Source organism: Hemicordylus capensis, chromosome 4 (genome assembly GCF_027244095.1).
Source record: "Hemicordylus capensis ecotype Gifberg chromosome 4, rHemCap1.1.pri, whole genome shotgun sequence".
Taxonomy (NCBI): Eukaryota; Metazoa; Chordata; class Lepidosauria; order Squamata; family Cordylidae; genus Hemicordylus; species Hemicordylus capensis.
In genome coordinates this window covers 259,288,406-259,830,038 of record NC_069660.1, presented here as the reverse complement: position 1 = coordinate 259,830,038, position 541,633 = coordinate 259,288,406, and the positions used below count along the sequence as shown (strand labels likewise).

At 43.0% G+C, this 541,633-nt stretch overlaps 6 protein-coding genes and 1 long non-coding RNA gene across 27 annotated transcripts; 3 read left to right on the top strand and 4 right to left on the bottom strand.

Annotated features, from left to right (window-relative positions):
* Positions 1-21,392: 21,392 nt before the first annotated feature.
* LOC128323992 (transmembrane protein 68-like) lies at positions 21,393-43,811 on the bottom strand. Its single transcript, XM_053248034.1, has 6 exons — positions 43,740-43,811; positions 35,713-35,877; positions 27,522-27,718; positions 26,886-26,946; positions 24,513-24,655; positions 21,393-22,832 (listed from the first exon to the last, which is right to left on the bottom strand). The coding sequence occupies exons 2-6, from the start codon at positions 35,858-35,860 to the stop codon at positions 22,728-22,730; spliced, it is 654 nt and encodes a 217-aa protein (XP_053104009.1). The 5' UTR covers positions 35,861-35,877; positions 43,740-43,811; the 3' UTR covers positions 21,393-22,727.
* A 330-nt stretch (positions 43,812-44,141) lies between these two features.
* On the bottom strand, positions 44,142-69,815 carry LOC128323994 (uncharacterized). The gene is made up of 4 exons (XR_008306561.1): positions 69,639-69,815; positions 68,508-68,585; positions 62,710-62,814; positions 44,142-44,306 (listed from the first exon to the last, which is right to left on the bottom strand). It is a non-coding gene; the product is annotated as an uncharacterized LOC128323994 (long non-coding RNA).
* A 27,472-nt stretch (positions 69,816-97,287) lies between these two features.
* On the bottom strand, positions 97,288-146,232 carry LOC128324682 (transmembrane protein 68-like). Of its 15 annotated transcripts, none has more exons than XM_053249501.1 (11): positions 146,146-146,216; positions 124,943-125,613; positions 116,666-116,781; positions 114,600-114,750; positions 113,233-113,634; positions 108,229-108,621; positions 105,973-106,137; positions 103,398-103,594; positions 101,872-101,932; positions 99,118-99,260; positions 97,288-97,555 (listed from the first exon to the last, which is right to left on the bottom strand). In XM_053249501.1, exons 6-11 carry the CDS (start codon positions 108,545-108,547, stop codon positions 97,451-97,453), a joined length of 990 nt encoding a protein of 329 aa, XP_053105476.1. In that variant the 5' UTR covers positions 108,548-108,621; positions 113,233-113,634; positions 114,600-114,750; positions 116,666-116,781; positions 124,943-125,613; positions 146,146-146,216; the 3' UTR covers positions 97,288-97,450. The 15 variants fall into 15 exon arrangements, with proteins under 15 accessions (XP_053105476.1, XP_053105478.1, XP_053105484.1 ...); XM_053249503.1 differs by lacking the exon at positions 146,146-146,216 and adding an exon at positions 128,236-128,437; XM_053249509.1 differs by lacking the exon at positions 146,146-146,216 and adding an exon at positions 128,236-128,437 and having other exon boundaries at positions 114,686-114,750.
* Positions 129,325-144,314, top strand: LOC128323223 (transmembrane protein 68-like). Its single transcript, XM_053245952.1, has 6 exons — positions 129,325-129,499; positions 134,357-134,521; positions 136,776-136,969; positions 139,983-140,043; positions 142,580-142,719; positions 144,210-144,314. The coding sequence occupies exons 1-6, from the start codon at positions 129,325-129,327 to the stop codon at positions 144,312-144,314; spliced, it is 840 nt and encodes a 279-aa protein (XP_053101927.1).
* Positions 146,233-171,879: 25,647 nt separating the features above from the next.
* On the top strand, positions 171,880-205,083 carry LOC128322067 (transmembrane protein 68-like). Its single transcript, XM_053242781.1, has 7 exons — positions 171,880-172,104; positions 184,270-184,591; positions 190,480-190,644; positions 194,366-194,559; positions 197,727-197,787; positions 198,609-198,748; positions 204,419-205,083. Exons 2-7 carry the CDS (start codon positions 184,273-184,275, stop codon positions 204,521-204,523), a joined length of 984 nt encoding a protein of 327 aa, XP_053098756.1. The 5' UTR covers positions 171,880-172,104; positions 184,270-184,272; the 3' UTR covers positions 204,524-205,083.
* A 13,945-nt stretch (positions 205,084-219,028) lies between these two features.
* Positions 219,029-251,207, top strand: LOC128322066 (transmembrane protein 68-like). Of its 7 annotated transcripts, XM_053242777.1 has the most exons (9): positions 219,033-219,274; positions 221,218-221,317; positions 222,004-222,113; positions 226,906-227,000; positions 229,662-229,826; positions 234,992-235,185; positions 243,250-243,310; positions 245,119-245,258; positions 248,471-251,207. In XM_053242777.1, the coding sequence occupies exons 5-9, from the start codon at positions 229,679-229,681 to the stop codon at positions 248,573-248,575; spliced, it is 648 nt and encodes a 215-aa protein (XP_053098752.1). In that variant the 5' UTR covers positions 219,033-219,274; positions 221,218-221,317; positions 222,004-222,113; positions 226,906-227,000; positions 229,662-229,678; the 3' UTR covers positions 248,576-251,207. The 7 variants fall into 7 exon arrangements, with proteins under 7 accessions (XP_053098748.1, XP_053098752.1, XP_053098754.1 ...); XM_053242779.1 differs by lacking the exon at positions 226,906-227,000; XM_053242778.1 differs by lacking the exon at positions 219,033-219,274 and having other exon boundaries at positions 221,181-221,317.
* Positions 251,208-267,697: 16,490 nt separating this feature from the next.
* Positions 267,698-540,663, bottom strand: XKR4 (XK related 4). Its single transcript, XM_053242772.1, has 3 exons — positions 539,468-540,663; positions 362,887-363,086; positions 267,698-270,063 (listed from the first exon to the last, which is right to left on the bottom strand). Exons 1-3 carry the CDS (start codon positions 540,340-540,342, stop codon positions 269,117-269,119), a joined length of 2,022 nt encoding a protein of 673 aa, XP_053098747.1. The 5' UTR covers positions 540,343-540,663; the 3' UTR covers positions 267,698-269,116.
* Positions 540,664-541,633: the final 970 nt, after the last annotated feature.

The following is a 541,633-nucleotide window of genomic DNA, read 5'->3' as shown; positions in this document are numbered from 1 at the left end:
CCCTTCCCCCCTCCCCCTAAGTAATAAGAACATATCAGTGATAGCAGAGCCAGCTTGGAAGAGCGGTATAAAAATCGAATAAATAAATAAATAATAAATAATAAAGCAATTGGCCCAGACACCTTTTGTGTCTGCATAACACGGAAATCCCCTCCTTACCATCATTGTCAACCCTCTTACTTTGTACTTAATAAAATATACTTTTGTCTGGACTTTTAAGCCTGTGGTTGTCATTTTCTTGGGGAACTGCCTGTTTTATAACTGTGCTTTACAAGATCCTACAAGGATAAAATTTTCCGCTCGTTGCACTGCCACCAATTATCTGTGACACAAATAACAGCTCTCTGAAACACTATTTTGGTCAAATAATATGTGGTTTTAGGTGAAAGAGTTTACAGCTAATATACATAGTTGTACATTATAAATAATATTATATATACTTAATATACTAATATAATTATATGATACTAGCTGACCCAGCACAGAGCATCTACACCCCTAGTTCTCCCTCTCCCAACCACCCGCAGCAAACGATCCGGCTCCCTGCCCCACCCTTATTTCATCTCCATCCATTTAGCCACTTCATTCTCCCACCATCCCTTCAGCCAGTTTGTTCTCCCTGCTCTACATCCCTTCAACAAGCTCTGCTGCTGCCGCTTTCTTTCAAGCAGTCAGCCGCCACTTTCCTGCATTCTTCTTCCTCTCCTAGCAGCTGCTCATGAACTCTCACGAGAGCTGCCATGCATGGGATTAGCCACGGGCACACCTTAGAGAAGTATATATGTAGAGTTATTATATACAAACAATACATATCAGGAGAAGTTGTTGTAGGAATTATTTAAAGATAAGTAGTGTTGTTCCCCCACCCCTCAAATTAAAGTCCCTAAGTAATGTTGGCTCTTCCCTGAGCTAAGGTCATGCTCCCAGGGGCATAGCTATAATTGAAGGGGGGCAATAAAGGTATAATTGAATAAGGGAGGCAGAAGTGTTTGTGGGCCCCTGAGGGAGAGGGTCCCTCTCCACATTCTCTTCACATTCTACAAGTATGCGAGGTGATTGTAGTAAATATATATGTCAAACAATGTTTAACCCAAGGGAATGCATGAGAACAAGTTATGTGTGACAGTGTCTGTGTGCATCTGGAGTGTGCAATATTATGTCCACAGGAGTGAGAGAAAGGGCATGACAAGAATGCTTTGAGTTTCATCATGTCCGTACAATTTTCTGTAGAACAGACAAGGGGGTGAGGAGGAGAAAAAGGCCCAGTGGTAGGGGTGTGCATTTCGGGTTTTCGGTGATTCGGCTCGGGACCCGAGCCGAATCACCCTTGTTCTGTTCTGTGCCTGAATTTTGCTGACCCGAATCACCCCCGATTCATTTCGGATTCGGATTTAATCCGAATCCAAATCCGAATCGATTCGGATCAGCAAAAAGGACCCTGGAGCCAAAAGAGTGGGGTGGGGTGGTAGTGCCTAATGGGTGTAGGCTACCACCCCAATTTCAGGGGGATGGGACAAAGGGCAGATTTTTTGTGATTTTTTGAAGTTTTTTGGTCTTTGGGGCAGATTGGGGGCAGAAAGTGGATCTGCCCCAAAAGAGTGGGGTGGGGTGGTAGTGCCTAATGGGTGTAGGCTGCCACCCCAATTTCAGGGGGGTGGGACAAAGGGCTGATTTTTTGTGAATTTCTGAGGGTTTTCTTGGGTGCAGAGTGCTAGATTCATTCATTCATTCATCAAGCAGCATAGTACTCTCAACTCTAAATGACCCTACACTCTCACTTTCTCTCACTCTCTCCTTTATTACTATGACGAGTATGGGAATGAATCAATCTAGCACTCTGCTGCACCCAAGAAAACCCTCAGAAATTCACAAAAAATCAGCCCTTTGTCCGATCCCCCTGAAATTGGGGTGGCAGCCTACACCCATTAGGCACTACCACCCCACCCCACTCTTTTGGGGCAGATCCACTTTCTGCCCCCCCATCTGCCCCAAAGACACAAAAACTTCAGAAATTCACAAAAAAATCAGCCCTCTGTCCCACCCCTCTGAAATTGGGGTGGCAGCCTACACCCATTAGGCACTACCACCCCACCCCACCCCACTCTGCTGCCCCATATCCCACTCCAAGTCCAGCAACAGTGCCCTGCCCTGAACCTCACCTCATCCAAACTTTTTTGGCCCACTACAGTAAACAGACAGGCACAGCCAGGAGGGAACACGCATAGCATGTGGAGGACGCACGCAAGACAACAACACTCCGCAAGTGGAGCAGCAAGGCTTGGCATGTTGTTGTTGCCCCCTCCTAGCCCACACAGCTTTGAAGAGTAATGGATGATGATGGCAGATAAGAAGAGAATGGCAGCACGCACGTGTCTCTGGACATTTCTTTTCCGCAACCTGTCTGACTCTGTGGCATGAGATCGCCGCATCTATGTATGGGCAAACATTGCAATCTTCAAATAAAATGCTGTCAATGAACTCTCAAACATGACCCGATCTTCATTTGGAAACATAATACATCTCCCCACACACATGCACATGCACAGTGAATTGCACCTGTCCTGTCCATTACCGGGCCCCACGCGGCCACACCACACCACATCACAGAACAACACCACACACCACAAAGAGGTCTCTGCAACAAAGCAAGCTAGAATTTGCAGGCTTTTTCGGATTGCATCCCAATGCATACCGCAGATACTGGGCAGAAAGACTGTGTGCAATCACATGATACAACATTACCACTAGTTTGGAGTCTAGATGCCTTTATTCCCCTGTGTGTGTGCACTGTGTGGGTGTGCTGCTCACTCACTCTGCAAGAGGGTTAGGGCTGAAAGGGCTGTGTCGCCTCAGGTTGCAATGTGTGCTCTCTCTGTCTGCGTGAGACAGACATTTGTGTGATGGCTGCACCAGCATCAAGCTCATCATTGGCGACACAGCTTTTTGGGGGGAGGGGAGGGGAGGGTGGGTGCATGTGTGTGTGTGTGTGTGTGTGCCGCTTCAGGCACAGCAGTAGTACTACTCCCATTGTGGCCAGAAAAAGCAGGCAGCAGCAGAGCAGACCATCTCACTCAGCGGCGGCGGCGACAACCTATAGCTCAGTAGACCAAGGCAAACCACATATTTGGATTTGAACAGAGGAGAGCATGAAGATTAAGAAAGAACATCACCTGACCAGCAAGCCAAATTCAGAAATAAGCACATCACATTGAGAAACGCAGCAGACAGACGTTTTTTAGATTTCAGCTTCAATGCTATTGTTCATGGGAGGAAGCAATGATGACAGTTTTAGCAGGCAAGCAGGCTAGCAATTAGCAGCAAGCCTTCTCAGTGACAGTGTGTGTGCCCCCCTCGCCAGGAGGCACAGGCCCATTGCACAGAGGCACTACTCTCCCCCAGGGATGTCCCTTCCAATCCTGACTGTGCCCCCCACACACGCACACGCAGCAGCCTGTCTCTGAGGTTGTGGATGGATGGTGTGCTGCCCTACGGTCCAGCCTTCAGCACTGGGCAAGTGGGTGCTCCCAGCATCGGGGGGAGGGGGCACCACAGATTTCTTCTGCAGAAACAGCGACTACAGCTCCCATTGTCCCTAGTCTTGATGGTGGCCAGCCATTGAGACAGTGGGAAATGGGAGTTGTAGTCTCTCTCTTCCACATCTGTGGTAACCCCTCCCTCATGCTGGGAGCACTCACCTGGCAGTCCACCATCCCAGGCTGACAGTGCAGCGGTGCCTGTGTATGCATGCGTGTCTGGATGTGCCAGCAGCACTAAGGGGCATGTTTTAGTGGCAGGGTGGTCTTAGAGGGATGGACTGTGACACATCTTCTGGCCGGGATGAACTGCCGTAGCGTGGGAGGCGCTGCATGGGGGGGTGACGCGAGTCACTCGCCCTCCACGGCCAGTTCGGGGTAGCCCAGCAGGGGGAGGTTGGCCTTCAAGAAGACGAGCTGCTCGACCAACTCAGCATCCAGGCGTGAGCGCAGAGGAGTCACCACGTCCCCGGCCATGGAGAACAACCTCTCGCTCGAGACGCTGGTTGGCGGGCAAGAGAGAAACCGGACAGCAACGGACACCAAGTCCGGCCAGACTTTGCGACACGTTGCCCAAAAGGGGAACGGCTCACTCTCCTCGTCTTCCGTCGCCTCCTCCAGGTACTGCAGAACAGTCTGCTCAGCACGGCTGGGGCGAGGGACAGGCTCCTCCCGTCTCCCCGGCATGAGACTAGCATAGCCCCTGAGCCACCGGGTGGTGGTTCGAGGTCGCACTGGCTGCTCTGCTGGTCCCACTGCCGGAGAAACCACGCTGCTGGACTGGGAAGAAGTGGGGGTGGTGGCAGTGCTGCTGCTGCTGCTCTGGGTGGGATGCGCAGTGCCAGCCTGCGACCAAGACCCCTCCTCCTGGTCGTCTGCTGCATCACCTATCCCTAGCCTCCTGTCCTCTTCATGCTTCATGTGTTCGACCAGGAGGTCCCTCCACCTGGGCAGCTCGCCAGGAGGCACAGTGCTGCCCTTCATCCTTGGGTCACAAATGCATGCCAGGACATGCCATGCAGATGCGGCCCATGGTGTCTTGAGCCGCTCAACTACCCCAGTCCTCAACCGACCTGCCAGGGCAATCACAACCCCAGTGGTCAGAGTGGCCTGGAGATTGCTCATTGCCTTCTCCAGGAGAATAGCAGTGGGCAAAGCCAGGCTCAGCGTGGCGGTCTGAGTACACAAGTCGTTCGTAGCAGAATAGAACGGCTCTAGTACTAAGACCAGCTCGCGGATCACCGGCCAGTCATCATAGAGAGACTTGCACAGATCCGAGCAACCACGCGTCCCCAGGCTGTTGAGTGCTCCCTCTTGCTCATGCATGCGCCGGAGCAAGAGAAAAGTGGAGTTCCACCGGGTAGGAACATCCTGGGGGATTTGGTGTTCAGGCAGGCCCAGCTTGATCTGTCTGGCCTTGAGCTGGCGCCTTGCCTTTTCACTCCGGTGGAAGTGGCCTGCTACCTGGCGGCAACGCTCCACCAGGGCGGCCACGGGAGCAGCAGGATCCTGACCTAAACTACTAGAAGAGCCCTGAACACGCTGGTGCTCCTTGGCCTTCTTCGGCGCCTCCTTGAGGCCAAGCGCACCCTTCACTACGAGGTTCAAGGTGTGTGCAGCGCAAGCGATGTTCACACCATAAACCCGCCTAGCACCCTTGGTGATGTTGGCTGCATTGTCCGTCACCATGAAGCCTCGGCGGAGGGTTGGCTCCCCGGCCAGCCACGCCCCCACCTGCCGCTCCATGACGGCAGCCAACTCATCTGAAGTGCGGTCTGTGTCTATCGCCTCCACATGCAACACTGCCCAAGAAGGCATGCATGCATGGGAGGAGCTGGATACAGCACCAGCAGCGCCAGATGTCCCCTCACCCCCATGCCCCCACCAATGGGCTGTCAGGGACATGAAGGCAGTGTGCAGCCCACTGCGACTAGTCCAGATATCCGCAGTGAAATGCACACTGGTGTTTGGCCCAGCTGCACGCAGCTTGGCCAACACGGCCCCCCTGCACGCACGGTACAGGGAGGGGACCACCCTCCTGCTGAAAGTGGTCCTTGAGGGGATCTTGTACTCCGGAAAAAGCAGCTGGAGCAGACGCCGGAAGCCGACATTGTCGACAATGGAGAACGGCTGGTCATCAAGAGCGATCATCTCACCAATGGCCCGAGTCATGAGATGAGGCTTTGGACAATCAGACCTCTTCCCAAGAGATTGTACCCACTGATGATCGGTCAGCTTTTCCTGCCTGTGGGCAGGAGCCGCTGGCCACTTGCTGCTGCTGTCACTACTACTGCTTCTGCTACCAGGTGAGGCACCGGGCCTACTGCCAGTGCCAGCAGAGGTCTCCACACCTGGGTGCTGCCGACACATGTGCGACCACAGCCCCGAGGTTGTAAAGTGCATAGGGTCCCTGCCTCTGCTGACCAGTGCCTTGCAGTGGGTGCACACAGCATGGGTGGGATCACCAGGGCTAAGCTCAAAGTGATCCCAGACCACACTGCCAGACTCCCCAGCGACACGAGGTCGCTTTGTTGGTGGAACTTTTGCTGGTTCCTTCTTGGGCATACCACCACCGATGCCCTCAGCGCTGGCATGGGAAGGCCCAGGGGCAGGAGAAGATCTTCCCTCCTCCTGAGCCCCCTCAGATGCCAGACTGAGCCCCCCCAACCCCCATAGTGACCATTTGGGGGGTCCGCAAGGTGGATCTGGCTGGACTGCCAACCTCCTCCACCAGCACCACCTCCTCAGCTGCCACAGGAAGATCTTCTTCCCTGGCAATCTGGGAGGCCCCCCCCCTAAATCCTGCCTGGCCGCAGGCCCTGGCATAGGGCCAGGCTAACCCAAGAAGAAGTCAAGCCTGCGCGCCGAAGCAGGGCCGGGGGTGACTCGGGGAGTAGGCCCCTCTTGCCGCCCCCTGCCACGACCAGCTGGAGGGAAGACAAGCCTCCCACTCACTTGCACCCTCCCTTTTCCTGCTGTCCTCCCAACCATTGCTTTTTAAAGTTAAAAGTTAGAGTTACTTGATGCGCGATACAACAGAAGCAGGCTATACAACAAAAAAATTATAAAAATTAAAAATTAAAATATTAGCTCAGCTGCTGTGCAGTGCACAGGTGCAGGAGGAGTTATTTAAGGCTGGAGCCTTGCGCACACAGTGTGCAGTGCACTTAGTCAGTAGAAGTGAAAGTAAGTTTAGTTATATTATCTTTCTCTGACTTTGGTCACTTTGAATGGAATGGACTGGAGAATTTGTTGCAAGTAACTTGTGTTGTTGTTACTAATGTATCGAACGCACTCCACCACAGGGGAAAGTTACTCTCTCTGTGGTCTGAAAGTAACACACAGTTACAAAAATGTTTCAAAAAATTATCTCTGTGTCAATTTCACAGGCAAACAAGATGGAAAAGTAACTGTGGGCAGACTAGGCCCTTAAAAAATATTTCTGCAAAATACACGAAAGCAGCAACAGAAATATAAAGTTGCAGCACTACTAGGCCAGGCCACTCTTACAGTCTACTGCTACTCTACAGTTGAACCTCCTCCTAATAGCTAGCTACCAGGGAAGGCTACACACAAACCCTAGTTATTTAAAACCCTATTTATTTAAAACACTATTTATTTAAAACCCAATCTTACAACTATCACAACACTTTAAAACCCTATTTATCCAAAACACTATTTATTTAAAACCCAATCTTACAACTATCACAACACTTATAGAGAAAAGTGAAAACCCCAAAAACCTAAAAACAGGGGGAAAATAATAAACCCCAAACGCACAGTTAAAGGAACGGAACACTACAGATTAGAACGCCGTGTGTGACGTGAGTGTGTCTGTGTGTTGTGTGCGTGTGTAAAATATAAATGGCTGGGCCAATCTCACTCAGGTGTAGGCTTCTCCAACGCCGGGTCTCTGGCGTCCACCTCTGAGGGTCTGGTCTGGTGGTCACACAGGCGGGCCTGGAGTGCAGGCAGGCAGGCAGGCAGGCAGGGACAGGCAGCAGTGACTCTCCGCAGAAAAAAATTGCCAAAAAAGTGGTTTGGCAAAAAATAGGGTGGGGGGATTCAAAAGGAGGAAAAAAAAAAAACCCTCCTTTCCCACCAAGGGCTGCAGGCTGGCGATGCTTGCAGCCAGGCAGATGTTTTTAAAAAAAAAAAATCTAAAATCTATTCCTCTTCTCTTCCCAAAAAAGGATTTTTTAAAAAAATGAGAAGAGGTTTGCTCTGCAAGGAAGAGGTTTCCTTTCCTTAAAAAAAATCTCCCCCTCTTCTAGCCCCAACAAGGATTAAAAAATGAGCAGAGGGTTTGCCTCTGCAAGGGAGAGGTTTCTTTAAAAAAAAAACAACTCACCCTCTTTTAATCCAAAAATGGATTAAAAATTGAGAAGCGGTTTGCCCCTGAAAGGAAGAGGTTTCCTTTAAAAAAAAATTCTCCCCCTCTTCTAGCCCCAACAAGGATTTAAAAATGAGCAGTGGGAAACCTCTGCAAGGCAGAGGTTTCTTTTAAAAAAAAAAATTCCCCCCTCTTCTCTCTTTATTTAAAAAATTGCTTAAATAAATCAGAAAACCAACCAACAAGGCAGAGCACTGGCGTAAATGCAGAAAAACAGCACCCACAAAAATCCAAAATCAAAATGGAGGCAAGGCTTACTAAGCAAGGCAGCAAAGCTCTCTCTTGTGTCTCTTCTCCCACGCAAGGCAGCAGAAAGGAAGAAAATGGCTACTGGTGGCCCCTTAAATACCCTCCTGCAAAGCCCTCCAAAAATCACCCCCACCCTTGACCCTACCTCCACCTGTACCTGGCCAATGGGAGGGTGTGATTTACTATCCAAACCTTATTTGGTCATTTTCCTCTGCAGGTAGGAACTTTTATTTTCAATGGAGGTGAATGGGAAATTTTTTTTGCATTGAAGTCAATGGAGAAAAAAAGGCGGGAAATTCAAAGAGCTGTCAGAATGAAAATGGAGGGGGAAGAAGAAGGCAATTCTGCAGGCACAAAATGGAGGCTGCAGACATGCCCATGGAGGTCCGAATCACCTGAATTTTTTTTCACAAAATCGGGGTGATTCAGAACGGGCACAGAAAATTTCGGGGGTCCTCAGGGGTGATTCGGCTTGGCGCCGAATCACCCAAAATTCGTTGTTTCAGGCACAGAACGATCTGTGCCCGAAACGAAATGCACATCCCTACCCAGTGGCCCATATTGCTTCTTGTCCCAGGGACCCATCCAACCGTGTTAAAGCCCTGACACCTTGCTCAAATGTAATTGCCAATTGAAAGCCAGCATGGTGTAGTGGTTAGAGTGCTGGACTAGGACCGGGGAGACCTGAGTTCAAAACCCCATTCAGCCATGAAACTAGCTTGGTGACTCTGGGCCAGTCACTTCTCTCTCAGCCTAACCTACTTCACAGGGTTGTTGTGAAAGAGAAACTCAAGTATGTAGTACACCGTTCTGGGCTCCTTGGAGGAAGAGCGGGATATAATTGTAAAATAAAATAAAATAAAATAATAATAATAATTGTCAAGGTCTGGCCAGCTGCTAGGGAAGTTCACGAAGCAAGCGGAGCCGCTGAAATCAGATATGGCTTGGCTGAATGCTGTCGACAAGGAATGTTTGACGAACGTTGATTCTCAGCAATGAGTAGGAGGCTGGAGATGTGATTTATAGAGCAAGCTGAGAGCTCCCAGCTGGTAGGAATTCAAGGCTTGTCAGCCCTCAGCAACAGGCGCCTGCTCCTCCTAACAGCCTCCAATTGCGTTCTACGTCTCGTGATCCTGCACTGCTGTGGAGTCAGTGGTGTTCCACTGCATAGCTCTTCTTCGGCTGACTCAGGCTGCTGTGCCTGCTCCAAATCATTAGTTGGATCCACCACAGCCGTTTCCTGAACGCTGACAGCCGGGCTCTGCCCCCAGACACTCCTGAATCAGCAGAAAAGTTGAAAGCTTCCCCTTCCTCCTCGCTGTCGGAAATCGAGGGTGTGATAATAAATAAATAATTAATAATAATAATAATAATAATAATAATAATAATAATAATAAGAAGAAGAAGAAGAAGAAGAAGCAACACAGGCTCAGTTACCACCAACTGAAGAAGTTGCTCAGGCGCAGGTGGAGGAGGTGTTGGAAATCGAGGATGCCACTGTTACTGAACTGTTTCAAAATCAAAACCAGGCAACCACCCCTTTGCCTTCACCTCAAAAACCTGAATGCCGTTTAACAAAAAAGCAACAAGAACTAAAGCAAAAAATAACTGAGCACATGAACCAAACAACCACCAGGGTTCGACTACCAGCTCCAAAAAGAGGTGCCAAAAAACAACTCGCTCAGGCATTAAAAGATGTCAATGCTGCACTTGCAGAGATAACAAACAAGAATATGCAAGAAACAAACCAACTAATGTACAGTGCAGCAACAATAACAACACAAGAGCTCAGATATAAGATCAGTGGACCTGTAAAAAAAGAAAGCAGTACATCACCTAAATGGAAGAATAGATTAGAAAATAAAATCTCCAGGCTTAGATCAGATGCTAGTAAATTGAAAGATATGAAAGACAAGAAGCTGAAGAATGAAAACACCAAACAGTATCTGATCCAAAAATACCACCTAGATTCAAGGAAAATTAGAGAAGTCCTGGAAATAATAAAGCAGCAAATAACAGCAGTGTCAAAGAAGATTAGCAGGTATGAAGCCAGAATTACACAATACAGGCAGAATCTCCAATTCCAGTAGAATCAGAGACGTTTCTACCAAAGCACAGAAGGAGAAACTGCAAGAAACCTAGAAACACCAAATAAAGAAGAAACAGTGCAATTCTGGGGGAAATTATGGGACAATCCAATAGATTATAATAAAAAAGCAGGCTGGATGAAAGAGATCAAAAAATGTAACCAACAAATGCAAGATCTAATAATAACACCAGAATTAATAAGTGAAAGAGCAAAGAAAATTAAAAATTGGACTGCGCCAGGCGACGATGAACTGCCTGGCTTTTGGCTTAAACACCTAACAAGCCTTCATAAACAACTATTAAAACAGTTCAATCACATTTTGCAAGGAGGTGATATTGAACAATGGCTAACAACTGGGATAACTCATCTCATCATGAAAGACCCAGCAAAAGGTGCAGTTCCAAGTAATTCTAGACCGATAACCTGCCTGCCAACCACGTTCAAATTATTAACTGGAATAATAGCAGATGAATTCATGCAACACTTATTAACTAACAAACAGCTTCCAGTTGAACAGAAAGGAAATTGCCCGAACACCAGAGGCACAAAAGACCAGCTGCTGATTGACAAAATGATTTTAGAAAATTGCAAGAGAAAAAACACACCAATCTAAGTGTTGCATGGATTGACTACAAGAAAGCCTTTGATTCATTGCCTCACACATGGATACTAAAATGTTTAGAAACAACTGGTGTCAGCAAAAACATTCAGATATTTATTTAAAAAGCAATGAGCATGTGGAGTACACAGTTAACAATCAATGGCGAGACACCTGGACAGGTTAGCATTAGAAGAGGCATTTTCCAAGGGGACTCACTATCCCCTCTGTTGCTTGTAATCGCCATGACCCCACTTTCACAAATACTAAATAAAACAGGCCTTGGATACCAAACATCTAAAACATCAAGTAAAATCAACCATCTGCTGTACATGGACGATCTGAAGTTGTATGGAAAGTCCCAGTCAGATATCGAATCACTGCTAAGCACTGTCCGTATATTCAGTAGTGATATAGCAATGGAGTTTGGACTAGACAAGTGTGCTGTATTAATAATGACCAGAGGGAAAATAACAAAAACAGAAGGAATAGAACTGCCCAATGGAAGCAAGATCAAGAACCTGGAAGAGAAAGAACCTTACAAATACTTGGGCATTCTCCAGGCTGATAACATCGCACACACTGAAGTTAAAAGAAAAATTGGAAGTGAATACATCAGGAGAGTTAGAAAAATTCTCAAGTCCAAACTCAATGGCGGGAACACCATACAAGCCATAAACACCTGGGCTATACCTGTTATCAGATACACTGCAGGGATAATAGACTGGACCCAGGCAGAGCTAGAGATGCTAGATCGTAAGACCAGGAAAATCATGACCATCAATCATGCTCTGCACCCCCACAGTGATGTAGATAGGCTATACTTCTCTTGCAGCTCTGGTGGAAGAGGAATGCTGCAAGTCGATCAAACAGTAGAGGAGGAGAAAAGAGGCCTTGAAGAATATATCAAGGACAGTGAAGAAGATGCACTTCAAATGGTCAATAACGTGAAACTATTCAACACCAATGAAATAAAGCAGGCTTACAAGAAAGAACAAGTCAAGAACCATGCAGACAAATGGAGAAATAAGCCCCTGCATGGTCAATATTTGCACAATATAAGTGGAAAATCAGACATCAGCAAGACCTGGCAATGGCTTAAGAATGGCAACTTGAAGAAAGAAACAGAGGGTTTAATACTGGCTGCGCAAGAACAGGCACTAAGAACAAATGCAATAAGAGCAAAAGTCGAAAAGTCAACAACAAACAGCAAGTGCCGCCTTTGTAAAGAAGCAGATGAAACTGTGGACCACCTGATCAGCTGTTGTAAAAAGATCGCACAGACTGCCTACAAACAAAGGCATGACAAGGTAGCAGGGATGATACACTGGAACATCTGCCAAAAATACAAGCTGCCTGTAGCCAAACATTGGTGGGACCATAAAATTGAAAAAGTTGAAGAAAATGAAGATGTAAAAATATTATGGGACTTCCGACTACAAACAGACAAACATCTGCCACACAATACACCAGATATAACTGTAGTCGAGAAGAAAGAAAAACAAGTGAAAATAATCGACATAGCAATACCAGGGGATAGCAGAATAGAAGAAAAAGAAATAGAAAAAATCACCAAATACAAAGATCTACAAATTGAAATTGAAAGGCTGTGGCAGAAAAAGACCAAAATAATCCCAGTGGTAATTGGCGCCCTGGGTGCAGTTCCAAAAGACCTTGAAGAGCACCTCAACACCATAGGGGCCACAGAAATCACCACCAGCCAATTACAAAAAGCAGTTTTACTGGGAACAGCCTATATTCTGCGACGATATCTTTAACAACTGACAATAAAAGAGGACTCGATGTCTGGATAAAACAAACCAGCCAATAACACCTGTCTGACTGTGTAAACAAGAAATAATAATAATAATTACCCTAGCAGTCTCCACAAGTGGGCATTCACACTGAAGCTGGCTTAGAGTAATTTTTTGCTGTAGGCATCACAATGCAAACTCAATTGATGTTCTGGCCTCTGACTTCTTGCTTGGCCAATCAGGACTTCCTTGGCTTGTCAGGACATTTCTTCCTTGGTCTAAACCCTCTTCAAACCTGATCAGAAACAGCACAGTACATGTGCTGAGTCAACAGCTGACTCAACAGTTACTGGTAAGACTCATTGCTCTTCTTACTAGTAGCTGTTGAGTCATATTCCCTTTCCCCACTCTTATGATGCTCCTCTTCTCCACTGTGGTGGCACAGTGATATAGCAGTGATATAGGAAGGTGCTGGAGGCGGATGCTCACTTCAGTGACAACAACAAAGACATAATTTCATACTGCATGGGAGAAAGGCAATGTAAATCACTCCTGTGTTCTACCAAGAAAACATGGCTCTGACTCAAAGGCACACTCTTTTCTTTCAATCTTTACTCTTATGATTAAACCTGAGCTCCCTCTTGTGGCAACTGAAAAGCACCACACACAGCCACCTCTAAGAAGGGAATGGCCTCTGAATGTCTAGCAGCAGGTGCTATAAGAGGTCCACTGTGGTCCGTATCCCTGAAGAAGAATGAAGAAAAATAACAGGACCCATCTCAACCAAGAGCTAGCAGAGCAAAGTGACTGGATTGAAAAGGAGCTCAGGTTGAAATGCAACATTAGTGAAAGGGAACCTTATAATAATGGGCCAGTTCAGACCAATACGCAATACGCAATCACAATGGAATCACGCAGAGAGGACGCCCATCCTGATGCTTGCTGTAGGACATCTCAATATGCTGTCAGGATGTTCTTTCATAACATGAGGAAGCTGTTCATATGAATTACACCTCTACATGCACTCCCAAATCCTGTTTAGTTTAGGGGCAATTCAGATGAAAGCCTCTCCTACAGTGTGCTGAGACATCCTCTGGTGGCATCACTGGTGTGTGCTCTCTGCTGCATTGGTTACCAGTATATTTCTGGGATGCAGTTAAAGGGGCTTGTGATTATCTTTAATGTCCCAAATAGTTTGTGACTAAGCTACCTGAAGTTTCACCCAATAGAGTAGCGACATTAGCAGCAACACATATCTGGGTTTTTGGGTGGGCTGTTGTACCAATCCCACGCTCAGATTAATCAAAAATAAAATTGATTAATTGAAAAAAAAATCTTACTTCTATACCTTAAAACAAACTATGTTTTCAGAGAAGGCATGACTCTAGGGCTGTTCTTGTGGCAGAAAACATGAACTGTCCCCTTTGCTAAGCAGGGTCTGTCCTAGTTGCATTTGAATGGGAGACTATGTGAGCACTGTAAGATATTCCCCTTAGGGGATGGGGCCGCTCTGGGAAGAGCACCTGCATGCTTACCTGTAGAAGGTTCCAAGTTCCTTCCCTGGCATCTCCAAGACTAGTGGTGTGCACGGAACCATGTAGGTGCGGTCTGGCACTGGGGGGGGGGGTCTAGCTTTAAGGGCGGGGGGGTTAGTACTTACCCCTCCCGCCACTCTTCCCCCTCTGGCACTGCAGTTAAAGGTGAAGTTTTGGGGGCGGCAGCGTTCCTCCCTGCCGCCCCTGCCCCCGTCATTGCCTGGAAGTTGTTTAAAATACCAGGATGTATGCGCCTATTGCGGCACGCGTGCGCCCATTGCTGTCGTGCGCGTGCGCGTGGGTGCCGCACAAGTCACAAGACTCCAGCCTGCAACCTTGGAGAGCCTCTGCCAGTCAGTGTAGACAATACTGAGCTAGATGGACCTATGGTCTGACTCTGTATATGGCAGCTTCCTATGTTCCTATGTCAGCTGCCTGAGTTCCTACCTCCCCTGCTGAGACACACTTATTCCTTCTGCTAATCTGGTACTTATCTGGTAATTTTTGCAAAAAGGTGCAGATAAACTTTTCATTTGCAAATGAAGCCATTTGAGAATTATTCGGAGGACCTTCTGCAGGATATTCTTGGATTTCCCCACTTCATATATTCGCCATGAGAATCTTTTGAGAATATTTTGTGGCATATCTGTCCCAAGTCTATTCAAGATGTCACAAATATTCTCAATCCAAAATCTTAAGTGCAATTATGCACAATTAAAATCAGTGGCTGACATCTTGACTAATGAAGCCTGTACACGAACAGCTTTGTGCACTCAGTAGGACTGTCCCCACAGCTCCGTTTGTTCGCTTGCATGCATGTTTTTACGCAATCGAGTGAGAGAGCATGTCTCCTGAAGCACATGTACTTCCAAAGCCCTCTGTCACAGTAGATGCACATCACTGCCCTCACTGCCAGCTCACTCTGTTGTAGGGATGTGCATGCCCTGCTCAGCAGCCGCAGGCAAGGTGGTTCCTTTAAAAAGGAGGAATGCAGGTCCTTACCTGCTGCTGCTGCTCCACCACCCCACCACAGCGGCTTGCGCACAGTCTTGGCATGCACATTAGGGATGTGTGAAATGTTTCTAGTACGAAACATTATGTACTCGAAATAGGCCATTTCAGGTATTTTGTAGACAAAAACACCCATTTTCCAAAACCAAAAGTTTTGTACACAAAACAGTATGTCCCTGTTTCGGCTACAAAATTGTTTTGTTGTTTCAGACCTCTATTTTGTGGCAATCTCTGAGTCAGTCTCCATTTTGTGTTTGACATCTCTTTGAATTTCCCACCCTTCCAGCCTTCTGATTGGTGACCTAAAGCATGGGCTAACCTGCTGACGACTCCCTCCTTGTTCCCCATTGGCTCTTTTGCCTCTTGCCACTCTTTACTGACCCCACATTGGCCAGGGGAAGGGTCGAAGAAGGGGCAAGGGTGGGGGGAGTTCAGGAGGGGTTTTCAATTCATTTAACAAGTTAGTTACTCATTCTCCATTCTGCCTCATTGAAGAGAGAGAGAAAGAACTAGTTTGCATTGCATAGCATGCCTCAAGTTGCCATGATGATGCCATGCCATTGCTTATGCCTGCCTGCCTTGTTGCCAGCCTGAGCCTAGCCTGCTATGGCTACTGCATGCCAGCCTGGGAATGGATTTATCTGCTGTATTGCTTTTTTGTTCCAGAAGAATTTTTTTCACCTCCTTGAGAGATGCCATGCCAATGCCTATGCCTGCCTTGTTGCCAGCCTGAGCCCAGCCTGTAGATTCTCTGGTAGCATATGAGATTTTCAACAACAAACCATGAATTCACTCTCATATGCTGCCAAAGAATACACACTCAATACATCTCAGAAACAACAGAACCCAGTACCCCATGGGTTAGCAATCCATGTGGGTGGTTGGCACCCTATGTACTCTATACCACCACTCGCTCTGGGCCACCCTAGTGCCCCCCAAGTGCAATGACTGGGCTGCTAAAACCTCCATCCTTCCATATGGGGAAGAACCTTAAAGATGCGTAAACTCCATTAAATCTTTAAAAATCAGCCCTCTGCCCAATTTTGAAATAATTCTGGCAGCTTCCTTGTGCCCACTGGGGACTACCACCTACCCTACTCTGCTCTGGGCCACCCCACTTCCCCCCGATGTGAAGCTATACTTTTGCTGAAACCTCCATTATTCCCAATGGGAAAAATCTCAAACTTCAAAAAGTCACCAAATATTAGCCCTTTGCCCAATTCCTATGAAATTTGGGTGGTAGCTTCCACCCATTGGGCACCCCCCCCCCCAATATGCAAAACATTTCAAATTCAGATTTTGCAATTTCAAACAAAGAATAAAATTGGGGTGTTTTGGATTGGCTGGTTTTGAACAAAGAACAAAATGGGAGTGTTTTGGATTTGGGCCAAAAACAAAACAGAAAACAAAACAAAACACACAACCCTAATGCACATGGCCACTGCGCATAATAAAGGGTATTTAAGCAGGGAGGCTGAGATTTTATTTTAATCATGGTTACACCCTATTATCCCTATATATACAAAAATAAACTGTGCGTTGCAGTGCCACGCACAGGCTGCTGGGAACAGGGAAGCAGCTGTGTGCAGCCTTTTGCACACCAGCACCGGTCCCGGATGAGCGGTGGGGCAGTGCAGCAGCAGGTATTCCTCCTTCTTAAAGGAACCGGTCCCTGCCCCACCAGACTGGCTTGGCTGTGCCTGCTGAAACCTGTTTGGCACTTCCATCCTGAGGTGCCAAACTGATTTGGGCACATCTCTACTCTGTTGCATAGGAATATCCAAACGGTTCTTTTAGGGATGTGCAAAACGTTTTGGGCACAGAACGATCTGTGTCCGAAACAACCAATTTTGGGTGATTTGGACCCGAACTGAATCACCCATGATGAGACCCGATAATTTTCGGGCCCAAAACAAATCACCCCTGTTTCGGGTCCAAATTTTTCAGGTGTTTCGGGTCTCCTTTTTGTGCCCTAGAAAAGTGCCAGCTTTGTCTTCTTCTTCCCCCTCCGTTTTCAGTTTGACGTCTCTTTGAATTTCCCGCCTTTTTGCCTCCATTGATTTCAATGCAGAAATTGCTTTCCTTTTACTTTAATTTAAAAGGTCCTGGGGCCAAAAGAGTGGGGTGGGGTGGTAGTGACTAATGGGTGGAGGTTACCACCCCAATTGCAGAGGGATTGGACAAAGGGCTGATTTTTGGTGAATTTCTGATGTTTTAGTGTCTTTGGGGCAGATAGGGGGCATGACATGGGATCTGGGGTGGTAGTGCCTAATGGGTGGAGGTTACCACCCCAATTGCAGAGGGATTGGACAAAGGGCTGATTTTTGGTGAATTTCTGATGTTTTAGTGTCTTTGGGGCAGATAGGGGGCATGACATGGGATCTGGGACAAAAGAGTGGGGTGGTAGTGCCTAATGGGTGGAGGCTACCACCCCAATTGCAGAGTGATTGGGCAGAGGGCTGATTTTTGGTGAATTGTTGAAGTTTACGTGTCTTTAAGGTTTTTCCTCATAAGTTATAATAGAATGGAGCTTTCAGCAGCCCCATAAGTGCACTTGGGGGGTGCTGGGATGGCCCAAAGCGAGTGGTGGTGTAGTGCACATAGGGTGCCAACCACCCCCATGGGTTTCTAACCCATGGCATACAGGGTTCTGTTATTTCTGAGCTATTCTGAGTGTGGAGTCTATGATAGCAAATGAGATTTTCAATGACACACCATGAATCCGCTCTAATTTGCTATCATAGAACCTAAACCTTAAAGACATGAACTTCAACAATTAACCAAAAATCAGCCCTCTGCCCAAATCCTTTGAAAAAATTCAGGCAGCTTCCTTGCCCCTACCCGGCACTACCACCAACCCCACACTGCTCTAGGCCACCCCTTTCCCCCCGACATGAAGCGATACACCCCCCATTCTACCTAATGGGGAAAAACCTTAAAAACACGTAAACTTCAGAAATTCACCAAAAATCAGCCCTCTGTCCAATCACTCTGCAATTGGGGTGGTAGCCTCCACCCATTAGGCACTACCACCCCACCCCACTCTTCTGGCCCAGATCCCACTTTCTGCCCCCGATCTGCCCCAAAGACACTAAAACATCAAAATATCACCAAAAATCAGCCCTTTGCCCAATCCCCCTGAAATTTGGGTGGTAGCCTCCACCCATTGGGAAATACCACCCCACCCCACTCTTTTGGCCCCAGGACCCGTTTTTCCTACCCAAATCGATTCGGATAAATCCGAATCCAAACCGAATCGGGGGTGATTCGGGTGAGCAAAATTCGGGCACAGAACAGAACAGGGGTGTTTCGGTTCGGGTCTGAACTGAAACACCGAAAATACCGAATTGCACACCCCTAGTTTCTTTAGGCATACCCTTCATAAGTCACAATGTCAACCAGTAGGATTTCTACATAGATTATTTCTATGTTTTTCATTCTGAGATCTATTTATACAGGACACTGCATGCAGAATCATTCTTATTGATTTTACAAGCATCCTTTATCCTTATTGTTTTGTAAATATATTATAGTATTATTAGTAGTAGTAGTGGTAGTAGTAATAAACCTATTTTATACCACCCAAAACTCATGTCTCTGGGCAGTTCACAACAAAGCAAACAAAACAGAAAATGATTAAAACACTGTTAAAATAAACAGCAGCAAAAATTAAAACAAATATATGGATAATAGGGTGAGAAAGGTGGGATTAAAGCAGAATTTCAGCCTCCCTGCTTAAATAACTATTGTTATTGTTTGGTTGCTGCCATACTTAAAAAAACCCCATTTCCAATAAAACATATGATTCCATGTACATTTTTCCTAATCATCATCATTACAGTTTCATTAACACAGTGAAGCTGAGATATTATCAAGTTTAAGAAATCAAAGGGGCCAAATTGCTGCCATGGAAAATAACAGCAGCAGTTGCGTAATCATGTGTGGTAACCTTTTCATGCAAGCATCATATGTGGTAACCATGAAACACTATGTGTTGACATGCCCAGGAAATGCATAGATGGGTTGTCTGTACTTCTGGGGAAAGATGTGGAAGGAATTCCCTTTGGCTATTGTTCAAAACAGTCTCCCAGGACAGGAGAGGTTTAAGGGAGGTTCATTCCCTCTTGGAAAGGAAAAGGCCAGCATTACTTCAGAGCCACATTCTAATCACCCTCTTCAGTTCTTGCTTCTGATATATTTTTAAAATAAAAATGGCTGTAAATTGCTCTGAAAGCCACTGATCTCCTCTCATTAGCCAATGTTGTTGCTGCTTGAACAAACAACTTTAAAAAGACAGCCATAAAAGCAACTTTAAAAAGACAGCCATACTTCTGAGGAGGACAGTTTATATGCAGCAGTGGTATCATTGGCAGATCCTTCTGCTTATTTTCCCTCTCTGGAAAATGGGGCAAGGCAATGCTAAATATACTCCAAAGGCTGTTCTGCCCCACCCTACTACTGAACACTAGTGGAAATGGGTCCCCTCCTTTTCTCAGAATCCCAAACACTCAGAACTCCAAGCCCACGTGAATTAAGCTTCAGGGAGCAAAATCACTTTTTAAGAAATTGAAAGTAAGTTACAGAGTCTATTTATTTTTAAAATGCTGCTTATCAATCACATTCAAAGTTATAAAGTTTGGCAAGTTATGTAGATACTGTCATGTAGCAAAGTCTCAAGGAAATTTAGATTTTGTGCAACTGAAGGAACAATTTAAAGCTTTTCTCAGATGCTGAAGGAAGTACCCACAAAGCTAAAAGTAGTTACCAAAAATTAGCGCCTTTTAAAATTAGGGATGTGCACTAGCCTTGTCTGAACACATATCGGTCAGAGAGACTGGGAATTTTAAGAAAAAGGAGAGCATGTCCTTACCTGTTCTCCACCTTCCTCCTGGGGCGGTGCGCATCCCTAGAAGCCCCATGGTCCAGAAGCCCCATGTGGTATCAACACACACATGGCATCTGTGCATGCCTCCCCCCCAGCTGCAAGTTCTCTGTGACTCCCGATTGCAGCCGTGCATGCCCAATGGGCCTCTATGTGGCTGGGTCCAGGCCACTCAGAGCCCCATTGGGCATGTGCGGTGGCCTACCAAATGGCCACTGCCATCGAGGGCAGGCCCGAAATAGGCCGAAGACCTTCTGAAGTGAGTGATTTGGACATTAACGGAGGCAAGAAGGGGGAAGGGAACCTCTGAAGACTCCCCATGGCCTTGGAAAAGTCCCCACTGTCAAGCCAAACCAAACAGGGGGTTTCAGAGTGCACAAAAACTGAACATGCCCGGTCCAGTTAGAATCCAGTCCGGACTTGAACCGAACTGGGCAACCTGGTTCCCTGCACACCCCTAGTCTGCAGTGGCAAGCCCTGAAACCAGGCAGCGTTTCTGCCTGGAATCCTGGCTGCTCATCATGTTCCACAACATGAAATGAGACTCTCCCCAGGTTCAACATTTGCCTTTGTGGCAAGTATCGAGTCATCTAGTTCCCCATCTGCACAGATATACTTTTGGATAAAGTGTAACACCTCAATAGGGCTCAAGGCTCTGGATCATGCTTACTGCATGACACAGGTATGGTCCTGCTGCATAAGAACATAGGACAGGTTCAGATCAAGGATCCATCTAATCTACTGGGAAAAGTGTCCATCAAATACAGCACATTAACTCCTTTGTGGTATGACATACATGGCAAAGACAGACCTGGTCACAAATATAAAAGTAGTATAGATCAATCTACAAAATAGTATAATCACCTGGATGGTATAGAATTCATATTTTATTTTTAAAAAAATTTAAAAAGGAAAGTATATATTTTTTAAAGAAAATCTTTTTATTGTTTTTCAACAAGATAACAGAAATGAACAACAAAAAAACCCCAGTAAATAATAGAGAAGGAAGAGAAAGTAATTTTACAATTAGCAGTTCCTAGACATCTCATAATTACATACATCAATCGGGAGATTCAGCAGCCCTCTGTTCTCCGCCTTCCAAAAAAAAGACCCACCCTCACTAATCCAACCTTGCCAGGAATTATTAGGGGGGAAATTGGAGAGATGGGGGCGGGGGCACACACCAAAATAGCTATATAATCTAGAAAGAAAAACCAAATCTTGGCTGCTGACCCTGTGCTAAATTGTAAATTAGGAAAGGCTCCCAAATAGAAATAAATGTTTCATCTGAAGTATTCCATAAGTAAGCAGTAACCTTAGCCATAGAGGCATATTCCCATAATTTTAATAACCACTCATATACCATCAGAATTATTTTGTCTCCATTTAGCCGCATATAAAATCCTAGCTGCAGTGATCATATACAAAGACAGCTCTGAATATTTAGTAGGAATATAGAATTTAGTCATGTTCAACAAAAAAGCCTCTGGAGAGTGAGGAAAATTTATTTTTAAAATTTCTTGCATCTTACAGTGAATTTCCCCCCAAAATTGTTGCGCTTTGCTATATGTCCACCACATATGATAAAATGTCCCTGCATGGCTCTTACACTTCCAACAATCTTCAGAGAATTTACTATCCATCTTTGGAATCATCATAGAAGTAATATACCATCTAAAGTACATTTTGTACCAATTTCCCCTTAAAATGCTGTTTGCTGTAAATTTAATGTTCACCTTCCATTGGTATTCCCATTGTTGCATGTCAATTGTTTTATTTAAAATTTGCATCTACTTGATCATACAGTCTTTAATCTGTTCTGTTTCTGAATCGTATTTCAATAGCAACTTATATATCAGTTCCAGTAAATGACTGGTATTTTCAGTAATTCTGTAAAGTCCTAAGTTTGCCACCTTGTCTCTGTATTTCTTTCTTCACTATGGTGCTAATCTGTAGGCATTGAAACCATGAGGGCTCATTGGACTCTGAATCAAGAGTCTGGAAGGATTTCATTTTTGTTTTTCCTGTAGCTAAATTTTGCAGATTATATGCTTTCTCTCTCCAGTAGGCAAAATGTCTAGTATTTTCCTCTCCATGGGGGAAAAAAAATGTTTATGATAGATGCCAAGGCGATAATTCTGGACTTATCCTGTTCTTATATTTGTGCCAAACATGTAATAAACTACTTCTAATTGTATGAAGTTTTATGTCATGATCTTTCCTTTTTATGTTAGCCCATAAATACTTATGTAACCCTTCTGGAAGGTCAGACCCTTCCATAGCCATCGTTGAACCATATGATTCTTTGATCCAGTCCGAAATCCATGTCAAGCAACTGGCGTGATGATATAATTTCAGATTAGGTACAGCCACTCCTCCCTGATTTTTTGAATCTTGCATGGCCCTGAACTTAATTCTTCATTTTTTTATTGGCCCAGATAAAAGAGTTTATGTTCCTCTGCCACATGTTAAATGTTTTATTATCAATTTTAATAGGGATCATTTGAAATAAAAAGTTCATCTTTTGTAAAATATTCATTTTAACTGATGCTATCCTTTCCAGCCAAGTATACATTTTTAATGGTTGTTCATATAAGTTACAGATAGACAAAAACTTCTGACTATAAATATATTCTGTATACTAAATATGACATGAAAGATTGGTTCATAAGATAAATAAAGGCTAGTTGTCCTTGTGATGTTTATCAAATCGTTCTGATAGAGCTCTTAATATATTTCCTGGCTTCTTTTGGTATCTGTCTCGAAGATTTTCAATTGCAATCTTTGTCTGTTATAACAAAACAACAACATAAAGTTATAAACATTTCCTAAAGTTCTAAACAGCATACAGTTCTAAACATACTAACTTATGTACACTGCCTAGGGATGCACATGTCAGGTAGTATAGTCGTGAGTGTGTGTGTGTGTGTGTGTGTGTGTGTGTGTGTGTGTGTGTGTGTGTGAGAGAGAGAGAGGATATTAACAGTTATTAATATCAGATGGATAGATAGATAGATAGATAAAGGCACAATGACAAGCAGAATCCAATTATTCACTCACAGAAATGCTAAATGTAATTGCTTTATCTGAAAAACAAGCATATTCCTTCAGTGCACACAATGCTGGCAAACATAAATGTACTTTATTTATTGCATTTAAATCCCATCCTTCCTTCAAGAATCTCAGGCATAGATCCCACCCCCTTTGATCTTCACAACTCTGTGAAGAAGGATAGATCATGAGGTAATGTCTGGGTCAAGGTGAGCTTCATGGCTTATGGAATATTTGAAACCCCATCTCACCTGTCCTACCCTGGCATTCTAACCACTACATGTATCCCCCTCTCTCTTTTTTTTTAAAATAGAGCAGCCTATAAGAACTTGCCTATGAGAGCAGTCAAACCCTAAAATGTATGACTTGAGCTTCTTCAAACAAGCATTTTTTTAAAAATGGTTTTCACATCTACCATATAGGCAAAGCTTAAGTATATGTAAGGGTGGGGGGGAACATAGATCTGTTTCCCCATATCCATATGCCAAACAGATGTGTGCATTTGTCACATGCAGGGCCAGTCCTAGGCTAAATAGCACCCTGGGCGAGGAGTGCCTTTGGTCCCCCACCCCCAGTTAGTGCATCAGTATTGTCAAGCTTGTAGCTTGTGGGAGCTCAAATGGGCATGCCCTTCAGGTAGGTGCCCTGAGTGACTGCCCACCCCAAGGCCAGCCACAGTCACATGTCCTTACACTGCAATGTAAAAAAATAGTTCTCCTACATAGAACTGGCACCTGGGCTAGTTGGTATATGGAATGGTCTTCTGGGAAAGAGCCCTTAATAGTGTGCCTGTATGTGAGCAATAACTGTATCTAAGCATGCAGTAGGTATGTGGAATAGATGGCTTGTTTAGGAACAGTCATGGAACTCTTTGGTTAAAATAGTTGGACTCATATAATTAATCTCAGAAAAGTTAAACAGAAAGCAGGATGAGTAGTGAACATTATGAACAAAGTCCATGAAATGAACTCATATCATACAAGGAGGACCTTATTATTAGGGCTGTGCAGAATGTTCCACCTCTTAATGGGCCATTTCAAGGGTTCAGAGTCCAGAGCAGAACTTGCCTACCGGGGGGCGTGGCTGTTCCAAGCTTGGAATGGAAAGGCACATTCCAAGATGGAACATTCCAACCCAGTTCCAAGAATCCAAAATGGCACTCGGAATGGGGTCATTCTGCTCCAATGGAATTTTTCGTGCATTTTGCAATCTGTTCCAAGCTCGGAATGCAAAATGTGTTTTGTGCACACCCCTACTTCATATGCAGCATATGGTTATAAAACTAAATATGTTCTTCACAAGAAAGCAAATACTACTGCTGCTGCTGCTGCTGCTACTACTACTACTACTACTACTACTACTACTAAATATGTGATTTGATTCTGCTTTGGTATTTCCCAGTGCAGAGTAAACTTACTTTTTCAGCCAGCTCCGTAGCAGTTATGTTTGGATCATACGGGATGGGCTCTCCAAGATATGTGCGTAATTTAACAGGAAACCCTCCATAAATGGGAAGGGCTAGGAGTCTTATATAGTGGTCATAGAGCCATCTCAACCACCCTGTGCATGGAACAGAATAACATTCAAGTGACAGCAGCCTGATTTAAAATTAGCATCAAATCTTGGATATGTCCAGTTCAAACAATCCCACCCAGGAAATAAGACTCGAATGATCCCCATGTGTGTTTGAATAGAGAGAAGCCATGTGCTCCATAATTTCCCATAGCACAGGCTGGCTGTCTCTCAGCTCAGTACATATCAATCTTCTATAGAATGATTTGCAGCAACTGCATTGCCTTCCAATGAGACTTTTCTTTCCTCACCACTGTCAAATTAGATGCAAAACTTATTTAATAGTTTGTAGAATGTGATCTGCATCTCTACTTGACTTGGGGTACCTATGCCCTATCCATCGATAATAACTTTATTTTAAATCTAATGGAAAATATGCAATTACACATTCACACATACACAGTCCTGAAGAAAGCAGCATGACTGCATAAACAAATATTTCAGATATGCATAACTGTATATGGCAGCTGTTATGGGTCCTCAGAGGTTGCTGGACTGCAACTCCCATCATTCTGAGCCCCAGTGGCCAATGGCCATTGGGGCTGGGGATGTTGGAAGTTGTAGCCCAGCAGCAAGCTTTGGGGATTCATGTTTGAGAGCCCCTGGTGTATGAAATAAGTCATACCAGTATACCGAGCTGTGAATGTGATCACACTGTAACAGGATGGGTTGCAAAAGGATTTCGAATACTTTAATGTACAGAGGAAGCTGCCATATACTGAGTCAGACCATAGGTCCATCTAGCTCAGTATTGTCTACACAGACTGGCAGCGGCTTCTTCAAGGTTGCAGGCAGGAATCTCTCTCCCAGCCCTGTCTTAGAGATGCCCAGGAGGGAACTTGGAACCTTCTGCTCTTCCAATAGGCTTCATCCCCTAAGGGGAATATCTTACAGTGCTCACACATCAAGTCTCCCATTCATATGCAACCAGGGTAGACTATGCTTAGCTGAGGGGACAAGTCATACTTGCTACCACAAGACCAGCTTCCCTCTCTATGTAGCTCAGTTATAGTGGAACTGTGAAAACTGTTTCATAAAAATAACTACAACAGCAGAACTCAAGAACATGAAGCATAAGCACTTTTGAAAGGAACACTGTTTCTTTTGTGTTGAAGGAAAGGCAGCTTATTAGCAGACAGTAAAGAGCACACCGTCTTTCTTTTCGCTTCTCCTACAACAGAGGCTGGAAAACAGCAGGGGGTAGGGAGAATTCATGGCAGCTTACAGCAAAACAAAACACACACACAATAATATATACACAGGAACTACACTAAGTATGACGTATGAATAGCAGCAATAGCAACAACAGTGAGCTCTTCAATTAAGGTTGCAACCGCTATACACACTTACCTGGGAGAAAGTCTCATTAAAACTAATAGAGCTTACTCCTGAGAAGGCATGCATAGGATTGCAGGAAAAAGGAGGAAATTAGGCACTGGGGGGAAAGTCTTCCAAATTACAATGCAGGCACTTAGCACTTAATTTACATCAAAAGGAGGATAAAACAGGAGCAACCTGCCCTCCAGGCATCTCCTGGTGAAAAACCAACCAGCCAAAAGAGAATGTTCCTCATGGGACTTGCAATGCTTACACTTTTCTCAGCCAGCCTCATCAAGAAAATGGTGCCTACACATTTTGCTGCCTGTCTCAGCTTCTGGAAGGCCAAGAGTTTAGCTTTCTTTTAAAAATGAAAGTTGGGGATCCTTGCGAGCTAATGGGCTAAACAGCTGCTGAGTGACACACCTAGAATCCATGAAATACCCGACTATCTGGGGAATTTGGCAACTAGGGATGTGCACCAAGTGGTTCATGAACTCCCGGGAGGTGGGGAGGAGCCTTGAAGGGGCAGGGAGGGTGCCCTAACCTGCCCCGCCGCTTTCCGCCTGCCGGCGCTGTCCCCAAAATTGCTGGTGTGGGTCTGCAGCTTACCTCCTTGCAGCCCTGGTCAGTGTCATACTGGAAGTGGTTGGCACATGTGTGTGTGCATGCTGTACGCACACCAAACCAAGGTGAAGTTTAAGCAACCCCTAGGAAATCTTCTGAGCCAAATACCTTAATGAATTTTCTTGATAAACCTCAGATACCACATGCAACCAATATGCACAGCTTCAAAGAAAGAGATGTGCTGCAAATTCATGAGGACTATAATAGAGGGTTGTGAAAATAACAAATGAAATCTTAATGAAATAGAGAAAGGAATATTTAAAATGTAACTCACATGTCTTTCCAACTATTCTGTATGCTTCGCGAATATTTTGTGTAAACATAGGGATGATGGGCTAAAAAAGGTGAAAGGAAGAATGAAAACAGGACAGAATCAGAGAAGTATTTCAGCCCCACTTCGATCTGATTTGCACCTATTTGCACCCGAGGCAAGGCAGGATGCTCTATAGAGCATCTAGAGCACTCAAATGTGCCTTCAGTTCCCTCCCCTTCTCATTATCAACCCAGAGGTGAATAAGAGAGGAGGCAGAGGAAGGTGTTTGTGTTGCATGTTGGTGGCACTGGCTACCACTGCTAGAAATGAAGGTGGTGGCAGAGGTGAGTGTACATGAACATGCACAATATTCAAGCAGTCGCAGTGGCTATGGTCACTGCTTGCAAAAAGAAAGCATTTGGTGCCATGCTTCAGGTGCAAAGTCATCTTGGGCTGAAACTGTACCCCATTCTGACTTTTCAAATATCCCGCTTGGATTGTTTTCACTGTTTTGACAATGGATGGGTAAGTGAATGTGTTTCTGTTCCCCTGGTCTCATTATTTATCAGTCAACAAAGTGCATTTGTACATAAAAACATTACACACTGTCTTGTATAATCACACAGGCAAAGAAAATATCCCAGGGAGATCACTTACCACTTTGGCCTCTAAGGCCACTTGAGCAAAACCAGTACGGTTACCCCATATCAGGTTGTAGTTCTGGTGGTCACTAAAGTTTCCTTCTCTAAGTCCACCAGGGGAAATTCCCAATAAATTGCCTTTCTTCAGAATTTCCACACATTTAGATTTATTGCCATTTGTGCAACCAGTCAAATCAAGAGCAAGTTTTGTTCCTGTAAAAATATGCCAAGTAGAAAATAACAATTTCATGTAAGTATTGTTTCTGGTATAGTGTAGATATTAGAAGTGTGCATGGAACTGGATTCAGCTCGAATCTGGACCAGACCTAAGCCACCATGGGTGGTTTGGGCTCAGGCTCGATCGAGCTGGGCCCTGGTCCAGTCCAGCTGTCAAGCCAGGGTGCTTTCCAGAATAGCTGCTCAACAGCAGCAAAATGTCTCCTTTCAGGCAAGTCGCATTCAAAACGTAAACAGCAGGGGGAGCAGTCTCGTGGAAACTAACCACCCGAAAAAACAGCAACTTTCATACACCGGATATACGATGTCCTAACTCTATCTCGCTGCAATTGATATCGAAACAAGGCATTGGAAATGTGAATGGCACCCTGCTGTGTCTGCATAGGGACTGCAGTGTCACAACACTGGAAGTGTGGAAGCACACTTCCAAGATACGATGTGACCCCACTGCAGGGTCTAGTCTGGAAAGCGCCCAGGCGATTGAGGGATATGCTTGTAAAGGGGAATTGGGCAAGGATTCTCCTTTACAACTAAAGGGCTCTCTAGAAACTATATCCGGGGGGGGGGGGGCAGTAATCTTTACCTTTAAAAGGTGGCAGCGGGGATTGCAGAGGTGGGGGCAGTGGCAGCAGGGGCTCCTCCAACCCCCCACCAGCTTCCCAAATGATAGGCTGGGCCAGCTACCTCCTGGTTTGGGCCTCTGCACATGTGCAGAGGCCATGCTAATGGCAGCTGTGTATGCTCAGAGGCCTGAAACAGGCTGCAGCCAGCCCACCCTATCATTTGGGAAGCTGGCGGGTGCGGGTTGGAGGAGGTAAATACTATCTCCTCCAAACCCCACATTTAGTTTCTGGAAAGCCCATTTCTTGTGAAGGGGGATCCTTTGCCAGATTCCCCTTTACAAGTATATCCCTCAAACTCCTTGACCCAGCTCACAAGTGGGTTCTTTGAGCCGGACTTAGCTCAACTCAGACTAGCTCTAATCTTTATGGGGCTGGGCTGTTTCAAACTCAAACCTTTGAGTTGAGATGACTTGAATTCAAGCCGGGCTCAATTTGAGTCGGGTTGCACTGTTGGGGATATCTACTTGTATAGCAGAGTATTTCAGGAGCTAGCTCACTCCCATTACAGCAGAAGTTAACAGAAGTCTCAGGGGCAACGGCTTGTAACTGATCAGCATGGAGATTCATGAAAGGTTAAACTAATCTACTTTATTCAGAAGTGCATGTGATAGGAAAATATCTATATCTAACTTCTTGCTACATGTTGATCAGAGATATATCTATAGAAGCATGGTGCTCAGAGAGAGAGCTAGAAGCATTCTGGGAAGGAAGAGGAGGAAGTTACTCCCAGGAAGTTCCTGAGTACATTCTATCAATAGAGCGGTCATAGAGGCAGAGACAAACAGGAAAGAGAAGGAGAACCTAGCTATCTACCTCTACTCCCAATGCCCCTAGTGGTCTCTAGGATTACTGGTACACAAGTTGATGCCATCTGGAGCTGGATCTCCAACAACCGTTATCATTGCCTTTCACACCGGTTCACAACTCCCATCTTCTCACAAAGCATCTGGAACTAATCTCTAGGTAGTGGCTTGTTCAGTCCATCTGCCACCATCACTTCAGTTAGGTAGTAGGGATGTGCGGACCGGTCTGGCGGTCCGGTCCGGGAGCTCGGGGGTTCGAGGTTGAACCGAACCACCCCCTGGTTCCATCGGACCGGAACCGGACTGCCAGGTCCGGTCCGGCCAGTCCGCGAATTTCCTTATTTTTTTAAAAAAATAAGGTTTATTTTAAATACCTTTCCCCCCTTTGGGGGGCTTGCTGAGGCCACGGGTGTGTGTGTCCGCGCGGGTTCCCTCTCCCCCCAGTGGCCATCCTTATCACCGCCACAGCCACTGCAGACGGGTAAATCACCATTTTCGGCCCTTTCGGGCCGCTGTATGAGCGTGCGGCCACCTCGCAGAGGGCATTGGCACATGTGCAGCAGCTGCCAAAATAGAGGCTGTGTGCTCATACGGAGGCCCAAAAGGGCTGAAAATTGTGATTTACCCGGTTGCGGCAGTGATAAGGATGGCCAGCGAGGGGAGAGGGAACCCACGCGGACAACCCCCCCCACGATCTCAGCAAGCCCCCTGAAGGGGCTAAAGGTATTTAAAATAAACTTTTTTAAAAAATTAAGGAAATTCGCGGACCGGTCCGGAACTGGACTGGACTGGGGGGGGGCGTTCGATTGGGGGCCGGACTGAACTGGCCCAGTTAGGTTTGAGGCTGGTGCGGCCTCGCACTGAACTGGGCCAGCCGGTTCCATGCACACCCCTATTGGGTAGTCCTTCAACTTGACTAGCCCCTTCTCTTATGCATTTCAAACATAGTGGTGCTTTGTGTCAGTGTGCTTTGTTCAAGACTTGACTTTCTCCATAAGTGAGAGCTGAATCCAACTTTGGTTGTCTTCAAACATCTCAGTAGGCCTTGGTTCTTCAATCTCAAAGTCTAGCATTAGCTTGTGTATCCACACAGCTTCCTTGCACACTTCAGTGGCTGATATGTACTCTGCTTCTGTGGTTGAGAGAGCACAAGTGACTGCTTCTGGCTAGTTCAGCTTATTGCTCTGTCTTCATAGAAAAACAGGTGCCCACTGGTGGGTTTGCGATCAGCTCTGTCTTCAGCCCAATCTACTTCTATATATCCCACCAGTCTGGGGTTGCTGTTTGCTGGAACATCTCATGTATAGTGAGATACCTTCAGGTATCTCACCAGCCTTTTGACTGCAGTCATTCTCGGTTGGTGCAATTACATTTCTGCTTAGGATTCCCACTGGTGCAGCAATATCTGACCTTGTCACCGTGGCCATATAAAGAAGCTTGCCAATTGTGTTTCTGTATTGGTTGCTGGTTGGTAAAGGTTCACCATCTCCATCTTGCTTCAGGAAATATGTATCCATTGGTGTACTGACTACATTGGCATCTGTCAGTCCCAGGCATTCCAGAAGATACTTTATTATTTTTATTCTGGTTGAGATGGAATGCTCCATCTCCTTCTCTTTCTATTTGAATGCCAAGATGGTAGGAGATGCTTCCAAGTTCCTTCACCTCTAGTTTCCCCTGCTAACTGGGCAAAGAGGCACCTTTTACCGTGGTAATTCTCTTTATTTAGCAGGGGGAGGGTAACTGGCCCTATCCACCCCGAGCACAGTACCTCCAGTAACAGTTGCTGATGTCTATCTTGTGTTTCTTTTTAGAATGTGAGCCCTTTGGGGACAGGGAGCCATCTTATTTATTTATTATTTCTCTTTGTAAACCGACCTGAGCCATTTTTGGAAGGGCAGTATAGAAATTGAATTAATAATAACAACAACAACAGTTTGTTTTGTTCTGTTCAGTGACTGTACAATCCATTTTTGCTTTTCTTCATATTCAATAATCAGGTTATCAACAAAAGTCCATTTATGCTCTCTGAATCTTGAGTACAGGCAGGGGTCAGTTTGTCCTTGTGTGAACCCCTCCTTGAGCAGCAGTTGGTTTCGCTTTTTATTCCATCCTCTAGCAGCTTGCTTTAAGCCATAGATGCTCTTTTGAAGTTTGCACATAAGCCTCTCTTCCAGGTTCTTCAAAGCCTGGTGGTTGCTGCATATAGACGTCTTCCTCATTTTCTCCATGTAGGAAGGCAGTCTTTACATCCAAGTGGTCAGCATGCATCTTTCTGGCTGCTGCTATGCTGAGTAGTGTCCTGGCTGAAGTGTGTTTCACAACTGGTGCAAATGTCTCATCATAGTCTTCACCATATATTTGGGAGTATCCTTTGGCTACTAGCCTTGCCTTGGAGCACTGTACATCCCCTTCTGCATCTTGTTCGATTTTAAAGACCCATTTGAATCCTACAGACTTTATTTCAGCAGGTAGGTAATCTCTGCACAAGAACAAGACATGGACACTTGTGGAAACAAGTGTCCATGTCTTGTTCTTGTGCAGAGATTTAATTTCTTTTTCTGTAGCTTTCCTCCATTTCTCAGCTTTGTAGGTTTCATCTTTTCAACGTCTTGCTATGTGCAGGGTTCCTATAACTCTTCACTTCTGCTGATGAGTTAGAGTCTTTTAGGTGGAATGCCTTTCTTGGGTCTCTGTGAGCACTTCAGCTCTAGCTCAGGCTGTGCAATCCCTACTGAATCTGGTTCAGGTTCAGGTTCACTGTCTGGCATGAGGTGCATGAAAGTCTGCTCACCTGGTTCCTCATTCATCTGGATCCTTGGCCCAACTTCTGGTACTTCACCTTTGGTTGGCCTTTGCCTCTCATCAAAGTACACATTTCAAATTTCAATATCACAAGTTTCAATATTAAGGATTTTGTATCCTTTTCCTCCTAGTATATATTGACAGAGTACTCCTTTCTTATTTCTGCATTAAGCTTGTTTATCTTTGCTTTTGCTATCTATGCACATACTTCACATCCAAATACTCTGATATGCTTTAGGCTAGGCTTATATCCAAACCACAGTTCTTTTCTACTGCTTTGGTTGGCAATCTGTTCTGTAAATAACTGGCAGTCATCACTGCTTCTTCCCAAAACGTATTTGCCAAACCTGCATCTTGCAGCATGCAACTGGCCATTTCTAGTAAAGAGCGGTTCTTCCTCGCTGCCATGCCATTCAATTCTGGTGTATATGAGGACATAGTCTTATGTTTAGTCCCCTGTTCCTTCAGGAATGTTTTCACTTGACATGTACTCGTCTCCATTGTCTGACCTTAGTCTATGAGGATTTCTTTCAAATTTGTTACTGACCAGTGCAACATACTCTTTAAACTTCTAAAACAATAGAATCTTCTCTCTTAGAGTATAAACATAAACAAATCTTGAAAAATCATCGATAAATATGAGTATGTAGCAATTGTCAACCATGCTGTATTCTAACGGACCACAAAGATCACTGTGAATCAACTATAGGGGGACCTGTGACACTTTCTCCTCTCTCTTATTAAAGGAAGGCTTCACAGATTTGCACAGAGGCAACAGTCATATCTGGATGCTGCCTCTCTGCATGGCTGTACTCTAAAGTCTTTAATTATTTCCCCCTTCTCAAGCTCATGAATCACTTTGATGAGCAAGGCAATGGTGCCAAAGTAGGTCACATGACTTGTGATTGCACACTGTTACTAGACTTACTCTTTCATTTATAGAGTCCAATTCAAACAATCCACTTTCAGAGTTGCGGCCATAATCAAGTCATCTCCATTTGTAATATAACAATGCTTGACTTTGTACTCAACTCTGCATCCTTTTTCGACTCCATATTGCACAGAAATTAAATTATTCTCCAGTGATGGCACAAATACTGCATCCTTAAGGGTAACAGCCACACACTGTCCTTCTGGTAGATAACAATGCACTTTTGCAACACCTCTCCCCTCAACAGAAAGAGATCAACCATCTGTGAGATAAATTGGAACTCTGTAATCCTTATCCATTTCTGTAAACAGTTTGATATCTTTCAAAAGGTTTTCTAGTGCTCCAGAATCTATGCAGAATACATTACTGGTTTCAATCATGGTATTATAACATTTAAGCTTGGATCCCTTCATGTTCTTCTGTTTATGAGAATCTCCTTCCGGTATGGAATTCTGATGGCTTGTAGCATCAGGAATCTTAACCCTCTTTGTCTCTCCTTTTGTCCTATCTCTGCCAGCAGCTGCTTTTCTAGACTTAGCAGAGCAATTATAGCATACAAATGGTCTTCACTTCCACACTGAAAACACCTTTTGTTTGTGTTGCCTGAGTGGAATGCTGTAACATGATCTGCAGGAGCAGAGCGCATTTCTTGCCTTTTTATGAGAATGTTCAGCTAAGCACCAAGAGCTATATTTTAAATTTAAAGATGCATCTAAAACTTCAATTTCCATTTTAAGGGCTTGATAACCTTCAGGCAATGAGTTCAGAATGAATCCCACAATTGCTGCCTCACTGAGGTCTGTCCCCATGTCTTTAAGCTGTTTTCCCAGAGACTTAAGCATTAAGTTGCAGAACTTTTGAATGAGAAAAACTGTATGACTGAGGCTCTTGTGATTGTAAAGCTAATCCAGCCTTTTCCAAACACCACTGGCCAATTCCACACCCATAAAATTAGTATATAATTTTGGACTTACATGCACTCCCAAAGATTCCAAGAGTTTTCTTGTTTTGAGAAGCCCAAAGCTTTCTTGCATCTGCTTGTTGCTCAAAAGGTCTCTGTGTGCCCTTCAGAACATTGTTGAGTCCTTGGCTCATCAGGATTTTATCTGAAATGACCAGCTGCTGTAGTTTGAGCCATTAGCTTGGGAATGCTGAGGCTAATCTGGCTGGAATCCATGCTGTCTCTTTGTTACTGTATCTGTGCCTTTATCAATCCTGAGATCAGATCTGAGTCCCAAAAACCCTGCTAGGGGCTGGGCTCATAATCCTGTTGGGAGTAACTACTTGTATAGCAGAGTATTTCAGGAGCTAACTCACTCCCATTACAGCAGAAGTTAACAGGGTCTCAGAGGCAACAACTTGTAAATGATAAGCATGGAAATGCATGCAAGGTTAAGCTAATCTACTTTATTCAGAAGTGCAAGTGATAGGAAAATATCTATATCTAACTTCTTGCTACATGTTGATCAGAGATATATCTATAGAAGCATGGTGCTCAGACAGAGAGAGCTAGAAGCACCCTGGGAAGAAGGTGGAGGAAGTCACTCCCAGGAAGTTCCTGAGTACATTCTATCAATAGAGCGGTCATAGAGGCAGAGATAAACAGGAAAGAGAAGGAGACCCTAACTATCTACCTCTACTCCCAATGCCCCTAGTGGTCATTGGGATTACTGGTGCAAAGGTAAACATTACATACTGTACTAGTAGTATTGCACTGTTCAGGCACTCATGTACCACTGCTTGCTCATCCTTCTGAGTAAGTCAGAACACCTTTTGTATCACTTCCTCCCCCAAAGAAGGCGGCAGGCCACCAGGGCAAAATAGATCTCCTGTTTTTGCTGATTTAGTGGAATTTGCTGCCATTTTCTTCTCAAATCAAAGTGGTGAGGGCCTGCATTTGGTTTCATTGCTCACAGGTTGTTCAGTCTTGATGTCATGAGGATTGCAAAACAACTGCCCACTGCTTGCTCTAAGAAAATGCTTTGTATTCTGTTCAGTAGGTGTTCATACTTGCAATTTGACAGTCTGCTAGAAACAAGTAGATCTAAGTAGAATGAATGGAGTCTACTTTCCACATATTTCAACATTAAGCATTTAGACTTAAATCCAAGTCACATTAAGCATTTAGAATTAAATCTATTCATACTTAGAGCATAGCATTTGATTACAATTCTTGGAAATTGGACTAGTTTGCCCACTATTTCCCGCCACTACAATGTTAAAGGGGATACAGTTCTAATGTAGATGACAGCCATCTGTTTTCCAGATGGCAGATGGCGGTGGGGGGGGGGATAGTCTAGCCCCCTTTCCCATGTACAGTGAATTTGGTTTGTATAATAATGTAAACAAATGAGTTCTAAAGGGGCTGTACTTGACATCTGAGTGGCTACCATCTTGTTTCAAGGTAGAGAATTGGGGAAAATGCCCTCCAGGTAACTCTAGGTCCCTTTCCCATGTGCTGTGAATCTGGTTTGTACTGGATTGTCAAGACATGCATTCTAAAGGGGTGGTGTTTATATTTTGCTTGTCTGCCATTTTGAAACTAGATGGCTGAGTGAAATAAAGATACCTCTGTCTAGGGTCCCCTAGGGCTTTCTCCTAGTGCTATAAATTTGTTTTGTATCAGACTGTAAACACAAAATGTATTAGTAAGGGAAACACATGGTGATCTCATAAGCCTTTCCCCCCTTCATAAAGTAGACTAAAAATGTCGTTAAAGACTTCTGGGCAGATGCCCTTTATGACCATTCAAAACATTATGATAATTTGCAATATTCTAATCTTAAATTTATCACAATCATGCTTTACCTGGTAGTATATATAAGCCATCGTCAACTAAAGTTTGAATGAGTATCCCTGTCTGAGTATAGAGTCTAGCCAGAAAGAAGGCATAGTCGAAAACAACAGCTCCATGGTAAAAAACAATAAGTCCTGGTCCTTTTGGTAGATGTTCCATCCCAATAACCTCATAGCCTGAGAAGAAAACAAAGTGCAACAGATTAACACTGTTTCCATGCAAGTTATATAAAGATAACTTGTTCATTTAGTGGAGGAAAACACTAAAGTGCAGAACTGAATATGATAATGATATGGCTCTTCTACAGATACCATTCGTTTTACTTGCTAGGCTGTCATCTGCTAGAAGCAGGACTTTCTCTGTAGTAGTCCTGGAATTAAGGATATTGGATAATGTGGCTGTCCTCACAAGTTAGGGAGAGTTAGGGCTAGGCTGCTTGTAAGGAGTGCTGGGATCCACGCAGATCCAGGCGCTCCTGCCGCGCCTAACCCCACTTCCAAGCCCGGCTCTTAGCCAAGCCTCACTCTTTGTGCTCCCTTAACCCGGCTGCCAGGATTGTGTGTTTTCTCAGGATTCACACAACCTGAGGAGACCCAGAGATTGGAACCTAGATTGCCCATCTGACAGGGGACCCCATCAATGCACCACACTTCTGGCACAGTGCATTGTGAGATATCCAGAGGCTGGGGTGTGTCATCCCGGCCTCCAGAGCTCCGCACTACATGGCACAGCATGGATCATCTGGGAGCGCAGCCTGTGCAAGCTGCTAGGGGTATGTGCAACCTGCTAGGGAACCGGTCCAGGGATGTAGCTAGGGAACTGGTCCAGGGATGTCCCGTGTTCACCCCCTCTCATGTGGCCCATTGGAGTAAGGGAGATAATGAAGAAGATAGGGAAGAGTGAAGCTAGGGGCCCTTCAAGAGCTCGGGGGCCCAGGTTCTTTGAATCCATCCACTCAATTATAGCTACATCCCTGAACTGGTCCAACATGAACCAAATCAGTTTGAGCATTCTGACTGTGAACTGGACTGGCCTTCAAGAAGGCCGGCTGGTCCATGATTGGATTGGTCTGAGCCCTGTTCCTGGCGGACTGGTTCGGTGGTTCAAGAAGCAATGCTTGTAAAGGGGAATCCGGTGAAGATTCCCCTTTACAAGCAAAGGGGAAGCCTTCACACACACCAAAGGTGGTGGCAGTGGGAGGCAACTAACCTTCTCTGTTGCTGCCCCGAGGCTTTGCAATGCGCTCCAGAGCCTCCCCATCTCTGACAATTTTTAAAAAGTCTTTAAAGAAGCATCTGTTTACCCAGGCTTTTAACTGATACTGTTTTGATTGTTTTTAGTGTTGTTTTAGAATATTGTTTTAAAATGTTTAAATTGTTGTCTTTTAAGTTTGCCAGACCGGTTCAGCCTGGTTCAGTCGAACAGACTGGACCACCTGGCCAGTTCAAACAAACTGGTTCGTGTACTGCAGTCCGGTCCAAATGCAGACCAAACCTTGGAAATTGGTTCTGTGCACACCCTTACTCCCAGCAACATTTATTTGATCATCTGGCGTGAAGGTGAGTTGGAGCAGTCTCCCCCGCCCCTCCGCCTGCCTGCCCCTCGTAATGTGAATGGCCCCAATATCTAATTAGATATTACATCAATAGTGAAAAGCAGCACAGATCTTCTCCTTATTTTTGTGCCACTCTGTGTACTTTGTTTAAATAGTGGCAGGGTTCTCTTCTTCTGTGGAATTATCCCCACCCCAAAGTTTTAAAATGCTACCTCTCTATAGTATACTTCCTGCCATTTCTATTGCATATGCTGGTGAAGATGGTGCAGGAGTTGTTATCCAGACTTATCTATCCTGTTTGACACTTAAGCCTCCAAAGCCTAGCATGGGAGTTGAATTAGTGCCTCTCCATCCCACAACATTGCATTATGGTACCATTGTGTACCAACATCCTTGTCATCTCTCATCTTAACTACCATAATGCACTTTATGTGGAGCTGCTCCTGAAGACTATTTGGAAACTGTAACTATGAAAGAATGAGGATGTCTGACGGGAGGCATGAGGATGTGATCACAACAATCTGTGTTGTGGCAGCTGCACTGGTTGCCAGTTTGTTTCTGGTGCTGGTGATTATAATGAAAGCCCTAAAGACTCTGGGTTCCACATTTCTGAAGGACTGCCTTTTGCCACATATGACTGCCTGCCCAATAAGATCATCTAAGGAAGCCCTTTGTGTGTCCCACTATCAATGGAAGTTCTTAATAAGTGGGGACTGTGAAGAAAATTCTAGGATAAGAGAATGCTATGCAGGTGGAGGAGTGAGAGATGAGTGTTTGGGATGCCATTCAAGAATGAGGGTAATTAAAGGAATTGGAAGAAAGCCAGCAAGCTGAAAACAAAGCATTTGAGAGAACAACAGAAGTTTGAAACAAGCAGAAGGAAAAAACAGGAGGGAGGGAGAAAGTAAACAAGTTGTTCTAGTAAGAACTAATCTTCCTACTTTCCTTTCACTATAATCTTAATTAATAATTACCATCCTCACAAATTAGCCAACTTCAGCCTTAAACATTCAAACGTCTGCCATACTGAATTTGGGTGGATGACATAAACGCATACTATGGCATTCAGCCATCCTTATGTGTCCCTACACCTGTAGCAATTTTGTTTCAAATCAGTTAAGAGGGTCACAAGTTAGGCTACTTGAGCCTCAAATGTTCACACGTCTATCATCTTGAATTGGGGTGGATGTCATCAACACAAACTACACCATTGTGGTGTCCCTATGTTTCATTCACTACAACTGTTTCAAATCTGGTTCAAATCAGTTAGGCAGTCCAAAAGTTAGCCCACTTGTGCCTCAAATGTTTACACATCCACCATCTTGAATCAGAATGGATGACATCATTACAAAGTACACTCTTGAGCAGTGGCGTATCTAGGGAAACTAGTGCCTAGGGCAAGCACTGAAATTGCGCCCCCTGTCCAAACATCTGACACCCATCTTTCAGATAATTTTACCATAATATCAGCTGAAATCTTCCTACAGCCTTCCTATTTGGAAGATTTGCAGGCACATCGTGTATCTAGAGTGTGTCCATATGGATCTGGCCATATTGAAACAACCGCTCATGTCCTGTTGTATTGCGATTATTATAGAGAAGTAAGATGTAAATTAATAGCCCCGCTTTTGAATAATTTCCCTGGTCATCAAGATGAATTTTATTTAAATTACTTGCTTACCAATCCAAATTCTGATGTTGTATATACAGTGAATAAATTTTGCTATATAATATGTCAATTGCGGACTCACATGGTGTAATGAACTTTTATTGCTGTTTTTGTCTTTTTTAAAATCTGTTTTTATCTTATTGAACTGGTCTATGACTGAAATAAATAAATTGATTGATTGATATCAGCTGAAAAATACAAGTCAAGCTTGTTTATCTTTTAATCTTTCAAAAACTATTTAGCAGTGGACGTAGCCAGACCAAAAAATGCTGGAAAACTACAAATTTCAGTATGCTGGGGCTCATGAAATACCCAAATACTATGTGGAGGTGTACTTGGAAAACTAGAAGTGCCTGTCTAATTCTCTACTATGCATTGTAGCATCACTATTACATAAGTTTTAAAAATAAATGGAGAATTTGACTTTTCCCAGATACTCTGAAAATAATTAAAGGATATGCAGAGTAAACTGTGTCACTGCTTGGAATATATTCTAGTATTTCAGAAAGACAGTTAAAATGAGAGAAAGAGAGCAAGAAACTCCCAGTGGGCCTTAATACTAAGGATTTCACACTGAGTCAAAGACAAACTCACCATTAGTAGCCATATTATTAAGACATCACATTTAACTCACTCATCACAAAAAACAAAGTAAGAGCAAATGAATACAATCCTAGCTCATAAGCTTCAGCTCGTTATTCACAAGCCCTGATTCTCTGTACATAGTGCCAAACTGAATAGGTGTACAGTGATTTATATTATATTGAATTAAAAATAATACCTGTAGTCCCTTTGGGGGGCTTCCTAAAGGCTGTGGGGGGTCTGTAAAGGTTTCCCCTCCCCCTGCTGGCTTCTAGGGCCTCGCAGGGACCATTTTAGCATGTGTCGTGGCCATTTTTTAATTTTTTTTTAAAATGACAGCTAAAAACAAAATGGCCACCATGCATGCTCAAATGGCCTCTGCGAGGCCTGGCCTGGCCTAGGGCCTCACAGAGGTCATTTGAGCATGTGCAGTGGCCATTGTGTTTTCAGTAGCCATTCTTAATTTTTTTTAAAAAATTATGAAACAGCGCACCCCCCCTTCAAGTGGCGCCTGGGGCATGTGCCCTGCCTGCCCCACCCTAGATACGCCCCTGCTCTTGCGCTGTCCCTAGAGTTTTAGCAAATTTGTTTCAAATTGGTAAGGCAGTTCACAAGTTAGCCGACTTGTGTCTCAAATGTTCACACATCCATCATCTTGTATTGGGGTGGATGACGTCATCACAAACTATGTCATTGAGGTGTCCCTATGTGTACCTACAGCTGTAGCAAGTTTGGTTCAAATAGTTTAGGCAGTTCAAAAGTTAGCCCTCTTAAGCCCCAAAAGTTCACACATCCCTGTGATCTTGAATCAGGGTGGGCACATCTTGAACTGGGGTGGATGACATCATTACAAAGTACACCACTGAAGTGTCCCTATGTATCACTCACTACAACAGTACCAAATTTGATTCAAATCAGCTAGAGGGTCCACAAATTAGCTCACTTGCACCTCAAATGTTTGCACATCTGCCATATTGAATTGGGGTGGATTATATTATCACAAACTATGCCATTGAGGCATCCCTATGTGTCCTCACAGTTGTAGCAAATTTGGTTCAAATTGGTTAGGTGGTTCACAAGTTAGCACACTTGCACCTCAAACATTTACGGGTCTGCCATCTTGAATCAGGGTGGATGACATCATCACAAACTGCACCATTGAGGTGTTCCCATGTGTCCCTACAACTGTACCCAATTTGGTTCATATTGGTCCAGGAATTGTGAAGTGGATAGGAAGGGACACATGGACACACACACACGCACACACAGTGCCAGGTGATCTCATAAGCTTACTTTCCTTAAGGGAAATAGGCTAAAAAGAGGCAGGCTGATGCAGAGGCCTTTTCAAAGGAGGCCATAATGAGTACAACTGGGAAGAAAGAATTGGGCATGCAAGGGAAGTTGGGAGAGCTGAGTGGGACCACAGGCCAAGGAGTCAAGTGGCCATAAGATTGCTAAACCAAAAGGCTGTTCTCTCAAGCAGCCTAACCTGGGCTAGGGCAGGCCAGCTTGAGTTAGGCTTCTCGTGTGGAGGACTAGAAAAACAAATAATGAAAAATGAGTTCTGACCCCCAACAATCCGCATTACAAAGAGCAGCGTGGATTGTCTGGGTGTGTGCCGGCACGCCAAAGACTGCACAAACGATAGTCTGGAGGGAAGTAGGTGAAACCCTGTCTTCCCCCTGACCCACCCTGATGGTTGTGTGAATACCGTTCTAAGTAGCATAAGTACCTACCTGCTGTCAAACTCCATGTGCTTTTGTTTAAAAACAGAAGCACATGGCAGGGGAATGATGTCATGGCGCCCAGGTGAGGTGTTGACATCATGGTAGCTGTCAAAATGTGCTTATGTCACCGGAAATGGTCAAAGGTGGGGCTTACATCACAGGAAATGGGCAGAGGAGACCCGTACGTGACCGGAAAGGGTAAGAACTGGGGTACGCCTCACCCCCTGTAGTTTGGCCCCCCCATCCTCCTCTCCTACCCCAGAATATGCCAGGGCATGCCCAGAAGGTGGGCATGTGACCCCTCTATGAACACGCCACTCCACCTTGGACCAATAGGAATAGGTTTCAGACTCCAGGAAGGCTGATCGCATGGATATGATAATGGATCAGTGGTCATTTTGTGTAAGTTTATTGGCCGAAATGGGGTCAAGGGTCCCCTCTGCGAACAAAACCGACCATCCAGGGCCCATGAACAAGGCCCCACCACTTTGCCAGCATGGCTAACAAATAAAGTCAAGGAAGCTTTAGAGGGCAAAAAGACTTCCTTCAGAAATTGGAAGGCCTGCCCAAATGAAGAGAACAGAAAGCTACACAAACTCTGGCAAAATAAATGCAAGGTGCAGGTGAATAGCCCATGTCTCTCTGAGCCATCTTGTTTTTGCAGACTCACTGTTTGTGTGGCCATGGGGTCCCCCAAAAGATTATTGGTGCCAGCTGTACTACTGACAGTTGTAAAACTTAGCCCCCAAAAGCATTCTATTAGCACAAGTTATTTATTTATTTATTTTTACATTTCTATACCGCCTTTCATTAAAAGAAAACCCCAAGGCAGTTTACAAAACTTAAAACATACAATAAAAAGCAGTAAAAACATCAAGCTAAAAACAAGCATAAAAACAAGACAACAGATAAAAACACACAAAAGCAGCAGTAAAAAACGATTATGTAAAAGCCTGGGTAAAAAGCCAAGTCTTTAAAAGCTTTCTTTTTTTATGATGATGAGGTTTCCACCAAAGCCCACTAATTTCCTTTCTTCTCACAAATACGCACATGCACACTTTTTTTAAAGAAAGACTTTTTTCTCTCTGTCTCACAATATAAACATTTCTGGGATATATCCTTAGGTTGCAAGCCTATGCACATAGCAGTTACCTGGGAGTAAGCTCCCCACGAGTTCATTAAGGCTTTGACGTGAAAACTGTATAGAATGGTTGCATTCAGGGATGCTATGATTTAAATCACTTCACAGAACTCAGTTTTAATGATTTTAATCACAGTTTAAATCACTAGTCAAGAAGATTCTTTTTAATCACCATTTTCTAGTAAAAGTAAATCCTTGTTATATTATATTATATTATATTATATTATATTATATTATATTATATTATATTATATTACATTATTTATTTATTTATTTATTTATTTATTTATACATAGGTTATTTATACATAATAGATAAAATGCAGCCCTGAGGTACTCCATACAGTGGCTTCAATTTTTAGGTGCAATAGTCATCAAGCCACATCATAAGAAGTCTGTGTGAGAGACAGGAGCAGATTCATCGCAAAGTATTCCCCCAACACACACTCCCAGCCCCTCCTGGTGAGCCAGTACAATACCATCATTGATAGTATCAAAAGCCACTAAAAGACCAAGAGCTACATTCAGTCTTTTCCCTGGTGATGATCATCCATCAGGCTGACCAAGGCACTCCCAACCCCATCAGCTGCCCAAAAGCCAGATTAAAATGGGCCCAGACAATCTATTTAGTCCAAAACTGTCTGGAGCTGAGAAGCCACCACCCTCTCAATCACCTTGCTCAACCATGGGAGATTAGAGACTGGCCAATAATTGTTCATCTCTGAAGGATCCAGTGCAGCCTTCTTCTAATAATTTCCTCCTTAAGATAAGGAGGCATCCTGCCCTCTCTCAGTGAGGCATTTATTATGTCAGCAAGGCCATCTCTAATAATTTCCTTGCTAGGAGTTATAAGCCATATTGGGCAAGGGTCGAGAGAACAGGTGGTGGACCATACAGCTCCAAGCAGTTTGTCCACATACTTGGGAGCCACAGATGGAAACTGATCCAATCTCACTATATAAGAGGAGTTACTGGATGTCTCTTACATTGACTTCGCACCTATAGCAGTATCCAGATCAGCTTGAATGTGAGATATGTTATTTGTGAAAGAGTCATTAAAAGTGTCACAATGGGCTACTGAGGGTTCTAAATTAAGCCTGAGGCAAGGAGGAATCTGAGTTAGTTCCCCACATATTTGCATTGCTTTTCCGTTAGGACCACCTAGTAAATTATGTTTCTTTCAATAATCTCCCTTTTGTTAATTGAAACCTCTCTCTCAAGCTGATTTTCTTGAGTTCATACGCTTGCACAAATTGAGGCTGATTGGAAGGGTCTCCCCCTTTGAGCTAAATATCCCACATTCGCCCGAACTAGAGGGTGCAGGCCAATCACTCTCGAGGCAGTTTCATCAACAATTGCTCTTACTTGTAACTGATACTTCAGTAAATCAATTGCCTCTTGTCATTTCTTTGCTTTTAATTATTGTTGTTCCAAAGCTATAAGTTTTAAAGAAGTGGAATAAAATATTTTAATGAACACATTGATATAAATAAATGAACAGGATTTGGACTGTTGGTCATAAAGAAACCATATGCTCACCATGCCATATCTTGCCAACTGTGTCCAAAGTGTATGTGATCCTTTGCTTTGCATTGTCCCATAATTTGCTAGTGGTGTCTTCTTGTATGTTGTTCTTTTTCTTGTAAATATAGAGAAGAAGTGAGCAAATATATAAAATGCAAACTATACATGAATATACTGCATTACACAGTATGAAAGGCACTAATAACCACAAAGGATAAGCCATGTAGCTCACATAGTCTTCCAGAAAACCAAAACCAATATAGTTTTTCAGCATGTGAGTGAACCAGGTCACACTTTCTTGCCCTGAAGCTTCCAATGTGGTTGTAGCTATCATTTTGTGAATGCTAATGAAGTAAATAAATCATGTGAAATTTTCCTGACAATTGATGGTACTTCTTCACCTTTTTCCTGGAAAAACAAAAGACACAAATGATTGTCCCACCGGCTGCATTCATGTTTCCATGACATTTCATATAAAGCCCTAAACAGATTAGGCCCTGGATATTTAAAAGAACGTCTTCTTCACCATGAGCCCCACTACCTGTTGAGATCATCTAGAGAGGTTCACCAGCAGTTGCCTCCAACTCGTTTGGTGACTACTCAGGAGCGGGCCTTCTCCATTGCTACCCCTGGACTTTGGAATGTGCTCCCTGTTGAAATAAGAGCCTCCCCATCTCTGGCAACTTTTAAAAAGGTGCTGAAAACACATTTCTTCACCCAGGCATTTAATTAGATTCATGGTTTAAATTTTTAATACTGGTTTCAAATGATTTTTATGTTAATGTTTTTAATGTTTAAATGATTTTAATTACTTAATTGATTTAGTACTTATTTGAATTATTTTTATTTGTTGTAAACTGCTCTGAGCCATTTGTTGGAGGGGTGGTATATAAATCAAATAAATAAAATAAAATAAAATAAAATATAAAATATAAACTATCTAATAGGATTCTGTTTTTCTTTGTAAAGATATAGGGCTCCAAGTGAATACATGGTTGTTCTAATATTCATAATAATGAGGGATGTGTGAATTGATTCGAGGCAGGAGTGTAGCTAAGCGAGAGGGGTCCCATGCTCGCCCCTCTCCCCAGCAGCCCATCAGAATGACAATGAAGAAAATAGGGAGGGAGTGAAGCTGGGGGGCCCTCAGGAGCTGGGGAGCCTGGGTTCTTTGAACCCATCAAATCAAATCTGGCTGATTTTATTTGACCTCAGATTGAATGACAATACATTGAATGCATGCACACCGACTCACACCTAATCATCATCATCATCATCATCATCATCATCATCACCATCCAGAGTTAATTTTGAGGGTAGAGTCCAAAGTAGAGATGTGCGAAACGTTTTGGGTACAGAACAATCTGTACCCAGAACTGCCCGTTTCGGGTGCCAAAACGATCACCTTCTTGCTCTCCTGAAATATTTTGGAGCTGAAATGAATCACCCCCGTTTCGGCTTCAAATAGTTTGTAGTTTTGGCCCTCCATTTTGTGGCCGATAAAGTGCTTCTTCTTCCTCTTCCATTTTGAGTTCTGACATATACTTGAATTTCTCACCTTTTTGCCTCCAAGTCAATGGCTTCAATGCAAAAAGGTCTGATCTGATGTCTACTTGAATTTTGGGTGCCAGGGCCAAAAGGGTGGGGTGGGGTGGTAGTGCCTCATGGGTGGATGCTACCACCCAAATTGCAGAGTAATTGGGCAAAGGGCTGATTTTTGGTGAATTGTTGATGTTTTAGTGTCTTTGGGGCAGATTTGGGGCATAAAGTTGGATTTGGGGTGGAAGAGTGGGGTGGGGTGGTAGTGCCTAATGGGTAGAGGCTACCACCCAAATTGCTGAGGGATTGGGCAAAGGGCTGATTTTTAAGTGATTTTAGAATTTTTCGCATCTTTAAGGTTTTTCTCCTTAAGGAACAATGGAGCCTCCACCCATTAGGCACTACCACACCACACCACTCTTTTGGCCATGGGACTCTTTTTTTGATCTGAATTGATTTGGATTTGGATTAATTTGGATCCGAATCGAATCTGGGGTGATTCGGATGGGTCAGATTCAGACCCAAAAATGAAATGGGGGTGTTTCGATTAGGATCTGAATTGAAACACCAAATATCCGAATTGCACACCCCCACTCCAAAGTACCTTTATCAGTGGTGGCTGGTGTGGCTGTTACCAGGGAGGGGTGGGTGGGAAGCACCTTTAACTATTATTATTTGTTATTTCTCTGTGTAAACCACCCTGAGCCATATTTGGAAGGGCGGTATGGAAATCGAATAAATAATAATAATAATAACTGTAAATGTGTAGGTGCTTATCTCTCAGAGCATGCCACTGCTCCGAACAGCTTTCAGATGTGGTGTGAGGAGAGGTAAACACCTCCTAATTTACTGTTAAAGGTGCATCCTACTGCGCCCTCAGTGGTACCCACACCAGCCACCACTCACCTTTATTATTCAAAATTGATTATAAACACATATTTTGGGACAAATTCAGAACATGCTTTAAATGTTTCACTGCTGCAGAACATGCTCAAACTATAGCAAATTTCTATATTCTTAGTTGCAATGAGTACATGACATAACTGTATCATTTTGATGAGAAAAACAACCATTTTAGTAGGAGAGGTAAGCACCTACTGATTTACAGTTAGATGCCTCCTGCCGCTGTTTAAACCATTTAAAAGTGCAGTCAACAATCAAAACTAAGATGAGACTTTTTGGGGCCTGGGTATCTGAGGCAAAGTGTCAAATGAAAAGTGATTTTCTGGCCCAGAAGAATGCCTCTATGTACAGATATTGCGCATGAATGGGATATTCAAGAACATACAGTTCATTTTAGGGGCATCACAAGACATTACCAAAAAGGACATTTCTTACATATGCCTTGAGAAGAAGGACATTTCTTAAATATGCAGAGTCAGTTTAGAGTACAAGTAAGTCTATTAAATTGTATGGAAGGTTTTGGAAGCTAGTTCTGATGTTCTGACTCCATTTATGTGTGTGTATTACAAACATAATTTTTCAAAAAAAAATCCAAAGGTATACTCCCATATCCTGGATGAGCCACCACAAATGTAGCCCTCCTTGACAATAGGAACCAAATGCATTGAGTCAAATTAAGGGACTATTGAGCTCCCAGTCTAAAGTGGTGGGAGATTTATTTCCCCTTTATACTAGCACTTCAGGAAAACATGTGAATTCAACATATATACTTTGTACCAATCAACAAAAGAACAAAATTTTCTATACTCAAATTAATAACTATAAATTATAATTCACTAATAATAATATCTAATAAACACAATGCTTCAAAAGTAAAACAACCAATTAGGAATATAACTAAAGTAGGAATTCCTACTTTAGAAGTTAGATAAAGCTGCTGTCTACTTCTTCATAGTACAAATGCCACTGGGGTGAAAGTGGGGGTGGTCAAACCCAAGTGTTTGTAGTCGAGAGAGAAACAGATCCCTGCAGACACCAAGATCCAGTTGCTCAGTGCAATGGAATCAAAAGGCAAAGCCCTTCTGAATCACCATGAAGCTGACAGTCACTGACTACTATGCTTTCCTCTTACTTATAGTTTCTAGAAAATCCAGAACTCCCTTTGCCTCCAGTTACCTTGCTCTGGTAGGATCAGCATAAGTTGTTTCTTCTCATCTCTCTTAAGCTCTCTTTTCCTCACTTCCTTATAACATCCATAGAACATTTCCCCCAGGCAAGGGTGGAGGGTAGCTTAGGTAGTTGTGTCGCCCCATGACAATATCATGTAGGTGTAATCAAGATGGATTTCATCACTGATACTATGTTGCAAAGAAAAGATGCTTAACCGATGACACAAACAATCGCACGATATCCTTAATATCACATGCTAGCAAAATAATGCTCAGGATCATCCAACGCAGATTAGAGCCCTACGTGGAACGGGAAATGTCAGATGTTCAAGCTGGTTTCAGAAAAGGCCCAGGAACAAGAGACATCATTGCTGATGCATGCTGGATAATTGAGGAAGCCATAGAATACCAAGTCAATATGTGCTTTATTGACTACAGAAAAGCCTTTAATTGCATCAACCATGTCAAGTTGTGGAATATCCTTAGGAAAATGGGTGTCCCAGAACATCTCATTGTTCTCATGAGAAACATATACACAGGACAGGAAGCCACTGTCTAGACAGAACATGCTGAAAGAGACTAGTTCTAGATTGGCAAAGGCAAGGCTGTATACTTTCTCCTTCTTTATTCAACTTATACGCTGAACATATACTGAGAGAAGCTGGATTGGAAGAAGATGAGCGTGGTTTTAAAGCTGGAGGAAGAAACATTAATAACTTGCACTACGTTGATAACATCACTGATAGCTGAGAATGCGGATGATCTACAAGCTCTAGTAATGAAAGTCAAGGAGCACAGTGAAAAAATGGAATTATGACTAAATGTAAAGAAGACTAAAACTAATGACAACGGGTACAGCAACCAGCCTCTGAATTGATAATGAAGACATTGAAGTGGTGGATAGCTTCTGCCTTTTAGGATCAACCATCAACAATAAAGGATCCAGCAGTCAATAGATATGCCACAGATTAGCACTTGGTAGGGTTGCAATGAAGGCCTTGGAAAGGATATTTAGATGCCATGACGTGTCTATACATACAAAGATTTGGACAATAGTTTTCCCTGTGACGCTCTATGGATGTGAAAGCTGGACTTTGAAGAAGCAAGCTAGAAAAAGTATTGATGCTTTTGAACTTTGGTGCTGCCGAAGACTTTTGAGGATACCATGGACAGCCAGGAAATGGATCATAGAACAGATCAATCCAGAATTTTCACTTGAGGCACAAATGACCAGGCTCAAACTATCATACTTCGGACACATTATGTGAAAACCCAGCTCCTTTGAGAAGTCCATAATGCTGACTTCCGGTTGGAGTGCTGACGAAGCTGCATGCTTCCCGACAAGGGAGACCAAGGATGAGTTATTTGCGGGGGGTGGGGGTGGAATTCAGTCTTCGTAACCCCACCACCACCCTGGATTAAAAGGTAGGGATGGAGATTGCCCACCTGTATACCCCTGAGCCTGCTCCTTATCTCAATCACTGTGTTGGAAGGTGCAGGTTTGATTTAAGTTGAACTGTGGGGGTTTGGTAACAGCTGGCTGAACCCTCCTTTGGAAATCTACAGACAGAAGTCTGCCTGGCACCTGATTTCTTTCGGTTTGGATTATAATTAATGGTTAAAGATCAAGAACCTCACCCTGAAGTGTGGTCAGTGATAAATTTCTGAAATTCTATCTGTTGTATTGAGTGGACAGAAATCAAGCCGCTGCTGTGAAGTTCTTGCAAAAGTCTGCCAGCCGTAAAGTAAGGTTGGGAATTCAGTTTGAGCATCAAATGCTGGAGCTTAAGAACTGAACTGATGGTTAAAAGCCTAAAAACCTAAAAAGCACAATTGTTGGGGTAATTTTGTTAGTTATCCCGAGAGAGTTAAGCTAAAGAAGGAACTGAACTGTTGATTGGTGGTCAATAATGTCTATTAGAAAGTGCACCAATTAGATGAAGAAGGCGGACCATTGAACCATGGGAGAATTAAACTATCGGTGATAAGATAGAAGTGTTGTGGTCTGGAGCTGAGCTTATTTGAAAATAACTGGAGGCCTGTACATTTTTGGATAACAAGGAGACTGGAACTTGCTGTAAGAGCTGTGCTGTTGGGTTTGAACATTTATATATTTCTACATGAGAAGAAGAGTTGAAAATAATGCAAAAAGCTAAAGACAAGCAGCAGAACTAAACACAAATGGCCAGAAGGCTTTCTGTTCCAAACCCAGGCCCGGGTGAAGGAAAAATGTCTTCAGATTTGAATGAGACACTAGTTGCTATGAAACAGTTATTAGAAGCAAATTCTGGTACCTTGCAACAAGTCAGCCAAGGTATACAAATATTGAATAAAAGAACATCTAACATTGAGGAGACAGTGAAAAAAATTAGCTGATGACAATAAAGAATTTAAAAGAAGGATGGACAATTTGGAGCAAGAGCTGGGATCATTAAGAGATGATAGGGAGAAATTACTAGATCAGATGGCTTTGCTGGAACTGAGACAAAAAGAGCATTTTTTGAGGTTTAGAGGGATCCCAGAAAACACTGGTCAAGATATAAGGAAAGTTTTTATGGAGAAACTAGCACTACTTTTGGGAATTCAAAGTGAAGAGATGGAGAAGCAGATAGATTCAGTTTTTCAAGTAAACTCTGCATATGCCACAGCAAATAAAGTAGTGACAGACTGTATGGTTCAGTATAACTCCAAATCGAATACAGAGCAGATATTGCAAGCACATTTTGCTAAAGCCCATCAAAGGCCAATGGATAAAAGTTTTGAAAGAAATACTATCCAGGAACTTAAGGAAATGTAAGGATTACAAATTTTTAACAGACGCCTTAAACACCAGTGGAATACACTTTTGATGGGAAGTGCCTGAATGGGTCTCCATTTTTTACAAAGGGAAGAGAAATAGAATTACAGAGCTCCTCAAAGCGCAAGAATTTTGACGTAAATACAAAAAAAGCTTAACCCTGGAACATCCAGTGCCTTCAACACACAACTCTAATTAGTCAAGATGGATTACAAAATAGTGTCATGGAATGTCAATGGATTGAACAATAGAACAAAAAGGACTTTTTTTTTCATTTTCTCAAAAAACAAAGATTGGACATTATATGTTTACAGGAGACACATAATAGAAAACAAGACAGAAAATATTTGGTTAATAAGGCCTTGGGGCAAGAATTTGTTTCTTCTGACAAGGAAAAAAAAAGAGGGGTGGTATTTTATGTAAAGCAGCAATTTGAACCCAAGTTGATTTTTTAAAGATGAAGAAGGTAGGGTGCTAGCTCTGGAAATTATATTTTCTGGAGTTAAAATTGTGATAATTGGAATTTATGCACCCAATGAAAAAAAAGTAGAATTCTATAAATATTTAGAACAGAAAATGGCTGAATTATCGGAATGCTAATTTAGTTTTACTGAGAGATTTTAATGGGGTTGTCTCTACAACTTTAGATAGAAAATCTGATATGTCCGAAAGGAATTTAGAAGGCAGGTTACCAAAAGCCTTTTTTGACTCAGTAGAACATATGGATTTGCATGATTTGTGGAGAGTTAAAAACTCTAATGCAAAGGAGTATACCTATTTTTCTAAAAGATATAAATCCTACTCAAGGATAGACATGGTCTGGACATCTAAATCTACCACATTGTGTATGAAAAGAATGGACATTTTGCCCAGAACTTTTTCAGATCATAATGCAGTTTCCTTTGCCTGGAAGAAGATTGGAACAGTATCCTTTCATTGGAGATTGAATGAATACTTGTTGAAAAAAGCTGAAATTGTGGAGAAAGCTAAACGGAAGTTAACGGATTATTTTGAATTGAATTTAAATCAAGGAATGGATAACAAGATAGTTTGGGATGCAGGGAAAGCAGTTATGAGAGGGTTTTTTAAATACAACAGAATGCATACCTTAGAAAACAAAGGGGACTGAAAAAAGAGGGATAATTTTTGAGATCTCAAAAAAAGAAAGAGAGCTCTTACTTCTTAAGGACAAGCAAGAGACTATCTGAGTTATCAAAATGCTTCAACAACAGCTCTCTATGTTGGTATTAAATGAAGTTGAATGGAATTTAAAGTATTTGAAGTAGAAGTCATTTGATTTTGCAAACAAACCAGGCAAGTTATTGGCTTGGAAAATTAGAAGTGAAAGAAAGAATAAGTACATATCCAAGATATCTACAAAAAAATGGACTTTCCTATGATGAAAGGGAAATAAAAAGGGAAATTTTCAGATATTACTCTGAATTATATAAAGAAAATAAAGTAGAGGATATAAAAATTGATAAATTCTTGAAGACACAAAATATTCCACAACTTACTAAGGATCATATAGAAATTATGAATGCACCGATATCAATTTTATTTATTTATTTATTTATTTATTTATTTATTTATTTGAAACATTTAATATATCACCCACTCCGAAGACTCTGGGCGGTGTACAAAAACATGCAAAGCAAGACAGCATTAAAATTACATTCTAAATTAAAAACTAAAGTAACTAACAAAAAAGAAAAAACCAAATAGATAAACTACAGGGCAAAAGCCTGGCGAGAAATAAAAGTCTTCAATAGAGATTTAAAAATCAATAAGGAAGGAGCTAAATGAATCTGAAGGGGAAGGGAGTTCCAAAGAAGTGGGGCAGGAACCGAAAAGGCCCTTTCACAGGTCCTAGCACCCCGAACCTCTCTGAAATCAGGGACCGACAGAAGGGCCATCTGAGAAGATCTGACCAGATGGGCTGTAACTGGATGAGAGAGGCAGGTCTGTAGGCAGACAGGCTCCAAACCCCGCAAGGCTTTGAAGGTCAAAACCAGGACCTTAAATTGAACTTGGAATCAAATGGGCAACCAGTGCAATGACTGTAGGAGAGGTGTTACCCTCTCATATTTTCTGGCACCCATGAGTAGGCAAGCCACTGCATTCTGGATCCATTGTAGCTTTCCGATCATCCTCAAAGGTAGCCCTAGATAGAGAGCATTACAATAATCTAAGTGGGAGACAACGAGGACATGGGTCACTGTCATTAATGCCTGCCGTTCAAGGTAAGGGCATAATTGGCAAATCAGATGAAGCTGGGCAAAAGCACTTCTGGCCGCAGCCTCCACCTGCTGTTCAAGCAGGAGGCATGAGTCCAAAAGGACCCACAAATCATGAACAAGCTCCTTTGGGGGAGGTGCCACCCCATCTAGAACAAGGTTCACATCCAGCTGTTGGCCGGTATGAGGGCTGAGTAAAAGTAGTTCAGTCTTAGTGGGATTCAGTCTGAGCTTATTTTGATTCATCCAGACCTTAACAGCTTCCTGACATCAGGTAAGCACAGAAACAGCATCCCCAGAATGGTCTGGGATGGCAATATACAGCTGAGTATCATCAGCGTATTGATGAAATCTCACCCCAAACTGGGAAATGACCTGACCCAGCGGCTCCATATAGATGTTAAAGAGGACAGGGGCAAGAACTGAACCCTGGGGAACTCCATAAAGGAGTGGCCATGGGTCAGAGCATCTGTCCTCAATGCATACCGACTGGACACGCCCGCTAAGGTGAGAATGGAACCACCGTAAGACATTGCCCCCGATACCCAATCCACGCAGGCAGTCAAGAAGGATAGCATGATCGATAGTGTCAAAAGCTGCTGAGAGATCTAAAAGGACCAAGAGAGGGACACAACCCTTATCAAGGTCCTGAAGAGGGTCATCTACCAGAGCAACCAGCGCTGTCTTTGTGCTATGCCAAGGCCTGAAACCCGACTGATAAGAACTTCTTCCAAGACCCTCTCAAGCTGGGCACATACAACCCTCTCTAACACCTTTGCTACAAAAGGGAGGCTGGAGATCAGCCTATAGTTGTCAAGGACCTCAGCATCCAGGGTGGGTTTCTTTAAGTGAGGAAGAACTATTACCTCTTTAAGGGCTGCTGGCATGAAACCCTCATGTAGCGAGGAGTTAACCAACTCCTGTAGCCAAGAAATAACATCCCCACCAGCTGTTCTAACCAGCCAGGAGGGACAATGGTCCAAGCAACAAGTTGCCACACCCATACCCGAGAGAATCATGTCCATATCCTTGACCAGCTCAAATTTGTCCCATATAACGTCACAAGGGAGAATCTCCTCTATCTGATCAGATTCTATAGAAGTAGAGTCCAGCTCTAGCCGAAGGTGGGTGACTTTATCAGCAAAGAATCGAGCAAATTGATCACAGCGGCCAGATTAAGCAACTACTGGGTCCGTTCTCCTAAGAAGGGAGCGGGTAATCCGAAATAAGGCCTCTGGACGAGAGTCAGCTGATGTGATAAGAGCGGAGAAATAGTGTGATTTTGCCGCTCTTATCGTCCTTGAATATTCCCAAATATGAGCAAGTAATCGCATTCGGTCATCTTCAGCACCAGTTTTCCTCCAATGATGTTCCAAGCGTCTTTTGGTCTGCTTCATCTCCCTAAGCTCTGCAGAGAACCAAGGGAACCGGGATCTATGAGCCTTAAGAGGACGCTTGGGAGCGATTTCATCTAACACCCTCGCGGCCTCGATGTTCCAAGATTCCACGAGCTGCGTCGAAGAAACACCTACCAGATTGCAAGGAATGTCCCCAAGCATCGCAATCCGATGGGATCCATAAGGTGCCTGGGGCGGACCATCCATGTTGTAATGCTGTCCTGGTAAAGCCTCCAGTCAACAGATGAAGAAAATATTAATGAAGAATAGGAGGAGATAACCCACGAGGCAAGAAGAAAGAGGGAAAAATAATAGCAGAAATGGTGGGGAAAGGGTGTAATCCAGTCCAGGAAATCACTCCTGGAGGAACTGAATAACAAGTTAGCTCAATAGCAGGAGAAGTAGGAAAGGAAAGGGTGTCAATGTAGAGTCAGTTGGCTGCTCGCCCAGAGGTAGCATCAGAGGATGTGGCAATCAGCCCAAGGTTGTTTACAGAGGGGGAAACAGGTGGTAGGTTGGCTGTTGGCCTAGAAATGTTATCAGAAGGTTTGGCAGCCAGCCCTGGGGAAATATTATAAACACACTCAGAGGTATGAGTAGGCACCTTAATATAATAGATGCCCCATAGCTTAAGAAAACAACGAAGTTTAAAGCAATAAAGCGGAATAGAGGGGGAGTGAAAAGTCAATAACAACTTTTTAAAACCAGAAGCACTTGTAAGAGATTCAAACTCCAAAAGATCAATATCTGCAATTGTCCAGCGTAGTAATTGGCTAAGGGAAATAGTAATCCTAGTTTTATCAGAACAACAGCCCCTATACACCCCCGATCGTTCAATGATTTGTCATTTGGAGGGACTGTGGAGCTGAATTGATGGGAGCCTGAAAAGAAGACGACATCTCTGGCAGAGAAGGCTCAGACACAGGCTGAGAAGATGAAGACATTTCAGAAGGATGAGACTCACATGCAGGCAAAGTTATAGGAGGTTGCATCGGGGATTGAATAAGAGGTGGATCCAAACACAAGTTCTCATCCTGGAAGAGTGGAGACGATAACAGTCTTAAATTGGTATCCAATTTCGCATCCTGTTTATTATCCACACCAGATAATGGAATTAACGGAAGCAATAAATCAAAGTAAGGTTAATAAAGCACTAGGGCCTGATCATTTGTCAGCTTTGTATTACAAATCTTTTAAAGATCAACTATTACAGCCTTTGCAATGGATGATGAATGATATTCTGCAAAAAGGGAATATGCCGAAGTCTTGGAAATATGCCAATATTGCAGTAATTCCAAAACCGGATCAAGATTTAACGCAAGTTAAGAATTACAGGCCAATATCACTATTAAATAATGATTATAAACTTTTTGCTGCCATTTTGACAAGAAGAATGAAGGTTGTACTAAGAGCTTTTATTCATGAAGCTCAAGCAGGGTTTTTTGTTTTTGTTTTTGCCAAAAAGGCAACTAAGAGACAATGTGAGAACAGTCCTGAATGTATTGGAGTATTATGAAAAACATAGCGACAAACAGATAGCTATGGTCTTTTTGGATGCAGAGAAGGCATTTGACAATGTCTCATGGTAGTTTATGTGGAAGTTATTGGGTGCGATGGGAGTTGGTAATAATTTTATTAGGGCCATTAAGACAATATATTCAGAGCAATATGCCAAAATTATTATAAATGGGGAAGTATCAGATAATTGTAAAATACAAAAAGGAACTAGACAAGGTTGTCCGCTTTCCCCATTACTTTTTATATTAGTTCTGGAAGCGCTTTGTAGAAACATCAGAGAAGATGACCAAATACAAGGCCCGAAAGTAGGGAAACAGGAGTATAAACTCATACTTTGAGGATGATGTGGTGTTTTTTCTAGAAAATCCATTAGGAAAGGTTGGAAGGCTCTTGGAAAAAAATAGAGCAATTTGGCCAATTGGCCAGGTTTTATATTAATAAGAGTAAAATGAAGGTATTGACAAAAAATATGGACCAGAAATCAAATGACAGACTTTACGAGACAATTGAATTGAAAGTGGAGAAGAAAATCAAATATTTGGGCGTCTGGTTGACAAATAAAAACTCTTTGTTGTTTTCAAATGATTATATTAAAATATGGAATAGAGTAAGAATTGATTTGCAAAGATGGACTAGAATGAACTTATCTTTAATGGGAAGAATTTCAGTTGTGAAGATGAATGTCTTACCTAAAACGTTATTTCTTTTTCAGATTATTCCTATAATTAATATGCTAACCTGTTTCAAGTAATGGCAAAAGGATATAACTAAATTTGTTTGGCAAGGGAAAAGACCACAAATGAAATTTAAAAATTTAACAGATGCTAAAGAAGGAGGTGGTCTCACCCTGCCTGATTTAAGGTTGTATTTTGATGCTGTCTGTTTAACGTGGTTAAAGGAATGGATAACATTAAGAAATCTCAGAATACTTGATTTGGAAGGATTCGATAGAAAGTTTGGCTGGCACTCATATTTGTGGTATGATAAATGCAAAGTTCATAAAGTCTTTCTTAATCACTATGTAAGGAGGAGTCTGATGGGAGTATGGGCAAAATATAAAAAATGGTTGGAGTGTAGAACTCCACTATGGGTATCCCCGATTGAGGCTTTGGCATGTAAAGAGACAAATATGCAATCTGAATAGGGTACTTATAGGGATTTGTTATGTTTTCAAGAGAAGGCCTGTAAATTAAAAAATTTAAATGAGGTACAAAATTTGGTTAGTAATTGGTTTCAGTATCTTCAGCTAAATGAAATTTATAAAAAGGATTGGGTTTGTGGATCAAATGTCGAGATTTGAGAAGGAGCTGTGTGAAAATGATGAAAGATTAGTCAGTGTATAAGTTGTTGCTTTTGGAGGAGACGAGATGAAGTGGTTAAAATGACTATGATAGAAAGGGCTCAAGATGTGGGTCATAATATAGATATGGCTGTTTGGAAACAATTATGGAAAACTGATTTATAGTTTACTGCATGCTATACTTTAAAAGAAAATTATTATAAGATGATATATAGGTGGTATCTGACACCGAAGAAATTAGCTTTAATGTATAAAAATGTTTCAAACAAATGTTGGAAATGTGGACAATGTGAAGGAACTTTTTTCCATATGTGGTGGTCATGCGGGAAGGCAAAGGCTTTTTGGGATATGATATACAATGAGTTGAAGAAGTTTTTTAAAATGACGTTTTTTACGAGGCCAGAATCCTTCCTGCTGGGAATAACTGAAAGAGAGTTCTCCAGAAGAAATTTAACATTTTTTTATGTATGCAACCACGGTCGCTAGGATAGTATATGCACAGAAATGGAAAGACACTAAAATGCCCTCAAAAGTAGACTGCTTGATAAAAATTTTGGAATATGCTGAGATGGCAAAGCTTACAGATGAAAAGAGATGAAAACTTGGAATGTTTTAAAGAAGATTGGGAACCATTTTTGTTTTACTTAAAGAACTATTTTTCTAATATGGACTTTTCAGTAGGGTTTGAAATATAGTAATAACAGCAGGTTGGGTAGGGTAAAATTGAGTAGTAGCGTGGAGTATGTATGTTTTGAATTATTATAGCAATGGTTTATATGTATAGTTATCGTAAACTGTGCAGATAGGTAAGCGGGAAGTCAATGTTTACTTATGTGTAAAAATGAATGTAATTTGAATGTAAAGCTATTGTAAAAGCCAATAAAAATTTAAAATGCAAAAAAGAGAGGGGGGGGGGGAGGGAGAGAGAGAGGTCTATAATGCTGGGAAAAGTTGAAGAAAAAAGAAGAAGAGAACGACCAGCAGCAAGGTGGATAGATTCGATTATGACTGCAATTAATGCACTGAGAGAGCTTAAAGGCCAAGTTGAAGACAGATCATCTTGGAGAGAATCTATCTATGTGGTCGCTAAGAGTCGACACCGACTTGAGGGAACTAAATCAAATCAATTAATCAATCAATTTATCAATCACTATGTTGCAATGGTCCCATCTGCAGCACCGTGCTTTTTGTTTGTTTCTCACATACAGTTGTAGGTTGCTATAATGCGTCAGAGAAACTCAGCACTTTTGGGAAGATTATGTGGTCAGAACTGTGACTCTAGGTCAGATCCAGCTTTCTTAATAACTGCTACATTCCTTTGATGTCTGTAGCCTTCTGTCTTGCACTAAATGAACAAGTTAAGCAGTTAAGCTATTTTCAACAAGCACTGTTTACACATTTTACAATGTTTACCCTCTCTGGCTCATTAGGATGAGCCCATTGTAAACATTGTAAAATGTGTGAATGACTGAGTGAATGACTGATTAAATTATACTGTTAAATTGCAGTTACCTAATCCAATATCAGGAAGGATTTATTTCAAACTAAGATTTGAAAACATAAACCCCATTAATGTTGAATCTTAAAGATGTCATTAAAGCCTCCTCCAGATAGAACTACTACAGTCCTTTGGAGAGTCTCTTCCTTGAATTTCTCCATCAAAGCATCTGCTCTTCCCGCCCCACCAGCTGCATAACTGGAACCAATTATACAGTCAAATTGCAGCTACCTCATCCAGGAAGGATTTATTTCAAACGTAAGCCTTGAAAAAGGTGACTTTCTGCCCTCTCCAGCTTTCTTTTGCTAGCATCTCACCTTCATTTTCAGGAAATATTTCTGTTGTTATCTCTGTTGTTTAAAGCGGGGGAGGCAGAGGGAGGCTAGACCAGAGACAACACAGAGTCAGAATTGTGCACAATGCCCTCATGCTTCAGGAGCTCATACTACTCCACCCTCCACTTGGCATGAGAGGCAGGTGCTTAGCTGGAAGATTCCTGGACAACACTAGGCACAGGAAGCACCAGCAGCCACACACAGTACTGAGTTCTAGGTAACTTTGGCTAGTTACTGGATCTTTGGAATCATGGCGGGGGGTGGGGAGATAACAAAAGGACACAGGATCACCTGAATGAGGAACTTACATGGGTTCACAAGGCATAAGGCATGCATGCAAGTAACATGTTGTTGAGAATCAAGGGGCTGTGTGAATGAGTCAGCACAATCTGGCAGGCACCATAAGGCAGCAGGGCTCTAGCACAGGGCTACTCGACTTTGGCCCTCCTGCAGTTGTTGGCCTGCAACTCATATCATATCTGATTACTGACCACTGTGGCTAGGGATGCTGGGAGCTCTAGTCCAAAAACAGCTGGAGGACTGAAATTGGGTAGCCCTGCTCTAGTAGACCCAGAAGCTATTCCCACGACCAGGAGAGATCGGGCTAAGGGAGCGTGGCATGAGGAGACCCCCACCAGGAGGCTAAAAGAAGCCTCCCGGCCCCAGGGTCTCTCATTCTCCAGAATGCCCCACATAATCGCATGGGGCATCCTGGAATGTCTGGTGGCCAGCTGGCACCCAGTCCCCGCCGCCCCTCCCAGCTCTCTGATGGAACCGGCAGTCATGTGGGCGGCTGATTCGGCCACACAAGGATGGTTCCCTACCCATGTGTGGGGAGAACGAGCTAAGCCCACTGTCCCTGCACGAACCGTAACCGTGCTTCACACCAATGTGAAGTGCCTCCCAGTGGCAGATTACCAGAGAGGCAGAGGAGGCATCTGCCTACAGCAGCAAAATGTAATTGCCATTCCTTAAATTTTCCCGCCCTTCTCTGGGGACAGCGGCAATGGCTGCGGTGGGCGTGAAGAGAAAGTCATCCCCCCATGTGTGTTTTTTAAAGTCGCTGCTGTGCGGTGGCGGCAGTAGCTGCAAGGAAGGGAGAGGAGAGTTCCCCTTTGTTGGAAGTTAAGGACTTTGCGCTGTCTCTTGTCTCATAGACAGTGGAGGACAGACTAGTGAGTCAGAGGACTAGAGGGTCAAGACATTGGTCATCCCTTCTCTACTGCTCTGACACTATCCCTTTGGATGTAGATTGCTACTCTTAGGGACTAACTTCCTTCCTCTCTTCTCTTCCTGTCCCTTCTACCTTGCAAGAAAGCATGCATGTCCCTTCTACCTTGCAAGCAAGCAAGCAAGCATGCAAGCAAGCTCCTCTCTCTGCACCATGAGTGCAGAGAAGATGCAGAATCAATCTGCATCCAGCTAGCTAGCTAGATTAGAGATCCTAACTCCTCACTTTCCTATCTAGAATGGAGTTCTCTAATAAATGCCTTATATATTGATTTGAAACTATGAACTGGCTCCAAGTTACTTTACTCTCAGCATACACACATGCCTAACTAAATCCGCTGTGTTGTGCACTCTGTCTGTGCACTCTGCTATAATTGTCTGTAATTAATTATTAATTATTATTAATTATTATTTATTTTTATTATTATTAGCTATAATTATTAATTATAGCAGAGTGTCTGTGCACTCTGCTATAATTGAAAAAGAGTTTCTTTACCAGAGAGAATTCCCAACACCCTTAACAAATCCTTTACCAGTTTTACCCAGGGAGGGAGGATGGGATGGGGCACAGACCGGCACTGGGAGGATGGGGGTCCCTGAGGGCAATAGAAATATTAGTGCTGTGGAATGTGTTCCATGATTGGGGCTGCCAGGGCTCAATGTGTTTGTGCACAAATAGGGTTGTGCATTTTGTTTTGTTTTTCTGTTTTGTTTTTGGCCCAAATCTGAAACGCCCCCATTTTGTTCTTTGTTCAAAATCAGCCAGTCTGAAACACCCCAATTTTGTTCTTTGTTCGAAATTGCAAAATCCGAATCTGAAATGTTTTGGATTTTAAAAAATGGCCCCAGGTTAAAACTAGTGGGTGGGGGTGGTAGTGCCCAATTGGTGGAAACTACCACCCAAATTTCAGAGGAATTGGGCAAAGGGCTGGTTTTTGGTGAATTTTTGAAGTTTAAGGTTTTTCCCATAGGGAAGAATGGAGGTTTCAACAAAAGTATAACTTAATGTTTGGGGGAAAGGGGTGGCCCAAAGCAGAGTAGGGTGCGTGGTAGTGCCCAGTGGGGGCAAGGAAGCTGCCAGAATTATTTCAAAGGAATTGGGCAGATTTTTAAAGATTTAATGGAGTTTATGGGTCTTTAAAGTTCTTCCACATAGGGAATGATGGAGATTTCAGCAGCCCCATAACTGCACCTGGGGGGCACCAGGGTGGCCCAGAGCGAGTGGTGGTATAGACCACATAGGGTGCCAACCACCCTCATGGGTTGCTAACCCATGGAGTACTGGTTTCTGAGATGTTTTGAGTGTAGATTCTCTGATAGCATATGAGAGTGGATCCATTGTTTGTTGTAGAAAATCTCATGTGCTACACTCTACACTCCGAACACCTCAGAAACAACAGAACCCAGCAACCCATGGGTTAGCAACCCATGGGGGGTGGTTGGCACCCTATGTACACTACACCACCACTTGCTCCTGGCCACCCCAGTGGCCCCCAGGTGGAGTTATGGGTCTGCAGAAACCTCCATTATTCCCTATGGGGAAAAATCTTAAAGAAGCGTAAACTTCAACAATTCCTAAGAAATCAGCCCTTTGCCCTATTCTTTTGGAATTTGGGTTGTGGCAGGCACCCTTTGGGGCACTGCCACCCAAGCCACTGTTTTGCCCCTCAGACCCCCTTTCTGTCCTGAATCTGCCCCAAAGACATGTCAACTTCAGAAATTCTTTAAAAATCAGCCCTTTTCCCAATTCCTTTGGAATCTGGGTGGCAGCAGGCACCCATTGGGGTACCACCACCTGACCCACTCTTCTGCCCACAAAGCCCCTTTTCTGCCCTGAATACACCCCAAATAACATCAACATCACACATCAACAGCAGAGCTTTGCAAAGAACCAGGCAGATTTCCAAAGGTCATGCACATCCACTCCCCCCCTCCCCAGAAATGCAATTGATCTACACACAACCGTGTGAAACAACAACAATGAAATGCACACTGCCCCACTGGCCAATGAGGGTAAATGCACACTGCCCCACTGGCCAATGAGGGTAAATTTTACCCTCAAATTTCCTTAGAAGGAATAAGGAGGCAATTGCCAGCAGATCAGCCCATGCTTTCGTTGGCCAATCTGCAGGCTGGAAGGGTTGGAAATTCAAACAGATGTCAAAACTCAAAATGGAGACTGAAGGAGAAAGACTTTTTGCAATTGTAAAATGGAGTTCCATAACAGCCGAAACAACAAAACGTTTTGTAACCGAAACAAGGACATTTTGTTTCAGCTACAAAATTTTCTGTTTTGTGTATTGAGTGTTTTGTTTTGGCTACAAAACAGTCAAAATGGCCTGTTTTGTGCACAGAACAAAACACACATCCCTAAAAATCACCACAGTCCTGAATTGCTGGAGATCTCTCTTGCTTTCCCTATATTTTCTTCCTATCCTTTTATTGGAGATAGACAAGGGTGGCCCATAAGATGCAGCAGAAAATGGGCATTCATCAATGTGTTTCTTTCCCTTTCAATGCAGGAGCTGCAGGGACGCGGCATCTTTGTTGCCGAGAAGTGGAGAAAGGAGACAGCAGGCTTCTGAGAGGTGGCCAGCAATAAACGTGACTGCCCTAGAACTGACACATTTCTGGGCTGTTCTGAGCCACCCTCTCTATGGCTTTGAGGAGCTAGAGCACAAAGCTTAAGTTATGGTGATGGCAACATTCAGGTGAAACAATTGCCCTTTGGAATCTGAGATTTCCTTAGTGAAACTCACTAGAAACCCAAGGTTCAAATTCAGGTTTGGGGTTGAAAACAGAGCCATGGTTGTTCTGTTTTTGTTTTTGTTTTAAAGCATGGTTTAACACATTGGGATGACCACAGCGCGAACCTTTGGCACATTTACATTATGTCTGAAGGTGGCCACAGCCTTTTTGCATGCAGACGATACAGCTGTCATGTCCACTACACTTGTCGGAATGAGGAGGGTCCTGAAAACGTTGACAGAAATCTACAGGAAGAGACATGATGAGAAACTATAAATTATCAGAAAAGGAATGTAATATTTTTGGCAAAAAAACTAACAATACAAGTATGGAGATTAGAAGAAGTTAAGAATTTCAAATTTGGGGGCATCTCGTTTCATGAAAAATCTGCCTGGAAACCTCATATTTAGGCAGGAAAACTAAATGCTATTATATTAAATCTATTTTATAATTTCAGTGGACAGAAGGAGGACATTTGGTCCCCACAGTTTTTAAAGCAAAGACAGTAAGGTCGTTCACATGACCATTAGGGTGGGGGAGGGCTGGGGAGAAGGCAAGAGCCTACCTGCCTTCCCCAACATGAGCCAGGACTTGAACAGGGCTCTTCCACCCACACACCCACATGTGTGGCAGGGCTTTTATGATCATGCTCTGGATTGAGTGTGTGTTCCAGAACTGGGGGGGAAGGAACTCCAGCCACCAGGAATCTCACAATTGAATGCACCACATAAGCAGCACAATGCATTGGGGAAATTTCTGCTGCTGGGTTGCTCCTTCCCTCTAGCCCCTGTAGTGCTGGTTGTGTGAATGACTCCAATAACTGGGATAACTTACATGAGGGAGAAATCTGGGAAATATGCAATTCATTTTATATTTATATTTTTATAGCACGCTTCGACTTAAGGATCTCGGTGCAGTTAACAACAAGATAAAAACAAAACTAACATGTCAGTAAAAGCTGGCTAAAAATGAAGCAAACACAGCTACAACTTAAAAAGAGAGCAGGAGAAACTCATTGGCCAAAAGCCTGAATAAAAGGAGTGGTCTTCAATGTACTCTTAAAGGTTGGGAGAGAGGGAGTCCTGTGGATCTCAGGGCAAGTGAGTCCCACAGCCTGGGGGCAATCACCAAGAAGGCAAATGGGCCTCAGCAGAGCAGAACCCTCCCAGCTAATCTAGTCAGGTGGGCATATTCAGCTGGGAGCAGGTAGTCCCTAAAATACCCAGGTTCCCAAACATTTAGAGATTTAAAGGTAATAACCAACACCTTGAATTATATCCAGAAACAGACTGGCAGTCAGTATAGTGCTTTCAATATTTGCATAATATGTAAACTGCGAGATGACCCAGAAATCAATCTGGCAGATGCAGATTGATTTCTGGGAGTTGCAGATTGATTCTGATGGACACACTGGAACGAGTCCAAAATAAATTTATATCAGAGCCTTACCAAAAATTCCTCCAGGAGCTCCTTCTTTCATGCTGAGAGCAGAGGGGGCTTGCATTTCCATCACAACAAAAATATATAAAGCTTTATTAAACCTTTGGTTGACTTGTGTCTACAGAAAATAACCAACTCACAAAAAATGTTTTCTAGAACAAAGATATACTTGGTTTCAGTTTGGTCTCAATATAGTTAAATATTATTTTCCTAGTTATGAGCTGCCTCGTGTGCCTTATAGAAAGAACCACATCAAAGCTAGGATAGTTGAAGTTGATTTTGCACTAAAGGTAAAGTGTGCCGTCAAGTCGGTATCGACTCCTGGTGACCATAGAGCCCCGTGGTTGTTGCTGGTAGAATACAGGAAGGGTTTACCATTGCCTCCTCCTGCGCAGTATGAGATGATGCCTTTCAGCATCTTCCTATATCACGACTGCCCGATATAGGTGTTACCCACAGTCTGAGACTCATACCAGTGGGGATTCGAACCAGCAACCTCTGGCTTGCTAGTCAAGTCATTTCCCCGCTGAGCCATTAGGTGCAAAAGCAGGCAAACAAAAAGCTAATTCCATTTTAATTTATTTAAGGGTGTGCCCAGTCAGACTGTGTACCTCCAGAATTTAACTAGGCTCCTCTTCAACAAGCATTCACAGAATTAAGATGTCAGTCTATGCTTTCTGTATGGTTGGAGGGTAAGTATTGCCAAATCCCATTTTTTGTGATGCAAGAGAAACAGAAGATATTCTCCATCACATTTTCTATGGCTACTAGTCGGAGGGCTATAGGCCACCTCCAGCCTCAAAGGAAGGATGCCTCTGAGTACCAGTTGCAGAGGAGTAACAGCAGGAGAGAGGGTATACCCTCAACTCCTGCTGTAGGCTTCCAGTGGCATCTGTGTGAAACAGGATGCCGGACTAGATGGGCCTTGGGCTTGATCCAGCAGGACTGTTCTTATGTTCTTATGTACTGTCATGCTTATGAAGATCTCACAGAAAGATTTCTGAGATATTTGTCATATCTATGGGATCACCCTTCTGATATTTTTAATTTCTGATATTGTCACTTCAGATAAGTGACAATGTCCGTTATATTAAAATGTGTGTGTCTTTGCTGCTTGGAAAATCAGGATGAAATTACAGGAGGAATTATAGACTAACTCATTGTCTGATGTGATTAACTATATTTTTTGAGATGACAAATTCCATTGCCCTGTTATTTGTAAACCACCCAGAGACTCACGTTTTGGGCAGTATAGAAATATGTTGAATGAATGAATGAATGAATGAATGAATGATTAAATAGAGCAAGCAAGCAAGCACTAATTCCCATGTTTGAAAAGATGCATGCTGCTTTGGGTGTGACTTCTTGGCACTCAATAAACCTACTTAAACATTGCTGAACCTGCAGTTAATCTGTCACAGTATATTATTTCTCAATAAGGTTTGCACACTCTGCACTCCCTCTGTAAAATACAAAGGGAGCAGTGTCTCTATGGATTAGCGGAGAAATACCGCCCTCAGGTGAAGGTATAACTTAACCTGCTGCTTTCACAGCAAGGTGACTGGAGAAAAGGAGAGAGCAAGACTTCCAGGATCAGTAAGTAACAGGGTGTTTGATTGTGTAGGGGTCAGGGGATATCTCCTTGTAGATAAAAACAACAGAGTGTCTTGTGGCCCCTTAAACCCTAACAGATTTAGGGTAGCATAAACTTTTGTGGGCCAGAACACACTTTGTAAATTGGCAGATTCGGTGTCTGTCTTTTCAATTAAAGCAGACAAAACAAACAGACAAAACAAAACACCCTCCACAATTGATTTACAGAGATAGTTAACGGTTGTGACAGCACCAACTGAACTGCAAAAAGCAAGGAAATTAGATGGTCCATAATGTTCACACCATGGAGGTATGAGACCTGAGTACAGTTTAAGATATTAAATATATTATTCAATATAGATAGAAATTGTGACTTCCTGAATGTTTTTTTAAAATTTTTTAAATTTTAAAGTTTTAAATTTTAAAGTTTTAAATTTTAAAGTTTTTTAAAAAAAATTTAAATACTCCTTATTTTCAATTTCATTGAATTTTTCTAGAAACAACAGAAATATCATTAATAAAATGATACCAGGTATTCCTTAGAGTAATAAATACAACTAGCTGGGCCAGGCACAGTGCACCTGCACCTTTAGTTTGCCGACCCGCCACCCAGCCCGCAGCTGCCTTCTTCCTCTTCCCTCCCGCCCCCATCTTCTTCTTTTCTGGTGCCTACCCACCCTCGCTGCCATTTTCCGGTTGCTCGCCTGCTGGCCAACCATCCAACTCACCGGTCACAGCCGCCCACCTACCAGTCACGGTCCCCTCCTGCCTGCATTTTTCTTTGGTGGGGCAGTGGGCCAGCCACCACCGAAAACACCATATTCTTCCTCTTGCCCATCCCCACCGCTATCGGCAGCTGCTTGCAAACTCTCACGAGAGCTGCCACACATGGAGTATATCTAAGAGAAATATAAAGAGGATAGTGATCGGCATATATCTGGCCACGGTTACCCACACCTTAGTCACGTCGTGGCTGGATTACTGTAACGCGCTCTACGTGGGGCTGCCCTTGAAGAATATCCGGAAACTGTAGCTAGTGCAAAATGCGGAAGCGAGGGTTTTATCCGGAGCTGCCTGTTGGGAACATATCACCCCCATTTTGAAAGAACTGCACTGGCTGCCGGTTCGTTTCCTGGTCCAATTCAAGGTGCTGGTTTTGACCTTTAAAGCCCTAAATGGTTTGGGCCCGGGGTATTTGAGGGACTGCCTGCTCCCAAGGGTTGCTGCCCGCTTGACGAGGACATCTGAGGGGTCCCTGCTCCGGGTGCCGACAATGAGGGAGGCCTGGCTGTCGTGCACTCGGGACAGGGCCTTCTCTGTTGCTGCCCCTAGACTCTGGAATGCTCTCCCGGTGGCCATTCGTTCCTCGGACTCCATCACGGCTTTTAGAAAGCTTGTAAAGACTTGGCTTTTTACCCAGGCTTTTACATAATCGTTTTGACTGCTGCTTCAGTGTGTTTTTATCTGTTGTATTGTTTTTATGGCTGTTTTTATATGTTTTTAGCTTGATGTTTTTTATTGCTTTTTTATTGTATGTTTTAATTTTTGTGAACCGCCTTGGGGTTGTTTTTAACGAAAGGTGGTATAGAAATGTAAAAATAAATAAAATAAATAAATATACTACAGTTAATATTATAGATACATTTGCTTTGCTATTAATGATGCTCCTAGCTGTATAGTTTAACTAATCTTCTTTTGTTCTTTCAGGCAGATGCCAAGTACAAAAAACCAGTGGTGTATCTAGGGTGGGGCAGGCAGGGCACATGCCCCGGGCGCCACTTGAAGGGGGCACCATTTCTTAAAATAAATTTTTAAAAACAAAATGGCTGCAAAAAACAAAATGGCCACTACGCCATGCCAGGCCTCGCAGAGGCCATTTGAGCATGCGTGGTGGCCATTTTGTTTTCAGCAGCCACTATATATATATATATATATATATATATATATATATATATATATATATATATTTATTTATTTTAAAGCCACCACACATGCTCGAATGGTCCCTGCAAGGCCCAAGGCCTTGCCAGGCCTCACAGAGGCCATTTGAGCATGCGTTGCAGCCTCCAAAATGGCCACCACTCTGATCTTTGCAGTCCCAAATAGGCCCAAAAATCAGCCCGGGATAGGCTGTGGCAGTGAATTAAGAGGCCAGCAGGGGGAGGGGGAATGGTGAGTTTGTCTTTGAATCAGTGTGAAATCCTTAGTAGAGCAAGAAATACTGGGATATATTCCAAGCAGTGACACAGTTTAGTCTGCATATCCTCTAATTATTTTCAGACTATCTGGGAAAAGTCAAATTCTCCATTTATTTTTAAAACTTATGTAATATTGATGCTACAATGCATAGTAGAGAATTAGACAGGCACTTTTGTTTAGTTTTCCAAGTACACCTCCACATTTGGGTATTTGGGTATTTCATGTCAGTAGGCTCCAGCATTTGTCCAACATTTGTCGTTTCCCAGCATTTTTTAGTCTGGCTACATCCACTGCTAAATAGTTTTTGAAATATTAAAAGATTAATGAGCTTGACTTGTATTTTTTTAGCTGATATTATGGTAAAGTTATATGAAAGATGGGTGTCAGATGTTTGGACAGAGGGCGCAATTTCAGTGCTTGCCCTAGGTGCTATTTTCCCTAGATATGCCTCTGCAAAAAACATCTTGTAGTTCAGCACAGATATCTACGAGCTAATCAACAAACCTAAAAGATACATCTGGAGATGGATGTGCTTTTGTACAAATCCTTTCTTTCAGGAGTCATGTGGTTGCTGCTGGTTTTCTTTGCACTTCCTCTATGGAATGTCTTCTATATCTAAATATGTGTCTTTATCATTCTGATCTATGACAAGACTGTTAACTTAAAGGGAGATTACACCAATCATTGCAGAACAGTTTTGGCTTACCTCTGGAACATCTATGGAAGAATATTGCATGTTTCATTTTGTTGTTGTGCCTTTTTTGTTACCAGGCTTAGTGGTTTTCTGAAACCAGATGAAATGGCAAAAACACACCATTAGATTACAGAAACCTAGATCTGAATCCACAGATGGGACATAAATGTTGTTGTAACACTTTCTGCTTGCTGACAGGTAGTGTTTACATGATCTGCACGAAATTCTGGGACATACTACTGATTAGGGGGTCCATTTTTTTGCACTTTGCCTCCCAAAGGAGCAAAGTACACATTATTTAAAATGACTGAGTATGGTATGTGTGAGCCATTTTTTGCAAATAATATAAGAGGGCAGTTTAGGCGGGGACTTCAGCATGGGAGAAGGGGAGCTGTGCTCCTGCCATGATTCCAATCCAGATTGGGGACTACTGTGACTACTGTTTCCACTGGGAGAGAAATGGGAGGGCCTAAGTTCTGTGGTAGAGCACATGCTTTACCTAGGGAAGGTCTTATGTTCAATTTGCTATTTCAGTGTAGACTGGGGAGAACAGCTGTCAGAAACCCAGTCAACAACTACAACAAATATTTATATACCGCTTTTCAACAAACTTTTCCAAAGTGGTTTACATAGAGAAATAACAAACAAACCAACAAAGATGGATCCCTGTCCCCAAAGGGCTCATAACCTAAAATGAAACACAAGATAGACACTAGCAACAGTCACTGGAGCTACTGTGCTTGCGATGGATAGGGCCATTCCAGAAACTGAGCACTAGGCTTGTGCCTGAAATGTTTCTGAGGCCATTATGAAGGCCTCCGAAACGTTTTAGCGCTGGGGTTTCGGCGCTGAAACGGTTTCAGCGCTGAAACACCGAGGGGGGTAGCACTTTAAGTATGGGGGAGGGTGTACTTCCCGCTGCATTTCCCCCGCCGGTACGCTGTTGTTTTTAAGCACCTCAGGGCGGCAGCGTTCCTCCCTGCCACCCCGTTTCCCCCGTCGGCTGGAAGTGGCCGGAAGTGGTGAGCGCGCGTGCGCCCGCCATGCGTGCGTGCGGCCTTCTGCCACAGCTTGGTAGCTGGGTAGCAATTGTTATTGTACTAATGCATTGGCCCTAGAAATAAACCATTGTGCAATACTCACTCAACTTCCTTGTGTGTGCTAGGGAAGGGGTGGCAAGTAGACTGTTCCTAAACCCTCAGTAATTCATCCTCAGACCTGTAGAATAGGTGCCTCTTCAAATATGCTAGTGAATGTTTGCTCCAGAAAATCAGTGCAGTAATGTTTGTGTGTGTGTGCGCATGTCCATGTGCAGCAGCATTAGCATGTAAAAAGCAAGAGATATATATGATCAGAGACTCTACTTTAATGGTTTCTGCACAAGCCTCAGCTTATACCATAGCAATGTGAGCTAAAGAAAACGAACAGAACAAAAATATCTACAAATATTTGAATCTGATGGTCTGCCATGGGACTGGTAGAACTATTTGAATAAAGTGTGAGATGAGCTCTCAAAGATAACAGACATCATACTGAGAAAAAGGAAATAGAACTGGAAATTTATTATAAATTGATGTGCTGTTTGAAAGTTTTCAGACAAAACGGATGTACTGAACAAAAAAGAGATGCCCAAACCAGGAAACATTCACCCAAGAATTCTAAAGAATCACATTGTTAAGCTGTTGGCTATGATGTGTAACATGACTATCAACACTAACCTTCCAGAATATAATTTTAGTCACAGATCCCCAGCATACATTTCTTCTTGTAAAAGGAGTCATGACAGTGATTTAGATCAGACCTGAAGAAAAGGTCAGTAGAGTATTGAAGAGCGCTCATCATCATATCCCATGGCAGTCCATGGGAGAAGGTTTTCCCTTTATCCAGTCTCACATCTATGTGCCTTCTAGGGATGTGCAAACATGTTTGACATTGAAACACTTTGGTTCAACCATTCGGGATCGAACCAAACCATCCCGTTTGGTCCAACCTCCGGACCAAACACCCCCTGACTGTTCAGGGGGTTCAGGACATTTTTAAAATTTTTTTTTTTTAAAAATAAGATTTTTTTTTTTACTTACCCCCTTCGGGGGAGTTGTTGGAGGCAGCGGTGGGGGGTGGGGTCCCGGCCATGCAGATGCCAATTGCGCAGGTGCAGCGGCCTCCGAAATGGCCACCGCATTGGAAGGGGAAGGCCTGAATGGGTTGAACAGCAGTTATGGGCATGAAGGGAGGCTAGTGGGGGAAGAGGGAAGCGCCACGGGACACACACACCCGCCTCCTCCTCCAACAACTCCCCCAAAGGGGGTAAGTTAAGAAAAACTCTTTAATTTTTTTAAAAAATAAAAAATGTTTCTGAACCCTGCTGGACTGAACCGGGTGGGGGGTGTTTGAGGACTGGACTGAGCTGGACTGAACTGGCTTGGTCCGGTTCAGGTCCAGACTCAAACTGAACCAGTTCAGCCGGTTCCATGCACACCCCTAGTGCCTTCCTGCTGTTTGTAGGGGGAGGGGCTGGAGGAAAAACGCAAAGAGGCTGGCAAATTAATTGTTGATGTCTGGGCCTTCCTTCTATTTCTTACCATACAGCATTACAGAGATAGCTAAAATGAGCAAGCTAAGGCAAAATATACAATCAAAACTACTACATAGTATACCTATTACATTGTATACAGTATATACAGCATGGTATATCTGTGGCAGTACATTCCCTTAATGCTTTTAATGTGATCTCACCCACCCAGCAGATTCTGTCTCCAATGTTAACCCAATTGTTTTTTCTAAGTGCATGTTTACAAGCTTAATGTGGGTGGATCTCATGGTCAGTTGCCACAGATTCTCAATGGCTAACCAAGCTCCTTTTTGCTTTTCCTCCTCTTGTCCGATTATGAAATCATAAAAACTTGCACCTGAGTGCAAGCTTCATTCCAAGCCAGGATTCCAAAAGCTGTCACAGATTCCCTTAGTAACTGGCTAAGAAGACCTTAAGCAATCCTGTCATGGAATGTGTAATCCCAGTGCTGCCAGTAGATGTCGCTGCATCTGCATATACCAAGGTTGGGTATCCATTGTTTGTTGATGGTACCAAAAGTGACAAGGTCCACCTGCACAGAAAAAGTCTGTTATTTCTACCTGTAGTTCATTGTTCTCTAGAAATTCTAAATATTGGTACATTTATTTTAAGGTTATGTCACATGTCCTGTAATGTAATGTAATGTAATTTTATTTACAGTCATTGACCAAACAGAGAGTAAAAACCAGTAAACATTAAAATATGTATATACATATATACAGTTTAAGATTGGGGTGATATCCCATTATACCTTTTAAAAGCAATATAACTAAACTTAGCTACAGGAATAGAAATTAAAGCATCTTTGTCTGAAAGCAGATGTTTTACAAGGTTAGCATCGGATTGATCTGCCAGTTTACATATTAGAGGAGCAATAAGGCGTTCCCTGGGATACAAATGGAGATTACAGTGGAGAATTTCTTTTAACAAATATAACATGAGAGATAGATGGGGAAAAGGTTGGCAGAACCAAGACACCCCCTGTAAAGTCCATAGGTCGACCTCCTTTGTTCTAACAGAATTTCATCTTCACCTTATCTCCATGCATTCACTTGAAAACTGTCTCTCAGTACGTGAATATGTGAACATTACTATTTCACACAGAGGTAATGCAAAGGCTGTATGAATCCATTCGATGGCCACTGCTTCCTGTGTATGGTGGGTTTCCAGTCAAATGGCACACATATCTAGGAAAGCCTATTGCATATGATCCAAATATAACTCCTGAAGAGCTGGCTGAAAAGGTAAGCTATATATGGATATGATCCAGTTAAATCTGGTGTTCCTTGACAAGTCATTATTTCTCAGATTTGGATCTTACCCATATAACAATTGTCAAAAGTGTTTTTCTTTGGATGAAAGAAACTGATATTTTAAAATATTGGGCTCACCAAAGCACTGTGTGAGCATTATGATGATCAGCAAGAGGAAAAAAGGCATCTGCCCCGTCTTATCTGGGACACAATAGCATATCAGACAGAATCATGCTCAAAAGTCATTCTCTGCCAATAGAATATATAGCATCAACTAATCAAGTACAGAGCACACTCCAGTCAAAGTAAACTACTTTAACGTCTTCTAGTACTCACACAAATACACCTTCTGCTCATATGAGGGGAGGAGTGATTTTTGTTGCTCCTGCCTTCCTTCTTCCACTCTCCTGTGCCCGTCCAAAATGTGTCCCTGAACATCCCACAATGCTCAGGGGCATATCTTCAGGGTCTGCTGGGGGCTGCAGGGAAGAGAAGAGGATAGGTGAGAATAACTCTCCCCCCATCATTTGAGTGAATAGTTCCATTCGTGCGAGTGCTAGTTTGGATGCTACTCAGTGATATCAATGAGAAATATTTCAGCGTGTCTTAACTTTCCCACTGAAATCAGCAAAATTAAAAGTGCTTCAGTTTGGCTGAATAGTACCCAGAGTTCTGATCAACTTTTAGGTAACAGTTAGCTAGTGGGGCTATTCTGACGATCAGCAATAATCGGGCTAGCCTCCGCTAGCCCAATTTTTGCCGATCGTCAGAACCACCGGGCTTGGCTGCGAGCCCGGTGGTTCTGAAGCGGGTAACCCGCTCAGGAACCCCTGGTCAAAAACCAGGTTTGTGGAGCAAGCACTGTGCCTACTCACGGTTAGACTTCCGGAGGGGAGGCAAAAATCCACCTCCCAGCTCCAGGGGTCTCCCCAGTATGTCCTGTGCACTCATGCAGGGCATACTGGGGCTTCTGGGCAGCCCCCGACCTCCTCAGCGCCCACCGGCTCCATCTCGGTGCCGGCCATCGTGTGGGTGGCCGATCCAGCCGCCCAGGGCTCCCTCCCCTCCCTTGTGAGCGGGGAGAGCAGGCTTAGCTCGCTCTTCCCACTCACAGCCCCAAACCAGGTCTCACAGATCGTGAGACCCGGTCCACTGTATTCATATTGGGTTGACCTATAACCAGCTAAAAAAAAAAAAAAAAAGTTGAACTTGTTCTTGTTATTTATACTGCAGTATCTCAAGACTCGCACACGAGGTGGGGGGATCCTGAGTATAAGGCAGGGGAACCACCTTGCCAGGAAATGCCAGATAATCAAATTCCACTCTCCAATATCAGTGATAACATTTATTCTGAACAGAATAGAACTGTTGCTTCTGCTTCTTTAAAATTAGGACTGGAATTCTTATATAGTGCAGTGTCCTATTCTTTAACATGAGGAGAACCTGAAGTGTGCTTTTTGTTTTCTTAACAGGCAAAGATTTCTCTTCAAACTTTAATAGAGAGACATCAAAAACTACCAGGGAGTATAGGAACAGCTCTTTTGGAACGATTTTATACAAACTCAAAGAAAGATTAGTAGCATTAAAAGAACCATGAATGGTTCTTTGCTGAAAATGTAATCACCAATTTGGTTATTACTGCCATTGTCAGACTTTTGTCTCCTAAAATTGTTATAAAGTGTGCTTGTCAAGTTCCAAGATTTTTCAGATGATTTATTATTTCACCATATAGCTGCACATGGATGGAACTCTAAAATGTATTTTTGTAATGTTGGGATATTATTTGCAAATAGCTCTCAAACAACCAAAAAGCACCGTTTGTTTGCACAGACGCCTTATCAATGGCGCTTGTGGTGGCTGGTAGATCCCTCCATTCCACACCTTGAGGATATTTTATGACAACATCGCTTGAAAGTATGTATCAACGGGGTCAGGAACCAGGCCAAGGCCACAAGCCAGATGTCTTGAGAAGTGGAACGTGGGGAATATAGCACTTGGAAGCAAACCGGAACCTTTGGGGTTAAAAGTAACGTTTTAACTTGTATACAACGCGCAGGTGCAAAAGTTGTTGATTGCACAGTATAAAAAGATGGATGGCCCTCCAGAGGGGAGTGGCCCCACCCAGGAGCTTTTGCTAGCAATGAAATAAAGATTTGTTTGAAATTTTGATACGGGTGTCCGGCGGAAAATAGCTAACCAAGAGACAAACGAAAACGGACAGAGAGAAAAATCTCACTTCTAACAGTAGCATATGAGAATATTTATAAACACAATTCAGAAATACAACTACCCCCCCAACCCTCTGGGGGGGGCGGATTTGGTGTTTTGGATGTAACAGCAAACTGTGGCTTGGCACTACATTCCCAAGCTTGGAACTCATATGGTCCCTCTTTCTCCTTCACATGCAGAGACTGCTATCTTATTTTCTGATTTGAGGCAAGCCATAGTTTTTCTTAGGATGAAAGAAACAGTTATATTAAAATATTTTGCTCATCAAAACTCTGTGTAAGCATTATGATGATCAGCAGGAGGAAAAAAGACATTTGCCCCATCTTATCTGGGACAGAATAGCATGTCAGACAAAATCACGATCAAAAGTCATTCTTCACCAATAGAATATATGGCATCAACTGATCAGGTACAGAGCACACTCCAGTCAAAGTAAACTACTTTAACGTCTTCTTGCACAGTATACAGTCTAGTACCCACACAAATACACCTTCTGCTCATATGAGGGGAGGAGTGATTTTTGTTGATCTTGCCTTCCTTCATCCACTCTCCTGCGCCACTCCAAAATGTGTCCCTGAACGTCCCACAATGCTCAGGGGCATATCTTCAGGGTCTTCTGGAGGCTGCAGGGAAGAGAAGAGGATTCGTGGGAATAACTCTCCCCCCATCATTTGAGTGAATAGTTCCATTCGTGCAAGTGCTAGTTTGGATGCTACTCAGTGATATCAATGAGAAATATTTCAGCGTGTCTTAACTTTCCCACTGAAATCAACAAAATTAAAAGTGCTTCAGTTTGGTTGAATTGTACCCAGAGTTCTGATCCATTTTAGAGAATAGTTAGTTAGTGTGTTTATACTGGGCTGACTTATTACCATCAAAAATAAAAAATGTCGAACTTGTTCTTGTTACTTATACTGCAGTATTCGCACATGAGGGTGGGGGGGAGCCTGAGTGTAAGACAGGGGAACCACCTTGCCAGGAAATGCCAGATAATTAAATTCCACTCTCCAAAATCAGCAATAACATTTCTTCTGAAAAGTATAGAATTGCTGCTTCTGCTTCTTTAAAATTAGGCCTGAAATTCTTATATAGTGCAGTGGCCTATTCTTTAACATGAGGAACCTGAAGTGTGCTTTTTGTTCTCTTAACAGGCAAAGATTTCTCTTCAAACTTTAATAGACATCAAAAACTACCAGGGAGTATAGGAACAGCTCTTTTGGAACGATTTTATACAAACTCAAAGAAAGATTAGTAGCATTAAATGAACCATGAACGGTTCTTTGCTGAAAATGTAATCACCAATTTGGTTATTACTGCCATTGTCAGACTTTTGTCTCCTAAAATTGTTATAAAGTGTGCTTGTCAAGTTCCCAGATTTTTCAGATGATTTATTATTTCACCATATACCTTCACATGGATGGAACTCTAAAATGGCTATTTGTAGCATATGAGAATATTTATAAACACAATTCAGAAATACAGCTCTTTCCCCCACACACACTCTCGGGGGGGGGGGGGCGAATTTGGTGTTGCGGATGTAACAGCAAACTGTGGCTTGGCACTACATTCCCAAGCTTGGAACTCATATGGTCCCTCTTTCTCCTCCACATGCAGAGACTGCTATCTTATTTTCTGATTTGAGGCAAGCCATAGTTTGCTATTTCATTTAAACTAATTCAGATGAAATAGCAAACCAGTCCTAGCTGGCCTCCAGTCCAATCCCAGCCTAATTCTTCCTAGGCCCTGCCCGTGCAGAGTATAGTAGCTTATGCCACCCCAAAATATATGTCCTGCCACATAAGGCTGTGCAGTCATATTGGTCTGACTGGCATGTCAGACCTAATATGCCCAATGCTGGGCAATTACAGAACGGACTCCACCATTCTGTAGGGATTCTGATTGTAGGGATGCCTGACAGTCAGAAATCCGACTAAAATCCCTCTTGTTGTCATGGAATTTGTCAGAACTCCCCCCCCCCCCACAACACACACACACACACACACACACACAATGTGAGACACTCACTGGCTGCACCAGAATCAAAATGAACAAATAAAAGAAAACTAATATCTGCAAGGACATAAATTTTGGGTTTGTGCAGGCTATTATACTCTCTCGTCTCCTAGGATAGATTAGGTAGGGATTGGTCTTTAGGCTGCTTTCTAGGGCTGTTCGCGATAGCAAATTTTATATACGAACTGGATTTCTGATCCAATCTGGAACCACAGATATCAATTTCAGGCCCTTTGGACCCTTCTGAATTCCAGTCTCAGATCGGTTTGTTTTTATTTTTTGGGAAAAGAAGAAAAACCAAAATGGTCTATGGGGAAAGTAATGCTATAAATGGGGAAAGCAATGCCAGGAAGAAATGGTTAAACAAGGAGCTCTTAAAGCTGACACACAAGTAGTTAAGGATTGCAGGACTCTGAGTATTTAATTACAAGTGAATCCAACCATCCATTTTTTAAAGTAAGTAAGTAACCCACAAATTGTACTCACATCTGAGAATTGTGGAAGAAAAGTGATGTAACATCTGAGAATCACAGGGAATGAAATATAATATCCGAGAATTTATGGCTTTATTTTTCAATTTGTAACTAAAATAATCAGTGAAATAAAGAATAATGCATGAGCAGGCAAACTGGCAGGCGGGGAGACGTGGCAGAAGAGGCTTCTCCTCATCTGTAATGGAGGGGGCAAAAGGGGGGATTCAGTTTTGTATTTCTGCTGCCATTTAGTGCTCTAGAATGCCAATAATTGATCCGGGATGCTCCAGAAATTAATAAGAACGTAAGAACAGCCCTGCTGGATTAGGCCCAAGGCCCATCTAGTCCAGCATCCTGTTTCGCACAGTGGCCCACCAGATGCCACTGGAAGCCACAGGCAGGAGTTGAGGGCATGCCCGCTCTCCTGCTGTTACTCCCCTGCTACTGGTACTCAGAGGCATCCTGCCTTTGAGGGTAGAGCTGGCCTATAGCCCTCCGACTAGTAGCCGTTGATAGACCTTTCCTCCACGAAGTTATCCAAACCCTTCTTAAAGCCATCCAGGTTGTTGGCTGTCACCACATCTCGTGGCAGAGAATTCCACAAGTGGATTATGTGTTGTGTGAAAAAGTACTTCCGTTTTCTGGTCCTAGATTTCCTGTCAATCAATTTCATGGGATGACCCCTGGTTCTAGTGTTATGTGAGGGGGAAAAGAATTTCTCTCTATCCATGTTCTCCACACAATGCCTAATTTTATAGACCTCTATCATGTCTCCACGTAGTCGTCTTTTTTCTAAACTTAAAAGTCCCAGTTGTTGTAGCCTTGCCTCATAAGAAAGGTGCTCTAGGCCCCGATCATCTTGGTTGCCCTCTTCTGCACCTTTTCCAGTTCTACAATGTCCTTTTTCAGATGTGGTGACCAGAATTGTATGCAGACCAATTCCTGAGACCATATTGTATAATTCCAGGCTGGATCAGAATTACCAATTATTTTCTCCAGAACAGCCCACATTGGGCCGTTTCCAGAATTTCAGGTCCAATATTTCACAGCCCTACTGCTTGCTTCATTTTTCACAGGGGCTTGCTCTACATACAGTTAAAACATGGAAGATGAACCTCAGCTCACTGCTTCATGTGCAATGAGACTGAAAACTTGTCATGAACACACTCATTCCTGCATTGCTCAAGGACACCTACACCTTCATCAATCAATGGCCCCTTTACATGTGCTACAAAACCCTGTCTAAACAGGGTTTTGCAGTGCATGTAGAGGGGTGATTTGGATGATCACCCATTATACATGAGTAAAGGACAGGCTGAGAATGCATCAACACATCATTGAGTGACATAGGGGCAGGCCTGTTCATGATGAAGCTCCAGTCTCATCTTGTGTAAAAGGGGAAGCAGGCTGAGGTTCATCTGAACTGGCCCACAGTAAATATTAGGGTGTGCACGAATCATTTTTTTCATTTTGATTTGTACTTGAATCAAAACACCACCGATTTGTTTAGGGTCTGAATCTGACCCCGCAATCACCCCAGATTTGATTTGTACTCAAATTTTCCGAATCCAAATCCAAATAGATTTGGATCAAAAAAGGGTCCCGGGGCAAAAGAGTTGGGGTTTTTTTAGTTCCCAATGGGTGGAAGCTACCACCCAAATTTCAAAGAAATTGGGCAAAAGGCTGATTTTTAAAGAATTTTGAAGTTTACGCATCTTTAAGATTTTTCCCATAGGGAATAATGAGGATTCCAGTGACCTTATAGCTCCACGTGGGGGGCACTGGGGTGGCCCAGAGTGGGGTGTGGTGGGTGGTAGTGCCCAATGTGTGCAAGGAAGCTACCAATTTCAAAGGAATTGGGCAAAGTGCTGATTTTAAAAGAATCTATGAAGTTTGCGTGCCTTTAAGCTTCCCCCCCATAGGGAATAATGGGGATTTCAGCAGCCCCATAACTCCACTTGGGGGGCACCCACGTTTTCAATGACAAACAATGATTCATTGTTTTCAGTGACAAACAATGGACCCACTCCCATTTGCTACCAGAGAATCTACACTCTGAAAATCTCAGGAACATCAAAACCCAGTACCCCATGGGCTTGTGGGTATGGGGGTGGCTGTCAGTCTATGTGCACTACACCACCACTCACTCTGTGCCACCCCTGTGCCCCCCAAGTGGAGCTATTGGGCTGCTGAAGTCCCCATTATTCCCTATGGGGGGAAAGCTTAAAGATGCGCAAACTTCAGAAATCCATTAAAAATCACCTCTTTGCCTGATTCCTTTGAAATCTGGATGGTAGCAGGCACCCATTGGGGCACTACCACTCAACCCTCTCTACTGCCCCCGAAGCCCCTTTTCTGCCCCAAATCTGGCCCAAAAGAGACCAAAAAAAGGAAGGAAGGATGCAAAAAACAACATTCTGCCAGTGGAACAGTGCCCCCCCTCCCACCTACACAAGTAAAGAGTGATGATGACAACAATGGCACACAATTTTGGGGCATTTTTGACATTTCTGCAACAGATCGGAACCTGTGGCACCAGCACAACCTATTGTAGATGCAAGCAGTATACCTGTTTGTGTGTGCTCTGTGAAAGGGTTAGTGGGTTTAGGGTTAATTTTTGCCATGGCCGCAGAATGCTGCAGTTTGGGTTTGGGGTGGGGGTGGGGGTAAATGGGTGCAGGGAGGAGGCTAGAGTCTGTGCCTTCCTGCCCACTCAGAGCCTATAGGCTGCTGAGCAGATAATATTGATACTGATATATAATGGGCACAGGCAGGCTTCTGTTTTTTAAAAAAATGCAAAAAAAACCCCAAAACCTTTGGAATGGGGAAAAAGATAGAATTGGTTTTTTTAAAACCACAAGGCTACGCTACCCTTCTAACCACCTACTAGTACTTGCTAATGTGGATCCCACACAGAACCCCTGTTTAAACTTCTTCTAAACTAAACAACACACAATGTTTTAAATTCAATTGTAACCCCAAACCACCCTCCAAACAGGAAAAAACCCCAAGAACACACAATTCCAGAGGCGTGTGTGTGTATAAATGGGGTACACTCACTCAGTCTAGGGTTTCACAATGGCCCAAGTTATGTGTACAGTTGTCCACTTCGGTTATCTGATCTCTTCATCTACTCATTCTTCTTCAGTCTTCCTCTCCTTCAGTCTTCGGATCTGGGGGAGGGCTGGGGCAAAAGCCTGGAAAATCTGGGGGCCAGGTGGCCAGTGGCCACAGGGGCTGGGGCTGGTGGCCGGTACAGACACAGCAGGCAATGATTGTCTCAGCAGTAGGAAGGGGGTGAAAAAAGAACTCTCTTCTTCTCAGGAACAAAAAAACAAGCAATACAGCAGATATAATCCATTCCCAGGCTGGCATGCAGCAGCAGGGGCAGGCAGGCTGGGCTCAGGCTGGCAAGGCAGAAGGCAATAGGCATGGCATGGCAAGGCAAAGCATAGCAAAGCTCTCTCTCTCTCTCTCTCTCTCTCTCTCTCTTCTCGCATGAAGCAGAAAGGTGGCTGCTGCCTCTCGCCCCTTCCCCTGGCTAATGTGGGGTCAGTCAGGAGTGGCAAGAGCCAAAAGAGCCAATCTGGAACAAGGAGGGAATTGCCAGCCGATCAGCCCATGCTTTCATTCACTGATCTGAAGCTTGGAAGGGTGGAAAATTCAAATAGACGTCAAACACAAAATAGAGACTACATGGAGACTGCCACAAAATGGAGGTCCAAAACAACAAAACCATCGACTCCAAAATTTGGGTGATTTGTTTTGGAGCTGACTCTTTCAGGACTTGCAGATGGGCAATTTGTTTTGTGCACAAATCGCCCGAAACAGGCAGATTTGGGTACAGATCGTTCTGTACCCAAAATGTTTTGCACATCCCTAGTAAATATATAAGCTCATACAACATTGCAAGATATAGACATGCTGTCTCTGGTAGTCTTCCAGAGACTACAAAAGGAGGGAGTGGGAGTGGAGGTTTGCATAGCTTAATGACTGGCAGGTGCTGGAATGTGGGGAACAGACCATATACATCGAATAGTATATATACCGTGTATAAAGATCTATTCACACACACAACATACATAAAACGTACATAAATTTGACATACATAGATGAAACACACAATTACTGAAGAAGGAAAGGTTTCTATTTCATAATCCCAAATGGTGTTGCTTGAAGGTCAGTTATGTCCACAAGTCCTTATTACATGTAGATTCACAAAGTCCTTCCAGATCTTTACTCTTGCAAGTTCTTATTCAAGTTGTTGCTCCTTGTCCAAATGTTACTCAACAGGTTTCCTAGGTAATTTTTTACCTATTTCTTCCTGCTTGAGCAAGACTTCATCAGGAGAAGTGAACTAAATCACAATAACACATGTATCATTTTAACCTAAAAGTACCTTCAAGTCCTGCTCAAGCAGGAAGAAACAGGTAAAAAATTAAAATTTATGTCAAATTTATGTACATTGTGTGTGTGAATAGATCTTTATACACAGTATATATACTATTCTATGTATATGGTCTATTCCCTTGGTCCGTGTATCCTCTACTCTTTCATCTTGTATCAGGTGCTGGAATGTGGACAGAAAGGGAAAGAGGTGGAGAAAGTGATGCCAAAAAGGATGATGTTCCACTCTGGAGAAGATCTGGGATCCCTTTTAAAGGTTTTGCCAAAGAAAGCTGAGAGTGTCTGTGTGACTATGCATGCCCACAGCTACTAAGGGGAGCACTGGTAGTCAGGCACAGGGGTTGCCCACAAAGGGGGCACAAACCCAGCCTCAGAAGTTGCTCTCTGGGGTTTAGAGGCTGGGATTCTGTAGCCAAAATCTAATTGGGGCATGGGAAAAACATTGGCAGGGAGCTACTCGCCCATTCCCCATGCAGTAGAATTTTAGACAGAGCTTGCGACATCCAACTATCTCCACAGAGCTTGTATTGTTACTTTTAATAGAGTATTCTGTGCCACTTTTGCATAAATACCCGTGTCAATGTCTTTTATTGATTCTCAGTGCAAATAAGAACATAAGAACAGCTCTGCTGGATCAGGCCCAAGGCCCATCTAGTCCAGCATCCTGTTTCACACAGTGGCCCACCAGATGCCACTGGAAGCCTACAGGCAGGAGTTGAGGGCATGCCCCCTCTCCTGCTGTTACTCCTCTGCAACTGGTACTCAGAGGCATCCTGCCTTTGAGGCTGAAGGTGGCTGTAGCCCTCCGACTAGTAGCCGATGATAGACCTCTCCTCCATGAAGTTATCCAAACTCCTCTTAAAGCCATCCAGGTTGTTAGCTGTCAACACATATCACAGCAGAGAATTCCACAAGTTGATGATGTGTTGTGTGAAAAAAACTTCCGCTCGTTGGTCCTAGTTTTCCCTGCAATCAATTTCATTGGATGACCCCTGGTTCTAGTGTTATGTGAGAGGGAGAAAAAATTCTCTCTTTCCAGTTTCTCCACACCATGCATGATTTTATAGACCTTTATCATGTCTCCCCGCAATAATGGTAATCCAGTATTGCATCTATCTTCAGTGACAAAGAACCAGAACCATTGCAAAACATTGCCCTGAACCCTGAACTACCAGAATTTGATAGTCTAGCATCAAGAGGTTTTTATTATTATTATTATTTATTTAATTCGTATACCACCCTTCCAAAATGGCTCATGGCAGTTTACAATTAAAACAAACCACTAAAACAGTAAAGAGCGAAAACAAATTAAAAAACAATAAAACAATTAACAATTTAAAAACATTTAAAAACAATTAAACAATTACAGTGATTAAAAAACCCCAAACCGGGTTTTGAATTTTAAAATAGACCAGATATTAAAAAAACCCCAAATTTAGGAAGCTGAGAAAGCTTGGATGAAAAGATGGGTTTTCAGGTGTTTTTTGAAAATTGCCAGAGATGGGGAGGATCGTATCTCAGCAGGGGGCGCATTCTACAATCTTGGGGCAGCGACCGAGAAGGCCCGTCTCTGTGTAGCCACCAAACAGGTCGGCGGCAACTGGAGACAGACATCTCCAGATGACCTCAATGGGCAGTGGGGCTCATAATGAAGAAGACGCTCTCTTAGATACCCAAGGCCTAAGCCGTTTAGGGCTTTATAAGTTCTAACTAGCACTTTGTATTTTGTCTGGAAACCTATTGACAGCCAATGTAACTCCATCAGTAAAGGAGTAACATGGTCTCTCCGAGATGACCCAGAGACCAACCTGGCTGCCGCATTCTGAACTAACTGACTACATACAAAGGCAGCCCCATGTAGAGCGCATTACAAAAGTCAAGTCTGGAGGTTACCAACAGATGTACCACAGTTTTGAGGTCATTGATCTTGAGAAACGGGCACAGCTGGCGTATCAGCCGGAGCTGATAGAAAGCACCCCTGGCCACCACCTCAACATGAGATACCAGGGAGAGGTGTGAATCCAGAAGTACTCCCAGGCTGCAAACCTGTTCCTTTTGGGGGAAGTGTGACCCCATCTAGAACAGGCAGATCAAAATCGTCTCTAGAGTTCTGACCCCGCACAATAAGTACCTCTGTCTTATCTGGATTCAGCTTCAATTTATTCTCCCTCATCCAGCCCATTACTGCTTCCAGGCAAGCATTTAGGGAGGATAATATGCCAGCTCCTGAAGAGGCTGACATGGAGAAGTAGATCTATGTGTCATCAACGTACTGGTAACACCCAGTTCCAAATCCCCGGATAATCTCTCCCAGAGGTTTCATGTAGATGTTAAAAAGCATTGGAGAAAGTACGGAGCCTTGAGGATCACCATACTTAAGCTCAGATTTTGAAGAGCAATAGTCTCCAATTGACACCATCTGGAATCTATCTGAGAATTAGGAGCAGAACCACTGTAGAGAAGTCCCTCCCACCCCCCAACATTCTCAGACATTCCAGAAGGATACTACGGTCGATAGTATTGAAAACCGCCGAGAGATCCAAAAGAACCAACAGTCACTCTTCCTCTGTCAATTCCCAATTGGAGATCATCCTTCAGGCTGACCAAAGTAGTCTCCACCCCATAGCCCACCTGACAACGAGTTTGAAATGGGTCTAGATAATCGGTTTCCTCCAAGACCGACTAGAGCTGAGAGGCCACCACCCTCTCAATTACTTTGCCCAGCCATGGGAGGTTGGAAACAGGCCTATAATTGCTCAACTCTGAGGGATCTAATGCAGGCTTCTTTAGAAGAGGTCTAATGATTGCCTCCTTAAGACAAGGAGGCATCCTGCACTCCCTCAGGGTTTCCACCAGGCTGTTTACAAAAACCTCCCTGCTAGATTGGACAAGCCATTTTGCACAAGGGTCAGGAGAACAAGTGGTAGGCCTCACTGCTCCAAGCAGCTTGTCCACATCCTCAGGAGTCACAAACGGAAACCAATCCAGTCGAATCACATAAGAGGAGTCGTTGGGCACCTCCAGCTCAGACATCAAATTAATTGTGGAGTCTCCATCTAAGTTGGCCCGATTCCGAGAGATTTTATCTGCAAAAAACTCTTTAAACACATCACAGTGGATAACTGATGACTCCAAATTCTGGTTCAAGGGAGCGGGGGCAGATACTAATCCCCTCACAACCCTGAACAACTCCGCTGGACATGAACTCGCAGAGGCAATACGGGCAGAAAATAACCACCTCTTTGCCGCACGTATTGCCTGAACATAGATCTTTAGATGTGCTCTATGTCGCAATCTGTCAGATTTGAGTAGAGTCTTCCTCCACTTGTGCTCCAGTCGCCTACCTTGCCATTTCAGCCCCTGTAGATCTTCTGTATACCAAGGGGCCAAATTTGAAGCGGGTCGGAGGGGACGCTTGGGAGCAATCGTGTCTACTGCCCTGGTGAGCAAGTTGTTCCAATTCTCATCCAGAGTATCAACAGGGTCACCAGCAAAGCCAACGTTAAATCCTTCCAAGGCTTCTTGGAATCTTAGTGGATCCAATAACCTCTTCGGGCAGACCATTCTAATGGGCCCCTTGCCCCTGTGGAGGTGGGAAGTGGTTGTAAGTCCAAGAGCTGGCAAGACAGCCGGAAGGAGAGACAGCTATTAAATTTCTGACTACCCTTCCCTGGAACGTCCCGCTGACCTGTCAATGTTACTTCTTCTATTCCCCACCACCACCGGGATAGCTGCTCCATAGTCAAGCAAGGTGCCCCCTGTCCCCCCATCTTTAGACGAACCCAAACACATTACAGCAATTTCAACCCAAGTCTAAAACAGCTTAAAACTAATTAAACAGAAGCCCTCTAGCCCTCGCCCTTGTTCTCCCCCAAAGTGGCTCCCCCAAAGGGGCAACCCCCTTTGGTGTTGCTCCTTCGGTGGCGACCCCATTGATGGCAGGCCCGCTGCCACAAGGAGCCTTCCTATAAAGCCCAAAACTGAGCAGGTGACCCGAGGAATTGCTGAGTCACTCAGGGGCTGGTCCCAGTCCTGCCCACACTTCCCACAGATGTTGACCTGAGGCTGCAGCCCCACAGGGGAAGCAAAAGCAGGCAGGCAACAGCAGAAGGAACCCCAGCACCCACCTGGTCCCTCACTCCAGGCAGCACTGGGTGGGAAATAGATGGACTCTCCCTTTCCCCCTCTGCTGGGCTACTAACACCCTGAGTCTAACACAGTTAATGCTTATAAAGAAGCATTAACTGTGGGTGAATATTGGGGTAACACTCTCACAGTCCACCCTTGATACAGAATCCACTATTGATATAGATTGTCCACCCAGACAACTAAAGCAGAATCTGAAACCAATATAGAAAATTTTATCATGAAATTGATATAGAAAACTTTGACCTGACACTGTAGAACCAATGCACACTATCTTGGTGCAAGTATGGCTTCTTTAACAAAAAGATGATAAAGTGTTAACTTATAAGGAGTTTGCATCACCTTATCTTGCATGAAGATATTATCCACTTTTCAGACAAATATCCTCTGTGGTAGATAGAATTAACCATTATGGGCTAGAATTAAACTCCTATATAGTGAGACAAATCTTTAGTGGTGCCAAACAGATTCAATGTAACGCCCCAGAGTTGGCAGCACCCAAATACTGGTAAAATAGTGTGTAAAATAGTGGGGGGTGGGGTCTTAAAAGTCAACAAATGAGGTTCCAAAGCAAAAATAAATAAAAAATGAATGAACCATATAATGAAAGTAAATTAATTCCTTGGAAGAAGGGCAGGATACAAATGTCATAAAGAAATAATAAAACATCATGACAAATCATAAAAATGAATGTCTGACATTCAGATTAATGAAGCACTGGCACAGCAACATTGCTCTGGCACTACAGGGAGGGATGATTTTCACCAATCTCCCCTTCCCGCAGAAGTGCACTGTGGTTCCTGAAAATACGTCCCTGAGGGCCATGCCGCCCTCAGGGACATATTTTGGGAGTCACAGTTGGCTTCAGAGCGAAGGGGAAATAAATGAAAATTGCCACTTCAGCACATTGTTAGCACCAGCATCAGTTGCACATGTCAGCCATTGGATTACCAAATGAATTTCTTTTGCCTTGCACATCCCTAGAGAGATAGAGGTTTATCTGATTTGACCTGCAGTTTGCAGAAGGTAAGATACAGCACACATCTCTTGCCCCATTTCATACATACTTCAAACATCAGTGAAATGAGAAAAGAGCAACTCTCTCCAACCCCTCTATGCTTGCCAGAGGATTTGAGAGAGAAATAGAGTTTGCTATCATAGTTGGATAAGATAAAACAGAAAGCTTTCACAGCACAAATGAGATTTTAAAAACCCTGTCTTTTCCTTATGCCTTCTGAGAGACACTGCCAACTTGATAGAAGGGTGGTAACTAGGTCTGTGCAATGTTGGATTTTTGATATCAACAGTGGTCCAATATTGGCAATGTTGAAGCTATCAGAAATAATTATGTTCTGATACAGAGAAGCCTATATCAGATCAGAATTATCCAATACAGTATCAACAATATCAGTTCAAATATCAGAAATAATAATGGAATACTGGACCAAAAAATGGTGGGAGAAATACAAAATGGAGTCCTCACCTCCTACCTCCCCTTTGCAGCTCAGAACAAAAAGGCTATCTTTAGCCATCTATCTGCCTGCACATGCATTTTATTTATTTATTTAGGTGATTAAAAATGTAATTTTTAATTACCACTTTAAAAAGCAAGTGGTAGATTCTCAGATGTTACATCTCTTCCCCTGCGATTCTCAGATGTGAAATCACTTCATTCTGCAAGTCTTGGATGTGACCACAATTTCCAGGGTTCTTTCCAAATTAAAAATCAATGTAAAGACAGATTTAATTGAAATTAAATACACAGAGTCCTGCCATCCTGGACTTCATTTGTGCCTAATTTCAGAGCTCTCTGCACAGCTATTTCCTCCTCTCTATTAGAAAATTAAATTTCTTCATCGACATCTGGGGATTTTTTCCAATAGTTATTGGATTTCTGATTGGAAATCTGATGATGATATTTTTTAAGGGCCAAAAGACCCAGTAATATCTACCATATTAGATATAGTAAGAACCAGCGTGGTGTAGTGGTTAGAGTGCTGGACTAGGACCGGGGAGACCCGAGTTCAAATCCCCATTCAGCCATAAAAAAACTAGCTGGGTGACTCTGGGCTGGTCACTTCTCTCTCAGCCTAACCTACTTCACAGGGTTGTTGTGAAAGAGAAACTCAAGTATGTAGTACACCGCTCTGGGCTCCTTGGAGGAAGAGCAGGATATAAATGTAATAGTAATGATGATGATGATGATGATGATGATGATAATAATAATAATAATAATAATAATAATAATAAAGTTAAAAGAAAAATTGGAAGTGAATACATCAGGAGAGTTAGAAAAATCCTCAAGTCCAAACTCAATGGCGGGAACACCATACAAGCCACAAAGGAGCCCCTGGTGGCGCAGTGGTAAAACTGCCGCCCTGTAACCAGAAGGTTACAAGTTCGAAACTGACCAGGGGCTCAAGGTTGACTCAGCCTTCCATCCTTCCGAGGTCGGTAAAATGAGTACCCAGAATGTTGGGGGCAATATGCTAAATCATTGTAAACCGCTTAGAGAGCTCCGGCTATAGAGCGGTATATAAATGTAAGTGCTATTGCTATTGCTAAACACCTGGCTATACCTGTTATCAGATACAGTGCAGGAATAATAGACTGGACCCAGGCAGAGCTAGAGACGCTAGATCATAAGACCAGGAAAATCATGACCATCAATCATGCTCTGCACCCCCACAGTGATGTAGATAGGCTATACCTCCCTTGCAGCTCAGGTGGAAGAGGAATGCTGCAAGTCCATCAAACAGTAGAGGAGGAGAAAAGAGGCCTTGAAGAATATATCAACGACAGTGAAGAAGATGCACTTCAAATGGTCAAGAACGAGAAACTATTCAACACCAATGAAACAAAGCAAGCCTACAAGAAAGAACAAGTCAAGAACCAAGCAGAAAAATGGAAAAATAAACCCCTGCATATTCAATATTTGCACAATATAAGTGGGATATCAGACATCACCAAGACCTGGCAATGGCTTAAGAATGGCAACTTGAAGAAAGAAACAGAGGGTTTCTAATACTGGCTGCACATGAACAGGCACTAAGAACAAATGCAATAAGAGCAAAAGTCGAAAAATTCACAACAAACAGCAAGTGCCACCTTTGTAAAGAAGCAGATGAAACCGTGGACCACCTAATCAGCTGATGTAAAAAGATCGCACAGACTGACTACAGACAAAGGCATGACAAGGTAGCAGGGATGATACACTGGAACATCTGCAAAAAATACAAGCTACCTGTAGCCAAAAATTGGTGGGACCATCAAATTGAAAATGTGGTAGAAAATGAAGATGTAAAAATATTATGGGACTTCCGACTACAGACAGACAAACATCTGCCACACAATACACTAGATATAACTGTAGTCGAAGTGAAAGAAAAGCAGTTAAAATAATCGACATAGCAATACCAGGGGATAGCAGAATAGAAGAAAAAGAAATAGAAAAAATCACCAAATACAAAGATCTACCAATTGAAACTGCAAGGCTGTGGCAGAAAAAGACCAAAATAATCCCAGTGGTAATTGGCGCCCTGGGTGCAGTTCCAAAAGACCTTGAAGAGCACCTCAACACCATAGGGGCCACAGAAATCACCATCAGCCAATTACAAAAAGCAACTTTACTGGGAACAGCCTATATTCTGCGACGATATCTATAATAACAGCAACAACATTGATAATAAAATTCAGCCATCCCAGGTCCTTGGGAAGGACTCGATGTCTGGATAAAACAAACCAGTCCATAACACCTTTCTGACTTGTAAATAAATAATAATATCTACCATATTATATCATATCCAAGCTGATATTTCCAATCATGCACAGGCCTCGTTTAATGATATTTGCATTAAAATTTGGATAATTTTAAATTAAAATTTGGATAAGTTTAGTGGCCTCTCATTGTTTCTGACCTTCTCATGGCACAAGTAGGAGAAGTACAATCCAAATAAGGATATGCGTGCCTCTCTGTCAAGCCCTTGGCAACTGCAGATTCTAACAGATTCCGTTAGAAGTGAGAATTATAGCATTGCTCTTAGCACCGCAGTAACTTCTTCTGGCCACTAGAGGCATACAGAGTTAAGTTAATGGGTCTCTCTTGGTCAGGTAAGAGTTAGAATCATTCAGTTGTAGTTGAAGGCTAGTGCCTGTTTGGGTATGTTGTTCTATGTCTCTCTCAGTATGTGATGTTTTTGTTTCTTAATATGTTGCTGCTGATGTTGGTGTTTGCGGTCTTGGTCTTGGTGGTGAACTCAACACAATGTCTCCAGGTAATCTCTTGGGCTGAACTTCTTACCATCAGAACATACTCTACTGGGTGAGAATTTTAATGTTTCTCCTCACATGCCTCAACAGATTCTTACTTGTGCTGAAACAGAGAATTCTGAGATTTCTAATCTTCTTCAAACTGCAGCTCAACCTCTGGGGATGGGAACTGTGTTGATGGGCATCTTCCTCAACATAGAATCAAGCACTCTTCCACAGTTAGCTGGCACATGGATTAACAGTTGCCTTTCTTCAAGTCAGCTCCACCTCTCCTGCATGAGGCTGGTGCAACACTGAGTATCTTCCTGGAAGCATCTGACTCCTTTGCCTTGTCTAGACAGGTCCTAGCACCATAGGTGACTTCTGTTTTTATTAATTATTAAACACCAATATTAGTTCAAGAGTTGACTCCTAAGCAACACAGAAGTAGAATCCACAATGCCACAACTTTGTTGTAAGTACTGTTATCAAGATAAATTTGAACTTAGTTAGGAGGTATATTCGTCTATGCCAAAAATATATACATACATTAGGCCTCAAATGACTGCAAGATTCCATATGTTACTCTGTTGTTGCTGTGTGTATCATAAGACATATGGTACATACTTACATACACCAAGTACCATAAGAAACACTCAGAAGGGAGGGGGGATGTTTTGTCAGTCAGACATTTGTTACATTACATTCATTGCACCATAGTTACTAAATAATACAATTCTGATAGAACATTCAGGTGTTCATAACATTATCTACACCATTCAGTAATTCTTCACCAATACCTCTAAAATAATCTTTGATTCAAGATGAAGCAATGTTGTCCTCCTTAGCTCTTCATAGTTGCTACATATAATGGAATATTTGCATACTTCCTCATTCTTGAGACATAAGTGCATAAGCTAATCACAAAAGTACATTAATAAAGTAGAAATTAATAGACCTCGTTCCCAGCTTACACCATCCACCTGACTCTAAAAACAAATAAAGCCCTGACTGTGAAAGGAATCAGACACAATAACCAGCTATTAACTGGGTCAATAGGCACCTTCTGAAGAGGTGGTACTGTACACTTGTATTTAGCAGAGAGGGCAGCAATTTTCCTGTTCATCTTAGCATAGTATCTCTCCAATGGTTGTTGCATTTCTTTTTAGAATGGGATCCCATTTGGAACATGGAATCATTTTCTCTCAGTCCTTTTGCTATGCAAACCATGTTTACATAGTTTTATTGAAAACTAGTATATTTAACACCTGAAAGGAAACCACACCTAGAGGGAAGTGACCCAAACTGCTCCAAAAACAGTCATTGCTTCTCAGATCTAAAGAGATATTTGCCTCATTTGATCTCACTAATTCCTATTAAAATAGTAATGACAACAGTAAAAGTAATATCCCTCACTGTGTTATCTCTCATTTCCTGTGGTACTGAACTGTAATGTAACTTTTAAAGATAGCCAACTGAATATACAGTTTCAATTAAATATAATTCAGACAAAGCAGCAAAACATGAATACAAAAAGCTGTATCCTACGAGTAGTAGGCACAGGACTGCACAATCAGACTAACATAAAAATCCTTCACAGGAATATATTTGAGAAAAATCCTTAAATACTTCCCACTAGATCAAATATTCTTCTAAGTTCTTGAAAAATATTCTTAACTTCTTCCTACAGACTATGAATCAAAAGGGAAATATAAATAAACTAGTGGACCCAGGTGCAGAACATCTGTGCCTCTAGTTGGGCCGGCCCAGCCATCCCCCACCATGCCGGCATGCCTGGCTTTCTGGCTTGCTGACTGGCCACTCCCCCCCCCCGCCGTCCCCCCAGGCCAGGCCATCTCACCAGCCAGGCTACTCTGGCCCACCGCCACTTCCTCCATGCGGCCAGACCAGGGCCCACTGCTGCCGCCGCCTCACCCCAGTGCGTGGGCCAGGGCCAGGAAATCCCACCGCCACCTCCCACCTCCTCCTCCCAGCTGATGGGGCTTTGCCCACCATCCACTTGCCCACCTCCTTGCCACTACCATTATTTCTCCCCACCACCACCTCCTCTTCCTGGCCGGTGGAGCTTCACCTGCTGTCCCCCCACCTCCTCTGGCCGGCGGGGCTTTGCCTGCTGGCCCTCCACCTCTGCATCCTGGCTGCCGCCGCCATTATTTCTCTCCACTTCAATGATGGAACTCTCGCATGCTTTAGAGCATCTGCATGTTAGTACTTGATTGCTCCCCTCACCTCAGAGATCTCCCCACACTCACCTGAGCTGCACTCCTGCTCCTCCTCCATCCCAGTGCTTGCATCCCCCTGACCCTTCTTGGTCGTGGCTGCAGCATTGCTGCCGCCTATTGGCCAAGCAGCAGCCCCCTATCCCCAGAGAACTCCCCACCCTCACCCGAGCCCCGCTCCTGCTCCTCCTCCCAGGAGCAGCAGTGGTTGACTGGGCCCTTCCTCGCTGCTGCCATTACCATGGTCGCTCATTCCCCTCAGGCCGCTGACAGGCCTAGGCCCGTCCCTTGCCTGCCTCCCTCCCTCTGACAATGACCTTGGTAGCCCCAAAAAGCAGCAGTGGTTGACTGGGCCCTTCCTTGCTGCTAGTGCTGCCATGGCTGCTCATTCCCCTCAGGCTGCTGACAGGCTCGGACCCGTCCCTTGCCCTTCCTTCTGTCTCTTATCCCCCTCCTTTCCGTTACTCTTTCTGTCTCCTCCACTTGCTCTTCCCCACTCTTTCTTCCCCCTCTCTTCATGTTTTTTCTCTCCCTCCCTCCCTCCCTCCCTCCCTGAGTTAACAGATTTTGTTCATCTTGTTTCCTCACCGAATTCACACAATGGCAGCCTCCTTCTTCTGGAGCGGCTCTTTCCTCCCTCATGATTCCTCTCCTCTACAATCAAGAACATCTTCTGACCAATAACAGTTGCATTCCAACTGACCTTAACCATCACAGGCTCCTCCTCCTTATCTGCATATGGAATCCCCACTGCCCAATTACCATGGTGCTTCTGATCTCACAGGATCTTTCTCCCTATCTGCATATGGAATCCCCACTGCCCAGCCAGGTGCTTCTGCTTGCAAACTCTGTAAGCCAATCGCCTCCTTTCTACCACGTCCCCACATATGGCCCGTCTTTGAGAATTAATAATATAGATAGGCTTACTATTGTTTTGGGTTTTTTAAAAAAATGTGCTTCTTCTAATTTTTAAAGAGAGATAAATAAAGAGCCATATATGGACAATTTTTAGGAGATACACTGCTACACTATGTCCCTGCACTCTCTCTCTGCAATGGAGCTGGGCAACCAGGGACCTCCCCTCCTGCCCAGCCAGCATTCAACTGAGCATCCTAGAGATGTTAGAGCTGCTTCCTGCTTGCAATGCCACTTTGGTCCTGGTGTGCTCTGTTGAATGAAAAAGTGCATGCTCAGGATTGGGAAAGGCAGCCTGCTTGAGGTGGGCTGTGCTCCCCCCGCCCCCGATTCTCTTCACAGAAATTGAGCCAAAATGGCCACCTTTTCGACAGACTTGATTTCTTGTGATGCCTCTCTTTAGGACTTGTTCGGACTACAATAAACCATTATTTCACCCTTCAGAGCACTTCCTAAGGGTAAGACTAGAGATGGTATTGGGGGAGCTATAACATGGTCCAGATGTGCTGTCCAGGACCCAGTGAACACTATTCCCAAATATTTATAGATCCAAACTTGCTCAATAGCCTCCTCGTTGATCCTCCATATGTGCCGCTTAGGGTTTTTCCCCCTGCAAACACCATGACCTTAGATTTATGAACATTAATAGTTAACTGCTCCTCCTCACAATATTGAGCCAGCCTGCACAAAGCTCTTCTCATGCCGACCAATGTTCTGACCATGTCATCCGCATAGTGCAACATGCAAATAGGAAGGAGCAGCCTACGGTCAACAGAGGTTTTAGCAAGTTTATTCCATAATCTCTCTCTAGATATTGAATAGAATGCTGCCTTAAAATCAATAAAGGGAGCATACAATAGAGAATATTTTTCAGCCAAATGCAGCACCAGGTCCTGGTCAAGGGTCAACCTACCAGCCCTGAACCCCGCCTGTTCTTCTCTAAGTATGGACTCCTGGTCCATCCAACCTTAATATACACATGTCTAGTGTATAACTTGCTGATAACACTTAACAGGCTAATTGGTCCGAACGAGAACCCTTCTTATATATACGTACAACTACAACAGTTCTCCACTCCTCTGGGATACAAGCAGTCAGATCAATATAGGTAAACAGCCTAGCAAGTACAGGGGCCCAGCATTTGATATTTGATTTCAACAGTTCAGAGGGGATCTGATCCAACCCTGAGGTCTTGCCTACTTTAAGTTGGGATATTAAACTGCTAGTGTCCTTAATGGAGACTGCCGGTCAGAATTTTAGAGTCATTAGGTACCAATGTCTTTCTAAAAATCTGAGCATGGCCACACCACGGTCTTCAGAGCATTGGAAAAAGAACCCATATCCTATTCTGCTTCTCAACCACTAAGCTAACCAGGCAACCTTGTACCAATCCCATGCTCAGATTAATAAAAAATTAAATTGATTAATTGAAAACAAATTCTTACTTCCATACCTTAAAACAAACTACATTTTCAGAGAAGGCATGACTCTAGGGCTGTTCTTGTGGCAGAAAACATGAATTGTCCCCTTTGCTAAGCAGGGTCTGTCCTGGTTGCATTTTAATGGGAGACTACATGTGAGCACTGTAAGATATTCCCCAAAGGGGATGGGGCCGCTCTGGGAAGAACACCTGCATGCTTGCCTGCAGAAGGTTCCAAGTTCCTTCCCTGGCATCTCCAGGATAGAGCTGAGAGAGACTCTAGCCTGCAGTCTTGGAGAGCCGCTGCCAGTCAGTGTAGACATTACTGAGCTAGATGGACCTGTGGTCTGATTCTGTATATGGCAGCTTCCTATGTTCCTATGGCAGCTGCCTGTGTTCCTACCTCCCTTGCTGAGACACACTTATTCCTTCTGCTAATCTGGTACTTATCTGGTAATTTTTGCAAAAAGGTACTGATTAACTTTTCATTTGCAAATGAAGCCATTTGAGAATAATTTGGAGGACCTTCTGAGAATAATTGGAAGTCCAGCAGGATATTCTTGGATTTCCCAGGTTCATATATTCGTCATGAGAATACTTTGTGGCAGATTTGTCCCAAGTCTATTCAAGATGTCACAAATATTCCCAATCCAAAATCTTAAATGCAGTTATGCACAATTAAAATCAGTGGCTGTCATCTTGACTAATGAAGTCTTCTGATATATTTTTAAAAATAAAAATGGCTGTAAATTGTTTGCTCTGAAAGCCACTGATCTCCTCTCATTAGCCAATGTGGTTGCTGCTTGAACAAAGGAACTGCAACTTTAAAAAGACAGCCATACTTCTGAGGAGGACAGTTTATGTGCAGCAGTGGTATCATTGGCAGATCCTTCTGCTTATTTTCCCTCTCTGGAAAATGGGGCAATGCGATAGGGATGTGCACAAACCTGTTCTGAAGCCCTTGTATGGGGCTGATTCAAAGTTCAATGCCGTGGCGTCCGCTTAAAGGGCGCATGTCTGATGTGCACTTGCGTACACGTGACATGAACACACGTGCACACGCAATGTGCACAAACGCACTTGGGAATTCTGGCCACTTCCAGCCGAGGAGGGGGAAGGGTCAGCAAGGAGGTACGCTGCCACCCCGAAAGTTTTTACTGGTAACAAGTACCAGCAGGGGGAAAGCGGCGGGAGGGGTAAGTGCACCCTCCCCACCCTTAGAATGGCACCCCCGCTGCCTTCAAACCACCCGTGTTCCGTGCACATCCCTACAAAGTGATGCTAAATATACTCCAAAGGCTGTTCTGCCCCACCCTACTACTGAACACTGGTGGAAATGGGTCCCCTTCTTTTCTCAGAATCCCAAACAGTCAGAACTCCAAGCCCACGTGAATTAAGCTTCAGGGAGCAAAATCACTTTTTAAGAAATTGAAAGTAAGTTACAGAGTCTATTTATTTTTAAAATGCTTCTTATCAATCACATTCAAAGTTATAAAGTTTGGCAAGTTATGTAGATACTGTCATGTAGCAAAGTCTCAAGGAAATTTAGATTTTGTGCAGCTGAAGGAACAATTTAAAGCTTTTCTCAGTTACTCAAGGAAGTACCCACAAAGCTAAAAGTAGTTACCAAAAATTAGCACCTTTTAAAATTAGGGATGTGCACTAGCCTTGTCCGAACACATATCGGTTAGAGAGACCAGTAATTTTAAGAAAAAGGAGAGCATGTCCTTACCTGTTCTCCACCTTCCTGCTGGGGTGGCACACATCCCTAGAAGCCCCATTGTCCAGAAGCCCCATGTGGTATCAACACACGCATGGCACCCGCCCATGCCTCCCCCCCAGCTGCAGGTTCTCTGAGACTCCTGATTGCAGCCATGCATGCCCAATGGGCCTCTGTGTGGCTGGGTCCAGGCCACTCAGAGCCCCACTGGGCATGTGCGGTGGCCTCCAAAATGGCCACTGCAATGGAGGGAAAGCCCCAAACAGGCTGAAGACCACCTGAACTGGGTGATTTGGACATGAACAGAGGCCAGAAGGGGGAGGGGGAACCTCTGGAGACCCCTCATGGCCTCAGAAAAGCCCCCACTGTTAATCCAAACCAAATGGGGGGAAGGGTTCAGGATGTACAAAAACCAAAAATGCCTGGTCCAGTTAGAGTCCGGTCTGGACTCAAACTGGACTGGGCAACCCGGTTCCATACACACTCCTAGTCTGCAGGGGCAAGTCCTGAAACCAGGCAGCATTTCTGCCTGGAATCCCGGCTGCTCATGTTCCCCAGCTTCAGCATTTGCCTTTGTGGCAAATATCCACAGAGTGTATTTGTATGCCTCCATGGCATGGCTGCCTAGGGCCTTCTAGTTCCCCATCTGCACAGATACACTTTATCCAAAAGTATAACACCTCAGTAGGGCTCAATCCTCTGGATCATGCTTACTGCATGACGCAGGTATGGTCTTGCTGCATAAGAGCATAGGATATGATCAGATCAAGGGTCCACCTAATCTACTGGGGAAAGTGTCCATCAAATACAGCACATTAACTCCTTTGTGATATGACATACATTTTATTTTTTTAAATTGTTATTATTTCCTGTTTACACAGTCAGACAGGTGTTACTGACTGGTTTGTTTTATCCAGACATCGAGTCCTTCCCAAGGACCTGGGATGGCTGAATTTTATTATCAGTATTGTTGTTATTATAATAGATATTGTTGCAAAATATAGGCTGTTCACAGTAAAGTTGCTTTATTTAATTGGCTGATGATGATTTATGTATTAATAATAATAATAATTTGATTTCTATATATGGCAAAGATAGACTTGGTCACAAATATAGAAGCAGTATAGATCAATCTACAAAATAGTACAATCACCTGTATGGTATAGAATTTCATATTTTATTTTAAAAAATTTAAAAAGGAAAGTATACATCTTTAATGGTTGTTCATGTAAATTACAGAGAGACAAAAACTTCTGACTGCAAATATATTCTATCTACAAAATATGACATGAAATATTGGTTCATAAGATAAATAAAGGCTAGTTGTCCTTGTGATGTTTATCAAATCGTTCTGATAGAGCTCTTAATATATTTCCTGGCTTCTTTTGGTATCTGTCTCGAAGATTTTCAATTGCAATCTTTGTCTGTTATAACAAAACAACAACATAAAGTTATAAACATTTCCTAAAGTTCTAAACATTCTAACTTATGTACACTGCCTAGGGATGCACATGTCAGGTGGTATAGAAATATGAGATAGAGCGAGAGAGAGAGAGAGAGAGAGGGTGGGGGGCACAATGTCAAGCAGAATCCAATTATTCACTCACAGAAATACTAAATGTAATTGCTTTATCTGATAAACAAGCATATTCCTTCAGTGCACACTGTGCTGGCAAACATAAATGCACTTTATTTATTGCATTTAAATCCCATCCTTCCTTCAAGAATACCAGGCATAGTTTCCCCCTTTTATCCTCACAACTCTGTGAAGTAGGTTAGGTCAAGAGGTTATGTCTGGGTCAAGGTGAGTTTCATGGCTTAGTGAATATTTGAAACCCCATCTCACCTGTCCTACCCTGGCATTCTAACCACTACATTTATCCCCCTCTTTTATTTTATTTTTTAAAGAGCAGCCTATGAGAACTTGCCTATGAGAGCAGTCAAACCCTAAAATGTATGACTTGAGCTTCTTCAAACAAGCATTTTTTAAAAAAATGGTTTTCTTCACATCTACCATATAGGCAAAAGTAAGGAGGGGGGGGAAACCCATAGATCTGTTTCCCCATATCCATATGTCAAACAGATGTGTGCATTTGTCACATGCAGGGCCAGTCCTAGGCTAAATAGCACCCTGGGCGAGGAGTGCCTTTGGTCCCCCACCCCCAGTTAGTGTATCAGTATTGTCAAGCTTGTAGCTTGTGGGAGCTCAAATGGGCATGCCCTTCAGGTAGGTGCCCTGAGTGACTGCCCGCCCCGCCCACCCCAAGGCCAGCCACAGTCACATGTCCTTACACTGCAATGTAAAAAATAGTTCTCCTACATAGAACTGGCACCTGGGCTGGTTGGTATATGGAATGGTCTTCTGGGAAAGAGCCCTTAATAGTGTGCCTGTATGTGAGCAATAACTGTATCTAAGCATGCAGTAGGTATGTGGAATAGATGGCTTGTTTAGGAACAGTCATGGAACTCTTTGGTTAAAATAGTTGGACTCATATAATTAATCTCAGAAAAGTTAAACAGAAAGCAGGATGAGTAGTAAACATTATGAACAAAGTCCATGAAATGAACTCATATCATACAAGGAGGACCTTATTATTAGGGCTGTGCAGAATGTTCCACCTCTTAATGGGCCATTTCAAGGGTTCAGAGTCCAGAGCAGAACTTGCCTACCGGGGGGCGTGGCTGTTCCAAGCTTGGAATGGAAAGGCACATTCCAAGATGGAACATTCCAACCCAGTTCCAAGAATCCAAAATGGCACTCGGAATGGGGTCATTCTGCTCCAATGGAATTTTTCGTGCATTTTGGATTCTGTTCCAAGCTCGGAATGCAAAATGTGTTTTGTGCACACTTCTACTTAGTATGTAGTATATGGTTATAAAACTAAATATGTTCTTCACAAGAAAGCTTCTGCTACTACTACTACTACTACTACTAGATATGGGATTTGATTCTGCTTTGGTATTTCCCAGTGCAGAATAAACTTACTTTTCCAGCCAGCTCCGTAGCAGTTATGTTTGGATCATACGGGATGGGCTCTCCAAGATATGTGCGTAATTTAACAGGAAACCCTCCATAAATGGGAAGGACTAGGATTCGCATATAGTTGTCATAGAGCCATCTCAACCACCCTGTGCAAGAAATAGAATGACATTCAAGTGACAGCAGCCTGATTTGAAATTATTATTATTATTATTATTATTATTACATTTATATCCTGCTCTTCCTTCAAGAAGCCCAGAGCGGTGTACTACATACTTAAGTTTCTCTTTCACAACAACCCTGTGAAGTAAGCTAGGATGAGAGAGAAGTGACTGGCCCAGAGTCACCCAGCTAGTATCATGGCTGAATGGGGATTTGAACTCGGGTCTCCCCAGTCCTAGTCCAGCACTCTAACCACGACACCACGCTGGCTCTTGAATTTGTCCAGTTCAAACAATCCCACCCAGGAAATGAGGCTCGAATGATCCCCATGTGTGTTTGAATAGAGAGAAGCCATGTGCTCCACAATTTCCATAGCACAGGCTGGCTGTCTCTCAGCTCAGTACATATCAGTCTTCTATAGAATGATTTGCAGCAAGCGCATTGCCTTCCAATGAGACTTTTCTTTCCTCACCACTGTCAAATTAGATGCAAAACTTATTTAATAGTTTGTAGAATGTGATCTGCATCTCTACTTGACTTGGGGTACCTATGCCCTATTCATTGATAATAACTTTATTTTAAATCTAATGGAAAATATGCAATTACACATTCACACATACACAATCCTGAAGAAAGCAGCATGACTGCATAAACAATATTTCAGATATGCATAACTGTGTATGGCAGCTGTTCTCACACTTGCGTCTTCAGAGGTTGCTGGACTGCAACTCCCATCATTCTGAGCCCCAGTGGCCAATGGCCATTGGGGCTGGGGCTGTTGGAAGTTGTAGCCCAGCAGCAAGCTTTGGGGATTCATGTTTGAGAGCCCCTGGTGTATGAAATAAGTCATACCAGTATACCGAGCTGTGAATGTGATCACACTGTAACAGGATGGGTTGCAAAAGGATTTCGAATACTTTAATGTACATAGGAAGCTGCCATATACTGAGTCAGACCATAGGTCCATCTAGCTCAGTATTGTCTACACAGACTGGCAGCGGCTTCTCCAAGGTTGCAGGCAGGAATCTCTCTCCCAGCCCTGTCTTAGAGATGCCCAGGAGGGAACTTGGAACCTTCTGCTCTTCCCATAGGCTTCATCCCCTAAGGGGAATATCTTACAGTGATCACACATCAAGTCTCCCATTCCTATGCTCGGCAGGGCGGTATAAAAATCAAATCAAATCAAATCAATCAATCAATCAATAAGCAGGCAAGCAAGCAACCAGGGTTGACCATGCTTAGCTGAGGGGACTAGTCATACTTGCTACCACAAGACCAGCTTCCCTCTCTATGTAGCCCAGTTATAGTGGAACTGTGAAAACTGTTTCATAAAAATAACTACAACAGCAGAACTCAAGAACATGAATTATAAGCACTTTTGAAAATAACACTGTCTCTTTTATGCTGAAGGAAATGCAGCTTATTAGCAGACAGTAAAGAGCACACCGTCTTTCCTTTCCCTTCTCCTACAACAGAGGCTGGAAAACAGCAGCGGGCAGGGAGAATTCGTGGCAGCTTACAGCAAAACAAAACACACACACAATAATATATAGACAGGAACTACACTGACGTATGAATAGCAGCACCTGCCGACACTGTCCCCAAAACTGCTGGTGTGGGTCTGCAGCTTACTTCCTTGCAGCCCTGGTCAGCGTCATACCAGAAGTGGTGGGCACACGTGCGTGTGCATGCTGTGCGCACACAGAACCAAGGTGAAGTTTAAGCAACCTCTAGGAAATCTTCCAAGCCAAATATTTATTTATTTATTTATTTATTTATTTTTAAAACTTTTATACCGCCCTTCCAAAAGAATCAGAGAGGTTTACATTAAAACTCCATTAAAATCAGTTAATAATTAAAACAAAAGTTATAAAAGCATGAAACAATGATTAACAATTAAAAACATCATAAAAAAGCAATTAAATAATCAGAAAAATTTAAAAACAAGTTTAAAAAAGCTGAGAAAGCCTGGTTGAAGAGATGTGTTTTCAGAAGTTTTTAAAAAACTGCCAGAGATGGGGAGGATCGTCTCCCAGCAGGGAGCGCATTCCACAATTTCGGGGCAGCAGCCGAGAATGCCCGTCTCTGTGTAGCCACCAAACAAGTTGGCAGCAACTGGAGACAGACCTCTTCAAGTGACCTCAATGGGCGGTGGGGCTCATAGCAAAGAAGACGCTCTCTTAAATACCCAGGGCCCAAGCTATTTAGGGCTTTATAAGTTATAACTAGCACTTTGAATTTTGCCTGGAAACCTATTGGCAGCCAGCGTATTTCCATCAACAGATGAGTAACGTGGTCTCTCCGAGATGACCCAGAGACCAACCTGGCTGCTGCATTCTGAACCAACTGAAGTTTCCAAACTACGTACAAAGGCAGCCCCACGTAGAGCGCATTACAGAAGTCAAGTCTGGAGGTTACCAACAAATGTACCACTGAATCAATTTTCTTGATAAACCTCAGATACCACATGCAACCAATATGCACAGCTTCAAAGAAAGAGATGTGCTGCAAATTCATGAGGACTATAAAAGTAGGTTGTGAAAATAACAAATGAAATCTTAATGAAATAGAGAAAGGAATATTTAAAATGTAACTCACAAGTCTTTCCAACTGTTCTCAATGCTTCGCGAATATTTTGTGAAAACATAGGGATGATGGGCTAAAAAAGGTGAAAGGAAGAATGACAACAGGACAGAATCGAAGAAGTATTTCAGCTCCGCTTCGATCTATCTTTAGAACCCAAGCAGTGGAAGGAGAGGGGCCGAGGCATGGGCACTGGGCAAGGTCCCTCACCTCTGCCTCCCTCATCCGCTGCTCGGGCTCTTGTGAAGGAGGGATTCGTCTCCCTCCAAGCCCTGTGCTGCCCCCATGTGGGATAGAGCTGCGGGCAGGGAGAGGGGAAGGGGGTGAGTGGGAAGAGGCGTGACGGGGAGCAGCAGCTGTGGAGGAAGTGAGTGGCAGTTAGGGATCACTGCACCAGAGGCTTTTGGTATGTGTGTGCGCGCTCATGCAGCCATGCACCTTAGGGGGAACAGTGGTGGGGCGCATCACCAGTACAGCGATGGTGGCAGGCAGAGGAACAGGGATGGACCTGCTCTCCTCTGCATTTAAGGGGCTGGGAAAGCCCTCAGATTTAAAGGGATTGTGCCACCATATGGCTGCTGAGTCATTTTTTTGGCATATCCCTAGCCGTAACTACCCCTATTAATCTCAGCACAGCATTCTTCCAATGACTATTGCTGGTGTCGTGCTTTTTAAAAAGATTACGGGCCATTTTGAAACAGTGAACCATTTCCTTCTTCTTTTTACTATAGAAGCTGTGTTGAAAAGGTATATAAATACGTTCACTTTCTATGTCTCCTGTTAATTAATCACAGTGACTTTGGGCACATGCTGAGTGCCCATTAAATACAGCTCTGGAGTAAGACCCCAGTCCACTTTGTTTGAATAGATGCATGTGCAGAGTTCCTGAGCATGTGCACACTTGTCACATGAACAGAATGCAAGTCATACTTGTATCTATGAGCAGGAGCCAGAAGAGTGGTATAGTGGTTAGATATATACATCTTGCCAAGCAAGATATTGAAAAGTCAGAATCAGCTATAATAGCAGCCCAAGACGTATATGCACCCGAGGCAAGGCATGATGCTCTATAGAGCATCTAGAGCACTCAAATGTCCCTTCAGTTTCCTCCCCTTCTCATTATCAACCCAGAGGTGAATAAGAGAGGAGGCAGAGGAAGGTGTTTGTGTTGCATGTTGGTGGCACTGGCTACCACTGCTAGAAATGAAGGTGGTGGCAGAGGTGAGTGTACATGAACATGCACAATATTCAAGCAGTCGCAGTGGCTATTGTCAATGCTTGCAAAAAGGAAGGAGACAGCATTTGGTGCCATGCTTCAGGTGCAAAGTCATCTAGGGCTGAAACTGTACCCCATTCTGACTTTTCAAATATCCCGCTTGGATTGTTTTCACTGTTTTGACACTGGATGGATAGGTGAATGTGTTTCTGTTCCCCTGGTCTCATTATTTATCAGTCAACAAAGTGCATTTGTACATAAAAACATTACACACTGTCTTGTATAATCACAAGGGCAAAGAAAATATCCCAGGGAGATCACTCACCACTTTGGCCTCTAAGGCCACTTGAGCAAAACCAGTACGGTTACCCCATATCAGGTTGTAGTTCTGGTGGTCACTAAAGTTTCCTTCTCTAAGTCCACCAGGGGAAATTCCCAATAAATTGCCTTTCTTCAGAATTTCCACACATTTAGATTTGTTGCCATTTGTGCAACCAGTCAAATCAAGAGCAAGTTTTGTTCCTGTAAAAATATGCCAAGTAGAAAATAACAATTTCATGTAAGTATTGTTTCTGGTATAGTGTAGATATTAGAAGTGTGCATGGAACTGGATTTAACTCGAATCTGGACCACTATGCCACTATGGGTGGTTTGGGCTCAGGCTCGATCGAGCTGGGCCCTGGTCCAGTCTGGCTGTCAAGCCAGGGTGCTTTCCAGAATAGCTGCTCAACAGCAGCAAAATGTCTCCTTTCAGGCAAGTTGCATTCAAAATGTAAACAGCAGGGGGAGCATTCTTGCGGAAACTAACCACCCGAAAAAACAGCAACTCTCATACACCGGATATACGATGTCCTAACTCTATCTCGCTGCAATTGATATCGAAACAAGGCATTGGGAATGTGAATGGCACCCTGCTGTGTCTGCATAGGCACTGCAGTGTCACAACACCGGAAGTGTGGAAGCACACTTCCAAGATACGATGTGACCCCACTGCAGGGTCTAGTCTGGAAAGTGCCCAGGCGATTGAGGGATATGCTTGTAAAGGGGAATTGGGCAAGGATTCTCCTTTACAACTAAAGGGCTCTCTAGAAACTATATCCGGGGGGGGGGGGCAGTAATCTTTACCTTTAAACGGTGGCAGCGGGGATTGCAGAGGTGGGGGCAGTGGCAGCAGGGGCTCCTTCAACCCCCCACCAGCTTCCCAAATGACAGGCTGGGCCAGCTACCTCCTGGTTTGGTCCTCTGCACATGTGCAGAGGCCATGCTAATGGCAGCTGCACATGCTCTGAGGCCTGAAACAGTTCATAGCCAGCCCGTCCTATCATTTGTGAGGCTGGCAGGTGCAGGTTGGAGGAGGTAAATACAACCTATCTCCGATCAGCATGGAGATTCATGTAAGGTCAAACTAATCTACTTTATTCAGAAGTGCATATGATAGGAAAATATATATATCTAACTTCTGGCTATATGTTGATCAGAGAGATATCTATAGAAGCATGGTGCTCAGAGACAGAGCAGGAAGCATTCTGGGAAGGAGGAGGTTACTCCCAGGAAGTTCCTGAGTACATTCGGTCATAGAGGCAGAGACATACAGGAAAGAGTAGGAGACCCTAACTATCTACCTCTACTCTCAATGCCCCTAGTGGTCTCTAGGGTTACTGGTACACAGGTTGATGCCATCTGGAGCTGGATCTCCAACAACCCTTATCACTGCTTGTCACAGCAGTTCACAACTCCCATCTTCTCACAAAGCATCTGGAACTGATCTCTAGGTAGTGGCTTGGTCAGTCCATCTTCCACCATCAATTCAGTTGGGTAGTCCTTCAACTTGACTAGCCCCTTCTCTTGTGCATCTCAAACATAGTGGTGCTTTTTGTCAGTGTGCTTTGTTCAAGACTTGACTTTCTCCATACGTGAGAGCTGAATACAAGTTTGGTTTTCTTCCAACATCTCGGTAGACTTTGGTTCTTCAATCTCAAAGTCTAGCATTAGCTTGTGTATCCACACAGCTTCCTTGCACACTTCAGTGGCTGATATGTACTCTGCTTCTGTGGTTGAGAGAGCACAAGTGACTGCTTCTGGCTAGTTCAGCTTATTGCTCCGTCTCCATAGAAAAACAGGTGCCCACTGATGGGTTTGCGATCAGCTTTGTCTTCAGCCCAATCTGCATCCATATATCCCAATAGTTTGGGGTTGCTGCTTGCTGGAATATCTCATGTATAGTGAGATACCTTCAGGTATCTCCCCAGCCTTTTGACTGCAGTCCAGTCATTCTTGGTTGGTGCACTTACATTTCTGCTTAGGATTCCCACTGGTGCAGCAATATCTGGTCTTGTCACTGTGGCTATATAAAGAAGCTTGCCAATTGCTTTTCTGTATTGGTTGTTGGTTGGTAAAGGTTCACCATCTCCGTCTTGCTTCAGGAAATATGTATCCATTGGTGTACTGACTACATTGGCATCTGTCAGTCCCAGGCCTTCTAGAAGATCCTTTATTTTTTTTATTCTAGTTGAGATGGAACGTCCCATCTCCTTCTCTTTCTATTTGAATGCCAAGATAGTAGGAGATGCTCCCGAACTCCTTCACCTCTCTTTTGTTTTGTTTTGTTTAGGTGCTGTATGATCTCATGGCTGTCTTGCTTTTCTTCATATGCAATAATCAGGTTATCAACAAAAGTCCATTTATGGTCTCTGAATCTTGAGTACAGGCAGGGGTCAGTTTGTCCCACTAGTGGCATTGGGAGTAGAGATAGATAGTTAGGATCTCCTTCTCTTTCCTGTTTATCTCTGCCTCTGTGACTGCTCATTACAGACTTCTGGGCAGATGCCCTTTATGACCATTCAAAACATTAGGATAATTTGCAATATTCTCATCTTAAATGTATCATAATCATGCTTTACCTGGAAATATATACAAGCCATTGTCAACTAAAGATTGAATGTGTCTCCCTTTCTGCATATAGACTCTAGCCACCAACAAGCTGTAGTCTAAAACCAAAGCTCCATGGTAATAAACAATAAGTCCTGGTCCTTCTGGTAGATGTTCCATCCCAATAACCTCATAACCTGAGAAGAAAACAAAGTGCAACAGATTAACAAGAGGCAGGTTGATGCATAGGCCTTTTCACAAGAGGCCATAATGAGTACAACTTGGAAGAAAGAAGTGGGCAGGCAAGGGAAGTTTGTAGAGCTGAGTGGGACCATAGGCCAAAGAGTCAAGCAGCCATAAGATTGCTAAACCAAAAAGCTGTTCAATCTAGCAGCCTAACCTAGGCTAGGGCAGGCCAGCCTGAGTTATGCTTCTTGTGTGGAGCACAAGAAAAACAAAAAATGGAAAACGAGTTCTGGTCCCCAACAATCCGCATTGCACAGAGCAACATGGATTGTCTGGGCGTGTGCCGGCACACCAAGTATTTCTGGGTCGTCTGGGGGGAAGTAGGATCATCGGGGGAGTCGTCTGGATGGTCTGGGGGGAAGTAGGTGAAACCCTGCCTTCCCCCCGACCCACCCTGGTGGTTGTGTGAATACCCTTCTAAGTAGCATAGGTACCCACCTGCTGTCAAACTCCATGTACTTTTGTTTACAAACAGAAGCACATGGCTGGGGAATGATGTCATGGTGTCATGATCCTTCTGGGAGAGTGTAACCCCATCGAGGACAGGAAGCTCTATCATGTTTCCTAAGTTACAATATCTAACAATAAGCACCTCCACCTTGTTCGGATTTATTTTCAATGTGTTATCCCTCATCCTGTCCATTGCTGCCTGTAGACAGGCATTTAGAAGAGTTATGCCATTTCCTGATGAAAGTATCAAAGAGAAATGGATTTGGATGTCATCATCAGCATAACAATAATCCCCACATCAAGTCTCCTGATTATCTCTCCCACCACCACCCACCACTACATCCCCCGGTTAGATGTTAAGAATCATTGGAGATAAAATGCAGCCCTGAGGTACTCCATACAGTAGCTTCAATTTTGAGGAGCAACAGTCTTCAAGCCACATCATATGGAGTCTGTGTGAGAGATAGGAACAGATTCATCACAAAGTATTCCCCCAACACACACTCCCAGCCCCTCCTGGTGAACCATCATTGATAGTATCAAAAACCACTAAGAGACCAAGAGCTACATTCAGTCTATTCCCTGGTGAAGATCATTCATCAGGCAGACCATGGCACTCTCAATCCCATCAGCTGCCCAAAAGCCAGATTAAAATGGGCCCAGACAATATGTTTACTCCAAAATAGTCTGGAGCTGAGAAGCCACCACCCTCTCAATCACCTTGCTCAACCATGGGAGATTAGAGACTGGCCAGTAATTGTTCTTCTCTGAAGGATCCAATGCAGCCTTCTTCAAAAGAGTTCTAATTATTTCCTCCTTAAGACAAGGAGGCATCCTGCCCTCTCTCAGTGAGGCATTTATTATGTCAGCAAGGCCATCTCTAATAATTTCCTTGCTAGGAGTTATAAGCAATATTGGGCAAGGGTCGAGAGAACAGGTAGTGGACCATACAGCTCCAAGCAGTTTGTCCACATACTTGGGAGCCACAGATTGAAACTGATCCAATCTCACTATATAAGAGGAGTTACTGGATGTCTCTTCCATTGACTTCGCACCTATAGCAGTATCCAGATCAGCTTGGATGTGAGATATGTTATTTGCGAAAGAGTCATTAAAAGTGTCACAATGGGCTACTGAGTGTTCTAAATTAAGCCTGAGGCAAGGAGGAATCTGAGTTAGTTCCCCACATATTTGCATTGCTTTTCCGTTAGGACCACCTAGTAAATTATGTTTCTTTCAATAATCTCCCTTTTGTTAATTGAAACCTCTCTCTCAAGCTGATTTTCTTGAGTTCATACGCTTGCACAAATTGAGGCTGATTGGAAGGGTCTCCCCCTTTGAGCTAAATATCCCACATTCGCCCGAACTAGAGGGTGCAGGCCAATCACTCTCGAGGCAGTTTCATCAACAATTGCTCCTACTTGTAACTGATACTTCAGTAAATCAATTGCCTCTTGTCATTTCTTTGCTTTTAATTGTTGTTCCAAAGCTATAAGTTTTAAAGAAGTGGAATAAAATATTTTAATGAACACATTGATATAAATAAACAAACAAGATTGGGACTGCTGGTCATAAAGAAATCATTTGCTCACCATGCCATATCTTGCCAACTGTGTCCATAAAGTTTGCAATAATTTGCTTTGCATTGTCCCATAATTTGCTAGTGGTGTCTTCTTGTATGTTATTCTTTTTCTTGTAAATATAGAAAAGAAATGAGCAAATATATAAAGAGCAAAATACACCTAAATATACTGCATTGCACAGTATGAAAGGCACTAATAACCACAAAGGATAAGCCATGTAGCTCACATAGCCTTCCAGAAAACCAAAACCAATATAGTTTTTCAGCATGTGAGTGAACCAGGTCACACTTTCTTGCCCTGAAGCTTCCAATGTCGTTGTAGCTATCATTTTATGAATACTAATGAAGTAAATAAATCATGTGAAATTTTCCTGACAATTGATGGTACTTCTTCACCTTTTTCCTGGAAAAACAAAAGACACAAATGGTTGTCCCACAGGCTACATTCATGTTTCCATGACATTTCATATAAAGCCCAAAACAGATTAGGCCCTGGATATTTAAGAGAACGGCTTCTTCACCATGAGCCCCACCACCAGTTGAGATCTTCTAGAGAGGTTCACCAGCAGTTGCCGCCAACTCATTTGGTGACCACTCAGGAGCGGGCCTTCTCCATTGCTACCCCTGGACTTTGGAATGTACTCCCTGTTGAAATAAGAGCCTCCCCATCCCTGGCAACTTTTAAAAAGGTGCTGAAAACACATTTCTTCACCCAGGCATTTAATTAAATTCATGGTTTAAATTTTTAATGCTGGTTTTAAGTGATTTTAATGTTAATGTGTTTAATGTTTAAATGATTTTAATTACTTAATTGATTTAGTACTGATTTGAATTGTTAATTGATTTGAATTGTTTTTATTTGTTGTCAACTGCCCTGAGACATTTTTGGAGGGGCGGTATATAAATCAAATCAATCAATCAATCAATAATAAATTATCTGATAGGATTCTGTTTTTCTTTGGTAATGATATAGGGCTCCAAGTGAATACATGGTTATTCATAATAATGAGGGATGTGCGAATTGATTTGAGGCAGGAGTGTAGCTAAGCGAGTGGGGTCCTGTGTTCGCCCTTCTCCCCAGCAGCCTCTCAGAATGATAATAAAGAAAATAGGGAGGAAGTGGAGCTGGGGGGCCTTCAGGAGCTGGGGAGCCTGGGTTCTTTGAACCCATCAGCTCCATTATAGCTACACCCCTGTTTCGCTCAAATTGATTCAACTCATATCTGGTCAATTCGAGTGATTCAGCCTTGAAATGAATCTGCCCAGTCATCCTGGCCAAATTAAAGCTTGAATTGAATCTCCCCAGTTTTGATTTGAATTATTCAAAATTCAAGTTTGAAGTTTTCTTTATTCGTTTCAACCTGATTCCCAGCTTGCTTGCTTTTGTTTGTTTAAAGCTAAGCGCTAGCCCTTGTAGAAGTGGAGTTAGGGAGCAAAATGAGCGATTACTGTATTTGAAGTGATTAGACCCTTTGGTGTGTAATGATTTTTCCTCATAATTAATCCCTATGAGGCTTCAGGACACATACTGTAGGTAATGAATCAAGAGTCTAAACAGTTCAAAAATTTGTAAAAGAATGAACTTAATACCCTACTGGCTTATGGGTTGTGGAGTGCCACTAATTCCCCACTACCACCAGCAAGGCAGTGAGGTACTAGAGCTTAGCTTTTTTTAAAAAAATGAAAGCTGGAGATCTGGGTTATGGTTATGGTAAGAGCTGCTTCAAGTCCCCATGATTCTATCTGGTAGAAATATACAAAATCACTAAAAACTAAAAGAAAATTCATTAAAAATCAACTGAGTGCCCACTGCCTTGAAATTTAGGAGGTAGTGGCACTAATGGAGTCCTGCCCACCACCTGATTTGGTGCCCCCTGGACCTTTAAAAGTGGGTTGAATAGATTCAAATCAGAATTGAATTGAATCCAACTTGCATGGAATCTGAGCAGATTCAAGTTTGCAGATTTGAGTTCAAATCATATCTGGCTGATTTGACTTGACCTCAGATTGAATGACAAAAATTGATGCATTCACACCAATTCAATAATAATAATAATAATAATAATAATAATAATAATAATAATAGGACTCGATGTCTGTATAAAACAAACCAGTCAATAACACCTGTCTGACTGTGTAAACAAGAAATAATACAGAATTAATTTTGAGGGTAGATCAGCAATGTGTGCTGGAAATTAAAGGTGGTTAGAAACATCATGTGGGCTAACAGTCTGCTAATACATTTGGAGATTCCAAAGTACCTTTATCAGTGGTGTCTGGTGTGTGTGCTACCAGGGAGGGGTGGGTGGGAAGCACCTTTAACTGTAAATTAGGAGGTGTTTACTTCTCCTCCCACCACACCTGAAAGCTGTTCAGAGCCGCATGCCACTGCTCTGAACAGCTTTCAGATGTGGTGGGAGGAGAGGTAAACACCTCCTAATTTACAGTTAAAGGTGCCTCCCACTGCCTCCCCCCAGCGGTGCCCACACCAGCCACCACTCACCTTTATTATTCAAAATTGATTATAGACACAGGTAGGTTGAACAGGAGTTGAATTTTGGGACAAATGCAGAACATGCTTTATATGTTTCGCTGCTGCAGAGCATGCTCAAACTATAGCAAATGTCTATATTCTCAGTTGCAACAAGTACATGACATAACTGTATTATTTTGATGAAAAAACAACCATTTTAGTAGGAGAGGTAAGCACCTACTGATTTACAGTTAGATGCCTCCCGCCACCATTTAAACCACTTAAAAGTGCAGTCAACAATCAAAACTAAGATGAGACTTTTTGGGGCCTGGGTATCTGAGGCAAAGTGTCAAATGAAAAGTGATTTTCTGGCCCAGAAGAATGCTTCTATGTACAGATATTGTGCATGAATGGGATATTCAAGAACATACTGTTCATTTTAGAGGCACCACAAGCATTGCCAAAAAAGACATTTCTTACATATGCCTTGAGAAGAAGGACATTTCTTAAATATGCAGAGTCAGTTTAGAGTACAAGTAAGTCTATTAAATTGTATGGAAGGCTTTGAAAGCTAGTTCTGATGTTCTGACTCCATTTATGTGTGTGTATTTCAAACATAATTTTTCAAAAAAAAAATCCAAAGGTATACTCCCATATCCTGGATGAGCCACCACAAATGTAGCCCTCCTTGACAATAGGAACCAAATGCATTGAGTCAAATTAAGGGACTATTGAGCCCCTAGTCTAAAGTGGTGGGAGATTTATTTCCCCTTTATACTAGCACTTCAGAAAAACATGTGAATTCAACATATACACTTTGCACCAATCAACAAAAGAACAAAATTTTCTATACTCAAATTAATAACTATAAATTATAATTCACTAATAATAATATCTAATAAACACAATGCTTCAAAAGTAAAACAACCAATTAGGAATATAACTAAAGTAGGAATTCCTACTTTAGAATTTAGATAAAGCTGCTGTCTGCTTCTTCATAGCACAAATGCTACTGGGGTGAAAGTGGGGGTGGTGGAACCCAAGTGTTTGTAGTCGAGAGAGAAACAGATCCCTGCAGACACCAAGATCCAGTTGCTCAGTGCAATGGAATCAAAAGGCAAAGCCCTTCTGAATCACCATGAAGCTGACAGTCACTGACTACTATGCTTTCCTCTCACTTATAGTTTCTAGAAATCCAGAATTCCCCTTGCCTCCAGTTACCTTGCTCTGGTAGGATCAGCATAAATTGTGTCTTCTGCTAAACTCTCTTTTTCTCGCTTCCTTATAACATCCATAGAAACATTTTCCCCAGGCAGGGTGGAGGGCAGCTTAGACAGTTGTGTCACCCCATGACAATATCATGTAGGCGTAATGAAGATGGAGGCGTAATGAAGATTACTGGTACTATGTTGCAAATCTTTGCAAGATGTTGCAAAGAAAGTTTGTGCAACAGATTGCACAATATCCTTAATTTCACATGGTAGCAAAATAATGGTCAGGATCATCCAATCCAGATTAGAGTCCTACATGGAAAGGAAAATGCTGGATGGTCAAGCTGGTTTCAGAAAAGGATGAGGAACAAGATACATAATTGCTGATGCTTGCTGGATAATTAAGGAAGCCAAAGAATACCAAAAAGAAGTCAATGTGTGCTTTATCAACTACAGAAAAGCCTTCGATTGCATCAGCCATGTCAAGCTGTGGAATATCCTTAGGAAAATGGGTGTCCCAGAACATCTCATTGTTCTCATGAGAAACCTATACACAGGACAGGAAGCCACTGTCCAGACTTAACATGGTGAAACAGACTGGTTCCAGATCAGCAAAGGAGTAAAGCAAGGCTGTATACTTTCTCCTTATTTATTCAATTTATATGCTGAACATATACTGGGAGAAGCTAGCTTGGAAGAAGATGACCATGGTTTTAAAGTTGGAGGAAGAAACATTAATAACTTGCATTATGCTGATAACACCACTCTGATAGCTGAGAATGCGGATGATCTACAAGCTCTAGTAATGAAAGTCAAGGAGCAAAGTTTAAAAAAATGGGATTACGACTAAAAAATGTAAAGAAGACTAAACTAATGACAATGGGTACAGCAACGAGCCTCTGAATTGATAATGAAGACATTGAAGTGGTGGATAGCTTCTGCCTTTTAGGATGGACGATCAATAGTAAAGGATCCAGCAGTCAAGAAATATGCCACAGATTAGCACTTGGTAGAGTTGCAATGAAGGCCTTGGAAAGGATATTTAGATGTCGTCACATGTCTATACATACAAAGATTAGAATCATTTGAACATTAGTTTTCCCCATGACACTCTATGGGTGCAAAAGCTGGACTTTGAAGAGGTAAGATAGAAAAAATATTGACGCTTTTGAACTTTGGTGCTGGAGAAGACTTTTGAGGATACCATGGACAGCCAGGAAAACAAACAAATAAATCTTAGAACAGATCAATCCAGAATTTCCACTCAAGGCACAAATGACCAGGCTCAAACTATCATACTTCGGACACATTATGCGAAAACCCAGCTCACCTGAGAAGTCCATAATGTTGGGAACAGTTGAAGGAAAGAGAAGAGGACGATCACCAACAAGGTGGATGGATTCGATTATGACTGCAATGAATGGACTACTGAGAGACCTTAAAGGCCAAGTTGAAGACAGATTATCCTGGAGGGGATCTATCTATGTGGTCTCTGACTTGATGGCACTTAATCAATCAATCAATCACTATGTTGCAATGGTCCCATCTGCAGCACCTTGCTTTTTGTTGTTGTTGTTGTTGTTTCTCACATACAGTTGCAGGTTGCTATAATGAGTCAGAGAAACTCAGCACTTTTGGGAAGATTATGTGGTGAGAACTGTGACTCTGGGTCAGATCCAGCTTTCTTAATAACTGCTACATTCCTTTGATGTCTGTAGCCTTCTGTCTTGCACTAAATGAACAAATCAAGGAGTTAAGTTATTTTCAACAAGCACTTTTTACAATGGGCTCATCCTAATGAGCTAGAGAGGGTACAAAGGAGGCACAACTGCCTCTGCTTCCTGGAGCTCCATTTTCTTCTGTCTCTCCTGCCCTGCGCTGCTCCATGGTTAACTGCACAGCTCTACCTGACAAATGGTCAGCCTGCAGGCAGTACAGGGATGGGGAGAGAGCAGCAAAAGGATTTCCAGGAAGCAGAGGAAGCTGTGCTCCTTTGGTGCCCCCCTGACTCATTAGGAAAAACCACTCCTGATGTGTGCACATAAATCCCATGAAACATTGATTGTTGAATGTTTTGCATGTTGAATCTTTAAAATTGAATTAAATTGAATTAAAGCCACCCCCAAACAGATTTCATCTCTTTAATACTGGTGGTGGGGGTGGGAGAATCTACTATAGTTCATTGTAGAGTCTCTTCCTTGAATTGCTCCATAGGTATTCAAAGCCTCTTCTCCTCCCACCCCTGCCACCTGCTTCCCTGGGAACAATTATTATATTTATTTATGCATTTATGTATTTGTCAAATTTGTACACTGCCCCAAACTTTTGTCTCTGGGCAGTTAATAACAATTAATTATGCCATTAATGTGTTGGTCTATATATCAATAAAGATCGATGGATGCAGTGACTGTATCAATAAAGACTGAACGACTGATTAAATTATACTGTTAAATTGCAGTTACCTAATCCAATATCAGGAAGAAATTATTTCAAATGTAAGATTTCAAAACATAAACCCCATAAAATGTTAATGGTTTTGAAAGTTGAATCTTAAAGATGTAATTAAAGCCTCCTCCTAATAGAACTACTACAGTCCATTGGAGAGTCTCTTCCTTGAATTTCTCCATCAAAGCATCTGCTCCTACCACCCCACCACCTGCATAATTGGAAACAATTATACAGTCAAATTGCAGTTACCTCATCCAGGAAGGATTTATTTCAAATGTAAGCCTTGAAAACGGTGACTTTCTGCCCTCTCCAGCTTTCTTTTGCTAGCATCTCACCTTCATTTTCAGGAAATATTTCTGTTGTTATCTCTGTTGTTTAAAGCGGGGGAGGCAGAGGGAGGCTAAACCAGAGACAACACAGAGTCAGAATTAAATTGTGGCTTTGCACAATGACTTCATGCTTCAGAAGTTCATACTCCACCCTCTACTTGGCATGAGAGGCAGGTGCTTAGCTGGAAGATTCCTGGACAACACTAGGCACAGGAACCACCAGCAGCCCCACACAGTACTGAGTTCTAGGTACCTTTGGCCAGTTACTGGATCTTTGGAATCATGGGGAGAGAGAGAACAAATTTACATCCACTGTAAATTTGTTCAGTCCCAATCAGAGGCCATCTAAACCAGTGGCAGTGAGGTCCATAGACTAAGCAAGCACTGTATGGAGGTAAGTAAAGTGTGCTGTCGAGTCAGTGTCAACTCCTAGCAATCACAGAGCCATGTGGTTGTCTTTGGTAAAATAAAGGAGGGGTTACCATTGCCTCCTCCTGCGCAGTATGAGATGATGCCTTTCAGCATCTTCCTATATCGCTGCTGCCTGATATAGGTGTTACCCACTGTCTGAGACTCATACCAGTGGGGATTTGAACCGGCAACCTCTGGCTTGCTAGTCAAGTCATTTCTCTGCTGAGCCATTTGATCCAAAAGCAAGCAAGCTAAAAGCTAATTCCAGTTTAACTTATTTAAGGGTGTGCCCAGTCAGACTGTGTACCTCCAGAATTTAACTATGCTCCTCTTCAACAAGCATTCACAGAATTAAGATGTCAGTCTATGCTTTCTGTATGGTTGGAGGGTAACTATTGCCAAATCCCGATTTTTGTGATGCAAGAGAAACAGAAGATATTGTCCATCATGTTATCTACTGTCATGCTTATGAAGATTCCACAGAAAGATTTCTGAGATATTTGTCATATCAATGAGATCACCCTTCTGATATTTTTAATTTCTGATGCTGTCACTTCTGATAAATGACAATGTCTGTAATATTAAAATGTGTATGTCTTTGCTGCTTGGAAAATCAGGATGAAATTACAGGAGGAATTATAGACTAACTCATTGTCTGATGTGATTAACTATATTTTTTGAGATGGCAAATTCCATTGCCCTGTTATTTGTAAACCACCCAGGGACCCACATTTGGGGCAGTATGGAAATATGTTAAAGAAAGAAAGAAAGAAAGAAAGAAAGAAAGAAAGAAAGAAAGAAAGAAAGAAAGAAAGAAAGCACTAATTCCTATGTTTGAAAAGATGCATACTGCTTTGGGTGTGACTCCTCTGCACTGCATAAACCTACTTAAACATTGCTGAACCTGTTGGAAGGAAAGGACTTTGCGCTGTCTCTTTGCCTCAGACAGTGGAGGACAGACTAGTAAGTCAGAGGGCTAGAAGGTCAAAGACATTTGGTCATCACTTCCTGCTGCTCTGATGCTATCCCTTTGAAATGTAGATTGCTAATCTTAGGGGATTCAACTTCCTTCCTCCTTCTCTCTCTTCCTACCTGGCTGTTGACCTTGCAACATGGCAAGTCTCTTGCCCTGCACCATATGTGCAGAGAAGATGGTGAATCCATCTGCATCCATTTAGATAGATAGATTAGAGATCCTAAATCCTCACTTTCCTATCTAGAATGGAGTTCCTTAATAAATACCTTTTATATTGATTTGAAACTAGCAATTGGCTCCAAGTTACTTTACTCTTAGCACACATGCATGCATAACTAAATCCGCTGTGTTTGTGCCTCTGTGCACTCTGCTATATTGAAAAGGGATTCTCTCACCATAGAGAATTTCCAACAGGTTATGGGCTCCAGCCAGTTATGGGAGCAGTATTTTGAGCTGCGTGTGCTGCAACTAGATAGTTAGGTTTGTTCCAGGAGATCCATTGAGATCTAGCGTGGACACTTTGAATTGCTAATCTACAGCAACTGCCTTTTGGAGCCGGTGAGCATGGCTGCATACCTGGAGGGAAAACTCAGGCTTACCATCCTGGAAGCGGATAATTACTTGGAATGGAAGACTCGACTGAGGATTGCACTGAAAGCAGAGGGACTCCACCAAGTTACTGAGGAAGACCCCCCGCCAGATGGAACCTCGGATGCTGAAAAAAAGGAGAAGGAACTCTGGCTAATTAAGGACCGAAAATCACAAGCGATGATTGCAGCTTCCGTGAGTAAAACTTTCCTTTATGCTATTTGTGATCTTGGAACCTCAAAGGAGATGCTAAACAAGCTAGATTCTATGCATATGAGGAAAGGATGGGCATACACGTTTAATTTACGCCGAAAATTACAAGATCTCCAATATAAAGATGGGGACTGTTTCTCTACTTTTATTGGGACTTTGGAAGATTTCTTTTTTCAATTTAGACAAGCAGGAGAGGAATTTACAGAGAGTCAAAAGCTGGAGACTCTGTTCTTGAGCTTGCCTGCTTCCTATAGCACTATAATTGGGCAATTGGAAACCCACACCAATCTAAACTTTGAAAAGGCTGTAGAAACATTGTCTTCGGAGGCTAACCGAAGAAACCTTTTAAACTCACGCTATGAAAGTGAACTGGCTAGCAACTTTGCTCTTAAAGCAACAATTGATCATTCCAGACGTAACCCGAGATGGGGAGGGAATGCTGGAGGAAATGCTGCAAGAGGGAACCGCATGGGCACCTCACATTTGCATACAAAGAGAGCAGATTACACCAGAGAAACTCAGCCCAGAGAGAGAGGTCACATGACCGCCAGTGCTGAAATGAGGTCAGCTGGAAACAAAGCCTTCAGGTGTTTCCTATGTAACGAATTTGGCCACCGGGTGGCGCATTGTCCCAAGAATCAGACCAGGAGGTCTGGGAATATCAGTCAAACAAAGGAGAATGAAAATAGAGATTCCAAGTATACAGACAGACATTTCAACAAGAACTATAGTGTTAATTTAATGAAAAATAATGAAAAGCTGATTTTAGATTCTGGGTCATCTGTCCATATTTCTAAAAATCTAAGTTTCTATACTGAACTGTTTGATATTCCTGAAGAGACTGTTTATTTGGGCAATAATACTACAATTAAAGCAAAGAAAAAGGGCGAAGGAATTGTATATTGCAAATTGCTGGATGGATCTGTTAAACCATTTTTTCTGAGAGATGTTTTGTATATCCCTGAATTCTCAAGCTCCTTGATTTCAATATCCAAGCTAGAGCAACAAGGCTGTGAATTGTATATTAAAAATGGACAATGTGTTGTTACCCAGAATGGAGAAGTTTGCCTTGTGGGCTCGGAATTTCAAGGTCTTTATCATGTGGAAGAGCAATTTACAGACAGAGAAAGACCAGCCCAGTCCAGACCTGAGGCATACCAGCCTAATGTAATGAACCTAGCCAAGTTGTGTCAGCATGGAAACTGCTTACAATTATGGCACAGAAGACTAGGACACAGAAGTTTTGAATCAATTCAAAACATGAAGGAACAGGGATTAGCTAATGGCATTGATTTTGTACCATGTGACACTGTAACTAACTGTGTTTCTTGTCTCGAGTTCAAAGCAGTAAACAAGCCATTCCCAAAGCAGAGTGAAAGGAAGACGAAAGGACCCTTGGATCTGATCCACAGTGACATATCTGGACCACTACCAGCAACCATAGGTAATCATAAATATTTTCTAACTATAACAGATGATTTCTCACGATACACGTGTGTTTATTTACTGAAGGAAAAATCAGAGATGCTGGAGAAATTAAAACAATATGTGGCGATGGCAAGCAACAAATTTGGCTGGAAGCCAAAGATCCTGCGCACAGACAATGGAGGAGAATACATGTCCAATGCTACACAGCAGTTCTTGAGAGAACATGGAATCGTGCATCAAACTACGGTGCCTTACTGCCCGCCCCAAAATGGAATCGCAGAAAGAATGAACAGAACTCTACTGGACATGGTAAGATGCATGCTTGCTGACGCACACCTCCCACAGAAATTCTGGGGAGAAGGCATCATGACTGCTACATACATACACAACAGAATGAACACAAAACCTATTGAAACAACACCTTATGAACTTTGGCATGGTCATAAGCCGTCCCTGACGCACCTGCGTGTCTTTGGAAGCACGGCTTACTCATACATCCCAAAGGAAAAAAGGACTAAGTTAGGGCCTAGGGCCACAAAAGGGATTTTTGTAGGCTACGCAGCACAATCCAAAGGCTACAGAATTCTGGATCCTGACACCAACAGGATAACCATAAGCAGAGCAGTGTGTTTTGAAGAGGATGAAAGAGCTACACCTTCAGAGGGGGCCTACACTGAAGCAAGCAACCAGACCAAGCACCCTGATGACTGGATTATGCTTCCTGATCTCAGAGGAACTGAGGAGGAGGAGGAGACAGCAGATCCAGATCCAACCACACTTGACACAGAGACCCCCAGCGATCCACCAGACGCACCTGAGGTGATAGAAGAGACCACAGAGGGTGAGGTGAGGCGATCAACGCGCTCAAACAGAGGTGTTCCAGCTCCGAGGCTGTCCTACCTCGCAAGAACAGCGGAACAACCAGAACCTTCATCATGGGAGGAAATATCCCAGCTACCACAACCAGAAGCCCAGAAGTGGAAACAGGCTGCAATTGAAGAGCTTGAGGCTCTACAGAAAAACAAAACCTGGACTCTTACTAAGTTACCACAAGGAAGAAAAGTTATTGGCTGCAAATGGGTTTTCAAACTCAAACATGATGCTGATGGTGAGATTCAGCGCTACAAAGCCAGATTAGTAGCAAAAGGATATTCACAGAAATATGGAGAAGATTATGATGAAACCTTTGCACCAGTGGTTAAACATACCACAGTAAGGACTCTGTTAAGTATTGCTGCTAGCAAAGGAATGCATGTTGAGCACCTAGACGTGAAAACTGCATTCTTGCATGGTGAACTAGAAGAGGACATTTACATGCAACAACCACCAGGTTTCTTACAGGAAGGCAAAGAGGACTATGTATGCAAACTGCAAAAGAGCATTTATGGTTTAAAACAAGCTGCCAGAGCATGGAATATAAAACTGAATGATATGCTGCTTCAAGCAAACTTCAAAAGAAGTGAAGCTGATCCCTGCCTGTACACGAGATGCAGAGATGGGAAATGGACTTACATTTTGGCGTATGTTGATGATTTGATTTTTGCCTATGAAAATCCAGATGACAGCAAGGAAATAATGGATCATCTGAACAAAGAAGTGGAAGTCAAGCAACTTGGCAACATTGCACACTACTTGGGCATTCAAGTACAAAGAGAGAAAGATGGAAGTTTCCTGATCAACCAAGAACAGAAAATTAAAGACTTGATAAACTTGCTCAGACTGGAAAATGCAAATCCTACACCAACTCCAATGGAAGTGAACTACATAAAGCAAGAAGATCAAACTGAGCCACTATCTGACAACCATAGATATCGTGAAGCATTGGGTAAGCTTTTATACATTAGTACACTCACTAGGCCAGATATTAGTACAGCAGTTGGTTTACTTTGTAGAAAGACTGCATCACCAACAGTCAAGGACTGGAATGCAATGAAAAGACTTGTTAGGTACCTAAAGGGTACTGCACACTTTAAGCTCAAGCTGCCAGCTAATAGTGAACCAAAACTAGAAGCATACGTAGATGCAGACTGGGGTGGAGATATAACAGACAGGAAATCCACCAGTGGTCACATAATTTTCTATGGAGATGGAGCGATAAGCTGGTCAAGCAGAAAACAAGACATAGTAGCATCATCAACCACTGAAGCGGAATATGTATCAGCTGCACAGGGCTGTCACGAGATACAATGGCTGTGTCAACTACTGAAGGACCTAGGTACAGATGTACCACAGCCCATACCAGTGTATGAAGACAACCAAAGCTGCATTCAACTCTCCAAACAAGAAGATGTAAAGAGGAGTACCAGACATATTGATGTGAAGTACCATGTAGTGAGAAGTCTGCAGAAAGATGGACTAATCAAGTTGCTCTACTGCCCGACAAATGAAATGCTCGCAGACTTACTCACTAAGCCACTACCAAGACCCTGCTTTGAAAAGCTGAGAGAGAAAATGAATATTGTGAACTGAGTCACGAGACAACGAGAGGGGGTGTTGGAAGGAAAGGACTTTGCGCTGTCTCTTTGCCTCAGACAGTGGAGGACAGACTAGTAAGTCAGAGGGCTAGAAGGTCAAAGACATTTGGTCATCACTTCCTGCTGCTCTGATGCTATCCCTTTGAAATGTAGATTGCTAATCTTAGGGGATTCAACTTCCTTCCTCCTTCTCTCTCTTCCTACCTGGCTGTTGACCTTGCAACATGGCAAGTCTCTTGCCCTGCACCATATGTGCAGAGAAGATGGTGAATCCATCTGCATCCATTTAGATAGATAGATTAGAGATCCTAAATCCTCACTTTCCTATCTAGAATGGAGTTCCTTAATAAATACCTTTTATATTGATTTGAAACTAGCAATTGGCTCCAAGTTACTTTACTCTTAGCACACATGCATGCATAACTAAATCCGCTGTGTTTGTGCCTCTGTGCACTCTGCTATATTGAAAAGGGATTCTCTCACCATAGAGAATTTCCAACAGAACCTACAGCTAATCTGTCACAATATATCATTTCTCAATAAGGGTGGCACACTCTGCTCTCTATAAAATACAAAGGGAGCAGTCTCTCCATGGATTAGCAGAGAAATACCGCCCTCAGCTGAAGGTATAATTTATCCTGCTTCTTCCACGGCAAGGTGACTGGAGGAAAGGAGAGAGCAAGACTCCCAGGATCAGTAAGTAACAGGGTGTTTGATTGTCAGGAGATATTTCCTGTAGATAAAAACAACAGAGTGTCTTGTGGACCCTTAAACCCTAATGGATTTAGGGTGGCATAAATGTTTGTGGGCCAGAACACACTTTGTAAATTGGCAGATTCAATGTTTGTCTTTTCAATTAAAGCAGAAAAATAAAAAAACAAAACACCCACCACATTTTATTTACAGAGATAGTTACAGGCGTGACAGCACCAACTGAACTGCAGAAAGCAAAGAAATTAGATGGTCCATAATGCACGAATCGATTTTCTCATTTCAATTTGTACGCAAATTGAAACACCGCCGATTTGTTTTGGGTTTGAATCTGACCCCCCCCCCGAATCACCCCAGATTTGATTTGTACCCAAATTTTCTGAATCCAAATTGATTCAGATTTTTAAAAAAGGGTCCCAGGGCAAAAAGTGTGTGTGTGTGTGTGTGTGTGTGTGGCGGGGGGGGGGGGGGGTGGAAGCTACCACCCAAATTTCAAAGAAAATGTGAAAAAGGGTGATTTTAAAAGAATTTTTGAAGTTTATGTGTCTTCAAAAATTCTTTAAAAATCACCCTTTTGCACACTTTCTTTGAAATTTGGGGGGTAGCTTCCACCTCCCCCCACTCTTTTTGCCCTGGGACCATAGGGAATAGTGAATAGTGGGGATTTCATAGTGGAGATTTTCAATTTGCCATAGGGAATAGTGGGGATTTCAGCAGCCGTAGTTATAACTCCCCGGGTGGGTTGCACCAAGGTGGCCCAGGGTGGGTTGTGGTGGGTGGTAGTGCCCAATGGGTGCAAGGCAGTTACCACCCAGATTTCAAACAAATTGGGCAAAGGGCTGATTTTTAAAGACTTTTTAAAATTTGTCATGTCTTTGGGGCAGATTTGGGGCAGAAAGGGAGTTTGGGGGAAGAGTGGGTCAGGAAGTAGTGCCCCAATAGGTGCCTGCTACCACCTATATTTCAAAGGAATTGGGCAAAGGGCTGATTTTTTAAAGAATTTGTGAAGTTTGCGTGTCTTTAAGCTTTCCCCCCATAGGGAATAATGGAGGTTTCAGCAGCCCCACAAGTCCACTTGGGGGGCACCAAGGTGGCTCAGAGCAAGTGGTGGTGTAGTGCACATAGGGTGCCAACCACCCCCATACCCACAAGCCCATGGGGTACTGGGATTTGTTTTTTCTGAGGTGTTCTGAGTGTAGATTCTCTGATAGCAAATGAGAGTGGATTAATTTTCAGTGACAATCTACACTGAATCTACACTGCCCCTGAAGCTAGGGAAATGCAAACGGGTTCAATGTCAAATGGGTTCGATGTCGACCTGGTTCGGTTCGACAGTTCAGGCCCGGACCGAACCAAAATTCATTATTATAATATTTTTTTAAGGTCAATTTTTTGAACCTTTTCCAGGTCATCGAGGTGGGGGGGTCCATGGAGATTCCCCCTCCCCGCACCAGCCTCTGGTATCATCCCCTCCGGCCACTTCAGCTGGTTATTCAACCCGTTTGGGCCTCTGCAGCTCGGCGTGGCAGCTATTTTGAATGCCACCACACATGCACAAATGGCCCCTGGGAGGCCAAATCAGCTGGAGGGGGTGATAACGGAGGCCAGTGGGGGGAGGGGGAACCTCCATGGGATCCCCCCACCTCGACAACCTGGAAAAGGTAGAAAAATATTTTTTGGACCAAAATAAATAACAAAAGAACTTGCGAACCGCCCTGGATGGAACCAAACCGGGGGGGTGGGGGTGGGGACAGGACCCATTTCTATGCACATGTGCACATCCATGCCTGAAGCCCCTTTTCTGCCCTGAATCTGCCCCAAAGATGCGCAAACTTCAGAAATACTTTAAAAATCAATCCATTGCCCAATCACTCTGAGACCTGGATGGTAGCAGGCACCCATGGGGCACTACCACCCAACCCACTATGACACTCCAGGGAGGCACCCAGAGGCAGAAATTGGCACTGTCTGCCCCCATTGTCCCATAGGGTGGATGCAGCACACATCAACAAAAACAGCAGAGCTTTGCAAAGAACAAGGTTTCCAAAGGTCACGCACATCCACTGTGTCACTTGCCATATCCACCATCCCCCCCTCAGAAATGCAATTGATCTACACACAACAGTGTGAAACAACAACAATGAAATGCAATGCAGGGTAACAGCAGCAGCAACAAGCAAGCAAGCAAGTGTGGTATTACAGATGCAGCAGAGTAGGGCAGAATAGGACCAACAACAGCATCAAATGTGCGCTGCCCTCCCTCCTCCAAGCATTTCATCAGCAAGCAACACACAACTACATCTGTGGCACCCGGCCATAAAAGCGGGTTAAGTAGGCATGCAAAACAACATTCTGCCAGTGGAACAGTGAGGTTTGGCCCCCCTCCCACCTACACAAGTAAAAGAGTGATGATGGCAACAATGGCAAGCAATCTACAAGCAATTTACTTTGCTTGTAGCAATCTACAAGATGCAAGCAATCTACTTTGAATAAAAATGATGCTGCTGCTAGAAGTCACAATATGGCCCAATATTCATTGCAAAAAAGTCCAGAGAGAGAGAGAGAGAGAGAGAGAGAGAGAGAGAGAGAGAGAGAACCTGTCCTGTGCCCATCCATGAGTCCCCCAAAATACAGGCACAACAACAAACCATCCAAGGCATTTGAATTGCATAATATATATACTGCTAGGCTTGAGATTATGTAGGCAGCAAGCACAGCATTCCTGTGCATGTGTGCTCTGCAAAAGGGTTAGTGAGTTTAGGGTCAATTTTGGCCATGGCCTCAGAATGCTGCAGTTTGAAGTGGGGGTGGGAGGTAAATGGGTGCAGGGAGGAGTAATGGGGATCCCTCCCACACAGAACTAGTGGTGTGCATGGAACCGCACCTCCATGGGATATCACTGGGAAGGGTGGATCTTTAAGGGTGGGGGAGTTTGTACTTACCCCTCCCACCATTTTTCTCACATCAGCGCTCCCCATTTTGTAAGCATTTGGAGTGGCAGGGTACCTTCCTGCTGACCCTACCCTCGTTCCTCGTCAAATGGCTTCAAAAGCCTCACTGCGCATGCACATCTCACTGCGCATGCACATCACGCATGCAACGCACAGACGTGACCATGCTGCCCCAAATGCTTACAAAACGGGGAGTGCTGGAGGGGGGGAAGTGGTGGGAGGGGTAAGTACACCCTCTCCCACCCTTAAAGATCCACCCTCCCAGTGCCGGACCACCGAACCGGCCCCAGGTCCAGACCAGTCCAGAGGCCCTTAGAATGGGCCTTCTAAGACTGGTCCTTGCACATCCCTACACAGAACCCATGTTTAAACTTCTTCTAAACTAAACAACACACAACTTTTTAAATTCAATTGCAACCCAAAACCTCCCTCCAAACCGGAAACACTCCCAAGAATAAAGAATTCCAAAGGATTGTGTGTGTCTGTTTGTGTGAAAATGGAGTACACTCACTCAGTCTAGGGCTTCACCCATGTTGCGTGTCCAGTTGTCCACTTCGGTGGTCTGGCCTCTGAGTCTACACTTTCTTCTTCAGGCTTCTTCTTGACTTCTCCTTCTCCTTCTTCAGATTTGGGGGAGCTGGGGCAAAAGGCTTGAAAATCTGGGGGGAAAGGGGGTGGCTGGCCAGGTGGCCAGTGGCTGGGGCTACTGGCACAGACAGGCAGTGATTCTCAGTCTCAAGGGGGTGAAAAAAGGATTCCTCTTAGGATTCAACAAAAAAATAAAAAAGCAATGCAGCAGAGAGATAATTTTAATCCATTCCCGTGCTGGTAGCCGTGCCAGCCATTAGCCAGCAGGGGCAGGCAGGCTGGGTGGGCAGGCTAGGCTCAGACAGACAAGGCAGAAGGCAATAGGCAATAGGCATGGCATGGCATAGTGGCAAACAAGGCAAAGCAAAGCTCTCTCTCCTCTTATGAGGTAGAACAAGGCAGAATAGCGGCTGCTGCCTCTTTAAAACTTATTGAATGAAAAATCACTCCAACTCCCCCTTCACCCTTGCCCCGTCTTCGACCCCCTGGCCAAAGTGGGGCCAGTCAGGAGTGCCAAGAGCCAAAACAGCCAATTGGGAACAAGGAGGCAATTGTCCGCCGATCAGCCCATGCTTTCCTTTACCAATCTGAATGCTGGAAGGGCGGAAAAATCAAATCGACATCAAACACAAAATGGAGACTGCACTCAGAGATCACCACAAAATGGAGGTCCAAATCAACAAATATTTTGGATCCAAAATTCAGGTGTTTTGTTTCCAAAACTTTCGGAAGTTGCAATTGGGCGATTTGTTTTGTATACAAATCGCCCAAAACGGCCTGATTCGGGTACAGTACGTTCTGTACCCAAAACGTTTTGCACATCCCTAATTTTTTTTTACAATGTTGTAGTACTGTAATGCAAATATAACACCCAAAAGAAGGCATCAGAAATGTGAATGGCCCCTTACTGAGAGCGCAGGGACTGCCATATCAAAACACAGACAGTATAGAACAGGCCTGCTCAATTTTGGCCCTCCTGTAGATGTTGGCCTACAACTCCCATAACCCTTGACTATAGGCCACTGTTGCTGGGGATTATGGGAGCTGTAGTCCAAAAACAGCTGGAGGGCCAAAGTTGAGCAGCCCTGGTATAGAAGCATACTTAACTGACATATAGTGACACTGTTGTAGGGTGTAATCTGGAAAGTGTTCTGAATAGGGGTGGATAACTCACTTCGAAGGGAGTAAAAACTGGTAACATAAGTAATTACCTGAGATCTAGTCTTAAACATTATTCAGAAGGAGCAGCTTTTGTTTCTGAGGTAATATGCATAATTGTACCTCTATTACATGCTTTCCCAATTATCCACTTAGGCAAACTAACCATTTGCTGAATTATTAACTCGGAATCTATTCATTGTTTTATTTTCCCAGAGACAAATATCCCTGCCCTATATATTCCAGAAGCCATCTAATGGTCCAGTGGGAAATGACCTGCCTAGCAAGCATGAGGTTGCCAATTCAAATCTCCACTGGTATGTTTCCCAGACTATGGGAAACACCTATATCGGGCAGCAGCAATATAGGAAGATGCTGAAAGGCATCATCTCATACTGCGCTGGTCCAGATGGGCTGGACCAGGTTGAAACTACTGAACACGTTTTACTATTGTGTTTGTTTTATAAGGATATCCATGAACGATTTATTACACCTCTATTATGTAAATTTCCAGGTCGACAGGATCAATTCTATTGCTCTTTGTTGCTTTCAGATTCGGAGTCTGCAGTTACATCTACAGTTGCTAGATACTGTGCTGCTGCCATTAATACCCGTCAGCGGATGATTAAAAAGGGAATTTCGTTTTAATTTATAATATCCATTTTATTGATATTGATACATTTGTATTTTAACTAATTTTCTTAATTTTATTTGCTGATTTTTTGTTCTGGTCGGTGTCCGTAACAATAAAGACTGACTGACTGATCTGCCCGGTCTTGAGAGTTTGAGGTTTTATACTCCAAAACTACCTTACATTGTTAAAATGATAACACTCAATTTATGGGTAATGTTTTCTAAACTGACACTGTTAGAGGCTCCCCACCATTGAACAAGATCTTCATCACTTTTTGGAGTGATTAATGGGCTAGAAAAAGACAGTTTGGCTTCTTTCTCATCCTTCTACAGCCTGGAAAATGTTTTAGTTTGGGAAATAAAGCAAATGTACCCCCAACCTCATTCTGCCTTAGGACATTTAAAAAACAAACATTTAAAAGAACATTTATAGGTGATTATTAAAGGTTTGTTTACAGTATAATCAGAAAGGGGAACAATATCTCCCATATTGGTGGCGCAGTGGTAAAACTGCCGCCCTGTAACCAGAAGGTTACAAGTTCAATCCTGACCAGGGACTCAAGGTTGACTCAGCCTTCCATCCTTCCGAGGTCGGTAAAATGAGTACCCAGAATGTTGGGGGCAATATGCTAAATCATTGTAAACTGCTTAGAGAGCTCTGGCTATAAAGCGGTATATAAATGTAAGTGCTATTACTATTGCTATTGCTATTATCAGAAGTATTCCCTCCCCATAACACCATATCTAGTCAACATGCCCAATGAGGAAATAAGGCAAACCAAGAGGAGAAATGAATAAATACTGAAGTGGGGGAATTAGAGGAAGAAATTTTTACACATGGGTGAAATGCTGTTTAACATCTACATGAAACCACTGGGAGAGGTCATTCATGCATATGGACTGCAGTGTCATCAATATGTGGACGACAGCCAGCTCTACCTATTATTTAAATCAACCTAACCCCTGACTAGAAACAGGGTGTTTTTTTAAATTGTGGTCTCTCAGCTTTGGAACACTCTCCCAGAAGAACCTCACCATACTCCTCCCCCTCAGGGTTTTTTAAAGCATTTTGAAACCCCATCTCTTCAGAGAGGTTTTTTTAGTGTTTTAACGGCAGTCTTAACAAGTCCTGCTTTTACTTATTTTATTTATTATCATGTAGACTATTTTATCATCTTTGTAAGCCACCCCAAGCAGTATTGCACTTGGAGGCACAGGGCAGAAATATGTTAAGCAAATAAACAAACAAAACCATTTCTAGACAAAACCATTTCTGGTTGCTAAATTGTGTTAAATTTGTCTGCAAGTTCTCTCCTGTGGTGTATCATAAGGTCATTAATAGACAATGAATTTTCTGTCAGTTCTACAGACCAATTTTCAATATAGATAGAAACTGTGATTTCCTGAATGCTTTTTAAAACTTACTTAAATAATCCTTATTGTCCATTTCATTGAATTTTTCCATTTTTTAAAGAAACAAATATCATTAATAAAATGACACCAGGTATTCATTAGAGTAATAAATATAACTAGCTGGGCTGGGCGCCTCTAGTTTGCCAACCCGCCACCAGCCTGTCGCCATCTTCTTCACCCACCCAGAGCTGCCTTCTTCTCCCCCTTCCCGCCCAGAGCTGCCTTCTTCCTCTTCCCCTCGTGTCCTTATCTTCTTCTTTTCTGCTGCCCGCCTCCGCTGCCGTTTTCTAGCTGCCCGCCTGCTGGCCAGCCATCCAGCTTGCTGGTCACAGCCACCTGCCCGCCCAGCAGATGCGGCCCCCTCCTGCCTGTGGTTTTCTTTGGCCAGCCACTGGGCCGGCCACCACCAAAACCGCCATACTCTTCCTCTCGCCCATCCCTGTCGCTATCGGCAGCTGCTCGCAAACTCTCACAAGAGCTGCCACACATGGGGTATATCTAAGAGAAATATAAAGAAGACTAGCTGACCCCACACAGAGCATCTGTGTGCTCTTTAGAGCCGGCGGTTACCTCCCCCCCCCACACCTTCTGTCCCAGTCTCCACTTCCAGACCCAGCCGCCTCTCATCCCTACTGCCACTTCTGTCCCCTCCCACTTTTTCCTCCCCCTCCTGGACCTTGCCTCCGCGGTGGGCTGGGCCCGCCGCTGCCTCTGGCCTCTGTGGCCAGGCCTGCTGCTGCCGTGGCAGCCAATCCTCCTGGGTGCGCCTCAGCCAATTAAGCCCATCCGCTGCCCAGCCAATCAGCTGGGCACTGGGACGCACATTCCAAGGCACACCCAGGAGAATTATATAGATAGACAGTGATCAGCATATACTACAGTTAAGATGATAGATACATCATAGACAAAATACATTTGCTTTGCTATTAATGATAGTCCTAGCTGTATAGTTTAACTAATCTCATTTTGTTCTTTCAGGCAGATGCCAAATACAAAAAACATCGTGTAGTACAGCACAGACATCGATGAGCTACTCAACAAACCTAAAAGATACATCTGGAGATGGATGTGCTTTTGTACAAATCCTTTCTTTCAGGGGTCATGTGGTTGCTGCTGGTACTCTTTGCAATGCCTCTATTGACTTTCGTATATGTCTACATATCTATCTTTATCGTCCTGATCTACGACAAGACCGTTAACTTAAAGGGAGATTACACCAATCACTGCACAACACTTTTGGCATACCTCTGGGACATCTATGGAAAAATATGGCATGGTAAGCACTGTTTCATTTTTTGTTGTGCCTTTTTTGTTACCAGGCTTAGTGGTTTTCTGAAACCAGATGAAATGGCAAAAGCACACCATTAGATTACAGAAACCTAGATCTGAATCCACAGATGGGACATAAAAGTTGTTGTAACACTTTCTGCTTGATAACAAGTAGTGCTTGCATAATTTGCATTAAATTCTGGGTCATACTACTGATTAGGGGGCCCTTTTTTTTTTTTTTTTGCACTTTGCCTCCCAAAGGAGCAAAGTACACATTATAAAAAATGACTGAGTATGGTATGTGTGAGCCATTTTTTGCAAATAATATAAGAGGGAAGTTCAGACGGGGACTTCAGCATGGGAGAAGGAGAGCTGTGCTCCTGCCATGATTCCAATCCAGATCGGGGACTACTGTTTCCACTGGGAGAGAAATGGGAGGGCCCAAGTTCTGTGGTAGAGCACATGCATTACCTAGTGAAGGTCTTAGGTTCAATTTGGTATTTAAATGTAGACTGGGGGAAACAGATGTCTGAAACCCAGTCAACAACAACAACAAATATTTATATACCGCTTTTCAACAAACGTTTCCAAAGCAGTTTACATAGAGAAATAACAAACCAACAAAGATGGATCCCTGTCCCCAAAGGGCTCATAACCTAAACTGAAACACAAGATAGACACCAGCAACAGTTACTGGAGGATGCTGGGGATGGATAGGGCCAGTCTAGAAACCGAGCACTGCACATCCATGTAGACAGTATTGGGCTCTGATCTTGCACGAGGCAACGTCATGTTGAAACTCCTTGCTGCCTTGTAAGACCATGAGTCTGAATGACAGGGTATACATTTTTAAAATAAATCAATAACAATAAGTTCCACAGGGAGGAAGCTAATGAGAACTTTCTCCCAGGGAAAACAGCAGTCATAGCAAGGGAGGAAGAACAGGATGATCAGGAATGAGTCGACAGCAGAGGCAAGGCATTAAAGCTCCACACCATGGTTCTAAAATTGATCATTCCCTCCTGTGTATGTAATTTGCAAAAACAAAAAAACAAATCCCCAAGCATATCATGGCCAAACCATGGGTTGCATCTAAAGGTTCCTAGAAAGAGTCTTTTCTCTGGAGAAGGAAACTTTGGATGCAGCTGTATGCATTCCACACACAGGGGCGTATCTAGGGGTAGGGCAGGCAGGGCACATGCCCCGGGCGCCACTTGAAGGGGGGCGCCATTTTGTAAAATTAATTTAAAAAAAAAAAAAAAGGCTTCCAAAAACAAAATGGCCACCGTGCCTGCTCAAATGGCCTCTGTGAGGCTCTAGGTCATGCCAGGCTTTGCAGAGGCCATTTGAGTATGCGCGGTGGCCATTTTGTTTTCAGTGGCCTTAAAAAAAAGATTATTTTAAAAAACGGCCATTGTGCATGCTCAAATGGTCCCTGTGGGGCCCTAGAGGCCAGCGGGGTGAGGGGAAATCTTTGCAAACCCCCCCAGCCTTTAGGAAGCCCCCCAAAGGGGCTACGGGTAAAAATAATAATAATAATAATATAATATAAGACACTGTACACATATTCAGATTGGCACTATGTACAGAGAATCAGGGCTTGAGAATACTGAGCTGACGCTTAAGAGCTAGGATTGTATTCATTTGCTCTTACTTTGCTTCTTGTGATAAGTGAGTTAAATGTGATGTATTGCTTATATGGCTATTAATGGTGAGTTTGTCTTTGAATCAGTGTGAAACCCTTAATATTAAGGCCCACTGGGAGTTTCTTGCTCTCTTTCTCTCATTTTAACTGTCTTTCTGAAATACTAGAATATATTCCAAGCAGTGACACAGTTTACTCTGCATATCCTTTAATTATTTACAGAGTATCTGGGAAAAGTCAAATTCTCCATTGATTTTTAAAACTTATGTAATGGTGATGCTACAATGCATAGTAGAGAGGCACTTCTGTTTAGTTTTCCAAGTACATCTCCACATAGTATTTGGGTATTTCATGAGCCCCAGCATACTGAAATTTGTAGTTTTCCAGCATTTTAAAGGAATTTTTGAAGTGTTTAGATTCTTTGGTGTCTTCATTACACACCTTCATTTTTTCTGTTCATTTTGACCCCACTGAATTAGTGGCATCCCATGTGCCAACTACCCCCCAACCCGCAAGCCACTGGGTGTTCAGTTTATATTTTAGGAATGTCTGAGGTGTTGAGATTATTTGGTGTGTAAATAATTCTCTTAGGGATTCATTGAGGAAAGGTTATTAGCCACCAAAGAATCTAAATACTTTTTTTAAAAAAATCCCTAGAACATAAACTGAGTAGTACCCCACTGCCATGAGGATGGGAGAGGATTGTAGTTGGCGCATGGCAGTTGGCACTTTCCAAAGACAGTCAAAATGAATAGAAGAAATGAAGGTGTGTAATGAATCCTCATAGGGATTCATTGATGAAAAGTTATTATACACCAAAGAATCCAAACACTTGGGGGGGAAATGACCACACTGCTGCAATAGTAACTCCACTTCTACAAGGGCTAGAGCTTAGCTTTAAAAAAAAGAAAGAAAGAAAGAAAGGTGGGAATCTGGGGAAATTGATAGGAGGAATCTGAATCTCAAATCAATTTGAATAAAATCTGATGTGATTCAATTTGGACCTGAATCTAGCAAATGACCACAGAGGCAATTTGTTCTGTCTCCAGATCACCTGAATCAGCTAGATTTGGATACAAACCAATTTGTACCCAAATCAATTTGCACATCCCTACATGTTATGTGAGAGATCTATGGCTGGAACTTACTTCTTTTTATTTTTAACTGAAATGCAGTTGCGGCCAATTTGTTCAGAACAGCTTAGCAGGCACCTGTATTTCACTCCCCATGGGGCAAACAGCAACTTGGGCTGTGCTTAAGGAGTCAGGTTACACATACCCCACAGTGCCACCCCCCCCAAAAAAGTAGGCGTCCCCCTGAAGCTGCATTTCAATTAAAAACAAGTTGATAATGTAGCATCAGGTACTACATCTCCCTGATCTGTTCCCCGGGGTAGCAATAGTTATTGTACTAATGCGTTGGCACTAGAGATAAACCATTGTGTTGTGCAATACTCACTCAACTTCCTTGTGTGTGCTAAGGAAGGGGTGGCAAGTAGACTGTTCCTGACCCTCAGTGCCTCATCCTCAGAGCTGTAGAACAGGTGCCCCCTCAAATATGCTAGTGAATGTTTGCTCCAGAAAATCAGTGCAGTAGTGTGTGTGTGTGTGTGTGTGTGTGTGTGTGGGCGTGCCCATGTGCTGCAACATTAACCTGTAAAAAGCAAGAGTTATATATGATCAGAGACTCTACTTTAATGGTTTCTGCACAAGCCTCAGCTTATACCATAGCAACAAGAATGTGAGCTAAAGAAAACAGAACAGAACAAAAATACTGTAACTACAAATATTTGAATCTGATGATCTGCTATGTGACTGGTAGGACTATTCAAATCAAGTGTAAGATGAGTTCTCAAAGATAACAGACACCATAAAGGAAATAGAACTGGAAATTTATTATGAATTGATGTGCTGTTTGAAAGGTTTCAGACAAAACGGATGCACAGAGCAAAAAATAGATGCCCAAATCAGAAAACATTCACCCAAGAATTCTAAAGAATCACAAAGTTAAGCTGCTGGTTATGATGTGTAACATGACTATCAACACTAACATTCCAGAATATAATTTCAGTTATATATCAGTATACTGATCCCCAGCATACATTTCTTCTTGTAAAAGGAGTCATGCGGGCGATTTAGATCAGAGCTGCAGGAAAGGGCAGTAGAGTATTGAAGAGTACTCATCGTCACATCCCATGGCAGTCAGTCCATGGGAGAAGGTTTTCCCTTTATCCAATCTCACATCTATGTGCCTTCCTGCTATTTTGCCTTGGTGATCCTTCCACGAGGCGAGGTGAGGTGATGTATGCAAAACATATGTCTCACTTTTAGTTCTATAACCTTATTTTCTCTCATCTCCCACTCAATGTTCCCTCTAACAGAAAATCCCAGCTGTTCTTGACTACAGCTCCCAGCATCCTCAGCTAGGATGAGCCCACTGCAGCTAGGGATTCTGGGAGCTGTAGTCAACAACATCTGGGAATCCCTCTTACAGGGAACACTGCTCCCACTGTCTCTCTTCACTCCCTTCAGCTCAATCCAGCACTCTGTTGCAAAAATAATCCACCTCTCTTCTTGCTCCATGTCAACACTTCTTAAATCCCTATATTGGTTTCCCGTCTGCTCCCTGATTCTGCATAAGCTTTTCTCCTTTCCCTTCAAAGCCTTCCATGGCATCACCTTACCCCGCTTATTTCTCCATTCTCATATTCTTACACATCACTGCCTGTGAACTTTTCTTATCCATCAGTCCTAAGCTCAACCATCCAAGAGTTTCCTATTCCTTCAAATGATTTCATTCTTTCTCCCTTGCTTCTTCTTATGCCTGGTACTACCTCCCAGGAAACCTTATAAAGTCATCTCTCATTTCCTTTCAGCTCCTCCTCAAAACCCACCTTTTCTGTCAAGCTTTTAGCCCAACCACGTAGTCCTCATGGTTTTCTGTAGGTAAGCCTACGTAAGTGCACATCAAATAAGAACATTCTTCTCCAGTCTTTCCCTGAATCTACTTACCCTGTTCTTTCTCTGTTGTCTCTTTTGAGTGTTTTCAATTCTGAGCCTTGGAATAGGGATTTAGAACAGATATGATCCCCATATTTACCTTAAATCTATATCCTAGTAACTGATCAACTTTTTGAAACACGTTGGTGTCACAGTAAGCCTAAGGAATGACTGCCCTCATCCATACCAATGACACCATTCTGCTTTGTATCCAAAACAGGTTATGAGGTACATGGTATAGAAAATGTATCAGAAGGACCAGGTCTTATTATTTATTACCATGCTGCACTTCCTGTAGACTATCTATTATTTTTAACAAGGCTATTTCTCCTGAAGAAGAGAAAATGTCGTACAGTTGCTGATCGCTTTGTCTTTAAATTGCCAGGTAAAATTATTTTCATATATTGTAATTATTACAGATGGAAGAGACATGCAAATAAACATTGGCTCACATCCTAATGAACCACACCCAAGGAGGCACTGTGGGGATGCAACACACGCAACTCTCACAGTTCCTTTACATGCACAGGAATGTTGCACAGGGAGATGAAACTTCCCAGCTTTCCCAACAGTGATCTGCCCAGAAACGTCCCAGAAAACTCCCAACAATGATATGGAAGAGAGGAAACATGTCACTTCCTCTCTTTAAGATCATTTCCAAAGCATGTGTAGAGCTGGTAAGTGTCATACACTTGCACAACAGCACATGCATGGAGGGACTGCAAGAGTTGTGTGTGGGCCCCATTCCCATAGTCCATCAGAGAGAGAGAGAGAGAGAGAGAGAGAGAGTGTAACTAAGTTGTCTCTTGTTTGAAATCCTGTACTTCCTAGTCAGAAGTTACACATTGTTATTCAGACAGCCATAGTAGGTTCAGATGACCCAGAAAACCATGGTGTGTTGATCATGAATATATAGCTAACCCTCCCAAGCCTATCCTACCACATTCTAGTTTGAGAATGGCTTCACCATTTTGGCTCATCTGGACCCAATGTTGCTGTTTTAACTGTGGCTTACAAATCATGGCTAAATAAGTATGAAACTAGAGTTGAAACTTTATTTCACACCCTGGTTTAATCATGGATTGTAAACCACAGTTATACAGCAGCTCTGGGTTTAGACAAGTTCACTATCAAAATTTGTTCTATCATTTGCAATGTCCCTAAAATTGTGTGGATGGCAGAGTAAGATAAATACCAGAGGTGTGCATGAATCAGATTCTACTATTTGATTCAAGCTTGAATCAAATTGCAGAATCATCAAACTGATTCATCAAAAACAGCCAACTTGGCTGTCTGTCAAATCAACCTCAAATCATCTGAATTGATTTGGGTGCTTCAAGTGCCATTTTGAGGCCCGTTTTTCAGGGGAAATGGGCCTCAAAATGGCACTTTTTCCCCTGGGAGAGCTGGTCTACCAGTTGGGGTCGACAGGTAGACCAGCCGTCAACTCCAGATCTAGCATGTCAGTCCGCCTCAGAGGTCTGGTCTACCGGGTACAGCAGTCATCTGAGGTGTGCAGATGCACCAAGTATGAGGTAGAGCCCTGGTCTACTCACCTCACACAGTGGGTAGACCATCCACTCCGGACATGGGGCTTAGTACTGGATAGACCAATCTTCTGAGGCAAGCAAGTTCTAAGTCTCTCTGGCCAAACTAGACATGATTGGTCCCTACAGATATGAATATTTTAAAATGTAAATAGCAACCACATTGGGCCAGGGGGGTGAGTAGTGGTGGCAGTTGCAATGGCTTGTATTAGGACAATCCTATATGAAGAGGAGGCTTCCACCCTTTGCCATGGCTGTGCTCCTGATCTAGATCAGGGGAGTAGAGTGTGCAGTTTCTATTTGTCCTGGAAGGCAAACCAACTGAGCTTCTCTCCTGGGGCAAACAACAGCCAACAGACTGTGGCCTTAGAAAGGAGAAAAGGTTAAAAACTCCTCCTCACACCCTGGTCCCAATACATAGTGGAGACACTACACCTGCTTTATATTTAAAAACACGCATGCAAATATCATATTTACTTGGGCTGCAAACCTGACAGGTTGTTATAATGACATCAATTCTGGGTCATATCAATGTCTTCTCTGACAGAGCATTATATTTTTCAAAGATGTATTCTGCTTCTAACCAGAATGCTCTCTAGAAACACGGCCCAAGTCACCCCCACTCAATGACAGCAGGCACATGGTGTCTGCACATATGTGGGTGACATTTGCATGGCCAGCATGGTGTTGCTGACCACATAAATGGCACCCATGCATGTGCAGATGCCATGACTTGCATGGTGGAGCTGTGCAGGGGTACTTGGGCTGCATGCCACCCCAGCAGGATGCTGATTGGGGTGGTGGACCCCAGATCAGAAGCTGCTCTCCTCTTTCTTAAAGCTCCCACTTCATACTCCCAAACAGTGCTCAAGCCACATTTTGGGCATGCCCCTAATACCAAGAAGGAGTTATGATTCACCATATTACTAGATAATTAAAATTACTGGGACAGGAGGAAAGCAACTGATTTGACTTGATAATCAACAGTCCAGTTTCATCTTTCTAGATATTAGTACTACATTTCTATAAGAGAAGAATAAACTTATGATATGTCACTTTCCACTGTACTGATACCACACTTCATTCTTACAGGCTATAAAAAAATTCTAGAGGTATTGTATATAATGGCTGGTACAAAGGAAGATTGTCTCAGTGTCCTGAAAGATGGTCATTTGATAGCAATTGCACCAGGAGGAACACGAGAAGCCCAATTTAGTGATCATACCTATAAGACTATATGGAGAAACCGTATAGGCTTTGCTAAGATTGCCATAGAAGCAAAAGTGGTGAGTACTAGTAAGTGTACAGTGGAGCACCCAAATTTAATCTTCCATAGTATTCCACACTGACCACCTTTAAAAGTGGTATAATTTGCACTGTATTTATCAACATGCTCCTTGTACCTCAAGACAGTTATTTCTCCTGATCTGAATCTATAGTATTTATCTGTCTGGCATGCCTTCTTCTAACCCATTTGACAGATCCTTCAGGGCCCATTCTTCTGCTACCAGTCTGTCGGTATAGGTCGATGAATGTGATGCTGATATAGTAATACCTGTATACAGGAAATCACCGAGTAGGGCAGTGCTAGCCCCGGTAGGGCTGGTCGTGAGAACTGTTGGGATTGCTCTCGATCCTGACACTCTTCTACCGGGCAGGCCAGGTTTGAAACTCAGGCTAAAAGTGAGGTAGGAGGATGCATTTGTGCCTGCTACCTCACTGCCCAGTAATGTGGGTGAGTGGGCTTCTGGCAGCTTCTTTCAGGCTACTGAAAGCGATACTCACCATAGAGCCAGGGAGAAGAAGTGGCCCAGCAGCTGGGAGATACCCCAATGCACAGAAGTTCTCACATGGTGCATTGTGGGATAAAAGAACATAACAAAAACCCTACTGGATCAGGCTCAAGGCCTATCTAGTCCAGCATCCTGTTTCACATAGTGACCCACCAGATGCCTTTGGGAAGCCCACAGGCAAGAGCTGAGGGCATGTCATCTCTCCTCCTGTTACTGCACACGATCGATGCATGATTTCCTAGACCTCTATCATGTCTCCCCTCAGTCATCTTTTTTCTAAACTAAAAAGTCCAGGGTGTTGTAGTCTTGCCTCATAAAGAAGGTGCTCTAGGCCCCAATCAACTTGGTTGTCCTCTTCTGAACCTTTTCCTGTTCTGTAATATCCTTCTTAAGAAATGCAGACCAGAACTGTTTGCAGTACTCCAAATGTGGCTGCACCATAGTTTTGTATAAAGGCATTAAAATAGTAGCAGTTTTATTTTCAAACCCCTTCCTAATGGTTCCAACCATGGAATTGGCCTTTTTCACAGCTGCCACACAGTGAGTCGATACTTTCAAAGAGCTGTCCACCACAACCCCAAGGTCCTTCTCCTGGGAGCTCAGACCCCATCAGTCTACATGTGAAGTTGGGACTTTTTTTTTTTTTTAACCCCAATACGCATCACTTTACAAATGCTTACATTGACCTGCATTTGCCATTTTGTTGCCCACTCCCTCAGTTTGTAGAGATACTTTTGGAGCTCCTCTAAATCCATTTTAGATTTCACTACCCTAAATAGTTTGGTTTCATCTGCAAATTTGGCCATTTCACTGGTTACCCAACTTCTAGATCATTTCTGAACAAGTTTGAAGCCTACTCTGAAAAGAGCAGAAGCAGATTCAGGGAGGTAAGCAAACTTTTCTATAGAAGAAAACAACAAGCCTTTTTCCTTCAAACAAGCTAGCCGGAGAAGGGGAGATTTTGAGAGGCTGGTTTTGCCACAGCTAGCATTTGCCAGGGCTTGTTTTGGGAGCTCTGTGAGACCTTTACTTAAGAAGCCTGCCCTAGAGCCCTGGGTGATGAGTAATAATAGACAAGTCCCCAACCTCCCTTGAGTGGGCAAGGTAATTGAGAGGCTGGTGGCTGATCAACTCCAGTCAGTTTTGGAAGATACTGATTATCTAGATCCATTTCAACCTGGCTTTAGAGCAGGCTATGGGGTGGAGACAGCCTTGGTCAGCCTTATGGATGATCTCAAGGAATGGACAGAGGAAATGTGACTCTGTTGGTTCTTTTGGACTTTTCTGCAGCTTTCGATACTATCAGCCATGGTATCCTTCTGGATAGTTTGAGGTATTTGGGAATAAGTGGTACTGCATTGCAGTGGTTCCATTCCTGTCTCTTGGGTATATTCTAGATGGTGTTGCTAGGAGATAATTGCTCTCTCAAATGAGAACTATTGTATGGTGTCCCCTCAGGGTCCATCCTATCTGATGCTTTTTGACATCTACATGAAACTGCTGGGTGAGATCATAAGGAGATTTGGAGTAGGGTGTTATCAATATGCGGATGACACCTAAAATATCTCTCTCCAAGACATCATCATTGGGTAATGGCATAACCCCCTACTTACAGGCAATCATGGACTAGATGAGGAATAATAAATTGAAACTGAATCTAATCAAGATGGTGGTACTCATAGTAAGGGCTCAAAATTTGGGGGACGTGATAGATCTTCCTGTTCTGGATGGGGTTGCAGTCCTCCCTCCACAAAGGAACAGTTATGTAGCTTGGGAGTGCTTCTGGATCCAGGCCTCACTCTGGTATCTGAGGTTGAGGCTATAGCCAGGAGCCCTTTCTATCAACTTCAGCTGATACAACATCTGCATCCGTTCCTTGAACATAATGATCTCAGAATTGTGGTGCACTCTCTGGTAACTTCTAGGCTTGACAACTGCAATGCACTCTACATGGACTGGGTTACCTGGGAGAGCACCTTCTTCTGCATGAACCCCTCGGCACATTAAGGTCAGCGAGAGAGGTCCGTCTCCTGATGCCACCATCTCACCTGGCAGAGATTTGGGAGTGATGTTCTCTGTAGTGGCTCCTGGGCTGTGGAATGCACTCCCTATAGATATCTGTGGCCTCACATCTTTGACAGCCTTTAAAAGATTCCTTAAGACACTTTTTTTTGGCCTGGCTTTTAGTAATCTTGGAATATTTTAAATTGATCTACCTCATTGTTTTAATAGTTTACTTTATTGTATTTTTATTGTATTCATGGTTGTGAATCACCTAGAGCCTTTGGAGTCAGGAGGCATATAAATAAATCACACACACACACACACACACACACACACACACACACACACACACACGGAATGGAACTATGGGAAACCTACTAGGTAACATAAGAAGATGACATACATTTTGAATCAATCTACATTTTCTTCAGTTTCCCAGTTATTTTAACAAAAGTTGAGGCTGATATTTTCTTCCTGTTCTCATGATCCCCCCCCCCATTAGCCCATCATTCCTATGTTCACACAGAACGTTCGTGAGGGATACAGGACATTTGGAAAAATACGTAAGATTGATTTTATATTATTTATCTATTTGAAAGAATGCTTTGATGTTTAAAGGAGCTGCTCTGTGTCAGTAGGATAATAGATTGCTATATATTGTAGAGCAGAGGTAGGGTGAAGGTAGATTGGGATCTTTTTGTAGATATCTAGCAAGGCCAGCCCCACCATTAGGTAGGGTGAAGCAGGCTGCTTCAGGTGACACATTGTGGGCCATCATAGGAAGGAAGTCAACTCATTACCACACTGCTTTTTTAGTTCCTTTCCAGAGACCGCTTGGCCACAGTTACTCATGCTCTAGTAACCTCTTGCATAGATTACTGCAATGCAGTATACATGGGGCTGCCTTTGAAAATGGTCCAGAAACTGCAGCTGGTACAAAATAGGGCTGCAAGATTATTAACTGGGACTGAACATTTTGATCATATTAACCAGTACTTCATCAGCTGCACTGTATCCCAGTCCATTGCTGAGCCCAATTCAAAGTGCTGGTTTTAACCATTAAAGGCCTAAATGGCTTGGGACCAGGTTACTTGAGAGAGTGATTTGCCCCATATGTCCCTACCCTACCTTAAGAAAACTTAAGGTTTTCTTCAGAGGCCCTCCTCTGGGTGCCCCTGCCAAACAAGGAGAGGTGGGTGGCTACCAGGGAGAGGACCTTCTTGGTGGTTGCACTCCATTTATGGAATAGCCTCCCCAGTGAGGTTCGCCTGGCTTCATCACGTTGTTCTTTTAGACTCCAGGTAATGACCTTTTTGTTGACACAGGCCTTTTAAATTTGGATTTTTGAATTCAGGTTTTCAGATTTCAGTTTCTAAGCTGTTTTGTATTGTATTTTGTATTTTCTTTTTACCTTTTTTTGTCTGTTATGATTTAATGTGTTATGTGTTGTTATTGTATATTTCAATCCTCTGTTGTGAGCCACCCAGAGAACCATTTGTTATGAGGTGGCTAACAAATAAGGTTTAATATTATTATTTCCAAATAGAAAAAAAAAAGTGGAAGAGTCAGAGATTTGAAAGAATGAAAAATGAGGAGTGTGATTGTAATAGACAAGAAGAGAAAAGAGAAAGAATGGACTGAAGTGGGCATCATCTGGTGCTTTGCTTCAAGCACCAAAATATCATGAACCAGTGCTAATCTCTGGACAATTAAAGTAGTAGTTTAGTCATGGTTTCCAACTTCCAATTGCTCCAAGAAGAGCAATAAACGAAAATCTCTCCACCATACATTGGACTGCTGAAACTAAGAAAGAGGTGAAACCAAGAGTCCATTTGTGCATGAAAAGACTGTGAGCTCAGTTCTAGTACTGAAAACAAACTCTTAGACTGAGAATATGCTTAGGGGGGCACCTTCATCCTTAATTCTTAGTCTGCCTCCAAACCAGATTTTGCATCTGGTTTCTTGTTGCTCCTTGGTGTTCCAGGGGCAAAAAAGAGTTCCCACAGCTCTGAACTCTGCCCACCCAGCTATACATAGCAATTCTCTGTTTTTGTTTTCAACAGGCAACTGTTATTGCAGGGTAGTACTTTTGCACTAGAAGTGGTACAAAGGTGGACCTCATTATCCGTAGGGGTTCCATTCCTGCCAATTTCTGTGAATAGCGAAACCACAGATAACGAGACCTCACCAATGGCAATTTTGCCCTGGAGTGCAAAAAAAGGGCAACAATGCTTTAAAAAGCAGAAATATGTGAAATTAAATACCATGTTGTCCTCTCCAGGTGTCCAACTGTTCAGCAAAACTCCAAATTCTACTGATTTGCTGTGGAAAATTGCAGGATTTTTTTTTTTTTTTTTAAGCCACAAAATAGCTTCTTTGAGCAAAATGGTGGCTGGAAATGACCTCAAAGGTCATTTCTGTCAACCTAGGACCGCGTATACATGGATTTTAACCATTTTTTGCATCCGTGTATACCAAGGTTGGGTATCCATTGTTGGGTGAAGGTACCTAAAGTGACAAGGTCCACCTGCACATGAAAAGTCTGTTATTTCTGTCTGCAGACAAGTGTTCTGCAGATAGAAATTGCACAAGAAATTGCACAATAGAACAAGTGCACATTGTTCTCTAGAAATTATAAATATTGGTACATTTATTTTAAGGTTATGTCACATGTACTTTTTTTTTAAAAAAAATCATGCACACTTGTTTTTTTATCAGCCATTCTTATCAGGGTCTAACTAGGTTTTACAGGAGATTCAGGGCTGCCACTGACCTGTGTCTCCTCCATAACATGACATAAAAGAAATGCATGATGTGATCTCATCAAGATCAGCGTTTTTCCATCCCCAGCAAGAGGCAGCCAATAAACTGATTGGAGGTGGGGAAATGCTGAATGTGATGATGTCACATCATTTCTTTTAACAGATATAACATGAGAGATAGATGGGGGAAAGGTTGGCAGAACCAAGACACCCCCTGTAAAGTCCATAGTTCGACCTCCTTTGTTCTAACAGAATTTCATCTTCACCTTATCTCCATGCATTCACTTGAAAACTATCTCTCTGTACGTGAATATGTGAACATTACTATTTCACACAGAGGTAATGCAAAGGCTGTATGAATCCATTCGATGGCCACTGCTTCCTGTGTATGGTGGGTTTCCAGTCAAATGGCGCACATATCTAGGAAAGCCTATACCATATGATCCAAATATAACTCCTGAAGAGCTGGCTGAAAAGGTAAGCTATATATGGATATGATCCAGTTAAATTTGGTGTTCCTTGACAAGTCATTATTTCTCAGATTTGGATCTTACCCATATAACAATTGTCAAAAGTGTTTTTCTTTGGATGAAAGAAACTGATATTTTAAAATATTGGGCTCACCAAAGCACTGTGTGAGCATTATGATGATCAGCAAGAGGAAAAAAGGCATCTGCCCTGTCTTATCTGGGACACAATAGCATATCAGACAGAATCATGCTCAAAAGTCATTCTCCGCCAATAGAATATATGGCATCAACTGATCAAGTACAGAGCACACTCCAGTCAAAGTAAACTACTTTAACGTCTTCTTGCACAGTATACAGTCTAGTACTCAGACAAATACACCTTCTGCTCATATGAGGGGAGGAGTGATTTTTGTTGATCCTGCCTTCCTTCTTCCACTCTCCTGTGCCCCTCCAAAATGTGTCCCTGAACATCCCACAATGCTCAGGGGCATATCTTCAGGGTCTGCTGGGGGCTGCAGGGAAGAGAAGAGGATAGGTGAGAATAACTCTCCCCCCATCATTTGAGTGAATAGTTCCATTCGTGCAAGTGCTAGTTTGGATGCTACTCAGTGATATCAATGAGAAATATTTCAGCGTGTCTTAACTTTCCCACTGAAATCAGCAAAATTAAAAGTGCTTCAGTTTGGCTGAATAGTACCCAGAGTTCTGATCAACTTTTAAGTAATAGTTAGCTAGTGGGGCTATTCTGACGATCAGCAATAATCGGGCTAGCCTCCGCTAGCCCAATTTTTGCCGATCGTCAGAACCACCGGGCTCGGCTGCGAGCCCGGTGGTTCTGAAGCGGGTAACCCGCTCAGGAACCCCTGGTCAAAAACCAGGTTTGTGGAGCAAGCACTGTGCCTACTCACGGTTAGACTTCCGGAGGGGAGGCAAAAATCCACCTCCCAGCTCCAGGGGTCTCCCCAGTATGTCCTGTGCACTCATGCAGGGCATACTGGGGCTTCTGGGCAGCCCCCGACCTCCTCAGCGCCCACCGGCTCCATCTCGGTGCCGGCCATCGTGTGGGTGGCCGATCCAGCCGCCCAGGGCTCCCTCCCCTCCCTTGTGAGCGGGGAGAGCAGGCTTAGCTCGCTCTTCCCACTCACAGCCCCAAACCAGGTCTCACAGATCGTGAGACCCGGTCCACTGTATTCATATTGGGTTGACCTATAACCAGCTAAAAAAAAAAAAAAAAGTTGAACTTGTTCTTGTTATTTATACTGCAGTATCTCAAGACTCGCACACGAGGTGGGGGGATCCTGAGTATAAGGCAGGGGAACCACCTTGCCAGGAAATGCCAGATAATAAAATTCCACTCTCCAATATCGTGATAACATTTATTCTGAACAGAACTGTTGCTTCTGCTTCTTTAAAATTAGGACTGAAATTCTTATATAGTGCAGTGGCCTATTCTTTAACATGAGGAGAACCTGAACGTGCTTTTTGTTTTCTTAACAGGCAAAGATTTCTCTTCAAACTTTAATAGAGAGACATCAAAAATTACCAGGGAGTATAGGAACAGCTCTTTTGGAACGATTTTATACAAACTCAAAGAAAGATTAGTAGCATTAAAAGAACCATGAATGGTTCTTTGCTGAAAATGTAATCACCAATTTGGTTATTACTGCCATTGTCAGACTTTTGTCTCCTAAAATTGTTATAAAGTGTGCTTGTCAAGTTCCAAGATTTTTCAGATGATTTATTATTTCACCATATAGCTGCACATGGATGGAACTCTAAAATGTATTTTTGTAATGTTGGGATATTATTTGCAAATAGCTCTCAAACAACCAAAAAGCACCGTTTGTTTGCACAGATGCCTTATCAATGGCGCTTGTGGTGGCTGGTAGATCCCTCCATTCCACACCTTGAGGATATTTTATGACGACATCGCTTGAAAGTATGTATCAACGGGGTCAGGAACCAGGCCAAGGCCACAAGCCAGATGTCTTGAGAAGTGGAACGTGGGGAATATAGCACTTGGAAGCAAACCGGAACCTTTGGGGTTAAAAGTAACATTTTGGCTTGTATACAATGCGCAGGTGCAAAAGTTGTTGATTGCACAGTATAAAAAGATGGATGGCCCTCCAGAGGGGAGTGGCCCCACCCAGGAGCTTTTGCTAGCAATGAAATAAAGCTTTGTTTGAAATTTTGATACGGGTGTCCGGCGGAAAATAGCTAACCAAGAGACAAACGAAAACTGACAGAGAGAAAAATCTCACTTCTAATAGTAGCATATGAGAATATTTATAAACACAATTCAGAAATACAACTACGCCCCCCCCCGCCCAACCCTCTGGGGGCGCGGATTTGGTGTTTTGGATGTAACAGCAAACTGTGGCTTGGCACTACATTCCCAAGCTTGGAACTCATATGGTCCCTCTTTCTCCTTCACATGCAGAGACTGCTATCTTATTTTCTGATTTGAGGCAAGCCATAGTTTGCAATTTCATTTAAACTAATTCAGATGAAATAGCAAACCAGTTCTAGCAGGCTTCCAGTCCAATCCCAGCCTAATTCTTCCTAGGCCCTGCCCAGGGGCGTAGCAAGGTTGGAATGGGCCCAGAGACAAGATTTTAAAATGGCCCCCCCCCCCACTCAAAGTCCAGGGCCTCCACACACCCCAGGCCCCCAAGGATTTAAGTCTGATATTCCAAAATAAGTATGCTGCCTGCAAATACATTTCACTGAATACACACACGCACACGTCACAATATATAGTGATATACATTGAGTACTATACATTTGTTTTACTTTTAATGCCTAGAACACACTAGAAAGATGAATGATTAAAATGGATCCCTCGCTGCAGATTAGCAAAGGAGACTTTCAACCATGCAGGGTGAGCCTATGTTTGTTATCTCAGAATTCTGAACAAATTCAGTCAAGTTCGATTCCAGGAGGTTTTTCACAGGAGGCTTTTAAAGCCCTTTAAGACACATCTCCTCTGGAATAGAGGTGCTGCATTCACATGTTGGCCAGATTTACCCTGAAGTCCCTGCAAGTTATTGGGGAGCAGTTCACACACAAGAAAAATAAAATAAAATAAAAGCACAAGCCATGCTTCACAGTTCTCACTCAGACCTTCTGGGTTGCAAAACAACTTGAACATAAGTGCATTTATAAATGAATGAATGAATGAATGAATAAAATAAATATAACACTGTTTCTTCCAGAAGTTTTTGTAATTTTCTGCCATGAAACAAGCCACTTATAGGCCTTTTTAGATAGTTTTTTTTAAGCCAGCAAATTTTCAAAGCTGTTTCAAAATAAATATTCAGAGACTTCTCAGTCCCTCCCCCCCATATCAAAGCCCTATGGCAAGCAGATGCCTATATATCCGGGGGGCGGGGGGGGGGGGGAAGGTAACCACAAAAAGGAGTTCACACTCTACCTGGCAGCAGGGGGTCTTCTGCTGCAGAGAACAGTGGTGGCCACTCTGGCTGCCTCCTCCTTCCTGGCTGGCTTGGGCCCTACTCGAGTTCAGGCTTCACAGAGGCCTACACCAGACCTCCGTGGAAGCCCCGCCCACCGGCCGATCAGCTGAGAGGCGGGAGAAAAGGAGCTCTTTGCAGCTTGTCTGCTGCCTGCATTGCCGGCCAGGAGAACAAGCTGGAGAGACGGCGAACAGGGCAAGTGGCTGAGGGGCCTTGGGGCTGGGCAGGGGGCAATGGGGAGTCACGTGAGGTGCCTCTGGGGGGCCCCTCCAGGCAGTGGGGCCCCCAGACAACTGTCTCCCCTTGCCCGATCGTTGTTACGCGCCTGGCCCTGCCCTTGCAAAAGGCAGAGTATAGTAGCTTATGCCACCCCAAAATATATGTCCTGCCACATAAGGCTGTGCAGTTGTATTGGTCCGACAGGCATGTCAGACCCAATATGCCCAATGTTGGGCACTTGCAGAATGGACTCCACCATTCTGTAGGGATTCTAATTGTAGGGATGCCTGACAGTCAGAACTCTGACTAAAATCCTTCTTGCCATGGAATTTGTCAGAACTCCACACACCCACACCCACACCCACACCCACACACACACACACACACACTGCCTGGTCCTCATTCCCCACCTTCCTCCACCTTCTCCCTGTCTCCCACCCTTATCTGGGACTCCACGGTAGGGGAGGGAGATGGAAAGAGATTGGAGGAAGGCAAGGAAAAGGCGGAGAAAGGGAGGGATATGGACAGGGCAGTGAGAGAGGGCAGGAGTCCAACAAAATATTGGGGAAATGTTGGAACCAATATGACCCAGCCATAACAGTTTTTGAGGGTCTATGTCAGTCTTCCCAACAATTCTTCTGTCTGGTTGTGTAGAAACCAACATTTTTTCTGCTGCATAGGCCTATTCTCAAATATTGGTTTCATTTATGAATAAAACACAAAACTGGCACCCCAAACTGGAATGTAGTTTTATTTTTTTTCCCTGAACTGGAACAGAATTTGAATCATTATCTGAAAGTTTCTGTTGAACAGATTTATTTTTAAATAAGGTTACCAGATCAGAATAAGGACACACACACACACAGAGACACAGCAAGGGGAGAGGTGCCCCATGTTCATGCCTCTCCCTAGTGACCCCTTGGAGTGTTAAGTTAAGTTAAGACTGCTAATCCGAGGCTCCATTGACAGCACATCTTTTGGAGCATAATCCCCTTGTGCATGCTTTGCTTTACTATTGAAAAGGTTCATTTATCTCCGGTAAGGTAGGAATGGATCCAGTTATCAGGTTACTTCAACATCTTTATTATGGCCCAAGACCAGGAAAAGAATACTATAATAATACAGCAGCCCAAGTTGAACAGTTTTCCCAATTACTTCTCTTTAGGGAGGAACTACAATTGATTTGATAAAGATCTCATGACTGCAAAAAACACCCCTGTCCTAAATTTGGGATGAATATGCCCGCAAATATTCTACACACATTCTCAGGGGGTGAGGGGGATACGAAGTGAGAATTCTAAGCAATTCCTTCTACACTCCAAAATATTTGGAGAATATTCTTTTAAAAAAAAAAAAAAAGATCTCCCTACAGACTCATTTGCAAATGAAAGGTTAACTTTTAACCTACTGGCAAATGTAGATAAGGTTGCTTGTCCAGCAATTATCACCCATTATCATTGTAACTTTGTGTCTTCTCACAGACTTAATTTACAGATTCACTGTAAAACAAACTCTTGATTCAGCTGTGCCTGATTCAGTAAGACTGCTTTTTTTTTTAATTAATCGCAGCCTGTCTAGAATCTTCAGAGCATGAATGTTAGCTTTAAGGAACAAGAGTAGCCCTCAAGACACACACCTCTCCTCTCCCCTTTCTGCAAGCTGACATTGAAAAGCAGAATTAAAAACACAACATTGTAGGCCTGATGGTAGCAGTTAATTGGGAGGAGTAAACAAGCTCTGTCAATAGAGGGAGAACTGGATGGTTGATGGTGTTCAGGTGGCCATGATCAAAACAGAATATTAAATTTTAATATTTACTAGCCGGACTGGGTGCAGAGCATCTGCGCCTCTAATTCTCCCCCATCCCCCATCACTGCCGTCACTCCCCCCCAGCTGCTCCCACCTGGCTGGCGCCCCTACTCCTGGAGCTGCTGCTGCCAGGCCACCCTTCCTTTTGTCTGGCAGGTGGGCTGGAGAGGGAGTGTGCTGCCCGCCTTTCCGCCACCTGCTGGTTTCCCCCGCCTGGCCACCAGCCACTGCCACTGCCCTCTTCCACCCAGCGGTCTCTGAGTTTACTCTTTCTTGACTTCTTCTTCTTCTCATTCTTCAGATTTGGGAGGGCTGGGGGGAAAGCCTGGAAAATTGGGCGGGGGGTGGTGGCTGGCCAGGTGGCCAGTGGCTAGAGGGGCTGGTGGCTGGCACACAGCAGGCACAGGCAGGCAGTGATTCTCTCAACGGGGTAAAAAAAGAATTCTTCTCAAGATTCAACAAGAAAATAAAAAAGCACTGCAGCAGAAATCGATTTTAATGCATTCCCAGACAGGGGCAGGCAGACAGGCTGGGTGCTGGGTGCTGAGCTCAGGGTGGCAAGGCAACAGCATGGTTGCAAGCAAAGAAAAGCAAAAGTTCTCTCTTTCTTCTAGTATGAAGCAGAACAAGGCAGAAGGGTGGCTGGCAGGCTGCTGCCTCTTTAAATCTGAATGAATGGCAAAATGCATGAATGAATCACTCCTTGAACTCCCTCCCTCCCTCCCACCCTTGCCCCTTCTTCGATCCTTCCCCTAACCAATGTGGGGTCACTCAGAAGTGGCAAGAGCCAAAGGAGCCTATTGGGAACAAGGAGGGAATCATCAGAAGATCAGCCCATGCTTTCCTTCACTGCTCTGAAGGTGGGAAGTTCAAATGCAGATTAAACACAAAATGGAGACTGACTCAGAGATCGCCACAAAATGGAGGTCCAAAACAACAAATCTTTCAGAGCCGAAACAGGGACAATATGTTTTGTTGCCCAAACTTTTGGATGTTGACATTGGGTGATTTGTTTTGTACACAAATTTCCCCAAACAACCCATTTTGGGTACAAATAGTTTTGTACTTGAAAAGTTTTGCACATCCCTAATACTTACATACCTCTCTTCAACAAGTTTTCAAAGTGGTTTACATACATAAATAAGATGTCCCCCTGTTCCCAAAGGGTTCACAATCTAAAAAGGAACATAAGGCAGATACCAGCAACAGCCACTGGAGTGATGCTGTGTAGGGATGTGCAAGACCAGTCTGACTGTCTGCGGTCTGATGGTTCAGTCCGGGGCTTTGTGGGTCCATGATCAAACCAAGGCCCCCCTCCCCCAGTTCCGTCAGACCGGAACTGGACCGCCGAGTCCAGTCCGGCAAGACCGCAAAATTTTTCCTTAAAAAAAATTAAAGTGTTAAAGTTGGTACGTGTAGCCCCTTCGGGGGGCTTGCTGTAGCCGTGGGGGAGGGTGTGTCTGCATGGGTTCTCTCTCCACCCGCCAGCCTTCCTCATCACCACCATGGCCAGGAAAACATAGCCTTTTGGGCCTGTTCGGGCCTCCGTAAAAACGAGCAGCCACCGTGCATGCGCAAATGCGCAGAGGGATACAAAGATCTACAAATACAAAGATCTACAAATTGAAATTGAAAGGCTGTGGCAGAAAAAGACAAAAATAATCCCAGTGGTAATTGGCATCCTGGGTGCAGTTCCAAAAGACCTTGAAGAGCACCTCAACACCATAGGGGCCACAGAAATCACCATCAGCCAATTACAAAAAGCAACTTTACTGGGAACAGCCTATATTCTGCGACGATATCTTTAACAACAACATTGACAATAAAATTTAGCCATCCCAGGTCCTTGGGAAGGACTTGATGTCTGGATAAAACAAACCAGTCAATAACACCTGTCTGACTGTGTAAACAAGAAATAATAATAATAAAATGTTTAGAAACAACTGGTGTCAGCAAAAACATTCAGATATTTATTTAAAAAGCAATGAGCATGTGGAGTACACAGTTAACAATGATACACTGGAACATCTGCAAAAAATACAAGCTACCTGTAGCCAAGAATTGGGGGGACCATAAAATTGAAAAAGTTGAAGAAAATGAAGATGTAGAAATATTATGGGACTTCCGACTACAAACAGACAAACATCTGCCACACAATACACCAGATATAACTGTAGTCGAGAAGAACAAAAAACAAATTAAACTAATCGACATAGCAATACCAGGGGATAGCAGAATAGAAGAAAAAAATAGAAAAAAAAATCACAAAATACAAAGATCTACAAATTGAAATTGAAAGGCTGTGGCAGAAAAAGACCAAAATAATCCCAGTGGTCATTGGCGCCCTGGGTGCAGTCCCAAAAGACCTTGAAGAGCACCTCAGCACCACAGGGGCCAAAGAAATCACCATCAGCCAATTACAGAAAGCAGCTTTACTGGGAACAGCCTATATTCTGCGACGATATCTATAACAACAGCAACAACTGACAATAAAATTCAGCCATCCCAGGTCCTTGGGAAGGACTCGATGTCTGGATACAACTAACCAGTCAATAACACCTGTCTGACTGTGTAAATAAATAATAATAATATATGGTTGTTAAATAATCTAAGGAAGAAGACAAAGGTACTGAGACCAAGAAAAATAGTAACAGAAGCATTTGAAAAGTTTCTCCTATGAGGAAATGATGGCTGATTAGTATATTCAAAATCAAGTAAAACAATAGGAACACCTTCAACTTGATTATTCAAAATGGCAGCCAATGCCGTTGGTAGCACTGGGCACAAGTGGCATGTGCCCCCAGTCTTTGGCTGAGTGCCTCAAACCTCATGCCCATCAACCTTGTCTGGACCAAGCAAGGGGCAATGGCAAAGGGGCACATTCTCGTCTAGAATTAAACATTCCAGCACAGCATGTGCTCCCTGTCACTACTTCCTCTGTCATTGAGCCTCCATCATGCCCACTTCATAAACTTGTAATGGAAAGGGGAGGCATGAAGATGAGTGCCTTCTCCACATTTTGCCCTCTTCTACACCCTTCCCTTCCCATTTGCACACAAGGGGAAAGTTGTTGCAGTGAGGGATGGCTCATTTGGTGTGTGGTGCCCACAGCCTTGTGCCCGGTAGCGACACAGCTGCCAGGCTCTACAGAAAGGGCAGTGAGCAGCTTTTGTGCCCTGCTGGGCTCAATGCAGGAGGTTTTGGGACTTTCCAGGAGCTTTCCCAGACAGCAGGCTAGCTTTACCATGGGATTAAGAGGGGTGAAGTACTGCAAGTTATGGATATTTTGAATATGCCTTAAAAATCGATGCAAAAAGTGGATTTTTTTACCCTGGACATAGATCGAGCTAAGCTCCAACAAGCAATGAAAAACCCAAGTTGTATATGGAATGCTCCCTGTTAGCTCGCAAGGACTTTGACTTAAAGCTGGATGATATGCGAATGCACACTTGCCCCTCCATGGTTAATCAAAGTACAGGTGAAACTCGAAAAATTAGAATATCGTGCAAAAGTTCATTAATTTCAGTAATGCAAATTAAAAGGTGAAACTGATATATGAGATAGACGCATTACATGCAAAGCGAGATAAGTCAAGCCTTAATTTGTTATAATTGTGATGATCATGGCGTACAGCTCATGAGAACCCCAAATCCACAATCCCAGAAAATTAGAATATTGTGAAAAGGTTCAACAGTCTAGGCTCCAGGTGTCCCACTCCAATCAGCTAATCAATCCATAACACCTGCAAAGGGTTCCTGAGCCTTTAAATGGTCTCTCAGTCTGGTTCATTAGGAATCACAAGCATGGGAAAGACTGCTGACTTGACAGTTGTGCAGAAAACCATCATTGACACCCTCCATGAGGAGGGAAAGCCTCAAAAGGTAATTGCAAAAGAAGTTGGATGTTCCCAAAGTGCTGTATCAAAGCACATTAATAGAAAGTTATGTGGAAGGGAAAAGTGTGGAAGAAAAAGGTGCACAAGCAGCAGGGATGACCACAGCCTGGAGAGGATTGTCAGGAAAAGGCCATTCAAAAGTGTTGGGGACTTTCACAAGGAGTGGACTGAGGCTGGAGTTAGTGCATCAAGAGCCACCACACACAGACGGATCCTGGACATGGGCTTCAAATGTCGTATTCCTCTTGTCAAGCCGCTCCTGAACAACAAACAACGTCAGAAGCGTCTTACCTGGGCTCAAGAAAAAAAGTGGTCCAAAGTGTTGCTCAGTGGTCCAAAGTCCTCTTTTCTGATGAGAGCAACTTTTGCATCTCATTTGGAAACCAAGGACCCAGAGTCTGGAGGAAGAATGGAGAGGCACACAATGCAAGATGCTTGGAGTCCAGTGTGAAGTTTCCACAGTCTGTGTTGATTTGGGGAGCCATGTCATCTGCTGGTGTTGGTCCACTGTGCTTCATTAAGTCCAGGGTCAATGCAGCCGTCTATCAGGAGATTTTGGAGCACTTCATGCTTCCTTCCGCAGATGAGCTGTATGGGGATGCTGACTTCATTTTCCAGCAGGACTTGGCACCTGCCCACACTGCCAAAAGTACCAAAACCTGGTTCAATGACCATGGGATTACTGTGCTTGATTGGCCAACAAACTCGCCTGACCTGAAGCCCATAGAGAATCTATGGGGCATTGCCAAGAAAAGGATGAGAGACATAAGACCAAACAATGCAGAAGAGCTGAAGGCCGCTATTGAAGCATCCTGGTCTTCCATAACACCTCAGCGGTGCCACAGGCTGATAGCATCCATGCCACGCCGCATTGAGGCAATAATTGCTGCAAAAGGGGCCCAAACCAAGTACTGAATACATATGCATGCTTATACTTTTCAGAGGTCCGATATTGTTCTATTGACAATCCTTGTTTTACTGGTTTCATGTAATATTCTAATTTTCTGGGATTGTGGATTTGGGGTTCTCATGAGCTGTACGCCATGATCATCACAATTATAACAAATTAAGGCTTGACTTATCTCGCTTTGCATGTAATGCGTCTATCTCATATATCAGTTTCACCTTTTAATTTGCATTACTGAAATTAATGAACTTTTGCACGATATTCTAATTTTTTGAGTTTCACCTGTAAAATCACCATTTGGGAATACTCCAGCAGGAGGAGGTGGAAGTCCTCCAAAAAGTACTGTTTGCTCCCTTTCAAAAAATCTTTGTTTAAAAATACCTGTATGGTGGCAATGCAAAAAAAAAAAAGGGTGGGGGTGGGGGTGGGGTGGGGTGGGGGGAGCTTGAAGGCTGAGATGCTACTACATAGTAGGGATGTGCACAAAACAGTCTTGGCCTCTTTGGTTTGAATTCAAACCAGCTTCGAACCAGGGTGGGTAGGTTTGGTTTTGCTCGAAACCCACCACCCCCAGTTTGGTTTGAATTTGAATCAGTTCTAAAAGGTTCTACATAGGGTATAATGGGAACATGAACTGACCCATTATTCCCTATGTGAAGCACCTAGAGGCACAAAACCGAGGTGGGTGGTAGGCACCCAGGGGTGCCTACCACCCACCAAACTTCAAAGGAATTGGACACTCCTGTGTTTATTAATGAATTTTTGAAGATATTTTCAGTTTTTGCGTTTCTCCCATCGGGAATAATGGGGATATGAATAAGCCCTATTCTTCCCCTTTGGGTGGTGCATGCACATCACAAATTTGGTTTGGGGGCACAGCAGGTTGTGCCAGAACTCCTCCCAGGCAGCTCCAAGTCAGTGGGGTTTACAGGGTTTTTTTCAGGATTTTTTTTAGTTCTATCCTCTCTTAACAGTCTATCTCAAGAGTTGATTCTCTGCTTTGTATATAATATTATTAAAAGCTCTTCAGAAGGGCTGCCTGGGGGGAGTTCTGGCACAACCTGCTGTGCCACCAGACACACTTACAGGTGCCTAGGTACTCCTCCAAAGTGGGGAAATGGGCCAGATCAGCCACCTCAAACCCTCATTGTTCCCTATGGGAGAAATGGAAAAAAAAAAGCAATTAACCCCCCCCTCCAATCCCCATTGCTTGGATGTTCGGTGGATGGGCACCCATGGGTGCCTACCACTCATGCTATGTTTTGCCCCTAGCAGGCCACACTACCAACACACAGCGACACAGTGAAAAAGTCACCCCACTAAGAACCAAAAAACCACCACAGGAACTGACCTGCTGCTGCTGTGCCTGCACAACTGCAAAGCCAAGGGAACCAAACCAAACAGCACAGACTACACAACAGACACACAAACCAACAAGAGACCTATCAAGATGGCTGCACAAGTCAGTAAACCAGGCATCACACATACTGCAAAGAAAGAGGGGCAAGGCAAAAACACAACACAAAGAAGGAGAACAAAGAAGTAACACACACACAAACCATTTTTTCCGCTCTTCTCTTTGGGCCCCCACCTTTGCCCTCCCCTCTGGCCAATAGGTTGTCAGTTCTCAAGGACTGGCACCACTCCAGAGCCTACCAGAGAGCCAGACTCATCTGGCCAATCAGGAAAGCATGAGCTAAGCAAAGGAAAATCAAGCAAAACAAGTGATACAAAAAGGAGGATAGGACCTAAAATGACCTCTAGAACCTTCAAACTGGCTCATACAGGTTCAAATTCAAACTGGCTCTAAAAGGTTCTAACTAGGGTATAATAGGGACTCGAACCAGCCTATTATTCTCTATGTGGAGTCTCTAGGGCAGGCATCCCCAAACTGCGGCCCTCCAGATGTTGCTGAACGACAACTCCCACCATACCCAGCCACAATAAATTGTGGCTAGGAATGCTGGGAGTTGTCGTTCAGCAACATCTGGAGGGCTGAAGTTTGGGGATGCCAGATCTAGGGGCACAAAACTGGGGTGGGTGGTAGCACCAAACACCGAAACAATCAGACACTTCTGTGATTATTACTGATTTTCTGAAGATTATTTTAATTTTTGCATTTCTCTCATAGCTGTGTGTGACCTTAATTGCTGTGAACAATGAGTTCAGAGGTCACAGCAATTAGGGTCACTCTCACTGTTCTACTTATATGAATGGGAAGAGACTCCTATGCATTTCAATGAAAGGAAAATTTTAAATATTATTTTAAAAAACCAATAAATCCTACAAACTTGGGGCTTCAGAAAACCATTCATAATCACAGGAGTGTCCAATTGCTTTGCTGGTCGGTGGATGGGTGCCTGACACCCCACCACCCTTTTTGTGCCCCTAGGTACTCCACATAGAGAGTAATGGGTTGGTTCAAGTCCCCATTATTCCCTATGAGAAAAATAATTTTAAAAAATACAAAAAATAATTAAACTTCGTAGGAGTGTCCAATTGCTTTGGGGTATGGGTGGTAGTTGGCACCCATGGATGCCTACCACCCGACCTAGTTTTGGAGGCTAGAACCAGTTTGAATAGAACCAGGCTCTGTTTGGTTAGAACTCGGACCAGCATTGCCAGTTCAATGCCCTGTTTGGTTTGAGTTTGAACCAAACCAGTTCTAATTCGAACCTGTTTGAATTTGAACCTGTTTGCACATCCCTACTACATAGTAAACTTACCATTATTATATTTAAATTGATTTGTTGTACCTATTGTATTGCATTATATTGTATATGAAGGACTTGCTTTGGCTGTTGGCTTTTGTGTATCTAGTCACTGATCGTAAATAAAGTTCTTCTACATAGTAAACTTGATGGCAAGACCACTGCAATAAACAATTGGAAAGGGGAGTGGATTTTGAAAGTAAAGCAAGTTCTGATGACTTCAAAAAATGGGGAAGAGTGTTAGATTCCTTTAGATAGCATGAAATTGTATTTATTTTAATCAACTGTTAACCTACCAACACCCCTGATTGCAGTCATATGACAACTGGCCATTAAATATAATTCCAAATTATTATGAAAGGAAGCAATATTGCATAAAATGCAATGCACAAAGAATAAATTGATGACATACACTATTTTTTAAAAATAGAATTTTAATTTTCAAAATAAAAAGCAGATATAGGAGAGATACAACAATAGTGTTCGAAAATATCAAGCAAGACAAATTTTTCAAAAAGGAATAGAAACAGCAACCTCTTCCCACACTTTTCACCTCCCATGATTTGATAACTAAATAGAAATCTGCTGGCAAAAATGGGGAGAAAAGGCAAAAGAGTAGGTCAAAATCTGCAAAGCTGCCTCTCTTTATTTTCCCCTGCCGAACAACAACAGTTGGCTGCTGGCTTGTGTTTTGTAAGTCTGTGGCTTGAACATGGAGTTCCTGGAGCAGCTGGGGGCGGAGCCATGCTTGAAAGAGGGTGACAGCTTCCAGCCAGTCAGCTGACTAGCAGCCGGAGAACATGCTCTTTCAGCACTCTGTGAGCCTTATTGGTCTTTCATGTTTTAATCTTCCCCGTCTCTTTCCATGCCTGTCTCAGGGCTGTCCTTAGAGAGACCTGGTGGGGTGCAGGGTCTTAGGCAGAGACAGGCATGAGAGGCATGAGACAGAAGTGTGGTTACCTGTCCAGGAGTGACTTGTGGTGCAGGGGTGGGGGGTGGATGTCACCTTTGCCTGTCACCCCTCTCAATTCTACTCCTAGGCAAACTTGCTTCCTACACCTACGTCCAGTCCAGAGCTCCATCTAGTATGGAGAGAAATAGATTTCCCCCTGGTGTTTGAGTGCTCTAACAGCAGCGCACTAGAACAATGAGAAGGTCAGCTACTGCAGAAATCCATAGCAGGTTTCAAGCTCTGTAGTGCAGGGATGTGAGGCAGATTCTATACCCAGTTCACAGAAAGAGCGGGGGGGGGGGGGGTTGGAGGTGGGGGATGTCTCTGTGGGGGATCAGGAAGCCTGTGTTCCCTTCCACTTAGTTATCCTTTTAAAATTATACCTCCGCAGTGTTCTTCTGCAAGAACACAAATAAATGAGAGAAGCCCAGCAGCAGGAAACAGTGAAAGAAGTAATAACAGTTTGATGGTGTCTGGGGAGGTGGCCTGCCTGGAGACCTACTGTCCCATGAGATAGCCTTTTCAGTGAGGTAATGATATGGTAGATCTTCCACTTGCTCTAGTGTACTGGTGTTCTTGCACAAGAACACCACCGGAAAGTTATTTTTTAAACTCCAGGTGACAGTAAGAATGGAAAATGTTTCCATTCCAGAGGGAAGCTTTCCAGCCCACCTGCAGTGAGGCTGCAAAACGGGGTTTGGAGTTAGTGCCCCATTACATTAGCTGCAGTTTCCCATCGAACTAGCATGCCATTATTGTTGCACAAAAACACTGGGAAAATATATATTATACTAACTGAACTTGCACAGATCATCTATGCGTGAGTACACTTACCCTTTTGGCTTTAGTTGGGAGACTACAAGTGGTCGTTTTGTCCTTTTCTGTTGAGAACCTGATGTATCTCTGCAGTCCTTTCTGCACAGCAGAACACTGTGTCTATGTTTGATGAAGAAAACATAGGCAAGACACCAGGGCAATATTTATTTATGTGATTTCTATACTGCCCTTCCAAAAGTGGCATTGACTCTGGTTGTTTCTTGTTGCGGGGGGCAAGCCTGCCTGTGGATGGCCCTCCCAGGACCTTTTTCTGGTCCACACACACCCATTAGGCACTACCACCTCACCCCACTCTTACACCACAAATCCCACTTTATGCCCCAAATCTGCCCCAAAGACACTAAACCTTCAACAATTCACCAAAAATCAGCCCTTTGTCCAATTCCTCTGCAATTTGAGTGGTAGCCTCTACCCATTAGGCACTTAACCTAAACTGAGTAGTTTAAGGCACCCCACTACCTTGTGGGTCGGAGTAGGGTGTAGTTGGCACATGGCAGTTGACAATTGGCACTGTCGAAAGACAGTAAAAATGAATAGAAGAAATGAAGGTGTGTAATGAATCCTCATAAGGACTCATTGAGTGAAAGTTATTGTACACCAAAGAATCCGAACACTTGAAAAATAATGGCCACACATTTTGCTCCATAACTCCACTTCTATAAGGGCTAGAGCTTAGCTTTTGATTTAAAAAAAATGAAAGCTGGGAATCTGGGGGAATTAATAGGACAGATCTGAAACCCAAATCGATTTGATTCAAATCAGCCACGATTCGGATCTGAATTGAATCTGGGGTGATTCGGATGGGTTAGATTCGAATCCAATCAAATCAGGGCTGTTTCGATTCGGTTACAAATTGAAACTCAGAAAATCCAAATTGCACACCCCTACTCTACTCTGTGCAGCCCTCTACGTCAGACCTCTTTCTGCTGGCCCCAGCCACGGAGCCTATATTTACAGCAAAGGCTCCTCTCTCAAAGCAGGCAAGCTTAGCACTGGATGTGCTTCCCCCAGCCACAGAACTTTCGTCTAACCACCGCAATCTCTCCCGCTTCCAAAGTGGGCAATTTGGGGGCCGATGCTCTACCCTCCTTTCTTCCTCCCCCCCAGCTCTCTGCTCTCTTGCACTCCCAAAGCGGGTCAATCAAGTCCGCCCTCCGTATTTGCCGCTTCCCAATGTGCAACCAAATCCTGCCGCCACTGCAATGTTCACTCCTCTCCTTCAGTCCCAGCACTGGACCGTTACTTCAAGCAACCGCTCAACTGCCAGAGCTCTCAAAGCGGGCCACGCACTGGATGTGCTTCCACCAGCCATGCCCTTCTCTTTTCCAGACTCCTTCTGAATTGGGCCCCAAATTCTCCATCCTTGCTCCCATTTTCCCCCCTCTTTTTCCCCCGCCTCTGCCCTCGGGCCCCTCCTTCGCAGTGCTTTGTCTCCTCTGCTTCAGTCCCAGCAGTCTGCCACTGGACTGCCAAAGTTCTCCTGCCCAATGCCGGGAACTCTCGCAGCATGTCGCGGGAATTCCGTGTGAGAGTTCCGCCCCAAAGACACGCATCCCCACGGTGGGTGGCCAAGTGAATTAATAATATAGATAGGACAGAAAATTACATTTTGGGGGATCTGCAGGCACCATGGATGCATATACACATGTACTCTCCTCATTCTTTTCACTACTGGGCACAGGTGGATGTGCCAATTGGAAGCCAAAGGCAGGGACTTCCTGTGCAACCCTCTTGGCCAGAAATGGGAAGGATGGATCATGGGAGCTGGCTGTGTGAACAAACAAAGTTTTTAAAAACAGTTATGAAACATAATTAACCATAATAAAAAGCAGCAATGTGAACAGCTGATTTACTTTGATTTATGCTTATTTACATCTCTACATGCTTACATATGCTACATAAACCACTTTCTCCCAGAATAAAGCCCCCCCACACCCCAGTTTGGGAAACCTCCTGGATAATCTCAGATATATTATCTCACTTCAGTTGTAAATTTTAATTGAATATCCATATTTACTGTTAAGTTAATGCTGCAATTTGTTCAGGCTGACATACTGATTTTTCAGACATCTAAAGGAAGTTTGAAAGAGTGATTGCCGCTATGGTATACAGTACATTCGCAGTGTTCACTCTAAGATTTTTGATGTCTTCTCCGTTGTTTTTAGATGCTGCTCAGGTTGAATCAGGAAGGTCCCATTCTGAATGCACGTGGGCACACACTGCCTTGATACTGACGTCCAGAACAAAACTCATTCTGCACACAGATGAAAAAAAAATAGAGTAAGTACTGCATTCCAGTCGGTGTTGACAATTGCTCAACACAAAAAGTGATACAATATTTCTTACTGCCACACACAGGACAGCAGTGATTACTGCTTCTTAGTATTTCAAGCACACACATCTATAAATACAGCTCTTTACAGGACTGCATATTCTACTTAGACTCATGAAATTGCCCTTATAAAGAATCAAGGTGACAAAAGAACAGAAGCAGCGTCTAGTAAAGTATGCAATGTAACTATATTGGATTGAATATATTGAATTTTTTAAAAAATTTCGTGTCATTTTTATCATGTATCCAGACAACACAGTATCAAATTAGATAATGATTTATATCAAACACACTCTGTTTAGTTATAAATTGAATACATGATTAATGTTTACAAATACTTTAGAAATTATATAAATGGCTCTGCTATTGTCCAATTTCTATATAAACCATTTTTTAAATGCTAAGCAATATTGTTTTGACAAGTCCAGTATAGATGAAAAATAAAAGGTAAAGTGTGCTGTCAAGTCAATTTTGACTCCTAGCGCCCACAGAGCCCTGTGGTTTTCTTTGATAGAATACAGGTGGGGTTTACCATTGCCTCCTCCTGTGCAGTATGAGATGATGCCTTTCAGCATCTTCCTATATCGCTGCTTGATATAGGAGTTTCCCATAGTCTGGGAAATATACTAGTGGGGATTTGAACCTGAAACCTTCTACTTGTTAGTCAAGCATTTTATTCAGAATATGGAGGCTTCATATGTTCCGCTTGGGAGCAACACTGATGCACAATACAATAAGGGATTGGTGGCCACCTGGCTGCACACTGACCCCCTGCTTTTCCCATGTGCTTTCATTTCCCCATGTGAGTTAGAGAGAATAGCATTCATTACTAGTGAAGATGTATAGATATTCTTAGAAATAATAATTGTGATTGGCATCCTGATGAAATAACAGAACAATTACTAATTTGTCCTATTATTTTCAGTGGGACATCGAGTCAAGGTGTCAGCCATTATTGAATTGGCTGCTTTGGCTGCATGCCTTACCACCTGTTCTCTTGACTTATTCCATCTGGCATTTGTATCATCATATTATAAATGCTTCTCTGAGGGAGGGCAGAATGCCTCCTCATGGAAGTACTTTTTCACACAGTGCATAATTAATCTATAGAATTCCTTGCCATGGGATGTGGTGATGGCCACCAGTTTGGATGGCTTTAAAGGGGTTTACAGATTCACAGAGGACAGGTCAATGGCTACTAGTCTGATGGCTGTGGGCCATCTCCAGTCTCAGAGGCATGATGCCTCTCAATACCAGTTGCAGGGGAGCAACAGCAGGAGAGAGGGCATGTACATACTTCTTGCCTGTGGGCTCCCCAGGGGCATCTGGTGGGCCACTATGTGAAACAGGATGCTGGACTAGATGGGCCTTGTGCCTGATCCAGCAGGGCTGTTCTTATGTTCTTATGCCTTAAGGAGAATATTATTAGACCATACCTGAAGAAACTTGCATTGAATCCCAATTTAAGTTAGCCAGTTATAGACCTGTCTCTAATGAAGGTGATCAAGCGGGTGGTGGCCTCTCAGCTCCAGGGAATCTGCGAGGAGAAAGATTATCTAGATCTATTTCAAACTGGATTTCAGGCAAGTTATGGGATTGAGACTGCCTTGGTCAGACCGATGTATGATCTCCAATAAGGTATTGACAGTAAGGTGGTGACTCTGCTGATCCTTTTGGATCCCTCAGCTGTTTTGATACCATCGACAATGGTATCCTTCTGGGTCACTTCAGAAGCTGGTATTAGGTTGCGCTGTTTCACAATGGCTCCATTCCTACCTCTCTGGTAGATTCCAGATGGTGTCGCTTGGAAACTGTTGCTCTTCAAAGTGAAAGTTAATGTATGGAGTTCCACAAGGCTCCATACTGTCTCCAAAGCTTTTTAACATCTACATGAAACCACTGGGACAGATCATCAGGAGATTTGGTTGAGGTTGTTATCAATATGTTGATGACACCCAAATCTATTTCATCTTCATCAGGAAATGGCATAACTTCCCAAAATGCCTGCTTGGAGGTGGTAATGGGCTGGATGAGGCATAACAGACCAAAACTGAATTCAAATAATATAGAGATACTGATTGTGGGGGGGTCTGGACCTGACCCGGTTGAGATCTGCCTGTTCTGGATGGAGTAAAACTCCCCCAGAAAGAACAAGTTTGTAGCTTTGAGGTACTCCTGGATCTAAAACTCTCTGGTTTCTCAGGTAGGGTGTGGACGGAACACACCCTACCTGAGAAGTTTTTGCCCATTCGGATCTCCGGTCTGCTGAACCAAACTGCTGGTCTGTGAACCAGTTTGATCACACCAGCGGGTGGTCTGGTCCATTCAATCAAACTTTTGATTTTGAACCAGTTTTGAACCAATTCAACTTGGTTTGAGTGGTGCTGCATGTAAAGGGGAATATGGTTCTACTCAGTTTGAGGGGTGATGCTTGTAAAGGAGAATCCAGTGAGGATTCCCCTTTACAAGCCAAGGGGGATCTTTCCTTTAAAAGGTTTTCTAAAGGTAGCTGGGAAGGTGGCGAGAAGGCACCTTACTGACACCTCCTCTAAACTCTCACGCTCTCTCCAGCAGTGTGGCCTAAGCAGCTGCAGCACCGTTCCTGCCTCTGTGGATATGCAGAGGCTGGAATGGCACTCCATGTGGGCTGCGCTGCTGGGAGGAGTGCTGGGGTTTAGAGGAGCCGGTGGTGGTGGTGGTAAGGTGCCCTGTCACCACCCCCAGACGCCCTTAGAAACCTTTTAAAGGCAGGATTTCACTTTACTTGTAAAGGGGAGTCCTCACAGGATTCCCCTTTACAAGCATCACCCCTTGAACTGGTCTGTAATGGACCAGGCTCAGTTCAGTTCAAACTTGGACCAGCCACTTTTCTTTTTTTTTTTTTTTTTAAGGTCGGTTCAGTTCATGTTTGATCCAGTAAAATAGGGCCAGTTCGAATCTAACCAGGTTCAATTAGAACCAGTTCTGCACACCTCTATTCTCAGGTTGAGGCAGTGGCCAGGGTTGCTTTTTATCAGCTTTCGATGATATGTCAGCTACATCAATTTCTTGGTCATTTAAGGTAAATGTCCTTAAAACAGCAGTACATATGCTGGTAACCTCCAGGCTTGACTGCTGAAATGCACTCTACATAGGGCTGCCTTTGTACATAGTCCAGAAAGAAACTACAATTGGTTCAGAATGCAGCAGCCAAATTGGTCTCTAGGACAACCCAAAGACACCATATAACACTGATTTGAAAGAATGGCATTAGCTGCCAATATGTTTCTGGGCAAAATATGAAGTGCTGGTTATTACCTATAAAGCCCTTAATGGCTTGGGACTAGGGTATTTAAGAAAGTGTCTCCTCTGCCATGAAGCCTGCCACCTATTAATATAATCTGGGTGTTGGAAGGAAAGGACTTTGCGCTGTCTCTTTGCCTCAGACAGTGGAGGACAGACTAGTAAGTCAGAGGGCTAGAAGGTCAAAGACATTTGGTCATCACTTCCTGCTGCTCTGATGCTATCCCTTTGAAATGTAGATTGCTAATCTTAGGGGATTCAACTTCCTTCCTCCTTCTCTCTCTTCCTACCTGGCTGTTGACCTTGCAACATGGCAAGTCTCTTGCCCTGCACCATATGTGCAGAGAAGATGGTGAATCCATCTGCATCCATTTAGATAGATAGATTAGAGATCCTAAATCCTCACTTTCCTATCTAGAATGGAGTTCCTTAATAAATGCCTTTTATATTGATTTGAAACTAGCAATTGGCTCCAAGTTACTTTACTCTTAGCACACATGCATGCATAACTAAATCCGCTGTGTTTGTGCCTCTGTGCACTCTGCTATATTGAAAAAGGGATTCTCTCACCACAGAGAATTTCCAACAGGTTATGGGCCCAGCCAGTTATGGGAGCAGTATTTTGAGCTGCGTGTGCTGCAACTAGATAGTTAGGTTTGTTCCAGGAGATCCATTGAGATCTAGCGTGGACACTTTGAATTGCTAATCTACAGCAACTGCCTTTTGGAGCCGGTGAGCATGGCTGCATACCTGGAGGGAAAACTCAGGCTTACCATCCTGGAAGCGGATAATTACTTGGAATGGAAGACTCGACTGAGGATTGCACTGAAAGCAGAGGGACTCCACCAAGTTACTGAGGAAGACCCCCCGCCAGATGGAACCTCGGACGCTGAGAAAAAGGAGAAGGAACTCTGGCTAATTAAGGACCGAAAATCACAAGCGATGATTGCAGCTTCCGTGAGTAAAACTTTCCTTTATGCTATTTGTGATCTTGGAACCTCAAAGGAGATGCTAAACAAGCTAGATTCTATGCATATGAGGAAAGGATGGGCATACACGTTTAATTTACGCCGAAAATTGCAAGATCTCCAATATAAAGATGGGGACTGTTTCTCTACTTTTATTGGGACTTTGGAAGATTTCTTTTTTCAATTTAGACAAGCAGGAGAGGAATTTACAGAGAGTCAAAAGCTGGAGACTCTGTTCTTGAGCTTGCCTGCTTCCTATAGCACTATAATTGGGCAATTGGAAACCCACACCAATCTAAACTTTGAAAAGGCTGTAGAAACATTGTCTTCGGAGGCAAACCGAAGAAACCTTTTAAACTCACGCTATGAAAGTGAACTGGCTAGCAACTTTGCTCTTAAAGCAACAATTGATCATTCCAGACGTAACCCGAGATGGGGAGGGAATGCTGGAGGAAATGCTGCAAGAGGGAACCGCATGGGCACCTCACATTTGCATACAAAGAGAGCAGATTACACCAGAGAAACTCAGCCCAGAGAGAGAGGTCACATGACCGCCAGTGCTGAAATGAGGTCAGCTGGAAACAAAGCCTTCAGGTGTTTCCTGTGTAACGAATTTGGCCACCGGGTGGCGCATTGTCCCAAGAATCAGACCAGGAGGTCTGGGAATATCAGTCAAACAAAGGAGAATGAAAATAGAGATTCCAAGTATACAGACAGACATTTCAACAAGAACTATAGTGTTAATTTAATGAAAAATAATGAAAAGCTGATTTTAGATTCTGGGTCATCTGTCCATATTTCTAAAAATCTAAGTTTCTATACTGAACTGTTTGATATTCCTGAAGAGACTGTTTATTTGGGCAATAATACTACAATTAAAGCAAAGAAAAAGGGCGAAGGAATTTTATATTGCAAATTGCTGGATGGATCTGTTAAACCATTTTTTCTGAGAGATGTTTTGTATATCCCTGAATTCTCAAGCTCCTTGATTTCAATATCCAAGCTAGAGCAACAAGGCTGTGAATTGTATATTAAAAATGGACAATGTGTTGTTACCCAGAATGGAAAAGTTTGCCTTGTGGGCTCGGAATTTCAAGGTCTTTATCATGTGGAAGAGCAATTTACAGACAGAGAAAGACCAGCCCAGTCCAGACCTGAGGCATACCAGCCTAATGTAGTGAACCTAGCCAAGTTGTGTCAGCATGGAAACTGCTTACAATTATGGCACAGAAGACTAGGACACAGAAGTTTTGAATCAATTCAAAACATGAAGGAACAGGGATTAGCTAATGGCATTGATTTTGTACCATGTGACACTGTAACTAACTGTGTTTCTTGTCTCGAGTTCAAAGCAGTAAACAAGCCATTCCCAAAGCAGAGTGAAAGGAAGACGAAAGGACCCTTGGATCTGATCCACAGTGACATATCTGGACCACTACCAGCAACCATAGGTAATCATAAATATTTTCTAACTATAACAGATGATTTCTCAAGATACACGTGTGTTTATTTACTGAAGGAAAAATCAGAGATGCTGGAGAAATTAAAACAATATGTGGCGATGGCAAGCAACAAATTTGGCTGGAAGCCAAAGATCCTGCGCACAGACAATGGAGGAGAATACATGTCCAATGCTACACAGCAGTTCTTGAGAGAACATGGAATTGTGCATCAAACTACGGTGCCTTACTGCCCGCCCCAAAATGGAATCGCAGAAAGAATGAACAGAACTCTACTGGACATGGTAAGATGCATGCTTGCTGACGCACACCTCCCACAGAAATTCTGGGGAGAAGGCATCATGACTGCTACATACATACACAACAGAATGAACACAAAACCTATTGAAACAACACCTTATGAACTTTGGCATGGTCATAAGCCGTCCATGACGCATCTGCGTGTCTTTGGAAGCACGGCTTACTCATACATCCCAAAGGAAAAAAGGACTAAGTTAGGGCCTAGGGCCACAAAAGGGATTTTTGTAGGCTACGCAGCACAATCCAAAGCCTACAGAATTCTGGATCCTGACACCAACAGGATAACCATAAGCAGAGCAGTGTGTTTTGAAGAGGATGAAAGAGCTACACCTTCAGAGGGGGCCTACACTGAAGCAAGCAACCAGACCAAGCACCCTGATGACTGGATTATGCTTCCTGATCTCAGAGGAACTGAGGAGGAGGAGGAGACAGCAGATCCAGATCCAACCACACTTGACACAGAGACCCCCAGCGATCCACCAGACGCACCTGAGGTGATAGAAGAGACCACAGAGGGTGAGGTGAGGCGATCAACGCGCTCAAACAGAGGTGTTCCAGCTCCGAGGCTGTCCTACCTCGCAAGAACAGCGGAACAACCAGAACCTTCATCATGGGAGGAAATATCCCAGCTACCACAACCAGAAGCCCAGAAGTGGAAACAGGCTGCAATTGAAGAGCTTGAGGCTCTACAGAAAAACAAAACCTGGACTCTTACTAAGTTACCACAAGGAAGAAAAGTTATTGGCTGCAAATGGGTTTTCAAACTCAAACATGATGCTGATGGTGAGATTCAGCGCTACAAAGCCAGATTAGTAGCAAAAGGATATTCACAAAAATATGGAGAAGATTATGATGAAACCTTTGCACCAGTGGTTAAACATACCACAGTAAGGACTCTGTTAAGTATTGCTGCTAGCAAAGGAATGCATGTTGAGCACCTAGACGTGAAAACTGCATTCTTGCATGGTGAACTAGAAGAGGACATTTACATGCAACAACCACCAGGTTTCTTACAGGAAGGCAAAGAGGACTATGTATGCAAACTGCAAAAGAGCATTTATGGTTTAAAACAAGCTGCCAGAGCATGGAATATAAAACTGAATGATATGCTGCTTCAAGCAAACTTCAAAAGAAGTGAAGCTGATCCCTGCCTGTACACGAGATGCAGAGATGGGAAATGGACTTACATTTTGGCGTATGTTGATGATTTGATTTTTGCCTATGAAAATCCAGATGACAGCAAGGAAATAATGGATCATCTGAACAAAGAAGTGGAAGTCAAGCAACTTGGCAACATTGCACACTACTTGGGCATTCAAGTACAAAGAGAGAAAGATGGAAGTTTCCTGATCAACCAAGAACAGAAAATTAAAGACTTGATAAACTTGCTCAGACTGGAAAATGCAAATCCTACACCAACTCCAATGGAAGTGAACTACATAAAGCAAGAAGATCAAACTGAGCCACTATCTGACAACCATAGATATCGTGAAGCATTGGGTAAGCTTTTATACATTAGTACACTCACTAGGCCAGATATTAGTACAGCAGTTGGTTTACTTTGTAGAAAGACTGCATCACCAACAGTCAAGGACTGGAATGCAATGAAAAGACTTGTTAGGTACCTAAAGGGTACTGCACACTTTAAGCTCAAGCTGCCAGCTAATAGTGAACCAAAACTAGAAGCATACGTAGATGCAGACTGGGGTGGAGATATAACAGACAGGAAATCCACCAGTGGTCACATAATTTTCTATGGAGATGGAGCGATAAGCTGGTCAAGCAGAAAACAAGACATAGTAGCATCATCAACCACTGAAGCGGAATATGTATCAGCTGCACAGGGCTGTCACGAGATACAATGGCTGTGTCAACTACTGAAGGACCTAGGTACAGATGTACCACAGCCCATACCAGTGTATGAAGACAACCAAAGCTGCATTCAACTCTCCAAACAAGAAGATGTAAAGAGGAGTACCAGACATATTGATGTGAAGTACCATGTAGTGAGAAGTCTGCAGAAAGATGGACTAATCAAGTTGCTCTACTGCCCGACAAATGAAATGCTCGCAGACTTACTCACTAAGCCACTACCAAGACCCTGCTTTGAAAAGCTGAGAGAGAAAATGAATATTGTGAACTGAGTCACGAGACAACGAGAGGGGGTGTTGGAAGGAAAGGACTTTGCGCTGTCTCTTTGCCTCAGACAGTGGAGGACAGACTAGTAAGTCAGAGGGCTAGAAGGTCAAAGACATTTGGTCATCACTTCCTGCTGCTCTGATGCTATCCCTTTGAAATGTAGATTGCTAATCTTAGGGGATTCAACTTCCTTCCTCCTTCTCTCTCTTCCTACCTGGCTGTTGACCTTGCAACATGGCAAGTCTCTTGCCCTGCACCATATGTGCAGAGAAGATGGTGAATCCATCTGCATCCATTTAGATAGATAGATTAGAGATCCTAAATCCTCACTTTCCTATCTAGAATGGAGTTCCTTAATAAATGCCTTTTATATTGATTTGAAACTAGCAATTGGCTCCAAGTTACTTTACTCTTAGCACACATGCATGCATAACTAAATCCGCTGTGTTTGTGCCTCTGTGCACTCTGCTATATTGAAAAAGGGATTCTCTCACCACAGAGAATTTCCAACACTGGGAAGGTCTGGTTAAGATTGCCACCATCTTGTTTGGTGGTCACTCAGGACTGGGTCTTCTCTATGGCTGCCCCAGTGCTTTGGAATGTACAATAAGAGCGTCTCCAACTCTGGCTGCCTTAAAAAGGAAAGGAAAGGGGGGAAAGACCACCTGCTATCTCAGGCTTTTAATTAAAATATTTTAAAATTGTTTTATTGATTTTTATTTTGTAAAAATTGCTGTATCCCCCCCCCACACACACAGTTTTTATGGCTGCTGTATTTTTGATATCACCCGGCATTCTGTCTGTCTGTCTGTGTGTGTGTGTGTGTGTGTGTGTGTGTGTGTGTGTCTGTCTGTCCGTGAGTGTGTCCACCCCCCATCAACTTTGCAACGCCTCAACCAATATGAACCAAATTGGGTACAGTTGTAGTGAGTAACACACAGGGCTACCTCAGTGGTGTAGTTTTTTCATCCACCCCAATTCAAGATGGAGGACACGTACACTTTTGAGGAGTAGATTATCTAACAATGGGGAATAGGCAGCCACTTTAGAACACAAGCAACTTAATTAATAAGGAGCCCGTGTGGTGTAGTGGTTAGAGTGCCCAACTAGGACCAGGGAGACCCAAGTTCAAATCCCCATTCAGCCATGATACTTGCTGGGTGACTCTGGGCCAGTCACTTCTCTCTCAGCCTAACCTACTTCACAGGGTTGTTGTGAGGAGAGAACTTAAATATGTAGTACACCGCTCTGGGCTCCTGAGAGGAAGACTGGGATATAAAATGTAAAAAATAAAATAAATAATGTAAAGCAAGCAACAAAAATGGCAAGGATTTGGATACTGGTCCTCAGAACTGGTGTGATGCTGCCTGAATGCCACAAAGTACAAGGTTTCTGAGTCATTACAAGATGCAGCTTTCTACTCCTAACAGTAGTCAATCCATGTCAGAGGTACTAGTGCAAAATATCCATATGGCTGGCAAGGCCGCTAGTAACAGTTCTTCTGCTGTGATACTATGCACTTTTTTTTTTTTAAAGCAATGCTGGACTGACTACAAACTGGGTGAAGAGGCAAGGCACTGTCCAGGAGCCTATTTGCACAGCAGTCTTGTATATAACTTTATTGTAAGAGTGAAGTTATGTAAGAGTTTGTCTGGGACATTACAGAACTGGGTGGTTCTGTTTCTCTTGTCAGAGGAATCAAGACAGTCTAAACATTGTTAAGATTCCCAGTGCCCTCCCAAATATTCCCACTCCCTACTTTCCAGGAAAGGCAGTCAACTCTTCATATATAGTGTAAGCACTACACCTCCCATTCTCAGGTATGTGTGTGTAAAAAAAGAAAAGAAATTAATATTTACAAAACTATATTTAAACACAACTTGCTTGAAGCCTTAATCTTATGCCAAAGTTAAGTCTAAATATTTGATGAATATACTTTTATTATATGAAGTGTGCTATTCATTCTCGCTCTGTTATGAGAGATCTATAAACATTTATTTATTTCATTTCAGACAAAAACTGCAATAGAAACCTTAATAATCAGGCACCAAAAAATCCCTGGAAACATATTAAGAGCTCTGTTAGATCGATTTTGTAAGCATCAGAAACAAGACTAAGGCAGCAATTGTGAATGTATTGTACTGTTTACAAAAATAAACTAAAAATAGCCATGTTACTATAACACAGCAACTGTATATAATTTCTGGGAGCATCTTGTTTAGTCTAAACATTCACAATTAATGGCACTCCAGCTGAACACCGATACTGAATCTACCTACCCAACAGCTGTACTCTCCTGCCAAGTGACCAGTTGTTCTACTATGCCTGCCTGCAACCTGACTACAAAGCCTCAGTGAGAAGTACGCGGGGGGGGGGGGGGGGAAGGCCGCACCTAAAGCCAATCTGGCACGAACCAAAAAATTCCTACTTGGTCCCCACAGGCTATCCCTCACTGAGTATTGGGTGGGTGGGCAGGTGTCTGGCTGCTGGGAGACTGAACAAAATGGCAGCTGCCGGGCAAGATTTCCCCCGTCCCCTCTTCCGATTGGCCGGCACTGGCCATGTGGGGGGGCCTTTGCTGGCAGCTGATGTGCTTGCTTCGGCGGCACAACCCTGCCCCCACGTAATCACATGGGCACAGCGGTGGGGAGCAGCATTGCACTCCCAGATCCCAATGAAGACAGGACATGCTTAGCTGGAGTAAATTAGGGCCACTTAATTAATTTACAGCAGATAAACTTGCAACCAGGTCCGTAACTAACCAGAGTGTGGGTACTCCTCCTGTGTGGTGGCCACCTTCTAGTGAGGGCCATCCCACACCAGGATGAAGGGCCGGGTATTGATTCAGTCAGTTGCCATGTCCTGACCTCCTCTCACCATGAGGCTTCACCCCACTGAGGGGGGAGGGGCCCGACCCACCCCAAACTCAAGTCACCAAAGTTCTGAGCTGGTGAATCATGCCACCCATCCACCCCCGAGTGGGAGCCACTCCTAGTCCTCCGGGCCACCAAAACCCTGAAAGACTGTTCCTTGGCCCCCTCAGCTGATTCCAGGACAAGGTTGTTGACAAAAACTTCTTGGGATTTACACACACACACACACACACACACACACACACACACACGGTCTTCAAAGGAGCATTGTTGCAGGTTTGTCATCATGCATATTTCATCGCGAGTATACCAGCTGATTCTACTCTGTACTAGTAACATTGCAAAACCTTACTTCCAGTTTAAGGCCAACAGCATATGCCAACCTAAATAGTAGCACAGTCTGAGCACAAAAGCCTTTTTATACATGATATTCAGTTTTTGCATTTCACATATTTCAAACCCAACAACAATATTTCTGGCTAAGAAGTATCTTAGCACCTCCTGTCTATGAAGTAACTAAGGTAACCCTCTTTGACTTTCAGTCCTGCAGCAAGATGCCCACAAACAGTGCGATACTCAAAACCCTATTTAGTGTCACATTGTGAGAAACGTTCAGCCTGAGCCTAAACAGGTCTCAATTCAGAACAAAGTCCCCATATACAAACCAATGATGCTTCATATCAAGCGAACTTAGAACTGAAGCTGCAGTAATAATACCAATAACCCGCCCGCGCACCTGAAAAAGAGGAGAAAAACACACAATACCAATTAAAGCTGTGTGCTGTGACCGCTGCGATTCTCCCACCCCTTCCCTCGAGTAGCACTTTCTTCCAGCCCGTGCATTAGGATTTGCTTTTTTAGTGCCTTCCGCCTTTCTCGGAATTCAAAACCCTCGCATAAAGTTCACTCTATTCAAGAGGCCCGCTGTATCTCTGCGCTTTGCTCACGAGAGACAGAAGCTAAAGCCAATAGTACTCCCGAGATCTGGAGGTGTGGTTTTTAGACGTAATGCTGCTGAGACTGCATGAGGAAGGTGAGGGTGGAAACCACCCGCCTCCTGAACGAGGAGCTGGAGGAAATCCTCCTTCGTTTCTTTCTTTCATTCATTCATTCGGAGAAAGGCTACAGGCGATACTGCCGTCGAAGCTGGAGCTAGATGAGAGTGCTTCTTCCTTGCCCCCACTGCTGCTGTATTCCGGAGTGAGCGAGCGAGCGGACGCGCGCAAATCACGGTGAGAGCCGAAAGGGAGGCCTGACTGGCGCGCACTTGAGCTCTACGGGCACGCTTAGATAGGCAGGTGGAGGGCGGCGCTCAGAGTTAGAGTAGACTCAGGCTGCAAAGCCAGCTTCAGGGGATGGCACAAGAGGCACGTATCCTGCCGCTGCCCCCAGTTCACTCTTTTGCCGAACCATGGGAGGCTCCATTAAGCGTATTCACAAAGCGCATACCTACCTGTCATGTCCACCGGCCCACTGCCCAACTCCAGGGGTGTAAACTTCGGGGAGTGGCGAGGTTCAAACTCCCTCCAGGATTTTCTGCGGGGGGATCCTCCCCCCACCCTCGTGCTGCTGCTACCACTAGTGAAAGTCCTACTGCCAGCTTCATTGGACTTACTGCAGAAAACATGCCCATCAGTGTTCCTGGTGTGGAAAGATAGCCACCCAGCCACCAGTACAAGGACACTTGAAGGGCTGCCCCTAGTGGGGTGCCGGGTTTGTGGTGAATTAGCATGCGTGGGGCCTCCTTAGCATTTCACATGATTACAGAATCCTATTGACTGATGATATACTGTATAAATAGTTTGAGTGAGCGGGTGAGTTTGTTTTAAGACTGTTAGCTTCTTTGGAGTAGAGCATCATTTTTCTTATACCTTTTGCTATGTAAATCACTTTGAGACTTTTACAGCACCATGTGCACAAGTGTGTACACTTGTATGTGTACACACTTACTAAGAGCCATCTCATAGGAACAGATTGATGCATCAGGCCCAAGGCCCATCTAGTCCAGCATCCTGTTTCACACAGTGGCCCACCAGATGCCACTGGAAGCCTACAAGCAGGTGTTGAGGGCATGCCCTCTCTCCTGTTGTTACTCCCCTGCAACTGGTACTCAGACGCATCCTGCCTTTGAGGCTGGAGGTGGCCTATAGCAATCTGACTAGTAGCTGATGATAGACCTCTTCTCCATGAAGTTATCCAAACCCCTCTTAAAGCCATCCAGGTAGTTGGCTGTCACTGCATCTTGTGGCAGAGAATTCCACAAGTGGATTATGCGTTGTGTGAAAAAGGACTTCCATTTGCTGGTCCTAGATTTCTTGGCAATCAATTTCATGGGATGACTCCTGGTTCTAGTGTTATGTGAGAGGGAGAAGAATTTCTCTCTGTCCACTTTGTCCACACCATACAAGATTTTATAGACCTCTATCATGTCCCCATGCAGTCGTCTTTTTTCTAACCCCCCCCCCCGGGTGTTGTAGCCTTGCCTCATAATAAAGGTGCTCTAGGCCCCTGATCATCTTGGTTACCCTCTTCTGCACCTTTTCCAGTTCTACTATGTCTCCAACCTACAAATTAAATCACTTAATTTGTAGCAAGCCAACCTGTTTAAATTAAAGACCTGTTTAATTTGTAATAAGCCAGCAAATAAATATGTAGGTAAAAACAGTCATGCTATGCTACTTTTAAAGTTTTTTCTTAAGAAGTTTAATGATAATTCTCCCCAGAATTAAATACATAAGGAGAAGATTACAAAAAGTATATGTCAAAGCGTGTGGGCAGTGTTAAATTTGCAGCTTAGAGAGCCAGTGTGGTATAGTGGTTAGTGTACTGGAGTAGGGCTGGGTAGACCCAAGTTCAAATCCCCTTCCAGATATGAAACTCACTGGGTGACTCTGGGCCAGTCACTTATCTCTTAGTGTTACCTACCTCACAGGGTTGTTGTGAAAATCACCATGTATCTGATCTGAGCTCCTTGGAGGAAGAGCAGGATCATCCAAGAATGCCTTTCCTAGAATGCCTTCTAGGATTGCACTGATGGGAAGAGAATGGGGAGGGCCATGCCTGATGCCAACATATTCCAAGCCATCATCCCTCCCACCCCACAAGTTAAGGACAATTGAGCAAGCAGCAAAGGGAAGAATGAGGGGGGCAGGGGGCAGGAGATAGGAAATATCCAAGTGATTTAAAAACCCCAAGTAAATAAGGAGGTACAGCTCTGCTTCTTTAGCAGTCAGATGATCTCTCTGCTGCTTTGACTCTCTGTGCTTTTCAACTTAGCTCTTTGGCTGGATCTCTCTTCTGCAATGCAAAGCTAGTCTCACAAACAATGTGAAAGCAAGTTTGGTGATGGTTAGAAAACTGTTTCCCAAAACAACCCAGACTGAGGAGGGAGATAATTTGTACAAAAGGTGGGCACGCTAATGTCAAGTTTTAGTTGTTGTATTCTATGGTCTTCCAAACTGGATTAATTTCAAAATTCTGGCCAGCCTCACTCTAGTTCTGGTGTCCTTAGCAGCATTCTGAATTCTTAGCCACAGATCAAGAGCTCTCTTTCTGGTTGCCACCCCCGCAAAGGTAGCCCATTGATTTTTATGAACAGTAGCAGCTCTCCAAGGTTTCGGGCAAGAGTATTTCCCAGCTCTGTTTGGAGAAAGCTTTAAACAGATGTTGTGCCAATGAGCTATGGTCCCATCCCCATAGGAAGCTGCTATGTACCACGTCAGAACATTGGTCCATCTAGTGCCGTATTGTCTATTCTGACTGGCAGCAGCTCACTAAGGTTTCAGGCTGGAGTCTTTCCCAGCTCTACCTGGAGATGCCAGGACTGAATCTGGGATCGTCTGCATGTAAGGTTGCAGGTGCTCTTCTACTAAGCTATGCCCCCCTCCCCTGAGGAGAATATCTTACAGCACTCACATGTAGACTCCCAATGCAAACCAAGGCAGACTGTGCTTAGCAAAAGGCACAATTCATGTTTGCTAGCATAAAACTGGCTCTCCTTCCCAGACCTGCTCTTGTCTGAATTCAAGTGCTTCCAACTGAGAGATATGCTGGTGGATATTGCAAGGGAGTGAAAGTTATGCTCTTCAGGTATTAACTTAATATCACAAGGGAGTGGAAAGCTCTTCAGGATGTAGCTGATTTTCTGAGTGAGAAGGCAAGCATCTGCGATAACTACTACCAGAACTGACATAGCTGATTAAAATTAGGCTATGCTATCCTGTTTCTTTCATCATGTACATCAGAAAGGTCATTCTCATGCCTTTGTAAGATAAAAATCTTCCTGTGGTCAAGCAAGGGGCAAGACAAGCTCACAATTGGCTGTTTTACATGGACATAAGGAGATAATTTGGGAGATGAATCTTAACATTAAAGCTAATGAGTTCATCCAGGCAGCACCAATCAGAAGTAATACATTCAGTGTGAAATAATTCTAGCAGACTGAATGCATTTCTTCTCATTGATGCTCTCTGTAATTATCTACTCTTTGATGCTTTAACTATAATAATTACTTTGTTTTAATCCATGTAACAAGTTTCCTGATTTTTTTATTTTAGATTGTGGGCTTCAATTTCCAGAGCGAAAATATATATTCTGTTTTAAAAAGCATGTGATCAGTTCTTGATCAGGGGTGATTTCTAGAAATACAAATAATGAATAGCTACAGATGAATATGCCTATGTCCGTCCCAGGTTTAGTCTGTGCCCCCCCCCCCGGGAAATTGAACAGTCTGTGCCCCTGGACCCCACCTGCCCTGCCACAAGCATCACTTTCTGCCTGTGTGTTGCTAGGGCTGGGAGGAAAGCCTGCTGAGCTGCTGCCGCCATTCAGAGACCAGAGAGGGAAGGGGGCATCAGCAGGAGAGGGAAGCACAGCAGGCTTAAGCGGGCGGTGGGGGGAAGAGAGAGGGAGAATGGAGAGGGAATAGCTGCTCCCACGCAGAACTGCAAGGTGAGCAAATTGAGGGTTGGCAGGAAGAAATTGTTCACTAGCTGATAGGTTACTCCTTAGCCCAGCATGGAGGGGAGGGAATAACTTGTTTAGTTTATTTATTACATTTATATCCTACTGTTCCTCCGAAGAGCCCAGAGTGGTGTACATGATTATAGTTGTCCTCACAGCAACCCTGTGAGGTAGGTTAGGCTGAGAGATGCATGACTGGCCCAGAGTCACCCAGTGAGGCTGTTCTCATGACTGCAGGAAAGCGGGCTAAGGGAGCCCAGCCCACTTTCCTGTGGTTGTGTGAACCACCAGGGGCTGCTTGGCTCCTGGCGGTTAGCATCCCCCACCCCTTAAATGAGGTTAGTGGAGCGAGCGCTCTGCTAACCCCATTTTGGCGATCGTGAGTCGCCACGGCATGGCTCCGCGCCATGGAGACTCATGAGGAGACCCCCACCAGGAGGTCAAAACAAGCCTCCTGGTCTTGGGGGTCTCCCCAGAATGCCCAGCACACTCACATAGGGCATCCTGGGACTTCCGGGGGCTGGGGGGACCCTGATCCCCACAGGCCCTACTGGCTCTGTGATGGAGCCGGTAATTGTGTGGGTGGCCGATCTGGCCGCCCAGGGTTCTGTGGGTGCTTGTGTGCAGGGAGAGCAGGCTTGGCCCGCTCATGTGGAGAGCCTCAGTGAGTTTCATGGCTGAGTGGGGATTTGAACTCCGGTCTCCCTGATCCTAGTCCAACACTCTAACCACTACGCCACATTGCCTCATAATGCTGAAGTGTTGTCAGTATCAGGAAGTGACTTCTAGTGGTTGATTTGCAAAGTTATGGATGGTGGGGCAGCAGTGTGAATTTCATTATTTTGCAAAAAGTGCTAGTTTCTGGAAATGTTTACACAACCCCACTTACTTGTGTCAGCCTCCAGAGGTTGGTGATATTTTGCATTGTCAAAACAAAACAAACCCTCCAAGGCTCCTTGTGATTTCTGCTTGCATATAAACCCAGTTGGATGTTGTGTGGTTTCTTCTTCAGGGTTGCCATATATAGCTGTTTAGCTGTGCAAATAACTTAGTGCAGCTTTTATCAAGAGATACCTGATAGTACATATCCGTGCTTCGAGAAACAGCTAGAGGATGCTGGATTTTGAAACAGCTGAATGTGTCACCCTATACGTTACTGTTTAATCTGGGGAAGCCACTAGTACTCTTACTCTTCTCCACTCCCAGGAAGCAACACCAACTGGAGTAGTGAAACCTGGCTGAGAATTAATTGTGTGTCCCCTCCCCCCCAAAAAAACCTCAAGGGAAAAGGGGGCTTAAAACAGGAATTACCTCTTCCTCCCCAGTTATGAGGGAGGAGGGGCAGGAATCCTGCTGCAGAAGAGCCTGCACCTCTCCACCCTGAAAATGTGCCCCCCTCTTTCTATCTAACGTGAGTTAGGGGGCAGCACTTTCTCTCTCTCCTCCCTTCACCAACAGCAAAGTGTTGGTGACAGTAGCCTTCCCCTCCCCACCCAGAGAATCAGCATTGGGGAAAGAGGGGTGCTTGTGTAGTGTACCTTCTTCTCATGGAGTGGGTTGTCAGAGGTAACTGAGGCTTCCACCCTCAGTAACCTTCTTACACGATCCTGTGCAGGTTATTCTCAGAAATAGGTTATGTTGTATTCAGTAGGGCTTGCTCCCAGATAATGGTGCAGAGTATGGTGCCCTTAAGAGAGTTAGTGTCACTGCCATGAGAAGGATTTGTTGTTTATTTTTGAATTCCGATTGGATGCCACTTTGGGAGTTGCTTTTGAGGAGAAAAAGTGGCATAGAAACATTAATACAGGGAATCCTCAGGCTTACAGTGCAATTGGTTTCTGAAATTGGTGTTTCAGGTTGAAATGTCTTAACTCAGAACCAATTGTCCCATAGGAAACAATGTTATAAATGAGGGTTTGCTTCTTGAATCAAGATCGGATACCCTATTTCCCCCCACCCCTGCTGCTGTCAAAGCTGGTGATGTGTCCCTCACAGACATGCACAAGCATGCAGCAGAGAAGTTAGTGGTGGAGAATCAGAAGTTGCTTAACCTTGCTACTCATTCCCTTCCTGGCTCTCTCATTTTTTTCATGGAAGGGAGGGAGGCTTCTGGGTAGCTCACCTTAATTTCCTCCTCCCGGGCAATGGCAAGACAGGGAAAGAAGGAGGGCGGGTGGACAAGAAGCAGCATGTTGGCCGGGAACCTCAGGGCTCTCTTCCTCTTGTTGTCCAAGCTCAGCAGCTCAGCTTGGAGATTGAGAAGGAAGAGAAGTGAGATGGGGTAAAAGGGAGTGACCTAGGCTGATGATGGGGAGGCAAAGGTACTCTTTTACAGGCACACCTTATAAAAATGATTTTACTGGAGGAGAGCTATGCAGGTTGGGAAAGAGTATGCATTCAGGGCAGGCGGGGACAGGTATGAACGCGGCAGAGCTGGTATTTCAGAGGCTAAGCTATGAAGCAGAAAGACCTCTGTTCCAGTCTTAATTCCACCATGAGCTCATTGGTACTGTAGGGAAGCTACTCCCTTTCATTCTCCCATCTGCTGTCGACTGACTCACCTTACAGGGTTGCCACACAGATACCAGCAAAATTGATTGATTATTTATTTATTTACATTTATATCTTGCCCTAAAACACATGGTCTGAGAGCAGATTGCAACTGAAAAAAATATTAACAACATACTAAAACATTAACCTATGGAAACCAAATAAATGGTTAAAACAACATAGTGCAAAAAACAACCCTACTTTGAGCCAAAGGCCAGGGTAAAGAGGTGTGCCTTCACCAATTGTCAAAAAGTATATAATGAAGGAGCCTGATGCACCTCAGCAGGGAGGTCATTCCATAACCTGGGGGCTATCACAGAGAAAGGCCCTCTCAAGTGCCCCCAACCCTCAAACCACTGAGGGCACTACCAGGTCGGCTTCTCCAGCTGATCATAATACCTGGGCAGGTCTATATGGGAGGAGATGCTACTTTAGGTATTTGGGGTCCACGTCATTTAGGGCTTTGAATGTCAGTGTTACCATTCCACATAAACCTATCCCCTTATCCCATGACTTCTAAGTTTTCTCAAATGTCTTTGATAAGGAACTTTTATCAAAAGCTTTTTAAAAGTCCAGGTATACAATGTCAACTGGATCACCTTTATCCACACACATGCTGACACTCTCAAAGAAGTCCAAAAGTTTGTTGAGGCAAGATTTACCTTTGCAGAAGCCATGCTGGTTCTCCCTCAGTAGGGCCTGTTCTTCTATATACTTAAACATTTTATCCATGAAAATGCTTTCCATAATTTGCCTGGAACAGATGTTAAGCTAACCTACCTGTGATTTCCCAGGTGTCCCTGGATCCCTTCTTAAAAATCGGTGTTATGTTGGCTATTTTACAGTCCTCTGGTACAGAACCTGATTGTAGAAATAAGTTATATATTTTTGCAAGGTCAGCCATTTCGCATTTGAGTTCTTTAACGAGCCTCCACAGCAGGAAAGGTGGTTAATGTTATAAAGTCAGTGCCTGGAGGTAGTAAAGGACTGAATGCAGGCTGAAGCTGAAGTGAATCCTGGTGAGATTTAGTCTCTTTTGATCAAGAAGACTACTGATTTTGTGATGGTCTATCAACCTGTTCATGATGGAGATTACACTCCCATTGAAGGACTGGGTTAATGACTTGGGAGTTCACCTGGACCTGGCACTGTTCCTGGGTGGTGTTGGCTGTGGCTCAGGAGGCCTTTTCACAGCTTTGGCTAGTGTACTAGCTACATCAATTTCTGTTTCATTTAGTCCTAGCCTCACACCCAATCCTGGATTTCTGTAATGAGTTCAACATGGAGGTGCCCTTGAAAACCCTTCAGAAATTTCAGCTAGTCCAGGATGTGATCCTTAGACCATGTAATTCCTGTTTTGCTCCAGCTACACTAATTGCCAGTGTATCTCCAGGTGCTGTTTGACTATTAAAACCTTCATGGTTTGGGGTCAAGGACTGTCTCCTCTCACATGAATTTACCCATCCTATATGAAATTTCAGAAAGGCCCTCTTGCATCTGCCTCTTCCCTTGGAGGCTTAAGTGGTGACCATGCAAGAGAAGGCCTTCCAGAACATCTGGTTGCCTCCATCTTTGCTGGGGGGGGTTGCCATCTTGGAAAGACTTTTTTGCTTGTTTCAGCAGGTAAGGGTGTGCACAAAACGTGGTTCAAGCCTGGTTTGATGCTGCGGGGAGTGGAGTGGGGAGCAGGAGCTTTAAGAAAGAGGAGAGCAGGTCCTTTACCTGCTCTCTGCCACTCCGTGCAGCTTCCTGCTGGGGCAGTGCTCATCCCAAGTACTCCTGCGTGATGCCAGCACACACATGGCATCCGCACATGTGCAGGTGCCATTTGTGTGGTCAGCTACACCATGCTGACAGACACCATGTGTGAATGCCATGTGTCCATGTGCGTAAGACCATGTGTTGGTGTTACATGGGGGTACTTGGGATGAGAGCCACCACAGCAGGGTGGCAGAGCACAGGTAAGGACCTGCTCTCCTCTTTCTTAAATCAACCACTCCCCTCCCCATGGTGCCAAACTGGTTTGGACCTTGTCCAAACCAGTTCGGCACTGAACCAGTGCTTGAACCTAGGTTCATACACACCCTTATCAGCAGGCATTTATTTGTTTGGTTTTTAAAATCATATTTATAGACAGCCTGATATATACATGTCTAGGCATTGTACACAATCCAAATTGCAATATAAAAACAAAAACAAACAATTAAAACACTTTCACAGAATAAAAACAAATAAAAACAATTCACAGAATGAAACAAAAACATTTCACAGGATAAAAACAAACAGTTTAAAATTAATTTTAATTAAAAACCTAAGAAAACAGGTGTGTCTTAAGCGTCTTTTAAAAATAAACCAGAGATGGAGAAGCTCTTATTTTGACAGGGAGTGCATTCCAAATCTCTGGGGCAGCCACAGACAAGGCCTTCAAATGATCGGGCAGCAACTGTAACTGGACTTCCCCAGATGATCTTAATAAGAAGGTGGTCTCTTAAATACCCTAGACCTAAGCCATTCAGGGCTTCATAAGTAATGACCAACACTTTGTATTTCACTTGGAAGTATATTGGCAGCCTGTGCAGTTCTTTCAGAATTGGTGTTATATGGTCCTTTTGTACACCAGAGACCAACTTGGCTGCCACATTCTGTACCAGTTGTAGTTTCCAAACTATGTACAAAGGCAGCCCCACGTAGAGTGCATTACAGTAGTCAAGCCTGGAGATCACCAGCATATGTACTACCATTTTAAGGTAATTTATCTCCAGAAATGAGTGTAACTGACATATCAGCTGAAGCTGATAAAAACGCTCATGGCCACTATCTCAACCTGAGAAACCAGAGGGAGTTTTGGGTCCAGGAGCACTCCCAAGCTATGTACATGATCTTTCATGGGGAGTGTAACCCCATCAAGGACAGGCAGATCTAAACCATCTCTAAGATCCTGACCCCCCACAATAAGTAGTTTTGTCTTATTTGGATTCAACTTCAGTTTGTTATCCCTCATCCAGCCCTTTACTGCCTTCTCTCATTTCTTTCTTTCCCCCCACCAACATGTTTTTGTCATTGGCATTTGATCTGGCATGCTTCTTGGTATTTTTTTATTTTGTGATTTTAAATTGTATTGTAAGCCATACTGAATTTTATAAGACATGATATACATTATTAAAAAATAAAACAAAATGGACACCAACCACTCCTAGCACAAGCTTTGGTTCACACAGCAGTTTGCCTGGGCTCGGATGAAAGCTAAATTCCAAGATGGAGAACTGATTCCACTTAATCAATGGAATTCATTTTGTGGCAATTTATTACCAAGATGCCAAGGGACAAGCCCCAGCGAGGAGCGAGTTTACTGCTAAGGGTTGGTTCTTTAAACTGTGTCTTCCAGGGAGCAGCGAGGGCTATTTGGAGAAGTACTACTACTGTCTGTTATGCCATGTCTCTCAGACTAGAGTCAGAGAGGCCAATTGTGCAGGTGCGGTGGCGCCCCAAATGGCCACCGCGCCGAAGTTTGAAAGCCCGAATAGGCCACTGTCTGTGACAGTGAAGGCAATCGGGGGGGGGGACCTCCGTGCACCCCCCCGCTGCCCCAAGGAACTCCCCCAAAGGGGAGAAGGTTAAACTTTTTAAAAAAATAATAATTAAAAAATAGATAAATAAATTCACGAACCGCCGGAACTCTGTGTGTGTGTGTGGCGGGGTGTTCAGTCTGGGGTCAGACTGAACAGGGGGTGGTTCAGTTTGACCCCGAATGGTTGAACCAGTTTGCACATCCCTATTCCAAAGCCCCGGGGCAGCCACAGAGAAGGCCCAGTCCTGAGTTGCCAACAAATGAGTCAGCGGCAACTGTAACCGGATCTCTCAAGATGATCTTATTGGCAACTGGGTGCATGACAGAGAAGGCACTCTCTTAAATTCCCCGGATTCAAACCGTTGAGGGCATTATAGGTAATAAACAACACCTTGTATTTCATTTGGAAACATATTGGCAGCCAATGCAGTTCTTTTAAAATTGGTGTTATGTGGTCCAGGGATGTAGCTATATTTCAAAGAACCCAGGCCCCCTAGCTCCTGAGCACCCCCTCCCAGTTCCACCCCTCCCTATTTTCTTCCTTATCTCCCTCACTCTGAGGGGCCACCAGGGAAATGGACATGGGCCCCCACTCCCCTAGCTACGGCCCTGATATGGTTCAGCTAAACCCAGAGACCAATCTGGCTGCTGCATTCGGTACCAATTGTAGTTTCTGAACTATGTACAAAGGCAGCCCCACATAAAGTGCATTACAGCAGTCAAGCCTAGAGGTGACCATTATATGTAACACAGTCTTAAGGTAATTTGTTTCCAGAAATGGACGTATCTGGAGTATCAGCCAAAGCTGATAGAAAGCACTCCTGGCCACTGACTCAACCTGAGAAACCAGGGAATGTTTGGGATCCAGGAGCACTCCCAGACTACGGATCTGATCTTTTAGGGGGAGTGTAACCCCATCCAGAACAGGAAGATCTAAACCATCTCTCAGATCCCAACCCACTACAGACAGTACTTCCATCTTATTTGGATTCAACTTCAGTTTGTTATCCCTTATCCAGCTCATTATCGCCTCCAGGCAGGCACATAGTGGGATCATGCCATTTCCTGATGGATTTGGTATGGAGAAATAGAGCTGGGTGTCATTAGCATATTTACTTTAATTTTTTTAAAAAATTACATTTATATTTTGCTCTTCCTCCGCGGAGCTCAGAGCAGTGTACATGCTTATTTTTATCCTCACAACAACCCTGTGAGGTAGATTAGGCTGAGAGATACATGACTGACCCAGAGTCACCCAGTGAGTTTCATGGTTGAATGGGGATTCAAACTCAGGTATTCCCAGTCCTAGTCCAACACTCTAACCACTACACTATGCTGGCTATATTGATAGCATCCCAGACCAAACCTCCTGAATCTCTCCCAGTGGCTTCATGTAGGTGTTAAAAAGCATTGGAAACAGTAGGGAGCCTTTTTGAATTCCACACTTTAGCTCTCGCTTTGAAGAATAACAGTCTCCAAATGACACCATCTGGAATCTGCCAGAGAGGAAGGAACAGAACCACTTAGAATAGTGTCACCCAATCCCACCTCTTTCAAGCGACCCAGCAGGATACCATGGTCAATGGTATCGAAAGTTGCCAAGAGATCCAAAAGGATCAGCATAGTCACACTCCATCTGTTGATTGCCAATTGGAGATCATCCATCAGGCCGACCAAGGCAGTCTCGTCCCCATAGCCAACTCGAAAGCCAGTTTGGAAAGGGTCTAGATAATCTGTGTCATCCAGAACTGCCTGGAGCTAATAAGTAGCCACTCGCTCATTTACCTTTCCCAACCAAGGAAGATTAGAGACAGGTCTGTAATTAGCCAACTCTGAGGGTTCCAATCCTGCCCCTTTTAAATCAATATTTAATCAAATATTTTATTGATTAAAATATTAATCAACATACCTTTAGATGCTTCATCATATAGTTCCTTGCACATTTGCCCATACTGCAGAAGACAGCCTGATGCAATATTGATGTTTATATTGTACAGCCCCACTCAGTTGTTTCTATCAACTCCACCTTTTGCTTGAGATCTTCTTCTCCTTGGTTGTTGTTGTAAGGCTTATGATTAGTTTCTCAAGTTTAGATCCGGGTGAACTTGAGCAGGATCATTTAGTGGCATCACTAGGACAGCACACATTGAGTGAAACCTTTAGCAAAATAGCTCTCTATATAGCTAGCTCTATAACCTACTACAATGACATTTGTAAGAATAAAACTTAGGGTTGTTGTTTTTTAATAAGATGAAGATGTTATGATTGCCATGAAAATAATTTCACACTGCCTTTCTTCTTCTTCTTCTTTGAACAGGAGATGAGTAGTGTGAGTAAATGCTTCATACCCGGCGAGACACCTATGACCTACTTGGACTGCCTTGAATCTGCTTTGGAAGAATTTGTTTTTCTTAAGTACCTTCTATATGTGGTTATCAGTTTAGTAGTGCTGATGATGATCTTCCTAGTAATTTTTGTAATTCCTTTATGCCTGATCTTCTTTATCTACCTCTCCGCTTTATTCCTCCTGATTTATCAGAGGACTCATAATCTAAAAGAACCTTATTCCAGTAATACGTGGGATGCTGCACGATTAATTCTAACAACCCTGTGGGATAGATTTGCAAGATTTTGGCATGGTAAGGAAATGTGGCTTTTTTGAAGCTTAGAATTGATTACATGGTAGTCTCCAAAAGGGTTTATTCAGCATATATTTTGTTATCAGGATATGTTGGTTTTAACTATGTTTAAGTGGGATTTTATTCTATATCATATGCTTATTCAAGAGTAATGTTACCTACTCTGAGTCTTAGGGTTGATGCAGGCTAAAAATCTAGACAGGCAAAATCAATTTTTAAAAACTGCATGATCTAGAGGGTCATTCTAGCGTATATTCAAAGGCATGCATACATGAGGGCATGTTATGTTTTTACCTTTTTTTTTAAATCAGTGGTTGCTTCCCTCAGTGTGCAGACTAAATTGTACCAGTAACCACTCTAAAGGTCACTTTGTCATTTTAATAGTGATTTTAGTACAGGTTGATTATCCTTAATCCGGACATCTGAAATCGGGAATGCTCCAAAATCCGGAAACCACCATGGCATGCGCCCGCAGCACCAACAAAACATTATTTTCACATGAAATCTGAATTTCATCTCCATTTAAAATGCCCTGTTTGAGTCTGACATGACCAGCAACATTATTGTGTAGAAAATTTTCTTGCAGTTAGTTTTCATTACATTTACAGCTACCTGTAGTTATTGTAAATTCAATGCTTATTTATTTTATACTTTAAATAAAACCTAAAAACAAAACAAAACAGTGTACAGAAACCTTTCGTGTTTAGACTTGGATTCCATGGACAAGATATCTCATTACACTATGCAAATATTCCAAAATCCAGAAAAGTCCAAAATCTGGAACACTTCTCATCCCAAGCAGTTCAGATAAGGGATACTCAACCTGTAGTACTTTAGGGTAAGGCAGTAGTGCTCTTGGGTTATTACACAGATTGCATAGTCTACAACATATCACAGAATGTACCTAGAATGGTGCTCCACTGATGCTTATCTCATAATATCAGTTCTTGGTTACAGAGCAATATATACTTTGATATGTGAAATTTGTTTCTTATATAAACAAGTACAGACTAGTAGCGGTGTTATCGTGCTTGCTCGGATTCATGTCCTTTGCTCTGGTTGCATGTCCATGGCTGAAATTTTGGAAAACTGAAGCTGGGATAATTTGGGTGCTAGGGGGGGATTTTCCTTTGTAATTAATTAATTAAACAAACATATTTTTATACTGCCCAAAATTTACGTCTCTGAGCGGTTTAATTGGCTGGGGATGGCTGCAAATATCCATCTGGTAGAGTGGGCCCAGGTTAGCACCAAACTGCAGATTAGGTCTGGAGTGAGACATCACTGTATCCCGTGGAACCAAGCAGATTTGGGAAGCAAGCACTTTTGAAAAGAAGGGTATATATATTTTTATAACAGTACAACACAACAACTGGGTATTGAGTATTGGCTGCAGTAACAAGATAGAAAGAAAGGGGAAAGCAGAGGATCATGTAGCTTAGGCTATTTAGTTTAGCCTCAAAAAGACGACTGCAGGGAGACATGATAGAGGTCTATAAAATCATGCATCGATCGTGTGGAGAAAGTAGATAGAGAAATTCCCCTCCCTCTCACATAACACTAGAACCAGGGGTCATCCCCTGAAATAGATTGCCAGGAAATTTAGGACCAGCAAACGGAAGTACTTTTCCACACAATGCATATCAACTTGTGGAATTCTCTGCCACAAGATGTGGTGACAGCCAACAACCTGGATGACTTTAAGAGGGGTTTGGATAACTTCATGGACGAGAGGTCTATCAATGGCTACTAGTTGGAGGGCTATAGGCCACCTCCAGCCTCAAAAGCAGGATGCCTCTGAGTACCAGTTGCAGGGCAGTAACAGCAGGAGAGAGGGCATGCCCTCAACTCCTGCCTGTAAGCTTCCAGCAGCATCTGGTGGGCCACTGTGTGAAACAGGATGCTGGACTAGATGGGTTTTGGGCCTGATCCAGCAGGGCTGTTCTTATGTAGTCAAGCTACTTCAGAGAAAAATGAAAGTTAATATGTGGCTTGGAGGAGGAATGGAGAAGAGAGAAAAACCAAAGGGAAAACAAAACCTTAATCCAGGAGTCGAAATTGTTTGATTCCTTGGTTGGTGTTAGGATCCAAGCTAGGGTTTCATGGCACATGTGCTGCAACTAGATTCAAAGAGCAGGTGAATGCAATGGCAGTTGCTTGGCTGGCAGCATCAGGCAGTGTCCACTCGTATTCCCACATCTGGACTCACACTGGGTTCTAGGTCTTGGGCAGTTATAGGAATTTTGGAAAGAAGAAAATGAAGGCCAAGGAGTTCTGCCAGTGGGGAAAGTCCAGGTGGATTTGGTGGATTAATAACTCTTATTGTGAGTCAGGGGAGTTGAGCAGTTGCAATCAGCACTGTCTAACAGGAGCACCAAAGTTACATGACTCCAGGTACATCAGTTCAGTCAGTAACTAGGAGTTGCATTACAGCAGGGCTCAACAAATCCCAGCTCTCAGCTCCCCATGACCCCTGGACATTTAAATGTGGTGCCTTAGCCAGGGAAGGCAGACATCAGCCAGGGAGAGGTTGATCCATGGCCTCCTGTTTGCATCCATTTTGCTCAGGTAGGCAATGATGGAGCATGGAGGAGGATGGAGGAGCAAGCAAGGCAGGGCATCTCTGCCCCACCATCGATCAGAGGGTGTTGCTGGCTTGCCAGACGCCAAGCCAGCGCACACACAACACTAATGGAGACATAATGGACACACATAAATAAATAGACTAATCTAAATAAATAGACTAATAAACTAAATAGACACATGAAATTATGAATGCATGACAACTATGAACTAGTGGAGGGAGCGAGGGTAAAAAGGTTCTCTCTGTTTCAACCAGATATCTGAAACCCTGGAGGCTGAAAAAATGAGTCTGGTTTCTAAATGTCTGGGCTGGCTCCTAGATCCCAATACATTGTGTTTATTGAGACCTGCATTAGAATGTGGTTTGTTGGCCTGGTGAGCCTCTCCATTGCCTTGGGACCCTTACTTCCTGGGCAAGCAGTTTAACCACATCCGGATTGCAAGAGCACTGGGTGCAGTTCCCACCTTTCCTAGGCTCCAAGCATAATACCATCTCATTTGCCTGAGTTAGAGGCTGATCTGAAAGTACCTTGGTTCATATCTTCTTTGTGCCTTGATGGCCCTTCTGCTTGTCTTAGATAAAAGCTAAATTATAAGATGTGAGGGGTGGGAAGTGTTCTAGTAACAGATCTGAGCACAGACTGCCTGTTCTCATCTGTAAATAGTTTATATTCAGGGCTGTTTCTGACTTCTATTACATAACGGGCACACCCAATTCAATATTAGAGGGCTTTTTGTCAAAAGCATCAGGGTTTTTTTGCTTTAAACTTTGTTCTTAGATATTAGATATGCAAATATATACAGCAGGGCTACTCAACTACAGCCCTCCAGCTGTTTTTAGACTACAACCCCTAGCCACAGTGACCAGTAGTTAGGTATGATGAGAGTTGTAGGCCAACATCTGCAGGAGGGCCAAAGTTGAATAGCCCTGGTATACAGCGTTCATATTTGTGTCCTGCATATAATCATGCTGTAAGAATTAAAGACAGGACATAAAAAGGATTTTAATTATGTGTAATGGATTATTCTAATGGACTTGCCTTTGCCCAAATGAAACATCCAATTCAGAAAGTTAGGTTTGTTTGGATGACCTTCTCTAATCAATCCTAGTGAGTGATAATATTTGGCAAGCTGATCCCCACCAAAATCCCCCAAATAAGAAAAAAAAAAAACTTAGGGAAAAATTCTGCCAGGCCTTATTTCTATCTTACTACCATCTAAGTGTGTAGCCACAAGGCAGCTCACAATCATTTGGACTGACAGACCCTGTACTCGGAAATCAGGGTCAGCCCTGAACAATGCATAAAACATCAATTTTATACCTGCTATGGTTTTCTGACCACAGGTTTCCCCCAAAAAAATGATTGGCAGTGCCACACAGCATGTACAAATTGTGATCACAAATGCCACCATGACCATGTATACTCCATGAGTTATCATGCCAGGTTTTGCACACATGATGTTTCCGGTTTAGTTGTTCTCTTGTTTTTTATGCCCCATATTGAAACCCTCCTCACATTGTCAGCATTGGCCTAAATTGCTTCCCCTCCTAGACAGCTTCTGACTCACAAACCTCTGTAAGGTCACTTTTAGGACAAGAGGCCTGCTATCTTATATTGTTAATCAGATCCTGTGCTAAAACTTGGTTAAGTCTGCCCAAATATATACTTATTTATATTGATAACTATTGCTATTATGGATTGATATAGAAATTGTGCAACAGAAAATCCAACAATGCTACCCAGAACCTATGCTATATTGTATTATATAAATAACATATGTATAGAGATGAGTAGAAATGTCCAGAATTAATTAATTAATTAATTAATTAATTAATTAATTCGATTTTTATACCGCCTTTCATCAAGCATCTCAAGGCACTTTACAAAAGTTAAAATATAATAAAATCCCATAAAGGTTACATTTAAAACCTTAAAATCAATTAAACATTTAAACCATAAAAAACCAAGAAACAATTAAAAAGAAACAAACACAAGAAAGCTGAGAAACCTGGCAGCCTCTAGGAGGTAAAAGCCTGAGGAAATGTACTACAGTAGGTGAAACTTCCTAATATAACCAGAATAACAAAAACATGATGAATCACTTAGAAATATGAGATGATGATGACTTGTTATTGTATGTGCATATACCCCAGTCCACAACCCCATATAGGCCCTAATATGTACACAAATCATGGTACCTGCAGATTGTCCCAGTAGGGCTTCTAATATATGCACAGAAAGAAATTCACATGTAGATGTACTGTCTCCATGAAAATCAATGGGACAGCTCTTGCAGGCAGTGGAATTTCCTGTGTACAGTGAAGTTGTTGCAACTGTTCAAAAAATGCTGGTTTGGGATGATAGTATGCAAATAGATCTCTGCAAATATAACCTCTTACATAAACTGTAGCACCAGTGTATGCAAGGAATATTTTTTATGATAAACACTATTTAAAATTACATTTTCACTCCAAATGTCTCCCCATCATAAAAAATGTCTACATGAATTCCCACTATGCACCCAGAATGGGGTGTAGTGAAATCAGTGGACTGTGGAAAATGGTTATGTATAAATGTCTCACCCTATGAAAAACCTCCAATCTACCAGGTTTGCTTAGTTATTCGTCTGTGTCTGGCTGTTTGTTATTGACCTTAAAGATAGAATGATGTTAGGTAATGGTGTGAGCAGTGTACCTGCCTCTTCAGGGGTTTAACTCCCAGCTTATTTTGCAGTGGCAGATACATTGGGGGTGGGTGTGTTGTGCTATCACCCTGTTTCCTCCTCCTGTGCTGCTAGTCTTTGACCAGTCTCCACTCCGGGAGAACTCTGGTCATTCCCAGGGAGCAGTCCTTATCATTGGCTGCCTCCTGTTCAAATAGCCCTGTGCAGAGCTGGCAGGATTCCAACCCGCCCTTCGATACCTCCCCCTCTCAAGTCCCATTCCCTACTCCCATTCCTCCCGGGACCCATGGTGCTACCAACGTGATTGCCAGTAGCCCCTCCCCGCCAAAGGCCTTCATAGTACACAATGATCCAATCACGGCCCGCTTGCCTCACCAATGGGTAGGAAGTCGGAACGCCACACCCCCTGTATGCTTCACCATCAGCTGCGGGGCTGCAAGGTACTTTGAACACCATGGCACCCCAACAGATTGTAGAGGATATCATTACTATATTAGCATAGATATATTGGCCAAGGAATCATTCATAGGGTCATTCCATACTGGAAAGAGTAACTTGACTAAGTTGCACATGATTATCTACATTTTGAAATAACAATTTGTATTTTGTATTCGCAACAGGTTATGAACTACATGGAATAGAAAACCTACCCAATGGACCAGGTTTAATTATTTATTACCATGGAGCAATTCCTATAGACTACATGTACTTCTTAGCTAGATTTTATATCCTGAAACGGCAGTGTTGTTACTCAATAGCTGATGACTTTATATTCAAATTACCAGGTGACGTACTTTTGATCATATAAAACAATCATTTATACTGTATCAATATTGTGTATCTAATATACTGCTACCCATTTCCTAAAGTGGTATGAAATTTCAGGGGCAGCCTTTTACAGCTCAGTTTCTTAGTGAGGAAAGAGTACGATTCATCTAGACTGGTGGGTTTTGTGCATGTAGCCACCTGCTATCAAAAACCATCAGTGCTCATTTGAGCAAGCATTGCCCAACCATCAGTGTGAATTAAGGTAATATATTATGTTGTTCCATTAAACAAGAGTAGAGAACTTGCTGGAGCGGAATGATGCAAAAGAATCGCTACAGGCATATCTCCTTGCAAGCTAGGGATGTGTCCGAACTGGTGGTCTTTTTCCAGACCGCCAACCTGCTCCGGTGGTTTGGATGTGGGGTTACCGTTAAGCGACCGGGAGGGTGCTCTTACCCCACCCCACCCTGTTTGCCCCCCACCAGCACTGTGTCCAAAATAGCTGCACAAGGTGCCAGGCGTACCTTCTTGACGCCTCGGTCAGCATCAGACTGGAAGTGGCCGGTGCACATGTCACACACGCACACTGGCCACTTCCAGTCCGACGCTGACCGAGGCAATGAGAAGGTATGCTTCCGCCCCACACAGTGATTTTGGGCACAGTGCTGGTGGGGAAAACACAGTGGATGGGGGTAAGAGCACCCTTCCAGTCCCTTAAAGGTAACCCCCCCGCCGCCAAACCATCAGTCAGATGGTTCATACACATCACTGTTGCAAGCATCTACATGCACACCAAGGTTGTAAGGAGAGTAGTGCCTTCTTCTGAGTTCTTTTCATATTGTATCCTCATCATCAAACAAGGGAAATTTGTACAACTATGTATGTGATATTATCATGGTTTTGTGGGGCAGATTAAACCTTAGTTTGGTTTAACATGACATAGCAATTGCAAAGACCAGTGTATGCTGAGGAAAACTACTTTGCTAAATCCAACAGCAGTAAAAAAAAAAAAATTAGTATATTCAAATATCTATTTAAGAAGTCCCTAACTTATAAATGAGCTGTGTTCCAAAAGTTCGTTTGTAAGTCAGACGTTGATAACTTGGAACACATATACTGTAGTTCCCAGAGTATAAGTGTGGGTTGGCACTTGTAAATTGAGGGCTTGTTTATTATAATCTGTTTAATATAATATATAAGCTTCGTTTGTATGTATAAATGTTTGTAGGTTGGATGTTTGCAGCTCAGTGACTGCTTGTATATAGTTTTTTCCATCTACATCTTGTTAAATTTGTGCGGCAGGTGGAAGCCACAGGATTGTAAAAAGGAGTCTGAGAAGTGTTTAGAGAGTCCAAACAATGCTAATATGGAAAAGGTTTTCTTTTATATGTTGAAACTTTAACATTTGTAGTGCCCTTCCCCTTAAAGTTAAATATACCTCCCCTTTGACCTCAGTATTCAGTTTAACAGGATCCACACCCAGTGCTCCAGTTGATGCAGAGCAGCCATTTGAAATCTTCAATACCAGAGTCTGTTAGATGTTTGTGTGACAGGCCTCCCACTCCTACCTGCTCCCTCACAGCCATTCTGTCCCATCGGCTGGTCTCCTGATGGTTCACCAATACAACGGCTCTTCTCTTCTCCCCTCTATCCCTTCTGTCCTTTTCCTCTTTTCAGCTCCCTTCCTTCCTAGGCTCCTTAACTGCTTCCTTCCCAACATCCCAACCCATGGCAACAGTTTTTTAGACCCACTTGCCTGGCTACTCCGACATCAGCCACATTTGCTCCTGAGGGAGGTGGAACGTTATCCCTCCAGCAAGGCCTTTCAGTTTGTAATCCAATTTACCATAGTTTTAGGCTTCCTGTATTTATTTAGCGAACACTCAGTGTTATAGAAGCGGTATTTAAACATCCATTGTAGTCACAGTATTATCAGATTAACACCACATCACAGAAACACCAGCCCTTAAGATGAATTTCTTTAGCCTGGCTTTTAGTAATCTTTGAATGTTTTAAATTACTGTTGTTTTAAAAGTTTGTTTTTATTTTATCTTGATTGTATTTATTGTTGTGTACCGTCTAGAGCCTTTGAGTCAGGTGGTATATAAATAAAATAAATAAATAATGAAGAATGACAGTACTACACCATCCAAAACAGAATAACTTTGTCAGAAATGAAAATGCAGTACAGAGGTTTTCTCCTTTTTGCTTTTCTTTTTTCTCTCTTAAACCTGTTGAACCTTGATGCAGTGCCACCTCAAAGGCCTTCTCTTCTTTCAGTACACTTTGATAGATACATGTTTTTAAGTTGGACTTAATCCAGACAAGAGGTAAGTGATGTTGGACAGTAGGCCAGAGGCTCTGGGAGCACACCATCAAGTTGTTGTCAAAGGAGTACATGTTGTAGTGGAGCAGATATGAAGCATGGACAGACCTGGATCCATGACTTCATTGAAGAAGAAGTGGCAAAGGAGCATATGAGCTATTTTTATCCGTTAATCTACTTTGTGAAGAGCCAAGGCCTTGCTGCAACAGTTACTTGTGCCTTTATAACCACAAGGATTGACTACTCAATGCCCTCTACATGGGACTGTCCTTGAAGATAGTTCAGGGGCTGCAGCTAGTGCAGAATCCTACAGCCCACTGTTGGTGGGTATTGGTAGGGAGGAACTCTCCCCCAAGCCTATTGTATTTCCTTTCTCTTCTTGTATTTTTCTTGCATTTAATCCATTTTCTCAAATATAGTCCAGATTCTCATTCTGAGTACTATCCAGAGCTCCACTGATGCAATATGCACCAGTGCAAGGCACCTTCCCCACTCCCTCTTCCCTTCTGAAGCTTCATGAGACCCTGACAAGCTATTGCTAAGGCTTGAGTCATTGGAGCAATGGCATGGGATGTGGCACAAGGGGCTGAAGGAAGGGGGAGTATCTTGAAACTGAACAGAGTGGTGCCTCTGCTAGTTATTCTCATGGTCTCCATATTTTCACTTTCCTGCCCCTTCAGCCCACCTGCAGGAAGCAGGTGGCTTTTATCCAACAATTTGGACAGAAAATATATCCTAAGCAACAAACATCTACATCTTTACACATCTGGCATTTTGGCCATCAGCCAATGTAAAAAACAGAGCGATTTCCTATTAAAGGTTCCTTCCTGCAGCTCTTTCCTTATTTCTCATGGGGACAGTTCATATGATGGAGACAATGTCTGTTAACATTTTAAATTCTAGATGATTACAGTGCTCACATTCCCAATGTCCAGTTGTGTGAAACCCAGAAATGTTTGTTGGTCGATTCGGCACTGTGTCAACCTGATAATCTAAAATTTCTGGCTACTGATGTTGGGTAAATGTCATGTTGGCATGGTGCCAACCTGACATTGCTGGATATGTCTCAGTTCACATGACTAAAGATCAGGAGTGCGTGCACCATGCAAATCTACTATTTAACATTTAACAGACATTGTTTCTGTCATGTGAACCAGCCCATGGATTTGTGAGCCTAAGTATAACCTAGACTCATAAATCCAAGGTTAGGATGCTCATACCTGACTTCAACCAAGTTTAGGATAACCCCCAACTCAGGCCTCACACTTTAGTCTTCCTTTTTTTTTTTTAACTGTCTCAGTTCCAGGACAATAATTTCCCAAAATTAAGGAAGGCTTTAATGCAATATTAAGTGCACATATGAAGTAGCTATATATTATTTTAAGACTTTATATGTTATTTATTTCTTACAGGCCTTAAAATGTTAGCAGCTGTGATGTGTGTAAAGCATAAAACGAGGGAAGAATGCTTAACTGCTCTGAAAAATGGCCATCTACTTGGAATTTCACCAGGGGGAGTGCGAGAAGCATGCTTTAGTGATGAATCCTACAAACTTGTATGGCATAAACGTAAGGGTTTTGCTGAAGTGGCTATAGATGCTAAAGTGGTAAGTACTACGCATGCATGATTGTATAGCCAGTAAGGATGTGCAAATAGATTTGAGGTCAAATTGATTTGACTCAAGTCTGGTCTATTCAAGTGATTCAACCTCGAAATGAATCTGCCCAATCACCCCTGGCTAAATTTGAGCTCAAATTGAATCTCCCCTGATTCAATTCAAATCAATTCGAGATTGGAGTTTCGTGCTTCCCTTATTCATTTCCCCTGATTCCTAGCTTTCATTTAACAAAGAAAAAGGGGGGGGGGAGCTCTAGCCCTTGTAGAAGTGGAGTTATGGAGCAAAATGTGTGGTCACTATTTTTGAGGTGTTTAGACTCTTTGGTGTGTAATGACTTTTTTCATAATGAATCCATATGAAGATTCATTATTATTATTATTATTTTACATTTATATCCCGCTCTTCCTCCAAGGAGCCCAGAGTGGTGTACTACATACTTGAGTTTCTCTTTCACAACAACCCTGTGAAGTAGGTTAGGCTGAGAGAGAAGTGACTGGCCCAGAATCACCCAACTAGTTTCATGGCTGAATGGGGATTTGAACTTGGGTCTTCCCGGTCCTAGTCCAGCACTCTAACCACTACACCACGCTGGCTCTCCACCAAAGAGTGGAGAGTACACACCAAAGAGTCTAAATACTTCAAAAATTCCTGAACTGAGTAGCCCACTGAGTACCCCCATTTTGCCTTGTGTATGGGGAGGAATTAGTGGCACCCCATGTGCCAACTATCCCCACCCCCACCCCACCCACAAGCCGGTAGGGTATTCAGGAACACAGGAAGCTGCCATACACTGAGTCAGACCATTGGTCTATCTAGCTCAGTATTGTCTTCACAGACTGGCAGCGGCTTCTCCAAGCCGCCACTAATTCTCCCCCACCCGCAAGGTAGTTGGCTATTCAGTTTAGGAATTTTTGAAGTGTTTGGACTTTTCGGTGTATAATGAATTCTTATAGGGATTGCACACCAAAGAGTCCAAACACTTAAAAAATTGACTGCACATTTTGCTCCAGAGCTCCACTTCTACAAGAGCTAGAGCTTAGCTTATTTTTTTTAATGAAAGCTGGGGATCTGGGTTTGGGATATGGTTAGGGCTGCTTCAAATCCCCATTATTCAGATCCCCAGTGAAATATACAAAACTACTAAAAAAATTAAAAAATCATTAAAAAATTCACGAAGTGCCCCAGTACCTTGAAATTTGGGAGGTAGGTGACACCCTTGGGGCCCTACCCACCACCTCAATTTGGTGCCCCCTGGACCTTTAAAAGTGGGTCAAATTGATTCAAATCCAAATCAGATCTAATCCAACTTGAATCAAATCTGATCAGATTCATGTTTGCAGATTCAAATCCAAAACAAATCTAACTGATTTGATTCAGACTCAAATTGAATTGCAAAAATTGATTCATGCATATCCCTAATAGCCAGATTGTTTTGGATGTTCATGTTATGTTGAACAAAATATGCAATGGAACAGCTGGAAGATATAGATATACACATATACACATATTAGCTTTATCCTAGGCTTTATCTTTATCTCAGGCCTGAGAGACCACTATTACTATCTAGCCTACCCAGTTATTAAACAAGACCTGGACTGGACCTTGTCTGTCCAATTAAATTTAATCCCCATCTCTTGGGCCATTAGGCATATTCTAAGTAGATCTACAGTACTTAAACCCTAGCAAGAAAACAAAGGGTCACACAAGATTTATGACATTGCACTCCTATTGTTATCCATAAATAATTATAATGTGTATTCATCAAAAGATGAACATTTTATTTTTATTAGCTGTGGTTGGCTCCCCCCAGGAAATTCTTTTCCTGCTCAGTTCCTGCACGTTGTGTCTTTTCAATTTGGACTGATTCCCTCTAGATTTTGGGGGGGTTGGGTGGGGTGGGAACAATTTTGCTGCGTGCAGATAGTTGAAGTGGGGAGAAGGGAACATATAATTTTATTTGTGCAAGCTTCCTTCTGCTCATGCTACTCAGGATCTAATTTCATATTACTGTTTTGGCCCAGTTAAAGTTTCTGAACACTTTTCATGGACAGCCCACATAGGGCATATTACCACAGTCAAGCCTAGAAGTTACTAGAGTTCGCCTTTTACAGGAAAGACTGCAAATGAGCTGAGGGTTGTAAAAGGTGCTTGGAGTCAATGCCTCCACCTCAGTCTCTAAAAGCAGTTCTGGATCAAGGATCACCCCCAAACTTCAAACTTGATCTTTCAGAGAAGTGCAGTTCCATCCAGCACAGGCTGTACATCTATTTCTGGATCTGATGGTCCAACCAACAGTACTTCCATCTCTGCATTACATTTCAGTTTGTTCTCCCCGACCCAGGTGAGATGGTTTTCACTGTCTCCCTACAGCCTGATAATGTAGATAAGAGAGAGATATGTGTGTGTCATTAACATACAGATGACTCTTCAACCTACATCTCCAAAAGAATTTATCCAACGATTTTCATCCCATAAACTGGGAGCCCATCTTTTTAACAAGTGTCATAAACCATCAGCTCAGGTACCCAGTAGACATTTTTGTGTGTGTATGCACACAAATTTAAATGTTACAGTTATGAGACCATCTACTGCAGTCACTGACCTGTAGCCAGACTAAATTATTCATGAGTATTCCCACTGAAATTAATGGGACAGGTTTGCTTGTCCTATTAATTTCAATAGAAGTAATTGGGGCTAATTCTCTAAAGCCTGTTAGTCAGGCCGGGGGAAGGGGTACACTAAGCTTCAGTGTCTAGCCAGTCTATCAGGAGCGGAGAAGAACGGTCTTCACCTCCTGCCTTCCCTTCTGCAGCAGACACGTCACTGAGGATGTATTGGCTTCAAGAATAGGGAGGCCAAAGGGCTCTGAGTACCCTCGGAGTCCCTCAAGTACTTCTAGGGGTACTAGTATCCTCTGTTGGGAACCCCTACCATAAACCAAAGGCCATGAGGAAGAGCAGTGGTTCCCCAGTGGCACCTTGTAGAAATCACTCTCCAAAAATGAGCAGAACCATTTAAAAGTGGTGCCCCCCAAACCCATTCCCATAGTGCAGCTCAGAAAGATACCTTTTAGTCTAAAACTGAAGAGGCCTAGAAATGATCTATATAAACTACATTGTAAATTTTTAACTATCACTTTTTCTTTTCTTCCTTAGCCCATCATTCCAATGTATACTCAAAATACACGGGAAGGATTTAGGGTCTTTGGAAATACAAGTAAGGCAAACTTGCTGTGTTTAACAAATGTTAGTCTGTGCCTGAAATTTTGTATTGCTGCATCTGTAGTTCCCTGTCTATTTCCAAATGGGGACATTTTTGTATGAATTTCTAGGCACTCCCACAGGTATTAAGAGCTAGCAGATGGATCTGGACTCTTGTTTTTAAATTAAACTTCTATGTTGATAGAAGATTTAATTTTTTTTAAAAAATCATTTAAATAATAACTTTTAAAAGTAAGAATTTTCATTTAGAATTAAGTTCTACCAAAACCACTGAATACAGAAAGTAGTCTCAGTCCTGCAAATTCCTTTACACATGCCCTAGTGTACCTGTGCAAACAGAAACCTCACTTCAGTTTCTGAAGAGCAATTTGCTTGATCTGCATTGGAAGCTATGGGACGTCTTTAGATTGGAGACAGCCTCCCCCAGTGCAGTGATCATTCTGGGTTTAGGAGCTCCAGTGAGCTGAAGCTCACAAGGGCATTCCCTCTACAAGTAGAAACAGCTCTGAATGTGCAAGAAGATGGACATGTGGACACGTCCACCTGTTCAAGTGAAGGGCAGCACCTTTGTAGATGAGGCACCTCCAAGTGTGTATCTCATTATAAACAGAGCTGTGGACTGTGATACCATATTAATGTGATGCAGTCAAAACACATTATTAGATTAAAAGAATTTGGAGATTTTTACGTGTTTGTTGAACATTAAATGCTTCTGAATTTATTGTTGTTGTTACTGGTAAAATGAAAATTGTTATTTTGGTTCCATTCAGGTCTATCTCTTTAATGAACTGTCTATCTATCCCTTTAATGAAACAGAACTAACTAGATGGCTATATGAACGTTTTCGAATGTCAGCCCTTCCTCCATATGGCGGATTTCCTGTCAAATTTCGTACATATATTGGAAAACCCATTCCTTATGATCCCAATATAACTGCTGTGGAATTAGCTGAAAAGGTAATTTATCTTTTAAAACTTTCTTTCTACATATTCAAACATCTTTAATACCTAGCTTATTGTGAATGTACTATTACAATATTTCTGTTAAAAAGAACAAGAGAGGAAATATTTCATTAGCTTAAATATTCTGTCAATGCATTAACCAAACACTAGAGCAAAGTTTTTTTTATGCTTGTATTTTAAATCTTTAGTCAGACTCATGTTTTTATATTTTAGCTTAATATTTTAACTTTGTATTTTTATAGTCTTGTTTTAATTTTTCTGTGAACCGCCTTGGGATTGTTTTAATGAAAGGTGATATATAAATCTAACAATAAATAAATAAATTTCAGTATCTTTGCAAAAGGAGGAGAGCTGGTCTTGTGGTAGCAAGCATTATGTGTCCCCTTAGCTAAGCAGGGTCTGCCCTGGTTGCATATGAATGGGAGATTAGAAGTGTGAGCACTGCAAGATATTCCCCCTCAGGGGATGGAGCCACTCTGGGAAGAGCAGAAGGTTTCAAGTTCCCTTCCTGGCTTCTCCAAGATAGGGCTGAGAGAGATTCCTGCCTGAAACCTTGGAGAAGCTGCTGCCAGTCTGTGAAGACAATACTGAGCTTGATAGACCAATGGTCTGACTCAGTGAGGCTATTCCCATGATCACTGGAAAGTGGGCTAAGGGAGTTTATCCTGCTTTTCTGTGATCATGGGGACCACTGGGCGGGTCCGGTGCTCCCAAGGTGGCTAGCCCACCTAAAACACCATCCCCTTAAACGAGGTTAATGGAGCAGGTGCTCCACTAACCTTGTCTTCCTGCTCATGTGTTGCTGCAGCGCGCAATGACACACAAGTAGGCCCCCGACCAGGAGGCTGCAAGCGGCCTCCCAGCATCGGAGGTCCCCCCAGAATGTCCTGTGCACTCATTTATTTATTTGTTTGTTCAGTTTTTAGACCACCCTTACAAAATAGCTCAGTCCAGCATCCTGTTTCACACAGTGGCCCACCAGATGCTGCTGGAAGCCTACAGGCAGGAGTTGAGGGCATGTCCTCCCTCCTGCTGTTACTCCCCTGCGACTGGTACTCAGAGGCATCCTGGGACTTCCCCGATCCCTGCAGCCTCCACCAGCTCTGCGACAGAGCCAGCAGTCATGTGGGCGGCTGATCCGGCCGCCCAGGGCTACACATTCGATTGCCTGTGGGGAGAGCAGGCTAAGCCCGCTCTCCCCGGAGACTTGCCAGAAAATCGTGAGAAGAGCTTCAGTATATGGCAGCTTCCTATGTTCCTAACTCAGTTATGCATATTTTCTAAAAACATCTAGGAAGCAATGCGATACTATATATGGGAATGATTTTATAATAACTAAAATTCTAGTGCTCTTTGTAGATGGCAATGAGGTCTTTTTGCTGGGGGGGCGAGGTGGGTCTGTGGGTGAGGCAGGTGTCTGCTACCATCCAGATTTCAAAGAAATGGGTAAAAGGGGTGATTTTTAAAGGATTTCTGAAGTTTGCGCATCTTTAAGCTTTTTCCCCATAGGGAATAATGGGGATTTCAGCAGCCCCATAACTCCACTTGAGGGGCACCAGTGTGGCCCAGAGCAAGTGGTGGTGTAGTGCACATAGGGTGCCAACCACCCACAAGTCCATGGGGCACTGGGCTTTTGTCAGTGTGGCATAGTGGTTAGAGTACTCGACTAGGACCAGGGAGTCCTGAGTTCAAATCTCCATTCAGCCATGATACTTGCTGGGTGACTCTGGGCTATTGAAAGAGAAATAAAACCATTATAGATTACTAGCTGGCCCGGGTGCAGAGCATCTGTGCCTCTAATTCTCGCTTGTTCTCGGCCCCCCCCCCAGTTCTCAGCCCCCCTTCCTCTCTCCAATTTTTCTCTCTCTAGCCAGCTGCTTTTTCCGGCTGGCCACTGCTTTCTCCCCACCCCCGGCCACTTTTGCTTTCTCTTTCCCCTACTGAGAGCCCCTGGTGGCGCAGTGGTAAAAACTGCTGCCCTGTAATCAGAAGGTTACAAGTTCGATCCTGACCAGGGGCTCAAGGTTGACTCAGCCTTCCATCCTTCCGAGGTCGGTAAAATGAGTACCCAGAATGTTGGGGGCAATATGCTAAATCATTGTAAACCGCTTAGAGAGCTCCGGCTATAGAGCGGTATATAAATGTAAGTGCTATTGCTACTGCCGCTGCTTCCTCTCCCCACCTGCCGCTGCTGCTGTTTTCTCTTCCCGCTTCTTCCTGTTTCTTCTGCTGCTGTTTTCTCTTCCCGCTTCTTCCTGTTTCTTCTTCCTGTTTTCTCTTCCCATTCTCTGGCCTGTCTGTTGGCCTTATGTTCCCCGCCACAGCCGCTTTTGTCTCTCCCTCCCCTCGCTCGCAAACTCTTGCGAGAGCTGCGACACATGTAATTAGCGATGGCAACGGGTACGTCTAAGAGAATTATATAAATAGATTTTGCACTCTGAATTCAAATGTAAAATGCTTATAAAATGGCAGCTGTAATAATCTAGAAACAGAATATAAAAACTTGGCATGCCTATTGCAGTGTTACTCTGCTTTGAAATATATAACCCAATCTAACCATTTGTTTTGAGAATTAGAACTTGGATATCCACATGGAAGCTTTCCAACTACAATAATCTTGCCGTACATTTCATATTTGGGAAACCAGATGCCCTTATGTATTCCTTTCCATGTGGAACTGTTCTTTGACATGCATGGGACAGCTCCTACATGCAAGAATTAACTTGTGTTTGTCTCATATTTTAATGTTTGTTTTAAGCTGCACAGAGAACAATTTGTTATGCAGAGGCTAACAAAGTTTATTATATTATTATTCTTGTTGTATTGTGCACTAAGTACAAGCACAGCTTGATCAGAGCACAAGTACCTATTGCTAATAATCTAATGGACTCCCATCATACCAAAGAAAACAGTCTCCAGCATAGCCTTATTCTTAGTGCCCCTTCAGATTGCATAGGTTCACTTCAGAACAAAGCATGGTTTAGTGTTGTGTGTGGGAGCTGAGGCGACTTGCACACTCTACCCTCCCCATAAGTATGAAGGGAGAAAATTTCAAGCTTCTTCTTGTAGCCCATTACAATCTGCTACTAGGGGTGTGCAATTCGGATTTTTGGTGTTTCGATTCGATTTGGATCCGAACCGAAACACCCCCAATTCGTTTTGGATCCGAATCTGGCCCTTCCAAATCACCCCTGATTCGATTCGGATCCGAATTAATCCGAATCCGAATCAATTCAGATTTTAAAAAATGGGTCCTGGGGCCAAAAGAGTGGGGTGGGGTGGTAGTGCCTAATGGGTGGAAGCTACCACCCAAATTTCAGAGGGATTGGGCAGAGGGCTGGTTTTTGGTGAATTTTTGAAGTTTTAGTGTCTTTGGGGCAGATTGGGGGCATAACGTGGGATCTGGGCAAAAAGAGTGGGGTGGGGTGGTAGTTCCTAATGGGTGGAGGCTACCAACCCAATTGCAGAGTGATTGGGCAAAGGGCTGATTTTTGGTGAATTTTTGAAGTTTACGCGTCTTTAAGGTTTCCCCCCATTAGGTATAATGGAGGGTGTATCGATTCACGTCAGGGGGAAAGAGGTGGCCTAGAGCAGTGTGGGGTTGGTGGTAGTGCAAGGTAGGGGCAAGGAAGCTACCTGAATTTTTCAAAGGATTTTGGCAGAGGGCTGATTTTTGGTGAATTGTTGAAGTTTACGCGTCTTTAAGGTTTTTCCTCATAAGGTATAATGGAGCTTTCAGCAGCCCCATAAGTGCACTTGGGGGGTCCTGGGGTGGCCCAGAACGAGTGGTGGTGTAGTTCACATAGGGTGCCAACCACCCCCATGGGTTTCTAACCCATGGGGTACAGGGTTCTCTTGTTTCTGAGGTGTTCTGAGTGTAGATTCTATGATAGCAAATGAGAGTGGATTCATGGTGTCTCATTGAAAATCTCATTTGCTATCATAGAATCCACACTCAGAACACCTCAGAAACAACAGAACCCTGTACGCCATGGGTTAGCAACCCATGGGGGTGGTTGGCACCCTATGTGCAATACACCACCACTCGCTCTGGGCCACCCCAGCACCCCCCAAGTGCAGTTAAGGGGCTGCTGAAACCTCCATTACACCTTATGAGGAAAAACCTTAAAGATACGTAAACTTTAACAATTCACCAAAAATTAGCCCTTTGCCCAATCCCTCTGCAATTGGGGTGGTAGACTCCACCCATTAGGAGCTACCACCCCACCCCACTCTTCTGCCCCCGATCCCACGTTATGCCCCAAATATGCCACAAAGACCCCAAAACTTCAACAATTCACCAAAAATCAGCCCTTTGCCCAGTCCCTCTGCAATTGGGGTGGTAAACTCCAACTATTAGGCGCTACCACCCCACCCCACTCTTCTGCCCCCGATCCCATGTTATGCCCCAAATATGCCACAAAGACACTAAAACTTCAAATATTCACAAAAAATCAGCCCTCTGCCCAATCCCTCTGCAATTGGGGTGGTAGCCTCCACCCATTAGGCACTACCACCCCACCCCACTATTTTGCCCCTGGGACCCGAAATTCGAGTAGACTTCACATCAGACCTTTTTGCATTGAAGTCAATGGGAGGCAAAAAGGCGGGAAATTCAAATAGACGTCATTGCTCAAAATGGAGGGGAAAGAAGCAGGCATTTATTGGCCACAAAATGGAGGGCTGAAACAACAGATATTTTGGAGCTGAAACAGGGGTGATTTGTTTCGGCTCCGAAAAATTTCGGAGGGCTAGAAGGGTGATTCGGTTCTGATCTGAATCACCCGAAATTGGCTGTTTCGGGTACAGATCGTTCTGTACCCGAAACGTTTCGCACATCCCTATCTGCTACTTCCTCTTTCATCTGGAAACCTAAAACTGTGGAATGTACCAGATGGCAAATGGAAGCCTTAAATCTCTTCCTTTCATGCACAGAAAAGATCACAGCCTCTCAACTGCTTTTTGCTTGATAAGAGGTGCTTCTGATTTTAAGCATGCTTTTTGAACAATGCATTTAGACAAGTGTGTAGCTTGGCCCTTTGGGGCCATGGCTATTTTCAACATTCCGGCTGAAGATGGTCCACAAAGTGGCAATTAGCAGCAAATACCTGCTTTGGAAGCAGCTGGAACTGTAGTTCTGATCAGAATCGACCCCCTCACCTGTACAGTTGCCTTTTGCTCAATAAGAGGCACTTATGATGTTAAGCATGCCTCTAGCTGAACATGTAGTTTGATCCTTACATGTTTCGTTTAAAGGTATTTAATTTATTACATTTAAATAAATAAATAAATAAATAAATTTAATGAAAACTAATTTTTATATGCATTTTTAAAAGTGCCAAGTGTCCAAGTGCTTGTCAGTACTTTGCACATTTTTTAAAGCCAGAACACTGGAAAGCAGCAATAGTTTTGTTCTTCATGAACAACTGAATGGAGATGTGGTTGCCTCTTTTCCTTTTTATCTACACAGGACTTGCAGTGAAAGCTAAAAATTAAGGAATATCTCTGCAGGGGTTAACTTCCAGGGCTATGGCTCTGAATAGCTACCTGCAATGTACTGATTTCACTTTACTATTTTAGTGTATTACATTCCATGTCCATGGAACTATAATTACAGTAAAATGCTCAATTTTCTTTTATGGTTTTCTTTACTTTCATTTTCAGACAAAGACTGCACTCCAATCATTAATTGAAATGCATCAGCAAATTCCTGGAAGCATCTATAATGCTTTAAAAGAAAGACTTCACAAAGAAAAGAAAGAAGATTAGAACAGGAGCCTCCAACCTTACAAAGAAGATGAGCCTTTTTGTTTTTGTCTTTTACCACAATATTTTGAGTGCCACATCGTGTGTGTGTGTGTGTGTATAATGCAAATGCACATGTGCATGCGCGTGCACACACAGACACACCTGTGACAGTAATTGTGACTGACATAACAGAAAGAAAAATGTTGGTGAATCAAATGCAGCCCTCTTAGCCCCTTCTATTCTGTCTGTTACTCATTACCAAAACAATTTAAGAACTATATATACATGTTGTTGCTATTTTTCTATTGCTATTTTTTAATTATTATTTTGCTATTTTTCTATTCCGACACCTTCTAGTGCAGCTTCTGCAAGAAGTTTAGAGAACTTCTTGATATTTGATGAATGCACTGTGATTTTCATTTCAATCTATCAATTTTATTACAGCCATAGGCCATACAAAAGACATAAAAAAGGATTAAAACAAAATATTATAGTAAAAATAGTAAACATATTATAGTATTACAGTACATAGTAAACATAATAAAACAGAATATGTTTCCAGGTATGACACGAGACTCACATCTTTCAGTTGGTTTCTTTGTTGTTGATTTTTTTACTACTAAATTCACGTTAGAGAACACTTGCTCACACAAGTATATTAAACCAAAAAGAGTTTGGTTGTTTTATAAGCAAAGGAGAACCGTGCCTTTATTAGACTTCTTAGGGTGGCCAGGGTATGTATGTATTTAAACAAACTCTATATAGACTAAATAGCCACTGAAACCAGTTATGAAGATAGAATGCCAGCAGGGGAGGGGATGCTTCCCACTGTATGTATACATGCACATGCATACATGCACCAGAGTGCTGCATGTATGGCTATCTGCCTGAGGAGCAGAAGTTGTGGGTGTGTTCTCAGTACAAAGAGCTCCTGGGCTCTCAGGAAACAAGTTCGTTCCCTTAAAGCCAAGGTGGCTGACCCAGAGAAGCTCAAGGAGATATGTGGGTAAGACCCACAGGGACATGATAAGAGGCATCCCACTCCCGGGCTGACAGCGCCTCTGCTGTCATGGAGAATGAAGGTCTCAGAGAAGGAGGATATCAGTCTGAGAAAGAGGAGAAAGTTTCCTTAGAAAGGACCCCTTCCTTGAATGATACACCATTATCCTCTCACACAGAAGATACTCCTCTGAGGGTTGGGGGCATCCTAGGAGTAGGTGATTCAGTTGTTAGGGGCATAGAGAGATGGGTTTGTGACCCGCATGTAGACTGCAGTGACATGCCTGCCTGGTGCAAAGGTTGTGGATGTCATGCAGCATCTAGATAGACTATTAGGCAGTGCTGGGGAGGAGACAGCTGTTGTGGTGCACATCGACACCAACAATGTTGGGAAATGCAGCTGGGAGTTCCTGGCAGTCAAATTTAGGCTACTAGGTAACATATAGAAGTCCAGGACCTCCAGGGGTGGCATTCTCTGAAGTACTACCTATTCTGTGTGGAGAGCCAACGAGACAGGTGGAACTGACGGGTCTCAATGCGTGGATGAAATGGTGATTTTGGGAGTAGGAGTTTAGATTTGTTAGGCACTGGGATACATTTTGGGGCAATCAAAGCCTTTACAAAAGGGACGGGCTCCACTTGAACCATGACAGAACCAGACTAGGGGTGTGCAAACTAAAGAACCAGTTTGCACTTGAACTGCCTTCATTTGAGTGGTTCAACCTCACACCCAATCAGGCCTGGTTTGGTCCGAAGTCAGACTGAACCTCTTGGGCCGGATAGGGCCTGGATTGAGGGTGGGGGGTTGTTCAGTTTTTAGTTTTAAAAAATGACTTACCACCTGGCGAGAACATCGGTGGCCCTCGAGGGGTGTTGTGGCAGCCACGGGGGGGGGGGTCCTCTGGCATCTCCCTTCCCCCACCGGTCTACTCCCACCTGTTTTGTTCTGGTGCTGTTTTGGCCCTCTGTGAGCATGCAACGGTCATTTTCAAGGCCACCACACATGCGTGCAGCCTATTTCAGATTCAAACCAAACCGGGCAAATCAGTTTTGTGCACATCCCTAAAACAGACTGCTGGTGCTTAAAATGCAAAAGATCACAGAACAGATTTTCAGATGATGATGGGGATTGCCAACGGGAACTGGGTGGTATCTGGTTTGGCAAGCAAAATCTAAGCGGTGAGGGTGCAAACTTTTCATATAAAGGAGAAGGGGACAGAGCAGAACCAGGAGCAGAGCAGACAGACAGCTGGTCAAAAAGGTCAAATGACAGTAAGGGAGATAGCACACGCTAATGCCAGGTAAGAGACTCGGCATATAGGTCTTCATATAGCAATGCCAGTACCCTCTGAGCCAAGATGGACAAGCTGGAGTGCATGGTTCCTAATGAAAACACAGATATAGTGGGCATAACGGAAACCTGGTGGAACAGTGAGAACCAGTGGGACACAATTATTCCTGGATATAAACACTACAGACCGGAAAGGGAGGGGAGGTTTAGGGGTGGAGTAGCACTGTATGTTAGGGATAGGATAGAATAGAATAGAATAGAATAGAATCCACAAGCTAAAAAACCCAGAAGGACCAGATTCCTCCACAGAATCATTATCAGTGACCATACGAGGACTGAAAGGAAATGTGTTACTAGGGATGTGCTATCACCCTCTAGATCAAACTGCTGAGAGAGCTGGAGTTGGTGAAGCAAATTAGAAAGGCATCAAAGAGAGACAGAGCTGTAATAATGGGTGACTTCAATTATCCTCACATAGACTGGGCAAATTTATATGCAGGTATGGACAGAGAGGCCAAATTTCTAGACATGCTAAATAACTGTGACTTCGAACAGTTGGTCACAGAGCCAACCAGAGAGAAGGCAACCTTGGATTTAATCCTGAGTGATGCCCAGGACCTCGTATGAGATGTCGGAGTTGTAGAACCACTAGGGAATAGTGAACATAGTGTGATCCAATTCAGCTTATATGTGAGTGGAGCATTGCCAAGGAAGTCCACATGGATGTGTTGTACTTCAAAAGAAGAAACTTCTCAAAAATGAGGTGACTGGTAAAAAGAAAGTTGAAAGGGAAAGTCGGGAAGGTCAAATAACTCCAGAAAGCATGGAACTTATTCAAAACCACAATAATAGAAGCTCAGTTGGAATGTATACCAAGAAGGAGGAAAGGTACCACCAAGTTCAGGAGGATGCCAGCATGGCTAACAAAATCAGGGAAGCTATGCAAGGAAAGAAGACTTCCTTCAGAAAATGGAAGTCCTGCCCCAATGAAGCTAACAGAAAGAACTCTGGCAAAAGAAATGCAAAGAGACAATAAGGGATGCAAAAAGAGTGTTTGAGGAGCATATAGCTACAAGTGTCAAGGGGAATAACAAAAACTTCTTTAAATATATCAAAAGTAGAAAACCTGCCAGGGAGGCAGTTGGACCCTTAGATGATGACGGCGTAAAAGGGATTATTAAGGAGGATAAGGAGATTGCAGAAAAGCTGAATGAGTTCTTTGCATCTGTCTTCACGGTGGAGGATACTGATCTTATACGCTCTCCGGAATTGAGCTTCTCGGGTTTTGAGGCTGAATAACTGGAACAATTTGAGATCATGAGAGAGGATGTTCTAAACTATCTTGAAAAACTAAAAATTAACAAATTGCAAGGGCCAGATGGCATCCACCCAAGAGTTCTACAGGAACTCAAATGTGAGATTGCTGACCTGCTAGCAAAAACATATAACATGTCCCTACAATCAGGCTCTGCACCAGAGAACTGGAAAACAGCTAATGTAACTCTTATTTTCAGAAAGGGATCCAGGGGAGATGTGGGAAATTGCAGGCTGATTAGCTTAGCTTCTATGTCAGGTAAATTGCTGGAAAGCATACCTAAGGACAAAACTATTAAACATATAGAAGAGCAGGCCTTGCTGAAGGAGAGCTTTGCATGGCTTCTGCAAGGGCAAGTCTTGCCTCACTAACCTTTTGGAGTTCTTTGAGAGTGTCAACAGGCATGTGGGTAAAGGTGATCTGGTTGATATAGGCTTCCAATAAGCTTTTGACAACATTCTCTTTAAGACAACATTCCCCCCCCAAAGGCTTATAAGCAAACTTAGTAGTCATGGGATAAGGGGATAGGTTCATAGGAGGATCATAACTGGTGGAAACAGAGGGTAGGAATAAATAGAAACAGAGGGTAGGAATAAATGGACAGTTTTCACAATGGAGGGAAGAAAGTGGGGGCCCCAAGGATCTGTACTGGGACCAATGCTCTTTAACTTGTTCATTAATGGTCTAAAAGTTGGAGTAAACAGTGAAGTGGTCAAATTTGCAAATTGCACTAAACTATTCAGGGTGGTGAAATCCACAACAGATTGTGAGGAGCTCCAAAAAGATCTCTCCAAACTGGATCAGTGGGCGACAAAATGGCAAATGCAGTTCAGTCTTAACAGGTGTAAAGTGACACATATTTCTTATTTATTTATTTAAAAATCCTTGTATAGCCCCTCCTCCAAAGGCTCTAGGCAGTGAACCAAAATTAAAATAAAAAATAAAAAGCCTGGCAAAAAAGGTAGGTCTTAAGAAGGGCCTTAAAAGCCACTAAGGAGGGGGCCGAATGTATCGGGGGGGGCAGCGTTCTGAAGAAGAAGGGTGGCCACAGAGAAGGCCCTCCTACGGGCCCAGGCATCACGTACTACTCCAGGGCACAGGGCACTAAGGAGGGCCAACTGAGAGGACCTCACATGATGGGATACAACCTGCCGACATAGGCAATCGTGGAGAAATACAGGTGCTAAGCCCATAAGAGTTTTGTAAGGGAGAACCAGCATTTTAAATTGGACCTGGAAACGAATAGGCAATCAGTGCAGCAACTGTAAAAGAGGTGTAACACTATCAAATCTATGGCCACACATGAGGAAGTGGGCCACTGCATTCTGAACTAGTTGAAGCTTCCAAATCATTTTCAAAGGGTTACAGTAATCCAAATGAGAGGTAACAAAGGCATGAGTTACTGTTGCCAGGGCCTGCCAGTCGAGAAAAGGCTGTAACTGGCAAACCAGCCGAAGCTGGCCAGAGGCACCCCTGGCCACGGCCTCCACCTGCTGTTCAAGCAGGAGCTGCAAGTCCAGAAGGACCCCCCAGATCATGAACCTATTTTTTCCCCATATTGGGGCAAAAAAACCCAACTTCACATATACTGATAGGGTCTGAGCTGTCAGTGACTGACTAGGAGAGAGATCTTGGGGTCACGGTGGACACCTCATTGAAAGTGTTGAAAGTTAAAGGCAAATTCCATGCTAGGATCATTAGGAAGGGGAGTGAAAATAAACATGCTTATATTATAATGCCCTTATACAAATCTATCATACAGCCACAACAGGAGTGCTGTGTACAATTCTGATCACCATATCTTAAGAAGGACATTGTAGAATTGGCAAAGGTATAGAAAAGAGCAACCAAGATGATCAGGGACCTGGAGCACCTTCCTTAAGAGGCAAGGGGCTCATCTGGGGCTTTTTAATTTTGGAACAGAGGAAATTTTCTTCTTCTCTCATAATACTAGAACTAGGGGTCATTCCATGAAACTGAAGGCTGGGAATTTTAGTACCAACAAAGGGAAGTACTTTTTCACACATCATGTAATTAATCTATGGAATTCTCTGCCATGGCATGTGGTGATGGCCATTAGCTTGCATGGCTTTAAAGGGAGTTTAGATAAATTCACAGAAGACAGGTCTATCACTACAGATCTGGTGGCTATTAGGAATGCACACAAACCGGTGTGGAGGTCCGGACGTTTGGCTGGTTCAGCAGAGGGGGGTACCTCTAAGGAGCAGGCAGAGTGCCCTCCCCCCCGTGCACAATACACATATGCACTGGCCATTCCCGGTAGGACACTGACTAGAGCGGCAAGGAGGTATGCTGCTGCCCTGTGCCAGCAATTTTGAAGACAGCACTGGCAGGGGAAACGGGGGGGGGGGGTAAAAGGCACCCACGCTGCTCCTTAAAGTTTACCCCCACCATCGCTGAACCATGCAGTTCAAGACCAGTGTGCCCTTAAAGGAAGGCAAGAAAGGATGCGTCCAGGCCAGGGAGCTCTTGTCCTCAGCTCCTGCAAAGACCAACAGCCTGATGCTTTATTAATCTTCTATAGTTTACTTTTAATCTTGTAAACCGCTTTGGGTGCTTTTGTCAAAGCAGAAAGGTGATATAAAAATGTAAGTAAGTAAATAAATAATATAAATAATGCACATCCCTACTGGTTAAAGGCCACTTCCAGCCTTAGAGGCAAGATGCAATATTTCCAGAATGGCCTGGCCTAGAGTTCTGAAATTTGGCACAGATACACAGGACTCTGTGTATTGATTTTGAAGTGGAGCTGTCAATCCATTAACTTCTAATGATTTTTTGACATTTTAAAAAAAAACCTTCAAAAGTCATGTCGCTTATTTCATAGCAGAAAGTTACAAAAATATCTTGAACTGAAGCTCCCCACCTTGGACCATCATTCCACCCCCATGTGAAGTATTCTGCCCTTTGCCTTCATAAAGAAGTGCAACATGTTCCCATTTGCTCAACCCTTCACATTTCCGGAAGGGAAGCTAATTCTTGAAAAAGGAAATAAACAACTACTGAGCATGTGCAATGGTGCAATCATTCCATTCTTTATTACAGTCAATTTACAGGGTGGGGAACTAAGATTTAACTCCAATGTGTTAATTCTAAATACTAAATTTAGACTCTGAATTTAAATGACTAAGATTGCTACTCCAATTATTGTGCAAAGGTGCGGTTATGCTGCCCCTAGGAAATAATGGCACACAAAATGTGTCATTGTTTTTGTTGTTGTTGTTTTAATCTAAAAACCCAAGGGCTAGGTCTGGCCAATAAAGGGTGCTTCCCCACTCTCTGGAGTCGATGTAAAAATGGCCCCAAAGCTGAGAAAACTTCCCAAAGTGTGTGTTTTGAATAAAAACTGACAAGAACCTGTCAAACCCTTTTTATTGAGCTGTACCAAAAAGACATGGAGTGATGTACAGCTCCAAAGAGTTGTAAAGAGTACAACTCTTTATTGGATGGAATAGATGAAAATCAACACAAGGTGGCACTCTAATTTCAGCTATGTGTTGGGAAAGGCAGCTGTGAACAAAAGAGAACGCTGAGGGCCATTTCAAGATGTAACAATAATGTGCAGAACATATAGTGTGTATGGGTTTTATGGGGAGAAATACTAACCTCCACTATGCTGTTAGGACTATAGAAATTATAGACATGAGGTCCTTTGATTACACATCTGGCTTGCTAATACATATACAAGCATTTAGAAATTTACACTCCAAATAATTTGCAGCATCAACAAATATATGTGAGAGTAAATCTAGAATTTTCAGCAATGACCTTAAGAGAACAATCCTATACTAAAAGTTCAGGAGAAAGAGTTTACATCCTATTCACACATTGTGTTCAACACTTGTGCAATGAGTGTTCAGTGTACACAGATACAGTTATTCATACGTTATTTTGAACACAGGCACACTTAATCAAAAAAATCAAAGATTTTCCAAAAAAAATCAAATCGGTGAGACCCGGTTTGGTGAGCTGAGCTGGGAGAGCAGTCTAGGCCCGCTCTCCCCACAGATGATCCGGGCCTGGGTGGCCAGATCGGCCGCCCACACAATTGTCGGCTCCATGACGGCTTTTCGTCGAGTAGCCGCGGTGCGGAGCCGTGACGCAGCTACTCACGATTATTAAAACCAGGTTTGTGGAGCGCTTGCTCTGCAAACCTGGTTTTAGGGCAGGGGTACTTAGGCGGGTTACCTGCCTAGAGCCCGGTGGTTCACACGATGGGGCGAAATCGGGCTAGCCTCTGCTAGCCTGATTTCGCCCCATCGTGTGAATAGCCTTAAAGGCTGATTCCCAGCCAGCAGCTACCTTGTTTGTTAGGTATTTGGTGGGTGGAGGGGATGTTTCATTCTATTGCATTCCTTTGTAGGGTTGTGATGTGGGGGGGAGAGTGGGAGATTTTCATTTGCTTCCTAATTGAAAAAGAGGTGAGATAAACTGAGAATCCTTGTTTGTGTGGCTGGAAAAAGTCCTATGTTTTCTATATGTAATGTCCAATGCCCACTCAGTCCAACATTCTGTTTCGCACAGTGGCCCACCAGATGCCTCTGAGAAGCCTACAGGCAAGAGCTGAGTGGGGCATGCCCTCTCTCCTGCTGTTGCTCCCCTACAACTGGGATTTGGCGGCATCTTGCCTCTGAGGTGCCTGGAGCTGGCTGCACACAACCTAGTAGGAGTAAGGGAAATGCTTATGTCTGTCATGCTAGATTGCTGAAAATGCTTTGTTATGGAACACAGGAAGCTGCCATATACTGAGTCAGACCATTGGTCCATCTAGCTCAGTACTGTCTACTACACAGACTGGCAGCGGCTTCACCAAGGTTGCAAGCAGGAATCTTTCTCAGCCCTATCTTGGAGATGCCAAGGAGGGATCTTGGAACCTAGATGCTCTTCTCAGAGCGGTTCCATCCCCTAAGGGGAATATCTTACAGTGCCCACATATGTAGTGCTCACACATGTAGAACATGATTTTTGCATGTTCATTTTATGGGAACAGCTTGGGGACCATGTTTGTTCTGATGCTGCGTATATTTTTTCCTTTGTGGTGCTATTCTGAATTTGCACCATAGGCTATGTAGTCTACATGATGAGTTAGAGTGTAGCATTCCCTAAAATTCACTGATGATGCTTCCTGTCCGAGTTGAGGGCACGCCCTCAACTCCTGTCTGTGGCTTCCAGTGGCATCTGGTGGGCCACTGTGCAAAACAGGATGCTGGACTAGATGGGCTTTGGGCCTGACCCAGCAGGGCTGTTCTTATGTTCTTATGTTAAGCCACCCTAACCTTTTCGATGTTGTCCCATTTTCATAAGTGTCCAGAAAAACACTTTCACTACTAGAACAGGTCGGGGGACGGGGACGGGGACGGAGGATGTGAAGGAATGGACCTTTGGCTTAAAAATGCATTCCAGTTTCTTATCAGAACTTCCCTCAATTCCAAAAGCCAATTTTGGCTTGGCTTGGGCCTCTTGCAGTTCCTTTGTGGATTTCTGGTCTCTTACTTTTCTGTCAGGAATATTGCTCCTATTGTTTTGAAACCTGCTACATTAAGCTTTTGATTGTTTTGCCTGTCTCCAAGAGGGAATAGTTTACCTAAAGTTAGGTGAGTGGTTGGACTTTTGAGGTTGCTGTTTCCAACATGTTACTTTGGTGTTAGTTTAGCTTTGTTAGCTGAGATCAGGCTGCATGGCTCCTGGGAGCATACAGACTTCACTGCAATGCAAGCTTTTGTTTTCTGAACTGCAATTTAGGACCCAGGCTACTGAGCAAAATATTTGTAAATATCCTGTCTAACACCAGACAGGAAGAAAGGTATCTTGCTTGTGCATTTTAACCATTTTGATTTGTCTGCCTCTGAACTGTCCTACTTTTTAAATCTACGTAAATAAATTAGCTCTTGATTGCTTTAAACTTGATCTGGCTGGAAATGTGCTCCGTTCTGTCTCCCTACCTGCCTGCTCTGGCTAAATGCTCTTTAAAGAGGTTTTAAGGTATCTTGGCTATATTTTGAGTTCACCCTGGTCCTAAATAGAACAGGGAAGGTTTTAATGTTAGTTTTGTCTTATAGGAGACTGGTGGTAGCACTACCAGAGGATATTTTTAAAATGAACCGGGGGGTTCATTTAAAATATTTGTAAATATATATACTGAAAAGTCACAAAGAGAATTCTTCAATGGGAGTCCAAAGCTTCAAAGGAGTTAAACTTGTGTATCTGAGGTATGGAGTAAACCAGGGGCCAGATTCGGCCCACCGTGACTATTTTACTGGCCCCCAGGTATCCTGCAGCAGCACAGGAGCTTATAGCACCATCCTGTGCATGCTTTCTCAGAAAGCAACAACAGTTTAGGGAAAGGAGAGGACTTGGCATTTGTTTGGGGCTGGCATGCACTCTAGGGGCCCCACTGATTGAGCATGGACTCTTCTCTGGCCACTATCTTTCCCCTCTCACACAACACTAGAACCAGGGGTCACTCCATGAAATTGATTGCCAGGAGGTCTAGGACCAACAAACGGAAGTACTTTTTCACACGACGTGTGATCCACTTGTGGAACTCTCTGCCACAGGATGTGGTGACAGCCAACAACCTGGATGGCTTTAAGAGGGGTTTGGATGACTTCATGGAGGAGAGGTCTATCAATGGCTACTAGTCGGAGGGCCACAGGCTACCTCCAGCCTCAAAGGCAGGATGCTTCTGAGTACCAGTTGCAGGGGAGTAATGGCAGGAGAGAGGGCACGCCCTCAAAAGCTGTCTGTGGCTTCCAGCGGCATCTGGTGGGCCACCGTGCGAAACAGGATGCTGGACTAGATGGGCCTTGGGCCTGATCTAGCAGGGCTGTTCTTATGTACTATCCTTGGAGGAAACTATGGGTCCATTGAGAAGGCAAATAGATCCACAAGTGACTAATAATATTTTACTCCCGTGCTGTACATGATTTTTTTGTTCCTAAAATTCTTTTTATTGGTCCTAAAATTTCCAGCTTTCAGCTTCATGGGATGACCCCTGGTTCTAGTGTTGTGAGAGTGAAAGAAAAATTCCTCACTGTCCACTCACTCTATTCTATGCATAAATTTATACAACTCTATCATGTCTCCCCTTAGTCACCTCTTTTCCAAACTAAAAAACCTCAGATGCTGGCATACAATGCTTATCCAAAAGTGTGTATCTCCACGAATAAACCATATCACCAGCCACCACCGGTGGGGAGCCAGGGAGGGGGGGAAGAAGCTGGTTCCCCAAGGGTGGACTGTAAGAGGGTTCTGTTCCCAATGCCTTCCTTTAGAGAAAGATGTGCTCTCATCTTCATTTTGTCCATCACTTACACAACATCTGCTCTCTTCTCCCATAGAGTCCTCTTTCTTTGATTGAGATTCAGATCATCACCACTACTACAGAAATATTTCTAACAAAACAGCGGAAAATACGTGCTGAGGGTTTTGCTACTAATACTACTTGTGATGGTGAGAGTTCCACTCTCATTTCCACTGGATGTACTACAGAAAGCATCCCCTCATGTTTTACATTGACATAAAGAGATAGTTTGGGAAATGAATCTTAACATTATAGCCAATTAGTTCATCCAGGCAGCACCAATCAGAAAAAAATACATTCAATGTTGAAGAATTCTAGTAGAGCATAGACTAAATGCATTTCTTCTCATCGGTGCTCTCTGTAGTAAGCTACTCTTCAGTGCTTTCATATAAAAGGTTTCTTGATTTTTATTTTAGATTGTGGGATTCAATTTGCAAAGTGAAACTATATATTCCATTTTTAAAACTATGTGATAAATTGTTGATAAAGAGTGATTTCTAGAAATAGAAATAATGAATACATATATTCCAATAGGCTGCCAATAGGTTTCTGGGCAGAATACAAAGTGCTAGTTATAACTTATAAAGCCCTAAACGGCTTAGGCCCTGGGTATTTAAGAGAACATCTTCTTCATTATGTTCCCCACTACCCATTGAGGTCACTTGAGGACGTCCCTCTCCAGTTACTGCCAGCTTGTCTGGTCGCCACACGGAGACGGGCCTTCTCGATTGCTGCCCTGAGATTGTGGAATGCACTCCCTGCTGATATATGATCCTCCCTATCTCTGACTATTTTTAAAAAATGTCTGAAGACCCAACTCTTCAACCAAGTTTTTTCAGCTTTTAAAATTTGTAGGTTTTAATGTTATGCTGTTTTTAAATTGTTAAACTGTTTTAATTGTTTTTATGTCATTGTTAACTGCCCAGAGACTAATGTTTGGGCAGTATAGAAGTTAAATAAATAAATAAATAAATAAATAAATAAATAAATAAATAAATAAATAAATGCAAATACCCCCATGCCTGTCCCAGGTTTAGCCATAGGAACATAGGAAGCTGCCTTATACAGAGTCAGATCATTGATCCAACTAGCTCAGTATTGTCTACAGACTGGCAGCGGCTGCTTCAAGGTTGCAAGCAGAAGTCTCAGCCCTATTGTGGAGATGCCAGGGAAGGAACTTGGAACCTACTGCATGCAAGCACACAAGGTGCTCTGCCCAGAGCAGCCGCACCCACTAAGGGAATGTCTTATAGTGCTCACATGTAGTCTCCCATTTGAATGCAAACCTGAATGTCCGAGCTACCTTAGAGAGGGTCCGAACAACCTTAGAGAGGGCCTTCTTCTGTATGATCCCCATCACATGTTGAGGTCATCTGGAGAGGTCTATCTCCAGTTACCACTAGTATGTCTGCTGGCGGCTTGAAACTGGGCCTTCTCTGTAGCTGCTCCTGGTCTATGGATTGCACTCCCGGCAGAAACCTGCAGATTAGGCTCGCTGTCGGCCTTTAAGAGTTCTAAAAACTTACTTGTTTGACCTGGCCTTATAAGGTTTTTTAACTGTTTTTAAGTATTTTAATTGACTTTAAATGGTTTTGAATCATTTTAAAATTGTTTGAAGCAGTGTGTTTAAATGGTGTTTGTTTTTATGTCTTTTTAAACTTTTGTGCACTGCCCAGAGCCTTTGGATGGGGTGGTCTATAAATGTAATAAATAAATAATAAAACAGGACCCTCCTTAGTACAGGAGAGAATTCATCCTTGCTGCCACAAGACTTTTCCTCCCATGTGCCCTGTGTCGCTCCCCACCTCAAACTTGAGAAGTCTACATCTCAGTCCGACACTTGTGTTGCTGCTGGGCATGAGACTACCTGCTTCCCCCTCCTTTCAGCCTGGCAGGAGTGTTGTGGGTGGGATGAGGCCAATGGCTGAGCATACGATGCCCACTAGCAAAACTGCCTCCTGCTGCCTAGGGTTGCCAACTGTCCCTCATTACGCGGGGTGTCCCTCATTTCAGGGATGAAATGTTGGTCCCTAAAGGGACAGCATATGTCCCTCATTTTGGTGGTAGGGCAAGCAGCTTCTTATTTTGAGAAGTTTTTGGTTGAAAAGTGGTATAACTTGAATATGTTCTAAATAATAACACTATTCAATAGCATATAATTCAATTACATATATGCAGGGGCGTAACTATAATAAAGCAAGGGGAGACAGTTGTCTGGGGGCCCACTGCCTTGGGGGACCCCCCAGAGGCATGTCACATGACTGACTCCCCCAGCCGCACACCCACCCGGGCTTCCTTCAGTTGTATTCATCCTCCGAACCTGATGTGAGTGTTAAGACCTGGAGCTACCAGAACAGCATGTCTTTCTCTAGTACCATTAAATGACTTGCATCGTCCACAATTTACAAAGCCTTTTTAAAAATAATTTAGGATGCTGTTCTATTGTAGCACATGGGATGAATATATTATATATATATAATTTTACTAACTGAGGGAGGGGCATTTTAAAATCTTATCTCTGGACCCACTCCAACCTTGCTACGCCCCTGCATATACGTCAATGAAACTCGGGCTCTTGATTACCACTGCATACACCTGCCAGTCCCGCAGCCAGCCTGTCCCACTACCACCCAAACTTGTGTCCCTCATTGGCAACCCTACTGCTGTCCCTGGGGTGCAACAAATGGAAATGTCACAGAATAGCAGAGGAAGGGGAGGGGGTGTCAGGGAATTTAATTCCAGCCAAACATGAGCTCCCTCCCTCCATCACCTCCTGCTTTGTCCAAAGAGCGACGCCGGGGGGGGGGGGCAGGGGCAACAAGGACGGTGGAAGCGTGCTGGGAGGGGGGCCAGGCAGGCAAAAGGTCGGCACATGCAACCAAACATTAGAGGCACGTGATTCTGGTACCCAGTGCTAGCAATGCCAACGACTGTGAACCACAGAAATAGGAGATGTCTGGGCTGACAATGGTTATATCTGAAGATGTTGTTTCCGTTCCGTTTCTTTCTCCAGGAGATACATGTGATAGCTCCATAGAAAATTGAGAAATCTAGGGTTTTTGGCATAGCTGTAACTGGCAACAGCGTGTTCTTCAAGAAGATGATGAAGAAGAAAAGGAGCTAATGCTCTTTCTAATTCAGGTCTTCTTTCGTGCCAAATAACGAAATGCATTCCCATTCCAAACCCAACGCAGCTGCATTCAAAAACCTTGTGCTTACTGACTTGCATTGCATGCATGGTCTAAAACTAATCTATATTAGTTTTGAATATAAAAACTATATTAAAATAGTTTATTTAACATATACATTTGTCACAGAAAATAAGACCTGAAGCAGAAAAAAAACTACAAACCCTTGCTGTTGCTGCTTTTTTTCCTGGCTGGTTAGTTTCTTGCCAAAGGAGAAGGATGCTACGTTCCTGGGTCTCTCCATTATTCCCTAAAGGCCATTCTCACTTCCTCAACGGGAAACTTTTTTAAAAAAACGAGTCCCAATTAACCCAGAAGTGTGGACGTCTCTGTGAGTTTATGTACTATTTCTACGCAGCGATTACGTGTAGTAAGAGGAAATTGCGCGCTCCAGCGAGAGAGCTTGAGACAGAGTATTTGTTGTTTTGTCTGTTCGCTTGCTTAATAGGTCCGGGTGGAACTGAGGCTCCCGGATTTTGGAAGTTGGTTTCTCGTTTTCCCCTGCTGTCCTCCTTGTGGATTAGTATTACCTGTTGTTGCCGGTATCCCCAGAGGTGCCCGCCTTCAAGACCGCCCCTCTGGGGGCGAGAGGGTAGGAGAAAATATAGAGCCCTGTGGAGCGCCGAAGCATCGCAGCCATCGCAGCGAGAGGCAGGTAAGAGACCGAGAAATGAGAAGGGAGAGGGAGTGGGTCGGTTTCCCTGTCTGTTCTTTCCAGTCTCTTCCACTGGAGAGCGAGTGGGTAGATCCTCTCGGCGGCCAATGATTCCTCCTGTTGGCGATTTTCCTCCTTTGGGACGGATGGAGGGAGCTTAATCCTTCTTGTGACCTTCCTAGGCTTGCATTCTCCCACTGGCTCGGCCAGGGGTGTTGCTAGCGTCCTCTTAGGATGGGGTACCTGGACCACAGTGAATGCTTTGTTTTCAAATCCCCCTCCCCACCCCGCCTCTTGCAATCATTTCTTGCAACAGCCCTGTGAACTATTTGTTTTCAAAGTGGGCAACAATATCTCTCATCTCTTAACTTTAAAAAAGGGGGAGCGGGTTAGTTCACCATCTTTTGGGGAGGATTACACACCTCCTCCTGGATTGTGCTGGGTGTGAGGCCAGCCTTGCAGCTGGGCTGTGAGATCAAGGTAAAGTGTGCCATCGAGTCGGTGTGGACTCCTGGTGACCACAGAGCCCTGTGGTTTTCTTTGGTAGAATACAGGAGGGGTTTACCATTGCCATCTCCTTCACAGTATGAGATGATGCCTTTCAGCTTCTTCCTATATCTCTGCTGATCAATATAGGGGTTTCCCATAGTCTGGAAACATACCTGTGGGGATTTGAACCGGCAACCTCTGGCTTGCTAATCAAGTCATTTCCCTGCTGTGACAAATGCCAAGCATGCTAGTGACTGACCTGATGAGATTTCTAGCATAAAAGTAACTAAATGTGTAAATAACTTACACATGGACATAATGAGGCAATTCTCATGATCAGTGGAAAGCAGACTAAGGGAGCTTAGCCTGCTTTCCACGGATTGTAGGAACCACTGGGCTCGCAGGCAAGCCCGGTTTCCCCAAAGCAGGTAACCCACTTAAATACCTCTCCCCTTAGCCCAGGTTAGCAGAGTGAGTGCTCTGCTAACCCGGGTTTTCCGATCATGTATTGCCGCGGTACAGCTCTGTGCTGCAGCAACACACGAGGAGACCCCCGTCTCGGGGGTCCTCGCTGGCTCTGTGACGGAGCTGGCAGTCATGTGGGTGGCTGATCTGGCCCACCAGTGCTGCAGCCTTGATCGTCTGCAGCTTATGCCTGCTCTCCCCGCAGAACCTCACTGATCTTAAGACTCGCCTCACTGTTCTGCCTTGCAGCTGGGTCTCATGGTGCTTCAGTACAAACAAGGGACTGGTACTAGGATGCAACACTGAAGCAAGAGGAGAAGGGAAACCCTTGATAAATACAGTGGCTGATGTGATAGGAAAACTAACTTAAATTTGATATTAATTTCAACTTGACTTCTTTGAGTAATTTTTCTCCAGTCAGTCACAGTGAGAATGTGTCTCCCACTGCTGTTGCTTGACGGTTGTTAGGATTATAATCTAATGTCATGTATAGTGCTTTTAGTTTTAATAAGTTCAGTGTTAATAGGTTTGACAACATTCCTGATTGGTATTTGTGGAAACTGGATGCTCTGAATGACTGTTGGCAAAAATTGCATCTGGTGTTGTTGTTGTTGACCTTTTAAATCTTGTGATGTTCCTCTAGTGAACAATTAGTCAGTTCTAAACATTGTGTATATAATCAACTAGATACATTATTAATAGAAATACAGATATGTTGTCCTCTAGATAATTTGCTTTAATGTGGCTTTTTTTAACAGAATATGATAGGCCAAAATGACTCTTGTAATGCAGAACATATACCCATGTCTTACTTGAGCTGTCTGCTTTACATATTGGAAGGATGGACTGGAGTGGAACATCTGCAAGATTATCTGAGTTATATGGTCTACCTCTGGTGGCTGTTTGCACCACTTCTCATATCTCTTGTACTTCCTTTACTCATCCTCCTCATCCTTTATTCTTCTATTATCATACTTCATATTTACAAGAGACGGACTGATCTAAAAGAGGCTTATTGCAATGACTTCTGGGATGGTGCAAGACACATGGTGGCAACACTATGGACTGGGCATGGAAGAATATGGAATGGTAAGTTTTCTAAAAGAGCATTTTAATATGTGTAGGCGATGACCTCACTTGTAAGCAATATTGTAAATAATATTTTCTTGTATATGTGAAATGAGCTGTATTGTGTTGTTTCTGTTATGAGTCATTGACCGTAATAAACATTCATTCATTGATTCATTCATTCACATAAGCACATTCATATTTATAAATTCAGTGCATACCCTGTTCATGTTTACTTCCAGAATCATCCCCCACCCCCAACCATGCTTTTGGTACTTTTCTGCACAGAGTTTCAGAGATTTTGTTCACTGATTTGTTTCTAATCTAACACTTTTGTAGGGCTCAGGGTGAGTAACTGTATTCTAAAAACAAACCCAGGTAAGACTATATGAGGAATTTCTCAGTCTGGAATGTAACATCTGTGTTTGAGGCAGGTCACAATGTAGTCTGTTAAAGGAGATATTTCCCATTTGTTCGTTAGCTACCAGCTGCATCATGTATTTCCCTAACTTGCAGGTTTGGGACCTACATGAGTATTTCTAATATTGACAAGAGATTAAAAATAAATAAATCTAAAAGCGGCATCTGATACATGCATCATATTTTTCAAACTCCCAAGATTTTACAGCAGCTGACTAGGCAAGCTTCTTGCTAATGAGAATGGGAAATTATGGGGATGTATCAGTGGTTTCCTTCCTTCTTCCTAGCTGCCAGATTCAAGGTGTTCCTGTGAGGGTGCAAGGAAAACAGTAACTTCACATAAGCAACTCTACTTTTCTTCTGCTTCAGACTGCTTTAACTATCATTTCCCAATCTGGTAGGTCGGACTTCTCTTCTGTTACTTTGCTGTAACTTAAAGACACAAATGTTTCAACAGCTGTCTAAATTTACATGAAAGACTATGAAGGAGATTAAGATTGCGATTTTTCTATTTATGTGTCCTAATGGTGTTTGGCTAGTTGTCTTTCTGTAGTGTAGTTGGCTGTTTCAAATCCATTTAGTCTTCTACTACTACTACTACTACTACTACTACTGATATTTATATATTGCTCTTCAACCAAAGTTCTCAAAGTGGTTTACATAGAAAATTAAATAATTCATAAATAATATGGTCCCCGTCCCCAAAGGGCTCACAATCTGAAAAGAAACACAAGGCAGGCACCAGCAACAGCACCTGGAGGAGTGCTGGGGTTGGACAGGGCCACTTGCTCTTTGCCTGCTCAATAAAGAGAATCACCACTTTAAAAGGTGTCTCTTTGCTCAGCAGGGGTCTAATCGCACTATTCTTCCAAAGCCTCTACTGTATAGCCAAATGATGGGGAATATACACAGGCGATGGTCTATAAATCTTCTGTCTGCATATTTATTTTCCCTTATAAACTGTAGGCAGAATCCATACTAGTGCTGTGCTAGTGTAAGAGTATATGCTGGTTTTAGCATCCTGAGGTGCTCTGGAATGTAGCAGAACTGCTAGCAGAAGATTTTCTCAAGACCACATTCAAGCTTGTATGAGAGGTAGTGCATTGTGTTGTGGAAGAAGTAGTTGTGTGACAACTGACTCCTGCCCTGTGTTGCACTGGAGAAGTGCAGTACCTTCATGTAGTAGAGCAAGAACTGGTCTGAAACAGAGGTTACCTTTATTGTGCAACTTCCTCTTGCTCTGTCCATCAGTGAGTGAAACACTGGCTTGGGGTCTGCCTGGATGTGGCGCTGCTTCAAGAGAATTGGGTAGCAGTGGTAGCCAGGAGTACCTTTGCACAGCTTTGGCTGGCTTGCCCGTTGCACCTCTTCCCTTGCTAACTGAGCCAAGAGGCACCTTTTAAAAGTGGTGATTCTCTTTATTTAGCAGGGGGAGAGCAACTGGCCCTATCCATTCCCAGCACAGTATCACTTCAGTGGCTGTTGCTGGTGCCTATCTTGTGTTTCCTTTTTTAGACTTTGAACCCTTGGGGGACAGAGGTTCATCTTATTTATTTTATTTTATCTCTATGTAAACTGCTTTGGGAACTTATTGAAAAGCGGTATATAAATATTTGTCATATTCAAAAAGGCCAACCTCGCCTCTATCACCCCTGCCTTAGTCATAACGTGTTTGAATTATTGCAACACACTAGATAGGGCTGCCAATTAAAAGCCTTTGGAAACTGCAGGTGGTACAAAATGTGGCACCTAGATTGCTATCTGAAACAGCATGCAGTGTGCATGTTACAACTATCTTGAAAGTAAAGGAGAGCTGATCTTGTGGTAGCAAGTATGACTTGTCCCTTTAGCTAAGCAGGGTCTGCCCTGGTTGCATATGAAAGGGAGACTAGAAGTGTGAGCACTGTAAGATATTCCCCTTAGGGGATGGAGCCGCTCTGGGAAGAGCAGAAGGTTTCAAGTTCCCTCTCTGGCTTCTCCAAGATAGGGCTGAGAGAGACTCCTGCCTGCAACCTTGGAAAAGCTGCTGCCAGTCTGTGAAGACAATACTGAGCTAGATAGACGAATGGCCTGACTCTGAATGCTGCTCTCTGTGTGTGGTTTTTAAAATATATATATATGGCAAAGTTCAAAGAACATAAGAATGGCCCTGCTGGATCAGGCCCAAGGCCTATCTATTCCAGCATCCTGTTTCACACAGTGGTCCAACAGATGCCCCTGAGAAGCACACAGGCAAGAGGTGAGGGCATGTGCCCTCTCTCCCGCTGTTGCTCCCCTGCAACTGGTATTGAGAGGCATCTTGCTTATGAGGCTGAAGGTGGCCTATAGCCACCAGACTAGTACCCATTGTCCTCTATGAATTTGTCTAAGCTCATTATATGCTGTTTGGAAATACCCACATGGAAACTGCAAGAACACCCACCTGAGAGGTGTAATCTCTTGGTTTGTGGAGTTACTGGGTACATTCTCCCATAAGCGCAACTTGAAATGGGTGCAGATTGTGCTCTTGGAGATCTATGATTAGAAATCCTATTGTAATAATCCTTGCAGGCTACAGAAAAGTCTTATACATGATGTTTAGTCAGGAGAACTAATTTAAATCTCTGAAAGAAGAGGTAGTATGTAGTCTTGTATCCTGGACCTAAATAGTGTGGTAGAAATATCTGTGCCCTATATCACTGTCCTAATGTAGCATATCTTATGGTTTTACGTTAGCATAGCATTTGACCTCTCATTCCTGCTAAGTATTTATATACTGCTAACCCCTGCTAACTTGGCAAAGAGGCACCTCTTACCAGGGTGATTTTCATTATTATTATTATTATTATTATTATTATTACATTTATATCCCGCTCTTCCTCCAAGGAGCCCAGAGCGGTGTACTACCTACTTGAGTTTATCTTTCACAACAACCCTGTGAAATAGGTTAGGCTGAGAGAAAAGTGACTGGCCCAGAGTCACCCAACCAGTTTCATGGCTGAATGGGGATTTGAACTCGGGTCTCCCTGGTCCTAGTCCAGCACTCTAACCACTACACCACGCTGGCTTTTAGCACATTTAGCAGGGGGAGAGCAAATGGCCCTATCCACCCCCAGCACAGTACCTCCAGTGACTGTTGCTGGTGTCTATCTTACGTTTCTTTTAGATTGTGAGCCCTTTGGGGACAGGGATCCATTTTATTTATTTATTATTTCTCTGTGTAAACTGCCCCGAGCCATTTTTGGAAGGGTGGGCTAGAAATCGAGTTGTTGTTGTTGTTATTAATATAATATATCCTGTAGCAAAGGAGACGTGTTTTGAAAAAGTGGGTTCAAAGTGAGTAACATTTTCTGCCGTATGAATGTCCCTGATGTTCAGACCTTTTTTTTTTTTTTTTTTTTTAAGTAGCAACATCATAGTGTCCAATTTAGGAAAATCAGGAACAGTTTCAGAGGTACAAAAAGAGTGTGAATATATAGGAGTAGGCTTAAAGATTTCTGTTTATTTCTTAAATCTTTTTACTAAACCCTCATAGCAGCATCTGCTACAGTGTCTGTCTTTATTTTAGTCACTGACTAAAACAAAGCAAACCTTCCTTAATTTGGTTTTTCTGTTTCAGTAATTACATTCTGAAAGAGTTAAAGTAAGATGTATGGGAGACTGAAAGGACAGAATACTGAAGACTGAAAAGTGAGACTTCATATGGCTGGGTTGCTTGAAGGCAGCATCCCATTTCTAGGTGCCAGATCTGCACAGTATTTCAAATCTCTAGACACCAACATCAAAACTTGAGCTGTTGGGATGACTAGACATTTTGAAATGTTTCTGACCCTGATATATAAATTGGTGCAAGAGTTGTGCAACTAAATAAAATTGCTAGCTCTGTGTGCATTTGACCAATAGGCTGGCATATACTCATATTATTAGATTGCTCAAATTCACCTCCAAGCAAAGTAAATGCTTGATATGATGCAGTTGCATGTGGATTTTATATGTTTCAGAGTTCTCGGTAGTGATGAAATACTCTTATGAATTCACTGTTATATTTACTAGCATCACCTTTAAGTCCATTCTGAAAAATTCATTGCTGCATTGAATTTTAAGAAAAACAGGGCAGAAAAGTCTCTCAAAAGCCAGAGACAGTCCTGGGTTGAACCCGCATTCCCAGTATCATCAGGATCACTTTGGAGTGACACTTCAGTCCATCAAAGTGTGACCAAGGCTACTTCCAGATAATAATTTATCCAGTAATGCTGGTATGAAAGCATGTATTTTGAAGAAGCGAAACCTACCAACATGGTTTTGATACATTTGCTGTGTTGTCAAATGATCTTGCCAGATCATGCACCCACCATTGAGATTCTTGCATTCCCATGTGGGATTGCAAGTGTCCTAAAACAAACCACCTGGCAGTGCATAACCTGGCAGAATAAAGTTTATTCTGGGATTTGCCTTCAGTAGCTGTTGTACTCTACTCCTTTGGAGACTCCTCATGATCTGTACACACATTTATTTGATAAGAGTCAGTTGACATAAAGTTTCCTACATGAGTGGTATGAAAAGTTATACCCGAGTATAATATGTAATATGAATTTATATTGGCTGTGGAAATACAAACTGAAGACTTGGAAGTCCCCTGTTTACCTTACTGTGTAACCTTTGGCAAGCTTCCATTGCTGACTCTGCAATATGTGGTTTACTTTATAGGATTGTACTAAGGATAACAGATAATGGCCTGGTTCACACTCTTATCTGAACCTAGGTTTGAAGTTGGTAACTGATATTAGCGTGATTGTGTGAACTCACACCAAGCTTACTAAGGTTGGTTTGTGTCCCAAGATGAATCTGAGATTCTCACTTTGGTGTGGGTTCCCACAAGCATACTAATGTTGGCTTTAAACCTAGATTCAAATGATTGTGTGAACTAGACCAATGTATATGAAATGCTCCGAGTGCACAGCAGCAGTACTATATACAATGAACTATTATTATTATTCATTATGGGCAAAACCAAGAACCTTTCTTACAGTAGACTTATTTAGTAAAACATAATCCCATGCTTCTCAGAAGAAACATAAATAACATTATAACTGCTGTTCTATTTCTGTATATGTAATGAAGCCAAAATTAGAGTTCCAGTCTTAGAGGTTACAGTATCTACAGTTACCTGAACCATATTTTCAAAAAAGCTGTTCTCCACCACTTTGCAGAAGTTGACAGAAGGAGGGTGTGTCCATGAAGTAGTCAGTGAAACCTTTGAGTCAGACCGAACAGGTTCCTTATCAAGAGAAGAATTCCTTTGCAGGTAGTGATGATGACATATCCCCTCATGGGCCAAATGCTCAACACATTTGCATAAATGAAGTACTTTGAATAAATAAATAAATGAGTTCCTAATTATACATTTGATGACAAAGAATAGCAAAAATGATCTGAATAGGGGTGTGCAATTCGGGAATTCAGTGATTCGGTTCGGGACCCGAACCGAATCACCCCTGTTCTGTTTTGTGCCCGAATATGGGCCACCCGAATCACCCTTGATTCGGTTCGGATTCGGATTTAATCCGAATCTGAATCTGAATCGATTCAGGGAGGTAAAAAGGGGCCCAGGGGCAAAATTTTGGGGTGGGGTGGTAGTGCCCAATGGGTGGAGTCTACCACCCCAATTTCAGGGGAATTGGGCAAAGGGCTGATTTTTGGGGAATTTTTGAAATTTTAGTGACTTTGGGGCAGTTCGGGGCATAACGTGGGATCTGGGCAAAAGGAGTGGGGTGGGGTGGTAGTACTTAATGGGTGCAGGCTACCACCCCAATTTCAGGGGGATTGGGCAAAGGGCTGATTTTTGGTGAATTTCTGAAGTTTTCATGTCTTTGGGGCAGATTGGGGCAGAAAGTGGGGACTGGGGCAGAATAGTGGGGTGGGGTGGTAGTGCCTAATGGGTGGAGGCTACCACCCCAATTTCAGGGGGATTGGACAAAGGGATGATTTTTTGAGAATTTTTGAAGTTTTAGTGACTTTGGGGCAGTTTGGGGGCAGAAAGTGGATCTGCCCCAAAAGAGTGGGGTGGGGTGGTAGTGCCTAATGGGTGGAGGCTACCACGCCAATTTCAGGGGGATTGGGCAGAGGCCTGATTTTTTGGGAATATTTGAAGTTTTGGTGGCTTTGGGGCAGACTGGGGGCAGAAAATGGATCTGCCCCAAAGGAGTGGGGTGGGCTGGTAGATAGTGCCTAATGGGTGGAGGCTACCACCTGTCCCCAATTTCAGAGTGATTGGGCAGAGGGGTGAATTTTGGTGAATTCTGAGGTTTGTCTTCTTAAGGTGAAGTGTGCTAAATTGATTTCTTCCTCATATTCATAGTAATTGAGAGTGTGAAAAAGTGAAAGTGGGGTCATGAGAGTTGTCTAATTGAAAAAAAATCTCATTTGCTATGATAGAATGAGAATTCACACCTCAGAAAAAACTTCTGAGGTGTGAATTCTCATTCTATCATAGCAAATGAGATTTTTTTCAATTAGACAACTCTCATGACCCCACTTTCACTTTTTCACACTTACTATGAATATGAGGAAGTAATCAATTTAGCACACTTCACCTTATGAAGACAAACCTCAGAATTCACCAAAATTCACCCCTATGCCCAATCACTCTGAAATTGGGGATGGGTGGTAGCCTCCACCCATTAGGCACTATCTACCAGCCCACCCCACTCCTTTGGGGCAGATCCATTTTCTGCCCCTAGTCTGCCCCAAAGACACCAAAACTTCAAATATTCCCAAAAAATCAGGCCTCTGCCCAATCCCCCTGAAATTGGGGTGGTAGCCTCCACCCATTAGGCACTACCACCCCACCCCACTCTTTTGGGGCAGATCCACTTTCTGCCCCCAAACTGCCCCAAAGTCACTAAAACTTCAAAAATTCTCAAAAAATCATCCCTTTGTCCAATCCCCTAAAATTGGGGTGGTAGCCTGCACCCATTAGGCACTACCACCCCACCCCACTTTCTGCCCCAATCTGCCCCAAAGACATGAAAACTTCAGAAATTCACCAAAAATCAGCCCTTTGCCCAATCCCCCTGAAATTGGGGTGGTAGCCTGCACCCATTAGGCACTACCACCCCACCCCACTCTTTTTGCCCAGATCCCATGCTATGCCCCCGAACTGCCCCAAAGTCACTAAAACTTCAAAAAATCTCCCCAATCAACCATGAACCGAATCACCCGAATTTTTCATGCCCGAAATTCGGGTGATTTGGCTCGGGCCCGAAAAATATCGGGGGACATCGGGGGTGATTCGGTTCGGCCCCGAATCACCCGAAATTGCTCGTTTCAGGCACAGATCGTTCTGTGCCCGAAATTTTTTGCACATCCCTAGATCTGAAGCCCTTTTAGATTCAACAGGACACCATAATTAATGTCCAGAGTAGATGTTGATTTTCCTGAGGTAGCAAATAGTCTTTAATGACTTTGGTTGTGTCTGCAGGAAAGTTCATAAGAATGTTAAGGTGTGACTAATTCAGATCATCTGTACTATGAAAAAATGATGAGTATTGCCCTTGATAGATGTTTATTTGGTCTCTTTTATCTGAAGAGAAGTTATCTGTTTCTTTCATCAGCAGAGATTAATCCAATAAAATCTCATTCCCTAAAACCAATTTAACCATTCTGTTTAAAAGGATGAAGAAGTAAAAATTGACAGAAGCATCAGTGTTTCAGGCATTTATAGGAGAGTGAAAATAAGATGACATAAGAAGCTGTAAATTCTGTGGCTGTTTCCAGTGAAGTCTTTATTTGATTCCTAGCTGATTAGTTCTGTTGTGATTTGTTCTCTACTTCTATGTAATGTGTCTGCAGTTGGTGATTGTGGTGGACTTACTCTGTCTTTTTTTTTTTTTAATCATTTTAAAGAAGGTTTTTCAGTGTGCACTCTTGTCTAATGCTAACTTAGTATACCTTCTGTTCTCAACAGGCTATGAGGTGCATGGCATGGAAAATATACCTGATGGACCAGCACTTATAATTTTTTACCATGGAGCAACTCCTGTAGATTTTTTCTACTTGTTGTCAAACATCCTTATTAAGAAGAAAAGAATTATACATGTAGTAGCTGATCATTTTGTCTTTTCAATGCCAGGTAAAGTGATTATGATGTAAAGAGAACCAACATGTATGTCTTAAAATGTCTATTACAGGGCTGATTATATGCATGCAGGTACGTGCATGTACAAGTTTGGGGAATGATTGTGCAATTTTCCTTTTGGATTGCTGTTATGTGGCTTTGGAAAGAGCATCTATGTCAGCATTCTTAAGAAATGGCTTCAGGATAACAAACCTGAAATTATACTTGTTTTTTCATGATCTAACTTCTGGAGTGGAGGGGTTTTTGAGCTGTGTCTTCACTTGAGAAAATCACTTTACAGTATATGGAAATACAAGTTTTGTGCCTCTTCTGAATATAGGATCCAATTTCTAAGTAATTGATAAATGAACAATCTGTTCACTACACCAACTTGATAATCCAATGCTTACCTGGCAAGCGCTCACTATAGTTTGTTTCATTTATCTTAGTTAAAATTCCCAGGAGCTCAGTCAACAATTAATTGACTTGTTGAGCTAAGCCCTGCCTTCAGAAAGTGGCCTGCATGGTGAGGAAAATTACCCAAAATAGTCTCATTAAAATTAAAAGGATAGTTAGGCAGTGCTTAACTTGTCCTTTTCAGTGGGACTACTTTGAGTAATGTACCTCATGTTATTCATGGAGACCAGCTTTCTAGTGGATGGAGAGCCATAGGTAACTTGGTCAAATGCTTAACCACAGATAGCGCAAACCATGCTTGCAAACCCACTTCAACCTTGATTTCAGATTATGGTTTAGGCCTGATCCTTAATGAAAGTTTAGGTATTCAGGCATAACTCTTCAGCGTGGCTATGGAAAACAGCATGTGACTTAGCCTCATCCTGACTACAAAGAGTGCATATTAGGATCTGTGGGGATGCAAAAAGAGCCTTGTACAATTCCCCCAGTCCTCCTGTGCTCGCACTGTTGCAAGAGCACCATGCTCCAAAAGCACTCTGGAAGAGCAGGCACACATTCCTGAGGTTGTGCAGCCCCAAGGGACATATTTCTGAAGTCAAAAAGTACTTCCTAGAGGGCAAATCAGAGTTCCATGGGTGGGGACTACTGTGATTTCATTATTATTATTTTTATTATTTATTTACACAGTCAGACAGGTGTTATTGACTGGTTTGTTTTATCCAGACATCGAGTCCTTCCCAAGGACCTGGGATGGCTGAATTTTATTGTCAGTTGTTATAGATATCGTCGCAGAATATAGGCTGTTCCCAGTAAAGTTGCTCTTTGTAATTGGCTGATGGTGATTTCTGTGGCCCCTATGGTGTTGAGGTGCTCTTCAAGGTCTTTTGGAACTGCACCCAGGGCGCCAATTACCACTGGGATTATTTTGGTCTTTTTCCGCCACAGCCTTTCAATTTCAATTTGTAGATCTTAGTATTTTGTCATTTTTTCTATTTCTTTCCCTTCTATTTTGCTATCCCCTGGTATTGCTATGTCAATTATTTTGACTTGTTTTTCTTTCTTCTCGACTACAGTTATATCTGGTGTATTGTGTGGCAGATGTTTGTCTGTTTGTAGTCGGAAGTCCCATAATATTTTTACATCTTCATTTTTGACAATTTCTTCAGTTTTATAGTCCCACCAATTTTTGGCTACAGGTAGCTTGTATTTTTTGCAGATGTTCCAGTGTATCATCCTTGCTACCTTGTCATGCCTTTGTTTGTAGTCAGTCTGTGCGATCTTTTTACAACAGCTGATTAGGTGGTCCACGGTTTCATCTGCTTCTTTACAAAGGCGGCACTTGCTGTTTGGTGGATTTTTCAACTTTTGCTCTTATTGCATTTGTTCTTAGTGCCTGTTCTTGTGCAGCCAGTATGAAACCCTCTGTTTCTTTCTTCAAGTTGCCATTCTTAAGCCATTGGCAGGTCTTGGTGATGTCTGATATCCCACTTATATTGTGCAAATATTGACCACGCAGTGGCTTATTTTTCCATTTTTCTGCTCGGTTCTTGACTTGTTTTTTCTTGTAGGCCTGCTTTGTTTCATTGGTGTTGAATAGTTCCTCATTATTGACCATTTTAAGTGCATCGTCTTCACTGTCCTTGATATATTCTTCAAGGCCTCTTTTCTCCTCCTCTACTGTTTGATGGACTTGCAGCATTCCTCTTCCACCTGAGCTGCGAGGGAGGTATAGCCTATCGACATCACGGCGGGGGTGCAGAGCATGATTGATGGTCATGATTTTCCTGGTCTTACGATCTAGCGTCTCTAGCTCTGCCTGGGTCCAGTCTATTATTCCTGCAGTGTATCTGATAACAGGTATAGCCCAGGTGTTTATGGCTTGTATGGTGTTCCCGCCATTGAGTTTGGACTTGAGGATTTTTCTAACTCTCCTGATGTATTCACTTCCCATTTTTCTTTTAACTTCAGTGTGTGCGATGTTATCAGCCTGGAGAATGCCCAAGTATTTGTAATGTTCTTTCTCTTCCAGGTTCTTGATCTTGCTTCCATTGGGCAGTTCTATTCCTTCTATTTTGCTTATTTTCCCTCTGTTCATTATTAATGCAGCACACTTGTCTAGTCCAAACTCCATTGCTATATCGCTACTGAATATACGGACAGTGTTTAGCAGTGATTCAATTTCTGACTGGGACTTTCCATACAACATCAGATCGTCCATGTACAGCAGATGGTTGATTTGACTTGATGTTTTAGATGTTTGGTATCTGAGGCCTGTTTTGTTTAGTATTTGTGAAAGTGGGGTCAGGCGATTACAAACAACAGAGGGGATAGTGAGTCCCCTTGGAAAATGCCTCTTCTAATGCTAACCTGTCCAAGTGTCTCGCCATTGATTGTTAACTGTGTATTCCACATGCTCATGGCTTTTTTAAAATAAATATCTGAATATTTTTGGTGACACCAGTTTTCTAAACATTTTAGTATCCATGTGTGAGGCAATGAATCGAAGGCTTTCTTGTAGTCAATCCATGCAACACCTAGATTGGTTTTTCTTCTCTTGCAATTTTCTAAAATCATTTTGTCAATTTTGTCATTTTGTCAGCAGCTGGTCTTTTGTGCCTCTGGTGTTTAGGCAATTTCCTTTCTGTTCAACTGGAAGCTGTTTGTTAGTTAATAAGTGTTGCATCACTTCATCTGCTATTATTCCAGTTAATAATTTGAACATGGTTGGCAGACAGGTTATCGGTCTATAATTACTTGGAACTGCACCTTTTGCTGGGTCTTTCATCATGAAATGAGTTTTCCCAGTTGTTAGCCATTGTTCAATATCACCTCCTTGCAAAATGTGATTGAACTGTTTTGATAGTTGTTAATGAAGACTTGTTAGGCATTTAAGCCAAAAGCCATGTAGTTCATCGTCGCCTGGTGCAGTCCAATTTTTAATTTTCTTTGCACTTTCACTTATTAATTCTGGTGTTATTATTAGATCTTGCATTTGTTGGTTACATTTTTGACCTCTTTCATCCAGCCTGCTTCTTTATTATAATCTATTGGATTGTACCATAATTTCCCCCAGAATTGCACTGTTTCTTCTTTATTTGGTGTTTCTAGGTTTCTTGCAGTTTCTCCTTCTATGCTTTGGTAGAAACGTCTCTGATTCGACTGGAATATTTATTTATTTATTTATTTACATTTTATATCCCGCTCTTCCTCCAAGGTGCCCAGAGCGGTGTACTACATACTTAGGTTTCTCCTCACAACAACCCTGTGAAGTAGGTTAGGCTGAGAAAGAAGTGACTGGCCCAGAGTCACCCAGCTAGTATTATGGCTGAATGGGGATTTGGACTCAGGTCTCCCCGGTCCTAGCCCAGCACTCTAACCACTACACCATGCTGTCTCTCTTCTAGCACTGCTTGAAATGTCTGCCAGGATTATTGAGCATGCTACCCTAGTAGCTTTGCTAAACTCGAAACTACAGCCAAACATGTTGTGGTGATGTGCTATATTTTTGTTGTAATAGAAAGCTGTATTACTCATACGCAGAACTGAAGAATCTACAAGTTCAAACAAAAGACAAGCTTCAGAAGGGCCTAAATAAAATAGCATTATTTACTTCAATTCACAGTTGTTGCTATGACGTTTTGAGTGTAAGCCACTCCTTCACAGAGGCAACTAAAACCCAGTTTCAATAAAATAAAATAAAATTTGGCTCATATCCTGAAATCTATACATCTTTTAAATGATATTCACAATGTATCCTATTTTAAGGATTTTATATAGAGAGAACCCATAGGATTTCTATACAAATAACTGCTAAGCATTTTTTTTTTACATCTTTCCAAACCCTACTATTCTATTAGTATTTACAGATAGGAGAGATAAAAAAAATAAGATGCATGCCAACTAATATTTTGTAATCCGTTCTATTTCTGTCCATTGAAACAAATCCTTTCCCATTTTCACTTATCAAAAAGAGGGTAAACCGAGTCTTTTCTGTTTCCATTTAGACACAGAAAAGCTTCCAGCCAAAAGGAAACTTTTCTGGCTGATGGTGAGAAATAATGTTCTCTCTGTTTGTTGTCTTCTGAGTTTGCCTCCCTGGTTATGAAGTGGCATGGCTCTCCCAATTACTCACCCCCAAATAATCTTACATGCACTCCCCATCCCCCAATAACCGACAAGCAGATTTGCAGCTGGAATGCCAACAGCTCTTAGTGCCTGCCTTGTATGGCTCATGTGAGGGTACTAGCATAACACTAATAAGGGCTAGACTACCGGTGGTCACAACACTAACACTATTGTGTGTATTCTAAAATAAAAATCAGGAGACTTACCGGGTGGTTAATTACAAGTTGACAACACTGGGCCATATTTTCTACCATATTTTCCAAGTTAAAGGTGCTTCTCAGCTGCTATGATGTTCAGATAAAAGTGAGTCATTGCTATATTAGGACTCTAAATAAAATTCTGGATGACCATAGGGAACAATTACTTAATACAGTTTATTAGCTAAGGAGGATTGTTGCTGATTTCAGACTGTCTTTAATTGAAGCCTTGCATATCTGCAGTTCATAAAATACCATTAAAAGGTGTTTAAAAGAAGAAGAAAAGAAATGTTAATCTTTTTTAGGATGGTAATGGCCACTTAGAAAAAAAATGTGATCATGTAAACACAGGAATAATTCCCACAGGAAGTATAATGGTATGCTGGTAGATTACAGGTCTGTGTTGTGTATTAGTGACATGCGATATCTTGCTACTTGCAGGTTTCAAGCTGTTACTTGATGTGTTTGATGTTTTGCACGGGTCACAAGAAGAATGTATAAAAGCACTGAAGAATGGGAACTTGTTGGCCATTGCACCAGGGGGAGTTAGAGAAGCATTGTTCAGTGATGAAAACTACACCCTTATTTGGGGAAAACGTAAAGGATTTGCCCAGGTGGCCATTGAAGCAAAAGTGGTAAGTGTACGGTGAGCCTTGTTGGTGTATAATTCTCAACTGGAGGTTTTTTCCACTTGGTTGTAGCCTTCCTAAGTTAACAAAACTAATTATTCTAGGTGTGAGTGAAACAAAATAAAGACTGATGTTTTGATTGGCTGTGCTTGCTCTTGCCATCTGTCCAGGTAGAGTGACACAGAATAATGTCAAGTGAGCACACCATTAAAGGTATGCAGAATGCTTTTTATGGAAAATAAATGATGAAGCTTATACCTTTCCAGGAATTGTTTAATATCCCTATGGGAAAATAAGCCTCACAAAGTGAGAATCTATGTGATTCAATTTCGCAAAATTTTATGGGGTTGAATGATGTCTCCCATATAATTTTGCTCTGGCACTATGCTAGTGCTGCTGATTCTCCTACTTAGTGTGAGTCAAAAGAGAATATTTCCTGGTAAATGTAAAACATCCAACCAAAGAAAAGTCCTGAACTGTCCCCTCTTGTCTTTTGAGTGCCCAGCTGGACCTGTCTGAACAAAAACAACAATCATTATATTATAAGGCTTTTATCAGAGACTTTTATGAGTACTTATGCTGCTTTCAGGCATTCCTGTTTATTATTTTTCATACAGTGAACTGCAAAAAGCCACCTGTGGTTTTTCTGTCGGCTTGAAAATAAATATTGGATCTTTATGAAAAAGATCCCAGCACAAAGAAATTGTATTCATATTTGCATACTGAAAAGATCATTTGCCCTCTCAAATTTATAAGTTAATTTTAGAGTACTTTAGTGCTTGGATATTTGCAAAAGACTCCAGGAAACACAAGCTTAATACTAAGCCACAGTTTTGTTTAGAAGAATGTGTGTCTCACATTGTAGAATTGCTTCAGTTAATAATTACTGCAATAGCCTGTTGAACCAGATGGTGCATACAGATAATGGAAAAATTACAAGTGAGTAAAGAAACTATTTCTGTATAGTGGATAGGTTGCCCCATCCACTTCAAGGCATTGAGGTAAATAGGACAGCCCATACACAGAAGCTCATGTGACATGAACATCTTTGAAGATCCTCATATATTGCTTAAGACAAGATGTGACGTGTTGGTGCGGAATGTAAGAAAAGATGCAAGCAGAGTAAAGGGATCGACCGTTATCTTGGTGGCTGAAAAACCAGTTTGTACAGGAACTCAGCTAATAGCTCAGATTGAAAACTTGTGCTTGTGGAGACTGCCAACACTTTTTGTTTCCCCTATTCCAAGACTTCTTTTAATGAACATTTCTATGTACAGGTGAAACTCGGAAAATTAGAATATCGTGCAAAAGTCCATTAATTTCAGTAATGCAAATTAAAAGGTGAAACTGATATATGAGACAGACGCATTACATGCAAAGCGAGATAAGTCAAGCCTTAATTTGTTATAATTGTGATGATCATGGCGTACAGCTCATGAAAACCCCAAATCCACAATCTCAGAAAATTAGACTATTACATGGAACCAAGAAGACAAGGATTGAAGAACAGAACAATATCGGACCTCTGAAAAGTATACAGTGTACTGTGCTTGATTGGCCAGCAAACTCGCCTGACCTGACCCCATAGAGAATCTATGGGGCATTGCCAAGAGAAGGATGAGAGACATGAGACCAAACAATGCAGAATTGCTGAAGGCTGCTAATGAAGCATCCTGGTCTTCCATAATACCTCATCAGTGCCACAGGCTGATAGCATCCATGCCACGCCGCATTGAGGCAGTAATTGCTGCAAAAGGGGCCCAAACCAAGTACTGAATACATATGCATGCTTATACTTTTCAGAGGTCCGATATTGTTCTATTCTTCCATCCTTGTCTTCTTGGTTCCATGTAATATTCTAATTTTCTGAGATTGTGGATTTGGGGTTTTCATGAGCTGTACGATCATCACAATTATAACAAATTAAGGCTTGACTTATCTCGCTTTGCATGTAATGCGTCTGTCTCATATATCAGTTTCACCTTTTAATTTGCATTACTGAAATTAATGGACTTTTGCACGATATTCTAATTTTCCGAGTTTCACCTGTATACTTCTAACCAATCCAATAGCATTTCAGCCAGTGTATTTGTACATATTCTCAGAACTGTTTGGTTGAGAAATATTTTAGTAGCACATAATTGCTTTCTAAATTTGCTGGCATATTGGTTGATGTGTGGAGAATGTATTTATTTTTGCCATCATTGATGGACTAGAAATTTTTCTAGTCCAACAGAGCCAGAAATCATGTTGACAAATGCTAAAAGTAAATAACTGATAGCACGTTGGTATCATTTGTTGCTTAGGATGAATTCATCTAGATTTGGTTATCTTCTTAAATGGAATAGGGAACACTCAAACCCAATTGCAGAAGAATAGATGTGATTATGGGAAAATGGTGTTAGAAAACTCTCTTGAGAGAGCCTGTATAAGTTACAGTATCTATGGTATTTTCATTTTAAGCCTACTTTCCAGTAGGTTTATGAGATCATTCTCTGTGTGTGTCCGTGTGTGTGTTAGGGATGTGCACGGAACCGGTTCAGAGGCCCCTTATGGGGCTCCAAGCTGGTTTGAACAACTGGAAGTTCTGCCAATTTGAAGGTGGGGGCATACCTTTAAGGGCATGGGACAGTGCCCTTACCCCTCTTGCCGCATTTCCCCTGCCGGTGCTCCATTTAAAAAGTCTCCGTTGGGGTGGCAGTGTACCTACCTACTACCCCAGTGTCCTCCTTGGCCGGAAGTAAAAGGAACACACCGGGCATGTACAAGTGCACATTTCACTCACTTGTGCATCTGCTTAATGTGCACGTGAGTGCGTGGAACATGCATGCGCTGGGTACTTCCTTATACTTCTGGCCAAAGATGACACTGGGGCGGCAGGGAGGTATGCTGCCGCCCCGACAGACTTTTTAAATGGAGTGCCAGCAGAGGAAATATAGAAGGAGGGGTAAGGGTCCTGCCCCACCCTTAAAGGTATGCCTCCCACCTTCAAACCCCCCCCCCACTCACACATCCCTAGTGTGTGTGTGTCCTTCCATCCGTCCGTTCCCCGCTATCAACTTCATAACACCCTATCCAATATGAACCAAATCGGGTACAGTTGTAGGGACACATAAGGACACCTCAATGGCATAGTTTGTGATGATATCCTCCACCCCGTCTAAGATGACAGACACGTAAACTTTTGAGGCACAACTGGACTAATTTGTGAACCGCTTAACCGATTTGAACCAAATTTGCTGCAGCTGTAGAGACACATAGGGACACCTCAGTGGTGTAGTTTGTGATGATGTCATCTAACAAGATGATCATGGTTGGAGGTGTTGGACTCCTGGGGCAGATATTTTGCATATATTTTGGTCATGCCCACTTATTAAGACTTTGAAAGCCATAATATCAGTAATTAATGAAATTTCAGCCTATAATTTTAGTTAAATTATAACCACTTATTAATGACCCAAAGGCAATTCTCTGTCTGTGTGGGGAAAGCATTGCAAACAGATGGAGAAATGATCAATTATTTCCAGAGAAGAAAGATAAGCAAGAATCTGTATTGTAAAGATCCTGGTTGTAGGGAAGCAACACCACCATTAAGACTAAAATATATATGGTTAAAATATATTTGGAACATGAGATTTCTGATTGAACTGTCATCTTACCGTAGATTGATTGGTGTCTAGATGGATACTAGAATACTGGAATATGAGTGCAAGATTCTGTAAACCCATATGAACTATTCTCGATGATATCGTTGAATTGGATGCGTTCTGATATTTCAAATCATCACATTAAATTTAATTAAAATATTTCTGTTTAGGAAAGGGCGTGTTTTTACTAGGAAAAATGAAGTCTGTATCTGTGTGCACGTGCACATATACTAGATCTGAAGTTCTTTAACATAAGCAACAATGCTAAACTTGAATCTTTTCTCACTAGGTTTTCTCACTAGGCATGAGGTTTTCTCTTAACGTTGTTCTGATGACCTCAATGGTCCTGATACATCAGGACTCTTTATATGCTTATAAGATATCATGTTCATGCGGAGGGGCTTCATTTCTTCTATACAGCTGCATCCTGTGTTACAGTGCATGGTGGGATGTTTTTAAAAAGCTAGCAATGTGGTATAGATGTTGCTTTTTGTGGGTGTGGGAGGGAACAAACTAAAGCCCCACCACACACATCAGTTGTGGAGCCCAGACCGCCAGTGGCCCATGTCTGGCTGCGGCGGTTGCCCCGCTCACAGCCAGACAGGGCGTGGTCTGGCTCCCGAATGGAGCCGCGTGGCTCCGTTCGGGAGTTAGAGTCCAGCCGGTGCTGCATTCGCAGCATGGCCAGGAGTGGCTCTTCCTTGCCTTTCCCTGCCTCTAACTCCTGAACGGAGCTGTGCAGCCCCCACTCCGGTCCTTGCTCGGGAGCCAAACCAGCACCCCTGCGTCTGACGTCAGATGCTGGGGGGGTGGTGTCGGGGCCGTGAGGCACGGCCCCTGGTTGGTGGGAGCCTGGGTTCTTTGAACCCATTCGCCCAATGGTGGCTCTGCCCCTGACACGCATAGATTTCCATGCACTACTCAATATCAGGATCATTTTGAACACTTTTATCACTTGTTAGCGGCTATTTCTCTCCCGTCAAAAGCTGTTTACTTTTTAAAAAAATAAATAAGATTGCTTCAGCTTTTAAGCCAGCTCAGCAATAAGGGTGAGTACACAATAAATGTGATGACCTGCATCACAGAGGTCCATCTTCAATTGTTCTCCTCAACTGCTTTTGAGGAGAACCACTAGGAGGGGCAGGGAGGCAGGTGAGAACATCTGATGCCTGCTCCTTCTTCAGCTGGACTAGTTCTAGTTTTATTTAAAGTGGAACTTTAATGTAGCTGTTGCATTTTATCAATATTGTGAGTTGATTTGATTACTCTAGTTGATAAGTGATATAGAACTCTACAAAGAAACAAAAATTGTATGCAATGAATATCACAGATGATCACACTGCATGTGGCCTTTCATATCTCTTCTCTGAGGGCAGCAAGGATTTCTAACTATCTTATTAGATCTCTTCTGCAGAAACCTGCATTGGATCTCTTAGAATTAAAGAACTATAGGTCTGTCTCCAAGGTTCCATGGTTGGGCTAGGTAACTGAGAGAGTGGTAGCCTCCCAGCTCCAGATAGTCTTGGAGGAAACTCTCTAGACCAATTTCAAACCAGTTTTTGGGCAGGCTATGGGGTGGAGAACTTGGTCAGGCAGTTCTCCAATTGTAAATTGATGGAGGGAGTGGTCCTTTTTGATCTTCCGGCAGCTTTCAGTATTATTGATCATAGTGTTCTTCTGGACTATCTGCGAGAGTTAGGAGTTGGAGGCACTGCTTTGAAGTTGTTCCACTCCTACCTGTTGGGAAGATTCTAGATGGTATCACTTGGAGTCCCAACTTTTGTATGGATCCAACAAGGCTCCATATGGTCTCCAGTGCTCTTTAACAACTATATGAAACTGCTGTGAATGATCGATGTGAGATTTGGTGCAGGGTGTTATGATATTCTGATAACACCCAAATTAATTTCTCCATGTCAGCATCACTCGGCAGAAGCATAGCCACCCTAAATGCCTGCTTGGAGGTAGTGATGGGCTAAAGAGCCCCTGGTGGCGCAGTGGTAAAACTGCCGCCCTGTAACCAGAAGGTTACAAGTTCGATCCTGACCAGGGGCTCAAGGTTGACTCAGCCTTCCATCCTTCCGAGGTCGGTAAAATGAGTACCCAGAATGTTGGGGGCAATATGCTAAAAATCATTGTAAACCGCTTAGAGAGCTCCGGCTATAGAGTGGTATATAAATGTAAGTGCTATTGCTATTGCTAGATAAATTCACCCAGAAGGAACAAGGTACACAGTCTGAGAGTGCTTCTGTATCCAAACCTCTCTCTGGTGTCTCAAGTTGAGACAGTGACTTTCTATCAGCTACAGCTGATACACCAGCTATTGTATCTTATTCTTGAGATTAGTATCCTCAGACCAGTAGTGCTTACTAGAATCCCTGATATTTGTTTACTGCAATATGCTCTATGTGTAGCTGCCTTTGTATATAGTACAGAAACTGCAATTAGCACAAAATATTGGGCTCTGGGTCATCTCGAAGAGACCACATTATTCCTATATTAAATGAATTTCACTAACTATCAATATGTTTCTGGGCAAAATACAAAGTGCTGGTTATAACCTATAAAGCCTCAAACTTCTTGGGCCCGAATTATTTATTATTTAATATAACATCTTCTTTGTTTTTAGCCCCGCTGCCCATTCAGATCATCTGGAGAGGTCTATTGGCAATTGTTACCCATTTGTTTACTCTCTGTTGCCACCTTGATGCTTTGGAATGTTCTCCCCACCGGGATAAGAGCCTGCCATCTCTAACAGCTTTTTTAAAAAGACTCTTAAGACACATTTGTTCACCCAAGCTTTATAACTAGACTTGTGAAATTTTAAACTATTTCAATACTTTAATTTCTGTTTTAACTTGTTTTATGTTTGTTGTAAACCAGCCACAGACATGAGTCTGGGATGATGTACCAACATACTAAATAAAATAAATATTATTTGATGTCACTTCAAGTCCAACAGGGGCTGTTTGCACATTTAGTTGAGAAGTAGTAAGCAATGAGATGTTTACTGAATGAACATAAGAACAGCCCTGCTGGATCAGGCCCATGGCCCATCTAGTCCAGCATCCTGTTTCACACAGTGGCCTACCAGATGCCTCTGGAAGCCTACTGGTAGGAGTTGAGGGCATGCCCTCTCACCTGCCATTACTCCCCTGCAACTGGTACTCCGAGGCACCCTGCCCTTGAGGCTGGAGGTGGCCTATAGTCCAACTAGTAGCCGTTGATGGACCTCTCTTCCATGAAGTTATCCAAACCCCTCCTAAAAGCTGTTGGCTGTCACCACATCTTGTGGCAGAGAATTCCACAAGTTGATTATGCATTGTGTGGAGAAAGTACCTCCGTTTGCTGGTCCTAAATTTCCTAGCAATCAATTTCATAGGATGACCCCTGGTTCTAGTGTTATGTGAGAGGGAGAAGAATTCCTCTCTCTCCACTTTCTCCACACCATGCCTGATTTCATAGACCTCTATCATGTCTCCCTGTAGTTGTCTTTTTTTCTTAAACTAAATAGCCCCAGGTGTTGTAGCCTTGCCACATAAGAAAGCTGCTCTAGGCCCTTAATCATCTTGGTTGCATTCTTCTGCATCGTTTCCAGTTCTACAATGTCCTTTTTTTAGATGTGGTGACCAGAATTGTATGCAGTACTACAGGTGTGGTCACACCATAGATTTGTATAAGGGCATCATAATATTAGCAGTTTTATTTTCAGTCCCCTTCCTAATGATCCCTATCATGGGTTCCTAATGATCCCTAGCATTTTCACAGCTGCCGCACATTGAGTCAACACTTTCAACGAGCTGTCCACCACGACCCCAAGATCCTTCTTCTGGTCAGTCACTGACAGTTCAGATCCCACCAGCATATACTTGAATATTATAGGTGTATGTGTGAATTGGCCCAAAAGTTATTGAAGTTCAAAGTTTCTCTACTCTTTTTCCATGAGAATGTTTCTGCTGTCAAAATCAATGCCTAGGGAAAGCTATTCCGTTGGTGAAAAGAGCTCTCTAGTTTCCTGAATGTGCTACTTTTCTGTGAGCAGGAAAATTTGCTGTTGGTCTATTACTGCTACTGTATTGTAGCTATAGTGTTTTAGCCATAGAATAGGGTATGAATATGAAAGACTCAATTTCAGAAAAATTTCCATTTAGCTAAGAAACCCATTGAGTTTCTACTTCGCTAGTCTGTTGCAAAAGGAGAGAACTTGTTCTTACGCTCCCTGAAGGAAAAGCAAGCAGCATTTATGACTGTAACTAATAATTAGCATATTTTCCTCGCTTCCCATTTAATGAATGTGTTCTTACTCTGCAAGCAAAGCAATATTGAGTTAGGTGTGTGTGTGTGTGTGTGTGTGTGTGTGTGTGTGTGTGTGTAAATAAATGGGAAATGACTAATTCTTGTCCCTTCTTCCATTGTCTTCTAGCCTATCATTCCTATGTTCACGCAAAATGTCCGGGAAGGAATTCGATCACTTGGTAGACTAAGTAAGCAATTTCAGCAAATATTTTTCTGTTGTGCTTGAACTGTTGAATAGTTAGTTGCCCTTAGTACATTCTGTGTTGGGCATTTAACAATGTGGTGACTTGCACTTTACCAGAAAGTATCTGACACCTTCTGTGAAAAGTATATACAGACTCTGGCTACAGGTCCAAAAGTCCGGCTCTTCCTTACAGAATTATTGTTGAGACCTTAATGTTTTGTTATACATTAGATGTCATGCATACAATCTCCAGTGGCTGCTACTGAGGGGAAAGCAAGAGCTTGCCTGCTTTCCCAGGCAGATGAGCAGGGGCCACCGTCCCCTCCCCTCCCCTCCCCTGCCCTGCACACCCTCATGAGGAACAGCAGCACAGCAACGGCAAGAACTGGGAACAGCATTACTTCTCCCTCCAGCAACCAGAGTTCCACGTGGCATGAGCTCCATGCGGCTTCTCACATGGCCCCTAGATCTCCTATTTTTCTACTGGGAAATTCTTAGTATAAGACAATGTAAAATGTGAACTATAATCCACTGGTGATGAAACCCAAAGTCTGTCTTGGTTGTAGACAACCTCTTCAGATCCCAGATGCTGAGAGATTCCTGAGCCCCTATTTATTTTTATTTTGGTCCCTCCTGGCCTTCACGTTTCTCTTAATAAGCCACTAATTTTCTCAAGTTCTCTGCCCACATATTCCTTCAGCTAGCCTCCCTGCATATGAGTTCTGCATGCTTTATTCTATATCCTCTTTGTTTCGTAAGTCCTGTGTTCACTTGGCATCCTTTCATTCTCCCTCAAAGTAGGAGGTCACAGCTCACAAAGGGTTAACTTGCTCCCGATAGATAGGAAATCTCAGGTGTTTTTCAGGAAGCTGAAATCCATCCTCTTCGCCCAGCACATGCTCAGGTGCGATTCCCCAGTTCCTTCCAGTCTTCGCTCCTGATCAGACATACACCTGGGCTCCTGCCCAATTCCTAGTCTGCTTTCATCCTTTCTACATCACCTTTCCTTTACCCTAGGCAACTGTTTGAAGTCCCCCATCCCATCTTATCAACCAGATTCCTCTTTCCCCACCTCCCCACCAATGCATTGAAGCTATGCTGTTTAAAATTCTACCACTGACTCAGAAGTTAGAATAGTGTTTATTTTTTAAAAAATTGATTGCTTGATTACAAAATGCAAGATAAAGACAGACTTAAGTCACATAAATATCTTCTTATAAAAGGCAAAATGGTCTCACGATGAAGTTCTCAGTGCCGGTTTGTAAATAAGAGGTGCTGCTTTCATTATGGCAGGCTGACCATTGTCATATAACTATTTATAGAAAGGACACTGTAAGAGAACAACTCACAACAGCTACTCCTGGAATCTATCCCTATTACTATGTCATATTGGAGAACAGATGTTGATTTCTGCAAAGGGTCTTATCCCAGAAATGCTGCCTGCTTTGCATTTTTAAGGCATGGAAGTATTCCTTCAACTATTTTCTTGCTTAGAAGACTTAATGCATGCAACTGGCTTGGAGTCAGACATGCATACTGTCTAGAGTAGATCTGTGCAATGGCCTTTCAGCTGTTGTTGTACTACAACTCCCATCATTCCTGACTGTTGGCCACTGTGGCCTCAACTCACATAATGGGAGTTGTAATCCAACAGCAGCTGGAAGGTCAAAGTTGTATAGATCTGATCTAGAGCCATTTGTGAAGCAATTAAGAGATGAAAATCAAATAATGATTTAATTAAAACATCTGGAAGATGAGATCATTCTGCCTGCTATCCTTTAAGTTGTCTCTTTTGCCTTTTTCATGAACCAGAAATCTTTAGGATTCTATATGAGTATCTTCGTTTGCCAATAGTCCCATTGTATGGGAACTTTCCTGTCAAGATGCGGACATATATTGGGAATCCTATTCCATATGATCCAAATATAACTGCTGCAGAACTAGCAGAAAAAGTAAGAGGGTTTTTAAAAAATTATTTCGTAATATTATGCTAAAACATTTGTATGGTTCCAGGAAATCTAAGGCTGGTACATAACCGAATTGGGCAGGAGCCAGACTAAATTAGATGGTTCATCTGACTTTAGAAATGGTACTCAACCTGTGCTGTTTGGGATATTTCTCCCAAACTGTAAACCTGATCCTTTAGGGCAGGGATTCCTAACCTGCGGTATGCCAGATGTTGCTGAACTACAACTCCCATAACTCCCAGTTCAGCAACATCTGGAGTACCTCAGGTTGGAAATCTGCTTAAGGGGAAGTGCTATTAGATGCAGCATGGCTCACTGGTGATCAGGTGGCTTTCATAGCATAGAACGCCTTTCACCAGCTGAGGCAGGTGTGTCTGGTGTGGCTCTTCCTGATCAGAGAAAACTGGCTACTGTTATCCATGCTTTGGTAACATTTGTCTCTATTATTGCAATACATGAAGTCTTCAGACACAATTGGTTCCTGAAAACTGTGTCTTAAGCTGAATCATCTTAAGTTGGAAACGGTTTCCCCATTGGAAACAATGTTATAAATGGGGCTTGGTTCCTGAAACAATGTTATAAATGGGGCTTGGTTCCTGAAACAAAGCCAGATACCCCCTTGTTTTTATGCTTCTGTCAAAGCTGGTGGTGTGTAAGTCCCAGAAGCTATTTTCACAAGCAGCGAAAACCGGACTGGGCTTCCCTAGCCTGGTTTTCACTGCTTGTGAGAACCGCTGGGACGGCTCCCAGCAGCGGTGCGGCGGTGAGTCCTCTAAATAGCAATAGCAATAGCACTTACATTTATATACCGCTCTATAGCCGGAGCTCTCTAAGCAGTTTACAATGATTTAGCATATTGCCCCCAACATTCTGGGTACTCATTTTACCGACCTCGGAAGGATGGAAGGCTGAGTCAACCTTGAGCACCTGGTCAGGATCGAACTTGTAACCTGCTGGTTACAGGGCGGCAGTTTTACCACTGTGCCACCAGGGACTAAAGTAGCCCATCGCTTAACCCAGGTTTTGGGTGCGAGCTTACCCCCAAACCGGGCTAACTGATCATGTGTCTGCTGCGGCTCTCTCACACTCGGAGGGGGGGGGGAGGTTGGGTTAGGGTTGGGGCACCATGCAGTGGTGCTTCCCTGTGCCCCACCCCTGGAGCTGCTGGGCAAGCCACAGGCAGCCCGCAGGAGACCTGCTGCTCATCTGGGCAGGCAATCCGCCCACCCAGGGAACCACTTCTGCTTGTCTGCGGGGAGGGTAAGTTAAACCCTCCTTCCCCACAGATAGGCTAGCACACAGATCATGTGAAGAGTTTCACAGACATGCAGCATGAAAGTTGACGGCGGAGGGTTGGAAGTGCTTATTTATGCTACCAATGTTGCCTGTAACAGGGATTCCCAGATGCTGTTGACAACCTCAGCATCCCCAGCTGCAGTGGCCTTTTGGCTGGGAATTATTGGAGTCGTAGTCAACCACACCAGGGGATCCTTGATACAAGGAACACTGCTTGCTTGCCACCGACTTCCTTCCTGGCTCCTTTTCACTCCTCTGTGGAAGGAAGTGAGGCAACTGGGTAGCTCACTTACATCTCCCTCCTCCTGGGTAACCATTAGAAAGGGAAGGATTGAGGGTGAGCAGAAGGTGGAGTGTGGGCTGGGAATGGACAGAACACTTTCCATCTTACCATCACAGCATGGTAACTGAGGAGAAGGCGCTGAAACTGTGGTGGGGGAGGGAGCCTCTTGGACAGGCGAGTTATAAATTCCCTCCACAGTCTCAGATGCAGTAGCACCTGCCACCAGTGCTGTCACCAGTACTGCCAGGCTTGATGACAAGGTGAGCCTTCGCTACCATTGTCACCTCATCTCCCTTCTCTAGTCCACACATTAGCCACCGTCTAGCACAGCCTTGCTACCTGCAGTGAGTATACAGTTGAAACATGGTTGAAAAATTGAAACAAGGTGCTAATTTACAAATGTCTTAAGTGCCTTTATTTATTTGATTGATTGATTGATTGATTGATTGATTGATTTCTATACCACCCTTCCAAAAATGGCCTCAGGGCAGTTTACACAGAGAAATAATAAATAAATAAGATGGCTCCCTGTCCCCAAAGGGCTCATAATCTAAAAAGAAACGCAAGATAGACACCAGCAACAGTCACTGGAGGTACTGTGCTGTGGGTGGAGAGGGCCAGTTACTTCCCCCCTCCTAAATAAAGAGACTCACCAAATTAAAAGGAGCCTCTTTGCCAAGTTAGTAGGGGTTTTCTGTCTTAACTTTAAGAATCTTAGATTGAGGACTGCCTGTACATTGGGGATGTCTTTGAATGCTGTTTGGAAACTGGGACTACGTTGACTTCTCGTCTCTTTCCAGGCACAATTCAAAGTGTGTTTTTATTATTTTATTTTTATTTATTAAATTTATATTACGCCTGACTCCAAAGACTCTAGTCTTAACCTTTAAAGCCCTAAATACCTTGGAATCTTAAAGAGTTTTCACTGTATATGATCATTTTGGGGAGTCCCTGTGCCTTTGGGAAATGAGGTGGTCAGCAATCCAAGATAGCAGCTTCCCATTTGTGACAGTTTGTCCTTTGAAATAACCTCTCCAAGGAGGCTCACCTGGTGCTGGCCATGGCTTCTTTTTGGTGCCAGGATTGGAAAGTAGAATGTAGATAATTTGAGTATCTCAAACCACTTTAAAAAAAAAAAACCCAAAACCTTTAGCTTCCAAAGTGGGTTGCCATTCAGCACATGTGTTGGGGGTGGTGCGGGGAGAGATCAGTATTCTAAATATGCTTTGGTGCATGACACAAGTTGTACTCTTTGGGTCATGACTGTGGTACAATATTGGATCTTGGATAGTATTATAGTTTGTGTGTGTGTGTGTGTTGTTTTTTTTAAATTTATATCCCACTCTTTCTCCAAGGTGCCCAGAGCAGTGTACTGCATACTTACATTTCTTCTCACAACAACCCTGAGTAGTAGGTTAGGCTGAGAGAAAAGTGACTGGCCCAGAGTCACCCAGCAAGTATCATGGCTGAATGGGGATTTGAACTCAAGTCTCCCCAGTCTTAGTCCAGCACTCTAATATTATTCTGATTTTGCTTTGGAGTAACATTACTGAAAATATTCAGTTGTTATAATGTATGTAACAAGCTCTTAATATTGTCTCCCTCTTTTACTTTGTAGGCAAAGACTGCAGTCGAGTTTTTAATAGACAAGCATCAGAAAATTCCAGGGAATGTATTTAGGGCCTTGATGGAACGATTTGATAAATCACAAAAAGATGACTAGTATATTTGGGTTGTGATAGTTGCATAGAATTTTAAAATAATGTTTCTGAAATATGATATTTAAGAAGATTTTGTGGGGGGGTGTTAAAAATTGGACAGTTCTACAGAAATGTATATTATTTTCAAATGATCATTGTTAAATCTCAAACTTGAGCAAATTTAATCTTTAGGTATCAATACAATATTTCTTTTAAGCCAGTTCTGCTTTGGAAAAAGCTGTATAAATGACTTTTTAAGCTTTCTGAAAATGTATGAAATGTGTGGCCCATTTTCATTTTCCAACTTTCTCAATTGGAAGGTAAAATGTTTGGGTCTAGACTTTTAATAGAACTGGAATATTCCATTGCCAGTATTATTAGTAACAGAGATTCTACAATGCTGATCAGGTCCATAGTTACACCTGTAGACTCACATTAGTCTGACAAAATTAATCTTATTCAGTTAAGCATGCTGTGAAATGGGTGGATTGATAGAAATGCCTGTTCCAGATGGAAATGTAGTAAGCTGTGGAGCAGTCATTATGTGTCCCAAATTCTCAGCCAGACTATGGGAAATTTCCAGACTATGGGAAATTCTATGGCAGAATGGAAGTCACTAAAAATCATCTGTGCAAGGTAATGGTTCCATGCAGGGGTAATAATGTTTGAAACCTGTTCTTCACCCAGATTAGATTGACTCTGTTGTGGAGCGTGTCCATGACAGCACCAACTACTATCAGAAATTTATGGCACTAGGACCATGCAATAGGACCATATGATGAATTACTTGCATGTTATGACTGCATGGAACTAGTATCACACAAACTTTTTTTCTGTGGTCTCATCTTGACTGCCATAAAGTGGCCCTAAGGACAGATTAATGGGTCAGTTCATATTCCCAGAATTTGTATTCATGCCTGTTTGTCATAAAACTAATAGTACTAATTAATGTGGTTTTTTAAACATGTTTTTGGAATATGGTGGCTTATTTAACAAGAAGAGATCAAGTTTGCTCTATAAATAATTCAAAAGTTGATCCTTGAATAACCACCTTCAGGGTAATATCAGTGGTCCTATGTTGTGTAACAACATGAGTTTACTCAATTATTGTGCAGACTATTGAGTAAATGTCTAATTTTTATATTTTAAACATTCCAAGGTCTAATTTATCATGTATATTTGTACATGTATAGTATTTATATATTTAGCTTATTTTCTTGCTGAATTGGCTTTTATCGTGTAGTTCTGAGTACTTTTAAAGATATTTGTGAATAAAGTCACAATTGAAGACGTTGAAGCAGAGGATCTCTCAGTACATTTGGACATACAATCTGAAGCAGACAATCTTGGATATGAGTTATTCCACATAATATAGAGTATGAGCTTTCAGGCAAGGATTATGCTGCTTTGACTTCATTGGAAGGTTAGCTGTTTAAGCACTATGTGAACAAATAGTGCAATTTTAGGTAGTGCGAATTCAGCGTTCTATTAATTGTCAGATTTCAAACATCTAGAAATAAGGCCCATTCAAAAGACTTTTAAAAATCCAGTATATAGCTTCATAATAACTTTTGTGTCAGGGATGTTAACACTGACATTCAGGTGAATGAGAGATGAGGCAGCAGAAATGTCTAACAAATCAGATTTGTAGTAGAACTTTGCCACCTTCTCTCATGTTCTTGGCATTAATTAAATTAGCCACAAGATCACAGGGCAATCTCAAATGAAATCATCCCTACTGAACTAGATCTATAATATTTGCTTATGAGAAAATCCAATAATTCTTGTTCTTGGTAGTACTTTGGCTGTCAAGTTTCTAAACAAATGATTTGCAGCAAGATTTAATATTCTTTGATAGTTCTGTAACCAGTGTAAACCTGGGTCAAGTCCACCAGGTGCTGAATAATGGCATGTAATATCAGTCAGGCTTGTGTGGGACTCCTGGATATAAAGAGATAGGGTCCTGTCCCCCCAACACACCATAGTTCAGACCACACTTTAGTATATTCCATCTATATCCCTGGTTACTCTTGGGTATTTAAAAGTAGCTGTCATAAGCAACTGTCAAATGCTTATTCCACTTTAACTTGAATATATTCAAGAGCAAGCGTTTGACTTTTGCTTTCTTTCTTCTTCTGAAGCCTGAAATGTCCCCTAGGTGCAATCCTTGGGAAACAGAGACTGCACTCTTTCAGTACTTAACAAATGGCTCATAGGCCACTTTTGCACTTTTGTAGAAATTTGAACCTTTGTTGCCACTCCAAATTTATTTATTTATTTTAAGTTATAACCCTAGCTTCGTACAAGAAAGCACTTACATAAGAGTTATGTAAGTAATGAAAGTAGTAGAATACTACTTATGAAAGTAGTAGAATACTTTCTAACAGCCAAAAGATTGCTGGCTTGAGCCAGTAAATTGAAATTTACATGAAGGTAAACCTGAAAGATGGAACCAGACTTACTGTTGTCATTGCATATTTATTCTAGGATCTCCGCCTGCCCCCAATTCAGGTATTGAAATATTTAAATAAAATGCAGCATGTGCTTTTAAGGTTATTTATCACTGTTCTTAATTGCATAATTTTTCTTTATCCATTTTTCTGTATATTTGTATGTAGTTAAAGCAATTACAGAATAAAGCTGAACTAGTAACTAGAAAAATCTTGTATGTGTGCTATTCATTTCAAAGCTGTCTCCTTCTGGAATATCTTGGATAACTGAATGTAAAAGATCTTCAAATAGGAACAAGCAGAAATATAGTTTTTGCTAGTAAGTTAACACATTGCTGATCATGAGTATTGCATAACAGAATAAAACAATATGTTTGTTGTTGGAGAAAAGAGGGTGAAGGGACTGATGAGAATTTTGCAGTGATGGGATGGCTTAAGTTAAGTTGAGTTAAGCAATGTTAAATCCCTTTTATTTCACTGTGAGGTATTAAAGTAAATACCTCTAATTATCTGATGGTTGCATAATCCTCTGACAACTCCTTTTTAAAAATTAGCCTACTTTTCTTAAGGAAAATAAGCTTATGAAATCACCTGGCACATTTACTCATGCTTAGACCAATATAGAGTACAGCTGTAGGGACACCTTAATGTGATGATGTAATCCACCCTGATTCAAGATGGTGGAAGCATGAACGTTTGAGGTGCAAGCGGGCTAACTTGTAGACCGTCTAACCAATTTGAACCAAATTTGGTTCAATTGTAGTGAGTGGCACATAGGACACTTCAATGGCATTGTTTGTGATGACATCATCCACTGCAATTTAATATGGCAGATGCATGGACATTTGCAGTACAAATGGAAACCGATTTGGACCAAATTTGGTACAGTTGTAGGGACACCTCAAAGGCACAGTTTGTGATGATGTCATCCACCCCAGTTCAAGATGGCAGATGCATGAATGTTTGAGGCATATGTGGGCTAACTTGTGAACTGCTTAACAAATTTGGATGAAATTTAATCCAGTTGTATGTAAATGTAAGAAAGTAGGCAGATTAGTTGTTTGCAGAACTACTTGTTTGTTTATATAATCTACCCTTCCTCCAAGGATATCAGTGTGGCAGTTTAGCCATGATACTGTGTTTTAGCACAAACATTCCCTACTTTTTTCCTAATGCAACTTAGTGTATATAGCATTCCCAAGTGTCTCTTTCCAACTAGACACCGACCAGGTCTAAGCCTGCTTTAGCTTCAACAAGATTGAAGCATCACATGCTGTCAACTATGCCCTGAAATTATCTTTTATGTCTAGCAATTACATATATAATTGGCAATGACTTTGGATTGGTTGTGTTTTATAACCAACTTAGAGATTAGTGGACTTTACTGTCCACTATGTTGTTACTATGTTGTTACGCAAGTAAACCAGAGCATCAAATAGCCAATACACTGATTTTGCTTTTATTACCTGATATAACAATCTTTTGGGACTCTCTTAAAAAGCAACGTAAGACTAGAAGAGGGTAGTGTGGCTGTCAGAAGTGGAAGGCCTATTGAGATGAAAATCAACTACGACTCTGCCTCTGTTAGCAGCTGGGAACACTCTGCCAGTATGCCATCCAGTGAGTGGCTGGAGTGATGGCTCTGCAAATGTGGGTAAGCACAGATTCCAATGGGGAGCTGCTTGTGTAAAATGGCTTTCTTTACAGTTGCAGGGACTTCAGCCACAGCAGTACTAGGGCATGTGCTGTTTGGGTTGAAAATGCCACAGCTGTAGAGAGCTGCTTCCCATTGAACTCTGTAGTCTGTTTGTGGTAACAGTTCACAACTGGGCCTCAGACATGTAGTCACTTAAGGGGTACATTCCATGACTGACTGAGAAGCCATTTCTCTGCACACGTACACAATCTATTGAAACAGACTGCATCTATAAGCAGAATGCAATTAACTTGTTTGTTTGTTTTTAAAAAAATCCACCGCATCAGTAAAATGACCACAGTGTACTTTATTTAATGATTTGGTACTTTGTGTTGCAATAAAATAAAAAAAATCTACAAAATCCAAATATATAAAATTTTCAAGTTTTCCTTTGAAGTTTTACAAGAAAAATCAAGTTGTAACCAAAGAAAGAGATTTGTTAGTATGAAGCACTACTTTCAACTTCATTTCATCACAAATTGCAACTTACTGAACAGACCAAAAGAACTATGGTACTGTAGTACACCAAATACTTCACACACTGTGTTCTTTACTATAGCACATGTAACCACTGCCACACAAGACAGTAGTCTCTAGCCAATAAAGACACTCTTCACAATCGGGACTCTAAGGGAATGTCTGTATACATGAATCTGAATATATCTATTTACATGAAGGGGTCCCCCCCCCCCCCAACTAGTATTTTGAGTCTTCATTTCAAACAAAATACCAAATACATTTGTACAATGTTTTTACAGGTCAAAGCACAAGTACTGTCATGAATATCATTCAGCTCAAGTCACTGTGCTTGTACTGAGGGAAATATCTACATTTTTCCAAAAACACAAAGGTGATCGGTCAAAACTCATTTCTGATAATGGTAACTATTGAGTAAAAGCACAGTAACAGTTAGTTAGCACGATCAGTGTTTAATGAAACAGTTTACAACAGGATCTGAGAAATTATTGGTCCACTCAATTCCACTTGCTAGTCTGGTGCTAACAGTAACTTTTCATTTTAAAAGTTTTTATATATGTCTATATCTATATCTGATACAGGATAGATAAAATGGGGGGAAGTATTATGGATACAAAAGAGCACAAATCTTTTAAGGCAAATCAAGCATATACAAGCAGCTTATGCAATTTTTGTTCCTGGATATCTAAACTCTACATTACAGACCCAAGGCTCCGATCCAGCTATGCATGCACCCAATCAAGGTGGTTGACTGTCAGCTCTGATCCTGTCATTCATGGGAGGGAGGAGGCAGAGTATGGCCTCCCTGCTCCTAAACAAGTGATTGGTGCCATCATTGCTAGACATCTTAGCATGGCTGTATTCACAATTCCGATTTCAGCTCCAGGAATTAGATGTAATTATAGCATGTTGTTTCACAGTACAACATAGGGTACATGTTTGAAAGTTTTTGTGTGCATGCACCACCTTAGCTGGATCAGGGCGAGAATGTGTGCTCTGCAATGGTTAGCAACTATGTTTTGTTCTGAGACATAGATAAATTAATTGGCATGGCTTTGAAACAGGATTTTCCAAACTGAGGGAAAAGAAGAAAGAAACCCTGATAAATATAAAATGCATGGTTTTGTAGGTTTGGGAGGGAAAGTAAACGAAAAGCAGCTGAGGTAGTTCAATGTAAAAACAAAAGTGATTTGCCAAACTCACTAGGGAAATAAAAACCTATTGTTTTACAAAAGTCCTTGGAATTTACGTGTTCAAAAATCTGGTGATATGCATTTGGGATATCTAACTAAAAATGTGAATGGGTTAAAATACAGGCAAGTCCCATTGCTTTCAGTTGGAATCAGTGGGCCTTAAAAATGTGTGTAACTTTCCCTGAATTGTGTCCTGTGCTCCTTAGATATGACTACTTATGCTAGTGCAGTCCTACTTACTTGACCGATTCTCTAGTAGTATAGTATAAGTAATAAAATCCCCAACCCTGCACCATCCCAGTAGCCACCTTCTACAGACAAACATGGAGAACAGCATTTTTAAATTTTATTTTCAAGTATTGATACATTTCTGTATATATGTATGCTTCCATACATCTTTTACCTAACAAAATTATATTTGCACCAGCAGTACATTTTTCCACTATAAGAAAATTGACAGCGCTCTAATATCTACTCAGATATAACGTCAGTCCCATCTGAACCAGTGACACTGAAATCAGGTGCCCACTTACCACAGCTTCAGCAAGATTTGGTAACAGTATCTATTTCACAAAACATATTTTTTCTACCCTTGCAGATCATCTCTTACAAGACTGGTTTAGAGTTCAGATGGGCAGCCTGATCTAGAACAGTTATGTTGAAATTCTTGGATTTAAGTCAGTGTTAGTCCATTAAAGCTATTAAGCTGGAAACTTCAGTCCTTTAGTTTGAATGTCCACCACAGAATCAGAGTTGGAAGGGACCTTGGTGTGCATGCTGCTTGTGAGCCACTGTAAAGCATGTATGTGCACTGTTTGTGAAGGCAGTTGCCACTCATCACAACTACAATGATGCAACCCTTCCTAGCTACAGAGCAGCAGGACCTTCACAAACTGTGCAAGCAGGCATGCTTTGCAGTGGCTTGGAGTATGCATGTCTCTCACTTGGACCAGCAGTTCCTGCATAGTAGGTAAGCCACGGGAACTAATCTCTGACATGAGGAGGCTAGACTATACTCCTAAGCAAGCACTGAATTCTGGAAAACAGGCATCTGGCTATGCATAAGTCTGTCCTATTGGATTAAATGTTGGTTTAAGGAAAAAAACAACAGCTCCAGGTGTGTTTTGGATAAAGAAGCAGGCTGGTTTATGGACTATAAAGAAAGATGTTCCCGTTTTACCACTATTGCTCAACAGCTGCTAGATCTTCAGGAACCTGTACCATGACATTTAACATGTTAAATTGACAAACACAGACATTTCCTTTCAGGGTGAGGAACACTAATGGATCAACCTGGCAAGCTGCAAAATAGCTGGGTTACAGGACTCCAGGAGGCAGGGATTAAAATGGGATGGAAGGTCAAAACCCATAATGATGATTTATCCTTTCTTCCAGCCTTGCAGCATAGTATACATAATCTGAAACCTTTTTTTTTTAAACCTTGTGGCTTTGAATTTAAATGCCAAGCCTTTGCTTTAGTTGCTATTTATTCTCAGATAAACTGGTGCACTCTTAAGTCACAGCTCCATCTCCATTTCAGATAAAATTTCTGTCTAGATACTCCAGAGGAATGCAGCTCTTCAAAAACTTATGAAGATATGCTTGCAGCAGTTTTTCCATGCTCACATGTTAATATGGAATCTATGCCTCCTTTCCAAACAATTCAATTCCCTTGTCTTTTAACAAAAGTATGTGTGAATGGAGGTATGACTGTTTCTGACTTTTTACCTATTAGCAGCACAGACATCATGATCCTATACAGTAAAATATTTCACATTTTAACAACAAACTTGTATTGATCTACCAGAAGTGTGTTTAATATCTGGCTATAATGTTTTCTTGAAAGAAAGGTTTTCTATGATAATACAGCATGAAACTGACATGAATATCAAGTCTGACTAGATAAAGAACTCTGGAAAATAATTTATTAGAAGCCCAAATGCCAATTCATGACAAAGAAAAGACAGCAATATACCAGGTAAATTGGTATGTTAAAAGGGAATACTCTGTTTACTAAACAAAGTCTCTTAGGGAGGCCACCATTTTTTTGGTGTTTGCATAGATGAAGCGACCACTTAATATAAAAACTATAATACAGAACTAAACGAAATCAAGAATCCGATGGATGGTGTATTTAAGCTGAGCCAAAACAAACTTTACAAAGCATTCAACAAGGCAAAATAATATTTTAAAAGCAGAGTTCCAGATCCACATTCTCAACCATAGAAAAGCAAAAACAACTGAATTCAATCTGGGCTCTTAGGTGTTGTGTGTGATAAAAGCATGATTTGGCTTTTTCCCTCCTGTCCATGTACGACTTGCATTGTATAGCCTGTAGATGAATGGATACAGAGGTGCACCTACGAAATTTTGGAGCCTGGACCTAAAGGTCTTTTAGCCGCCACACCCCCTGCTGCAAATTAAGCATCATCATGCTTGGTCAGGCAACCGCACCACCTGGGACAGACTAAAGAGGAGTTGGCGGCCCCCAGGGGCTGTGGAGACCCTCGACTTTGGCCCGGAAGTCCAGGGGTAGGAGCACCTCTGATATGTATAATATTTCCATATTGATTACTACACATAAAGCATTTCTCAGTTAGGTGCAAGTATGTAACTAATTATTCTTCCGATGTATCCAAATGCAGTAGCAATTGTCATGGATATGCAATTGACCAATAAGCAAATTATATTCATTTCAAATATTTTATTATGCTATATATCAAATCATGTATCAGACCATGTATCAAACTTAAATAGGGTGTTGGGCCTGATTTGATTCCAGTGCTCTGGGGGCGGGGCACACACAGCCTTGTGCTCCTTCTCTCTGCTAACTGAGCAAAGAGGCATCTTTTAAAGTGGTGATGATTCTCTTATTTAGCAGGGGGAGAGCAACTGGCCCTATCCAACCCCAGCACAGCATCTCTCCAGTGGCTGTTTCTGGTATCTGCCTTATGTTCCTTTTTAGATTGTGAGCACTTTGGGCACAGGGGACCATATTGTTTGTGTATTTATTTTTTCTGTATAAACCATTTTTGAGAACTTTGTATGAAGAGGTGTTTGTATAAACACCCGTAGTAGTGGTAGTAGTAGTAGTTTTTGCAACTGCCTCGCACCACCTTCTATCTTCCTCCTTCTCCACCCTCTTCTCTCACTTTCTTCCTTTCTTCTTACCTCTTGCCTCTTCCTCCATCCCTTGCCCTGCCATTTAAATTGGCTGAATGCACTACTGTTTGCACCAGAATATGCTCAGGGAAAGGTTGAATTTTTGTTTGTATTTTTAGAAGAAATTCTTCCCAATAATCTGTAGATACCAAATTTTCCATTGGGAATCCTGCCACTTAAATTAGCTGAATGTGCCACTTCTTACTCAGAGAAAGTAATATAAATGTAAATGAAAATAAATTTCAAAACTGTTATTGTTCTCAACTTATTTTCAACACACAATAATCCAAACAGAAACACACAGACACAGGCACAGACACACACACAGAGTTTACTCTCCTTTACAGAAACCCTTCTTCCTCCTGGTTTGTTTCCATCTGATGTCCATTTAGGAACTGGGAATGAAATTTTGCCTGGTGAGAAGCAACCCAAAGAGAGGATGGGAGGCGGTGCAAATAGGAGCAGCAACAGAAAGGCAGAGAGGTTCAGTGAGTCAGCTAGAGTGATTTAATGGTAGAGTTCCTGTGCTTTCACAACCTCTACAACAGGACAGGATTCCATCAATGAGGCAGTGGAGGGGTCAATGAGGCACTCTAGCCAAATGGCTGGCTGCATCTAGCCTCTGGTGCTTTTCTGAATGCTTCCCCCCCACCCACCATGCCACACTCCGAAGTGGCAGTAGACACCCAAGCAGAGGCCAGCAGACTGGGATTGCAGTGAGGTGACGTGGGGAAAATGTGCCAGAGAGAGAAGCAGTGGCTTGTCAGGGGCTGGCTTGCTGAGCTCCCTAAGGCAGATTTGGCCTGCAGGCGGGCAGCTGGACACCTCTGGTATAGTCTGTCAAGCAGTGCAATACAGAATGCACTAAGACAGAAGCTAACCAGTGGCAGGATCCTAACGCTACTAATTATTCACTTGGCTGTACATTCTAGCAAGCTGAATGAAACAATCCTTGTTTAGGATTGCAGCACTAATTAGTATCAAGTCTATTGATGAACAAAGCTAAGTGGCTGCAATAGTGACTTCCATGCAATATGCACACCTACACAGAAGTAAATCCTATTGAGTTCCCAAATAAATGAGTACAGAACTTCAGGCCTAAACAATGAATGCCTTGTCTGAAGGGGAAAAAATTCGATTGCTTATGTATTATAAGCCTGAACAGGATTAGGGGTGAGAGTAGTTTCAGGCCCCACACATCCCATCACGTATGGAAGAAGTAGAATTCTCAAGCCCTACATAAGCTGTTTTACCACATGGTCCTGGCAGGCAGGGGCGTAGGAAGCTTTGTGGGGGCCAGAGGACAAAGTCTGACCAGCAGCTCCCCTGGGTCTTCTTTTGCACACATCCCAAGTAATGCCTCCTACACCTGATGTGAGACACAAGGGGGGAGGGGCCAGTGCAGAGAATGGGCCTGTCACACCTCCGGCATAGTTTCATTTCTCCTGTCAGCAGTTGGTGGAATCGCTGAAAGGGAACTCCCCCTGCCCTGTGACAGCCCCATTCTCTGCATTGGCCCCTCCCCCCTTGTGTCTCACATCAGACTCAGGGAAAGGGGCAATGCTGGAGGGGAGAAGCGAGTCCATCACTCTCCACCCAGCGTAAAACACTGGCTGGAGAGGAGAGGAGAGGAGAGGGGTGTGCCTTGCGCTCCCAGGCGGCAAATGCTTTGCTTGCCAGATCGGTGTGGGTGGGGACAAAGGGGTACCCTGGCTGAGTGCAAGGAGGAGGAAAGAGCAAGCGTGGTGCAGTGGTTAGAGTGCTGGACTAGGACAGGGGAAACCCGAGTTCAAATCCCCATTCAGCATGATACTAGCTGGGTGACTCTGGGCCAGTCACTTCTCTCTCAGCCTAACCGACTTCACAGGGTTGTTGTGAGGAGAAACTCAAGTATGTAGTACACCGCTTTGGGCTCAATGGAGGAAGAGCGGGATATAAATGTAAAATAATAATAGTAATAATAATAATAATAATTAATAATAATAACAACAATCCAGTCAATAACACCTGTCTGACTGTGTAAACAAAAAAATAACAATAATAATGGATTACCCCAGGTACTAACCTTATGACAAACGTCTCTCTAAACCAGAACTGTACCTCTGTTGTTCTCATGCAAAGGAGCTTTTCTTAAGAATGACAGAAAATAACAGAAAATAGAAAGAAAGAAAAGTCATGTGGGAAAGAGTCCATGAGAGGAGAGCAGCAGTGGGAGAAACGGGGGAGGGGGGCTCAATCCTTCTCTTGCTCTCTGTTTCCCTGCACCAGATCCTTGACACCATTTAACTGTGGTATAGTGACTGAGCTTGCCTCCTAATGGCGCAGCGGGGAAGTAAATGGCCTAAGGAGCAAGAGGTTGCTGGTTCAAATCCCTGCTGGTGTGGAAACACCTCTATTGGGCAGCAGTGATATAGGAAGGTGCTGAAAGGCATCATCTCACACTGCGCGGGAGATGGCAATGGTAAAACCTCTCCTGTATGCTACCAAAGACAACCACAGGGCTCTGTGGGCGCCAGGAGTCAACACCAACTCGATGGCACAACTTTTACTTTAGTGACTGAGCTACAGAGCAGGGCTACAGCTTAGTGGCAGAACATATGCTTCATTTGCACACAGAAGATCCCTCTCAGTATCTCCAGTTAGGGTTGAAGAAAACCCCAATCTGAAACCCTGGAGAGCTGCTGCCATTCAGTGTAGATATAATACTGAGCAAGATGGACTGAAGGTCTGACTCGCTCGAAGGGAGCTTCATATGTTCAAAGCTATAACACCATACCTTTGCAAGCTCTAAGCATATTTTGAGATGCCACTGTTCTAATTTATTGCTGAACAATTACTATCAACAAAAAGGAAAGTGAGGTTAAAGCTTATTTTAACAGTCCTCTCTCATTTTTTAATTTTTTTTATTTAATGTATTTGTATACCGCCCACTACCGAAGTCTCTAAGCAGTGTATACTGAAATTAAAACAGAAAAATCATTAAAAAGTAAAACCCAAAGATTTTTTAAAAAATGCTAAAGCATAGCAGAGAAAATAAAGGAGGGAAAGTATTATTGAAAGTCTCAGATGTAACAGAATTTGTGGTTTCCTAGTACAAGAGTGAACCTCAGAAAGCCACAAGCTTGTACTATACATTTCCCCTTCTCTCTCTTCCACACATTAGAGGAAGTTTCCACTATTACTTTATAAATAAATATAAAGCACAGTTCTATGATATGTGCAAGCTTAGGGAGCATAAGAACAGCCCTGCTAGATCAGGCTCAAGGCCCATCCAGTCCAGTTCCCTGTTTCACACAGTGGCCCACCAGATGCCTCTGAGAAGGTCCCAGGCAAGAGGTGAGGGCATGCCCTCTCTCTTGCTGTTGCTCCCCTGCAACTGGTATTGAAAGGCATCTTGCCTCTGAGGTTGGAGGTGCCCTATAGCCACCAGAATAGTAGCCATTGATAGAACTGTCCTCAATGAGTTTAGCGAACAAGCATACAAACAAGCTACACTAGTTAGTGGCCATCACCACATCCCATGGCAGATTATAGTTACATGCTGTGTGAAAAAGTACTTCCTTTTGTTGGTCCTAAATATCCCAGCCTTCAGTTTAATGGGTTGACCCCTGGTTCTAGTGTTGTGAAAGTGGGAGAAAAAACTCTCTCTACTCCATGCATAATTTTATACAGCTTTATCGTGTATCCCCATACTTGTCTCTTTTCCAAACTTAAAAGTTCAAGATGCTGTACCCTCGCCTTATGACGAAGGTGCTACAGGTCCATTATAATCTTAGTTGTCCTCTTCTATACCTTTTCCAGTTCTACAATATCCTTCTTAAGATACGGTGACCAGAACTGCCCATAGTATTCCAAATGTGGCCACACCATAGATTTGTATAGGGGCATAATAATATTAGCATTTTATTTTCAATCCCCTTCCTAAGGATCCCTAGCATGGAATTTGCCTTTTTCACAGCTGCCATGCACTGAGTTTACACTTTCAATGAGCTATCCACATGACCCCAAGATTTACTGTATCTCCTGGTCAGTCACTAACAGCTCAGACCCTATCAGCATATATGTGAAGTTGGTTTTTTTTAACCCCAATATGCATCACTTCACACTTGCTAACACTGAACCACATTTGTCATTTTGTTCCCCATTCCCCCAGTTTGGAGAGACCCTTTTGGAGTTCCTAGCAATTTGTTTTAGATTTCACTACCCTAAATAGCTTAGTGTCATCTGCAAATTTGGCCATTTGGCTGCTTTGACTTCTAGATCAGTTTGTTAACTTGTAGATCAGAATCTTAGTCTGTTAACTAACTCAGGTTTGAACAAGCTGAGAAACCAGACAACAGTTTGACCTTTATATGATATCTAGAAAAACCAGCAAATATTGTTGCTGTTTCATATATTGAAATCTATGGTGGTAAACCATATTATTTTCATGAAGCTTGTTTTTTTCATGTGAAAATCACTTCAGTCACATCATGAAAAAAACTTTCATCATAACTTTTTCTCTGAGGCAATAACAGCAATTTTCATCAGGGCACTACTATAGAAAAATGTGTAAATGAGGCAGTAAAGTAAATTTGTATTGTTTTATTGTTTTATTATTGTGAACCGCCCCGAGACTTTGGTTTGGGGCAGTATAAAAATCCATTAAACAAACAAACAAACAAACAAACAAGTCTTATTTGAGGCCCTCATGGCCTCAATCTTAAACACATCTTAATTAACCTTCATATATCTAAACTAGGCATTCCCAACTCTGGGTCCCCAGATCATGTTGGACTACAGCTCACATCACCCTAAGCCACAATTGCCTTCTGTTCCTGGGAAGTTGGGAGTTGTAGTGCAACATCTGAACATCCAAAATTGGGAGCTTCTGCTCCAAACAAAAATATATGAGATCTAGGTCAACTCTCCTCTTTTCAGAACTCTCTCATTTGAAATTATCATGAAAGAGTAATAGGCCTAAGGTTGTTCCTCAGCTGCAGCTCTCTGCTTGCAAGAGGACTTGCCAAAATAGGCAGAGATGGCACACAGCAAAAAGAAATGACTCAACATATGTGCTGTATGTTACCATCTACCTATGGCCAGCTTTCTAGCTATATACAGTATAAGCCATGTTTTTTATATTATCAAGAACATGGCTGTTTACACCCAATTCAAATTAATTTCTCTCATTTTAGCCAAAGCATAGTCAGGAATAGTGATAACAAGAATACTTCAGAGCAAATGGGGTAACATCTACCCGAAACAAAGTTAAATGAAAACTAAACCAAATGAACCTTTTTTAGACCTGAGTCACATAAGCAGATTCTCTGACTAATATCATATTCTGCTTCTGTAATCAGTAATCGTTCATGTGTATTGTCCCATCATTCTAAGTGGATTATTTGCAGTACAAACCTATTCATGTTTACTAGTCTCACTGTGTTTAATGGCATTTTCTTCCAGGTAAGTGTGCACTAAGGTTGTTCATATAACCCTGGAACCAGGGCTGAGAGGGCTGGGTGGGAAAGGCAGGATTACACCTACCTCCCCTGCAGATGATCTTTGCTTTGTCTTTGGCCACACTACTTGTGTGTCCACATGAGCCATGCTGCAGAGAGCAGTGCAATCATCTGGAAGCTGGAGAAAGCCGGCCTCCAGAAATCCCACAATGCAACATGTGAGGAGCTCTATGGATGCTTGGACTGCAGGCAGCTGAGCAATCATATGACTGGGTACTGGCTATCCTGGTGAAGAGCGCCAGGATTGGGACTGATCCCAGCAGTCCACACGAGCCCAGGTAGGGCTGTGCAAGTCCTGACAGGATTGCTTGTGTGCGTGCCCTCTCCATGTTTCAGTGAGCTTCCTCCATGGATCCCCTCTACCTGGCACTCCTAAAATTCATGATACAGCTTACCTTAGAGAAGGGATGCACAACTTCAGCCTTCCAGCTGTGGTTGGACCATAACTCCCATCATTCCCAGCTACAGCGGCTAATATGGATGATGGGAGTTGAAGTCCAACATCTGCAGGCCTGCCTCGGAGGATGGGATGAATGAGAGGAAGAGACTATGGAGTGATTCTCTTGGCTGAAAGAGTTGCTGCATCACCACCACAGAAAGGCTATGGGCACAGAGGTGATTGCGGGAATTGGTAGCGAGCCTGTCTGAGAGCTTTGGGTGATCCACTGCTGCTGGATGATGGCAACCCCCTTAATTACATGTTACAGCTGTGTTGTGTTTTTAGATTGTGAACTGTCCAGGGACTTGCATATGGGGCAGTATAAAAATGTATTTAGTAAAACAAGCATACAAACAAATGAATAAATTAAATATAAGGCAGTGAAAGTAGCTGTGAAGTGTGTGACTCAACATACTAAAAGCATTTATACAAATTTTAAACCAATTAATTGAATGTAACTTCCCCTGGGGGCAAAAAAAAAAAAGTAGGACATATTTCCAGGGATACGTATTAAGGATTGCAGTATTTGTGAAATGTTTATAGACTGTGACAGTTTGGATCTCACTAAAAAGTCAATTCCATTGTAATTATGATTTTGATATTCAAAGGTCACCCATAGAGTTTCTAAAAGTGTTGCTTTACCTGTGAGAACCAACCAATCTTCTGCATGTGAATTTGAATGATAGTCTTGGCAGTAGATAAAGTGTATCTTTTTGAAATGAGATATGTGAACTGCAGCAATATCTATAAATAATAGCCACCAGAGACCAATATATTTCAGAAAGTGTGCACATAAAAACTCAATTTTCAAATAAACCTTCATCAGGTTTTTTAAAATCACTATTTTCTCTAAAAATATATACTTTTTATGCTTAAGATGAAAAAGAAGAAAGGATTCTAGACAACAATGTAAATCACATGGTTTTATGTATAATTGAGAAGGGCTTTCATAAGATATTGATTCTGGTATTCAGATGACAGATTTGCTACTTTAGTCTTCTGCTTAAAGAACGGGCTAAATGTGAGAGTGTTTAATTGCCACAATTAGCACAGTTAAGTAGCTCATTGTGTTTAAAAACAATTATTTCCCATTCTCTGTTATTGTGCCATACGATTAGAGTGTGGAACCTTTTAATTTATGAACATGATACAATTGTTTTCATCTTGCACTTTCTGGAATTGCTCGGCTTAAATAGACACATCCTAATGGAAATGTTTCCTTGGGAATGAATCTAATTTATGATATTTCATGATAGGAAGCAATTTACTTGCTTTCTATTATGCAAGGAGCAAGTGAAGAAGCAGAACATCACCAATATCCCGAACGAAGTAATCACAGAAGTGAAGAGGTATAGAGCAAACAGCAGTACCTCAGCCACTTTGAATGCGTATCTTTGGAGTCAAGTTGTGAATGAGTAGATGCTAAAATGTCTGCAAAGAAGACTACTTTAACCTCAGCAGATTGGGGGTTGAATCTCTTCTCAACCCCAACTTGAGAAAGGGGGTTTGGGAGTTTACTAAGCTGAGAAACTTCTTATGAACAAATTATAATGAATTCTTAAATTTATGGTAAAATGCACATTTGTATACATTGAACAATTTATTCCCTTATCAGCTTCAGCCTCATTGGTCTTTATTCTCAAAGAGTCTCTTTTTATAGTGGCAAGGGAAGGTTACATATTGGATGGACAGAAAGAGACAGCTATCAAAGTGATCTTTTTTGGCACCCTTTGATCATGCTAGTGCAAATGTCAGTGGAGAGACTTACGATCAGCTTTGCAGATGCATGTAATAGTTTCCATCTGTTACTCAAATTCAAGTAAATGGCTTTTAGATCTTACTAGCCGACCCCACACAGAGCACCTTTGCGCTCTTTGGGGCCGGCGGTTACCTCTCCCCCCACTTCTGCCCCAGTTTCTGCTTCCAGGCCCAGCCACCTCTCCTCCCCACTGCCACTTCTCCCCACCCCACCACTTTCTTTCCCCCCTCCTGAGCCTTGTCTCCGTGGCTGGGCTGGGCCCGCCACCTCTGGCCTCCATGGCCGGGCCACGGCAACCAATCCTCCTGGATGCACCTCAGCCACAGGCACGTCCGCCACCCAGCCAATCAGCTGGGCTCCGGGACGGACATTCCAAGGCACACCCAGGAGAATTAATATAATAGATTACTTCAGTTTAGCTGGGTGTGAACTTGGTAACCTGTGAACTGTGCAGCAAGATTAATTATGCAACTAAGGAATACTAACTAACTGAACTACATTTGGAAAGGGAGCAGCCAGATCTTCCAACATTTCATGTGAGGAATATAAAATTACTGCTTCATTTACATGCAAATACTGGACATGCAAATATGGCTGTTTCATTTACACCAATGCCTCCCAAACTTTAATCATACATTTTATATTTGCTACCCATTCATAATTCAGAGCCTTCCACTTTTAATTATTTTCACTTTATCTTATTTTCACTTTATTTGATTTTTAGGACTTAGTAAAATAAATACGTTGCACGTTCAGCCAATAAAAACATGATTTCCATTTCAATAGGAATCCATGGCAGGTAACCTTTCATTTTGTCTTACAAATCTAACAGAAAGGACTGAATATGTCCACCAGCTGTATATATCAAAGCAACATGAGACCTAGTTCTCACTGAGATGGGGAACTCTGTGTTCAGCCTGCACCATTTCCTACTGCAAGTGGGGGCTCACATGATTAAATTCTCTCAACATATAGAGAACTAATAAAGAGGCACCTTCTAAAGTAATGATTCTCTTTATATTTAGCAGAGGGAGAGTTTCATTTAAGAAGTAGTTAATAAATATAATGATGATGATAAATAATTAATAATAATATACCAGAGACAGTTTGGTTAGAACTCTCATACTTGCCATATAGTTTTCTGTCTGGAGGGATGTTTTGTATGGACAGGGAATTCAATCATCTGTAATTTGAAATTGTCCAAAGAAGACTCAGGTGTCCCACCACTTCAGTGAGAACTAAGTCTATATTTAATATGCCTGCTGGTGCAGTTTAACCTACAAATCATGGCCACTTGTCTCTTTTGATCAACAGACGGTCTGAATTATCCACATTTTAAGTTGGTGTATTTGCTGAAATACCAGCATAATCTTTTGTTAGTATCATGAAATGGATTCAACACCATAGCAAAAAGTACTTCTTTATGCCGGCAGCTGATCTTGGGTTCAGGCCAGAAATGTGCTCAGATAAGTACTTTCCTATAAATTAAGTGTTTTAGGTTGAATTAGCACTTACATTTATATACCGCTCTATAGCCGGAGCTCTCTAAGCGGTTTACAATGATTTTTAGCATAATTGGCCTCCATGTTGCTTAAACGTTAGATTTGCTGGAGAATCCACTTTCCTGAAGGGGATATGAAACTATACTGGGTGTTTCTCATGGAGCGAGTGCATTAGATTCAAGTCACCATTCAGCAGTGTGCTCCATATAGACTATATTTACTTACTACTGTAAACATTTGCAACTGGCAAATTTAGGGTGAGACTGAAGCCTCTTGTGCTAGTGAATAAAATGATCAATCTATCATAGGGTGATCATTTCTGTGTCATGACCAACCATTTGAACATTGCCCTTTACCAAGTATGGAAAACACCTATTTCTACATCTGTTTTGCAGATGCATGTTGCCTTGCTAGCACTGGAAAATGTATGGAACCAAAAGCTAGCAAATTGTTATTTCTTTGTGTATCTCTGACACACAAAGAGCAGGTTATCTTGTATTTAGGGGTTGTTGTTTTTTAAAAAGCACATTTGTAACCACATTTGTTTATTTTAATTCATCATAAGGCTTGTTTCTAATTCTTCCCCTTATCTGTGACAAAGCAAGTTTTTACCATTGCATCTAGGATACACATTTTGCTGAACCTGAAGCACTCATCTGAAAGTTCACTGTTTTCAGAATATTCTAAACATACCCATAGAAGCTATATGGGATTACATTGCAAAACAAATTAATAAGGTATCAGTACTATGTAGTTATATCAATGTACAAGAATCAGCATATATATTTACGGACCAATTCATAAACTCTATGTTATCAAAGAGAATGAGATCTGTGAGAAAAGATTCAAGGTTTATAAAAAGTAACACCTTTGTGTACTGCATTTTTGCTTTACAAAAATATTGACATAATCCATGAGTTATTCCACATTGCACCAGGTTGTTTTCTTTAAAAAAACACTATCAAATTTTGACTTGCACCTTTAATGCAACTGAAAGCACCATCAAGGGATACTTTGAACATAAAGAGAGATAAAAGGGAGGTATTTCATACCCAGATGATGTTTGCAAGCAATAGCACTCTTGTACAAATAACATTTGATAGATATAGAAACAGGTCTTGGCCAGTTCACAAAAAAAATCTTGCACACAGCTTGGTTTATTGTATATGTATACTTACAGACAAATGGCTGATTTTCACCTTCAGCAGGAGCAAACAGCATTATCTGCAAATGTGGAAAGTATGATTGTTCTTCCCAGCTTCTTGCTTCTTTCAGACTTGTGCTCACCCATTTTCTGTCCCTCAGACAACAATATCAATTTTGTAGTTACACAATGTTTGGCACTAGAAGGGCATGATATGTTGTGGTATATTATCACACCTTCTACATACATTCACACACAGAGCCATGCATCCTGGGGGTCTTGAAAAAGATTTAGGTCAAAAGACTATTCATATTTTGATGTCATTCTATACATGGTCCTCAAATGGTTTAGAATATTGAATCTACACCTTCTTCTTGTTGCTTTCTCTCCCTCCCTCCCTTTCTCTTTGCATTTGAAAACTTAATCATGATTATCATTTAATGTACTTTGCTAAGTACTAGAGCTCCAGATTCTTGATGGAATTGGTGGGATTATCTGTAAGATTTCTGTAAACAAAACCCCAAACTTTGAAGTTATGTGTATAACAATAATGTTTGTAATAAATAAACAAACAGCCCCTATGATTACAACACCTGTAATTTGCTGAATTAGAATTTAATTTTGTTCTAGGTTTTGGATAAAAATTATTAATGTCTTTTTCAATGATAATTCTTTTGCAAAGGATTTATGATTTACCTATTAAAGACTAGAGGACTATAATTTTATAATTTCTTTTATAGAAACTAGAGTTCACATAACAGTAACATTGCCTCTTACAAAATAAGCTGGTTTTGACACATTTTCTCAAACTGTTTCTTCATTTTGTAAATGACTATGTAAACATCAATGCTGAAGTTCTGTAAAATAAAATATTAAAAAATGCACTGTGGTATGTTGATGCCACCTTTCAAACTTTCCTCTTTTACTTTTAAGTACTGTGCAGTGCACTTTGAAAGCAATAGGAAGTTATGAATGGACTAGGTCTATTTCTCAGTTGAGATTTTTGTTTTGGGTTTTTTTTGTTTTTGTTTTTGAGGCTTTTGGATGCTGCTGTTTTATAGATGTATTGCAGACAGGCTGCAGGACAGTGGATCAAATGATAATCATGATGGTAGCCAGACTAAGGACACTACTATATTTTGTCACTCTGTTGTAGAATGCAGTTATTGCCACGGCCCTATTGTCACCCTTTTATTTGAATCTGTATCATAGCCGCTGCATTTTCTCCTTAAAAATTGTATTTATAGTGTTGTTTCATATTCCAAGCGCTCCTGTATAAGGGCATCATCTTTATATTGTAGCCGCGGAGGAGCAGGAGAACATTCAAAAGCTAAAATGGCCTTCCTTAGGCTCCTGTCCAAGACATGTCTCTCCCATGCTGGATACCTGTTTCTGAACAGATCAATTTTGATTACAGATTCTTCAATCCTTGGTGGCCGGGATGAAGGGGTAGAAGGTGCAGTAGGCCTCACTTGAAAGACAGGCACACACCCATCCCTCTCTGCAAATTTCTGATCCCGGTCACTTGTGACACTCCGATTATTAGAAATAGACCTTAAAGTACTTGATGCTACTTCTGGAGGAAGAGTAAAGGCAGCTACTGAGTCCTCACAAGCACAGCTTGGTGACTGCCCAAATCTTGGTCCATTAGGATGAAAGAAGGCATAGTACATCAGCATAAAAACAATGCCGGTTAAAAAGCTGCTAAACACCACACATAGTGCCGGTATGGCAAATGCATCAGAAATCAGAGGAGCCTTGTACAGGTACCAAAGAGCACTCAAGGCAGTGTTTTCCAAAAGGATCACAAAATAGTAAATGAAAAGCCTACAGCGTGTCCTTCCCTCCTTGACGTTGAACCAACTAAAGATATAAATTATCCCAACAACCATGTCGAAAACAATCTCTTCCCACTTAGTGATGCAGAATTCCGTCTCACAATGGACGATCCAAAAGGTCATGATACACCAGTGGAGGACTATGAAGATCCCAAAGTACAGTTGGAAAACAGAGGCAAAAAGAGCAAAAGTAATCACCCTGGCTGCAATTGTGAAGAAATGCCAGCAAAACTGGATTATTACAGCCATATAGCTGATAGGCTTCTTGTCATCGCGGGAGTCACGGAGAGCTTTTTGATATGAAGCCAAAGCCCATGCCAAAGACACAAGAGATGCTGCAGCAGTTAGACCTAGAAGGGAAAAGAAATACATTAAATACATTAAATGCAAAAGATGCACATGTTTCATACATGAGATGTAGTGAAACATGATTAAGTTATGTCTTTGACCCTTATTACACAACTGAAAATGCTAATTTGGTCATTAGTAGCATTTGGTCATTAGTTCTAAGAGTGGTGGACCCCACCCACCATTGTCCTAACAAATTGAAAGAAACATAGTACTCTTGTAGAGCTGGTCAGTTGACTACAAATACAAATAGACAGAAATAAAGATGCGAGTATCAGACCCATACATATTAATGCCTGAATCCATATTTACAACAAAAATTGAATTGTGTAGTGGCTTTTAGCCAGCTGAAAAAAATGTGTGGTTTTAAAAAATGTTAGAAGACACCACACACACACCCTCCCTCCTTCCCTCCCTCCCAATTTCTTAGCCTCTGCAGCAACATGCTGTCAGTTTTACACATTATTGTTATTGTTAATGCTATGACAAGGAACATTAAGTGAGTGAGAGAGAGAGAGAGAGAGAGAGAGAGAGAGAGAGAGTGTAAAGTTCCACTTACCACCTCTTTTAACATGGCATTCCTATCTAGGATTCCCTCCCATGAACTGTGAAAGTGCTTTCTATCCAAGTGTCTGAACTTCGGTTATAAAGGGGGTGTTGTGTATACATTGAATGGTTGCTATCTTGAAATAATTTGGTGGATCAGAAAGGAGATCTCCCTCAAGGGGTCCCAAACCCTCCTTCCCATGGGCTGTGAATATTTTCCATTGGTCTGTAGATGCAAAAATTTTTAGAGGGAGACATACACAGACAGACATGGTGATCTCATAAGCCTTCAAAACTAGGCTAAATATGAGAGGATTTCACTAAAGCGTTGTACCTCAAAGTTAAAGAGCAATGCTAACTGTTTCTTCTAGTTATATTTCAAGGAGTGTGATAACTAGAAGACAGTTGGGTAGCAAAATCTGCAGAAACTCAGTGTAAAGCAAATTACATCCTGTTTTACACTCTCATCCAAACCATAACAATCACAATCCAGCACAAAGTAAATTTAGTTGAAGCATATTGATTTCAGATTTTGTTTGGCTTTGCCTCCCCTGCCCTAGAATTGGTACCCTAGGCGACTGCTTAGGTCTGCCTAGTGGATAGACCAGCCCTGTTCACAATGACCACATTCACATGTAATGCAAAACCAGAGGTTGACAAACCCGCGATTAATTTTTGAAACTGTTAATCAGATCACAGGCATGCATCCTACCGCAGTTGGGCAGCCTCTGGTTTCAGGGCTGGGTGCCCCCTCCCTCATTCTTGGCTGCTGAGGCTGTATTCCAGGCACCCGCATGCTGCTCACATCACCAGACTGAAACAATTGTATGGTAGGAGAGGAATAATCAAATCCATAATGTGGAAATTAATGTGATGCATTAAAAAGTAAGTCCCTATGAAGGTTGAGGTGACAGCCAGTGCTGCAGGGACAGTGGTCATGATGGCTGCTGGTTGAAAGGGCCTACTTGCCCCCTAGATGGTAGAATGGGTGGTCCTCTGGCCAGCCCTTGGCCTCCTCCCTGGCATTTGGTGGGCAGTCCCACTGTGGCCCATGGGGTGATGTCCCTCCTGTCCAGCAGGATGGATGCCAACATGTTGTAGTGGGCTGTTGTCCTGGGCTCCACGCCAGAGAGTTTGTTTTGTGGGGTCACCTCTTAAATTTCTTCTTAAGATGATACAGTCTCTCCTTGTACTGGCTGGCAGTGCACTGGTACCTGTAGAGAGACATCTGCTGGGAGATCCAGCCGTAGTGACCTCATTGAGGATCTGGTTCTGGAGTTGTGCCTGGACACTCTCACTTGTCCACAGTTTCACAAAGTCCCCAGTCTCCACGTCCATTGAAAGCTTGGCATGGACCATTCTCAAGGCATCTCCAGCTTGACTGCTCCCCGTGGTGCAGGTGTGGCAGCAGAAGGAAGCTGGGACTGCATAGCTGTCTGGAGCACCTAGGCATCTGCACATCCCAAGAGGTTGTGAGCCACCAAACTCCTGTTGTAACGTGACTGACAATATGTCTGGGTGTATGAAAGGGGCCAACTGTTGCATGCACAATCATGAAGCACTGGACACATGCGGGTGTGGCCAGGCAATTATTCCGTGCACAGCAGGAACAGGTCAGGTGAAGAGACATGCCCTCATGGCCTTATCAAAAGTATCTACTACAGACAGGCCCTGATAGAGCAGTGGTGCACTTCAAATGAAGGGGTAGCCGCAAGGCAGTGGATACCACTAGAGTGGGCACTGATGACAGATTCATCAAGTGTTCATAGGGAGGAACAAGGATGGGGGTGAGCAAAGGGCAGCCTTGGAGGCCCCCTGGCCTCTGTGCCCTATTCTTGAAGTAGGACAAGTTCCTCTTGTGTATGAAGCCCCTCATCCCACTATCCCTGCTGGTGCTGAAGTTAATAAGCAACCTTCCAAACATTGTGAGGCACATGCATAATGAGGACAACGTTCAATGCCACAGTGGCAGCCTGCAGGAATTCAGTTGTCTCACATGAATCAGGAGGCCACTTGACAGCACAAAACTAATTGCAACATTCAGCAGAGAATATTCACAGCAATGCCAAGCTGTGCCCCATGCTTTTAACAGAAACAAAATCTTCTGTGCAACATCTGGAGAAGAGTCTCCTTGCCATGGGGACCCCATGCACACCATGGTTGCCAACTTCCATCTGCCTGGAACCCTGGCAACGGGAATTGCAGTAAGTGCAACCTTTTGTGCAGGTAACACTTTCCTATGCCAGGTTGCCAATGTTGGGGGTGTCTGTGATCTACCACAGGTTGTCCAACAAGGGGCATCGTTGTGTAAGGCAGACATTTCCAAAGAGAGAAAGGGATTGCACAGCAATCCCAAAGAAGGTAGTCTGAGGTGCAGTGTTGATGTGCAGTGATGTGTTGTGCACACCAGTGTTTCTGCACAGGCGGCTGCCAGTATGGGTTTAATGGTGTGACATGTGCAGTGGTGGGTGGGGCTACCTCCCCACTTTCCCCCGTCGCTGTCTTCCTCTCCTATATTTCTGGTGGGACACCCAGTCTGCCAAGAAATCTGCAAAAACCTGAAAGGCTAGTGTCTCTTTAAATACTCCGAATGTGGGGCCATGACATCATTGTTGTGAGGCAGAATCGGAAAGAGAAAGGAAGATGGCAAGGGCTTTCACCAAGAGGTGGTCAGCAAGAGCCGTGGTGTGCATAGAGCTACCATGTTCCTGGGTGAGTCTGAGCCACCCTCTCTATTATTATGGTTCTGAAAGCAGCAAGAAATGGCGGTCTGTGTTCAGACATAATGCTGCCGCCACCAAACCTCAGTGAAACCTACTACAAACAAAAGGTTCAAATTGGAGTTTGGCAAGCCAAACCGCAGGTCACTTTTGCCTTGAAACCATGCTTGCTTGCATGCATTTGGAAGTACCAGAGTTCCAACCTCCGCCCCATTTACTCCAGTTTTGTGTTATGGGATCATTCTACATGATCCCCACTGTATGTTAAGGTCATCTGAGGCGGTCCATCTCAATTTGCCCCCAGTTCGTCTGGTGATGACTCAGAGGCGAGCCTTCTCTGTAGGTGCCCCGGGATGCACTCCCGACAGAAATCCGTAATCTGAATTCATTGCTGGCCTTCAGGAGAGCCCTGAAAACCTATCTGTTTGGTCTGGCCTTCCAGGGTTTTTAATTTGTTGTAAATTGTTTTTAACTGCTGTAAGTGTTCGGAGGTGTTCCGTTAACTGCTGTAAGTGTTCGGACTGGTTCTCCAGGGTTTTTAACTGTCCAAATATTTTAACTGTTAATTTCAATTTATACTGTTTTTATAATTTTAATTTTAACTGTTAAGTGATTTTAATTGTTTTTATTTTGATGTAAAGGCTCCCTGAGCCTTTTAAGGAAGGGCGGTATATAAATCCGATAGATAGATAGATAGATAGATAGATAGACAGATAGATAGATAGATAGATAGATAGATAGATAGATAGATAATACCTGTGAAAGTGGCCAACCAATTGGGAAACTGTGCTTGAAAAGTACTTATCAATGGCTCTTTGTCAAACTTATAAGTGGAGTGTGGGAGGGCTCTGTACTGGGCCCAATAGTCATCAACACTTTTATCAATGCCTTAGATTAAGGGGTGGCAGGAATCCTCATCACATGTGTTCACACGCACTGAACTCAGCTAAGATTAGGTTTTGGCATGCAATCAGTAACACTCAAATTCTACTTTTTCCAAAATGGTATCAAGATGTCTTGAGTGTTTCTCGCTCAAATCTTATTTTGACCTGTCTTTTTAGAGTAAGGAAGAGTGTGAGAATCCATGTTTAGGAGACAGAGCGGCAAAGCTACAGAGGCAGGGCTTGCGTGAGTCTCCACAGCCGCCCTCCTTCCTCACCTCCAGGAGCAAGATGAATCCATAGCCTGTCTCTTGCCTCCTGCCCAGTCTGCTACATTAGTACAGGGCTCAGGGGAGTGGCAAGGCAGCATGAGGGGCTGAAGCTTTGGTCTGACTCTTGAGGAGTCTCCTTCTTCAACTCCAGTCAGGCTGAATGCAGTCTCCAGTGCTGCATTCAGATGTAATGGAGGCTCCATTGAGCCCGTTTTGAGCAGCAAAACTCACCACTAGCTGAGGGTTCAAACTGGAGCCCCCTGAGCGAAACTTTGGGTCATGACAGGGATGGGACCAGAACTGCACATGTTTGGAAATAATGGTAAGGAAACCTCATGTCCCTGCAACTCTGGTTCCCTGTTAAGTGTGTATGTGGCCTATGTTTGAGACATTTTGCATATTAAGTTGTTATTGATTGTCTGAAATCTCTCTTAGAAAGTGATAGATTCTGAGCTTCTTAATATTTTGCTTATCTTAAGAACAGAAAGCTATAAATGAGATCATTATAGTTTTAATATCCAGCTATGAATTAGCTAGATTTGTTTGAAAACACAAAAAACCCCACCCCTATATTATTAAACTGAAACTCAAGAAGGTTTCTGAACTGTTGAGGTTATCAGGAGAATCTATATATATAATTCTCTAAGACATATTCAGAGAAAAGGGTGGTGTCCGGGTTTGGGGGGAGAAAATGGTGATGGCAGTGGTAGCGGGGGAGAAAACAGCGATGGCGGGGGGAGAAAACAGCGATGGTGGGATAGAAAGTGGCAGTGGCCAGGAGGCTGAGAAGGGGGGAGAGCCAAGAGGGAGGCAGGAAGGAGGGGGCAGAACTAGAGGCGGAGATGCTCTGCATCTAGGCCAGCTAATATTTACTAAAAAGCCTAAGACAAGATAATTCAAGAAACAAGAAACGCAAGAAATTGGGTTTTTTAAGCCATGACTCCAAATTGTGATTCAGATTTGGGTATGAAGGTAGTTTTGTTTGCAGAAGAAATTGTTAATTGTTAACATTATTGCATAAGTAATGAATATGGAAGAAGAAGTTGCTAGATGGGAGGAAATACAAGATAGTAAAGTTGCTCACATGACCGAAATTCTGGGTGTCTAGGGAGGGCTGGGAGGAAGGCAGAAGTATACTTACCTGCCTCCAAATGATCTCCTGGAATGCTGTGCTGTGCCGTGCTGTGCAGCTGCACATACAATTGTTGCTGTGGTGAGCAGTGCAGGGCTGCAGCATGCCTCCTTGCAGCTCCAGTCAGTGGCGCTCCGGAAGCGGCCAACATGCACTGGCCATTTCTGGGGTGCTGCTGTCTGGGGCTGCAGGGAGGCACGCTGCAGCCCCATGCACCCACTTTTTATGAGAGTGGCAGCAGGAGGGGGAAGTGGTGGGGTGGGGGCTGGCAGGGAGGCAGCACCTCCCCTGACCCTTAAACAAACCACCCTGCCCTCCCGGGTGTGTGCAGAAGCAGATCCATACACATCCCTAGAGAACAGCTTGAAGCTTTTGATGAATCTTTATCCCCAAACAACCTAAAATCTAAAGCTTTATGGGCAAATTCAGATAAATGTTTGGCATAAATTGATCATCCCTGCAACAAGAATGTTGTTTTTAAAACTTTTTAAAAGGCAGTCGAGACACATTTGTTCACCTAGGTTTTTAATTAGATGCTGCTTTAATAGTTTGATAGTATTTTTAAATAGTTTTAACATGGTTTTAAATTTTAAATTGTTGTAATGTTTTAACCTTTTTACTTGTTGTTATTGTTTTGTTGTAACCCCCCCCCCCGAGACTTGCATTTTGGGCAGTACACAAACACATTAAACAAACAAACACATACATACATACATACATACATACATACGTAAGAATGTACCTTGGAAAAGAAAAAGCATAATGACTAGGAATGCAGAGGAGTCATGACAATTTCAGAAAAGGAGGCAGATCTACTACAGGCCTGTTACTCAGTAACAGAATCTTAATATATGTTCTAATCAAGTTGAACTAGATAATCAAACATTCCCATTGATCATGGAGGAAGTTCAGTAGTGAAGTTACATGTTTCAATAATTCAGTATAAAATATACTTGAAAAGAAGAAAATACTTAAATATAATGTAATTAACAAGATTCAACAATGAACAATTTGTGCAATGAGGAACCATTTATGCAACTGATACAGAGAATATAACAAAGGGAGTAGCTTTATAATTATTATCTTTAAGAATTTTCCTGTTTTGCTAGAAGAGGTGGTTCAAGATCAGGGACTTAGGGTTCTTATTATCAAATGAAAGATTTCATAAGACATTAGTTTGTACTTATGATTCAAGAGAGCCAAAGTAACAATTCTGGAGAATCTATTTGAGACCTGCTTCCATTTAGAAGTAGGAGCAGCCCTAGGTATTTGGGCACTGAGGTGAGGTACAAATTGTTGCCTCCCCTTTCCTCCAGGCCCTGAAGCATTTAAATGGGGCAAAAAGGAGTTCATACTGTTAGACATTGGGGTTTTCTTACTGAATAAGTGAAATGATCACATTATCAGTTACAGCTGGTCAGATCTTTTTTCTAAGGTAGTCACATTGGTGAGATCAATGCTCTTTAATAAGCGATTTCATTTCAAACCGGACCCAGTTAGGGTTTGAACCAAGTTGATTCAAAAGGACTCAGAGGTGTACTGGTAAAGGGGAATCCAGTGAGGATACCTATCTTGAATTTTAAAGACTGAACCTGAATAATGGAATAACTTATTGAGGAGCACTGATCTCACCAATGTGACTTACCTGTAAAGGGCATGGGATGCAGGCAGGGGGCTTCTCTAAAGGGAGATTGGGTGGGAGGGGAGTCAAAAAGTCCCTTTAAAATGCTGCCGCCGGCAGATGCGGTGTTGGTGGAGGCTCCACCACCTTCCCCTGCTAGCCTCCCCCTGAGTAGCCCGGGCCAGTTCAGGCCTGATTCAGGCCTCCACGCATGCCCAGAGGCCATTTGTGTGACCACACAATTCTGTACCGGTCCTGAACCAGGCTTAAAACAGCCTGGGCTACTCAGGGGGAGCTGGTGGGGTGCGGGAAGCTGGCACTGCCCCTGCATCTGGTGACACTTTAAAAGTGCTTTTTGACTCCTCGCCTGCTCAGTCTACCTCTAGAGAAGCCCCCTGCTCCTCCTTTACTGATAAAAGGGAATCCTCACCAGATGCCCCTTTACCAGTAGAGTTCCAAGCCGGCTTGGCTCGAATCAGGCCCAGTCCAGTTTGAACTCAAACTGGATGAGGCCAGTCCAGTTTGACCACAAACCTGTCGAGTCAAGCCCAGCTTGCGCTGAGCCAGCCCGCACACCCATAATTCAAGACTGGTATAAACAGCCAAGCAAAAACATCTCAGTATTTATACCCATTATATAAAAGGGCAGTTCCCAATTTCCTTCAAAATACTGATTGAGGGAGCCATGCGGATCTCAACTGCAAGAGAATTCCACAGCCTGGGGGCAATCACTAAGAAGGCTCTGCCCTGTGTGCTCAACAAATGGACCTCAGCAGGTGTCAGCACATGCAGAAGAGCCCTCCCAGTCAACTTAGTCAGGTGGTTAGATTCAGCTGGGTGCAAGCAATTCCTAAGGAAGCTGGGGCCCAAGCCATTTAGGGCTGTTCATCAATCACAAATGAGTTTGAAATGTACAGGGAGGTACATGCTTACCATCTTTGTAACATCTAAAATGTCTGGTCAAGTACAATAAATAAGAAATCGTAAATCTCTTATCTTAAAAGCTTAAGTATATTTTAAGGTTTGAGCACTGCTTAAAACTAGGGGTGTACACGGAACCACTCTGGGCAATTCAGTTCGAATTTGAACTGTACTTGAACCCAAGCACCCAGTTCGTGTGCCAGTTCATTAGAACCGGCCAGTGGTTCAGTCCAGGCACTAGAACCGGGTTGAACCAGTTTGGTTCAACCCGGTTCTGCATACTTGCAAGGGGTAATCTGGTAAGGATTTCTGTTACAAGCAAATGGAGAATCCTATGGGGCTTTAAAAGGATGGGTAGGGTGGGCGGGAGGTCACCTTACATGCTGCAGCAGTGGTGTGGCTCCTTGATGGTGGTGGCAGCTCCCCGGTGATGGTGGCAGCTCCCCCAGGCCCCATTGGCACTCCACCCCCATTAGCATAGGCCGGCGGAAGCCCAGTTTGAACTGGAGATCATTATAATGGCCCGAACCAGGCCTCTGCCAGCCCACACTGTTGAGGGGAACACCAGAGGGGCCTAACGGAGTATTGCTTACCCTCTACTGCTGTCAAGGAGCTGCACTGCTACCGTAGTGCATAAAGTGACTTCCCTCCCACCCAACCCAGTAAGGATTCCCCTTTACAAGCAAAGGGAGAACCCTATGGAGTTGGAAAAGGATGGGTCAGGGGGGGCAGGCAAGTCACCTCATATGCTGCAGCAGTGGCACAGCTCCTTGGCAGTGGTGGCGGGCTGGCAGTGTTGGCTTCCCTAGGCCCTGTCAGTGCTCCTCCCATCAGCACAGGTGGGTGGAGGCTTGGTTTGGACTGGAGGTCACTTTAATGGCCCAAACTGGGGTTCCACCCACCCATGCCGATGCCCCCCCCATCAGTGTGGGTGGGTGGAGGCCCAGTATTGGAGGGGCCTAGAGGATCTGTTGCTTGCCTGCCACCGCTGCCAAGGAGCCACACTGCTGCCGCAGTGCATAAGGTGACCTCCCTCCCACCCCCTGCCCTTTTCCAACCCCACAGAGTTCCCCTTTTGCTTCTAATGGCAAAGCCTTACTGGATTCCTCTTTGCAAGCATGAGGAACTAGTCAAACTGCCCCCCCCCTTTTGGATAGCCTATTTGGTTTGAGCTCAAACCAGTTAATCAGGGCCAGTTTGAATCAAACCCAGTTCAGTTCAAATTGCACATCCCAGTTCAGTTTAACCCAGTTCAATTCCGTTTTGCACATCCCTACTTAGAACAATGATGGAGTTCTCCAACCACGGTGGATAACAGTGGTACAAAGTGTGGTAGAAGTGAATAGCCTACAAAGCCAGTTCCATATTTTCTTTGCTACTTAGGGTAAGGAAGAAGCCAGGTGTTGAAGCAAGCTAGCTGGAAAATCTAGTAGGGCTTCTTCATTCTAATAGAGGAAGTAGGAGGTTCTGACTTGGTTCTAGGGATGTGTATGAAACCATTTGGTGCTCCATTCTAAGAGCACTGAACCGGTTTCGGCAACTGGCATTCAAATCAGTTTGGTGGGAGCGGGGGTTGCTTTAAGGGGTAGGGAAAGTGCTGCCTACCTGCCAGCCCCCGCTTTGCCGATTCCCCCCCACTTGCACTCTTCCAAAAAGCAGGCACACAGGGCTGCAGCGTTCCTCCTTGCAGCCGGGATCAGTGCCAGCGGGGGGAAGTATTGGGGTGGGAGCTGGCAGGCAAGCACTGGCAGCACCTTCCCTACCACTTAAAGCAACCCCCGCTCTCCCAGGAGTGAAAGGAACTGGTTCTGTGCACATCCCTAGTTGGTTCATGGGGCGGTGAACTACCCTGTGGCTACAACAATAAACTTACTAGTTAAACTAGTTTAATTTATCAAGTTTGTTACCTGCTTCTCCGACATAGGTGAAGAGCTACATGAAAGAAGTTAATTATATATTGGAGGTTACAACAGCCACCCTTTTGAAGAGATTGTGGAGGCTTGACCTGGGCTCAGGAGAAGAATGCATCAAGCAACATTCTTCTCTTGACACATCTTCTCCACTCCAAGATGATTAAGATTGAATAAGCCGAGTTTAGAGAAACTGTGCCATGGGTGTGTTTGCTCTGAGCCTTAGATATTGAATCCTCCAATTATTTATTTGGAAACATGGGAGTGGTAACAGTTTCCCTCATCATTTGAAAACACAGACAACTGACTTACAGGTAATTGATCTACCAAAGTTATGTGCACACCATATTAGGTTTTCATTTAGTAAATAGTGGTTTGTCTGTACCCCATGTACTGGATGAAATCATTTTAAGAAATCTTGCAACTTTAATTGTCTAACTAATTTAAAGATGTTAGTTCACATATGAAAAGCAGTTTATCTCAAGGTTGGCACAAAATCAAGACTTTTCTTAAGAACCTGGTGATGTATCTTGTTAATATCGAGAGGATAATTTCATGCCTAGACTCGTTGGGTTTGCATAGTCTGTTTCTCATTCTTATCATACTTTACAATCTTCTTGGTATTCTGCCAGGTTCCAAAATAGGTTCCTATGGAAAAACTGTTGGATTGAATTATGGGGACATTCTTGACCTTACTAACGTCTGAATCAACTGAATACTCAATTTAATTCTGAAATGTAACAGAAGTATTTGCTATACCTATACCATATAAACATTCATAAACTTTTATAAAATGGAAGTTTTCGTATGGTTATATAGTTTAGGGATAATACATAAATCTTGTATTTTTAAATTTTAAACCTCCTATTTTCCTTTTTTAATCCTAATTTCTTACTCATTTTTCTCCCATTTTTATTTGGGAATTTTAAAAGCAACTTTTATTTGATTTGACTAATTGCTGCCTGCCATAAGGAAAATAAAAGGTTGGTTGTTATCAGAGACTATACAGAAAAATCTGAACATAGCTATATGCAGCTCTAGCAGCAGATTGGGGAGGAGAGGTGGTCTTGTGGTGGCAAGTATGAATTGTCCCCTTTGCTAAGCAGGGTCACCCTGGTTTGCATATGAATGGGAGACCAAATGTGAGCAGGGCAAGATCCCTTAGGAGATGGGGCAACTCTGAGAAAAGCACCCAAATGCCTGCATGCAGAAGATGCCAAGTTCCCTCCCTGGCATCTCCAAGATAGGGCTGAGAGAGATTCCTGCCTGCAACCATGGAGAAGCCGCTGCCAGTCTGTGTAGACAATACCGCACTAGATGGACCAATGGTCTGACTCAGTAGAAGGCAGCTTTCTGTGTTCCTATGTTCTGTGTTTCTATTGCAACAGATCTCAAGGCCCAAAGTGCCACCCATCAGCTTTCAGCAATGCCTCTCTTAGCTGTTCCATGCAGTCTCTCTCTCTTTAGGTCCTTTCAGATGCTGATATATTCCAACAGCAGCAGAAATTACCATGGATAAAAACCCACGGAACCCACACTGACAAGGAGGACTCATGTTATATTCTTAGTGTCATCTGCTGACAATCTGTGACAATCCATGAAATAACAGTGAAATAGCTGTCTTTTTCCAAGTGGGTAAACAAGAAGTCAGAATTTTAAAAGTATGTAAAAAGACAGTTCTTTCACTGTTGTTTCACAGATTGCTGCAGATTGGCAACAGATGGTGCTAACGGCTAAGAATATAATATATAATATAAATCCTCTTTCTCCTCAGAGGATTCCCAAAGGATTATTAATCCCATCTTCATCACTGTGGCCAATGCCACTCCATGTCCAGACGGAATCCAGCCCTTCCTGGATTCCCTCCCCCCGCCCCCAATGGTTAGCTGCCCAATCTGTGAGAGAGCTGTACTTTTCCAAGCCATGGGACGACCACGGAACATCCATTTTGTGACCATGAACACACAGAGCAAAATATTGCACAAGGAAGAACAGCGTGTGGACAGATTGCAGCGTAAACTGTGGAGCTGTGGTTAGCTTGTGGGTAACTGTGTACAGAGGATTGGCTCTGAACGGTACCGACCCAAATGCCCCCTCATTTCCACACCTGGGCACACATCTGTACACCTCTCTTCCTTTGTGCACACTCCTCTTCCGGTTCTCTATCCTAGGCAGTGTTTTCTCATTTTCTTTCACTTCTCAAAAAAAAATTCTAAGCATTCTAGCACTACACTAGTCTTCTATCACATACTTGCTACCATTTGTTTTTGTAGAAGCATGGGTAGCATGCTTCCCATGCTACCCATTTTATTTTAACACATGGGATGTAGTTTCCCACACTGGCTTATTAGCAATTAATTAATCAATCATTAATGATTAATAGATGTAATTAATTAATCTGGCTTTCAGATTTAGACTTTACAGTCTTTGCAGATATTGACCATGATAACTCACATAGATTCTACACCTTTTAAAGTGCTAACGGGGCCAGTGTCATAGATTACATTTTGGTATTTCTGATATTCCTTTCCTGGGTTCATTAATCTGACATACATAATAGATCAGAGAGTGACCATCTATCCTTGGTCATGTCCTTTTCTGCATGTTCTGCTCCCGCCCCCACAACACACTGTATACATTAGAGGGCCTTACGCAAGGTAATCAATGCCTTCAATAGAGTGCTGCTCTTAATGAGAAGCTCACAACCTAGTTAAACTCTCAGCAGTTGCTGAAACAGAGGCAATTTGCAAGACTATCCAAGTCAGACATTTATGATATTTTTTCAGAAATTATTTCTATATTGAAACCCCATTTGACCACAACAAGTCAAACTCAGAGGGGGCAGACAAGGAAGGGCTGGTTTGACCAGGAATGCTAGCTTAAGACCAGCGTTGTGACAACTCCAGACCTGAGTTAGGGTGGAAAGATCGGACCCCCTGATTACGTCAGTTTTGCTCTCAATACAAGTAGTTTTTGAAAATTAAGGAACTCTTCAATTATAAAGATCAATAGAGAGAACTGGATCTCTGTATAAGCCAGAAAAATGATAGGAAGTTCTGGGAATTGGTGGCAACTGGGATTCAGTCTAATTCCATTTCAGATGCACATATCCCAGCTGAGACCTGGTTTCAATACTTCCTGGGCATCTATGGTAGTACATAGAATGAGACAACTTAAGTATACCCTGAATTTGGCCCCCTTCCAGAGTGTCCTACAATCACAGTTGATTGGTGTTTTGACCCTGGGAAAAGCCCCTGGAGAGGACATGGTGACTCCTGAGGTATTTAAATTGAATGCCCATCGGTGGACTCCCATTTTTCAGTTCAAATCTTTATTGTTATGGTCATTTGACCAGAAAAACTCCAATTTTTGTGAAGCTTTTCTCCAAAATAGTTAACACCTGTGTGGTCCCTCCAAACTGGAAACAAAATATTATTTATCCAATATTAAGGCAATAGGCAGGAGCCTTCGAATTACTGTCCAATCAGCATCCTGGATGTATCCTCCAAATTATATACTAAACACCTTTTAAACAAGCTGGAAGATTGGGCAGATATGATGAAATTGTTTCATCCAGAGCAGAAAGGCTTCCGTAGGGGTCACAGTACAATAGATCACTGAATCATCTTGAAGTCCTTGATCCACACAACCCTTTATGTTGTGTGTATTTACCTTTCATCAGATTTTGACTCCACTGATAGATTTAGATTGTGGGAAAAGCTTAAGAGGGCTGACACTGACAGACAGCTTCTCAGGTCACTGATTGACTTGCACTCCCACGGATAGGGTGAGAGTGGGTCAACAAGGATAACTATATGACCCCATTTTATTAAACAAAGGAGTCAAACAGCGCTGTCTACTGGCTCCCTTTTTATTTAATTGTTATATCAATGATATAGTACAGTCCATGGAGTCTCAGAAATTCTTCTCCCCACTCACTTAATGGGCACAAAGCCTCAATCTAGATGTCTGCTGATGATATGGCACTTATATCATGTGTCAAGATTGATCTTAGAAGAATGCTGATCAGATTGGCGATTCCTGCAAAGAGAAGTTGAGGACCAACTATGGTAAAACAAAAGTGGTAGTTTTTGGTACCGGTAGAATCAAACAGAGATGGACAATTAACACTCAGCAAACAGAACAATGCCCCTCCTTTATATATTGGGTATATCCTTTCAGAAATATTTGGACATGGTCAGTCCACCTTAATGCAGCCCTATTAACTGCATGATGCAGAGTGGAAAATCATTTTAAAATTTTTCTTCGGGGGTGCGTGTGTCAATTAATAGCTCCTGCACTCAAAATGTTTCAGGGCAAAGTAATTGTGCAGCTTTTGTATGTAGCAGAGATTTTGGGGGGTGGAATATGAAAGTAAGTGATAAATTGGAAATAGTCCAGAATAATTTCCTGAGGACCTGGGCCTTCCCCCAGGCATACATCTAAGAATGGAGGTGGGGCTGCCCTTAATCTCAGTTAGGATCTGTGTGATACTGCTAAAATATTTTCAGAAACTTGACAACCTTCCGGAAGGCCATCTAGTTAAATCATGCTATTGACTCTACCAAGAGGGGAATGAGTAGGCAGATATTCTATCCCATATTCTACAAATGTACCCTCTGTCTTTACTAGAGGAATTTAAGTCCCGGGGTAGGGGGGAAAATCTGGGATTGGCTCATTGAGCCAGATGCTAGCCGAGACAATGGTTTGGTCCAACATTCAAAGTTCTTTCTATGAACTTTCTATGAAAGTTCTTTCTCACTTCATGAAAAACAGACCCACTTCACAGTACCTATTCAACCTCACTAGCTAGTTTACATTAAAAAACACCAGTTGGTTCCTTTCAACCATGAAGTAATATTTGCATTTTTTTAATCCAATCTCAATTTCTGATCAAGCATTGCTTCATGGCAAAATGAAGGTTTATGGAGAAATGAAATGCCAGGCTTATTCTCAATGATCAGAGCTAAATGTTGTAAGTATATTATATTGCTGCCCTTACCTTGTATTTATTTGACAGCATTGTGACAAAAAACTGAGAAACTTTATCTGTATCCAGTCCATTTTACTTTACTTTACTTTACTTTACTTTATTAGAATTACTGTAGAATCTAGAGGAAAGGGTTGTGGCACACAAGGACCAGGCAGTGGAATATAGTTAAGAATGTTAATAGTTTAATGATAGAAGTATGATTTACAGCAAGGCAAGTGCAGACTGCTTTCTGTTATCCTGCTGCTGCTTCTTTGTCTGCCCTACCTCCAAAAGTAACTAAAGCACCATTCAAGAGCTGGTCTGGATCAAGGAATGGATTAACCAGAAACACCACAATTACTGCCTGAAATGTCAATTTTAAAACTCACATTTATCTTCTGACTGCTGCTTTTCAGCACAGATACCAGCTAACATTCAGCACATGCAACTTCAGAATGTTACTTGACTCTAGTTCATCTTAAAGGGTGAATGATTTCTGCATCTAGAAATTCAAACATAGCAGAAACGTCTTTAATTTCATAACATTGTCCCCTAAATCACACATGCATACGAATCTCCTAACTGCTGCACACTCAGGGGTGGCCCATCCATGAAGCAAGTCAAAGTGACCCATTTCAGTTGGTAACATCTGTGGGAGCAAGATGTGAGACCCGTCTGCTCCCTGTCATTGTGGCTAGCTGCTTGTGGCCAAAAGCCATTTATTCATGCTGTGTCTAACTTGTGTTAGAAATCAGTCTGGCCAGTGGAGCAGAAATCAAGTAGTGGTAGTGGTGACAGCTGGCAGGAAGTTGCTGCTGTTGAGGGTCTGCAGATTGATTAGTTGGCGAAGCAGAACAAGGTGCTACTGGTCCCCACTTCTGGTGGCACACACATGGAGATTTGCTGCTCCATCGGCAATGCACATTATGCTGTTCCGGCTTGCTGAAGCCAGGACGACAACAGAGGTGGTGGTGGAAACTTCTCCTGGCACACAGACACAGGCTAAGGGTGGAGCTCAGCAACACACACATATGGTGCAGCAGGCCCGGATGCTGAAGTAGGGATGTAGGGATATGTATGAACCGGCACTCAGCCAGTTAGGCAGTGGAGGCAGTACTTTTAAGGAGTAGCATACCTCCTTGTCACCCTGTTCAGTGTGGGACTGGAAGTGGCCAGTGCATGTGCGTGACATGCGCATGCGCACCAGCCACTTCCGGTCCATTGCTGACCGGGGCTCCAAGAAGGTACGCTGCCACCCCGTGCCAGTGGTTTTGGAGACAGCACAGGTGGTGAAAATGCAGTGTGTGTGTGTGTGGGGGGGTGAGTACCCTCCCTGCTTCTTAAAGGTAACCCCCCGGCCACCAAACTGGCCTGAACTCCAGACCGCCAAACTGGTTGGTGCACATCCGGAAAAGACTGCCGAACCAATTCATGCACATCTCTAGTTATTTGTGGGGCTGTGCACATGCAGCCATGTGTCCCTCACATCTGTCAGAAAGAGAAGCCAGGAAATAGCCACATACCAAAAACACTAAGACTGTTCTCACGAGCAGCCTAGGCTGCTCTTGTGGAGCACCAGGATCCACGCGGATCCTGGCACTCCTGCCCAGCCTCACCCCACTTCTTAGCCTGGCTCTTAGCTGAGGTTAAGGGCATGAGTGAGCCCTTAACCCGGCTGCTTGGATCATGTGTTTCCTTGGGCTGCACACAGCCTGATGAGACACAGAGATGGCACCTAGAGTGTCCATCTGATGGGGGAATACCCCAAGGTAACACACTTGTCGCACAGTACCTTGTGGGATATCCAGAGGCCAAGGAAATGAGTCCTGGACTCTGTTGTTCCATACTGCCAGGAACAGCACATATAGCTGCTCCTGGCAGCATGGATCATGTGGTTGCGCAGCTTGCACACATGAAGATCAATCATCGGGGTGAAGGTAGGTTGAGGAGAGCTGGTCTTGGTAGCATGCATGAATTGTCCCATTTGCTAAGCAGGATCTGCCCTGGTTTGCATTTGAATGGGAGACTACATGTGAGCACTGTAAGATATTCCCCTTAGGGCATTGGGCTGCTCTAAGAAGAGCACCTGCATGCTTGCTGGGAGAAGGTTCCAAGTTCCCTCCCTGAGAGAACTGAGAGTCCTCTCCCTGATAGGGCTGAGAGGGATTCCTGCCTGCAACCTTGGAGAAGCTGCTACCAATCTCTGTAGACAATACTGAGCTAGATGGACCAATGTTCTGACTCTGTATAAGGCAGCTTCCTATGTGTCCCCCCGCAAACCCTCCCCACCTGAGTACGACCCTAATGTGTTCATTTGCAGCTCATCCACCATGATCTATTGCCCTTTTGGTACTATCCAGCCAATAAGGTCTACCCAGACTTCTAAATGACAAGTATCAGTACTACTTTCCTACAGCTTTTTCTCTCTGAATACCTTATTTTCAAAACCTTTCCTTTATGTCACAGATTCTGCAGTGTAATTGTTAACGTATCTACTCATTGAGTTAGAAGTAAGACTATTGAGTTCAATGGAGTTCAGTGCAACATACTCCCAGATAAATGCTCATAGGAATGCCGCCTTATCATCAGTTCATACTCCTTTCATTTTTGTCACTGAGAAAAATGGAAAGATGATCACTAAGTTAGTTTGTGGAATGGGTACTTCACAGGGTTGTTGTGAGGATAAAACGGGGAAGGGAAAACAACCATATAATCTTTCCTGAGCTCCTCGAGGAAGGTGAGGTAAAAGTCATAACCAAGTACAATATTTTGCCAAACAAATGCTCCTGAATATATTAAAAATGTAAGTAATTCAAACGGCAATAGTCTCTAAATAGAGCTCAGTTTTAGAAGCGTATATTTCAAAGTACTTCAGTAATGAGCAATTATTTGAAAACGTAAAAACACGTCAAAGTATTATTCCTGTTGATTGATCTCTAAATGAAGACACATAGACCACATTAGCACGTCCCGCAAAACCTCAGTTAAATGGGGCAGAGGTTTTGCGGAATTTGGAATTTGTGAACATCCAAATGCGTGAAACTGTGGTTTCATGGCAAAAGCAACCTGTGGATTCCCTCGCCACACTCCAATTTGAAACTTCAGTTCAGTTCATTCTTTTGAAAATGGAAACATAGGAAGCTGCCTTATACCAAGTCAGAGCATTGGTCCATCTAGCTCAGTTATATGTCTTTTTAAAACATCTGTACAAAAGGATTACCACTTCCAAGTTTGAGTCTTACTCCTACCAAAGTACTGCTGCTTGTGGTTTTTGAAACATTTTAGACCAGGCCTGCTCAACTTTGGCCCTCCTGCAGATGTTGGCCTACAACTCCCATCATCCCTGGCTATTGGCCACTGTGGCTGGGATTATGGGAGTTATAGTCCAAAAACTGCTGGGGTGCCCAAAGTTGAGCAGGCTTGCTTTAGATATTTCAAAAATAGTGAAAGATGTGGAAGAACAAAAGGGATTTAGACATTCTGTGGCATGCATGTCCAGTTTGTAAAGAGTGCAGTATGTACTCTGGTTGTGTACTGTATTCTCTTAGATTTATGTATTTGTACAATAGCTTGTTTCAGGAGGGGAACAAATGAAATGTGGTGATTGCAATATGAAGGCGAATTCTTATTGTTATTCTTACAGTGTAGTGTAGTGGTTAGAGTGACCGGGGAGTGGCTAGGACTGGGGAGACCTGAGTTCAAATCCCCATTCAGCCATGAAACTCACTGGGTGACTCTGGGCCAGTCACTTCTCTCTCAGCCTAACCTACTTTACAGGGCTGTTGTGAGGAGAAACATAACTATGTACACTGCTCTGCGTACCTTGGAGAAAGAGCAGGATATAAAAGTGAAAATAAATAAAATAAATAAAAGATGCTGTAATGAATTGAGCTTTCTAAAGCAGACCTGAATCTCCTCTCCCTTTCCATGGATAAGTTATTCAATATTGGCTCTAAAATACTATGCGTTACAATGTAGAAAATCGTGCAAATTACATGCTGTATCATTTGAAATCTATTAAATATGGAAATAATTTAAAATAAAAATAAAAATTAACATGTGATTTGCTCTGATAGTTCCAAGAAAACCTCAAATGCTCCAATATTCACAGGCGAGGGCATTTTCAATGGGATTTTTGAAAACAGGCTTCTGTACCATCTCACAACCTGCTTTTGAAAGTCTCCTCAGCTTCAAAAAGGGGCTGCCATGTGACATGGCAAGGGGCTGTTGCTCTGCAAACACAAACCCCCAACCCCCCTTGAGTATGCAGAACTAGTGGCCTTGGATTCCAAGCAACTCTGCGAAACAGGGGCTTTATCAGAGATTGCAGAGCATCCAATACTGCATAGCGTGGAAAGATATTTCTATTTACTTGACAAAGTTAACTTACTGTGGATATTAAATAAACATTTATACTGTGCAATATTTCACAAGATAACCTGAATTTCTTGTACCGTTGTGTTTCTATTTACCATGAGTCTTTCCAGACCACTTTTAGCACAGTAATAACAATTTTAGTAACCGATTGCTGGGAAACATCCAGAGGTACTCCCCCAAGCCTGTGGGGAAAATCCACTTTTCTTATGACTTATTTCAAGGACCACAGACTGGTGTGAAGCATTGTCTTTAGCATAATGGTTTTGTACTCATTTTCAGGAAAAACAAAATACCTGTCATGACCTCAATCCCTGCTTTCAAAAGTACCATTAAGACTGCAGCAGCCATGTCTGAGGGAAGAAAATGTTTTTCAAGAAGAGCACACACACAAAAACAAGCAAGCAAGCAAAGGGGACTTTTCTTTCCTAAAAAGAAAGAGCTCTTCTGACATATGTAACACCCGATGAATCTTCTGAAAACCCAGTGAGTCTGTGGAGGTTATGATGAGGCAACTATTCTTGTACCACCCCTTGATCATTGCCTGCTGATGCTGACCACTCCACTTGGCCTCATCTTTCTTTCTTAGCCTCGAGCCCTAGCTGCACTGGGGAAGTGTATGGTCATTCTTTGGAGACCATTCTCCCTAATTAGTTGAGTCCTTATCATCAGCATATATATCCCAATTTCGATGGCAGACAAAAGTTAATTACACTATCCAACTCCATATATTGATACGATTAAAATTAAGGTTCCCAACACAGTAACAAATGGGAGGACAATAAAAATCAAACAGCTCTCTGCCCAAGTTGTTACCAGGTAACCATTGAGACTCCTCCCAACTTGGCCTCATAAAAAAGCCTGTTTTGGAAGGAAAAACTTGACTAGAAATTTGGTAAAACATGAGAAGGCATCATATCATCAGAGAGCATTCTGTAGATGGAAAAATGTTGGGATCAGACGAAGGATAAATTCAACGATATATGATAAAATAAGTGCTTCATGACTCAGCACTGGCAAAATGTTCTGAAAAGTCTAACTGCTATTGTTTGCTATTACTCAAACCTACCTCCATGTGAGAGTTCAGCTCAGTTTGTGCCAAACAATGATAACTTTATGTGTGTAAAGGTGATGGGACAGTTTGATTCCATACTGATGGAGAATCTAAGAAATGAGTTGGGATGCAAGATATACATGGGACATGTAATGGGAGATCTGTGAATAAGAGGACTCATTTTGTAATTTTAGAGCAGAGAAACTAAGGGAGTGAAATGTGGTACAGTGATGTGGAAAGGGGATAAACACTTTTCTGCTGCACCATTTCCCTGATTTTTATTGTTTGTCGTGGACCTGTGAAAACTGCAGAAAGGGAAGCTCCTATATGTGCTTTTCTATGGTTTGCAGAGGTTGAAGAATGTTAGAGCATTCCAAGAAATATTTTGAGCTGATTGCCAACTTATTGTGAAGCTGAATGATCAGAGAAATTTTCATGCACATGTCCTTAGCATATGAAGACATAGTTGTTGAGTGCTAATGATATTAAGTATGTCAGTATAAAGATCATTCTGTTCTAGTGACTTTTGGCCCAAATAATATGCTGTTTGCGATTGAACTGTATGCCCATTCTGACTGTAAGACTTGAGCCCAACCCATGTCGTGAGAAATGAACAGATGTAATGCTTTGACAAAGAGAACCAAAAATAGATGTAGAAATATCTAGACTGTATAGACACAGAGGCTATTCACACGATGGGGCAAAATTGGGCGAGCAGAGGCTAGCCCGATTTTGCCCCATCGTGTGAACCACCGGGCTCGGCTGCGAGCCCAGTGGTTCCGAGTGCTCTGCAAACCTGGTTTTAATAATCATGAGTAGCCATGGCACGGCTTCGTGCAGTGGTTACTCATGAGGAGACCCCCGGAGGGGAGGCAAAAAGCTGCCTCCCGGCTCCGGGGGTCTTGCCAGCATGACTTGCGCGCTCACGCAGGGCATGCTAGAGCTTGCAGGGGCCAATTGGCCCCCGCTCCCCCCAGCCCCCGCCGGCTCTATCACTGAGCTGGCAATCATGTGGGCAGCTGATCCGGCCACCCAGGGCTCCCTCTCCCCGCTCAACGCCCCAAACCGGGTCTCACTGATCTTGAGACCTGGTTCTCTGTATTGCTTATACAAGTTAATCATATTATATCATGCTTAATCAGAGACACGGGCACACACCCAAACAGGGAATAATCCAGTGTTCATGCTATCTAAGGAGGCTTACAATTACAAGGTCAAATTTTTCACTGTGAACTATATTGTCAACATAGTGAAACAGATTATAACTCTGCAATCGACTATAATTATAAGAAATGTGTGTTGTTTTTGTGTGGTTTGTTTTCTGTGGTTTGGGTTCCAGGTTCATTAAAGACAACCAACAGCATTGCCAGGGAGGCTCTGTTCTAGGAATGTTAATCAGAATGTCTTAATCCAGCTATTAGCTTACAAAAGTTTAATCAAAGGTTAGCTCATAGCAGTCCTGGGATCAGGGGACTGGTTCATGTGTGGATTGTTAACTGGCTGAAGGACAGATAACAGAGGGGAGGAATTTATGGAAAGTTTTTACAATGGAGGGAAGTATGAAGTGTAGTCCCTCAGGGATCTGTACTTGTTCATAAATGATCTAGAAGTTGTAAAAAGCAGTGAAGTGGCCAGATTTGCAAATGACACCAAACTATTTAGGGTAGTAAAATCCACAACAGATTGTGAGGCACCCCAAAAGGATCTCTCCAAACTGGGGGAGTGGGTGCCAAAATGGCAAATGCGGTTCAATGTAAGCAAGTGTTAAGTGATGCATATTGGGGCAAAAATCCCCAGCTTCACATATACGCTGATGGGGTTTGAACTGTCAGTGACTGATCAGGAGAGAGATCTTGGGGTTGAGGTGGCCAGCTCATTGAAAGTCTTGACTCAGTGCATGGAAGGCAAATTCCATGCTAGGGATCCTTAGGAAGGGGACTGAAAATAAAAATACTAATATTATATTGCCCTTATAAATCTATGGTGCGGCCACATTTAGAGTACTGCAAAAAGTTTTGGTCACCGTATCTTAAGAAGTAGACAGTAGAACTGGAAAAGGTGAAGAAGTGGGCAATCAGGATTGATCAGGGGTTTAGAACACCTTCCTTATGAGGCAAGGCTACAACAACTGGGGCCTTTTAATTTGGTAAAGAGGCAATGGGAGATATGATCGAAATGTATATAAAATTTTGCACAGAGTAGACAGAGTGGATAGAGATAAATTTTTCTCCCTCTCTAACAGTACTAGAACCAGGTGTCATCCCATTAAACTGAAGGCCAGGAAATTTAGGACTGACAAAAGAAAGTACTTTTTTTACACAGCGCATAATTAATCTATGGAATTCTCTGCCCCGGGACGTTGTGATGGGCACCAGTTTGGATGGCTTTAGAAGGGGCTTAGACAAATTCATGGAGGACTGATATATCAATGGTTACTAATTTGGTGGCTATGGGTCACCTCCAGCCTCCAAGGAGGAATACCTCTGGATACCAGTTGCAGGGGAGCAACAGCAGAATGATGCTGGATGCTGGACTAGATAGGACTTTGGCCTGATCCAGCAGGGCTGTTCTTATGTTCTTAAAGCAATCAAAACAAAAAAGAAAATAAGTTGATGGGAACTGTGGAAACCAGCTATATAACATCAAGTGGGACAGGAAGAGATAGAAGTATAATGCTTACTGTATACTTCCAGACTTTTTAGGGGAAAATATAAACTTACATCCCAATTCATATACTGTTTAGCTACTTCTCTGGGAGTCAAAGTACATGAGACATTAAATGCACCACAGTACTATTTTTTTTCTTTAACAAAAATGCAGGTGCGATCTGTAGAAGGAATGGGGGTTGGAATGATCTGAGTTGGAATGGGGTTTCTCACAGTTGGTATTTTTTTAAAAAAACGATAGAGCTGCACTGATGCACTTAATGTCATGTGTCGTTTGAGCCTAGGATTTGCATAGTTAAATATGAATGTCTCTCATTAAAACTGACATCCCAATTGCTTGGCAGACACTAAGCTTATTCACATGATCCTCCTCGGGGTAGGAGGTACACCCAGGAGTGGGTAGGAGAGTTGGGTATGCTCCCAGTCAGCAGTCATGAGAAATCAAGTAGGAGGATGGGGAGTGTGAGCATGTGGGAGACAGGAGCTTAGTCAGGATTAGTACACCCTGTCCAAATGCCCTCCCCAGCATTTTACCAAGGGTGGATAAAACATCATCCAACCCAGTTCCTGCCTCCCATATTGTCACTCTCTCATCCTCCTATCTTAATTTTAGAGTTCTCATGGCCGCAGTAGGGGGCACACCCATCTCTCCTTCCCTGATGAGGATCATGTGAATGATTTTACTGGTTTGCCTTTTCAAAGAGGGGACATGGGACTTCTCTTGAAATAGAAACATAGCTGTTTGCAACTCTGAAACTCAAGGAATATATTTGCCCTGGAATATATTATCTGGTTAATGACTAGTCTCTCAAGAACTTTGTTCCACAGTTAGCAAGTGAAAGTCAACCAGTGGGGATGTGTTTCTACTGCTCTTACAAAATAACAACAGTAGCAGCAGCAATCTCGATGCTTTAGGAAAAAACAGCCAATCTAAAGAACAACAAACAAAAGGATATGGAAAAGCGAAGGGGTGGGCGAGAGGGATAAACCAGCTTCTTTTCTTTTCTTCTTTTCTATGTAAACCACTTGAGAACATATTTTGTTGAAAAGTAGTGTATAAATAAATAATAATAAAATAAATAGGGTGACAAACATAGAGACTGTTCTCATGAGCAGCTGAGCCCACGTTGGGCAGCCAAATGCTGGGCTTGGCTGTCTGTGAGCCCTGCCAGGATCCATGCAGATCCCGGCGGTGCCATGGCACCAAACCTACCACCGAAGCCTGGCTCTTATCCCAGGTTAAGGTTGCAAATGTTCCTTTACCCCGGCTGCCGGGATCATGTGTCAGCTCGGGCTACTTGCAACTTGTGCTGACACAGAGATAGGAGCCTAGAGCGCCCATCCCCTGGGGGAATCCTGGGGGACTCCCCCAGTGTACCACACTCAGTGTGCAGTGCACTTTGGGATACCTGGAGATAAGGAGTCCCAGCCTCAGAGCGATCCTGCATGAAGCAGGGCTGATGGTGTGAGAGTGCACTCCACATTCCCACCAAGCAAAGTACAATTGGGGGGGGGGGAGGGGGGATGGAATGGTTTGTGAAGTCTTCTCCTCCACCTTCCCAGTATGTCACATTATTATGGCCCCATCGTTTTCCTTACTTAGACAGATAGTTTTACTTAGACAGATACTATTCTGGAGCAAAAGTCCTTTCTCTGGAGTAAGACCCCTTTTTCCAGAACAAGAGGAACTGTGTATGTCACCCTGTATTGTTGTCCTGAGTGTCGCAGCAATCCCATTTAAATATCTCCAGTCTTATGCATACAAAGCAAAGCTTTCTTCCGTTCTTTAGTAACAGCCCCTGCCACCTTATTCCCCACTAAACTTGCTGAGAAACTGGTTGCTGGGTCTTTCTAATCTTCTCTTGTTAATAAATAAGTTGAGATGAGTTCACATGTCAAACCAAATTGAAATGTGAAACTGCTGGAGTGTTTTGCCTCCAGGGTGCTTTCCAGATTACACCCCGCAATGGGGTCACGACGAATCTCTGAAGTGTGCTTCCACACTTCCTGTGTTGTGACACCACAGCCCGCACGCTGACAGCAGTGTGCCGTTCAGATTCCCAATGCCTTGTTTCAAATTTAATCGCTCTGATATAGTGCTATGATGTCATATAGCCAGCGTAAAGAAGTTGTGTCCGTTCCCCCGCCCCCGTTGTTCGTTTTCGCAAAACTGCTCCCCCTGCTGGGCACTTTGCTATTTATGTTTTGAAAGTGATTTGCCTGAACAGAAGCATTTGGCTGCTGTTGAGCGGCTTATCTGGAAAGCGCCCAGATGTGTGTTTACAGAATGTTGGAAAGGAAAGGAAAGGAAAGGAGCCATCGAGTCAGTGTCAACTCCTGGTGACCACAGAGCCATGTGGTTTTCTTTGGTAGAATACAGGAGGGGTTTACCATTACCATTTCCTGCACAGTATGAGATAATCCCTTTCAGCACCTTCCTATATCACTGCTGCCCGATATAGGAGTTTCCCATATTCTGGGAAACACACCAGTGGGAATTCGAACCAGCAACCTCTTGCTCTTTAGGCAGGTTACTTCCCTGCTGCGCCATTAGGTACACATGGTTAAAACAAGAACAAAAAAACTGACACACAAACCTATCTGTACACACCACATACTACATGTGATGTGAAATGTAAGTAGAGAGTGGGGCTATTCTTATGACCAGGAGAAATCGGGCTAAGGGAGCCTATCCCAATTTCTCCTGGTCACCTGCTGCCACGGGAGCGGCGTGGCTCCCGGCAGCAAACTACTCAAACTACCCCTCCTCGTAAATGAGGTTAGCGGAGTGAGTGCTCCATGGCAACACACGAGGAGACCCCTGCCCGGAGGCTAGAACAACCCTCCTGGTCTCTGGGATCTTTCCAGGATGCCCTGCGCACTCTCATGGGGCATCCTGGGACTTCCAGGGGCCAGGCACCCCCCAATCTCCGCAGCCCCCCCCCCGGCTCTATGATGGAGCCGGTAGTCATGTGGGTGGCCAGTCTAGCCGCCCAGGGCTTGGAGGCTGTTTGTATGTGGGGAGCTCCACACAGGTTGTGTGAAGTGCCTCAGTAAATAGCTGAAGTATAATGCTTCCACTGAAAGGTGTCAAACTGCCACCGATCTGAAATCACCTTCCACATGAAATTTTTCAAGCAGTATAGAAACAACAATAAAAATAAAGTGGAAAAGCAAAGTTGTAGATTTGATTAATAAATGAGATTTGGTGACTGGTCCTCTTCTTCAGTTGTCATCTTGAGTTGCAATTTGGCAGGCATCATGCCCGCAGAAGAGATTACCTACCATTCCTGCATTATTATTTTTTTACCCCATACTGCTAAAAATGTTTTGTCAGAAGGGAACTTCAAATGTTGAAGTACCTTAAAACAAAACCCACTTCTCTGCAGATGGGTAGGCTCCATGTCCTCAGAAGATCTGTCATCCCTGCAATATTTATCCAATTCTGTCTTTAAAAAAGAAAGTTATAGCAGGGGGAAAACATCTTTTTAAAGGTATGTTGACACAGAAAACCTAGAACCATTTGTCTGCAATGTAGCAGGCACCATTACCTTCAGCAGTTTCTATAACCCCTGTTCTGCCAATAAAAGAAAAAGTAATAGACATTTTAGTTATTTCCATTATAGTCTAAAGGGGAAGCATGGCACCCAAATCAAAGTGACAACCAAATCAAGATTGAAAAATATAACAATGGGTAGTCAATGAGGCAAACTGAATTGGGGGTCCTTCTAAAGCAATGAAGAGGACATTTAGATTTAATTTTTGCTTCTTTACACAGCCCTAATAGAGGACCTCAACCAGTTCTTATTGAACCCGAGTATACTTGGTTTGACAAAATAATTGGTTCTGTCTTCCTAATTTCAAGATCACAATTAATTTAAAAGTTATTTGTTTGTTTGTCTAACAACCAACCGACCAACAATTCAACACAAATCCATCAACAAATCAATCATATTTGTATACTGTCTGATATGTGAATCTCTAAGCAGTGTAGAGAATTGAAAACACAACAAATATAAACAGAGTAAAAACAGTTAAAACTTCACAAAATAAAAACAACAACAATCTCATAACATACAAACAAATTAATCAGTTTAAAATTAATTTCAGTTAAAAGCCTGAGAAAACAGGTGCTTCTAAAGGTGTCTTCCTAAAACCAAACAGAGAAGGAGATGCTCTTATTTCAACAGAGAGCATATTCCAAAGACCTGGGACAGCCACAGAAAAGGCTCGGTCCTGAGTTGCCACCAAATGAGTCAGTGGCAACCGTAACCAGACCTGTCCAGATGATCTTAATAGGTGACAGGGTTCATGACAAAGAAGGTGCTCTCTTAATACCCTGGACCCAAGCTATTGAGGGCTTTATAAGTAAGAACCAGCACTTTGTATTTCCCTTGGAAACCTATCAGCATGCAGTGTAGTACTTTTAAAATTGGAGTTCTATGATCCATTTGGGTTGTCCCAGAGACCAGGCTGACTGCTGCATTCTGTACCAGTTCTAGTTTCCTGACTAGGTACAAAAGCAGCTCCAGGAAGAATGCATTACAGTAGTCAAGCCTAGAGGTTAGCAGCATATGCACCACTGTTTTAAGGTCATTTACCTCCAGAAATGAACGTAGCTGATGTATCATTAAAAGCTGATAAAAAGTACTCCTAGCCACAGTCTCAACCTGAGAAACCAGGGAGAGTTTTGGATACAGAAGCACTCCTAAGCTATGAGCCTGATCTTTTAGGGGTAGTGTAACCCCATCCAGAACAGACAGATCTAAACAATCTCAGATCTAAACAATCCCCCACAGTCAACACCTCTATCTTATTCGGATTCAACTTCAATTTGTTATCCCTTATCCAGCCGATTAATGCCTCCGAGCAGGCATTTAGGGAGGGTATATGATTTACTGATGAAGTTAATATGGAGAAATAGATCTGGAAGTGTCATCATCATATTAATAACACCCTGCACCAAAGTTGTTTGTTTATTCGATTTCTATACCGCCCTTCCAAAAATGGCTCAGGGAAGTTTACACAGAGAAATAATAAATATATAAGATGGCTCCCTGTCCCCAAAGGGCTCACAATCTAAATCCCCTGCTTATTTCTCCCAGCAGTTTCATGTAGATAAAATAGTGCCACACAATTCCACCCTCCTGATGCAACATAAAAAATGAAACCATAATTGATAGTATTGAAAGCTGTCGAGAGATCTGCAAAGGATCAGCAGAGTCACACTCGCTCTGTTGATAGCCAGTTGGAGATCATCCATCAGATTGACCAAGGCAGTCTTACCCTATAGCCCACTTGAAAGTGGTTTGAATGGGTCTAGATCAGGCCTGCTCAGCTTAGGCTCCCCAGCTGTTTTTGAACTATAACTCCCATAATCCCCAGCCACAGTGGCCAATAGCCAGGGATTATGGGAATTGTAGGCCAACATCTGCAGGAGGGCAGACTTCCTGGAACAGAGAGTCTACTACCTGCTCAGTCACCTTGCCCAACCATGGAAGATAACGGGTCTGTAATTAGCTAACTCCGAGGGATACAATGCAGGTTTCTTCAAATAAAGGCTAACAATAGCTTCCCCAAGACAAGGAGGCATCCTGCCTTTCGTCAGAGAAACATTTATAATATTTACCAGGCGTTCTCTGATAATACAATTACCAGATGAGATAAGCCAAGTTAGGCAAGGGTCAACAACAACAACAACAACAACAACAACAACAAATAATATTTATATCCTGCTTTTCAACAAAAGTTTCCAAAGCGGTTTACATAGAGAAATAATAAATAGTAAGAAATTAATAATAATAAGATAGATAGATAGATAGATAGATAGATAGATAGATAGATAGATAGATAGAGAGACAGATGATCTATCTCACTTGGCAGGAGATGCTGGGAGGAGCTGGCAAACCTTTGCTGTGTGAGAGACAGCTGATTGGGCTTTGCAAATGTTCTGGACCTTAAAAGAAGAAAGTCTCTGCTGGAAGCTGCTGCTGGCACTTGGAATGTACACAAACCTCCTCCCAACGTCTCCTGCCATCTTCCATCCTTCCCTTTCCTCCCTGTTTGGGGTGGTCAGTCTAGCTCCAGACTCTGCCGAAGGCTCCCTTTCCATCCCACTGGTTACTTGTCCTTCTAATTTCCTCTAACATTGAGCAGCTGGCCAACCCTGCACACTGCTGTGTGAGAGACAGCTGAATGGGCTTTTCCAACTCTTTGGCCCTAAAAAGAAGGAAGCCTCTGCTGGAGGCATAGCCTCTGGCGCAGGTTGCTGGCAAGCGGTTGCAAATGTGGGTTAGCCCTTGGTGGCGGCGGCGGCCTCCTCCTCCTCCGGGGCTGGGTTTTGTTTTGGACTCCTGGAAGGGAGCCTCCTGATAATTACACTGTTGCTGTCTCGTGATTATTGAGCCTGGAACAGGTATGTGTTTTGGGCCGTCCAGGGATGGGGAGGCAGGGGGCATCTCTGAGGCAGCTATTCCAGTTTTGGTGGGGAATCAATGAAGATTAAGCACTGGTAGATCAGTAGGTCATAACAGGGGAAGAGAATTAAGAAATTTAATTGTGGTTTCCCTGTCAATTAGGCCTACCACCTCCTTTGACCTTGGAGAGCAGTGCCTACAACCCGCAGAAAATCACTGTACTTCTTTGTAATGCCAGGTTGGTCCAAAATAAGTCTGAGACGATCCATGATTTGATTATGGATGAAGGAGCCAACCTGATGTGCATTATGGAGACCTGGTCGAGAGAGGCTAGTGGTCTGGTTTGGTCCCAGCTCCTCTCGATGGGTTACTCCATGGTGGAGCAGGTGAGAGGGGTGGCTGTGGTCTATAAGAATACAATTTCCCTTACCAGGATCCCTGCCAGGGAACTGGCCTATATTGTGTGTGTGACCTTAGTCTAGACCAAGGATAGATTAGGACTTCTGTTGGTGTATTGATCACCCTGTTGACCAACCAAGTCTCTAATTGAGCTGACAGACATGGTTGCGGAATTGGCACTGGAGTGCCCAGGCTGTTGTTGGTGGGGGACTTAAAATGTCCATTTCGGGACCAGGTTGTTGGGAGCAGCTCAGGAGTTTATAGTAGCCATACGACAATGGGCCTATTCCAGGTGGCTTCTGAACTGATGCATGATGCGGGTCACACGCTCAATCTGGTTTTTTGCTCTGATCAGGGTGGTGTTCCATGCATGGGGTCTCCTGTCATTTCCCCACTGTCATGGATGGATCACCATCTGGTTAAGGTAGGACTTGCAACCACAACCCACCTCTGTAGGGATGAAGGTTGGTCCACCCAAGAAGGTTATTGGACCCAATATGACTACTGGAAGCCTTTGAAGGGTTTTAAGCTAGCTCTGTTAGTGGTTCTGTTGATGTACTGGTACAAATGTGGAATGATGAACTTACTAGAGTGGTAGACACAATTCCTCCTAAGCGTCCTCTCGGACCTGTTTTAAAGTCAGCCCCATAGTACTCAGTAGAACTATGGGAGCTGAAGTGGTGAGGTAGAAAACTAGAGCACAAGTGGAGGAAGAGCCGGCAACACAGAGCACACTCGATCACTTTCAGTTTGTTGCTCCTGAAGATGTGGACAAACTGCTCCGGACTGTACACCCTACCACCTGCTCTCTTGACCCTTGTCCAACTTGGCTTATTTCATTTGGCAGTCACATTATTAGAGATAGTCTGGTAAATATCATAAATGCTTCTCTGAGGGGGGCAGGATGCCTCCTAGTCTTACAGAGGCTATTAGACCTTATCTGAAGAAACCTGCATTGGAACCCACAGAGTTGGCTAATTATAGACCTGTTTCTAATTTTCCTTGGCTGGGCAAGGTGATTGAGCGAGTGGTTGCTTCTCAGTTCCAGGCAGTTTTGGATGACACAATTTATCTAGACCCATTCAAACGGGCTTTCGAGTGGGCTATGGGGTTGAGACTGCCTTGGTCGGCCTGATGGATGATCTCCAATTGGCTATTGACAGAGGAAGTGTGACTCTGCTGATCCTTCCGGATCTCTCAGTGGCTTTTGATACCATTGACCATGGTATCCTGCTGGGTCATTTGGTGGCACTGGGTGGCACTGTTCTACAGTGGTGCTGTTCCTACCTCTCGGGCAGATTCCAGATGGTGTTGCTTGGAGACTATTTTTCTGCAAAGCGAGAGCTAACGTGTGGAGTTCCACAAGGCTCCATACTGTCTCCAGTGCTTTTTAACATCTACATGAAACCCCTGGGAGAGATTCGGGAGAGTCGGCCTGGAATGTTAGCAATATGCTGGCGACACCCAGATCTATTTCTCCATACCAAATTCATCAGGAAACAGCATGACTCTTCTATATGCCTGCCTGGAGGCAATAACGGGCTGGATGCGGGATAACAGGCTGAAGGTGAATCCAAAAAAGACAGAGGTACTGTCTGTAGGGGGTGGGGACCCAAGAGATGGTCTAGATCTGCCTGTTCTGGATGGGGTTACACTTCCCCTAAAGAATCAGGCTTATAGTCTGGGAGTGCTCCTGGATTCTAAACTCTCACTGGTTTTTCAGGTTGAGGCAGTGGCCAGGTATGCTTTTTATCAGCTTTGCCTGATATGCCAGATATGTCCATTTCTGGAGAAAAATGACCTTAAAACAGTGGTACATATGCTGGTAAACTCTAGGCTTGACTAATGCATTCTACATGGGGCTGCCTTTGTACATAGTTCGGAAACTACAATTGGTACAGAATGAGACAGCCAGATTGGTCTCTGGGTTTACCCAAAAGGACCATATAACACAGATTTTGAAAGAACTGCACTTGCTGCTGATATGTTTCTGAGCCAAATTCAAAGTGCTCTTTATTACCTATAAAGCCCTCAATGGCTTGCGTCCAGGATATTTAAGAGAGGGTGTTCTCTGTCATGAACCCTGTCACCCATCAAGATCATCTGGAGAAGTCCAGTTACGGCTGCTGCTGACTCATTTGGTGGCGACTCGGGACCTGGCCTTCTCTGTGGCTGCCCTGGGACTTTGGAATATGCTCCTTGCTGAAATAAGAGCATCTCCTCCTCTGTTTGCTTTTAGGAGGACCTTGAAGACATACCTGTTTTTCCAGGCTTTTAATTGAAATCTAAATTTTAATGTTTTTATTTACTGAATTTTTATCTGTTTTAAGAATGTAACTGTTTTATATTGTTTTATATTATGTTTTTATTTGTACACTGTCTGGAGATTTCTATGTCAGGTGGTATATAAATACAATTAATAAATCAATAAGATGGATCCCTGTTTCCAAAGGGCTCACAATCTAAAAAGAAACATAAGATAGACACCAGCAACAGTCACTGGAGGTACTGTGCTGGGGGTGGATAGGACCAGTTACTCTGTCAAGAGAACAGATTGTAGGATGCACAGTCCAAAGTAGGTCGTCCACATCCTCAGGAGTCACCAACTGGAAGTGATCCAATCTAATTCTATAAGAGGACACTTCTACAATAGACTCTGCAGTAATTATGAAATTCAGTTCAGCATGAATACAAGATATTTTATCCACAAAAAAGTCCGTGACTGATGGTTCCAAGTTGAAATTCAAGGGAGAGGGGGCATATACTGGCCTCTTTGCTACCCTAGGCAGTTCTGCTGGATGTGAATTTGAGGAAACAAGGTGGGTAGAAAGGAACCACTTCTTTGCTGCCCACACTGTCAGAACATAGATGATCAAATGATCTCAGTGTTGCAACCTGTCAGATTTGCACCAAATCTTTCTCCACTTGCGCTCTAGTCTACCTCGCCACTTCAGCTCCCATAGTTCTTCTGAATACCATGGGACAGACTTTGATGAAGGTCAGAGAGGACATTTAGGAATGATTGAGTCTACTGCTATAGTGAGTTCATTATTCCATGTTTGTGCCAGAGCATCAACAGAATCACTAGCAGAGCCAACTCTAAAACCTTCCAAGGCTTCTAGGAGCCCTAATGGGTCCAATAACCTTCTTGGGTGGACCAACCTTCATTCCTACAGAGGTGGGTTGTGGTTGCAAATCCCACCTTAACCACATGGTGGTCTGTCCATGACATTGGGGAGATGACAGGAGTTCCCACCCACAGAACACCACCCTGATAAGAGCAAAAGACCAAACTGAACTTGTGACCAACATTATGCATCTATCCAGAAATAAACTAGGGTAGGTCCATAGTTGTCATGGCTGCTATGAACTTCTGAGCTGTTCCTGAAAACCCGGTCCCAAAATGAACATTTAAGTCCCCCACCCCCACATCCTCGGCAACTCCAATGCCATCTCCGCAACCAGTTCTGTCAGCTCAGTTAGGGACTCCATTTGGCAGTGGGGTGATTGGTACACCAACAAAAGTCCCAGTCTGTTTTTGTTCCCTAAGCTTAGATATAGACCAATTCCTTGAAAGGGCAACTTGTAAGGGAGATTTCTAGACCATAGCTACCCCACTTCCCCATCCACATTGTCCCATCTGCTCTACCATGGAGTAATCCACTGGGAGAAGCTGGGACCAAACCAGACTGCTAGGCTTTCCTGACCATGTCTCCATAATGCATACCAGTTTGGATCCCTCATCCATTATCAAGTCATGGATGATCTCAGACTTATTTTGAACTGACCTGGCATTACAGAGTAATAAGGTGAGGTTCTGTGGGTAGTTTGAACTGCTTTCCAAGGTCATAGAGTGGTAGGCCTACTGGAAGGGGAAACAGCAATAAATTTCTGAGTTCTCGAATTCCCTTCCCCTGTAATAGCCTGCTGACCTAGAACCATATCTTCATCTATTCCCCACCACCACTGGCATAGCTGCTCCAAAGTTGTGCCCCACCTCCCCATCTCTGGACAACCCAAGACACATACCTGTACCAGGTCCAGCCAATTACTAGGCAACAACAGTATAGAGAGCAGGAATCTCTCTTTTATGAGTCCAAAACAAAATGCGGGCCCCACCCCTCAGTCCCACCACCGAAAGTTGCTACCAAAGGCTTGCCCCTTTTGTGGCCTACTGGCGAAGTGTACCCACAGCTGCACCCCAGATGTTGTTCTCCTTTTTAAGGGCCAAAAGTTGGGTGGGTGGGAAACACCATGGGGTGACTCTCACTCACCCTATGAGGCAGGGCAGGCCCATATGCTCTATGTTAGAGCATCTAGGAAGAACAGATTGACCTATAAGCTGCTGGGGAGGAAGGCCAAGAGAGGCTACAGCTTAGGCTGTTCTCCCAGCCCAAAAAGGAAGGTGGGGAAGAAAGCTAGATGGAATGAGTGTGTACCTCCCAGCATCTCCTACAAGTTGCATTGAAGTTATCTGTTATCTGCTTTTTGAAATGATACAAATACTATTCATACATAGGAATACAATAAATAAAGAACATGGCAAGATCAAGATTGTATTGATTTTCTATAAGTTATGATAATTTAGGAGTTTCCAAACAATAGTCCCCCACAGCTGCAAATAAATATGCAGTAGTTACTCATTGTAGATCAGGGTACAGATGCTTTAGTGTAAAGATAGTGGCTGATATCCATAGTAAAGGTGCACAAGTGCAGCAAATGTGCACAACACTGTGGTGTGTGTGGTATTTTCATTGATCTCCCATTACTTCTGTAGCTGACTGTGACAACCAAAAATATGCCCCTGAGGTCTGTGTGACCCTCAGAGATATATTTTCAGAAGTCACAATCACTGGAGGAGGGTTTAACGAAAAGCAGTACTGAGGTAATTATCTCCAACTTATTTTGTTATCTCACCTGTTGGAAGAACAAGAAAAGCATAAGAACTGTCAGTGAAAAAGATTCTGTCCTGCCATTTTGCTGTTTCTCTTCCTCCTGGCTTTTGGTTTGTCTTGTCTGATTGTAAGAATTTCCACCTGGGAATTCACAGAATAATTAATAGGAGAATCTCCTCCTATGAGGGAGGAGGTTGTAGTCATCATAGCTATATAGAGCAAGGGCTGTGCCAAAGGCTCAGCTTGATGGTAGGCTGCCAAAGCTGTCAAAAGTTGCCAGAGTAGTCACCAAAGTGGTCATCAAAGGGATGACTCCAAAGGCAGCCTTCAGGGGAAGGACTGAGGGCTGGGCCAGGATATGTTGTTGCTGACAATAACTTTCTCCAACAAATATTGTCTAGGCCAGGCCTGCTCAACTTAGGCCTCCCAGCTGTGTTTGGACTACAACTCCCATAATCCCTTGCCACAGTGGCCAATAGCCAGGGTCCATGAGAGCTGTAGGCCAATATTAGCAGGAGGGCCGAAGTTGAGCAGCCCTGGTCTAGGCTGATATAGGTATGTTGTTTGGTTTACCTGGAGATGGGGAGATAGGGATCGTGTTCCTTGGTTCTGGGGAAGCTATTCAAGTGGAAATGGGTAATTGAAGAAGATGTGGCATTAGCAGTTTTGTAGGTCATTACTGGAGAATGCAGATCAGAAACTTAATAACTGTTATCCTTTCCAGCTAACCTGCCAGTTCTTTCACCTTGGGGAGGAGGACCAACCTCCCACAGAACCTCACCCTGATACTTTGCAGTGTCAGGTCAGTTCAAAATAGAATGGAAATCATCCATGATTTGATTGTGGATGAAGGGGCTGACCCAATATGGATTAAAAAACCTGATTGGGGGAGGCTAGTGGTTCAGTCCAGTCCCAGCTTCTCCCACTAGGATACTCAGCCCCCGAGATGGAGGGTAGGGGTGTGCACAGAACCAGTTTTGCCAGTTTGGTTCAAATCCAACCTGACCCAGTCTGGAGTCTGGTTCCAGTTGAAACAGACCCAGTTTAGTTTGACTACCAGACCTGTTTGAACTGCTTCGCAGACTGGTTTGGGGGTCCACTGACGAAGGGGAATCCGGTGAGGATTCCAATTTCCAAGTAAAGGGGCAGGGGGGCTTCCCTAGGGCTAGAGGGGCGGGAGGGGTGCCAGGGGTACTTACAGCAAGAATTGGCAGTGCAGCGAGGGAGTCAGGAGTACTTACAACAAGGAGTAGCAGCGAAGGTGGTGGTGGTGGTGGCGGCATTGGCTCCCTCCCACCCCCAGAGTAGCCCAGGACAGCAGTGGTCCAGTTCAGGACTTATCCATCTCAGTTCGGATCTCCATGTGACTGGGCTAGAGAAGGCCTGGACTGGGCCATGCCAGCCTGGGCTACTCTGGGGGAGGCTAGGGGTGATGGGCGGAACTGCCCTTGACCCTATCATCCCCCTGCAGCCACTGCCAATTCTTGCTGGCACCCCTGGCACCCCTCCCGCCCCCTCTAGCCCTAGGGAAGCCCCCTGCCCCTTAACTGGTAAAGCAGAATCCCCACTGGATTCCCCTTTACCAGTAGACCCCCAAACTGGTCCATGAACCGGTTCAAACCGGTCTGGTAAAGGTGAGAAGGTGCTGTGAGCTTACCAGTCTGTTACTGCTCCTGTCCCTGGAAGCTGCGGCCACAGTGGTGCTCCCCGCAGCAGCCCAGCGGTGGCATGGCTGCTGGCGCGGTTGCCAGCCTGGAACTCACTCTAGATGTGCAGAGGCCATCCATCTCCTTGGTCACGAAAATGACCTCCATGCATGCACGACCACACAGATGACCTCTGGTTCTGTGCATGCACGGAGATCAGGTGAGTGAGTGCCAGGCCAGCAGCCACTCCCACAGCCATGCCCCAGGCTGCTGGGGGGAGCACTGCAGTGGCTGCAGCTTCCAGGGACAGGAGTGGTACCAGACCAGTAAGCTTGCAGCACCTTCTTATTTAGTCCTTCTGGATCATCTGAGGGAGCTGGGGAAAGGAGGTACCACTTTGTAGAGGTTCTGCTTCTATCAGCTAGATTTCAGATGGTTTTGCTTGGAGACTGTTGCTCTTCTAAATTAGAGCTGGTGTATGGAGTCCTGCAAAGCTCCATTTTGTCTCCTATGCTTTTTAAAATCTACATGAAACTGCTGGGAGAGATCATAAGGGGATGTGGTGCAGGGTGTTACCAATATGCTGAGGACACTCACATCTATTCCTCCATGTCAGCTTCATCGGGATATGGTTTAACTTTCCTAAATCCCTGTTTGGAATCAGTAGTGGGCTGGATAAGGGAAAACAAACTGAAGCTGAATCCAAACAAGATGGAGATACTTATTGTGATATGTTGGGACTTAGGGAGTGGTTTAGATCTGCCTGGTCTGGATGCGGTGACACTGCCCTGGAAGAAGCAGGTATGTAGTCTAAAAGTACTTCTGGATCCAAACTTCCCCTAACATTTCAGGTTGAGGCAGTGGCCAGGAGTGCTTTTTATCAGCTTCAACTGATATGCCAGCGAAGTCCATTTCTGTAGATAGACGACTTTAAAACAGTGGTGCATGTGTGGTAATATGCAGGCTTGAATACTGCAATATGCTTTACATTGGGCTGTCTTTGTATGTAGTCCAGAAACTGCAATTGGTAAAGAATGCGGCACCTAGGGATGTGCAAGCCAACTCCAGATCGAGCTGGCTTGCACTCAGACTGGCCCAGCTCAAGGGCTCACCCTAGATCTGGAGAGGGCCCAGTTTGGCTGAAGGATGAGCCAAACCTGCTGGGCTGATCAGAGTTTTTTTGAAAAAACACACACACACACACACACACACACACACACACACACACACACACACACACGGAATGGTGGACTTATCTCCATTGCGGGGCTTCAGAGGTGCTGCTGCAGCCATGGAAAGGAGACTCCTGAGGTTCTACCTCCACTCACCAGCCTCCCCCTGGTCTCAAATAGCTCATTTGGGGCTATTTTTGGCCTGTTCCAGGCCTTTCTGCACTGGTGGTGGCCATTTCCAAGGTTGCTGTGCATGTACACTGGCCATTCTTTTGGGATTTTTTTTTTCCTCTGGCACAGGAGCTGAGCCTGAACTGGTTCAGACTTGAGCTGGACCAGGCCTGGCTGTAGTGTGCACAGAACCAGTCCAGACCAGGTTCAGTTCGAGTCAAGTTCTACTCGAACTGAATCAGGTTTTCCAGTTTTGTGCACACCCGTAGAAGCAGCCAGGTTGGTCTCCCTGGTTACCCAATGACCCCACATTAATCCCATTAAACTACATTGACTGGCAATAAATTTCTGGGCCAAATATAAGGTGCTGGTTATTACTTATAAAGCCCTGAAGAGCTTGGGTCCAGGATATTTAAGAGAGCACCTACTTCTTCAGGAATCCCACCTCCTATTAAGATAATCGGGGGAGATCCAGTTGCGGTTGCCACTGGCACTTTTGAGAGTGACTCAGACTCAAGCTTTCTTTGGGGCTTCCCCAGGACCCTGAAACATGCTCCTAAATTAAATCAGTCTCCTCATCCCTGCTGGTTTTTAAGAAACCGTTGAAGACGTACCTCTTAAATCAGGCCTTTTAGTTAACAAGTTTCAAAATTTATACTGAGATTTTTAATTGTTTCAATCATTTTAACTAGCCGACCCTGCACAGAGCATCTGTGTGCTCTTTGGGGCCGGCGGTTACTTCTCCCTCCACCCTTCTGCCCCTCCACCCTTCTGTTTCCGGGCCCTGCCGCCTCTCTTCCTCACCACCACTTCTGCCCCCCTTTCTTTCCCCCCTCCTGGGCCTTGCCTCCGCAGCCGGGCCGGGCCCACCACCTCTGGCCTCCACGGCCAGGCCACGGCAGTGGCACCAATTCTCCTGGGTGCGCCTCAGCCAATTAGACATGTCCGCCGCCCAGTCAATCAGCAGGGTGCTGGGACACACATTCCAAGGCACACCCAGGAGAATTATATATATATAGATGTTTTATTAATGTTGGTAGTTATGGTGTGTAAACCACCCACAGATGTATATATTGAGAAGTATTAAAAATACGCTAAATAAATAAATAATAAAATCACACCTCCATCATAGCACATAGAGTCACTGCATATGTTCTTAACTAGTCTGTATGTTGGCCACTGTATTTTTCCAGCACTCCAGCTACAGTGACCATGTCAGACTACTGCCAAATATTGCGGGTTTGGAAGCACATATGTATTAAGAGCCCCTGGTGGCGCAGTGGTAAAACTGCCGCCCTGTAATCAGAAGGTTACAAGTTCAATCCTGACCAGGGGCTCAAGGTTGACTCAGCCTTCCATCCTTCCGAGGTCAGTAAAATGAGTACCCAGAATGTTGGGGGGCAATATGCTAAATCATTGTAAACCGCTTAGAGAGCTTCCAGCTATAGAGCGGTATATAAATGTAAGTGCTATTGCTATTGCTAACATGTTCTGATTTTGTTATAGGAAAACACTTGTTCTCACACAAGTTTGCTATGAATGATCTCCCCTGCTCACTGGCACCTTTTTAACGTGGTGATTCTCTCTATTTAGCAGTAACTGGCCCTATCCACCCACAGCACAGTACTTCCAGTGACTGTTCCTGGTATCTGTCTTATGTTTCTTTTTAGATTGTGAGCCCTTTGAGGACAGAGAGCCATCTTATTTTTATTTATTATTTCTCCATGTAAACCACTTTGGAAACTTTTGTTGAAAAGCGGTATATAAATATTTGTTGTTATAGAGGAGACAGCAGATAAAAACATATATTTATGAGGTGTGGCACCAGTGTTTATTTTGCCACAAATACTTTTGCCAAGTGAGCTATTAAATACAACAAGGAAGTGATCCTCATGGTTCAACAAAAAAGAGAATGAATTACACAAGTTTACATTATTTAGATGATATCCTCCTATATTTGTTGTTATATTGTGGAACAGTAAAGTCTATAATATCAGCAGCAATTAATATGAATTGTTAAACCTTGATAAGATTCCTAAGCAATCCTCAAATAATCTGATTCAGTGTTCTTGACCTTTAATACAACTGCCCTGGGTTGTATTATTTATATTGCTACATTTTGATGACAGCTAAGTGTTCTTCTCTGTCCTGAACCTGTTTTCTTAGGTCTCACTTAAGTGTCAGAATCAGATTACATCAACCACATGATCCTCCTACCTCCTTGCAGTATGAAATTGGAGTTAGTAAGGAAGGAAGGAATGTGTGGGGGCCCAATCATCCCAACACAGATGCAAGAACACCACTATAAAGGGGAGAAGAACTCCCATATTACTTTATTTGTTTGGTTTTCAGCTGCAGACAGCCAAGGACACTTGTGAGATCTGCTGGCAAAGGGATTCTGCAGAACCGTTCTTGCTGTGTTTGTGCCATTACTCTGTGGGCTGACTCCTTCCTTCTGGCTAATTGCAACATACATTTCACCTGAGTTTACTGCCAGGAGGAGTAGTTGGTTGCCACTATACTTATAAAACTGGGGTCTGGGCCAGGGTGCAGCCAATGGCAGGTTGCTGAGCTGTCTGCCTGGAAGCAGCCGCCAAGGGGGCCCGGCCTTTGGGGCTTCTCTGTAATGCCAGGTCAGTTCAAAATAAAACAGAAATCATTCATGATTGATTGTGGAGGATGGAGCTGACCTGATATGTATTTCAGAGACCTGGATGGGGGAGGCTAGTGGTCCAGTTTGGGCCCAGCTTCTCCGGGCAGGATACTCTGTTGTAGAACAGGTGAGAGGACATGGACGAGGAGAAGGGGTGGCTGTGGTACATAAGTAGAGGTGCTCTTACCCCTGGAACTTGGGGCCCCAGTCCATGGCCTCCAAGGTTGAGGGAGGCCTCCAAATGACCAGGGGACCTATTACCCCCCCCAATCCCTGCTCTGCCACAGCCCTCCTGTGCCGAACCACAGCTTTTCTGTGATTTTAGCTGCCATGTGCTAGGGGTGTGCATAGAACCGGCTGGTCTGGTTTGGTTTGAGTACAGGGCAGACCCAAACTGGACAGGGCCAGTTTGGTCCAGCACCCCCTCAAACTGCCCCACCCAGTTCATTTAGTCTGAGGGGGGTTCGCAAACATTTTTTATTTTCAAAAAAATATATATTTTTACTTACGCCCTCCAGGGAGTTGTTGGATGTGGCGGGGGGTTCCGTGGAGGTTCCCCCGCCCCCCACTGGCCTCCCTTGATGCTCATACCGGCCAGCTGGCTGGCTCTTTGGACAGTTTGGGCCTTTCCCCTCCGGTGAGGTGGCCATTTTGGAGGCCACCGCACCTGTGCAATTGGCCTCTGCATGGCCCAGTCATGTACAGGCTGAAGAGCCAGCCAGACGACTGGAAGGGCATCAAGGGAGGCTGGTGGGGGAGGGGGAACCTCCACGGACCCTCCAGACGCCTCTAACAACTCCCTCAGTGGGGACAATAAACAAACAAACAAACAAACAAACAAACAAACAAACAAACAAACAAATAAATAAATAAATAAATAAATAAATAAATAGCTAACCCACCGAACGGTCATGGGGGAGGTGTTTGGTCCTGGTTTGAACCAAACAGGATGGCTCGATTTGGCCCCAAATGGTTGAACCTGTTTGCACATCCCTAGCATGTGCACACCCAGAGCAGTGAGCCAAGCAGGCATGCCCCACCCCGTGGTGGCGGAGCGGCCACTGGAACTGTCCATCCAGCCCAGCTGCCCACTGCCATGGTGGTGGTGGGGAGGCAGGAGGCCTGCTCGGCTATGCTCTCGACCACGCACATGGTGGCTAAAATTACAGAAAGGTTGCAGTTTGGCATGGAAGCACCTCGTGGTGGCAAGAGGCACCTCGCAGCAGCAGGGGATCTTGCAGCAGGGGGGCCTTGTGGTGGGGATAGTCCAGATGCCAAAATCACCTAGGTGTGCCACTGTACATAAGACTAATATCTCCCTTACCAGGGTTCCTGCCAGGGGATTGTTCTATATTGAATGTATGTACCTACGTCTGGAGACCAAGGATAGACTGGGACTTGTGTTGGTGTACCACCAGAGTCCTTAATTGAACTGGCTGACTTGGTTGCAGAGCTGGTGTTGGATGCCCTGGTTCAGATTTGGAATAATGAACTCAATAGGGCAATAGACATGATTGCTCCTAAGCACTCTCTCTGACCCGCTTCTATATTAGCCCCTTGGCAGTGGAGAAAGACTCGGCTCGAATCCGACAGATTACAACACAGAGTTCATTTGAAGATCCATGCTCTGGCAATGCGTGCAGCAAAGAAACAGTTCTTTTCTGTCTGCATTGCTTCTGCAAGCTCACATCCAGTGGAGTTGTCTAGGGTTGTGCGAGGGCTAGTCCATGCCCCTCCTTCCCTGAATGAGTATTTGGATCCATCAGTTACCCTTTGTGATGTTTTAAATGAGTTTTTTGCAGATAAAATCTTTTGCACTCAAGCTGAACTAGACTCTACAGTTACTGCAGTCTATTGTGGAGTTGTCCAGCAGCTCCTCTTGTGTGGTTAAACTGGATCAATTTCAATTGAGTCCCGCAAGGATACATATTGACTCCAATGCCTTTTAACATCTACATGAAACCACTGGGAGAGATCATCAGGGGATTTGGTGCAGGGTAGGGATGTGCATGAACGGGTTCGAAGGCCCTTTTACGGGCTTCCAAACCAGTTCAAACATTGCCCGGCTCAAGGGTTCAATGGCGGGGGCGTGGATTTAAGGATGAGGGAGGATGCACATTGGGTGTGTGCACGTGATGTATGCGACGTGCACACGAGCGACACATGCAGTCACAGCTGCTACTTCCGATTACCTTCGGATAACGCCGGAGCAGGGTGGCAGGGAGGCATGCTGCTGCCCCGATGGGCTTTTAGCGACATGCACCAGCGGGGGAAACATGGCGGGGGGGTGCACCCCCCCCACACACACACACTGGTTCCGTGCACATCCCTAGTGCAGGATATTATCAAAATGCTGATGACACCCAAATCTATTTCTCCATGTCAACTTCATCTGGAAATGGCCTAACTTCCCTAAATGCCTGCCAGGAAGTGATAATGAGCTGGATGAGGGAGGCAGAATCCAAGCAAGACAGAGGCATTCATTGTGGCAGGTCAAGACTTAGGAAGTGGTTTAGATCTGCCTGTTCTGGACAGGGTTACACTGTCTCAGAAATAGCAGGTACATAGTCTGGGAGTGCTTCTGGATCCAAACCTCTCCCTGATTTCTCAGGCTGAGGCAGTGGCCAGGAGTGCTTTCTATCAGCTTCGGGTGATTCACCAGCTACACCCATTTCTGGAGATAAATGACCTTAAAACAGTGGTGCATATGCTGGTAACATCAAGACTTGACTACTGCAGTGTGCTCTATGTTGGGCTGCCTTGTTGTACACAGTTCAGAAACAGTTAGTATAGAATGCAGCAGCCAGGTCGGTCTCTCGGTTTGCCCAAAGAAATCATATTACAACCACTTTAAAAGAACTACACTGGCTGCCAATATGTTTCCGGGCAAAATACAAAGAGCGGGTTATTACCTATAAAGCTCTAACTGGCTTGGGTCTGAGGTATTTAAGAGAGTACAGTCTTCTTCATCAACCCCACTGCCTGTTGAGATAATCTGGCGAGGTCTGGTTGCAGTTGCCTCTGGCTCAGTTAGTGGTGACTCTAAACAGGGCCTTTTCTAGATTTGCCCCGGTACTCTGGAATGCTCTTCCTAACAAAATTAGAGTTTCCCCTTCTCTGAATGTTTTTAAGAAGGACCTAAAAACATACCTGTTTAGACAGGCATTTCGTTTATACTTTTAAAGCTTTTTATTGTATTTTAAATTGTTTTAATTATATTAATGTTTTAAGGTTTTATATTGTGAACCACCCAGGGACCTTTTTGTATGGGGTGGTATAAAAATGTACTAAACAAATAAACAAACAAACAATTCTGTTAGGTCTCCCTCTAGTGGCTTCCACCTAGTTTAAAAAAACCACCTCTAAATAGGCAGCTATGATTGGAGAAGGAACAAAAATGAGAGAGGCAAAGGAAAAACGTAATAGGAGTTGCAAATTTTAAGCAGAGGAAGGCTGGAAAATGAAAGCTCGGGAGCAGAAGAAAAGAGAAAGCAAAAGAATTAACATTATGTAATGAGCTTAAGTGGCACAGAGGGGAAATGCTTGACTAACAAGCAGAAGGTTGCTGGTTCGAATCCTCGCGGGTACTATATTGGGCAGCAGTGATAAAGGAAGGTGCTGAAAGGCATCATTTCATACTTTTGTGGCAGGAGGCAATGGCAAACCCCTCCTGTATTCTATCAAAGAAAACCACAGGGCTCTGTGGTTTCAACCTGACGGCACACTTTACTTTAATGGGAAACAAGTATCAGAAAACAAAGGGGAAAGAACAGAAACAGATGTCAACAACTTGACCTTTTTTCTCTTGTTTTTGCTTTTCTGCCTTAAAAGGAAAATATATGGTCCAATTGGTGATGCAGAAGGGAACTTAATGGTAGACTAAAGAAAGATACAGAAATATTAGTTTTCCATTGGAATATGCTAATATTTCTCCAATCTTTGTTAGAAATGTTTGACTGTTTTGGGTTTAGCTGTGCTAACTGGTTACTGTGGATCAGTGCAAAAGTAGGTTTAATGTGTATCTAAACTACAGCAACAGATACAAACTAAAATAAGGGACTTACAGAAACTTGTGAGGGCACAAATTGTGCTATGTTGAAAAAAAAACTTTGCTGCAAGTTAGAATGATATTAAAATGTGTGGGCATTAATTCTATATTCACGCTTAGATCTCTGGATTGTTGGAAAGGGAGACGGGTTGCTGGTTTTTCCTTGCATCTAAACAGATGTGAGAATTTGTTTGGATCTCATGGGGAACCAGGTGGGTGAATGTGACCAGAGCCATTTTCTGTGAGCGGAAAATGCTGGTATGTCAGTGATAAACTGTCTAGAACAATCAGCATGGCTCATTTTACAGACATGCTGGTCGGTTCTGCTCATAGCAGAAAGGTCTGGATAGAGTCACATGACTGTTGCAGTTGGGCAAACATTCTGCCAGGACTCAGGGTGGGGGTGGAGAGAGACTTCCAAATGGCCATGGCCATTGGTCCTGAGAAGAATTAAGGGCAGTGTTCCCTCTAACAAGAATTTCCAGATGTTGGCTACAACTCCAAGAATCCCCAAGCAAAAGCCATTATAGCTGAGGATTCTGGGAGTTGTAGTCAACAACATCTGGGAATCCCTGTTAGAGGGAACAATGATTAAGCGGCGTTTCAGGGTCAGCATACATGATACTGCTTTTTAATTTAAATTTAAAAAGCAACTGTGGCAGCTACTCTCAACTGATTGCAAACCGCCTAGATCTGATTCCTTCATCAAAAACAGAACCTGTAAGTTTGCCCACCACCACTCAAGATGCACTGGTGCTGTTTGTGAAAGCATGCAAAACTTCAGGTTCTGTGTCTGAGAGAGGCACGAGCAGGGAAACATGCAGAATTACAACAGGTCCTCAAAAAAAAAGTGGCCACAATTTGTGCGCTTTCATGTGCACATGCCCTTCTGGGAGAATGAAATGTGATTTGATAAAATTTGCATCCCATGGTCATTTCATATCTTCACATGCAAAACCAGCATCTTATCAGAGCTTTACACATACAATATCCCACTTCACAAGATTTGTGTGCACTGAAATCAGAGATGTGGGTTTTTTAATTGGAAAAAATTCTGGAAAAATCTCCTAGGCAAAATTTTCATCATTTGATAAAATCTAACTCACTTGCACAAAATTAGCATTATTTTTTTCCCCTCAGAAAATTTTACTGTGCAAATTTTACCAATGATCTAAATAGACAGTGATCTGAATTGGAATGTTATTTGACTTATTTGTGAATAAAAAATATTCTAATACAAAAACACAATACAATCATAACAAAGAAAATAGGGGTGTGCAATTCGGGAATTTGGTGATTCGGTTCGGGACCCAAACCGAATCACCCCTGCTCTGTTTTGTGCCCGAATATGGGCCACCCGAATCACCCTTGATTCGGTTCGGATTTGGATTTAATCTGAATCTGAATCTGAATCGATTTGGGGGGTAAAAAGGGGGCCCAGGGGCAAAATTTTGGGGTGGGGTGGTAGTGCCCAATGGGTGGAGTCTACCACCCCAATTTCAGGGGAATTGGGCAAAGGGCTGATTTTTGGGGAATTTTTTAAATTTTAGTGACTTTGGGGCAGTTCGGGGGCATAGCATGGGATCTGGGCAAAAGGAGTGGGGTGGGGTGGTATTACTTAATGGGTACAGGCTACCAACCCAATTTCAGGGGGATTGGGCAAAGGGTGGATTTTTGGTGAATTTCTGAAGTTTTCATGTCTTTGGGGCAGATTGGGGCAGAAAGTGGGGACTGGGGCAGAATAGTGGGGTGGCGTGGTAGTGCCTAATGGGTGGAGGCTACCATCCCAATTTCAGGGGGATTGGACAAAGGGATGATTTTTTGAGAATTTTTGAAGTTTTAGTGACTTTGGGGCAGTATGGGGGCAGAAAGTGGATCTGCCCCAAAAGAGTGGGGTGGGGTTGTAGTGCCTAATGGGTGGAGGCTACCACCCCAATTTCAGGGGGATTGGGCAGAGGCCTGATTTTTTGGGAATATTTGAAGTTTTGGTGGCTTTGGGGCAGATTGGGGGCAGAAAGTGGATCTGCCCCAAAGGAGTGGGGTGGGCTGGTAGATAGTGCCTGATGGGTGGAGGCTACCACCCATCCCCAATTTCAGAGTGATTGGGCAGAGGGGTGAATTTTGGTGAATTCTGAGGTTTGTCTTCATAAGGTGAAGTGTGCTAAATTGATTACTTCCTCATATTCATAGTAATTGAGAGTGTGAAAAAGTGAAAGTGGGGTCATGAGAGTTGTCTAATTGAAGAAAATCTCATTTGCTATGATAGAATGAGAATTCACACCTCGAAAAGTGACCTTTGCTCAGTCTCCAAGTGCCTGAGAAAAACAGCCTGCGTGTTCTGTATGCTTGGCAGTTTGTGCTTTGCTGTCAGACAGTCAAATAGCACTGAGGATTGTTGTACCAAGGCCAGATGCCGGGAACTGAGATGGTGAAGCTGACCGGGATGGAGGAGAGACACATGTGTAAGCAGGAAAGGGGATATTTATTTTGTTCATATTAGTCCCTTATTCTTGGAATTTCCCCTTTACATGGAGAATCAGGGCAGAGTGCCATGATTGCCAGATTCTGCCAGCAGGATTTGTTCTTCTGGCTTTGCCTGGTCTCCACAGGGAGAGGGAAACCTATACAACATTTATACAAACTTTGCTAGGGGCTCCTCAGCCAACATCGACACCCAGGGATGAAGCGCACCAACCATTTTACTGAGGAGACCAACCCTGCCTTAAAGATTAGTGCACTGTCGCTTGAGAGATTAGCCAATTCCCAAGCTTCAGGAGAAAACAGGTAAGTATGAGAGAGCAAACTGCATGAAAATCTGAATATGCAAACTGTGTAGAGTTTGAAACCTGATTTCTATTTGCATTGTGGCTGTGCTGTTTTTACAATTACTAACTCTGGATGCAATTGTTGTTTGTAAGGAAACATGATTTATATGTACTTGGTTTGAGAGAAAACAAGTCTTTTGGAATCTGTAACAATATATATGCTTTATCCACCTAATAAAACTGTTTATATTTTATTTAAACCTTCTGCTTTGTCATTGAAAAGAGAATCTCTAAGTCACCACTCATCTGCCTGAAAAGACCTCGAAAAAGCTCTAAGGGGGAGCTTAGAAAGGTGGTTTAGGAAAAAACCCTTTAACATTATCCCGCAAAAGGGCTCACAATCCAAAAAGAAACACAAGGTAGACACCAGCCCCAGCCCCTGTAGGTACACTATGCTGGGGCTCAATAGGACAGTTCCTCTGTCCTTGCTCTCTTAAAGACAGTTATCACTTTAAAGGTGCCAATTTGTTCAGTTAACACTTCCCCCTGCGTCACTAGCACTCTGGTTTCTCAACAAATCCAGCAGATTGTATGGATCAAGTAGGCCCTCTGGATTGTAGAATCATCTTAAATACTCTTATCTCACCCCACCAATCAATGTGGGCCCACTAAAGCGCTGAGTTTTGAGTTTGCTCCTCAGTTCGAGTAACTTGTTTGTAGGAGCAGCCACAGCAAATTCTTCTTGGCTCTGTCTCTTTGGAAATCAACCTAGTCTTGGGCATGCCCCTGCTTCTGGTCTTTTGGATTTGCTCAACTTGCCCATTTGAAATGGACCTTTGTCTCAGCAACCAAGAGCAAACTACAGACTTCCTTCTGAAACCTGATGGTGGCCGACATCCTAAACATGCACACGTTTAGGCACTGTGGGGATATGACAGGAGCCCTCATGCAACTCCCCCTTTCTCCATGTGCAACTGCACACACTTCCATAAGAGTCCTTAGAATCTGGAGCACTCCCTATGCTCTGGAAGGGCTCGGCAAGGTCAAACACACAGCACTGGCCCTCCACAATGTTTTTAAATTCGTGCAGAGCCTTTTCAGATTGTGGGGAGTGTCCCAGGCACTAAGGGCTCTTATGGAACGCAGGCACAATGAGGGAGTTACACTAGGGCTCCCATCATGTCCCACAGTCCCTTGCAGCATGCACACACTTCATTAGTCTCTCTCTCTCTCTCTCTCTCTCTCAGTATTTCAAGGTGTAAATTGTAGACTCAAACAAGTCTGAATTTTTAATGTGAGATAACAGTGTCTAATAAGAAATCAGGATTTCAATGCTGTCTAGCAAAACTAGATTTTTGCTAGTCACTGAATCATAGTGTATGTTTAATGCATTTACTTTTACTATTGTCAGATGAGTTGAAAGTACTAAATGGATATCAATATTTTAAAAGAAATACTATAAACAAATGCTTTTGATAGAAGCTGAATTAAAAACTTAACTGGAGAGGAGAGAACTTCGCCAAGTGTGTGTATGGCATAGCATTAATGACATTTCAGAAATGAAACCATCTTCTGCCAAAGATGGCTAACTCTCAAAGAGCTAATAACCAATCAAACACAAACTATTAATGAAGGAAGAAGAGCAAGAATAGGTTGTGTTGGAAGAAAAGAAGTGCTTTAGTTACTATTTAGTCCAGTCCTAGACTGGAGGTGCAGCGGCAAACAAGCAGCAGGAAAATAGAAAACAGTCTGCACTTGCCTTTCTGTAAATAATTCCTATATCATTCTCTAGTCTGAGATTGAAATAAAGATCCATCCATCCATTCATTCATACATACATATCATTAAACTAATAACATTCTTAATTATATGGTACTTGTGTGCCTGCCAAACTCTTTCCTCTAGATTCTGCACTGGCAAGGAGAGTGGCTAAGAGCCCCTCCAAAACACACACACACACACACACACACACACACACACACACACACACACACACACACACACACAGATTGAACTGCAGGTTCATTTAATCTCAGCTAAATGCTGGGTTAAAATGTCAGGCCACCATGGCTGCTCTCATTAGAACAGCTGCCACACTTGGCATGGCCACTCCTTCCCCCGGGCTCACTGCCAGAAGTGGTGGTGGGCCGGGGGAAGCCTTTTAACCCAGCAGCATTCATACTCATGGCTAAATGCTGGGTTAAAAAGTCAGGCTACCATGTTCTGGAGCAGCCAGGAGCAGAGGGCTCCCGGCACTCCAAATGACACAAGCTGCCTGGGTTACCTGGTTCATGTTGTGTGAATAGCTTCTCTGTATAACACACAGCCCCTTTGGTAGGAGCCTGCTTTTGAGTGCAACAGCCATCTTACCTACTGTATAATCTCTTAGCTATGCCTGGAATAGAGTGGCACCCATTCTGAGTGCTTCTTTTATTCAGTGGCACAGCATACTTTCCCAACAGGGATGGGTTCCTCTCCAGTCTTCTGAACTTCTGCTTTTGTTGTTATCAATATGCTTTCTGCTTTACTTGAATTTGCTGTTCATGACTCCCACTCCACAGATGGGGACCACTGGCTTGAAATACTGCATTTTCATTTATCTGCTTCTTGTGATAAAGGAAAAGGACTCCAACAACACGTGGGCAGTGCTGCTACATTTTGCAGGCAGTGCAGTTTACCAGATTTCCAACACATTACCTGATACTGATTATGTATCAGCAATTATTATGAAAAGGCAAAGTTAGCACTCACCAAGTATTTTACAGCTTGCAGAAACATAGATTTTGAGCAGCATATGTTCAGGCAAGCACGTCAAGAGGAAGGAGAAAGTATTGATGCATATCATACCCATTTTCATCACCTTGCACAGTCGTGTGTGTTCATAAACACAGACAATGAGATAAGGGCACTGATAATACAAGGATGTTTTTCAGACAAGCTTCGGCTAAGTGAACCCCAGATGATCCTCACCAAAATATTTGACCCTGTTCAAGCAAATGAAGTGTCTGAACAACATGCCCAACTGATTGAGCAAGGAAGCCATGCACCACAAATGGAAACTCTGCAAAAGCTTCAGAGACACCCCAGTTGCAAGCAGCCAACACTTTCTCAAGCTACCCATCCATCTTCAATCATGCAACACATGCCTGAGCAGGCAGCTCAATGAATTTGTTACAACTGTTGGTGGATCTTATCCGCACAGTTTTTCCTGCCAGGGGCACAACTTGCCATGCGTATGGAAAACAGAACCACAACGGCAGGGTCTGCAGGTCCTCACAGATTACCTCACATCCTCACCAGCAGGGTCGTTGGCAAGCAAATGCTCTTCAGGCTGATCTTCCAGGGGAAGATAACTTATACATCTAGAGGCTCTTCTCACGATTAGTGAGAAGAGCCTCTAGGGGGTTAGCAGGGAGAGTGGACTTAGCACACTCTCCCTGCAGACAAGCAGCAGTCTGCTCTGGGCGGCCGCCCACATGACTGCTGGCTCTGTCATGTTGCTGGCTGGAGAGTTCAGAGGCTGCGCGGCCCTCAGAAGCTCCAGCATGCCCTGCGCGAGTGTGCAGGGCATGCTGGAGAGACCCCTGAGCCAGGAGGCTGCTTTTCAGCCTCCCAGTCGGGAGTCTACTTGTGAGTTGCTATGGCACAGAGCCGCGCCTCGGCAACACATGAGTAAAAAAACCAGGTTTGCGGTGTGCTCGCTCTACAAACCTGGTTTAAGGGCAAGGGTTCTTCAGCGGGTTACCCACTTAGGAACCACCGGGCTCGCAGCCTAGCCCAGTGGTTCACATGATGGGAGGAAATCGGGCTAGCCTCCGCTAGCCCGATTTCCTCCCATCATATGAATAGCCTCCTAGACTGGCTGTTCTCCAGCCCCAACTACTTCCGACCATAAGGGTCTGCCCCATCACTATGTTTTCAAAGGACACAAAGTTTTTGTTTTTAATTGCAACTATAAATAGCCCAGTGTCACTATGATGCACTTCCTCAGAAACCACTTGAGGTGCACTCAACTATGAATGTGTGTCCCTATGCAACTCCAACTCTGTTGCCTCCATGTGGCAGGTTCCAGGCACATTTTACCTACCAGGACACATCAGTAGGTAGTGCCCAATGGTGATATTTTGATCACCTATGACCTGGCCAATGCCTTAGAACTAATCACAATGCTCTGGACTAAGGCTGCTCAACTTCAACCCTCCTGCAGATGTTGGTCTACAACTCCCATAATCCCTGGCTATGGGCCACTGTGGCTGGGAATTGTGGTAGTCCAAAAACAGCTGGGCCAAAGTTGAGCAGCCCTGCTCTGGAATATACTCCCTGATCCCCTCCTTTAAATCTTCACCAGTATGAGCACATGTTTCAAGGCATCAGAAAGTGGAAAAGGAAGCAAGTGAAGCTTCATACTGGTGAAACAGTTCAGTCAGTTGCCCTGCCACACAGACATACCGTAAGTGTAGGGGGAGGGTGTGGATGCTGAGAGCGTGGGTACACCACTCTGAGGCACACCTCCCTTAGGAGGTCCACCATGGGTTTGCGGGGGATGCAGCAGTATGACCTGTGGTGCTCCAGGGTGAGGTGGTTCAGCAGCCACAATTCCAGTCTGGACATGGGCCTGGGTGATATGGGCCATAGTGGTGTAGCCATGCTGTACACTACCCAGAGTCTTCGGATGGGGTGGTTTAAAAATGTAATAAATAAATAATCATCAATTTACTGCTGGTTACCATCAACTTGAATTCCACCCTGATTCCAGATACATCAAGACATTTTCAGCTCATGTTGACCTTCGCCACTATAAGTGCCTCAGTTTGGGCATTTCTTCAACTGTGGAGATATTTCAGAATGCAATTCATTAAATCCTGGCTGGACTTACAGGCATGCTTTATGGTTATAAGTTTATTCGGTCATTGACCAGCAAAAGCATGCTTTATGTCAGTGATGATAATTTGCTGTCTAGCACCACAGAAGAGGAGCATGATTCTCACCTTACTGCAGTCTTACAGCATCTGCAGAAGGAGAATCTGTCTCTTAACCAGAGCAAATGTGAATTCAAAAATAACCACCTTGGAGTTTTTTGGCTATATATTGTCCAAAGATGGTATCTCTGATGACCCACGAAAAAGTAATGGCAATATAAAATGCTACTGTACTACATCCACTGAAGTTCGTAGCTTTGGGGCCTTGCAAATTATTGTGGCGGATTCATCCTGTGGCTTATCACAATTTCCCAGCCTCTCGGGGATCTTACATAAGAAGATCAACCATGGGAATGGTCAGCTGAAAATCAAACTGCTTTCACAAAGCTCAAGAATGCTCTTGCAAATGATGTTGTCATGTCTGAATTTGGCCCCGCCCCCCAAAAAGCACACCAGACTGAGCTTTTAATGGATACCTACTCTGTTGACCTGGGTGCTGTCCCCACACAAAGAGATCAACATGGACATATTTCTATCATAGTCTATGCTAGCAAAGCTCTTTCACCCACAGAACAGCAGTATTCTCAATCAGATCGAGAGAGAGTTGTAATTGTTTGGGGCATGTTCTCATTTTCACTCATTCATTCATTCATTTAGATTTCTATACCACCCTTTCAAAAATAGCTCAGGGTGGTTTACACAGAGAAATAATAAATAAATAAGATGGCTCCCTGTCCCCAAAGGGCTCACAACGTAAAAAGAAACATAAGAGAGACACCAACAACAGTAACTGGAGGTACTGTGCTGGGGGTGGATAGGGCCAGTTGCTCTCCCCCGCTAAATAAAGAGACTCACCACATTAAGAGTTGCCTCTTTGCCAAGTTAGCAGGGGTGTTGGCTGTCATGGCTGTCCTTTCATAGTCATAATTGATCACAAGCCATCCTTTCAACCTCCAGCACATATTGAACACTGGAAACTTAAACTGCAGGGATATGACTACAGAGCGAGAGGTAGTTGTATCACTTAGGTAAAGATATTCCAGCTGATTACTTTTCCAGATGTCCTATCTCCAGCACAGTCTCTAATCACATAATTACAAACAAGGCAGAAGCACATGTCAACTTTCTCCTTTCCCACACACAGTTCCCAAAACTCTCTCTGCATAAAATAGAGACTGCTACAAGTGATGCATCTTGCCTCTAGGCCAGGGGTGTCAAACTGAGGCCCTCCAGATGTTGCTGGCATACAACTCCCATCATCCCTGGCTACTGGCCATGGTGACTGGGGATATGGGAGTTGTAGGCCAACAACAGTTGGAGGGCCACAGTTTGACACCCCTGCTCTAGGCTGTCATTAAGGCCATTTGCTGTGGTCCATGGAAAACACTTCTGGATAATTTAGGACATTTGATTTCTGAGGCACAAGCCACCATTTGATCCCTTGCCAATGTGTACAATGAATTTATTGTCATAGACAATGATCTCCTTCAGGGCACTTGACCGATTATTCCATGGGCTCTATGGAACCATACCATTGATTTGGCTCATGAAATGTCACAAAGGTGTGGTGAAAACCAAAGCTTCGTTAAGAGATAAGTATGGTTTCCTGGGATGGAAGCCCTTGCTGAACAATGTAGGCACCCTTGCTCTCTGTGCCAATCTGCAGTTCCTTAGAGTCACTCAGCTCTACTGGAAGTTTCTTCTCTTCCTTCCTCACCATGGGTGAAGGTCAGTGTTGATTTTTGTGATTTCCCCAATGGTGGGCACCTGTTGGTTGTCACTGATTATTATAGCCAATTTCCAGAGGTGGAAATTCTTACCAGCACTTTGGCTAATACTGTGATCCCAAATTTGACAAGATTTTCTCTTCCTATGGGCCAACTTTTCAGAGTTCACAGTTTGCTCAATTCACCAGCTATCTGGGATTCAAACATAAAAATAAATAAATCACAATTTACTGTCTACAGGCCAATGGGGAAATTAAAAGGTTCATGAAAAAAAGTTCTCCAGATTGCCTCAGCAAAGGGTGCCAATATGAAAGAAGAATTGTTTTGGTTTCTCAGGACCATGCCTCACTGCTCTTTTGGGGTAGCACCAGCTACCCTTATGTTTGGCAGACAATTGTGGACAAAACTGCAACTTGACACTCCATGTCAGGACACTATCTTAAGTCAATGTGATGAACAAGTAAAGAGTGCAATGAAGCAGTATACTGATCAACACAGGCAAACAACTGTAATACCCTTTAAAGTGGTTGACCTTCAACCTTGGGACAAACTGTCACTACCCTTTTATCCTGAACCATATCAAATAATGCAGATAAAGATTACCATGACCACAGCCCAGCAGTGCAAGCAATAGGAGAACAGAAAGCAGTCTACACTTGCTTTTTTGCTGTGAATAGTATTTCTATCATATAACTAATAGCATTATCTTATCAGAAAACTAATAGCATTATCCATTATGTTCTACTGCCTGGTCCTTGAGTGTCATAACTCTTTCCTCTGGATTCTACAGGTAACACACAAGTTCGACCATTAGGAACATAGGAACATAGGAAACTGCCATATACTGAGTCAGACCATTGGTCTATCTAGCTCAGTATTGTCTTCACAGACTGGCAGCAGCATCTCCAAGGATGCAGGCAGGAATCTCTCTCAGCCCTATCTTGGAGAAGCCAGGGAGGGAACTTGGAAGCTTCTGCTCTTCCCAGAGCGGCTTCATCCCCTGAGGGGAATATCTTGCAGTGCTCACACATCAAGTCTCCCATTCATATGCAACCAGGGCAGACTCTGCTTAGCTATGCGGACAAGTCATGCTTGCTACCACAAGACCAGCTCTCCTCTCCATTGTGTTCCACAAAATTGGGGACCTAAACCTACAACCTAAAATTGTAAACTGGAATATGCCAAACAAATACAAAACTGTATGTTTATCTTAAGTAAATCTGTTATGTGCGCTAACTAACATGGAAATGTTAGCCTTCAAAGAGTGAACAGTCAGGGTGTGGGGGTGAAGGGAGAGTTGTCTTTATTTCTTATTTGGTTTTTTGTTTTTGTTTTTTGAAAATTCAGTAAAAGAGAAAGAGATAGATAGATAGATAGATAGATAGATAGATAGATAGATAGATAGATAGATAGATAGATAGATAGTCAGACAGAATTTGATGCCATTATATATCAGGGATAGATAGAAGCTAGATTGGTTTCAAATGCTTGGGTTCTACTGATAGATCTCTAGGTGATTTTGGAGACCAGCAGGGGTTTAGCAAGGGTTCAATAAGGTAGATTATCAACTCCCAATTGCAGTAGTGACCCATCCAGGTGGGGTAGGGAGGCATAAAATAAGGTGCAGGTGTGGCTTAGTCCCACTCTGCTTGCCCCTCCCTCACCTTAGCCCGCCACCACAACACCAGGCAAGCAGGCTGGTCAATCCCTGCATTGGGGAACTAGCCCACAGGCCTGGAGTTAATGTGGTGGCTGGCCGAGGCAAGCAGAGTGGGAACAGTTTTCCACCCCCATGCCCCTCCTGGGTGGGCCACTACTAGCTAGTATGACAACAGAATTAGCAAAAAGATTCACTCCTATTGAAGAACCGGTTGGGAAAAACCAGGAATGAACTTTTGTGTGAAAGAACTGTAAACTCAATGGAAGTATTGAAAACTAATTCCCAGGCTGTGCATGTGATCAGATTCATAGGCATCCTGTTTCGTCATTCTAAGTGTATGCTTTACCTTGCTGCCTACAAGGGATTCTAGTTTTTAAAACAGAAGGAGATTCCTGAAAGCCTGAAAAATGTCCACACTACCTGTAGGTGATTCCTTTCATTATTCATTTTGGTATCAAGGAGGGAAATCAGAAGGAAGATTCAATGTAACTATTATTAGCATGTGTTCACCAAAAGCAGTAGCAGTCTCATTTTAAGCTCCCAGCAGTAGAAGAAAATTCAACACAGGGACCAGGTGTGTGTGTGAGTGTGTGTGTGTGTGTGTGTGTGAGAGAGAGAGAGAGAGAGAGCAGCAAGGATATACATGTTTATGAAAATCCCTCAGTCTGTTGTTAACTATTGTTACATCAAATGTAATCCTGCAGGTTCCAAATATAACAGAATGACAGATCAGACAAAAGCTAATGAAAATGTGTTAACAAAAGGTTTGACTATACAAAGCTTAGAGGAGTTGGTTTACTTACAATCATTTTTGCTCATCTCTGAAAATTTGTTCATACAAATCTATAATATACAGATGCTAGGGGCTTGAGTATAGATAGTTCCTTTAGCTTTTGTACGACACATAGTGGATCCTTCATAAATCTCAACTATCCACAAATCTCAACAATTCATCAGTTCTTCTAAAATACATGCATTTATTTGTTTTGTCTAGCTGGACTGTATCCTTAATTATTTTATAATGACTTATATACCACTTTTTAATTTAAAAAGTCCCAAAACAGTTTACATGGGCGGTGGGGTGGGGGGGGGAGAACAAGAAGAAGATGGTTCATGTCCCCAAAGTGCTCACAGTCTAAAAAGAAACATATGAGAGACACTAACAACAGCCACTGGAGACACACAGCACTGGGACTGGATAGGCACAGTTGTTTTTACCCTGCTAAATAATATGAGAGAGCTACTGGAAGATGCTGAAAGGCATCATCTCATACTGTGCGGGAGATGGCAAAGGTAAATCCCTCCTGTATTCTACCAAAGACAACCACAGGGCTCTGTGGATGCCAGGAGTTGACACCGACTCGATGGCACACTAGACAGTCAGGTGATTACCACACTAGATTACCACCTTTTTAGTGGAAGAATCTATACCTGACATCATGAGCCAAATGTCTTAAAAGAACAGTAGGGCTATTTCCCCATAATTAATCTGTTAATGCTCTATTCAGAAAGGCAGCTGCAAACCTGTCTGGATTATCAGCGAAAATATGGGCTGTAAATAATATTTAAGTTTTGTTTGTGCAAGCAGTATGCATGATGTGGATAGATTGCTTAAATCTATCACCAGTTTCAGTGCTGAACACTAGTTGCAACAGAGGGGAAGAAGAGAGGAAGGGAGTGTGTCATCTTGCCCTGGAAGGCAGTGAGTATAGCCTGTGGTAAGTGCCAACAGCTGACCCCCCTCTCCCTGAGGGTCTCTCTCTCTTTGGGAGCAACCTTGCTGCAGCCCTCTGTTGGTGGCAGAGCTGCAGCTCTAAGGAGGGCCCAGAATGCTGACTCGGCAGTTTCTGCTGGACCCTGCATCATTTATTCACCTGGCAGTATAAAACAGCACTCTGCCCTGGGCAGCAAGCTCACCACCAGCAGGGTCACCACTGATGGGGCTCCTACCTTTGGGAACCACAAGGGCAAGGGCTCTACTCTGCTTGCTGGGAGTAAATTTTAGTTGTATTAATTATGTGCCTGGGTGAGGATGTGGACCTGTGGAGAGCTGGGGTGAATTAGAATGACTGCGGGTAGGAAAGCTGGGGTAAATTAGAGTGATTGCGGGTAGCAGAAGGTATGGCATGGGGCCTCACATCAGAAGAGGGGAAGAGTGGTTCAGCATTTTATTCCTAACCCTTCTTTTGGTTGTTCCCTTGATGGAAGGGTTCCTGGCTGCTTTACCAGCTTGTCCTGTCCTGCTGTTTAATGCCAGGTCAGTCCAGAATAAGATCTCTGTTATCCATGATTTAATTGGGGAGGAAGGGGATTTTTAGCTGTGTCCAGCAGGTTTTAAATGCCTCATTGAGAATGGTCTGAGCTCAATTGAAGGAAGCTGCTATTCAACCACTCCTAAAGAAACCCAGTCTAGACCCTGAGGATATAAACAACTACAGGTCTGTGACCAATATTCCCTTCTCCGGCAAGGTGCTTGAGCATGTAGTGGCTGACCAGCTTCAGACAAGCTTGGAGGAAATGGACTATCTAGATTCTTTTCAATCAGGCTTCAGGCCTTTGGAACAGAAACTGCTTTGGTCGCCCCGTGAACCACATGTGGACCTATGCAGAGAGAGTGGGGCAGTGGGGAGTGCAACCCTGTTAATTCCCTTAAATCTCTCAGTGGCTTTCGATACCATTGAGCATGGTATCCTTTTGGATAGGCTGGCTGAGTGGGTTGTGGGAGGCACTGTTTGGAGGTGGTTCTACTCCTACCTCAAAACTCATTCCCAAAAGGTGGTGCCAGGGGATTACTGCTCAACACTTTGGAATGTATGCTGTAGGGTTCCACAGGGTCCCATTATTTCCCCTATGCTGTTAACATCTACATGAAACCACTGGGAGAGATTTGGCTTGAGGTGTTATCAATAAGCAGATGACACTCAGCTGACTAGATGCGGGTGAATAAGCTGAGACGGTTGCTGCCCGGATGAATGATGTCCAACCTGTTCTAGATGGTGTTGCACTCCCCCTGAAGGGAAAGGTTCACAACTTGGGGGGGTGCTCATTGATCCAGCACTGTCCCTGGAGGCTCAAGTGGCTCGGAGTGCCTTCTATCAGCTTCAGCTGACATGCCAACTGTGACCTTACCTGGACAGAGATAGCTTGGCCACGTTTACTCAAGCTCTGGTAATCTCTCACTTAGATTATTGCAATGAGTTGTATGTGGGTTTGCCTTTGAAAACAGTCCAGAAACTCCAGTTGTTACTAAATAGGGCTGCAAGATTACTAACTGGAACTGGACATTTTGAGCATATTAAGCCAGTGCTTCGTCAGCTGCACTGGTTTCCAGTCCATTTCCTGGCCCAATTCGAAGTGCTGGTTTTAACCTCTAAAGTCCTAAATGGCTTGGGTCTGGGTTTCCTGAGAGAGCACCTCGCCCCATATGTCCCAACCCGGTCCTTAAGATGTTATTCGGAGGCCCTCCTCTGGGTGCTCCTGACAAATGAGGTGAGGTGGGTGGCTACTAGGGTGGTACCTCATAAGAGTTTTGGGATTCAGACCAAACAGGTCAAAGATGGTATAGCACTGAAAAAAAATGATATATTGCCTTAGGTACTGGTAAGATAATACAGTTCTGCCCGCACAAAGAGCCCTAGATATGAAGCATCACAGGCCCACTGACTATACTTCACAAACACATTAATAAAAATTATGCAAGTTAAGCACTTTTACAAGCATAGCAATGGAGCAATGAGGTGAGGAAAATTAAGCCCTCTACCCACATTAATGAGAGCCAGCGTGGTGTAGTGGTTAGAGTGCTGGACTAGGACTGGGGAGACCCGAGTTCAAATCCCCATTCAGCCATGAAACTAGCTGGGTGACTCTGGGCCAGTCACTTCTCTCTCAGCCTACTTCACAGGGTTGTTGTGAAAGAGAAATTCAAGTATGTAGTACACCGCTCTGGGCTCCTTGGAGGAAGAGCGGGATATAAATGTAAAATAACAACAACAACAACAAACAACAACAACTTCTTCACATTACCTAACTTTGTAGTGAGGGACTTTGTTTAAAACCAAGCTGTAGCAGATTTAACCCAGCCTTTGTCTTAGAGCAAGTTTATGTGAGGGGAAGAAAAGTGCTGAATCATCCTCTCTCTTGCTTTAATTCAGAAAGACTGCTCCCTCAAACTTTCCTGGTAGATAATACGCTGCCACCACACCCAATTACCGAGAGCTTATACCCCCTTGGCTTGGGTGAATTTCCAGGCAAACTCTCCTTCTCTTTACTATTGGAAAAGTACACAAAAACCTCCATATGCAAGCCTACAAGTGATGAGAAAACTTGGTAGAGTTGCCGAACAATCAAATTGAGACAATCAAATTGAGACAGAGACAACCACCCCTTTCCAGCCCCACTTTTCTGAGTTAAAAATCCACTCAGGAGGTTTACTGAAATTGTAAAGAACAAAAAAAAGGAAAAAGAACTTTATTCCAAATACTACAGAATCTTTCCATCTGAGGTTGTCTCAGCTTTTAGTTACAGGTAGAAGGATCACTCAGTAGCTACAAGAATACTTCAAAAATCACCCTGAGATGATATTGGAGTGTCACACTTTTAAAAACATGATTACCTAGTTGCAATGAACCTATATGTAAGAAAATACAAAAAGCACCGTTAAGAGTTTACAGAGACTTTTGCAATGTGCTGTTGGAATGGTGCAGGCTCAGCGTATCTTAGCTTAGTTGCATTACAGATAAAACACCATAGAACAGTTGTAAGGATATGCAAGGCACATGAAAGCAAAAATAAGTTTCTGATACAAACTGACTAGCAAACAGTTCCTTAGACTAAATTTCCAAAAGCCAGAAAGCCCTGGCTTCCTTCTCCCTTGAACTCACCCCAAACTCTGGGATTGAGAATTGAAGCCCCTGCAGTCCTATGTTTCAAGGGCTGCTGTAATCCCTTTTGCAACTATTTCCCCTGGAATAGAAAATAGAAAACCAGAGGAGAGCTGGTTTGGTGGTAGCAAGCATGACTTGTCCCCATAGCTAAGCAGGGTCTGCCCTGGTTGCATATGAATGGGAGACTTGATGTGTGAGCACTGCAAGATATTCCCCTCAGGGGATGAAGCCGCTCTGGGAAGAGCAGAAGGTTTCAAGTTCCCTCCCTGGCTTCTCCAAGATAGGGCTGAGAGAGATTCCTGCCTGCATCCTTGGAGAAGCCGCTGCCAGTCTGTGAAGACAATACTGAGCTAGATAGACCAATGGTCTGACTCAGTATATGGCAGTTTCCTATGTTCCTATGTTCCCTGGCTTCATGTCCTGCTCTCTCTTCTAGCCTAGCTTCTTCTGCACAAAGGAACTCTTGCTCTCTGCCTCATGTGCTGAGTGGCTGATCCCAGTCACCGCCTGTCAGTGAGGACAGAGTTCACTTCCGGTTCACTCTTTAGGGGAAAGGGGGAGCTGTTCAGTAACTGTTCACTACACAAGCATTAAGGACAAAAAGTGTGGGGGGCTATCTAGTATTTGCAGTGTCACATGCATGACTGTCTCTCTGCTTGGTGCAATTTGGTACAATGAGTTCTGTGCTCATAGAGAACAAATTAATTTTCTTAAGGTCTTAAGGATAAGGTGAATAACTGAAAAGCTGAAAGAAACAGACAAGTATATAGACAAGAACTTCAAAGACTTGGGAGATAGGTGCCTCTGTTAATGAAACTGCCCCTGGGGAATCGGCAAACACCCCTGACTACTTTGGGGTTTGTGTGGGGAACTAGAACATTTATATGGAGCATTTAGATGGATTTATTCAGAATAAATTTGTTTAAAAGCTTCAGTCTTAGAGAAGACTGACAGAGTTTGAAGTTCAAAAAGGTTGCCAGAAGCCCAGCGGAGGAGAGGGAGAGTCCATCTGCTCCCCATCCATTGCTGCCTTATTTTATGAGCCAATTTGAAGCTTGGAAACTACTTCCTCCACTCCCCAAACACCCTACTTTAAAACTATCTTTTCCATTAATACACATTCACAAAGATGAGAACAGAAAATGAAAAGTTTTCAATGTTTTGTCTCTTAAAATTTTAGCAAAGAAAAAAAAAAGACACCCCCACCCCCCAAAAAAGACGTTAAGGGTCTAGGGATTCGTGGACAAGCCAAGATCTTTCCTAAACCTGAGAACAGAGAAGCTTATGCAATCCCAGAACTTGTTTTTTAAATCTCAGACGAGTCCCTCTCAGATCCCTTTGCAAGGTCAATTTGTATTTCCAATTTACAAAGCGAAGTGAACTTAGAAAAAGGATCTGAAATTGAGTCTTTTGAGACACAGACAACCCTCTTCCAGATCTCTTTGAGAACTTAATGCAATTACAGCGCACATTAAACATTTAAAGAGCTTGACTCTTCTTTCATCTTAGCTTAAAATTATTCCCTGAATCTAAACTTGAAGAAGTCTTCTGGTATTTCTAGCTTTTCTGTCTAACAGAACAGAAGGACAACAAAGTCTTAACCACCACATCCATAGAAAATTGTATCAAACTCTGTTTGGTAGCTCTACATGATATGCACATATGGTTTTAGCAGGAGCTATTATCCAAACACATTTTGCATTAAGATGATTTCCAGAGGTTATCCAACAGTGAGTCCCTTTCTTCAATACTGCTCACACAACCTTTATAGTATATTCCTCACAAGACAAACTAGGTTCAGTGAAAGTTACATGATTATATCAGGGTTCTTTTTCTTCTTTCCATTCCTATTGCAACAAAGCTCAAAAATGTGTAACTAAAAAACTAGTGTATTCCTCCCCAGTTCACCTGTGATTTCATCTCATTCTCCTTACTTTTTGTTTCCCACGAGGGATCTGCCTTCTCATTCTTTGTACAGTTCCATGTACATATCTGGCATTATGCAACTAATAAATAAGGGTGCCTTTCTCTCTAGAGTAGCCAGAAGTGCTCTGAGAATAGAAAAATGTTATACCCCAACAGCATGACAATAAACAAACATTTCAGGAATAAGGGTAAGTTATTCCCTTCTCGTTAAAGGGAATAATTCCTTGTCCTATTTCACATCAATTATTTTCTCTTTGTAGGGATGTGCTCGAAATGTGATTTGGCATCTGAATCACAGCACCATCCCTTTAAAACTGAGAGCTTCCACAGCCCCTTTAACACAGAGGAGAGCAGATCCATGCCTGCTCCTTCTCCACTCACCACCACTTCCATTATCATGTTGCGTCTGCCAGCTATGATCGTGCGGCCCTCTCCCCCAGCTGCCCTCACATGGGGCCAGCATGCATATGGCCTCTACTTATCCGTAGCGACCATTTGTGTGGTCAGCACAATTGCATGCACAGAGGCCATGCACATGCCAGCGTCACACAGAGGCAGCTGGAGACGCTCCACCAGCACACGATTATAGCTGGAGGGAGTGCCACAAATTGCGTTCTGCCACATCCCTATCACTTTAACAACCTGCGAGCCAAAGCACAATATAGATTTCTTAAAATGAAACATTTGTTCATAAGAACTTCACCTTCAATACATTTTAAGATCCCTATGATCGTATTACACTAAACAAGAGAGCACCTTCTTTGTCATGAACCCTGTTGCTTATTAAGATCATCTGGGGAGGTCTGGTTAGGGTTGCCAGCAGCTCGTCTGGTGGCGCCTCAGGACCAGTCCTTCTCTGTGGCTGCCCCAGGGCTTTGGAATGCATTCCATGTCAAAATAAGAGCTTCTCCATCTCTGGTTGCTTTTAAAAAGACCTTTAAGACACACCTGTTTTCTCGGGCTTTTAATTAAAGCTAATTTTAAAGTGTTTAAATTTTTTTATTCTGTGATATTGTTTTGATTTTATTCTGTTAAAGTGTTTCATTTTTTTCTGTTTTTATATTGTATTTTGGATTATGCACACTACCTAGAGATACATATATCAGGCAGTATCTAAATATGATTGAGAGAGAGAGAGTGGGATGCAGAGAGAAACTGGAGTTATCATGGGATGAAATAACCTTGTTTTAACCTGTTTGTTTTAAATGGTATTTCTTATTGTATTTTACTTGTTGTGTACTGCCCCAGAATCTTTGGATGGGGCAGTATAGAAATAAATAAATAAATAAGTCCATTTTTATTGCCACCTATGGTTCACATGGGATCACTGGAGCCTGTTGTGAGCCCTTTACTTCACAGAATCTTATAACTGCTTCTATGTGCTGCTTTCCCCACAGAAAATACACATATAGGTCAACATTCATAATTAGGAATCACATTCACATTATCCAATGCAGTGTTTCATTTCTGTCCCTTAAACACTTTTTCCTCTAATGTGGTTCTTAGTAGCATGGTTGTTTACTGCTCACTGTGAACAACTGATCTCCCATACTTCTTGTGTTAAAGCCTTAACATTATTTAGATATAGGTAACAGCTTGCAGAAAGGCTTTCCATTTCCTATGAGAATCATTATTGTCTCATAAGTAAAATAGAGTAGAAAACTTTGAATACTTAATTACAGTTCAATACAAGGTGAAGTTGCACTGTTGAGTCGGTGTCAACTCCTGGCAACCACAGAACCACATGGCTTTCTTTGGTAGAATACAGGAGGGGTGTACCATTGCCATCTCCTGTGCAGCATGAGATGATGCCTTCCAGCACCGTCCAATATCACTGCTGCTTCACATAGTCTGGGAAACAGTAAGAAAAATGGATTGAAATGTGAATTCTCCACTAGATGGCACTGCAGTGCAGTGCAATTGACAGGTTTGGGAGCAAAGGTATTTTACGGTTTCTATATTTGCCATCAACCTTTGCAATTTGTTAACAGCTTAGTCGTATCTGCTGACCAGACCTAAATGAGTGAGACAGTGTTGCTCATTAAGCATTCTTGAGGTATTGCAATCAAGTTAATTACCACGTTTTACCACTGCAGGTATGCAGTTATCCTGTTGTTAACTGTGGACGATTTTGCATGGGTCAAAACATTTAACTGGGAGTAACTCATCAAATACAGTGAAACTCACTCCTTAGTCATTGTGCTGGCCATTTTCCATGGCATGGTATGTGCAAGGTCTCCAAATAATAATTCGCCACCACCTTTTCATGTGAATGTCCACAGGACTGAACACAGAACATATTTGTGACATACATGGGAGCCTAGCAAACAAATACTACTTTTCTCTGTAATTCGTTGTCATTTTAAATCTTCCTTTACAACTACTTGATGAAGCTGGTAAATAATTGTTTAAAAATAGCCTAGATCTATTTTGAGCATTGCCAAAGTTGCTGCTTTTAATATACTGATTCAAGATTATTTTTAGCAATCAAATGTGGAGCAGGCTATTTCACATCACAGCTTTACAGCTTTACTTGGCATTAATATCCGCCTTTTGTTTGCTCTTTGAAACCAGGAGGCAAAAGCGCATGAAACTATTTAGCAAGCTTTTAAAAAAAACTCTGAACAAAAGAGGGGAACTATTTGAAAATGACTGTAGAAATTTGACACACTGTGAGGCTGTTCTCTGCACAGACAAAACTGGCCTAAGGAAATCCAGCCCAGTTTCGCCTGTGTGTGAGAACCATCAGGAGCCGCTCGGCTTCCGGCAGCAGCGCAGTGGCAAAACCACCTAGGGAGCCCACCTTCAAAATGGGGTTTTGGGAGCAAGCAGTTGACCTCCTTTTCCGATCATCTGCTTGGCTCCCTTTGATCAGACTGCAAGGCTCCCTGCCGGAACAGAGGAATCCCCATAATGCAACGCACACTTATGTGGTGCATTCTGGGAGTTCTGAGGGCCTCCTAGCCCCCAAACCTCCCTGCTGCTTGCAGTGGTGGAGGATCATCTGGGTATCATCTGGGTCCATGCACCCAGCAAGGAGGAATGGGTCATCTATGGTGGAGGTAAGCTTTTAAAGGCTTCCTCCCCTCACCCCTTTGAGCCCTTTCTCATGATTGTGAGAAAGGGCTCTGTGCCTCCTAAAAAATTTTCTAACTCTTTCATTTGGCATAATGTTGTTATCCTGCAGTTAATTTTCTTAAAAGCTGTCAAAATGTTTTATTCTACTACAAAGTTACAACATTCCCTAAATGTATTATTTAGATATCAGCACAGAAAGTTATTAATTTAAATACTATTTTTCAATCCGGATTCAAGAATCATTCAGCATTTAAAACAAGGTAAGATTCAGGCGCCATCATTCATTTCATTTCATCATGTTTGTCCCTGGCTGTGCACGTAGCCCTTGTTTAATCAAAACAGATTTGTGCTGAAGGTTTGTCCAAAAACGGAGCAACGGATAGTGCAGCAAGAGGAAAGAAAGATAAAGCAAAAAGCAAAACATGAAATCAAATGCTATTGATTCAAATGCCAAACAAAAGCCAGGCTGATCACCTTGAACTGTGATGTTACTAAAGCAATGAAGAACAATGTAACAGAATGAAAGAACAGAAATGAGAGAGCAGATTACAAGTAAATAAGCCTAGCAAGATATGTTCTGGGTCACCTTTATAAGTCGGCACACCCTTGTTGATTGCTTCTGTGACTTCAGACAAGTGAAAATGTAATTGTAAATGTACGTGTGCCAATATCTAGGGCACACCCAGGAACACAGGAGTGGATTAGGATCATGAAGATGGGACAGCCAGAGACGTTCTTACCCCCGGCCCCAAAGGTCCAGGGAGGCCTCCTGCCACCACCCACGCCCACCCCGCCATTGCCCCACCACACCGAACCTCTGACCCCCTCCCCCCAATTTCAGTCGCCATGTGCATGACCAAGGGGTGGCGGCTGGCGGGGTGATCCCAGCACAATAGTTTGTGCTTGCGATGATCTGTTTCAACCGAGCAAGCATGCTGGGCACCTCACAGTTCTCAAGTGCTGCTGCTGGGCCAGATGGACAGGCCCAGTGGTCACTCCAGCTACTGGCACCACGGGGGAGGGGGAGCCTGCTCAGCTCACACACCGTCCATCACCCCTCAGCTGCGCATATGGTGACTTAAATTATGAAAAAAACTATCAGAGGTTCGGTGTGGCAGGGCAGCGGTGGGCTGGGTGCAGGGTGGCGGCAGGAGGCCCCAAAAGCAGTGGGGGCCTCGTAGCGGGAGCAGTCCGGGTGCCAAAATTACCTACGTACGCCACTGGGGACAGCATATCTGTATCCATATGGGCAGATCCTGTCCATACTACATTAGTCAGCTGAAAAAGCATACAGCTGGAGAGAGGTGCTATTACATCAGCTGTGGGTTTGTCTTTTTCATTGACTTCAGTCATTGAATTGAGGTCTGGTCAGATATCACAGTGAAGGGGATGCCCACTATATAATAAAGGTGGGATGCAATGGCTCATTTTATGATGAAAACTGCTCTCTCCACTTTGGAATGATGTCATTCAGTGGGCTACAACTTTTGACTGAAGAATGTGACAGAGTCCACTTTTGGGATCAACAATACCCAAGGCTATGGGTAGTGGAAGCAATATCTAGTAGGCATGAAAGCTACTTTTAAAGTATGTATTAAGTTGGATAAGGCTGATAATCAAAGTCTGAGGTTCAGGTCCTTCCCTTATGGTGCTCATATCTGGGTGTACCAGATGACTATCATTTCACGTTTGTGTGTTTAATGGTGATGTGTGAACCTCAGCAGTGTAGGACCCTTTCATATTCCATGGGCCCAGTTTGTCACTGAATGGGTTAGCTACTACCAAGGCTGGGGTGCCTCCCCCAATGCAAAAGGAAGAGGACTCAGTAGCTGGGTACCCGAGGTGGATGATGCCCAATTGCATGGTATGAATCCAATTCATGCCAACCGATGGGCAATATCACAGCTAGGAAGGAATGAGAGCCCTGACTGCATTTCTGGTTCATCATCAACTCCTATCAAGGCCGTGTCTTCATGGATCAAAGGCAGGAAGCTTACAGAGTCTACCAAAGCATGGCATCACATGACCTCCAGGCAGATGGGAATAGAGCACTGGGAGCTGACTTCTAGTCTGGGTTCTAAATCCACTACTGCTGCTATGTTTCCAACTGTTTCTAACCACGTTCCCTTCACTTGTTGGAGGGCCCCTAGCTTAGCAGCTTGGCAACCACTGAGGTGGCATCCAGAGGCGCTCTTACCCCTAGACCTCAGGGCCAAAGTCCTGGGCCTCTCCACCCCTTGGGGGCCCCCAAATCCTCTTTAGTCTGTCCTGGGTGGTGTGGTTTGTGCCTTCAAGAACCTATGTGTTTAAAAAAATGATGCTTAACTTGCAGCAGGGGAGGGGGGATCCAAAGGCCTTTAGGTCCAGGCTCCAAAATTCCCTAGGTGCTCCTCTGACATCACTACGCTCAGGAGCCACCTAAGGCCAAATATTCCAAAGGGATAAGGGACAGGTTTTTCACTTTGAGGCCTCATTTGACTTGGCATCGTTCACATGCAAATCCTCTGCTCAATGATTTGTGAAGGAGCATCACTGCAGGCGAAGTCGTTATCCATGAGTTCTACTGACTCAAATACAGATGTAAATCTAGACCCCCCTCAGTGGGTACCAGTTGAGTTGCTCAGTCCCCATTTGTTTCAGCCAGTTGGACTCCTGTGGCTTTCTCAGATTTCGGCCACTTCTTTCGGCAGCACCCTAGAACTTCTGGGCCATGAACTGCCGGTGGGGGGGGCACAAGGGTCCCCTTTCTCATACTGCTTTAAGAAACGTTTCACAGCACAATTTAGTGGAGACAATGAAGTAAATCAGAATCCCCCCTTTTAGCTCACTATGGTCCTGGGCATTATGTGGAGCAAGCAGTGACAGACTTCTTGTCTGTGGCAGAGGCAGCCGAATCGCGTGCCCCCCACCCCAAATGATGCCCTGTGTGCATGATGTCAAGCGCATGGGGCATGGCTCTGGAGAACCCCAAGCAAACTTTCCCCCTCTCTGCCTGACAGCATTTATTTCCCTTCTCCCTCCAGCAAGGAAGTCTGGGCCAAGCACCCTTTGTGTGGGATAGCGTGAGAGGAAAGGAAATAAATTCTGTCAGGCAGCAAGCGCTGCCTGGAAATGAGATGGGGAAGACTGGGGCAGGCCTTCTTGAAATCTGGCCACACCCCCTTTGTGTGTGATGTCACATGCAACAGGAACTCTAGTGGCCCTTTTCCTTGGCAGTCTGGGTTCTTTGAATCTGTTCGCTCAGTGGTGGCTCTGCCATCTTCTTAGGCATTCCCAATCCACTAGCACCATTTCATATCTTTCCATTGCAGCTTGTATAAACAAGGGGTTCTACTATGGTGTGATGGCTCTAATGCCCCTTAAAGAGCTGCTTGTGCTGCTCTTTAGGCTGAGAATAGCAAGACATTGCTGAATTATATTACAGGCCTGTAAAATGGGTTATACTGGCCAGGACTAGCAGAATTTATGCATTTTTAAGTCCCTTGGTTTCTCTTGGAATCAGTGTCACTTAATAGTTCTTAACCTTTGCTGGATGGTGCCCTAAATTATAAAGACACCATGAAAGATACTCAAGGACAACATAAATTAATATTTATAATTAAATCTCAGTCTTTCATTCAGCTCGTCAGTGTTGTGAGAATAGTCCAAAATGCTGCTCTCTTGAAGTCAAAATTAGCCATGGAATGTCCTCTGGCTATGTAACTTCATGGTGCTTGCAAGAAAAACTACTGCAGCATATTTTGTTATATTTCATTTTCTTTGCATTTCAGTGTCTATTTACCTCCTCTTGTTGTTTTCTTGGTTCAGCAGGAAAGCAACAAAAACCTTGAACTAAAGAAAATTAATTTTGTTCTGTGAGACCAATACAGACTGACCGAGAGTCGAACATGACTGAACGGATAAGAAGAAGAAGGGACCAATACTAAGATTTAAGAGTTTCAGTCATTTTAAAAGTACATTCCTCAATGAAACTCATCTTGACTATGACTGGGAAAAACATTGCCAAAAACAATAAAGAGATTGACTTACTGTGACACACAGCTATTTATTAAGTGCAATTGCAGGTGTAATCTGTTCCTGCAATCCACTAAATAAAGAACCTGTGGATAAATCTAATTAACATTTTGCATAGGAGATCAAATTTTGAAGATAGAAAGTATCAAGTCCAGATCTTGGGGACACACAGAAGAAAGCAAGATAAACAACATGGAGGTCATTTGCACTACTTTGTTCAGCCCTCTCAGGAGGTCCAGAGAGGACTGGACCAACTTTTGAGGCCCCTAGCGATAATAAAGTGAAGTACGCTGGGAGGTGCACTCCCAGTAGGTAAACCAAGGCATGAAGGTCATCTCAGCTGCCCAGCTAGAGCAAGGAGGCACTTATATTGTGCAGCAATGATATAGGAAGGTGCTGGAGATAGACGGTCATTTTAGTGACAATGACAAGGGCATCATTTCATACTGTGAGGGAGAAGGCAATGGTAAACCACTCCTGTGTTTTACCAGGAAAACCACATGGATAGACAAGATAGAATGATTGTCGATGTAGTGCCAGGTTATGGGCCCCCTCAGGTCAGATGGTAATCAACATGATACTGAGGAAGAGCTGAGGATCTTCCAGAGTTCAGCTTTCCTGCTGAACCAAGAAAACACAGAGAGTTTATGACGTGGTTCGGTTAAAGCCTTTCGGCCACCTAGCTGCTAGTGTTGCCATGTGGGAGAAGAAAATCTGAAGCTGCAAAGACAGAATTACAGTGGGTATGTGGAACGTAAGAAGCATGAATATGGGAAAGCTCAACATAGTGAAAGATGAAATGAATCAACTACATATTGGCATCTTGGGCATCAGTGAATGAACTGAGGGGGGAGCTGTCACTGCCCCGCTGCCGTGGAGCCACACCGCAGTGGCACATAATATACAATCCCTCCCACCTCCCCTTTTTCAATCCCATAGGGTTCTCCCAGTACTTGTAAAGGGGAATCCTTACCAGATTCCACTTTATAAGCACTAGCACTGGTCAAATCGGGCCGAACCAGTTTGATCTGAACGGAGCCCGGTTCGGCTCGGACTGCCCCCCCCCTTAGGAGGGTTGGTCCAGTTTGAGCTCAAACCAGTTGAACCACAACAGTTCTAATCGAGTCCAGTTCGAGCTTGAACTCATTCGCAGACCCCTACTTTTCAACTAAAGTTCTCAAAGTGATTTACATATAAAAAGATATAATAAACAAATGATATTTAGGGTTCATAATTTAAAATTACATATAGGCTTGCTATTACAGTATTGTATTTAAACAAGATCTCTCCTAATGGAAACAATATGGGTAGGTCATGTATTAACTGGTCACCTAGGTAAATCTTTAGTGGTGATAATTACTTGACATACTAATGCTTGTTGTGGGTGCTGTATTAAAACGCAAATTCAATTGTCATTTTATAACTTATAACCATGAGCTAATTTTATATGGTAAGATGTGGGTAGATGCTAATAAGTATGTCTATGTCATAGAAAGGAATGACTCAAGAACAGAAGCAATGAACACACATTTAGTACCATATATTTGAGGAGAAGAGTCAGGCTCTGGTACAGTTATAACAATTCTATATCCTGGAAATCAGCTACTACGCAGTCAGTTTGTGATTATAACCTTAATTATATGACATTACAATTTAAAAAGCATGTTTCTCCAATTATATTTTTTAACAGAAAACATATTTTATAGTGAGAGACACCAAATATCTAGCTCTGTCTGCACCTTCAAAAAGTGGAGTTTGTATACTTCCAGAAGACAGCAGGTCCTTGTCATAAGAACTTGCTACAGATGGTATAAATTAAGAGATCAGTCTTGGCCAATATATCACAGTGTGGCACTGGAAAGAGATAACCATCCCATACATTTAAATTAACACACATTCTTCATAGTAAATTAAACATTTAATATTTGAAAGTTGTTATTTATATTTTTATATTTATTTATTTATTTTTAATGTTAAAACAGACACAGGATGGCTTACAATAAAAACATAATATAAAACAAGCATAAAATGAACAATAAGAAAAACAAATTTAAAAAGTAGCAGCCTAAAAGCAGGTTTAAAGATGACTAAACAGAAAATAATTTAGCCTCCGAAAGCCCAGAAAAAATAGAAGCTTTCGACTGTCTCTTAAAAGACAGGAGAGGGGACCCTGACATTTTCCTAGGTGATGGAATTCCACAACAATGGAACTGCCACTGGAAAGGTCCTGTGCTCTCGTCCCTGCTGTGCGTAGCTCAGTTAAACAAGCAAAGCCTCTGAAGCTGATCAAAGGGCATGGGCAAATTCATACACAAATTCAGCCCTCCAGTTCTTGTTGGACTACAACTCCATCATCCCCAGCTACAAAGGCCAATAATCAGGAATGATGGGAGTTGTAGTACAACAACAGCTGGGGTGCCAAAGTTGTGCAGTCCTGATAGCTCTTAAGGTAACCTGGCCTGGGACTGTTTAAAGACCACTCAGTGTGTCTCTTTTGTTACATCAGCACCTTCAACTGAGCCTAGAAGGGAACTAAAATCCGGTCCACTACCTTTCTAGCCACTCTATTCTGCAGAATAAATTCAGAGAGGGCCACAGTTGGGATACCATCTGAAGCTGGTCAAAACTGCCCATGCTCAGAGATGCTACCTCAACATCCTGGGGCAGTTGCAGATACAGAACCATCCCCAAACTGCAAGCACAATCCTTTCGGAGGAATGCAGCTCTAGTCAAGATAGATCAAGCATGTCCTCCAACCAAGCTCACACAATCACCCATAAACAGGATTACAATTTTATCTGGATTAACCCAAGCTTTCATCAAGATTTTTTTTTTAAATGCCTGGACCACTGCTTCAGACTTCCCACTGCATCCCTAGAATTGGTAGACAGATATAAGAAGAGAACGAGCTGTGTGTCATTGGCATACTAGTGGCACCTCAGCCCAAGCCAGTGATGACCCCCTGCAGTAGTTCCATGCAGATATTTCTACAGACTTCATTAGAGGAGAGCATGGGGGACATGATGGACCGCTGGGACACCCCCACAAGCCAAAGGCCACAAGACAGAGCAATAGGCCTGCCAAAACCCTTTCTACTACGAAACAACTACTATGTATATATACCACTTTTCAACCACAATTTTCAAAGTGTTTTCCCCATAAACAAACATCAATAAAATGGTTCCCTGTCCCCAAAGGGCCCACAATCTTTAAAAAACCCCACAAAAAAAACACAAGGTAGACCACCACCAGCAGCCACTGGAGGGGTGCTGTGCTGGGGCTGGATAGGGTCAGTTGCTCTCCCCTAGCTAAATATGAAAGGCTTTATTCTGTTGTATTGTTATGAACCACCTAGAGTTTTTGGAGTCAGGTGATATATGAAACAAAACAAACAAACAAACAAACAAACACACACACACACTATTGAAACATAAATCAAAGTACCTTCCCTTGTTACTTTCTTGATGCTAGATTCCTTGTCCCATGACCTTTTGCCAAATTTCAAATTAGCTAAATAAACTTTAGGTGGATGCTCACAACAACGTTATTTTGAGAATGTTGTCTCCCCCCCCCCCGCCCCACAAATAACATTGATAAAAAGCACATAGAAATATACCACAGAGGTCTGTGCACATAAGATTGGGCAGCTACTACAACGGAATATGCTGAGGGCACCTGAGAGCAACCTTCTGCTTACATAGAAAAGGGGCATTATGCTGAATGCCCCTTACCTACATACATTCAGCATAACTTCTAAAAGAGCCTACGTGCATACAAACTGTCCATGTATCAACTATGTATGCATGATTGGGGATCCCTGAATTTTTCTGACATTTAAAAAATTGTTTATACAAAGTCTATATGAATCGTTCGTACATGTGTAGGCTCTTTTTGAAATTATACTGAAATTATACTATAATACCTAGGCAGGGAATGGGGCCAGCACATATGACCCTGTTCCTGTATTATACACCTTCAGTATACCCAGTTGTAACTTCTGTGCAGTCCTCATATGAAGTCCCCAGTGTGTAAGCACTTTTTCAACAACAATCTGTCCAAAACAGGTTTTGATGTCATGGAAGCCCTGTTCACACATTATGTTTAAGCCACAACACACATACAGTCGGTACAGTATACGCACATGCAGATCTGTATTCACACATTATGCTCAACACACATGCAATAGTACATATTAGTACACATGCTACCTGTATCCTATATTTCAGGCGGTCTGTACCCACCTTCATTTTTTAAAAAAATGAACACATGTACTACAGACTGTGAATCCAAAAAGGGACAACAAGGATGGGGCACATGTGGAGGTCCTGAGTCATCACCTCAGGTCTACAGGTTTGGAAGCCAACAAATAGGTTGCAAATGGGTTGCCTGGAAGCCAACAAATGTTTGCATCCACAGGAATCACCACACCTGTGGCCTGGAGATAGGACCAGCTTAAGGGCCCATGTTTTACATCTGATAAGACATGAGGCAGCCCCACAGAAGGGGGCTAGTGAAGAAATGAAGATGATTCTGGGTACCAGCTGAAGTGGGAGATCACCAGAGGGTTTCAAGGCAGCAAGGGAGCCCTGACCTGGAGCAGAAGACAGGCACTGGTCCCTATGAAAGATGTCTGGACCCATCCCATGAAGGAACAAGGCAAGGAGAAAAACTTAGATGCCAGGGTGGTGGTGAAAACAGCCACTGCCCAATGGTTGTACCTTAATAATAATATTATTTATTGAAGCATATGCTGAAAAAGGCTCATTTTGTTGCTGCATGCATCACAGCAATCTCCCCAGGTCCTTTGATGTGGAGTTGCTCCCGTGGGGTGATCAGGGAGCCACAGAATCACTTATGTGTATATACATAGATACCTATACACACACAACAAAATGTCTGAAAAGTGATGAGTCAACTTTATAGTTTCATCCCATCTTTCCTCATCAAAGCTCAGGGTAGCATACATAGTTCTGACCACTCTACATTTTATTCTCACAACAGGATGATCAAGTGATACAGGCTAAGTTGAGAGATAATAGTCCTTTTCAGATATGCAAACTATGCCTGCTGTACATGGTTACAGCACCAACTAGAACATGTCTCATTCCTTTGCCATGTCCTTGAGATCTAAGAATATAGCATTTGTCTGCAGACACAATATCTTCCTGTAGCCAGGAAGATAACTTCCCTGTAATTATGAATGCTGTCCAGCATGTGGGCTATAGAGCATGCTGGCACAGAGGGTGGGGCTTCCTGTCATGCTGCACCTGGATACAGTATCTATGGTTTATAATGTCTGATGAGGGTTAATAACTTCTGCCCAAGGTCATCAAATCTGCTTCATAGCTGAAAGGGCATTTGAACCTGGGGATCCTTGGTCCAAATCTGACATTCTAATAAAAGCACCAGACTGAGCCAAATTTTATGCAATACAGTTTTACATGTACTATAATAAGTGCACACAGAAAATATGAAATCCTCCAGCTGATATCAGGGACATTTTGAGGCCAAAACAGCTTGGGAAGAGGTCAATCACCATTAGAATATTTTAAAAGATAGCAGATAGGTATTGGAAAGTAGGAGTTTGCACGAATCAAAATCTGTGATTCGATTCTAGGTCAAATTGAGTTGCAGACCCCTTGAACCGATCCATCAAAAGGAGCTGCCTCAACAAATCAGTCCTGAATAACTGAAATCGATTCTCATGCCATTTTGAGGCCCCTTTTACTGGGAAAACTGGCCTTAAAATTAGGGGTGTGCAAACCAGTTCAGCTGATCCAAGCTCGAACTGGACTGGCCCTCCAAAAAGGGGGGCTGGTCCAAGTTCGAGCTGAACCAGATCTGGCTTGGATCAAACCAGTTTGGCCCAGTTCGACTCGTTTGGATGCTTATAAAGGGGAATCTGATAAGGATTTCGCTTTACAAGCATCGGGGGGTTGAAAAGGGGGCAGGCGGGAGGTTACTTTATGCACCGCTGTAGTGGTGCACCTTCTCTGTGGCAGTGAGGGGCCAGTGGCTGAACCAGGGCCTGCTGGTGCTCCCCCCCCACCAAAAGAGTCCTCAAAATGGTGCGTGAATTACCCAAATTGATTCAGGTTGAATCAGGGGCAATTCTCCCCTCAAATTGGAACCTCTATTTTGAAAGTGATTCGATTCAGGGTAGAATCTGTGAATCAAACCCCCCCCCCCCGATTCAACCCAAATTGATTTGACCCAAATTGATTCTACAGTGAATCGAATTGCACATCCCTATTGGAAAGAGCAGTGGCTTATTTCTTGTAGGGATGATACAAACAGCAGTAAGTACTAGATGCCACAAGGAAAGCTGAAAGTATAAAAATAGAATGTGTTACAGGAAAGTAGTGTGGGGTACACTGGCCAAACACTGTGAAACTCCAGGGGAAACCTGATGAAAGTATGAGCTTCTCTGCAACATGGCACCTCAGATTTCTTCCTCCATTGTCATACTCTGCTTTGTTCTCAGTTATGTTTGTTCATCGCCAACATAATAAGTACTTCAAAGAGAAGAAACTAGAAACATAATGTGTGATCAAGCTCTGTGGGTAATGTGATACGGAGGAAGTATTCCCTTTTATCAGTTTTTAAGTTGCTACTTTTTTGGTTTCACAAAATGGCCTTTTCTTTCTAGATACTTAAAAAGAGAACACTCAAGGTTTTTGTTCTGTACATCATTTTGTCATCTGTGTAGCCTTATGTTCTTTCTTATTGATCTCCTCTATCATAAAGAGTCTCGAGTTTCTTATTGGGGTTTTCCTAGCCATATTCATCTTCCATCTTTGGATCATTTGATCTTCGTATGAATGATATACAGCAGGGTATTATCTTTGTAAGAAGACTGTGACAGAGAACACTTTCTGCTGACTGAAACAGAAGCTACAATTTTCCCTCTTCCATTGAATGCGCAAGTTAAAAGAAAAAATATTGTGTGACTCAAAACCTCTATTTCCTCAATCTCCATCTAGAAGTGATTTAAAACAAAACAAAAAAACAGATGTAGAAGTAACTGAAAACTAGCTGGGAATTAAAATGCTGACAAAACCATATCCTTGGCAGCACTTAGCAGAGTCTGTTGTACTGCAATCAGTGAGACATTGTAAGCTTGTGCCTGTGAATTTCTTTGATTTTAAGCTAAGAAATGTTTAGATACCAAGTCAATTTTATCCATTATGTGTCCTCTGAACTCCCATCTGGAGCCAGTGCATAAAGAGCCTAAAAAGATTATTCTCCTTTCACTTACATAATTGCAATTCTGAAGGAATGTCACTGAATTAATCAGAGCTGCTCCATGCTAACCAGGTGCAAAAAGATGCAAATATGGCTAGGGAATGGACACAGAGTCTTCCTTAGCATTTTGCTTTCACAGCCTTTACTCTGGCATCAGTTCCTAGCAGAAGTAAAATTTAAGAACATTTTTAAAAACAGCAGTGGATGGTTGGAAGAAGTGAAAATCTGAATCATCTCCTTTCCCCAAGCAAATCTTCACTATCGAAAGAGTTCTATGATATCCCTTGAAATCAAACAAACTCTATAGAAAAGAAAATACAGAAATAGAAAAGATAATTATTTCTTCTACATAGAAGGAAAGGAGAAAGACCTGAGAAGAAAATGATATAATTCCAGTTTAGAGAAAACTTAGATCAGTGCAGGCGACCCTGAATCTCCAGCTGTCACAGAACTACAACTCCCATCTTTCCCAGCTAGTGGCTGGGGATGATGGGAGTTGTAGTTCAGCAACAGTTGGAGTGCCAAGGTTGCCTACCTCTGACTTAAATCATCAACAAAGGCACCTGGTCATTGCACCCATACCCAATGAAGACACGAGATACATATGTTGGGAGTCAAATTGGGCCAAAACCTCATTAAAAGTATACAAGCTGAAAAGGTAAAGAGGATTGACTCTCCACCTCCTACTGTGAGGTAGCTAGGGACTCGCTGCCATCAGCATAAGTCCCACCTAAATACTTAGGGTGACACATCTTGGCTCCAGATAGCATCAGTCCTAAGGCAGATACTCTCCAGCTTAGCCAACCAAGTGTCAAGGCACCTGCTTAAAGGAATCGCCTCTCTCAAGCCATATCACCTTTAAGGTTTGCGACCCCCACCCTCAGGTTAGAGAAATCCCAAGCCAGTGCTCCCTGAGCCATAAAGCATCTAGGGACTGTCGCCTCTTCACACCAAAGGCGCTCACTGACCCTAAGCTACCCTTGTATGCCACACTGTACCTGCCATTGTGACCAAGGAAAAAAACTAACTACCTAAGGAACGATAGTGCGAGGTAGGCAAAAAAAGAACCACAACCGGGCCAAAAGATTCCTACCCAGCCCCCAAAAAGGTGACCAGCCAGAGCCCGCACTATGTCCAGGGAGGGAGAGAGGGAGGGTCGCTTCTCAAAACATGGCTGCGAGGGGCTGGGAAGCTGGCACTGGAATGGCCCAGCAGGCCCTGACCCCCAGGCCCTGTCAGCCAATCAAAGAACCCATTGCCTCATGCTTCATCGTGCAAGGCTGAGGCAAAGAGGCCACACCCCACATGGGGGATGGGGGCGAGCAGTCACAGTGCTAGCTCCTGAGGGGGGACAGAAAGCGGTAAATGTCATGGTCACTGAGCATGCACTGCAACTGCGGGAAGCCATTTATCCTTAATGAAGGTTTCTGTGGAGGCAGCCAAGGCAAGGAGGGGCTTGTGCAGCACTTTGCAGAATGGAAAGTATGTACTAATGATGTCACTGGCTCCTATCTATGCAAAGCGCTGCTAGTCGATCAGCAAAGGAAGGCAAGAGACCTTGCACCAAAACCAACAGGTATATGTTGGAGGCAGGAGAGTCAGGAGGCTGTACAAGCTGCTTACCCACTTTGGCTGCTTCTAAAAGACAACTGCTAATAAGGGTGTGGGGTTTCCATACCTCCCAGTCCATAGGAATGGCTACACTCCCCCCACCCCCACCAAACACACTTCACCAGCTGCCACTGTGCCCTGGTCGCATGCTTGCCGCTGGAACAAAAGTGGCTGAGAAAATGCTGTAACAGTAAGCCATTTTCAATGTCTTGTTAACTTCCAGTCATTTAATCTTCTTTCTCTCTTCCTGGCAGCAGAGACAGTAAACATTACTGATAACTTTCCAAGTAGTTATTTTTAGTACCCATAAAGTATAAGCAGTAAAATAAAAAAAAGTCTGTTATATCCAGACAGAGAAAATGCAACTACTCGAGTAAGGTCATTGGTTGGTAAAAGGTCAAACCAACTGTAATACATTTGAGGCTCCAATTTCATTTGGCTTCCACGCATTTTTTTTTTCAAATAAGGCAAAAATTACATTCATTTCCATGTAAAAGAGGGAGCTTGTCAAGTCAAAAACTAACCAGACCCAAAGAGAGAAGTTGTGGTAAGGGAAAAACAAACACTGTAATCAGAGTAACCTTCTTATATGGAAGGTGAGGGGACCACCTTGGGAAACAGGATTATGGGCAGCTTTCATGGAAGCAGGAGTACTATTTGCAGTGTGCAGCTGCAATGAACAATGTGAAATGCAGTTCTTGTGGCTCCCGATGTCCCTTGAATGCAAAATTTGAATTGACATTTGCATTTCATGCATCTTTTCAAGAGCTTTTTCAGAAACCTGCAAACATTATTCTGAGGGTTCTGAAGAGCGCAATAAGGTTTAATAAAACTATTCACCAGGTTTCTCTAGGACTCTAGAGGACTTTGAATTATTTCTCAGTGGAATTCTCTTTGAATACTAAGAAAATAAACACACACAGACACAAACACTTCTCTCCAGACCTTTTAGCCTACTTATGAGATCACCCGGCTTCTATGTTTGTGTCTGTGTGACCACTGCCCCCATCAACTTTGCAATGCCTTACCAATATGAACCAAATCAGGTACAGTTCTAGGGACACATAGGGAACCTCAATGGTGTAGTTTGTGATTATGTCATCCACCCTGATCCAAGATGGTGGATGCATAAACCTTTGAGGCGCAAGTCGGTTAACTTGTGAATCGCTTATCTGATTTGAACCAAATTTGCTACGGATGTAGGCACACATAGGGATGCCCAAATGTCATGGTGTGTGATGATGTCATTTACTCCAATTCATGATGGTGGTCGCATGAACTTCTGAGGTGCAAACAGGCTAATTTGTGGACTATCTAACCAATTTAAATCAAATTAGGTACAGTTGCAGTGAGTGACACATAGGGACACTTCAATGGCGTAGTTTGTGATGAAGTCATCCACCCTAATCCAAGATAGTGGATGGGTAAACTTTTGAGGCATAAGTGGGCTAACTTGTGAACCGCTTAACCAATTTGAACTAAATTTGCTGCAGCTGTAGGGACACAAAGGGATACCTCAATGGCAAAGATTGTGATGATGTCATCCACCTCAATTCAAGATAGTGGACATGTAAACTTTTGAGGTGCAAGTGAACTAACTTGTGGACAGTCTAACCAATTTGAACCAAATTTTCTATAGCTGAATGGACACATGGGGATGCCACAGTGGTGTAGTTTGTGATGATGTCTCCCACCTCAATCCAAGATGGCAGATGCATAAACCTTTGAGGACTGACTAACTGATTTGAACCAAATTTGGAACAGCTATAGTGAATGACACACAGGGACACCTTAATGGTGCAGTTTGTAATTACGACATCCACCCCGATCCAAGATGGCAGAGACATGACCATTTGAGGCACAAGAGATCTAACTCGTGGACCTCGATTTGCACCATATTTGCACCATATTTGCACCATAGAGACAGTGAAAGGAAAGTAGACTGATTAGTTCTTACTAGAACAACTTGTTTATATTGCATCAATTAAAATCTAGAAAGAGGAAATTGCAACAAAGAACAGATGTTTCGACGTATATACATCAGCTTCAGTGTTCTATATCACACTGATTAAAATTCACACTTATATCCAAGACTTTCCCCCATTGTATACCCTTGTAAGTGTATAATGTTCAGATTCTAAAATGCTTACTTTGAGAGGCATTGTTATTCCATTATGTTTATTTTTCATATGTTTCAACCATGGTTTTCCTGTTTATGTATTTAGAATCTGCAAGGTGTTCTTTGAATCTGGTGACCAGATGTCTTCCTGTTTCCCTTATGTAATTTTTACCACATTCTCAATAAGTGATTTTATAGGCAACCCCTTTTTGCTTGCAATTGCCTTCTCCATTTTCACAGACTGTGCAGGCTTAGAAGGACGAGAAGTATCATATGGGGATAAACTACAGCCAGAGGTTAATGGCAAAGAAGAAATGAGGGAAATATTAAAGTACATAGGCTATTAAAGAGTGCAAATAATATTTTTGTGTAATACTCTCCCTCTTCCAGGTTTCTCTCTCTCTCTCTCAGTTTCAGCGATAACCAGATATAGCTGTGTGTCATCAACCTTCTCCTCCTCTCTCCTCCCCCAATGTATTACCCAGGTGTTTAATTAGATTGGAGGAAAGTCTTGGATAGAAGTGTGGATTTTAAACAGTGGGATATAGAACACTGAAGCTGACGTATATACATCAAAACATCTGTTCTTTGTTGCAATTCCCTCTTTCTATGTTTTAATTTACGCAATTAAAAATGTTCTGGAGAGAAATATTGTAGCAGATCCATCATGCATATTGCGTTGCCATTATAGCTATATATCTATATCAATATCTATACACACACACACACACACACACACACACACACACACACACACACACAGAATATACTTACTAAGAATATATATATTCCTACTAAGAATATACATATACATGGAACATATTCAAAACCAGCATAACAGAAGCTCAGTTTATTTATTTATTTATTTTATTTTTTATATTTATATCCTGCTCTTCCTCCAAGGAGCCCAGAGCAGTGTACAGAAAATCTGCCAGGGAGGTAGTTGGACCCTTCAACAATGTGGGTGTGGAAGGGATTATTAAGGAGGATAAGGAGATTGCAGAGAAACTGAATGAGTTCTTTGCATCTGTCTTAAGGGCAGAGGATATTGACCATATACCCACTCCAGAACTGAGCTTCTCAGGTTGGAGGCTGAAGAACTAGGCCAATTTGAAGTGATGAGAGAGAATGTTCTAAAGTCTCTTGAAAAACTAAAAATTAACAGATCACCAGGGCCAGATAGCATCAATCCAAGAGTTTTGAAGGAACTCAAATGTGAAATAGCTGATCTCCTAGCAAAACATGTAACAATCAGGCTCTGTACCAGAGGACTGCAAAGTACTCCAATTTTCAAAAAGGGCTCCATGTGGGATCTGGGATATTACAGCCAGTTAGTTTACCTTCTTAAGCTTAAATTGATGGAAAGCATACTTAAGGACAAAATTGTTAAACATAGGAGAACAGGCATTGCTGAAGGAGAACCAGCATGGGCAAGTCTTGCCCCACTAAGCTTTCGGAGTTCTTTGAGATTGTTAACAGGCATGTGGATAAAGGTGATCTGGTTGATAGAGTATACTTGGAAGCGAGTCTCACGATCAGTGAGACTAGCCCAGTGCGGGTTTGCGGGGAGAGCGGGCTAAGGCCGCTCTCCCTGCAGATAACCGGAGGGGGAGCCCTGGGTGGCCAGATCGGCCACCCACATGACTGCCAGCTCTGTCACGGAGCCAGCAGGGGCTTGAGGGTTTGGGGGCTGCACAGCCATCGGAAGTTCAAGCATGCTCTGCGCGAGCACGCAGAGCATGCTGGAGAGACCCCTGAGCCAGGAGGCTGTATTTTAGCCTCCTGGTCAGATGTCTCCTCATGAGTTGCCACAGCACGGAGTCACACTGCGGAACCACACGATCCAGAAACCCTAAGGGGAGGGCTTCGCAAGCGGATTACCCACTTCGAGGCAACCAGGCTCGCCTGCGAGCCCGGTGGTTCTCAAGTTCTGCTAAAATTGAGCTAGGCTCTGCTAGCCCAATTTTAGCTGCTCATGAGAATAGCCTCTTGGACGTCCAAAAAGCTTTTGACAATGTTTCCCGCCGAAAGCTCTTCAGTAAACTTAGCAGTCATAGGATAGTGAGACAGGTTCATGTGTGGATTGGTAACTGCTTGAAGGACAAGAAACAGAGGGTGGGAATAAATTGCCAGTTTAGAAAATATAAACATAAACAGAAAATGTAACAGAGGGAAGAAGTGGGGTCCCCCAGGGATCTGTACAGGGACTAGTGCTCTTTAGCTTGTTCATAAATGATCTAGAAGTTGGAGTAAGCACTGAAGTGGCCAAATTTGCAGATGACACTAAGCTATTTAGTGTAGTGAAATCCACAACCGATTGTGAGGAGTTCCAAAAATATCTCTCCAAACTGGGTGAGTGGGAGACAAAATGGCAAATACGGTTCAATGTATGCAAATGCCAACTTCACATATACACTGATGGGGTCTGAGCTGTCAGTGACTGACCAGGTGAGAGATCTTGGGGTAATGGTGGACAGCTTGTTGAAATTGTTAACACAGTGCACGGCAGCTGTGAAAATGGCATATTCCATTCTAGGGATCATTAGGAAGAGGATTGGAAATAAAAATGCTAATACTATAATGCCCTTATACAAATCTATGATGTGGCCACATTTGGAGTACTGCATGCAGTTCTTGTCACCCTATCTTAAGAAGGACATTGTAGAACTCAAAAAAGTGCAGAAGAGGGCCACTAAGGTGATCAGGGCCCTGGAACAGCTTTCTTTATGAGGCAAGACTACAGCATCTAGGGCTTTTTAATTTGGAAAAGAGGCGACTATGGAGAGACATGATAGAGGTGTATAATATTATTCATGGAATAGAGAGAGTGAACAGAGAGAAAGTTTTCTCCCTCTCATAACACTAGAACCAAGGGTCATCCATCCCCTGAAACAAAGTCCGGGAATTTTAGGACCAACAAAAGGAAGTACTTTTTCACACAGCATGTAATTAAGCTATGGAATTCTTTGCCATGGGATGTGGTGATTGGCCACTAGCCTGGATGGCTTCAAAAGGGTCTTAGACACATTCATGGAGGCCAGGTCTATCAATGGCTATTAGTCTGGTGGCTATAGGCCACCTCCAGTGTCAGAGGTGAGATACCTCTTAGCATCAGTTGCAGGGGAGCAACAGCAAGTGAGAGGGTATGCCCTCATCTCTTGCCAGAGGGCTTCTCAGAGGCATTTGGTGGCCACTGTGTGAAACAAGATGCTGGACTGGATGGGCCTTGGGCCTGATTCAGCAGGGCTGCTGATATATATACATTTTATTGAAAAGTATAGCTTAATTTTTGAGATTTTCTTTGCTGAAAAGAAAAAAAAGACATCTACCTAATTGTGACCTCCAATTGTGACCAACAGTAGGTCACAAAGATTGTGACCTCCAAATTCACCAACAGTATGCAAACATTTGGAGTACAACAGCAAGATCAAATATGTTTCCTTTGAACTACTTCTTATAGGTGAGCTCTGGTTATCTGAGAGAGACAACAGCAGCCCACTTCCCCTCCACTTGCTCGGAAGGGAGTCCTGGACACTGATTGTGGTAGAAAGCTACCCTCCAGAGGGCAGAGGGCTGTAGTCTGAACCTACTGGGAGTTTAGAAGCACAGCTCTTGAAATGTGTGTGTATGTATTTGCTAGGTGAGGGCAACAGGTACAATCTTTTCCAGAAGTGGAGAACTCTCCTCACTCCCCCTTTAATTTATTTTCCCTATTGGCAAAATGTACAGGTATCATAAGAGCTTGTGGGGCAGTTTTAATAAGGGAAATGTTATGGAGGACATGGTTAAATACCCCAGTTACAGTGCCAAATTTTGGGGCCCTAGTGGCTGTTTTATTTAAAAGCTATGAAAAATTCTAATCGGATATGTTATGCACTGTACTCTCTCTCTCTCTCTCTCTCTCTCTCTCTCACACACACACACACACACACACACACACACAGCAGAGAGAACAAAAACTTTCCCTTTTTCTAGAGAACTTTTATTTTCAGGTTGTTGGCTTCTGCTTTCTTGAACATCTATGTTACCTTTCTTTGGCCAGTCTCACCTTTGCTGAAGTTTTTCTAAACTAGGGCATATCCTATGTAAACCATAGTCTGCCTTTCAAAAATCAAATTAAACTAAAGTGAACATGTCATTTGCTTTTGAACAACAAGATGTATACATTGCAGTTATCCTAGCTCAGTCATGTTTACTGGTGGTTAGGAACTGGAGTAATGTTGTGCTCCTAATTGAAGCTATTAGAACAAATCTTTGTGTGCTCAAAGTCTCTTTATCTTTAAACTATTACAGACTAAAAGGAAACTCTTCTGGAACAAAGATGTGTGCTTGTTCACTAGGGACTTTAATACTTAAATTCTTTGACATAATATGCTTTGATTGGAAAAGAGTCCTATTGGCTGCATTAGGCCTTGGGTTAGACTTTAGACTTTGATCACTTTGTAGGTTATTCTGTAAAAGAAAAGAGTCTTGCTTTTCTCCTTTCTCCTTTCACTGCCTCAAGAATCCAACAGTGAGACTCTCAGTTTATCAATTTGTACTGGGCAAAGTTTTACTTATTATTAATTAAGAATCATTCCTATAGATTATTCAGATACCAAACTAGTCACAATTCTGCTAGGTCGGCACAATGGCAATATTTTGTTTTTTACAAGCATTTGTCCTATTGAGATAATGAAAGAATTTTCTGATGCACCTTTAAGTGTTCATGGTGAAAAGGAGAACAGTGACTCAGTGCTCACTAAACGTGATGACGTGAGATCAGTATTTGCTGGTTCTTTCTGTAAAATCTTCCTGCCAAAGCTATTTAATTCAGGAGTGGAGGATGGACAACAATACAGAAAAGCTTTGTTGTCACTAAAATGAAAAAGTGCTTCTCCAGTTGTAATTAAAAAAGAATGATACATTTACTAAATTTTATGTATTATCAAATCTGAATAGATCATAGGTTCACCCCTTTTGTGACTGATCTTTTACTACAGACATTTTGAACGGATAGTTAAGTGCAGGGATAAAAAGAAGGTGAAGTGCAGAGGAAATGCAGTGGGTGACACAAAATATATCTTAGCATATAGTGGATGAAAAAATCCTTGTTATACTCCTGAAGTTTGAATATATCCAGCTTGCAGTGCATATTTGCCCAGTTTGCAAGGAACAACTATATTTAGAGATGAGCTCATTTCCGCCTAAAAATTGTTTTCTGCTCATAATCTGAGTTTGGTAATTTGGTAAACTGTTTGGTAATTAATTGCAATATGTCATTTTATTATTTTATTTATTTCTGTGATTACATTGTCACCTGTTTTGAATACTTTCAAACAGAAGACTTGAATATAAATTAATTGACATAAATATGAGCTTATGTGCCTGTTTTGTGCCTGGTCTGCTGCCTTCCTCAGACTAGGCATTCAATAAAGCAGGTACTGTGTCAGCATTTGGGACCAGCCTCTCAATACCAGTTGCAGGAGAGCAAAAGCAGGAGAGAGGGCATGCATATACCTCTTGTCTGTGGGCTCCCCAGAGGCATCTGGTGGGACACTTTGTGAAAGAGGTTGCTGGACTAGATGGGCCCTGTGCCTGATCTAGCAGGGCTGTTCTTATATTCTTATTACCTTTACTGGGTAATAGGCACTCTCTTGTCGGTAATAAGGGCAGCCCTGATACAATAGGCACAATCAAACTGACAAGAGCTATACCAATTTCAGAATGTTTAATTATTTGGATGGGATACCTCATTAGCACAGAAATATAAAAGCCCATTCCAACAGCTATGCATATTTTAAGCCCAACGAACCTTTCTAAATTTAAACTTGTTAAATGAGCAGCCAAACCTAGCCTGCAACCTTAATGTCCCATTTGTCTTTTAAAAAATATGTGTTCTGTCTTCTCAAGAGCTTAGCATTATTGGAATTTAATCTGCATGACAGATGAACATGAAGGCTCCTTCCTTAAAGTAACAGGTAGAAAGATATGTCTAAGCATGCAGTAGCTGTGGCAGGAAAAATAAAAACATACACACACACACTAACAAAATCACCAAGGATGGTGGGGAAAATGAATCAATCAATTAAAGCTGTAGAAGCAAACATGATTTATAGAAATAAAACATGTGTTGGCTGTTATAGCAATATACATAAATATACAGCAATATATCTGAAGGAAAATGGAATGGAATTAGTAGAAGCAAGATTGTTGAGAGATAAATTGATTCTTGTAAATTTCCTACAATTAAAAAAGTGATGGCTCATAATCCTATGCATGTTCACACAGAAATCAGTCTCATTCAACTCAAGGAGGTCTACTTTTAAACAAGTATGCTCAGGATTGCAGCCTTAAATCTTCTTATTTCAATACTTGATAAAGTAGTCTTATTATGAAATGTAGCACACCCGTGGAGGATTGAAAATGTTCAATCCTAGAGGTGGAACATAGGAAGCTGTCATATACTGAGTCAGTCCATCTAGCTCAGTATTGTCTACACAGATTGGCAGTGGCTTCTCCAAGGTTGCAGGCAGGTGCCAACCTCCTTATAAGCAAAAGTAATCAAATTTGTCCACAAAGATCATCTGGGCGTGAACTTGACTAAAAGGTGAACCGGATAAAGTTTGTAGTAGCCTGGTATGGACGTACACATTTAAAATGTAATCAGGCACTGTATGGCTTGTGCTGTAACTGACAAATTGCAGACTTTTACCATCCCCTTGACTCCATTAGAGTATCACAATGATCCCTGGGGGGAAACTTGCTCCGGATATTTATTTATTTATTTTACTTAAACATATTTCTATACCTCCCAAAACTTGCATCTCTGGGTAGTTTCCAATTAAATATTAACATTAACATCATTTAAAACCCAACGTTAAAAGTATTAAAACTATACATCTAATTAAAAACCTGGGTGAACAAATATATCTTCAGTGCCTTTTAAAAAGTTGACAGAGATATGATGGGGCCTTTTGATAACCAACCCGCAAAATAAATATTTGTTATTGTGATGGTGGATTCCGATTCTAGGTGTCCAAAAGTTTCATTTGCTGACAACATTACCATGAACAAGGTGATCCAGTTCATGTCTGCAGTTTTTGTGAGGGAAGGTCTTTCTAAAGAACTATTGGCTGACAATGGGACACAGCTCACCTCATTTGAAATAGAGTAATACTTGCATAACCATGGGATAAAAGACAAGACTCTTTCTTTGTATCATCTTCGAGGGAATGGTTTAGTGGGAAGAGTGAACAGATTAGTGAATGAAAGTTTACAACTGGCTGCTATGCAACAACAATCCTGGAAAGAGGCAATCCATGAAATCCATGAAAGAGGCAATCCAAGAGGCAATCCATGAAATCCGATTGCAATATAGGCAGTGCTACATAAAGGTTGTGCACACAACCATACTGGCCAGTGGGCTGGGGAAGGAAGCCCACCTCCCTCCCTAGTTCACTCTGCCATGGCAGGAGTGACATCCGAAGGATGTCAGAGGAGGAAGTCCTCTGACATCCTTCAATGCACTGTGCCAGGAGCATGGTGCATTGAGGGATCCTCCCTCAGCCAGGTGCTTTTGCCATCCAGCTTGGTGTATGCTTGGGCTGCATGCACTAATGTTGGGCATTAGGGATACATGAGCCACCTGTTTGGTCAGTTTGCTTTGAATCCAGACCAGATTCGAACCGATCCAACCCAGTCCAGTTTGGCCATGAAACTGGGTTGAACCAGTTTGTGGGCTAGTTTGGGGAGTATACTTGTAAAAGGGAATACAGTAAGGATTCCCCTTTACAAGTAAAGGACATTTCCTATAGTAATTTGAGGGGGAGAGAAAGGATACTTTTAACCTTTATTTTTGAGGCGGTGGGGATGGCGGAGGCAGTGGAGGCAACTACTAGTGCAGAGATTGTTTTTAGATGGTGAGCCCTTTTGGGACAGAGACCCATCTCATTTATAATTCTCCTACGTAAACACTTTGAGAGCATTTGTTGAAAGGCAGTATATAAATATTCGTAGCAGCAGAATAAGCCCAAGTAGTAGAAGAGTTTGTGAAAGGGGTTGTGAAAGGGGTTGTATTGTGTTGTATAATGGCTTCCACTAGCATAAGAACTACTCGGTAGCAAAGGTTATTTTCTCTATGTAACAACTCTTGTGCAATGCCCTTCGACTCATGCAAGAACATTATTGCTAGTGTTATATACCTTTGGATGTCACCCACTGTAAAATTCGGATTTGAATAACTCAGTTATTTTGAACTTTAATTTGTTTTATTGCATTCATTTCAGCTTCATTAAGAAATCATTAGAAAAAAAGTGAAGCTATGTGATACAAGGTCAAATGTGATATCTATATCTATATAAATATAAGTTTATATTCCTTGTTGCAGGATGTATGCATGTAATACCTTAAGGTGGCCCTCGTTTTCTCCAATTAAGCGTTTCCTGTCTTTATTGGGCCTGAGGGTGCAATATATATTATCTGATCTACTAGTGTTGTAGTCTATCTATTAATCTTCTATGTTTTGTTGTTTAGAAATTTATCCCAGTGTGGGTCATGTAGAGAGTGTGGGGGGCGGAGTCAGAAAAGAAAAGGGAGAGAAGGAGAAAATGGAGTTGTTTCTGAATAAAAAGGAAAGGCAAGATCATGCCATCAAGTCGGTGTTGACTCCTGGTGACCACAGAGCCCTGTGGTTGTCTTTGGTAGAATACAGGAGGGGTTTACCATTGCCTCCTCCCGCGCAGTCTGAGATGATGTATTTTCAGCAATTTCCTATATCCCTGCTGCCCAATATAGGTGTTTCCCATAATCTGGGAAACATACTAGGTGGCTCTTCTGAATAAACTCTTAGTTAAATCTATATAAGATTACTTTGTTTTTATGAGGGAAGCAGCTATAAAACAACTAGTTCCCTCATCATTACAAAAAGATCCCATCATTATTAACTTGTATTAGAAATTTACTGTTTATGAGGGAAATAATTGGGTTCATTTACTCTGACATAATATATCTTGATACATAGTAGTCCCACCAGCAAAAAAGAAAAAAGAAAAAGAATGGCTAAATAAATAATTCTCTAATGAAAATTTAAAGGAAGTGTATTAGTTATGGAAACAATCATACAGCAGTTGGTCCTTTTTTCTGAATTAGAAGCTACTGCATGCACTATGTTGTGGGATTTAAAAATAAAATCAGCTGTAAGAGCACAGCTGTGAGAAATTAGTCTTCATTTATGCAGCTCTATGGTGTTGCTGTCAGTCTACTGAATATTACAGTGTCTTAAGAATTGCACAGAATTTTCATTATGTTTAATTCTTGGGAAAAACTTATGCTTTCTAAGGAGTAGAATTTTAATTTTTCATAAAAGGAGTTGTCAGTATTTTGAGTGAAAATGTGGTTGTTTGAAAAAACTGCCACTCCCATTTTTCAGAACCTTCAAAATTTTAAACCTTTTTATTCATCAGCATCTTATGATATATACTCTTCTTTTCAGAATGCTCTTAGAGAATGCATCCTATTGTGAGCTGTGCTTAACTAATTTCTGCATATTCTGCATATTCTGTTTCATTTGTGTGTGTCACCTACAATGGATTCACAGAATCTGGTCTACAGGCAGCCAACAAGAAAAGTTCGCGTCCATAGCAACCTAATCTAATGCTTTTGAAGAATTTAAGTTGTCTGATACCTGGGAATTGATTTGGCATGGTTAAAGGCAGAAGCCTGATAAGTAATCCCAAGGAGTCAGAGCCATATGGATGAGTTGTGCATATCAGAGAGGATTTAGAAATATATTAGTAAAAAAGAGATCATAGTTTATCTTCTGCCACCTATAGAGAGCAATGGGGCTGCTATTTGCTTGGTACTTTCTAGAAATATAGTAGTTCACATCCAAAATGTATTTGAAATAACTTTCCAAAAAGTTGTTTAGACTTAGGAAAAACTGTCTCACTGTACATGACTCATACAGGGGGGAAAACCAGCATGGAAATGCATGTTAGAGCTAAGAGATGAAGGAATAAGTAGTCCAGCATAGCGCTCTAAAACGATCTAGAGAAAATACACTAACCCTTAAAATTATGTAAAAGTCTGAAACAAACAGTATGTGGTTTCCCATATATCTATAAAAAGAGGTATTGCACAGTATCTCATATAATTAAAAAATAAAACACAAACCCATCTGCATAAGAAGTATATTATTACTCTGATAAGACATAAGGGTGTCTCAATACAAAGTGTTACATATTATAAAGGCACTGATCAACAGTATTGCCAGGAGTACCAGCACTACAAAGGCACTTCTTCTGTGATAAGCATGCTTGCTGCAAGCAATCTAAAATCCTGGGTATATCCAGCAGACAGCAGAATATACAATTTAAGAAACAGTACTATTTCTACCACAACAAATATCTATGCTTTCCAATGCTCATGTAATACGCTATATGTTACTTCAGATCATATGTTATTTCTGATCTGAAGCCAGTACAGCCCCGCCCCACCCAACCCACCCAACCCCACAAATGGAGGGTTGAAGGTAGAAAATGAAGACTGATCCTAGCACCGTCTTTTCCCTGCCCAATTGGAAAAATCTTGTTAGCAACCCTTGGCTTCTGTCCATTTTGAAGCCCCTACCTCAGAGCTTCCAGCCTAGCAGAATGTGTTCCATTCTGGATGCGTTCCATTATCAGATAGCCTGACAATATCCACTCTCATCTTCCCTGTGGAATGACATGTCACATCATCCACTGTTTCAGTAACAGTATATTCCCTGGCTGACATGTCCTGCAGGGTAAGGGGTTTGAACCATATGTACTGCTGTAGCCAGTACACACATCCATGTTGCTGCACAACGGAATTGCTCTGATACAATTTACCATTGTGTGATACACATTGTGACATGACTTGAAATATTCTCAATGCAAGTCAGGTTGCAATATATGATCACACAATAGTAAACAGTAGTGGAAGAGTCCTGTTGCAGAGCAGTGTGGGGATTTGTTTTAGACTCCAGCAGTGTGGGTGGTTAAAAACCTCCTGCATTAGGCTGTGGAATATGTCAGCCATTGGTTTGAAAACAAGGCAAAAAATCCCCAAGACACTGCGTCTCATTATTAGAGCATAATTACTACTATCAGTTTATACAGTAGGCTTCACTAAATGCTGAACTTGACTGTTTCCTGACACTCTGATTATGAGTTTGATGAGAAGGCAAAACAATAGTTTAGATAGGCAGAGCCTCCCCTTTACCAAATATACTGCAGAAATAATCTGAATTAATGAAATTAACTTTCAGACCTTCCCATCATGGTGAGAAAATTAATTTAGTTTTCAAATTGAGTCTGACCCTGAAGCCTGTGTCCAGAATATTGTATTCCAAGTATTAAACCTTAAGCATGTTACATTCAGGCTGGAAGAAACTAAGAGCAAGATTTACCATATATGACTTTGTGTTATTTGGTCCTGCGTGCTTAACAATAAATAAATAAAATAAATTAAAGATGTAGGCGGTCCCATCTTTATCAGGACCACGGAGTCAAGGGTGGGGACTTCAACCTTTTGCCCCCACTACAGTGTTGATCTGGATCAGGCCACTCACATCTATTTGTCCTAGGAGTGCAGCTGCCATTGTCACTGGTGTAGTTTTGCTCTAAATGTTTTTTTTTGTCCTACTTTGATTTTTAGCTCCTATTAAGGACAACTTATTCATAAGACATTAGTTGAACATGCACAGTACTGAATTTGTGTCTACACAGACAAAAAAATAAAATAAAAGCAGGGCTGCTTCGCTTCAGAGACTACTCTGGAGCTTCTGAAGGGGGGCCCCCTTCACTTTGAGCCAAATCCTTTGGTGCTCAAAGCAAAACTTCACTCCCCCTTGCCACTTGTAAGTAAGCCACACTACTTACAAGACCTGGCAGGAGTAAAGAGAAAAGATTCTAGTTTTTCTCTTTTCTCCCCATTGTGAAGCAGCAAGCATCCATATTTTACAGATGGACTTTTAAAAAGGATAGTTTTACACCTTTTCACATGGAATCTCAGGAAATAATATGGGTGTTACTGGGATTAGAAACCTTTTCTGAGGCTGTGGCAATGGCAGAAAAGACTTCAGTTCCCAAGATAACCATTTCCAGGGACTCCAGGGGAAAAGGTTAAAAAGTGTCCTTTGTAAAGTTTATTTTCTTCACAGTGGGGAGCAAAGAGTCTTTTCTTCTCTCCCCTACTGGTTCTGGTAAGGAATCTGAGGCGTGGGGAGTTATGGAAGGGCTGAAGGACTCCGGCAGGTTTGACCCCACTTCTTTCCACACAGATGACACTTCGCTTTGGGCCAAAGAGGGTCCAAGCAGATTGATGAACCTGAATAGGCCCCCGAAACTTCACACAGCCCTAACAAACAGTATGCAAGACAGTAGAAAAGCAGTCAATAAATCCTTACCTTGAAGGGCCTGAAGTGTACGTGTTTGTACAACAATGCAGAGCTGCAGGACCAGCTGTGGAGCACTTTCCAGGAACGTAGCAAGCAAATGCAGCATACTCACATCTGCATACTCATAGACCATTTTCCAATAAAAGCGCCATCTGTCATTATCTCCACTCTGTCGACTTCGGATGCCCAAGTATATAGTGTGGAAATACCTATAAAGAATGTTTTAAGAAACTGAAATAAAAGTTCCAAGGTAATTGAAAAGAAAGGTTATTTTGTATTCTCAAATGTGCCACGAGTATATTCCATGATCAAAACAATTTGCAACATATATAAACTGCAGGGTCATGAAAAAAGTGTGAAATTGTTTTCATATATTTTGGATAACTGCATGTCATCATGTATAGGCCACACACAAAAATAAATAGCCTAAGTCTAGTAAGTATTGAAACAAACTGGTCATTAAGGTACAGCTGGTTTGCCAAATTGCAATCTGAGATCTTGTCTGACCCTTTACGTGTTTAAAAGGACATGCAAACTGAAGGGTAGCAGGTGAGGGTACAGAATGATGCTGCACCTCCTTGCTTATTATGTCACCTATCTCCTTCACCTAACTTGCTGGAACCTCAGTATAGCAGGTCATGAAGGACAATGGGTGAGGGAACAAGGTAGAAGGTAAAATAGCTGCATATTCTCCCAATGCCTCAACTTGCAAAGAAGAAAGGTGGGATGTTTTATGTCTTGGCAACTCTAAAAAATATGCACTTTAGTTCCATTGCTTTTAGAGGGAATTAAACACAATCAATATTACCTGGATTTTCTAGAATATGTTGTAGTATTAAAAATGGAATAAACATAATTAAATGGCTTCATCTAATGAAGAAACAGAACAGTTATGAAAATATTATAAAGAGCTTCAGAAGATTTTGATGCAAATAATATAAATACATTCTTCCCTAATTTAAGAATGCTACAATTACTGATAAAGATAAGCAAAGCATGCATTCAGTAGTGTCTCCAAAAGAAATAATCATTAAAAACTACTTAAGAGTTAGGACCCAGTGGTTTTATTTCTGATTGCTGTATAAGAGAAGTAAAAATATTTTAGCAAATACTCTCACTAAAACAATCAATAAGAGCCAGAAAAGGAATACTCCTCAGAATAGGCTGAGTGGACATGAGTGATTATTCCAAAAGCAGGAACAGAGAAAACAAATGTATTATTTCACATAACAGTCTCTTTATTGAAGATTATAAAATGCTAGCAACTTAATCAGTGGACCTGTGTAAGCAAAAAGTGTCGGATCCTATCTGACCTGACATAAATGGTTGGGAGGGCCGACATAACCACCCCAAACTCCCCAGTCAGGAAGTGACAGAAATCTGACATTTCTTGACATCCCTGTTGGATTCAGTTTAAATGGCCAGCAGGATACCTCTCACGTGAGAGATGATACATGGGTTATTTAACTTGGACCCGATAGGAATGTCTGAAGGAGTTCAGAAACAACATCAGGGAGTTCAGTCAGAAATTCTGACTGTTGGGACTCCCTGCTGCCATGTGTAACCCATTCTGATAATGCCCGAAGGCTTATCAGGTCTGACGTACTTGTCAGACTGACATGACTTCACAGCCCTATCAATTTGCACCTAGTCTGAATAAAATAACTTGAAAATATATTAAGGTTGATCAAACACTCTGGACTTAGAGGGTCAGCCCACCCGGAGGGACTGGTCTACCTGCTGTGTGGACAGCGTGTCCTCCACTTTGGATGGCCTGTCCGCCTGCCTTGAAGAACTGGTCTACTAGCCAACCCTAATCAGTAGATCAGCTCTCCCTGGAAAAACAGCTGTTAAAAATGGTGCTTGAAACACTTGAAGCACTTGAAATGTTTTGAGTTTGTTTCATCAAAACAGCCGGCTTGGCTGCTGTTTCATCAAAATGTTTCAAGCCTTTTGCATTTTGTTTTGAGCTCCAAACAAAACACAAAAACCATTTTGTGCACGACCCTAATAGGTGTCTGTCCCCAAGGAGATTAAAGCCTACGCTATGGCAATGAGGAAGTCAACAGAAAAAGAGAAGGGGAAAGGATGGAGAGACAAGAGCAGCAAAGGATTAAACAAGATAAAATGTGGTTAACTTAGTTACAATTGCATATGACAAGAGGTTTTCCCACAAGCTTTGATGAAAAGGATACACTTCGAGCAGGGGCGTAACGAGGCTGGAGTGGGCCCAGAGACAAAATTTTAAAATGGGCCCCTCGCTGATACACACACACTCACTTTACATGTGAATTGCCTCTGGGGGGCCCCTTGAGGCGTGGGGACCCCCAGGCAGCCGCCTCCCCTTGCCTAATGGTAGTTACGCCCCTGACTTCGAGAAAGAGTCTGAAGTTTGCATTATCACCTTCTCTAGGGCAGGGGTTCTACCTTGTTTTAACAAGTGTATCCCTTCTGTCACAGATTGTGTATGTGTGTGCATGCATGTGCACATAAGCACATATACAAATTTAAAAGTTACAGTTATGAGACAGCTTACATTCAGCTTACATTCAGCTTACATTCAGACTAAGATATAATGGGAGCAAGAGGAGGCAATGATAAACCCCTCCTGTATTCTACCAAAGAAAACCACAGGGCTCGGTGGGTGCCAGGAGTCGAAATCAACTAGATGGTACACATTACCTTTGAGATTCATTATCCCCATTAAAATTAATGGGACAAATAATATCAATATAAGGCAGTTTATGATAACTTAATCTGGAATAAACCAGTGACTGGAGCAGCCTGTCTCATAACTGTAACGCGTGTGTGTGTGCGCGCGTGTGCATACATACACATGTACTGTCACTGAAGAACTCAGACATGACCCAAATGTTGGGTCATATACCTCTGCTAACTTGGCAAAGAGGTACCTTTTAACATGGTGATTCTCTTTATTTAGCTGGGGGAGAGTTAGCTGGCCCTATCCACCCCCAGCACAGTACCTCCATTGTCTGTTGCTGGTGTATGTCTTATGTTTCTGTTTAGATTGTGAGCCCTTTGGGGACAGAGAGCCATCTTATTTATTTGTTATTTATCTGTGTAAACTGCCCTGAGCCATTTTTGGAAGGGTGGTATAGAAATCAAATAAATAAATAAATAAATGATAATAGATAATAATAATAATATACTGTCACTGAAGAACTCAGACATTCTGTCAAACTCTCCTCTTTCTCTTCCTCCTTTATGTGTAACTGGACAGAGGCAGGGGGTAGAGCTGCTTTACATCTCTTTGCTCTGGAGGAAGCACGTAACCAATTGTCTAACTGGCTTTAGGTTTGATTTCAAACCACTTTTTACCCATTTAGCTGTCCTTTTAGGTGTCTGACTGTGAGGTATATACACACACATATGGTGTGGTATTCACACACACACACACACAAATTAAGTGTTACAGAGACAGGCTACTACAGTCACTGGCTCACATCCACACTAAGTTTTTTATAAGTACTCTTACTGAAACTAATGGGACAGGTTTACTTGTCTCAATTTCAATGGGAGTACTCAGGGCTAATTTTCTGAAGCCTGTCAGTCAGGCTGAAGGGAGCTAGGGATGTGCACGAATTGCTTTGGGCATATCCCAGGGGCTGGTGAGAGGTTGCTTTAAATAGAGGCAGGCAGGTCCTACCTGCCCCTCCGTCAATCCACCACCGACCCGTGCTGCCCCATCACAGTGCTGTTGCAATCAAAGATAATCTGTGCCAGCCAGCAGCAGCCCATGCCACTGGTCCCTTTAACATGCTGTGCTGCAGCAATGGGATGCTGCTCCCAGCATGCACTTCACGAGGGATGCTGACCGCAGCATCCCATCACTGCAGTACATTAAAGGAGCCAGCAGCATGGGCTAACTTTGATTGCAACAGCACCATGATGGGGCAGCGCGGGGTGGCTGCAGCTTGAGGGAGGGGCCGGTAGGACCTTCCTGCCTCCATTTAAAGCAACCTCTCACCATGTGCCCAAACATTTCAGTGGCAGGGTGCCATATCGTTTCACACCTCTTCAAAGAGGCATCGAAATGATTCAGGCACATCCCAAAAGGAAGAGGCATGCTGAGCTTCAGTACATAGTCAACCAATCAGGAGCAGAGGAGAAGGGTCTTCACCATCTTTCCTCTCCTTCTGCAGGAGACACATCACTAAGGATACATCAGCTTCAAGCCAGTGATCTTCAGGTGGGAAACAAATAGCATGGCTGCATTGTGGGGTGGTGGAGAGGCTCTGAGTATCTTCTGAGGATCCCTTCAAGTACCCCCTGTTGGGAACTGCTGCTGTAGGGTAAGAATGTCTTAATTTTCAGTTTGTTCTTATTCCAGCAGTAAACAAGATTAAAAAGTCAATCAAAGGCTGAAGATATCACAACAAAAAGAAAGTGGAATTAAAACAAGACAGAATGTGCTGTTAGCATTTTAATTTAATTCCCCTTATAGTATCTGAAATAGAGCCGGGAAACAAATTCTAGTGGTGCCCATCTGCTCTCCAGGCAGTTTTTTATGAGAATTCTGCTATCCAGATGGGCAGTAGATGACAAAGATCAGTAATCAAACAGGATACAAAGTTCGAGGTTCATACAATCACAAATCAAAACCTGGGAAGTAGGTTTGATCTACAGTAATGTAATAAATAATAGGGTTGTGTACTTGTTTCAATCTGATAGACATATCAGATTGACATGACTTCTGGACTTCTGTTGGGTGTTGTTGGAGCCTCCTTGCAGTTGCTGCAGAAGTCTGTTGGAGTTCAACCATGTTTGTCAGACTGCCCTCCACTCCTCCTCTCTCTGTATCATCTCTGGGTGAGGACAGAGCTGCATTGCTTCTTCTTCACTCCAGAGGGATCACTTCATCAGTTGCCTTTCCAACTTGAAGCTTGATTTTAACACCGACTTCCCCCTTCCATTTAGCTATCATTCTAGGTGTCTCAGGGGCCTGGGAAATCTCTGAGCTGAGAGCTGAGCCACCAAGGCACCTAATAGGATAGCTTTCCTTCTAAGGGTCACTCGGTGTCCTGAAAAGAAAGCTGTCTTATGAGGTACCTCAGTATTCCAAGTGCTTCTGGGATTACCCAGGCCAGTCAGACACCTAAAAGGACAACTAAATGGGTAAAAAGTGGTTTAAAATCAAGCCTAAAGCCAGTTAGACAATTGGTTAAGTGCTCCCTCCAGAATGAAGAGGTGTGAGGCAGCTCTACCTGCTGCCCCTGTCCAGTTACAGATAAAGGAGGAAGAGAAAGAGGAGAGTTTGAGTTCTTCAGTGACAGTACATGGCCCAACAGCTGGGTCATGGACAGTAGGTCCTGACAGTGCTATGGTCCAGTCACGTCATGTCAGATGAATCTGACATTGTCAGCGATGCACAGGCCTAATAATTACATAAAATGACTTTTTAATCTGTTGTAGAACAATTTTACAATGGTCATCAAGACAACAAAGTTTAAGAACCAGGGTTGTAGAAACAACTCAGGTTCAGATTTTGCTGTTCCATTACAAGAGCAAAGTTCAACAGGTGCAGGGAGTCTGACTCTCAATCTCTCGCCATTCTAGACTTGTCATGCAGATGGTAAACTTGTGTGTGGGGGTGGGGGTGGGTGGAGGTGCTCTCAGATATATTGGGCCACAGCTGGTGTGGGCTTTGTGGGTCAAAATCAGCACCTTGAATTGTATCTCAAAGGAAATGGAGAGTCAGTACTGATGCAGATACATTAATGCCACTGCCTTGGAGAAGCTGCTGCCAGTTTGTGAAGACAATACTGAGCAGAGGCGTAACTAGGGAAAACGGCACCCGGGGCAAGCACTGAAATGGCGCCCCCCCCGCGCCCCCCACCGCCCCAACATACTAATTATACTTAGGTTTTTCCTCACAAGCGCCCGCCGCCGCTGCCAAGCCTGGCCACTGACTGGCCGCCAGGCACCAGCAAAGCAATGGGGGGGGGCGCGGGCAGTGCGGAAGTGACTGCTCGTGGGGGAGGGGGCGCCGATGCCCGGGGCACGTGCCCCCCTGCCCCCCCTATAGTTACGTCTCTGATACTGAGTTAGAAAGACCAATGTTCTGACTTAGTATATGGCAGCTTCCTATGTTCCTATGTAATGCAATGTGCTGAAAATGGGTCATATTTGTCAGAACGCAGCAGTCAGATAATTAACTGAGATTAGCTATTCAGAGTACATAACTCCAATTCTTTATGGCAATGGCTGCCAGTTAGTTTCTAGGTCAATTCAAAGGGTTGGTTTTGACCTTTAAATTTTTTTTTTATACTACAGCTTCTTATAGACTACCTGTTTCCATGAACTTCAGGTCACTTTCATACCCTACTTGTTATTCCTTCCATTTTCTGAGATATGCATATGCTACAGAAGACAAGGAGTTAATACCTGTGGGACAGTGAGATTATGGAATTCGTTCCCTAAGGAAATTTTCCTCATCTCCTAAATGAATTTTATGTGCTACATTTAAAAATAATAGGGCTATTTTCTACAATCTTTTTTTGTATTACAGAACTGGTTGATACTGAGGAAATATGTGCCAAATACTGTATGCAACGTGGTTGGAAGAAAATCCGTTTTACTTTCTAAGGATGTGTTCCCACAACCTGCAACAACTAATGAAGTTGGTAAAATGTAGGTGACATATTGGGAACTGGCAGTGAATGCTCCTGGCAGGCATGCTGCATGAACTTTCCCAAGTCCAGTTCCTAAGTCTTCCACCTGACATTTTCCTAACTTCTGCCCAACTTCTGAAACCAAGATTTGGAAGTCAAGTGGAGAATCTTAGGAGAATGTTACATGGAGGACTTGGGTTAATTCAAACATCATGCCCCGGTTTCCAACATTTTACACATCTTTCCAGCTTCCTTACTTACAGCCGGAAATGGGTCCATTTCTTCATATGAACCCATCCTAAATGCCAAAGTAATGATATAGTATGACCATGTACATAACCTGAAAAGTTCTTATGTAGATAAACATAGTTCACTTATTTATTTTTATTGTTTGATTTATATACCGCCTTTCATAAACTTATCCCTAGGCAGTTTACAAAAGTTAATACGATAAAATTCCATAAAATCACATTAAAACATTAAATCAATTTCAACTATAAAAATAGGAAAATACCAAACAGTAATAAGAAATTTGCATTATTTGGAAAAAATAAAGTATCTTGATTTCATGCCTCACACAGTCTAATATTTCTAACAAATAAATACTATTATAACAAATATAAAAAGTCAGAAGAGGGCATTTTCTTATTATATAATATACTGAAAGGGTTTTGAAAAGATTAAAAATCACTGATGGCTGGTTACCCATAAAAGATAAATTTATTCTGATAACTAATTTGTTTCCTGAATCAAATAGTACATTAAACAATTTAGCTACACCATAAGCAGTCTTTCCTTTTACCAACTAATAAGTACAGAGAATACAAATTTCTACAGCTAGGGTTTAAAATAAAGTAAAATAAACAGCAATTCAGGTAAGTGGCATTTTTCCCCTGTTGCCTAGCTACCAAAGAAAACTTCACTCTATTTTTAGCTCAGCAGAAGTGACTGTTAAATAATGATATATTGTCTTATTTTCTTTCTGAAGTGTTTATTAGTTGCATCTAAATATGAAAGTGTGGGGAGACAACACTTCATTTTCTTATTACAAATAAGTAATACTTCCTTACTAAATCAAATATATATGTTCTACAGAACCAATTTTGATTGATATTTTAAAGTAAAAAAGAAGTTGCCATCTATATAGATCAATTCTAATAATAATAATAATAATAATAATAATAATAATATTTAGCATTTATTGATGGAAGCTTCTTCTTTGAACTAAGGGAGATTTGCACTCACACAAGGGATCCTTATGTGAGCAGGAGATATTCTTGTGCAAGCAGGACTCTCCTTCCATTCAAAGAAGGAGTTTCTGTTAATGAAGCACTGCTTTATTAGATCTAGATGCTACCCACTGAATTTATATGTGCTTGCTATTTTGAGATGTATATATTGATTTATGTGTGAGATATCTGATGTCTGAATTAAATTAAGACACTCAATCATTAAAGCATCCATTTCCAAAAAGTTGGCCAATACACATTTGAGATTTATTCGTTGGTTAATTGTACAAGGCAGTACAAAAAGTATGTGGAAGGATACATTCCAGATAAAGAGGTAGGGCAGCAACGTAAATAATTAAAACATAGGAAAAAGTCAGTTGATAGATTTCCTTACAAAAACATTAGTTGTTGGTTGCTAGTCACTACTATCATGCAGAAGAATGACAGGTAAGGTGTGCATATGTATGCACGCTTATACATTTTTTGATGTTCGCTCAGTTAATTTTAGATCCCACTCAGGTTGAATCAGAAAGGTCCCATTCTGAATGCATATCTGCTCACAATGCATGTGTGCCGCCCACAAGGCATGTGTGCCGCACAGAACAAAACGTATTCTGCACACAGATGAAAAAAATTAGAGAGAACATTAGTAACCACCTTCCTTTATGCAATAGAGGTTATCTGACGACCACACACATAGGATAGCATCCAAATCTTTGGCACAGTGATGTATCATCATAGAAAGCTCTTTCCACTTTTAGAAGGAAATGGGTTCCTTCCATGAGCAGAACAACCATTTGTATGAGCACAACTGTCCATCTGCTCATGGAAAGAATTTCCAACAATGTGCCAAAGATTTGGATTTGGATTTATATACAACAGAAGAGTTCTCAAAGTGTTTGCAAAGTAAAACGAACAGGAAGAAGGCGGCTCTCTGTACCCAAAGAGCTCACATTCTAAACAGTAACAGAAGGGAGATGCTAGAACAGCCACTGGAGGAACACTGTACTGGGCTGAATGGGGACACTTATTCTCCCTCTGTAAGAGAATCGCCACTTTAAAAGGTGTCTCATTGTCCAGTTAAAAGTCAAAACCCATTATCTTAGTTGAATTTACCTGCTACTTCTAATCTCTGGAATTAGAAATGAGGAAAAAAAGAGTACTTGCTGAAATTATTTATTTTGTTTTACTCACCTGCAGTCTATATTCTTGGGTTTGCTATTTCACAAGAGAAAACAGACATCCAAATGGCTGACAGCAAATTTACCAAACAGAATACTATGTAATAAGAGCAGTATGTTGAACCAAGTAAGGGGTTGATATTTCATTCAAATAGTCTAGAAACAGGAAAGCAGCTCTAGAGGTGTAGGTCTTCTTAGAAATATATATAAGAATGGCTCAAACAATGGTTCTTACTATCCCATAGCTGTCAATCTTACTTCAGAGAAATATAACCTCCCTACATTTTTAGTGCTTATGGGTATTGAATAATAGAAAAGAGTTTTAGGAGTATAGGGCTATAAGGGTTAGGTTATGTCATTCAATTGCAAAATAAGTTTGTAAGGTAATAGCATCAGCTATGCTTCACAACAGACAAACCACAGAAAAAAAATGTGAATATGGACCTGAACAGTGGATTATAAGCTGTTTTTGTGAATTTCATATATAGGTAACTATAAATCTTGTATATTTTTCAGCTCTATGCTTCCTTTAAGGCCAAGTGTCTTCGTATTGGACAAATGTTTTTGACTCACTATTCATGATTTTATTGGTTGAGATTAAGAAATTTCCACAAAAAGGAAACTTCTCAATTCCAAATAGCAAATTCATGGGCTATTAATACTAGGGATATGCAAATAGGTTCAAATTCAAACCAGTTTGATTCGAAGGTTCAATCTCAAACCAAACAGGGCATTGAATTGACAATGCTGGTCCAAGTTCAAACCAAACAGAGTCTGGTTCTATTCAAACTGGTTCGAATTGGTTCAAACTCATTTGAGCCTCCAAAACTGGGCTGAGTGGTAGGCACTCATGGATGCCAACTATCACCCAAACCCCACACTCCTACAACTTTTAATGATTGTTTGATTTTTTTGATTTTTTACCATCGGTTATAATGAAGACTCTAACTGTCCCATTATTCCCTATGCAGAGCACCTAGGGGCACAAACCTGGGGTAGGTTGTAAGACCCAGGGGTGCCTACCACCGACCGAACCCCAAAACAATCAGACATTCCTGAGATTTTAGATTTTTTGGGGGAAGATTTTCCCAATTTTTGCATTTCTCCCATAGGGAATAATGGAGATTTGAGGCAGCTCCATCCCCCTTTGGGGTGTTCCTTGGCACCCCAAGGTGGGTTTGGGGGCACGACAGGTATGGCCACAACTCCCCCCAGGCAGCCCCAAGTTGGTAGGGTTTACTGTGTGTTTTTTTAAAAAAATATTTTTAAAGCTTATAGCCTGCTTCAGTGCAATGAATAGGAGTCCCTCCCCATTCATATAAGTAGAACAGTGTGTGACCTAACATACTGACCTTAATTGCTGTGAACTCAAGAGTTCACAGCAATTAAGGTCACACAGTGTTCATTGCACTGAAACAGGCTAAAATCTTTTTAATTTTTTTTTAAACCCATGAAGTCTACCAACTTGGGGTTGCCTGGAGGGAGTTGTAGCCATACCTGCCATGCCCTCAAACCCACTTTGGGGTGCCAAGGCACCCCCCAAGGGGGGATGGGGGTGCCTCAAATCCCCATTATTCCCTAAGGGAGAAATGCAACAAATGAAAAAAATCTTCAAAATAGCATTAATAATCAAAGGAGTGTACGATTGTACGGTGGGGAAAAACCAGCCCAGTTTTGTGCTTCTAAGTGCTCCACATAGGGAATAATGGGCCTATTTGAGTCCCTCCTATAACCTGTGTAGAACCTTTTAGAACTGGTTCAAATTTGGTTCACATTTGAACTGAACTTGGGGGGAGGGGATTCGAGCAAAACCAAACTTACCCACTCTGATTCAAAGCTGGTTCAAATTCAAACCAAACAGGCCAAGCCAGTCTTGTGCACATTAAATAACTTTGCAGTATGCATGAATGGCTGTAGGATTAACCTATGTGGATCATGGACTCATGTTATCATCTAATTAGGCAGATTTAGAAAAGAGCTTTCTCAAGTTTAAGAAACTCAAAATCTGGTTCTCAGGTTTGCAAAGACTGGAATTAGCAATTAATATCAGGTTAAAAGTATATTCAGGAAATCCTTCCAATACTTTCCCACTTTTTTTGTTTAGTATGCAGAAATATATAAAGTACTGATCTTTGTGTTATATATATTAAAAGTATGAATGTATATGACACTTCAGTACACAAATGCTTTACAATTATATCATTTCTCAACATACAATTTCATCACAAAACAATTTTCACACAGAAGAATTCACAAAACAACTTTTTCTTGTGCTTTGAGAACTTTGTGCTGAAAAGAGGTATATAAATAAAAATAAATGTGCTTCTTAATTAGTCTGCTTCAAATCCAGTTGACACACTATTGATACAATCTGATGCACATGGACATAAGCTCCAATGAATTCAGTTTAGCTTCTGAGAATCAGTCTGCACTTTGGATTTAATTAAAAAAAACCACACCACTGCCTTTATCAAGATGAAGGTACTTATTGTGCAGGGTCAGAACTCGGGAGAAGATTTTGATCTGCCTGTTCTGGATGGGATCACGCTCCCCTGGCAAAAGCTGTGATGGGGTCACGCTCTACCTGGCAAAAGCTGTGCTGGCTGGTCTGGGCAGAGGGTCTGCTGCAGAACTCTGCCTGCCTCCTCCTTCCTGGCTTGCTTGGCCTGCCGAGTTCAGGCTTCAGGGAGGCCTACTCAGAGGCCTCTCTGGAAGCCCCGCCCACCTGCTGATCAGCTGAGAGGCGGGGAGAGAAAGCTCTGCAGTTTGCAGGCCACTCTCATCCTAGGCCTGGTTGCCGATCCTAGGCTGGAGCTGGAGGCAAGTGGCTGAGGGGCCCTGGGGCTGGGCAGGTGGGCAGTGGGGTGGGGGTGGGGGTAGGGGTAGGGGTAGCAGGAACTGGCGTGGCATCTAGAGCACGTGCCCTGCCTGCCCCCCCCAGTTCCGCCTATGTCCGCCACTGCCCCCCCATGTCCGATGTCTCTGCTGCCACCTCACCACCTCTACTAAAGGTACAGAGGCTCCTTTCTCTAGCCATCCCCCCAGTGCCTTTGATAGGGATTAGGGATGCCCCGCATCCCTAATTTACTTGATTACTTGATGCCCCAATTTACTTGATTACTTGGATTACTTGGATTCCCCTTTACAGGTTTCCCTGAACCAGCTCGTGAACAGTTTGGCCCAGTTTGATGGCCGAACTGGACTGGTCTCAGTTTGGCCAAACCCAAAGCCAGACCAGCCAGCTCATGGCTGTTGAAACTAGTAGTATGAAGCAAGCAGAATTCTTCAAAATGCAGGGAGGTTGATTGTAATTGGTTTCTTTTCTTCCAGAGTGGTTGAACCTGACTGGTTCTAACAACAAGATGACCATCTGAATTTATTGCCTCTGAATTCATTTCTGAGTTGGTCCTAGTAATGTTTTCTTGGGACTCATCTGCAAATTAAGTGCTGTTAACCCCTTTTTACTGAGGCTTCTATTTCTTCACAGAATACCTTAAGAAGGCATTTACAAGCACAACTCCAGTTTTTAATTTGCTCATTTCAATCACAGATTATCTCACTAAATTTTCAAAGGAGCCCCATATCCATAAGATACTTGCATCTTCCTTCAGGGCACAGAAAATCATTGGAGCAATGGGCCTTACCTAAGAGACAGTCTTCTCAACTTTCCTCCAAATCTGTCCGTTCTTCTACAAATACTTTACTTCTTCCAGCTTCCTCCTCCATCCCTGAGCTTTGCATTCATGTATACAGTATTTTTTCTGCTTCAGGTTCCCAGTTCAACTTAAATCCCTTGTTTCTTGTTACTTTCTACCTTTATTAGCCTGTCTTTAAGAGTTTTAGTAAAAGGTCTTCTCATGCTTGTCTCAGTTAACAAACAAGTTGGGCTCCTTTAAGACAGGCTTGCCAACACTTCCATGTATTCTTGATCCGGAATGACACTCAGGTTGGGCCTGGAGACCAATTGTCATAGGAGGTCTCCAGCTAGCTTGCTGCCTGGGCTACAGGCTCCCATTAATTTCCAATGAACAAATGCATGGAACAGAAAGCACAGTCGCACAGCTATTGCGTTTATTCCCTCTTGTTTATGCTGCTTATTCAAGCAATATTTCACTACTATTTTCCATAGCCATAACTAATTTCTTGTTATGGAACTTTGCACACATAATAAACAAAGCAATAATATATATACCTGAAATAGTGTTGAAATATTGCACAACATTTGCAAGTAGTTTCGTATATTCATGCTGACAATCTATGCAGAAAAGCTTGGAAATAGGCATGTGCATGAACCACACAGAGGAACACCCCCAAATGCGTGGAGGCCAGGTCATCCCCGCATGCAGGCTACTGACGGGAGGGCGTGTCACTGCTCTGCAGTTGTCCAGGGGTGGTAAGGAGAGGTCCTTATCATCTAAATTTAGGTCCATCTCGCCACTTCTCGTCACCCCAGCTGCCCTTTGGAAGCCTTTTGTGAAGACTTCCCCACTGATTTTAAAGGGGAATCCTTGCCAGATTCCCCTTTACAAGCCTGCCAAAAAGGTTCAATCTGGTTCAGCCCGAATGGACCCAACCACCCGGTTGGTTTGACTGAACTGGGTTGCAGACCTGCGGTCTGGGTCAAATGTAATCTGAATTCGAACCAAACTGCAGAAACTGTTTCTGTGCATACCTCTACTAGGAAAACAAAAATCACAGCAATTCCAGCTAAATAAAGCATAGGACTTTTCTATTCTTCTTTAAAAATATATTTAAAATGCCAAAGATCATTATGATATTTCTAATAGTTTGAGAGGAAGCAAAATCTAACCCCCCTCCCCAAAAGGGATCTAACAGGGTTCTTGAAAAAAGTGAAAGACATGTCTACTCATGCAGACTGACCCCAATCTGTGCCCATTCCCCCCTTCTACTGCAACCCCTTGCACCACCACCCCCTTTTTTTGGTGAGCCCCCTGTTTCTTAGGAGCAGTTTTGGGGCAGGAGTTCAAAGTACTGTAGCAAAAGTGATGTAGTGGGAACGTACCACTGAGGTTACATTTGCACTTCTCTGGACTCCACCCTTCAGACAGCCCAGTAAGAGGTGGACAATGGTTACTACTACAACAACGACGACAAATATTTAGACATTTTTAGTTTAGACATTCTGAAGTTTCACAAGGAAAAATGGTTTATCAATATGATACTGGTTTTATGAACAATGTTGCTATCTGAAAATAAGTTTTTCAGATAGCAACAGGCACTCTGATAAAGAATTTTACTGCAATTTTAGAGCCTATAATCGTCCTATGAATATGCACTATATGCAAAAGCTTCGCATTCACATAAATGGAGGGCTATTCCTCTGCACAAATAATGCTGCTTCTTCCACTGATGAAAATGAGTAGCACACTAGAAAAAATATTTTAATCTGGGGGTAAATATGTGCAGGTTTCTCCTTGTAAATATTTTAAGAGGCATACTTCCATTTAAAATGCATCAACTCTTCAGTCTTTTTATTTGGGTTCATCTTTGAAGTAGTGATGCCACTCAGCAAAAAATAGTTGCTGCCCATCATATGTTCATTTCAATGAGACCCTACTGCTACATTTATTGGGCTCATTCACACAATCTTCAGTTAAGAGGTAGACCAGGTATTCATGGGCATGTGAACCTACAGGAATCACTCCAGTCCAAGTTCTTAAAACTAGGGTAACACAGGTTTTTTTACCCTGATCTTAAGCAATATAGGAGGAAAAGAGAGCTGTCCTACCTTGCTCTTTTGGTCATGTGGATCCACTCACCTCATCTATGCAATTCTTGGGGCATCATGGCTATTGCAACCAGAGAGAGCAGTGGCTCTAGAAAGGACACTCTATGATCTAATATCTGCAGCCTCATTAGCAGGACTGGGTCTACCTCCTGCTCCTTGGTGGCCAATCAGAGGACAGCTGTGATGTAATGCCAGTCTACTGGCAGTGCAAAATATGCTGGGAAGGTTTTCTCAGCCCCTGGAGGACCATCTATTTGTTCCGGCTTCCAATTTCAGCAATGTAGTCCTCAGCTGCCTTACTGTACTGGGTTAGATGATTCAAACAATTCTGTTTGTCTGTGGCTACTAGAGTAGTTTTTTACACACACACCCCCGACCCACCCCCATATGGCTGTGTGAATACCAGTGATGTCATGGATAGGCAGTGCTGAAATGTATTAATATTTCATTCCATCCGTATTGTGCTGCATAGATGTTGAGGGACACGGATAATTTTCTCCAAAGGAATGCAATTTTAGAATTAAAGAAAGCTTCCGGAATAATCAGTGGGATTCGATTATGAGACATAAAGGGAAAATTTGGTACAAAACTACTACTACTACCACGACCAATCACAAAAATTGACTCTGCCCTACAGCGTGCATTCTTCCTATCGTTTACAGTCTTTGTCCTTCATACATTACGTATGCTGTAGTTCAGAGGAAAGCTTAAAGGGAAAAAACAACCAAGGCTAAAATTAACAAAATGTCTTTGCTTGTGTCCAAAGATGCACATCACATTCCTTGAATTCAAAAGTAGCCTTTTGGAGTTAGAAATTGTTATTTTATTTGTTCAGACTAAAAGGTCAGCATTATTTTATCAGCTTTTTATTTTCTGTGTTTAAAATGTCATCTTTGGGTAACATTTATGCTTGCAACATTCCCTTTTCTGCTTCCTATGACGGATAAGGTCTTTTATGCATAAGGAATTCTAATTATGTTTAATTATGAGTATATATCTTTGAAAAAGTTAGAGGAATTTATTTAAGACAGTGAAGCTATTCTCACGATCACTGGAAAGCGGGCCAAGGGAGCGTAGCCCGCTTTACAGGGGTTGTGGGAACCACCGGGCTTGCAGGTGGGCTCCCAAAGTGGCTAGCCTGACTAACTACCCCTCCCCTAAGAGGAGGTTAACAGAGAGAGCTCTCCATTAACCTCGTATTTTTGCTCGTGTGTTGCTGTGGCTTGCGGCAACACATGAGTAGACCCCTGACCAGGAGGCTGCAAGCGTCTGGGCTTGGGCGTCTCTCCAGAATGCCCTTGGCATCCTGGAACTTCTGGGGGCCACGCAACCCCCGATCCCCGCCGCCCCTGTCAGCTCCGTGACAAAGCTGGCAGTCGTGTGGGTGGCCAATCTGGCCACCCAGCTACGAGTGGCTGCTCGTCTGCAGGGAGAGCGGGCTAAGCCCGCTCTCCTTGCAGTTAGCCCCAAACTCTTCTCACTAGTTGTGAGAAGAGCTTCAATGGATTCTTTCCAACATGTGGACCCCAGTCCAATTCTAGTTATGCTCATATAACTAGAAAAATATAAAATAAAAATGTGTAGTTTTAAAAATGTGACTAGCTGTACCAAAATGTGATCAAATGCTCTTTGGAGTGCATATTCCAAACCATCATCCTTCGCCCGCCCACCCGCCCTGTATTTAAGCAGGCCTTCTACTATCTTCTAAAGGAATAACAAGGACCTAGATGGGTCCAACCAAAAAGCACAAAACCAACCAAAAGAACCCACCACTGTCAAACCACCTTACAACTGCAATTTGAAAAACATAAAACATGGAAAATGAAAAAAAAATGGTCAGAGCTGCAAATAGAAATGTCTAATCGTAAAAATATGGGATAGAACAATTGGATATTCAATAAATAATAGCTGGCCCAGGCGCAGAGCATCAGGCCAGCTCCCTCATCCGCGGCCCCTATTTCTCAGCCCCCCCTCCTCTTCTGTCTTTCCCCCTCCAATATTTATTCCCTCTGGCTGGCCATTTGGCCAGCCCCTTTTTCCAAACACAGCCACTTTCTCTCCTCCCCCTGCCACTTCTCTTCCTCCCCCACTGCCACTGCTTTCTCTCCTCCCCTGGCTGCTGCAGCAACTTTTTCTCCCCACCCGCCCACCCACCCACTTGCTGGCCTGTCTGTTGGCCTTATGTTCCCTCCCGCCATCACTTTCCTCTCCCCCTCCCCTCACTCGCAAACTCTCATGAGAGCCGCCACACATGGGATTAGCGATGGGTACGTCTAAGGGAATTATATATATATATATATATATATATATATATATATATATATATTCTTATAACCCATAAATATTAATCATACATATAAATATAACCTAACAACAACACATATCCATGAGAAGTCATAAATTTTACAATCAATCTGACCATCAGAACCACCAATATCAATATACATGAAATATGAGAACTTGAAAATCAATCTTTTATTTGGCAACATTCTCAATAAATAATAGTTCAGTATGAATACAAGAAAAATCCAATGGTTCTTGAATTCCAAGGTCCAATAGGTTCTGAGTCTGCAAATCCCTGTGTGTCCAAAAGACTATGCTTCTCACATGGAGCCCAATGTTTAATCCTCAATTAATCATATTTCAAGTTTCCTTATAAGTTAATACATATCTCTCCTGCCAGCATGGTGTTTGATGTCTGGTGCAATCCATAATGATTCGTCCCCTTCAGACACAACTGGCCATCTGCCAAGCAAGGTGAAGATACTGGTAGCTGTGAGGCAAGAATGGGTCCTTGCTAGGGGGAGGGGGTGCAGCTCAGTGGCTGCAAAGCAGTTGCTTTGCATGCAGGAAAGTCCCCGGTTCAATCCCTGGCAGCAGCATCTCCAGGTAGGGCTGGGAAAGGTCGTTCTTTGCCTGAAACCCTGCAGAGCTGCTGCCGGTCAGTGTAGACAATACTGAGCCAGATGGCGTAAGGGTCTGACTCAGGTAGCATAATGCAATTTCAGGGGGGGGACCCATAGCTCAGTGGTGGAGCACATGCACTGCACACAGAAGGTCCCAGGCAAGCTGCTGGCATCCCCAGGAAGGGCTGAGGAAGTGTCCATCTGAAACCCCACAGAACTGCTGCCTGCCAGTGCTTGCTGCCAGATGAGCTGTCGGGTGAGCTGGAGTTGTGCTGGAATGTCTGCTCTTCCTTCCCTGCATGTCCTTTCCTGTCAAAAGCATGGTTGCTAAAGGTTGTATGTAAATGATATCTGGAGGTTCAAACTTCCATCAAAAGACAATCCTCGCATACAGAGCTTGCCCTGGGTATATGATGGTGACTGACATTGCTGAGCATTGCTGGCAGTGTGTCATGGGGGCCGTCAGCCAAGTTCCTTTGTGTGCCCTCTTAGCAGCCAGCAAAGGGAGGGGGATGCCACAGATAACCTTTTTAAAAACTCTAACGTAATACCTGCTCCTGCCTTTGCATCACTGGGTAAAGTTGCACTGTCGAGTCGATGTCGACTCCTGGCAACCACGGAGCCCTGTGGTTTTCTTTGGTAGAATACAGGAGGGGTTTACCAATGCCTCCTCCTGTGCAGTGAAAGATGATGTCTTTCAGCACTTTCCTATATCGCTGCTGCCCGATATACAGGTAGGTACATTAGAACATAAGAACAGCCCCGCTGGATCAGGCCCAAGGCCCATCTAGTCCAGCATCCTGTTTCGCACAGTGGCCCACCAGATGCCACTGGAAGCCACAGGCAGGAGTTGAGGGCATGTCCTCTCTCCTGCTGTTACTCCCCTACAACTGGGAAGTAACAGCAGGAGGTGTTACTCCAGCAGGTGTTTCCCATAGTCTGGGAAACATACCAGCTGGGATTCGAAATGGCAACTTCTTGCTTGCTAGGCAAGTTATTTCCCCACTGTACCATTAGGTGGCAGGGCATCACTAGGTACAATGGTGGTAATATGGCATTGCATTATTGGGAAAGAAAGGTTATGGTTACCAAAAAGCACACTGAGTCACCAGTGCTGCTAACGTAAGCCCCCATAAATGTTTTCAGGATTTGTATGTTAGTGGTGGCCGAAACAATTTGGAGTGCTTCTTGGCAGCTGCACCAGCAGTCACTGTGAGGTTTTTTCCCTACACCAGGGCCTCAGGAGTTGGCCATGGGGTCTTTGGTGACTTTGGGCCCTTAGCCAATATCCAAGGTGGGTGACCCTGATGCAAGCTGGTTGGCCATGATATTCAGGGTGCTGCCGTGTTTTTGTGTCTGTGTCTTTTTGTGTGGCAACATGATATTTGTGAGTATGGGTGCATGGTGACTGGGAGGTAACACCATGTGCATCATGGCATCATTTTCCAATCACACATGCATGCATGGCTGATGTGCAGTCATTGTCACCACACTATGCTGTGATTGATCTATGGGGACGGCATTACTATGGACACTGGGTGTGTGTCTGATAGTATTTTATTTCTTGTTTTAAGCAAAGTTTTGCCGTTGAGTTGGTGTCGACTCCTGGCGACCACTGAGCCCTGTGGTAGTCTTCAGTAGAATACAGGAGGGGTTTACCATTGCCATCTCCTGCGCAGTGTGAGATGATGCCTTTCAGCATCTTCCTATATTGCTGCTGCCCGATATAGGTGTTTCCCATAGTCTGGGAATCACACCAGAGGGGATTTGAACCAGGAACAAGCTGGTATTTATTTCTCAGCTTTGTTGCAGAGTATGGATAAGATCCCAGATAAACTATGCCAATATCATACAAATGTTAGCAAGCCACTGCCATAGAGGGGACATTGAATTGCTCTGCCCTTCACCTTTTTATTTGCTTTGAAATTAGCTTTTGTGGGATAGGGAAGACTTACACTCTTTGCCCAAGAGCAGCTTCTGGCTTAACTTTTATCAGTATTTTTATGAGTGCATGCATATCTTTCTTTTAATTTTTTCTCATTTGGGTTTGAATATACAGGTCGATGTAACCTTACAGCATCCTTGGGAAAAACTAGGTCTAAAGAAATGGCATACAAGAAGGCTGGTACTGACAAAAAGAGGAACAAAGAAGATGTATTGCTGGATTTAGATGTCTCTAAATCCTAGCCTTGTTTCAATGGCATCTGTAATGGTTTCCAGATAGTGCAGAGAATGATATAACAAGAAATGTATTATTCAAAATGCTATATACTCACTAAACAACACAGTAAGATCCTCAATATTATTACTTGGAGAAGTAACTCCAGTTGAGTTCAGGAATTTACTTCATGTAAGTCTTCTTAGGATTACAGTCTTGGGACCATTTAAATGATATACCCTTCAATCAGTGCCTTTCCCCATGGTGGTGCCGCTGCGTCCAGTTTTTAAGTTCTCTACCACATGCATCTCCCCAATCATGGGTAGAATCTGCATGGAATCTTTCATTCTTGTAATATGTGAAGCAGCCTTTTTCGACTATTAAATGGAAGATACTTAACATAACTTATTCCTGTTCTGTGAAGAAACCACTCACTGCTAAAGATCCTAAAACAGTGATTACTCCACGGGAAATGCTGGCTAGTTAAGCCAGACCTGTTGACAGTGTTTTCTTTCTTTCTTTTTCTTTCTTACTTTCAAAGGTGGGGAGCAGTTCAGGGACTAGAGGTAAGTGCATGTTCTTTTCTTTCCCCCAGATATGCAGGGAATGCTGCCATTATATAGTGGAGGCAAAGAGACACATGCTTATATGATCCCCCCCCCCAATAGTCTATAGATAATTCCTGCCATTTAAAATAGGGTTGGGGTTGAGTTCTGGAGAGCTGCATCTCCAATTAAGTCCTGCCTGTGTGGCATCATTCAGGAAATCATTGTACAAAGCCTCATCTAGTTCATGAAAACCTAATCAATTCCCAGTAACTGCTGCTTGTACAAAACACCAGCCATTATGTCTTTCATTTGCACACTACTCCTCTGCTCATTCCTCTCATTTATTGCATAGATATTGAATACTTATTAAGCATACCCCTGCTAGTTGTTTCTTTAAATTAGCTTCCTACTTAAGATTTGATATCATTCTGAAATCCCCAAAGAACCATTCTGGCTGTAATCTGCACTCAGTATTGAATTTGCACCAGAGAAATAAATTAGTTGCAAATTATAGAAGGCTCCCTTTATGCATTATTGCAATTCATTTAGCCAAAACCACTCCATCCTTGGCCACTATAGCCCTTAGCAAACAACCTTGGCCTCTTCCCAATAAAATCAACTTTTAAAAGATAAACCAGGCAATCTGTATGGATAAGCTACAGAGTCTGAATTCCAAGCAAAACAATAGTCGCCCTCTGGCTGGTTTGAAGCCAGTTTGCTTGTCTTCTTCTCTTGTTCAAAGTTAGTGTAGGGCTAAATACTACGTGTGCACTCATTTAAACAAATTGATCAGCAATGGCCTCCCCACTTCCTCTTTTAATCTTAGAGAAGGCAGTCCTACCCATACAAATTTTATACATTGTAATGTGTATGGTCTTTAAAACATTAATACATATTTTTATCATGGTGCCATATAAAAAGAAAATTAAGGCTTATAATTGTTTATAATGCACACTCCAGGAAACTTGAGAACAGCCTCTCCATCAACATCCTGTTTCACAGGAGAAGCATATTATTTTTGAGTGTGAAAAAGATGTGAAGTTTCCATGGTGAAGAAACTTCATTTTGCCCCTCTGCTTACATCAATCCAATTCTAGTGTTAACCCACAGATGTCCTGATACCTGGACTCTTATCTCATTTGTGGTCAAAATGATCACTCCTGTGATCATTTGGACCACAAGTCCTCTGTCGCTGCTCCAGTCTATCCAGTAATCTCTAATACTGCGAGGGCATGCCTAGGCAAAGCTAAGAGTTCTGTGATAGAGGAGGTTTTCCTAATCCCACTCCACTCATGACCTGGACCACGACAACTATCAAACTACTGTCAACTATAACACTGACTGAAAACAAATAGCATGCAATTTCAAATGTCATTTTATCTACATCCTACTTTCACAGAAAGCTCAAGGCGGCATATATAGCACTAGCATTCCCAGGCACTCTTCCATTGACCAACCCCATATCTGCTTAAATCTAGTCTACAGTTTACAGTCCTGGTCACAAGTAGTTAGTGAAGACTATTCAAAGAATATCTGGAGGACATTTGACATCAACATTTACAAATAATTTTGAGGCTCAAACTCGGGTGCAGCCTCATCTCAGCTCTATTCTCATTACATGTTCAAGCTGTTATCTAAAATGCAGAGGCCTTTTAGAAAAGGAGAATATGATGTAGATTCCAACATATCCTCCTTCTGTCACACATACAAATTCCACACTCTTTCCCCCACTCACACACAAAGCTATGTTGATGAGATGAGTGTGTACATATGGTCAATGGCTTGCATATGAGGATTAGACTAAATAATGTTGAGTTTGGCTCTGATTCTCAATGAGTAGGCATCAAAGAATGCTTTTGGTTTTTTACTGCTCTTACTATTGCAATATACGGTCTGTGTTTATTATGCCTATTATAAATAACTATCCAGGTAGATCAGATAAGTTCTATTTTACTTTGCTAATATTGGACTGGGATCCCCCTATTAAAGTTGCAAAATTTGTGGCAGCTGCTATTAGTATCTGGTGCAAGATAATTACTCTGATTATTCCCTGAATTATTGTTTATTCCGCCTTGTGTTTTATCTATGTATGTATTTCTTTTGCTGGTCTGTTGACCATAACAATAAAATTTAGTTTGGTTTAGTCCTTTCATTGGTTTAATTATTCTGTGTTAATGTCTATATATAATGAAGTTGCATGATTTTTTGGTTTTTTTAAAAAAAAACTGTGTAGATTTTAAAAACATTTTCCAGAAATACTTTTAGAAAGCACACCTATGAGCCACCCACAAAGCCTTGAAGATAAGACTGTCACTCAGCCATGTCAAAGAAGCTGACAAGGCAATTTTAGGCAATTAAAATTTAAGCTCTTTTGAAAATGAATGTGCTGTCTTTAGATGTCTAATGCTATGCCTCTGACAACAACGTAGACAATGATAGTTCAAAAAGGCTTCTGTAATAAGGCTCAATGCAACTTCATATACAGTTGTGGAGAAACAGAGATATCCCTGATGTCAGAAATTATTACATCAATGTGGAATTAAAAGGAGAAGAATTGGTGGGAAAGCAATGAGAGGATACCACATTAAGGTTGTTTTGACCATACTAAATTGTCTCCAGCATGACTTGAATTGTTATTGTTCTAATGAATTATGATTTTACAGGCATCTGCTTATTTATGAATACAGTATCATAAGGTTATCCACAGCCATATCATCAACCATGGCACCTAAAGTGGCTAAGAGGTAGATATAGACAATTTTGAAACATATTACTTGTATTCTGCAGCTAACCTCTTTTAACTGCCATGTAACACTAGTACCATTATATAGATCCTATATGGTGTGAGATCTATTGGGAGAATATTTCAGATGCCAAAATTAGAGCATTTCTTTTGGTTCACATTACGATAGTTGTATGATCAATTATTTTGATATTTTGGTCAGAAAAGAGAACTCGGGCCTCCCAACTTCCACTTCCATTGACAGAAACACATATGTGAGATATGACAGTTGTCACCTCTGTATTCTGTTCCAGGTCAAGCTGAGGTTACCAAGGCAGGGATCTTTACTTTCTCCACTCTGATTTTCCCACATATGCCTTCTGGATGTCAGTGAAACAAGGAGGAATGGCCTTAATGTCTATGGCCTGCTCCTTGTCACCCCCATATCTTATAATGGACAGGGAAGAGGTACACCCCAATGTGATATCTAAAAATCCTTTAGGAATGAAAAGAGCCAATTCCCCTCTATTTGGCACAGGTGAAGTATGCACTTCTCCTGAACAAGCCACCTGCAGCTCAGCAGTCAGCACGTGATGCCTCGGCCTTCCTCAGGCTGGTCAGAGGAGACTAGGCTGTTTTTGGATGCCTTTCTTCTGGAAATACAGATATTACAAACTTATATCATAGCCAGGGCTGGGGTCAGCACTGCTGCTGAAGGTGCACGGCTCTCAGAAGGCCCCACTGCTGATCCCTGAGACCACCTCTGTGCTCATAGCCATTGTATGCTGGGGGAAGAATAACTTTCTTGGGGTCACCCCAGGTAGAAGAGGCACCCTGAGCCAGTTCTGAGCACATATGCAAACAGAACAGCAAAGGGAGAAAGATCAGCTTGGTGTTACATCAGATCTTGTTCAATGTCTTCACCAACAGTAAAAAGATACAGTCTCTAGCCCAGCTTTTTCCAGTGCGGTGGGTAGCATGTTGAACTTTAACTGAGAAGACCTGGGTTCCTGCTCACCACTAATAATTCCTTGAAGAAGGAAGATGGGTTTCACAAGTGCAGCAGTGGGAAAGCTACCTCTCCGATTGAGAGGCGCTCTTACCCCTGGACTTTGAGGCCAAAGTCCGAGCCTCCACAATCCCTGGCAGCCCCCAAATCTTCTATAGTCTGTGCCAGATGGTGTGGTTGCCCAGCTAAGCATGATGATGCTTAATTTGCAGTGGGGGGAGGGGCTCCAAAGACCTTTAGGTCCAGGCCCCAAAATTACCTAGGTGCACCTCTGTCTCAAATATGCTCCTAGTTACTTAGACCAGAACCACAGTGTGTTTAAAATCTCAAACCAAAGAGCTTCCCAGTCACAGAGCAAAAGGCCAATATGATATAGAGATTAGTGCTGGACTAGGACTGGGAAGACCCAAGTTCAAATTCCCATTCAACCATGAAATTCACTGGGCCAATCATGTATCATGACTCTGGGCCAATCATGTATCTCTCAGTCTAACCTATCCCACAGGGTTGTTGTGAGGATAAAAATAAGCATGTACACCGCTCTGAGCTCCTTGGACAGGCGCGGGACATGAACACACCTCCGGGGGTGGGGCAGCGGGCGGCTTCTTTAAGTGTAAACGGAGCTGGTGCTCCGTGCCACCCAGCAGCCCCCACGGCGGGGAATCGCTTCCGTCACTTACCTGGCTCCCACGGAGGTGAGCCCCCGCCAGTGTCCAGGTGAGTGACGGAGGCGATTCCCCGCCGTGAGGGCTGCTGGGCGGCACGGAGCACCGGCTCTGTTTACACTTAAAGATGCCGCCCACCGCCCCCCCTGAAGGCACATTCATGGCCCACGCCTGTCCTTGGAGGAAGAGCAGGATAGAAGTGTAAAAATAAAGAAATAAATAAGTAAAATAAAATAAAAGTTCCATTAATGCAACCCTGAGCTCCTTGGAACAAGGCACAAATCCAGTTAGTGAAAATTTTATTCTAAATAGTTGAAGTTTTCTAATGGAGATTCATCACCAATAACCCATGTGTTCCATTCTTCCTTCACCTGTACAATTTTCTGCTACAATAGAATATATAGAAATCAACAGCAAGGTTGTTACTGCTACCATTCCAGCTGATGGTAACACAAATTTTGATTGGATTTAATAAGTCCAAGGTCATTTGATTAATTATTTTTATTTATTTATTTATTTATTTATTTTATTGTTACATTGGGCAGAATTAAAAAAAACCCTAGCACTTTCATTTCCCTATGATTTAAACGAGGAAAATGTAAGCATGTGATTTCATCTCCTATTGAAATCAACAGGACTTAACTTTGCTTGGATCATGTCCATTTTGTTTTCTTCTTGCAGAATTTTCCTTTATAGATAGCAGAATTTCGATTTTGATTTTAATTATATTTAAATTCCTGGCTAGTGGTTAGAGTTGAATATTCTGTGGAGGCTATAATGATCTCTCACACTATATATATATATATATATATATATATATATATATATATATATATATGCTATTGAACTAAAATACTAAATGCTGATGTATCAAAAGCACTGTAAGTTAGAGAATGGTCTATTTCTGATTTTTCATAAATTTAAATAAAGATGAATTTGTACATGCATCTGTGATAGAAAGATAGATAGATAAAGTTTATTACGGTCATAGACCAGTTAAACTGTGTAGATTTACTGTCTTGTACTCTATTGATCAATTAACTAGCAATTTGACACATACAGGAGCAAAGTCATTTCTAAAACTGCTTATTGGATGGTCTCAGGCAATGCTTAACCATTGATGTTACTGTATATGTGGTTATCCTTTTCTAGCTGCTATGTCACACTTCATCAGAAAGAAGGAGAATGGCGCTTTTCTGAATCACAGCAAAACTAGATCAATTGCAACAATGTTGCTCACCAAATATTTGCATAATTGAATTGTTTCTTATTTACTGATGTACTCCAAAGATGACTTATCCTGCCAGCTTTCCACATGGCTGATTTCCAATCAGCCAGACTGTCTGAGCACTTTCATAACCTGCCCTGCAAACTCAATCTCCACACTTCTAAGTTCAAACTTACCCCGAAGCCATGAACATGTCTGCCTTAGTAAACAATGAGAAAAAGCTTCTCCACTAAATTGCTTAATTCTTAGGGCCCTCTCATTAGGCTGCTTATTCTATAGCTGCATTCATCTACACAGACCACTTAAATGAAGCCTCTTATATCCAAGCGAGATAATGAATTACCTGCCTCAACCATGAGAATCCACTTAAACATTTCCCAGCAGGATCAGTGCCTGCTAACAGAACTGATGCTTTATGGAAAAGCTGAGAGTCATGTCCTGGAAGTATTCCATAAACTCTGATGGGAAGATATATAAAATGACAGATGAAATTAATGCAACTGCACAGGGCTTTCCTTGCACAGGCACTCTGGTCAGTAATCACAGACATAGAAATAAAGTTATGTCTTGAGGCCAGTAACAAAGCGTACAAAGGTGAAATAACCAGGAGAGCAGAACTCCATTCTTATGGTAAGATTTAATTAGGGTTGGGTTTTTTAAAGCCTTTGCAACTCAGTTTTTGAGCTGCAAAGAAAAGTAGTTTGCATGTTAGGACTAGTGTTAACAAGAATTCCCAGATGTTGTGGACGACAACTTCCATAATCCCCAGCCAAAGGTGACTGAACCTGGAGATGCTGGGAGTTGTAATGAACAGCATCTGGGAATCCCTGTTGGAGGAAACACTGGTTAGGACTCACACAAGGCTTATTACCAATAATTCACTTTTGTTTTTAATGTTGATACCTCAGTTTTAAAAAAGGATTCTGCGATAAACAAAACAACAACTACAAGTCTCTAAAAGTTCTATTAATTACAATTGCTTCATCACTTCAGTTTGGTGATGACAAATTCTAAATAAAACAATTTAAATAGATAGACAAGTGATACATCTATGTGCTTGGTTGAATGACTTGCTTAAAAGAGATATAAAATAGTTCTGTAGACTACTGAAATACCTGTAAGGCATAGACCATAATATTTTGTGCAGACAAGACAGGGTACATTCCTTCTATAGCTGACCCATTTTCTTAAGGAAAAAAATGTTATGGGCTTCATGGTGTGCGAATTCTAATAATTAGTACAGCCATTGCTAGGTGGATTTCTAGACACATTTAGCTTAAATTATTGTATTCAATCCTGAAATGCCATTACAATAACCATTTGTTTGCTATTAAGTTCATAATGTGCTCTTACATTTTCCAGTTAGATTGGCAAATTGATGTATTCAGTGCATTCATCCTAGTGTTGAGATCCCTACTAGTGTTATGCTTACTTTGAATTACACTTATATGATCCTCCCTCACAACCATATGATGCTGTTGGAATTATTGTGTTATTTATCATTAAAATAACTTAAATTGGTTAGATTAGCTTCTGTGCTGGGCAAATTGGTGGAAAGCATACTTAAGGACAAAATTGTTAAACATATAGAACAGGCCTTACCGAAGAAGAACCAGCCTGGCTTCTGCAAAGGCACGTTTTGTCTCACTAAACTTTTGGAGTTCTTTGAGAGTGTCAACAGCATGTGGGAAAAGGTAATCTGGTTGACATAGTATACTTGGACTTCCAAAAAGCTTTTGACAAAGTTGCCCACCAAAGGCTCTTACTTAAATTTAGAAATCATGGTATAAGGGGAAAGGTTCATGGGTGGATTGGTAATTGCTTGAAGGACAGGAAACGGAGGGTGGGAATAAACTGACAGTTTTCAAAATGGAGGGAAGTAAGAAGTAGGGTCCCTTGTGGATCTGTAATGGGACCACTGGTATTTAACTTGTTCATTAATGATCTAGAAATTGGGGTAAGCAGCTCAGTGGCCAAATTTGAAAATGACACTAAACTATTTCGGCTCATGAAACCCAGAACAGATTGTGAGGAGCTCCAAAAAGATCTCTGCAAACTGAGTGAGTAGGTGATAAAACAGCAAGTGTAGTTGAATGTAAGCAAGTGTAAAGTGATGCACATTAGGGCAAAAAAATCTTCAGCTTCACATATAAGCTGGTGGATCTGAGCTGTCAGTGACTGACCAGGAAAGGGATGTCGGGGTTGTGGTGGAGAGCTCATAGAAAGTGTTGATTCAGCGCGTGGCAGCCGTCAAAAAAGGCAGATTCCATGCTAGGGATCATTAGAAAGGATAATGCCCCTATACAAATCTATGGTGCAGTTACATATGGAGTACTGTGTTCTGTTTAGGGCAACATATTTTAAGAAGGACATTATATAACTGGAAAGATGCAGAAGAGGGCAACCAAGATGATCAGGGGCCTGGAGCACCTTCCTTATGAGGCAAGGCTACAGCATCTGGGGCGCTTTCGTTTGGAAAAGAGGCGACTACAGGGAGATAAAATTATGCATGGAATAGAAAGAGTGGATAGAGAGAAATTTTTCACTCTCTCTTACAACACTAGAACCAGGAGTCGTCCCATGAAACTGAAGGTTGGGAAATTCAGAACCGACCAAAGGAAATTCTTTTTCACATAGTGCATAATTAACTTATGGAATTCTCTGCCACAGGATGTGATGATTGCCACTAGCTTGGATCTCTTTAAAAGGGGCTTAGACAAAGTCATGGAGGACAGGTCTATCAATAGCTACTAGTCTTGTGTCTATTGCTACTAATCTGGTGGAGACAGGCCACCTCCAGCCTCAGAGGCAAGATGCCTCTAAATGCCAATTGCAGTGGAGCAACAGCAGGAGAGAGGGCAAGCCTTCAACCTCTGCCTGTGGGCTTTCCCGAATGCATGTGGTGGGCCACTGTGTGAAACACGATGCTGGGCTAGATAGGCCTTAGGCCTGATCCAACAGGGCTGTTCTTATGCCAGGCAATATATACATTACTGCACTTTTAAAAAGATAAGGGAAAGAAGGCAGATTCTGCACGCTTTTACTAACTGGTAAACTCATTTACTCCAGCTGACATTCCTAGATATTAAAGTGCACAGGTTAATTACTCAGCAGAAGAGCTCAGTTGAATTTTTTTTGTACGTTTCAATTTTCATGTTGAAATGTAGCTGTTTGACGGGGAAAACCTTTGAGTAATTTAGCAAACAAACATTTTTTCCTCTGCTCTCCTTCCTAGATCTTAATCACAACTCAGGCAGAGCTGTGACCCCAAAAGCTGTTTTATTTTTTAAGGCTCCAGGTAATTGCGCAGTCCCTAGGAACCACAAGGTACAGCACAGAGAAAATCCTAAGCCTAGGGAGCAAGGGAGTAAGCAATCATTGGGGCTTGTCCAACTAAGTTAGAGGAAGATTTCCAACCTATGTTAGAACTTAGGCAGAATCCTTTTATATATGTAAGGGCAGGGCTGTAACTATTCAATGAGACGGTCTTTCAGAGAATCAAAGGGGATTTTGTGGCAATCAACCAAGTTCAGGAAAGCTTTGCTCCTGCAGCTCATGAGCTCCACTGAGCTGTAGCCTATAGAATATAGCATACTTCCCTTGATTGTAATAACCCTTTCAGAGGTTTTCCATTCTTCCATCTGGTGCCCAGAGCTTGGACAAAAAAAAACATGAAAATTTGAGAGGGCAGTAATAAACTCAATGGAAATTAAAAGAGATTTTTTTTAATTTTTTATTAATTATAATTATTATTAAATCATTATGAAAAGTGAAACTAACCAAATGTTTTATTGGGCTCTACTCAGCACTTAGTTGTAAGACACTACAGCCCATGTCTGTTCCATCGAACAATTACAAAGACTGTCCCTTGAGGGGACTTCTAGAAGTGCACATATATAATTAATGGGAAACACTGGGTCTTTCCAGACTGTGGTTTATTCCAACATGAACACTGACTTTTACATGCAACCTAATCACGCTGTGTAATTTCATTGCATGACCTGCATGACAATCCGTGAAAAAACAGTATCTTCTCATACTACATTTATTCTGATTTGTTCACAGGAAAAAACCTTGCATGAGGAGGAAAAGGTATAAGGTGATAGAGCACAACCAGTCGTGAACTGATTATCTGCACATGTATGGGAGAGTTGGCAAGGGTATGCCCTTGAACACCCGTTCACTTCCACATCTAAGGGCACTTTTCTTCCTGTTGTCACCTCATGTGATCTTTAAAAAAAATCATGACTCAAATCATGTGATCATTACAGTATTATGAACTTTTGCCTCCCTTTCTTAATGTGGAGCTCACAGAGATTGACAAGAACATATGAACAGTCATGCTGGATCAGGCCCAAGGCCTATCTAGTCCAGTATCCTGTCTCACACAGTGGCCCACCCAATGCCTCTGTGGAGCCCACAGGCAAGAGTTGAGGGCATGCCCTCTCTCTTGCTGTTGCTCCCCTGCAACTGGTATTGAGAGGTATCATGCCTCTGAGGTTGGAGGTGGCCTATAGTTCCCTCCATAAATGTGTCCTCCATAAATGATCAAAAGCCTTAAACCTTTAAAGAGTCCATGGGAGAGGGAAAAATACTCAAACCCAAAATTATTTATGCGTCTGAAATTTAGAAAGTATAATGGCCTCACACGTATCTATCATGCATGGTGTTTTCATTCCATACTGACATGAAATAAACCAGCAGAAGCAGTTTAGTGATTTTCCACTATAGTCTATAATAAATACACAGCACTTGCACTATATCACTTATTTCCCCCCCAAATCAAAAGAGCGAGGCAGCAGCAATACACATCCAAAAAATGATGCACATTTAGTTGGAAGTAAGTCCCAAAATAAATGGAACTCACACTCCCAGGAAAGTGTGCATAGAATTGTAGCCAGGCCATTAAAGGGGGAGGCAGGAGGAGGTGAGGGGGATGCAGGAGGGAAAGGAACCATTCAGTACAACTTCAGGAAGTTAGTTATTAAGCAGGTTTTTCAAGAAGTGATTTATTAATGAAATCCAGGAGGCAGTGAAAACCACATTCAAGCGTGGTTTTGTCCATTCCAAGCTTCATGGGAATCTTGGCAGAAGTGTGTATGGGGAAATGCTACAGAAGCTTGGTAAGCTATAAGTGTACAACAGCACAAAAATATAAACCCTAAACTTCAGTGGGAGGGGCAGAGGAGGGATTCAAACCCACTATATTCCTGAATGCTCTGCCCCTCATGTGATCAGAAAGTAGCTGAATGTATTAATCCAAGATCTGCTAGGCATAGACACCCAGCTATGACTCTGCATGCAATTCATTGCACAAACTTATGGAAGCTTGGACAAAAAAGCCCTCCAGCTGGAAAGATCCACTGCTGGTTAAGCCTTAATAAAACAAGCATCCAACCACAGTATGGCAGCCAACTGTGCTCTAAAAGAAAACATGAACTCAAGACTCAATTCCTTTACCATTCCAATAATTTAATTTAAATAAGAATGGCAACATTTATCATCACATGAAATTCTGGTCTACATTCTCCTTGTGACTAGGATTGAAGAGTACTTTAGTTTATAGTTACTCCAACTGAAATCCATAATATTACTAATTAAATTACCCGCATGAGGAAGGAAACAGCATCACACCCTTATCAATTAGAGCCATTATTATTTTAGAGAGTTTGGGATAATATAAAATGAAGTGCTAAATAATGTTGAGAGGAATAATCAGTAAAAGGTTTTGGCTCCTTAATTAAAGTTTTAGAGTTTAGGTTTGAACACTGATATCAAAGTTTCACTGAAGCAGACCAGATTCACATTGTGTCTGATATTATTCAATATAATCTCTGTCAAAAGAAAAAATATCAGTGGCTGGATGCACAAATTCCATTTACTACATCTGTATGCCACATTCCCACTCAAAGCAGATCACAACATATTAAAAATATAAATACAAACTCAGTTAAAAGTAATACAATATATTAAAATCAGCTGACCACTAAAACTCTTCCAGAATGCTGGTCAGAATTTTTTTTTTAGCTTATGCAACATCTTGCACAAGCTTGGAGAATTTCCAAAGAGTAGGAGTAAACCTGACATGCTTCCCCCCTGTGCAGTAAGTCCAGAGAAGGCCCTCCACCAGAGAACAGAAACGGACAAATGGTTTTAAACTGGAAATGTAAAACATGAACAGGGGGCTAGAGTACCTTTCTTATCAGGAATGGTGTGGATAGAGGGAAGTTTTGTTTTTTTTCCCTGTCCGACATTACTGGATGGAGTGGAATTTGGCTGTCCACCCCCCCTGCTCATCGGGGGAGGGCTTTTGCTCTGGCCTCTGAATGAGGCACGAGGCATCCCAGAGCCAGTCATTGGCTGGTGGGCCTGTAGCGGCGGGGCTTGCACAGCCATTACTGCAGCCATGCTCCAGCCCCAGCCAGTCCTAGTTAAAGAAGCAACTCCTCCCACCTGTCCCTGGCCATAGTGCGGGCTTTGGCTGGTTGCCCTTTGGAGAGCTGGGTAGGAGGTTTTTTTTTACTCCTGGCAGATTGGCCTTAGCCAGGAGCAGGGGCATAACAAGGTTGGAGTGGGCCCAGAGACAAGATTTTAAAATGCCCCCCCCACCTGCTGTCACCGCCTTCCTCTCCTTCCCCTGGACCGATGTCTCTGCTAACTATCCCAACTAGTTGCAAGGTATAAATAACAGCACAGCAGAAGAAAATGTAAGTTTTTTCTGTATAAAGGGTTTTTAGAGAGCTGATACTTCTGCTTCTATTCTGAGATCAGTTAATTACATATGGCTGTTTGGTAACGGTTTTGTTCCCTCAGTTTGCATATTATTATTGATTTGAAAGACTTACTCATCAACCTCTAATTGTGCCAATAAGCACTATTAAAAGTCTATTTTATTTCTGCAATACTTACCACAGATATGTCCTTTTTGAGATTTTTTTAAAAAGAGAGAAAGCAAACTGCCAGACTAGAGACAATTGTGAATCTCAAAAAGGACACATGATCTGTGGCAATTATTGCAGAAATAAAATAGAATTTTAATACTGCTTAATTTTAATAGTGCTTCGGGACCTTGGCTCTCCATGAGGACTTCAATAGCTACCCAATCCTGGCAAAATATCAGACTAATGCCAGCAAACACACTGCTCCAAAGGGCGCATAGAAGTTAAAGGGAATTTAGACCCAGAAAGATTAAATATGTGAATGTTTGATGCACAACAAAGGCAGTGAGGTAGCAGGCACTTTATTACACATTAATTACACATTATTTGGCACTTTGAAAGGGAAAGATGGATGCTTTGCTGCTCAAAAGAAAAACAAGACCATGCTTGTTAACCCCCATGTGGCTGCAGAGGACTCAGGGCAAAAAAAGGAGTAGCTGCCATGTAAGCTTAGGGGTTCCCAACCTGTGGTATGCCAGCTGTTGCTGAACTACAACTCCCATCAACCCCAGCCACAATAAATTATAGCTGGGGATGATGGGAGTTGGAGTTAGCAACATCCTGAGAACCATAAGCTGGAAACTCCTGTCCTGTGGAAAAGCCTAATCCACTTCACCTTGCTCAACAAACATGCAGGAGAACAGCATGAGAAAGTGCTTAAAAAAAAAAAATCCAAGCTGCTCTTAAACACAGCACTTAGTGCAGCATCATTTGCAGGAGTTGCGCGCCCAGCTGCTCCTCCGCCGTGCCTTCTCCTCTCGGCGTGCTCCCCCCTCCCTCTGCCTTGGCTGGCATGCATGGCTTTCTCTCCCCCCACCCGCTCCCCGACGCACTTTCTTTGCCTTCCAGTCAATCATTTGGGGCGCACCCCAGGTCCCCCAACCACCCCACCCCCTCACCACAATCCCCAACAATAAAATAGAAGTTCAGCAAAATTAGCTCTTCTGTGCTTTGTTCCTAAAAAGAGAGGTGAACTGTAGATCTCGGCAGCATGCACTTTTTAAAAGGGGCAGATCGCAACTGACTTAGTTTCTCTGGACTCGGAGGTCCCCAGCAACTCCCCAGCAGCCATTTCTTGTTCTCCACGTTAGGCATTGTAACTCGTAGCTTGCCGAAGCCAGAAGCACGTTCAGTTTGAAAAATTGCGGGGGTGGAAAGGGGCTTAGCTATCTCTTTAAGAGAAAGGACTACTGCGACGTTGGGTTTTGCGGTGGCAATATGCAAACAAGGGAGGACTCGTGCAGCTAGGACAATTTAGTTGCAGATACTGAGGCTGCGATCCTTAGTAGCCTTATTTGGAATTAACTCCCTGAAAGTAATGGGTCTTGTTTCCAAGAAAGTGGCTTGGGAAGGATCGAATTATTAAAATGATCAAGAAAAGACGAACTATGTCCTCCTAGCCCGGGTAAGAATCTTTTCACGGGTGAAGGCAGGAAGCAGACTAAACCAGAGTGAGTGGGTGGGGAGGGATCCCTAAAACTCCAACCTTTTAGGCAAAGGAGGCCTTTCAAAATGGGCTTTCTCAGGTGAAACGTACCTCCTGGTAATCTTAGAAGCCCAAAGGGGGAATTTGGAGGGACAGCAGCGGAGAAGAGCTGCCTGCTACAGCTGGAAAGGAAGGTGTGTAGGCCCTTTGCATGTGCTTTGCTGCCCTCACAGTGTTGGCGGCTCGATCCCCGCACGCTGCTCTGTCAGGGTCTGTGATGTTAGGAAGGCGGGAGCAGCAGCTGCGTGTGTGGAGAACGCCGAAGCGTCCAGCCAATGAGAGCCTTTCTCTGAGCCCTGATGCCAGAGAAGGCTCAAGGCTGACTGGCTGGGGCCAGGATGGGGAAGGAGGAGCCAAAAGTGAGATGGGGAAAGGAGAGAGGGGAGACAAGGAATACCGCGTAAGGAAAAAATACCGAAGGAAGCCCAGGGCGGGCAGTGGGCTGCAATCGAGCGGGCGACGGCTGGGGAGTAGGGATGTATCATGTGACTTGTCTCTGGTGTGCCCCTCGAGGCGGGCGGGCCCCGAGACATCTGCCTCCCCTTGCCCAGTCATAGTTACGCCCCTGGCCAGGAGCCTATTTTTTTGCCTACCTTGCACAATGGGCCTTAGTTAGGTTTACTGGTTGCAACGGTAGGTACAGTGTGGTTTATATGGGTAGTTGAGGGTTGGTGAGCACCTGCAGGGAGGAGTCCTTGCCAGTACCTAGAGGCTTTGCAGCTTAGGGAGCGCTGGATAAGGAATTACTTGAACCTGCTATGGAATCACCAGCCTTAAAAGCTTGGCAGCTTGTAGGTGGTGAATCCTAAGCAGGTGCCTTCACATTAGGTGGGCTAAGATGGATAGCAGTCAGCCATAGGGTTGATGCTGCCTGGAGCCAAGGTGTGCTATCCTGTGTTAGACTCACTTCTGCACTATAGGGGGTGGAGTTCCAGTCTTCTTATGTTGATAAAATGTTAATCAATATAGGTGTGGTCCATTTTACTCCATCACTGTTGTCTCGTGCCTTCATTGGGTCCAGATGCAATCACTCAAATGAAAATGAATGGCAAGAGATTTAGAATGGAGAACAAGCCTATCCATGGCTACTAGTCTGTATGCACAGAACCAGCAGTGGCAGTTAAGTTCAAATTCAAATTGAACCGCTGGTCCGCAAACCAGTTTGTTAGGCGGCAGTTCGGTTTGTGCCATCAAACCGAGTTTAACCAGTTCAATCCGGTTTGAGTGCCTTGCTTGTAAAGGGGAATCCAGTAAGAATTCCTCTTTACAAGCAAAGGGGGATTCCCTACCTAAAAAGGGGTTCGGGGTTCCGCTGAGGCAGTGGCTTCCCGGTGGCAGTGGCTCTGCGGCAGTGGCTCCTCTCGGCCCTGATGGTGCTCCCCTCTGTGCTGCGGGCTGGCAGGTGGTCCAGTTCCAGCCTCCCCGCAACCAGGTCCGCAATGCAGGAGGGACTGTGGGGGATCTGTGGTGTGTGTGGGAGGGTGCCAGTGGGGCTGAGAGGGGCCACCATCATGGAACTGCCCTTCCACTTCCAGGAGTTGCCACCACAGCCACTGCAGCCGGTAAGGAGGCCTATCACCTGCCTCTCCCTTTTCAGGAAGAGAATCCCCCTTGAACTGGTTGAACTGGGTGGAACCAGTTCAATCCATACTGGGCCCAGTTCAGTTCAAACTCGGCCCCCTCTTTTTGGTGGCCAGTCTGGTTCGAGTTCAAACTGGGCTGGTTTGATTCAAACCAGGTGCAATATCAACCAGTTCCGTACACCCTATTAGTCTTGACGGGTGTAAGCTGCCTTTGAATACTAGTTGCAGCAGGAAAGCAACAGCAGGATGGGGGTACACCTTCATCTCCAGTTTGTGGGCTTGCCACTGTGGGATGCTGGATTAGACAGGCCTTGGCCCAATCCAGTTGGACTCTTCATGTGTTTTGAAGGATTTTTGAGGCTCTTAACAAGTGTTGTATTTACTTCATACCAGATTGATCAGAGCCACCAAAACCTGGTAAATAAAGAAGGCTTTAGAATGGCTTCATACTATGAACTTATGAAAGGAAAAGTTCAAATATGTAATATGAATACTACAAAATTTACATATTTTGCATTAATTCTCCAAATATATAACCTGACACTGTCTTTATTTAACAAGTATGGTTATTGCTACTCTTTATTTCAGTATGGAAATACTATTACACATTCATCATGGCAAAATCAATAAAGCTGTAAACAATTCCAGCCATAGCTCCTTGTAAATGCAAGCAATTCATTAGTTTACAACCAACATGTAAGCTTGAACCAGCAATGACAGCTCGCAATTAAGAGCTAATGGGGCTTCACTGCATCAGAAAATTTTTCCCTATTAGATTTTATTTGAACCACAGTCCATGCTTCTTTGTGAGCAAAACAATGGAGCAAATAACTCACTATGATGATCTCAGTACTTTTTACCCCTGTTGTGTTCAGCCCATTCAGAAGGAGGTGCCCTATGTGATGGGTTGAAAGCTTTGGCGCCCAATTGGCTATTACTTCCCCTAGAAAAGAAAGCTAACATTGATGACAATGGGAGCTCCCCACCCCTCCATCTTCAATTTAACTCCATCTTCACCACAGTCAGATCAGGACTGCGGTAAAGATGGAGTTAAATCTCCCTACCCGTGATATATCCCAATCTGACTTACATTAACTGAAATAACCAATTCCTAAGGCTAATAAAGCCTTAGAAGTCACATGTCGCTGTTCTTGAGACAGGGCTTCCCTACTATATTGAGTGTAAGAGATGGTTGATTCCTCTTGCGCAGTCCAATAAGCTACTCACTTCTCAGATTAACTCTCACCATTAAATAATTGCCTAAAATAATATTTCATGCTGGCAGTTTCACAGGATCAAGTCAAACAACAGCTATCATGCACATGACATAATAAAAAATGCCTGTCTCTCAAGCAAGCAAAAGTTGTATTTCACTTTACTCCCAGTACAACAAAAGAATTTCCCATTCACATATTTTATTTTATTTCACTTTCCAACTAAAACAAGGTTTTACAGGTTAATAAATACAACTGGAAGAAAGAGGGAGAAACCAGCATAATTCCATAAATCTGGATCATCGTTTCATATTTTTCAGATAAATGCAACATAAAATAAAGGCTAGATCAGCTGCCAAAGAACAGCAGAAAAGACTGCTAAGCTAAAGCTTGCTGCATATGTGATGATATCTCACTATAAAGAAATAAATCCTTTAGCAATGAGTGAAATCAAAACAGCTCCTCTAATGCTCAATACATTAACATTCAGAAGTGTTATGCTTTCTCTTACAGTATACCAGTTTAGTTCCATATTTTCCCTCTTTGTCATCTGTTAATTCCCAAGGGCTCTAAGTTTGTAGCAATTCATTAAAGCAAACTCCTGCCTACACACTCCAGATTAACCAGAACCACCAACATTTAGGCTAAATAAGATCTTAAAATAGTTTCACATTATGAACTTGTAAAAACATTAAAAAGCTCAAGTCAATTAAAAAAAGTTCAAGTCATTCCCACTTCCTCTTTGTGTACCTTTTTTTAAATGTCCCAAATCAGTGGTGCTTTCCCTATGGGAAGCTAGGTAAGTTGTCCCTGCATTAAAAGCACTGCCTTCTTGATAGTGCCTATATTTCACCTCCAACTGTGTCCAAATTGCAGTTCTTTTACTGATTCCCATCAGCATTAAAGTAAGGTTTGGGGACATATTTTGCCAAGCCAGGGGGTGGGGGCAGAGGCAGCTGTGGTCGGAAGGGGGTAATCATTCTTTCCACTGATGTGTGCCACTGCAGTCTTATTCTGGAACACAACACTATTGCATAGACATGTCATTAATCAGGATGTTAGCCACTATTTTTTTAAACAAATGTCAATTATATTTTGGCCCGATTTAAGAAATTGGTCTCGTCTATTTCATGCCTAGTGCAGACTGTAAGCAAAAGAGTAAAGGTTTGGGTTTTTTTAAGGGAAAGGGTAACCAGCAGTCATGGAAATAAATAAAAGCTAGGTTAAAGAAACAACACAGCCTTCCCAGCTACATTCTGAGTACTATTGGATCAGTGCCAATATCTACATCCAATGGCTGGTTAGAACAGCACTTCACTTCTTGGACTTGGATCTGACTCGAAGAAATTATGCTAAACTAATGGATGCAGTATGGAAATACACTCAGACTTTGAAACTGAAGTCAAACAGTTCAAGGTAGAGTCACACCAGAGGCTTTCCCAGACAGCAGGCTTTACCATGGGTTTTCTGTGAGGCTGTACTTTGAGTTCAAGTTGCCTCCCCCAAACAATGCAAAAAGTGGATTTTTCTACCCTGGATATAAATTGGGCTACACTCTAACACCCGATGAAAAACCCAAATTGTGTGTGAAGTGCTCCCTGATAGCTTGCAGGGACTTCAGGGTGAATTTGGCCAATATTCGAACGCACACCTCCATTCCAGAGGAGATATGAACGAAAAGCTGGGTGTGAAACATTTCCAGATCATTCTTAATCTAATCATAGGGAATTTTAAAAGAGTAGGAGTGGCCATTGATTTTATATTTAGATTTACAAGCAAGATGAGTTTGCCAAAGGAGTCAGGACATCATTTCCCTGTACCAGTAGAGTCCTGGGTTCAGTAACTCATTTAACCCTTGAGGCCTTTTGTTCTAAAACCAATTTTCTTATAGCAGTTCGTCTGTGTTTGTATTACAGCTGAGTGAATAACTTGCAGTGAATAATTTATCTGCTTTTTCTGATCACAAATAATCTGCAAGGAGTTTGAAATTATGGTCACTTTATTATACAGATATATTTGATTTAATTCTTACTCTGTGTATTCATCATAATCATAACTACTCCAGTCTTTATTATTAGAGCCATTTTGCTTATTGGCACTGGCTGGAATGAATAAAAGAATTGAGCAGGTTTTGTGGCCTAGATTCTGTGATTAAAAATAGGGGTGCATTTTAAATTGTACAGAAACAGATATGGTGTCACTTTCGGAGAATAACTGAACATGTAAAATCTGAGTTAAAAAGTTCATCCAAATAAGAAATTCATACAAAATGAAGGAAATGTATTTAAAAGAGAAAATATAAACTTTTTAAATCTGTTCACTTCTTCTATTTTATCTGTTTCCATTGAAACAGTGCAATTTCTTATTTTCCTCCAATTCATCCAGGAAATCTTTGCATTTTGTCATAAACTTGCAACCAAGCAATGTTATTTCTCCCCCTCTTCTCCCCCTCTTCATTATTGCTTTCCCGCTCCCTTACCAGTTTTCTCTAATCTTTCTTTGCTCTCTCTTTTCTACCTAGTTCTCTTTTCCTACTCTTACATCTTACTCCTAAATATTTATCACCCATCAAACTGAATACTTGCTGTGCTAGTATGCAGATGAATACTCATTGGGAGGAGAGCTGGTCTTGTGGCAGCGAGCATGACTTGTCCCCTTAGCTAAGTAGGGTCTGTCCTGGTTGCATATGAATGGGAGACTAGAAGTGTGAGCACTGCAAGATATTCCCCCTCAGGGGATAGAACCGGTCTGGGAAGAGCAGAAGGTTTCATGTTCCTTCCCTGGCTTCTCCAAGATAGTGCTGAGAGAGGTTCCTGCCTACAACCTTGGAGAAGCCACTGCGAGTCTGTGTAGACCATACCTAGCTAGATGGACCAATGGTCTGACTCAGTATATGGCATATTCCTATGTCTCTATGATGTGGTTCTTTGCAATGCTGCTGTTATCATGTAACACTGCACTTATTAGCACTTGGGGGAGGAGCAGCAAATCTTAGAACTGGATTGTCAGTCATTATTTATATCATCTTTATTGCCCACACCTTTACATTTATAGCCTTTCTCTTCCACCATTTTGCCTGTTTATTATCTTTTAAACCTATGTTTATTATATATTGGGTCTATTCTCAGGTTAGTCTGGAACGTCTCTAGGGCTGGGCTTGCTTCAGGAAACTGCTTATAAAGCTTTAGGGACAGCCACACCCATTCTGTCTGCTGAAAGCAGTTCCAGCCTTACTTCTGAATAAACAGAGATTGTCTGCTTATTCCTCTTGAGTAGGCCATTGCTTGGCAGGTGCCTGGACAAGGCATGTGAATGAACGATTTAGCATTAGTCATGCAAGAAGCTAACTGTTGTTAAATGACTTCTCAGGGCCAATGTCTTAAAAGCAAAATAGCTGTATGAGCATAAGCTATTCCATGGTTTAATGTGAACTCTGTGAAATATCCAGCTACTCATATTCAAAATAAAATTCAGTCTCCCTTTTGGGTTTATTTATAGCTGCTGCTTAATCTACATTAACTCTGACTTTAAATTAGTTTTATCCTCCGGTAATGATACCTTGAAGGCCCCCCCAAACTTGATATCCTGGGTGAAGTTTAAATGAAAAAAATGGCTAAAAGCAACGTGTCTAAATTTAGGGGAGGTTGCAGGAGGATGTATAGGCATTCTGTAAGTGAGACAGTGATAAAATACAGGCCTTGAGTACATTGTACATAAGAAGAAAAGTGGAATTTTATGATGTATCCATTAGATAGAAATAAATAATTTATGGGCAGATTTGGTGAACATCCAGAAAAAAAATCCAAGAATAGTCTATGAGGAAGAAGATGGTAAAAAACATGTCCATAATTCCTTGACCCCTGATTTAAAAAGGAAAATACAGAAAATGTATAAAATACTAATCATGTATCATGAGTGATTAGTAAAGGGGTATGTGTGTAAATTTCAAACAGTAAAGATACAAAGTAGAACTTCTGAAGTCTATCAAATAGAGTTTAGACAATCCATAGAAATTACTAGTGTTAGAAGGTCCAGAAATGGGACTCTCCACTTGGAAACCCTACAGAGATGCTCAGCCAAAAATCCCTAAAAGCAACATTTAACTTCCAAGATAATCCCATCTTCTTGTCTAGCTCTTCCAAAACTCATTGTTCTCCAGTGAAGACCATTCCCATAAATTATTAACTGAGAAGGACTAAAATGGACCCTATTTACACTATAAGAATAGCAAATCAAAAGCTCCCAAATTGCACAGTCTTCCAGGACACTGTGACCCTTTCCATTTCCATCAAACCCCTTTCTGCCTGATTTCTCTTCCCTTCACATCAGACAAGTAAATACAGGAAGAGCCCTTCATTCCTTGCTCCTGGGCGTTCTTTTCCCTTTTCCTCCCCAAGTCCCCCTTCCCTTCCTAGGTATGTGCATGGGTGTGCAAGTGCTGGCAGTTTCACTGTGCTAGGCTGGAAGGCTCCCCACTTTTCTTTAGATCTATTTGTCACCAAATAAAGTAGGGAGGTCAGTCCCTTAGGTTAAAAAGGGTAGTCCCCAATAATACCACGAATTCATGATCCAATGACCATGAACTCATAAGAGGAAAGGTCCACCATCAGGCAGAAAATACAGGGGAAAGCATATACCCTTCCTAGTCTGTATGTTTGTCTAATGATGACATTTAGTGGTTATAGTTGGGCCTGGGAGGGGATCACCCTCTTTTGAGAGTGCAATCTATGCCAGGAGACTCAGCCTATATGCACGAGTAAGAATGAATTCCAGCCAGTTTCTTTCACCAAAGAGTAGCTTCCGGATATCCCTTTTGGTACAGGTGACTGTAACCAAGCTTAAGAACATAAGAAGAGCCCTGCTGGATCAGGCCCAAGGCCTATCTAGTCCAGCATTGTGTTTCACACAGTGGCCCACCAGATGCCCCTGAGAAGCCCACAACAAGAGGTGAAGACATGCCCTCTCTCCTGCTGTTGCTCCCCTGCAACTGGTAATTAGAGGCATCTTGCCCCTGGCTGGAGATGGCCTATGCCACCAGACTAGTAGCCACTAATAGACCTGTCATCCTTGTCTAAGCCTCTTTTAAAGCCATCTGAGCTAGAGGCCATCACCAAATCCCATGGCAAGGAATTCCATAGATTAATTATGTGCTGTGTGAAAAGTTCTTTCTTTTGTTGTAATTTCCTAGACCTTCAGTTTCATGGGATGACCCCTGGTTCTAGTGTTGTGAGAGAGGGAGAAAGATTTCATCTCTGTCCACTCTCTCTACTCCATGAATAATTTTATACACCTCTATCATGTCTCCCCAATGTTGCCTCTTTTCCAAAATGAAAGAGCCCCAGATGCTGTAGCCTTGCTTCATAAGGAAGGTGCTCTAGCCCCCTGCCCCCTGATAATCTTTGTTGCCCTCTGCATCTTTTCCAGTTGTACAATGTCCCTCTTAAGATACAGTTACCAGAACTGCATGCAGTTCTTCAAATGTGGCTGCACAATAGATTTGTATTAGGGCATATTAATATTAGCATTTTAATTTTCAACCCCCTTCCTAATGATTCCTAATGATGGAATTTGCCTTTTCCACAGCTGTCGTGCACTGAGTCAACCCTTTCAATGACCTCAAGATCTCTCTCCTGGTCAGTCACTGACAGCAAAGACCACATCAGTATATATGTGATTGGGAATTTTTGCTCCAATATGCATCACTTTACACTTGCCTGCACTCAACTACATTTGCCATTTTGTCGACCACTCACTCACTTTGAAGAGATCCTTTTGGAACTCTTTACAATCTGTTGTGGATTTCACTACCCAGGGGCATAACGAATATTGAACAAGGGGGGATGATTGTCCCCAGGCCCTTAGAATCTGGGGCCCCCACAAGGCTTGCCCTTGGCCAGTACACCCTATTGCACCCTCCTGCACCTGCCAGAAAGCAAGGCTTGGAGCACAAGGCAAGCCCCTCTCCTCTCCAGCCAGTGTTTCATGCTGTGAAGAGAGGGATGGACTAATAACCCCTCCCCGGCACTGACCCCTCCCCTGCATATGACATCAGACACCAGGGGGCTGAGGAGTCAGAGTCACCCAGTGAGTTTCATGGTTGACTGAGGATTCAAACTTGGGTCTTCCCAGTCCTAGTCTAACCATTACGCTACGCTTGCTCTCTTGCTTATAATGTCACTTATAAGGTCCTGCAAGGAGGTAAAAAGCTCCCCTCATAATACTATTAGCAATGATAGCTAAGTAGGACCTCCATATTCAAGAGCAGTTGCCAACATGATGCACAACATTACACCTACATAACCTTCATCCAGGGACCACTGCAGACCTAGAAGGCAGCCTTTATACTACTCTGAATATGCAGCTGTGCAAGCAGTTCTACTGCAGTGTTTCCCATTCACAACAATGGGGAAAACTGTGGCAGCAATGCTTGGGCATCCACTCATCCAGAGCAGTATCAGCACTGCCTTCCAGGATGCCACATTACAGAGGCTCAATGCTGCATATCATGTGGAGCACAATACTTACAATTACTAGATGGAAGCAAACAGCAGATGGTATAATCATGCTATGCTTGTAAGCTTCCCCGAGGAACCTGATTGACTGAGGAACCTGTTTGACTTTGGTCGGGCAATTATTATTATGTCCTAGATTACACTCTGAGGGATTCAGTCACTGATGGTGGCAACAGTATCTGCTTCAACTCCCTAACCCGCTTCACTCTGTGCTATCTTCTTCCATGTCATTTTGCCTTTAATAATGCTTGCGTTACCTGGCATGTCTAAGTGATCTGCTCTCTGATGCATATGTAGTTCACTATAGTATTTGAAATGGTTTAAGATTTAATACTAACTCACTAACCATCTGAGCATATACACATTCGTTTGGCATTGAGGTTAGTACTTCTTATAGCCCAACATCATGTAACATCATTTATCCTATTAGTTTGAGCCTTGCTTTGCACCAAAGTTGAGTTATTATTTCAAGCCTATTCTAACCCAGGCTGTTTCCATTTTTATCAAAGTTAACAAGTGTATATATATCGAACTGTCAACATTAGGTAAGTAGTTTTCACCCAGCGGGCATCCTAGAGTGTTTAAAAAAACCATCACCAAGAATTACATCTCAGAGTGACTACTGCCATTGTTATTTAGAAAGAAGGTAGAGAGAGTGTGGGCATATATATCTGCTTTCTGAATGTTGTTTTGTCTGCTTCCTTGGTTCTGATAATCTTATTGGAATTAATTCCAAAACAAATAGGAGGGAGACCTGACAGTCGGAAATCTGACTAGATTTCCTCCTATTATTTCAGAAATATCTTCAATTCCGATATGCCTTTTGGAACACTTAAGGGCCAGCAAAACAGACTATCAGCTGAGAGCCAGCATGCAGGACATTTTTAGATGGCATGCTCCCATTTCTCAGCTGGGAAGTCCAACAGGCCATTTAAAAATCCTCTCTAATTTGGCAGAGGAGTGATCTGACAGTTCTCTTTCAGGAAATGGGTAATGTCTGGCATGGCAACCCCCCCACCCCGGGCACCCACTATTCCTGTTTCCCCTCTCCCACCACCCCACAATCTCCAGAAGGTAAGCTGTCAAAATTACTCCTCTGCTGACTCAGGAGTTTACAAGTCAGCAAGGAAGCGATTTTGACAACTTGAATCTGGAAATTATTGGGTGGCAAGAGGGGGTGATTCCCAGTGGGGCATCCATTATTCCGGTGGGTGGGCCTTCGCGGGGTTGCCTCTCTCCTGCCAATTCCCAGCCTCCAGAAGACAAGCTGTCAAAATTGCTCATCCCCTCAACCAGGAGCTTTCAAGTCAGCACAGGACTGATCATGATAGCTTGCCTTCTGGAGATTTGGTGGTGGTGGAAGGGGACACCTCGCCCGAGAGTGGGTGCCCTATAGGATACAAACCCTTCTGCCAACCCCCAATTTCCAGTAAGTAAGCTGCCAAATCAGCCCTCTGGCAAGACAGAGAGGATTTTAAAATGGCCTGCCCCCGCTTCAAATCTGAGAAGTGGGAGCAGACCATTGACACGTTGGTTTAAATGCTTTTAAACCGTTTTAAATGTTTTAATTGTTAATTGGTTTTATATTGTTTTAATAGTTTTTGATTTTAACTGTTAATTGTTTTTAATTGTTTTTATTTTAATGTAAACCACCCTGAGCCATTTTTGGAAGGGCGGTATAGAAGTCAAATAAAAATCAAATATTGTTGTTATTATTATTATTAATTCAGTTTCTATACCACCCTTCCAAAAATGGCTCAGGGCGGTTCACACACAGAAATAATAAATACATAAGATGGCTCCCTGTCCCCAAAGGGCTCACAATCTAAAAAGAAACATAAGCTAGACACCAGCAACAGTCACTGGAGGTACTGTGCTGGGGTGGATAGGGCCAGTTACTCTCCCTCTGCTAAATAAAGAGAATCACCATGTTAAAAGGTGCCTCCTGGAGATTTGGTGGTGGTAGAAGGGGAACAACCCCCCCCCCCCGAGTTACTCATGGGAATAGTTTTAAATAAAAGGTTTATTAAATAAATAATCAACATTAAAGAGCCATCCCTCACTCTCAGCTGAGAGTAGGGATGTGCACAAACCTATTTGGAGGCCCTTTTATAGGCCTTCAAATAGGTTTGAACAGCCAGCAGTTCAGCCAGTTCACAGGTGGGTGTGACATCTTTAAGAGTGGGGGAGGGTGCACTTAACCCCCCCTCCCACATTTCTCCCACCGGTGCTCTCTTAAAAACGAGTCCAGCAGGGCAGCAGCATACCTCCCTGGCTGTCCTGTTCCCTCCTCAGTCCGGAAGTACCCCACACGCATGCATATGTTGGGTGCATACACACGCACGTCATGCTCACTCATGCACACATCAGGCATGTGCATGATGTGTGCACGTGCATGGGGTACTTCTGGTCACTTCCGGACTGAGGAGGGAACAGGGCAGCCGGGAGGTACACTGCCGCCCCACTGGAGCAGTTTTTAAGAGAGCGCAGGCAGGGGAAATGTGGCGTGGGGAGGGTCCACCCTTAAAGGTGTCTCCCCGCCTTCGAACTGTCCCCCACTGTGCACATCCCTAGCTGAGAGTGGTGGCTTCTCTTTCTATTGGGATTTAAAAAGGTTAAGGAATAACTTTTAAATCCTGATAGAATATTCAAAAGTAATCAGATTTCCAATCCGGTACAATTGTCATATTGGCTTTCCCAACAATTCTTCTATCATGTACAGTTGGATGGAATCCGATAATTTAAAACCTGCTCAGGCCTAGCATTTATGCTGGGTTTTTTTTAAAAAAAATTCATTAATATACTGCCAATCCAAAAATGGCTCAGGATGGTTCACAATTAAAAATAAAACCAAATAACTTTTAAATGTTATTACAAGCGAAGCTGAAGAGATGGGTCTTTATGGTTCTCTTGAATGTCTCCAGAGACAGTAAACCTCTTCTACCCAAGAAAGGTGCTCTGTCAAGTAACCCAGACATAAGCCATTCAGGGGTTTAAAAGGTAATCACCAGCACTTTATATTTTGCCTGGAAACCAACCAGCAGCCAGCCAGCACAATTGTTTAGGAACAGGCATGATATGATCTCTCTGGGCTACCCTGGAGACCAATCTGGCTACCACATTTTGAACTAACTGAAATTTCTGCTGGTATGTTTCCCAGACTATGGGAAACACCTATATTGGGCAGCAGCGATATAGGAAGATGCTGAAAGGTATCATCTCATACTGTGTGGGGGAGGCAATGGTAAAGCCCTCCTGTATTCTACCAAAAGAAAATCACAGGATTCTCTGGGTGCCAGGAGTCGAAATCAACTTGATGGCACACTTTACCCTTTACCATTTCATAGCACCATTCTCTCAGTGAATAACAATAAAATACAGGATTTGGGGTCTATCAGGGGAGAATTATCAGAGAGATAATTTAGAGAGGAAACTATAAATCTCTTGTTCACAGAAGAAATTACATTCAATATTTTCAGTAGCATCCTTTCAAGTTCTGGAGATGTTTGGATAGGTAGGATGTCCAATCTATCTCTGGAGAGCTGCTTATGAAGGGAGGAGGACAGGCAGCAGAAGGCTGTCAGGTGGGAAAGAACTTCAAGTCTGATTGAGTATCTGAATTCAAGCCAGTTGTGAATATCTGGACCTGATCCACATCAGGTCCATCAGGGGTTGATTTTTCAAACCCCTGTTCAAACACTTAGAACATAACAACAGCACAATGCCTATCTAGCCCAGTGTCCTGTTTCCCACGGTGGCCCACGAGATGTCTCTGAGGAGCTCACAGGCAAGAAGTGAGGGTATATTATCTCTCCTGCTGTTGTTCCCCTGCATCTGGCATTTAGAGGCATCTTGCCTCAGACTGCAGGTGGCCTATAGCCATCAGACTAGTAGCCACTAATAGACCTGTCCTCCATGGATTTGGATTTGTCTAAGCCCCTTTAAAAGCCATCACCACATCCTGTGGCAGAGAATTCCATAGATTAATTACGCTAGGCTAAAAGTTGCTAAACTATACTGGCTAGATATATTGGTATTTGAAAGCTTTCCCTGTAAATGTAACTAGGATGAGAAATAAAAGTAGGAATAAAGAGGTGGACACATAGACAGTTATGCTATATGGGAGCCCTTCAATGATCATGGGTTTACGTTCCACAATACTACCATGAATGATGAAACTGTGATAATTGAAACCTTGTGCCTGTGGGAATGATGAAGCTAGGTTCCTCAGTTGATAAAAAAGTATTAAAAATTACAAACAAAAGTAGGGGGGAAACCCAGGAATAAGAGAGGACAGCACTGTACTTTAGCCTCTCCTGCTCCTCCAATAAAGCCTGCCCCACAAAATCATTCACATTCCACACAATACATCCCAGCATGGCTTCACACTACCTTCTGAAGTTCTTCCCAGCTGGAAATACCACCAGAAATGTGAAAAATGAGCAAAGGAACCACAAATGGCTGAAATTCACCCGTGATAACTGAAAACTGGTATATATAACTGAACCATCACTAGCTGAAACCACAAACACTGAACCCATACTAATTAAGGGCTTCCTGTATGTTCAAAAGATCTGATTCTTTCAATAGTGTGGTGCTTTTCTTAAAAAAATCATACTCTACAGTTGTATCTGCATGATATAACATTCTTTGTTGTAAGGAAAGTATTTCCTATTGTTCTCTGTTTTCAAACTACACCACTGGCATCTCTATGCCTTTGGCATATTATGGCGTAAAGATTCAACAATCCTATGAAAGAGGAGCTTAGTATTGTGGGTATCTGTCTGTGGAGGCTGTTGTTCACTGTGCATTATATTGCCCACTATATGCCTCTGCTATGGGAAGGCTCCTTGCTTATACTCTGGAAAGAATTCCAGCCACAGTGTGAGAAAATCTGTTATCTGTAATTTAACAGTAACAAGTTTGTAACATAAATCGGCTTTGTATGTACCTGTATCTTAGGAAACCAGAAAAAGATTTTCACAGCACAATCTGGTATGGGGATAACCTGAAGAATGAGCTTAAGGTATTATCCCCTTTTAACTGTATTGGATGTACTGTGGGATCTCTGGTTTTAAAAGTATTTTATTTGTTTCACTTTATATGGAACATTTATACTAACATCAATACTTTAAAGCAAAGAAGTACATTCAGCATTCAACATTATACAAACAGAAAAACTAAGGATGGGTTAGTTCATGCAAGTGCACTTTCTCTCCGCTGGAGGGAGAGAAAGGGAAATAAAAGCTGTCAGGCAGAAACACTGCCTGAAATGGATGGGAGAAGAGCTCACTCAGGCTCTCTGGAGCCCGGGCGAGGGAGAGCTTGCTTGGGGCTCTCCGGAGCCCGAGCCATGCCCCCGTGTGCTTGATGTCATGTGCATGGGGCCTTTCGGTGGCCTTTTTCATTGGTAGCCTGGGTTCTTTGAACCTGTTTGCACAATGGTGGCTCTGCTCCTAACACCACCATTCGCCATAGTTCAGGTCTACAGCTTAGAGACCTTCCAAAAGGTTTTAAATTCTGGAAGAATGAATATTGCCTGAGCAAAATTTAACATTGCATGAGCTATTTTCACAAGACTGTTTGAACTTACAGCAGATGACCCATCCATGTGGAATGGTTTCCTAAATATTTGAGGTACTTCGTCAGTTCAACATTAATAATCAGTTTTCAACTTGTGTCCTAAGCCTTTTAGAAAAGCATTCTATTACTATTTTTAGTAACAGAATCAGTTATTCTCTTTTACAAAAGCCTTCTATGTCCCTGGAATGGCATCTCATTCTGATAAGTTGCTATGTCATTTTTATTGATTTGCCTCAGAGTTGCATTTGTTTTAATTTCTTATGCATGTTGTTCATTTACAGCACCCTGATATTTTATCATCAACATGTGTCAGACAACTAACATGTGTCAATAAATCATTACTTACCAGTACCAGTTTGAAGCTTCACCTATTTTCCTGAGGCACTCCTAAAAGGAGAAACTGAAATAAGCCCAGCCCAGAATTGTCACATCAAGGGTCTTTCACTTTTCAAGGATTAAAATACACCCAAACTTCCAGTGATATAGCAAGAGTATAACAATGCAAAGCATGATTTGATTTTTTTTAACAAATGAGATGGAATCTAACATTGTGCATGTGCTTTATTAATGCATTCTGAACAATAATCACGAGAATGGAGAGAGCATTTAGAACATAGGAAGTTGCACTGTCCTTTACAATACAAAGAAATCCATTCAAAGAAGAGCATCACTTCAAATGCTTTGGGTGATCACAATAATTTACACACAAGCCCCTTTAGATTTTCTTCCTGTTCTTTGAACTGCAACCTAGTGCAACCACTTGACTTTCCCCCTAAAATATTGTTTAGAAAAATATTGACTGGAAGATTTCTAGGTTTGCTTCAGCAGATACACATTGGTACACACTTCCGAAGCATGAACTGCTTTTCATATGGCATATAACAGGAATTAAATAATTTAAATGAGTCATTTCATTAACCATGAAGAAATACTGGTTTTATATTAGTGGCTTTTCTGCACTGACATCACACCTTGGGCTGGCATATTGAAAGTTAAGGAGTCAAACCATTTATATGCAGTTTTAATTGTTTTTACAGCCAAGTAACACAGAGGGAGTCTCTGCATCTTAGGAGACAGAATTGCCATTCTCTATGGGAAATGCAAAGGAGGCTCTCGGGAAAGAGCCACTATGAAGTGGAGTATTACTTTTCCTTTCTAACTAAGGTGATTATTTGAAACTGTTGACACTGCAGAACTAAAGCAATTGTCAACTAAACTAAAACAGCTAAACTAAACACCTGTCAAACACTAACTAAACATCTAAACTAATCAGAACTAAAACATCTAAACAGAACTAAACTAAATCTAAACTAAACATCTAAACAGAACTAAAACATCTGTCAAACACAATCCAAAGGGATGGGCTCAAATAACCGATTATTTATTTAGAATGTTTGTAGATATAAAATCTGGCATCCAAGCAGTGTATAACAATACTATTAACAATAAATGCCTAAAAATAGTGGCTGACATCCTGACTTACAAAGCACCAGTGCTTCTGAAACGTTCAACTCACTCAGCTGCACGGCTGGCTCAGCAAAGGGGACAAATTCTTACAACCTCCCTTTCTCCAATAAGTGCTTGGTGCTACCTAGAAATATAACCCTGATGATCACAAAGCCCTCAGGACATATTTTCCAGTGACACCGAGGCTTCCAGGGAAAGGGGAGATTGTTGACTCTCTCTCTCTCTCTCTCTCTCTCTCTCTCTCTCTCTCTCTCACACACACACACACACACACACACACACACACACACACACACACAGACACACCCCAGTGCAGCATTGGCAATCTGAACTATCTAGGAGTTCATTATTGTACTTTTGAGGAGTACTCTTATTGGAAATAATGGGAGTACCATCAGAACTGTGATGGTACACTCCTTAGTGTTGGAAGGAAAGGACTTTGCGCTGTCTCTTTGCCTCAGACAGTGGAGGACAGACTAGTAAGTCAGAGGGCTAGAAGGTCAAAGACATTTGGTCATCACTTCCTGCTGCTCTGATGCTATCCCTTTGAAATGTAGATTGCTAATCTTAGGGGATTCAACTTCCTTCCTCCTTCTCTCTCTTCCTACCTGGCTGTTGACCTTGCAACATGGCAAGTCTCTTGCCCTGCACCATATGTGCAGAGAAGATGGTGAATCCATCTGCATCCATTTAGATAGATAGATTAGAGATCCTAAATCCTCACTTTCCTATCTAGAATGGAGTTCCTTAATAAATACCTTTTATATTGATTTGAAACTAGCAATTGGCTCCAAGTTACTTTACTCTTAGCACACATGCATGCATAACTAAATCCGCTGTGTTTGTGCCTCTGTGCACTCTGCTATATTGAAAAAGGGATTCTCTCACCACAGAGAATTTCCAACAGGTTATGGGCTCCAGCAAGTTATGGGAGCAGTATTTTGAGCTGCGTGTGCTGCAACTAGATAGTTAGGTTTGTTCCAGGAGATCCATTGAGATCTAGCGTGGACACTTTGAATTGCTAATCTACAGCAACTGCCTTTTGGAGCCGGTGAGCATGGCTGCATACCTGGAGGGAAAACTCAGGCTTACCATCCTGGAAGCGGATAATTACTTGGAATGGAAGACTCGACTGAGGATTGCACTGAAAGCAGAGGGACTCCACCAAGTTACTGAGGAAGACCCCCCGCCAGATGGAACCTCGGATGCTGAGAAAAAGGAGAAGGAACTCTGGCTAATTAAGGACCGAAAATCACAAGCGATGATTGCAGCTTCCGTGAGTAAAACTTTCCTTTATGCTATTTGTGATCTTGGAACCTCAAAGGAGATGCTAAACAAGCTAGATTCTATGCATATGAGGAAAGGATGGGCATACACGTTTAATTTACGCCGAAAATTGCAAGATCTCCAATATAAAGATGGGGACTGTTTCTCTACTTTTATTGGGACTTTGGAAGATTTCTTTTTTCAATTTAGACAAGCAGGAGAGGAATTTACAGAGAGTCAAAAGCTGGAGACTCTGTTCTTGAGCTTGCCTGCTTCCTATAGCACTATAATTGGGCAATTGGAAACCCACACCAATCTAAACTTTGAAAAGGCTGTAGAAACATTGTCTTCGGAGGCTAACCGAAGAAACCTTTTAAACTCACGCTATGAAAGTGAACTGGCTAGCAACTTTGCTCTTAAAGCAACAATTGATCATTCCAGACGTAACCCGAGATGGGGAGGGAATGCTGGAGGAAATGCTGCAAGAGGGAACCGCATGGGCACCTCACATTTGCATACAAAGAGAGCCGATTTCACCAGAGAAACTCAGCCCAGAGAGAGAGGTCACATGACCGCCAGTGCTGAAATGAGGTCAGCTGGAAACAAAGCCTTCAGGTGTTTCCTATGTAACGAATTTGGCCACCGGGTGGCGCATTGTCCCAAGAATCAGACCAGGAGGTCTGGGAATATCAGTCAAACAAAGGAGAATGAAAATAGAGATTCCAAGTATACAGACAGACATTTCAACAAGAACTATAGTGTTAATTTAATGAAAAATAATGAAAAGCTGATTTTAGATTCTGGGTCATCTGTCCATATTTCTAAAAATCTAAGTTTCTATACTGAACTGTTTGATATTCCTGAAGAGACCGTTTATTTGGGCAATAATACTACAATTAAAGCAAAGAAAAAGGGCGAAGGAATTTTATATTGCAAATTGCTGGATGGATCTGTTAAACCATTTTTTCTGAGAGATGTTTTGTATATCCCTGAATTCTCAAGCTCCTTGATTTCAATATCCAAGCTAGAGCAACAAGGCTGTGAATTGTATATTAAAAATGGACAATGTGTTGTTACCCAGAATGGAAAAGTTTGCCTTGTGGGCTCGGAATTTCAAGGTCTTTATCATGTGGAAGAGCAATTTACAGACAGAGAAAGACCAGCCCAGTCCAGACCTGAGGCATACCAGCCTAATGTAATGAACCTAGCCAAGTTGTGTCAGCATGGAAACTGCTTACAATTATGGCACAGAAGACTAGGACACAGAAGTTTTGAATCAATTCAAAACATGAAGGAACAGGGATTAGCTAATGGCATTGATTTTGTACCATGTGACACTGTAACTAACTGTGTTTCTTGTCTCGAGTTCAAAGCAGTAAACAAGCCATTCCCAAAGCATAATGAAAGGAAGACGAAAGGACCCTTGGATCTGATCCACAGTGACATATCTGGACCACTACCAGCGACCATAGGTAATCATAAATATTTTCTAACTATAACAGATGATTTCTCACGATACACGTGTGTTTATTTACTGAAGGAAAAATCAGAGATGCTGGAGAAATTAAAACAATATGTGGCGATGGCAAGCAACAAATTTGGCTCGAAGCCAAAGATCCTGCGCACAGACAATGGAGGAGAATACATGTCCAATGCTACACAGCAGTTCTTGAGAGAACATGGAATTGTGCATCAAACTACGGTGCCTTACTGCCCGCCCCAAAATGGAATCGCAGAAAGAATGAACAGAACTCTACTGGACATGGTAAGATGCATGCTTGCTGACGCACACCTCCCACAGAAATTCTGGGGAGAAGGCATCATGACTGCTACATACATACACAACAGAATGAACACAAAACCTATTGAAACAACACCTTATGAACTTTGGCATGGTCATAAGCCGTCCATGACGCATCTGCGTGTCTTTGGAAGCACGGCTTACTCATACATCCCAAAGGAAAAAAGGACTAAGTTAGGGCCTAGGGCCACAAAAGGGATTTTTGTAGGCTACGCAGCACAATCCAAAGCCTACAGAATTCTGGATCCTGACACCAACAGGATAACCATAAGCAGAGCAGTGTGTTTTGAAGAGGATGAAAGAGCTACACCTTCAGAGGGGGCCTACACTGAAGCAAGCAACCAGACCAAGCACCCTGATGACTGGATTATGCTTCCTGATCTCAGAGGAACTGAGGAGGAGGAGGAGACAGCAGATCCAGATCCAACCACACTTGACACAGAGACCCCCAGCGATCCACCAGACGCACCTGAGGTGATAGAAGAGACCACAGAGGGTGAGGTGAGGCGATCAACGCGCTCAAACAGAGGTGTTCCAGCTCCGAGGCTGTCCTACCTCGCAAGAACAGCGGAACAACCAGAACCTTCATCATGGGAGGAAATATCCCAGCTACCACAACCAGAAGCCCAGAAGTGGAAACAGGCTGCAATTGAAGAGCTTGAGGCTCTACAGAAAAACAAAACCTGGACTCTTACTAAGTTACCACAAGGAAGAAAAGTTATTGGCTGCAAATGGGTTTTCAAACTCAAACATGATGCTGATGGTGAGATTCAGCGCTACAAAGCCAGATTAGTAGCAAAAGGATATTCACAAAAATATGGAGAAGATTATGATGAAACCTTTGCACCAGTGGTTAAACATACCACAGTAAGGACTCTGTTAAGTATTGCTGCTAGCAAAGGAATGCATGTTGAGCACCTAGACGTGAAAACTGCATTCTTGCATGGTGAACTAGAAGAGGACATTTACATGCAACAACCACCAGGTTTCTTACAGGAAGGCAAAGAGGACTATGTATGCAAACTGCAAAAGAGCATTTATGGTTTAAAACAAGCTGCCAGAGCATGGAATATAAAACTGAATGATATGCTGCTTCAAGCAAACTTCAAAAGAAGTGAAGCTGATCCCTGCCTGTACACGAGATGCAGAGATGGGAAATGGACTTACATTTTGGCGTATGTTGATGATTTGATTTTTGCCTATGAAAATCCAGATGACAGCAAGGAAATAATGGATCATCTGAACAAAGAAGTGGAAGTCAAGCAACTTGGCAACATTGCACACTACTTGGGCATTCAAGTACAAAGAGAGAAAGATGGAAGTTTCCTGATCAACCAAGAACAGAAAATTAAAGACTTGATAAACTTGCTCAGACTGGAAAATGCAAATCCTACACCAACTCCAATGGAAGTGAACTACATAAAGCAAGAAGATCAAACTGAGCCACTATCTGACAACCATAGATATCGTGAAGCATTGGGTAAGCTTTTATACATTAGTACACTCACTAGGCCAGATATTAGTACAGCAGTTGGTTTACTTTGTAGAAAGACTGCATCACCAACAGTCAAGGACTGGAATGCAATGAAAAGACTTGTTAGGTACCTAAAGGGTACTGCACACTTTAAGCTCAAGCTGCCAGCTAATAGTGAACCAAAACTAGAAGCATACGTAGATGCAGACTGGGGTGGAGATATAACAGACAGGAAATCCACCAGTGGTCACATAATTTTCTATGGAGATGGAGCGATAAGCTGGTCAAGCAGAAAACAAGACATAGTAGCATCATCAACCACTGAAGCGGAATATGTATCAGCTGCACAGGGCTGTCACGAGATACAATGGCTGTGTCAACTACTGAAGGACCTAGGTACAGATGTACCACAGCCCATACCAGTGTATGAAGACAACCAAAGCTGCATTCAACTCTCCAAACAAGAAGATGTAAAGAGGAGTACCAGACATATTGATGTGAAGTACCATGTAGTGAGAAGTCTGCAGAAAGATGGACTAATCAAGTTGCTCTACTGCCCGACAAATGAAATGCTCGCAGACTTACTCACTAAGCCACTACCAAGACCCTGCTTTGAAAAGCTGAGAGAGAAAATGAATATTGTGAACTGAGTCACGAGACAACGAGAGGGGGTGTTGGAAGGAAAGGACTTTGCGCTGTCTCTTTGCCTCAGACAGTGGAGGACAGACTAGTAAGTCAGAGGGCTAGAAGGTCAAAGACACTTGGTCATCACTTCCTGCTGCTCTGATGCTATCCCTTTGAAATGTAGATTGCTAATCTTAGGGGATTCAACTTCCTTCCTCCTTCTCTCTCTTCCTACCTGGCTGTTGACCTTGCAACATGGCAAGTCTCTTGCCCTGCACCATATGTGCAGAGAAGATGGTGAATCCATCTGCATCCATTTAGATAGATAGATTAGAGATCCTAAATCCTCACTTTCCTATCTAGAATGGAGTTCCTTAATAAATACCTTTTATATTGATTTGAAACTAGCAATTGGCTCCAAGTTACTTTACTCTTAGCACACATGCATGCATAACTAAATCCGCTGTGTTTGTGCCTCTGTGCACTCTGCTATATTGAAAAAGGGATTCTCTCACCACAGAGAATTTCCAACACTTAGTAGGCATTGGGCCTCCCTCACTTCGAAAACAGTGCTACTGGAGTATAGGGACATAGGAAGCTGCCATATACTGAGTCAGAACATTGGTCTATCCAGCTCAGTATTGTCTACCCAGACTGGCAGCGGCTTCTCCAAGGTTGCAGGCAGGAATCTCTCTCAGACCTATCTTCGAGAAGCCAGGGAGGGAACTTGGAACCTTTTGCTCTTCCCAGAGCGGATCCAACCCTAAGGGGAGTATCTTACAATGCTCACACTTCTAGTCTCCAATTCATATGCAACCAGGGCAGACCCTGCTTAGCTAAGGGGACAAGTCATACTTGCTACCAAAAACCAGCTCTCCTTAATTTAAAGTGCTATGGAAGCTGTGAGCTTACCTCTCCCTTGGATCAGTAACTTACTGCTTAGAATGTAAGCCAAAGAAATGCAAGAATGCAAAGAACTGTACTTGACTACACTTGCAATATATAGTAACAGAGAAAATAGTTATTGTAATTACAATAATTACAAAGAAAGTAGCCTCATCCCTACATAGAGCATGGATACAGTATTAAAACCATTTTTTTGTGAACGGATTAATCTGGAACTAATCTGCACAAAGATTAGTTTTGAATGTTCACTGTAACTTCTCTCATCAACTGTAAAACTATAACAATGGATGAAACAACAGGAATTCAGAACCAGGAAAAAAAAGTATGAGATGTCAGATTATTTTATATAATATCTGAAGGTACATGATGCAAAACATGATTTATAAATTAAAATTCACTATAATCAAGAAACTAATTACATATTGAAGATAAACTTAAGCAAGCCTAAATGTCATTGAAGACACTGTGATCTGTGCAGACATTAGAACACTTCAGCCTCATTAATTACAGATGTACTTAGGCACAACTATACCAAATCATGAACACACCTGTAGACATTCCATTCTATTGTAACAAATATAAATTCACAGGCAAGCTCTCATGAGAGAGAGATGACAGCAAATGATGCCAACTACATGGGTGTGAAGTCCCTGGGGTCCTGAACCAAGGACTCGAGCAGCAATGCTCAGGTGCCTTACTCACTGCACCACCAATAAAACTCCCAGGCAGCGGGAGTTATCAACCTGCGAGAAGGCAGGTTTACTAATTAGGTGCTCTAAAATGACCACCTCAAGCAGAAGACTGACAGAAGCAGCAGGTATCCCATACCCATATCTGACAACCACCTCACCTATGCAACCTGACAGTAACTGGGGTGGTGAGCTACAACAGAGAGCATTGATCAGACTATGTTCAATTCAGCACATATGTGAGGAGAGAATCACCAATGAAGTCTCAGACACTTTGGACTTCAGAAGAAGAAAACTCTCTAAAATGAGGAGTTCGGTGAAAAGAAAAGTGAAAGGGAAAGGGGGAGTCACTTCACGCCAAAATGCATGGAGTTTATTTAAAACCATTAAAAAGAAGACCAGTTAGAATGTATACCAGAAAGGAGGAAAGGTTCCACCAAGTCCAGAAGGATGCCAACATGGCTTACAAGTCAAGTAAAGGAAGTTACAAAGGGGAAGAAGACTTCCATCAGAAAGAGGAAGGCCTACCCAAATGAAGAGAAGAGAAAGGAACACAAACTCTGGCAAAAGAAATTCAAGGAGAAAATAAGGGAGGTGGAGAGAGAGTTTGAGGAACATTTGGCTAACTGCATCAAGGGGAATAATTTCATTAATACATCAGAAGGAGGAGCCTGCCAGGGAGGCAGTTGGATCATTAGATGATGAAAGAGTGAAAGGAATTATTAAGGAGGATATGGAGTTTGCAAGGAAGCTAAATGAGTTCTTTGCATCTGTCCTCACTGCTCTGCAGAGGATACTAAGCATATACCTGTGCCTGAACCAAGCTTCTTGGGGACAGAGGCTAAAGAACTGAGTCAGACAGAGGTGATGAGAGATGACAGTCTAAACTGTCTGAAACAAAAATTAACGAATCGCCAGGGCCAGGTAGCATCCACTGAGAGACCTTGAAGAGCTGAAATGTAAAATTGCTGACCTTCTTGCAAAAGATATGTAACTTCTCCCTGCAATCAGGCTCTGTACCAGAGGACTGGAAAGTAGCCAATGTAACACTGATTTTCTTCTTCTAGTGGGGATCTGGGAAACTGCAGACTAGTTAGCTTAATGTCTGTTTTGGGGGAAAAGATGAAAAACATTATAAAAGATAAAGTTGTTAAGAATATAGAAGAACAAGACCTGGAATATAGGAATATACAGGAATATAGAAGAATAGGACCTGCTGAAGGAGAATCAGCATGGCTTCTGCAAGGGCAAGTCTTGCCTCATTAACCTTTTGAAGTTCTTTGAGTGTGTCAACAGGTGTGTGGATAAAGGTGATGCAGTAGACATCATATACTTGGACTTTCAAAAAGCTTTTGACAAAGTTCTTTATCAAAGATTCCTGATAAAACTTAGCAGTTATGGGATAATGGGATGGGTTCATGTGTGGATTGCTGATTGAAGGACAGGAAACAGAGGGTAGATATAAATAGACAGTTCTCTAAATGGAGGAAAGTATGAGGTGGGGTCCCCCAGTGATGTGCACTGGGACCAGTGCTTTTTAACTTTTTCATAAATGATCTAGAAGTTGGGGTCAGCAGCAAGGTGGCCAAATATGTAGACACCAAACTATTTAGAGTAGTAAAATCCACAACAGATTGTGAGGAGCTCCAAAAGGATTTCTCCAAACTGGGGGAGTGGGCAACAAAATGACAAATGTAATTCAATGTTAGCATGTGTAAAGTGATGCATACTGGGACAAGAAACCCCAACTTCACTTATATGCTGATGGGTTCTGAGCTGTTGGTGACTTACCAGGAGAGAGATATTGGGGTCGTGGTGGAGAGCTCGTTGAAAGTGTCAGCTCAGTGCACAGCAGCTGTGAAAAAGACCAATTCTCTTCTAGGGGGGAAAGATGACTGCGGGGAGACATGATAGAGGTCTATAAATTATGCATGGTGTGGAGAGAGAGAATTTTTCCCCTCTCTCATAACACTAGAACCAGGGGTCATCCCATGAAACTGATTGCCAAGAAATTTAAGACTGATAAAAGGAAGTTGTTTTTCACACAACACATAATTAATCCATGGCATTATCTGCCATAAGATGTGGTGATAGCCACCAGTCTGGATGGCTTTAAGAATGGCTTAGATAACTTCATGGAGGACAGGTCTATCAACAGCTACTAGACTGAGGGCTGTAGGCCACCTCCAGCCTCAGAGGCAAGATGCCTCTAAATACCATTTGCAGAGGAGCAACAGCAGGAGAAAGGGCATACCCTCACCTCTTGTCTGTAGGCTTCTCAGAGGCATCTGGTGGGCCACTGTATGAAATAGGATGGTGGACTAGACAGGCCTGATCTAGCTGGGCTATTATTAGCTGTCACTCCTGCTGCTCCTCCCACTCATCCTGCCTCGTCTTTTCAAAACTCTACTTCACAGCACTTCCTGTCACTTTGCTCCGCAGCAGCCGCCACCACCACTAGATAAGGGAATATGGGGAAACTGGTGTGTGGCATGCTCATGTGTGTGGTATGGAGAGAAATTGTGGAAGGGAGGAGAATGTTGCACAGAACACTTTGCACTCTGCAGGGGATGGGGTCTAAGACACAAGGAAGCTCTGCTCAACTGCTACACCACCCTCATACTTAAGAGACCGTCATGAACCCAGCTGCCTATTAAGATCACCTGGGGAGGTCCAGTAATGTTTGCCACCAGCTCGTTTGGTGGCAACTCGGGACTGGACCTTTTCTGTGGCTGCCTCGGGACTTTGGAATATGCTGCCTCTCAAAATAAGAGCATCTCCATCTCTGATTGGTATTAGAAATACCCTCAAGACACATCTGCTTTCTCAGGCTTTTCTCTGAAATTAATTTCCAACTGTTTGTTTTTATCCTATGAAATTGCTTTACCTTTTTATTCTGTCAAATTGTTTTTACTCTGTTTTGTATTTGTTGTTTAAAATTTGTTGTTTAAAATTGTGTACACCACCTAGAGATACACATATCAGACAGCATATAAGTATGATGATTAAATACATAATTCCTGAAACTGCCATCCTTCAACGAGCTAGCTTGAGGGAACTACCCGGGCTGTGGCCAAGGGCGTAGCTAGGGGAAAGGAGTAGGGATGTGCATGAACCAGTTTGGAGGCCATGTTGGAGGCCTCCGAACCAGTTCGGAAACGGACCGGTCCGGTGGTCCGGCACCGGGGGGGTCTACCTTTAAGGGTGGGGGGGTAGAACTTACCCCTCCTGCCGCTCTCCCCCCTCCGGCGCTGCGCGTAAAATTGAAGTTTTCAGGGCGGCAGCATTCCTCCCTGCCGCCCCTGCCCCCGTCGTTGCCTGGAAGAAGCTGTAATAGAAGCACACATGCGCGTGTCGTGGCGTGCGCGCGCGCCGCATACGTACTTCTATTACAGCTTCTTCCGGGCAACGACGGGGGCAAGGGCGGCAGGGAGGAATGCTGCCGCCCTGAAAACTTCAATTTCAAACACAGCGCCGGAGGGGAAAGAGCGGCGGGAGGGGTAAATTCTACCCCCCCGCCCTTAAAGGTAGACCCCCCCGTGCCGGTCCGGACCCATGCACATCCCTAGAAAGGAGGCCTGTGTTCGCCCCTCTCCCTGGCAGCCCTTGGAGTGAGGGAGATAATGAAGAAAATAGGGAGGGGTGGAGCTGGCGGACCGGGCTCTTTGAACCCATCCATTTAATTATAGCTACATCCCTAGCTGTGGCTAATGAGTGAGTGTGCATTCATTTTTGAAATGGATACAAATGGGTCCCATTCATATTCATTTCCATTCATTCCAAAATAAGTGCATCCATAATTAATGACAATAAATAGGGGTTATTTTCTGACTGAGCTGGTTTAGTGTAGCAAATAAAGAGACAAGTTGTGAATCAGAACGTCTAACAGGGGTGGGGCTATATTTGGTTGAGAGTATCCAAAGAATACATGCCGCCCTGCCTCTGGGGCCACGCTCACCTTCCCCTTTGGCCAGCCACTCCTGCCATTTCCCTCCCACTTGCTTACTCACCATGCTGTCCCCTTGTACACTACTTCCACCACCCCCTCACCGCTTTTAGCACTGTTCGAGCTTTCCTGCTTCCCACCAGCTGGGAAGAGCCTGGCAAGGGGGCAGTGGGATGGGTGAGTGGGGTGAGTTCATGTACATTGAACATGGGCTCTATGTGCCCTTGCTATGCCACTGACCTCCAAATTCAAATTCTGCCACTGCCATGAATACAGAAGGCAAGCTACTCCCTCTCAGCCTCAGCATCCCAGTTACATTATGGGAACAATAACACTTATCTTACAGGGCTGTTGTAAGAATATCAAGATAACAGTTGTTAAAGGCTTTGTACACTCAAAAAGTGCTACAAAGATGCTACGTATTATTATCAATTTTTCATTAATTTTTTGTAAAAGAACAAGCTACGTTTGGCTCCAGATAAGAGGGCAGCTGCCGTTTCCTGGTGGACATTTCTTTCATCATATGGTCTGCAATCCAAGATTTACATGAATCATTGTTCTTTATTAAAATTGCTGCCACCATTTTTTTTAAAGGGCCAGTGGCACTACCAGGAGCCATTATTTTAAACAACAGTGCCCTATAACACTGTATTGCCATCCATGTGATCCAAAATGGCTGTCAGGAAGACATTATATGCTGCTGCCTTTTAAAAAAAATGAGGAAAAATGATAAAAATGAAAACAAAAAAAGGAATTGAATTAAAATGAGAAAATTAATGAAATTCAAATGAGAATTATGAGCCCCACCGCCCACTGAGGTCACTTGAGGAGGTCCGTCTCCAGTTGCCGCCAACTCGTTTGGTGGCTACACAGAGAAGGGCCTTCTTGGCTGCTGCCCCGAGATTGTGGAATGCGCTCCCTGCTGGGATACGCGCCTCTCCATCTCTGGCAGTTTTTTAAAAACTTCTGAAAACACATCTCTTCAACCAGGCTTTCTCAGCTTTTTTAAACTTGTTTTTAAATTGTTCTGACTATTTAATTGTTGTTTTACGATGTTTTTAATTGTTAATCATTGTTTGATGCTTTTATAATTTTTGTTTTAATTATTAACTGATTGTAATGGTGTTTTAATGTAAACCGCCCTGAGCCTTTTGGAAGGGCGGTATAAAAGGTTTAATAATAAATAAATAAATAAATAAATAAATAAATAAAAGAAAACTCTGCACATCCGTACTCTAGGCTTCAGTCATTAGTTTGAGCAACTTATCTGACCTGGTAGCAATGCAGACCTGCTTTTCCTTTCCTTGCCTAATCTGGAACCTGGCTACATGCCCACATTATGAGAATGAAATGCATTTTAAATATTCTGGTAGCTTGCTGTAACCTTTGCTCATTGACTGCCTATGAATTCAAAGAACATGAAGTAAAGTTCTGTCTTGAATCCCCTCTGGATACCAGAGCTGCTATAGAGAGAAGTAGAGAACACATATTTATATTTTCTGGCAACGAAAGATTCCCTTGTGATGCAGATACTTAAAGGTCAAGGAGGAAATTACAAGAAAATATATGAATCTTTTGCAAACAAGAACATATAAGTACCTAGCTCAATGGGACGAAAAATGAAAAACCAACCTACTTTAAAGATGCATCATAAGATTCCCCCCACCCGGTACTTCTGACAGAAAAATGAGAAAATGGTAGCACAGTGATGCAGAGGCAGTACAAACACATTAATAATTGCAGAGCTCCTGAAACTTTTGAAACGTTGTTTACTGTAGAATTGTTATTACTACTTCTATTCCATAATCCCATTCTAAATCCAAATGTAATTCAGGAGCTAAGACAGTGCATACAATGGTTTGATATAATTGCTGAAGGTTATCTATACAAATATCTTTAACTCGTTGTAGGTAAATGGCCTGACTGGGATACACACTTGACTGTCTTCTACCTTATGACCAATGGGTGCCACTTTGCCTTGAGCCCCCCCCCCCCCCGCCCATTGAGATCACCCAGAAAGGTTAATCTGCAGTTGCTACCAGCTTATCTGGTGGCTAGGAATGTGTGAAATGATTTGGGCACAAAATGATTTGTACATGAATCTGGCTGATTCGGGTAATTTGTAGACAAATCACCCCTATGCTCAATTGCCCAGATTCGGGTACAAAACAAATCACCCCAGATTTGGACCTGAAAAATTTGGAGATTCAGACCTCCATTTTGTGGCCAAAATGGGTTGGGTGGTAATGCCCAATGGGTGCAAGCTACCACCCAAATTTCAAAGAAATCTGGTGAGAGGGTGATTTTTTAACGAATTTTTGAAGTTGGCACATCTCTAAGCTTTTACCCATAGGGAATAATGGGAATTTCAGCAACGTTATAGCTCCATGTGGGGGGCACCAGGGTGGCCCAGAGCGGGTTATGGTTGGCAGTAGTGCCCAATGGGTGCAAGGAAGCTACCACCCATATTTCAAAGAAATTGTGCAAAGGGGTGTTGTTTTTTTAAAAAATTGAAGTTGGCATGTCTTTGTGGCAGCTTTGGGGCAGAAAAGGGGCTTTGAGGGCAGAAGAGTGGGTCAGGTGGTGGTGCCCCAATGGGGGCCTGCTACCATCCGGATTTCAAATAAATTGGTGAAAGGAGTGGTTTTTATTTTTTTTTCTTTAGTTTGCACGTCTTTACGCTTCCCCCCCATAGGGAATAATGGGGGATTTCAGCACTCCCATAACTCCACTTGGGGGGCAACAGGGTAGCCCAGAGCGGGTGGTGGTGTAGTAGAATCTCCCCAGAATATCTTATTTCCTACCAGAAAATCAACTCTCAGAACACTCAGACATTGAAAACAACAAATCCTAGTGCCCCATGGGCTAGTGGGTTTGTTGGCACCCTGTGTGCACTGGGCCACCAACTCCACATGGAGTTATGGGGCTGCTGAAATCCCCATTATTCCCTATAAGGGGAAAAGCTTAAAGACGTGTTGGTGTGTGGAAATGCTCTTGTTTCAAAAGGCTTTTAACATGGCAAGTAATTGATTTCTTTTTATTCCATGCATAATAGCATAAGGTAGGGTACAAGTATATATAATCAATAATAATAGAGTTCAACAATATAATTTCATACTTGACATTCTAGTTAAAGAATTACTTCCCCTCTTCTTCCCCCAAGTAAAAGCTCATTGCATGCTTTTGCACTCTGCACTCTGTGGCCATGACCTAGAGCTCCATTTGTGCACTGATGCACACACAAAGTCAACTTCATTCATTTGATGGCAGAGAAATCCCTGTGCGTGCAAAGGGTTATGCCTCTCCTGCTGCTGAATCTAAGGACTCAGTGGCAGGAGATGATCCTGTTAAGATCATCTGGAGAGGTTTGTCTGAGGTTGCTGCCAACTCATTTCTGGAGGCTACTCAGGAACAGGCCTTCTCCGTTGCTGCCCCTGGACTTTGAAATGTGCTCCCTGTTGAAATAAGAGCCTCCACATCTCTGGCAGCTTTTAAAAAGGCACTAAAGATACATTTATTCACCTAGGATTTTAATTAGATTTATGGTTTTAAATTTATAATGGTTTTAAATGATTTTAACGTTAATGATTTTAATGTTTGAATGATTTTGTTTAATTGATTTTGTTTTGATTTTAATTGTTTTGTTTTTATTTTGATGTAACCTGCCCTGAGCCAATTTGGGTAGGGTGGTATATAAATAAAATACATACATACATACATAAACACTGGATGTTTGAACTCCCTCCACCTGCAACAAAGGTGATAAGAACATGCATCTGCTTGCTAAGTCCTTTGTGGCTTAGATACAAACTAACCCTAACCCATATGTTACTGAATATGTGAAATCATCACATGTGGTTATCTAAATGCAGGCTTAATGCTTTCTTGAAATGCCAGTGCTTTCCAGTCAGGAAATTTGATGCGACACTCAGTAACCCATCAAAAAGGGCGTTTAAGAAGAGTACAATGTTTTGCAGAAATAAATTGCTACATAACCACTAATAATTTCTTAACACACCCCAGTCTTCTTTGTGTGTTTTCAAACACACCCTAGTCTTCTTTGTAAACATTTTGTGTCTTTGCAGTAAATGGCTGTATCCTTGACTATTGTTTTATAGCTGCTTCCTTCATAAACACAAGGTAAACAGGTACATTTAACTAAGAGTGTATTCAAAAATAACTCAGTTTTCTCCTTCTCCTCCCTTTTCTTTCTGACTCCAATCCCCACACTCTACTAGATCCCCACTGGGGCAAACGTCTAAACAAAAATATATAAAAGATAACTAGATAGAATACAACACCTATATATATTGAGAGATTGTATTAACTCTACACAAATTTAAGGAAGTCACCTTTAAAACAGAATCAGTTCGAATCCCCGCTGAAACACCTATATCGGGCAGAAGCGATATAGGAAGATGCTGAAAGGCATCATCTCATACTGCGCAGGAGGAGGCAATGGTAAACCCTTCCTGTATTCTACCAAAGACAACCACAGGGCTCTGTGGGCGCCAGGAGTCGACACTGACTCGGCGGCACACTTTACCTTTACCTGAATTGACAACTAAGATTAGTCACTAGTAGAATATGGAGGAGAATGGATGGCGCTTACACTGTCATACAATGGACCTATTTCTAATATGAATAAATTCTTTAAAATACATATTTAACAATACACCACTTTATTATATCATTATTTGGCTGTTAAGTTTCCAGTGCAGGGTCAATGGATGAAACTAACCTGGTTCATCCTTGTGAAATCTCTTAGACAATATGTCACTCATTATGTAATGAAATCTGCAAGCCTGCTAGCAATGGCTAGGCATTCTGCACACTGGTACTATGTACTGGAGCATATCAGAAATTTGACTCTAACCATGGCAATCTGTGTTTACTGATGCATTTGGATTAGAAGTGACCTGTGCATTAAATTCTTCAGTGCTTTTAGTATGCACTTCCTTTAGGTGATTGCAAAACCTATGCAAAGCTCTTGGATAATTTTAAAAGGCACAGTTATTAAGATGCAAAATTTAAAGCACAAATTATCCAGTTTACATGCTATACTGGTACAGTAGTGCCAGTAGAATTCTTACAAGCTCTGAGGCACCAAGAGACAAACCGGTGTAGTAGCTAGTGATGTCCCAACCCCAGGCATGTATAAGCTGCCGCAGAGGAACAGAGCACATATATCAAATTATATGGCATGAAACTACACCATTCTGCTCCCACACTTAACAAGCTGGAATTTACTCTTCCACAGAAGTGGGGGAAGAGGATGGGTGAAATCTACTGGTTGTGGTGTTGAGAACTCCATTTAGTGCTTTTGCTATCAGAAGGACTCCCATTTGCATAACCCGTTGTTCGTAATTACTTCCATTTAGCTTGGAAAAGGAAGCACTGCTCACCTGTGGGTCCATGCTGTCTTTCTAACTCACTCAGCTGTACTCTAAAAGGAAAAACTCTGCTGCAGACTCTTTGGCCCTGTTGGGGTTTGTGGTTATTTAGCTGAGTGCCAAGGAAGCTACCACTTCAGTTACAGAGTGTGGAGTTTAGTTGCTGCAGCTGTTTAAGGAACACACATGGAGCTCACTGTAGAGTTTTAACTAAATTGATTTATTGGTGAAGTTTATGTGGATAGGTAAGGCTACACAATGAATATGTATCTAAAGGATATCTATTTAAAGGCTACACAATTAATAGGTGGGGGGGAGAGAGAGATGTTTCCATCGTCTCTCTAGGAGGAAAGGAAGAGGACTGACTCACTACAGGAAGTACATGAGGAGTCAAAGCAGGAGTCATAGAGTAGAGGCAAGCAGAGACAGGTAAGGAGACCCTCACTAACTACCTCTACTCTCAGGGCCCCCAATGGTCATTAGGGTAGGGCCGAGGTAAATGTCCAGCACATTAATGATTGCATTAAAATTAGTTATTAAATATAAATGAAATTATTAATTTCTCATTAAAATATTAATGAAAGCAAATATTAATTAACCACAGCATGAGGAGAGACGAGGAGGTTGGCTCTCCTCCTCCCTGCCCCTCATGGACTTTCAAAGCTTAATTTTGAAAGGGGGATGACTCCCATCAGGACTATGGGTCAAGGCAGCATTTTTCACCTCACCTCAGGCACCACAAAACTTTGGGCCCACCCCTGGGGCCAGCAAAAGAGTCCCCGTGGGGCAGATCCAGTCCCCAGGCCTTATGTTGTGTAGGCTTGGGATAGATGGTACAAAAGGTTGATACACTGGAACTCCATCTCCAACAGGAATAGCATGATGGGGTGGGGTGCAACTACACAAGGCATCTCTAGCCACAATCTTATCCTTCAAGCTATTGTTGGTCTTTGCACTGGTGTGGAGCTTGTGATCAGCACCCTGCTGCCTCACCGCCCCGCCTCCAGCAAGTGGTGGTGGTGATGATTCTGATGTGGGCAGGATGAAAAAAATAATATCACAATCTCCTTGTGTCCCTTTCCGTTGCACAAGAACTTGCATGACACATCCCCAGAGTTGTCGCTCCATGGTTCAAGCATCTTGAACATGTACAAAATAAGAACTATGCAATTGTGTTGGCATCCTGGTACAACATTGCAATTAACTTTACTTCAGTGGTAGGGCAATCACATGCCATTTTATCCCATTCACATGGATCTAGGGACTAAAGCAATCAGGAATTACACATTTAATTTCGCCCCCGCCCCGATTATACCCAATAGAAATAATATTTTATCTGTACCAAGGCTGCACAACTTTGGCCCTCCAGCTGCTGTTAGATAACCACTATCCTGACTATTAACCACTGTCACTGGGGATGATGGGAGATGTAGTCCAACAACAGCTGGAGGGCCGAAGTTGTGCAGTCCATGATGGTGAATATTTATATACCATGTTATATACCAATATAACCGGTCTATACTGTTTAAGTTATCCCCAGTCTCTACGCATTCATAACTAGCAATTATCTAATAATATCTACGGAATAGTAACAAAAGGACACAAGGCGGCAATCCTAAGCACATTTATCTAGGAGTAAGCCCAACTGAACAAAATGTGAATTACTTCTGAGTAAACATCCTAAGACTGCACTGTAACGCCATAATTCCATACACATTTACTTGAGAACAAGTCCCATTTAAGTTGGTGGGTATGTCTAATTAAATATGCATCGGACTGAGTACAGATCAAAGAACCAGTTGGGTCTGAATTGATTTGTCAAACTACATGTGATATCAAATAATTAGCTGGGATAAATGCTTCAAAACAGTGTCCCTCACACTTCACTACCAGCTGAAAGTCAGTCAGTCTCTCTTTCTCTCTCTCTCTCTCTCTCTCTCTCTCTCTCTCTCTCTCTCTCTCTCTCTCACACACACACACACACACACACACACACACACACACACACACACAGACAGAACTACATCACTGAGCAGCATGTAATAAATGAGCAGGATAGTACGTAAATGAATAACCAAACTGACAATCTAAACCATCACTCAAATCATCCAAAAATCAAAGATATTGGAACTCTGCTAAGAAATATTTCTTATTTCTGTCCTATATAATCAATATCTTTCTACAAACGTACAAATATGTAAAGAGAACCTTCCTTTTCCACAGTTCATGAGGGGATGACAGCTCTGAACCTTATAGGAACCGGATATGCATCCCATCAGCATTTTTAACCCTTTTCTTCTTGTTCTAGAACACATACATGAAAATGGTTTAGGATGCCAAATTATTTCTTTCTTAATATAAACTTAATTATACGAGCTATAAATGTTTCCGTAATAGCAGCGAGGAGCCTGAACTTGTACCTCACTACAATTACAATACTATATATTTATTGTAAAGGTGGCTAACAATCTAAGGAAACAGAGGTTAACAACCAAAGGGTATACATAATTGTTTTTGCTCACTGAAAAACAAGTATCAAGGTTTAAAAACTGAAATTAAAACAAAAATGTAACAGCATTTTTCACACTGTTGGAGATAAGGAGAGATCATAGAATAGGTGAAGCTCCAAGTGATATCTTTGGAGCCTTAGGGATTTCCCTATGTACCTTCACAGCACCCCCTTTGCACCTTTCCAGCATCTCTCTGGGCTCTGGTTCTGCAGAAAAGCTGCATCATAAATAGTAGGTACTGCATACAGCTACCCACACTGGGAACACTCGCCTGCACAGCACCAGGTAAGGGGTACATGTTCGTCAGAATCGGACATTTCAGCACACCGACCTAGTCAGCTCTACAGAAAGGGGAAGTTAGATTAATTCTAACTCTTTCCTTTTCTCCCTGCCCCCCACCAAATCAGACAACACGTAGAGTTATTCTAGAAAGCTCAAGGGGGAAACAGAAAGGAAAACCAGGGGCGAAGCATCCATGGTGTGAAAGGGCTGCCATGCAGAGGTAAACCTAGGTAATTTTGGAGCCTCAACCTAAAGGCCTTTGGAGGGCCCTCCATTAATTAAGCTCCATCACCTGGGACAGTTTGGAGAATGGGGGCCCCCACGGGCTGTAGTGGCCCTAGACTTCAGCCATGAAGTCCAGGGGTAAGAGCGCCTCTGCTGCCATGTTCCAGGGGCCACACCTAGTGCCTCAGCCACACCCCTGCAACTGACATCAGATGCAGGGGGCATGGAGGCTATAGCAAATGCAGCCGCACACCCTGTTTTGAAGTAAAATTTGGCGAGTGCTGGGCTCCCAAGCGTGGCTGGGATGGCTTTTCCCTGCTTGCAAAGGCAGGGAGAGGTGTTTCTGGCCAGGCTGAGAGCCCAGCACTAGCTGAAACCTCTCAAAAACAGAGCTGCGCAGCTAGGTTTCTGAGAGGTTTCAGCCACCTAACTCCCTTTAATTCATCCTCAATCCTTGCCGTAGATTCTGAATGCCTAATGCTCCAGCACTGTCTTGTCTAATGCACACGCAGTAAGCCATTTGGGAAGCAAGTATGGGCTGTGCTTCTATATGGGAAGGGTAAAACAGAACAGTCTTTTCTCTGTCTAGGAGAAGCATTTGCAAGTAGCCAGTGTCATTACATGGCCTTGAAAGAATTGTTATCACCTAGTCTTGAAGAGGCACCTCTTTGCCTCTAATAGCTGTTTGTCAATAAAATGTTTGACACACAAAACTCCCATCACTGCATGGCTGTAAAAGTCATCTTTTCAGAAAGCCAGCTTTCCCAACACCTGCCTGCCACATACTTATTAAAGATGTGGGGACACTCTTTCCATCAAGAGTTGAACTACACTTCTTTGCACAGATGGCTGAGAAGGCTTTTCATCCTGGGATATGCAAGCTATTCCTTTTCGTATTATAACACTATTATTTCTGCAAACCCGTTAAAGAGGGCCTACTGGCAGGCAGAAGCAAAGGGGTAAACTTGGCAGAAGACAAGGTTCCAGGACTTCCTGGTCTTTGCAGGACATCCTGGAGGGACATTGCTCCCTTGTTTATTGTTTATTTAAAAAAGAAGAAGGGAAGGAGGCTCTTCAGGTGGCGTTCTTTGTTTATACAGAAGCAATGGAAAGGGAAGAAGGATCTATGGGGGCGGAATTATTTATTTATTTAGCACATTTCTATACCATCCCATATAAAAATATCCAGGCAGTTTACAACTTAAAAACACAAAAATTTGACTGTTCTAGTAAATGCATTGTTGAAAAATCCATCCACGAATCTGGAGACCAGTCCTTCAAGAGGGAGGAGAAGTTCTTCACTCCTTGGGAAATTTGGCCATCAGAATCTGAGTTCATCCACACAACACTAATTCGAAAAATACATTCATCAGTGCAGAAGAATTCTAGCAATGTGTACACTGGATGAATTTCTTCTTGTTGGTGCTCTCTCTGGTTTGTTAGCTGTACTAAATTTATTTTAATTCATATAATAAAGCAGGGCTTTTTTATTGTGCAGCCAGACAAAATGTACAGTTTCAAAAGAACATTTATACTGAATGCAAAAATTCAAGTCATGCAAAAGTTGTATAATGTTAGGTTAGGTTACGTAAAAAGTGACTGCTATCAATATATAAAGTACAGTGAGTAGACAAAGTTCCTCTAGAACCCCAGGTGCACTGATACTGCAAACAATCTATTAACCACAAGGGTATCTTTGAAGCTGAACTGTAGTAAAGACAAAGGGTGCTGTTGAGTCCATGTCCACTCCTAGTGACCACAGAGCCCTGTGGTTGTCTTTGGTAGAATACAGGAGGGATTTACCACTGCCTCCTCCCACACAGAATGAGAGGATGCCTTTTCAGCATCTTCCTATATTGCTGCTGCCCGATATAGGTGTTTCCCATAGTCTGGGAAACATATAAGCAGGGATTCGAACCGGCAACCTCTGGCTTGCTAGTCAAGTCATTTCCTGCTGCGCCACTGTAGTAGATCATGCTTAAGTTTGCATAAGCATCCCTTCCCTTATCTACCTGTGTCCAGACACTGAGATTTGCTGGAGGAAAGAGCTCATCCTCTCTAATAAAACGCTTGGTGTCTGTGCCTTCCTTGGCGGTTCTGGGCATGTGCAGAGCGCATGCCCAGAACACGCCGAGGGAGGCACGACCGCCAGCACCCGGCGGCCATGTTGGGCGGCTAGAAGCGGCCGCTCAGAAGAAGCCGGGAAGAGGTGGCGAGGGAAACGGCGGGGCCAGAAGCGGCCGCCGCGAAGATAGGAAAGAGACGGAGGGGAAAGAGGCGGTGGGGGAAGCCGGCTGAGGTGGTGGCGGAGCTGCTGCCGAGGCCTGGCAGAGCCGCTGCCGAGGCCTGGCGGAGCCGCTAAAGCCGGCCGGGGGGAACTTTGGGGCCCGACTTCCCTGCACTAGAGCCCGACATCCCCGCACCCCACCCCCCATGAACAAGGGCCAACATGGCCCAGGAAAATGCCACCGCGGTGGCCGCCGCCAACGGCCTTCCCAGGAGCCCGATCCCGCCTTCCCCGCTCCCCCACACATGAACAAGGGCCAACATGGCCCAGGAAAATGCCTCCGCGGCCGCCGCCAACCGCCCTCCCAGGAGCCCGATCCCGCCTTCCCCGCTCCCCCACACATGAACAAGGGCCTCTCTCGGCAAAGACACTGCCCAGACTCTCTCGGCAAAGACACTGCCCAGACTGCCGCTGGGCGTCCTTTACGCCCAATGCAACAGTCTGGGAAGAGGCTTGGCCGAGAAATGAGCTCTGCTTGCGAGCTCCTTTCTCCGTCACATTCAAAACAGTGAGTAAAGTTGCCGGGTGGGGGGGGGAGCGCAAGACTCTTCTGGGCAGGGGAGAGGGGGAAGGGGGGAGGGCAAGTGGGGGAGGGGGGAGGGCAAGAGGGACTGGGGCAGGGAGGAGGGCAATAGGGAGTGGGCAAGAGGGAATGGGGCAGGGAGGAGGGCAGTAGGGAGTGGGGGAGGGCAAGAGGGAGTGGGTCAGGGTGGAGGGGCAAGAGGAAGTGGGGTATGGGGAGGGGAGAGGGCAAGAGAGAGTGGGACAGGGGGGAGGCGGAAGGCCAAGAGGGAGTGGGGGAGGGGGGAGGGCAAGAGGGAGTGGGGCAGGAGGAGGGGAAAGGGCAAGAGGGAGTTAGGCAGGGGGAGGGGGAAGGGAAGGGCAAGAGGGAGTGGGGTGGCAGGAGGGACTGGGGCAGGAGGCTGACAGGAAGGGGAGGGTGCGAGCGGGGTGGGAGGGGGAGGAAGAGAGGCCAGAGTGTGGGGCAGGAGGGAGGGTGGGACAGGAGAGACAAACAAACACACACACACACACACACACACACAAAGAAAAAGAAGATGAAGAACACATAAAGGTGGGTAAAAAGGCTAGCGCCCGTTATTATAACGGGCTTAAAAATACTAGTGTTCTTAATAAGTCTACAGTGCACCTTTCTAAGATTGGACCAGTGTATCCCCTCCTGGACATTAGGGATGCACATGGAACCGCGGACGCACAGTCTGGTGCTGGTGGGGGTCTCCCTTTAAGGGCAGGGGGTTTGCACTTACCCCTCCTGCCGCTTTCCCCCCACCAGCGCTCTGCTTCTGTGAAATGTTTTGGGGGCGGCAGCATTCCTCCCTGCTGCCCCTGCCCCGTTCTTGTCCAGAAATATCGGAAGTAACGACCGCGTGTGCACCAGCAGCTGTGCGTGCCTGCCGCAAACATCACACACTGCATGCGCATGCTGCATGCGTGACGTGCACATACAGCATGTGATGTGTGCGGTGGGCACGCGGGTGGGGTGCGCATGCACGCTCATTATTTTTGGTATTTCCGGACAAGAACAGGGGCAGGGGCAGCAGGGAGGAACTCTGCTGCCCCCAAAACCTTTCACAGAAACAGAGCGCTGGTAGGGGGAAGCGGCAGAAGGGGTAAGTGCAAGCCCCCTCCGGGAACAGCCCAATTTTGAACCGGTTCAGAGGCCTCTATAATGGCCTCCAGACCGGTCCGTGCACATCCCTACTGGACATTAAAGAAGTCTATGCCCCTGGACACAAGTAGCTTTAAACAGGAACCACACATGTTGTGACAGTAGCATTCGAAATGCTTCCTGCACAATGTGTGAAATAGGCACTCATGTATCCCTACAATAAGATATACGAGATCCACAAATATTTTCAACACATATATCTTAAGGAGAGCGGAGACTGAGAGCAAGCATGTGAGTCTGTACTTCCTAGAACTGGCATTGCAATTTCCAACGCAAAATATTATATAAAAGAAGTAATTTGAGGATAAGATACATTATTCCTTTATAGTTCATGATTCTTATGGTTCATTGTGACCTGCACCCAATGCCTTTAAATTCTGGTTTAAATTAAAAGAATTGCTAAAATCAATTCAGAATTGGAGACTGTACAGTTTGCTTCAGCTTTCAGCGTTCATTTGTATCTTCCTGTTAGCAGAGTTCACAAATTAGCCAGTTGCACAGAGCTGAGTTCCTTTAGAATGCATTGCTGTTATAAGGAAACAATACTGTAAAACAAAGTGCTGCAGGACGAAAGGAACAAGGACAATAGTTATAATAAAACAGGCAATCATATGGGCTGAAACAGAAAACAAGAATAAAAATCATTTCCAACCAGTAGACAACTAACAGTAATGGTATAAATTATTATAATATTATATTATTATTATTATTATTATTATTACATGTTATATCCTGCGCTCTTCCTCCAAGGAGCCCAGAGCGGTGTACTACCTACTTAAGTTTCTCCTCACAACAACCCTGTGACGTAGGTTAGGCTGAGAGAGAAGTGACTGGCCCAGAGTCACCCAGCTAGTTTTATGGCTGAATGGGGATGTGAACTCGGGTCTCCCCGGGCCTAGTCCAGCACTCTAACCACTATACCACACATGTTGGTGATGCAATGCACATATTAACTAGGGATGTGCAAATTAAGTCAGGTACAAATCAATTTGTACCCAAATCTAGCTGATTCGGGTGATTTGGAGACAAAACAAATCACCCCTGTGATCCATTAGCTAGATTCATGTCCAAATCGAATCACGCCTGATTCGATTTGAATAGGTTGGAGATTCAGATCCCTCCTATTAATTCCCTCAGATTCCCAGCTTTCTTTCTTCCTTTTTTCTTTTTTTTTTTAAAAAGCTAAGCTCTAGTCCTTGTAGAAGTGGAGTTATGGAGCAAAATGTATGGTCACTATTTTTAAAGTGTTTGGATTCTTTGGTGTATAATAACTTTCCCTCAATGAATCCCTATGAGGATTCATTACACACTTTCACTTCTTCTATTCATTTTGACTGTATTTTTGACAGTGCCAACTGTCAACTGCCATGTGCCAACTACACTACACTCACACCTGCAAGGCAGTGGGGTACTACACAGTTTATGTTCTAGGATTTTTTCAAGTGTTTAGGCTCTTTGGCGTCTAATAATCTTTCCTCATAATAAGTCCCAATGAGGATTCATTACACACCAAAGAGTCTAAACGCCTCAAAAATTCCTAAAATAAAAACTAAGTACCCAGTGGCTTGTGGGTAGTTGGAACATGGGATGCCACTAATTCCCCACCCCCACCTACAAAGCAGTGGTGTCAAAATGAAAAGAAATGAAGGTGTGTCAGGAAGACAAAGAATCTAAACATGTCAAAAATACCTTAAAAAAAATAAACTGAGTACCCCAGTATGTGGGTGTGGGGTGGGGTGAGGGTGTAGTTGACACATGGCAGTTGACAGTTGGTACTGTCCAGGTGTGCAATGAATCCTCATATTCATTATGAGGAAAGGTTATTATACACCAAAGAATCCAAACACTTGAAAAATAATGACTGCACATTTTGCTCCATAACTCCACTTCTACAAGGGCTAGAGCTTAGCTTTTTTAAAATAAATAAATAAATAAATATGAAAGCTGGGGGTCCATGTTAGGGTTAGGATATGGCAATTTTGAATCCGCATTGTTTGCTATGGCTGAAATGTTCAAGATCAGTAAACACTTAAAAAAATCATTAAAGTTCAACCAAGTGTCCCACTGCTTTGAAATTTGGGTGTTAGGTGGTATCAATGGGGACTTCCCCATCACCCAATTTGGTGTCCCTAGGACCTTGTTAAGTGGTCCCAATCGGTCCAAATCAAATTGAAGCAAATACAAATTGAATCTGAGGTGATTGGGGGGGGTAGATTTGGACACAAAACAAATCAGGGGTGATTTGTTTTGGGCATAAATTAGGGAAAAAATGATTTGTGCACATCCCTAATATTCAGCTCTCAACAAAAAGATTCTTTATTGCACAAAAAGAGATAAAAGTTGGTATACTTAACTAAAACATTTTGGTGTAACACACCATCATCAGTTAAACAAACAAGCACAGATGCATCTGTGCACATCTATTTAAGTATACCAACTGTTATTTCTTTTTGCACAATAAAGGGTCTTTTTGTTGAGTGTTAACAGCAATGGGTTACAGCACCACCTGCTGGCTGGAGGAGCTGTTCATCTTCCAGACTTCCATATTGGTTTAGTCTCATTCACGTCTATCACTATTGCTTTTCCAATACAGGAGAACCGGAGGTTCCATTCTCTGCTGATATGGAAACCCTGAATACTGGGTTATTGGTACAATGGGATCATGGGGGTTAGGTTCCAGAAAAGGAAAACTGGTCAAAAATCAATTGTTTGGCCATTTTTCTTTTTAAAAATGGAGCTAAAAGGCCCTAGAAATGATGGGTGGTGGCAGCAGCCTAGGGTGCTCCATAGATCCCCAGCAGTCCAGAAATGCCCCAAGAGTTGAAAATTGGCCAGATATTAGTTAAAAATCACAATTTCTGCCCATTTTCAAAAAAAACCCAAGCCATTAAATGGCTCCCAATGCCAAAATGGAGGCCGGAAATTACCTCTGAGGTCATTTCTGGCCACCCCCCAACCTGTGGATACACAGATTATGAATACCAAGGTCAGGTGTCTATTACCCAACCACAAATATGCAAAACCACAGATAGTGAGTCCGCTATTAACGAGGCTGTCCTGTGCACACACTTGCTTGCATGTACACACACACACGGGCAGAAAACATGAATGAACTGAATGCTCTGGCAAACTGCACATGTCCAGTGCTTTGTACAAAAGTTAGAAGAATTCTGAATGCAGCTAGTGGGGTTTAAAATCCATAGGCAGTTATTCTTAAAACTTCCACAAAACTTGGAGAAATGAATGTGGGCATTAAAAAAAAAAGGACAGATACCAAATGTTAATATACATGTGTCTGTCATCCGAAACTGGGTCTGCAATCTAGCAAGTGATCTTTATCTTCTCCTCACAGTTCAGATAGGCAAATGGCTGCTATAGAGACCACCTGTCAAGCACCATTTCACCTGGGCCAAAGCAAGACAAGATGCTCCAGAAAAAGATGTGAGCTAGCTAGTGAAATTGGCAGTACTGCAATCATGTCCATACTCAACAATATTAGAAAAAGTGACTGAGGCTAGAAAAACTTATTTAGTGCTTTCAAGAGAAAAGGTAGTACAATTTGTCAAGGAGAGAATACTGGATATGCTGCAAGTCTTTGTTTAGATGTAGAATACTTGATGGGTGGAAAAAACAGATCCTTTCATGTGTCTACATTGACAGCATGTAGAAACAGTCTGCTGTGGCAGTTTTCAATGTTTCTACTGAACAGTCCCCCCTCCCCCCCGCACACACACCATTTCCACACAAAAGAAGCTTCTATCAACTCAGAATGTGTGCACCTATAGGGTATATAAAAAGAGACTTCATGCACAAACACACACACACACACACGCGCGCGCGCGCGAAATGCTAAGTGGTATTTTTGCAACATTTCATTCCCATCTACTCAGATTTTAAACACTGTTATATGGATTAAATTAACTGTGGCAAGTATATTTTGCCTCATGCTGTCACTCTTTTGTCACTGAAGTCTGGTGGCTTACACATGCATGCTATGAAAATGTATTACCTGGTTGTATGATCGGCATAAGCACTAATGAGATTTTCTCCTATTACTTAGGTATTTTTGTGCTGTCTGCAAACATGGAGTAACAATTCCCTGATTCACATGCCCATTGAGTTTGGGGAGTAGAGAGTTGATAGAAATTGGAGTCAACAAACCTGGCCAAGGCCAGGCACTCTCTATTCAACTAATTCTCAAACCCCAAGTAAGTGATCATGTCACAGCAAACCCAAGATGTTTGGGTACTGGGGGAGAAAAATCCAAATGTCCTCTACACCTCATAATCATTTAAAAAACAATTTGTCAATTTCCCCTTTTTATGGTGCCCATAATCCAATCTCAGACTTACAGTCAGCCTCACAACATGACCTAGTTCTTGATCACATAAATAATAATACAGTTGACATATCTGCCATGGAGATCAGCATGACCTGTAGATATCATAAGAAAGTCAGTAAAAGATATTTGTTCAAGCACCCTGAAATGCCCTGCTTATGTTGACAGGACTAATTACCTCAAGATCATACTGAAACAATAGTCCTCAGATAATTATCTCTGAATCTTGACTGTGTAAATGGACCCTTTGATTTACAGATTTATGACCATTAGAGACTCAGATGCTTCAGGATTCAATAACAGGATGTAATATATAATGTAATATTATTTAACCCAAAGTTCCTATGGCCTACAGCGGATAGCTAGTTTTATTAGGAAATGAACACAGAAGTGAAAACATATACATATAGAGGGTATGCAGACAACCAGAAGGGTGAGCAGGAGGGAAGGCAGGGTTTCACGTACCTTCTGCCCAGACAATCTTTGGAGCCTTTTGTGGGTGCGCCACAGCACGCCCACACGATCCACACTGCTCTGTGCAGCATGGATCGCTGGAGGTCAGGACTCATCCCAGCCTCCAGGAATCCTACAATGCAGTGTGCGATGAGCGTGGTGCATTGGGGGATTCCCCCAGGAGTCCAGCACTTTGGGTGCCCAACTCTGTGTATGCTTGGGCTGAGTGCAGACCAAGCATAAACAAGACCTTGGTGCTGGTAGGGCTAAAACTAGCTGATGGGGCTAAAACTAGCATTAGGAGGTGTGTTGGTGGCAGGATCAGCCCCAATCACAAGCAACCTACCCCAGGCTGGGCTGCCCATGAGAATAGGCTTATAGTCACAAATGCCAGACAATCCTTTTTAAAATGTACCGTCTTAATGTCCACATAATCAGTTTTCTACTTACTCTTAGAGTTAAATGGGTTACCTAAATGCACTAAAGATATCTTTATGGATCTTTTTAAGGAGGATGCAAGAGAGCCCCTAAATTAGAACAAAAAATACAATCTTCATTTAAGCTGTTTTTATGCCAGTTTTAATTGGCAGCCACACTGCACTTTAGAGGGCTTATTTGCTGTCTTGTTAATGCCAAAGTGGTTTCTTAATGCTGGTTTTTAAATGCTGATTAATGAGGAGTTTTTAATTCATTACAAAAAGCTTCCTTAGTGCCTTTAAAGTGACTGTGTGATTTGAACAAATTAACTAATACAAGTTCCAAAGACAGGTTGCCTTTGTTAGTAGTACCATAAATTCTTTCACCCATTAGCAAAAACACATTGACAAGACTGGTCAGAATATATTGCCCAGACATCTCATAAAAATCTCTTGCACAGAACATGAGACCAAAAAAGAAAGAAAAAAGGCTTGTACCAATCTTTGGATTCAAAACCACCCACAGTAAAAAACATTCATTCTTACCCATCTATTGACATACAAGATTGTACTGTCAGCTCGCCAGAATCATTTGAGCTGTGCAACCCACAGCATGCACCAGCTACTCAAAGCCTAACTACTAAAAGGAATGCCTTAAAATTATCTTTCCTTTTGCCTATCTTATGAATACAGGCATTGTGTGAATTATGTTCAATTGCTCAGCACCTGAAATTAATGATGACATTGTCATAAGCAGAAAATTCTCAGCACACCCATGACTAAGCCACATATTAAGCGAGCACAGATGCTACACCCCAAGAGAAAGTTTGACCCCACTGCCACACAAACCAGAATGATGGGGATGAGACTTCTGAGAAGATCTAATCTGAAGTTACACTCTTCCCATTGAAAACTGTGTTTATAGTAAACCATATACCAATGTACTTATACTGGGTATTGCAACCTACTGTATATTAAAGGTGGGGGGAGGGACCAAACAGGCCAAATACAAAAACATTATTTTACCCACAGCTGATATTCTTAACCAGGGATAGGTGTGTCAAATCTCTGTGAGACAGGAGCATAAACTTAGATCCCAGAGCACACACCCTCCATGCAGCATTTCATTAAGTCACTACTTTGATGTGAGCAAGCACTAGACGTGAACTTGCTACCACCTTTTGTTCTCAGCACAGCACCTTTTATGATGGGTGGGCTGATGGCTTTACCTCTAATCCCGCAGACTATGCCAGGTCCAAAGGCTTCTCTGGGTATAGGCATGTCAGGAAAAACAATAGGCCCATTCTCACAATTATGAATAACCTAAGAAATCTGTTCTACCCTAACTCGAGAGCTGAACACACTCCCATTTTCTTCTCATGTAAGAGTTAAAAACAAGGTCGGAGGTGCCCGCTGTGATTGTGTGCTAAGCAGCAGCTGAGTCAGAAGGCCTTTTCTCTTACTTCATTAAGGATCTGGATACAGCTGCTGGGTAGGAAGGAGCACTCTGACCCAGCTGCTGCTTAGCACTTGCAGCTGAACAGAACATGGGAGTGGGCAGAGCTCCTGAACTAGACTAGAATGGGTCTCCTTGTTTGAGTTCCAGTGCATCAACAATCCTAATGACCACTAGGGGCATCGGGAGTAGAGATAATGAGTGAGTGTCTCCCTAGCTGTTCAACCTGTCTCTACTCTATGACCCCTGATACGACTCATCAGGTATTTCCTGTACTGAGTCAGAATCCCTTCCTTTCCTCTTAGAGAGCAGATGGAAACATATATCCCTCCCCCTACCTATTCATTATGTAGTTCTTTAGATTAAGGATTATGTCTTTCCTATCCAAAGGTGTATTTCACCAATAAATCTACTTAGTATTTTATTCTACAAGAATCTCCACGTGTCTTCTCTAAATAGCTGCAATAACTAAACTCTCCATTCTACTCTGTAACTGGAGTGGGTAGATTCTTTAGTGCTCTGCTAACTAACTGGGGGCTAAAAATTACAACCCCCAATACTCCTACCCTATTCATAATCATGAGAAGGAGGTCCCATTCACAAACAATTTCAAACCAGAGTTGAATGGGGCAGAGATTAGAATTCATGTATGTCCGAATGCATGAAACCGTGGTTTTATGGCAAAAGTAGCCTGCAGTTTCCCTCACCAAACTCCAGTTTGAACCTTTGACTTGTAGTGAGTTTCGCTGCTCCGACTTGAGGTTTGAAGGCAGCTGTGTTATATCCAAATGCAGACGCCGCCATAACCACAGTTTTGTGCTGTTTCTGGAACCAAAATCACAGAGAGGCCCAGATCCTCCCAGGAATGCACCCACTCCATGCCTGCCACACTTCTTGATGGCCGCCTCTCCAAGCAGTTGCCCTGCCTCCTCTCTCCATGCTCCTTTCAAGCCATTGCTGAAACAGAGATGCCGCCTTGCCCATCCCCACCTTCTAAGCCTGTCAAATGTAAAGGCCACATTGGGGGATGCCTGCTTTCCACTGTGTCTCTTGCTCCCCTCTCCAGAAACCATAAGAGAAAGGGGGAGGTATGGAAGGATGGGCACTATTTGTGTTGGCCGCAAAAATAAATTGATAAAACAGTATGATCACAAGCACATACAGTCGTGGTGGCAACCCAATTAGATAGCTGCAAATATAACATATGGCAGGGCAGCAATATCTGGTATTGGCTTTAAAAGGCAGCCACACCCAGGAATTCTTGAATATCTCTGCTCTATTTTTTGTACAATAAATTTGAGGAAGGGGGCCCAGACCCTTCCCCTGAGTTGCAAGAACACATTTTATGGCATTGCTCATGAGAAGACCCATCCAGGGGTAAAAGGATCTGGCAGAATCTCTAATAATGTGTGACTATGCCCTTTCTCCCAAGGACTGCTCTTTCATAAGAGTGAAAGGCCATGGAGACACCCATGCACTACTCAAGAGAAGAACTCTCCTGAAGCCCAGCCTGGTTGCTCCAAACAAGCAAACTGTGGTACAGGTAGCCAGGCAACACCTTTCCCTGTCTTGGTGACTGCTGTGAAGAACCAGTCAAGGCTGGCCCTCTGCAACTCCAGGCATTCACTGGCACACATCCATGTTAGTTTTTGCCCAGTTCTACTTTCCTGGGATCACTGATAATTGGGGCTTCCCTCTCCTGTGATTCCCCACGGCAGCCAATGTGCATACTCCATGACTTCTGTCCAAACCTGGTAGGTTTGAATGAGGGTAAAGATCTCTTCCCAGTCCTGCTGTTTCCCTAATCTGCCCACCTGGTACTCCCCAGAAACATGGAGTGGCCACTACCCTTTGCGAGTATTGAAGGGTTGCTTGGAGAGGAGGGTGTCATGGTGTACAAGTTTTATTATTAACCAGAGAGAAAAGGGGCCCCATACAAGTGGTGTTCCCTTTATTTGAATGACCTAATTCATGAGAGTGCAGTCTGACAGATGACCAAAGGTCTTGGAGCCTCTGGTCCTCCCCAGGTACTGGCCCTCTCATGAGAGGAGTAATCCTCAGGTGGAAAGCCATCACAGGGTCAGGAGTCTGCTTGGGCTGCTTTGCTGGGGTCTGCCACCACAAGAATATCCTTAGCCACAATGGACAAGACCCCAAGATCCTTTGCCCTCCCTCATATACATATTCCCTCCTAGGAAGTCATTGTGATCCATTCCTGGAGTAACATAAAAATACTGCCCCTCTGCATCCCCCTCTCCCAACCGTTGCCAACAATTGTGCTTATGCAAGACAGTTTTGGTCCAAGACTCTTACGAAGCTGGTGGCACAATTACAGTCAGAATAAGGCCTTAAATGCTATTTAAAGGGATTTAAATGCCATTTCCTTACGGAGGGCAGGCTGTCCATTCTGAAAAGGCACAGTTGCACTTGGCATGCCCCCTTGAAGATTATGGCCAATGGCTGCCACCCTACAGATGTTCTGACGCCTTGCCCCCAATCTGGCGACACAAGCATTACAGAGCTTGCTGGGATGCGGACTTGGCAGACCAGCAAGAGGGAGGGGCTCCCCTACCCTCAAACCAGAGGCTGCCGTGTTATAGTTGGATGATGTCTGTGATGTGATTAACAGTTAGAAAAATTTAACTCGGATTGTCTACCCACAGCTTCCCATTTCCCATTATGTATGAATGCAGCCTGATCCTTCTGTCTATCTGTCAATGACACTGACAGTTCCAGTTTCCTGAAATTCAAGTACAAGGATGGGAAAGTGCCTGGGACAGGCAGTTAAACAATTTGGCAGCACTTAGAGATAACCTGTTGGCCTCAGTCCACAACAAATTGTATACTGATAGACAAAAGCAAATCTGCTAAAGAAAGTGGCAATCCTGCTAACTGAGCAAAGAGATCTCTTTCAAAGCATGACTCTCTCTCTCTCTCTCTCTCTCTCTCTCTCTCTCTCTCTCTCTCTCTCTCTCTCTCTCATATATTTCTATACTGCCTGATATGTACATCTCTAGGTGGTGTACAAAAGTTTAAATATTTAAAAGTTACAAAATACATAATAAAAACAATAGAATAAAATGACTCTCTATCTATCTATCTATCTATCTATCTATCTATCTATCATATTTCTATACTGCCTGATATGTACATCTCTAGGTGGTATACAAAAGTTTAAATACTTAAAAGTTACAAAATACATAATAAAAACAATAGAATAGAATAGATATTAAAAACAAGTTTTAAAATTGTTAAAATTAATTCTAATTGAAAGCCTGTGAAAACAGGAGAGTCTTGAGATTCTTCTTGAAAACAAACAGAGAAGGAGATGCTCTTACTTCAGTGGGGAGCATATTCCAAAGCCCCAGGGCAACCACAGAGTAAGCCCGGTCATGGGTCGCCACCAAAAGAACCAGTTGCATCTGTAACCAGACCTTTCCAGAGGACCGTAACAGGTGGCAGGGTTTATGACACAGGAGGCACTCTCTTAGATAGCCTGGACCTAAGCCATTAAGGGCTTTATAGGTAAGAGCCAGCACTTTGTATTTCACCCAGAAACATATCGGCAGCCAGTGCAGTTCTTTCAAAATTGGTGTTATGTGGTCTCTCCATGTTGTCCCATAGACCAATCCGGCATTCTGTACAATTGTAGTTTTTGGACTACGTACAAAGGCAACCCCACATAGAACACATTACAGTAGTAAAGCCTGGAGGCTACCAGCATATGTACCACTGTTTTAAGGTCATTCGCCTCTAGAAATGGATGCAGCTGACGTGTCAGCCAAAGCTGATAAAAAGCGCTCCTGTCCACCACTTCAACCTGAGAAACTAGGGAGAGCTTTAGGTCCAGGAGCACTCCCAAGCTACGTATCTGATCTTTCATGGGGAGTGTAACCCCATCCAGAACAGGCAGATCTAAACAAGATGTCCCGCCCTCCCAGTCAGTACCTCCAACTTATTTGGATTCAACTTCAGTTTGTTATCCCTCATCCAGCCCATTACTGCCTCCAAGCAGGCATTTAGGGAAGATATGCTATTTCCTGATGAGGTTGGCATGGAAAAATAGATCTGGGTGTCATCAGCATATTGATAACACTCAGCACCAAACAATCTGATGATCTCTCCTAGCGGTTTCATGTAGATGTTAAAAAGCATTGGAGTCAGTATGGAACCTTGTGGAATTCCACACCAGTTCTCGCTTAGCGAAACAAGAGTCTCCAACGACACCATCTGGAATCTGCCAGAGAGATAGGAGCGTTTTACAGTGCCACCCAATCCCTCCTCCCTCAGACGGTCCAGAAGGATACCATGGTCGATGGTATCAAAAGCTGCAGAGAGATCCAAAAGGATCAGCAGAGTAACACTCCCTCTTTCAATAGCCAGTTGGAGATCATCCATCAGGCCAACCAAGGCAGTCTCAACCCCATAGCACTCATAAAAGCCAGTTTGAAATGGGTCTAGATATTCTGCATCATCCAAAACTGCCTGGAGCTCATAGGCCACCACCCGCTCAACCACCTTTACATATAATACAGCTAGTATAATTATTTGATTAAAAGTGATTGTTTATATCATAGTTCTATAGCCTACGCATATAAATGAATGAAGTATTGATGTTGATAAGAGGAATTGCTCCTACTTCAAGGATTGTTAGCAAGCCTAATAGAATGATTTACTTCTGGTTAAACAAATGATAAAAGGAACTCTGTGTGTGTGTTTGAAACAGTGCATGAGTAAGCAAAGGATATACCAGCCCCCAAAACATGGTAAAATGTTGGGAGAGAAATGCAGATGACCCAAAAGGACCAGAGAAAACTGCATAAAATGCTGAACACAGCAGAAAAGGAGTTGCTCGGAAAACAAGGTTGATCTTGGGATCAGACGGATGCAAACATGGAACAGCAAACAGTTTCAAAGACAGGCAACCCTTTTAAAGTCAGGCATCAACAGAGGTTTTCTCTGAGAAGCACAGAAGATTGTGGGGCCCCCAGCTTCTCCCAACTCCCTGTTAAAGACTGATCACCTTTAATTGGGGCTGGTAAGTATGCATGTGTGAGTGAATGAACTATAGTTTAGCTAATACTTAGGGTGTAACAATAAACTGATGAACTAAATCATTAGCCTATCCGAAGCAATACTCCTAATTAAAGGTGACCCCTTAATAATTGGTCACACCTTGCCCAACCATGGTTTTTCATGCTGTATTTAGCAGAGGAAGAGCAACTGATGCTATTCAACTCCAGTGTAGCATCCCACCAGTGGCTGTTGCCAACACTGAGTTATTTTTAGAGTTTGAGACCTGTAGGGACTGGGAACCATCTTATTATTAATTTTTTTTAATGTAAATTGCTTTGAGACCTTTATCATTCAGATAGATATAGATACAGATATAGATATAGATCTAATCACCTGGAAGCTTTATAGAAAACTGTGGCATGTGACTGATTTTTCAGGAACCACCTTATTCTTACAGGCAAGTGTTGGCTATAATGACAACACTTATGAACTGCTTGCGGTTTGTTCATTGAACCAGCTGCCTTAGTGGTACAGGAAGCAGGGATCCAGAGACTGCTCTCCAGATGTCCTGGTTCAAGCCACACAGTGGTTGACATAAAAGCAGTCTTTCAACCAGACCAAGAAGCAGAACACAGGAACTGTGGTTCTAAAAATATGTATATGTTGACTGAATTAGAATAAAGAAGAAATAGTCTGGAAATGGCAATCAGTGGTTTTCACACTGGCCCTCATTACAAGGAATAAACCCTTCTAATTTTCTTTATGCTGATACAGCGTTAAACTGATATAGGTTCATCCATGGACCTAGCTATTTTACTAGCTGAGTTTTATGCTGTAATAAATGTGCATAATTATGTATTAAGGCAAACTTATCCACATAATTATATTTACCTTTTTAATGGTTTTTCATGCTGTGACAGAACTGCAGACTTCCTTAAAATCTATTCTTTGCTGACTGTTCTTTCATTAATGTATGATTGTGCATCATTGGACATATTTAATTTGAAAAAGAAAAATGCCAGGAATGGGAGATGGAGACACAGAAAGCAGCTGACTGGAGACGAGATTCAAGAGAGCGAGAAGCAGTGTTGGGGGGTTAGTTATGAGAAGCTGAGAGGTGGAGAACTGTGAAGACAAAGACTAGAACCTTGAAACTAGTTTGTAGTGTGACAGGAAGCTGATTCAGGGAATTAAGGAAGAATAATAGGAGTGGTTGCACTAGGACAGATAAATGAGTGTAGCAGAGACATCCTGAACTAAACAGAGATAGGGAAGGATGAAAGGCTATGGTATTATATGGAAGCGGCTATAACTCAGTAGTAGAGCAAATGGCTTGCAAAGGTTCCAGATTCAATTCCTGGCACCTTAGAGTTAGGGCTCAGGGGAAACCCTGTCAAAACACAAGAGAGCTGCTGCCAGTCAGTGTAGACAATACTAAGCAAAGTGGACCAATGGTCCAATTCAGTATATGGCAGCTTTATATGTTTTGCCCCATTGCTCCATAATTTTATGATGTTTGCAAATCAGGTCCCCCTGAGAAGACTGAACACTTGATAAACTACCTGATCACTCTGCTTTCATTTCAGGAAGCTAAGATAAACTAATCCAAAATGTAATGATCAGAGACCCATTATATAGCAAAACTTATAACCACACATTATGACAGAGAATTATTTTGAATTAAGCTATCATAGAATCTTGATCTTCTTCCTGAATGAAGCTGGCTTTCTCTGGATGAGCCTTTAAATGGTGTTTATACAATTTACAAAGCCGACATGATTTGAAGAACTATTCTTAAGTGACTTGGTAATCTATATTGTTAACATTCCACTAGCCCACTTATAACTACAATTTGATGCATCAAATTTTATTCTAGGTTTTTAGAGCGTAATCCACTTAATTTAGAGGTTTACTACATTGGGTTAAATGGAAGAGACTGGCAGCCTTTGTAGCTTGCCCTGTAATTTAATAAGCCAACACAGAAATCCCTGGGAAATCCAGGCTATGTGACCAGTCTTTCCTGAAGTGGGGTGGGATCCATAGAACAGCCAACCACCCCACAAAAGCAGGAACAATAAAAGTTAAACCTTATCAAACTGTCAAATGAGTCATTTTCAAACTATAGAGAAAAGAAGATTTAAGATTTAAGAATATAGGAGCCGGGGTGACACAAATACCTAATTTAAGAATATAATTATATCTGTTGTGGAATTCTGTGTCTCCAAAATACACTGGCAAATGACTGGAAATCCAAATATAAGGGGAAGAAAAGTCACAAACACTCAGAGAAGCTGAAATCAACAATTGTTGCCCCCAGGAAAAGAAAAAGAATGACAGTTTGTGTGCCTCAATCCCATGTGATATTGCTGCCATTTATTCCATAACTTCAGCTGAATGAAGATGAAAAGAAAAATCTTTTTATCTAACCTTCAGGGATTAGGTATTGTAGCATGCTTAGACTAGAGATGATTGCTAATGGGCAAAAGTTAAAGACATTAAAACCTGCAATACAGTGAATAATTCAACTGGCAAATGCATGACAGCTTACTATTCTACCCTACTAAAGAGGCCATCTAGGAAAGAGGAATTCCATGGTTCCTTTGTTGTGAAACTCAAATAGCAGCTGCACTGCACAATAAAGTCAGTCAGCCTAATATAACAATTTTCTATAAGCAAAGACGTCCCAGTTTCCCTACCCACAAGGGTTTCCCCCTTTATTTTAATGTAAAAGGTTTGTCCACAAAACTTGCCATTTCAGTTCAATTATAACCAGATAGCTGAAGCCATATCTCTGCTTTATGAACAAAGAGGCACCTTTTTAAAGTGCTGAAACTCTTTATTGAGCAGGGGGAGAGCAACTGGCCCAATCCATCCCCAACACAGCATCCCTCCAGTGGCTGTTGCTGGTGTCTATGTTCTTCTTCTTCTTCTTCTTCTTCTTCTTCTTCTTCTTCTTCTTCTTCTTCTTCTTCTTCTTCTTCTTCTTCTTCTTCAGATTATGAGACCTTTGGGGCCAGGCAGCCATTTTATTTATTTATATCTATGTAAACTGCTTTGGGAACTTTGGTTGAAAAGCAGTATATAAATATTTATCATAAATATTAATCGTGATATAGTCATTGTAACAACAAAAAACCCCAAGAAATCAGATTGTTGAATTTCATCTTATTTTGGTGCTGTAAGGGATTGGTAAGCAAAGGGTTAGATGAGACAAGTTGTTGAAGGATGGGGGAGGGGGCAGGATGTGAATTTTCCAAGCCTTGAATTGCCTAGTAAATATATCCTATTTGGAAGGGTGGACAGCTCAAATAATTTTCGAGTTAATTCAAGAAGCAGTCCCACTCAGAAGTTCACATATCTCTAGCACAAAGCTGATCTGTAGCACATAGATCAGCTTTGTATACTACAGATGTGTGAATTTCTGAGCGCTCTTCCCGAATTAACTCGGAAACTATTTGAGTTCTACACACACACTCACTCACTCTAGAGCTCTTCTCATAGTTTGTGAGAAGAGCTCGTGGGCAGTCTGCAGGGAAGGAAGGTTTAATGTACCTTCCTTGCAGATGACTGGCTTGAAGTCCCTGGGCGGGCGGATTGCCCGCAGCTCTTGCTGCAGCTCCCGGGGTTGGGGTGCGGCTGACACACAATTAAAAGAATGAGGTTAAAGGAGTGCTCGCTCCCTTAACCTTGTTTAACTGGGTGGTCAATAGGCAGGTTTGCTGCCATATAGCCACCGGGATCAGGCATAATCCTGGTGCTTCACATGAGTGTGCAAATCTGGGCTGGGCTCCCTTAGCCTGATTTTGCACGCTTATGTGAATAGCCTCAATATATTTCCTAGGCAATTCAAGGCTTTGAAAATTTCACATCCTGCTCCCATCCTTTAACACATGGATCCTCTGAATTAATTGAATGAGACAGCCCTTGTGGGAAGGAAAGATATGTGTCCACAACGGATATGGAATACAGAATTGTTATGCACCGTTTTCCCATTAATGGAGAATATAACATTTATCATTTTCCATTTTGTGGTTGCACACACACACAAACACACTTCTGAGTGTGTGTTCCATCAGAGGGAGGGGCTGTAACTCAGTAGTACAGCATATGATTTGAATGTAGAAGGTCCCATGCTCACTCCTTGACATCTTCAGGTAAGGGGAAGACTCCTGCTGCCAATCAGCAATATTGAACTAGACCAACCAAAGTTCTGTGTCAAGATAAGACAGCTTTTTCTGCTCCTATCAAGTATAAGTGATGCATATATTTAGTATTGTGAAAATTGGCGGGGGGCGGGGGGCGGGGTGGCCAATAAAGGAATAGGCAACTGTTTCCAAGATTAATTTTGCCATATGCACCTGATGCTACAACTGTTTGCACTTCAAATATGCATTTTGTACTGAGTGTGACCAAGAGCAAAAATGTTCATGATGAGCTAGCCCAATAGCAAAGAGAATGAGCAGACACAACTCAGTACAGGATTCCAGCCAAGGTGTGGGTTGTTTTTTTTTAAGTGAAATGAATCTTCTTCCCTTGCCACTTCTGTTTCCATCATGACAATGGTTAGCACAAACTGCCAAGCAAAGGTAGAAAATGATAACATTGAGTAGAGATGACATTCTGGGGCTTTGGCTGATTTAATTTTGTCTGTACTGTAGAAATAATGAATTACCTTTTTAAAAAGTAACAGGAATGAGAGGAAAAAATCACCAATGGTGATGGCTCTGGCTACAAATATTATGATGGACCAGTTATTATTAATAAGGATAGCTACATTTTTTGTGTGATAGAGGCTCTAAAAACATCACAGCAAAAGGGAAAGTACCATGCAGAAATGTTAAAACATTATTAGCCCTGACAGACTTAGGTTTTGTTGCATTAATTGCAGCCAGATTGGGCCTCCTACAGATTGTACCATGGGGAGGCTGTGGGGGACCTAATTCAACTGCTTTTTATACCAGAAGAAATAACCTTTTGATAACAATAAATGGTTTCTGGGTTAAATAGCAACCAGCAGAGCTATCCTTAGAGAGCTCTGGTGGCATACAGGGCTTGGGGCAAGTCATCTAGTACAGGGGCCCCTAATTCACCCCTAGTTAATTTTATTGGGGGTTAAAAGAGTGGGCCCTGGAGCAGTCGCCCTTCTTGCCCTGCCCTAAGGATAAGCACCCTAGCGGATAAGCACCCATTGAACAAGCTTATAGTGGGAGGGAGAGTCAAAAGCCACTCTTCTCTCCCAATACAGCCCTGATCCACAAGGGGGTGTGTGATCTGACTGCTATTAACTAAATAAAAACTAAGCCTGTCAGGCTAGCAATATTTTAAAGGTCACATACAATGTGACCCTCAGCCTAGTCCCACTCTTCTTATTTATTTATCTATTTATTTATTTTATATACCGCCTGACTCTAGGGGTGTAGCTATAATTGAGCGGATGGGTTCAAATAAGCCGGGCCCTCCAGCTCCCGAGGGCCCCCCAGCTCCACCCCTCCCTATTTTCTTCATTATCTCTCTCACTCCAAGGGGCCACTGAGGAGAGGAGTGAACACAGGTCCCCTTTCCCCTAGCTATGCCCCTGCCTGACTCCAAAGGCTCTAGGTGGTAGTTAAGGCAATTATCTTGATTTGATCATTTGATTTGCAGTCTCCCAACTCCAAGAACATCTTGTAGCTGGGAGGCCACAAACTAAAAAGTACAGGAGGTGCATCTCTTCCACTGTGGTGCATCACAAGCTGTTTTTATTTATTTATTTGAAATATTTATACCCCACTTCTCCAGTACACACTACTGCTTGGTGCGGCTCACAACATTTATAAAATAGTTATAATGTTAAATAAGACTAATCAAAATCACCAAATTAAGCTAAACTAGTTAAAAGTCCAAGCTAAAACTACAATCAGAATTACAAATTTCAAAATTTCAAATTAAAAGTTATTTTAAAAAACTAAAACCTAAGAATTGCTTTTTTTTAAAAAACCCCAAACCTAAAGAATTTACCAGATATAAGTAACGGGTGAAACATTAAAACATTAAAAACATTAACCTCACCTAAATTCAAAAGGCAGGTTGTATCATACAGTGTAGCGACCATCACTATTTTTCAAATGAAGGCCACTTTGGCATTAAAATACAACAGCCTTCAGTGTGAGAGCCACACATTGCTATGCTTTCCCCAGCACTGCGCAGGAGCCTGTGGAGGTGGATAGCAGCCTTTAAGGGGATTGCAGTTGTCAAGTCCCAGTGCCATCTTGGGGCCATACACAGAGCACTAGTGCCATCTTGGGGCCATACGCAGTATGGCCATCTTGGGCCCAGTGCCATCTTGGGGCCATACACAGAGCACTCCCAATGATTTTCCCTTGGAGCATTCTGAGCAGGAAAGGACAACACTTTCCAGAATTCCATGTCCACCTTCCAAAAGATGGCACTGGGCCTCAAGAGAGCTCCATTCCCCTTAGAGGAGCCTCATTTGCACTAGGCAAAGCTCAATGCGAACTGTCACAGCCATATGGTGCCAGGAGGCTGCGTGGACTATTCAGTTCCAGCTGAAGCTTTGCACAGATATAACAAACAATTAATCAGGGAACCATACTTAGGGCTGATGAGAGCCACCACTGCCTATGAAGAACACTGCCATGGTGGGTGAGTGAGTAGTGGTGAATATTTGAGAAAGAAGAGAAAAGGCATTGCTCTGTGAATGCAAACACTTCCATCCACATTTGTAAAGGAGCTTCTCTCCAAGTTCTAGTCATGCTGAAGGTGCACCCAAATGAACCTAGTGTACAGCTTGGCAAGACATGGGTGAGTACAACTAGGGTTAGTAGAAAGCACCACTCTGCTTTCCACATTAAAATATGCTTATCTATATCTCCGGCAAGACCCCCCGCCGGCCTTACTGGCTCCCATGTTCCCTCGGCGGCCAAGGCCAGAAAGGCCACAGGCGGCCAGGCAGAGAAGCCCGATAAGTGGCCAGCTGAGATGCTGTGGGACCAAGGAGCCAGGCTAGAGGGGGCAGGGGGAGGGCAGGGACGAAGGAGCGAGGAGGCAGCAGCAGACAGAGGCACAGCTGAGGGGGATATGGGTGAGAGCAGCCTGATATGGCAGGGTGGAGGTCCAATTAGTGGGGGTGTGGGATGCATCAGTTGTCAGGCCAGTAATGAGGGGAGTTGAAGGGCGAGTGGAGGGAGCCTCCGGAGAGAGACTGCCGCAGCGACCCAGAGGAGCCTGGAGGAGGAGGGCTCAGGTGAACCAAACCTCCTTCCTTCAAAAAATCTGAGGCCCTGCCTGGGGGAGGTGAGAAGGAAAAGTAAGCAGGAGAATGGCCGTGGAGAGGCCAGTGTCGTGACAGTGTTTTATTATATTTTTTTGTATAATAAATACAAAATATATAATGTATAATAAATACAGGTTGTATTATACAGCCTGACTATTAGAGATTGCATGATAATGACACATTAGCAAACTGGATAAACTTACAATGGTGCAGAGGCATCATCCTTGCTTCCATAAGTTAGTAATAACCTACTGCTCTACCACATATTTATTATATGCAGTTTTCCAAACTATGCCTATGTCCTATAGCATTAAGGCTAAATGCATAGTTTTTCATTTATGAGCCCATCATATCTGGTTAATCTATATACTATTTCTGAAAGAGCTGGAATATTATGATCCTTATAAACAGATAACTTGAGTGCCTGTGGGTGAGTGGGAGGTACCAGCAGACTCAAGGATATGTTGGTGAAAGAATCTGAGGAAAAAGCCAAGGAAGCCCCAAATCCCCCCAACTGCTCCCCATGTATGTCAGTGGGATGGAATGTTTTCAGGTTCAGCGTGCAGCTAACAGACAAGCATATGGGTGGAGCTAATAGAACTCAGTGGTGAGGGTGGTGGTTTAAGGCCTGGAAAAGAGTGAGAAGTTCCTCAACCTAAATAGTACAGTACAAGCTTTATTTCGATCAATGACCACAACAAACACAAGCAAAAAGGAAAAAGAATAAAACATCATAAAATAGTAGTACGCAACTTACATGCAACGTAACAAAACTTGGCCACAGAGTTAGTACTCATACTATCAAATTTAGTCAGTAATAAATCAAGATAAAAGTCATCTGAGCGGCCAGGAAAAGACTTCAACAAGGGTGAGATAAAATCTAAACGGGCATCCCTGTAGAGGTCACAGTAAAGAATAAAATGTGCAGTCAACTCAATAGCACCTGAGCCACAAGGGCAGAGGCGCAAAACATAAGAAATCCCCTTGAACCTTCCCTGAATAACCTGAATAATATTTCCTCAAGACAGTCACAACCCCTTCTGCTTCTGAGGAGGAGGTATATAAAATCTTTATTTTTTCATCAGTCATGAATCTGTCATGAAGCGCGTGCACACACACCAAACTAACAACATTCAACATTATATATAACCTATTCTATGATTCTATACCGTGACATTTTGTGGTGGGTCCATACTTGCTTGTTTATATTTGGAAGATGAACATTTTCTAGGCTGCCATACGCCCACCCAACTGAAAGGTTGGCAACCAAGCTGAGACAACAATGGAAAAAAGCTCTGAACAAGAGTGTTTGCAGGCCAGGTACTAATTGAGGGCCAATTATGGGCACAAGGTATTAGGCATAAGGAATGTGAGTGGCAGCAACAATATTGTTGGACTTGCCACTTGAATTTCTTATGGTCTTATGCAGCAAACATGTGGGGTCATTTGGCATCTTCCGGGGTTTGGCGGAGTGTGAAGTTAGGAGTGTACTGTAAATCTATGACGTCCCCCCCAAGAGTCACCATCTCTATCATAGAAGACCAGTTCCAATATGCAGATGATTTATGCAAGAACTCTTTCCTTCATGATATGCAGATATTACTGGTTTTCCTACATAACAGTACTAAGCAAGATTTTATTGTCTGACACAGAGGAAATAATGATACTGATATTTTGGCCAGAATAATTTACTAATTGCTAGTGCACTTGCTACCCACTTGAAGAATAAAAGCTAGTATTTCATTCCTCTTAAGAGATTTATCAGAAAGTAAAATGCTAAAGATTAAAACAAGAAGGGAACCCCAAGGGTGAATGTAATTCCGTTTTCATTGCTTGGGATTTTAATTGCTGGCAAATTATATTTTGGAATACATTCAAGAGGCGAAATGGTTCCTGCTCTGTTTTATAAATCATTTTCATATTTTACAGGCATGCAGCCAACTGGTTATAATGACATATTGAACTCCGTCCCACATGATGTGCACTGATTATGCATTTATCATATTGAAAAAGAAGATTTTTGAAGGATGTGTTATACTTCAAAAAATAGACCATTTGGCCTATAAAAAGTACGAGTGTGTGTACAGAGCCTTGCAAGTAATTATTCAGTAGATGCTCGCCTACCCAGTGTTCTGCTCATCCGCACACACCCACCTCTTCCTGCCCTCACCACTATCACCATCTGGCTGCCTCTGCTCTACCATCACCACAAGAGATGAACAGAGAACGTTTTGCCCTCAGTAGCTAGCACAGAACTATTAAATCTGTACTGCCCCATGAACAGGTGGCGGGTGTGGGGGGAACTTATATAAATACTCCCACAAACCATTCACAAAACGTTCACAAGTAAATAAATAAAACCATGTTCTAAAAGTACATATTTACCATGTCTGTCTAGTTAACATGCATTACATATACTTTAGTGAAGTCACATTTCTCATGGGTGCTAGGCAGTTATTCTCTCAATTTTCCTCAAGGTTTCATTTTGTTTACCTACTGATATTGCAGCAGAGGGTACCACAGTGGCCATTGTAGGGATTACTTAGATCTTTATCTCCTTGATTCTGGCATTAAATTATTCTAATCATAAGCCTTAAAACTGCATGTAGCAGAAGGGGGTTTGCCACTGAGTTTCTTTGTTTTGTAAGTGCGAAATGCTGGCACAAATGTTAAAGAGTGTGTTTGTAGCATGGTCCTGCAGTGGAGTGTGCTGTCTGTTGAAACACATTTTCATTTTACTTTTTTACCCACTAGGACTCTACTTGTTGTCAAATGTTGTCATGAACTGTGTGTGTGCATCTTAGCCAAAAAAATAGGATTGGTAGCATTATGAGAACAAGTGCACTTGGGAATACCACTTCAGAATACAAAAGTAGACATTGTAACTCCAATTCATTCCATGTTAAAAGCTCCCTGTTCACAGAGAGCTAACAGACTGGGGAGTAGACTAGCCCAGAATTCCCCCCCCCCGACATGCTAGTATAGCAGGTGCAGGAAGTTGCCCCTGGATGATAGACTCTTGGATGGGCCAAGAGGAAAGGGAGAGTTTGCATCAACAGTTGTCAAAGAAATCAAGAATGTTGAGGGGAATGACAGTTCAACTTGCAGAAAGATACAATGGCAGTTAGAGCAAAAATGAAGGAGAAGCGAGAAGGAAGATGAGAGGGGGAGCAAGGGAGATTCATAAAGCAAAGAAGGAAGGGAGATGAGAACAGGTGCATGTGTGAGAGAAGGGTCAAAGTAAAATATTAGAGATTGTATGTATGTCACTGAAGAGGAATATGGGCATCATGGGATAGAATGGCCATGATAGTCAAGGAATCAGGTAGCCTGGAATGCAAAGTCATCTTGGGACCAGCGTCAAACACTCAACCACAGCAACTAATCGTTTTGAGCATACCCAGTCCAGTTGTAAATTTAAATGCAGTTCAAAGGAGAACAGTACTACCCCCATGGGGCATGAATTGCAGCTGCAGAGACCCCAGTCAGAAGACGGATCACTGATCTGTATTGCATTTCTTGCGAAGTATCATTTTACAGGGCTGACTGGCGAAAGCAGCCCCCTCAACCTGAGGATTTCCTTCAATACTTGACACCCTTTGAATTTAGATAATTTGTTGGGGAATGGTTCCTCCCTCACTGGGCAATTTTTTAGGTTCCCACCCTGGGCAACTTGGGGCCATATCACCTTTACTGTCAAGTAATATAAACAAAAGAAAGCAGAATTATAAGGCTTTCCATTGCATGTAAACTGACAGTAAAAATAGAGTGTGGCGATGCCTGAATCTGTATCTAAAGTTGGGGAAGAACATGGGCAAGGCGTTTATTTGTGGCAGTAATGATTTTTGTGGTCATAATGAAGTTGGAGGAGAGGCTGACAGTCCCAAACTCTGACAGGAGAACAGAGGGACATTCCAGTTCTCATTAGTGGTTGTATTTTTTTAAATGCACATCTGTCACCATAGAGGATTGGATATGTGAGTGCAGTTTAGTACACCGGGCCCCAAAATGAGTGCCTGTCAGTGGTCTAGAGACTCAGCTAGGCATCAGCCAGTGAATCTGCATTTGTTTTTTTAGCTCCTGATAAATGCAGTGGGACTAGCCATTGTCATTACTCTGTGAAAAGGTAAAACAGGAACAGTTTGCCTAGGTGCTTGCCAAAGCCCATCTTGGCAAGAATGGCTTTGGCAAAGAACCCAGTCTCCAATTAGTTGGACATGCTTTAAGGGATTTGGGGCACTTCACACAAATTAATTCCTAGAGTAAGGACAGTATAAATTGAAATTGTAACTACAGAACTTACAAAAAGGCTTTCACAAAGTCCCCCACTAAAGGCTCTTGAGTAAACTTAGAGGACATTGGATAAGGGGCCAGGTCCATGTGTCGATTGGTAACTGGTTAAGGAAGGGAAACAGAGGGCAGCAATAAATTGACAATTTTCACAATGGAGGGAGGTAAGTTGCAGAACGTGAGCTATCTGCATGGTTTTCAGAAAACTTTTTTCAGACAACCAGTGCGAGGTTTAAGACAACTTTACATGTGAGACAAACGCTTAGAGGTCAGTATAGAACTTGCTGACTCTCACACATAGGCACAGGAACAAGAAGGAGAACAGAAACTCCTAGCTAGCCCAACCAGGACAGAGGAAACTACAGTGCCCCCTCTGGCTTCATAGCAGATTACATGCAAACTATACACAGTAAGTTAGGCTGCAGCTGTTGCATATCCCAACATTAAGAAGTGGGGTCCCCCACAGATCTGTACTGGGAACAGTGCTCTTGAACTTGTTCATAAATGATCTAGAAGTTGGGATAAGCAGTGATGTGGCCAAATTTGTAGAAGACACTAAACTATTTAGGGTAGTACAATCCAAAACTGATTGTGAGGAGCTCCAAAAGGATCTTTCCAAACTGTGTGAGTGGGCAGTAAAATGGCAAATGTGTTTAGGGACATATAGGAACATAGGAAGCTGTGATATATTGAGTAAGACCATTGGTCCATCTAGCTCAACTTTGTCTACATAGACTGGCAATGGCGTCTCCAAGGTTGCCAGCAGGAGTCTCTCCCAGCTCTCTCTTGGAGATGGGAGGGAACTTGGAACCTCAGAGGCTCCTTCCAGAGCAACTCCATCCCCTAAGAGGAACACCTTACAGTGCTCACACATTTAGTCTCCCAATCAAATGAAAACAGGGTAGACCCTGCTTAGCAAAGGTGACAATTCATGCTTGCTACCACAGGACCAGCTCTCCTTACTCGTGTAATTAAATGTAAAGTGATGCATTTTAGAGCAAAAAAACCCGGGGGGGGGGGTTGAGCTCTCAGTGACTGACTAGGAGAGAGATCTTGGTCGTGGTGGACAGCTCGTTGAAAGTGTTGACTCAGTGTGCAGCAGCCATGAAATTTTTTTCTACTGTTAGATTTCTATACTGCCTTTCATTAAAATAATCTCAAGGTGGTTCACAAAAAAGTTAAAACAAGACTACAAAAATTACACAAAATAGCCTAGAATATAAAAATACAAATCTGATTAAAAGATTAAAGAGCAAGCGCAATATAACCATAAAAGATAAAAAGCAGCAGCAATAGGAGCAGTCATATAAAAGCCTGGGTAAAAAGCCAAGATTTCACACACTTTCTAAAAACCGTGATTGAGACTGAGGAACAGATGGCTCCTGAAAGCATTCCAGAGTCTGGGGGCACCAACTGAGAAGGCCCTGTCCCGTGTGCACAACAGCGAAGCCTCCGTTATTGTCGGCACCCACAGCAAAGCCCCCAGGTGACCGCATCAAGTGGGCAACAACCTCTGGGAGCAGGCAGTCCCTCAGGTATCCAGAACCCAAACTGTTAAGGGATTAAAAGGTCAAAACCAGCACCTTGAATAAGAACCATAAACAAATTGGCAACCAGTGTAGCTCTTTCAAAATGGGTGTGATCCCAGTCGGTAGCTCCAGATAAAATCCTATTTGCCACATTTTGCACTAGCTGCAATTTCCAAATAGTCTTCAAGGGCAGCCCCATGTAGAGCATGTTACAGTAATCTAGACGTGACGTGACTAAGGCGTGGGGAATTGTGGCCCGATCTGCCTTCTTGAAAAAGGGAAGGGAAATTCCATGCTAGAGATCATTAGGAAGGGGTTTGAAAATAGAAAAACTAACATTATAATGCCCTTATACAAATCTATGGTGCAGCCACATTTGGAGTACTGTGTGCAGTTCTGGTCACCATACCTTAAGAAGAACATTGTAGAAATGGAAAAGGCAACCAAGATAATCAGGGGCCTGGGCCTGAAGACATCCTTATGAGGCAACATGATAGAGGTGTATAAAAGTATGCATGCAATTATGAACAGAAAGAATGGAAAGAGAGAAATTTTTCTCCCTCTCTCACAACACTTGGGATCTATGGGATTCTCTGACAGGTGATGTGGTGATGGCCACTAGCTTACATGGCCTTAAGCAGAGCTTAGACAAATTCATGCAGGACATGTCTATCAATGGCTACTAGTCTGGTGGCTATAGGCCACCTTCAGCCTCAGAGGCAAGATGCCTCAAAATACCAGTTGCAGGGAAGCAACAGCAAGAGAGAGGGCATGTCCTTACCTCTTGCCTGTTGGCTTCTCAGAGGCATCTGTTGGGCCACTGTGTGAAACAGGATTCCAAGAGAGAAAGGCATGGACAATCAGCTAAAATGTCAACTCGTCAGGACTGTCAATCAGGACTGGATGGGCCTTGGTCCTGATCCAGCAGGGCTGTTCTTACATTCTTATTGGCTAATTTTTCAGTACGAGTTGACATTTTGGCTGACTGTCCATGCCAGTCTCTCTTGGAATCTATATGTGAAGGGCTATAACTATCCCCTCTACACTGATCTTAATGACTTGATGGTTATCACATGTTCCTTTAATAACACCGTGGCCTGCTTTAATCCCAGTTACTCGTGTACTTTTATTTCCCTCCCCCTTCAGTCTGAACTCTGAGAACTTAGATTTTAGGGATGTTATAAGTTCAAGATTCAAGACTGAAATTCTGTTCATTGCAATGTTCAAATAAGTCTCAGTGTAATTTTGTATAGGACTGCAGACTGGGGGTGGGGGACATATTTGCTCTCATCTCAATTTTATTTTTCCTGCAAAGTCACTTGACTTCCAAAAATAAGAAATTCCTATTAATCAGAGGAGAGCTCTTGATTATTTATGAGAAAGACTAAAACAACCCCACTCCTGAATTACTATTCTTTTCACATTGTGCAATTACTTCACATAGTACTGTTTTTCTAAAAAAAATTAATCTGTATCCTCTATTACTGCATGGCTATCTAAGCCTCTATTGCTACCCACTTTTGACCTTAACTGTTCAATGAATCCAAAACATCTGCTTATGTGAAATGGAATTAGATTGGTTTTGAAATTAATGACATTTGATACAAATAATCTAGTATAAACACACATCAGAATCTGTGTGAGGAGATAAACATAGGGGATGAATAAAGCAATCCTTTGCTGATAGTATTAACATTTCTTTGTTATCATGTAAAACTGACTAAAAAGAATTAGGTTTACATCTGCATCCATCATAATAAATTTTATTCAAGTTTTGGTTAGAGAATTCTCATCCTCTGTCAAAAGAATGCCTATCATAGGCTTACAACAAACTTGTTGAAAGAGAATTTGATTAGACTAAATCTACTTGTTATTTGACAATAATGCTGCATTAATGGGAACGTAAAGAATAATGGAATTAAGAACTCTGAAACAGCTCAAACAACATCCTATTACACCAGACTTTTTCAGCAGTAATCTATTCTACAGCACACCAGTGTGCTTATGAAGTCAAGCCAGGAATAGTTGCCAGGGAAACCAATCAATCAAAGTTACCTTGTGTGAGAAATGCAAATAGGCAGGGAAAAATCTGAACTTGCCCGCACCTTTGGTATTTTGCAAGCTCACTGTAAGTTGAGCTATTATTTTTTGACCTTTTAGTTAAGTTGCCTAATAAACTAAGATCACTATCCCCCCTCCTGCAAAAGGATACCTAGAATATGAATTAAAATAAATTCATCTAGTACTATTAAAAAAGGATAGAGCAAGCTATTTGCCCATAATATACATATCATAATATTCAGATACAGCTATATCTATGCCCATAATATACAGGACCCCTGCTAACTGCGCAAAGAGAAACATTTCAAAGTGGTGATTCTCTTATATTTAGCAGGGGGAGAGCAACTGGTCCTCTCCAACCCCAGCACAGCATCCCTTCAGTGGCTGTTGTTGGTGTCTACCTTATGTTTATTTTTAGAGTATGAGTCTCTTGGGACAGGGAATAATCTTATTTATTATTCTATGTAAACCGCTTTGCAAACTTATGTTGAAAAGTGATATATAAATATTGGTAGTAGTAGTGGCAGATCTATAAGGGAGTACTGGGGGACTGTTGTTCATCCCCATGGGAATTATCCTGTGGAACATTTTACTGTCATGATCATTATTTAAACAACACAAAAACACATGCTCTAAAAATGATCTCCATTGAGGAGAAAGTAATTAAATATGTATCCCAAAATCAAAGGTTGGAAACATAGTATTAAAGCAAGTGGGCACAATCCACTAGCAAGTTCGCCTGCACAAGCACCATGGAGTTATATTCTTGTTTACCTTCATGCATTTCAATAGGGCCTGCACAGGAGAACTGTGAACAGTGAGGTTTGTTTTCAGAATTTTAAAAATATGAGATTACTCAATGTGGATTCTTTTTTTCTGATTCTTTCCCTGACTGCCATTTCTGATTTTAGAGTTATGCTTAATTTGTAATAATATATTAACAACAATGATTTGGAAAAATATATTTTCTTAGTAATTTGTCTTACCCAGCAGTCACCTCTATTCCTCTTCATTACATATTAGCTGATAATGGCAGCATACATTAAACTACTCAGGATACCTGGTATTTATGTTGCAGCTTGGATTGTAAAAATAGTGCATATATATTGATATGGTCTTTGATATAAGAAAGCAGAACTTAAAAATCATTGAAGCTGTTCTCACGAGCAGCCAAGACCAGGCTAAGGCAGCTGAGCCCAGGCTTGGCTGCCTGTGAAAACCACCAGGAGCTGCGGTTAGCCAAGGTTAAGCGCACCCTTAACCCAGGCTAACTGCTCATGTGTAAGCGCTGGCTGCTCCCAGCTAGCACTGACAATGAGCAGGCTCCTGGATGTCACCGAAGGGATCCCCGCAATGCATCACACACTCACACAGTGCATTGTGGGATTTCTGCAGGCTGGAAAGATGCATCCTAGCCCTCAAACTTCAGTGCTGCCTGAGGCAGCAGAGGCTTCTCTGGGCGTGCAATCCACACACCCAACAACTCTTGTAGATCATCTATAGGGAAGGTAAGCTGCTGCAGCCTTCCCCACTGCCCGCCCTCAAGCCCGCTCATGGGATCATGAGAAGGGCTCATTGGGTTGGTTCACAGAGTTGTTCAAACCTAGGTTTAATAATCCAGGTTACCAACATCAGCATGATTGTGTGAATCCCCGCCAGTTGGTTTATGGCCAGAGATGAATCTGCCACACCTTGACTAATGTCAGTAACCCACATTGAACCTAGGTTAAACCAGACCATTTTCAAAATTCTTCCAAACTTCACAGCTGTAGTCCACCATTTAAGTTTTAGTTCAGGCAATGTTTTGCATTATTTTATTTACAAAAGTCTTCCCTGTCATGGTTAAATCTGTTAAATGTTGTCAGCATTCCTGAACTGTGTCATATCTCTTTGCAGATATTGTTTTGTACTACTGATATAAGGTATAAATATTAAAAAAAATTATGTGCTTTTATATAATATTATGAACTTTTAGTGAGCTTTTATACAAACCTACAATCACCAAACTAGATTGTATTCAGGCATTCTGTGTATGACTAGTTGATGAAAACTACAGCAAGACAGCTATCCCAATACGAAGTAAGAAAAAGTCATGATAAATGGTTTCACGATTGCAATCCCATATTCCAAATAAAAATTGTGCATATTCTACTGTCCCGTGCCTTATCAGCTTGTAGCCTTAGGAGTCACAACCCCAGGCATTGGCAGTATGGGTGATGGTGGCTTTTCAAGAAATGGAGACAAGGGGGTGTTTCAAGCCATATGGGACCCATATAGCCAATCAGGGGAGGGAGCAGGGGCAACATGCTAACATCTTATCCCTCCTTAGCCCTCTTTTGCATGTGGAATAGCAGGTTTTTTCTTGAGATTTCAATGACACAGAGAAACGTAGTCGAAAACAATAGGCTAGACTTAAATGTGACCTATGCATTTTTCAGACCTTGTCCTTCAAACTCTAGGACAAAGCCACAAAAATATTACTAATTAGAATAAAACACCTTCAGTCAAAGTGAATTCTAATGTAATACTTGAGTCATATAATTTTGGGGCCTACAGTAGTTTTATGTTACTCAGCTAAATGAAAGAAAAAGAGAAGGGTAGAGGCACCACTAAAGAGACAAAAATGGGAGGGGACCCTCAGATGCCTCACTCTTATTTTTAATAGGCCCAACACATTTCAGATAAGACCCAGGGCACTTGCACAACTTTATAAAGCATTTTATGAAAAAGCCAAAACCAACCAACCTGACCATAATTATACTACTGTTCTACAGAATTAGAGTTTTGGCAAAATTAGTTGGTTTTGCCCATTACAAGTGAGGCATTACAGGTCCTCTCTTGTTTTTATTAATCTAGCTGAGTGTTCAGCTGACCCACAGAAACCCCCATGTAACCCCCTGAGTTGACCAAAAGGAGCATCACATGGGTGGCTTTTGGGCATAGTTAGGTCACAGGACTAGATCAAAGGAGAAAATTCTCTGTAAAAGCTGTTGGACTCAGGATGAGATTGGATATAATCCTGGTTTTAATCCTTCAGTCAGTTTAGGAGGGAAATTGTGGTACACTTGGAGGCCCTTTGCTGGATAACTGCCAAGGCAAGGCTTTTCCGCAAAGAGATCTCCTGGGAAAGCATCACATCTTGGAACAAAAACAAAACTGAGATATGATGAGACATACTTGGCACAGTTTGTTACTGTATAACACATCACTGTGTTGTTATAATGCCAGAATAATGTAAGCTGAAGAACATATCTTTGGAGAGATCAAAGAGGAAATTATTATTACTCTTCTTTCTGAACAGAAATGTAAAAAAAAAAATCTATTGAAAGTTGCTAATATAGAGCAACTTTCAATTTTTAGATATTTAGCTTGTTGAAACTTTCCATTGTATGCCCATGATATTTTCTGCAAAAGGATGTTACAGTTAGCTTGTTCAATAGAAACCATGGCTGCTAATTTACAGTATATTTACATTAAAAGGATAATAGTAGAAGGTGTTTAAGTCTCAATTGACTTCTTTCATTAACAGCAGTTTTAAGAATGATAATAATGGGGCTATTCACATAATCATGCAGGTGGGTGGGTGGATGGGGGAGGTTGGGTTCAACCTACCCCCCCCCGAGATGACCTCTCTTTGCCCCTGTGGTGCGCAAGCTGTGCACCCACATGGTCCACACTGATCCTAGCAGTGCGGATCAACAGAGGCTGGGACATGTTATCCCGGCCTCTGGGTATCCCACAATGTACCGTGCACAGTGCACTGGGGGATTCCCCAAGGGGACAAGCACTCTAGGCACCCATCTCTGTGTCAGCACAAGCGGCAAGCAGCTTGCACCAACACACAATCCCAGCAGCCAGGTTAACCCATGTCGATCCCAACAGTTCTCACGGGCAGCCAAGCACAGTGATTGGCTGCCTAAGCCTGGGCTTGTCTGCTCATGAGAACAGTCTCAATGTATCTTCAGTTTAGAGCAAACATATTACAGGATTTGGGGCTTCATTAAGTCATGTAGGTTAAGTACAAAAATAAATCATGAGATTTATTTTTTCAGATCAGATTCTATATGAATAAAAAATAGGATGGGGCATTTACGAACCCTATTATTAGTAATTTGAGGATGTCTATAATTATGGGTGATATAAAAGATTATTATTAGATAATAAATCATTAATTAATAATAAATGATGGAGAATACTTTATAGGAAAATTTGTTATATACACATATTTCTGAACAGGAACAAAAATAAATGTTTTCAATTGAAGGACCAAGACGAATCTCTACTAAGCTTAAAGAATTTTTTTAAAAAAAAACATCCTTTACCATTGGTACATGACTTCTAAAAGAACAGATAATTTCTCATTAAGTGTTAATAGCTGTTGAAGGTGTTGGGTAAAGCAAGCAGTTTTTTTCAACAAGTGGTGGAAATTTCCTGTTATTCAATACTTTGGGGCAGAGGTTCAGAAATATGAGAGTAGGATGCTAAGTACTGATTAAAAACCAGACACAAGAATTATGTCAGAACATTTTAATTCTTCTCAAGTTCTGAATAAGCTTCTGAAAGAAACAACAGCCACCCCCACCACAAACACACAGACACTTGTCCCCAGCCTCCCCTGCATGAATCCTCACCCTCCCATGGATGCTCCCAGCATTCTCTCCATCCTCCCAGCTTTCCCCACAACAATTATTGGTTAGGATTCAAAGAACCCCCAACCACCATCACCAGCACAGTACGTGGGGCAATTACCTACGATCAGTTGCATCCAAGATGGGAGGAAGGAATGGTGCCGTCGGGAGTTCCATTGCTCCTGATAGCACAAGCCTAGTAGTTACATCCCCAGAATACTGTATCACATATACTAGCCAAGCACTTGCAGTAGCAGAGGGCTGTGATGTGTTTACACAGCAACAGAGGGCTTCAGGAGGAAGGCAGAGTGCTGCACTAGAAGTACCCACTCCCTCCATTGTGGAAAAATGCAACACACACATTCCTCTTCACCCCCATAGTGCCTGCTACTGCACACAATTCATTAATAAGCATGTGAGCCAGTGTCTCCTGTGATTTTCATTAATTACTAAAGCAAGCCATCTTTTCCTCTGCATTTGGATTAGACCATTAATTTCCTAAACAGTTAAAGGTCATATTAAAATTAGTAATTCTTCGAATGAATGGTAAGCCTCTTTTTATGGTAAGATTCTCTTATTTTTGAACAAGTGTACTCATCTGCCATCTCTGAAATATGGTTGGCAGCAGCTGTGTAGGTAACAAAGATTAATTTTGCATTGAGAAATATCAAGAAATGTTGGAATGCAAATCACATGGTTTCTTCTGCATATTTGCAGTGGCTGATAGTGAATATTTCACTTAGAAATATTCTATAGAAAAGGAAGTTGTTTTTAAAGTAGTAGTAATTCAAAAGATTGTCTAAACTGATGGCAATATGGTGAATTGATAGTGTGCTGAAAAGTAATATTTTGGTATGTTATACAAAAACAGCTACAAGATTCCCATAAATGTTAATGATAATCGTGTGGTCACTTTTTTGTGTGCAATATTCTGAAAAATCACCAGGCAAATATTTTATTTTTCAGTGTGGAAAAAGATACAGTATGAAAGATGAACACTGAGATGGAGGATTGAAGTGCACATCAATGATAAGTATTAGAAGTGAAGGTTGAGTTGGAAGTGTGTCTAAATAAATGAGAAGACTGGAATTCTCTCCTAAACTGAAGACAAATAAAGATATAAGAGTCTGGCTTAAAAATTGCATAGGCAATATTTTCAGAATTTACCATCTAATATTTTGTATTTCCTGCTTTCTGGTTGTGACACTACACTGATATTGCATTATACTGATATATATGAGGACCAGTATTTTATATGGATCATATTGCTTAACAACAGAAACCTTGTAAAACATGACAGTTATGCATCTAAGGCTTAGGTGAACAGACATCTGTATCCTTCTTTACTCTTACCACTGGCATTAACAAAAAGTAATTTCATAATCTGGTATTAGAGAAAAGAGCTTCAGGGTACATTTGAGCTCCAGTGCATCCCATTTCTTAAAGTTAATCCTAGGTCTTTTTGTACATCTTCTGGTGAATTTTTAGGATGTCAGAATCCATAGTCTGTAGTATATCAGATATAGATGACATGGGGTATCTAAGATAATCCTGATTGGCTCCAAACTCATGCTGACATTTTTGTGACCAACTCCACAGTCCAGCTGGGAGACTCAAAAGCTCTGGATAATACATCACACAAGCTTGACGTCTGCATATTTCTATTCTAGATGCCAGATCAGAAAAATGTAAAACAAAGTACCCCAGTTAATAAAGACCTGTGCTTTAGGAAACAGATACATGCTGCTATCGGTTTAACCACTAAACAGTCCATGTAATTAAAGTAGGTGAGAGTGTGTGAGCTATGAATTCTTTGGATGGGTGAGACACAAATTTTTATTTATTTATTTACTTACATTTATATCCCGCTCTTCCTCCAAGGAGCTCAGATGTTTATTTTTATCCTCACAACAACCCTGTGAGGAAGGTTAGGAGATATATATATATATATATATATATATATATATATATATATATATATATATATATATATATATGAATACATATATATGGATATATGAGCAGATATGGAAACTGGAGTGAGAATACATATATATGGATATATGAGCAGATATGGAAACTGGAGGAAGACCATTGCTATGTGTGTTCTTCATTCTTAATAATAATATCATTGTTTTGGGATAAATTTAACATCATGGTTATAAGATAAATATGGTTGAGAATAGGGCTGTGCATGACCAATAATGTCAGGATTGGGTCCAATCCAATCTCACACGATCCCACCAATGTCGGTCAGGGTCCTTTGGACCCTTCACAATGCCAGAGTCAGGTATTTTCCCCAACCAAACTTCAGCGGCGAAAAATATGCGGATTCCTGCCACCATTAGGAGCTCCAAAATTCTCCAATTTTTACCAACCTTATCAAAGAACTCCAACTGGACTAGGTTTTCCAAGATCTGATGATGAGAGATCAGCAGGGCCTCTGGGCTGCTGCTGCTGGGGCTTTGCTCCTATATAGGGCAGGCTGGCCCAAGGGCGTGAGCCGAAGGGTGAGAGCACAAGGGCTCTTGTCCTTGTGACTCTCAGCTGTGGGGCGAGCTGCCGGCGGCCCGGAAGACCTTCCTTTCTGCTACAAAGAAGTCAGCAAGAGTTGAACAAGAGACTGCATAAGTCTGGATTTGGTTGCTGTCGTTTTTTAAATCAAGCTGAGGAGCGGTGGTGGTTAGGCTGAGGAGATGTGTCTGGGAGAGTGGAAAAGTGGGGATGGAGTGGGGGCAGCAATATCACAGGTAGTGGGCAGGGGGAGGTATGGCGGTGGGAGTTGGGCAGGCCGTTACGGGGGAAATGGTCCAGGCAATTGAGGCCTGTTCCTTTTTCCAGCTCTTCTCCCAACCCTCTGACCCCAGGGAGCTCTGAGAACACTCCTTCGAGGATTAGGGTGCTGCTGCTGAATGCCAGGTCAGTTAATACTAAAACATCTCTCATCCACAATTTGATTGTGGATGAGCATGCTGACCTGGTATGTGTGACGGAGACCTGGTTGGATGTGTTGGGCAGGGTTGGTCTCTCTCAGCTTTGTCCTCAAGGTTCCCAGATCGTGCAACAGCCCTGCCTCGAGGGTTGGGGAGGGGGCGTTGCACTCATCTATCGAGAGAGCCTCCCCGTTTCCAGATGCCTGGTCAGGCAATCTCAGAATTTTGAGTGTTTGTTCTTGAGGGTGGGCCTCTGAGATAGGCTGGGGATTCTGCTGGTGTACCTACGACCCCATTGCACTTCAGTCTCCCTACCTAAGATGGCGGGGGTGGTCTCGGAGGTGGCCCAGGCTTATTGTTTTGGGGGATTTCAATGTCCATTCTGAGGCCCTCCTAGTGGGTGCAGCTCAGGATTTCATGGCCTCCATGGCAACCATGGGCCTGTCTCCGTTGGTATCAGGCCCTACCCATGTGGTGGGACATAATCTAGATCTGGTTTTTGACGACAGGGAAATAAATGATCTGGAGGTGGGGGGATTTGAGAAACTCCCTTATCATGGACAGATCATAATATGGTGGGGTTTAGTTTGACTGCTCCGTCTGCCCTCTGCAGAGGTGGTGGGCTGATTAGGATGGTCCGCCCCCGGAGGCTTATGGATCTGCTTGGATTCCAGACGGCCCTCGGGGAGTTTCCAGTGTCCAGAGCTCGTGACCCTGTCAAGGCCCTGGTTGATCTCTGGAATGGAGAGACAGCCCGAGCTGTTGACACGGTTGCTCCTAAACGCCCTCTCTGGCTTGGTGGATCCCAATCTGCTCCTTGGTTTACCTCGGAGCTTAGGGTGATGAAGCAACTCAGGCGACGGCTGGAACGACGCTGGAGGAAGGGTCATGACGAATCCGACCGAACACGGGCTAGAGCCCATTTTAGGGACTACTCCGTGGCGGTGGGGGCGGCGAAGAAATGCTTTTTCTCCGCCTCCATTGCACCTGCTCAGTGCAGACAAACAGAGCTGTTTCGTGTGGTAAAAACATTGCTTCACACATCCCCCCAGGTAATGGGAGAAGAATCATCTACAGCTCACTGTGATCAATTTGCCTGCCACTTTGCAGATAAAGTTGCTCGCATCTGTGCTGACCTGGACTCCAGAGTATTGGCAGTTCCGGCAGACGTGCCTTTGGCACCATCTGGTCCCATTGTGTTGGATTCTTTTCAGTTGGTGTGGCCTGAGGATGTGGACAAGATCCTGTGCAGTGTGCAGGCGACATCGTGCGCTCTTGACCCTTGCACTTAATGTCTAATAAAAGCTGCCAGGGACGGGACAGGCAGATGGTTGGAGGTGATCATTAATGCTTCATTAAGGGAGGACAAGATGCCATCATGCCTCAAGGGGGCGGTAGTAAGACCACTATTAAAAAAGACCTCCCTTGGTCCCTCCAACCTGGACAACTATAGACCTGTATATAACCTTCCCTTTTTGGGCAAGGTAATAGAACATGTGGTGGCATCCCAGCTGCAGAGGGTCTTGGATGATACTGATTATCTGGACCCTTTTCAATCTGGCTTCCACCCTGGGTATGGGACAGACTGCCTTGGTCGCTCTAGTGGATGACTTATGCCAGGAACTAGACAAGGGGAGTGCATCCCTGTTCAGCATCTGCTGAACCTCTCGGCAGCGTTCGATTCCATCGACCATGGTATCCTTCTGGGCCGCCTCTCGAGTATGGGAATCGGAGGTACTGCACTGCAGTGGTTCCGGTCCTTTCTTGGGGGGAGGGTCCAGAAGGTGGTGCTGGGGGACTACTGCTCAGCCCCATGGCCGCTGGCCTGTGGGTTCGGTCTTGTCCCCCATGCTGTTTAACATCTACATGAAGCCGCTAGGAGAGGTCATCCGGAGACTTGGACTGAGTTGTCAGCAATATGCGGATGACACTCAGCTCTATCTCTCCTTGTCACCTGATCCTAGGGAGGCGGTGGATGTCCTAAATCAGGGGCTGGAGGCCGTGATGGGTTGGATGTGAGCTAATAAACTTAAATTGAATCCAGACAAGACGGAGGTACTGTTGGTCAGTAGGAGAGCCAATCGGGATGAGGAGATTTTACCGGTTCTGTATGGGATTGCACTCTACTTGAAAGAGCAAGTATGCAGCTTGGGGGTACTACTGGACCCAGCTCTGTTTTTGGAAGCTCAGGTGGAGGCGGTGGCCAGGGGTGCCTTTGCACGGCTTCGGCTAGTGCACCAGCTGCGTCCCTTTCTCGAGAAGGCAGATCTGGCCACGGTTACCCATGCCTTAGTCATGTCACGGCTGGATTACTGTAACGTTCTCTACGTGGGGCTGCCCTTGAAGAATATCTGGAAACTGCAGCTAGTGCAAAATGTGGCAGCTAGGGTTTTATCTGGAGCTGCCCGATGGGAGCACATCACACCCATTTTGAAAGAGTTGCACTGGTTGCCAGTTCGTTTCTGGGTCCAATTCAAGGTGCTGGTTTTGACCTTTAAAGCCCTTAATGGTTTGGGCCTGGGGTACCTGAGGGACTGCCTGCTCCCAAGGGTTGCTGCCCGCTTGATGAGGACATCTGAGGTGTCTCTGCTCCGGGTGCCGATAATGACCTCCCTCATTATGCTGGGTGCCGATAATGACCTCCCGGCTGTCGTGCACTCGGGACAGGGCCTTCTCTGTTGCTGCCCCCAGACTTTGGAATGCTCTCCCAGTGGCTATTCGTTCCTCAGACTCCATTACAGCTTTTAGAAAGCTTGTTAAATCTTGGCTTTTTATCCAGGCTTTCACATAATTGTTTTTATTGTGGCTTCTATTGTTTTTATGCTTGTATTTATAGATTTTAAATTTGGTTTGTTTTTATATTTTTAGCTTAATACTTTTATTTTCATTTTATTGTGTGTTTTTAAATTTTGTGAACTGCCTTGCAATTGTTTTTAATGAAAGGCAGTATATAAATGCAACAATAAATAAATAAAATAAAATAAATCATGGCCCAAATTGAAGCATTTCCGATCACCCCAATCCAAACTTGCACAGCCCTAGCTGAGAAAGATGCTCTAAGTTTTTTTTTTTTTCATTCATTCTTTTCAAGATATCCCATGATAACTCTACCACAGTTTCTGCTCTTTTCAAAATGCTTGTTGTACACACTGACCAAGCAGACACAGGATGCCAGTACTTTAAGAGACAGAGAGACTTAATGCCTACTCAGTTGATGAAAGTCCAGAAACTTTGGCACCTGGAGTAAATGCTCAGGCAAACTAATGACATCTGCCTGAGAAGTATTCTATGTGATATTAATGCAAACATTGGAATGCCATGGAAGAACCTGAACACATCAGATAATTATGAGATGTGGGTTCCAAAGCTGGAAAGCACACAAAAATCACACAAAAAGACCAGAAATCATGAAGTAAATGTAACTTCTGCACTAGAATAACTCGCAGCTCGAGGGTTTTGTTTGCTTCTTATCAAGTAGGTGAGTTGTCTCCAATAGACAACTGTAGCTCTCAGGATTGGTGAATGTAACACAAATGAACAGTTACACCAACCAAAACTTGGGAGAATCCAAAATATAGGAGTTTATAGGAGAAAATTAAAATAAATGTACCAAGTACAAACCCTGAGCAGCAATGAAGCCCAGGTGGCTTCAGGCATAGCATTGTCCCTCAGCTACAACAGAGTTAGTGCGGGGATACATGAAATTTAGAGTATTTTTAGATTATGTGAAATTTCAGCATGTAAAGTACTTCCTACTGAAATAAAGGAAATACTGAAATCAATCAAATCAAAGCTATAGAAATCAATGTTAATTAAGCATTCTCATGGATTTTTTTTCTTATTAAAATATTTATATCCCATTTTATTATCCTGTAGGAATTCAAACCAGCTAACACAATATATTGAACAGCATAACAAAAACAAACAATAAAAGCAGTAAGCAAATTCACATACCATCAAACAGGATGTGTGTGGGTGGGGGGGAGACAGTAAAACCTAATAATAATTAGCTCATATTTTTAAAAGTGTGGGTAAACAGGAACGTTTTTTAAATTTCCTCTTAATGGGTAGAGTAAGTGCTAATTGCATTTCAGGGGGAAAGAAGTTCCACAGCATAGGGGAGCATCTGCAGAGAAGCCTCACTCTCAATTTGTTGTCAATATCACCCTGAAAGGGGGGGGGGGCAACATGAAGAGAGGCCTCCCTAAAATACCTTATGGCCTTTAAAGGTAGCAACCAGTGAATCGGACCCAGAAGCCTACTGCTAATTAGTGCAGCTGGTAGAGCTGAGATGCTGTCATTCTCTGATGGCTTAGCTCAGGTCACAAATCTTACCACTGCATTCTGTTAGTGCCCATCACAACTCTTACCACTGCATTCTGTACCATATGGGCCATAGCTCAGTGGTAGATTACCTGCTTTGCATGCAGAAGGTTCCAGGTTCAATTGTTGGCATATCTGGGTAGGGCTGGGAGAGACTCTGAGTCCTGCCTGCAGCTTTAGAGACCACTGCCAGTCAGTGTGGCAATACTAAGATAGATGGACCAATTCTCTGACCTGGTATAAGAACATAAGAACAGCCCTGCTGCATCAGACCCAAGGCCTATCTAGTCCAGCATCCTGTTTCACATAGTGGCCCACCAGATGCCTCTGAGAAGCTCACAGGCAAGAAGGCAGACTTCTGTTCCCATGTTCCAGGTGTGGATCCAGAGGAGTATTCAAGTGCAGCCTCACATACAACATGTTATATTAGTCTAGTCATAAGTTGATAAGGGCATGGGTCATCATGGACAGATCAGCCTGAGCCAGAAACAGGCATAGCTGGTTCACCAGCTGAAGCTAGACAAATGCTTTCCAAGCCACAGCTGCCACTTGATCCAGTAGTTGGACTTGGATGTACTTCTAAACACACAGCACTTCTTTGTGACCCACAAAAGTGAAATAATAAAGTGTTTCCAGAGTAAGAAATACCTTTGATACAGTGATAAAATTATATTGATGTTTATTCAGAAAAATACATGATGTACTTCAAGCTTTTTGAAAACAAAGGGAAAATGCATTTACAGCATAGCCAAGCAAGCAAAAACAACGTTTATTTACTGATACAAATATTGTTTGGTGTCAAGATCATGACATAAAATAAGAATCCTAAAAGTGCTAATGCTTTAATAAGTCAATTATTTAGCTTTTCCTCCCCACCAAGAAATGTTTTTGCATAAAAGAATCTATTACCTTGATATTCAAAACTGTTAAAAAATGGAAATAAAAAGCAATTTAGCTACAATTTCACCTTTAATGAAAAAGAAATTTAGGAAAATGGGTAATTGTTTCCATTGAAGTTTTCAGTATAATAGTTTGAAAACAGGTCTAAAAAGAATGCCTCTATACAGGGGGGCGGGAGCGGTTGGCAGTATCCTATTCCTTATTTATTATTACTGTTCATTTTTGTCAGAATTGAAATCAAGCATGGTATTTAAAATTTTCAATATTTTTCTACTCCAAAGAAAATGCAGCAGGAAATAGGATGGAGACTCTGTGCCCTATTTATTATTGCAATTTTCATTGAGACACAAGGTTTCTGTCACAATTAAGATAAAACATGGCAGGGCTGATTAAAAAAACAGGGACAGAATAGGTCTCTCTTCCAAGAAGTTACCATCGGCAGAAAGTGGAAATGTCACACATAAAACTTACTTGGTCCATATGCTCAAAATATTATTTTATGTGTCCATCCAACGTCCATTGTAGTAATCACAAGCTAAACACTAGACGTTGTGTTTAATTTTCATTTTGGTATTCTATTTGTTTTTTATCATTTAGGCCTCCATTCACATAGTTATTCTTTGCATTGCAGTTATATTTGTTTCACTACCCATCATAACTCATAACTCCCATTCACATTCAAGTCCCGCCGCCCCCATTCCTGTTTGGACAGGCAATAAAGTGGTGATAGATGCACTTTTATTTCCTCAAAAATATCTGGATACAGAGTAATTCTGGGGTATTATGAGTCATTGTGGGAGGTGGGTGGGGAAAAAAAAGGTCTCTATGATCCACTGGTTGCCACAATTCCCGCCCCTTCCCCCCATAATCTCACATGACCCTGCATCCAGGGTATTGTGGAGAAAGCAAAATGGCAGCTGCTAGCAACAACTGCATAAGGAACTTGCTTTTCTCCATTGCTGCTGACAAAGACAAAACCTCCCCGCCCCCCTCGCCACCGTCCTCGGTTGGCCATGTGTACACAAATGCATACCCAAATACATACAAATGGGAACAGATGGAAATCCAATTCGTACAAATTCATATCCAATTTATTTTGAGATGAATTTGTTTTGGTGCCAAGAAAAACAAACAGAGTGAACCCCATTTGGTTCATTTTAAAAATTCATTCTGAAATGAATGCACACTCCTTTTAAAAACATTGGTGAAGCTTTTTATGCATAATAGTGCAGGGACTTTTGTTTGGGCACAAACTGAACTATTCAGTTTACTAAAACATTTTAATGGTCATCATAACACTTAGCATCCTTTTATCAGTTGCCTCATACAAGGAGCGTGCAACAATTCTAGAGCAGGATTTCGGGAGATACATTGCTTTCACAGCTGTACCACAGCTAACCTAGTCTGCCCTAGATTATGGAAATACAGATGAGCAGATAATATGTATAAACAAATGGTGTGTTCAGACGATAATATTTCCCAAATACACACTGCAAAAATGAGTAGCTGAAATCCAGGGCAATGTTAGGAGGGTGGAGTAGGAGTGGTTCCCCAGCAAAGAGGTTGCTTTGGGGCTTAGCCAGTATGTTGTTGAGCCGCAGAGCACTAGGGGTGTGCAGGACTGGTTCGATTCAAACTGGCCCATTTCGACCAGTTCAAGCCCAAACTGGACTGGCCCTCCAAAAGAGGGGGCCGGTCCAAGTTTGAACTGAACTGGTTCCAGTTTGGATCAAACCAGTTCAGCCTGGTTTGATTACCTTGCTTGTAAAGGGGAAGCCAGTAAGGATTTCCTTTTGCAAGCAAAGGGGGATTGCCTATGTAAAAAGGGGTTCGGGGCGGGCAAGAGGGCACCTTGCCAGCTGTTGTGGCAGCAGCACTCACAGCAGCTGCCCAGTAGCAGCGGCCCCTCTGAGCCCCGCCAGTGCTCCCCCACACACACTGTGGCCCGGTGGGCAGCCTGGTTCCAGCTTCTGCACATGTATGGAGGTCATTTGTGTGACTTCCAAACATGCAGGGAGAGCGTTTATGTCACCATGCAATTTGTGTAGTGACATAAATTGCTTCTGTGCATGTGCAGAGGCAGGAACTGGGCCACCTAGGCTAGCACCGGTGGGGGCCAAGAGTGGCCAGTGCCGCCAGTGCCACCAGTGCTGCCATCACAACAGCAAGTAAGGTGCCCTCTTGCCTGCCCCCCTCGACCCCTTTTTACATAGGCAATCCCCCTTTCACACTTCGACGGTACAAACTGAACCACCACTGGTTCTAACGAACTGGTTTACGGACCAGGCAGTATGGTTCTAATTTGGTTTGAATTCAAGCCAAACTGCTTGTGCCGGCTCCATGCACATCCCTACAGAGCACACATACATGGGGGGGAGCAATTTTTGTTGCTTTCCCTTTCCTCCAAAAGTACTCTCTGGCTTCTAGAAATATGTCCCAGAGGAATTCATGCCTCAGCCAAAAAGTATTTTTGGAGGAAAATATTGTTCTCCCTTCCCACTACACATGTACTCTGCTGCTTAGAAACACTGGCTGAGCTCTGAAGCAACTGTTTTATGAGCTTGCAGCTCCTGCTTCATCCTCCTAACATGATGCTAGATACCAGCCAATCTATTTTAATCAAGTAGCACTAATTCAGTTTGAAGGTGTCTGGTCATGGACGCCAATGTTTATCAGACAACCTAGCCTGTCCAGTGCATGATGAATGCAAAATGCTCTCTACAATGGGACAAAAGGGTTTCTTGGAATCTCAAAGGATTATTTAGGCTGCCTCAAAGAAAGTGAACAGATGTAAATTCATTTTTAAAATGTACCATTTCCCCATTTTAAAAAAGATGATCACTGCACAGGTTTTTGAAATTCATGGTTGTCCACATTTGATAACAGGGGGACAAAACAAAAGAAATGCAGTGTTTATGGCACATCATTTGTCTTCTGAATAGTTGTAACATATTTGGAAAGCTAAAATTAAAAACATTTTATGCAAAATAGAATGTGTTTTAAATAGCATAATTTAATAGGCGGGGCAAGCATGTCCTTTTTTATGTGAAACTGAAAGGAATGAAAATTATGTTCTGATAATGAATGTGGTAGATATTCTCCATAATTAAATGATGTATAAATGTTACTATTGCAGCCTGCGTGATCATTTTGTGTATTCTTCAAACTACAGCTTTGTTTTCAAAATCTATTCTTATAGTTAAATGAAAAGCCAGCATTTAAACTGTGATTTTCCTCTGCACCTGTTTTTCCAGGGGGGGTTTCTCTTCCCCAATACAAAACAAGCAATGGTTATTTATGTAAATGCTTTAAAGTTGTGATTCTGTCTTAAACATTTTTTTAAATCTCAATGTCTAACAAAAGTGTGTGGAAAAACTCTGAGTAATCACTGAAATTTCAGAGATTCAAAATGCAAGGAGAAATTCAAGGAGGTATCTCTTCAGGAATTTTGAGGCAATTTAAAGGAATTTTGATAAGACGAGCTACAGTTCAGTCTGCAGTTACAAGACTAAAACAAGTTGTCTTTCAAAATACTTTTGGAGTCCTATCTAAATGGAAGGAGAGCCCTGAATTACAACACAATAAAGGTCTCAGAAATCTAATTCCCAATCAATCCCCAGGGCAACCATCAAGTCAGCAGCATTGTCAAGGTCAAGATCTCAGAATCCTCAGGACCCACTAGTGACCCCTGAGACCACCTGTGAAGGAATGGCTCACAGTCACAAAAGATTTATTGGTTTATGTTTCTTCAAGTTGCTTAGTGAGGTAAGCATGGCACTTGTTGCCAGGTACTTGGATTGACAGAAGGAGGAGTTCCATAGTAGTGAGAACTTGGGCAGCAGAGTCAGCTGGAATGCTGTCAAGGAAGAAGCAACTGGGAGAAAAGGACACAGCCACAATGAGAGAAAATGGTAACCAGTTGTGTTGTGAAATTTGTATTTCTTGAAAAGGATCAACTTTTGCTTTTTTGTTATGTTTTGTGAAACAATAAATCCTCTCTCTCTCTCTAAAGTATCTAGACTTTCGCTAGAGGAGTAACACCTCATGGCCTCCCAGCTACAGGTGGTCTTGGAGGAAACTGATTATCTAAGACACATTTCAGACTGGCTTTCGGGCGGTCTAAGGGTAGAGACAGCTTTGGTAGGCCTGATGGATGATCTCCAATTGGGAACTGACAGAGAGAGCGTGACTTTGTTAGTCCTTCCGGATCTCTCTGCGGCTTTTGATACTATTGACCATAGTATCCTTCTGGAACGTCTGAGGGGACTGGGGGTGGGAGGCACTGCTTTGTAGTGATTCCGCTCCTACCTCACAGGCAGATTCCAGATGGTGTCTCTTGGAGACTGAACACAGCAAAATCTGAACTTTTGTATGGTGTCCCTCGGGACTCCGTATTGTCTCCAATGTTGTTTAACATCTACATGAAATTGCTGGGAGAGATCATCAGGAGATTTGGTGCAGGCTGTTATCAATATGCTGATGACACCCAAATCTATTTCTCAATGTCAACATCATCAGAATAAGGCATAACCTCCCTTGGCTTCACTTGCTTGTATGTGGGCCCTTTCCCTTGCTAATTATGTATCTTCTGGTAAGAGGTTTCATTTTGTAATTTGGAATTTTCATTTGGTAAGATAGGAGGGAGTGTGTGTGTGTGTGTGTGTGTGTGTGTGTGTGTGTGTGTTTTAAAGTTCAAGGTAAGACCATTTGTATGGTAAAACCATTTGTATACTACCTGGAGAAATGGGATAAACATTCTGCTGGAGTCTTCAGAACTTTGGAGGAAATTCAAAGCAAGTAACAGTCAATATTCTGTGGTCTAATAGCTCTACAACAATATCCAACAACAGAGCACTAGCATCCAAAGATTAGGATGCCAACAATGATTCATATGCAAGTCACATTCTGATACAGTACAAAGTCAAAAAAAAAGAGAGATTACAAAAGAAATGCTTACTATGTTCCATGCTGGCACAGGATTGGCCGGCAATAGTTACATATTACTCCTTGAAAAATAGATTGAAAATATCTTCAAGCAATTCAAATCCTGTTTGTAAGTTCTTGGAGCTTGAAAGATGTCCCCTTTTCAGGGTCTACCTATTTTATTTCTGTGTGAACACTTTACTATTTATTTATCTATCTATCATCTGTATACAACCTGATATGTGCATCTCTAAGTGGTGTACACACTTTAAAACACAACTTATATAAAACAGAGTAAAAACAGTTACAACAATTTCACAGAATAAAAAGTTAAAACAATATCATAAGATAAAAACAAATTAAACAGTTTAAAATTACTTTCAGTTAAAAGCTGGAGAAAACAGGTACGTCTTGAAAGTCTTCCTAAAAGCAATCAGAAGGAGATGCTCTTATTTCAACAGGGAGCGTATTCCAAAGACCCAGGGCAGTCAGAGAAGGCCCAGTCCTGAGTTGCCACCAAACGAGCCGGCGGCAACCATAACCGGATCTCTCCAGATGACCTTAATAGGCAACAGGGTTCATGACAATGGAAGTCTTCTCTTAAGTACCCTGGACCTAAGTTATTGAGGGCTTTATAGGTAATAACCAGCACTTTGTATTTTCTTTGGAAACATATTGGCAGCCAGTGCAGTTCTTTTAAAATCAGTGCTATATGGTCCATTCGAGTTGTCCCAGAGAACAGACTGGCTGCCGCATTCTGCACCAATTGTAGTTTCTGGACTACGTACAAAGGCAACACCACGTAGAGTGCATTACAGTAGTCAAGCTTTGAGGTTGCCAACATATGTATCATTCTTTTAAGGTCATTTATCTCCAGTAATGGGTGTAGCTGATAAAAAGTGCTCTTGGCCACTGCCTCAACTGGAGAAACCAGAGAGAGTTTTGGGTCCAGGAGCACTCCCAAGCTACGTACCTGATCTTTCAGGGGGAGTGTAACCCCATCCAAAATAGGCAGATCTAAACCATCTCTTGGGTCCCAACCCCACACAGTCAGTACCTCCATCTTTATTGTTAATACTGAACATTATTGTTCAGTGACCAGGATATTAGACATATACTCTTAGAATCCAAGTTGAGTTACATTTTATGTGTGTTTTAGATATATTCCATAGATACAGGTTGAGTATCCCTTACCCCGGACTGATTGGGACCAGAAGTGTTCCAGATTTGGGAGTTTTCTGGATTTTGGAAAGTTATAGTTTCAGGGGCCAGAAGACCAGTAAAAGAAAAGGGGGACTTTCTGCCATCACCGGGATTACAAGCCCCAGCATGCTTTGCGTAACCCGGGGTGGTAATGGCGGCAGCAGCACCTGCACATTGCTGTCTCCATGCAGACCGTGTAGAGTGAATAATAAAGCTCTCCTCCTCGGAGGTAGCAGGCAGCGGAGCAGAAAGCAGAAACACGTCAATGGGCCTGGTAGCAACCGGGCCTCCCGCCACTAGGTCAGTGGCGCCCTCCAGCACACTCCAAGCGCAGCCCGAGAAACCGCAGCACTACATGTATGTAGCAAGAACACCCGCAGCCTCCACTTACTGCTGCTCCTACCACCACTGGTGGTGTCTGGATTTTGGAGCATTCCAGATTTCAGATGTCCAGACAAGGGATACTCAACCTGTATTCCATTCCAATAAACTGTGCCTGGGGGTATTGAGACTATAGTTCAACAACAGCTGGAGAGCCAAGGTTGCCTATCCCTCCTCTAGAGTAATTCTGTTAGGCCAGATGCAGAAAACTGAAACAATCTGATTGGATTGCAAGGAGTTTTTTAGTAGTTAACCAGCAGTCCTATCACTGGCAAATGGGTGACCTTTGGGGTGAAAATGTTATGGCTACATTTGGTAGGCAACAGCTGGAGAAGCCTGGTCTTTCAACCCATTTATGGCTGATATCTGTGATTTAGAGGATGTTCTTTCTGTTCACCAACACCCTGCTGCTGAATTATAATTCCTGTTCCTGTTTCTGGCCATTGCTATGTGCACTGCCATCTTGGAGACTGTAATGCCCAGTTTCTATTGTCAGAATCATTACCATATATCGTGAAAATACCACACATTGTAGAAATAATCTGGATATCACCATTTCATTTTATTCATAGTGTCCATTTCTACCATGGCACAAGAGCATGTGGCATACAGGAGGCAATTGGCGAATAAAACAATGTGTCTTACTCAAAACATGAATACACAAAGGGCCAATTCTCACTTTACTTTTTGTATTCAGATACATATACTTGAGTACCAAAGCATGCCCATGGAGGTAAAAGTACAGTCGTAAAGTACTGTAAAAGTACAGTCGTCCCTCGCCAACCGCAAGGGTTCCATTCTGGGAAAAGCTCGCGGTTGGCGATTTTGTTGTTGAGGCAACATTGCAATGAATGGGAAACGGGGGGTTAGGGGGATCATGACTGAAAAAATCCCCCCGACCTCCGAAAATCATCTCCTGACGGGGGGAGGGAAAGTTAAATCTGTTTTTCTTACTTTCACCACTGCCGCTGTGTGGCGGAGGTGCAGCAGGGATGGCAGCAAGAGCTCTGCCCACCTCCCAAACAGTCGGGTGCTGGAGGTTGGGCACTGGAGGCAGCAGGAGGTTCAGAACCGGTGTGAAAAAGAGCACATGTGTGAAATCAGCCCAATCTGTAGCATCTGTGAGGAAAGCAGGCCCATGTAAGGAGTTATTTTGCCACCTCCAGCACCTGACCTCCTTGTGTCTCCAGCAACCGACCTCCTGCGCCAAACAGTTTGGGAGGCAGGCAGAGCTCTTGCTGCATCCCTGGTGCTCCACCGTCGCACAGTGGTGGAGGCAAAAATAAGAAAAACAGATCCCCCAAGCCCCTGAAAATCTCCCCCTGACCCCCCAAATTACCCCCCTAATGCACAAAAATACCCCACCAATTACAAAAAATTCCTCTCCAAACCATGAATACTTGGATCTTGGCTTGTGAGGGGAGTCAGTTTTCCAGTCGCGGATACTCAAATCTGTGATTGGGGAACCCACGATAGGTAAGGGATGACTATCTATATATTTAATCCCCGTAGACATGCCTCTGTGGGGATGCGTCCCGGCAACCCAGCGGATTGGCTGGGAAGCTGATGCGCCTGATTGGCTGGGCGGTGGAGCTCACGCGTGGCAGGATTCATGAGATTGTTGAGCTGCTGCCCAGGGAAATGGCGGACGGGTGGGCGGACGGTGGCGGGACCAGCCGTGGCGGGCACTACATGCTGCCAGTGTGAGGAAGCGGCAGCAGGAGCAAACGGGCCAGCAAGCCGGTCAGAAACCACAAGCGGGGAGGGGGGAGAAGCGAGAGGGTGGGCGGTGGTTAGAGACACCTGGGGGAAGAGTTAGGGAGAAGGGGCTGAAGGGGGGATAGTCAGGGAGAACTGGGGGGGGCACTCGGCCCGCTGGCGGCGGCGGCCGCACTCAGCCCCGCCGGAGACGGGGGGTGGAGAGAGAGGTAGCTGGCCCCAAAAAGCGCACAGATGCTCTGTGCGGGGTCGGCTTGTATACATATATTTCTTGGAAAACTTGGAAACAGTAGTTGAGAAAGAACTGTGCTACTTTTGAAATTTTAAGACAGAATTTATTTTCAAAAATTGTATATGTAAAATTCAAAAATCTAAGCAAGCATGGACTATATGCTACACCTAGCTGTCACTTCTGAAGATGCCAAAGCCCCTTTTTTGCCCCATCTGCCCCCTCAAGAACCACGTTCCTGAATGATTTTTCAATGTATCCTAGCAGTTGGAACTCCCCTCCACTGGATTTCCCCCACTATGGACAATGCAGTATTATTTTTGTATAGCTACCACTCCCCCTGACTTTGTATTGTATTACTTCTGCTCCCCTATCACTTTATTTATTAATTTTATTTGATTTCTATACTGCCCTTCCAAAAATGGTTCAGGGCAGTTTACACAGAGAAATAATAAATAAATAAGATGCATCCCTGTCCCCAAAGGGCTCACAGTCTAAAAAGACACATAAGATAGACACCAGCGACAGTCACTAAAGATACTGTGCTGGTGGTGGATAGGGCCAGTTACTGTCCCCCTGATAAATAAAAGAAAATCATCACGTTAAAAGGTGCCTCTCTGCCAAGTTAGCAGGGGTTTTTATTCAAGGGGACATATATTTTTAACTTTTTAAGGACTTATTTCTCATATATTTCCTCTGAGAGGCTGGAAAGGCTTAAGGCTTATTAATGGAGATTTAACTACTTGGAGAACAAACCTTGAGCAGTTGTTAACAGTAGATTGAAAAAAGTATATATCAGTGACCTAGAAACTAGAAAGGTTTGGATTCCTAATTTCAACTTGTCTGTTCTATCTGATACCAGTTAACTCTTCTATATATTTGTTCCTGATACTCGTTTACCAAAGCTTTTCTATTATTTATTTCATGCTGCTATTTTCATTTGTTTAAGAAGTCTGATAGGATTGTCCACTGACATAGGAGAGAATGAAAAATCTGAGCAAATGGCTCATGAAAAACCTGAAAAGTTGGACATTGGAGAAGCACCTGGGTGTTTCAGCTGCAAAACAGAAGTGCTCAGCCAACAATGGCTCCAAGGCGGCTAGCCTGCCTAATTCCCCCTCCCCTTGTGGTTAGTTAGTCTGAATCCATGCAGACAAGATACTCTGATTTATTTCAGACAACCAGCATCTGACTCCAAGGAATGAATTTGGTTGGTTTGTCCTAAGCATAATCTGAAATAGTGTCTGAGCCCTGAGTCATGGTTTAATCTTGGTATGTTTAAGTAGCTGTGCCTTCACATAGCTCTCACATAGAGAGAGTCAAGCCTAGATCACAAGAGGGAAGAAGGGATGGGATCCAAATAACCAAACCATGGTTTCACCATACCATGATTAATATTGAGTACACCAATCAAGGAAACTCTTCTCACAATCAGTGAGAAGAGCTTCTGATGGGTCTGCTTAGCCTGCTCTCCCCGCAGACAAGCAGACTCCAAGCCCTGGGCAGCCAGATTGGCCGAAGCTGCAGGATGCCCTGCCCAAGTGTGTAGGGCATTCTAGAGAGACCCCCGAGGCCAGGAAACTGGCTGAAGCCTCCCCGTTGGGGGTCTACTTGTGTGTCGCCATGTGCCACAGTAGCACATGAGTGAAAAAATGAGGTTAACAGAGCGCTTGCTCCCTTAACCTCATTTAAGAAGGAGGCTACTTAGGCTGCTTAGCCACTGTATAACTGCCAGGATCAAACCCGATCCCAGCGATTCACACAAGCATGCAAAATCAGGCTGGGCTCCCTTAGCCAAGTTTTGCATGCTCATGTGAATAGCCTCACTAAATTGGCTAACCAAACCATCTCATTGTTCCAAGCCAAAGGGACCTCCCAGAGCTCCCTTAGGTGAAGACAGAAAGCATAATCAGATACCGTGCAATCGCAAAACTGGACACAGCTTCTTTAAATTCCCTGCAGGTTTGCTTGAGGGTCAGGGCTCTCGCAGTAATCAGGCCCTGCTTAGCGATACAAAGATTCAGTTGGATTTGGTTGTATCAATTATGCTATCCTGGGAGCTACCTGAGCTCCTGATTCTGACCAGCTACTTGTTGTGATTAGACCAGTTTCCCTCCATCTTGCTTTCTACTTCTAGTTACTGTTATCTCTTGGCTCCAGATAATTTCTCAGACTTTGGCTAGCAAAACAGAGGCGCTTAACCTGACTTGAACACACACACACCGAGAAACATCTGGAACACTCATACAACCTCCTTTCACATGGTGAAACACACACACAGACACAGCCAGAAATAATATATTATAGTGTGTGAGCCCTAAGAAAATATAATAGCCTCATAAAAGTTACTTTTAATGGAAGAAGCTGATTCAGTGCTCCATAAACAAGGAGTAAACATCTAGGCAGAAGACTCTTAGATCCTATCCAACAACAACTGAGCAATAACAACTAATTTACTGCATAAATAAATGTTAATCTGGAAAAAGCCTAAAGGAATAATTCTCAAACTTCTTCATTGTGAAGAAATCATACTGAAGTGAGACAGAAGCAAATACTTTGAAGTTGGAATGTGTCTTCTAGACAGGAAACTATCATATGATGTTGGCTTTTCATGATCCAGGAATGACAATGAGTATTTAGTACACTTTGCTAAAAAATAAATTCTAAATTGTGCTAGCCAGTAACACAGACATGCATTTAATGTATGTTCAGTATCTCTGCTTCCAAATATACACAGAAACTGCAACAGCTCCATTTGAAGATCACAATCCAAAGCATCCCTTTAGTTTTGCACAAGAACTTGCATACAGGCTTCATGTTCGTTTCACATTTCACTAGCAGCAACTTTTTATGGTGTTGCCTGAGTTGGTTCTGAAGTTCCCCTGATGTTTCAGGGCAGATGATCCTGGGAGACTGCTTGTAGAAAGAAGTGACTTGGGGCCCTCTGGTGCACAGATTCACTGCGTAGTCTTCTGAATGGAAAAATAAATCCTCAGATGGTCCCACAATTATTTGGGTAAGGGTTTGAGCATGCATTATTTCAATCATCTTTGTCTAACTAAAGGTTTTTGGAATATGCTTTGCATTTGGTAGTCAAGCCAGTTACGTTTCTGTAGTTTAAAAAAAAACAGACTTCATGTTTATTATAATAATACAATACAAATTCATTCAACATCTTTACCCAGCAGATCTAATTTAACTACAGACCCCAGCCTAAGGAACCTTTCCGCAGGAACTTGAATCATATTTGAGAAGATATTTAGCATAAGCTTGAATCCTACAATCTGAGTTCTAAACTTCTTGATTTCATAGCATGTGACAATATATCTCTGTGGGACAAAATCAAAATGTAGACGATCTGAATTTGTTGTGACTGTATTTCTACCAGAAAATTTCCTATCTGTTCAGATCATGCTTAGAGAATAAACAAAAACGCAATAGACTTGGACCAGACTGTAAACATGAAACCCTCTATCTGCTTCAGGTTTTTTTCTTTCTTTTCCCCTTTGGGAAGATGAAGCATCTCTACAAATATAGACCTGGACATATTGAGGAGTTATTTACTACCTTAAATTTAATGCCAAAATCTTCTCTATATATAATTCTCTAAGGCATACCCGTGGCTAATCCCATGCATGGCAGCTCTCATGAAAGTTCGCGAGCAGAAGCACTGTGGTGATTGGGCAGTAGGGATTCCATATGCAGATAGTGAGGAGGAGCATGTGATGGTTAAGGTCAGTTGGAATGCAACTGTTACTGGTCGGAGGATGTTCTTGATTGTAGAGTAGAGTTTTATATGGATAGTGTGCAGGGGTCTGCGAAGAGAGGGGTCAAGAGGGAGGAAAGTGCCCCTTCAGGAGAAGGAGGCTGCTGTTCTGTTAATTAGACAAGGAAACAAGATCTGTTAACTCAGGAAGGGAGAGGGAGAGGAGCGAGATAGAAAGAAGGAAGGGTGATGGACGAGCCTGAGTCTGGCAGCAGCCTGAGGAGAATGAGCACCCATGGCGGCGTCTATTGGTAGCAAGGAAGGGCCCAGTCAACCACTGCTGCTGTTTGGGGCTACCAAGGCCACTGGCGCAGGGAGGCAGGCAGGCAAGGGATGAGCCTGGGCCTGTCAGTGGCCTGAAGGGTTAGGCAGCAGCAAGGAATGGCCCAGTCAGCTATTGCTGCTGCTACTCCTGTGGGGAGGAGCAGGAGCGGGGCTTGAGTGAGGGTGGGGAGGTCTCTGGGGATAGGGGGCTGCAGCTTGACCAGCAACTCTGAAGCCGTGATCAAGAGAGGTGAGTAGTGGTGTGCACAGAACCGCGAAGCTGGAGTTCGACACCGGGGGTTGGATCTTTAAGGGTGAGGGAGGGTGCACTTCCCCCCCTCCACGCCACTCTCCCCCCCGCCCCAGTGCTGCATTTTCTGGAAAGTAAATGGGGCGGCAGCATACCTCCCTGCCACCCCTTCTCCTGTTTTCAGCCGTTAGTGGATGTAAGTAATGTCTGCGCATGCTCCCAGCCCATGCCCAGCGAGCACATGTTGTGCATGTCACATATGTGACGTGCATGACATGTGTGTGCTGGGCACGACATGTGCACATGCGCATGGGCCAGGCGCACGAGCAGACGTTACTTCTGGCCGCTTCCAGCCAAAAACAGGAGAAGAGGTGGCAGGGAGGTATACTGCTGCGCCATATACTTTCCAAAAAATAGAGGGGGAAGAGCAGGGGGGATAAGTGCACCCTCCCCCACCCTTAAAGAGCCAACCCCCCCCCCCCCGGCATCGAACCTTCGAACACCATCGCATTCAAAACAGTTTGGAGGCCTCTATAATGGCCTTCAGACCAATTTTTGCACATCCCTAGGGGTCAGGGGGATGGAGTAAAGCAGCAGCAATGGTTGACAGAAGTACTTTTTCACACAACACATAATCAACTTGTGGAATACTCTGCCACAAGATGTGGTAACAGCCAACAACCTGGATGGCTTTAAGGGAGGTTTGGATAGCTTTATGGAGGAGAAGTCTATCAATGGCTACTAGTTGGAGGGCTACAGGCCACTTCCAGCCTCAAAGGCAGGATGCCTCTGAGTACCAGTTATAGGGAAGTAACAGCAGGAGGGAGGGCATGCCCTCAACTCATGCCTGTAGGCTTCCAGTGGCATCTGGTGGGCCACTGTGTGAAACAGGATGCTGGACTAGATGGACCTTGGGCCTGATCCAGCAGAAATGTTCTTATGTTCTTAAAGGTATGGAGGAGTGACCGAGGGGTGAGGAAGCAACCGGATGGAGGAGAAGGAGCAGGAGTGTGGCTCAGGTGAGGGTGGAGAGATCTCTGAGGTGAGGGGGGCTGTGGCAGGGGGTGAGAGGAGCAATCAAGTACTAGCACGCAGATTCCCTGCACAGGTTAAGCTAGTTATCCGTACTGCTAGAAAGCTTCAACAAACCTTCATAGTGGTAATAAATTGCCCCCATTGTACAGTCAGAACTGAATTCTGTGTTTGGGTTTCATGAATGGTATTTAAACCTCATGAATACAACATTCATACATTTTTTGAGAAGGATATCAGCATAAGAATATGTTCCTGTTTCTGCGGTACTTTGGTGCACAATCTCCTTCTTGTCACTATTTCCAACCAAACATTTGCAAGAGAATTTCTCATGATGACAAAGATCTACCATGCCATTACCCCCTTGGCTCTGAAGTGAGGGATTCACAGGTGCAAATATTTTACTCACTTGTGTACACTGCCTGCATATGAGCGTTTCTGTGCTAAGCATGGTCTATTTTTATTTATTTATTTGATTTATTAGACTTTTATACCTCCTTGCCCTAGGCAGTTCACAAATATAAAAACAGATTTAAAAAATAAGCCATTAAAACAGAATGAAAACCGGTTTAAAATAATTTCACTACTCACTAAAGGCCCAGCTAAAAATATATGTTTTAATGCATCTTTTAAAAGCTGCTAAAACTCTTAAGCCTCTAATGTCCATAGACAGCACATTCCAGAGCCCAGGAACAACTACAGAGATGGCCTGATCCCACGTCACCACCAGGGAAAGTTGGCAGCAGCTGGAGACAGACCTCTCCTGATGACCATACAGTAAGGTGGAAATCATACTAAAGAAGGCACTCTCCCAGATAACCTGCTGCTAAGCCATTTAGGGCTTTAAAGCTAATTACCAGCACTTTGCCTGGAAACCTATTGGGAGCCAGTGCAGCTGTTTTTAAACAGGTATAAGAACCGAAGGAGGACTTAACATACATTTGCGATGCTTTGCAGCTCACGACTATCTCAGATGGACACTTATTTTCTTATGGCTGTCTTGACCTGCATGTATGTATGTACGTATGTATGTAACCTCCCGCTTCGGGAACGTGATCTATAGCATATCTGCATGCTAAACGAACCATGCCAGCACAGCGGCTGACCACGCCAGGAACTCCTGCTGACAACACCCCTGGAGGACCCCCTGGACCTGGAGAAGTCCCTTCGCCGTCAAGGACCCACGCCCAGAGGCTGCAATTGGCAGAAGAAGACTGGCACGGCCCTGCCGGCCACACACAAGGTCAGGCTGGGATTCGTCCCTCCCTTGGACCTTTTAGACATTCCTCTTACTGAACTCCTTTAACCAGACTCTACCCAAACCCATAGGGACTTGCGTACAGTGATGTATTCTCTCTGCCTTTGCAACCACACATTCGTTAGTACGCGGCCGTGTTTTATCGGGAAACTCTATTCACTACTGCTCTTGTAAACCATGTGTTAAACATTCTCTAATAATGGTCTCTCCAAGAAACCCCAAGACCAATCTGGCTGGTGTATTTTGAACTAACTGAAGTTTCTGAATGATCTACAAAGGCAGCCCCACATACAGCGCACTGCAGTAGTCAAGCAGAGAAATTACCAGTGAGTGCACCACAGTTTTGAGATCATTATCTTCAAGGAACAGACACATCTGCCATATCAACCAACGTTCAGAGAAAGCGCTCCTGGCCATAGCCTCCACTTGAGACACCAGGGTGAGGCCTGGGTCCAGAAGCACTTCCAAGCTATGTACCGGTTCCTTTAGTGGGAAGTGCAACCCTATCCAGAACAGGATGTTCTGTCACATGCCTCGAATTATGACCCCTCACCATTACTACCTCCATCTTTTTTGGATTCTGCTTCAATTTATTATCCCTCATCTATCCATTCCTGCCTGAACGCAGGCATTTAGCAGATATATGCCATTTCCCGATGATGATGTCATAGAGAAATAGATTTGGGTGTCGTCAGCTTATTGATACTATGCTCCAGATCCCCTGATGATCTCACCCAGCCATTTCATGTAGATGTTAAAATGCATCAGGGATAGGATGGAGCCCTAAGGGACACCATACAATAGCTCTCAATATACAAAGGAACTATCCCCAAATGACACCATCTGAAATCTCCTGAGAGATAGGAACAGAACCACTGCATAGTAGTACCCACTATTCCCAAATCAATATTGAAGGATACCATGGTTGATGGTATCAAAAGCCATTATAGGTAGTGGTTAGAGTGTTGGACTAGGACCTGGAAGACCCAAGTTTGAATCTCCATTCAACCATGAAACTCACTGGTTGACTCTGGGCCAGTCATGTATCACTCAGCCTAACCTACCTCACAGGATTGTTGTGAGGATAAACATAACCTCTGAGTTCCTTGGAGAAAAAACAGGGTATAAATGTCAAAATAAATAAATAAAATAAAAATAGAGTGATCCAAAAGAACCAGCAGAATCACACTCCCTCTGTTGATTGCTTGGTATAGATTATCCATCAAGCTGACTAAGGCTGTCTCAACCCTATAGCCCGCTCTAAAGCCAGTTTGAAATGAGTATCAATAATCAGTATCCTCCAAAACTACTTGGAGTTGGTCAGCCACTGCCCTCTCAATCACCTTGCCCAACCAAGGTAGCCACCGCCCTCTCAATCACCTTGCCACCGCCACCGCCCTCTCAATCACCTTGCCCAACCAAGGTAGGTTGGAGACCAGCCTATAATTATCCATCACTGAAGACTCTAGGGCAGGCTTCTTAAGTAAAAGTCTCACAATTGCTTCCTTCAAACATGGAGGCATCCTGCCCTCCCCTAATGAGGCATTTATGATGTTAACGAGGCCATCTCTAACGGCCTTCCTATTGGATGATATAAGCCATTTTGGGAATGGATGCAGGGGACAGGTGGTAGTACAACTCCAAGAAGCTTGTCCACAAGCCAACAACCTGGATGGCTTTAAGGGAGGTTTGGATAGCTTTATGGAGGAGAAGTTTATCAATGACTACTAGTCGGAGGGCTGTGGGCCACCTCCAGCCTCAAAGGCAGGATGCCTCTGAGTACCAGTTGCAGGAAAGTAACAGCAGGAGAGAGGGCATGCCCTCAACTCCTGCCTGTGGCTTCCAGCAGCATCTGGTGGACCACTGTGCGAAACAGGATGCTGGACTAGATGGGCCTTGGGCCTGATCCAGCAGGGCTCTTCTTATGTTCTTATCCTTAGAATCACAAATTGAAATGGATCCATTCTAATACAATGTGAAGTTACTGCTGAACACCCCTACCATTGACTCTGCAGTAATGGCAGAGTCCAAGTCAGCCCAAATCCAAGAGATTTTGTCCACAAAAGAGTTATTAAAGGCATCACAGCAAGATGATGAAGACTCCAAATTCAAGTTGAGAGAGAAGGGGGCCTGAGACAGTCCCCTCACAATTCTGAAGTCATCTGCTGGACGTGAAATTGGGGATGCAATACATGCAGAATAGAATTGATTCTTTGCTGCATGTATTACCATATTATAAGCCTTTAAGTGGGCTTTGTGTCATATCTTGTCAGATTCGAGTCAAGTTCTCCTCCACTTGCAACTCCAGGCTTCTCCCTTGCTGCTTCAGATCCCATAGCAGTTCTGTATACCATAGGGCCAATTTTAATGCAGAACAGAGACAACGCTTAAGGGAGATTTGTTGGGATATACAATAGCTGAAGCTTGATTGATTGATTAAGTTCCGTCAAGTCTGTGTTGACTCTTAGAGATCACATAGATAGATTCTCTACAGAATGATCTCTCTTCAACTTGGCCTTTAAGGTCTCTCAGTGGTTCATTCATTGCTGTTGTAATCAAGTCCATCCACCTTGTTGCTGGTTGTCCTCTTCTTCTCTTTCCTTCAACTTTTCCCAGCATTATGGACTTCTGAAGGGAGCTAGGTCTTCACGTAATGTGTCTGAAGTATGATAGTTTGAGCCTGGTCATTTGTGCCTCAAGTGAAAATTTTGGATTGATTTCTTCTATGATCCATTTGTTTGTTTCCCTGGCTGTCCATTGTATCTTCAAAAGTCTTCTCCAGCACCAAATCTCAAAAGCGTCAATACTTTTTCTATCCTGCTGCTTCAAAGTCCAGCTTTCACATCCATAGAGTGTAACAGGAAAAACCATTGTCCAAAAAATTCTAATCTTTGTCAGTATAGACACATCACGGCATCTAAATATCCTTTCCAAGGCCTTCATTGCAACCCTACCAAGTGCTTGTCTGAGGCATATTTCTTAACTGCTGGATCCTTTACTGTTGATGGTTGATCCTAAAAGGCAGAAGCTATCCACCACTTCAATGTCTTCATTATCAATTCTGAGGCTGGTTGCTGTACCCCTTGTCATTAGTTTAGTCTTCTTTACATTTAGTCATAGTGCCATTTTTTCACTGTGCTCCTGAGCTTGCAAATCAGTTCTCAGCTACCAGAGTAGCGTCATCAGCATAGCGCAGGTTATTGATTATTCTTCCTCCAACTTTAAAACTTCTGCCAATCCAGCTTCTCTAAGTATATGTTCAGCATATAAGTTGAATAAATAAGGAGAAAGTATACAGCCTTGTCTTACTCCTTCGCTGATCTGGAACCAGTCTGTTTCAACATTATGTTCCGTCTGGACTGTGGCTTCCTGTCCTGTGTATAGATTTCTCATGAGAACAATGAGATATTCTGGGATGCCCATTTTCCTAATGATACTCAACAACTTGACATGGTCAACGCAATCAAATATTTTCTTTTAGTTAATAAAGCACATATTGGCTTCTGTTTGGTATCTTTTGGCTTTCTCAATTGTCCAGTGCGCATCAGCAATAATGCCTCTTGTTCCTCTGTCTTTTCTGAAACCAGCGTGAACATTTGGAATTTCCCTTTCCATGTAGGACTCTAATCTAACAATCCTAAGCATTATTTTGCTAGCATGTGAAATTAAAGATATTATGTGATGGTTTGCACAATCAATTCAGTCTCCTTTCTTTGTTATGGGTATGTAGACTGACCTCTTCCAGTCTGTTGGCCTCTATGTCGTTCTCCAAATTTGCTGGCATAGTTTGGTTAGAGCCTTGACTGATTCTTCTTCTGTTGCCTGGCCTGCCATATTTCTGTAGCTATTCCATCAATTCCTGTAGCCTTCTGACTTGGTAATGACCGGAGTGCTGATCTAACTTCATATTCCTGTACCAGAGGTTCTTGCAAGTAAGAAATATTTTCTAGAGTTTCTTGGATGTTGACATCCCTGCTGTATAGATTTTCAGTATACTCCTTCCCTCTCTGTTTGATCTTCTCTGAATCAGTTGCTATCTGTCCTGTGACATCCAGTTTGATAGTTGGAGCCTCCTTCTGTGTTCAGAGATCTTTTGGAAAACTTTCCTAGTTTTTCCGTGTCCATTTCCATCCTCAAGGTCTTTACAGATGTCATTGCCTTGGAGGAATTCAGTGTTGGCTTTGCCAGTGATCCTGTTGATGTTCTTGTTGAGAATTGGAACAACTTGCTCACCAGGGCAGTAGACATGATTGCTCCCAAGCGTCCCCTCCAACCCACTTCAAAATTGGCCCCTTGGTATACGGAAGATCTACGGCGGGCTGAAGCGGCAAGGTAGGTGACTGGAGCGCACGTGGAGAAAGACCCGACTCGAATCTGACAGATTGCGACATAGAGCACATCTAAAGATCTATGCTCAGGCAATACATGCGGCAAAAAGGTGGTTCTTTTCTGCCCATATTGCCTCTGCAAGTTCACGTCCAGAGGAGTTGTTCAAGGTTGTGAGGGGACTAGTATCTGCTCCCCCTCCCTTGAACTAGAATTTGGAATCATCAGTTACCCACTGCGATGTGTTTAAAGAGTTTTTCGCAGATAAAATCTCTCTGATTCGGGCCGACCTAGATAGAGACTCCACAATTAATTTGATGTCTGAACTGGAGGTGCCCAACAACTCCTCTTATGCGATTTGACTGGATCGGTTTCAGTTTGTGACTCCTGAGGATGTGGACAAGCTGCTTGGAGCAGTGAGGCCTATCACTTGTTCTCTTGACCCTTGTCCAACATGGCTTGTTCTATCTAGCAGGGAGGCTGTTGTAGGCAGCCTGGTGGAAATCATAAATGCTTCTATGAGGGAGGACAGGATGCCTTCTTGTCTTAAGGAGGCAATCATTAGACCTTTTCTAAAGAAGCCTGCATTAGATCCCTCAGAGTTGAGCAATTATAGGCCTGTTTCCAAACTCCCATGGCTGGGCAAGGTAATTGAGAGTGTGGTGGCTTCTCAGCTCCAAGCGGTCTTGGAGAAAAGTGATTATCTAGACCCATTTCAAACTGGTTTTCGGGCGGGCTATGGGGTGGAGACTGCATTAGTTGGTCTGATGAATGATCTCCAATTGGGAATTGACAGCGGAAGTGTGACTCTGTTGGTCCTTTTGGATCTCTCAGCGGTTTTCAATACTATCGACCATAGTGTCCTTCTGGAACGTCTGAGGGTGTTGGGGGTGGGAGACACTGTTTTACAGTGGTTCTGCTCCATATGGTGTCAATTGGAGATTGTTGCCCTATGAAATCTGAGCTTAAGTATAGTGTCCCTCAAGGCTCCATAATTTTTCCATTGCTTTTTAACATCTACATGAAACCGCTGGGAGAGATCATCAGGGGATTTGGAGCTGGGTGTTACTAGTATGCTGATGACACCCAGATCTATTCTTTTCTGAGAGTAGTGTCTTCTTGAAATAGTGATTGGTTTTGACCTGTGCATTAGAATCCTGCTTGCTGTACTCTAATATCTGCTCTGCCACTTATCAAAATTTGATAATTCTTGGGGAATAGTGCTAGATTCCCTCAGTAGATAAGATCTGAAATAACTTGATCACATACAGAACAAAAACCTTCAATTAATTAACTAGGAAATATATTTATAGCTGTTTTCATTACTTAAACATGAGTCTTTAACAGAGTATTTTTCTCTTTCAAAAAATATTTTTTTCTTTTTCAGAAACATTCTGAACATATTTTAACTATTATTGAGATCACTGAGTGTTAAAACTCTGCTGAAAGCAATAATAGTTAAAATATGATATTCATAATTTTTCTGAAAAAGAAAAAAGACTCTATTGGAAATTCATGTTTACTAGCCAACAAACACAGTATCTGTGTGCTCTTTGGGGCTGGCTGTTTCCCCCTCCCTCCTGCCCCACCCTCCCTCCCTTCCGTCTCACACTCCTGCCCCACACTCTTGCCCCTCTTCCCCTCCCTCACGTCCCACACTCTCTTGCCCTCCCCCCTCCCCCATGCTCTCTTGCCCTCCCCCCTCCCCCACGCTCTCTTGCCCTCCCCCATGCTCTCTTTCCCTCCCCCCTCCCTTCTCCCCATTTTACTCTCCTTACCGGGCAGTGGGCAGCCAAAAAGTGCCCTGCTGCCGCTCCTCCTCCCGGGTGGTGAACAGGGAAGTCCCGCTGCCCGGTTCCTTTCCACCCTAGCATCCCATGGGTGACTGGCCTCCGCGGCTGGGCCCAGTGCCTCCACAGCGCCTTTGCGGCCGCGCCCACTGCACCAAGTGCTGCCTCTGTGGCTAGCCAGGCCTGCTGCGCTGCTGCGCTGCTGCCGCTTGCCAGCCTCTGCGGCCAGCCTCTTCGGGGCTTGGTACCTCTCCCCCTATCCCCACCTTCTGCCCCAGTCTCCGGGCTGAGTGCCGCCTCCGCGGCCGGGCCCGCCACTTCTCCTCATCTCCATGGTTGGGCCGGACCCGCCACCACTGTCACTGTGGCCTGGCCTGCTGCCAACCAATTCTCCTGGGTGCACCAGCCAATCAGGCACCTCTGCTGCCCAGCCAATCAGGCTGGGTGCTGGGATGCACATTCAAAATAAATATATTTATTTATTAAATATAATAGGAGAAATAAATATATAGAAGCTTCTACTGATATCAGCTTCTACTGACACGCCAGCTGTGTCCATTTCTGGAAATAAATGACTTTAAAATGTACCAATGTGTGCACATTGGTAACCTCCATCTTGACTGCTGCAATACACTCTAAGTTGAACTGCCTTTGTACATAACCTGGAAACAGCAATTGGTGCAGAATGCAGCAGCCAGATTGGTCTTCAGGGCTATCCAAAGAGACCACATTACTCTCATTCTAAAAGAACTACACTGGCTGACAATAAGTTTTCAGGTGAAGTATAAAGTGCTGGTTATTACCTATAAAGCCAAGAATGGCTTGGGTCAAAGGTATTTAAGAGAATGCCTTCTTCTCCATGAACCCTGCTGCTTATTAAGGTCATCAGGGGAGGGCCAGTTGCGGTTTCCACTGGCTTGTTCTGTGGCAACTCAAAACCAAGCCATTTCTGCAGTTGCCCCAGGACTTTGGAACGCACTTCCAAATAAAATTAAAGCTTCCCCATCTCTGGATGTTTTAAATAAAAATCTGAAAATATACCTGTTTATTCAGGCTTTTAGTTCATAAGTTTTAGTTTTAAATTTTTAAGTTATTTTATCTATATTCTAAAATGTTTCAAACTGACTTAATGTTTTAATTATTTGTTTTAAAATTATAAACTGCCCAGAGATTTGTATATGGGGAGGTCTAAAAATGCACTAAATAAATAACATAAAATGAATTTGACCATTTCATCCAATTTTTATTCATCTTGAAATGAATGCCTGAGTGAGCTGAATTTGCCAAATGACTCACGGGTCATTTGGTCCATTTAGGAACATAGGAAGCTGCCATATACTAAGTCAGACCATTGTTATGGCCCAGGTCGCTCATATTGGACCAGAACTCATAGCCCGGCGGGTCAGGCTGAGGCCTGTGTGTCTTTGCCAGCAATTCCATTGAGAGAAACACTGATGCCAGGCCAAACTCAACTCAGTGAAATGATTAACCCTAGGAGACAAGCTAGAAGCTAATCCCTTACTTCCTCTGGCAGAAGGCTTATCATGTTGATTTCACCTATATTGTTCTGCCATAGTCAAATGCATTGATTAACTAGCCTCAAACATGTACCCCTTGGCTGTTACTTTAAACATTCTCTTTTTAGAACCACTCACTAAGTAGATGTACACAAGAAATAATTTAATTGCTGTCTCTCACACACAGCTTAGATTTTAGAACCCCTTTTGACCTTTTAACACTCTTTGGAGCAAGAGGCGCCAGGAGCCTGCCTAAGACAGTAGGCAGAGGATGCTGCTCTGAACTGGTCTAACAAAGAAACAGTTTTGTCATGAGAGAGAAGTTTTATGATAAGAGTGACTGACACTTTGGAGATCTAGGACTGAAATTGCTATCTTGAAAGAACTCCTAGTACAGGTCTATAGGATCCATCTCCTATAAAAAGGGATCTCTGGACATGGCAAATCAGCAAGCTTTGCCCAACCAGCAGATCTTTGCTCAAGAGCGATCCCAGAGTTTGCTATTCAAGCCATGGGGCGAGAGCAGGAATTCTTTCCATGGACAGGGACCGTCTGTGACCTCTGCTGGGATTGAGAAGTCAAGACTACCCAGCCATGGTGCTCGCTCTCTCTGCCTTGCTCCGTGCATCTACCACCAGCCTGCCTGACTGCTTGAAGCCTGCATCACTCCCAAGCCCCAGCAACGAACAAGTCCTTTGAAGCCTTCTTCGTGAACCTGGTGCGATGGCTATTCAACGCACAGCTCAGCCTGCTCCCCCCTTCCCTCCTCCCTACTAATCACTGCTATCCCTTTCCTAAGCCCTCCTTTCTTCTCTCTCTGTTTCTCTCTAAATGTTCTATTAGGATTTTTAGACAGCTGTGATTACTGATTGCACACACGTGATAGCCAGGCACATGCACTACACCTTGAATTGGAAACATGTTTAATTTGGATGACCTGTTTGAATTTTATCCTGATGAGCAACTTTCTATAATAAAGCCCATTGAATTTTCTGAGTGTGTCTTCCTCTTTCTCTGTTTACACAGCCAGATCCTACATGGTCACCATCTCCAAGAATTAATTCAGTTTATGTATGTGACTTTCTCTCTTTCCCTCTGAGCATATACAGAGTGCAAAACCAGGTGTAGCTCGCAATGCCATAGTATTGTCTACACAGACCAGCAGCGGCTTCTCCAAGATTGGAGGCAGGAATCTCTCTCAGCCCTATCTTGGAGATGCCAGGGAAGGAACTTGGAACCTAGATGCTATTCCCAGAGTGGCTCCTTCTCCTAAGGGGAATATCTTACAGTGATTTGATTTGATTGATTGATTTGATTTCTATACCACCCTTCCAAAAATGGCTCAGGACAGTTTAGCTAAGGGGACAAGTCATGCTCTCTACCACAAGACCAACTCTCTTCCTTTGAGCTCTGTTAATGTTTGTGCCAAGTTTAGAGGGGCTTTCCTTGTAGCACTTACATTTATATACCACTCTATAGCTGGAAGCTCTCTAAGCGGTTTACAATGATTTAGCATATTGCCCCCCAACATTCTGGGTACTTGTAGATAGGAAGAGTGGTGGGTCATCCCCCTCCCTTTTGTTTAAATTGTTTCTAAAGTTTTCTTTCTCTTTTGTTTCTTAATATATCTTTTTATTAATTGCCCCACTTTTGATTAATTTTCTGCATCATGGAGATGATTTTTATTTAAACTATTTGCTTACTAACCTTAACCCTGATGTTTTCCATATTGATGCCAACTATTACTATATAATATGCCAAATGCACATTAATATAGTCTGATTTTATAAGATTAACTTATTCTTGTTATTTGTTTTAGTACTTGTTGTACAGCTGGTCTACGACCGAAACAACGTTTTACTTACTATATCATTTTATTTTATAATTTAAATAAATAAATAAATAAGGAAAACAAAAAATTAAAAATGACATGGTTACATTATCATCTCTTGAACTTCAAAAAGTTACATATAACAATCCAGGATTCTGCCACCTCTGAAGTTTTTTAAAAGGAGCATCAGTGGTTCTTTCATCAGCTACCTCCGGCTGGTCACCAATTCTCTATTTCTCAGTTGCATCAGTTGGGAGGGGGGGCAGGATGAGGAAGACATAGCAGCTGCCTTGCTTTTTTCCTCCCACAAGGCCTGACTGATTCAGTGTTGGGGTACTGTGGTCGCCAGGAGACAGAGCACTTCTGATGCTCCTTTTTCACTTTAAAAAGTTTAAAGAAAAGAAGATGTCCTCTGCCCTGCTACAAGGCATGCCATGAAAATCAATGGGAGAATGAAAACAGAGAGATGCATGTTGAAACGACCATGAATTTAATGAATCAATGATGTAACAAACAGGAACTTAATTAAAATGAAAATCATGCAGAACTGAGTGGGGGTGGAGTCTTGTGCACTCTTAATTTCTACTCGCATATTAAACTTGAGTGTTCAGTGAAACAGCATTCTGCTTTTATTTTGTTGTAGTCCCTAACAATAATGCTTGGGTCTGCAAAACTCCCAGCTTTTCTAGAATTTACGCATGTTAATATGAAAAGCTGCTTGATTTCTATAACTGCAGTGGAATTTGCAGAAACGTAACTTCCTGAAATCATCTTCAGTCACCACATGTAGCAACCCCATATATACATCCGTGAAGTTACCATCTGAATCTGAAGTTATCATTACGGAATACAATACAAAGTGGTAGCCAATTTTTTTAATATATTGCTATGAGATTAAGGACTCAATTTTTGGAGCTGTTTTACTGTTTTTAAAGTAATCTATCCTGGATGTTTGTATACTGTTTTATTGTGTGTTATTATCAGTTACTAATTGTGTATATTAGTTATATTTGTTATTCTGATTTTTATTTCTTGGCTGGCCAACAGCTATAATAAAAATTGATTGAATACAATGCATGGGAAATTGGTTTCAAAGAGCCTTGACAATGCATAACTTTCTTTGCATTATGTCTGATATGTTATGACAGAAATGGGACCATCTGAATCCAGTCTGTCTAGAATCAACAGAGCTTTTATAAGGGTGTACAAGGGTTTAGGCAGGCTCAGTGGGCTTTGTGACTATTTTTCTTTAAGAAGTAGCCTTTTGTACTACATTGCAAATTGCTTTTATAACTTTCTTGAGTTCAATTGTGGCTTCTCTTGTAGCACAGGAGTTGCTGTTTGCCATCTCAAAAGTTTGAATTATAGAGTTTGGGTCATTTCACACTTTACACAGTGGCAAACAACTTTGTTACTACAGCTATATCTTCAAAGTGCACACCTTCAGGGGCATTTCTTAGCTATGGTGGCCACTGTCACCATTAAGAGACAAACAGAACAACAGTATGCATGTGATCCAGCCTCAGCAGCTGCCAGAGATCCTGCACAACCCTCACATTAAAAGCAACACTAATGATGCCCTGAAAGAATGTGTTTGCAAATTGTGTTGTATTTTTAAAGAACAAAACTGAATACCAGTGTTACAGTTGCATTTATAATTCATTGTTCTTACTGAAACACTGCACTCTTAATGAGCCAAGTTGTTCATGTATTAGCTTTCTTTTTTATTTCAGTATATTTCTTCTAAGGACACTATTGAACTATAGGTTCCGACATGTCTGAACAGACTCCAAACAGACCTCACTTAATGGAGCTACCCCTTGAGCCATGCAGCTCAATATAACTTCGGGAAAGACTACCATCCCTAATGTACAATTTTTTTAAAAAAAGATTTCATTCTAGTTGGAGTGTCAAGCTATTATTTTTAAATGTTTGAACTATTTTACTGAACATCTAGCTTATGAGCAGAAGACAAAATAATCAAGTTAGCCCATTAAAGGCAACAATTTACATTAGGATGTAAATAGGAAATGCAGCTATCATCTGAGAAACATGAAGATTAATACATCTTTGAATAATGCATCTTTCATTCACTCTTCCAGAAGATATAAGAGCATTGCAACCACTTGCCAAGTTTCATCCTAATATGCCATGGGGCAAATGGAGACCCTAAACTGTCACACACTATTTAAATCATACATGTTAGAGAAAAGCTATTCCAGTTGCTTCACATATTAAATTACAATTACTTTACTCATATTTCTTTATGGACAATCTACAAACCTAAATTAATTATTGAAGGAGGAAGTGGTTTTTGAAGGCGAACATTATTTCTGAGACTGTACAAGACAGTCTGAATATGACACTGTGGACTGGTAACAGCTTCAATTTTTTTAAACAGAATTAAAGAAGTGTACCACAGGAAGAAACTCTTATTATTATAGGACCAGTTATAGAACTCACAAAGAACAAGATGCATGCAAAGAGCTTGTGAAGAAGAAAAAATCTAAGTGGCATCTTACTACTGTTCAGTATAGAAGCAGATGGAACGTAGCATCTATAGTGAAAACAGCTAGGAACAGTATAGGCATCCCCAGAAATACATTTCTCTGAATCCCACACTCTTGCGATAGTCACTATGTATAGTCCAAGCAAGACTGCAAGTAACCTGCTTCCCTCCAGGCCAGTGTTCATGTTACATCTAACCCAAAATGCAATCACCTACCAGAAGAGCCTATTTTTCACCTTGTATTGGGAGGATTGTGTGTTTGCTACCTACATATTACACACCTGCCAACATGTCCCTATTTTCCAATTCAAGTGAATGGGAAAATAGGGACAAGTTGGCAGGTATGATATTAGCACAGATCTGCAACACAATGTTGTGTTGCACTAGCACAGTGGATGGAATTGTCTATATGCAGAATGAATAAATAGAGAAAAGATAGATAGGTCAGTAAATCCCCAGTCAATGAGGGTTCAAGCTTTTTGGCATGAAATATCCCATTGATGTGCAATCATATGGTGCACATAACTTTCAGCAGTAGTTTATTTATTTAAGTTATTTATTCAATTGATATACTGCCCGTCCAAAAATAGCTCAGGGCAGTTTACATCAAAGTAAAAACAAAACAATTAAAATCAAAACTATAAAATCAGCATAAATCTAATTAACAGTTAAAACATTTAAACAGTTAAAAACCCTGGAAAACAAGGCCAAACATTTATAGCCGTTAAAAACAATTTACAACAAATTAATTGGCTCTCCTGAAGGCCAGCAATGAACTCAGATTACGGCTTTTTGCCAGGAGTGCATTCCACAGCCCCGGAGAAGCTACAGAGAAGACCCACCTCTGAGTTGCCACCAGGTGAACTGGTGGTAAATGGAGATGGACCACCTCAGATAACCTTAACACATGGTGGGGATCATGTAGAAGAAGGCGTTCTCTAAGATAACTTGGACCTAAGCCATTCAGGGCTTTAAAAGGTAGTAACCAGCACTTTGTATTTTCCCCAGAAACATATCAGCAACCAGTGCAACAGGCATAATATGGTATCTCCGGGTTGCTCCAAAGGCCAATCTGGCTGCCACATTTTGAATGAACTGAAGTTTCCGAACTACATACAAAGGCAGCCCCACACAGCATGCATTGCATTAGTCAAGCCTAGAGGTTACCAGCTGATATACCACGGTTTTGAGGTCTTCAAGGAATGGGCACAGCTGTCAAATCAGCTGTAGCTGATAGAAAGCACTCCTGGCCATTGCCTCCACCTGAGATACCAGGGTGAGCCCTGAGTCCAGGAGTACTCCCAAGTTGCACACCTGCTCCTTTTGGGGGAGTGTAACTCCATCCAGCACAGGAAGATCTAACTCATCCCTCAGATTCTGAGCCCCCACAATGAGCACCTCCATCTTGCTTGGATTCAGCTTCAGTTTGGTCTCCCTCATCCAGCCCATTACTGCCTGTAGGCAGGCATTTAGAGAATGAGTGCCATTTCCTGATGATGAAGATGGAAAGGAGAAGTAGATTTGGATGTCATTAGCATACTGATAACACTCAGCACCATATCTCCTGATGACCTCACCCAGTAGTTTCATGTGGATATTAAAGAGCATTGCTGACAGAATGGAGCCCTGAGGGACTCCATGTAACAGCTCCTATTTTGAGGGCAGCTGTCACCAAGCTCCACTATCTGGGATCTACCTGAGAGATAGGAGTGGAACCTGTGCAAAGCAGTGACCCCTATCCCCAACTCCCCTAGGCAATCCAGAAGGATACCATGGTCGATGGTATTGAATGCCCCCAAGAGATCCAAAAGAACCAGCAGAGTCACTCCCTCTGTCAATTCCTCAGTAAAGGTCATCGATTAAGCCAACCAAGGCTGTCTCAACCCCATAGCCAGTTCGAAATGGGTCTAGAATAATCAGTTTCCTCTAAAACTGCCTGGAGCTGGTTGCCCACCACCCTCTCAAGGGGGGGGGATATTAGATGTAGAGGCCCTCTAAACCAACCACTGAGGTTTGAGTGGTGTTATAGGGTGTTATAGACAAATCTTTCTTTAACCTTCATCTTGAGTTATGATTTATTACTCATGAGTAGCACTTCCTACTCCCAAGTAGTCCCATTGGTTATACTGGATGCCCCTAAATTTTCCAGACTGCAGAGCCTACAATAATTTAATATTTCACTTCAGGGGAATGCACTAGTGATCCTGCACACAAGTCTGGTGCCCTTTGTGAATGCACAACTCACTGAGAATGAGTCAGTAGCTAAGAAAAAATGAACATTTCGAACCCCACACTAATGAGGATCCATACTTCAACATCTCCGTTCTTCAGCATTTCAGTTGAAAGGACACACTCTGACTGACCTAAAGACAACCACCACAGGTCTACCACATAGCTGGGCAAGTGCATTTTACAGGCTAGCCTCCCCTTAAGAGGCAGGGAAGGTGCTGCATACCTGCCAGCCCCTGCTCTGCCGCTTGTCCCCCTCTGGCGCTCTCATCAAAAGCAGGTGCACGGGACTGCGGCATCCCTCCCTGCGCCCTTGTCTGCATCGCCATGCAAATGGCCGACCCGCATGTGTGTACACACACATCAGCCATTTGTGTGGTGACGCAGACAGGGATGCTGCAGTCCCACACACCCACTTTTGAGGAGAGCGTCGGAGGGGCAAGAGCAGCAGGGCGGGGGCTGGCAGATAGGCAGTGCCTTCCCTAGCCTCTGAATTGAACCTTCCTGCCCTCCTGGGAGAGAACAGAACCGGTTCCGTGCACATCCCTACCTTTACGCAGCTGGGGGTAAAGATCTACCCCAAAATCTTTAGAATATGGGCTCCATTTTGAAATTGTTATGGAAATTGTTACCTTCACAAATAAAATCAGAATATGTGTAGGTCATGCAGATGTTCAGCAAATCACACATAGATCAGGAGACCTAAAACCATAACATTAGAATGATTCAAGTGACTACTTTTGAAAAAGACACAGACATGTAGACAAAGTCTAAATGCTGCTGGGACTATATGCCTCTCCCCCCTCCCCACCACCCTACATCCAGTCTTATGATCAGTTCCTTCCTAAACTGCCTTCAAAATAAAGTAACATCCCCAGCTTCTCAATTTTTACATGTATGGTAGAATGCTGTTGTAGTGGTTGTTCATTTCCACAAAATTATAACAAGTACTACATTATTATATCAGGGAGAGTTCCCTTCAGTAAAATAAGATTGGAGACAGTACTGCAGTGCGTAGAATAATACATAAATAAAATTATCTTACTCTTTCATTAAATACATTCTTACTTATAACCCAGAGAGGTCCAGCTATTTGAACAGACAGAGCATAAAAGTAAAGCTATGGGAATAATTTGTTTCAGTGAACAGATTTCACATTTCCCAGACTTTAGTGAGAAATTAGATCAATTCAAATTTCAATTTACTGCAGGCTCCCTGACAAACCAAAACCAAAGAATACCTGCACATAGGTAGATGTTTCTAATTATGTGCAAAACTGGAGTCAAAGAGTACGGTAGTAAGATTACTTTTAGACAAAATTCTCAAGTTACAATTAGTTACAGAATCACCATCACTCAAGAGAATAATTAATATCATTCCCCTTGCCTATGTTATAATTGTACAGCTTTTAAAAAGAGAGAATGAAATAAAACTAAAAGTAGATATTTCTTCCCATTATCAGATCTGTAACCTATAATTGTGAAAGGAAGAACACAAGTGACAAAGGAACCTTTTCTTATTTTCTTATATTGTGCATATGGTTGAGCTTCATATGTAACAGAACACTTAATATACCATTAATAAATTTATCAACTATTATCTACGACAATTATGTAGAAGGAACAAAGATTGTGCATAGATTAGAACAGGCCTTCTCTAAATGCACAGAAATGAAATAGAAAGAGGAAATGTCATACTTAAAAATCCTAGCATAACCCTTATTTCTAGAATAACCTTTATTTCAGTAATCTGAATAATCAGTTATCACCAGCTCCTAATTAACCCATAGCAAATTGTTACTGACAATAATTATAATCTGTCCTTCTGACACATGCATCCATGCATTGTTTAGAGTTCAAAGTGGTTATTATTGAGCGGTATCAGCCCCATTAATTATCTTCTACTGTATTTGGCTTCACTCTGGTAAATTTTTGTTAATTGCTTTGTTTACAGTGTACTTTTGCCTAGTATACTGTGTATTACTCTGTCTGGGGCTTTTTCTTCCCTAATAAGTTTGTGATATATATAGTTTCACCATTATAATAGGAAACATTGGTGCTAACTACAAAAACAAACCAATGCAACTTCAGTATTAATCACTTCTAAATGCTTCACTACGATTCCACTAACTGCCATGCAGCTTTATCCATTCAACGTCAGTTAATTAAATTCCCTCTGCTACATGAAATCCTAGTCACAAACTGTATGAGGATAATTAAATAAACAATAGTTCTAAATTAAATCTTGGCTTCAATATAGTGATATAACAGGTATTGATCTTCTACAAATGTTTGTTTAAGTTAGGTTGTTTGTACTGATCGCATTCCAAAAGAGAATTCAAAACATTGCATATCTCTCCCTACAAAAGTGGCACAAGACAGTCTCTGAGAAAACAGATGCAGCTGTGGTGCTGCCCAGGTGGCACTTTTAAACAAATGATGACACAGGGCAGGGCAGGCCTGCCCACAAGGCCTACGGAGGTAATCACCTGAAGTAGCAGATTGGCAAGGTGCACTCACCTCCATGCGCCTCTGACTGGTACCTCCCTGACCCAACACTGTGCCAGCAGCTGCCGCTGCTCTGCACCTAGATGTTCTAGAACACCATTCTACACTTCCTGTACCAAATGCAGCAGGCAGCACAAGGAAAAGGAAGAGCGGAGGCACAAGTGCAGCACCAGAAGGGAAGGCAGCATGCTTAGCTGAGGAAGAGGACAGTGCCTCCTCAGGCACCAGGGGAGCTTGGGCCAGTCCTGGGTAGTGAGTTTGATTGGGTCGTGCTTGTCTGTGCACTGCTCATCAAGACTGTTGTGCTGTATCTAGAGATAAGACAGCAGGCGCTAATGACCAGTTGATATGTGGTTTCAGTGTTTTGACATGTCACAGACATGTGTTAAGATGTCAGTTTCTAACAGAACCCATTCTGTATAGTTTTTACAATTGCAGTAGTCAATCATGTCACATGTCAGGTGCTTGCCAGAGAATCCAGACACATAGTCAAGGTGTCAAAGTCAGTCATACAGTGCTAGCCTCACATTATCAGTCACCAAAGTTGGCACATTCAAATAGCCAATTAAAGGAATTTAAAACAGTCTTCCTTGCAGTAACGAAAAGCCATCATACAACAGTCTATTAAGTGCTTTTAGTGACTGGATGGAACCCCTTTTGACTTCCTCCCCTGAAGGTCAGCGACATGCTTCCACTCTAACAGAGCACTTCAAGAATGTGGACAGCAACCAGAAGAAGTATTGGAGCTACTATGCTATAGTGTGCGTGCGTGCACGAGAAGACTGGGGGATTTGCACAAGGGCTCCTGCTGCATGCCCTCAGAGGGTTGAAGCAAATACGCTTCCTTGGTTAGGATGTCAGCCATTCTCATTAGCAAATTATGTAAAGAAGTCTGAACTGCCCTCGTACTTTGCCTGAACTATAACAAGACAGACCGATTAATTTCCCTGGCTGCTTCACACATGCAAAACCAGTAACAAATATTTTCCATGCTAACATTTGTGAGATCATGCTATGTAGTAGGGCAAATTTTGAACTGGGAAATTTTTCTCCTGCAAATTTCTCCCTCATTTGCATAAGATTTTCACACATACCCCTCATTTTTCTTTTACTATACACATTTTCCTAATGCACATTATGATCTGATTTGGCAAGTTATTTGACCTACTTATATAGTAAAAAAATAATTTCACCTTATTAATTCCCCACACTGTATCTCTAAAAGTTTGCAAGCAACCAAGCAGTTGAACTGAAATATTGGATGCCGGGGGGTGGGGGTGTCAATAAAGAACTTAATGTGCTTTAATTTTTACACTGAAACAAATTCAAAATTTTATGTGGATTTTTTTTTAAACTGGAATACTCAATAAGTCAACAGAACATATGTAACCACTCACACATTTCCTGGGTATAATCACTTGCAAATAATTAATTACAACTTTGAAACAGGTAAACTTGCCTAATATTGCACTGGTATGCATTTATTGCTCCTAATGAATTTTATCAAACAATTCTGGACATCCAGACTAGCACTGCACATGTGATATCGCTTGAACAGGGAAAGAGGTGATCTTCACCTATCTTCTCTCCCCTCTGAAATTCACTGTATGTCACCAAAATATGTCTCAGAGGGTTACGACCCTCACATGTGCAATGCTAATCTCGGTGTCAGCCAATGATATTTTAGAAATGGAACTTTTTAAAAAACACAACATTTTATATCCCGCTCTTCCTCCAAGGAGCCCAGAGTGGTGTACTACATACTTAAATTTCTCCTCACAACAACCCTGTGAAGGTAGGTTAGGCTGAGAGAGAAGTGACTGGCCCAGAGTTACCCAGCAAGTATCATGGCTGAATGGGGATAAAGTATGGGGAAATCATCCAGAAAGATTTCCACCCTACATCTCTGCTTCTTCCCTCTCCCAGTTCTCCTCAGATTGGCTTGAAATGTTGAGTAGCCCTTCTAGGAAACCACTTGGTTTCCTCAAAGCCAAAGTCAAGCTGGACCCTGTAGTGCCCTAACTATAGTTGTGATAGGGTCCTGTCCTTTCAATCTCTCATGAGCTTCTGAACCCCCTTCTTCCCACTGCCCACCTATTTATCTTGCTGCTGGCTGCATCCCTGTTAGCAGCAGTGGGAAGGAGGTCTTTCACTCCTACCCTTTCCCCTGAGACTGCTATGACAGTAAATCAGGCATCTGGAACAGTGGGAAATGTAGTTCTCTCAATGCACCTGACATTGAGAGCACAGAAAAAAGCTATACTTTCCACTGCTCTTGATGCTTGGCTTGCTGCTATAATAGCACCAAGTAAGAGATACTGAAGAAAAGTCTCCTTCCTGCTGCTAACAGAATAGCAGCAACATGGTAAGCAGGTGTGGGGCATGGAAGTTTTTCATATTGTACTTTTACCTTGAATCCCCCCCCCCGGGAGGGAGAGTGTGAATCCCCCCCCCCCGGGAGGGAGAGTGTGAATCCCCCCCCCCCGGGAGGGAGAGTGTGAATCCCCCCCCCCCGGGAGGGAGAGTGTGAATCCCCCCCCCCGGGAGGGAGAGTGTGAATCCCCCCCCCCCGGGAGGGAGAGTGTGAATCCCCCCCCCCGGGAGGGAGAGTGTGAATCCCCCCCCCCGGGAGGGAGAGTGTGAATCCCCCCCCCCGGGAGGGAGAGTGTGAATCCCCCCCCCCGGGAGGGAGAGTGTGAATCCCCCCCCCCGGGAGGGAGAGTGTGAATCCCCCCCCCCGGGAGGGAGAGTGTGAATCCCCCCCCCCGGGAGGGAGAGTGTGAATCCCCCCCCCCCGGGAGGGAGAGTGTGAATCCCCCCCCCCGGGAGGGAGAGTGTGAATCCCCCCCCCCGGGAGGGAGAGTGTGAATCCCCCCCCCGGGAGGGAGAGTGTGAATCCCCCCCCCGGGAGGGAGAGTGTGAATCCCCCCCCCCGGGAGGGAGAGTGTGAATCCCCCCCCCGGGAGGGAGAGTGTGAATCCCCCCCCCGGGAGGGAGAGTGTGAATCCCCCCCCCCCGGGAGGGAGAGTGTGAATCCCCCCCCCGGGAGGGAGAGTGTGAATCCCCCCCCCCGGGAGGGAGAGTGTGAACCCCCCCCCGGGAGGGAGAGTGTGAATCCCCCCCCCCGGGAGGGAGAGTGTGAATCCCCCCCCCCCGGGAGGGAGAGTGTGAATCCCCCCCCCCGGGAGGGAGAGTGTGAATCCCCCCCCCCGGGAGGGAGAGTGTGAATCCCCCCCCCGGGAGGGAGAGTGTGAATCCCCCCCCCGGGAGGGAGAGTGTGAATCCCCCCCCCGGGAGGGAGAGTGTGAATCCCCCCCCCGGGAGGGAGAGTGTGAATCCCCCCCCCGGGAGGGAGAGTGTGAATCCACACATCAGCAAGATTTCCGCTGAAGTAGTGTGAGATCTTTTGATGCACTTCCCACATAATTCAGGGTTTCCCTTCCAAATTCAAGCTTATCCTGATTTTTGTCCAGGTTAAAAAAAATCCTGTAGTTTAGTGAGGTTTTTTCTGAATAAACCAGGAGTGGCTGCCAATGATCACACTAACATAATAAAGAGCTCTCTAATGGGATCACATTGCACACTCTCCCCACCCCTCTGTTCAGTGGGATCCCAGTTCCAAAGTGCCTCCTCATAGTTCTGACCATGATGCTTGGAGTAGAGAGCCAGGGCAGGGAGTTTGCAGCTGTTGAGGTGCCCCAGTTGCTGCTTCTTTGCTTGCTTCACTTCAACTAAAAAGAGGGAGCATAATGCCACAATTCTTATTCAAAGTGGCTTTGCTCATTGGCTGAAATCATCATCTTCTTTATTACGGTCAAAGACCAGCACAGGATAAAGTACAGATGCAATATAATAAAACTCATGCCAAATAAAATATAACTCTAGAAGCTAAGTATGATTATAATAATAAAATACAACTCTAAAAACTGTATGGAATTAATAAAGTAAAATGCTACTGGCTAAGCCTAAAACCTGTAGGAAGATTAATAGAGTAATTCAAAAGCTATCCTTAAAAGTAGGGCAACTAAAAGTATTAAGTGGTTAAAATAATATATACAAGCTACATAAAATCAATATAAAAGCAGTGAAGTAAAAGGCAAATTAAAATTATTATACAGTCAAGCAAATAAAATGCTCAATAGTCAGACGTCTGCTGCCAGGGATATTAACTGGCAGTCAGGACCCTGCGGATCTTGCACGCTTTGCCATAGAATCTGGCAACTTTGTATGTGAAGGACCGATTGTCATCTGAGAGCAGCATCTTGGTGTAGACTTGACTAGAATGGCCGGGGTATTTAAGAAGCAGGGGAGATATGAGCCTGTCCCGACTATCTTTATAAATGGGACACAAAAGGAGCACATGGTCTTTGGTTTCCACCTCCCCAGAGTCACAAGGACAGAGCCTTTCCATGAATGGGATCATCTTGTATTTGCCTTCCAGAACAGCTGAGGGAATGGCATGACACTGGGCAAGGGGGAACGCCCTTCTATGGCTTGGTATTTCTAACTGTGCCAAATATGCAAAAGGGCATTGGCTGAAACCAATGTGTGAAAAAGCTCCTAGAGAATCATGCATTGCTGGGTGAGTAGGAAGGAGAATGGGAGGGAGATAGGAGTTCATAGATTAAAAACTGAACCAGAGAAGAACTTGGACAGCTGCAGGCAACAGTGTTAATTCTCACCTCATGTTTAAGATGAGCATTATGTTTAAGATGAGTAGTCAAGAATCGTATTCCAAGCCAAAGAATTTCAAAACTTAGTTACATGGTCATCACATGATTTAGACTAAGGAAAAAGACTTCCAGGTCAGAGAGTGATTTTCCAAATGGACCTGAACCCTGGAATCCTATTTTTTTAGAACATAGGTACTGCTATGCACCTGGTTACAAAGAATTTATGGCTCTCACAGCCATTGCGGTTCCATACATGCCGGTCACAACTATGGCAATAACCAACAGAAGTATCCAGCCACATGCATATTTCCTGTTGATAAGCATCTTTCTTCATGCAACAATAAGCAAGCATAAAGCTAGATGAATTTTTCATGTCAGAAATTTGTTGGCATGGCTGTCAGGTTATTTATTTCCAAGAACTGATCAGAGTAAGTAATTGTGAACAGAACAATTTTACTGTGAAGAAGCTAGAGTAACAGCATTTATATAGGCCAGATGCCTAGTTATGAACAGAGTGCCATCCCTGTTGGAAGAATATTACAAATTAAATCTTTTCATTATATCCCCCTCCTGCCTAGTTTAACCCTTAAAGTCCTCCAACAGAATAGTGGCTGTTATAAAGTGTCTGTAAATCTCTTGTCATTTGCCTTTTCAAATCAGATTTTGCAATGTTCCCAATATAACATTGTTTAGGAGTTAAGTTATCTTCCAAAACCCTTCTTAAGCTACCTTTCAGCCGGGAGCTGATAAGTTGCAGGTTATAGCCAAGGTAAGGATGAGGCAGGAGCAGGAGTTGCCCTGCAATGGGAAACACACCAGTAACTGATGGAGAAGGGGCAGTCAGCAGCTCCCTGATAGCAAGTGGCTGTGACAGGACCATGCAACTGTAGAGGGGCTACCTCAAGGCAGGATAGGAAAACTGCCGTGAATGAACCCAGCAATAAAGGTCACTAGGGCAGTGCACATTAACATGAGGGTAGGAGAAGCCTTGTGCCCTAATTTGGGAGCTGGGCACAATTCCAAGTGTTAGATAAAAACAAGGTCAGAGGCAGGGAGCTTGATTCCTCAATCAAGGCCTAGCTGGGTAGGACAGGCGCACCCTATCCAAATTCTGTCCCCAGCTTCGGAACAAGGTGCGTGGACAGCTTCCAAATTAGGGTAGGAGGCTGCCCCTACCCTAATGTCAATCTCTTCAACTGCCCTATCATGTTGAAAAGTCAATCCAGCTGTTGGGGTTTTTTTTAAAAGTTACCAGGAGTATTTCCAGATGGGGCTTTTGGCTCGTTTCTCCTCCGGAATGGAGGTGTGCATTCACATATTGGCCAGATTTATTCCGAAGTCTCTGCAAGCCATTGGGGAGCACTCTAGGCACAATTCAGGTTTTTCATTGTGCTTTGGAGAGTAGCCCAATTTACTTTTGGGGTTAAAAAAAATTCAATTTTTGCATCAATTTTGGGGGCAAATTTGAACTTACAGTCAAGCACCCAGGAAAAGCTCCAGGGTGCTTTGATGTGAAGCTGCCCCCACCCCCGGGATGGCAAAACTCTTGCAGGCTTAAAATATTTGTCCTTGGGATAGCAATGCAATCTCCCTTCTGCCTTTAATCCATTGGATTCACTTAATTGTCCACATCCAGCAACATCATATCTTATTTCAGGCTTCATGTTTGGTTGGGACTTTGACCATTCTAAACAGATAATACAGATAACTAATAGCTTCTTGAAATTGCTTATCTGCCTTAGACACCACTTGTAGCTATGCCACCTACCTTCTGACACTGGTCTGTAGGCTTTCACAGCTGCCACATAGATGGTTGCATCTTTTTTAATTCCAACAGAATGCCATATGGCATTGGCTTTGTGACAGTGTGTCTGCTACTATCAGTTTCTTTCAAGGAACAAATTCAGAAACTGGGTTAAACTGCACTGGTCATTTCAAAACATGTTGGCATTTCAACAGTGCTTTGCTTAGGTTGTTCCCACTAATTAGAACAAGAAGTTGTTTGTGGTCACTTAGTAAAGGTAAAGTGTGCCGCCGAGTCAGTATTGACTCCTGGAGACCACAGAGCACTGTGGTTGTCTTTGGTAGAATACAGGAGGGGTTTACCACTGCCTCGTCCCATGCAGTACGAGATGATGCCTTTCAGCATTTTCCTATATCGCTGCTGCCCAAAATAGGTGTTTCCCATAGTCTCGGAAACATACCAGCGGGGATTCGAACCGGTAACATCTGGCTTGGTAGTCAAGCCATTCATCCACTGCGCTACTAGGTGCCATAAAATAATTCAATTTACATGGACCTCTATAGAATTTCTCACAGGCCCATGCTGCTGCGGGGCATTCCTTCTTTATCTGTGCATATTGCCTATATATTTTAAGAACATAAGAACAGCCCTGCTGGATCAGGCCCAAGGCCCATCTAGTCCAGCATCTTGTTTCACACAGTGGACCACCAGAGGCCACTCGAAGCCTACAGGCAGGAGTTGAGGGCATGCCCTCTCTCCTGCTAATACTTCCCTGCAACTGGTACTCAGAGGCATCCTGCCTTTGAGGCTGGAGGTGGCCTATAGCCCTCCAACTAGAAGCCGTTGATAGACCTCTTCTCCATGAAGTTATCCAAACCCCTCTTAAAACCATCCAGGTTGTTGGCTGTCACCAGAGAATTCCACAGGTTGATTATGTGTTGTGTGAAAAAGTACCTCTGTCGGTCCTAAATTTCCTGGCACTCAGTTTCATGGGATGACCCCTGGTTCTAGTGATCTGTGAGAGGGAGAAAAATTTCTCTCTTTCCACTTTCTCCATACTATGCATGATTTTATAGACCTCTATCGTGTCTCCCCTCAGGCATCTTTTTTCTAAACTACATAGCTCCAGGTGTTGCAGCCTTGCCTCATAAGAAAGGTGCTCTAGGCCCCTGATCATCTTGATTGCCTTCTTCAGTTTTACAATGTCATGTTTTAGATGTGCTGACCAGAACTGTACACAGCACTCCACTTGTGGCCACACCATCATTTTGTAAAAGGGCATTATAATATTAACAGTTTTATTTTTAATCCCCTTCCTAATGATCCCTAGCATGGAATTGGCCTTTTTCCACAGCTGCCACACATTGAGTCGACACTTTCAACAACCTGTCCATCATGACCCCAAGATCCCTCTTCTGCTCAGTCACCGACAGCTCAGATCCTATCAACGTATACTTGAAGTTGGGGTTTTTCATCCCAAAATGCATCACTTTACATTTGCCAACACTAAACCGCATTTGCCATTTTGTTGCCCACTCCCCTAGTTTGGAGAGATCCTTTTGGAGCGCCTCACAATCTGTTTTGGATTTCACTACCCGAAAGAGTTTGGTAACATCTGCAAATTTGGCCACCTTGCTGCTTACCCCTACCTCTAGATCATTTATGAATAAATTAAAAAGCACTCATCCCAGTACAAATCCCTGGGGGACCCCACTTCCTACTTTCTCCATTGTGAAAACTCTCCATTTACACCTCCCATAAAATACACCTGCTCCCACTTAAGAACATAAGAATAGCCTGGCTGGATCAGGCCCAAGGCCCATCTATTCTAGCATCCTGTTTCACACAGTGGCCCACCAGATGCCACTGAAAGCTTACAGGCAGGCGTTGAGGGCATATATATTATATCCATGTATATGAATGTCATCTGCAGTCACCAGTGTGAGCTTTGTTTGAGTTATTCAATTTAATTTCATGCTATTCATCATGCCAGCTATTATACTGTTTTGTCAAGAGGTCTGCTGTATTTATTTCTGGTACTTTTGTATTCATTTCTGGTACTTTTGTAGTAATATTATTATTATTTCTTGTTTACACAGTCAGACAGGTGTTATTGACTGGTTTGTTTTATCCAGACATCGAGTCCTTCCCAAGGACCTGGGATGCCAGAATTTTATCATCAATACTGTTAGATATCGTCGCAAATAGATATCGTCGCAAAATATAGGCTGTTCCCAGTAAAGCTGCTTTTTGTAATTGGCTGATGGTGATTTCTGTGGCCCCTATGGTGTTGAGGTGCTCTTCAAGGTCTTTTGGGACTGCACCCAGGGCGCCAATTACCACTGGGATTATTTTGGTCTTTTTCTGCCACAACCTTTCAATTTCAATTTGTAGATCTTTGTATTTTGTCATTTTTTCTATTTCTTTTTCTTCTATTCTGCTATCCCCTGGTATTGCTATGTCGATTATTTTCACTTGTTTTTCTTTCTTCTCGACTACAGTTATATCTGGTGGATTGTGTGGCAGATGTTTGTCTGTTTGTAGTCGGAAGTCCCATAATATTTTTACATCTTCATTTTCTTCAACTTTTTCAATTTTATGGTCCCACCAATTCTTGGCTACAGGTAGATCGTATTTTTTTGCAGATGTTCCAGTGTATCATCCCTGCTACCTTGTCATGCCTTTGTTTGTAGTCAGTCTGTGCGATCTTCTTACAACAGCTGATCAGGTGGTCCACTGTTTCATCTGCTTCTTTACAAAGGCGGCACTTGCTGTTTGTTGTGGATTTTTCTACTTTTGCTCTTATTGCATTTGTTCTTAGTGCCTGTTCTTGTGCAAGCCAGTATTAAACCCTCTGTTTCTTTCTTCAAGTTGCCATTCTTAAGCCATTGCCAGGTCTTGGTGATGTCTGATTTTCCACTTATATTGTGCAAATATTGACCATGTAGGGGCTTATTATTCAATTTTTCTGCTCGGTTCTTGACTTGTTCTTTCTTGTAGGCCTGCTTTCTTTCATTGGTGTTGAATGGTTTCTCGTTCTTGACCATTTTAAGTGCATCTTCTTCACTGTCCTTGATATATTCTTCAAGGCCTCTTTTCTCCTCCTCTACTGTTTGATGGACTTGCAGCATTCCTCTTCCACCTGAGCTGCGAGGGAGGTATAGCCTATCGACATCACTGCGGGGATGCAGAGCATGATTGATGGTCATGATTTTCCTGGTCTTACGATCTAGCACAGGGATGGGGAACCTTGGCACTCCTGCAGATGTTGGCCTACAATTCCCATAATCCCTAGCTATTGGCCTCTGTGGCTGGGGATTATGGGAATTGTAGTCCAAAAACAGCTGAAGTGCCAAGGTTCCCCATCCCTGATCTAGCGTCTCTAGCTCTGCCTGGGTCCAGTCTATTATTCCTGCAGTGTATCTGATAACAGGTATAGCCCAGGTGTTTATGGCTTGTATGGTGTTCTATTATTATTATTATTAATTCGATTTCTATACCGCCCTTCCAAAAATGGCTCAGGGCGGTTTACACAGAGAAATAATAAGTAAATAAGATGGCTCCCTGTCCCCACAGGGCTCACATTCTTAAAAAAACACAAGATAGACACCAGCAACAGTCACTGGAGGTTCTGTGCTGGGGGTGGATAGGGCCAGTTACTCTCCCCCTGCTCAATAAAGAGAATCACCACGGTAAAAGGTGCCTCTTTGCCCAGTTAGCTGATTTTTGTTGTTAGCCACTTCGATTTTTTTTAAACTGAAAGATGAAACAAAAGATATTTATAAATAAAAGGAGAAAAGTTGAGATATTTTATTTCACTTATTTAAAAGCTGTCTTTACCCTTTAAGTCAGGTAATCTCTTTCTTCTAGATCTCATTCAATTCTGGAAAATTTTACAAGCACCACTCCAAGTAACTTACAGTCCCCAGTATATGACTTAGTTCTGGTAATGTTTTCTGGACTTGGACTTACACTAGATTGTCTTATTACTTATTGTCTGCCCCCAAATCAGTTTGATATAAGTGGAGGCTATTCACAAGAGTGTGCAAAACCGGGCTAAGGGAGCCCAGTCTGGTTTTGTACACTCATCTGAACCATTGGGATCAATCCCAGTGGCTACATAGCGGCAAAGCCACCTATTGAGCCACCCAGTTAAACAAGGTTAAGGGAGGGAGCGTTCCCTTCTCGTTTTTTAAATCATGTGTCAACCGTGGCTGCTTGCAGTGTATTATTGGGGTTTGGGGGGGGAGTGATGTGCAGCGGCAGATCCCAGCACCCCGATCCAAGGAGTTGCAGCAGGAACTGCTGCTCGTCTGGGTGGGCAATCCACCTGCCCAGGGACTTCAAACTTCAGGGAAGGGAATCATCTTCAGGGAAGGTACATTTAACCCTACTTCCCTGCAGACCACCTGCAAGCTCTTCTCGTGGATCATGAGAAGAGCTCTGTGGAATTTGAATGCTTCTTTGTTAACCTAGGTTTTATTTTCCTAATTCTATGATCCAAATACTAAATTATAAAAATACTAAAATATGATCCATAAAACCAGTAACATTCTTGATAAGCAGCTCGGTCATTTTTGTCTGGAAGATTTCAAGGGCTCTGATTAACCCAAACAGCAATCTTTTATAGGAGTTTTGTCCAAACTGTATTATGAATGTGATCTGTATGGCCTGAAAAGGAAGACTTTGCCAGAATCTACTGGATCCATCCAGTTTAGAGGAAATAACTGCACTTTTGGATGATTTTCCCCCTTCTAAGAACCCTTCATTTGAGTTGGGGGAGGATTAAATGAAAATTTTAAATTCTAAGTTTTCCATTTTACCACAAGCACTCTGCAGTCATTTTCTCAGTTGTACCTGTTGCTGCCATTCTCTTTAACTCATATTCCATTGGATGAAAAGAAGCTATATCATTAAATGCACATTATATGTTTCAGCATCAGAAATTCTTTATAGATTTGTGTGTATGCATGCTCAAATCTGGGATTTCTAGGTGGGGCAATTTTTCTTTTATTTTTTTCAACTTGGGATCTCTGGTGGGGCAGAATTCTTTTCCCGAACTGGGGGTCTCTGGACGGGGTCATCTTTTACCCTGATACCACTGCCTGTTTGGTAGCCATTTGGGATTGTGATCCTGACTCCAAATAGGCGTCATTTTGTTTTACTCAAAGAATCCCAGAGTTATAACAGGAAACTTTGCCTTAACTCTTGTTGGCTTCATGTCAATGCCATATCATCCTGATGTCATCATGAACAATGCACCTTTTTAAAGTGGTGATTCTCTTTATTGAGCAGAGGGAGAGCAATGGGTCCTAACAATCCCCAGCACAGCATACCTTCAGTGGCTGTTGCTAGTGTCTATCTTATGTTTCTTTTTTTAGCTTGTGTGCCCTTTGGGGTCAGGCAGCCATTTTATTTATTTATAGCTATGTAAACCACTTTGGGAACTTTTGTTGCTAACTGGTATATAAATATTTGTTATATTTGTAAGGCTTCCTGCACTTCCCTCTCAAATCCTATGGCTAAAAATGTTTTTCTCCATCAGCAACAAGCAACACAAATTGCTACTGGTGAGCTCATTCCATCCATTCATTCCCACTAAACAGCCCAAATTCCTCTCATATTCACAGCCTAATATCCAAATGACAAAGCGAGGGAGTTATATCAATTCAGCAGTATTCAGCATCATTCTTTAAGGCATCCAAGATCTGCAGACACTTGTTCTTACAAGTCTCATCGCAGCTCTAGTATTGTGGCTATGGAAAGAATTGGTTTGTGATTTTCTAATCATATGCACTGAAATGGAAGATTCTTTCAGTCTATATTCCTGCAGGAAATTGTCCCATAGCATTCAGACATCTGCCAGAACTATTTCTTAGAATGTCTGCAGGTTTTAATAGAGGTTTTAATTATTTTTAACCATCTTAGAATATCTCGCCTCTTTTTATTGCAGTGTGAAGGGTTAAAACTCTGCATCTGCACCCTGAAGTCCTTTTTCTAGGATGTGAGTCCCTTTTCTACCTCCAGTTCATTTTTTTCTCCAAAAATCACAGTTTTCTGTAACCTCATACCATTTTTTCCACAAAGGATCACCAACTCTTCAGGATTTTAAACTTTAGAAAGAGCAGGCCCTCTATAAACCACATTATGTTTAGGTATAAAGTGCTTATCTCATTTGGTCTGCATCTCTACACAATTGTTCTTGTGACTCTTCTGAGAAAGATGAAGGATTTGACAGTACAGTCAGCTTCTGCCCAAGGCAGAGGATTAGAAAGAAGAGCCTGCAACATCCCTCCCACCCCACCCCACTTTTCCTTGTGGAGCTCTGTTGCTATGCAAATCTTGCCTTCCAGACTTTTCTGGGCCTATCAAAATTGAAACTTTTTAGAGCTGAAAATGGTGTTTCAGCAAGTAACTCTTGTGACTTTCAAGGCTTATTCTTTTGACATCGTCAGGTTATTCTTGAGAAGAAGAGACCAGGCCAAAATGGATGGTAGACCAAATTATGGTTTTATAATTTAGAACAAGTTTGGAACAATAGCACTTAGCCTAGTTCAGGATGCACTCCATGCTATAGCTGGAAGAGCACCGTTAGACCTTTTCCTGGAAGAGAGATTCCTATTGCTGCTGCTTGTGTGAAAGAGGCAGTAGGGAAAAAATATATGTTAGTGCTATAATTAACAGATTTTACTGTTTTAGTCCTATTATTTGTTGCCAAGTGTTCTATGCTTTCACAATGTAAATTTAATATCGTATTTAATTCAGGATAATTTGCTCAGATGGTGCTGCAGATGGTGTTCTCAAATCATCTGATACCAAGAGAAGCAGCTAAGACACATACAGTCCAAATGCCGTCATGAGCATCACCAATAGCCTCTGCAAATCAACAAAACAACAGTTTGAGTCTTCCCCAAACTGCCAATTCAACATATGGGTGGGCTGGGGTGATGGGTTGGATCAAGTGTGCTTTCTTGTCATTGATTGCATACATTCATTGATGCTTAAAAAAATAGTAATACAAAAAATGAGGTATGACTGTCCCATCAGTTCCTAGGACCATTATATTATAAACACAAGTGGAGTAACTTTCTTTCCCCACACAATTTCTGCTCAATTGTTTTAACTATGAGCTTCCTGTAGTGGCGTTCTTACCCCTGGACTTTGGGGCCAAAGTCCAGGGCCTCCATATCCCCTGGGGCTCCCCAAATCCTCTTTAGTCTGTCCTGAATGGTGTGGTTGCCACTGCCCCGCACTGTGCAGGGCAGCCAAGTGTGACTGTGACCTGTACCAGGTGCTTTAGAGACAGAGGAGGAGTAGAGAAAGTAATATGTGGGGTGGGGACCTCCAAAGGCCTTTAGGTCCAGGATCCAAAGTTGGTGCACCTCTGGCTTCCTGCTCATGGTAGATGAGTCATTTGATGCATTTGTCAATAACAGAAAATACAATTTTGCATGCTATGGCTTAATCTATATTGAGAATGTGCAATGGCATACAACTTCTGCTTTTGGATAAGTTGTTACATGAACCTTTTGCCACAAACCTGAAACTGCAAAGGACCCTTTATGACACATAAAAACTTTTGTTTTGTGTGCTGAAGAGGAATATGGACTTAATATGCACACACAACTACCATAACAATCATTTGTGCCTAATGATGAAGACCCATTGTTTTACTCACTTGGATTCTAAAAATGAATATTTGTATCAGATACAGCTTCCCGCCCGCCCCCGCCCCTCCAGCAACATGGACATGAAAAAACTGGGAATCACAGGAGCTCCAGTTTTCCCCGGCATTTGTTAGTTCTTTACCTGCTTTACAAGCAAGCAGGTAAAGCAGAGTGGAGGGGAGTTGCTCTGTTTTCTGTGTAACTCCCCATGAAATCTAGCTGGAAGTATATTTATACTAAATATTACTTTTCTTCTTCAGACTGCACAAATTTCAGAGCAGCTTTTCCCCAGCCCATTTTGTCAACATGATAACTTCAGAAAGAGGAATAACTTTTTATGTAAGAAGTGAAGTGATTGGTGGATATGGGTTTAGAGCAGGGCTGTATAACTACAGCCCACATCCAGATGTTTGACTACAACCCCATCATCCCTGATTATTGGGAATTGTAGTCCAAAAACAGCTGGAGGGTTGAAGTTGTGCAGCCCTGATCTAGAGGGAAGCGAGAACTGGGTGCACAAATGTTCTGTATCACATACTGAAACAGTGCAACAGTGGTCTGAGGATCCTAATAGTCAGCTGATGACTTTACACAGCTTATTCAGATCAATGACCCTCTCTCTGCATGGGCATGAGCCCATATACTACATTAACTCTTTTCCCATTCTTTATAACTAGTATACAAAAACAAACCCTCTTCTCATGCCAAGAAACAAACAGCAGCACAGCAGTTAGTTTACTCATAAAAGCAATGCCACACTAAGATATATCTCTCTACACACCAAGTATAGTTACACCAAGTGGAAAGCTCCCATTTTACAATCCACACCTTATTTTATTCTCAAAACCTTCTATTCCACCTCAAAATGGGACAACCCAACATCCAATAAAACAATAATAAAAAACATGAACTGAACAATACAGATGACAGAACCAACAGCCTGGCACAACCGCAAAGACAACATTACACCTTCATCCAGCACCAAAATTCCTAAATACTGTAATAATGTCTTAAGTTGTTACCGAAATATGCACAACATGGAAGCATATCTGACCTCTACAATATGGGCATTCCGGAGAAGTGATGTTACTGAAAATGTCACATTTGATCTCTCATGAAATACAGACGTGCTTCTAGATCCACAGCATCCAATTCCTAGGAAGCAGAGGAGGAGGAGGGATAAAGATGCCGTGCCTGACAGCAACAACGTGCTTGATAGAAGAGCTACGTTGTATATAAATAATATGAGAGAGAGCACACACACACAGACAGAGTAATCCCTGTTGGGTGAAAAAGAAAGCGCATGATATGAATTGCTCCAGAAATTTAATACCACCTCCAGAAGTTGCTGTAAAGTACATCTTGCCCACAATGAGCCAGTACGAGTCTCAACTCTGATTCAGTTTAGTTCACAATTATTGCGCTAGAAGTGCCCCCAATTTATTTATTTATTTAAAAAACAGGGGAATAATAACGTTTCAAATTATGCTGGCTGAAACTATGAGCAGAAATTTAATGTTAATCAATTAATACTTGACTATTGTGGCTGTTACAAGTTGACACAGCTATAATAAAAATGTTGATCTAAGAGAAAGAGAAACATACAACCCCACCTTACACATGTTCTATGAGACAGCCGCCCAATTATTGAAGCATAAACCCACATATGAAGACTCTGTGCGGGGAGAGAATGAGAACCTACATGAGTTTCAAAAGCTAGCAAGGGCTGCATGATAAAAGGAAAATGTGCTGGAAGCAACACGAATTAAAAGCACTGAAAATGTAACTGAGACGGTTTGAAATTCAGACACAGCCTAAAGGGACACAGCACAAAGAACAAGACCAAACCACACACATACACATGCTCTCTTGACCCTTACTGTCACTGAATACAGTAAGGAAGACAATGGGGGTTTTCAGTTGCCTTTGTCAGTTCACAGTTTTATGTACCAAACTGTCAAAGACACTGTATAGGATCTTTTAAAAGACACTTAACCCTTCCAACAAAATTGGGAGTCATAACTGAACCCAAAGGGGTACCAAAACATGACACACACAACCCATATTTGGTACTCTATATTCAGCAGCCAGGATACAAATGAACACATAACTTATTTTATGAAGCTAAAGGAACTTTAAGTTTCTCCAGTTTCGACTCCCGGTGCCCAAAGAGCCCTGTGGTTTTCTTTGGTAGACTACAGGAGGGGTTTACCATTGCCTTCTCCTGCGCAGTATGAGATGATGCCTTTCAGCATCTTCCTATCTCACTGCCCAATATAGTACCAGCGGGGATTCAAACCGGTAACCTTCTGCTTGTTAGTCAAGCAGTTCCCCACTGTGCCACTTATACTGAAGATAAGCACAAATACTGTGTAAGCCTTAGCCGCTCTTTGGATCTTGGGCTATTTTATTTCCTTAATGTAACTGTTTGTGTTGTTTCAAAACTTTCCATCTTCTGAAACCAAGAGAATATAGAAAGTATTGCAAGCTAGAACTGAAAATAAGCTAGACCAGTGTTCTTTAACTTGTCCCACTTAAAATCTCAGTTTACAACATGGAGCCTACATCCAAGAATCAACACCTCCATACAACAGAATCATAAAATTTTAGAATTTGAACAGACCCCGAATGTCTTCTTGTCTTGTTTACTGGCCAGAGCAGAAAAACAGGGACAGTATCCTTGATACATACTATCCAGCCTCTTTTTCAAAACCTCTAGCGAAGCCAAGCGAAGCCCACCACTGTGGAGTCAGAGGCAGAGCTAAAGAGTAAGAGGGTGAAGAAAGAGCTAATTAAACATGTCTGTACAGGTGCCCTGCCACTAAGCAAAACATCCATACATGATACCAGGCTAACACAGATCATCCTCATATAATTCAGACCGGGTGTGTCACAAGGGCAGAAGGAGGAATGAAGTGAACTCAGCTGAACACGGCTGCTATTTACACATTATGCCACATATATAAACACACACATATGCAGCAAATTAGGAATTAAATGTGAAGACATTCGAGAAGACAAATTTACCCATTCTACAAATGGAAAAACACTAAGGCCAAATATTTCAAATTGTAAGGACAAACAGAGAATGCATGAGAGAGTACTTAAAATACAAGCAAAGGAAGTAAGCCACACCAAATACTAGGGGCAGAGAACTCAAGATCTCTTCAAAGCCTCATCTGTAAGATAGGATTCATGTTCATGCTTTTTTACCTTTCAATTATACTTAATGATGCAAATGACATACAATGGGCTAATCTTAAAACATATAGGACAGGTAAATTTATATAATCCAGTGTACAATTTATACAGTATCGCTTTACTATTACTGCAGAATTAAAATCAGTAATATTCTAAGAAGACTTGCTCAACTATTTTAATTGGACACTTGGCCCTTTTCCTTAGGAAGTTTCCATTTATTCCAGCAAAGAATTAGAAAGTTTTACCTGCAAGTCACTTTCAACCAGCGTCAATCTGTTTATTACACTTATTTGAAGACCATCATTGCAGGGAAGACTAGATCAAAAACATAGCCAGCACCAAACGACAATATATTGTACTACTGTTGTGTAACTCATTCCAAAACTGTGAAAAGGTCTACTGAAATCATAACTTTGAAATTCATGCAAGCTTTTCCTAAGAGAACATCCGCTGAACATAGCAGACTTACTTCTGAGTAAGCATGCTTAGATTGAACAGTCTGGGCCTCTTCCAATTTCTCAGTGAATATTTCTTCACTTTACACCACAAAACATCACATGCCAGGTTCAGCATTTTTTTAAAGGCACAGCAAAGAACAAGCAAGCCTCCTTAAAACTTTCTGCCTGCCTTTTCCCACCCACACCAAACACCCAGGGCAAGCTCGGTGCAGCAGAGTGACTTACAGAGGACATGATGGCTGAGCAACCACATGTTAAGGTCCTTTCCCCATGGCTACTTATTCTGAACTTAGGGCACAAACTTCCTCCAGACCCAGCTTTCATTTTCTTGTTCCATGCCTCTTGCTGCTGCCACGAATGCTAGAATAAGTTGACGTTGCACAGCACAGGCTCAGGGCTGTAGCTTAACTATAACTGAGCAAATGGGTGCAAAGAACTTCGGGGGCCCCAAGCTCCACCCCTCCTTCTTTTCTTCCTTATCTCCCTCACTCTGAGAGGCCACTGGGGAGAGCAGTGAACACAGCCCCCAATCGCCTCGCTACGCCCCTGCACAGGCTGCAATCTAAACACAAGTGGAACTTGCTGCTTAATAACACAATTCAGTGGAACCTGCTGCTTGATAACACAGTTGGACTTACTTTTGAGTAAGCATGCACAGGATTGTGTTGACATCCGCCCTCCAGCTTTTACCAGTGCAACTATGCAAACAACCCAATTCTGCATAGAATCAGAGCTGCCTGATTTTGCATAGGATTGAGCTGCAGCCCTCACACACAGTCATTTGACACCTGATCTTACCGGCCAGATTAAGAAGGGGTGAAGATGATGATGATGATGATTTTACATTTATATTCTGCTCTTCCTCCAAGGAGCCCAGAGCGGTGTACTACATAATTAAGTTTCTCCTCACAACAACCCTGTGATGTAGGTTAGGCTGAGAGAGAAGTGACTGGCCCAGAGTCACCCAGCGAGTTTCATGGCTGAATGGGGATTTGAACTCGGGTCTCCCCAGTCCTAGTCCAGCACTCTAGCCACTACACCACGCGTGGCTTCTTGCCAGGAAGGCAGCTGATCTGATATATATTTACTCAGAAGTAAATTGCACAGAAAGTTTAATGGGCATCTTCCTGTCAGGGGCTGGGAGAAGAGGAAAGTCAGACATCATTCCTATGTTGTTCAATGGCTGATCCTATGCAGGAGGTTAGTTTAATTTAAACCCCACAGAAATAATGGGCTTAATTCTAAGGCTAGCACTGTTTTCTTTCCACTCTCCCTAAACAAATGTCCATAACTTACTAGGCAACATATAAATAGTTGACCTTCAGGGTACACAGCACACAAAGCCTCTCCTTTGCTTAAAGTAACTACCATTCCCTTATTCTGTAGTTGATAACACTATAGGCCTGCAATCCTATAAATGGTTATCTGGAGAGGGACTTGCTTCTATATAACCATTCATAGGAGGTGGATGCTCTTTGAATCACATTGAAATACTCCTGTAAAAGAATGGAGGGAAGAGACAAATTCATTCTTTGGTGAGTAAGGTTGATATACGTACTAAACACAATTATTCTACAGCAGTCCCATTAAACACAGTAGTGCATAGACTGCAGTAAACTGAGGGTCACACCACTGTTCCCTGGGAATATAGGAAGCTGCCATACACCGAGTCAGAACATTGGTCTATCTAGCTCAGTATTGTCTACACAGACTGGCAGCAGCTTCTCCAAGGTTGCAGGAAGGGATCTCTCTCAGTCCTATCTTGGAGATGCTAGGGGGAACTTGGAACCTTCTGTTCTTCCCAGAGCAGTTCCATCCCCTACAGGGAATACCTTACAGCGCTCACACTTCTAGTCTCCCATTCATATGCAACCAGGGTTGACCCTGCTTAGCTAAGGGGACAAGTCATGCTTGCTACAACAAGACCAGCTCTCCTCTCTAACAGGGATTCCCAGATGTTGTTAAATACAACCCCCAGAATCCCCAGCTTCAATGGCTTTTGCTTGGGGATTATGGCAGTTGCAATCAACAACATCTGGGAATCCCTGTTAGAGGGAACACTGGGTCACACTATCCATCAAGGGTTGATTATCTTGCTTTCATATTTCTCTCTCTCTCTTGTGCATGCACACATCTTATCTACCCGGCTTGGTCTTCCTGATCAATGGCTACTGTGTTTGAGCTATCCACTGGACTTTAGCATGGTCTGAACGAGTGGCTGAACTGCCCAGTGGGCATGTTTCTGCAACCATTGCTGCAGCGCTCTGCTTCTTCCTCTATCTCAGCAGCCAATAGCATGTACTGTTACCACTTTGCTCTGCAGGGCATCTCCTTCAGTGGGCCTGGAAGGAGAGGAAGAGAGACACAGAGCAGCGAGGCAATCACACATGCTCTTTTTGAATAAAAGAGGAGCAGTGAGAAGAGATGAGGTGAGGCATGGAGTGCGGCAGTGGTTGCAGCTCAGCATGGCCAGAGACTGGTTGTTACCCAGCTCATTAAAGAAATCTTTTCAAAGATGAACTCTGCAGTTAAGAAACTGCTGTCCTTAGAAAACAAAATGGTTGTGGCAGCACTGCTGTGACCCACTTTGGAGATGCGACCAACATGTTGAAAATCTCTGGGCTAGATGGGCCATTGTTCTGACTGACTACTACGACAACAAATATTATACTGTATTCTGCTTTTCAAAAAAAGAAAAGTTCTCAAATCAGTTTACGTAGCAAGGAGAAAGAAATGATGGTTCCCTTTCCAAGAAGGATTCACAATCTAAAATGGGATACAAGGGAGACACCAGCAAACAGCCACTGGAGAAATGCTGTGCTGTGCTGAACAGATACAGCTGCTCTCTCACTGCTAAATCTAAAAGAACTACCACTTAGAAAGCAGCCTGTTTACTTCGTTAGCAAATTCAGTTCAATGCTACGTACTCCCAGAGTTTGTTCTGGATATAGCAATACAGGTGTTTAATAACGGTAGTTAGTATTGTAACTGGGGAAAATGTAGAATAATGGATCAGAGTATTATTGCATCCAGATAAAAGTAATCTCATATTATTTGGATCGGCTTGATACATCCTTCCAAAAAAACACAACACACACCTGTACTCAGTAATATTAATCAGCCACCATCCAATTCCAAAGCCTACTGCCAATTTCCCAGCATTTTGACTGTAGATATCTAGTCACAAACTGGCACTGATCGTGTTTCTGCTTAACCTGAAAGACAATTAATTATCACTGACCTCATCTACTTGTCTTAAGACATTGTACCGTGATTTTTACCCACAACTTCATTATATGGTTCATTAACTAACACCATTATAATTTCCACATTCCTTAGTATCTCTCTTGTTCTTAGGAGCTGGTGGTAAAGTAATACTTCACTGTGCTTCAGACATCCCCATCCCACACTAGAAGTCAAATTCGGGAGTATAACTATCCACTTCCCCATCACATCCTTCTCTTCTGCAGTTATGTGCACTGCTCCATGTGTGAAAGTATCTTCTATGTGTGTCCTCCTTACTCCACGCAATAGTACTCCTGTGCACAGACAGCTACATTTGTGAAAGGATCACATGTGCATAATGGTGTGCAATGGGAAAGAGACTGGATTAAAATCTTTGCGTTATCCAGTGGCTTCAGAGCTTTACTGAGCATTCATTTGGTTTTCATTGCTTTAGCGTTACTTTAGCCTCATGGAACACAATGGTCATCATTACTTCTAATTTAGATAATACACCACAGGTAACACACTGAATTGAGAATGGAAAATATTTTCCCTATCAAAGCTAGTGAGCACTTTGATGATTATACTTAAGAGTTTGTTAATGTTTTTTATTTCCTTTCTGTGTTAAAAACAGACACAAGGCACTAACAAAAACATAAAATATCACAAAACAACCATTATATGATGCCAATGTATATGCTAATCAAATAAATACATAATTATTTTATTTCCATTTTGCCAGGCTCTCTCTCTTTCACTGGTTCCCAGTGACCTCATAAATATAAAATTCTTGTATGCATGTATGTATGTATATAGTTAGTTAGTATATTTGTACACTGCCCAAACTCATGTCTCTGGGCAGTTTACAACAAACATAAGGCAAAACAGTTTAAAACCACAATTCTAGTTTTAAAAGCTTGGATGAATAAATGCATCTTAGGAGCCTTTTTAAAAGCTGTCAGAGATGGGGTGGGGAGGCTCTTATTTCAGCAGAGAGCACATTTCAAAGCCTCAGGGCAGCAACAGATTAAGCCTGCCTCTCAGTAGCCACCAGATGGTGCCAATTGCAGATGACCCTCTCCAGGTTATTTCAATGGGTGGCGGGGCTCATAAAGAAGATGAAATTCTCTTAAATATCCTGAATCTAAGCTGTTTAGTGAGTTACCAGCTCCTGTCACTTTAATAATTTCTCTTTTATTTTCCCTTGCTGCTTAGCACCCAGAAACTATCTACAGACATTGGTACACTGGCATGATGATTATTCAAGATAAGGCTATATCTGATTTCAGACTGGAACAAAAAATCTGCATTTATTCAGAATATGTTATGTAAATTAAAAAGGTACACTTTCCTACTTGCATAATATATTCTGATGGAGAAAGCACTAGGATTTGAATTATGTAGACCAACTGGAAGAGGAGGGAAGGGGCACTGGGGCTCAGGAATAGGAGCTATGAGCAATGACAGGGAATATTCACTGACTGGAAAAATCATGGCCACTGTACATCCTACTCATATTTCATCTAGTTTTTGAGTCTGCTTCAGCTTTTGATCTAATCGAAAGATGCATGTACATTCAGACAGACACAATGTTTTCTTGTATGCAAGTCCATCCCAAGCCCTGCTGGAGGCTGAAGTGCCTTGCGGAGCTACTACCTTGTTCCCATTCTCATGGAATGCAAACTGTGTCACACAACTATTTCCCTCCCCCAACTCAGAACCCCATTCCTGCCATATGCAAAGCACGCCATAGAGCATTTTCCTCCCCCAGACTCCTCCCCCCTCCCACCTCCAACCCAGAACCCGATTCCCATGGTGCTTTTCCTCCTCCCTCCCCCGCTCCAGCCCACACCTTTCTCCTCTTTTGTGCCCCACAGCTTCATCCCCCAGCATTTCCACTCTCCCTGCTCTGCTTACCTGATGATGCTGGTGGGATACCTCCATTTACCCACCCACACTACTTGCTCCTCCATCAACCACTCATCTCCCACTCTCCCTCCCTTTTGAAAAGACAGAGGCAGGGAACTGAGCAGCAGGAAGCATGAACTAACACTTTCTGCCACTCCATTCCCTGCTCTTTTTTCAAAAGGTGGAGAAAATGAGGAAATTAGTGACATCATGGTAAAGGTAGGCCTTGTCAGGCAAAATGTTGTGTTGCATGATGTGTAGCTGCTACCATCTTGTCCAGTCCACTGACTGAGGTGGTCTCTGCACTGGGTCTTACTAGTGGACTATCCCAATGGGGGACTTCATTCATTTCATGGAAGGATTCAGTCCACATACATTCTCTTATGCCAATGTAATAGGTCTTTCCATAGAAATGAGTGAGTGATGTTTTGTACATGAGGGGTGTTTTGAGAGTGCAATGGAACTTCTGAGCCTGTAAAATAGGGCTAGTTAACTTTAACCCTTCTGCAGATGTTGGCCTACAACTCCCATCATGCTTGACTTGGCTGGGGATGCTGGGAGCTGTCGGCCAAAAACAGCTGGAGAAGCACAGTTGAGTAGCCCTGCTGTAAAATGTCACAGACTTGGGACACTCATATTTTCAAGATTTTTATTTTATTTTAAAGAAACCTGAAAACCCAGATCAGGTTGCAATCTGACTTAGCTAAAAATTAAATGCAATGTTTTCTGAATTTCAAAGTGTGTATCACAAAAAATTAACTAACAAAGCATGCCTAGGTGGTTCTCAGTTGGGTCTAAACAGCGTATGGAGTGTTGCAACCCATGCTGCTTACCTGCTAGAATATGCAGCTCAGAGAAAGCAGAGTAGACCATGTAGTCTTCCTGGCTGGCTTCACATGATTTGGGGTTATTCTGGAGAAAAGGTCATTTGGTACACTTTCTGCTCTCCTGTTGTATCAAATATAGGCAGTCCCAGGCCACAAACATCCTTCCCTCTACCCACTGGGGCCAATGGGAGCTTTTTTCCTCTAATGCTTGACTAACAAGCAGAAGGTTGCTGGTTTGAATCCCCGCTGCTACTATATCGGGCAGCAGCGATATAGGAAGATGCTGAAAGGCATCATCTCATACTGCATGGGAGATGGCAATGGTAAACCTTTTCTGTATTCTACCAAAGAAAACCACAGGGCACTGTGGGCGCCAAGAGTAGAAAGTGACTTGATGGCACACTTTACCTTTAATTAGGCTCCTACAAATCAGAACCATAGTAGAGGAGGTAGGGTTAAAATGCCGTTCCCTGATCCAGTTTGTGCAATCAGCTGCTATTATCTTTTTTTTAAAAAAAACAAGCCCGTCAGGGCTAATAATGATTTAAACTGTTACGGAAACTGGACTCCATATCTAACAGTACACGCCCGCCCCCGCAATGTTTCAAAGCAAAATAACATGTAATTTGCCCATTCGTTAATATCCTAGACCAGTGTTTCTCAACATGTTTCCAACATTTTTGGAATCATGAACCGGTACATTCTCCATGCACAGTTTCCTGGACAAGCAGTTGGTAAAGGGGTTGCCCCTGATCACCCCCAACCCCAAGCACCCCCCTCCCCCCCAAAAAAACAGTTTCAGGCTGGCGGGTGCTGCCACTGCCAAGAGCTCCGTGGAGCTCATTTCTAGGCAGGCAGCCCTCGCTGAGGGATAATGTTCATTTCGAGGAAGCAAAATGAATGTTATCTAGCAGTGAAGGCTGCCTGCCTAGAAGAGAGAGAGAGAGAGAGAGAGTGCGCTGGAGAGCTTGCCAGGACTCCATGGATCCCAGAGCCCGCCCCCTTTGCGCATGCTGTAATGTGCAAAGGGTGCGGGACTGGGATCCACGGGGTCCAGGATCCACAGAGCCCAGGCAAACTCTCCGAAGCTCATTTATAGGCAGGCAGCCTTCGCTGCTGGATAATGTTCATTTCGCTTCCTTGAAATGATCGTTATCCAGCAGCAAGGGCTGGCTGCCTAGAAATGAGCTCAAGAGAGCTCCCACTGGCAGCAGCCCCCACCGGCCCAAAATTGGTTTTTGGGGGTGAGGTTAAATTCCTCACAGACCGGTACTCAATGCCTCATGGACTGGCACTGGTCTGCAGAGTGGTGGTGGTTGAGAATCATTGTTCTAGACCCAGCTGAGTTGTTCTCTTCCCTTTTCACACTCTAGTCCAACCCTCTTATCAGAGTTACACTCGACAGTTCATTCAGTCCTGATCTAGCTTTTTTCAAATAAAAATGTGGGGGCCATTCTCTTCCAGAAAAAGGAGAGAGAGAGAGAGAGAGACAGAGAGAGAGAGAGAGAGAGAGAGAGAGAGAGAGAGAACATACTCAGTCACTCACACTTGGTGGCTTCCTGTTTCAGCATTAGACTGGTAAGCCAAAGTTCACAAATATGAAGGTAAAAATGTACTCGTAAGTGGTAGAGCAGAAGTAAGTTGAGGTATAAATGAGTGATAGAAACCTGTGACTGCTCATTGGATTCCCCACCTCTCCCTTTCTATAAGGGAAGCTGTTGCACCTGCTCTCAGGATTTGTACACTCCGAAACATCACTCATGTTGTGCTTCCCAGAACCTTCATCAAAATAGCTGTTTCACCTGGTGCACTTCCTAAAGGCACATTTATAGGCCATATCCTCATTTCTGATAAGTCTCTTCCAAACCAGTTACATTAAAGCAGGATGGGAATAAAAGAGCTTTCTCTCTCTCTTTCTCTGTATCTCTGTGTGTGTGTGTGTGTGTGTGTGTGTGCACGCACACACGCATGTATGCACATACACACATTGTGTGTTTGTATATACACATTCAGACATTCAATTCCACATGCAAATATATCAAAAATATTCCTTATGCAGAGACTTCATGGGTAGAGGTGGGGAAGAAGAAGATTAAAAAATAAAAGCCCATATAGTGCTAGAATCCAACTCCTGGTTTCAACAGAGTAGCCTGCTATGTCCTGCTATGTTAAACATACAAGCTATAGGAGGGGAATACAATTCCCTGATAGCCCTCAAGATCCTTCTTAACTTTTCACATGTGTATTCGGTGGCAGAGTTCAGCCTTCAGAAGTTTGTAGAAATGAGATACAGAACACAAAGGAGACAAACCTAATTATTATTCATAAATCATGAATCATCAGTAACAGGCATCACTTTTCATGCTCTCTAGTAAAAAGTTCAATTTAATCATTTTAAATAGCTTTTCTCAGCATCACCCCATACACGCACCATTAAAACCCCTATTAATTTCTAATTAGCATGCTTTAATTAAAATAATACATAACTGTTTTCAACAATAGCTTTATATTTGTATAGGAAAATTCAGCTTAGCTGTATTCCCAAGAATGAATGGGTTCCATCAATTCAGTGGCTTAACAAATGTCATAATTAGAAGCCAATTATGTCTTTTACAGAAAGGTTATGAGAGGGCAAAAACACCAAAGCACCTGTAAAGTGTGACTCTCTGGAGAATAAAGAACAGTCCAACTGGATCAAGCCCAAGGCCCATCTAGTCCAGCAACCTCTTTCATACATGCCCTCTCTCTTGCTGTTGCTTCCCTGCTACTGGTATTCAGAGGCATCGTGCCTCTGAGGCTAGAGTTAGCCCATAGACACTAGAAGCCATTGATAGGCCTGTCCTCCATGAATTTGTCTAAGCTCCTTTTAAAGCCATCCAGGTTGGTGGCTGTCACCACATCTTGTAGCAGAGAATTCCACAGATTAACTATGTGCTGTGAGAAAAAGTACTTCCTCTTGTCGGTCCTAAATTTCCTGACCTTCAGTTTCATGCGATGACCTGTGATTCTAGAGTTGTTGTGTGTGACAGAGAGAAATATCTCTCTGTCGACTTTCTCTACTCCATGCATAATTTTATACACCTCGATCATGTCTCCGCTGGTCACCTCTTTTCTAAACTAAAGAGTCCCAGATGCTCTAGCCTAGCCTCATAAGTAAGGTGCTCCAGGCCCCCAAAAGAGAGAAAAGAGGTGTACCCAAAGGAGAGTAAATGTTTTTCCCTTTTTCCTCTTCTTCCCCTTCATTCCTAGTTGCCGCACAAGGCTTCTTCAGTGGCAGCCGATTTCACCAGCAAACCACCACTGATTTATGGAAAGGAAAGTCTGCCCTGATTAGTAACTGTCAGGAGGCAGCAACTGAGGTGAGGTGGTCTCATTCAGCAAACTGAGCACACAAGTGCTGAGTAGCTATCAGCACCCACTGATATCACAGCCTGTGCCCATTGCAGGAGCTGCTCTCTGGTCAGCAGCTAAATGTTTAGAGTACTGACCCGACATACCACCTGCCTCTCAATTGTTACTGGAAATGGTTGGCTTTTTCCTACCTCTTGATTGCCCAGAAGCAATGGTGAGTAAGGATTTGCAGGGGACTGGTTCAGATGCACTTTATGGGCCTCTGAACCAGTTCCAACAACCAGCAGTTCTGCTGGTTCGAAGTTGGGGGCATACCTTTAAGGGTGGGGGAAGGTGCTCTTAACCCTCCCGCCACATTTCCCCCACCAGCACTCCATTTAGAAAGTCTCCATCAGGCTGGTAGGGTGCCTCCCTGCCACCTCAGTGTCCTCCTCAGCTGAAAATAAAAGGAAGTACCCAGGGCGCGTGTGCATACCAGGCACATCTATACATCACACCTGCTCACGTGCACGCTCGCAAGCTCATGTGCGCACGAGTGAGCGCGACATGTGTGCGCAAACACCTGGTGGCAGCAAGGCGGTATCGCTGTGACCCCGACGGAGACTTTCTAAATGGAGCGCTGGCACAGGAAATGTGGCAGGAGGGGTAAGGGCACCCTTCCCCTCCCTTAAAGGTATGCTCCCCCGGGCGTAGCAAGGTTGGAGTGGGCCCAGAGACAAGATTTTAAAATGTCACACACCCTCACACTGAAGCTCAGCTCATGAAGTAAAGAAATCTTAAATGAGGCTGAATAGTGGTAACAAAAAGCATAGTAAAATTTATATATACATACATGCACACACATACACACATCTATCTATCTATCTATCTATCTCCTATGTGCCACAATAGAACATCATCCTAAATTATTTTTTTAAAGGTTTTGTAAATTGTGGATGATGCAAGTCATTTAATGGTACTAGAGAAAGACATGCTGTTCCTGTAGCTCCGGGTCTTAACACTCACATCAATTTTGGAGGATGAGTACAACTGAAGGAAGCCAGGGCGGGTGTGCGACTGAGGGAGTCAGTCATGTGACTTGACTCTGGGGGGCCCCCAAGGCAGTGGGCCCCCAGACAACTGTCTCCCCTTGCCCTATTATAGTTACGCCCCTGGCCCCCCCTGCCTTCCAACCAGCCCCTTCTGGTTCAGTGCACATCCCTAATGGCAAGTGGTTCCTCCCAGAGAACAACCTCATTGGCTGCAGCTGGTCTCCTGCATTGTTATGGGAGTTACAAAGAATTCTCCGCCATATCTTCATCTACTCCCAGATCCAGAATACATTAAAATGAAGGAACTGCCAGTCAAAATTACTGCAGAGAAACCTCCGTCCTAAGAACTGGTACACCATAAACCTTTGGAAGCCTTCTTATTCCACCAAGTGCAGCCTCAGAAAAAGAGTGTCCAAAAACATAAATTCAGTAACCAAAAGAGAAATAAATACATGTGCACAGGATTGCAACCTTCAGATGTTAAAACAGTTTGTTCACACGTCTAATTAAAAATACCACATATCAATTGTGTTAAATATACTTGGCGGTACTACTACTTCTATTGCAGCTGCTGCTACAAATATTATATACCACTCTTCAACCAAAGTTCTCAAAGCAGTTTACATAGAAAAATAAATAATACTAGCCGACCCCACACAGAGCATCTGTGCGCTCTTTGGGGCTGTTGACCTCTCCCCTCCCTCCGCCTTCTGCCCCAGTCTCCAGCAGACGACCAATTCTCCTGGGTGCGCCTCAGCCAATCAGGTGCCTCTGCCGCCCAGCCAATCAGCTGGGCGCCGGGACGCACATTCCAAGGCTTACCCAGAAGAATTAAATATATAGATATAACAGTTACAACAGTTATGTAATTTTAGGTTAGACTACTAACTTATCTGTGTGACTGTTAATAATAGCATCAAGTGTCATTTTCAAATATTTTATATATCAGGCTCCAACTAGTTTGTTTATGAGAACTTTCAGTCCATATTACCCTTTGCCATGGCCTGGTCTTAAAAATAAGAAGATTTGGAAAAGATAATGAATCTGAACTTTTTGAACCTTACATTGTCCTTGATACCTTATTATTGTTTTCTTTTTCATTACAACTCTGAGTGGGTTTTTTAGAAGTTAATTTTATCAATACTAATAATATTAATATTTGTTTAGGATATGAAAATTTTAAAAAATGACTATCAGAATTCCAGTGTGTGCAAAATATACCCTCATTCTATCATTTACGTATTATGATGTACACTTTTTTAAAAAAGAGTCTTAATGCAGATTAGAAAAAAGTAACAAATGAGGTTTAAAACAGAACCTGACGTACTAACAAGTATTAAGAATACACTGGGAAAGAAGGTATTGCCTTTCTTATCTTAGTATATAACCAGTGGTTACTCTTAGTACTCTATAGCAGGTATATCTTGGCTCCAGAATATCTCCAAATTCTTATCTGGAAACCCTAAGGTATGTATGTGTGTATTTATTTATTTTAGCAGAATGTCCTGCATTTTTCTCAACATTCACAATTTGTTTGTTGGCCCATTCAGTGCTCACCAAGCTCAATGGTCTTCTTTGGGTCATCATGGCATCACTGATCTGAATTATATTCATGCCTGTATTGAAGGCCATGAAGGGTGTGGCAGGGTTAACAGAATTTCATAAATATCCCTCTCATTTAGATAAATTAAAATAAATTCTCACTAAACATAAAGGTTTATTGAAACACATCTCCCAGTTAGGCACAAGCTCCGGTAATATCATCAACAGTATCTTTTACAACTTGCTAATTTATGTAGTTCTGTTTGTCTATGTCCAAACAGATAAACTATAAAAATCAAGTTAATAAAATTCACTGCAGCCATTCTGCCTCAATTTGGAATAAATTTCTTTTCAAAACAAACACACACACACACCACCTAATATTTCCTTATTAAATAAGGCATTAGTCAAGATCTCTAGGAAGAAACTATTGATGAGGGCCGGAGAGGACCTTTGCAGTCTGTATGTATTAGGCAGCTATAGTCACTTGTGGTGTTCTTCATACATACTTTAAAAAGTGAACTCATGAACCGAAATCATGCATCATGAAATCTGCAGTCATTTCAATACATGTTTATTTTTAAAAAGTAAGTCCCACTGAGTTCAGTGGGACTTACTCCCAAATATGTGTGCACAGATCATTGATCAAAATGGTTGTGGGGTAGGATCATGGCAATAAAAGCAAATGACACTTTAGAATGAGAAAGCTCATTTAGGTCATAATAAAAAATTCCTGACCACAAAAGTTTACTGAAACACACTTTCCAGTCATTGGGCCAGAAGCTTGTTTCCTTAAATACTCCCTAAATAGGAGCAAATAGGAGTGTGCATCTTTACAGCCCTTTACATTGTTTTCCCTCCCTAAGACTGTTGCATGTACTTTCCTGTAAGACTAAGTTATGACAAGATGATTTGTCACCTGACCAATTAAAGAACGGTTCCTATATCTGCTTCCCACACTACTTTTAAACAACAGGTAACACCTTCAGAAATAACACTGGCATCTCAACAAAACAAATGAAAGTGTTTCTGTTTCGGAGCGAAGATACACAACTGACTTCTTTCCGAAAATGAGTCTAGAGCCCGTACCTCTATTCTCTGAAACAGACACGTATTGTCTCGACAAAGTATTTTCAATTAGGAAACTGGAGTGGCCTCACCCACTACCTAAAGCACATCTCTGTCTTTTAATCTTTAATAAAGATAAGCTGGCAAGTAGGCTCGGACTCCACATCATATAGAGCAATAGTGGAAAAACAATTCCGTTTCACAAGGGGCGTGGATGGCATCTCCCCATTGTGTGCCAATTCAGCCACATGAAAAGCTCTAAGTGACAGCAGCAGTGGCGGTGCGATCTCTTCGGTCGCATTTACAACCACACACACACAAGGAAGAGCTGCCTTGGCAGGTCAGCTAATTCAAGCATGTGCATCTACGCGCAGCGACACACAGCTCAAGCCACATTACACAAGAGGACCATTGCCCTTGGAGGAAGCCGAGATGTTTTCACACACCCCCAAGGCTGGCTATGAATTAAGGACATCGGGATCTGTTGCAGACCGGGGTTCGGAAAGTCGCAGGATCCGAACCAACTGGGACACCTTCCACCCACCAGAAGGCCAGCGTCCCCGCCTGTCTCCTTGCCAGGCCCGGCCATTGCTGCAGGGGCTGCAGGGGCTGAGTTCGGAAGCTGAGCGTTTGTGCCTTACCTCCAGATCTGTCCCAGCTGTAAGATGTGGATGAGGGACTGCATGAGCCAGATGCAAAAGGCGCAGGAGGCGGACCGGCTCTTGGGGGGCCTGACGCCGACGCCTCCAGGGCCGCCGCCTCCACTGGTGGTGGTGGTGGTCGCGTTGGTGCTGCTGCTGTTGCTGCTGTTGGTCGCGTTGCTCTTGCTGGCATTGGACGCCTGCCTCTGCGGCGTGCCCGGCCGAGCCCCGGCGTCCATGTCTCCCGCGGCCGAGCCGCTGCTCACAAGCAGTTTGCTCTCGGCGTGCCCGCCGCCGCCGGCAGCCGAGGAGGAGGCGGGAGCCGCCGCGGCGCTGTCATCGGTGCTGAAGTCGTGGACGAACCAACGGAAGCTGAAGACCTGCACCGAGAGGGAGCCGAGCAGCACGAAGAAGAGCGTCAGCCCGAACCACCAGCGCTGGCCCCGCAGGTAGTAGTCGACCGCCAGCCAGAGGTCCGTGCCCACGTCCGCGAAGTACACAGCCACGGCGGCCAGGATCCACAGCCCGTCCCACAGCGAGTAGCGCCGCTGCTCCCTGCCCAGCCGCAAGCACAGCGACGACGAGCCCCCGCCCGAGCCCCGCGAGCCCCCCGCCGCCCTGGCTCCTCCGCCGCCGCTGGCACAGCAGCGGCGGCAGCCGCCTCCACTGTCCCCTCGGCTCCCGCTGCCGGAGCTGCAGCAGCCTCCGCCAGGCGCCTCGTCGTCTTCCGCGCCGCCGGGCCCCGCCGCAGCCGAGGGCAAGCCCGAGGCCAGCGCCTGCACCGAGCCCGAGTGCTCTGAGTTCTGCAGCGGTGTGAACGCCACCTCGCTGCCCTTCTTCATCTTGAGCCGCCCCCCGTCCGACTTCGCGGCCATGATGCGGCTGGAAGGCGGCGGCGGCGGCAGCGGCGGTGGCAAGAAGAGGGACCCAGTCCAGGAGCACCCTTCAGCCCGCCCCCTCCTTCCCTCGCCGCTGCTGCCACGGACAATTTCGCCCCCTTCGCTTTGCTTCTCCCGGCGCGGACGGGGCTGGGCCACCGGCGCCTGCAGGCGCTCCTGGAGCGCCTCCTGCCTGTAGGGAGACCCGCTCACCCGCCCAGCCCCAGGCACGAGCAGCCTGGGGAACGCTCCCCGAACCAGCGCATCCTTTTCTCGGCCTGGCCCGCCCCGCCGCTTTGCCGCCGCCGCCACCCAGCTGATTGACGCCGGGAAAGAGGATGACCTCATCCCTCGCTCTCCCCCCCGCCCCCCATACACACACACACGCGCGCGCTCTCACACACTCACAACAGCCGTGGCGGCGCCCAGGAGGGAGGGAGGAGCCGGAGGCCAGGCGATGGTACTGGGGAGGGGATTCTGTGCCGCGGGGGATGCAACAGGGTGACGGGATTTGGGAGAAGAAAGGAGAGGCCGTGCGAGGCGATTATGCTGGGTGAAAGGTGTCTGCAGAAAGCTGTCAAGGAAGGGCGGGAAGAGAGTGCCTCTTTTGCTTTGCAGAGCGGGTGGCAGGAGGTGCCGGCTGGTGCTTGGGGGCCGTGGGAATTTGCGCTGCTCGTAAAGCCTACCTCGTCTCAAGGAGTCCTGAGAAGGAACCCCCCCCCCGCCTTTGGCGGGAATTGCCCTTTGTGTATTGTGGAGGGGCAATTCCTCCCTTGTGTGTGTATGGAGGGCGGGAGTTCTGAAAAAGAGAGCTAAAGAGTGCGAGGAAATACATGTGGTGGCCTTGATTTTACAGTCCGGTTGCCAGCCACAGACTCCTTGCACTCCTGTCCTGTTCTGAGTGTGCCACTGACAAACCGTCCAAAGACAGACGGTCAAGGCCCGGCGTGTGGAGCGCTCTCTCACACACTGCAAGCTGCGCGCGGACGAGGGCATCTGCGGGAGGAGAGCTACGGTGGTGGTGGTGGGCGGCGGGGCGGGCCTCGTGGAGACTCTGGGAGAAGTTGGAACTCTCCACGGGCTCAAAGCCTGCGCGCGCGCGGCCGATTGCCTTGCCCTGCTCATCCCTCTCCAGACCCTGCTGCCCAAGAAGGGAGCAGGACCTTGCAAAATCGGGGGAGGCTGCTACTCCTCTCCAGAATTATCTCTGGTTTCCCGCCTTTATTGTCAAGAGAGCCGGGAAGGCACAGGGGCGGCGGCTGCCTCTTTAGTGGTGCTTTGTCACCTC

What these genes read in the sequence shown, in the direction of transcription:
- LOC128322067 (XM_053242781.1), top strand. Translation starts at nt 184,273, where the DNA reads ATGAGTAGTGTGAGTAAATGCTTCATACCCGGCGAGACACCTATGACC. An exon ending in TGGCTATAGATGCTAAAGTG is followed by an intron (nt 194,560 to 197,726) that starts GTAAGTACTACG and finishes TTTCTTCCTTAG; the next exon opens with CCCATCATTCCAATGTATAC. An exon ending in CTGTGGAATTAGCTGAAAAG is followed by an intron (nt 198,749 to 204,418) that starts GTAATTTATCTT and finishes TTTCATTTTCAG; the next exon opens with ACAAAGACTGCACTCCAATC.
- LOC128323992 (XM_053248034.1), bottom strand. Translation starts at nt 35,860, where the DNA reads ATGGAACATCTACCAAAAGGACCAGGACTTATTGTTTTTTACCATGGA. An exon ending in CAGAATAGTTGGAAAGACAT is followed by an intron (nt 24,656 to 26,885) that starts GTGAGTTACATT and finishes TTCCATGCACAG; the next exon opens with GGTGGTTGAGATGGCTCTAT. An exon ending in CTACGGAGCTGGCTGAAAAA is followed by an intron (nt 22,833 to 24,512) that starts GTAAGTTTACTC and finishes TTGTTATAACAG; the next exon opens with ACAAAGATTGCAATTGAAAA.
- LOC128322066 (XM_053242773.1), top strand. Translation starts at nt 220,990, where the DNA reads ATGATAGGCCAAAATGACTCTTGTAATGCAGAACATATACCCATGTCT. An exon ending in TGGCCATTGAAGCAAAAGTG is followed by an intron (nt 235,186 to 243,249) that starts GTAAGTGTACGG and finishes ATTGTCTTCTAG; the next exon opens with CCTATCATTCCTATGTTCAC. An exon ending in CTGCAGAACTAGCAGAAAAA is followed by an intron (nt 245,259 to 248,470) that starts GTAAGAGGGTTT and finishes TTTACTTTGTAG; the next exon opens with GCAAAGACTGCAGTCGAGTT.
- XKR4 (XM_053242772.1), bottom strand. Translation starts at nt 540,342, where the DNA reads ATGGCCGCGAAGTCGGACGGGGGGCGGCTCAAGATGAAGAAGGGCAGC. An exon ending in CAGCTGGGACAGATCTGGAG is followed by an intron (nt 363,087 to 539,467) that starts GTAAGGCACAAA and finishes CATTCTTTATAG; the next exon opens with GTATTTCCACACTATATACT. An exon ending in TACACTTCAGGCCCTTCAAG is followed by an intron (nt 270,064 to 362,886) that starts GTAAGGATTTAT and finishes TTTCCCTTCTAG; the next exon opens with GTCTAACTGCTGCAGCATCT.
- LOC128323223 (XM_053245952.1), top strand. Translation starts at nt 129,325, where the DNA reads ATGTGGTTGCTGCTGGTACTCTTTGCAATGCCTCTATTGACTTTCGTA. An exon ending in CTTTGTCTTTAAATTGCCAG is followed by an intron (nt 134,522 to 136,775) that starts GTAAAATTATTT and finishes TCATTCTTACAG; the next exon opens with GCTATAAAAAAATTCTAGAG. An exon ending in CTGAAGAGCTGGCTGAAAAG is followed by an intron (nt 142,720 to 144,209) that starts GTAAGCTATATA and finishes TTTTCTTAACAG; the next exon opens with GCAAAGATTTCTCTTCAAAC.
- LOC128324682 (XM_053249500.1), bottom strand. Translation starts at nt 108,547, where the DNA reads ATGATAGCTACAACGACATTGGAAGCTTCAGGGCAAGAAAGTGTGACC. An exon ending in TGGCCTTAGAGGCCAAAGTG is followed by an intron (nt 101,933 to 103,397) that starts GTGAGTGATCTC and finishes CACCTTTTTTAG; the next exon opens with CCCATCATCCCTATGTTTTC. An exon ending in GAGAACAGTTGGAAAGACTT is followed by an intron (nt 99,261 to 101,871) that starts GTGAGTTACATT and finishes TTTCTTGCACAG; the next exon opens with GGTGGTTGAGATGGCTCTAT.